General features: G+C 41.5%; 30 protein-coding genes, 3 long non-coding RNA genes and 1 other non-coding gene across 105 annotated transcripts in view; 14 read left to right on the top strand and 20 right to left on the bottom strand.

Annotated features, from left to right (window-relative positions):
- Window positions 1–27,284, bottom strand: part of LOC117601643 (Krueppel-like factor 6) — a 219,540-nt gene extending 192,256 nt beyond the window's left edge. For 3 of the 4 annotated variants that reach the window (XM_076690046.1, XM_034318672.2, XM_076690047.1), the window contains exon 1: window positions 26,012–27,284. Coding sequence is in view for 1 of the 4 variants with exons in the window: in XM_034318665.2 (XP_034174556.1) it covers window positions 26,012–26,113 (102 nt within the window). In the remaining 3 variants the exon portion in view is untranslated. The remainder of the gene's footprint in view (window positions 1–26,011) is intronic. The other variant, XM_034318665.2, reaches the window with a different exon arrangement.
- Window positions 27,285–75,618: 48,334 nt separating this feature from the next.
- On the top strand, window positions 75,619–80,722 carry LOC117602627 (heat shock 70 kDa protein cognate 4-like). Its single transcript, XM_034320851.2, has 7 exons — window positions 75,619–75,925; window positions 76,638–76,756; window positions 77,167–77,496; window positions 77,950–78,348; window positions 78,986–79,357; window positions 79,873–80,250; window positions 80,499–80,722. The coding sequence occupies exons 1-7, from the start codon at window positions 75,724–75,726 to the stop codon at window positions 80,592–80,594; spliced, it is 1,896 nt and encodes a 631-aa protein (XP_034176742.1). The 5' UTR covers window positions 75,619–75,723; the 3' UTR covers window positions 80,595–80,722.
- A 459-nt stretch (window positions 80,723–81,181) lies between these two features.
- Window positions 81,182–221,238, bottom strand: Shrm (shroom). 5 transcript variants are annotated; one of them, XM_034320769.2, is made up of 14 exons: window positions 219,791–221,238; window positions 203,138–203,626; window positions 127,245–127,616; window positions 125,931–126,243; window positions 124,723–124,965; window positions 124,493–124,647; window positions 123,563–124,432; window positions 121,750–123,483; window positions 88,474–89,074; window positions 87,278–88,196; window positions 86,518–86,665; window positions 84,134–84,344; window positions 83,693–83,959; window positions 81,182–83,365 (listed from the first exon to the last, which is right to left on the bottom strand). In XM_034320769.2, the coding sequence occupies exons 1-14, from the start codon at window positions 219,943–219,945 to the stop codon at window positions 83,114–83,116; spliced, it is 6,729 nt and encodes a 2,242-aa protein (XP_034176660.2). In that variant the 5' UTR covers window positions 219,946–221,238; the 3' UTR covers window positions 81,182–83,113. The 5 variants fall into 5 exon arrangements, with proteins under 5 accessions (XP_034176660.2, XP_034176678.2, XP_034176694.2 ...); XM_034320787.2 differs by lacking the exon at window positions 127,245–127,616 and having other exon boundaries at window positions 219,791–221,237; XM_034320803.2 differs by lacking the exons at window positions 203,138–203,626; window positions 219,791–221,238 and adding an exon at window positions 189,179–189,342.
- Window positions 195,310–197,682, bottom strand: LOC117602633 (uncharacterized). Its single transcript, XM_034320863.2, has 7 exons — window positions 197,322–197,682; window positions 196,941–197,204; window positions 196,571–196,687; window positions 196,207–196,503; window positions 195,868–196,076; window positions 195,597–195,806; window positions 195,310–195,532 (listed from the first exon to the last, which is right to left on the bottom strand). Exons 1-7 carry the CDS (start codon window positions 197,382–197,384, stop codon window positions 195,388–195,390), a joined length of 1,305 nt encoding a protein of 434 aa, XP_034176754.1. The 5' UTR covers window positions 197,385–197,682; the 3' UTR covers window positions 195,310–195,387.
- A 14,405-nt stretch (window positions 221,239–235,643) lies between the features above and the next one.
- Window positions 235,644–272,658, bottom strand: Best2 (bestrophin family protein). 6 transcript variants are annotated; one of them, XM_034320831.2, is made up of 10 exons: window positions 272,243–272,658; window positions 258,926–259,036; window positions 256,974–257,145; window positions 253,389–253,518; window positions 243,195–243,433; window positions 240,343–240,474; window positions 240,152–240,259; window positions 239,635–239,895; window positions 239,246–239,495; window positions 235,644–238,257 (listed from the first exon to the last, which is right to left on the bottom strand). In XM_034320831.2, the coding sequence occupies exons 1-10, from the start codon at window positions 272,311–272,313 to the stop codon at window positions 237,167–237,169; spliced, it is 2,565 nt and encodes an 854-aa protein (XP_034176722.1). In that variant the 5' UTR covers window positions 272,314–272,658; the 3' UTR covers window positions 235,644–237,166. The 6 variants fall into 6 exon arrangements, with proteins under 6 accessions (XP_034176722.1, XP_034176720.1, XP_034176723.1 ...); XM_034320829.2 differs by having other exon boundaries at window positions 239,237–239,495; window positions 272,243–272,657; XM_034320832.2 differs by lacking the exon at window positions 272,243–272,658 and adding an exon at window positions 271,865–271,994 and having other exon boundaries at window positions 239,237–239,495; window positions 258,928–259,036.
- Window positions 272,659–280,970: 8,312 nt separating this feature from the next.
- On the top strand, window positions 280,971–285,684 carry Rexo5 (RNA exonuclease 5). Of its 3 annotated transcripts, none has more exons than XM_034333235.2 (10): window positions 280,971–281,219; window positions 282,030–282,205; window positions 282,269–282,447; window positions 282,510–282,756; window positions 282,845–283,043; window positions 283,123–283,339; window positions 283,407–283,551; window positions 283,616–283,866; window positions 283,944–284,337; window positions 284,403–285,684. In XM_034333235.2, exons 2-10 carry the CDS (start codon window positions 282,077–282,079, stop codon window positions 284,694–284,696), a joined length of 2,055 nt encoding a protein of 684 aa, XP_034189126.1. In that variant the 5' UTR covers window positions 280,971–281,219; window positions 282,030–282,076; the 3' UTR covers window positions 284,697–285,684. The 3 variants fall into 3 exon arrangements, with proteins under 3 accessions (XP_034189126.1, XP_034189156.1, XP_034189136.1); XM_034333245.2 differs by lacking the exon at window positions 280,971–281,219 and adding an exon at window positions 281,699–281,824; XM_034333265.2 differs by lacking the exon at window positions 282,030–282,205.
- On the bottom strand, window positions 285,533–291,869 carry LOC117608298 (uncharacterized). 3 transcript variants are annotated; one of them, XM_034333191.2, is made up of 6 exons: window positions 291,603–291,863; window positions 291,063–291,402; window positions 290,709–290,986; window positions 290,498–290,611; window positions 289,963–290,130; window positions 285,533–289,815 (listed from the first exon to the last, which is right to left on the bottom strand). In XM_034333191.2, exons 1-6 carry the CDS (start codon window positions 291,649–291,651, stop codon window positions 285,533–285,535), a joined length of 5,232 nt encoding a protein of 1,743 aa, XP_034189082.2. In that variant the 5' UTR covers window positions 291,652–291,863. The 3 variants fall into 3 exon arrangements, with proteins under 3 accessions (XP_034189082.2, XP_034189100.2, XP_034189089.2); XM_034333209.2 differs by having other exon boundaries at window positions 291,063–291,188; XM_034333198.2 differs by lacking the exon at window positions 289,963–290,130 and having other exon boundaries at window positions 291,603–291,869.
- A 619-nt stretch (window positions 291,870–292,488) lies between these two features.
- Window positions 292,489–299,757, top strand: LOC143305698 (uncharacterized). Of its 2 annotated transcripts, none has more exons than XR_013062794.1 (3): window positions 292,489–293,415; window positions 296,993–297,087; window positions 297,323–297,459. It is a non-coding gene; the product is annotated as an uncharacterized LOC143305698 (long non-coding RNA). The 2 variants fall into 2 exon arrangements; XR_013062793.1 differs by lacking the exons at window positions 292,489–293,415; window positions 297,323–297,459 and adding exons at window positions 298,233–298,439; window positions 298,706–299,757 and having other exon boundaries at window positions 296,994–297,087.
- TRNAK-CUU (transfer RNA lysine (anticodon CUU)) lies at window positions 292,504–292,576 on the top strand. The gene has a single exon. It is a non-coding gene; the product is annotated as a tRNA-Lys (tRNA).
- Window positions 293,555–297,595, bottom strand: LOC117608310 (uncharacterized). 3 transcript variants are annotated; one of them, XM_034333222.2, is made up of 3 exons: window positions 297,576–297,595; window positions 297,290–297,403; window positions 293,555–297,222 (listed from the first exon to the last, which is right to left on the bottom strand). In XM_034333222.2, exons 2-3 carry the CDS (start codon window positions 297,360–297,362, stop codon window positions 294,089–294,091), a joined length of 3,207 nt encoding a protein of 1,068 aa, XP_034189113.2. In that variant the 5' UTR covers window positions 297,363–297,403; window positions 297,576–297,595; the 3' UTR covers window positions 293,555–294,088. The 3 variants fall into 3 exon arrangements, with proteins under 3 accessions (XP_034189113.2, XP_076546412.1, XP_076546413.1); XM_076690297.1 differs by lacking the exon at window positions 297,576–297,595 and adding an exon at window positions 297,469–297,487; XM_076690298.1 differs by lacking the exon at window positions 297,576–297,595 and having other exon boundaries at window positions 293,555–297,195; window positions 297,290–297,397.
- A 272-nt stretch (window positions 299,758–300,029) lies between the features above and the next one.
- Window positions 300,030–317,468, top strand: axed (BTB/POZ domain-containing protein axundead). Of its 8 annotated transcripts, XM_034333338.2 has the most exons (7): window positions 300,030–300,467; window positions 301,084–301,179; window positions 312,392–312,627; window positions 312,741–312,913; window positions 313,604–313,962; window positions 314,027–314,430; window positions 315,166–317,468. In XM_034333338.2, the coding sequence occupies exons 3-7, from the start codon at window positions 312,493–312,495 to the stop codon at window positions 315,385–315,387; spliced, it is 1,293 nt and encodes a 430-aa protein (XP_034189229.2). In that variant the 5' UTR covers window positions 300,030–300,467; window positions 301,084–301,179; window positions 312,392–312,492; the 3' UTR covers window positions 315,388–317,468. The 8 variants fall into 8 exon arrangements, with proteins under 8 accessions (XP_034189229.2, XP_034189220.2, XP_034189238.1 ...); XM_034333329.2 differs by lacking the exon at window positions 301,084–301,179; XM_034333347.2 differs by lacking the exons at window positions 300,030–300,467; window positions 301,084–301,179 and adding an exon at window positions 304,277–304,782 and having other exon boundaries at window positions 313,700–313,962; window positions 314,027–314,418.
- A 1,058-nt stretch (window positions 317,469–318,526) lies between these two features.
- HLH54F (basic helix-loop-helix domain-containing transcription factor HLH54F) lies at window positions 318,527–320,283 on the bottom strand. 2 transcript variants are annotated; one of them, XM_034333370.2, is made up of 3 exons: window positions 320,051–320,283; window positions 319,476–319,835; window positions 318,527–318,897 (listed from the first exon to the last, which is right to left on the bottom strand). In XM_034333370.2, exons 2-3 carry the CDS (start codon window positions 319,797–319,799, stop codon window positions 318,700–318,702), a joined length of 522 nt encoding a protein of 173 aa, XP_034189261.1. In that variant the 5' UTR covers window positions 319,800–319,835; window positions 320,051–320,283; the 3' UTR covers window positions 318,527–318,699. The 2 variants fall into 2 exon arrangements, with proteins under 2 accessions (XP_034189261.1, XP_034189253.1); XM_034333362.2 differs by having other exon boundaries at window positions 318,532–318,897; window positions 319,476–319,802; window positions 320,051–320,273.
- A 1,160-nt stretch (window positions 320,284–321,443) lies between these two features.
- Yeti (yeti) lies at window positions 321,444–324,015 on the top strand. Of its 6 annotated transcripts, none has more exons than XR_004582373.2 (4): window positions 321,444–321,730; window positions 322,073–322,457; window positions 322,552–323,526; window positions 323,728–324,015. XR_004582373.2 is itself a non-coding variant. In XM_034333858.2 (3 exons), exons 2-3 carry the CDS (start codon window positions 322,097–322,099, stop codon window positions 323,064–323,066), a joined length of 873 nt encoding a protein of 290 aa, XP_034189749.2. In that variant the 5' UTR covers window positions 321,444–321,730; window positions 322,073–322,096; the 3' UTR covers window positions 323,067–324,015. The 6 variants fall into 6 exon arrangements, 4 of the variants coding, with proteins under 4 accessions (XP_034189749.2, XP_034189712.2, XP_034189722.2 ...); XR_004582372.2 differs by having other exon boundaries at window positions 323,725–324,015; XM_034333858.2 differs by having other exon boundaries at window positions 322,555–324,015.
- LOC117608563 (uncharacterized) lies at window positions 323,082–326,764 on the bottom strand. Of its 4 annotated transcripts, none has more exons than XR_004582374.2 (10): window positions 326,498–326,764; window positions 326,341–326,426; window positions 326,118–326,267; window positions 325,985–326,053; window positions 325,006–325,285; window positions 324,824–324,918; window positions 324,530–324,610; window positions 324,376–324,460; window positions 324,163–324,312; window positions 323,082–324,089 (listed from the first exon to the last, which is right to left on the bottom strand). XR_004582374.2 is itself a non-coding variant. In XM_034333896.2 (10 exons), the coding sequence occupies exons 2-9, from the start codon at window positions 326,391–326,393 to the stop codon at window positions 324,283–324,285; spliced, it is 843 nt and encodes a 280-aa protein (XP_034189787.1). In that variant the 5' UTR covers window positions 326,394–326,426; window positions 326,498–326,764; the 3' UTR covers window positions 323,082–324,089; window positions 324,281–324,282. The 4 variants fall into 4 exon arrangements, 3 of the variants coding, with proteins under 3 accessions (XP_034189787.1, XP_034189762.1, XP_034189772.1); XM_034333896.2 differs by having other exon boundaries at window positions 324,281–324,312; XM_034333871.2 differs by having other exon boundaries at window positions 323,082–324,312.
- Window positions 326,765–332,566: 5,802 nt separating this feature from the next.
- p130CAS (Serine_rich_CAS and FAT-like_CAS_C domain-containing protein p130CAS) lies at window positions 332,567–379,455 on the top strand. 2 transcript variants are annotated; one of them, XM_034333799.2, is made up of 9 exons: window positions 332,567–332,700; window positions 359,466–359,615; window positions 360,853–361,002; window positions 372,898–373,024; window positions 374,634–374,934; window positions 375,634–375,986; window positions 376,321–376,613; window positions 376,742–377,098; window positions 377,176–379,455. In XM_034333799.2, the coding sequence occupies exons 1-9, from the start codon at window positions 332,656–332,658 to the stop codon at window positions 377,461–377,463; spliced, it is 2,064 nt and encodes a 687-aa protein (XP_034189690.1). In that variant the 5' UTR covers window positions 332,567–332,655; the 3' UTR covers window positions 377,464–379,455. The 2 variants fall into 2 exon arrangements, with proteins under 2 accessions (XP_034189690.1, XP_034189699.1); XM_034333808.2 differs by lacking the exon at window positions 332,567–332,700 and adding an exon at window positions 339,560–342,340.
- Window positions 379,456–380,161: 706 nt separating this feature from the next.
- vnc (GNAT family N-acetyltransferase vnc) lies at window positions 380,162–382,425 on the bottom strand. Of its 2 annotated transcripts, none has more exons than XM_034333942.2 (2): window positions 381,945–382,425; window positions 380,162–381,667 (listed from the first exon to the last, which is right to left on the bottom strand). In XM_034333942.2, the coding sequence occupies exon 2, from the start codon at window positions 381,407–381,409 to the stop codon at window positions 380,855–380,857; it is 555 nt and encodes a 184-aa protein (XP_034189833.1). In that variant the 5' UTR covers window positions 381,410–381,667; window positions 381,945–382,425; the 3' UTR covers window positions 380,162–380,854. The 2 variants fall into 2 exon arrangements, with proteins under 2 accessions (XP_034189833.1, XP_034189815.1); XM_034333924.2 differs by having other exon boundaries at window positions 382,022–382,425.
- Window positions 382,426–382,782: 357 nt separating this feature from the next.
- On the bottom strand, window positions 382,783–384,033 carry LOC117608571 (uncharacterized). The gene has a single exon (XM_034333911.2). It carries the CDS (start codon window positions 383,680–383,682, stop codon window positions 382,930–382,932), a length of 753 nt encoding a protein of 250 aa, XP_034189802.1. The 5' UTR covers window positions 383,683–384,033; the 3' UTR covers window positions 382,783–382,929.
- A 1,549-nt stretch (window positions 384,034–385,582) lies between these two features.
- On the top strand, window positions 385,583–387,073 carry MED27 (mediator complex subunit 27). Its single transcript, XM_034334477.2, has 4 exons — window positions 385,583–386,093; window positions 386,157–386,426; window positions 386,497–386,797; window positions 386,886–387,073. The coding sequence occupies exons 1-4, from the start codon at window positions 385,921–385,923 to the stop codon at window positions 387,018–387,020; spliced, it is 879 nt and encodes a 292-aa protein (XP_034190368.1). The 5' UTR covers window positions 385,583–385,920; the 3' UTR covers window positions 387,021–387,073.
- A 3,459-nt stretch (window positions 387,074–390,532) lies between these two features.
- Glut1 (Glucose transporter 1) lies at window positions 390,533–424,105 on the bottom strand. 15 transcript variants are annotated; one of them, XR_013062822.1, is made up of 17 exons: window positions 417,689–418,224; window positions 414,895–415,225; window positions 412,116–412,881; window positions 407,118–407,310; window positions 406,715–406,825; window positions 406,068–406,163; window positions 405,754–405,914; window positions 405,275–405,634; window positions 404,676–404,907; window positions 404,282–404,494; window positions 402,249–402,473; window positions 401,853–401,992; window positions 399,769–399,801; window positions 395,448–395,545; window positions 393,295–394,702; window positions 392,876–393,075; window positions 390,533–392,181 (listed from the first exon to the last, which is right to left on the bottom strand). XR_013062822.1 is itself a non-coding variant. In XM_034334345.2 (15 exons), exons 3-15 carry the CDS (start codon window positions 412,871–412,873, stop codon window positions 392,078–392,080), a joined length of 2,724 nt encoding a protein of 907 aa, XP_034190236.1. In that variant the 5' UTR covers window positions 412,874–412,881; window positions 414,895–415,225; window positions 423,375–424,105; the 3' UTR covers window positions 390,533–392,077. The 15 variants fall into 15 exon arrangements, 12 of the variants coding, with proteins under 12 accessions (XP_034190236.1, XP_034190253.1, XP_034190228.1 ...); XR_013062820.1 differs by lacking the exon at window positions 393,295–394,702 and having other exon boundaries at window positions 417,689–418,225; XR_013062821.1 differs by having other exon boundaries at window positions 392,876–394,702.
- Window positions 424,106–426,653: 2,548 nt separating this feature from the next.
- Window positions 426,654–430,035, top strand: Art7 (arginine methyltransferase 7). Of its 3 annotated transcripts, XM_034340677.2 has the most exons (9): window positions 426,654–427,158; window positions 427,228–427,377; window positions 427,475–427,696; window positions 427,768–428,000; window positions 428,080–428,209; window positions 428,266–428,492; window positions 428,877–429,435; window positions 429,494–429,654; window positions 429,728–430,035. In XM_034340677.2, exons 1-9 carry the CDS (start codon window positions 426,985–426,987, stop codon window positions 429,984–429,986), a joined length of 2,115 nt encoding a protein of 704 aa, XP_034196568.2. In that variant the 5' UTR covers window positions 426,654–426,984; the 3' UTR covers window positions 429,987–430,035. The 3 variants fall into 3 exon arrangements, with proteins under 3 accessions (XP_034196568.2, XP_034196578.2, XP_034196589.2); XM_034340687.2 differs by lacking the exon at window positions 426,654–427,158 and having other exon boundaries at window positions 427,238–427,377; window positions 427,449–427,696; XM_034340698.2 differs by lacking the exon at window positions 426,654–427,158 and having other exon boundaries at window positions 427,240–427,377; window positions 427,463–427,696.
- An 18-nt stretch (window positions 430,036–430,053) lies between these two features.
- On the bottom strand, window positions 430,054–431,448 carry Dtwd2 (DTW domain containing 2). Its single transcript, XM_034340711.2, has 5 exons — window positions 431,062–431,448; window positions 430,765–430,926; window positions 430,515–430,695; window positions 430,251–430,453; window positions 430,054–430,193 (listed from the first exon to the last, which is right to left on the bottom strand). Exons 1-5 carry the CDS (start codon window positions 431,142–431,144, stop codon window positions 430,064–430,066), a joined length of 759 nt encoding a protein of 252 aa, XP_034196602.1. The 5' UTR covers window positions 431,145–431,448; the 3' UTR covers window positions 430,054–430,063.
- A 915-nt stretch (window positions 431,449–432,363) lies between these two features.
- On the bottom strand, window positions 432,364–437,844 carry Eip63E (cyclin dependent kinase Eip63E). 8 transcript variants are annotated; one of them, XM_034333984.2, is made up of 8 exons: window positions 436,666–437,282; window positions 435,755–435,844; window positions 435,346–435,474; window positions 434,890–435,086; window positions 434,430–434,815; window positions 433,811–434,355; window positions 433,623–433,722; window positions 432,364–433,115 (listed from the first exon to the last, which is right to left on the bottom strand). In XM_034333984.2, exons 1-7 carry the CDS (start codon window positions 436,760–436,762, stop codon window positions 433,631–433,633), a joined length of 1,536 nt encoding a protein of 511 aa, XP_034189875.1. In that variant the 5' UTR covers window positions 436,763–437,282; the 3' UTR covers window positions 432,364–433,115; window positions 433,623–433,630. The 8 variants fall into 8 exon arrangements, with proteins under 8 accessions (XP_034189875.1, XP_034189903.1, XP_034189885.1 ...); XM_034334012.2 differs by lacking the exon at window positions 436,666–437,282 and adding an exon at window positions 437,292–437,844 and having other exon boundaries at window positions 432,364–433,722; window positions 435,755–435,873; XM_034333994.2 differs by lacking the exon at window positions 436,666–437,282 and adding an exon at window positions 437,292–437,844 and having other exon boundaries at window positions 432,364–433,722.
- A 485-nt stretch (window positions 437,845–438,329) lies between these two features.
- Window positions 438,330–442,672, top strand: Psa (puromycin-sensitive aminopeptidase). Of its 2 annotated transcripts, none has more exons than XM_034333963.2 (4): window positions 438,330–438,629; window positions 439,189–439,433; window positions 439,582–439,729; window positions 440,027–442,672. In XM_034333963.2, the coding sequence occupies exons 1-4, from the start codon at window positions 438,501–438,503 to the stop codon at window positions 442,103–442,105; spliced, it is 2,601 nt and encodes an 866-aa protein (XP_034189854.1). In that variant the 5' UTR covers window positions 438,330–438,500; the 3' UTR covers window positions 442,106–442,672. The 2 variants fall into 2 exon arrangements, with proteins under 2 accessions (XP_034189854.1, XP_034189848.1); XM_034333957.2 differs by lacking the exon at window positions 439,582–439,729 and adding an exon at window positions 439,781–439,931 and having other exon boundaries at window positions 438,333–438,629.
- A 1,463-nt stretch (window positions 442,673–444,135) lies between these two features.
- emc (Basic helix-loop-helix domain-containing extra-macrochaetae) lies at window positions 444,136–446,155 on the bottom strand. Its single transcript, XM_034334054.2, has one exon. It carries the CDS (start codon window positions 445,653–445,655, stop codon window positions 445,275–445,277), a length of 381 nt encoding a protein of 126 aa, XP_034189945.1. The 5' UTR covers window positions 445,656–446,155; the 3' UTR covers window positions 444,136–445,274.
- A 9,210-nt stretch (window positions 446,156–455,365) lies between these two features.
- Window positions 455,366–458,323, bottom strand: LOC117601389 (uncharacterized). Of its 3 annotated transcripts, none has more exons than XR_013062736.1 (3): window positions 458,085–458,323; window positions 456,089–457,856; window positions 455,366–455,983 (listed from the first exon to the last, which is right to left on the bottom strand). It is a non-coding gene; the product is annotated as an uncharacterized LOC117601389 (long non-coding RNA). The 3 variants fall into 3 exon arrangements; XR_013062735.1 differs by having other exon boundaries at window positions 455,366–456,238; window positions 457,094–457,856; XR_004580684.2 differs by having other exon boundaries at window positions 455,366–457,337; window positions 457,646–457,856.
- Window positions 458,324–475,205: 16,882 nt separating this feature from the next.
- On the bottom strand, window positions 475,206–479,041 carry cutlet (chromosome transmission fidelity protein 18 homolog). Its single transcript, XM_034322492.2, has 11 exons — window positions 478,557–479,041; window positions 478,217–478,486; window positions 478,015–478,150; window positions 477,744–477,933; window positions 477,234–477,658; window positions 476,902–477,144; window positions 476,484–476,824; window positions 476,163–476,404; window positions 475,817–476,079; window positions 475,510–475,750; window positions 475,206–475,422 (listed from the first exon to the last, which is right to left on the bottom strand). Exons 1-11 carry the CDS (start codon window positions 478,636–478,638, stop codon window positions 475,264–475,266), a joined length of 2,592 nt encoding a protein of 863 aa, XP_034178383.2. The 5' UTR covers window positions 478,639–479,041; the 3' UTR covers window positions 475,206–475,263.
- Window positions 479,042–479,705: 664 nt separating this feature from the next.
- LOC117603431 (uncharacterized) lies at window positions 479,706–481,075 on the top strand. Its single transcript, XM_034322610.2, has 3 exons — window positions 479,706–479,918; window positions 480,302–480,546; window positions 480,617–481,075. Exons 2-3 carry the CDS (start codon window positions 480,314–480,316, stop codon window positions 480,873–480,875), a joined length of 492 nt encoding a protein of 163 aa, XP_034178501.1. The 5' UTR covers window positions 479,706–479,918; window positions 480,302–480,313; the 3' UTR covers window positions 480,876–481,075.
- A 127-nt stretch (window positions 481,076–481,202) lies between these two features.
- LOC117603455 (uncharacterized) lies at window positions 481,203–482,267 on the top strand. Its single transcript, XM_034322633.2, has 5 exons — window positions 481,203–481,437; window positions 481,504–481,600; window positions 481,673–481,757; window positions 481,815–481,967; window positions 482,026–482,267. Exons 1-5 carry the CDS (start codon window positions 481,203–481,205, stop codon window positions 482,236–482,238), a joined length of 783 nt encoding a protein of 260 aa, XP_034178524.2. The 3' UTR covers window positions 482,239–482,267.
- A 152-nt stretch (window positions 482,268–482,419) lies between these two features.
- LOC117603390 (uncharacterized) lies at window positions 482,420–485,512 on the top strand. The gene is made up of 6 exons (XM_034322506.2): window positions 482,420–482,570; window positions 483,104–484,318; window positions 484,382–484,568; window positions 484,626–485,023; window positions 485,082–485,293; window positions 485,362–485,512. Exons 2-6 carry the CDS (start codon window positions 483,204–483,206, stop codon window positions 485,376–485,378), a joined length of 1,929 nt encoding a protein of 642 aa, XP_034178397.2. The 5' UTR covers window positions 482,420–482,570; window positions 483,104–483,203; the 3' UTR covers window positions 485,379–485,512.
- Window positions 485,513–485,520: 8 nt separating this feature from the next.
- LOC117603401 (uncharacterized) lies at window positions 485,521–487,756 on the bottom strand. Of its 4 annotated transcripts, XM_034322551.2 has the most exons (8): window positions 487,502–487,756; window positions 487,213–487,441; window positions 486,952–487,134; window positions 486,631–486,831; window positions 486,492–486,565; window positions 486,327–486,431; window positions 485,968–486,222; window positions 485,521–485,902 (listed from the first exon to the last, which is right to left on the bottom strand). In XM_034322551.2, exons 2-8 carry the CDS (start codon window positions 487,390–487,392, stop codon window positions 485,647–485,649), a joined length of 1,254 nt encoding a protein of 417 aa, XP_034178442.2. In that variant the 5' UTR covers window positions 487,393–487,441; window positions 487,502–487,756; the 3' UTR covers window positions 485,521–485,646. The 4 variants fall into 4 exon arrangements, with proteins under 4 accessions (XP_034178442.2, XP_034178451.2, XP_034178432.2 ...); XM_034322560.2 differs by having other exon boundaries at window positions 486,952–487,441; XM_034322541.2 differs by having other exon boundaries at window positions 486,492–486,562; window positions 486,952–487,441.
- Window positions 487,757–487,947: 191 nt separating this feature from the next.
- On the bottom strand, window positions 487,948–490,999 carry PMP34 (Peroxisomal Membrane Protein 34). Of its 4 annotated transcripts, none has more exons than XM_076689890.1 (10): window positions 490,649–490,999; window positions 490,417–490,580; window positions 490,174–490,340; window positions 490,017–490,077; window positions 489,347–489,413; window positions 489,121–489,269; window positions 488,926–489,039; window positions 488,457–488,704; window positions 488,306–488,373; window positions 487,948–488,234 (listed from the first exon to the last, which is right to left on the bottom strand). In XM_076689890.1, exons 3-10 carry the CDS (start codon window positions 490,243–490,245, stop codon window positions 488,090–488,092), a joined length of 924 nt encoding a protein of 307 aa, XP_076546005.1. In that variant the 5' UTR covers window positions 490,246–490,340; window positions 490,417–490,580; window positions 490,649–490,999; the 3' UTR covers window positions 487,948–488,089. The 4 variants fall into 4 exon arrangements, with proteins under 4 accessions (XP_076546005.1, XP_076546007.1, XP_076546006.1 ...); XM_076689892.1 differs by having other exon boundaries at window positions 490,422–490,580; XM_076689891.1 differs by having other exon boundaries at window positions 490,417–490,577.
- A 1,519-nt stretch (window positions 491,000–492,518) lies between these two features.
- Window positions 492,519–519,376, bottom strand: LOC117603425 (dexamethasone-induced Ras-related protein 1). Of its 3 annotated transcripts, XR_013062753.1 has the most exons (8): window positions 518,916–519,376; window positions 507,655–507,941; window positions 505,259–505,416; window positions 497,883–498,072; window positions 497,601–497,811; window positions 493,707–497,213; window positions 493,128–493,178; window positions 492,519–493,054 (listed from the first exon to the last, which is right to left on the bottom strand). XR_013062753.1 is itself a non-coding variant. In XM_034322586.2 (6 exons), exons 2-6 carry the CDS (start codon window positions 507,696–507,698, stop codon window positions 497,001–497,003), a joined length of 816 nt encoding a protein of 271 aa, XP_034178477.1. In that variant the 5' UTR covers window positions 507,699–507,941; window positions 518,916–519,376; the 3' UTR covers window positions 493,525–497,000. The 3 variants fall into 3 exon arrangements, 1 of the variants encoding a protein (XP_034178477.1); XR_004581221.2 differs by lacking the exons at window positions 492,519–493,054; window positions 493,128–493,178 and having other exon boundaries at window positions 493,526–494,626; window positions 494,720–497,213; XM_034322586.2 differs by lacking the exons at window positions 492,519–493,054; window positions 493,128–493,178 and having other exon boundaries at window positions 493,525–497,213.
- Window positions 515,633–518,008, top strand: LOC117603463 (uncharacterized). The gene is made up of 3 exons (XR_004581232.2): window positions 515,633–516,977; window positions 517,060–517,261; window positions 517,423–518,008. It is a non-coding gene; the product is annotated as an uncharacterized LOC117603463 (long non-coding RNA).
- Window positions 519,377–520,626: 1,250 nt separating the features above from the next.
- Window positions 520,627–521,366, bottom strand: LOC117603445 (uncharacterized). The gene is made up of 3 exons (XM_034322621.2): window positions 521,213–521,366; window positions 520,990–521,151; window positions 520,627–520,846 (listed from the first exon to the last, which is right to left on the bottom strand). The coding sequence occupies exons 1-3, from the start codon at window positions 521,277–521,279 to the stop codon at window positions 520,761–520,763; spliced, it is 315 nt and encodes a 104-aa protein (XP_034178512.1). The 5' UTR covers window positions 521,280–521,366; the 3' UTR covers window positions 520,627–520,760.
- Window positions 521,367–544,600: the final 23,234 nt, after the last annotated feature.

Here is a 544,600-nt window from a genome sequence, read left to right as displayed (position 1 = left end):
CCCAACGACGAACAGACTCGGTTCCAATACCGCTGACGCGTTACGAGAGAATAATGAAACGAACCGTGTGCGTGTGTCTGTGTGTACGTGTAAAGGTGCAAGTTTTCGAGTAGGCAGCCACTCCTCGAACAATATGTGTAACGCGGGCGGCATGGCACACGCGACGGAATAACAATGAGGAGAGCGAAACTTGCCAGCCGGTGGTGGTTCTAACCGAGCATTTATTACGACGCAATCCAGTTATCGAAGTTAACCGACAGGACAAGTTGATTGCAGAATAATACGGTGTAATATCCATCCGTGTACGGCTCACGCAACCACCGACAGACCGTCTGGTGGGTCGCTTTCGAACGATGACATACTTTCCTCGGTATCTTTCCTTCACGCGTCACCACGCTATTTTTATCGATCCCAGAGTGTCGAGTTTACGCGCGTAGGTACTAGTAACGTAGAAAATAGAGAGATCGTCAATTTATTCGCCTTTCAATTGTGATTTTTCATTCGGACCGCTAACGAGCGACGAATCGCTTAGAGCAGCGACCCTAATGTTTCTAATTCACCAAAAACACGGATCCGGCTCGTTCGAAAGAGTTGAATCGCGTGGATATTCAGCCAGCGAATTTCGTCTCTTCAATTCAAAGCATAGAAACGGAAATCCTCGTTACTCGACGTCTTCTCTTTCATGCTTACTTGTACTAATCATAAGTAATCGTAAAAGAGGAAAAGAAAATGAAGAAACGAGTCACGCGAAACGAGAACAACCATCCACGAACGTCCGCCCGCTCTTCTGACATCAATTACCGAGTTTGTACGCAAACTTGTTTTCCCACACTCCTATTTCCTGATACTTAACTTTCCAATTAACGCACCTGCTCGAAATCATCCTAGCCAGCGTCACCGGAGCGAGAAGTTCTACTTACGCGTGTGTATACAACCCTACCAGGGCAAACGGCCAGACGCGAGCGGAAGAAGCATCGAGAGGGTTGGGCGAGAGAAACAGAAGGGGGAAAAAAGGGGATCAACTGTCGCGATTTATTACTCAATTTGTCGAGAATGCTTCTTTCTTTCCGTCCTCGATGGCCCGTGAAACCGACCAGTGGTAATTATTTTTCAGGGTCTCGGCCTCGAGGAAGAAGCAGGAGGAAACCACCGGCCAGGAGTAATAGCGGCGATCATGGAACAACACCAGGCACCGATAGAGTGGATTCTTAATCCGTCCGAACTGGCCTATTGGTAGAAAACGGTAAACAGAATCCTATATTTACGCTCGTTTAACGTTATGTCCACAGAAATTATAATGGCCGCGCGATGCGTACAGTTAACCAAGTGGACAACTTATGTACATGTACTTCGCTTGTTAGCCTTTTAGAAAATTTCCATCGCGACTTTGCCGAACGTGAAAGAAAATTCTAAGTGGCATCGATATTATGTCCCGGGTAACCACCGATAACAAAGCACGAGCTAACGAACCAAGGAGGAAGGAAAAGACGCGAAGCGACGGTATGCCCGTTAGAAAAGACTGGAAGGCAGTTCGCGGTCGCCTGGTGCACGATAGCCGACCCGATGACACGGGTACACGGTGTACGCGGTTAACCTGCATCGAAGATAGGCCCTAACGAGCTGTAGTTCGCTACGTAATGGAGGTTACGTCTCGCTGATAATTTCCGATAAGTGCTCGGCCGCGTTAACTGGAGCAACCGCCGCGCCGGAGGGCTCTTTGCCTCTCTACGATCTACAGTATCGTCGTACCAACAACACCTACACCATCGTGCACCTAGAGAGGTCCTCTTCTCGTTATTCTCCGGTCGTGTACGCGCTCGTCGCCTATATCCAGCGCGGTGATTAACCGAGCCACATTGGCAGCCCTAAAGAAGATGAAAGCCGTGCACGAACGAGTAATCGGGTTATTGCTGCCGATGAAATTCCGTTTTAAAGGACATCCGTGTTACTACTCTATTGTTTCACCAATTTTCACTTGTATAATTAAAGAAACAGTGGCAGATTGAATTAAATAGGATACCAGGTTGATTAAAAATAAAATTACGAACTGAAAGGATTTTCGACTACCATCGCGTTCAAAGTGTTAAATAAGTTTTCGCGGCTCGTTGCAGATAATGGACGGTCATATGTGTCGCGTCGCGAACACACACCACCTTAATAACGGTAAGTAACGTGTCGCGGGCGAGAAATATGAGAGCGAATGTGGCGTGGAACTCGCGAGCAATGCTCGTTTTAGCGATCACTTTGTCAACCACGTCGCTTCGTTCAAGCGCCGAGAACCCGCAAACTGAGAAAGCTTGAAAGAAGATTCTTCTAAAGTTGATTGATAAAGTAGATCAAATCTAATACCCAGAGTTTGTATAACATTGTACATCGTCTCAATTATCAAGCTCAATTTCTCATAGCCGATAAAGCGACACGAGCGAGCGGTCTGCGTGAAAATCGCGAAGCGTTCGACGGGAGAAGTTGAACGAAGAAAAGGAGGGAAAATAGAGAAAGCGAGGAGAGAGAGGAATAGAGATGGAGAATAGAAGGAAGACGTCGCGAAGTTGAAGAAAACTTTGTCGAATCGAGCTAGCTCGTTTCTCCGACAGTAATTGTCCCGATCCATTTCGGACAGCGTGGTAACGGTGGGTCTGGTCGTTATACGCCGGCAGCATCGATTATTCCCAATTATAATAACAAATGCAAATCAGGAATAACGACTCCGGTAGTCTGGTAATAAAGTTTCCCCGAGCTGCTCGTTGTTCGCCGGTGCTTTCTTTGCTCCCTAAAAGCGACTCCATTCGAGCGAATTTCATTCATTGCAAACGCGACGATTGTTCTCGCGTCGAACATCCTTACAGAGAGTCGGGACATATTCTTCCTTTTTCTCCAAACAATCGGAATAAATTAATTAAATATCGAGCAACGATCACGGTGGAAATAATGGTACAATTATCGTTGGCTCGGTCGTGATCGAGATTACGCAACGACGTCTCGAAAGTGCAACAGCGCGTCGTTCGTAATTACGGCGACTGTGAAAAAAACGAGGAGGGAGAAAAAAAGAGAAAAGAAATATTATGCGAAACGAGCTCGGCCTAATTTTCACCAGGCTCGCGCCACTCTTGCCCGCCCGCTCAGTGACGACTGATCGAGCCAGCTCGTAATTACGTTTAATTACGAGGCACAATTTCAACAGTCGCGACTACCAACCCTCCCGAAAAGTAATTGCCCTCGGTTGGAAATTTTACAGCGTTGGGGGAAAAGCATTTTTCCATCACGCGATTCTCATCCAAAGACGATGTTCGCCACGTCATGTTGGCCGCTCGAGAAAGTCAGCGAGTGGAAATGACAGCCAGAGAAGGAAATTCGAGGAAAAACGAAAGGAAAGGGCGTTTGAAAGAGAAACGAAACGGGAAACAAAAAGATTGAAAATGTAACGAACAAAGACAGAGATGGATGCTAACTAGCCGAGAGAAAACTCGAGTTAAAATTTAAATTTGCCAAAGAACCAAAACAACATTATTTTTTTTACCACGGGAAATGTAAGTATAAAAGGAACTTTAGAGGCCTTTTGAGGGGTGAAACTAGAATTTATATTTCGACTCGGGAATTTCGAGCTGTAGGGGATGAAACGTGCAGGACGATTACCGCGAGTAATCGCGATAATCGTCACGGGACCTGCGACTAGAGTCACGACATCGACCTGAGCCCGCCAATGGTCGAACCAAGCAGAACTGAATATTCATTAGCGATGATAATGCCATACGATCCTACACCCTACTGCTTCCCTCCCCGTTTCTCTCGCGTTAGGGCACGTGATGGTAACGTCGCAACATTTAGTGCCATGACTTTGATATGAAAAGTCGCGTTGTCATGATATCGAACTTAAGTAGACATCGAAGAATTTTCACATTTTATCTTTCAATTTTCCAACTCTTCTCTTTTGCAAAACTCGTGACCGTTAGTATTACGTAAAAACGAACCCTTAGCTCCTGCAGTCTCTACAATCCACAACCATTCTCTGTCTCTTTTTATTGCTCTCTTTGTCCGTTCCACCCTGGCAGCGTTATATTTTTCCACCCTCTTTCGCCTGTCCTTTTTCGTTTTTCTTCCGTCGCTATTCATTACCGTTAATATCAGCTTCTCCCTTCGCTACCGTCGCTTCCCTTTTCCTTCCAGATTTTGCCCTCGTCGTTCCCGGTTCCTTGACCCCCTCCGCCTCCTCTCTATCCCGGTTCCCATATCCATTTATTTCTGGAAATTCTTGCGCGCCAGCCAATTCCTATGCGCGCAGTTCCACGGATTCGGTTGCCGTTCCAAGGGACGGAAGGGCGCGCACACGCGGTTGATTATTATTCAGAAAGTATAACGCGCTTCGACCAAGCGTGCACGGCCAACGGGCGAATCGAACTCGATTACGTTTCCGCATAACTTACGAGGGTATAGAAGCAGCCTGCAGCATCGTTCGGCGCGTTCGCGAACGATTGGCTCCGTTTTGATTCCGATAGGTGAAAAGTTCGTCGCGGTCCAGCGATTCAGCGTCGAACGATCGCGATAAGCGGAGCCGAACCGACCAGCCGGTTAAAAGGCGGCCGCGAGCAAACGCACCGGGAATTCATCGTTCGAAATGAACAGATCGGATGAGTTTACGAATGGAAAAATTTCCGATCCTCCTATATGGACGAGGTCTATTTGACTCTCTTATGATTAATCGACGCGGTAAAGACGGCTGAAAAATGCGCCGCTGTTTTGACAAGTGTTCTCAACGCGTTTTCGTTAACTCGTGTTCCTTGCTGGATGATTGATGGAAGTTTGTCGGAATGCTATGGTAACCTTGCCGGGGATCGAAACGGTGTGCAATATTGTACAAACACGAGATATTGATTGAGAAGTTTCAGACTCGATAGTTTCAAACAGTCCATGAAGATGATAGTAGATTCGAAGGATATTCAAGATCCTATGATGCAAAACTTTTCTATTGTAATTAACTACGATTCATAAGTGCATATTGAATTTCATTTCGTCTTTAACAACAAGAATGACGAACTCTTGTAACCGATGAATCACGGTCAGCCATTGAATCATCGACGAGTAATCGGTGGGACAAGAGACAGAACGAATCCGGGAGAAATGCGGACGCGCAACACCTCGTTTATTCGCGGCGCGTTGCAAAAGAACGAGAAATAATTTCAACGCGACCCGTAAGAATAATTTAGAGCGCATTTTGTTCCCTCCACTCTTCGTGGGGAAAGATGGCGTCGAAACAAAAGGAACGGGGCATGGGGTAACGTTTGCGTTAGGTGGAAAAGCAAAATTTACAGCTAGAACGAAAAAGGAAAAGGGGCGGGTCGCGCTATTGCACGCGTGCAAAAAAGAAGCCGCTAGCGAGAGTTGCATGTGTGCACGCGTTCGTCTTTCCGCGCGACGAAGCAGCCCAAGGGCTCGTCGCGACCTAAATACACTCGGCTCGGCCCGTTGCCGTACAGCTTTGGCCCCCGCTTCGCTTCTTCGAGAAACCTTTCGCCTTCTCTGTCAAAGAGAATCTCGAAAGAGTGAGACCATAAATCTTCGTTTTCTTCGCCCGCCAGAGTACCCCGATTTTCAGTCGTCCGTCGTGACGAGAAAGGATTTTCTTTCCTCTCCAACCGAATTCGCGCCAACACACGCGATCTCATTCCTCTTTCTGCTCTTCACACCGACGTGCCAACAGAATACGATCAAATTCTTAAGATTCTTAAAAAATTTTCCAAGTGTGTCAGTTACCGAAGCCGCTTTGTAAGCTATGAAAAACCCGCGAAATTCAAGTAAACCGAGAATCCCTGATTTCTCTTAATGACGGTGAAACGGTGAAATGTGTGCCGATCGAGATCCGTTTCGAAGACGAGATCGCTCGGTGATTCATGGACCTATCCGAACGTTATGGAACCGTCGATGATCCGGATTACCGGGAAAGAGATATCGAACGTCGGTGAAAATACGCATCAGGAAATTGGCTGATTATGTAAATTTCGCGTTAACTGGCTCGCTACGCGTCATGCCTGCCCAGGCTTTCCAGAGATTACGTTATCGTCAGGCAATATTAAGATAATGCCACGTAATAAGGTTACACGCAATTAATAATCACAGCCTTTGTACTCGACGGTTTTATCGCTGATTGTGTTGCCCGAGGATAAATGTCAGTGAATGAAAAAGAAGGTTACTCGACGTTGTTCTTTACTTTGGACGAGGGCAAAATATATCGACATTTGCATTTCGCGTACACATTTCCCCCGCTATTGTGCGTGAACGAGTAAAAGGTTCGATAACGAATCACCTTTTACGCATCGATTTAACTCGATTCTCTTTATCTCGGTCAAGGTGCCAGAACTTCGACCACTCTGTTTCGTGTATCGCTCTCTCCTCATCGATGATGTCATCCCTTTTAATGCGAAACGTCGAGCAGCCCGGGGCATATGAAAACATGACGTTCACTGACATTTCAATGGTCTATGTACCCGAAGGTTAACTTAGTATAGTTCAAAAGTTGAATAATTTTTCATCGACCGAAGGAACACGCGTTTCGCCCTTCGATAATTCAATTGTTAGGTCGTTCGAAACAGTAGGAACCTTTCGAAAATATTTAACTCAGCACCCGCATGAAGTACGAAGATTTCCAAATTACATTTACTTAAAGAGAAAAACTACTCGAATAAACCAGGCACAGTTGAAGAAGAGATACCGGCACACTTTTCACCCTTCCAAGATTCGATCGTTTGGTCGATAGAAATAGCAAGAAGCTTCGAAAATACTCGAGCCCAGCGTGGAGGGTAAACGAAACAGCGTTGCTAGACAAATGGGGTGAGAAAAGAAGAGAAGGTGACGGTAGCACGCGGGTATAAATCGTCATTACGATTGAAAGGTGGAACGATAGCAAGGGTAGCAGAGCCTAGCCTCGCTGTCGGCTGGAAGCCCTTCATGCAAATCTTATCGAACGTAAAAGCCTCTGGAACGGCGCGGAGATGGCAAGAAGATTGGACCAGGCCGAGGAAGAGCAGTGTCATTCCTTATCTGCAGCCTTGGCCGCATAAATGCATCGTAACGGGCCGTGTTCGAATGCCGTCCTGTTGGCTGGGGATGCGCCAACCGGAGCCATCCTAGACTGCATCAACCTCGTGTCTCTACAATAGTCTGATGTATCTATAATCCGAACGTTGTCTGCCTAGAAAAATGTCGGAGAATTCCCTTCCGAAACGTTCAAGTAAATTATTTCGATTTCTTGCCCCTTGCCCACCGCTAGGCCACGGGGATGAAGATAGAAACGGAAAGATCCGATGCGTTGTTTTGTAAATGTTATTCAAGGGTATCTCACGTGTGCTACAACACGAGATACATTTTTCGGTGGTGTTTTATTCGAATCCTTTTAATATGTATCTCTGGAGCCCTGCTAACTAACCTCGGGCGCAATCTACCATCCCCTGTCCTTTTTCTCCCTTACACATTGCGGTTACTGCGAGCTACATCAGCCTCTCATGTAGTGCTTCATGAATTCTTTTTGTAAATTCTATTCAACGTAATCTCGTAAAATTCTTGGTTGGAGCGGCTAGCAGCGAAACGAGTTGTAGGGAAATGTGTAAAGAGAGTTTTACGAGGAAAACTTGATACCTTTGAAGGGATGAGTAAGTCTATGTTAGATCCCAGAACGAAGCATCGTACCTTGTACTTTAGTAGAAACGAAAAATTGTTGATTCCTCGTGGCAAAACAAATGAAAAAGTTTCGTTATCAGTTTTAAATGTGAACGATTTTTCGAAAAGCCAATATCTTCTTCGGCGATAAAGACTGAAACAAGGCTCTACTTGATGTTCCTGCGGTGGTTTTTGCTGTTCTATTACCGTGAATTAGACTGGCGTTTTTGTTAAGGGAATAGAGGCAAAAATATGCGACACGAGACGCAAGAAAAAGTGAACTACCCTCGACATCAATATTCACAACGAGTGTGCTCTTTTGCAGCAAGAACTGGAGGAGCCTCGACCAAGTTAACTCGCTTAGCACGACAACAAAAGCAAACTCGCACGAGAACAATGCGAGATGACCAGACCGGAAACAGTAAAATTTGAAATTCAGCGCGAGGAAAGCGCGTAAATCGCGCGGCAGCCGCATCCCAAGCGCGACCAACGAGCCCTGCCCTACCGCTGGTTCCTCGTTACTCCAAGCCCGGGTTAGTTGGTTTTCGGACGAAAATTACCAGGACGCGATACGCGACAGGTGTGTGTATTTACGAGCGCGTGTACGTTCGCGCAGACTGCAGAGAAAATGGAGCCGCGGATGCTAGGATGCGTGACTCGCAGGCGCAGACTTTTGCCACCCTCTGTTCGTCGAAAAGTTCGCGCATGGAAAAAAAATATTCGGAAGCAGCAATTAAAAGTTTCCTGGCTTATCTCGAGCCGAACCGGGGGTTCGAAGATACTGCAATTAACTGAGTACGATGCGGGAAGAATTGTAAAAAAAAAAAGAAAAAAGAATCACCCTAGAGTAGGGTGGTTCGTTAAGAGGGGAATCTCAATTGATAGGTGAAAAAAATCGATGATTAAAGAAATTTGAAATTTTTAAATAACATCAACTTAAAGGGTTTAAAATCGGCGGAGATGAAATGTTTCTTCCTTTGCACAGATAAGAGGCATAAGTTTAGCAGGTACCGTTTACTTGAGTTCGCGAAACGCGTACGATTTGTTGGGCCGGAACTGGTGTAGCGTCGATGCCACCCGCCGCGTCTGGCCCGGGGATGATCGATACTTTGAACTTGAGTTAGCAGAAACAGGGGAACCGGAAAGCGGAGACGATCGTGGCTCTCGTTGGTGTGTCGCGTGACGTATAGCATCGTGGGATCCATGGTCGCAGTATTAACGGTGATGTAGCGTCCCTGAATGTAATATCGTGTCGCGCATAACCCGATCCGCTCTAACGCACGATCCGATATTACTTTTCGGGGGAATAAATTCGAAGCGACGCTACCTCGCCTGAGTCTAGAGTAAAACGTAAACACACTCGAGAATATTCCTGCTTTTCACGAAATATATTATCTTCCTACGCGAACGACTGCAAACATTCCGGGACTTTTCATCTCGCGATAGCAAACGTCCCTTCTTTGTCGCACGACGAGTTACAGGAGGGACAGGAGGGACGAAAGGGACAGGATGAACGATGAACCGTGGAAAAAATATAAATAAAATACGTAGAAGGGTGGGAAGATCTGGGCGGAATGGTGGTAAGAGCGGAGGAAACGAGCGAAGCAAGGGATGTTATCGCAAAAATAGAGAGACTTTGGTGGCTTCTTAGCGAGGGTAGAAGTACAAGAGCACGTGGATGGAACGGATGCAACGACGGGGCTAGCAAGAGATCGAAGGAGGGAAAGAGGTGGGAGGGGGTACGAGAGAATTCATTAAGGTATGAATAATGCGTCTGCGATGCCAAGGCTGCTGCCGAGAGCACCACCGTGCATACCATGGCTTGGCCACGGCATGGGTGGAAGAGCATGGCTAAAATTAAAGCGGATTCACCCCCTCCGCGGCCACGGCCTCTAGGCGAAAACGTTCTTCGCCACTCACGGTCGCCACGTGCTTTTCTTCGAAGCAACCGAGAGACCCGTGTGTGCTGGGTAAGAAACGATGGAACGCGAGCAAACGACAAGAGACCGACCGGCAAAAATGTCTATCGTCGAGAAAGAATTTAGAACGGGACCTAAGGCTGGCGAGAAAAACTGTCGCCATAGGAGTGCTATTAAAAATCACCCTATCTGTAACTACAATTTGTATACTTTAAAGTAAAATAAAAAATTCACCGAAATCCTCTCTTTTATTCATACGTACGTTTATCGAATACTATCCTTCCTCGTTTGTTTTCTATGAAAAATCGTCGGAAGCGGCGGATGGAATAGTCGTTTTAAATACATTCCGATAACGCTCGTACACGGCAGAGGTACGCCGCGATGTTTCTCCATATACGCCACGCGACCGAGCCTGTTCCGTAACAGCGGAAGAACAAACGACTCGACAGCAGACTAAATATGGGAGTACCACAGGTTTCACGGTTTCCACGAAACTGCTCAATCGATCGACACACGCGTTGCTCGAACATAAGATAGAACACTTTGAAATGCCTCTTATATTATATATTCGAGCGGAATGTTTTTTAACGATCATACACATCTGGCCGATGGAAAGGGACAGAACGGGGCTCTGTTTACCGTGACGAAGATACTAATGATGTTAGAGGAGACGCGACGGTGTAAATTCATTAGCAGCTGGCGTCGCGTCCCGTTCTTCGTGGATTAAAGCGAAGCAACTGGAGCACCGTGGTTGCGATCGAAACTCGGCGTCGACGGTCTTTAATGCGACGAATAGAGGAAATCTAGAAATTGTTTGAAAAATTCATTCCTTTATGATTTACGTTGGGGAAGTAATATTTCAAGGACTCTAGCTCCTAGATTCCAGCATTTTCGAAAATGGGAAGTGAAAATAATTCAGATCCTGGCGTTGCCACGTGCAGAGGTGTAAACTGTTCGAGTATCCTGGCGTGGATGCTTGCCAGATGCCTGCCAAAACTGCGTTTCGAATGTGTACAACGAGCTAACCCAGAGGCCCAACACAGTACTCGGAAGCCGACGACTGAGCGACAGCTGGTATTAACTGGCCGACGAGAGAAATAGGGTAGGGAAGGTGAGCGAGTATCGGGAAAGAACACGACGGGCAAATATCCGAAGTATTTTCCGCGCGAAAGATATCCCTCTCGAAAGCGACGCGTCATTGTGCGATGACATCAGGTGTTCGGATCGGTGAAAAATTTTGAACCGCTGGCATCAGACGCAATTTTAGCAAAGGATCTCGAGGACAGAAATACGAGTTCGATAAAAAGCTGGCCGTGATCGATTTAAAAATTATGTAAAGAAAAATTCTGCCAGAGACTGGCAGATTCGTTTGAATATTCAAGGACTTGGAACGTGAAATAGAACTTTTTTTAGATTAAATTTAACGTTGAGAAGTTCCAGAAGAATACACCTGCGTTTTAATCGCGGGAACGCGGTCATTGATCGGTTAATTAACCGTACGACCCGGTTAATTAACCACCCCATGATTGCACTTTAGAGAATACGGGATGAAACCGTGCGTAGTCACGGAAAAGGACCAAAAAGTTTAGCACATCGTATTTTAGGGAAGTTTTATGAGTGTCCCTCGTCTTGAAGAAGAGGAATCTAAGGGAGAAGCAACGAAAAACCGGCTAGAGCGAACCGGAGGGATAAAGTAGACTTCCAAAGGAGTAGCAAAAGGGAGACGCAAGAAAAAATAAAGGGAAACTAAGGAGAAACAGCGTGGATGGGTGCAATGTAACGATAGAGATAGACGAAGAAAAGGATAAAGAGTACCTCCTTCTGAAGGAGTCATCGACTTACTCGAGATATTAATTTCTCGTTAAAACTCGCCCGTCGAGCTTTCGAGCAAAGACGGACCACCGCGCTTCGAAATTGCACGAAACAGACGGCCGTGGCTGACGGAGAGAAGCGGAAAGAAGAGGAAAGAAAGTACAACAGAGCGGAGAAGAAGCTGCCGTGAAGAAACTCGTTGGCCGTCTTCGAGGCAAAGACCGTGAACTGAGCGACGATCTTCTTTTCTCCACGACAGCCAAGTAATTACGGGGACCAGAGATACTCGGTCGCAAGTGCGCGCTTTATCTCATCATGATCCGTCGGAGCGAACGGTTGAGCACCGAGGATCGCGATCCACCGACGGTAGATGATTTACCCCCGGCTCCTTCTCGTTGTACAAATCGCCAGAGATACCGATTCGTTTACATACAACGCGATGCTTTGTCGCCAGCTAACAACCGAACGTTCCTGGAACGATCGTAATCGTCTGGCCGAACATGACCGCGCGGAAAAACGGGTGTCGTACCGTGTCGTTATAAATGATTCGCGAGACTTTTTGAATTTTTTCGTTAAACCCCGGAAAAACGAACGAACCATCTCTCAGCCGCGTGAATTACAACGCGTTCCATATTATTTCACTTTGGCGACAAATTTTCGCGCGAAAAGAAGAAAAGGTTCGGTCGGGGAAGAGATGAACGACTGATGAAATAGCTGGTAAACGGTCGACGATAGGGTGGGAAAAAGAACGGGTTGAAAGCGAAGGAGAAAAGAAAAAGGAGAGCGAAAGACACAGGGAAACGTGGCGGGCGCATCCGCGTGCAGCCGGCGGAAGTACGGAAAGCGACCGGCCTCTTTTTCCTGCATCCGGTTTGAATTACTATCATCCCGGCGAGCATTGTCTATTGTGGCGGAGAATTATTTTATTATCGCTCGGTCGACCGGCTCCGAATGCTTCCGTGAAAGGCAACGGGGTGAGAGAGGGTTGTTGGCGGGCAGAATTTTGTGCAGACGCGTAGGAACGAGCGTGCACGAGGCTCCACGGTTCCGCGATTTATTGATCTCGCGAAAGAAAACGAGAGGACCGTCGAAAAACGCAGCCGCGACCAACTTCGGTGAAAATGGAAAAATATCGGACGGAAGTAATGCCGTTCAGACTCGCGCCGCTCCCGTAATTACCCCCAACCCCTTTGCAGATTTTACGATCGTTTCCACGATTTGTAGCAGTATCCGTGACCGGAGTCGCGACGTCGAATGAATACAAGCATTACGAGTTGCACGTTTCCAGCTTGTTCGCGGAACGATCGCGACGAAAGCGATTTAAGGTAGGATTGATGAGAGGACTGCTTTCGACAAACCGAAATCGCTCAACTAAGCAACCAACTCTACTCGATTACCAATGCTTGTTCCGCGGAAAGACAGCAGAATGGTCTTGATAATTTAGAGTCGCTCTAAGTAATTGCCGTGAGATTTACAAATTCTATTCATCGATTACGATATCACGGCGGAGCATCCAAAAAATCGTGGCACGCGATCACCTAACATGACAGCGAATTACCTGATAACAGGGCTTACCTAACGAGCCTACAGCGACCTTTTCGAATTAATTAATGTCGCTGAACAGACGCGTGTATCCGCGTGTGGCAAAGGATCAAAGTTCGTTTTGAAAAGGTCTCGGTCACGGTTCACCCCTCTATCAGCGTTCGGGAGCTAATCGATGGAACGGAAAGTATCGTTTCTCGCTTTTGTCGACAAGCTGCAGGCTCGCTTCTGGAGTCGGAACATCGGTGCGCGTAAATTCGCAAGGACATGTCCATAGAACGATTTCTGTGCGGCCAACGAAGCGCGGTAACGAGCAGATCTCCGCGTGTTACAGCGAAAACAACATTCTGCTGCGCCTGTCGGTATCGATATCGCGCTTGTATCGAATTTCGTAAGGGACAACGATACAACCAGGTTCGCGCACGCATGCTCTTCGTGTTTCAAGCACGTTGTCGTGTGCACTTTAAACTAAGCCTCGAGTACCTTCCCTCTCGCGTTACAACTGTTTTGCCCCGATGAAGCGAGCTCCGATTTTAAATCGTAATCGAACACACGTGTGTTAGACTACCAATCGCCCAAAATAACACGGCTTAATATTTACATTAAAATCATGTACGAGGGTTCGAGGAACGACCCGATTCGATGCATCGCTGGCTTGGTGATGCTCAAAAAATCCTTCCGTTATTGAAAACGCGCACGTGTACTCGCGACGCGTAGTACTCACGAGTTGTACACACGAGACACGATCAATATCTATTTTCCGACTTCTCGTTTCGATTCCAGCCACCGTATCTGTCTCTGCAGTCCTATTTACCGAAACACATTGACGTCACAAACTTTTCAACTTGCCGGGATGTCTGGTAACGATGCAATTTTCAATAGGAAAAATTTAATTGATTTCGAGGAATGACGTTCGACCTCGATACGGTGGACACCATGAAACGGCATACAATTGATCGCGATCGTTTAAAATAACGACGGAAGGTAATTCGATTTTCTTCACGAACGTCCGACCAAAGATACACGCGATTTCGATTCTGGTAACAATCGGTTTCGCGTATCCCGCGAGTAGTAAATAACGTCGCAAGTAGATCCGACATTACCACGGCACCGCCATCACTCTGCTTAACACCTACCATCTGTACTCTGAGACAGGGAAAGCGGAACAATAAATTTCGTCTTTTTTCCCACCTGGACGAAGCGAACGTAAATAATTGTCTGCCAATCCCTTCTGCATCGAAAGTCACGGTATCATGTATCAACGACGAGCCTACGCAATGCACCACGCCAACGAAACAAACTACCATCTGCGAAACACCGCGATTATGATTTAAAGATGCTATCGATGCTCGTCGAACAATCTTCTCGCGTTTTCTTCTTTGACGATGTTTCAAACTTCGACGCGAACGAGAGACGATCAGTCAGCGAACTTTCGCCCAATTTGACGGAACGCTTATGAAATATTAATAGAAATCGGAGAAATTTAATTTATTCCCGGGACGCGATATCTATACGGCAAAGGAGGCCCGTTGTTAAATGGCTTAACACGCTCAGCAGACCCTTCTACGTGGACGTAGGCGCACAATACACGTCCATCATCTCTTGTGACAAGAGAAATCATTCGTACGCGATCGCATGGCGAAACTGGTTGCGCTGGATCGTTCCAGGACATCTTGCTCCATGGAATTCTACAGCGACAGGAGTCGCTCCAATAATGCTTTGAGCAAATATCTTATTTGTATCGGTCGAGTACGCGTTTATCAGTGATTCTCAGATCATGAGGTGGAAGGACTGATGTGCCCTCCAGCACAGATAACCTTGCACAATGTTGCTATCAACCTTCCGTTGCCTGAACTAGGTGTTTAATTTAACCTGTAATTTCGAGTATAAATTTCATTTAAAATTATAGAATAATTATTTATCCGTGGGAAAATTTAACTATCTATAACATTGATCGTTCACACAAAATATAATTGTACATGACAATCGTGAGACCTTCGATGAACTGAATATTGAACGTGGCATGACAATTGAATCACGAAACTAATCGTTCAAGAGATCGTGCATCAAGAGTGACCGCAAGATCGTTCCAGGACATCGCGTTCAATTGAATTGTACAGCGACAGGACCAGTTCTGATAACGTTCCGGGCATATATCTTATTTGTACCGAGCGTGTGTGCTAGCGATTCTCAAACTAGAAGTAACAAGAATCGTTCGAAACTGTAGCTTGCAATGACGATCGAATAGTGAAGTTAATCGATGAAAAAAAGTCGAGAAAGAACGATTCGTTATCGCTTGTACACCTCTCGACCACGTTATCCATCGTGTTGACTTATCGTTGGCGAATCGTGTAACCAGCGAATGCGTTTTCTTAGCGATAAACGTGGCTAGCAGTAAAGATATCGTCTCGATAGAAAGAGCACGTTGGCGTCGTTGAAGAAAAAAAAAAAAGAAAGAGTCGTGAATCCAACGTGATAGTTGTCGAGACTGGCGTCATTGTTTATTAGCAGGATTTATCTGGCTCGCTCTATCCTGGTAATAACACGGTACGTTGATTTATTCAGATTTCATTCATGAAATTACGCTTCCTCGAAGCGTGTGCGTACGAGCTTGTCCAGGTACAGGGTGCACGCGTGCATCCGTGGTTTCTTCGTCGCACCGAGAACCAGCTCGCTCGAGTACCCGATCGTTTCGAGCTCAATAACTTTCAAACGCAGGACAGCTTTCCAATCTAGCTCATTAACATCAATGATGCTCCGTTACAACGCCAGCCGATCGACTCGAGAATCATTCAGTGGCGCTCATGCGAAAGGAAGCCGGGGCGATCGGTAACGATTACGTGGACAACACGGGAAATTCGAGTATCAGATATGAAACCGATCGGTCGTATCGAGTTTTTCTTTCCCTTGTCTCAAGTCCCGCGAGTAAAACGAATCCTGTTTACGAGCCGACTCCGCGTAACGCGTTACATGCTACCTGTTTCTTCTGATTTAACGGGGCAATTCCGTTCCAAGGTTATATTTCAAGTATAGATAATAATAATTTTTATTTCGTCGCTCGATTCAAACCGAACAAAGGGAATAGAACGTTCCCGCGGATATTTAGACAAGCTTGAAATATGTACTACAGCAGGCATATTCTTTTCGACGATTTTTCACGTCGCGAACAGCTAAAAAAGTAGCGCCAGCCCATTCTATCGCTGCCAGATGTTCTCCCAAAAATTTAGAATTTTTTTCCTACTCCCCTGAAACAGATTTCATGGCACGACTGCCATATCTTTGCTTGGGCAAATCAACGTTTTCACTATCCTTACTCTTCGTTTAAATTCTGGATTGTTGACATTTTCGACTGATCATTAATGCTTCGCGATGACAACGGCGAACAAATTCGCGGGTCACGTGATTGTAACGACGAGCAACCTTAATGTATTTACAGAACTGAAACCCATTAACGCGTGTCTGCAAGTTGTTAACGGCATGGCTGGCTGGCTGAACGAACAGACAACTTATCGTTTCGCTTCCGGCCGTGAGAACGCCGCGCGCCGTTTCGTTCTGTACAGCTTAAGACGAGTCTAACTATCCAGTCATCCACCTATTCTCCTCGGTTGTTTGTCCTTTGGCGACCGAATTTCCTCGTCGATCCTCTTAACCGTCGATCGACGAGGACAAAATTTCGCGACTAGCATCGATGCAAATGTCGGTACGGATCCGCTTAACCGTCGAACCCGCCGGGACAAGGGCCAGATGAAACTGAGATAAGAGGCAGAAGAGCAGAAATCGAAGAGAAAATTCAGCGAGAAATAAAAGAACAGAGGGAAAAGAGAGTGAGGAAGATTTTAATCCCAACAGCCGAGCGAAAGTTCCTCGAGGATCGAAGTATCGAGCATCAATATTCATGATACTTTTTTATAATTATATACGTTGAATCAAGTTAGGTAACGAAGCGGAGTTTTCCAGGACTCTATGAATGTTCTATCGAGTGAGTGGCGGGAGCGCGGATGTACATATTGAAGAGTGAATAATAAAATTTTTATACGGTTAATCGTACGATCGAAGAAATTTAGTGTCAGGTATGTAAACGGTGTTCGAAGGTAATCAATTCGATGCTGAGTCATTCGGTACAAATTAAACGGCTTCATTGATCGAACCACGGTACACCTGGAAGCTGCTTATCGATGAATCATAAAAATTCGAAGTAAACGTACTAGTCGCGTAGACGAGTCTATCAATCATAGCACGGTTACACGTATCACGGTCCATCAATCAATCCGGCACGGTATTGCGAATTTCCCGAGCTCGGCATTTTCCTATTTATATTTTCGCCCGATCCCAAGTTATCGGCAGGGTCTGTTGAAATCGATTCTCGACGCCGAATTTATCGTGAATTCGTGTCGTCCACGAATTAGAAGCAAGCATCAGGTCGAACCGAGGGAAAGGCACATTCCTTTCGAGTTTATTAAGCGGATCCATTTATTTCCACCGAATCGACGTACGAGACTAAAATTAGTGACGGTTACCAAAAGCTAGAGCCTCGTCGAAACTTCAAGTCTAATCGGAAAAGAGGTCTGGCCAAAGCGCAGGTGTTCCTGCTTAAAGCCGAATTTAAAACACGCTCGTCTTCCATTTATCAGCCGGACCAGATATCCAATTAGCCATCCTGACTCTTTAATACTCGAGGAAATTACTTGAAGAAAGAAAAAGTGTCGCTGAATCATCGCGAGAATAATTACTGAAAAAGCATGGAATGTTATTAGCGGATTATTTGAATTTTTTCCAGTAGGAAATGCTAAACGACGCGTTTAGAAACGCGGCCTAATGGCGCCACTCTAAAGTTAGACTAGTCGCTGTTCTCCGAGCTCTAAGAATAACTTTACCGTGTCGTCCTGTAAACAAACAAAGACCATCTGACATGTTTCGAAGTTGAACATTACTCTGTACCGCGAGAGAAAGCATGTGTTCGAAAACACCGTTGTTTCGTCGTTGAAGCAATTGCGTAATATCGTTCAACAAATACACCAGGGTGTTCTTTTATGCAGGAATTTCATTCGTGGGAGAAAGGCTGGACGGGTCTGGCGTCACCTCTCGTCGTATTCGAAATTTCTGATCCTATAATCCCGTCGCCTGCATACAAATGGTAAATATTTAACTTGTAACATTCCCTACTCCCATGGGGAGGTTCAAAAGTCGAGCTTTGTCCGTCACTCTGACAAAGTGGCCCTTAGAAAACACCATCTGTTACATTCCCGGCTAGCAAGAATTAACGTGGGGTAACACGGTAAACAAGAAATTGTACACAATCCTCGAAAATTAAACGGCCCTTTATGTTCTTACCGTTTAACCGTCGTCGGCTAAATAAGGGATACCCGAAAAACTTGAAGACTTTTCCGAGTGGAAATGTATAATATGTAGATGATTGCAAAAATTTGCTTGGTCGATGTTGGCTCTAAAAAAGATTGAACGTTCTTCTCTAAATATCAGCTACGCGTCTAAGCCTACTCGTCGTCGAACTTGTCTCGTTTTCTCGCTTAATTTACAGCCAACAGCTAATCAACTAGCAGAGTTATTCTAATAGCGTTTACTTACAATGCGAAACCTGGTTCTTTTTTATTTAGGACGCGTGTCTTAATCCTCGGCGTGGTATACGCGAAACCCGTACTGTGGAATTACAATATTTACACGTTGCAAGACCTTCGAGGTAAGGACGAACGAGGATCGGGACGTTTTCAGAAACAATTACATCAGCCTAGATTCGTTTTACGAGCCGTCCGAGGTAATTATTTCGCGACGTCTCCTAAAGGTTCTTGTCTAAAAGTTTTATCACCTCCGAGATGGTTCGCGTAAGTGTCTTAAAATTATCGTGTACCGATTACGAAATCGTTTTGTCAGCTGATAAACGTACGCGTGTTTATTTTCAACACCTTTTAAACGAGCTGAAACGAGGAAGTGAGCACCGAAATAAACTGTCAAATAAATTGTAAAACGAGCGAAACGCTGTTATCGATTACGAAGGGGGACAAACATTTTCTAGGACAATCGTTGCGCGAAAATAACTTTGTACAAATCTCTCGGCGACCACTCGAGAAAAAATGATTGAGAAAAAAAAGGAAGGATAAAAGGAAACATCACGGATTATGGTCGCGATATAACGATGGAAAAATATAAACGTGAAAAGTACAAGTAATCGGTGTAGTTGATTCGCTATCTTATCTAATCACCACCTCCACCGACTAACCTTAATTGATCAAAACAGTAAATCGCACTTACTCGTTGCTCGCACCGTTATAGCGATCGCGTTATACGGCAATCGGGTATCTCGGTAACTGTAAATAATTAAAGGAAACTACACGATGCTCGAATACGTGACACAAACATACAATATGTTACGTATCGTACTTATTATCGAGACGGGACCTTGCACGATCGGCGTAATTTGAAGCACGATAATTTATCATCGTTTCGAAAAGTATGAGAATAATTTGCAGAGTAAACGTAATCAAAACGAGGAGAGAACGATTTTTCGCAACTGGTTCGATATCGAACGTTCCGCGCGTTTGGACGTCCGATAAATTTTAATAAGATTATATTTCTTTTGGCCGCAACACGAGCGTACGTCGAACAAAACGGCCACAAAATTTGTCCGACCGATCAAATCGACCGACCGAATGACGGATAAAAGGGGACGAGTAGAGGAAGACCAATTTGTTTTTATCGGTCCTTTGTTTCTCTCTTTGGTTTTGTATCCCCTGTTCTACCGCCCTCTCTGTTCGCTTTGCTAGCAGCAGCTCGATACAAGCAACGGTTCGCGCAAAAGCGCGTTAATTCGAGCGTGACTATCTACGCAAATTTTCCTCTACCGATTGTGTCTTCGACAAAATGGTCAATTATTAACGGAGTACGTGGATTCGTTTCCCACACATGGTTCTCCGTTTTCTATCGTCCCGCTGATACAATAAATAATAGAACGCGGAGAAATTTCTTTAATCTATTCCTATGACAAACACGCGATAAAGGATTTTAATTGAAGAATTTGAAGCTTTCTGGAGTAAACGAGTCGATGATTTGAGATAAGGTAATTATTCGAAGATCACTCACAGACAAAAACGAGATAGAGAATCTTAGTGTTATCTACACTCAGCAAAAATGGAACTTCAATACAGATCAGTGAATTACGATAACCGGAGGCAATCGGTTGGAAGAACGCGCGAAACACATGCACAGTCCAAATAAAAATGGTTACAAATCAGTGTATGTCGATCGAGCGATTCAGTGGCAAGTTCGTTCATTGAAAAATTGTTTCGAGAATAGGAGGAGGGACATTGATTGGGTTACGCAAAGGCACGCATCTCGATGAGAAACGGCAAGCGTAGGTTTCCGAGGTGCGGCCAACGTCCTTCCAAGACGTCTAGCTCCGCTACGTACCGTGTATATACCGACCGGTTTGATCGGTTGTATCGCGTTTTTCTGTCGGCTTTCCCAAGCGTTTCTCTCATCTCTTTCTCCCGTTGCGATCGACTCTCTACAAACGAACTCGCGCGCCACTATTACCTTCCCTTCCCGCATTTCCGGTTTCCAGCAGTCTGCCGGTGACCTGGGCGCAACCCGGATCGCCAGATTAAACGCGAACAAATCTCTCTCCCGTTACCTCCTGTCCCGCCCTTCTCGCGGTTACGCCGGATATCGTGGAACGCATCTACTTCGCCGTTGCAAGCCGGTAATAAGTTGTACAGGTAGATCAGTTCGATTAACCTCGGTCTGACCCGCGATAAAATTATCCCCAGCAACCTGACCGAATTGATAATCGTTCCCAAACGATATCGATTTTTCTCATCGGCGCGTAACGCGATTCGCAACGGAAACGGTACCGCGATACGGCCGCATAAAAGCAAGCGTGTTCGTTTTGGCACGCGCGCCCCGTCTCGTCTCGGCTCGGCTCGGCTCGGCATGCCATCGTAGTGAACGCGCCGAGGCGAAACTCAGAAATAAACCACGCGTTCCCGAGGCTGTGTATTCGAAACGAGCCGTGTTCGCGCCACGGACCCCTTGGAACGGAACCGGGAACGAGGGATAAACGCGATTGTACCGTAACGACCGCGAGAACATCCTGCGCTCGAGGTTTTCACGGGACGCATCGATACTTCCCATGCGTTGCGAACAGACCCGGCAAACTTGACACGATCAGCTGATCGATGCGGATGGATATTAAGAAAGAAAGATAGCAAAGATCACGATAGTACGGCAAACGGGTTCGAAGAAAACGCAGGCAGCAGCAGGTAGACTAGCTAGAGAAAGAGGTTGTGCCATCGAAGGTTAACAATGCCACGTTCCGTAGCCACGGCTACAATGGCATCTTTCGCATCACTCACATTGCGAGCCATTGTACCGGGAAACCATTGTTTCTCGTCCCATTGCGCGCATCGGTGGCCCAGAGGCGACCGAGGGGTACGGGGCTTGGAAAAACCGGGGTGCTGGAAGCTGGAAATACGAACGGGACATAGTCGCGTACCAACGGTCCCGTGTTCTAGACAAAAGAGTTACGTCAGGCCCATTCACCCAAAACGCCTTTGTGCGTCCGGATATTCTTATTCCAATGCCAACACAAGAGAAACGGAACAGCGGAGACAGTGGCAGAGGAAAGGATCGGTACACACACCGGCACTCGGTCAAGTCACCGGTGTCGTGTGCCATTTTAAAGCCTCCCAGAGATTTTTCCTCTCTTCTCTCTATCCACCACGGCAATGTATGCAAATCGCGGACGTGTATGTACGCGCGAGAACATCTCCCCTCGTATTCGATCAGTACGAAATACATTTTCAAAAATATACGCTCGCACCGTGTAACCAACCCCTCCTATCGTTTTGTTACATCCGGGGATTTTTCCCGTTTTTTATTAAAAGAAAAAAGAATTGTGTACATACATATCGAGCTCGCGGGATTTTCGAATTTTGTTTCCGAGATAAGCTTCGAATAAATATACACTGGCGTTTCCCCGGCTCCGTGGATTCAACGATACTGTCAACTTTATTGTAGAAATCGGGTTTCAAGTTATTAAAAATTTATAGAAATTCGAAAATGTGAAAAGATAATATTTCCACGGTATTCAATGTTGAACTATCTTAAAATTTCAACAATCGTTACCCTCGATTCGATTCGTCGCACCAATTCTTACGTACTGGATGCAAAACACGGCGCAACAAAGGGTAGACGAACCGAACGCGAATTTTCAATCTCTCGCGTGTATCCAGGCTCGATCGCTCGGTTATTTATGAGCTCGTCTGTAAAATTCGAAGAGGGAAGCAATACACGGTTGGGTGAAAGTCGTGCAAAAGAAACTCTCACGAAATTCTCGATAGATAAGCGAATGCAACTGTGAGGAAGAGGGAGATAGAGTTTGTTGTCGCCAATCCGAGCGACGACAGGACGGGGATTGTGAAACGTACATGTACCGATACACACGCCATAAAATATCGCGAATCTGTCGTAATACGAAGTGGAATCGGCGATTGGTGTCTAAGAAGAATACAAAAATAGGGACGATGCGACTGTCACGAGCGTATGATTCATTCGCGCTAAAGTTTCGCGGGCAATCACCCTCGCAGTCGAAACTTTCACGCGAACAATTGTAAAACGTCCTGTACATATACCGCATATTTTGTAGTATCGGCAATTTTGCGTACCAACCGGTAAACAGAGATTGAAACGCGAAAAATTTCGAACCTCGCGTCGATCGGATGTTACGACTCGTCATTCTGATCGTTTTATGCCGGCTAAATAGAAAGATAAAAGCGAACGCAACATTTTATTCGCCGAATCATGCATACAATCTATCGAGAGCAAAATTCAATCGTGAATATTACAAGCGAACTCGGTCGATTGAAGTAAAAAATTTCATCAACAATTTCGCGAACAATTCGAGCACAATGGTATCGTTTCTCGCGTATTATTCGAGCAAACAGGATGGTTCTAGCAAAAAAAATATATTTAGCAATTGATGGTTGAATTGTTTTCCACAAAAAAGAAGATATTTCCTATACTACAATTAGCAAGAAGACGGTCAGTACGGTAACTTGCATATTACAGACCTTTGGATCCGCTTAGCGTATCAAGAATGAATAATTCATCGCTATTCGATACGTAGGATGTATTTCAGTAATTGCATCAGGTGTTAGATGAAAGGAAACTTCAGCAAGGTCGTCCGACACTTTACACCCGTTTATTTTTATCCTCGCTTTTTTTTTGCAGACTCGGTGTGGTCTTGGCAATTATCGTAATTAGTTGCATTAATAGATGGCATTCCAGGAATTGCCGTTTAAAGAATCCAAGCATTGCGAAACGACCTATACCATCTTTCAATTCATAATTATATTTTTCCTGCTGAAAAAACACCGTCTCGCGTTCCCGTCTAATTTACCTTTCTACACGAACCCGCAACAAGTTTGTCATAACAATTGATAATTAACGGAGCAGCGTTCGAACGAACCGCGTCAGCGAACTCCAAATCAACAAGTCGTAAAGTTTTCAAGCAAGGTTTCCAGTTTGACGAACGGTCACGCGATCGAATGCTCGCGCACGTTTAAACCGAGGAAACTCTTCGCTCGTTTTTCACGGCTGAAAATCGGCCGAGTTACATCGGTTTCGACGGCCCGCTGCATCGACCGGTCATTTCGTCGGCAGCGAGGATAATTGCCGGCGAAACGGGCTCGTGTAAAGTTCGGAATACAAGAATATACGACAGAGAGCACCTGTCGAATCGCATTATCGGTCTCGCGAGTAACGCTGTCGCGTTGTCGATGTGACCGAACCATATGTTCAACGATCGGATGACGCTGTCCGTGTACATCAACGTGTTAACTTGCGAAATGTTATCCCAAAAAGCTAGTTATTATCTCTACATACGTACCGGAGCCAACCTGGGAATCGTTCGATCGTGTAACAAACAGAAGAATCACGATCGACAATGAAACGGAAGGATAGACATTGGCCTGGCTAGAGTGACGTATTTCTTGGCCGATAATAAAAACAGTGAATCGTACGGGTAATTAACGAGAAAGAGGAGAAAGCGAGTACTAAAGTGGCGGTCGGTTTTCCACTGGGAAACCCTTCGAGACGTTCAATTAGGCAGCGCGCCAAACTAAAGCCGACCCAACAATGTTGCGCGGGTCAAACATCGAGTTCTAAACGACAAACCGAGATTTCCTTGCCATAAATTTCCCTCCTAGCCCAACGATCAGATACGGCATCGGTAATTAAAGGAAACGACGATTAAAAGGTATTACACGAACGCTCGATAAAATCTGACGATACACTCGCTTACTTTCTCGAGCTCATCGAAACTGTCTCTTCTTAATTACCCTTTGAATCACTATTCTACGTGTCTGTGTATGAGTGTGTACGTGTACATCGATCACGAATTTCCTGACTCCGTTAAACGAAACTCAACTTTGCGCGTTTATAGCTATCGCATCTAATTAGCGGTGATTAAGCAACAGCGTACACCAGAATTCATTAAATATAATCAACAGTTAAATTCCTGACCTAGATAATGTTTGCAAACAGCAAGATAACTGCGATACCAGATTCTAGGAAATACTACGCGATCCATTTCACGCTGCTATCTAATAAACGAGAATTCGCCTTTCTTCCAGTTGTATCATACGTTTTATAACTATCTGACATTAACATTAACCAGTTAATTGCGCTCGACCTTATACACGTTTTCTACTATAAAAAATGACCATTGATTATAAAAACTCGAAATTTCAATAAGATGAAATAAAAATGTCATTTGGTGGTATGTTTCCTTTATATGTATTACCAATAGAACTGCAACAATGTATTTTATAAAAAAAAAAAAATTGATTATTCTCTGTGATATATCGGGCATTCCCCATACAATGTATTATTTTTTACAAACTGACAATGAGGTAATTATTTTCTCCAATGCATCTACTATTCTCCGAATTTATTTGTGTACTTTAATTTTATTCATAATTTTATATGAATTTTATTATTTTTTGACAATTTTAAAATTTTTAATAATAACAACCTTTTCAACAATGTACTGTTAATTTTGTATCGAATAAAAATGTAACCCTTCCTCCTTTTACATGACTTTTTTTGTACAATTTATAATAGGAGCATTTATCCTGCGGTCGACGTCTATACACGTCTTTGCTTGATTTTAATTCCGTATACCACGAGGAGTTTTTAAAACTAAACTCCGCAGTTAAGTGGTTAACACATAAATCTAAATTTTGGTATGTTTTATTTGTGCCGTAAGATCGTAAGGAAGTGTTTTCCAAACGCGCACGTGTACCGTGATGATTTTCTCCGGATTGGTATGTATACGGGTTTATCGTCCCTGAAGGTTTAAAAGGAAAGAGGCGGATAGTCTGATGGCGCCATCATTCGTAGTATTTTAAATGAACCGAGGAAACTGTTGTACTCCGACTGAGATATTGAATGGGGAACAAGTACGCGCCCCTCTTGCCTTCCCCGGCCACTGGAAGGTCATTGCACACTCGTAAACAAACAGGACGCGCCGTCTATAGTACGCTTGGCCGCGTCACTGAACGTACACACCGATCTAATACCGTGGCTCAAGGTCGTCCCGTCATAATAGCCCGTCGCATATCGATAATCGATTTAAACGGAGTCCGGCCAAAAAATCCACCGGTTAAACTACATGTATGTACACGATCCACTACCGTTGCCCGCTAATTCGGAGCGTACGAAAATATCCGATACGACAACAACAATGTTAACTCGATACCGTATTTGTAAATAATCTTGGCCGTTTTATGAAATTTACGCGCGAGCGAGCAAATAATTTGGTTGATTACGCGTCAGTGAACTCGATGGACAACGACGCGACGACGCGGCGTTACTACGTTGACCGTTAGAAATTCAAATATGGCGGTCGAGGTTACGAGCGCCTTTACGCGTTCAAAATTCACGGCCGGTACTTGAACTTCTCCGTTAGCGCGGCTTAATTTCTAGCATTGTATATGTTGACATGTTCGAAAGAAATGTAAATACATAATCGTGTGAAGACGGTTGCGAAAGCTTGCTAGAAAGTAGATGAATTCGCTTACCTGTTGCCAATGATCCTCGAGCGACGGCTGGGCCGAAAAGTATCCGGTGTCGTGTATGTCTTGCAACTCCCTAAATATGTTCCCGCTCGGCAGGATATCCATGGTTACGGCGGTTGGATCCGTTCGTAACTGGCTCCGGCACAACGAAATGAAATGGCTCCGAAGCAAATCAACCAACAAGAATAACAAAAGAACAAAACTACGCGGGCTCAGTGGCTGGTAATACGAAGGACTTAGATGGTAACGGAGCGCGTTCACTAACTACACGCCGATACGCGACTCGACGTGACTCTAACGCACGCACGTACACGCAGCAGCAGGTAGTGGCACGCACACGTGCTTATCATCGAAGAAACACCGACGGTTACGGCGTCACCGTAGTAGGATGACCGACAGGGACCGATACGGAGCGACAAGAGAGGTTAACGGGCGACTCTGTTCGACGAGAACTAGAGAGGGACCTGCTGCTCCAAACCGCTTCCTTTTTCCGCGCGCGCACAAACACCACGAACCGCGTTGCTTCGAGCCGTGAGACCGATATATCTCGCTGCACTACCGGCTTTACTGTTGTTGTTGTTGTTGTTGTTGTTGTTGTTATTGCCACTAGCGCTAGTACGGACAACGAAACTCACTGCAACGCCGTTGCTTGTGCGTATCGACGCTCTGTCTGTTCTTGATAGCGTCGCGTACACGAGACACGCGCGACAGCATCCATCATACGTGGAACGTGACAGCCGAGAATCCTTGTAATCACGGAACGAAAGACGAAACGTCAAAGCGCCGGCACGAGTAACGACTCGGTATCTGTTCGATTCATTCGGCTTCTCGCTTTCCTTTCTCTCTCTCTCTTTTTCTCTCTTCCACTTCACTCTCTAGGATGTTCCGATTTTTCGACTCTCTCTGAGACTCCTTTTCTCGCAGAAAACAGCCTCGTACCACTCGCGTTCGTTCGCTCCGAAAACTCGTGTACAAAACACACTCTAGCGAGGAACACACGCGGCTCTGCCGTCACCTACCGGCTTTTTTTCCCGCGACACTTTTAGACGTCGCGAGGTTACGTCACGGTTTTAAAATCGCGCCGGTCACCACGATCGAGTTAAATACACGTCGCTGGGGATGGATGACGAAAAAACACCGACGAGATATTAAACACTCCACAAGGAGCAACGATATCCCCTACCGTTAATGCGTACAGACTCTTCCGCGCGAGCGCCGAAGAGTGACTGACGTTCCCTTGCCATAACTGTACGCGAGCAGGACCGAACTCGGCCGAACCCGGCCGAGTGGTACCGAACGCGCGCTCGTTGCCGGCGACGCTCTAACGCGGCCGGCGACCGCTTCGCGTCGTGGCAGCACTGCTCGGTGGCGTCGCGACGCCGCTTCCCCGAATCTTTTCCATCGCGTCCACCAACGATCTTTGACTCGCATGCCATTTTCCTCCCAGGATATCCTTGGACGAAATTAGAGGGATTACGATGCTTACGGAACGGTCTTAGAAGAACCGTTTTATACAGAATCATACAAATTATATCTTCCTTTTTGTACTCTCTTCCTTGCTATCCTATTAAACTACCTACCACTTTTTTTTCAATTAATTAAACAGTAAGCTTAAGTAAAGCATTCCGCTATCGTTTATTAGCGCTGTAACGATCAAACCCGCCAAGAAATGTTGTTTGTGTAATATAAATGTTATTTTTAATGTATTTTTCTCCAATCTTATCTATTACTTTTAACGCAAAACTATTTGTTCTTACCGCTTACTTTTCTTTACCACGCTCTAATAACCCATTCTCTTCGTTAGAATATAAAGATTCCAAGAACTGCATGAGTAGCGATTGTATTCTCTGTTTGCGATTCTAATCTTGTAACTTTAATACACGTTTAAATTGGTTAACTCCGTTTCCTCGATACATCCTCGCATAGTTCCCATTCGAGTGACCGATAAAATTCGAATCGTTTCAGAAAACCTTACCGTGCCATTGTTTCTCGCGCACGTATGTTTAGTCGTCTTTCGCGGCCGACGTCGAACGCGAACGATGAATTATTTGCAAATGAATAATCGGTCGTGAGTCAACGCGTGTTTCAGAGTGCAAACGGAGAAGGCAAAGGAGATGAACGCGTTCTGTCGTTGTACGTGATTCACGGATACAGCGCGTTCGTTAAAAGCTGTTTTGTTGACGCTGGTACAGCGCTCGGGAATGCCAGATTAGATACGTAAGCGGCATTTATGGCGAATGGAATTAGAAGACCGGCTCCACTTATCAAGACCGTACCTCGTTTCCGTTCGAGCTATCGTTGCCGAGCTATCGCTCTGCTGCACGGAGAAGCTGACCGCCAGATTCGAAATGCTTCCTTCTATTTAGCCTTTTCTCCGTGCTGTCCGTTTTGCGACGAAATATTTTCGACGGTCCAGATTAAAAGATAGCAGCATTCGTTCGGTCAAGAATACATCGAGAAATGTTTGCCCTCGATACGTTTCCAACGGAATCGTCTAACGTTAACGTAACGAGAAAAATAGCGGATGGATGAGTGGGAGCATAGTGCTTTCGGAGCGCATCAATAACAGTCGAGCACGATAAATAATCGTCTTGACTTTCAAATATTGCTAATATCTTCCTGATGAATTTCCGCCGTTGCGTTCCATCGAATCCTGACCTCTCGTAACCTTTCGACTTATACACTGCTACATTCGATTCTCACTGGGTTAAGACGCTCGGCACCATAAATATGGCGGTTGTTGTTGGATCCAAGCCCAACCCTCGAAAGCTTTCTTGTTGCGAGATACATAGGATTGTCGATTTTCGCTGTTAGCTATGTTTGTTAGTCTGGAAAATACTTGTACGACCGCATACATCCGCAGAAAAGTTCGCTTGTTTCGTTCTCGTTAATTCCGTTCTTCTTTCCGTTTGTTCTCCTCCTATTTTTTCGTGTCTGTATGGAAAATATACGCGTGGAATTCGTCGCGATGTCAACGGATGAACAAACGCGTGCTGATGAATTTAACGTTTCGGTTCGACGCCAGTATTTCGTTAGCCGTTTGGCACCGTGAACAAGAGAATACGAAGAAAACGTAACGGTATCAGGTCCGGAAGATCTGAAGCTCTCACATCGCCTATTTCCGATAATATCTTAACACAGCATCGTCGTAACGACTGTTAACCCCTTTAACATCGTTTTGTCAGAGCCCGTATATAGCCGAGTTCGCTCGTTACGAGTATTTTCGGTCAGCGGGTCTACTGTTGCTCGAAAGGTCATCTTACAGTACAATGACCTGATCGTTAACCCTCTTTCGACCGTCGACCGTCTCCCGTCACCAGGGCGCAATAGCCGAGGATATCCTGAACTTCTGTATCCTCGTCTGCCGCCTTATCTCCCTTGTGTCTATCATAAAATGATCCTCGCCAACTTTGCGTTTTACAATATTACTGTTATTCTCTTATTTAGATTCGCTTTTTTACCTACAACTACCTCGTAGACGTATATTATCGCGCAATGATATATCATTGAAAATAATTAGAAAATCACGTTGACCGTTTACAGAGCGAAGATTAATATTCGTCGAAGTTGCAATTATCCGGAGTTACGTGCAGATTTTTAGTGCTTCCACGCGTGCAAGTTTCAGCAGAGTGTGGTCCAAGGTGAACAGGGCGCGATACACGAATGATCAACGAGCATTCGGCCCGGTGTCTTGCGTGTTCTCTTTGCCTGCTCACGATTTTCGCGATCGTGCTCGGAGCACCGGCAAGAAACACCGTAAGGGTGACGTAACTTACGTTGCATAATGCCACGGCAAAGGCTGCAACGAGCGCGTATAGTCGCAACTATTCGTGTCAACTGTTATTCTTCGAATGACCCTCGTTGGACAGACTGTGTGCACTCGCATCCTTGATGCTGGAATTTATGGGACGAGGACGTACGGGTGCTAGTAACGCTAACGATCTCTTTCGGCCCCAAGTCCGGTTCATTGGACAATAAAGAACGCTACGTCTTGGATGCAACTTGCATCTGCCGATCCGATGGATGGCTTTGGTTCGCGTTGCGCGAAGGAGACGGTGATAAATCACGATCTGTGCCACGAATTCGAAATAAATTTCCTCGACCGCTTTCGAAACAGGGTAGAACGGGAAAGTCCGATTACTAATGAGGACCAACGTGTGCACACGAAGGTTGTGTACCGTTCGATATCGTCGCTGCATATTTAGTTTTAACCGAGCGTGTTTAACTTGATGAAACTATCGAGAGGAATTATCGTTTCGGGCTTAAGGGAGGGTACTCGTGCAAAAATCAGCTACTAGTTAGTTACATTTCGCATGAAATTTTCAAAATGTTAAGATGGAATTAAACGATGTAAAATGTTGTTTGACGCCGGTATTAGAGAAACGACCCCTATGCTTGGAATATTAGATGCTGTGAGTAGGACAAAGACAGCGCAGCGATTTAAGAAACCTTTTCTTCCCCATCGGTGGCAGTCTGTCACGGATCAATCGACCGAGTTCTCTTCAAACAGACTCGTAAAAATGCTTTGTACAAGAGGGTTTGAACGAAATTAAGGGAGCTCTCAATTCGCATTCCTTCGGATGATGTATGAGACACATTACACCCGACAACTTGCGATATATCAAATTTTTTCCCTCGTTCGTGAGTAACGCGTTTCTACGTACCTACGAGCGTAGTTACATGCGTGTAATATACCATGGTAGAGAAAGGTTTTCCGATGAAGCGATAAAATTTATTGTGAGGTCGTGTTTCGACATGTGAACTTCGTCAAGGAGCGAAAGAACATAATCGTTTTAATTTAGCTCGTTCAATTTCTCCGTTGATAGATGGACCTTAACGTGCTTGCCTATTTACCATGCACTTAATGGCTTCTAAGGAAGAATCGAATTTTCCCTCCTAGCAGTTGCCGTATGTGCAAAATCGAATGGTTAACCGCGATTTCATGTCGCTTCTCGAGGGCGCACTTCCTGTCCCCGTGACTTCGTCCCGGTGGTCCATTAAAGCCTGAGGAAGCGAGCTGGTCGTCGCGAACCGCAAAATCGTGCTATCTGGGATGGTGCTTTCAGCTTCAACTATTCCTCGCACCTCGGGAAAACCTACTGGAATTAGTAGCCGTCGGAGTGCAAACGAAACGAAATGCAAGATCAAAAGATACGATTAATTCAACATTTCCTACAATGTAGGTATCACTACCTACGTATAAGCATTTTCAATAGGACCTTTGGAATGTTGCACTTTGTTGTTAACTTGCATCGACGAAACGTGATAGTGAAACTATCGTACGTGCTGTTTTATAGGAGGGAAAAGAAATTCCAGGAAAGCATTAACGTGGAGAAGTGCACGTAACTTGAATTTTACTTTATCTATCGTGGAATGAATTATTCGAAATATCTAATGGCTTCGTTTACTTTAATCATCGAACATAAAATCCCCGAGTTAAATGTCTCGAGTTTACGTAAACGCTCGAGGAAACGTCGCTTTTGTGGTATTTAAAAATTTCGTACGTGCAAACGAAGCGTGACGTCTATTTAAAGCGTTTCTGAAACAGCGGTGATTAGCTGTTAGATGCAGCATCGAATTCCGTGGCACGAAGTGCCGCTTTAATAATTAAAAACATAATCTAGTTTAATTGCCATAATAAGCCTGCGCCGTGAAATTCCCTTTATGCATAACGAAGAGACCTGTCCTTTGCATAACCCCCGACAAATTTCCTATCTCTACGGTCCCCACTTTTTAGGGGTCGAGATTTCACCGCCACAAAAAACCACACTTCCGTAATCCCTGGCACCTGATAACCTGGCACAGGTTAAAGTCGAATTAAAATCACTGACGTGAAATCACTCGTGCCGGAATTTATATCCCCTACCATTCCCGGACACTTCCAGACCTATGAGACCTGTCTCCATTAAAATCGGATAACATTTGTCACCGAGGGTCTACGCGTGCGGTGTCCTGCTTCTTTTCTATAATGATCTCGAGATCTATGACATTCCCGAGAGATTAGTGCCGGCAAGGTTAAACGAAAACCAGAAAATTCTTCCCAAAATATGAATAAAGTAAAACAGACTCGAAAAATGTGCCGTGAAAGATGAGTTCCATTAACCCTCGTAATACCAAGGGGATTACTATATGTCCACTGTGTTACTTTCTCGGGAATTCTTGCTAAAATAAGTACCTGAAAATTTCGTTAATTTTCACGGAATAAAATTAAAAAAGATTTGCGTATTGCGAGGGTTAAAATAAAACGTCGAACAATCAGGGAATCCGTAACATATTAAGGGTTTACCTCAGTCGGAGAACCTGTTTATTCGGTTCGAATATTAAACCACGATAATAAATGCAACTTTACGACTACTTAGGATTACAGTGTTCGGTTGTGTAAACTAGGGGTGTCCATTTTTGTGCGTGTTAATACGAAGATATGGACTGGGCGCAATATATCAACGATATTCCTGGCCTCGAACCTTATCCCCTTTATTCGAGTCGTGGCACGCGTGGATACACACTTCGCCTACCGCAAGAGCCTTCGTTACACCGAACGTGCTTGGTTTTTTACCGGCAATACATCTACGTTGTTTCAGGCTCGTTTATCCACGTAGTTGAAGGTTAAATATATGATCCTTCGAGAAACTGCTAGGCGTTTGATCGACAGAAATCGTTTTCGTTTGTTACGCATTTTCTCATTGTTGAATAGGAACTGTTCTTTTTTTTATTAACTAAGGACTGCTCAGATTTTTCTTTTAACTTCGCAATAATTCCTCCTTTCTTTCGACCCCAATTTACGGAAGTGTTTTAAATCGAGTGACTGGCAAGTATTCCGAGAAGCGACAGGAAAAATATACATACGGGTTTAAGTATCCCGGGGAATTAATTTCTCGAATGTTGTCCCTCCTCCTTTGGTCGTTCGTATTTTAAACAGTTTTTACCGTAGCCTCGGCACAAGCGGCAGGACGTCGTGCCAAGATTTCTTTCCGTCAGGAGAAGTGGAGTAGGAAAATTTGGAAGCAGCTTTGGGGTAGAAGAGAGGCAAGGTAGCCTCGCGAAGCCAAGGAGAATCCTTTATTTCAACTCGTAAAGACGAGCGTTGCGATGTTCAGCGAGCGTGGAAACGGGTTGAGAGAAAAGGAAAGAGAACACGACGGCACGAAATTTCACTTAGGCTTTTGTCAAGGGGGTGACTTGCAGGGGTGAGTCACCATGGAGTATCCTGAAGGCTGTATATCGAGACAAGCTCCGTTAGACGTTACGCTGTGTTTCGTCCATGTATATTTCGACGATCTGTCGGGGCCAGGAGTCCGCTAGCAGCTTCGCAGATCCTTTCAAGGGTAAAAACCATGCCGGCAAGAAACCGCGCTTTAATGGACGAAACGAGTTTCCAGCCACATGGAGCAATATCGCTTCCGCCTTATTTTCCTTCCCACCTCTCCTTCCATCCTATTTCCGAGAGTTCTTCTCGGTCCACGTTGAAACAACACCGATCACGCCATCCACCACCCCTTCCGTTGGCCGTCATCTTCCTCGTCGTGCTTCCAGCCACCCTACACTAACTCTCAAAAGTATTTGCCCATCCATATTTTCTCCTATTCACGAGATCTGTGTCTGATCCTTCGAAAGGTCCATTTATACTAAACCGTTGCGTCAACCTACTTACCCCCTGTCCGTGTCCATCCGGATAAAAATAAAAATAAGGTGCACGCTGACGCGCACAGACCATAACTTGCATGAAAATATAAGTAAGTACTTTGGATCAGTTTTTCGATACTTTGTCATTTTTTACTCGATACACAGTATCTTATACGCTTAACGACAGGCAAATACTTTTGAACGATACTGTATATCCGTCGCTGTTTCTTCTTCAGGGTTCATACACCCTATCGCGTTCTTTCCCTCGTGATCGAGACGAGCAACATCTGACGAAAGAAAAAAGAAAAACAGGAGAAGGAAGAGGCTAACTTCGTTTAGTCGCGAAATAGGTATTCTATGGACAGTGATTGAACGACAGTGTTAGAGGGCGACGAAGGAAACGCTGAATAAAACGGGGTTTCCTCCTTGGGGACACTTGAGAACACATTGCTCTAGCAGTTGCGTACTCATTGGCCACGATCGCGTTATAAGAAACACGCATTGATTCGTAGAAATCACGCTGCTTTCGATACCCATTATGTAAATATGGTGAGTCGTAAACGCGGAGAGGAATCTAAGAATTGGCATTGACCACAATAGAATGACGTTACATCTTGCATCGTGACTCTCGTTTATCGAGGAAAGAGGATCGAGCTTAACGATTCAACTGGATGACTCGAAGATGATTCATCGATCGTTCGATGCACGTGAACAGTGACAGAACATCTCTTCCTACACACTTTAATCGAGATACTTGAAAACAAATTAAACGACTTTGTAAAATTGAAAAAAATTGCTTGAATTAATCAAGTTATTTTCGTGCAAGCAGTTTTAGGTATCATATGAATATTTATAGAAACGAACGAGTCGAAACGAGCAGAGAATAAAAGAAGTGAAAAAGGAAAGGGAAAAATTTTTACTGGTGTCCCGGAAGTAGTATACCGGAGTTCGAAAGAGTTGAACATTATCGCTGTCAGAAAGAGAGAGGCGGAAAATCAGGGAGAGAGATTCCGAGGATGGGGACTTGTTCTAGCCCTTGGAACTAAGTCTTTTTGTTCCAATTATCGCGGTTCTTCGTCGGCCGTCCGAGCTTGGCCGCAGATGCGATTTGACCTTTTCCGTTTCCGGTTAACCGCACGGCACAAGCGGTTACTCTTTCCTCTCGTGACACGATTTTCTCTTGTTCGCAGGTACTCGAACTTTTCCCATGTTGCAATTCGCTTGATAACGTCCGTGTTCCATCGCCCCGGGATCTTCCAGCTACGCTACTTCTTCGGATAGCGAAATTCGTTTTGTTGGAAGATTCACGTGCTCTAACGTTCACGACAAAACGACGTAATCCGGAATATAGAGTAGGGGGAAAAAACAGGTAGAGCGTAAAAAAGAAGAAACGGTGACAAAATTTCTGGACCTATATTTTCCAGACGATCGACTCGACCAGATGCTATCTACCTGTTTCCGAATTACAACAATGCTCCCTTCAGCAGGTTCAAACACGCGTGCTCGTGCCCCCTCGACTAGCAATTATCTCGACACGCTTCAAGAAGGATCGCTTCGAGGGGTGCGAAACGGCGGACCCGTCCCGATCAGACTTCATGCGGGGCGTGTGTGCGTGCAAGTTCCGCACTCGAAAAACATGCCTGGAAGGGTGGTAGAACTGCGATCGTTCCGCAAGCTAGAAAAGGGATTTGAAGGTTGGATCCTCGGGGGAAAAGGACAGGTTCGAAAAGGGGTTTGGGAGGGGGTTCGGTGGGGTGGTGCAGAGCGAGCGACTGTCGGTAGGAAGTCGAGTTGAGCCAGACGGATCGGCGATCGTTTGTCGTTCTTAACGCCACAGGGGGCTCAACCCCGGCGTTGATATTCACCGACTGATGCCGGAAAAATTACCCGATTAGTTGCTGCACTCCCCTCACTCCCTGTTTCACCTCTCTTATTCCCTTGCACCGCACGTACCCCGCCTCTTTACATCGTCTCGACCAATCTGGCCCAGTTCTCAACCCCATCCTGACCTCCGTTCGAACCCACCCGGCAAGCCCCCTGCCTCATAATACACCCTCATTAATTAGGATTTCCGTAGCTTGGGAAATTAACGCGAGCCGGCTAAAACCACCGAGCCAGGATAACGATTTGTATCGTGATCCCCTTCATGACAAAGACCGTGCTTAATAAATTCTATTTTCCAACGAAATAATTGCGAATAGAGAGGAACCATCGTTGAAACGATAGATAAACATATCGGCATGAAGGTGGTTTAAAAAGTGATCATAAATAACAGCAATGTTCGTTCATCTTTGATAATGTAACGAACAGGACACGGAATGTAGGCCGAGGGTGAGAGATAGGAGAGTGGTAAGAGTGGCTTAGGGGTTCTTAATAATTCGGATGCACCGAAGTGCCTCCTACCTACTCGCCCTACCCCCTTTCATATACATATATCTGCAGACACTTAGCGACCGTATAAACTGAACATCCTGTTGGCAAGAAGGGTTCGAGACGAGCGGTGGGGATCCACGTAAATTTACGCTATGGTTGCCGAGCCTCTACAAGACTTTTATCGTGCAGAAACATTTACCTCGTGGCGGGCAGCATTTGCATGCAAACGCGATCACCCCCCGTCTTTTCCGGTTCAACTTGCCATCCTCCTCGCGAAGGTCAACCTATCTCCTTCCATTTTTTCCTTCCACTCCGAGCTGTACCCTCTGGAACCTTCGTCTTCCACCCTCGCTAAAAATTAGCTCTCTTCTTTTGCAACGCGTTCGACTATCCTCCTTCATCGTACACGCGGCTCGTTTCCTCTTTTCTCACACCTCGAACCTTCTCTGTTTTCTGCTCTTTTTACCGGCATTGAATACGAGGGGTGGAAAACGCGCGAAGACGAAGAAAAAAAATAGTCGCGATTGCGATACTGCTTTCCGTATATTTATTCTTTCCCATACACGCGATTCGGCTACGTATCAACAGGTTTTCGAGCGAGAAATCCGTTCACGTTGTTCGAGGGTAATCGTCACCATTTATATCCACGTTCCGCAGAATAGGCGTCGAATCGATAAATCTTGAAGCCTAACGCTGATCAGGAATTATCGTCGTTGCTTTTTCGACTATCCGATCCGTTCCGTCGTTTCTCCAGCCAAAAGGGATTGCGCGATAAAGAAAATAATAGGGGGTTGTACAGGACCGGCAGACTGAAACGAGGATTCACGAGCTGTATCGACGGAAATCGAATTTTGTACACGGTCTCGTTTCTTTCGGCCTTCTTTATCGCATACAGATTTATGCAAAAATTCCTTTCAAGTTTCGATCACGTTCAACTTCACTGAAGTGTCCAATGGAAAGGGGAAGCTGCAATGATAAAGAGGCTTGGATTTTAATAACTCATCAAACGCGTCCACTCATAAGAATCAAAGCTTTCGCTGTAGAAGATACCCAGGAAAAAAGAACTTCAACTAAATGCGTCCATGAAATTTCCGTACGTTTCACAAGACGGGCAAAACAAATTTTCCAATAATGGCACTTGTCGCGGCGATTAAGTGTGATGGAAAGTAGCAGCGGGCGGAAAGCGAGAAAAGAGACAGAGAGGAGAGGAGGAGAAGGAAGCGGAAGTTCGTCAGTGACGTATTAGAGGACGAGGGATGTTTCTCAACTCGTAGAAGGGTTCGTGATGGCTCGGGTCTGGTCGGATATGCATAGCGCCGCGGTCATTTGTAACGTTGAGCCTCTCTGGCGCATCTAAGGGAGCTTTCCGCGGACGGTCGCCCGACTCCAACCCCCCGTTTCTTCTTCCTTTCTCTCTTTCCAGACCACCGCCAACGCTATCAGCCGCTTTTCTTCCGCGATAAAGGGGTGAAGGGGGTGACGTCACGCGAGAAAGCGACGTATCACCCGCCGGCAGTCATCCGGTGGCTCGCAAAACCCTTCTGACACGACGTGACTCGCGACGTTAACCGGAGACAGGGGTAGGAAATAAAGGAAGAAAGTAGAAAAAGAGCATCCAAGAGGAGATGGTAGCCGAAGCGAGAGGGAAACAGGCGGGAAAGAGGAGGAGGAAGAAACGAGTTTGCTACCTTCTGACCCGTCGTTTCCCCGTTTGTCCCGTTCCGTGTAGGAAAAAGAAGTCGATCATTCCTGTCCCTTGCCTTCTCGTGTCTTCTACATCCGGCAGTCTCATTGCATCGGACGCGAAACGTGTCCCGCGAAGCTAATGAACCTGACGAGATGAAAAACTACAGCTGACCAACGTGAAAGCAAACGGACAAATTCCCTTTTGGTGAACGTACCATGTGAATTGTTTCGGAAATACAAATATCCAACATTGGAACGGTCGAAAAATGAGCTCGTCGACTGGCGATTAAATGATATTATGGAAAGCAAATGGGTCGTTGTAAGTCATTATAGTCGCATTAAGTATCTTCCATTATTATCCTCATGAAGTCGAAATGGCATCGTAAAACTGACCTGTTCCATGCTTGACGATGTTTCTAATTACCATTACCGTTCTGTAAATCGTATAATTTACCTTGAAACGAAACGTGGTAACGATTAATTCGCTGGAACCGTAAAGTAACAGTTTCGGAGATGATATAATAATTCCGTAGCTTTGTGTAAGCTTCTCGGCTCCGTGTGGCTTTGATAACTAAAGGACCGTCCTCGATATTGTGCTCGATAGCGCGTATCGAGGCACGATGGCAAACGGAGAACTCCCCTGCCGATCTGTTCCAGGATTTCGAACGTAGACAGAGGTCGAGAACCAGCGTTGAACCTTAGCGAACCATTACGATAATCCTGTTGGACCTCCGGTAGCTGGGATTTGACCCTGGGCAAAGGTGGTGACGGGGTGAGCATTAAATTCATCCCTGTTCGGGCCGTAGTGTATGCAGGACGGTAGGAAGATCAGAAAATCCCAATATTTTCTACATCCAAATGCTCTGGCTGGTTTTAACCTATCTGGTACTGTCAGCGTTAGAACGGCGTACAATGATAAAAATATTTTTAACGTTCTATCTTTCGACACGGTGTGTAAATGGTAAAGAAAAAAGTTATTGAATGTTTTGTTCACAGACGTTGAACGGAAAAAATTTGATAAACAGGATATCGTGTATATCTGGATTTCTCTTCGAGGAAATTATTTATTAGTGAGATCGTGATTTCAAGCTGAATGGTGAGCCCATTAATAACCGAGAGAATCGTAATGCCGATAATTTTTCTGTTCGAAGAGTAGCCCCTTTCAACGAAAGAGTATTCATCCATATTCCGCGCCGTTATAAAAGCTCCACACGCGCTTCTTCCACAGATATTTCTCTTGGTAGCACGCCAAGAAATGTCTCTTTCATTCGTCGTAAAGTTTGAGGAATATAAGTGTAGCACGACGCCGCGTCGCAGTGCTATGCTCGACGCCCACTTGCTTCTGTGTTTCTAATCGTTTAATAGCTCGAAACTGTGCATCGTCCACTATAAATTGACCCTTCCAGCATTTCAGTCGGGAAAGCTTCCCTTTTCTCACGATCATCGTTTCGCTTCTTGCTCTCTAGTCTATGCCAAATAGCACGAACCGAGCCGTTAATTCCAATTATCGCGGAATAAAACGGTTCGTTTTTCGTAGACGAATTCGGAAGGGGACGTTTCCGGGATGATATCGATTTTCCATTATGTTCTGAACCACGTGTTCCGCGAGACGTTCGATCGATCCTGCTAGCACACATTTGTCGTAACACGGTACGAGGAAGGACGCTTTCGTGTGGCTGTCATATCCTGCGGTCGATCTCCCGGTTTCTCCGCTCTTCCACTCCATCTTTGAGATTCGCTCGCTCTTATGATCTCCTGAAATATGTTCGGCCGCTTCGTGTAAATCCATTTCATCCGTCCATTCATCCGGCACCCTTATCCGCGTACAAGCTTACATAGACCTCGACGGGAAATCTATGAACCATGCGCACGTGTGCACCGCCGTTCTCGTCCTCCCGCCATTCCGACCACTCAATTAATTCAATCAATACAGGTCGCGCGAGCGCGCGGGCGCACGAACCGACGAGCGTGTCACAAACACGCGACTACCTACTTTCAAGGGCCCTCACCACGTTCGAACCCTTCGTCGTCTTAAAAACTTCGAATCACGATCCCGTGAAGCCGCGAAAAATAATAGCCGACCTCCTCGGCGCGGAATTAATTCCTCTGGCCGCGTCGAAGCGTTCCAAATGTTTCAAGATGTCATCGACAAGCCGCCCCTGAGAATGATAAATTACTCGCTAACGAAAACAACGAATAAGACTGAGGTACAGGTCTGACGAAGCTTCGCCTGGTTAAGACTTTCGAAAATCGTACGAACCGACTGTGAAAACAGTCTTATCTGTATAAGACATGGCGCGTTGTGACAAAGACAAAAGTCAGAAAATGCATACGGTCTTGCAGCGAACGATTTACACGACTTGCCGAGGTTTAAAAGCTTCGCAGACTCGCGTAAGACCGTCGAAGATCGATGAACAGCGAATCACGCGTTCGTTTTACCGCTTCGCCGACGAGCTAAACGAAGAAGGAAGAGAGACAGAGAATTTGTTCGCGGTGAAATCTGCTCCGAGGGATTTCCATCGGTACGTGACGCGTTTTTCAAGGTAACACCGCGGTGGAAACATGGCCTGACGGATGGTGAAGGCTCTTTATCTATCGTAGGAAACGGTCTTTATCGGGTCGGAACGTACGTTAGCCAGTGGTATCCCGGTGAGATTAGGAGGTCGGGAATCGGTAAGTTAGGCTAGGTGGTCGTTTGGTTGGCGCAGATAAAGCGGAACGAAGCTCGGCACCCGGGATTCCCAAGTTTGCGAACTTTCGTTTCACTTGATACCGATAATAAGGATAATAGGAGAACGGAACGCTGTGCGTTGTTCGTCGGGTTCCGCGCTCTTGAATACTCTCTCGTCAAAAAGAAAAATAAAATGGAATAAAAATTAAATGGAAAGAGAACCGCTGTCCGGCAAAGGTTCAAAGAAACGAAAAGAGAAAGAACATCGATAACGCTTTCGTAACTTGGTGCAAGAGCATGTACGCTTACGTAATAACGAGTTTTAAAGTACACGCCACGGGAAGGACCCGTGAAATTAATGCCTCGATATCGTCGACCAGAAGGGACTCTCCATTTTCATCGAACCCGTCGCTGTCGATCGTTCGTTCGCCAACTTCGCGCCAACTGCAATTTCCACCGGGTTAAGTATTTTTTAACGAGCAGCAGTTTTTTAATATCGTGCAGCCCACTTACCGGATTTCGCCGGCGTGTTTCGTAAACCAATCGACGAGGAAGAGGAGAGAAGGATTATTAGATCGAGCTCGATGATCATTTTCTAAGCACGTTAAACGCTCTCTGGATGCTTTCCTTTTTTCACCGTTGAACCCTCGGGTTTATTATAAAGCAATATTTACGCGACGCGACGCCCTGTTCCCCTGGCTACGTCCGGTCGCCTCTCAGGACGCTAAGCTGGCTGGATCTTCTCCGGCTGGAATCTCCTGAATTAAACACAAAGTTGATAAACCCAAAAGAATGTTTGGATTTTCTGTAGCGAGGAGGGTTGCAGAAGCCGGTGGCGAGGTCAGAGGGGAGGGCGGCAAAGCATTCCAATCCCCGAGGGAAGCACCCTCGAGGATGCCGTGGCACAGCGACGCGTGCTTATACAGCGAGCGTGCAATGCATACACGCCCACGCCAGTTCTTCCACGCGTGGATACGTTGCAGGCAAACGCGCGTAACGAAAGCAACGTGAAAAGATAGAGAAAAAAGGGTATCGAGCAAACTAGAACGATACGTAGGGTATAAACCGTACACCGTCGCGAGTGGGAAGAATTCAAATTTCAGTGAAAGCAACGTTCCTCGACGACACGACGCGACGTTTCGATCATTCGATCCCCCAAGCGAGGCTGCAGAAGGTTTCGAAATTATTCGAGGAAACGGTGTGTCAGCTACACATAAAATTTCAAATTTTACTCGCGCCGTTCCGTTTCCGCCCTCGTCTCGAGGGGTGTTGCACGTTTTCCTCCTCGCGAGACCGGATTAAAGGTACGCGCGCGGCAAAGATTGGCAGCGAAGGTATTGACAAGGCTCTTTGAGAAAATACGCGGCAACCAGTGAATAACAGATCCCTGGCTGAAAATAGCCTACGTAGCTCGACTTACATACATATGATGCAATGCGTATTGTGTCTCGCGGAGGAGGCTAGAAAACGTCGGAAAGGAAGCCGTGTGCATCGACTTGATAACAGAGATATGCATATCCAGAGCGATGCAACAGTCCTTCCCGTGAATCGATGATAAAACTCGAGGAGGAATAGTATCGACTATAAAATTGTATTTGCTGTACGGATGTTGCGTGTCTGGCTCTGGAATAGAAGCGGAATAAGGATACCGGAAGGATGTACAAAGGCGGAGGAGAGTGCAAGAACTTGTAAGTGGAGAGCAGAGGTGACGGAGGATGGATGAAACGTCGCGTCGGTTCGTCGACGGAAACTGGCAACGCGTGATCGCGAAATAGATGACGCATAGGTGACAGCTGAAAAAAAAGTATGATATATTAGCAACCATTAGACGACGAACAGAAGCACGTTCTCCAAGTGCGAGCTCGAGATCGTGTTAATAACGCATGACGATGGAGTCTTTCGACGAAGGCGTTGAAACTTTGAACTCGAATCACGGTTGAAAAGGAATTTATGAAAGATTTCAACGTAACCCTTGGTAATCGATGAACGTCATACGGTATAAGCAATTTGTCTGGGATGAAAGTTGCCTCGATCATCTCGATCACGGACGCGGATCGACCTCGAGCTCGACGAGACGCGTTTAATTAATTAGAAAAAGTTGAGAATTCTGAGATGGTAGCTGGCGATGGAAATCAGACGACAAATCGGGCAAGTTAATTGCAGTTGCAGTCGGTTCGCAGCCGTTCGTGACGAGTTACACTCCAAACTGAACGGTAAGAGTATGCGAGCGGACGCCATTACCATTCGGTAATCGTAGCTCGTGCGCCGAGGTATAACGAGTCATCGGACTTCGAGGCCTGCCAATGACGGAGAGAATGAATTATGCAGTCCATCCGACGGATTATGGCGACTGGAGGATGTACAGTGACGCTCGACAGCCAACGACTTATTGGCCACGATTTATGTCGGTTCTGGCATGCATGTGCAACGAAGATTCGCCATCCGTGTAATTGCTGTTAATCAACTTCTTTTTTACTCACTCTTGGAAAGACAAGGTTTCAGGTAACGTAATTAAATTTCGAACGTGTTTCAACTATACTAATGACCGTGTAATGATAGTTGAGATAGAAATGTGGGTTAATCTCCTTAGACACAAGTGGCAGTATGATGCAGCAGTAACAAGTACTTATATATCATACAGGTGTCTTAATTTTTTATGTAATTTCTTGCGTATATCAAACGATTGCTGCTGCTCCTTGAACACTTCACACAGTATTTATCTTCACTATAACTATTATTCATCGACATCGTTTCTCACTAATCGATCCCGCAACGAGCCATCATTAATCGGCTAGTCTCGTTTCTAGAAAATTTTCTTCCCTTCCATATATTTCACGAGACTTGAATCCGAGCGGTGCTCAAGATAAATGCTTTAAAAATCCTGGCTGGCTTCATCGTATCAGGAAACGTCGGCTTGCAACCGCGTGATTGCGAAATACCGAGTCCAAGAGGGAACTGGTCCGCGCTTGAATCGCAGGTAATTCCAAGGGATGATCGTCGAGAACGTCCTCGTCACCCAGAAGCAGCCTTCCCGAGACGACGTTCTCTTTCTTTTTTCCCTCGAGACGTCGACGGTGTTCGGTTGCGGCCTGGACGAGCATTGTTGCGGGCCACGGTATCGTGCCTATTGTCTAGGAAGACGAGGGTGCGCGGCCACTATTTCTCGTAGCGGTGTTAACGCACGTAAGGGTGGTAACCTGGCGCCATCTTGGCCCGTAAACACTGGTGTGTAAATTCGGGCTGAGTGCACGCCTCTCGGTGCAACGGGAGGTAGACCGTTGGGTCGAGTGGCCTGTTCTCGCAGGGATTCTGCCTCCGCTTCGCTCGGGCTAAGATTATCCTGTCTGTCTCTGTCGCTCTTTTTACACGGAACGCGTCTCGAGGGGATGCGCGCGATTAGCTGGCGCTGCTACTAACGGGAAGATCCTATCTGTCTCGCGCGACGATGCTTACGGGGACCAAGAACGACACCGGTGGAAGCGGAACGTCTAATTTTGCTAAGTAGAAACCGCGTCTCGTTAAGATTATTCGACCGTCTTAAGCAACGTTCGCTGCTGGTGAAAAAAGGAAGAAGAAAAGAAAAGGAAAGAAAGGAACGAGACCTTTGTGTGGACTCGTTACCATCGTGAGTATCCGTAATCTGGACGCAATACTGGCTGGGCATAAAGAGTGTAGGGGGTCGAGAACAATGATAAAGCGCGGTCGTTGATTCGTCGTAAAGTAAGATAAAGTTTCAGCGTCGGAAATGCGAAAACGCGGACACACGAAGCGTTCTCGTGGTGAGACGGGGCGAGGTGGGACGCGTATTCTCGCGAGAAGTTGCGAGAGTGTATACTTACGCAGCTGTGCAAGGACGAGGAGTTACGTTCATACTCCCCGCGGTACTTATATCCGAAGCACGTTATCACGAGTTCCCCTTCACGAGGGTTGCCATCCTCGTACCTTCCGCTTCTTTATGTTACGGCCAATTCTGTATTCTCCAGACGTTGTCTCTTTCCTCTCTTCCTCTCTCTCTCTCTCTCTTTCGTTCCCCTTGTCCTCTCGCGGCGACCCTACGTCGTCTTCCTCTGTCCATCTCGTACGCTTCCACGCGTACAGTTTTCAAGCAGCAGTTCGCTCTTCTTTCCTTCGAAACCGGAAGCGAGGACCTGCGGGCGAAATATCTCACCGGCCAAGATATTTTACGGTTTCGTGAGCGCTAGTAGACTGTACGCCGTTCGTAGGGTGTTCTCACCCCTCAGAATTTCGAACCCTCCTGTCTAGTTTCGCTCGCGTCCCGTGCGTCAGATAAGAAAAAAATGTACACGCGAATCTCATTTTACCACTTGCCCTAACCTCTACAACGAACCTAACCCACCGCCCTTCAAGACCGCTGCCCTCGACCGTGGCGGATCGTTTCTACGGTGTTCGTGATTTCGGGGTGCGATAATGGCACGAACATAATTTACGCGACACCGGATCGCGATAAGTATACCTTGGCAAAATTCGTGCTTCTCGGCTTTCGAACGGTATCTTTACCTTTCGACTTCGATACACCGCGTTGCTCGGCTCCCAGCTATTCGGACGTGGTCCGAAATAGGACAGTTAACGATTCCACTTGTTATTCAGCGATTTGAAACCGCATCGATTCAATGAACCCGCGTAGACCGGGGAGGCCATTGAAAACGATGGCGTGAAATCGCCGCAACGTGGAACCGTTTAGGTGCTGGTCAATTATTAAGGAACGAGGGAGCAAAGTGAAAATAGTCGGTGCTCACGTAGTTGGGCCACTTTGTCGGAATTACGATTGGCCCGTGCACGATTCCAGTCCGCTCTAAGACGCAACGACCCGAATTGAAACAATTAAGAACGAGTTGCGCTGATAGCCGCGGGTCCAGAATAAAAGTCCACGCGCGTCCCGCAACCGCTGCACGTTTCACGATAAAGCAGCGGAGCTATGCGTTCGAGTGGGAGAGGACGGTCCGTGTAACGACCGGTGTAATTATTTTTTCGGTGTAACGATTGCGGCTAATGCGACCCGAGGTTAAACGACTGCACCGTCTCGGCTGACTCATCGCTTCTCTTCGTTTCACCCTATCAACGTTCAGCCCGTTTCTTACCTCGTCCGTTGTAACGAACAGAAGGGTAATTACGTAATGTTACCAAAGGAGACATCAGGACTGACCGTTTAAGTGTGTCGATGGCCGGCGCGCAGCATGGGACGCCTCGCGGCGAGAGTAAATCGGACAACGACGAATTAGGGACGACGAGGCTTAATTAATGACTTCTGTGCTCCGTGCTGCTGCTAAGCTACGTGCCTGCCAGACAAGATCGTTAAATTTGTAAGCTCTGCAGCCTGATATTTAAATTCACCTCGGGACAAAAAACCGCCGGCTTAAAGTATTAATCGGCGAGTGTCGCGGCACGGTTTCCTTTCGAGCGCTAGCTTGGAATATTTTTAAACGATCTCAGTTTACGTTTGAAATAAACTATTTTATCAAACGAAAACGCAAGGTTAAAGTCGACAAGGCTGCGCAAGGAAATTCCATGTTACCGGCGCGTACACGCGAAAGCTGAGGACCCGTTAACGGGGTCACTCCAGACACTCCTGTGTATTCTCTCGCACAGGTGCAATCTTCGATGATAGCCTGCGTGGGTCTGCACAATCTACCGGCTCGCATTGAGGCAACTGGACCGTGCGAACTTTTTTCCATCCGAAAAACAACCGCCGGATCAACGGTCCCTCTCGCCACGCCACGCCGTAAGGGAGATCGACGCGTCCATTAACCCATATTTTCAAGTACGCGAATCGAAAGTATCGCGTGTCAGTGGCCAGAGACGCGTAGCCAAAGGGGATCGGTGTTTATCGCTTCTGATTCCAGAGGAAAGGTGAACGATTACGCCATCGATGATTCTGCAAAGTCACGTTAATTCTGTGTAGAGGAACATTTAACGCATCTTGATGGGTCGTCTGTACGGTACTTTGGCAAAGAAAGAACGCGTTCCGAATACGAGGCACGAATTTCAGATCCCAATAGAGTCGTAAGCATAGTGAAAGTGAGCCGTGAATCATCATCGTTTCAGCACCGATTGGTCTCGCTGTTGGTAGCAACGAGTGTAACTACTTAAAAGGTGTGCACATCGTCGAAAACCGTACATCCCTGCCGTCTAGCGTAACGATATCGTGCGGCTGGGCTCGTCTCGGGCTTAATTAGCGGTTAAAAAGTCAATTAGCGGTGACCGTGTTCGTTAACCTTCCACGGGTGCCGCGTGACACGCATACCTACAGTTACGGCTTCCCGGCAAGCTACGTACTACGAAATAGTAAACATGCAACGGGGCAAATGTCGTACATGATGATTTCTTTCTTTTATGCCACCCCGACCAACGCCGCCTGCACCCACACTCGGCCGCTGGAATGGAAGGTCCGGTGAAAAAGTACACGTCCAATTAGACGTTGAATCGTTCATCCTTCCCCTCCGCCTCTTCCATCGTCCTTCCTTTTCTCTTAACGATCACCATCTCGTTTCGTCTTCTGGTTTCATCCTACTTCTTCTGTGGCTATCGTTCCCGGACAATGAGTGCAATTGCTTCGGTTTCAGAAAGGTTAACGCACCGGGTTAAATGCCGGGGAATTCGGTGTCGCTTTCGGGCGGCACGGGATCGTCTTCGGGCTCCCTTCGTCACCATGCCAGGCTAGGCATTAAAGGTTCGTTAAGGGCCGACGGAACCGTCGAGGCAATCTCGAACGAACCCTCTCCCCTGCTTTCGCTCCCTTCGTTTTCCCTGCCTCGTTTTTATCTCCTTCGGCCCGATACCCTGATGCCGTCTTTTTTTGCTTCCATTTCGTAATCAGCCTCGTGGCAGACTTTGGTCCGCTCTCTTCCCTTCCAGCTGGGTTAGGCTTGCTTCAGACCAGCGTTTCTCGTCCTACACCGCTCGCTATTTTCACACAGGGCCGATAAAACCGTGATGCTCTCGTGGTAAGGAAACGTCTATGGTGTTTGAGATGGGTGAAAGGTGAAGAGAAAAGGCAGGGAACGCGAGAAAATTGGTAGCGCGGATGAAAGAGGCATTTCCGGCGCCAGAGAAAATAGTCATTGTGAAACGAACCTAACAGTGCAAACAAGAAATTTGATTGGCGAATACGCGCGTAGCCTAGCAGGTAGCTAAGCTTTCCATTCAGAATCCCAGCTTTCTAACAAAAACTAAGTCGACCCGCTGCAACGTAATCCTCGAGCGAACCACGTGCTTGATAAGTTACGACCACGAAATGATTCACGCTGAAATCGCAATCTCTGTTTTGTCGCGGACCACGGAAATTGCTCTCAATCTCCCGGAATTCGCGTTCATTCAGCCACGATTTCTGTGAATAACCTTCGTCTTGTTCCGGGGATTGCTCGCGATTTCCCTGGAAAATGTCGAAACACGGTTCGCTCCTATAAAGCATTCTATTAAAGACAGCGTAATATTCGACTGATTACATTGAATGGTACCAGAGGGGGATCGCGCTACCTGTTCTCGTCCGGTTCCTCTTGTGCAAAAGTTTATTCGAAGAAACTTTGGCGACAGGAAGCAATTGTGGTCTTGTGTAAACGAAGCTCGGCTAGACCATTGAAATTGAAAGGACGTAGGTAATTCTGAAATGGATTTTCAGGTATGTAGACATACTCGGAGTTACAGCCTACCCTAACCTTACCCAAACCGTCCTCCGTTTTGCTCCTGTACGGTACATACTGTTCGCTAATGATACTAAAGTACAGATTAACGACGGTAGAGTAATTGCTAATACAACATCTAATCCGAAATTACGAAATATTATAATTAAGAAATATTAAAACCCTCATTCTAATTACTCTAATGTCAGGTCTAATCTCGACCAGGCCAACTGTAATCCTACCATTCAACACTCAAATACCTCTCGTACATTGCATCGAGGAAGTTGAAGATCATCGCGGTTTCAACGGGACCGAACGAAACCGAGAGGCCATCGATTACGAATTACACGGATAAAGAGCGGAAAGAAATGCAGCGGGGTCAGCGAGCAAATCCAGCATATCCTCTTTAAACCAGTCTCTCGATCTTTAAAACGATCAAGTACGATCCCCGTTGCGTTCACACTCGAGTGGTCGTTGCAACGGTTGCAGATTGCAACGAGAGACCGTAGAGCAGTGTATCTCTGCTGCGAGGGTATCGGACCAACGAGCAAGAGAACAAGAGAGATAGGGGGAGAAAGGGGGATGGAAGAGAGACAGCCGAATGAGTTGCAGTTTACACGGCGAAATGCTGCAAGGTCATTGCTCCGGCATTAGGGACGACCAAACGAACGATCTCCGGAATGAGCTGGATGAAAGTACGCTCTCTTGATCGAAGGGAATGACGGTCTCGTCCCTCTCCGTCTTTTTCTCTGTATTCGCGTTTCGACCACAACCGTTTCGAACACGAAGCAGCCTGCTCTGATCGTGTTGTACACCGCTGCGCTAAATCGTTCCATTCTAGTGCCTGTTAGAGTTCAATGAATTCTTCGTCCCACTACTTGCAGCCACGGCTGGCTGATAAGCATGGCTAAGATTGCCGAGCGATCTTCGTATCTGCCTCCCCTTCACGGTACATCGGACACGGGGCAATTTTACAATTGCCGTTCTAATTTAAAACCGTAGGAAAATCTGTCTACGCATTTTCTCTAGCTTCTGTACGTGTATAGGGTATCGTTATCTCTGTGAGTAATAATTAAGGAAGAAGATTCAGACATTCCGTTAAGTTTCTTCCCTCGGGTGAAACTTGTTTGCTCGTTGCTGGAAATTTAGCCGGGGCAAAAGAAATCTATAAACACGATGACTTGTATTAAGAGAAAAATCTAGGGGATCTTTAGAAACGGAGAGGATACGCGGCGAATAAAAGATTTAGGATTGTCCTACGTTGATGAAATTGAAGCAAGGAAAAAGTAGGTCGATTTGCAAAGTGGGTAAATTCAGCGAGCCAGGGGAGAATACAGCGTGAAATAAAATTATCGATCGCGGCCCACAAACAGGATAGAACAGAACAGAACAGAACAGAACAGAACAGAACAGAACAGAACAAAGGAGAACAGAAAGGAAGAAAGAAGCAAAGAGACGCGGTGAAAGACAAGTAGGCAGTTAAAAAAAAAAAGGAAAGAAGAGAGAAAAAAAGAGCCGAGGGGCACATGGAAAGGACAGCATCGCTGCAGGCTTCCATGCAATTTCGTTAAAAGCATTAATTTGGATTAAAAGATCGTCTACCGCCGAAAAGGCGGAACCCCTCCTTGTTCAAGAAACGCTGTATCCTCCGCGGTCGAGGTTAATTGCTCGTTCACGGCGCGTGCCTTCGCGAAAGAAAAATTTATTTAAGAATTATTCCTTCCTTCTGGCTGTGAAGAGGAATTTCTAGCTGAGGAAACGGTACGCTGCTAACCTCCGGGCACGGTGGTCTTCATTTATAACGGACAACCGCAAGAAAGCGAACGTTTATGATCGGATCCTTAATAGACCAGGATCGTCCGAGATGGGATTATCAACGCTTCATTTAGCCAGGCCGCGATGTAGAACCATGAAACACACCGAGCCACGAGCAACTCGTTGTTGAAGTGCTCGCTAATTGGTATTGAATTATTAATCGGTGCTGTACGTATCGAACCGTGATGCTTCTTCGCAAAGTAACAACCGGTTTCATCGCTTTATTTATTCATCTGGGGATACGTGTCCCTTCTATAACGTAAAACAGAATGGTTGCTTATTTTGTTTCTTCAGCTTGCTAAAACTTGATCGTGGCGCAATGTGCAACGCAAAGACAGTCGAATCTCTCGAAATTGTTGCGTCGTTAAAGAAGGATAAAAGGTGATCGAAGTATCTGGGATTAAGGCTGGCACCCTTTGAGCCTCGAGCCTGGACGAAGACTGCCGAGGAGGCGAGGGAAACTTGAAAGAAAACTGGCCGCGAAAGCAAGCGGATTCATTAGATTCTGTGAACGAAGCTTCGTAGAAGTTTACTTTCGAAATATCGGCAAACGATGAACACGGAATCCCAACGAGGGTGAAAGAGAACGGCGAATCATTCTTATTGCAGTCGGGTGCACGTAGGAGAAACTGTTAGTTGCCAAACTTGCGGTGCCATAAAGCTCTTCGGGGACGTTGTCCTTTGTCCCGGTAAGTGGTACACTCTCGAACGATACCGTTTACCGGAACGTTGCTGGATTCGTGAGTTTCCCTTGTTTAAATCGAGGGAACAAGTAGAGAGGAGAATCCTCTGAAATGGCTACAATCGCCACTATAACCGATCGAAACTCGAAACGGTACAAAAGCAGCGTCCGAATAAATATATTACGGATGCGAGGCGGGGTGGTTCGGTAAGCCGATCCACGCTCGAACAACGTGACGCATAAAAACATATAAATCTTCGGCGAGAGAGCGACATCCAGTGGAATAAAAACACGAATTTTCCATTCGAATTCCACAGTGATAGGTGGATAGGGTGAAACGCACCCCAGGCTGGCTCGCGTGCCGGATAATTCGTCGATGGAACCGACGGCCTCGAATTGACCGGAAGTAAGCAGAGCAGAAGAGCGGCGATTGCACGAGCGAGATGAGAATATGCGTGCGAAAATTCTCGAGAGAGAGAGAGATGATGGAAAAACAAAGGGGTCGAAGAAAGAGTTGGAAGAGGCCGGAGGGGTGAAAGATGGGAAGGCAATGAACGTAGGGCTCTGTGGACGCGGTTTCCGATAGTCATCGGTGCATCGTATAAATCTACTTAACAATGGGCGGGAGTGCACTTCCTGAAACGGGGCCACGAATGCGCTAGGAAGCGCCAATAAAAATCGACCAATTCACCGTTCACCGGCGATACACCGGTTCCCTGAATTTTAACCAGAATCGTAGCGACGCGTGTACGTGTAGTACATTCGAAGTTCAGCTGTACTGTTACCGGTGGCTCGAAATCGAGATTCGAGCAGATATCTGTATCGTGTTACGTACTGAATTTGCGATGGATCCTCTAAATTGAATTGTCGGGTTTGTAAATATCCCGGGTATCGTTTTATTTTTTTTCAACCGAGTATCCGCGTTTTTAACCAATTATGCTGTTAACGCGTACAAACGGGAATAATCTAGCGAATCAACGGCTATAATAAAAGCATAGAATTGATTCACGTTTCTACAACAGGTTTCGAATCGGCTTTGATTCGCGATCGAAGCAGAAAGGAAACACGGACCGCGTCAAACGATAATCCTCGGAGCGTTTCGGCTTCGTCGCTGAGATTTCGCATCCGCACTCCGGCAATTTCATATTCAACATTATTATGCGACTGGTATTCCCGACACTACTTTCACGCATGAAATAATCACGCAGTCGAGCGGTGTTTCAGTTGCATAACTCGAAACGAACGAGTAAGCGAGCGCGTCGCAATCCTTCAAATTCACAGCTGAACGAAGATGGAACGAAAACGAACGTAGCCGGAACAGGATGAACAGATGGAGGACGAACGTGTTAGAGAAAGAGGAACGGATGGATGGAAATGGGCGTAGGGCGAACGAGGTCGAGTGACCCAGACACGAGAGGAACCAAGCAATCGAGCCTGGCCAGCCGAAAACGCGAATCATAAAGCTACTCGAGAAAGCGTACCTATCCGTAGTAGTGGGAAGAAAGAGGATGGTCGCGAGGTATTCGTAGTCGAGCATCGTGTCGCCATCGTTTCGCTTGCAAAACAATGAAACACGTCAGGAGGTTGACGCTAATGTGATTTGCAGTCGGTCGAAGAGTTACGCGCACAGACAGAAAAAGCGAGAAGAGAAGGATATTTGTCTCGTTATTGTTGTCTGCACCCGGGACAGGGACGGATAGGGAAGAGAAGGGTGGGTGTGGAAGGGACGGAAGAAGCGGTTGAGTTTTAGCGCAATGCCGCGTTTTCCAGGCCGCTACTCGAAGACAGACGCCACATTGTCTCCGAAGGATGTGAAGCCAAGTAGAAATGGAGAAAAGTGTGTCTTCGAATAGAGGGGGGCCACGAAGCGATTACAAGCGTGCTCGTACGTCGTGTGTCAGCCTCGATTCGCCATGCAGCCGCGAACAGACGAAGAGAAAGCATCGTCGAGGGGAGACTGGAACACAGCGAAGAAGGGAAAACGAATTTTCTCTGGCGGGAAGTGGCGGGTCTGGAGGGTATGCGGTACGTAGAGCGCACGTGCACCAGCCAAGCGAGCTTTTTCGTTGGTTGGCCCGCGTATGCACGAAACTCGACGTTAACCGGTGGCCCAGCTTCGATATACCCCGCACGTACCGGCAATGTATCGTCCGATCGTGTTTCCAAAGCGAGGAGAAAAGTTTTCACCGTCGGGACATCATCCACCCCTTTACCGCCCCTGTCCGCTTGCGCCTTGTCGAAACCTACCGTTCTGGACTGTAAACTGCACGTTAACGAAATCTCTTGTTTTTCTCAGCGAATATTGGTCTGCTTCCTCTTGCGATTCCTATTTTCCATTAAACAAGTTTCTCACGAAAATTCAGCTCCATAAACCGAGATGATCAAAATCGCTCTAAAGAATGAAATCCGGAAGAGCATCTATTAATAAAACCGCTTGAAACTGTTGGCTTCTCTTCACCGTGCGATAACGATCGCTCGTATATTCTGCGTGCGATGAAAAATGGACGAAGCTGCAGACCGGTGCGTCTCGAAGCGGTCCCAGGAGGATTTGCGCGAGAAGCTCCAGCAGCCTCGCGATATACGAGACGAGAGTGCGAAATCTGCCGGAACCGGAAAGCGTGTCATCGTCTGCATATCAACGAATACCGTACGGGCATGGACGGGAAGGATACGAGGGATGCGACTTAATAGTGGTGCATTTTCAAACAGCTACACCGACGATCCACACCAGTGATAATGGTGGTCGTACGCCATAATAAACGTACACGAAACGCGCGACAACAGACGTTGAAGATCCATCGACAATCGGGTTGCTTGGTACTCCACTCGAGTGTTCCTCTTTTATTTAATATCGGTTAGAAGTTTTCCGTCTCGTACCACCGCGTGAAAACTCCATTCTCGATACTTTTTCCACCATTCTTTTCCTTTCCTTTCCACGCGGTACTTTTTAGTGAAAATTTAAATGCGTTGTTGTTCGATTTTGCACAAATCATCGTTATACGTGTTTATAAAATTTGTCGGTTGTTTTAGGTTGATTGTTTTGCAACTGCTACGAATGTGCGATCTTTTGTGCTGTGCTATGTAAGAGTTATGTAACTTTTATTTGCATTTATACATTGTACGTGTTTGTAATATTATTCAGAGCGGAGCGGTAACTTTTTCCATATAAAATATTTCCGTTATCTTTCGAGATACGAAGAAATATTATTTGTAAAAGTTATAGCGTATCAACCGGGTCATGACACGTTAGTAATAAATTTTTTTTTTTTTCGTCAGCGAAAGAGCGATCGATAATTTTTATTTATATTATTTTGTTTGTACACGGCGTGTATTCACGGTATGATTGAAAGTGGAGCAGTAACTCTGTTTAGTTATTTTTGCCACTAAACGCAGATGGTAGATTCGTAGATACGGAAAATTCCTTGACATACAAATAATGCATCGACATTCTGTCGATTGCCTGCTACTTTTTTGACATCGCAACAATGAGAATACATGCTGTTTTTACGTTCGAAACGTTTCAATGTTTTACCACCTCTTTTGTTATGTACCTTATTTCGCGGGAAAAGACATAAGTTTGTCAGGCTCTCGCGAATGTCCTTGGTTATGCAACTACTAATTCTTTTACCATTCCTTTTTGTATAATCTTCTGAAGCGTTAAACGTTTCCTCTCTCGTCAAACATGCGTCATACGTACGGTAGTCTTTCAACTTTACCAGAAAAATATGCATACAAATATAGAGGTCTGATATAACAGTAAGAAACGTGATCAATAAATTGCAATATTCAGACGAGAGGATTGTACGTATATGCTCATTAACATTGAAAGCCTCGTTAATCTCGAGCGTGCTCGTTCGCGCGTATCCTTCCTTCATTATTTAAACAACCCTGCGCGTTACACTTATATCAACGCTTGCTCCAGTGAAATTGAAGGTGTTACAAAGCCGTTGTGAAACCTTGACATTCCTCGTCACAATTCGCCTGATACGAATATGTTTCTCGAAAATGTTCCACGCTTAACACGCTGGTGCCCTCAATGATTAACTGAAAAGACATCAATTTCTTTTGAAAAGAAATATAAAATTACAAAAACCAATTAAAATATCTTCAATCTGCAACGTCCACAAACTTTTTCAATCCCGAGAAACAAAGAGAAAAGCATGGAATATTTGTTAAAGGAAAAAGAACGTCGCCCTTTGAAAGAAACTCTGCATCAGAAGTGCCTTCGTTTCGAAGTCGGTTACGATGCGAAAGCGTTCGATGGAAAAACTTGCCGTCGGGTGTTTTTCACAAGCTCCGCGAGAATGAACGAGCGACGAGAGAAAAGGGAACGCAACGATTACATATTAATAAGCCGCAGGAACCTTGCCGATCTCCGTTCACCGAATGAATTCGATTCGCGCAGGTCCGCCAGCACCGGAAACCTCTTTTTCTCATGCAAACGAGCAATTAGTCGTACGTGCCTTCGCGATTGAGTCACGATCGTGAGGGGACGCCTGTGCGGCCGCTGGAACGAGGATGACGAGCGCGCTCGGCACAACGACAACTTGCGCTCCCGATTTGCCCACCTACGTGCACCTATCTCTATATAAACTTATGGAAGTTTGCGTGTATGGAGCCGCATATACGCACGGCGATTGCGCAACCGGCAGTGGCGCGCATAGCATCCGGTGAGTAATTTTAGATGCGTCGGTATGCGCGCGTGGTCAGCCGACGCACAGCGCCGCGTCGTTCCGAGCAGAACCAGGAAAATGGTAGTGGTGCTTTCCCGGAAAGGGAAAGCGATTCTTTGTCATCCTGCTGATACTGAAAGATCTCTGCAGATTTATTGTCACGATTTTGTGCGTGACGAAATGGAACGCTGGAAATTCGCTTCCCGTTCGTTTGCTCGTCGCTCGAAAGATGCTTCCAACCCGTTTTTAGTCTGCTCCTTATCTACTTGCTGTCTGCTCGCCGTCCGGTCCGTCCGGTTACACACCGTTCAATTCCCTTAAATTGTCCCATAATTCGCTTTGCTGTCCATCTGTAACCGCTCCTCATTTGCTCACAATTTCGTCAGGGTGCAGCTGATAAAGTAATACCCACTGCAATTATGTTGAAAAATTTATAAACATCAAATTCAATAGTGCAAACAGGTAAAAATAATCGCGAACTGGCGAGACCGCTCCGTTTGATCGGTCGTAAATCGAGTAACGCCTTTCACGTCGACCTACTAACGGAACTTTTGGCGCAATTGTTTCAAGCCCGTTCGATAACAGAGCGGTGCTTCAATATTTACTCCAAAAGAGAAACCAATTAACGAATGAGCGGTGAGAAAGGGTGAAAAACAGAGAACGTACGTTCATTGCCAACGGACGGCACAAAAAGGAAACAGAGCACGCGGAATACGAGCCAATAGAGCGGAAGACGGAATTTCCACTTCACCGTGGAAAAAAGTGAAACTCGTTCCCACGCGAGCGACGATCAAATATTAATGCTGTCCGTACGAATCGATCAAAAAGCTTCCGTTTTTTTATTTCTCTTCTGTCGACGAGTGTCGTACGCGATTCAAATTTATCATTGACTGTGATAAGGAACGAGGATGCGGTCTGGTGACGATTGCATTCAACGCACACACAATCACAAACACTGAAGGACCAAAAATACATTTATGATACATGTATGACACGTTGCTAATTATTTCCTCTGCACTTTTTTACTCTGACAGCTCGTATGTTCGAAAAAATAATTTCAAAGTACAGTTTCACGCTTTCCATGGTCAAGCGATCGATTAATTAATCGTTCGATTGTGGGAATCGAAGGAAATTGGAACGTATGCAAGAGGTTCTTATGCTTGTTTCAATGGAATTCACTCACGGTCAATATTCATTACTTTTTTACAACAATTTTATTTGATCAACGAAGGAATAGACGATGGAAAGATACGTTTCTTCCGCTTGGTTTTTCTTTTTATAAACGTTATAATCGATGACAACCGATGTCATGCTCTCTTGTGAATCACGGCTTAACGGCTGAACGAATAACCGAGTCGACTGGAACGTATGTTTTGAAAGATAATCGCAGCGAGGAGGCATTGAAATTCCTAATACGTGCCATCGGGTAGCATCCGGTGCATACGAAGCTTCAATAAGTGGACGGCAAAACAGCGACCCTCGAAACTGCATAGAAAACTCCGTTCGCGTATCTAGGATGCTTGAACCTCGCTGAAATTTACGTTGCGAATGGTCGATCGCGAGTAAATGCTGGTAACATACTAAAATACACGTGTACGATTATAAATAAACCAACAGTGTACAAAACGATGCAAACTTGAAATACTTTTCTCGAATAATTTACTCTCGATTGGAAATTCTATATTTTATTTGCATTGACCGTGTATGTGCATCGATTACACGTTAGATTTCGAATCTAGGCTAACATCGACAACCAGCTCGAGGAAAACTACATAATAAGGAGCTCGTGTAATCTCGAGTGTTTTCGAGCTCGAGGTAACAACTTTTAGCGAGCAATTCAATCTTCACGGTACGTGTCAACTACCGAGCGATAAGACACGAAACGTTACGATAATTGAACGCACAATTGTTTCCACCGATATGTGCGCGAAAACATGATTACCAGTTGTCGTTTCGCGTTAATCAGTCGAGGTTACTTTAACGCCTTGCATGGCATTAGTACCATTTTCATATGAAAATCATATCAATCAGTGTTTTGACATGTTAAAGGACCTAACGTTGACGTAGAATCATCAGTGAATTCCATTTCCAAACAATTGGCTCCTCTTTTTTTCCCTGCGAAGCGTGTTGCGGCGCAACGCGCGACTCCGCGTCGCACCGCTCGTTCCAGAAACGATACAGCGCGGCGTGAAACGAGCGAGAGAATGGAAAAACAGGTCGGAACTGTTACACGACGATTGTGTGCACACGTTGTAAAGATAACGACGTCTCTCGTGGCAATACCTGGCCGGTTATCATTAACACCAGCTCCGGTTGAAAGCGTTCCTAGATCTGTGCCCGTTCGCAATTCGACAGAAAGGTAGTAGAAAAATAGAGGAGGAAGAATACGAAGGGCAAAAACGCCACAATGTTTGAATCTCGCGGAATTCGAGAATCGTAAACGGTTGACATTTGCCAAGATTTATGCGACTATGAATGGCTGACATTTGAATACTACGCAAATTTCTTCGAAGAAACGTAGTCACGGTTTTGGTATGTTATTATGGTCAGGTATCCTGAGGAATTCCTTCGTTCTACCGTTACAAGGAATTCGTCTAATTTTTATAAATGAATGATAATAACAGAGCTGTCTAATTATTCTTATTACACGGAAACGGTCTACCCGAGTTTCGTGCTCGTTCTCCTCCAGACGCAGACAATTAATTCGAAAAATCGTGCTGGTAATTGTGTGCTTATTAAATCGCGATTTAAAAAAGAAACTGGAAAGGTTTCACGCTGTAGAACCGGTTGTGTAATGTTTACGCTATGTAGTAAAGATGATTCACGTCGAGGAGGCACGCATTTTCTGAATGACCTATAGAAACCTGTATCGTGCATGTAAGTGTGTGCTCAGAATTACTCAACCACGAATCACGGAGGATTTTATTTTTCTATGACTCGTTCGTATCCTGTTTTTATTGTAAATCCCAATGATGATGTCACGTTTTTTTAAAATTGTTTCTCCCAGTTGTTGGCTTTCTTTTAAAATTTAACGACTTTGATGATCCTTCAAGGTGACTATCCTTTAACTAGAATCTTTATGAATGGATTTAACCCTATAACTCTTTCGTTACGAGCAATGCAGATATGCGTCATCGAAAACAAACTATTCATTGCAACATCTGTGTCTTAATTCACCTATTTGCGAAGGCTGTTTAAAAACGTTATTTTGAGAAACACTTGGTACTCATTCTCGAAAGACACTCTCAATCGCCCTACGCGATCGCTAATGACGACACACGAAATGATATCATCGATAACGAGTGTTGTTATTCAAACACTCACATGCATGTACAATTATCGTTCGTCTCATTGACTGATTCATGCTCCGTGTCGAATAACATCACCGTACCTTTCTACGTCGAAGCAAGCTCGATCCTATCACAGTGATCAGAAGAAAAATTACGTTGAATGAATTGTTTTTTCCTGGACGACGTGGCGATTGCGATAATTGATGAGTCTCTAAGAGATGACTCACGATTCATGGAATATTGACACTGATATTTCCGTCCACGAACAGAGAACGCGACAGTTCGATCGCGTCTCGAAGCTAGCATACTTTCATCCATCTGTCGATGCAGGTCACGTTTCTGCGAGGACACTTTTTTCCACTGTCGAGATCCGCATTGTTGACCTTTTCTACTTAGATGATACATATATGTTATATTAATATCACATCGTTGTTACGTAATAATAACAGTAGATAATGAAAATAAAACGACGTGGATCACGGTATAATCAAAATATTACGGTGCGTTGTGGGTTCAAGGAATTACAAATGCAATAAGGGTATCGGACTTCCCTAGAACTTCCAACAACCTTGGAATTCTTGAGGGTTCCGTGAAGTCCCGTGATATTTTCAAGGGACTGTGAAATTTAAGGACGTCCAGACCCGAGGGATCCTTGGGGTCCGAAGGTACCAAAAGTTTAGACGATTCTTGGAAACCTAGGGAGTCTTGGAATTCTAGATGTCGTCCCGAGGAATTGAGGGATAGCATCAGGGAGGGATCTCTGCGATCTGACAGTCTCGACATTCTCGATAACTTCAGATTATTGATGAGCAACATCGACATTGCAATTAGCATATTTCCTCCTGTGTAACCAACAGTGGCATCATTATTTATTATTCTGTCCACTGTTTTCGTCATTCTTTCCGAACGCTCGTTCAAATCATAGATAGCACGCGGATGGAACATCACTTCACGATGAAAGTCGCCTTCAAATGCGATGCTGACGTCTCTGAAAGCATCGACACGGTCGGAAATAATTCTCACGTTACTGGACGCCAGAGAGGGTGAGGAATCGCGCGACGTCGTTGGCCTTGCTCTTCCTGGTCCCGCGATCTCGCAGTTTCAATCAGGCAAACGCATCGCGTTTCTACCCCAAACGCGTCCACGTTTATCGGCGGGTCAACCGGTCGAGGGAAAAGCAATTTGCAAATAGATCCGACAGCGTAGGCACGTAGGGGTTGACCGGCGTCGTATCAGATTCACGTTTACCCTGTCGCGCGGTCCATCGCGCAATACGCGAGATTCATTCCGCGTGTCCACGTCAAAATACTAATTAGTCGTCGGACACTGGACTCCCGTCTGTGTCGGGGTTCTCGTCTGTTCACGGTCGCGTTCAAGTATTCACCCCTTTCGCGATGACGCATCGATCATTGATTTCGGATCTGATTTTCCGACCGATTCGATCAGAAATTGGATTTTCTAGTTTCCTGGGGATCATTGTGTCTAGCTACCGGTTTACGAGGGTTCACGGCAAAGGGGTGCAACTGATACATCCGTGAAATATTCACCACCATCCTCGGAAACATTGCGGACGTACGGTTTCTGTAATCAACCACTGTAATTTCTACTCGTACAGCTATAATTTTCCATCGAAATGTAACAATACCAAACAAAAGGATTCAAGTATAATTCTGTACTTTGTTTGCAACAATTTTTCCTCGAACAATCCGTACCCGATGCACGAAGGTATCGAGGTAAACCATCCAGCCGCGTATTGCATAATCGCAAAGTATGCTGCAACAAAGAATCATTACCGAAATAAATGCACGCGTCGGTGCGCTTACGTTAATCCAATAAGGTCGGAAGCGAATCCAACGGCATCGGTAGCCCCGTCCTTTACACAGATTTCCAGCAATAATACCTCGGTCTCTTAAGCGATCGCCTAGGAGATTATCCGTAATTGCTAATAGCCGGAATAGTCGGTCGTGATATTAGGTAAGTACCTACGTTTACATTGCCGTCGACAGTAATAGGATGGAAATTCGAGGTAACGATACCGGGACACGGTTTCGTTTCGAGTTTCATCGAATCCCCGCGAATACGATAAATTTCAACTAGCAACGATTACGTTTCACTATTCCTTTCTTCGATGAATTTTCAATTTCAACAATTTCATTCGCACGTTATCCGAATGACACGGTTGAAGGGTACGCTTTATCGCGATACCGTGACTGGGTAATTACACTCCGTAACAGTAATTATTCTTAAGAAAATATTCACCGGAGGTAGATAACTTCGCAGCCGGAAGTTTACATGAAGCCCAGACACGATCTCGACGTAATTTGCACGAAAATTTCCGCCCTCCGAGCGTTAAGAAATTGCCAAAGATTAAGGCAACGTTGATCCTCGTGATTCTAGCCGCGAGAGATCTGGAAGACGAATCGCTTGTTCGAAAACTCGAATTGGGACGCGGGAGTTTCCGGTGGTACGTAATCCATGATCCACGGAAGTTACGCTCGCGAGTGTCCTTGTGAACGATAATCGCTCGAGAAAATGCTCAAACGCGATTATGCAACCGTAACTCCTATACAAGATCGTTGTTTCCTAAGATCGTGATCGTTGGATCTCGTTTTCACTTTTTATTGCATTTCCAAGAACAATGCATAATTGTAATGAAAATCGACAATATTATACTTCTGAGAATTAAATTTTTCCTTGAACAAAGCTTATTTTAATACCATCGTTATCAGGAAATTCATACAATCGTTGGCTACCATTCATGTCTTACCTTTCAATCAATGAATGAAGCATTCGATATCAATTTTAAAACAAGGTTATTGTTCTCGTTCGGTTTTAAATTTTACTCTCCTTCTCAAGTATTTGTACACACGTCGAATGATTATTGCATAATTATTGTGTATGCGTGAAATAGTTAAAAATTTTTATTCGCAAAGGATTACTTTTCGGACAGTTTTCATCTCCTCTCATCTTTCGTCTCTGTACCCACAAAAATAAACATTTATCCACATCATTAGTAGCATGTTTTCGAGAGAGTCGATAGCGAAGTGAATTAAAGCGCGCTTTTTATATCCCGTTTATCGTGGTTCTCATGCCCTCGCTGCCTTATCCGTCGCTTTCAGCTAGAGGTGATTTCTTTTAAAGTCAACCGACAAACACGAGCTCTCCTCGCTAACTACTGCGGCGCCCCTTAATTGCACGGCTCGACACACTTTTTACGAGTTAATTGCACAACGTGCTATGTCACGGCCGCGTGGCTCGCATTTACGTAACCGCGCTTTCATTCATACTTCTCGAGTTGCCACCCTCTAAACAGACGCCACCCACCAACTCACGCTTCCCTCAAGAATGCACTTTTATTCCTCCCTCTACTCGAGTACCGATGCATTCCTCGCCAGGAATCACCATGAATCTCGTCTCGCCTCTCTTTTTCTATGCAACAGCCGGGAAAGGTGGTTTCCTTTTTTGCTGAAAATCATGTCACCTGAGATTGATCGCTTACGTGTCGGTCTACGAGTACCGTGCCCCATACGTTGCTTACATTCAACTTCAATCCTGACGATAATTGGAATTAAATGATTTTCAAGTATAAACAATATCAAGGTTCCTCTTTTTTATCTGCGATCATTCAAGAAACGTGTAATTTTGCTCGATAGTAAATTCGTGCGATTCGTTGTGTAAGAGGATTTAGAAGAGAGGCAAAGTCGAAGGATCGGGCGAGCAAGCGTGCAACCAGTTTCCTCATCGGCGTGATATAACCGTTGCGAATTAATTACGCTCTGGAAGCCCGTCGAAATCGCTTCTAGCATATTCCGCTTGAATCGACCGGCGACATACGCCGTTCTGACGCCGAAAGCCGATCACGAGCACACATTTACGCGGGTAGCTGGCCCGTGAACGTCTATATGTACACGATATCCTTGAGCAGGCAAGCCTCGGTATGGTCACTAAATATTTACCGGCATATTTCGGTGATCGTTAATATTGGCTCTCGCCGATACCCCTTGTATTGATCTCGCACGAGAACCAGCCTTATGTAATCCAAAGGCCGTATCACTTTGCGAGATTATCGCCGGTTCTCGCACTCCTCTGCACCTTTCAACGATCGCTTTACACCCATCCACGCGTTTCTCCATCCAGTTTGTTGTTTACATTTGCAGCTGACGGAGACTTTTGATGATTAACTCTTTCGACACCTCGAACATCGTAGATTTCGCGTTCGGTTTGAGTATTTCGTCAATCAAATGCCCTAGATGCTGGTTTGTATTTTCATTTAATTTTATAATGAATTAATAACAAAATTGCGCCCTGTACTTTCGCGAGGGCAACTAGAAAGAACCATTGATAATCCTTCCTATGGAAAATATATATATATCAATGTTTTAACGTAACAATGCGTTTATATATCAAGAAGAGATCCGTAACTGTGGAAAACAGGTGAGTAAGCCGAGAGATTTTAATTAATTTAGAAGTTTGCACATTCTGCTCGCGATACCGCAGTGCTAACATCCATTCTGTCCATTACGATTAATTAGCTTTCATGCAGACGTGCCCATTCACGTGTTCCGCTTAGATTCAAAGAATGCTCAGTGGGGGATCCTCGGCTTCGTTATGCCGCGCAGTGTGTACAACAATAATTCACCTTGCGAAACACACCCCCGCGGTGATCCCGGGATAATGTTCCACGGGACGTAGGAGAGAAAAAAAAAAACAAGGGATAACTGGTAAATACCCCGGGTCTCATTAAACATGGTTTCGTTCCTCTCTCGTTTAATACGTTTTAATAACCGCTGCCGCAGCCGCGGCGAAATATGCTAATCGACGCTAGAAATTTGCAATTACATTCCCTGCTAATTACCAGCACCGTTCAGCCTTTGCTCGAGAGTCCAGCCAAACTTGACGATATTAAAAGAGGAACTTTATGCTCGCTGGACCTGGAGCAGTTATAGTAAACTGTGTATTTAAATTTTTCTAATATGTATAGTTGTCGAATCTTTCTGCGCTTTACTGCGATAAACGATCTAAGTTTATCATTACACGCATCGGTGTACGTTGCGGAGAGTGTAAAAACAAATGGCGGAATGTTGCGTAGGCGGAGCAACCTACACCCTGGTTTCCGGAACCAGTCACGTGCAGAGGAATATCGTTTGCCGGCATGTCACCTATGTCAGTGACTACAGATACAGAAAGACTGGACAGGTCTTTGTTCTCGTGGGGCCATGATTTTGGAGGTCCCAAACACCCCCAGGTGAGGTTAGGTCTGCATGTACAGCACACAGGTACCCATCTCGGGGGAGGTTCAAACTGAGAGCTCCTCTTGGTGCCCACCCTGTGATCGACACCGGAGGTCACAACCGATGCCGGCCTCTATTGACCTACCAGTTTTGATGATGGAGTCGCCATATCTAGTGTTAAGGAGAGGGCAGGATCACCCTCCCCTAGATGCTTCTCTTCGCTTTGTCCGCGTTGGGGGTGGCGGTTCTGGGATGTAACATTTTCACGGACCGCGATGGTTACAGATCTAACAATAGCGTGAAGTGTTTCACATTTTTATACTGATCGTGAGATAGAGCACATGGTGTTCGTTCTCGAACCATAAATTCGACACCCCTCGAAAACAAAGGCATGTTCAGTCTTGTTGGATCTATAGTCACTGTCTCTGCGTAACGTGTCATTACTCCTTTCGTTCATGTCCGGGAATTATTATTATACACAGTTCCATTACCGTGCGTCGAATGTCGTACATTATGCTTTCCTGAATTCGAGTCCTTTGTTTCTGTAAATACAGAGTCTTTTGTTCGAACAACATGGTCAAAAGGAAGGAAAACGGAAGTATGCTATTATAATAGCTGCTCGTCGATTGTACTCTGTTAAACTAATTATCTTTGGCTACCTTTCATCGAGAAGATTTTCAACATTTCCATCTGTACGCAATAATTTCTTACCTTTCGTATAAAAAATAATTGCTTCTCCTTCAGCTTCGATCAAAAATTCTTGCAGTAATTTTGCTAGACTTGAAATTCACGGAATTCTCGAACGAGGGGATGGTATTCGTAGAACGTAACGTGGCGCGAAATAAAATCTGAATTTAGCGTCGAGGAGGGTGGAAAAACGAAGATAATGGTTACAACGTTCAGTGATTTCTAATTGCCAGCAGGGACGATGTTTCCGTGGCGAGGCGCGGCGCGGCGCGGCGGTTAAGATAAAATGGTGGTCGCGTCGCTGGAAACGGCGGGTGCTCCATTTAAATTCAATTATACAGGTGTTGTGCCGGCCGGCTACGTAAAAATCCACATTAAACGCGGCATAAATTACGAAATGGAAGCGTGCGCGGAAATATAGAGAAAAAGATGAATAACGAGGAACGCCAAGTTCGCGGCACGTTGAACAACGAGTGCTCGCCGCGCTTTACGGCCAGTAACTAACTCGTGACATTTATTTCAACGGTCTGTAGAGCGAGCTTTATCCCTCTTTTACGAAAGGGGCACTCGTTGCCCCTTTCTGTTTTTCCTATTCCCGTGGGAGAACGATGCCCTGTCGCATACGACTACCGCATAAATATTGACAAAAATATATTTTCCTCCAGCTGTCCCGAAGAATGTGCGCCTATGATCGACTGACTTAGACGCTTTGTCCGTTATGTTGCTTCTTCGTTCGAAGTGTCATTTGAGGGCGGTGTAATTCGATTGGCAGCGAGCGATTCCAAAAGTGAGACAGGTCAAAAGCAGTTGAAATGCTCGATCGAATTAGGATTCGTCACAACGGCATTCGACTTGGTGTTCGATAGCTGTCGCGTTGGAAAGCTGGCCAGTCTTTGTTAATTTCACCAATCAAGATCGGACAATGGATCGGCCGCGTGCGATGGTACAAATACGTACAATGGGTTGTCTCAACAGGCGGCCTGTTTGTCGACGAAAGTCCGTGTTACGTTGTTCGACTATCGGCCTTTTGAATAGCACGTGAGTGAGAGCAACGATTAACGCAATCGATGGTACGCGAATGGGAACGCGAGATTATCCATCGGCTGAGAAATCGGTGCGAACAGGAACAAACTACTTGTTTATTTTTACCTACATAGGGATTATAAATGGAATCTTTTTAAGTTTCTCTGGTTATCGACGGCCACTCAGCGGCGAACAAAACACGAAGTATCCCCATGGGATTCTTACGATGGGTGTCTCTTTATGGTCGAAGAATGAAACAGGTGTATGAATCACCGTTCTCGTGACGAAGCGGCCTTCCCATGCTTCGAGTTCTTTATCCTGCCGCCCTTTCTTCGTCCTGATAATTTTACGTTACTGATATTAAAGCGTACAACCACTTCCCGACCTTCCCTTAAGGTCGATACATGTTCAAAACCTAACAGGATCTCTTTTATTTGAAAATTTCAAGCAATTAAGAAGGAATTATCTTTACTAGCATTGCGTGTCGTTAAAAAAATATGATGGTTGTTGCTCGTTAATCGCATTTACGATGGTTAGAGTTTGTTACTGTTATAAAACTGGAGCACCATCATCGCGAGAGAAGAAATTTCGATTGTTTCCCGCGAATTTATACTTATCCACGGTACGGTCGTCGCTTTGCTAAATAGACCAGCCCGCACGAAACCGTGTGCACGTAATTAATTACCGACTATAATGTGTAAGTGTCCTGTGTGTGCACGCGAACGTTTTGCAACTTGTCCTGCACAGAAATTTGTGTATCTGCTTCGTTTCCTCGACGAGTCCCGGGAACTTTACTCTTTCGAGCGATACGTATTTTGGAAAGATCGGAAGCTGGACGATTCTGCTGGCTAGTTAGCAACGTTACCGAGCGATGCATTGTTCTTTCGTGATGCTATCCCCCGTGGAAATCCTCTTCGTTGCTCCTGCGTATTATGTCGTTAATTAGAGCAGCGTGCGTTCTCTAAGATGCGTTTTGCAAGTAGGAAGTATGGTTGAAAGGAAGCAGGATAAGTAGCCGGATTTACAAGGAATGTATTCGACTCGGGATTTGTAAGGAGCACGAGAACTTTGTGTACATTAACTAGCACCGCAACTGGATTTGTTTGAATACCATTCCGCTGCTTGAATTCTCCACAGCAAGTAATTATTTCTGCCAAAAAATTATTCGTATTCAATATTTAAATAAAATTCCATTATTCATTTCCTTTCCCTAATATATTAAACTCGTTGACAAATATCTTTTCCCTAGATTTTTCAGACATCAATGGCTGTTTACTACGCCAACGTTATCTCTTATGAATCAAACGAAACTGTGTCATAAATCGTATGTTTGCAATAAAAGGGAAAAACGAGTCAGCGGTGAAAATAGCAAATCTTCCTGTACGAAGTGACGCATACATCAGCGGAACGCATACTGGCCGGTTAATGCAGTCCCCGAATAGAAGACGGTCTTGCGCGATCGATTATGCATAACGATGAAATGCCAGTTGCATTCTAATCGCGACTGAGTATCGATCGTCGCCGATTGTCGTCTATAAACCAGTCCGGGTTGATTCTTCGAATCATCCCGTCAGATCGGGAGGAAAATTCATGGAAAGAACAGAAAATGGATTCAAAGAGTATCTCGTTCGAGCACGATGCACACCTTTGACCATGAAAATTTATAAATCTCTATTACGAAGCTTAATGCTACTCTACTGCCGGCGTTGGTTATAAATCCGTTGTCGGCCACAAAAGGCAGTGTAGTCTAAGTGGGATAATCCCGCAATCACGCGATACGAATGAATTTAAGGCTGAAATCTGAATAAGCGCCCATTATAATACCGTCTTTTCGCGATTCCGTGCTGAACACTAGCTCTGTAAAACGGAAGTCGTCGACTGTTGCGCGGTCGATGAGTTTTCCCGTTAGAAAATGAATTTTAAGTAACGCAAGTCGTTGATCTACGAAAGTACGGATTTACCTGCGAGGAGGTAAAGCACCCTTTCCTTTTACTGTTCTTCATCGCGGTTGCTCGGCGGCGCCTTTACGATCCGAGTCGAGCACGGTTCGTTACAGTGGCGCGGACCGATCCGGAATAATAATGTAAAAATGCAGAGCACGGATTCCTGTGGCGGTCGCTCGCGGCTCGTCGATGCTGCACAAGCCTCGGGTAAACGAGCAACGACGATAATTGCTTTGATTCATGCAACTATGCGGTCGTTTCCGATGCGTTTCCAACAGAACACGAGCGTACCGCGCTAAACTCCCTTAGACCACCTGTGATGAAATCATTTCGTAGCCATCTACAACGCGGTGAAAGGTATTCGCTGAAAGTTCGACGCGGCTAATTAAACGAGGAAATCGAACTTGTTTCTAACACTGCGATACTCGTTTGCAAAAATTATTTATCAGATCGTATCGAATGGAATTTGATTAACATCAACATCTTCAATTACGTTTTACGAGTTTCTTCCTTACGGAAGAAAATTTCAAGTCCTGCGCGTACCGTAATGAAAGAACTCTCTCGTAAAACAGGTCTGCAACGTTTCCTTCGCAAAGGCACATTTAATTCAAGTTAAGCTCGAATCACCAAGCTGTTCCAAGACTTTTTTCACGGTACCACGGCAGCACGGTGCTGCGGAACAGACGGCGCTCACCCAGACGCGATATTAACTGCATTCCCTTCCGCTTATAATGTCGTCCTTCGCTCGACGTGGACATTTTTGCATCGAGGATTATAGCATACGTCGTGCGACGAGAATGCAGACTGAATTTTCCTATTCCCTTCTTCGTTCATCTTTTCTCTTCGCCTACTCTTTGCTTGCCTTCTTCTCTCTCCAGCAATTCCAGCGACCCTTCGCGAAACGAATCCATTCGAGCCTATGCGATCCGAGCCGATCGTTAACAGAAACGGCAGGATAATCGCTACAGATAACCATATTCCGGTTTTGTGGCTAATTGAATCGCTGATTGATGTATTATCTTCCGAACGAATCGTTGCCAGGCTCGATTACCACTGGATCGGTTTCGTTCGAGGGACGAACGAGCATTCGGCAGCTGGGTAAAAATATTTTTAATCATTCCACCGGTATCGGTTAACTTTTTCGGATCGTAATTCGGTAGCTCAAAGTAAAGTAACAGATAACTGCAAAAATGTTGCAGCTTTACTAAGATTCGATCAATATCAAAATTCAATGCCAAACAAATCAACCTCTCGAATTATCATTCTATTCAACAAACCGAAGGAATCGATTCCCTTCTCACCTACCTACGAAAACCATTAAATTCAATCTCATGGAACAAGCTCTTCGTTAAACGAGAGCTCAGTGGGCTGAGGAACGAAGTCCATACAGATATTCCCCACAACCTTAGCCTTCTCTTCCGCGCGAGATTCCCAAGCGGGAAAAAACTACGTGCAGCATTGTCGTTCCACTCGTGATGCTTATTTCGCAGCCACTCTCGCGAAGCGTCTCTCGAGCAGACTCCTCGCGCGAGTGGAGCCACGCGTATTCAATCTGAACACGGCTCGTCGTCTCACCCCCGACGGGGTGAAAAGGGTGTACACGAACGTCGACAACACGCGTGTCGAAGCGACACAGCTCGCGCGAGTGTCTTCCTACAGCTTCGAAGAGGGCTGGTACTTTGCATTTTTATTGGCACATTACGTTGCTCGCATCGTTCTGCTCGCAGTGCCACTGTAAGCAAGCGTCAAAACTGCCTTCCGCTGGCGCGAACAGCAGACCGTCGTACGTGATAGTGGAACCGAGGGGATGATTCCACAGCCGCGGCAGCCCAGTGACTACAGATATACATAGAAGACTGGACATGCTCCAGTTTAGGGGGTCCCAAACACCCCCAGATGAGATTAGATCTGCACGCAGAGAGCACAGTCAGTATGATAATCGTGCCTGTTTTACCAGTCACTCTTTTACCGCACCTCAAACTGACATCTGAAAAGATCAAATTTTCACTCCCTTTGATTCTATTTTTTTTTTCAAATCAGTCAAAAGTAGCACAAAACTGAACAATCATTATTGTAATTGTTTGATAAACTTGTATTCACTTCATGCACTTTGGTAAATAAACCATTTGAAAAAAGCAACTTCCTACTGATTAAAACCCCACGGTGACCGACACTGGCGCTAACATCACTTCAGAGCCCTCCACGCCTGCCACATTGGTACCCATCTGGGGTGCCTAGCAATGTGGCCGACACCGGGGGTCGCACCCTGTGCCGTCTGGAGCCCCCACTCCCGACACCAGGGGCCCACTTTTGGTGGTGAAGCCGTCATACAGTATCTAGTGTTGAGAGAAGGGCTGTATCAATCTCTTCTTGCTGCTGCTCTTGTTGCTGTAATATGGCAAGGCTGAGCTCGAGACACTGACTGGCAATGAGTAATGGGGTATAGTTTTTGATATCGAAGCAATCTGTTGCAGTACGAAATATTTCTGATTTTTATACTGGGATAAATCAGATGGCGTTCGTTCTCAAGGCACAAATTCACTGGGCAGCCCGAGTCTTATTGGAAATTTAAGCGATGCTCCATTAAGGACCAGCCGCGCGGGTTCCTGCATTCGATGCACGAATTAATGGATCGACATGCTTCCTCCAGTCTGATGGATCCTCTTACCTGTAGACCGTCGAATGCTCGTGATAAGACAGACAATGACTATCGCCATTTCTATTATAACCATTATTCCTTACATCGTTCCAGAAAGCGTGTCTGTGATTAGCGATCGGAACGTTATCGGATAATGTAAGTACTAAATTACCAAGGTAAAATGTAAACGTCAGATGTAATACAGGAATACTTAGACGGAAAATACGAGATACCATTTGATAGACAATCATCGAAATTGCTCATAGATTCGTTCTCTTGAAAGCGACCGCTCGAGAATATTACTTCCGACGACCGGCGTCAGGCTCCGATGATTAAAAGCTTGACCTGATTTAAATAACGAACGGTATCGGAGAGGGAAAAGACCTTCCCCTTTCCGCTAGTGTTTGCTTTGCTTATCCGTCATATCCCTGTGCTGTCCCTTTTTCCATTTCATAATTGAATACTGCAGCATGCAGCAAGGGTCACGGTAATCCACGTTAAACGTAGCAATCTTAACTACCGTCCGACAGGGTTGACATTTTATTAAACCGGGTATCGTTCGTTCGCCAAGAAAATACGATGCTCGAGTTCCGTTTCATAATGTCGCGGATACAAGTAATTTTGATTCGTCGGGAGAAAACGTTGGCTCCGCCGCACAAGAGAGAAATGTTTGCTCTTCCCGAGACCTGACGAGTAATTTACTGTCACAACTTACCGTGGCGCAACACAATAACGCGTGCTTTGTTCGCGAATGGATTAATTATACCAGGATGGTAATCACGTCCAGATGGACGTCCGACGAGTCTGTAAACGACAGCCATCGTATTTTCATTTTGCGAACCTAACGACGCGACCGCAGGAACAACGCGGTTCACCCGTTGCAAATATACGGAATATCGTTCGCGTTTAATTCGAGCCCGCGATTATCAGGATTCGAGGATCGAGCGATCGTTATTCTCTTTCTCCCGGCCTCGATGGCGCTCGTTGAAAATGCTTTCCGCGGTGGCGGGATTGGCCGGGACCAAATGAAAACTCGATTCGTCCATTAGGGTTCAACGAATAAATGGATTAAAGAAAAATTAAACAAAGTTTTAATTTTCCGGCCAAGTTATTCCGTGGAAACGAGAGAGATCGAAGTGTACCGCGGTATATGTAGCGTAATCGACAGCCTCCTGTACTTTAACCTCTTATCGCAAATCAAATTTTAATAAACACGCGATTTAAAAAGTACTTTCTTTCATTCCTGTCTGATAAAACGTGTATCCTTTTACAAAAACTAAAGAAAATGATGTAACAAGAGATTAAAACAGTAGATGGAAACAAGAATGGAAACGTTTCGCGACTTATTTACGACGGATTTCAACATGATCGCTGGAGGAGCCGCGAAGACAAGCAAAGATCCTCAGGAGTATATATTGTGTTGCAAATCTTACTGGCTTCAGAACTCTAAAGAGCTAAGAGACTCTACGTAGAATAGAGTCTCGCTATTCAAACCTCTTGTGTTTCCCCGAAACGTTAACAAATCATCGCTTCGAGTACACGAAAATCACCGAGACATTACTCAAGATTACGTTACAAGAACGAGAGGATAAAGAGAAGGCAATTGGAAACGACGAGCTCTTCGGTTGCTTGTGGAGGTTCGTTCAGTTCAAATAATCCACGCGACGCGATTCCATTCGCGTCGTCGCGACGCGACGCGTTCTGTTCGTCCAGCGACGCGTCCACTCGTGGGATAAGCGGGTGCACGCGGGCGGAAAGACGTGTAACTGTCTACCGCGCGACATGTGCGTCAAAGGTAGCGAAGCGAGAAGTCGCGAGGGAGGAACGAGGGAATGAAGAAGAGACAGGAACTTTCCGAATGCAATGCGATGCCTATCGATCGGTCGCCATGTGTGAAATAACTCAAATAACACACACGTCGATCTGCGTACGCCCACGTACGATGCCACCCTACGGAAATGTTCTTTCTTTCTACCTCAAATACAGGCTGCTTCATGCAAACGGGGCAAGCAATATCTTCAAAACTAATAAACGTAAAAATAAAATTTATTGCATGCACTTTTGTGCATCGGTGCATAAGGAAATGCTATTGCATTTTCCTTTTTTAAAAGCAATTCTGCACTTTTGGTGTAGAAGACTGTTAAAGTGAGAAACTGCATCGAAGAGTATGGAGTTCCATTAGAGAAAGAAGGTGGTAGTGCATTATTCTGATACACCGTTGCACAAAAATGCATAACTCTGTATTCCGGAGTGACAAAGGGGGACCAAGAGCCAGGGTTGGAAAGGAAGACGAGGGGTGAAGTTACACGTTCGGTAACGGCACGCTCGACGTTCGATTTTTATCGAAGAAGCAACGATCATCTCATTGATGAATACGCAGTTTCCATGAATACCATATGAGATTTGTCAGGGCGTGTATCTTCAACGAGGAGACACTCGATACGATCTCGGGGATCTCTAACGTCGAGCCGTTTCGTCTTTCGCGAAGGGATTTGCAGTCGACCAGCCAACGGCCTCGATACCGCTTGTGCGGCGAAAACTTGATCGTCGCGTATTATTTATGACTTATGAGAACGAAACGAGAGAATAATGGCCGCCTTTAAGGGGAAGGCGACCCTGTTCGACTCGTTTCTCGCGATGTACGCCACGCCACGTTACAGCTGGTCCCTTTTGTTCGGTTATCGGCCCCTATCTCCTCTGCTTCGAAAGAGAAATTAATGTCTCTCGGTGCTGCGTAACGCTTTCTTGCTTCTCGTGGGCGATTTAAATGTCACCGAATGGAAATTGGGTCGCTCGTATCTTTTTCATTTTGACAGGTGTTCTGTTGATTTTTCAGCTTTTCATTCCTACCTTATAACTACCCTTAATTTTTCCTAGAAGGTAAACAAAACACGATTTGGTCAAAGGACGGTTCGTACAAAGTCTCGTTGGAGAGCATCGAAAGCGATACGACTTCGCTAGGCTGGTAATCTGGCTGGACAAGCGAACGACTGCTGTCGTATTTCTCGCCAGATAATAGATATCATAAATAACGAGGCTGATATCGAATGAGAGAAAAGTGGGAACCGGTTAGAATATTTTCAGTGGATCGGCAGGGCTGGGCTGGTTGGTGGCGCGAGTCGATCAGTCTGGTCCAGGGAAGGGCAGAGAGAGGTAAACGGCAAGCTACAACATTTCGAGTATAAGTTAGCTGGATATTGTTCGGTTCGGGCGAATGGTAAGGGGCTTAGCAGCTCTGGAGCAGCGACCAATATGGTGGTTACACGAGGATGAAACGATATAAATCCCGAAACGCTTACAGTTATTGCAGATCCAACGTAATATCCACTCGAACGCCGCTCGGCCGGTCGGTTTACGCGGTAATTCGCCGATGACAGGGTCCAGATAAAATGAAATCGGTTTCACCGCTTTTGCAACGGCTACCATGCGCCAAGCTCCCTCAAAAAGTTGACGCAATCAAAATTAAATACAAAGCTATGTGTTTTTTGGATGCAACGAAGTTTAATAAAAAAAAACAGGGATGCTCTAGATGAAGTTGAAGTAATGGCTATGGTTTCTATTCTAAGGTTAACGTACCTGATTCAGAGACGTTCTGAACTTATTTTCAGTAGTCTACCAAAGCGTTTCGCCGTTCGCTGCCTTCCTCTTCCCTTTCCTCGTTCACATTTTCCTGCATCCATTCGTGTAACTCTCCCTCCTGTTCATCCTCCAACCGCGGCTTCATCCCTTTCGTCGCTTCTGTCCGCCTCCTCGCGAAACGATAAATTTTCCCGGCTTTAAATCCCCGGTCGCAGCACGACCACGACCGTGGCCACCGAACGCTTCTACGATACATCGCGTGTATATACGACACGAAAACGGATGAATCGTTTGTACAGACTTCGCGTGCCCTTGTTTACCGATCTGACGATATATTTATGAGACTCGGCCAACATCACCCTCCCCGATCCAATCTCGATATTCGCGTCACCTCCCTGTATCAAGTTTACCACCCACTTCTTCTGCGTCCCTCTAGTTTCCGGTCGTACGTACTTTTCTTCGTGGGATTTCTGGTTACTTTCTTCCTCGAGACTGACCTCGTTTCTGTGCTAGGATTCTTGCGTTTCCTGTGCGAATTCTTTGCTCCTTCTTCTATTCTCTTCGTATATGTCTGTTGGAAATGCGATGTTTTTAGTGAATATTGGCTGATCCAATTGCTATTGATTCTACAATTATTGGTGGAGGTTTTGGTGCTTGCGAATTGCTTTGAACGATGTCTGTGTTCTGGTTGTTGAAGAAAGGATAAGCAAATTAACACGTCACATCCTGCTTGGCACCACCTCGGGCTAAATTTATCGGACTCCGACTGGTAGCTCCTCCTCGGCGACGTTGGATCAGGATAGGGCGGAACTCCTCTGTACGTACTGCCGGTCGTGTCCCGTTTTCGATAAGAAGACAGGTAGTTTAATTAATTTGCATCGGTGCAATCGATGTGCAGTTATCTCCAACAAAGATCATTCGACGTTTGAAAAAGAATAATCGTGTCTCACAAAGGAAACACGGATGGACGCGCGAAATTTCATTCGCCCGGCGTTTCTGTTCACGGCTATCGATCATCCACGCAGGGAAAACCGACGGAAAGTTTATTATGGGGCCATAAATGGGATAGACGGTATCGTTGCGTCCCTTTGTGCCCGCCATTCCAACGACGGAGTAGCGAAACGATTCGAAATTCTGGTCACGAACGAATCGTCGCGGATGGGAATCGACGCGTCGCGTCGCGCGAAATTTACGAATCGCTCCGATCGATCTTTCCTATCGCCACTGTAATTGCTCGATGATCGAAACGACTAGAGAGAAATCGCGTCGGGGCTGTAGGATCGCTGAGAGTTGGCAAACGATACGAGAAGTCTCTCGGAAACCATCCAGATTACGTCTTTCCTGAAACGGAGACTCGTGTTCTCGTTCTCTTGAGTTATGTCACGCTACAGTTTCTCCTTAATACTCGTTTTTCAAGGAAAAGCAAGCTTGGCTTCCAAGTTTCGTTCTCAACCAATAGAGATAAAACAAGAAAAAGAATTCATTAATATAAATTTGGCACAGTTAACAATTTTTAAGCTTAAGCCGTCGATTTTGCATCGTCACAAAGTACAAAGTACCGAGGGGCTCGTAAAGGTCACAGCTTCCGACTCCAGTCTTTCGCGTCGGGAAACTGGAACAAGAATCCATAAATCAATTTCTTTTCCACGTCAACGTCATCAGCGTCGGTCGTCAATATTTCAGACAATTTTGAAAGCACAAGAACGCCATCATCGTAAAGGAAGAAAGACAACAGGGGGTACATTAACATTAACTCGCTGTAACACATTGTAGAAAATATCATCAGCGATACCCATTCGCGTTGCTCGGCAAAGAGTAACTTCCTCCGAATCAAGCCTTGTACATTCAAGAACGTCTGCGTACTTTTATACATATAATCCTACAACTTAAGGTAATCGTGCCTTTGATAGTAAAATATTGAAAAAATCTGCAGAATTTTATACCAGGATAGAGCAGACAGCGCTCGATCTCGAGGCACAAATTCAAGAGCTTTCGAAAACAAAGGCATGTCCAGCCTTGTTGGATCTATAGTCAGTGATTGAATCCAGGAAGACAATAGACGAGACGCGAAGCGAAGCTACGCGACGGTCGAAACAGTCGAACCACAAGACTCGTTGTCTCCAGCTTTCAATCTCGGCTTTTCGAAATTTTTCTCAGGTCCACCATGGCGGCACCGGCAGTTGGCATCGACTTGGGCACAACTTACTCCTGTGTAGGTGTATTCAAGAGCGGAAAGGTTGAGATCATCGCGAACGACCAAGGAAACCGTACGACACCCAGTTACGTGGCGTTCACCGATACAGAGAGGTTAATCGGCGACGCAGCAAAGAATCAAGTAGCCATGAACCCGACGAATACAATTTTTGGTACGTGTCGGAATTAAGTGAAAATATGGACTTCAGTTTCTGTAAACGAAGCATATTTTCACGATCTTCGAACATTTCCAACTTCGAATGTCGTAATTCGAGGGGAATCGAGAAGATAACCCCGGCCCATTCGCTATCGTTAGGTGTATGTATGTACGTGTACGAGCGCGAAGTAGAAACCGAGCGAGCGTTCCTCGAATTGAATTCTCGATAATCGTGCCGGCGAGTTGGCAGCGCAGCTAGGATTACAAGAATCACCGTCGTTTCCGGGCTTCTGGCCCGGCTTCCTGTGCAGTTGCCGGTCTGCGAAAAGAAACGCGACCGGAAGCCGCTGTAAAGTCGAGGATGCTCTCGTTTCGCTCGCTGCCAAATCGACTTACCGTTTCATTTCGGAATCCGTAGTCCGTTCGTGGACGAGGCTAGAATTCGTTTCGTTGGCCAACGATAAGCTCGCTCTCGTTTTACGATGTTAAGAGCGTAGACGCGATCTTTCTTTCTGTCTACGTTCGATCAAGCTCGCGTTTCCGGCCAATTACGCGAGCCGTGCCAGCTTTACGTACGCTTGCCTGCAACCGTAGGCTTACTTTAACTAAAGGTAAGAATAAAGGAATAAATTTTCGGAAAAATTTAGAGGGAAGCCTAGGTTGCGCGCGATTGTACAGAAATCCGTATCGATAGCGAAAAGAAAACGTAAAATGAAATGTTTCGATAGACGCTAAGAGATTGATTGGCAGACGCTTTGACGATTCATCGGTCCAAGCTGACTTGAAACACTGGCCGTTCGCTGTTATTAACGACGGGGGAAAGCCGAAAATTAAAGTTCACTACAAGGTGAGTTCGAGCTGATTAACGCGGCTCGATGTTTGCACTCGCGTGAGAACATTGACGTTTTGACGGGAAATTTAATTAGAACTACTTCACCCGAGTCTCTACTGTTTCGTTCGACTTCCATCGTTTACAGTATCAGAGTTGTTGCTGATAGAAAGTACTGCTTTGTTTTGTAAATGTAATTTTGTTAACCCTTTGTGCACTAAACGCTTGAAAGTTCGATACTGTGTACTTGTAGAATGTTCTTCGTTTAAGCTGAACTGAAATTTCGTTCGATACATGTATACCTCTGCCTTTTTGAAAGCTGATAGCTATAGATTGAACTTCGACAGGATGAAATTTAACCCAAAAGATGGATAAATGATTTGGATAAGAGTCTTTTCGATCAATTCTCCGCGGTGTATTACTTCTAGAGCGAAACGAAAACCTTCTTTCCCGAGGAGATCTCGTCGATGGTTTTGACGAAAATGAAGGAAACCGCGGAAGCTTATTTGGGAAAGGCCATCACGAACGCCGTGATTACGGTACCAGCGTATTTCAACGATTCTCAGCGTCAGGCTACCAAGGACGCTGGCACTATCTCCGGCTTGAATGTCCTGAGGATCATTAACGAGCCGACTGCCGCCGCTATTGCTTACGGCCTCGACAAAAAGGGACGCAGTGAAAGGAACGTTCTGATCTTCGATCTCGGCGGCGGTACCTTCGACGTATCGATACTGACTATCAACGATGGCATATTCGAGGTGAGTCCGTGTAAGATCACCGGTCGACTGTTCGCCTGTCTACCTTCGTTCGTCGCGGGTATAGCTGGTGGAAACGATATAGCGTACTCGTGAAAGGAGAAGCTTGAACCTATATCGTTTCCACCAACTATACACTGGTCGTTTTTCTTCTTCAAGATGGAATTACGTACTTTTCTTCAAGAAACGTTGCTCTCCGCGAACAAGTCGAGTCGCGGAAAGTTTTTAAATAAAACCTTAATGTTAGGAGATAACGCGAAAGTTACACAGTACGGAATATTTCATTTATGTATGCAGCGGCAGCGACTGCCTTTGCATTCTTCGCCAGATAATTTCCTTCGCAAAGAAAACGGAAGATTTTTCGTTTTCTTTACACCTTCGTTTCGCTGATTCGCTTGATCTTTTCCATTGAATCGAAAGAATGTTGAAACTTACGCACACTGGTTGCGGTCTCAGGTTAAAGCAACAGCCGGCGACACACACCTGGGTGGAGAGGACTTCGACAACCGTATGGTGACACATTTCGCGCAAGAGTTCTCGAGGAAGTTCAAAAAGGACCTGACGAAGAACAAGCGAGCGATCCGTCGGCTGCAAACGGCTTGCGAACGCGCCAAAAGGACCCTGTCGTCGTCGACCCAGGCCAACATCGAGATCGACTCGTTGCTCGACGGCATCGACTTTTACACGTCGATCACGCGAGCCCGTTTCGAGGAGCTCAACCAAGATCTCTTCAGGGGTACATTACAACCTGTCGAGGAATCTCTGCGCGACGCGAAGATGGATAAATCGCAGATTCACGACATCGTTCTCGTCGGTGGATCAACCAGAATTCCACGGATCCAAAGACTCCTCCAGGTGACATTATTCGACCGGAAACGAGAAGGGCTCTTCCTCGCTCTTTCGATTCGCGCGGATATTTGTTCAATTTTTTATCCGACTCTCTGAGCTAACAAAAGTGGCACCGTGTGTCGCTTCGTTAAAACGAAGCTCGGGATGATATAGAGCAGGTTCGAGGATAAAACGCATTAAAATTCGATTACGTCTCTTAGCAGACCGCCACCCTAGCGTTTTAAGTGGGGTTCGAAAAGCTGGACGGGGGTACGGTCACGAACAACACAGAGGGGGGTTCCCCTTGCAGCGACACCGTTACAGAATTAATGAGCTCGATGACAAAGTCAACACTCGCGTTTTTCGACCCCACGCCCAGTCATCGTTGTACCGGTACCATTAAGTATCCTGTCCGCCCGGATATATTTATGGTTCTTAACGGGACCAAGGGTTTCGACTTTTATCGTCGGGATACCAATAATAGTAATTGAATTCGAGTCTGACGAATGGCGCGATCGACGCGATAAATTTTAATTAATTCCCTTGAAATTACTTACCCTGCAATTCTGTCTGCTCTTATGAAATTATACTTTAAAATTTCACAGAATGATTCATGTTCTTCGAGCAGATGTAATTGCATTTTTACCTCGTTCATTTTCTACAGGATTTCTTTAACGGAAAAGACTTAAACAAATCGATAAACGCGGACGAGGCCGTAGCTTACGGAGCTGCAGTGCAGGCGGCCATTTTGCAAGGCGACAGGTCCGAGACGGTTCAAGACCTACTGCTCCTGGATGTTACCCCTCTCTCCTTAGGGATAGAAACCGCTGGCGGTGTGATGACCGCCCTAATCAAACGCAATTCCACCATCCCGACCAAACAGACACAGACTTTCACTACCTATTCGGACAATCAGCCGAGCGTTCTCATCCAGGTTTACGAGGGCGAGAGGGCAATGACCAAGGACAACAATCTTCTGGGAAAATTTGAGCTATCCGGGATACCGCCGGCACCACGTGGCATGCCTCAAATCGAAGTAAGACGTTTTGACAAACTGCTCCCTAATCTACTTAATCCTCATAAAAGACCAAAAAGAGTGAACCACGTTACATTAATATAATAAATTAAGAAAAGAAAGATCAGTCGCGTGTCCCGATAGCTACCGTTCACTAATAAACGTTCCTTGGAAGTCGAGCCAGAGATAAAAAAACAATTCCGTCGGGCAGAAGGCAGTTGTTGCGAGGAGAAAGAAAATCCTTGGCAAGGTTATACACAGACCCGTCGAAAGGGCGAGGGTAAGGGCTGCGAGTGGACAGGGGTGGAAAGATCCTTTCCAGGCGATCCCGCGTTTCGTGATTTCTTTTCTGCCTGTTGCCGCCAGTGTACACGGGTCAGACGGGCCTCTATTGGAATTGTCAGGTTCTCCGGATAAGCATCGGAACGGAAAGCAAACGCGGAAGCGAAACGGGCCGACGAAATGCCGTCTGGGCTGCGCACAGTCGTACGAACAAAGGAGAAAGTGCTTGCTTTCCTTTAATTTTCTACCCTTAGGTGACCTTCGACATCGACGCGAACGGCATCCTGAACGTATCCGCCGTGGAGAAATCGACAAACAAGGAGAATAAGATAACGATAACGAACGACAAGGGTCGACTCAGCAAGGAGGACATCGACCGAATGATTCGCGAAGCGGAAAGATACCAAACCGAAGATCAATCACAAAAGGACAAGGTCGCGGCGAAGAATAACCTCGAATCGTATTGTTTCAACATGAAGAATGCCGTCGAGGACGAAAAGATCAAGGATAAGATCGCGGAAGGTGACCGGAAACGCATTGCCGATAAATGCAACGAAATAATCAAGTGGTTGGACAATAACGTTTCTGCTTCAAAGGAGGAGTTTGAGGGAAAACTAAAAGATGTCGAAAAGGTGTGTTTCCTTTCTCAAAGGGCTGTAACTTTCAAATTTGTTTAAAATATCTTTCTCCATCTATGAAATGAAATTATAATTTGGTTGAATATTTTGTTATTACCTTTAAGAGGTTTCTTCTTTTCTTACCGATGGTAACACGATGGTACAGCTTTCTTTATCGACCGATGATACGGTCAATATTATCGTTCGATGGTAGTTAACTGTTGTATCAACAAACGAAACTGAAGATTTTATGCTTTTTGTAGATATGTAAACCAATTATGACAAAATTCTACGAAGGTGGTGCATCTAATTATGGACAAGCCGGGGCGGACGGTCCAACGATAGAGGAAGTGGATTGATTATCCTTGGTCGATAATGTTACGTGCCGCCGGTGCCTGGACCTAAAATTTGGCGCAAAATTTTCAGTTTTCATCACGAAATCTCAGTTTCCTCGATTTAACAAAATTTATGTAATTTAGGATCTTACCATGAAATAAATGGCACTTCGTAATTTCCAACGTGTTATTTATTGCAAGCGAGTTTGGGAAAGGTAGTTACTGTAATGATTTCGCAATACATTCGAAATATGCAATAATATTGTCAGACTAACACGATGACCTAGCGTCGTCGTTTACATGTGTGTGTGTATGTGTTCCTGTGTGACGCGCGTATGAGTGTATATGCAGCTTGTAAACTGTTTAAACGGGTCCTTCTCGCATCACATTAACACTAAAATTGTATGCTTTTAAAGAGTATGTACACAGTGGGGGGACACTATTAAATATTTAATGACCTTAGCGTACAGTAAATATAGACTACGCGTTAATGGAACGTTTCTTCTCGTAAAAAATAGATTATGCAGAGCACCATGATTTCTTCTTTTCTTCTTTTCTTCTTCATCTTCATCTTCTTCTTTTTTTCTTCTACTTCTATTTCGGATCAAGCATTTCTTCTTTTCTCTTTTTTTTTTATGTACATTTTTGCACTTTTCCTGGCGCGAGCCACCGCGATGACTCGCGACGCTGTAACGCTGCTTGCAAACACATTACGAAATGTAGCTGGTTTCCGGTCAGGCAGGCGATGAGATTACAGTATCACCGCCCGTATCGGTACGATATCTTGCGAACAAATCGAGAAACAAACGAGGAACAGAAACTGACTATAATGTTGCTGCAAAATTTTATGCCCTGTACTCAGTCTTTCACAATACGCTACAATTTCCATTTTTTACCCTCCTTCCTTGCGAAACGGTTCGAACTTGACAGATCGCTTTTCAAATTTACTTCGCTTCAAGATGTTTTTCCAGCAAGACATTCGATGGAGAATTGGAATTATTTCAATTTTCGCGTTCACGTTGCGAACCGTTCGCTCGAGCGAGCCAGAAAACGGATTCCGTCTCGGTATCTTTGAGTCTGCTAGTAAATATCTCATTACCGAGCTCAAAAAACCGGAGGATCCTCCACATCGAATTTCGTCTTCTTCGTAGCGTCCTCTCCGTCCTCGGGTTTCATCGTCGCGATCGACCGTCGAGCTCGTCGCGAGACGATCGTCAACGAGGAAGACAGGAAGTATTCGCGAGAAAATGTGTGATTAGAGAGAAACAAGAAGAAAACAGTTTGGACAACGAACGAGGCATAAAATTTTTCGTAGAACCACCATGGAGGCTCGAAATTTCTCCGATTTCCCTGGTTTGTTCGGCTTTCGAGAGTCCTTGGTAGGTTCGTACGGATGTAAGTAAGATCACAAGCGTCATAGAGGCTCACTGGAGCCTCTGGGGTTAGAACAAAAACGTAAAAAATAGTAATCGTTGTATAAGTGAGCATGTACGTGTAAATGATGGTTCTTGATGCGTGTCTCACGCGCTCGCGTCATGGTTGTTGGCGGGCGCGTATGTGTGTGTATGTATGAGTGTTTCCTACAACGTATCATCGCTTAAAGACTATCTTCTTCTTTTTTTATATTATATACATGTTACAACGTCGCTTGGTTGCCTGTATCGTTTCGGATATATATGTATAACTCACGACCACGTAACTCTTTACCCTTTATATCACATATCGTATATAAGAAGGCACCAGAAGTAATTCTAGGTCAAGAATCTTCGCTCGCGGCATGCGTCACCGCGTGCGAACATTATGCTAACCAGGTAATGGAAACATCCGTATGCTGTACGCGTGTTTGCTTTCAGCGGTGAACCGTCCACGCTCCGCCGCGAACAGAACACGCGCCACGCAAGAGTGTTCCGCGATTTGTAGGCTGGAAAATTTCATTCCGGCGAATACATTAGAATTTTGATTCTTTCTGTTCGTATCTATCAACCTACGAACAGTAACAGTTCAAGAGCTTCGACGAACGCCCTCTCTCTCGATGATATTTTAGCGTACCACTCGTTGCGTTTCGCGATCAATCCGTTCGCGGATCGCGCGAAACACGGTACAGTCGATTCGAGCTCAGCAAGGACTAGGCACTTGAGGCTGTCTCGTGATCACGATAGGATCCTGAAGATCTCGAGATGATTCTATTTTCCGCGGGAAAGCACGATGCCGTGTTGTGTACCAATATGAAATCTCGATAAAGACACATCGAAAGTTCGTCCGTCTAGGACACGAAGAATGTATATACAAAGACGCGTGTTCTAATACAATTTCAAGCTACCAGTACGCTTATTCGTTAATGATATATCACGTTCCACTCACCGATTCCTGCAAAATCGTAATTATATGAAAGTCAACGAGTCGCAAATATCATTCGGACCCCTTCTTGTCGTCGAATCACGATCAAAAGGACTTGAACGACACGCGTGTCTGTCCGCGTGCAGTTCAGATATTCTATCAGCGTGGACACACGCTTTTCTTATGCGATCAGTTCGTTGTTACGACTAGTCGATCGCTTCTTTCAGAGCAGCCAGTTGCTCTTCTCCGAGCTTCACCTTGTCCTGAATCTCACGACCGTCCACGATTAGCTTTGCCTTCATATTGATGAAGTGCTGATAGTCCGCGAACTCTTCTTCGTTCAGGTACTTCGACAGAATCGTGGACACGTTCACGCTACGTTTGTCGATGTTGCTTTTCAGTATCTTCGCTTCCTCTAGCTGATCCATCAACTTGTCCCTCTTGCTTTCTAAGATTTTCTGTAAACATCAAGCACAGTGGAAATTAACTTTTTATTAATTTCAATAATTTTCTACTCGCTTTTTATTCTCTATTCAATTGTTTCGAGTTGAAGATGTACAAGTGTAAGATGTTAAGTTTCCTTCAAGGTTTCTATGACGATTACTGTTTAATCATTACGCAAGACTTCTTCGGTAAATCAAGAAGATTTTCTGTCAGCTAGGTGAATAATTATCTTCCTGTACAACGGCTACAGATCATTACGCTCGAAGGCGCATCACCGGAGTACGAGGAATACCCAAGGACTCGCAATAAATTTTTAGCAAATCTCGAGTTTCGTTACTTACCCTTTCAGCGTGATCAGCCGGCATTCCGTAGAGGGCGTTTTCCGCTCGAGCCAGCCTGCCGCTCAGCCCAAGAAGAAGACTCGTGATCTTGCCGACTTCCTCCACGTGAAGGCGGTACTTTGACGCTTCCGCGGGTCGAGCGACCGCAGATATCCGCGTAGAGACTCGCGCCCCTAGGGCTTCGTTCACCTCACCCTCTTCCCTCACCGCCTCTTGTTCGGCCCTGAGGACTACCAGTTTCTTGTCCAGCCTCATCATCAGCTCCTCCTGCGAAGAAAATCGATTTCAGTCCCGCTCGCACGAGGCTCGACTCGTTGAACCGTCATTTTCAGAAATTCCTGCTTCTTTTTTAATTCTTAGACCAGCCGCTTCCTAATGGAGCCTCGCGAAGCAGGAATTCGTGAAACCTTTACCTTTCATCGTTCAGAAGAACAATCGTACCTTTTTCTGTCTGAGATCAAGGCTGTCGGTCGGAATGACCGGCGGCTCATCTTCTTGACGAGTCAAACTTTCGACCGTCGAGTCACGCGAGTATCTCGCCAGGAACCTTGCTTTCCCTTCGGATGTGGTGAAGTACGCCGAGGTCGGCGACAAAGGACTGGTGGAGTCCGTCGACAACGGAGTCACCGGTGCGGATGGTATCGTTTCTGGCCTGCAACAAATCGTTTTCCATCTTTTAAATCGACTTCCTTCGAGTTTCATCTCGACGCAATCCCAAGGATCTTGGTAGAAAAATATTCGCGAGCATCTCGTGATCACGGAAGACGAGGATTACATCAGCGACATGACTCACGAGCGAATCGATCGACACGTTTTATAGAACGGTTAGGATGATTTACAGTTTGGATTAACTGTGTGGTGAACGCAACTTGTCACGCGCAAATCGTGTGTCTGTGTTGAGATTAAGAAGTCGAATCTAAACGGCTACAAGTATTTAACGAAGAGATTAGAACGCATCTGTTCGAATAACACCGTTTCGTTTATTGTATAACAGTTACAAATTACTTAAAAGTTTCCAAACTCCTCCAAGGCTACTAATTGTGACATCGGTTCGAGATTACGCTTATCGGCGAAGCGTGTGCACGCGAAAGCCGTCGTCTGCCAGGGTACTCTATAAAAGCGGAGAAAGTGATAAAGAAAGGAAAGCGGAGTAGAGCGAGCGCATAGGAGTTTGTTCGAAAAGCAACCATGCCGGTTGTCCGTTTATTATCCAGGGGCTTAGAACGCGTAATTAATGAAAAGCGGAAGTGGATGCCGGAGTAAATGCACGATTACCCAGCGTTTTATCACCGTTTAAGAGCACATCTTAAACACGTAGGCTCGCCTAACAGAGGCTATCCGCTTTCGAAAGCACGCGGTTCCTCCGCGGACGCGGTAAGGAAACCGTTTAACCGAGTTTCATTGCGATCAACGAAGAAACTTTATTAACTTCTGTTACCGTTTCCAGTAACACGTTACGTGGTTTAAGCAAAACGAATCTGGAACGAGAAGTTAGATCTGGCTAAGTGCGAATTATCGTAACCGAAGGATCGTAAAGCGGCTGAATTACGAAGGAAACGGATCTCTTAATGTACTTGTTCGAACGCCTGTTCTCCATGTCCGGTTACTTTACTGGATGAGATTCGATGCAACGCGAATATCGAGGATCGAGGATCGATCGAGACGATAGTGGCGGTCGTTCGTCGTATACTGGCGAACATGATGATGCGTAGACCACCGAGTTGCTGATCCGACAATATCATTTATGGTCGGTTATGCAACCATCTTGCGCCTCTGGTACTTTCTCTCGTCGCGTGCCGGTGGAAATATTGTCCTTTGCATTAGAATAACTACACCCGTCGGACCGACGAATTTCAGATCTCTTATTTTATACGACAGAAATTATTCAGGCGCTTTCTTTGAAACGTAATCACTGCACAGGCTGATTTATTTTCTATTCGTTGCAACGAAAGATTCGCGTTTTCGCTCCTTCATTTTTTACTTTTTTCCAATTAGTTACCTCAGGGATAATTTATATTTCTTAGCTTTTTTAGTCAGAATTAACCGCTAACGAGTAATCATCCATTAGTCAGAAATAAGTAGAAAATTACGGATGTTACGTACAACTGGTCGAACCACAGCTACACCGTGTCATCGATTCATCACAGAGCTGATCGTCGCTCGAAAACGACAATTAAATCCCGTCGCTAATGGAGTCCCATCAAATGATGCCTGCTTAGGAATTCCGCGTTTACGCCTACGTGGACGTTACTCATTGGTCAATTAAGGATCTGCTTGTGCACTTTAGCCACGCGACGAGGATGTTCGTACCGTGGAAAAAGGGAAAATTCCTTGGCATAGTTTCAATGACGATCGAGGCTGGCAATTTTCTGCGATCGCGGGGTAATTAATTGGAACCGGTTAACTAGATAATCGACGTCTAAGCGCGAATATCTATAGGCACGAGAAAATCGCGATCGACGATCGAGTGTCCTATGCTTATAGAGCTATGTTAGGTGAAAGTACCAGTCGTAGCAACCTGTATGAAATATCGACGCCCGCCTATCATCCGGCACGATCGGTTAACATTTATAACGACAGGACACGGTGCGGATAGGCAAAGTATGCCCGCAATCACTGTTGCAATCGTTTATTCAAAATAGCCTCTTCCTTCTTGCTGGAAAACGGTCTCTAATTGCAAAATAAAATCATTTTCAATAAGTGTAACCAGTGTCAGAGATTCTTGATAGAAACTCCGATCGGTCTACGATCGCAACGGTTTATAAATAAAAGATTGCTAAACCTTGGTGATAATTGTTACGGTATGTAATCATATCGATGCTTACTTTTTCTCCTCGTCAGACCCGTTTTCCGAACACGGGGTCGTCGGCTCCTCCAGAGAGAGTCGGCGCCTTGGTCTCGGCTGCAAGGTCGCCTCCAACCTGAACAGACCGGAAACGTAGTCGGTGGGCTTCTTGTGCTCCGGTGCTGGAACTGATAAGAACAAATGATTACACACGTTGATTCCTCTCTGTCCATCGCTCTCCTGCGCTCCAGGAATCCTCGTGCCTCGGGGAAGCCGTAACGAGCGTGTTCAATATCGCGACAGAACGAGGAAGAGAAAGAGAGAAATAGAACGACGACGAGTAATTGAATAACGCGGTCGACTGGTCGATTGGGTTAATGCTTATTAAAATAAAAGGTCGTCGTCCGAGTTGCAGCAGCCTCCACCTCGTCGTATGGACTCGCGTTTGATACGCGTGCAACAAAATACAAATAGAGCTGTACCTTATCTCGATTCATGCGCGTAATAAAGATAAATCTACTCCGCAGGTAGATGACGACATTTCGCCACGGTAAATCTGTGGGATTACAATAAGCCGTCGAAGAACGAGCAGCAGGAGTCAGTTTAATACCGGTGTTTGCGTATCTTTTGTTAGACGTAATCGACACAGACGCGAGTAATCCCGAGATTAGTCTACGTCGGGAATTAAAATCGGAACAGAGACAGCGCGGAACGTGAATGATTAACAGCGTGTACAGGACGCTTTCGAAAGGGGATGATTTCGCGTGAAGATATAAATCACGATTATAGAAAAGACTTACCTAGAAGAGGCACCAGCTTGTCATTAGGACTAAGTTGGCTCGCCAAATCCCGGCCAAGTTCCTCGCACTCGATTTCCTCGGGTAGTTTCTTCCTGCAGAGAGGAATCTCTTGGCCCTTGGCGATGCTTTCAGGTTGCTCGACTGGCTCCAAGATGTCGGTCTGCGACGCGGCGTCGATGGTGGTCGCGTTAACTCGAAGAACCACTTCGGTTCGTTGCACCAGGGTGAGTCCTTCTATTCCCGGCTGCGGCGACACGCATGGAGACGCGGCTGACGACTTGTCCTCTTCCACCGGTGAGTTCCTCGCTGACGACGAGGAAGAAGCTTTCGAAATGCTCGAGATCGAGGACGACGAAGACCTGCCCCCAGCTCTGGACTTTTGAGTCGACGATGATGACCTGTCGACTCTTAACTCGATCTCGTTCGAGGAACCGGTATTGTCCGTTTGAGTCGGACTACAGACCTTCCTGTTATTGGAAGAGCTTTCAATTTTCGATAAGCTGTTGGACAAATTTCGCGGTGAAACGCGAGGATCCGACGATCTACCGGACGAAGAGGAACTGGAGCAACTTCCGGATCGTCTGGGAACCGCGCCCCTTGGACTGTCCGCTTCCACCTGATCTGACGGTGACCTGGGGGGTGAGCTGACTGGTGGTGGTGGTTTGTCCGAAAAGGGTAACGCCTCTTGTCCACGCGACCAACAATTATCCGTCGCGATCGTCATCGTCGTGGACGTGGACGATGTGGTGATACAAGTAGTGATAGTTGCTGTAGACGTCGAAGTAACGTTCGTTCTTTTCTCGTTACGACGGTTTAGAAGTTCAATATTCTGCGAGGTCATTTCGATGGTGGCGCTTCGTTCACGGAAGAAGTCCTCTTCGACGACCGACGATGGTGCATCCATGCTGCGGGACTGTTTCTAAACACAACAGAATATTAACGTTAACGTCTTCTTCAACTTGTTATTAAGGGTTCTTTATCTTCGAGAAGAAGACGATGAAAAAGAAGAAGAAAGGAAGAAATTACGCAATTTGTAGGTTCTTAGGCGAAAAATTGGTCTGTATGTTAGAACTAGGAAGGAACTTCTAATCACCCCTTGGAGTTACAAGAAAGACGAAAGAATCGGACAGATACGAATGATCGGGGCAAAAGATTAAACGCGTAGGTAGGCGAAGGTGTATCAAAAGAAATATTACCTCTCTGTTGTGAGGTAGGGGCTCGCAACTGGCCGCCAGCTTCCTGCGTTCACGCTCCAGCTGTCGGTTCCTGTCGTTAAGGACCTCGACGCTCTGGGGCGACAGCCGTTCCCTACGTTGCTCATAATCGTGCCTCTTCTCCTGATGTTGCTGATGATGATGATGATGGTGGTGATGCTGATGTCGATCCTCCAGGTTATCGTTATTATTATTCTCGCTGGTTCGTGATCTAGCCTCGCTAGCTTGCAGTTTCTTGTTCAAATCGTGCGACAACTTTCCGATCACCTCGGCCGTGTGTTGTTGCTGCTGTTGTTGTTGCTGTTGGTTAGACCGTTCTTCCAGACGATGATGAAGAGCGTCCACGCTGTGCGACTTCGATAGCTCGGCCTGTTGCGAATGGTGATTGTTGTGGTGGTGATGGTGATGATGCTGCAACGGATGATGAGGCGTGACGCGTAAAAGAACCGGATCGTCGTGGTCCCGCGGCGGTGGCCAGTCCTCTAACCGAGACGTAGGTGACATCGTTCGCTTGTAACTACCCTCGCTGTCTGGAGCTCCTCGTTCCCGTCGGTAAGCCAAGTAAGAGGCTTTCGATTGGCTCCTGAAACGAGAAAATTGCGTGCTGTTGTTAGGAGACCTTTAGAAGACATCTTATCTTATAGAAGGTAAAAGATCGCTAATGCCCTGTGACCTCTCTATTTTCCTGTCATTTTTACCTCCGTAACATGGAATAATAAAAAATATAAAAGAAACTAAACGAGTAGAACGGATGTCCTTTGATTATCATCGTCTATTTCTCGCACGTCGTCACACCCGAAACCGTGCGATGCTCGTCAGCTATCAAAAATATGCGGATGAAAATAGAGCAGAAAACACGCAGACATGCGGTAGGTTAACCATCTCCACGGTCCATGCATAAATAGTCACATCTGCCCGTTTCAAACACGCGATTTGACGCACGTTCACGAGCTCGTACTTGAATTTCCAGCCGGCGCCCGGTCGACAGGCAAGATCGTTCGAATTTTGATGAGATTCATTTGTATGGACACCGAACCTGGCTCCAGCGGTCGGTTTCTCTCTTATTTGATCGTTATCCAAAATGTCGCGGTAGTAATATTTCGTTTCATACACGATTCTAATGCCGGCCCATGTAACATTCCTACGTACACAGGATGTGCGACCATAAACCCGTGAACTATCCAAGATGCTTAGAAAAAGAACTGTCGGGAATACTGAATTCTCTATTATTTTTTCAAACAACCTCCGTGTTTTCGTTCAACGAACCGCATGAAAGTTAGTAGAGTACTATGTTCGTGTATGTACTCAGTTAGGTACATAACTGTAAATCATTTATACGAAAAGTTCGTATTCGAACGGGCTAACAGAATCACCTTATTAAATTATGCATATTGTATTAGTGTAAGCAATTGCTTTGCAGTGATCAACATCGTGACGCCCATACACAGAGAGTGCATAAATAAACGAGCACCAGTTGGTAGAATGAGAATTCTTGAGTTGACTGTTCCCTGCTCATACTTAATGTAGTTTATTGCGATATTTACATTTCTGTGCATAATCGACATGCAATTATAGCGGCGGAATTCTAACAAAGTCAATGGAACAGAGTGTTTACGGCGATCCCAGTCGCCTTGTTATCGTACCCCACGTCGTCCACCACAATTTATTTTCATAATTTTCAATCGTGTTTGGGATCGGTTTGTCGAACGCATCGCGATCTCTCGAACGGAATGAACTGATCTCTCGCGAGAATAATAAGCGAACCATTGTTTGGGACCTCTTGCGAAATTCAGCTCGACACATGGTGGATGATTAATCGTAAGATGCGATTGATTAATCGTTGGACGAATCGGTTATCATCTACCCGAACGAACATCCACGGTTCTCTTTCAATTTCTTTTTTAATAGCCCTCATTTATTTTCTAAATTTTTAATCTCTCCTCTGGATATTAACGAACGATGATGATATCTCAGTTGAAATATCTCCAAGGTACGTTCTCTTAATTCGTCCAGAATTAGATTACGTAAACGCGTGTTTCGCGTTCCGTGCGAAAGTCATCGTGAATGAGCAAACCGGCAGGAAAGTGTAACGTCTCTTGCCTCGTCGAGCATGTGAAACGTTTGTTAGGTGTACTTTTTCTCTTATTAGAGGGAACAGAAGAAACGTTGCGGTAGTTGGGTGACTGATTTACGGCAGCTTCTTTGAATATTCAGGTAAACGAGCGGTTAAAAGTCAACGTTCTGTGTGAGAGACACCTAGCTCCATTTTAGGCATAATATTTAATTTATTCATCTTCAACTTCCCGTTACAATCGTTCGCGGTAATTGGTATTTCGAACGACTTAATACTTTCAATTCAATTTGGGATGCACGATTAACCTTGTTATACACATATCAGAATTTGTGTCAGATTTGATCGTTCCAATCGAATCTGGGCTGATATTGTTATGCCGCGTCTGTCATCGATGGTTGGATTTACGAGTACACTTTGAAATGCACACGCGAATTCTACTTAAACGTACTTGTCGAATCACTTTCTTGAATTAATCGACGGGGAACACCTCGTCCGATGGATCACGATTTCGACCCGGTTTATAGGAAAACCTCTGTCACCTCTGTTCTTTTGTATATTTTTTTGTCAGACGATTTCCTTCGCGTACGGCGGATAAATTTCTAAGCGAGGAAAACCGGTAGAAAATTGTTTAGAGAGCGAGTTGTTCGCGCGGAATCTCTTTGGTCGGAGTTCACACGGCTGCTTCGCACCGGAATTCTTCGCTCGAGCTGCGATTTCTGTCCCGTTCTGGTTAGGATTGTGCGTACCTGCCGGCGGAAAAGAAAGTTTTTGCCGTAACGAGGTGGCCCGAGCGAAGGACGAAAGTAAAATTCGCGTCTCGATTCTAATCACGGGGACGACTCGGCACAATTTCGCCTCTCGTCGACCTGTCATAATTTTGTCAACGCCAGCCATGAATATCTCTTCTCGTACTTTCGATTCGATCAAATTTTCTCAAAACTTTTTATTTCTTTAATCGTCGACGTCTACGTTAAATTCATATCGAGAACGCAAAACCCCAGTATGCGATATCTGCTCGATATTCTATAAGAGGATGAAAATTCCGTAACACCAGGATCGAGAGTCGATCGAGGGAAAAAAAAAGATCTCACGACGGCCACGAAGAGAGCATCGTGTTGGCGCAGCCTCGTTGCTCCATCGTTTCCGAAGGGAACGATGCTTCGGCGTGAGAAAGAGCAGAGAATAAAAATCAACCGTCCCGGATCTTCGAGCACGCGAATCACTTCCGCGAGCGTTGCGCGTGCTCGCCTATCTTCCGTGCGCATCTTCCACGTCGCTCTTTCACGCTTCACGATCCAAACCCGAAACAAATCGCAAGCCTATTTTCTATCAGACGTATGCTTAACATTTCTATTTATCTATTTCATCGAACACCCTATAGTTATCATTTTACCAGCATCGTGTACAATTATGTAAGCGAACACCAGATACAAGAGACCGCGATTTCCTGTTGCACTCGACCACGGGTCCTAACGGCCGCTACATCGAATTCTTCCGTAATTATTAACGCGAGCTAATTTCCAGCGTAATCTAGAGGCTGGGAGCTTGATACCTGCTGGACGTTTTTCATCTGGAAAAGCTGGAACCCGGAAAGATGGATCCGAGGGAAAGTGCTTTACAAATTGCTTGCAGCTCGTGATATATGCTCGGACGGTGGTTTTAAACGAGCCCTGGTAATAAGGTTCGTTCGTAAAATAAGTAACGAGCGAGGTTGGACCAACCGGTAGTAGCCTGTTGGCGAGCGTCACGCTTAAAAGTTACTTCGAATAACGACCATACGTAACTACGTACACGCACGGTACCCCTTTCACGACACGCGTGTTCTCCTCTTTCCTCTGTTGCCTCCCGCGAGGGCAGATAATTATCGGCAACGGGATAATGCACGCGCGAGGAAGAAGAGGCAAACACGCGTCGATCCGTTCGGTTTTTTGGAAGAAGGGATCGAGGGCTTAATTAAACGCGCGCAAAAGAAATTACCGAAGCGTTAAGCGTCCCTTCGGAAGAATTCTTGAATGTACGCAAAAATAACGATTTATCGATTCTTACGTCGGGATTAATGGTACGATCAATTAGGAAGTCGCTTAGCGAACCCGGGGTAATTCTGAAACTTTTATTCATCCAGCTCTGTTCGGTTAATACCGTGATATTACTGTCAATTATCTATTTCAAATTCCTCGCAGTAAATTCTTCGACTGCGTAATAAAAACCATAGGCGTTATCGAATTCCTCTGTTTCTTTTTCTCTCGAGTTCAATCACGTTCGATATTGTTCAATACGCGATGTGGTTTTTAGCGAGCGAGGAAAATAGCGTGACCGATAAAAAGCCTAAAATGTCTAGTTACGTAAAATTGCGCGGTTTGCTGGAAACGTTTGGACCAGAAACGGCCGATAAATTTCCGTCACAGCCGCGGCGCACCGATAGGGTTTCACCGTAAAAATTGCCCGAACGAGAAAAGTGTAACGAATGTGGATACGCAAGAATGGCACACGGTGAGAGCCGACGAATCGAACGAATGATCGACAGGATGCACCTTCTTTCTACCGGTAGTCCTGGAAAGAAGCCAGTATATCACGGTAATCGATGCTTGCTGCGGTATTTCACGGTCGATCGCGTTCGCTTCGTGAGCTGGTTAAGTAGTCGATATTTATCTATATGGTCGTTATCAATTGCTGAGGGAAAGGTGATAACAGCCGTGCAAACATATCGAGCTGTCTTTTTTGTGGAATCGTTCTCGAGTGCACGATACACGATGAGATCAATAACACTTTGTACTTTGAACATTTTTACGTTCAAGGTGGATAAATATTTCAACATTCTCTAAGTTCCAGATAATTCCTATCCGCGAGTGCAATAAAAAAATCACATCACGAAATGTATTAACAGATTGTTGACCGTCAATTTTACGTCGCGATTGAAAATTTTACAATATCCCATATTATCCTGGGTTTCGAAAATTAAAGTAGTCAATGCAAGTGCAAACATGAGTTAACTCGTGACCGGTCAACAATGTGTTAAGACTGAAATGTAAAATGTATTAGAGATTTCTCAGATTTCAGTTCCATTTGCTGGTAACTTGTTTTAAGATCAATAATATAATACGTGACATAATACGAAAGCTTTCCGTTGCTCGAACCAACTGGTACACCGCGATACGACATTTACAAGGCAGCGTAAATCATGCTTACTACGAAGGAATATATATTGTAAACGTTTCGCTGGTGAATCGACCGGTCGATGGATATTAAGGAATAATTTACGAACGCGATACACGCTGCTGTCGCGTTTTTACCCGCGACCGAACGATGTCGGAAGATAGGCGTGGTGCGAAGTGGCTGCTTTTTCCGCTGGCAAACATACCGATATGTAATCCGCTATCGATTACGTTCATTTTGTGTACCCAAGATTTTTCCTAAAAGATACGTTCTCCAGCTTAGTATCAGTTATCCTTCCAACTCTTTTATTGCTTATCACATCGCTCCACCGCAATTAGCCGCGCTGATAATACTTTTTCATCGATGATAGATTTCTCACGCGAACGGAAATCGATTCCTTTTAACGTTCGCTTGGTTTACCCGACGATCGATTCTCGAGGAACATTAAATTCCAACGAAATGCAAACACGTTTGCCGATTTCGAGCTTGATCGAAGGCGGTTCGACTGTTCGAACGTAAATTGAACGCGCGTTCGGCCAATTAAACGCGCGCGGAATGAAGAAGGTTTTCGTATTTGGAAGGCTGCTTCTTCTTGACCTCGATATAGCATGGGTGTGGCTTATAGTACATAAATTTCTGGATAAGTAGCCGGTCGCTCGGAGAAATATGGTTATTGAGGATAGAATCCAAGATTGTCGGATATGCTCACCAAGACCTTGGTGACGTCTCTTTGAAAGCGGCAAGAAATAATACGTTTTAAACTGCAAATTGGAACTGACCCTTCCGAGCGATAAGAAATATTGTAGAATATAAATAAACTGAATATTTAACATTTCTGAATTTGTAAAATGAACGATTTCATAAAATACAAATAAATACCTCGATTCTTTGTACAGCAGAAATAATCAATATTCCAAAGATATTAAAAATACGAGGAGAAAATTACTAATCATCCATTAGGAGAGTTCGCTAATTAACCGAAGGCAAGCTCGATCAGGCGTTACTTTGCGCTGCGTGGCAGACACGCAGGCTGGCAACACGCGAGAAAGGGACACGAGGGGACAACAAGACGGAAGTGCAATGATTTAATATTTATGAGAGCGTCAAACCAACAGATCGGTCGTTCGTGGCGATTCTCATATCCGGCGACACGAAAGGATAGCGATTCAAGCGAATCATCTGGAACGCGAGTTTACGTGTCATAAAGATCGACGCGTCCGTGCAATGATGAGCTGATACTACTTAAAAGGTTTTCCAAAGCCGCGTCCAAGTGGAAACGTAACTGTATCGACAGCCTATTAATGTAACTGTTTATTTAACGAACCGCATTATGTCCTGGAAACAGACAATAGACAATTCTTTCTCTACATAAATTACACTCGGAATGGATTTACGACAGTATTCAAAGCAATCTATTCAAATTTTTATGCCTTCATTTTACTGTCATTAACCCCTTGCCTTATATGTAATACCGAGTTATATTCGCATTATGCATAATGGTCTACTGTTTTCATGCTACATTTTTTCGTTTTTTAATTTCTATTTTACATCTTGAATTCTTGTACGACACGCAAGGTGAAAGGATTTTTTGTATAAACATGACTCGGCCTAACACCTTGTCAGCGCTATAATCCATACCTGGAAGCCCTTAATATGCGTTATTACGTCGGAACCGGGCACAAATTCCCAGAGTTTAACTTTTCTAACAACTAAAGCTAGGAATTATCTTCGTACGAGGGCTTCGATAAAAACGTCCACCACGGAAACCTTAAAACTATCCAGGGAATTTAAACCGCGACGATAAAGCCCCATCAATTCGCTTTCAAAACATCGATCCCGATGTCGGTTCACTTTCTATGTCGAAAAATTAATTCTAAAATTGTTTGCAGGCTCTGTATAACGCAATCGAGAGCTAACCTCGCCTTCCTATCACCTATTGTTTTCACGAGATCATTATTCGAACGCGAGCCTCAGGTGTTAACGAAAGGCAAACCGATGGCCCGTAATCGGTTCTTTCAAAATCGACACACCATAACTATTGTACGAATGTAAATCACGTAAATTTCTCGTATTGTCAACCGTGTACGCGTTTCCATGCTGATTTCGACCGCGCTGGGAACCAGGTGTTCGTTCGGATACACGAAAAGCTAATTAGAACCTGTCTCGAACTATTGTTCTTTGATTACCATGTACGGCCAACTAAATGGAAATCGTGGACCATAGAGAGCGAAAACGAAAGCTATGTTCTCTTTTCCGGACTACAACATCCTACGAAATGGTTTTTGACGTGTCCGGGAAACGAAATCCACCTTCAACACATATAGTTTATCCTTTTACGTACTGTTATATAAAGAAAAGTTCGCTTTCGTCAGAAAATATTTCCTTTCGCACCAGATTCAGCGAGAACATCCTGCACGTGCATATTTTTTAAATTAAGTAATATAAGTCGATCGATCAGCCGCTAGAAGTGACGGACACCAATAATTTTGATCGTATCGCAACAATCTTCTCGAAATAATCTCAGATAGTTCCGATTCTAGTCAAAAACGTGTTCCGAACGAAATTAGGCATCGCAGCTTCGATTTCGTGGCTTTGTATTCTTTCGGCGCAAACACGGGACCGAGTGAAATCTCGTGCGGTTCGCGCGGCTCGAAAAGTAGGGTAACCTTGCCATCTCGAAAAAATGCGTTTCGACTTGAGGACATCGAACGAAAGTGCACGGTGAAGCAAGAGCGACTACACCGCATCGTCGAGGCACAATGTCCTGTTTCCTGCAATTTTTTTCTTTTTTTCTCCCGAATCGTCGAACAGGAACGGGTGAAAATTTATTGCCGCTTCGTCCGACCGGGTATCGATTTTATTTTTTAAGAGAAACCTATATCGAGCCACGTTTATATTTTATTCGCGTGTTCATCTCGTCGAGGGGGAATAATTCCGTCCGTCCACCGCGATGCATCACGGTGACAATTGAACAATTGCACGCGACACGTTTTAATTTCCATGGTTCGTCCTTGGTCTCGCGTCGCGAACCACGGTTTTCGACCTCGGCTTCGTGGAAGCGGTTTTCTGCGGGCAATGTACGTTGTCTTTTCACTCGCCTCCTACTCGGTTCGGAGCACCGAGGAGGAGTACTGTTATGAGTGGCAGTAGCTGAACAACGGGCCCACCATCGGCGAACAGGTATTTTACCATTTTCCCATGCCACTTGGCATGCAGCTATCGTAAATGAATCATAGCTAGCTACCATACGAATTCTCGCCGTATGGTTCCTCTTCCATGCGTCTCACGAACCCGTGTTTTCATCGATCTAACGATCTCGTCGGCGAGACGAGACAGGGATGATTCGCGCTTCGTTTCGAATGCCAAATTGAAAGTCTTAACCGTAAGTTGAAAGGTCCGTGCCGTGCTGAAAACAGAAGCGAGAAGAAGAGGAAGCTTTGCAACAACAGAGTTCTCACTAGCTCGCTTTCCATCGCATCGCCACGCTTTCATCCTATTTCGCCGACTCTATCAGCAGCTGGGATCTCGCTAAAACATCTGAAATTAAATATAGGAAATGGAAATGTCTTACGTAAAAGCTTTCCTTTTTCCTCGTATGGGATCGAAATTTATTTCCAAACGGAAATCATTCTCTTCTTCGTCTCGGCTCGAAGAAAGTAGAACGTGAACAATGGATCCGTTTTATTACCTTCTTTTTTTGTTTTTAATCCTCTCATTGAAATAAAGAAATGTTGAAAAACCAGAGTTCACTTGACAAATGGAACGTGAAACGCACCTCAGACCAATGATTTGCTTATCGCCAAACGCTCGAACGAAGGACAAAGCTGTTCGAATAACTTACCTGACACTTTGAACGATAAATTCGAAGGCCGAGAGAAGGCCAAAGTACACGGAATGAATTTTATAACCAAAGTAAAGAGACGAGGGGATCTTTATCGGTGAAACGGATGTCGGAAACGATCGAACCGAAGGTCGTGTCTGATCCAAATAATACAATACCGATCTTTTAGGTAATCCAAAAGATTCTTTAAAAAAGTTAAAACATTTCTCGATTCTGATCCATAAAACATCGATACTTAAATTGCGTCACTCCGTCTAATCGTTTGCTCGAAGCGAGTGAAATTCAACGATTCAATCGGTGTTTATCGCGATTGTTTCTGCTACTTTGAAATCTAATCCGGAATTCCTTGGCGCGTAATTTGAAAAGCCAACACAGCCGTTCTCCGGTTTATAAACACGGCAAGAAATAGAGGAGGATTCGCGTATCAGCTGTCGCTTATTTTCATCCAAGGTCGTCGTGATTCATAAGCGTTTATGAAACTGAATATGCATACTCGGCCGATAAACGTTCAACGACGCGTTGCATTCATAATACATGACAAACTGTACGATTGATCGTTCGAGACAGCAGAGGCGTTAGTATTCTTGTAACCAGGCGAAATGCCGATCGATCGATACGTTTGAAAAGTACAGTTGGTATTCCTAATAATTAGAGTTCCATTATGTTTCACTGTGCCAGTCAACGTGTTAATATCTTTAATAATCCATATTATCACGAGGCACGCCACGCATGCCTGTTTCTACCGTGGTCATCGACGTGTTAAATTAGCGCTATTTCGTTTAATTATTTGAGTAATTATCGCGCGTTACAAGTAAAACAGTAAAAAGGCGAGGAAAATGGCATTGGAGGAACGTCGAGATTTCACCTTGGTAGTTGATAATTCGAAGATCAAGACAAACGTGTTTCAATGCACGATCACCTTTGTTTCGGTGAAAAACATTAAAAAGATAAGCATCTTTTAAAGCAATCACTCGTGGGAAAAGAAGGTCTGTTATCACCTTGTCGGGCCCGCATGACAGCGTTAACCTGTATCGTTATCGCACCTGCTCATAACAAATGTACATGTATTAGCTTTGTATCAGTTGCGTACAGTTCCATTCCTCTTTCTTCGTGTAACCTTAGTAAAAATTGAAAACAGAGGTCGTCTACACTGGCCTCGATTAATTAACTCGCATCCTTGATGCCCTGATGCAGCACCTCCACTTGCTCGCAGTTTTGGAAGAAACGAGAGACTTAGCGTACACGTATTTGGAATTTGATCTTGAAGCGACTTAAATGAAATACTTAAAATTCACCACAAAGTCGAGCGATCAATCAAATTAGTTCGATGAAAGGACGATCGCTTTCTCAGCTAACGCGTTTGAAACACCAATAACAATAAACACCATGCACTTGACACATATTCTAAAACCAGTCGTCGCAGCTTTTACGAACAATCAACATTTTCGCCATTACATCACGAAACGTAGCGTGACGTAGCCGGTGAACAAATTCGTGATGGTCTTTACGTAAGTCGACGATGGCCGCTGCAACAAGCGACAGGACACGTTTCTCTGGCGCAAAAATAAATGTGTTTACGAGCGAGAAAATGAGTACACGATGCTAGGTACACGTGGCTAAGACTTTCACGAGACTTGCAACCAACGATCGGCCGCGCCGGTTTAAAAGCGTACGAATCGAACCGATTAAATTCAAGCCGCTTCGATTTGCTCGCGGTTTATTCGGTTCAGCGATTCTTCGAGCCGCTCGCTCCTGCGGTGCTAATTTCGCGGTCGACGTGCAATAATGCACACCCAGACGAAGTTTAAACCGACGATATTTCGAAATTCAAACAAGCTTCGAAGCACGTCAGGTTCGAAGTCGAATTTCGCGCAACAACAGTGTGAGCGTAATTTAAAACCTCACGGAGGCTAATGGATTCATCGAAAACTTTGCAAATTTCCTAGCGTTTGTTCGAGCTGAGTAAACGGAATGGTCGATGATCGATTTCGTGTCCTTGGCAAAGATGCGAACAACCATGGAGAACCATGGCTCTTAGCCAGCTACCAACTCGCCTTACGTATTCCCTCCGTCGAACGACGTTCCGTGATTCATGCTTGACCCCGGGACTATCGTCCTTCCGCCATAACGGTCTCAACGTCGATTAATACGTAATGGATTTCTTAATTGGTGGACGACACGTAACGCGTACCTAAGTTGCGGAAGTTGTGGCGACAGAAAAAGAATTGTACCTGTTTTTCTCACGCCACGAAATTGGTCGTTCGTCAATGGACACACGGTAAAGCTTTTCACCTCTTACAGTGTTGATCATTCTGACACGTCTCGATTCTGCGTGCGGTCTCGACGCGTCGACAGGCGCGAGCACACGTCAACGATGTCGCGAATTGAGAAATGTTTGATCGCTCGAAATTCGAGCCGTGCTAAACTGGTTTCATCGATCCGGATCGATCGCGTGGTCATTCGAGTAATGCTCGAACGGGTTGATTACCGAAGCAAGTCCAACAGAATTTGAGCCGAGCCGTTTAATGTCAACGAACTCGAATTTCCTCCGACACGTCGCTCTGTTTGTTGTTAAACGAACGACTAGCCAATTATAATATTAATCAGACGAATATCTAACAAGTGTCTTCAGTGTTTTTGTTACAATAATTCTCTATCGCGCGTTTAATTGCTCGCAAGTCGTTGTAAATGTATGGCGAAAACAGTGAAGAGAGACAGTATCGAGCGTCTCGGGCAGAATAATAAAGCTGAGTGACGCGTATCCGCCTGGAAGCGTGCTTGACGAATCACCCACGCTGCCAGAGGTGAAACAGCAGGAAGCCAAATGCAACGGAATGGTTGTCAAAACGGGTCGTGTTCTCTCGTTCAACGTCGACACCCACGCCGTACTCTGGTTAAACCTTCTGATCTGAGCGCGATTGCGACTCGAACGAGATCTCTTGAATGGGATAATTTTGGCAGTGCCCCCGTTTACCAGCTGTCCGACTTAAATATCTCGCAACAATGACTACGCGTCTCGTCTCTTCGACGAGACTTTTGTTTACGGTGCTATTTCTCCTTAAAATTATTCAGAGACAAATTTTGAATAAACGAGTACCAATGTGGAAATTCACCTTCTTAGGTGCTGTAAACTTTGGACTTAAAAAAAAAGATTCAAGATTATCAGAAGAGTGTTGTTTCTTGCAAGAAACGACCTACTTAGCCTTTAATTTAAAACACTGTGGCAGTGAATTTCAGATGAAACGCTACCAGTATGAGATACGAAGAAACAGGGTCAGTAGCGCTAAGATCTTCTGTAATTTCACATATGATCGCTTGACAAGATTTATCATCTTACATGACAGTGCCTGATTTTCATATGTTCTGAATCGTTTAAAACAAAAAATCAAAATTAGAATATAATATGTAAAATCGAAGGGTGTGACCCCTTCAGCGCGTGACGTTGACGAGGAATGTATTAATAAATGTCACGAATTGTATTCGGAATTGTATTCATCTCGCATAAATAAACGAATAATAAGAATAAAAACGATCTGATCGAATCGAGTCAGTCGGTTAAACGACGTGCCTCGGCGTCGAGATCAGTGTCAGCAGATCAACCTCGTTTCCGAACCGAGGAAACAGCTAACGCGAAGGAACGAACCGTAAAGGAACACGTAGAAAGCATTTGTCACGAGGCACGGATCTGACGGTGGCATGTTAAAAAGCGGGGAAACAAACCGCCACGAGTGCTCGGCAAGAAGTACTCTCATTTTCCATGGTCCGCTGAACGGAGACAAGGTCTCCGAAAGGTTCGAGCCAGCCGAAGATGCATGCTAACGATACGGGACGAACGAAGATGAAGAGACAGTTCGTGATTCGGCTTACCAGAATGCGATACCTTGTAAATGGCTAATTGGCCAGAAGAATACTGCACAGGTTAACTTGACTGTGACTGACAAATTTGACTACCTGACGAAGAAAACGTTTAAACACACCTGGTAACTTGAATTCGAGGATATTTCATTTTTGAATGTATGGAACCTTTTACTTTCGAGTTGATTAACGCCAAACATGTTTCAGTTGACTTTCTAGTTTTATATGTCCTTTCATAAATACAAGTAATTTCACGTTACACGTATATTAATTACATTTAACGCTACCAAATCTCAATTACATAATAACCTCTACGCGGTATTTTTATTCTCGTGATGACAATGTCTTGAAAAAAGGATACATCTTTCCTTAAAATTGTCGGAGAAACAAACGCAAATGTCACAAGGATCAGCACTAAAAGCCTGCAAACACCATTACCCGGATTCGAGTGACGGAACGTTTATTTCTATAGCCATGGCGAGAGGAGAGAAGTTCACAGGTCGAGGTTGTCGCGCTTCTTTCGCGGTTTGAAAATCGACGTATCCAATGGCGGAATGGCAAGCAATCCTGAGTCCTCGCGTGCCAAGCGTTCCAATTTTACTTTTCTTAAGACTCGTGTTCCGCACTTGCCGTCCAGGAACGACGCGATGGCTCAGGTGAGAGTGTACTCGTCGCTAAAATAATCGCATAATCTTTCATGGTGCTCAAGGTATCTGCCGAGCACAGCTGCGACGACAGATGTTCAAGATCTTGGCAGACAATAAGATCGATCAACTGCTAGACGTAGGCGTAACAATGTCATTCATTCTTCTTCGCGAATTCTTTCCAAATGACGTATTTCTCTTCTTTATTAAAGTGTGTAGCGTATTAAAGTGTGAATGCAATTGTAACCGACCCGAATAAATACTGCAAAATACGAATATGAAGCGAATAACTGAGTTACGAGTAAAAGAAGAAGAAAAAAGTAACGGACGAAACGATAATACTCCTGCTTCATAATATCATGTCACATTCGTGATGTAATTTACAATTTAAATTTAACAAAGCGTGGTCGTATTCTTGTGCTGATAAATGACATTTCATGAGAGCTAATTCCTGATTAATGGTACGTGCCTCGCGAAATCCTTCGATTAATCGTGAGACGTCGAATCAGCACTTCGAAGTGTTAAATATAGAAACCTAAACACCTCGTCGGACACCTTCGTAGACGACTCAATTATCCCGGTTAAAGAACGACCAAAAATTGAATCGGTCGAACCGGCCGAACAACTTTTACCACTAACGCGAGCAACAACTTTCAATCTTAATCACGAGACTAAGGGTCGCGGGATTAATCGATCACGCGACATCGGGCACCGTGTGAACGGTCGGGCACCGCGGATTAATAATATAAAGAGGTAGCTGGATAACACGGAAATAATTCTCGAGATAAAAGGGCCGTGTTCTGGTGTCTAGGCGAGAAATTGTAGCGTGTCCGGGTCGCGGTGACAGGCATGAAATTCACGACGCGACGGAGCATCGTTGCGCGCACTCACGGAGTGAGAGCTAGAGCGGTGCTCGTTCCAGAAATTAATGCCGAACCGGATGACGAAGACTAATTGTAAATGGTGCTGCCAATCGTGGGAATCCGCGCTGATTAAATCGCAGCCCAGCTGCCATGCCGCCGCGCCGGAACGTAAATGATGAACTCGTGTCCCGACTGAACTGGCCTCGCCGCATTAACCATTTCCTCGAAACGAATTAGGAAACGTCGATTTGATAGACCGTTCGAAGAACGTGACACGTTTCGCGCTTCGTCGTGTCGTGCCCTCCCGTGGAAAATCTTGGATAATTAACGATCTACCAGCCTAGCCGTGTCGATCCCAATATCAATAACGCTTTTGTGCTTTCATAAAATATCGTTCAATTTCCTTCGCACCGTTCCGTTCTAGTACTCCTCAGTGAGTGTGAATGACTATTCGCGTAATAATACAATAGCAAAGATTACGTGGTTTCATTGGATACTCGCTAATTTTGATAATTCACTGATAAAGAGCATTGTTCGCTTTGTTCTTATCAAGAGGTGTGTACCGAGTGTCGATCATTGTTGATACACCGCGTGTAATACATTCCGAGGTAAGTACTGTTAGCTCAATGTCTGCAATTCAACGCAATGCTTAGCTAAGATACCGTGCTGATATAATTAACGATACGCGAAGAATTCTTGAATCAGTTAGGTTACTGAACTGGTTAAACGATAAATTCACAGAGTATAATATTATTTCGCAATTCCGAGTACAGATGCAAAATTCATGGTGAACGAGATGATTAGATATATGGAAAAAACAGAGCGTAACAACATGGAGGAGAGAAAAAGAGAAGGCCGAGGTGGGCGGAGTGTAAGTGAACCATCCGAGATGGAAAAGTAATGAAGCAAAATGAAGAAAGACGAACGCTGGGAACTAAATAGTCATTTGAAGGCGTTGGAAGACAAAGGATAACGGAAAAGCAGGATTTTTAAGGCAGAGTTTAACGGAGGCGATGGAGCGGTTACGAAGAAGCGGACTCGAGAGAACAGCATCGGGCGTGAAAAAGAATCCGATGCAGTTAACGGTTGCAATACGAAAGGGCATACTGTTAAACGCCTTAAAAGTCGCGACTGACGGTGTTAAAGGTCTGTTTGGACTGGCACTGCGAGTGTTATTGCCAGGATATCGTCCTGCACTGTGACGAAGAAAGCATACTACATTGACTACAGATCCAACAAAATTGGATTTGCTTTTGTTTTCTAGGAGTCTTGAATTTGTGCCTTGAAAACAGGCGCCATCTGCTCTATTCTAGTATGAAAATATGAAACACTTAGCACTGCACAGACAAGTAGAATAGGACAGCTACCCTTAGTGGTCAGGCGAGTAGAATAAGACAAGTCACCTCTGTGTGGTTGGACAAGTAGAATAGAGCTAGTAGCTACTCAGCTTCAGCGACTGATATGTAACCAAGAGTTAAATCGAACAGTATCTAGAATCCAGAATAGAATAATCGCAAAATCCACCAAGGGAACGAGACAAACGGATTCGTTTTAGAGTTGTTTTCGACGAACAGTTGGGCACGAAGAACGAAATGCGAACGGGTTTAAAAGAATCGTTGCTACTTGGCTGTCGGCGACTCGTCTTCGATTAATTCCGTCCCGCCGTCCGAGAACTCAATTTCGCCGGAGCAATTACCACGCCGTAAACAGTTTCCAGCTGACATTCCACTGTAATGACAAAAGAAGCAAACGGGGGTAGCATGGTTGGCAGCGCGAAACAGACCGATTTCTCAGAAACCGTTGCAGAAGCGCCCAAACAAAGGGGCTCCTTGTTCTTCCGCCTACGAGTCCTGCTGCAGTGTGCACGCGGAGCTCGTTCAAGGTAAAATACCTTTGAATTCCGATAGATTCAGTAGCTGCAGTACAGATCGTGACGGGAATATTGATATCCATCTGATCGTGTGTCCTTCGCGTGGTATCCTTTATGATAAGTGACTTATGTTCGCATTCGAAGTGTCGTAGTTAAATCTTTGAGGTCCTTTCATTTTGCATATTAAGTCAAACCTATCTCGTTTCATATTCGACCTTGCATTTAACAAATCTAATTCTCAAAGAAAGTTCAACGTCGAAGAAAGATAAACTGCACGAAATTCTCTAATTAAAAGTTGTCGCAATTAATCATCGTGAAGGGGAATTCGTTTGGAGCGTTGGTCGTTTCGCGAGGATTTTGCTTTCTCTTCGAAGGGCTTCGGCTTTTCCGGCACGATCTATCCGGCACTGAATCGATTACCTCTCTGGGGATCGAGGATCGCCGGCCCCTGGAGATCCCATAAATCAAACGGAAAGTCATAGGACGCTCCGGTAGGGCTCTGGGCCGTAAATCGCGAGACGTCTCTATTGCACGCTTCGCGTCCGCTCGCAGATACGCGCGTCACATTCTGCCCTCGGCTCTCGCGGTTTTATTTCGCGAACCAACATCCCTACGCAAACCGAACGAAATTTTTTAACCTCATTTTAATTTACTTCGATGAATTGCAGTTAAAATAAACGGCCATTCTCAATGATTTCATGATATTGAAATAGAAAAAAAGTAAAGGGAATCGGTCCTGAATCGGTCCGCATGTGAACACGATACAAGGGATACTTTATAAAGCTTCACATGATGCTATAAATTCTAAACGAAGTCTATAAATTATTGGATAAGCAAATATCACGGCGGACAATCGAAGGAAATCAGATTAAGCGTACGCCGCTCTGGATTCCTGCTAGTCCAGAGAGAAGAGAAGCTTCGACGATCGAGGAACGATCGATAAAATAGTCGGAGGCATTTACATTGCCCATCGGCGACGATCTCGTTCCCGCGTGTCCGTGTCGGTGAACCCGTGTCACTAGCTGTCAATATTAGCCGAGGGTTCGAGACGCGCGATCGATTCCTCGGGACAGCCGTGACAGGAAATCGGGCTCGATAAGATCGCGGCGCAGCGTTACTGCTCGCACGATCATCCGCTCGATTTTCTCGACGTAATTGGAGAAACGGTTGCCAAAGCTAGACAGAATTAAGAGGTCGAAAAAAAAGGGGTCTCGCGTTCACGGGACTGAAGCCAATTAATTAGCTAGCGATCATTGAATGGCAATCGAGAGAAACGATTGCGAAATCGAGCAAAGTTTTGCGATGGAAAAACGAGCAGAGAGATTGAAACAAAAATCGCAACGAAGAAATCGACCAGATCGAATAGGGAAATAATTATTTAATCGACGCATTTATCGAACAGAAGAATACTAAACCGGGACGTTCGACTTACTGTCAGCTCGATTCCACCGTGAAATGTAACGAGCCGGTGTAACTATTTCCCTAGAAAACGAGCGTCTGTCCGTTACATTGCTTCCTCGTCACACGCATTGTTTGCGATGTTAACGACGCCTCGTATCCGATTCGATACACTTAAAAAAACAAAGTTCCCTCGTTCCTTTTGTTCCATCTCGCTGAAAACTTAGCACACTGTTTTTCCTCGCATCAATTTCACGCATGGTTTTCAATCAACAGAAAATTCTCGCGAAATACACACGTTACGAAGAAGTGCATGACTATGTACTCTCGTCGAGGAGGTTGCTGAAGTCTATCGTTGAGAGGCAGTTAGCAACGCGCACTCTGATGGATTTATTTTCCAAGAAGAGGATCGATTTAACTGGCCAGCCTATTAAGCTCCGGTTAATGCGAGGTTCTGAAGCATTTTGATTGAAAGCTGGCGAACGATGGGTGTAGTTCCACGGAGAAACGAACCGAGACAAGCAAGGCTTATCTGATGACATATTGGTCTGTACCGTTCAGAGGAAGCAGACCTGATAAATGCATAATTGTTTGCGTTTAATACTGATAGACGATATTACGGTGCTTCGAATCGTTGGAATTTAATGTTTTCCTTTCGCTTCCTGGAATCGACGCGTCATTATATTAACGAGCCTCTTAATATCAATGCTTGCCTCTGTAGTTCTATAAACGTACGTAATCGCTTGTATCGAAACGCCAGAAACGTTTCTTCCTTTCTGTGATTTCGTTCGCCCGAGATAGTTTCGTGAAATTTACGCGTTTACGTAATGAAAATTAATTACACCACAAATCCTTAACGGGAATGCAATTTGTATGGAGTGAAAGAACGAACGTTACGGTATCTTACCGCTCCATAATGCTCACCCCCAATTTGAAACGTTTGCTTCCTTGGCAATATATCCAGATTAAACAGTAAGTTTGATAAGTTTCTTACCGTTAGATTATCCGGAATGTCATTAATAATGGCACAAAATGAGTTTTATGAAAGCAGAGAGTATAATATTGAAATATTGGGAGCTCATGATAGAGCAACAAGATAATGGAGTCGATTTGTCTACGAAGGTTGGTGTTGGTACCAACAGGATCGTTCGCGAGAGAACAAGGGTCCATTATGTCAGGCACAACGGACCGTGTCGTAAGAAGAGGACCGGAAAAGCCGGCTGCCAAGCTCCGAGACGCTCCCAAGGGAGATAGAGAGGATCCGTTTCCGGCCTTCTTTAATTGTTATTAATTGAACCGATCGAAGCTGCCTGTCGGTGAGTTTGATTGAGCTCGACCAGATCGAGAGGTGGATATACGTATCGAGCTTGAGTAAGGTGAGCGCAATTAGAGCTCCGGGACACGGTAATTGAGCTTCGATAATGTTGCCAGCTCGAGGAAAGCGATCGTTGATATCAACGTCGTAGAGACGACGAGAACTCTCTGATTGAGAGATACGGGAGACAGACTTGAATTCGAAAGGGCAGTCATTTTTATATGCTTTCGATTCGTGCAAGTGGAACGTGCGAAAGAAGGATAACCGAGATTACGTAAAGTGTACAGAATATTAACCCTTGTAAGTCACCAATTTTCATATACTTATTACAAAATAAGTATTGTTAAATTTATCTCTTCTGCTTAACGCTACGGCAATTACATTAATTGCGGACGATTACTTGGAACAAAAAGATCGATTGTTCGTTATCGAGCGAGTTTGTTTAATATTCGCAGCTGCGCTTCCTTTCCAAACAGGGGGTGAACCCGCAGCTATTGCCACAGAAGGAGAAAGAGAGAAGGTGCAATTTGAACGATGGGACACGATATCGACGTTTCACCTCTACCGCAGTATCTCAGACTGTAACGCGAATCCCACGTCTCGATCAAACGTAAACGTGCTATAAAGTTTTCTTAATTGCCTCTTCCTCCCTTTCCCCGTGTACGAATCAAACGAGGAACGAGCGTAAAAACGAGGCAATGAAATTGAAAGAAAAATGAAGAGAGGAAGGTGAACCAGCGGCGTTTGAGTTACACGTTTAACGTACTGCAACACGTAAATACGCGAGCAGCGTGCCAGCGCGGCGGCAAGAAGCGGAAATAAATACGGCTGTCTCGTCGTAACGTGTAAACGTTAAATTAACTGGTTAAATATCCGTTTGATCCGGCAGTTAAATAACAACCTACCACACAACCGTGTTCCTACAATGTGTAGTTGAGAGATTGGGAGAAAGAGTGCGCGCGTTCGCCGAGAGGAACAGGTGAACAGAGAAGCGACAAGTATGATAGAGAGGAAAGACACGAAGAAAATATACAGGGTGCATCATAATATGTGGGCGCAAGTTTAGTGGCGCAAAAGAGGGATCAGTGATCGTGCTTGCCATAGGTCAGACCGATCGACCAACGCAGCTACTAACTACTTACGATCTTGGGCAATCTGTATTAACCATAAGTATTAGGTGCAATATAAAGCGGTATACTTTTCTTTGTCACACTCTTAAATTAAACATTTAAAATTTTTAAATTAAAATTATTTTTAATTAAAAATGTAATCCTAACGTTCCTATAAAATATCTTAATTAATAAATACATAGACTTGTTCTCGAATATAAAATGGTCACTTGGAGCAATTTCTATGGAAACTGATGAACAATCGATATGAAGGGTGATTCTCTCGCTAATGTATACTGAGTTGCGTTGAATATGTGTTAAAGTCACACACCGCAACAGAATCAACGCAACTCAATGTACTCAAAGGAAATGCCGCCACACCAGTATGTGTGGGCAAAAGCCGTTTTCTGTCATCGGTATCTCGGCGGGGGTGCATACTGCAGCTGTGTGCGTAAAAATGTGTTCAACAAGAAGGAAGGTCCCATCAAATGTTTCCTTCTCGTTACATTCATTTTCACGAACACAGCTGCAGTATTCACCCCCGTCGAGGTATCGATGACAAAAAAGGGCTCTTTTTCTTTTGAGTACACTAGCGAGAGAATCAGCCTGTAATTTGGAAACGAGGTGAGATAGACCAAACGTTATGCCCACTTATTATGATACGTCCTGTATATGTACGTTCACGGATCGACCGCGAACCGTCAATAAACTCGACGACGAATCTCGATGATCGAGCTCGATAAATAAAGCGGCCTTGCGACGCTATGAGGCTCACGAAGCACGACAAATAGAGGAACGAACGAAGGAACGGGAGAGCAGGCGAAGGGAGAGACACGCTGGTTCGCTTTGCTGTTCTTTCTGCTTCTTGCGGCCGTATCGAGCGGATAGTTCCCAGGCTTCGGTCGCTCGGTTACTTCTTAAGCTACGTAAGCCGATTCCCCCCCATGAAACTAGCCGACCTATACCTATCTACGAACCGTATCGAGTGTATGTCGCTCCGATGGATGGGTTAATTAAAACGAGCACACGCGGACACAGCCAGACACACCAGTTCTGCTCGCGTTTTTCCACGCGAACCGTCCTCGATGCTGAAGCAGAATTCGAACGGCACGAAACTACACCGTCGTCGGGTGCCACTGCTCTTGGATAATTTTCCTTGTCTCGCTAACTGATGGACGTTGTCCGGTTGAAAAAAAGGAGTACTTTTCAATTCTCGTGACCGAGAAATTGACGAACCTTTGTTAGTCTTTATATTAAATGTTTTTCAGTGGATGCAATCACGCCAATTACGGAAAGATGTTAAGAAAACGGATAATCGATTATTCGAATAGAAATATTTTCTCGATGACCACAACTTCGTTGATTACGGATCGTTAATAGCTTAACTGAGATATAAAAAAAAAAATGGTCGATCAAGCAACAGCAAGTTCGCAATTTCTTACACGGTCGATTTGCCTTCACGGCGAATGCCAAGACACGCCGAAAATCAGGAATTAATTCGTCCCGATTCGGTTTCTTAGCGAGCGCGCTTCTCTGGATGCGTATAGCCTAGGTATATCTACGGGTTTGCGACAAGAAACCCATCTACGCGCGTTCATCTATCACTGTCAAACGAAAAGCTGGCTCGTCGATAAACTTTCTACTTATCGTAGAACGCATGTAGACAAAATAAGCCGATGAAGTGTCCACTAGACGTGGTTTATCTCCTTATCTAGCAGGTGAAAACGGACAATACGAGTTTTCCTTAGGACAACGTGCACGTCACGTTCGTGACATAATTCCTCGACGATTTAGCCACGCGAGGTCGCGTCCTCTTTCGATGATTCTTCAATAAGCGTTATGCTTTCACGGAGAACGAAGACTAGCCGTCAATTGCGCTTCAATGAACCGGAAACTCGCTTCCAACGTGTACCCTCGCGATCTTTTCTTCGCTCTTCGAACCGTATCGGCCAAATTTCGTTGCGCAACGCGCGCGCTTTTCGAAATCTCCGCGCGCAGGAAAGTGAGTGTAAAATCTTTGATTATCACGGTACGGCCCAACGTCACGGGCTGCTTTAACATTACCGATTAGCCCGTTCTATGCAGAGATACCCTGGCGGGGCTGAATAACCTGTCGACATACGGAGCCATGGAAAATCGTTAGATATAAAGAGCAACAGGTATCTCGGATACTTCGTATTTACTAGCTGTGTAATCCAGAGATTCTCGATCCCTGTTTACCGCTAATATTCCTGCGGTAAGGTTAAATTCAGCGTCCCGTGTCCGGATCACAAGGCAAGGAGATCGAATCGAAATTCAACGACCGGTAAATTTGTAACGAGAGAAAATCGAAAAAGATCCGTTGTTTCGAGAAATGTCAGCACGTACCTTCGTATTCGAAATTTATTACTGCCAAAGACCATGGTGCCGATGCTGCCCAGGACGTTGTATATATTCAGATTCAACATCTGTCCATCAGTCGTTCGATCGATTAGGTCGCGTGCAAACACCTCAGGTCATCGTATCTCTCCGCGAAAATGTCACTTGCGCTTCTGCTTCGCGTGTCCCGGCACCATGCAATCGATCACACATTTGTCAACAAGCTTGTCTAATTCACTTCTATCTATCCCCGTCACAGTTGAACGAGCGAAAAAACCGGGTTCCCAAGGAACTGAACACTGTTCGCGAACAAACCAACCGACCGCGTTCAACGTTGAACGATCAATGTTGACAGCTGTCATCGACTCTCACGGCTAGATCCACGCGAACCGAACTCCACGAACGCTGTCAACGGAATGACTGGGGAGCACCGCTCGCGATCGTCGGTGCTCGTTCGAAGGTGGGGAGAAACGAGCGAGAGAGAGGTGAATAGAAAGGTGATAACGAGTGGGACAAGGACGGAACGGACGAAAACGGTCGAAGAGACACGAACGACACCGACGGGCCCGATCGAGGGATCGAGGGATCGATCGCGGCGACAGGTCAATGTGTCTCATTATCTTCCCTTGTGATCTGAACCGGCAAGCAGTACGCATGTAAGTAGTGCGTGAAACGCTGATGCTCGCACCCTTGAATCACATTAATGCTGTTGACAATTCAGCCTGACACTACCATGCTACGATAAAAACACCGACAGATGTATCTACCCTTAAATCGGTTTAAGTTGCTAATAAACTTTGAAATATGTAAATCGCTCGTTTTTGTATCGCCTTTCATTTCGCGACAGCTGCGTTATCGGCTCGAATATCGGAGCTCTCTTGCAACACGGACAAGATGGATGTTTTCGAAATACGAAGAAAGATTACACAGATTAGTTATTTACAAAGCGACGACGTTTTTATCGATCAACTTACGACAGACATTACGAATTAATTCCTAAATTACGGGTTGTTGGTTCGCGCCAACTTGTGATTCGCAGACTGCAACGTCTGCAGTCGTAACTCGTTTCTCTAGGACAACGTCCGTAACTTACGACCACGGTGGGCAAAGCCATAGCCGCGAATACTGTAATTTATACGTTACAACTGCCGAAGTTACGAAGCGAGAGTTTATAGCTCAAAGTACGTTTGCCTCGTTTTGGTGCCGTCCTCCCAAGGGCCTCGAAGACGCTGTAAACGTCACACGCGTCGATCTCTACCGACTGCGACTGCGTGATTATCCTTTTCACGTAATAAACATGACCGAGGTATTCATTCGAGGTGCGATTAAATCTCCGTATAGGTGCACGCTCCCGTCGACACACGTCTCGTAATTTATATTATACGTGTATATACGCCCGTTCCCTTCCGTAATCTCCGATCTTCGACAATGCTTTCGTACGATAAAAGATCTCGAGCGATGACAAGAGTAGTCCAGGTGTCTTTTTCAACCGACAGAGCTAATATTTTCAACAGCTTTCGGTCAGTTAATTTCATAAGAATGTTTAGACGTTTGGTTTCCAGCCATTTTTGTTTGGTTTCATCCCGAGGATAAGAGGATTAAACGAACCCTTACACGTGCTTCCCCGATGTTCAGGGTGCTCCGTTCTTTTCCACATACTTCTAGGAAATCATAGTCGCTCGTAAAATCGACTATTTCTGAACGGTTCGAATCTTTTCTATATACCCGGCACGTCTAGTCTTCCTCGGTACGTTAGCCACGTTTATTAGAGGCGAAGGGCGGTCAGGCGTGTTCAGCTACGGTCATACATTTTTAACAGTTTCCTCGATCCGCGAAGGTCCGGTCCTCCTTTTTCGCATTCCCGTGTAATAACAGGTCTGCGAGGCAGGATCGGAGCGGACCCGGTGCTCGTCCCAAGACAGAAAACCGGCACAGCCTGCGGCGATTGTCGTAGGTAAGTGAGTTTGACGCACAAGCGTGGCTGAATGCTCGACCAAGACCTGTCTCACCCTTCTACTCTTCCACGTCGTACCGATTCGTTCCTTTCCATCGATCGATCCGTCGATCGATTGAAATTACCGGCGTCCTCGTCGCGCAATCTCAATCTCTATCTCGTGGTAGATATGTATTTGGCTACTCGTACGACAACGAGCAGAAGATGACACGGTCCCTCGGAGTGTTTCCCGTCTGATTGATCGTATGAAATCGTTCGGAGTCGTACCAGTCAAAATAAGTACTTCGCTCGATGACGAATGGAATTCGCGTGGACGTTCGATAAAATCGTGGATCGAGGAGGAAGAAAATGAAAAAGAAAGGAGGAACGGTAGAGAAAGAAGCGTGTCCAAGCGGCCCGGTTTCACCTGATTTTTATGGTCGCTCTTGGGCAAAAGGTGCATATGTTGCTCAGGATGAGTAATACCGGCGAGGCGCATGTACCGGCACCGTTACTTTTTTATCCCGGGCTCTTCCTTTCTCTCGGCAACGATACGGGAACAAAACGATGAGATACGATTTCGATCGACGAACAAACGAAAACTCACCCTTTCTGCATACATCTCGAGCCGCCCGCCCGCCTTTGGATTTCTATTCTGATGCCACGGCTCCGCGATTCAACGAATTCGTGACGGAAGAAGGTTTAACCGGGCAGCTTTCCAAAAGCCAGTTCCTCGTTTTTCACCTTCACCGTCTCTAACACTCCAGCTAACCAAAGAAGATGTCTCGCCGAGAGAAACGCGTTATTATACTGGCATTCAGTATCACAAATATCGCACAACGGGTTGTTATAAATAGTTGTTACTACACGTATAATTCGACGAAGAGATTTAGTAGACAGGATTCTTGAACATCCGCCAAACATAAAATAAAAAAGAAAACGAATACTTTCTGTTCGTTGGAATACTATCCTAATAGCTGATTTTCATGTAAAGATTTTACATGAAAGGCATTTAATATTATTCACCGAGGTTGGAAGAATACGATGTAAAAACCGTGTCGTTCTTGAACTGCGTAACTTCACCGCAACAACCGCGATTGTTGTCCCCATTTATCAATGAAGCGGTTATCGGTGAACTTCCGTGGACAGTTGGAAAAACTCGGCGGTAGAAAGTGCGTTTACACTTCGCTCTCGTTCCGTCGCGCCGGGCGGAATGACAGATTGCGAAAACGAGGACGATGGGGCCACTTCTCTTATCGTAATAGTCGAAGGCGGAGGCACCGCGGCGAAAGTTTGCTTCTCGAATCGACCGCAAACTATTCTTACTCGAAAAATACGACTGTATCTATAGCTGAAGAAAATTGCACGGATACTAGATCCTAGAGCTAAGATAGAACTCGTAATTCCAACGATGACGATTTACGTCTGCTAGTTACACGTTTCGAAAATACATCCCTGACCGTCTTGTCCGAGAATACCTTAAGAATTATTTCACGCACGCCGAGTATATAACAAAACTGCGCGAACATTGTAATAGATACGACGTTACTTTACGGAAAGATCTCAACGAAAAGCGTTAATTAGATCATCAAACGAGCAATCAACGACGTTGGTGCCCGCATAGGTGAACCATCCAACTTCTGCCGCGGTTGATGTCATTTGCTATTCCGGACGGTCGTAACGCTTTCGATGTATAAATGCCGCGTTATATAGCGGTCGCTATTCCGGTCGACTCGCGACCCTGGATCGTCTACGAACGCGGTTTCGACGCGGCTCCAAACTCGCGTCGAGGAGGATAAAGAAAATCGTGAAACGCGAGCTGGATGTCTCTCGTCCATTAATCAAATCCGCGTCCTTTTATTTGTCGGCACGACTTAATAAATTCGCCGGCGACGCTCGTGTAATTTCGCGCGACGCTGTCAATTAAATATCGAGAACCGTACCGATTTTTAACGAACACCACGATTACACATCCACGTCGATTTGCTACGCCGCGATCCACGGAGGTTCTTGCTTATACTGCCCGGAGCTGTGTCTCGTAAAACAGATCTTCTTGATCTTGATCTTCCTCTGTTTTTCATTTCGAGTCGACTACGTGCTTTGAATTCCTTTAGAAAGTCTTTCTTCTCTTTTTTTCTTTTAGTCATCGTCCAGTGATCGGAAGTAGAAAATAGGAGATACCGTAGGTTTATGGCCTTAGCAGCAATTGCTCGCCAGATGACCAGTCCTTACCATCTGTTTCCCAAATTTTCAGCATGGAAAATTCCTTCGAATTAGGCAGTGTCTTTTCTGCAAACTCTAACAGCTTTGCAGCAGATGCGCACGTCACGTTCGATTCTGTGGAATGCGCATTCATAGCTGATACTTACAATTAGTGTAACATTTTAAAATGATACACTACACGATTCTAGAACGCGTACGTATTGCTGTGGTGTATTATGAAAGTAAAATTGAAAGTGAAACTGCACGGACAATTCAATGTTTAATTACGAAATTCAAAAGGAACAGACTCTTTGTACGATGTGCCAACATTTATACGCGTACGAAAGACATTCCTTTTCTTTTTTCTTTATCGTTTCTCGAGCTGTTACAAATTCAAATAATTGCTGCGCGCTGTTTCATTCAGAACTCTGAAATCATCGGCCGCGCCAAACAGAAATCCTTATCTCGCGTTATCTTGACTGGCACCAATCGCGGTTATTCATCATCCGATTAGTCAATAACTACGCCGATACTCGCTGGATCACACGCTCCGAAGTGCTGGAACGCCATGACGACTAGTCGTCCTTGTTCCAAAGAGTCCGACACGCGTTCGTTTCTCGCTATTCTCTGGCAAAACATTATTCCCAGGAATGCGAGCGTCTGTGAGACGCGTTTTCATAGCACGCCTCCCTATTTATATCGCGTTGTCGCGGTCGCCCGAGCGTGCTCGTTCTCCGCGTTCTGTCTCGCACGGAAGACGAACGTCCACGCTCTCGAAAGATGGCCAACGTAGTCGCGATCTGCGGTTTAACGTCGCCTCTTCCTGCAGGTGCAACAGTAACCGTGGTTAGCACGCTGGATGTCACTGACCCCCGGCAATTTTCCCGAGAGCGGCGGTCAACGATTTCCTCGGCCGCATCGTGACGGGGTCGTGAAACGGTCGTCCGCGTCCGTCGCGTTTCAACGCAACCTGTTTATGCGGTCGTTCGTCGTCGGATCGGTCGTTGCTTGCCGCTCGCGGCTCGAACTGCGAACACGCCGGAAACTTTACGAGCCGAGAGCCTTTATTGCACGCCAGTTGGGCCGCACGTGGCCCGGAACAATCGTCCCGCAAGCTTCAGAAGCACGCGTTTGTTCCTTCTCCCAGTTCTCTACGACCACCCATCGTAATAATAAAGCCGTTTCGTACCACGTGGCATCGCGAGAATACTTTCGCTCCCTCGATCATCCACCCTGCCTTTCCTTCGCCTTGAAATTTTACAAAGGAATAAATAAATCGTGAATCCATGTTAGCGGGATCCAATTAAATGAAACCGGGCTCCGGCTCGTCGAAACGAATCGTTCGAACGGAAAAGATATGCTTCGTCGATGAAAGGTGCGTAGGTGGCACACGTGTTTATCCAGGTGCAAGCAAGAGGAGGCCCCGTTTTTCACGGCGGAGCCAGCCATCGATCGATGCTGTCTTACCGCAGGAAAAATCGATCGATCGATCGAAGTTATCGCGGTGTGCTCGATGATCGTTCTGTCAAACGATCTCTTGCCACGCGTACTAACGGTAAATTACTTTGTTAATAATGTCGAGCAATTTAATCATTTGTTCGTAAGATAGAGAGTGTCGCCGCAGAGATCCCGTTCCTCGAGACGCTCCCGTGAGCCCGTGTCCGGTGCCCACTGGTCTCGACTCGCTGCCCATTGTCTTCGTGGTTGTTCATCGTATACTACATTGTCGTTTCGTTCTTACTCGTCTCTTTCGTGACGAGAAAATGGCGACGTTTCGTTTTGAGCCGAGTCAAAGTCGAAGCATTGAAGCAAGTGAGTTAGACACGACCAGATTCCTTCGTAAAATGTGAAAGGTTTGCTGAGAAAATTCAGCTTCGACTAACGATAAGTCGCTGTGAAAGGGCAGCTTATCGCTGCACTCTTTTCTTTTTTAATAAATGAGATAATTGTGGAAAATAAAGTTTATAAAACGAAACGAACTTAATAAACTTCAGTGATTATTACCGAGGCGAAATAATTAAGATAAAATACAAATTTATAGAAGAAGAATCTTTGAAGATAGCAGTGAAGAAGAGTTCGTTGCACGAATCCGTAGATATACGTAAATACGCGTCAAAGTAATTTATAAGATGGCGTGCAGGGGAAAGCTGTAATTATTGCGTTATAACGAGCGATTAATTAAGCGTGTATATCGGTTTCAATAACGGGTTATCTAGAGAATACCGAGCAGACTCGCGGTAGGCGTTGCCGTCCATCGTAAAAATATATCGTTGGATAATATTAATTATCGATTTATTACCGTCGAAAGGATTTCGAGAAATATCTCGGCAGTATCATTACCTCGTCTAAATCGCGCAAATAAACGAAATGAAACGGTGCAATATACACGTTAGCTCGAGCTGGTTGTTACGAAATTCGGAAACACTTTCTTCTCTAGTCGGATGTTAAGCGGCCGGTTAACGAAGGGGAACAAGCTACCAGCGTTACCACTATCGCTTCTAAACCCGCCTAGAATTAGTCAGGATTGCATGCAATTGACCTGGTTCCTTAGCGAGTCGTCAAACGAGTCTCTCGCCTTCGAATGTTGCACGAAGGGAGGACGTTACCGTGTCGCGTGGAAGGTGCTGGCTTGAATTAGTACACCATACTCGAGTTTCCCAGCTACGATAATATACTTCTGCTGAGACGAATAACTCCGCGTTGTGTTCTCTTTTTAATTGCAATTTATAATTAGCAGACGCGCTAAGCCGCTACGCTCTGTTGCGCCATGCTTCTTGCTACGAATGCTCGAACCTCGAACCGTGTGAAGTGCATTTCGATTCGCTTGGAATATCGTTTCCAATTAGATTTCTTTCAAGTGTTTCATATCATTGAATCGTCATGGCAATCAACGCGTTAAAATTCTTTGATTACTTAGCGTCTTCGAACAATATCCGTCACGATTACATGTTTTTTCTTCAGATTCCAAAGACGACCTAGGTGCGGATTAATTTTCAAAACGCACATCCGCAGAGATAAAGAATACGATTGCACTGGACGGTGTGCCTTCGCGTTTCCTTTCACGAGATTGAATATCGATAAATATAACCACGTTCGATAAGTATATATATTTCTAAGATAATCTATCGATTCCGCGATCAAACAGCTGATTTTTTTTCCTCGGAGCGTGCCGTTTCGTGGAACGCAAATAAAATTCCCAGTTTCGAAAGCGATTATCAGCCACGCAACGACCGACAGAATCAACAAACGAGGATAAACAAGGAATAAATTTTTCCTTCCCTATCATCGATCGCGATGTTGAACTATTTCATCGATAGTGAAAATTATCAATAATCAAATACCGTTTGCTAACACCTGACATTCCCTTCGGATCCAAGGTACTCGGTCCCGAGCGTGCGCGATACCGAAATTCGAATAATACGATACTTGGTGATTATTTGAAATAGGTATCCTTTCAGCTGTTCGACGACACCATAGCGCGGGTTTTTCTTCTTCAAGCTATACCTTTACGCGGTGTCATCCGACGTGGCGAAGGAGAGAAGGAACGACGACGGGTAACCGGTGTTAAGCGATACCTGACAACGTAGTCCCTGGCTACCCTGTCGAGGTCGCGGTCTTGCCTTCGTACAGCCGCAAGGTGTCAACATACAGCGAAACGAGTTTTACTGGCTCGTCCAGAAGCGAAAAGATGGCAACGGATCGAGAAAAGGGCGAAACGTGAAACAAAAGGCAAGCGAAAGAAGACGAGACCTAGGCTGATCAATGCAATCACCATGACACTGTACAGAGATGATCCCTTTTTAGCTACAGCTACGCGAGCATGCAGCTTGTTAAAACAACTTGAGCTTCAAACGAAACCAGTCGTGCACGTCAATCATGAAACTGATGAAATGTTTCGAAAAGGAACATCGTCTAATTTCAGCAACTCAGTTTCTCAGAAATCCCTGTATAATTTCAATCTTTTGAGTAAACCGAGCCACGTGGATGTGGATTTTATAAGTATTTCGTTTGTTTTTATTTTTCACAGTTTGTCTAGAGAGTATCGTTAACGATGAATCAACGAGGCAATTACAGCATCGTATTCGAAGCGAGGAAAAGCGAAAAACATTGGCGAGAGCAGCAAGAATTAGCGATAAAACCGCAGGTTGCCGCGTAATTCCTCGTTCCGAAGGCGGTTTCTGTACTTTTAAGCGCATTTTTTCGGATTATTTCGATTTATGGTAGATTATTCTCTTATCGAACCGATCGTTGGCTAGTTGAATCTCCTCGCGGGCTTTTTAATTGCACCGATCGAGCCGAGAGACACTTCCTGTGAAAACAGATTTCTGCTCGAGGCCGAAGAGTAATCGTACGGCAATTGCGCGATTAGATTACCCCTGGTCTCGAATAGAATCTCTGATCTGAATCGATGCACTTTTCTCGTTCCGAGTGCTAAGCAGATGTTATCGAAGAAAAAGTAAATCGCAAGATTTCTCGCGCACGCTGTCGATCTAGCTCTCTAATTCATTATCCAAGAATTACGGGAGTCACGGACGGCTGATGCAAGGAATTGAATTTTATCATAAAACTAGAAATAACACAAACACGATTAAGTAGCTTCAGTTGAATCATAGGAATTATGTTCTACTTTAGATAAGAGGGTTCAAAAGTTTCTGGCCTTAGGCTGATTTAGCAGAGAGAGATTAGAATACTTTTGTTGATTTTTCAATATATATATGTAGTCACTCTGACGATGAGTCAATAGGACAACATCGCATTCTAAAAAGCGATATTTTTAGTCTGAAAGATATATTTTGCTTCTACGTTCAACATAAGCATAGTTCTAGCCTAGGTTCTCTAACCATAATATAGAAAGATCTTTTATTAGTCGAATAGTCGTGGAATTCTCACGCGTTCAACTGTTCCATCGCAGAGGAGAGCAGTGCCAGGTTGAGCATAATCGAGCACCGAAGAACAGGCAAACACGCCCGTGGTGGCACACGGTAACCTTTTTTCTGACATTTCTACCTCGCGGGGCTCGGTTTAGCCGAAAGGTTAAGAAGGCTGCGCTTAGGCTCGAATGCCCTGAACAAAGAAGAAACGCGAGCAAGAAAGAAAGGAAGATATGAGCCACCAGTGGTTCTGTTACTCCTCAGGAGATCTCTTGTCTCTTCCTGTCGAAGGTCGTAGCGAATCGAAACGTTTGCTCCGCGAACCGTGTCGCGAGGTCGGAACCTCGTCTACGAACACTTGAACGACCGCTCGACCGTCACAGAAGACCCAGCTGGTCACCCAATCAGAGCGAGAACGAAACAAAAGAAAGGTGAAAAGACTTATCACCCCGTGAGATCGAGCCAACATCCTGTATCCACGTTGACCTGGCCGGGGAATCCTTGCAATTATTATTTATTTATCGATAATTTCCTCTTTCCTCTCTTTCCATTGGCTACCAAAGTAACCGGACATTGTTTCGTGACCCAAAAAATCACGGACCGATAGACAAAGAGTCACAGAGCGAATCTACGTTCTTCGAAGATGGTGTCTCTTGGGTGTCTGACCGTCCTTGTCCGAGTTCTTGCTTTGTAATCATGATTGGTACCGTTTTCATTTTAATAATACTAATCTCGTTAATAATTTCAAAGAAACCGTTTAAAACGCAGGAAACGCTGAATGTTGCAAAGAATTTAAAAGAAATTCATAAACTGAACGATTAGAACAGATCATAAACGTTTTTCGAGAAGCAAGTTCGTATCTCGGCGAATAATGTCACGATTCAGGGAAAGTCACAGGCTCGTAAATCAACGCGGTAATGGGCACCGTTAGATTTGCAATGATAATCTCATGGTAATGCATGCGATTCGGTCGAACGAGCGAACGAGAAAATAATTAACGATCTTTCAGGTGAACCGAACCTTGCCGAACAATCAGCATCGACGTCCCGATCCCTCGAGAATTACGGATTTAAACGGCTAAGACGAGTTAACTTGTCGTTCGACCGATCAACTTCCAGTACGTAATAGTACATTTAATGAGAAATTTCTACCCTTAAATTGATTTCTATATTTCATGTTAACAGGGGCTGAAGATTAAAAATGTCATTAGCTAATCTAGTTCGACTGTTAAATTGTCTGGACTAGAATGGCATATCGGAGAGATGCTCGCGGATTTTCGCGTCTGCTCGGTTTCCCAGAGTGATTTATCGATCTTCGCGGGTCGTTAATAAGCGGCCCGTTGACAACGCAAGGGAAGGTGTACTCGCGGTTACCTCTAATTCAACTGATCGATCGTAGGATAAGAAGAACTTACGATGGGTCCCGGTGTATGCGTATAATGAACGATACTGTGACCACCGCGGCAGCCATTTACCATTCAATTACGTCGCAATTACAGAAAACTGCTCGACGATCGCATACCGTTTGCCTCGCTGATAGACGTTTCGACCCTCGAGACCTCTAATTGACGACCGTAATGCAAACGGTCGACGAGATCCCAGCGATTATAAAACGCGGCTCATAAAGGGTGCCGAAAAGCAGCAACATATTCGCGCCGTTGCGGTGTCTTCCATGAGCAAGCGAAAGATGTTGAAATTTATTTGTACGAGCTGTCGTATCGCGCGCTGACGCGAAACGCAATGAAATTAATTAAAAGCTTGTATAAGACTTACCCTTGAAGCGGGTGAGGAGGAGCCGGTCGAGGCGGGGGTGGCAACGATTTTCTTCCTGGCGTGTTTTGTCGCGGCGCCAAAGGGGGAGGTGGAGAACTGGGCGATCCGGAACCACCGTATCTATCCGTAGGACACTGAGGTTGAGGCTTTTGTTTCGGCGCATCGATGTACTTTGGTGGCAACGCGTAATAATTCCTTTGCGTTGCGTCTCCGTGACGTTGGTGATGATTCGGCACGTACTTTGGCGGCTCGTGATATTTCTGCGGACTCGATTCGGCTGGGAACATCTTTGAATTGGCTTCGTAGCCGGTCTTCACCGGACTACCGATCGTGAATCCGTGATTTCCACCCTCCAAATATTTGGTGGCGCACTTTGAATTCTCTGTTACGGGCAGATAATTCGGTCTAGTCGTCGGATTCGACTGATTAGTCGTGGCACTCTTATCGATACTTTTAGGCACTTGTGGTTGCGGTCTTTGACCAGAGGACGATTCTAATCTCTGAGCAGAGTCGTTTCTGATCAAGCCAGAGACATCTATCCGCGTACCGTCCACTCTCATGGATTCCTGACGGATGATTCTTGGCTCGACAGGGACCTGAGGAGCGGGTCTCTGATTCCCCGAATCGCTGTATCGTTGCGAGATCAGATCAGGTAGCTGAGCGGGTGGTCTGTTCGGGAAATTTCGTTCTTCCGAGATTCTTCTCGCTGGCGTTACTCTACCGTTTACCATCAGCTTTTGCGTCGACGGGTATCTTAAACTAGATCGACCGGTAGCTACCATTCTATGAGTAGCGAATCCGGCAGATACGCCGTTCTCCAGCACCATTTCAGAGTCTACGTGTTTCAGTGCTATGGCAGACCTTACGAACTGATGCTGTTCCTGTTCCTGGGACACGGTTTTCGTGGGTGAATTGGGCGACGATTTTCCAGATGATTTCTCGTGCTCTCTCTTAGCACCGTGCTTCGATCTTCTCATAGAGTGTCGCTCCAGCTTGTGTCTGTCGCATGATCGTTCACGGACCTTCGACTCATCCGGCTGATGGTGCGCGTTACCAGGTTTGCGGTGGTTTTCCGTAAAACAATCGTCGCTGAGTTCCGGTGGCGGAGGTGGTAGTGGGTCGTCGCAGTCGTGAACTTCGTTTTCCGTCACCGTTGGGGGAGAAGGTGGAGGCAGATCGGGGCTAGGTACGCGATCGTTATAAACGTTTCTAAGGTGAGGTTTCTTGGGCGGTCTCTCGGGCACCCAATCGTCGATGGATATAGCTGGTCCGACTATCACCGGGCCCAATAAATCCGTGGACAAACTTCCGCAACTGTTGCTGTGCTGATGCTTGGGACTCGAAAGTTCTCCGTTGCTTTGATTCTGATTTCTGTTACCGTTTTCCCTCCAGGTACCACTGGCGTAATCGGAAGCAGAGCTGGCTCGTCTCGAAGACGGTGGTCTAGGTCGAGGAGGTGGCTGCGGGGGCGGGCTTTGAGGCGCGGGAGCTGCTCCTTGAGCCAACTGTGGCTCGGAACGCCAGGATGCTTGATGGTGTCTTTCGTAGAAAGAGAGCAACGCCTTTTTCTGTATGGCCTTTAGAGTAGGATCGGAAACTCTGTGACGCTTTTCTGGATCCAAATATGTGTAGCGCATTTGTTGCTGTTGTTGTTGCTGCTGCTGTTGCTTCTCTAGTTCGTTTATACGCTCTGCTACCGACATTTGTGGTTGCTGGGGCAATGCCGACGCCATTCTGAAAAGAAAAGATGCAAGTTTTATATAATATACGGTTTTTAATAAAACGGAGGGATGACAATAAAATAAATAAATACCTTGAGGACTGCGTAGACTCCTGAGGTTGCGTCGTGCTGACCGGATACAACTTGCGTTGATTCCTTTCTCGATCCAAATAAAGCACACTTTCCGAATGATGTCTCTGCGGGGTCTGTACTCTGGCGCTATGGGCGATCAACTGTTTGCTACACGGAAGTCCGTTCGCTTGGCTAACGTCCGACATCGATCCATGAATCGGATTCCAATTCTCGGGACTCTGAGGCGTCGTCGGGCCAATCTGTTGACGTATCGGACTTTGCGGCATCGGCTGAGCCAGAGATCCATATTTATCAGTCTCGATCCTCGCCGAATTATCCCACTGAGAATTGCTTTGCGTTTTATCCACCAACGATTCCTCGTCGATACTCGACTCCTGCCATTTACTTTCTCGTACCGACGACGAAACATCGGTCACGTTGGTGGATGCGTTGCAATGATTGATCACAGCCGGTAAGCTAGGTCTGCCCTGGCTTTGTTTATTGCGATCGTTCATCGAAACTTGCCACTTGTCCGGCCATTTCTCGTTGTGTCTGCCCTTAGTGGTCGGCGAAAGACCGTTGCTGCTGACGTCGCTCATGGAACCTTGCCATTTATCGTGACACCCGTTGTTCGCCTTCTGAGACAAAATTCCACCGTTCACGCTGCTAACGTCCGACATCGAACCGTGGTGCCATCGATCCGACGCCCCCTGTCTCGCTGGTAAACCGCTCGATACGCTGACGTCCGACATGGAACCGTGCCATTTCAGGGTCTCGCTGCTGGAGGCACTTCCGCTCGATGTGGTCACCACACTGTCTCTTCCTTCCCTCGAGGTATCCTCCCAGGTTGAGGTTGGTCTCTGGGCTACAGCCTCGCTGTCTCTTCTCAATCTAAACAAACGATTTCGAGCGTAAATACTTTGAAATAAAATGGGTAGAAAACCTACGTACCTATCGAGGAACGGTGTGTTTGTCGTGGAGTCTACACTGGACACGTAGCTGTGATAACCTTCGGATTGTGCGTAGCTGGCCTGCTGAGAATGTTGCACCCTCGTGTACTCTTCGAGGCCTGCTTGCGTTAGGGTTCCTTCCCTGTAAATGTCCACCTGCCAAACCAAAATTCGATCGGTAAAACAATTTGTCTATTAAACGCGTCATCGAACCAATCGGTGAGAATTTACCTGGGACACTTGCGGATCTTGATAACTCCTAACGTAGGCCTCCAGATCGGCATGGCTGAGGGTCTGAGCGGTTTGTTGCTCGCGTTCAGGAGGCGATGGCACCACGTATTCCGCGTCGCCTAGAGCTTTACCCTCGCGATCCACGCGAGGCCACAATCTCGGTTCCTCTTCCACGTTGCTTCTGTTACGCGACTCGAACGTCTCCGCCGGGATCTTCTCGCATCGCTCCATCACCGTCTTCAGCTGTAACGCGATAATCGTTGTTCTTTCTAAGTGCTTTACCATGCGTTTCCCCCATCTACATCCTTGTATCTACAAGGGAACTGGGTAACGCGTTGCATAATTGCCGTGCAAGTTTGCGTTACAAGTGCGAACGTAAATCGACTTGAATCGCATTCTGCCTTTCGCCGCACGAGCCTCTCCTGCTGGTGGTGTATCAGTTTAAGCCGCGTTTCGACGAGTTTCAATCGCGTTCCAAGGGGTAACGAGCTAATTAGACAGGTCTGTCGAAAGGCGAGGCCAGCTAATAAGGGAATTCTAAATCGAACCGCGGCGAAGTCGAATGAATTACGACGCGTTAACACGTTCGCTTAACGGTGGCGTTCTTCTGGCTGGAAAGGCTGGAATTCGTTGGCATACACGCGTCAGGATTAAAAGGCGGAGACACGGGTCGGCCGGGTGAAACAACTCGTCTCGAAATTGCTGGCCTACTTTTCAGGAAGTCGGCGCGGCGCAACAACGCGATTATGTCACCGAGAGAAAGGAGAGTGCGGGTGTGGGAGATTAATTACGCTGGCCGTTTTAGGGCGCAGCACGACTTTAGCCAAGGTTCTGACCTACCCGTCGTTCCCCGTGTTTAACGCGACACGTTCGACCAATTAAACTTCCTTTGCTCGTTGGACGTCGCCGTCGACATCGTGAAACTGAATACCGAGATGCCAGAGAGCTGGCTGAAAATGGTACGATAAGCTCTCTCGTGACTCGTTAACACGCTCGAAAGCGACGTTTCGCCCGCTTGCAAATGACTTTTCCGTTTCGTAACCATCCCCGGACGCGAGGGAATGTTCGCCGAGATGGTTTCGTTGACACGATGACGCATCGTTTCCGTGCAGCTCGGGGGAAAAACTGGAATTCTCGTCGACTGGCGAGCGTGAACGAGCATCAAGAGGTTACAACAAAGACCGCGACGGGATACGAAGATACATCACCTGCTGCGTGAACGTGGGATTGGGCCTCTTCGTGTGCGGTCTGGTGTATTGAGCAGGCTTTTCCTTCGGGTAATTGGTGTGATCGGTCCAGGACTTGGAACGATGGGATCCGCTGTGCCCGGAACCGTGAACGTCCTCGTCGGGGTGTCTCTCCGGCGCGCTCGGCCACGACGGATACTTCTCGTGTCCGGGTCCATAGCAGACCCCTTTGAGGCTGGACGCGTCTCTGACCGGTGGCGTTGGTGGTGGCGACGCTTCGTCTCTTTCATTGAGAGGAAGCGTGTAGCTGTCGAATCCGAGGCTCTCGCTGTACCTGTCCCGACAAACAAGGAAACGTATCCTTTAACGGCACGCTTCAACCGGCCAGCCTGGTCGTTGCAACCGATCGTTTATGGAAAGCCCTGCTCTCGTCCCGATCCATCCCTAACCGTCCCTGCTCGCGTACCAGCAATTATACGCCAGCGAATCGACTTGGTTATTAGCACTCGACGCGCGATGAATCACTCGCAGGACTATTCCCTGGTAATCCCGGTATCCGCTCGCGAGTTATCATTGAACCACTTTATTAGCAGGATGCGAGAGCGTGCTGATGCGGTAGCCGTAATTTATGGAATGGTGAACAAGTTCAACGTAACTGGAAACGCGTATAATCAGGCCATAATTGCGACGTCGTTCTCGGACGTGGTCCCCATGGCGACGGAACGCCATCGTGGAACGCTACGTTCCATCTATCGCGAAATCTAAGTGTGTCGGGACTAATACAGCGAACCTCTAATTGGCTGCCGAACGGTATCTCTTATCTCGCGTGTAAAAAGCCGCTCGATAAACAGCAACGCGCCAACAACTCGTGAAAACTCGTCTCCCCCTTTTCCTCAACCAACTGGAGGCAACAATTCATTTCCACGATAACGTTGATGAGTTCTTGAATGAATCATTTTTTTCCTTCTAACCGGCTAAACTGGGATGTACTCGTGTTGCGTAATTAGTAGAGCGGAATAATTAGAATCGCTTTACTTTCAACTTTAATGACCGCTCGACATCAGTGCTTTAAACGCAGTCACTTTTCAAACTGCACATAAATTGCAAGGAAGAGTGAGTGCGGTAAGTGATAAGCCAAGGGATAGATCCTCGATGGAATTTCACTTTTTATCGCGAGATAAATTGCTTTCAAAAGGAAGAAATTCAAGATCAACGCTTCGAGCTCGCGGTTAGTCACCTTTGAACCTATGAACCTATAGAAAACTTTTCTCTTAATTTTTCTACTAAAATACATTGTATTCGAAAGAAAATGAAAGAGGAAAAAAAATGTCGTACCCGCTGTCGTTCTTATAACCCGCAGTATTCTTCTTGTGACTTTCGTTGTAACCGGCAACCGTGGCTTTCTTGGCCGCGTTGCCAGCCTCGTGCTCGTTCTCCGCGGACCTCCTGCCGTCGTTTCTGCGCCGATAGTACTCGTTAGAAGCCACCGTCCGAGACGGACTCTGCTTAAGGCCATAGCCTTCCTGAGGATACGACGAGGCACTCTTGAAATTGGCAGGCTCGCTGCCGTGGCCGTGACTCGCGTACTTGTAAGGGCCCGGAGGACAGGAAGGTGGGCCCGGGGCCTCATCCTGGACTCGATATCCCGGCGGCGACGGTTGCAGTTCCGTCATCGTGTAACCAACGTCCCCGCCATCCGGGATACACCTGCGGAATCGAGCAAAAACGGATCGGTTAACTTTCATCTTGCCTCTACACAACTTCCAATGAATACTGCTAAGCATCTGGCTTCGAGTTTCACCACTTCACTGACTACAATAGTCTTAGTACGAGGATTAAAGGTGTCGAACACCACAGGGAATGAGCTCTTAGCTCGTATACTCTGTAGAGATTTAGAAAGGCCTCGCCCGTACCAAAGAGGATTCCTGGAGTACGGATTCCCGGGTCGATTTCGAAGTTCCGGTCGAGCGTATCTCAATCTCGTGTCTCTGAAGCACTCGAGGCAGGTACGAGCAGGTACGTAAATTCTCCATCGCAATATCCCCCGTACTATTCTTGCAACGATCATCAAGATGTAAAGCTTGAAGTGTCTTACGCCAGTCTCGTTATCTGACACCGTCTCCGTATGGAAACTAGGCATCATTCATTCACGGACGTTCGATATCTCAGCATCGATCGGTGAATCGAACGATCGCGACTAACGTTTTCCCTTTTTTCCCAAGCGTGGAAATCAATCGCGTCGCTACCTCTAATCGATCCTGGTGAAAGGTTAATTAAGATAACCATTGAACGGCTCTGAATACCGGGATATCGAGGAGCGGTACCGTGTAAATTAAAATCACCAATCGAGAACGTATTTACGAGCGTTTCGCTATTAGTCTCGGCTGCGGTTCCGCCGGTATCGCGGCTGATCGACGACGGTCGTGCGTAAATTACGACCGCTGTTGCTTTCACCCGAAGCACGTGTTCTCGGGAATCTAGATCCCCGGAGATCTTTGTTGAATCTCCGCGCACACGCCCGTACGAGCTGCGACTTACTGATCAATTTGTTCTCGCGAGGAAGTACATTGTTCAGCAGTAGGTGCGAGTCGAATCGAACGCTAGGCGTGTCCGCGCCGCGATAAAATCCCCGACGGCCTCTCGCTTAACCTTTCGCTCGCGTTCGATGAGTCGCGCAAACAGCGCGTCCCCTTATCGTTGAAATCTTTGGATCTGATAAATCCCATGGTCAAATTACCACCTAACAAAGTCCACGAAAGAAGGTGTGTCCTACTAACGCTGATGAAACAAACGCGTTGCTAATGAAGAAAGCTGAGGGCACAAGGGCTGACAAGATTTGGGCTTGATAGTGTCCATTTTAATCAACAGCCACATTGTGCATCCGTGAAATGGGTGTGTAAGAGATGAGAAAGGAATATTGTTTAAATGCGTTCCGGAAACGTGGAGACCGTACCTTTTCACGATGAAAAGCTATCGTATCGAAGCACAAAGCAAATATCTGCCACTCCCTAACCATATAAAAAATTACCTTCATTTGTCCTCGAAGAAAAATTGCTTCCCACGCGTGACCTCTCCGAATGATTTTCGTCGAAACGAGAACGGTAACGCGTGTCACAGTTGACCAGCGCGCCATCGTCATCGTCATCTCGTGACCGAGATGTGGGTCAACCAAATGATTCGCAGTCGAACGAACAATCGGCTATACATCATCGGTTATCGCGACTTGTCCCGTGATCGCCAGAGATACGGATAGTCCGTCCCAGATTCTTCCGCGTTTGTTCAGAGGCATCGCGCGTACGCCAGCACAATCGGCGCATCGCGTCGCGTCGCGTCGCGTCGTTACGCTCGGAACGATCAAGATCGATGACGCTACCACCAACAGGTAGAAGCGAACATCCGTTGCGATTCTTCTGCCCTGTCCTCTCGCCATGCCGCGCCGTGAACGTTTCTATGGACACCGTTGTCTCGAACGGCGAGACGTCCAACGAAAACCCGAGAGGAATAAGGGATTCGCGTGAAATCGAGAAGGGGACAGGCTCGGTGCTGTCTCGCGTCCGGTACGAACATCTTCGTGACGATGTATATTTATGTGCACGCGCCTCTGCAACCGGCGCATCTGCAAGTTTACCAGCTAGAATAAAAAGGAACAAACTCAACTGGACTGCGATTTTTACATCCTCGGCCTGATGTAGAACCGCACACGATCGTAGCTTCCCGCGGACTGTACGCTGCGTTCCGCCGTTTCAACGATTGCAAAACGCGGCTGAAAACGATTTTGTAATAAGCGAAAGTATGCGCCCGATCCGTATGCAAGTCGGAATTGAAACGCGAAAAACGATTGATCGACCGTCTTACAAGGTATCGTGGCCCGATCTCCGTCGATCGGCTAATGAAATGAATGCTCCGTGTAAGCTAATAAATGCTTCGGCGTACATTGACAAGTGGCAATAAGCTAACGGATATTTAATAACTCCTCGTAAATGGATGGAAGGAGGATTGGAAACGTAAGCACTTCGAAACATGACCCTCGAATTTCACAGAGTGCACCGACGACGATCGTAAACACGGTCGGAGCTAGGTAGTCGTTTTCACGACTAATAAATTGAATATAAAAGCACGCTATCATGCCTCGTATACACTAGGAACTCACGATCTTTAGCGTGCGTTAAATTGGATTCGTTATGGTGGGCGTGTCGGCGCCCGTAGTTTCGCATAATAAGAACGAGGCCTGAATAGACGAGCCGGGACAGAGTTACGATCCTCCGGCGATTGAAATACGCGACGCTTAATAACGTCACGGAGAAATTCCGACGATTTTTCGTTTCTTAAACGCACCTCTCTCTTCTCCTATCGCGATCAATTGTGGATTAGTAGGTCGGTGCGATGCGTGAATGCGCTTTTCTCATGTAAATTCACTCGCACGAGATACCTGTCACCGATTATCCTGGTTCCTTTCGCGCAAGGAATCACTTGCATCGATGCTGACAACAAAATTTCCGCTCCGCTGGGCGCCGCTCCTTCGGGTAATTGTTTAACAATGATCCTGGTAATCGCGCCCGACGAACACGCGAAGCCCCGATGAAACGTGTAATTTTCTCTGTCGGAACTGTCAAAATTTTAAACGAGAGAATCATGCGAACGGCGGACATTAGAAATAGCATGCTGTCCTGCAATTCGAGTGAAACAACCGAACTATTGTGCCAAGAAGTTACGTAGTCTTTGGCAGCATTTCTTTGTGAGCTATCGAAGGTTGTTTAAATTGCGAAGGAACGTGTGAATGGGTGTTTGGGTCCTTTCAACGATGAATCACTGGAGAGTGAAAGAATTTCGAATGAAAAGGGGAATCGTCTTTGATAGCTCGACAAGTAGCTGCTACGCGATTGTTGAAATGGAAATGAAGTACTCGAACATTTTCATTTCGCGAATTTCGCGAAGGCAAATGGAACGCGGAACAAAATTCGCGCGAGCCAAGACTAAATTATCAGATCGTTACCAGGCGAGCAGCGAGCCGCGTCTGAATGGAATGGAATCGCGCGTACGACAGAACGAATCTGAATGGAACGTAACGAGACGTAACGAAGCGGGAAAGAACGGAATGCAGTCGAACGGAAGAAAATACGAGACACGAGCGAATTAAGCGGACGTGGATTAAAGAATTTCAGGTGTATGAGAAGCGAAGTCACCGAACCGGAACGAAACTTCGGTGCTCGAAATGAAGACGAACGAAAGAGGCGAGATGAATCGCGGATGGCCGCGAGAATACACGCATGCGAAAGAGAGTCAAAGAAGGGAAAGACGTTGAAAGGTGGCCAGTATACGCTTAAATCACCGGCGTTAATTGCCGAGCGAGGCCATCCCGTCGCCTCGAGTTTCGCTGTGATAAATTCCCGCCGATTCATTCGCGACCAGCACGCGCGTTTCTCTAAGAGGGTTGTTTCCCCTGTTCGCCAGCCTTCCTTCGCCTTCTTTCCAGCGGGTTTATCGCGCCGCTCGGATTGCAAGGTCGCGAACCAAGCGACCGAGGAATGACTGTCAGCGAATTTGTTAGGAGGACGTGTAATAAGTTCGTAGAATCGGTGGTAGCGCGAGAAGTATCGCGTTTCGCAAGCGTAAAGGGCGAAGAGAAGTTTGTGAACTCGTGTACCTACGTGACGAGAAAATTGCTGAAATTTGTCTTCGAGGAAGGATTCTTGATTATTTATTTTGAATGAAATTCTACGTCGTCTCTTCGTCTAGATTAACTAGACTCCTTCGACTTTCGCACGGAAGAAGAATCGACTGATTGCGAGCAGACTAGACATCGGAGAGAAAAAAAAGGATAGTATGTAAGAATGGCTGGAGAACGTGATTCGCGTTACATCACGTAATTAATGCGATCCGTGTCTCGTCGGCTGGTTACCACCACCGGCACACGTGCAATTCATAGGAACGATCGAGAGCGAGCGTTCCAGCCGGATTTTAATTCGACCGTAATCCGCGCGCTATTTTCATCGAGCGCCGCGTGGAATTAACGGCGGCGAGGTAGCATCTATCAAGCTGCCGCGAGATAAAGACGTTTCGATGATGCCGAGACTACGATATAAATTTTGCTATTAAATCGGTGAAAGTATCCACGGAAGAGAATTGCTATTCTCTATGGATTACTTCGTGATCCAGCAATGAAACTATCGAAGAGAATTTTTACGAATCTATACGAGTACCCTTTGGTAAGAAAATTCAACATGGTAAATGAAAGGAAACTTTTCTTCCCATAGCACAATTCTATTAGTTATTTTTGTAAAAATTCCCAGTCAGTATTCATCGATGCATCGTGAAAGGAGGCAAAAGATCCTCCCCATGGAAAAACAATGAAGGTCAACGCGCAAGGGGTCGCGTTCCTCGCGTCGAACGCGGGCCTGGAAGAAAAGAAATTGACGAGGAATGCGGGAGGAGGTTAAACGGGCTAGCCGTATAGAATGCCATACAGACGTACGGGAGTGCTTATCGTCTATTTCTCGATCACTTCGAGCGGTAAATTCAACGCGAGCCCACTGTCCTCGGCCTCGAGCGTGCAAAACGACAGGATGGAAGGCAATTACCGCGGCAAGAACAGCGGAAAAGGTAGATCGATTGACGATAACGGGCTTTCGTTATGAAGAACGTAACTGGCATAACGAACGCGCAACCACTCGAAAGCGAGTTAGAGAATCTCGAGACAGCTGCCGATTGATTGATAATTAAGCACTCTATTACGGAAGCTTCGAGTTAACAGGGGGTAAGTAACGTTCTCGGGTTCACCGGCATCCTAGATAACCCATTAAAGTATCAAACGTTTTATTTCATTCTACTTTAAAATATAGGTATCAATGTCATTGAACGTTATCTTGATCGAACCGAATAGACATACTTTCCCAAGTACTTAAATTCTTAAGTAGGTCTTGTGGTAAAAAAATTAGTTGAATTATCGACCTTATTAAGGTTTCATGTGTCGTGCCGATCTGTGCTAGTAGTGGCGTGGTTAGAATGCCGAGTCGAGTACTTAAGAGCGCATAAATCCCACTTGGAAAACGTTACAACGCCTGCAGTCCAGCGTCGTTAATTCTTTTTGAGTTGAAGAAGCGGCAATCGCGGCCATTCGTTACCGTAAATCGAGATTAGACGGCATATTAACGTTTGACGCGATATAGTAGGAGAGATCGGCAATGCCAGAAATTACAAGGAATAAACGCTCGCCATTTGCTCTGCACTCGCGGAGAGCGGTCATTAAGCTGGAGATAAGGTGTCTCTTAAAAGGGCTATTAATTCAGCGAGCATTAACGCTCGGCATTCGTCATGGGTGTCGTTCGAGGCTCGAATTATAAATATTCAGGCCAACGAGCCAGCTAATGGAACAGGACCTGGATGGAAGCGTTTCACGGGAATCCGTGGGCCGCGGAATGGAAATCCGGCCGCGATTCGATTTTTTTTTCTCTTCTTCCCCGGTCAGAATTACGATCCAGCCTGTGGATCGAGCGTTGGCGTCAGGGCTGTGCCACGAAACTGCGTGGGCCCACGCCAAGATTGCTGTCACCACGGTAGCCGTGACCGTACAGGGTGTCTCTCTTAGAAAATGCACCATTCGCTTAAGTTTTGCCTGTATCCCTCGGAAGCCTTTAGAAATTGGGCACACCCATCGGCGTAGGAAGCTTCGACGATCAATCGATCGGCACTCGTTTCCTTCGATCGAATGCTTTGTATCGGTATCGGTTTATGAGTCTATTATTAGGTCAGGCCACGAATAATGTACGATAACGTGGGTGAGGTTATCGGAGGTTGTAAATAACATTCTATTCGAAGCTTCAATGGCAACAACAATTTTACAACGACGTTCAAACCGATCTTCAATAGTCATGCAGGAATTCAGAGTGTTTCCACGTAACGCGATACGCGACTTTTCTCGCGATTATCATCGAATCGTTCATCGAGTGTATTTAACTCATTGCGTGTGTAGACGACAGGCTAACAGGTGCTCGTAAGACAAGTAGGTACTGCACTGTACGAGGATGATGTTACGACGACAGAGTATCTATAATTAATTCTACACACCTTGCTACAACTGTAATCGCTCGAGGAAGAGTTATCAAGTTTCTGCTTCTTCTCAAATTTAAAGGGATGCTAGGTGAAGTCTATTGATCAGAGTATCGTGATTCTTCGGTTAATAGACGCGATAACGATTAATTAAGGAACGCTGTGTGTGTTCGCTGCGCGTCGATAGCATAAGAATTCGAGAACTCGTGAGAGCAGAATAACTGTGCTCTCTCCCACACTGTTCTCTACGGCGTGAAGATAAAACGAATTTTTCAGCAGTCGAACACGCATATTTGCACGTGAGAACGACGGGCTTGTCGAACGCGCTGAAACGCTCAAAGATTTTTGCGCTAGACCGCTGATCGACAAGCTATGTCGATTTTTATCGCGTTGATCCGTATCGGTACACCCGTGAACGTCATACGATAAACACTTGTCGGTCGTGGAAACGCGGCCGATGATGCAAGCCGATATTTTCAAGTATGATTTTACTTTCCTATCGAAAGATACGATAACTATTCTATTTTAATCGTTTCGTTGCGGGTGACGTATACGCTCGTTCTCAAGGATTGACTGTTGATTTAATGCGAAGCTAAAATAGGATACAAATTTTTCTTCGCTTATAATTATTTCTCAAGTTTTGCCGCAGGAGAAAATGCATAAATAGAAGAAGCAAACATAAAAATCATGGAGAGTAGCTCAAAGGTCGCTATAACCAGAAGAGATACTTCAACATCCTTCCAAGAGTTTTCTCTTCGAAAATCCCGTTCGAAAAATTGTGTCGTGCCTCCCGAGGTCTTCATAAAACTCCCTCAGGGACGCGTGAAACATCTAGAATTTATCAGAGGCCGATTTTACGGGCCAAAAAAGTGTTACAAGCGGCCGGGAATTATCATTCGTACAGCGCGTAAATACTCTTTTATTCTTGATCACGGTACCGGCGAAACTTATTGTCCTTATTAACGCGATCGTCCGCGGAGAGGGCGAGGACGAACGATCGCGGAAGTCGGGACACGGCTACCAGTGAAATACGACGAAACACGGAAAGAGAAACGGATCGTAATTTTCTCCGTTTTGGTCACCGAGCTGGCGATCGAGGGCTCGTGTTCCCTTTCGAAAGTCAGGACCATAACTCGACCGTTCTGTTGGACCCACGGTTCGTTGGTTATTCGCATTAAGTCCGTATTGCATCGGCTGATTAACGCGTACTTTCACGCGAACGAACGCGTTCGAACGGATCAACGATGACACGGTTCACCAACTCGAAATGATAAATAAATAATTTGTATTTTGACGCGTCTCGAGGGTTTTCGTTGCAGATATCGAAACTAGGTAAACACGAAGCTCGGTTTTCAGCAGCGATCGTTGTCACCAGGATCGTGCAAGCGGCCGATCTTATCGATCGGCTTCGCCGCGAGGAGGAACAACGTGAAATGCGAGCGACGTCGATCGCGATCGATCCCGCCAGTATTCTTAACCATTCGATAACCGAGCATCGAGAACAAGTGGAGAGAGCAAACGAGAGCCAAGCAGATGGTTAGATAGACGATCGATGGTGGAATGAGAAAAATCGAGCCCTCGCAATTTGTTATTTACCATTCTCCGTGTTCGGTAGCAATTATTCCGTGGCGATGCGGCTCGATAACACCACGGGAGGAGGATGTACTTTCATACGACTGTTCTCAGCTTTACGACGCGTCGAATCGCGCGTCCATTTGTTGTCGCGCAGATTATCTATCTGCATATTTCTTCGTCCCGCGAGATCCAGCTGATACTTCAAACGATCGCTGGGATCATATATCTCCGACGCGAGAAAAAAATTAGACACACTCGCTCCTTTGATCGATCTACCGATCGACCGTCTTGATAGACCATTGTGTTTCTCTAATTTGCTCCTTAGAGCGATGGTCGCGTTCGATCGCGATCTCCTTGCCACGAAGGTGAATTGTAACGGTCCTGATTCAATTCGGTTGCACGCTTTCTAAATTTGTTGAATTTTGTAGTTCTTACAGATTTTATAATATGCAGATTTCCTCGAAGCAACGCGTGCATCCGGAAGAAGGAACGCGATCGAGGCATCGAGGGCCGATCGAATAAATTCGTCGCGCGGAATAGGCCACGGTTGGAAACGAGGAAAGGCTCTCAAAGCCGAGGAGGAATCCGATCGGTTCGTTCCTCCCACGGTCGCATCACGGCCCTTATCTGCCGTGTACGTGCAAATGCGTCGAAAAGAAGCTGCGCTGGTACGCACGCAACAAGTTGCTCGCGCTCGTGTTGCAAATGCGTACACGCCGTGCGCGATTTCCTGGAGTAACGGCCCAAGAGCTGTTCCATCCTAGCAACGTTTGACTTCTTCCTGCTCTTGTAGCCTGATAATCGCGAAGAGGAACGAGATGATTATCGAGCCGACGAATCGGTATCAAAGCGATATCTGACCATCTTAAACGAGCGTAAACGCGCGTTTGAAATAGCCAAGAAGGATGGATGGTACCTGGAACTTTATCGATCGTCTTAGCATAAACGAAACGATAATTAACCGGCTGGACAAATCGATCCGGCTTTCGAATAGGCGTGAACCGATGCAATAGTTTTACGCTTCGACTAGTACCGTGCTTCGCGAACGCGTGTACCTCGAATTACACCGTTGGCGGCCATAGTGGAGTACCAGCGAGCTGAACTGATTAATTAACGCGGAAAGAGGTGGTGTCAGGAAAGTCGTACGCTAATAGCTACTCGACCTTGCCGTCATTTTCTCCGACAAGAACGCATGCTTAGAATGATATTGCGCCTAGAGGACAGGGCAGTGTTCAAAGGATTTTTCACCCTCATCTCTCGAGACACAGGGATATGAATATACTGTTTTATACATGTGCATCCGTACCTGCTATATTAACATTCCATGCAACGTTATTAATCGTTTGGGCAAACACGGGATGCGGTGCTCGAGAAACGAACTTAATCGAGTTTATCAGCGTGAGACTTCCGTGCACGGGAGCAGAAGGGCCAAGAATGAGAAGAAGAAAAAGGGTGAAGGGAGATGAAGGAGGAGAAGAAGACGTGAAATTACGCAGTGACGCGTGTCTACAGTAATATTGCTATTACCGCGTGTCCGGCGTTGCGGTGCAACTTAAATTACGCGGCGCACAGAGAGAAATAAATTGAACGGGAACGTGGACGCGGGGTGAATTTATTAATTGCTGGAACGCGGCGAGTTCGCCTCGGGCATGGCCTGGCCTTGCCGTGCCGGTGCTTCCTTATCGGGGGAAGGAGTTATCAGGAATGACGTATCGACCGATCGGTATCGTCCCGCTGCGTAACTATGGAGCCGCGAGTTATCGAGCCACTTGCGTGCTTCATCGCGTCAAGTCTAAAGCAACGGAAAGACCACGAGATCTTACCTCCTACGGCGGCCGCGTTTCTATACACGGCCACAATCGAAGAAAGTTGATTCGCTCGTTGATCCAGCTGCAACGAGACGTTCGTTACTTCGCCAAACTTATACACCTGGATGGACCGAGATACAAACGCCTTCCGAAAAGAAAAAAGAAGCATATGAAAAAAAGCTGAGTTACATTCCGTATGCGACGAGCGTTACAATCACAGTCCAAAGTAAGGATGCTCTCATTCGTATGAATCAGCAGATCATGCAAGCCCTGGTGATTCGCATGATTTCTCTATGATGAAACCTACCTATAGAAACTGAAAAAATGAGCGTCCAAATACTCGTTGGGCAACGATATGTGCGTAATTTGTAACTGTACAAAAGTCGATTCTCGCTCGAGGTCAGCTTTTCAGTAGTTAAACATCGAGCTGCAAATTTCGTGAGGACCAACTGTGACATAGCTGGTCACGTTCCCTATTCAAAATTCGAGAAATCTTATTTAGACATAATTCAAGTGTAAAAATATGTGAGACGAAGGACGTGCAATACAATGTAGTATAAGGGGAAAAATGAGCCTGTTTTTGCTTCCATTTACTACTTGCTAATGGAGTTTGCGAAGAAACAACTTAGCAAATTGTGTTTTCGACACTGGAGCATTCAATACACCATTCTTTGTTCAACCTGATTGATTGCTTGACGCAGTTTTTAGAAAAGAAAGGCTTCAAGAAATGTCACATTACGATTTTCGCAATAGCATCTGTATATGTATACTTTGCGCCATATTTGGTAATTCTCATTAGTATTATTCTCAATAACTTCGAAATTCGTCCGGAATAAATTCTTGGAAAGCGACGGAATGAAATGTATCGATCGTAGAAAGGGACAGAGCGAGCGCTAGACTGGGGATAGCGCGTTCCATGCGTTGAAATCACCGGCTCGGCGCGGCGAGTTGGCTCGCTGAGGCCAAGCGTTGAAGTCTCCGGAGACACGAACGCGCGGCAGGCGAGTTATTCCAGCTTCGGAGTTGAGCGGTCCGGCTCGCGAGGGACGCGGTAATGAGCGGGCCGCAGCGGTTATTCGCAGAGAAGCTGTTCCGAGTCCAAAGTTAGTGCGCTGGCTGGAGAGGACCGGCCGAACAAGACGATGCAACGTGGGGTCCAGAGGGCCAGCTAAGGCCCCGCGGACCGTGCCTACGGGCTAGCAGAAGGAACCTCGCACGACCGGAGAAAGAACCGGTCCTTCCTCGGCCCCGACTCCTCGCTCCACTCGGGCTTCGAGCATTGGCGTAGGACTGCGAGCGTGGGTGCTAACCCAAGTCGCGTACTTTTTCCCATGATCGCGAGGATCTTCTAATACGACCTACGTTCCTCGTTAGCGCCTGTTCACTGTAGATGACCATAGAGAAAAAAATTAAGTTTCACTAGACTCGTCGTTTCTTGTTTGAATTTTCGTGGGTGTACGAGTAGAACAAGCAATAGTTAGAACATTCTTTCAACATGATTTTCGTTTATCTTCATCTTTCGAGCGGATAAGCGAAACGATGCGGAAAGTTCGAGTCGGTGTTCGTTCGATTAACATTCGCGAAGATGGTATCCTGGAAACGTAGGTATTACACGAGTGCACGAAACCTTTTTTCGACGATGACCTCCCTTCGTGCTCCTTCTCTCCATTTCGGTCATTAACCCGAAGCCCTTTCGCGTGATACGTACACCCACGAAAAGGCCCAAAGCGAGCGTATGCGATTACATAAGCGTATGATGAATGCACAAGTAACTGTAATGCCCGTGGCCCTGCCTCTCCGATACTATCGCGGTGACCAGGTAAAAAAATGAAACACTTGGCAATCGGTGAACAACTATACGATCCATCGTATTCAATTACGTAACAGAAAGCTATCGGGTTCTCGCGTAAAACGCAACGATCAGACGAATTCGCAAGGAAAACGGATTCTCCCGTAAATCCCTGATCATCTCCCGGATCATCGTACAAACCTGGACGAATCGTCAAATCCCGGATCATCTCCCGGATCATCGTACAAACCTGGACGAATCGTCAGCGAAATCAAAGTTTCATTCGAACCGTTGGTCACGGTAATTGAAGCCACCTACGCGAGACGATCGTCGAGAAGAGATCGGTGCTTCCGAAGCGGACGAACGTCCGTATACCGTGTGCCGTTAGACCACCACCCTCATGTCAATGGCTGTCAAGCAAAGGAGGACTGCCTTCGCTCGTATATAGCCGCTTAGTTCTGCGCGACAGACAAGTAACCCGCGTAAGAGGCCGTTTACGTACACCCACCTGCAGCATACGACGACAGAGAGGTGAATCACGCGTTGCGAGCATATAATTCACACGAAGTGGGGGCCAGATACTGTTAACCGCTGTCACTCGTTGACAGTTGAGACACTATGAGGTCCCGATCTCTGATTCTCCCTCTTTCTCTCTCGTCTAACTTTTTATCATGATCGCCTAGATTTCAGATTAAACGACAACGATCGCCTAGGTCAACGAAGAGTAATCTCGTGCTGATCGATCGGCATTTGCATCTCTTGGAAGTGCTTTTCATTGCTCCTCTTTCTTCCGAGAAGATCCATTACGCGCGCGCGACCAACGCGTTGCCTCGGGCCTTTACAGAGGAATCTGTTTTCTATGCCTGTCGTACAGTCATGGGTGAGCACCTTCGCAAAGAACTATTATTGACCTCGAGCATCGCTATCAATGGAAATTTCAAGATATCATCGGAACAACAGAGTAAACGCGTTTCGTATGATCCATTCGCGATTTTAGGTCACTTTCAAAGTGGCTGTACCATTTGCTAGACAGATTTAACCCTGTCCCCGTGGCACAATCGAATACTCTCGGCGACCGGTACGTTGTTCACCGGTTCGCCGCGTTTTACTCGCCTCTCGGCTACCTCCTATTTACAGTAAAACGGATAAACAGCGGCTCCTTTCGCGCCTGTTTACGGTACTCGCGGTGCAGATTAAAATCAGCCAAAGAAGTACGTGTCCGCAAGCTCCGCGAAGGGAAGAAACGTGTCCGTTCCTCTTCAACATATTTTGCTTGCGCCACAATGCGAGTACGTGAAGCAGGATCAAGTTTCCACTGGTTGGAACAGTGATCGCTGTCATGCTGGCCGAAAATCAAGCCGGCCCACCCGGTCGATACGGTGTCGAGCAAGAGCTGGTGTACGCTCGACGACACATGGGACACAATAAATATCGACGACAAATTAGCGTGCCGAGGGAGGAGCGAGGAGAAGACGAGCGTTGGCGAACGAGCAGTCGTCGGGTAAACGTGCAATTACTAATTACAGATAGCCAGTGATCCCAAGTAACGGGAACGCGAGACGGGCTGCCTACCGTGCGCGGGTTAATTTAATTAACGGCAATTACATCGCCAACGGGCTGATTTATGCGTCCCGATGGGATCTCGCGACGTCCGTAACGCGACACGGATCCTTCTTCTTCTTCCTCGTCGTCTTCCTTGTTCGCTCAACGCCTGCGTACCAACACTTTCACCATCTCCGTAACGCACCATTATGCACCGCTTTAAATCTCCACACACGGAACGTGGCCGTTAATTGGCGTTATCCGCGCGAAACGTGCCACGAAAAAACGTGAACAGAAATGCGAACCCCGTTCCCGCGATCCAACCCTTTCCTTTCGTTCCTCTCCGAACGGACAGATAAACGACGTTCGACCAGACACTTCCTTCGTACTTGGAACCACGGTACCGATACCGTACCCTGCACTGCCAATCAAAGTGTCAACGCTATCTGGAGTACGTTTCGAAGTAGTTCTCGCCACGGCGTCGACAGGAGTCATCCGTAAAACGGTATTACCGGTGGACAGCGTCGGACGTTAATTGAATAATTTGCATCCCACCTCTTTCTGAAAATTGCCACGGACACAGGTGTGACGGTAGGAGGTCACTAGGAAGCTAGTTTTTCATCTTTCCCATCTTATGACCTGAAATGGTTTCATGCTCCTCCTACAGCGAACTCGACGAGCAGGGAATCAGGAAGCATTAGGGCAAGGAAATTGTACGGTTTTAAATTTCCTGCGGTAAGCTGCGCGTTTTGTTGCGCAAAGACGTTTAATTGTAGGAAACGATACCCGGACGAGTCGGGTGAAACGCGTTGCTTTAAAAACGAGTAAAATATTAAAGGAATAAAAAATGTTGTTATTAACCGTTACAGAGAAGAATGAGCGAGTTCCGAGCGATCGTTCCACGGTTCAAGTTACGATAAATTGCAGCTTACCAACGGTACGATAAGACTCATTCGTCTCTGCGCAGAACCACGACCCCGTCATTGTTATTTAAATGCACGTTAAGCGCGTTGCGACCTGCGTTCGGACCCACGCCACGTTCCCGTACGTTTCGAGGCTACCGAAGGCGAGTCGAAGTTTGCACGAGTTTTGCTGCAAGCTCCCGCTCGCACGAGCGCACTCGTTGTTCAGGAATTTCACCTAGGCAGAAATACACCCTGCGAGTATCGAGAGACCGGTTATTGCTCGGCATTCCTGACCGTCGGCCAGATGTCATCGGCCAAGGCAACGTTGCGGAAAAAGGCAACCGGAGGACATCGACTTTAATGCGACGGTATCGGTTTCAGTCTCCGAATACCACGACGACCAGCCACCTGCCTCTGACAGACCTCGTGGACGTTTGCAGGATCGTTCTTCGTGCTATTCATTCAACAACAGGACAAGCAACATGTTCTCTTGTACGATTTGCAATTAAAGTCACTGGATTAGTTCGAACAGTTCTTACTTGCGTTTTATTAACACCCTTGATGCTACGATATGTCCATAAAAATGTTGATGAACAATTGAAAGAATAGCAATCTTGATCCGGACATTTTGTTCTATTCTGTTACAAGTAGAATGGTTGCAATCCGTTAACACATAGGTCAAGTGGGTTAGGGGGTTATGGGCAGGCGCGATTTTAAAAACTGGCCGACACGTCGCAAGGCTAAGAATGCAATCGGTGCAGCGGCGTATGTCTCTTTCTCGATTCGTTTCCAGGCCTTTCGGCCCTTGTACGGCCGCTAACCGAACAAGAAGCGGTCTTTCGAGCAACGAGCACGCCAACTTGAGCCGTATCAGGCGGCGACGCCACCTCCATCGTCGGCATAGTGCCTCGACACGTGCTGCTGCTCCAGAAATCAAGAGCATCGCGGGAAAAACGGCGGTCCGCGTTTGTCGATTAAAATAAAAACGCGTACCGAGTCCGCTGATCCTCCGGCACCGGCCCGACGACCGATCTTCGTGAGCTTGCAAAAACCTAGCGCGACAAGCCGCGTACGGGAGGAAAAAACAAGTAATTGCAACGTATCGCGATTTCGATCAAAATTCCTCGCTGCCACTTCGCGAGCTATTCTTGAAGAGCTGTCAGCCTGGAGATCTAACGCGGCTACGTGGCCGATTTCGGTGTTCGACTCCGGTGATCGATGCCCGATCGCTCGGTTTCGTTATCCGCTACCTGTTCGACAGCTCGGGAAAACAAAAAAAGGAGAAGGTCGAAAAAAAAGAGAGGGAAGTCGGTGCACCGATCGCAAGCAGAACGGGTTCAACACGCCAAACTAGGCACTCTGTACGCGAGTTTTTTCGCCCTTGTCGCGAATGAAAGATCGACAGCAGGGAGGAACGATCGAGCGGTGAGCTCGATAAGCCGGGCATAATTGATAGCGGGAGGAATCGATGCCCGACTCGAGCGACGTCGGTTCGATTAATCGCTCCGCTTCGACGTCTCTCCGCGTACGGTCGATCGGTTTTTTCGAAGGATCTTGTTCAGAAAACGATGATTTCGAACGCGGTAACGTTGAACAAATTTTCAACGCAAGTTTTTGATTCGAAGAAGTAAATTGGCAATTTAGCGCTGGTTCATCATGTTTGGAATGTACTGTATGCTCTCGATCTAGTTCTTATTTGCACCATTCGATCCAATTAATCTGATCGCATTGCAACACGATCCACCCTTGAGATCACGTTCAGAGCGTGCGAAAAGCAATCTTGTTGGTGGAAAAAAATGCAAGATAATCGAAGGCAGTGAAACAACGATTAATATCAATAATAAGCAGGGTGTTATCAAAGCACGGCTCCAAAGCACGGTTCTATTAAGAATTGCCGCAAGGACTCTGTTGCCGTAATTTCACGTCGTTTCCCGCGGCTATCGTCGGATCTGCCGAGCGGTACGCGCCGCTACTTCAAGATCCGCGCCGCGTAAACCTGGCTCCTCAGCTCCTTTACGACGCTCGCAAGCGCCATACGCTAATAACTCACGCTCCAACTATCAGATAGGTGTATAACAGAAGGGTTCGTTCAGAGCGGTTGTTTCATTGTTGTTGTTGGAGGTGCGCTCGCGCGCGCGAGAATGAACGTCGATTTATCGCCAGGTTGCAACCGAGCCCGCAGGACCTTCTTTTTCACGGCAGGACGCCGCGATCCAAAGGGAGAGCCCGAAGCAAGGAAGGGATACCTTTGCCCACAGATAAATACTTGCTCCGGCGACTTTATCACTGACGCGTACCCTATAGGCCGCCGCGCCGGTGCATGAATCGGCGAGCGAGCGTCGGATACTTGGACTATCACGGTGTCAGCCAACAGGTGATTTAATACAAGAGCTTCGATGATGAGTAGCGAGAAGAAGAACAGATTTAGTTTGACGAATGACTACCTCAGGTAATTGAGATATCAACGATGTCGGATGCCTGTTTTCACGGATGTAATATATGGCTTTCGAGCGCTTACAAATGTTCGCAACAAGGCAATATGTATTTGTTATCATAAGAATAAATACTGTTTCTTTAGAAGAAATATAAAATTGTTAAGTATGTGTGGGTAGAGTCCGGTGAGGAATTTTGTTTTTGTTCGAACCGGGATTCTAGAAATCTATAAATACTTGCACTTTTTTATTTATTTATTTATTTATTATAAACGGGTGGATATCCTTTACTATTTACTAAGCTCTGACAAAGACCTCGAGAGACTTCACAATTTTTACAAAATGAGTTTTTTTAGTTTTGCGTCTACATTTACATACCAACAGCATTGTCGTTTTCTTTTTGCACGCCTACTTCTGATCCGTTCCAATTTGTTTCGCTTTAATTCCCCGCAACGGCGATACGCCAGTCACGTTACTAATGATGTTATGAGCATTCTGTCATTGCGCGGATTCCCGCGATCGATTCGATACGCGTTCGAACAGGTCGTTTTAGGGCAGCTACCGGTGGCGTTCTCGCATGCCACGAATCCGCGCGTGCATGCCAGCGCCGAGTTTTTCAAGCGGCTCTTGCGCTCTCCGCTTTCGTCCTCGACGAAAGAAACTCCTCTTCGTCGGTTAATTTCGACGAGGAGTCGACGACGTACAGGGACGTCGAGAACGAGCGAGGTATCGATCGTAATTACCGGCGGCGAGAAGCGAGCCACGGACAAAACGACCCGAGACGAGACGAGACGAACGAAGCCGAGCCGTCCGTAGGTTCCTTCACGGCGAGAACGCGGAACAGTCGAGAACAGATGTCGTTCCATGGAATGCCAACCGTGCTGATCCTACGGGCTTCGTTCTTCCTCGTTTCTTCCCGTTCTGGAACCGACGACGAGACTCGCGACGTTCTTGGAACGGAGTCGACTGATATCCTGTCGACGGATGACCATATTTTTCCCTTCGCTCGAACGGTAGCCAGGGCCCTTTTTTCACCCGATTCCTCGAACCCGTGCCTGTCAAAAGCTACCTGCATCTTTCCAACGATCAACGGATCCAACTTGTATCAAAGCGTTTTGAAAGAATCGCGGCGATAACGAAGAATACCAATCGCCGCGGATTGATCCTTGGAATTAATAGAATTAATGATTATCGAAGTAGTTAAAGATAGTATTCATAGGTATTTAGATACAAACTTCGTTCTATCCATTTCAATATCATTTTTAAATGATAATTTATCGAGCAGACTTAACAAGCTTTCATAAAATCTAACGATCGAAATGGCTGACTGCATACCTCGAAATACCAGCAGAGTTTCTCTTGATAAGAGCACATTAGCATCCCGAAGAAACAACTCGAAACCCGTCTACTCGAACACGCCCATCACTTTCGATACATTCAACATTTTTAAGTCAATTAATTAACAGGCGTAAAAAGAAAGAGAAGAAGGTTGGAATCGAGGCGAGCCAGCGAGACGAACACCCCAATAAACGTGCCATCCAATTACACCCGAATTTATTCGCCACGACGTCGATTAGCCATACCGAGATGGACCGTGTGTCCCGTGTTTCCGTGCACATCGTAATTTCTGACGAACTTCACGGCGATACATCAGCGATGGTAATGGAGAGAAAGCGCGACGTTCTCTCGCACCTTATTGCCAAGCCCGGTTACGGAGCATACGTGGGTGGAGGAGTTCAAACGATCGATCCACGGTTACAACGAGCGGACCACGCGAATAAATTCGAACTCGATCGTCCAACCTTTTGTCGACGATCCCTCGATAATCCACGGACGCGAGAAGCGTGAAGCGTCTCGACACGAGAGAAAGAGAAAGAGTAAAAGAAAAATAAGGTGTCCTCGTGGCGTAACGCTTAAACGACTTGGACAAGTCAATGTACAAATTGTCGTAAATCGGCAAGCAAGCGAAATTGTCTGGCTGCTTCATTTGTCATTCGGTCGTGGAAAGCTGTTTCGATCGAGAGAAACGGTTTCACAGATAATCCGTGCATTTAAGGTGGCTCGGTTTCGGCTCAAAACACGGGCGCGATACCGCAAGCCGATGGTTAAATGGAACGGCGTATTTATTAAATGGAATAGTGTCGCCTGGCGGTAGAACGTTTCTCGTGAAGAGCGTGAAGTTCAACGAAGGAATGCCTGTCTCGTGAAAACGTTTCGCATGACAGACGTCCGTTGGACGACGATAAATCTCGCGGTGTACCCGGGTCTGCTAGTCCGCTTAGACGGCTCGTTCTTCCTTAATCACCTTTTTCAATTTATTCGCTTGCAAAACAACCACGCCGCCACGCTCAGGTCCCTACCGGACGCGCTTTTTACGCTTTCGCGCGAATACCGTTCTCCGCGATGCTTTCAAAGAAAAAAGTATCTCCTATGGGTTCACGGAAACACTCGCGGATGGAACAATGAATCTTGGTTGAAAATGATTGTTTATCGACTCGACAAATATTTGAAAAACCTACGCGCTGACGTTAAATAATTAAATAAATAAATCTCATCCAGGGAGTAAAGCTAAGATGAAAATAAATCCCGGAGACCCCGCTGCGCGGCTACCAATTACTATACTGGAAATAATTCCGTCACGCAGTACTCTTTAATCGACGATAAATGAAAAAAGAAAATGAAGAAAGAAAGGAAAAGAGACGGAAATTCTTCCCACACAAAGTTAAGGGGCTTGCCGCGGAACTACCGCGGCATTGACCCTTGACACCGCGCCTCGCGTTAATCCTACTCCCCCACCTTTTCACCTGGACGGCTGATGCAGCGATGAATGAAACTATCCCGGCCATTAATCGTCGCGCCGCGCCGTTTCCACGAAGGAACGCTGGCCGCGGCGCCGAGCTATGCTGATTTCAATTAATTCCACGACATTCCGGCTTTTTCTCACGAGCGCCGAGTGCCGAGAATCAGCCGGGACGATTGTAAGCAGCGCAAATTCTCCGAGGGTTGCGGAAAGAAAAGTCCTCCGGTGTCCGCCGCGTCCACGTACAGGGGAAAGAAACGCATTACCAAAGGTTCGAGGGCACCCGGCTCGTCCGGTTCCAGACTCTCACTCTCGAACGAACAACTCGAGTTCCTACGTTATAAAACACTTTATAATTGCGTTTCCTCAGGGACTCTGGAATAGCGATAATTTTCGAAAAGAAATCGTCACGCCAGATTGCAGAAAACTGTAATTTCAATTTTTCTTTTACTTTCATTCGTAATTAAAGAATTTTTCCTCCCTTAATGAAAATCGCAATAAAAACTGTGAGCTCTCGGGTGGGCCGCGGAACATTATACGAAAGAAAGGAACGATCGTATCACGCGAAAAGGACTGCTAGCCTTGACTCGTCACACTTTTATCAAAAATCACGTTTCGTCAACTCGTCTACGCCCGTTTGACGATCAAACGACTCATTTTACGAGTGACTCGCGAAGATCTCCGTGACAGAGATAACGAGGGGAATAAAATAGCCGAGTCGATGGTGGTCATGAAATCCCTCGTTCGCGCACTGCTCTTTAATTAACGAAATGTTCCTCGTTTTAGCGGTGGTCCGTTCGTTTACGGCTCGTTGAATATTACATGCTCAAAGTACGAATTAAACGAAAGAAAAAACAAAAAACTCTCGTCGATAGGACGCAATGAATGAAAATGGATTATCACTGTCCTCTTTGATGATCATTTACACACCCGTCCACGTAGGTTGGTACTTGCAAGTCGACATACTTCTTCGAAGATTATCCATAGAAATTACCTCGCCGACTTCGAGCGACAATGAAGTGCGTCCGACACTCTCTCGAGTAGTTGAATCGATCGACCCGTGTACACAATGCATTGCCACGGGGTATTATTAGACTTGCGGGGGAGCTTTAATCTTGGTACTCGAGTACTGTTCTCAACAGATTCTAGGTTATTCTATTTTTGCCCTTTCGAACCAACCGAACCTCTATTGGATACAAAAACTATGGTTGTAGACCTCAATTAACCCCTTTACCTAATTTTTGCAGCAAGGAAACTTCGTAAGAAGGTTCATCATTTTTTAATTACATTAGTCGATCAAGACGTTTTGTATCCACGGCCGATGTATGTACTTGGAATTTCCCTTTTGTTCCAGTGGCTCGCTTAAACCAGTTCGACCCCACAAAGTGTAGGCGGACACGTGTTTACGCGTCTCCATAATAAAGCACAATGTACCGAGAGGTTTATTCGTTGGCCTACGTCCAGATCCGCCATTCAAGGTTCCCACTGGAACGTCCGTGCAATCGTAAAGCAACGACAAAGGAAGCGTGATTCTTGAAACGTTTATGTCCGAGTTTCTGGTCGACGACCAACCACAAAATCCTGTGGTGCAATAATGGCGCAAGGACGACTTCTGACCGCTTGCCGAAGAAAAAGTTCAGCGACTAGTGTTTCTCTCGCAGTGGCACGAGAAAAGAAGGTGCTGGTAAACACCCTTTGTCTAAGGAACTCGGCTTCCTTCCCGATTTTCATTTTCGATTTTAATTAATTCGACTACGGAACAATTGTTGAGCAGTGCTCGAAAGGAAGAATTTATATCTCTGAAGCTAACACGAGCAAGATAACAAGAAACAACGCTTGATTCATGAAGTCATGCATTAGAGAGCACCATAAACCCTGATATTCTATCACCGCGACAGGGTACAACTTCCATAAGAGATATCGAAAATATATTTTTACAATTACACCTACAATGCACGAGGTATTTCTGATTACTTAACAAGGAAAAGCCCAGTCGATCGTTAATAACACCGTGAATATAATTACGCAATCAATTTCCCAGTAGTATTTTAGCGTTAGACTGGCCCGACAGCAGTCACGGAAATCGTTGAGACTGTATCTACCGTGTTTAATAAGACGATCGAAGCTGATCGACGTAACAAACCTATTGCCGTATTTCCAAGTTTGCTCGTAAGTGTCAGCAAAAGTGAGTTTATCAATTCGTTTCATCCTAGAATCGATTCCTTTACGTGGCACACGGCAGTGACATGCGCTAACCGAACGCTTGAAATCGATAAGCAGGATCGTAAGCCACACCTGCAATCGATATGCAGCAGAAAACCGCACGCGTTGCATTTCCTGACAATGAAGTGCTCCTTTTACGAGGACGTAAGAAAGGAGCAGAAAGGAAGGTTAACGAAGTCGGAATCGCGATGAAAGTTGAAAGTAAAATAATTGAATAAAATCAATCGCTCTGAAATGTAATGTAACTGCTCGCACAGGTGTGAAAACTGATAAATTATTAATATTTTACTTTTATCTGCTTTATTATTCAACCCCGGTTGCAAAAAATCTTATCGGTTCAACAGGTTTTTAAGCGGTGCACATGGTGCATTATATTCGATAGTTACACGATGCATACGCGTGTCTCGAATATCTTAATCTATGCAGGAACCATATGGTGATTTTCTCAGTCTGATGCTTGCATTGAAATGATCCCGCCTACGTAAAAGCGAACAGATTGACGTTTAGGATTACTTGCGCAAGAAGTATGCAAATAGAACCTGATAGCTACTCAGAGATATAGGTACAAGCCGAATAGTTGTTATTGCAATGGCACATTTGTCGCGAACAAGAGGAACATGGTGCGATGAAAAATAAACGTTCACGGAAATACAGACCGAAGGATAACTTCATTCCTTTAGATAGAATTCCATACTTTTCGCTTAAAATGGACCTGCGGAATTCTGTGTCAAACATGAATCGGATCAAAGAGAAACAGTTTCAATGAAGGAAACAGAATCTGAAATTCTATGGTGCGCGATTATTCTGAATTCAATTTGAAAAGACTCGAATTTTACGTGTTTCACCTTCACAACGAGAAGAAAAGGTGAAATATAACAAGTTCAGCCAGGATAAATGAGCTTCGTGGCTAGTTCCATAGAGATAACGTTCACGGTGACGTTCTTCCGTTTCGGACGGTAATGACGTTGAAATATTAAAACGGTCCAGCCTCGACCTTGCCGAGCATCCTTTTCATTGCCGGTTCATCTCGAGCTTCGTGCTCGAGGCTGAACCGAACACAATGAGAGGCTACCTTTGTTACCCAATGACACAGACGCAGTGTTTCTGGATTCAAACGTAAATCATTAATTTAAGAACTCCTCAATTAAGCTAAATAGTTTACACCATGAAATAAATCTTTTTACTCGTCCAGAGATGTTGAAATTGATAAGAAGATTCTTGGATCCGTGTAGAATCGCAAGGTTTAAAACCAAGAGGCAAGGATTCGATAACTTTCTTGTTAGGACAAGAATATCCTCTGGAAGGAAGATTCTTCTGACTGGTATCTTTTACACTTCGAAACAAGAGGATTTCGCGTCACGAGTTATTACGTCGAGTCGTCGATAAACAACAAAGCCGCAATCGAGATGGCTGGCCATACGTTCACGACCCGTATGCCCGTCAGAAGACAACGTATCCCGTACGTCTGACCGTTTAGCGAATTCCTTCGGGTCCGAGGAACGACGCGGCCATCCTTCTCTCACACGGAAGCGGAGAATGTGGAACGTGGCCGGTAAATCGACACGTACAGCCGAGGACGAGCCGTTGTCTCTTCTTTCCGCGAGGTCAGCGAAGAAGCCGGAAATGCGGGTCTCCGGGCGAGCATCACACGGACGTGTACTTATGCCCCCTCCCGACGGTTAAGCCGTGTCTCGAAGGTCAGATCGTCCGCGAGATCGGCAACCGCGATCGATCGCGAGCCCGAGTCGAGACGTTCGATCGATTAAGGGACTAGGCATTGGCGCGTACGAGTACTCGCCACACGGCTGACGTTCATTGCTCCTCGAGATCGTTCCTCGCGTCTAGTCTTCCTCGCGCTGCTCCACCGAATAAGAGCAGCTTATCCACCTTGAAGACACACACAGAGCGAGACGTCAGCCGTATTCCAACCCTCCATTCGCTGTCTTACGTGGGCAGTTAACGACAACGCGTTCGAAGCGTTGCTGTTTAGCTTTACGACCGCGTTGTTTCGATTAGATCTAGTTACGTTTGCGAACCAACCGGCGGCGATGATGGGTGCGCCGATTTTTAGTAGCCCAGACGTGACGAGATCGAACAGGAAACGAGTTTCATACTGGCAACACCCGAAAGACGGTTCCCGAATTGCAACAGCCTCGCAAACCGTTTTCCTCGTCACTCAAGAATATAAATTCTTTGCTTCGCCGTGTTTCATTCCTTTAGTTAGAAAATCCTCCGGAGACTGGTCGTTGGATGCTGCAGGCAATCGGAATCGAGCGTATCGAATCCGTATTCAAATGAAGATCGTTACCCGTGAAACGAGGAATCCGCGAAGACGTCGGCAGCCGTTGGAATCCGCGAGTACACGTACTGGCTTCGTAATTGCCATAAACAACCGCGTGCTGTCGGGCGTCTTTTACGTTTCAGGAATGCCGTGTGCCTGGCGCGAGCAGATAACTGAATAGCGCAGGCGAGTAAATTAGCTCCCCTATAATAGACTCAACAGAGGAATCGGTAAATAATGTCGCCGCGGATCGTCTTCCTATTTGGCGCTCCGCCTTTCACGGTAAACGCATCCCGCGAGACCGGCCAGGAAATCTCTCTCGCTAATTGGTCCGGTGTTAATTTCACGGAGATTGCACCGGCATGATAACCATTCTTACCGAAGACTAACCACGTTGCGTTTCCGTCGCCACTGCAGCGGAACCTTTCGTTTCTCACGCACCATCAGACAATGTTCTATCCCGTGCGTCGCCGACTTTCAGGACGGATTCTTGATATCTATAGAGGCACATACTTCGAGAAGTACCTTGAAATAGAGCGAATAATTTCTAAGCTCCAGACTTCTTACCTCGAAGACGGAAGGAAAAATTTCTGCAAGTATCTTTATTTCATCGGCTCATTGAGGGAACCTAAGTAAAATCGAGGGTTTAAAAGCGAGGCGAAAAACGTCCAACCTAAGTACCGTGCGTTGTGGACTTTCTGAATGAATTCCTGGTATCCACAAGAAAGCCTGGTATGAGGAACAAATCAGTAGCGAAACAAGAAGCTCCAGGTTCTCGTCATGCTAAATAATACAGTTCGACTTGTTACATGGTTGCACGGTAGAAGGTAGTTGTTTACCGCGCGCAAAACAATTACCCGGTCGTACCGCAAGGATGACACAAGTAGCGCTAATTTCACGCTAACGTGTTCACCAATTAAGCAGGCAAGAGCGGGTAGAAAAAGGCGTCCGCTCGCACGTGAAAAATGTATCGCAATCCACAAAGGCCTGGGAAATCTTGGAAATCATTACGACACAGTGTCTCGTTGGGGCGTAGAACAAGGAAACATTAGATGCGGCTGTGAATAACCGAGCCAGTCTCGTGTCTAAATGTTCCCACGTGTTACTGGGTCAGTATACTTTTTAAAAGCGAGTACCGTACGGTCACCTTAACCCGTAGATAATCTACAAACCTTCAGCTCTTCGACATTATAAAGACATCCAAGTTACGCAACGAACTGGATAAACACGAAATTTGACGGACACCTATAAAAATGTAATACGTCGTGTTTCGCAACTTAATTAGGTACCGAGCAACGTTCAACTCCGTTACACGACCAATTAACGTTCGCTTCTATCGACCAAATTTGTTGGCTAAAACAGCTCGATACTTGACGTTCCCGCGATTTCCACGAAACGCATCGCGCTGAAGTTGCCACGGTGGATTAACGCTCGTAAATCCAACCGCTTACAATTACCGTTACCACGGTTCCGAGGATACGAGAAAAGGAGAAGAACGGTAAGGAAACGGAAGAAAGAGGATGTCGAACGATCATTCGTTTCGCCCTTGAAGCAAACAACTAATGTTGCTGTGCATCCGTGCGAACCTGGCGCCCAACGCGATCCAGAACAACCGATGCTCTTCGTCCATTACGGCGAAACAGAGATTCGAGAACGTCAAGTTCTTGGGTTTGGTTCAATTTAGACGATACACGAGTTCGCCGGAGCTCTCGACCACGAAAACACCCACGAACCAGCCGAAGAGCTGACCTCGACGTCACCTTTGTGGCGCCACGGACACCTAGTCGGACACAAGTTATTTTCGCAATCGTCTGGGCTAACGTTGGAAACGAACGACAAGATAGCAAAGCGGCAAGCTTCTCTATTGTGGGACAGATTTAATCCTAAGAGGTTGAAAGCGTGGGTGCTGGCTACACGGAACGCTGAATCTAGGAAGAAGGGAATCCACGATGATCTCTATAGATCAGCATGTTGTTGTAGCAGTCAGACCGATCCGGCACACGATGGATCCGGGTTTGAACGCTAGAAGAGTGCTTCCTAGTAAAAAGTTAGTATTGTTGGTGATATGCGGTAACAAGGAACGCTATTATAAGCCTTTGCATCCTGGCAGTTGAAACGAAACGGTAGTGTACGATGTGGTAAGTTGGATTACTTACGAGAACGATACAAAGACGAGATACAGTTATATAAACGGTCATAAATGGAAGATAGGGATAGAAACGGAGGTAAAGCGGTAATAAAGTCAAATGATATCGCGGTGAGTTTAGAAGAAATGGGATGGGTTTAATGCGAGAACAATAACGATAAGGAACGTCTTCGTTTCGTGCCAACTATCTGCTCATGATAAAAACCGAGGATTAATTTGTTTCATTAGGAAAAATTGCAGATAGTACATGACTGAGCGATTCCGGTTCGATAGGATACGTGTGTTTAATTATCTGGACGTTTATCAAAAAGGCGTGCCAGTACGAAATTTCATCGATCACATTTCTAATAACTGAAACGATAATGGGGAACGGAAATTAGATTGGCGTGGCACGAATCGGCGGAAACAATGTTTCCAGAGGATCGTGCCAGCGATTCGAAGGAAGTTACGACTGGAAATAGTAAACACGGGTTTGCTTCCTTCCACAATTTGCCGGTCGGCCCTGGCCCGTGCAAGGTACGAGCGAATCGATTCGCAGATACGCTCCGACACGATCCTGCTCTTCGTGAATTACGAGCTCGAGGCTCGCAAGGTTGCATTTAACTTTCCTCCCGCGGAATTTCCTCGATCGTAATCAAGAATATTAAAACTCGCAGCTGGGTAGCGTTCGATAAACGCTTTCAATTGAAGGATCTTATCTCTTTCTATGCTCAAAGTTTCGAAGCGACCGTTTCGCAATTTTCCTCTGTGTTTCTCTTTCAGGGGGCACGGTTGTTCCAGCACGGCTAATTTAAAAGCGGTAGCCGTGTCACGGACGGATAAAAGTTGTACCCGTCAATTGAGATGCCAAGAAGATCGATCGGAGCGCAACTATGCATTAATTATATTATTCTAGAGACTGGTTGCGTGTTATGCAAACCTGTCCCACCGTCTTATTGTCCTCCAAACACTACGTCTATCGAATCCGACACTTTTGCTTCTGAAACGTCATCGACCAGATTATATTCAGGGATCGTAATCATTGTATAATCCAAACAATGTTGCGCAAGTGGCAAAGGTTATCGTTTTAGGTACTGTAGGCGTTTAGTGGAGGAGGAGAGGGTCTCGTCTCCCCGGACGCCTTTGGATCGGGCCGGGGACCGCTAGGTGGCGGCGAGATGATCGGTGACAGCGTTCTCGCTGGCGGTCGCCCGGCATGCAGTTCGAATGTATAGGAGTTCCGAATTGCGGTGTGATAGGATTATTTGTCTGGGGTAGGAATCGTCTGACAAACGATCCCGAGACGAAACGCCTTTTTCTCCCCTCTCCTACAATACCGAGACGATCGATACCGTTTCCTTCTACATTTATACTACCGTTTGGTCGATACTTAGAGCTTCCTGAATGCAAGAAACCTTCCAAGGAATAGTAGAGTCTTGCATCGAGTTCCTAAAGCTTAAGAGCTAAGATGTTCGAAAGTAAGCTGAAGAATCGACTAGCCAGCACCAGCTATCGCGAACAAGGATATACCAAATAATAGGCTCGCATTATCAGATAAATCTACACGCGACTATCCTGACTACGCTGGCCCAGTACGGGGTATGTACCGTGACCTCATCGAGACGATAACGCTCGATCACAATGATGGCCACTTCACGAAGCCGTTCACGGTAGATGCTTCCAACCGCTTGAACCCTCGATCGAGGTTCAAGGTGAACGATGGAAGCTTCATCGTGGAACGATGCGGATGCCGAACCTCTCGACAGACGATCCTCGCTTCTATCGAACGAAAAAGACGCGTGCGTGGCCGGAGACGAACCGAACGTCCCGATGCTGGAGGTTAGGTAACGGTGCAGCAGCCAAGTAGCAAACACGAAGCCGACCCAACTCCGGAGAAAGAGGAAGAAAGTCGAGGTAGAGTTCGTGCACGACTTTGCACAGAAACTTAGCGTGACTATGCGTGCGCAGGATAGAAAGAAAAAGTCGTGGAATGAAAATTCCGCTCCCTCGGCTGCATCGTCTCTAGCCCAGATCTCGTATCCTTTTCCGGTCAGGTCGACTACGACACTGTTCGTGACCGACCTCTTCGAGTCAGAGCTCTGCTTTGTATCAAGCTACGATTATCGGCGACAGAAGAATTCTTGAACGAGAAACTAGGAGAAACCCTACGAGTATGATGCTTGCCAGAGGTTAGGACTCGAACAGAGAGAAAGCGAAAGCTCGTGATGAATCCGGAAGTTTCTCTTCAAGGGAGAATTCCAGAGTGGCAGATGGAACCGTGGCGATAACCTGGTGAGAAGATTTCCTCTCGAAATGAAAAGATTTCTTCTCGCAAGAAAATCGATGGTCTCTCGGATCGAAAGAACTGTTTCTTTTTTTCATAATACTCGAAGAAGAGCGCAGAGACCACCTGTACAAAATTTTGTCGAAATTCGACACCCCGCTTTCCACGTGACTTAACGAGCTCCGACAGTCAGCCATGTCAGACATCGAGGTCTTTTTTTGAACTTCCACATTTTTCGATCAAACATCGCGGAGCCTGTGCAGAGAGGTAGCCAGATGTATAGGTGGTAAGCTGAGACGCGGTAAGGTCGGACCTGGCTGGATCCTTCGAACGTAAGGCCAACACATCAGTCCTGGGACCACCTAGTAACCAAGAATTATATACATATATTTCTTCTCCTCGAAATTCCTATGACCTGAAGCAGAACGAGCCATTGTATCGTTGAAAGAAAAACGAACGGTTAACCCCTTACCCTGTGCAGATTGTTTTTTTTTTTCATTTCGAGACTGACCGTGTCCGATATAAAAAAATCTTAAGACAAAAATTTCTCCTTGACAATGTCGCAGTGTCCATCATCCACAAGCTCAAACACACTTCAGCTGTGGAGAAGCTCATCGAACAAAGATACAGTTGCAGCAACGGTGAACGATGAATAAATTTAACTAATGCGCCAAGTTACGTACCCTGGCCGGGAGCGCTTAATGATCGAATGATTGCGATTAAAAACGTGCGGATTCAAAATTAGCGTCGAATCGAGAGTCTGGAAGCCGGTCTGTCGATCCTTGGCTCGCAGAAGGATCGCGTTCTCGCGTCGATCGGCGGCCGCGTTGCCACACCGCCACGGCGACCGGCAATAAATTACGAAGATTGATGTTTCGCAAATCAAAGGCGATCTCCTGGAGCCGCAGCTCAGTGAAGAAGCAGAAGAAGAAGAAGAAGAAGAAGCAGAAGAAGGAACGCCGCTTGGCGGAGGAAGAAGGCTTAAACGGCCACGAAGCGGTCGGAAGAGCTCACAAAGAAATCGTCTCGCCACCTACGACGACCTCACGGCTCTCTTCTTCTTCTTCTCTTTCTTCTTCATCTCCTTCTGTCTTTTTCTACCTCTCTCCGAGTATTAGGATTTACGGTCTGCGCGGGATTGGAGCCGCTCTCGTGGTCGGCACAGCGTTCACGCTGCTTGAACGAGTTTTACGAGTCGTGTCGATTTGCAGATCGGAAAGGTTGACCCGCTCGCTCGTTTCTTCGTCAGTCAGCCGGGCACGACGTCTTTAAGCTGCTCGAAAAGCAGTTTTACTTTACGTCCGTATCAGAGTTTACGGTTCGCACGACCCCGATGCCGCGGATCTTAGAGGCCATCACGACGATTTGCATGGTTCGAATGCCGTTTTCAAGGCGTGCCGCCCCCTTCGTTCGCTTTTCAACACAGACTCTCTGTTGTTTGTCCTTTCGAAGACGAAGAATCGCCGCGTAATAAGACCGACAGCGAAGCGACGTTAACGATCCTCTTAACAATACGATTTTACTTCGATCGTGCGAGAAACGCGAGCGATTCGTTGCACCTTGAAATCCTGCGCCTGTTTGCGATCGACTTAACATTATTATCCGAAGAAGTCCTTGTTTTTTGCAATGTTACGCACGGATTTATAGATATCTAAGTAAGATATCTTCTTCGAACTAAAATATTCTTCGATATTATCCTAGCCGTCTCGTAAATCACGGATTAACAGACCAACATTGATCAAATTATCGACGTCAATTACTTGCAATTATCGCTCCAAGATACACGAGTCTTTTGCCCCGTCAACTTCTTTATCGCGCTGGCAAAAACGGCGTGGCACGTTTTTACGGTCTAATTACAATCAAGCCTTCTTCTAATCATCTTCTTTGATGGTGGCGATCGGGGAGAGTAATCGATGAGTCGCGACGAGCATTGCGATTCCCCGAGGAAGCGTGCGGGCGCGAGCAAAAATAACGGTCAGCGAAATCGTTAACGGGAAAGAAAAGGCAAAGGATGAAACGGCATAAAGCGAGTCGATCACGAGCGCGATTATCCTGGTAACGGCATTTCTTACGATAATTGAGGGATCGTGCTGCGTTTTGGCTGGCAAAGAAAAGAAACTGCCAGCTGTAATGGACTATCGCGAGTTACACGCCACCCGTGGATCGCGCAAGGATTCATCGTTTCTTAATCTCGCAACCGTATGCGTCTTAATTTGGATCAAGGACAGAAAGAAGACAGACAGACAGACAGACAGACAGACAGACAGACAGACAGATAGACAGTCAGTCGCGTTAGAGAGCAATGCTGTTGTTGTTGCGGATCCCTTTTCGTTTCTGTCGTGTACCGACACGGATGGCAATAAACTACACCGATAGACCGTAACCACGAAACAATAAGAGGCGAACAACGATTTCGCAATTGAACAGAAATGTCAGCCGACGAACGCGCACCGATACAATTGTCCTCTGACAAAGTATTCGAATTGTACGCTCCAATCGAATCGCGTGTACACAGCCAAATATGGAGGCTAAGTCATCGATTCGTTCGTCCTTTTATCCTGTTACTATCAAAGAGAACGTATCGAAAGCACCAAGCTCTCGTATATCCTGATCCTTCTTAATCTGAATCTATAAATTGCATCCAAGATATCGTCGCTGGCAACCCGACGAAATTACTATCAGCCGATAAAAAGGCAATATTCCAATATTCTTAATCCAATATTCTTAAGAATGACCAGACTGACGTTAAATTATCGTCTGATCGATAAAGGAATAACGATCCGTAATAAACGATGCTTCGAGGCATCGATTGGCTGGAGCCGTCAAGGATTACGCAACGATCCAAGTGGAAAAGTAAAAGAAACATCATCCGTCGCTTTCTCCGTTGAATTCCATTACGATAGGGAACGTCTCAGAAGTGATCTGAATTTGAAATGTCGCCAGGATTTTTCGTCGAAGGCCGGTAAAACGAGCCGACCCGGAGTAGTAAACGAAAGTGACTCGAGTCAACGTCGGTCGAGCCAGCTCCGTATTTGGAGTTGGCACGACGCGACGACGCCGGGCCGGGCGTAGCTCACGATCACGTCCTTAAAACGTGATGCCGCCAGGATATCGTGCGCTTCGATTTTCCCACAAAAATCCACCGCCTAACTGTAAAACGGTTGCCTCTCTAGGCGAACACGCGTGCGATAGCTCGCGGCCACAGCCGCAAACACACCCACTGCCGCGCTCCGCTAATGGAATTACCTGTTCGAGTTTACAGAAACCCATAACTGGGGTTTGTTCTAGGAACGCGGGCCGTGCGAACGCACACCGTTCTGTGTGCGTGCTCGCCAGTGCGTGTGAGCTGCACGCGGATGGAAATTATCCCCGAAGGCAAACGACGACCTTCGATCCACGATCCTCGATCCTCGATCCTCCTCGATGCTTTCCATCCTTTCGAGTTGAAATCGCGCTCGATACGCGATCGCAACCAATTGCAAATTTTTCAACTCGCTCTATTATTCGTCATTGTTTTGTTTAGATAAAGAATTGTCCGCGTCGTGTGACAGGGTATTTGCAAATTTTAAATGAACTAGGTAAAGCAGATAATTAACCGGCTAACCTGGAAATTTATGAATGGTCCATGACCAACTACTTCGTAGGTAATTTTACAGACGAAAGCATAGGAAAGTAGTTCAATGGCTTTTTTGTAATATGATGTATCATTCTTTCTTGTGAAACGACAAATTTTGAGAGAAACTGGAAAACAGACGTGGGACGATTGACCTACAATGCACATTTCCAGTTTTAATCTCCGTCCCTTTCGTCCAAATAATGTTAATTTATTATCTGAATATTACATGTCTCTATGACAAAGATAGTGACAAGGTCAGCAAAGATACCGTAAGTAATTCTTAGATTAATTACTAGTCTAAAATTCAATCTCCAGCACAGAATGAATTCAATAAACATCGAAAAGATCAATTTCTAAAGATCACCTAGTACTATCCTTCGAATGTTGCGACACGTGTATCTGAAATAATTAAACAACCTACTGCCTGGGTCGTTGGCTTCTGCTTTAAATGGCAAATAGCAGGTAGCTCGCGGCTACGTCCGTACAGATACAACGAAATGAACCGTGAACACTCAGCGGAGTCTAATCCTTCGGATACAAACGATTAGCTAAACGCGAACGTTTAATAAATTTCTTATGCCTCAGCCAGTTTCCTAATTAGTTCACGTGCATGAAGAAACGATATTGAAAGCTCGGATGTTTCGGGAACGTACCGGATCAATTATTAATTTCTTAATCATTTCCGCGTTAATTGAACGAAAGGATAACGATGATGTGGAATCGATGAAATAATTAACGACATCCGCGCACACGCTCTACCTGCGTTATCCACCACGGCCAGAGATCTTCCAAGCTTTATTCATCCGACGTAGCGGTACTGAGAGGAAATAGCCAAGGCACAGTAGCCAAGAACGTTGTTATACGACTTTCAGAATACGATTAGATATTTCCTTTCCACGTTTTAATTTCTCGAGCCACCTTGTAATCGTGCTTTATTAGAGGAAAAAGTTTCCCGCGGATGTTTTAGCAAAAACTTCCACGCGATTGAAAATAACAAACGACGAGGGTAGAAAGATTACCGCATTCGCTTGCTGTACACGTTAGATTAAAAATGTTCTTTCAAGCAAGAAACGAATTCAGCGTGGAACGTGTTAAGCAAACAACGGGAACTCGTTTCCTCGCAACGGTGCGCTTCCACGCCCACGCGGACTCCTCATCATTCGTGCAAGGTAAGTTACACGCGTTCGATACGAAAGATTCGAGCGGGTCGAACGCGTGCAACAATCAGCCTCTGCTTGCTTTCCGTGTACACACCCTGGCCGGGCCGTTGCATCGCTTCTAACTGTTCACTGTTCGGCCAACGAGGTAGAAAATCGAAGAGAAGGAAAACGAATAAGGGAACCACCACGTAACACCGTGGGAGCCAACGACCTCGTTTCACAGTTTCTTCTCCGAGAAAGTGATCCGGCATTACGGGAGAGACCGTGGCGCCATTAACCCTCCGACAACGGAATGCACGCTCGAAATCCGCTCGAGATACACTCGGTGGGATCGCGGCCTTATAGATCGCGGTCATTTGTACGGAACGACTGCGCGAGTTGCAGTGGCAGCTCGTAGCTAAAATTAGTGGGATCCAGAAAATTTGTAGCCTTTGCTTTAAAAAACCGGCTAATTCCTCAATCCCTTCGTTACTGACCCCCTGGCCATCCCTCCTCCCAATTCATATTTCACAAAATTCCATTTACACCAAGCGATCTACTTGTACGAATTCGATTGCACAAGTTACTTTTGTATAAATTGCACGAGCATGTAAAGTCAGCTTTAGGCCCGTTACGTAAGGATAAACCTCGTGGACGGGCTTGTAACGCGTGCTCTAACCTACGTATAGGCAATAGATTATCCTAGGCCTAACGTAATAGCGTTATCCTTTCCGTTGGCGCGATCGTAAGAGGAAAATCGAACACGATGTTTCGCCCGGGGCGAGCGAAAAAGACGAATCAATGTTCGATCGTACATCGAATAGCCAGTCGCAGCGTGCTTTTACCGTTAAATCGCCCAAGCGGTTTCCACAATTTCGTTGTAATAATCCGATCGTTCCGCCCGCGAAACGCTTCGACGGATAACGTTAAACCGGCGATCGTACCGAATGACCGAGCCAACGAAGGAACTTGGAGAAGCAACGATCGCCTGCAGCCGATCTCTGCTTCGTGGCAATGAATCATCCGGTTAACGCAGCTTGTCTCGTCATTACTTTCCACGCCGACCGTTCCAGGACCAGTCTCCGGCGAGCTGGTATGCGCGAACGCGAGTGAGCATCGCGTTCCTCCGCGACTTTTCACAGCATCGAAGCGTCGATGGAAAATCTATCCGTTGAACGCGATGCGCGCCTCAACTGGCGAAGAATTTCAAAAGTTGTCGTTCTTCCGCTCCACGCTCGTCGCGTCTCCTTTTCTACCGCTCGAGACGTCGATCGAACAGCGTGTTCGCGAACCAATGGACACGGTGCGTGTCGTGCACACTGAGCGACAACCGAACGGATATTTCGCTCGCGACCACACACGTACTCTCCCTTTCCATCGAACGAACGAAACGCGGAATTCCTCCGGCTGTCTAGCCAGCTAGCGCGATCAGGTAACAAGCGTCACGATGCTCATCGACGAGATTCCAACGAGTTCTCGAGAACGAGCCACGCTTGCCAGGCATGCACCGATGCGTGTGCTACGCGTCGGGTTTTATTAAACTCGACGAGAAGTTAGCGAACCGGGCGAAGCTTCTGCCATTTTCGGCCGTGCCTGCCGGCCCCTGCAATTAGGATGCCTCGAATAGCGAGGAAACATTGAACCAACTTCTAGGCCAGTCTGTGCCTTTCTTCCTCCCGGTTCACTTAATTATCTACGATCTTATGGAATTCTCGTAGGAAGGAATTCAGAACTGTTTTGAGTTTCAGCGGATTCCTTCGCGAGTCTACCATTATCTTGTTGCTTCTGATGCTCTAAATACCTCCAGATCTATCTACGAAAATAAATTCCTCGTACGTTTCGCGATGAAAGAAAGATCGATCGTAGAGTCCTTTTTACTAGATCCTTTGACATGCAGATCGTTCAAGGTTCGGACAAAGGAGACGATCGCGTTTCTAAAGCTTGTCACCAGTAGTAAAACGATACCTATTTTGCAACTGAACGTTCAAATGGTAGAATAGCAACGGAAAGCCTTGAAAACAAGGCTCGCTGGCAAAAGTATCAATTTTACCTTCTTACAGAACATTTAAAAGCGAACAAGGACTTAGGTATCATTCGTTCGATTGCATGCCAACGGATGAAGGTAGAAAATTTCTGCAATTCCACGGTAAATTCAGAAGTCCTCGAGTTCGAGTTACACGGTGATTAGCCTCGGAGAAGTTCCCATCGGATAGAGAAAATGGACGGAAAGAAAAGTAAAAGAAGTTTCGCAACGCTCCCCGTAAATACTCGGATGGACGTTCGTTTCGCCCAGCGAGGGGTCGAATAAAATCTCTCGCATCTTCGCCGGAGGGAAATTTAATACCGCGTAGAGGCTGTTCGTTTTGGTCGTAACGCGCTGTCGCGGTTAATGATGTCACAGCTCCGGGCAACACGTAGGGCACGCGACTTGCGCGGGCATTCGAAGGATCCCTGCCAAGGTCGGCTACCGGCCAGGATTATCCCGTGCAATCCTTGCTACTCTTCGAGCACACGTTCTCTGTCGAGCAAAACATCTCCTCTATCTCTTTCTTTCTCTTTAGCTGCAGCTGCATCGAGGTCGACCAGACGAGGGAGCGAATGACTTCGGGGGAATTTACGGTGGTTAATCCGTATCTAGACTCGTATACTGTCCTCGAGTGGTAAGACTCTGCTGCATATGCATAATTCACGTTTGCATAAAACGCGAGACTCCACGAGCGACCACCATACTACCTACGTACTCTATGTTTTCATTTAGCCGGGCCTTGCTTTTGAACGCTCCTAGCACTGAACGACGCTATTCCAACCATCAATCTCACTCGGCATTCTTGCCGTTCTTTTGCCCGGCGATTAATGCCGATACGTGAACGCCTTTTAGCGTCCGAGAATATGGATTTATAGAAGAAAATGACGGTGATCTCGATGCGACGCGATCGATATTGCCCTACAGATTTCGTTTGGAAAACATATATCTTTGAAATTCCTTGTTTTCTTCTTCCGTTGCTAGAATCACTCGACACCTTTGATCATTTCTCAAAATTCTCCATCAGAATAATTTTTTCCAACTATTCGAAAGGAGGTCGAAATTCAGGCGTGCAATTTCAAGGTGAACGTCGATCGATGCATTGAAATCCGAGCCTCGACTGGAAACCCCACAAACATTTCCGGTCTATCGCGTCCGTCTCTTCCACGACATGGTTCGAGATGTTCGTTCGGAGGACACACGGAGGCTAAGAGGTTCGCAAGATTTTCAAGATACTCTCGAGTATCATCGCGATGACTCATAATTCGCGATCCTTGGGTCGGAAGTCGCGAGTGTGCCTCAGGAATAACAAACAGCGAGCAATTGTACATACACGGTCCAACGAGAGAAACACCGAGAATAGAGCGTGTATGGCTTTCCGTGGAAACAAAAGAAAACGATGAGGAGGGCAATGTTAGCTGTTAACAGTAACCTCACGTACGAAACCTCGGGCTCAACGTTATGTACTTCTGTTAATCCCTCTTTTCTTATTCCCTATTCTCGTTTGTTCCTCGCTCAGGCGAAACCAACTCTTGCCCTGTCGTGTCTCGAATATATCTTTATAACGATTTTTTAATTTATTATCTAACGTTCTGAGTGCTATTCAGAGTATCTTCCTTTCATTAATTCTGATGTCATCGCGTCACCGGTGACCCCTATAGCGTGACTAGCAAGTCGAGCGTCAACTACCGATGATTCCCACGGCATGTCAACCTGTTAATTGTGTCAAAATTCTATCTAATGTTTCTAAAGAAATAATAATTAGTTCTCAGATTATTCGTCTTCCCGGTTCCTCGTTAAAGGTAAGCTAAAACCGTATTATTCAAAAGCAAACGAGCGCAATGGACACGCTCCTCTCGTTAGCTCCTTGCTTTTCTCGATCGCAACGAGCTTCTCGTTTCCTTATTTAGTTTTATGACTCGTTCACGGTTTATCGTCACGTACGAAGGAACGACACCGACCGTTTTGGTCGATCGTATTCAATGCCAATAGTTGATCGAGCCAAAGGAAGCGTCGCGTTGCCATTGAAATTCATCATTGGCGTCGCGTCGCTTCGGAACGCGCTCGCGTCTCCTACGTGGGAACGCGTTTCGCTAATAACCAAACAGTAAAAAGCGATAATTGTAAGTCGGTGGATGCAACAAAAAAAAAAAGAAAAAATACAGTCGCGGATACTAACGAGCAAGCTTTGTACAAACATTTTCCTCGACAAAGTAATAAGGCCCGATCGATTGGTGGGCAAGAACGCGAGCGCGATTTCAATGAACACTAAAGATCGAGACTTCGTTTTCTTACCGCTCGCGATACGAACGAGGAAAACTCGTGTCTATCGAAGGCGGTCTGTCATTACGTCGTTGCTCTAATGGAGCTTTCGCTTTGAAATGATAGACCTTAATGCCAGCATTCACCAACGCGGCTAACTAGTTTGGACAGCTTGTTAAAGCGGCGGAAAAAACACGCGGAAGAAACACAAATCAAATGGAATCGAATCGGCCGATGACGTTAATTCTTTGCCTAGTGATTCCTTGGCAAAATGGGCGAATAAAAACTGATTTACACCGCGTATTACATTCATAGAATGACATTTACTGTTTATATCATCAATTTGTGTTAGAACGATGCGGTAGTGAATAGTTTCGAGTTTATCTCCTGAAATTTTATTACGCTTTAATCATCGCGCTAAATTCGCTGCAAATTCCTTCGAATAGTTATTTTATTTTCTATAAATTTTTATAATTTTTATGATACTTGTTTCTCTTTATTACACATTGATGGCGGTATAAATACTAAAAAAAATTTTCTAATTGAATTATAATTATAAGACTCCATAATTCTGTACTATTTTGAATTTCGAAGTTCAATTACCCCAGTTGAAACTTCATTGATTCGGGCCGTGGGAGCCGGGGGCGAAAAAATGTCCTATTAGAATCGCGATCTCGGTTGATGAACAAAAACCTTCACGGATGCTTCGCGTTTCTACCGTCATTACATTCGCCAGTGGGCTAATGATCGACCGTGTGATGAAATCGTTACGGTCGAAAAGACCGATTCGTAAACGATATCTCTCGTAATCCATCGCGGTATCGTCCCCGTTGTTACCATCTCATCATGCTTCGTTTCGGCCGTCGAAACGAACGGTAGCCATTTAATCCGCCGCTATCAAACGAGACAATGGAGCCGTTCTAAATACCGGTTGCCGATCCCGTTGACCAATCCAACGACTTCGATTCGTCGTTGCACTCGAGGATCTCGTTGCCCGTGCACGGCTGAGAATGATTTGCTCTCGGTAGACACGTCACCAGACACAAAATGTTGCTTGTGCAACGTTCTAACCCAGATACCTAACCGGGTACGTTGCACGCGTATCTTTAGAGAGCTTCCACCGTGGAATGCCATTCAAATCTCTAATTCGAGATAATTATTTACCTCGATGATTTCGAGTGACACTAGAAGGTGAAAATAATAGTCGTTGGAATATTTTCTCCGACTGGTGTGAAGGGTATATAGTAAATTCTTGAATCAAAAGAGGAAAGTAGGAAACCAGTGGGTAATTTCAAGCGAGTTAAAAAGAAGAAACTTTCGACAGCCTAATTTCAGCAATAACGATCATCAAAAAGTAGTAAGCAATTTTGGAAAATGAAATCTTTATACGGAATATATAAATATAAAAATTCTTTCGGGAGAGTCGTTGAAAATCCAGGACAAGCTGTGTCGATGTCACAATTTTTCGAGAACAACTCAAGAGGCAAGTTTACGAAATCGAAACGAAGGGAGAAAATGTGTCCACCGTGTAAAGCGACAATTAACCGAGAGAACTGTGCACGGTAATAAAAGTGGTTCGTGGAACGAGGTTCCGGAGGTTAAGGTCACCGTGTGACATCCTCGAGGTAGCAAAAGGGGATCGAGGAGAGTAGAGCTGATTTTGAGGGACCTGGTTTCCGTTCCCAAGTCACGAAACATCCACCATCCTGTGCATCTCTTTCTCTTTCTCCGATTCCGAAACAAACTGTAGTTGCACGCTCCGAGGCACGCGAGGATAATTAAAGTCCAGCTCGTCGCGCACCTTATGATGAACGTAAACGCGTACTTTCACCGATCTCGAAGCACGTGGCTCGTATTTGACCGACACCACGTAGGTAGCTATCGAAGCGATCGCGAGTTGCACAACCGATTCCAATCGCCATGAAATCAGGGCCACCAGCATGCACCAGGTGCAATACCGCCGGAGCCATTAGGCTACGGTTACAGTAGAAACGTTCCGACTTGTATAACGCTTCGTTTATCTTCCTAAAAACGCCATTTTTGCGAATCAAAGGTTGCGGTTACGAAATCCTGCGTTTATCTCGAAGGGAGGACCAAGGTAACGATAACGCTGATGCAAGGACGAGTTTCGTATAAGAGCGATAATAACGATAGGGAACGATCGGAGCACTCGAGTCGTTTCGGAGCGAAGAACTTAACGTACGTATATGCATACACGTGTGGCACTCTGCGGACCGATAAGGGCCCTGAACCTCCGCCGCGACGAAGGGAACGATCGGAGGACACGAATCGAAACGGTGAACGATGACATTCCGGGTACAATAAAGTTCGAAGGAACACGAGCGTACGCTATCGGTACCGGGTAATCTCCTCTGACCGCAAACCGTAGCCGATCGAACGCATTGCCTTCGGGTCGAACGATTTCCAAGGACCTTCGACTCGGTTCGCCGTTAAATATTCTCGAGCGGTGGATGGTGGCTCGAAACGACGTACTTGCACGCGACTCTCCTCTGCAAAGGTCCGCGAAAAGTGTGCGGAAAAAGGAAACGAACGATCGGTCGCGTCGATTGGTGAACGATACGGTATCTAGATAAGCCTGTTCCTTGAAAGCGAGACGAGTCTTTCACGCACGTGACGACACCGAGCGTGGCTTAGAAAGCGAGAGGGAGCGAGTTCTTTTTCCTGGCGGAACGTGGACAACCGAGGAATCTGCCGTTACAGATTATGGCTGATGAAGTACGCCTTCGTTTCCCCTTCGAATGCAACGTGCCGGCCAGTTTCCTTCTAGTTTCTCTAGGTGAAACCAATCTACGCGTGACGCTCGTCTCGTTCTTTGAATGGAAGAAAGACGAGGGATTTGTCTTAATTTTCGGTTGAATTTACAATTTACCAGGTGTGAAATATGAACAGAACAAACTTAGTTCTGTACGAACAGAACCCAAACTCAGAGTTTCTCACGTTAGCAAGTTCTTCCTCGCTAATGGACTCTAACTAATTTACAAAAGGAAACGACACTATATCGAATGGTAATGGAAACAAAAGCTAGGTGAGAAATTCTGTTGGTATCGTTGCATTTGTCACTACCTAAAGTCGAAAAGAATTGATCGGTAGCAAAGAGCGATCGGAAAAGAGGCATAAAATCGCGATTTTCTCGTTCTCACGAAGCTTCTCGGCAAGGATCGCACCGACGGAATTCAGATACGAATCGAACGGCATTTCTTCATCGCATAAATTCCATTTCCATTAATTGCATTATTCATAACCGCGGAACGAGCGATTCCGGCGAGCGGAGAGGCAACGAACTGACAATAATTACGTTTCGACCGGCTCGATTAAACGCAACTCGAATCTGCATGCATTCGCACGAAAGCGTAAAACGCGATGCTGCTGCTGGCTTCTGGAACGTCGATAGAAAAGGGAAAAACTAAATCGATGCGAAGTTGAAGCAAACGATGAACGAGAGAAAAAGAGAGAAAGGAGTCAGCGGTGGCTGCGATCGTGCGTGGAGAGACCACTGCTCGCTCGCGTGTCTGCGGGTTTCACGCGAGGAGGTGACAGTGAAAGTCCTGAATCGCATTCCAATTCCGATAGACAACTATTAATAGCAGTGCCCGACCGATCGGAGTGATCTCGATAAGGATAATCGATTGTTTCTACCGGGAAACTTTTAATTATCTATCCAGTTTTTTCTATTTCCATGGATATGGAGGTAGTTTACGCATCCGTGCTACGTTACCTGCTCGATCAACCTGTTAATCTAAACGCATAGTCGTCCGGAACGAGCTCTCAACATACCTGAAACAGAAATAGAATAATCGAGGTTAATCTCTATTCCATCGAGAATTTTAAGGCTATCAAATGGAGCCCGTTTATTTTATGATTACCATTCTGTTCATACGTACAGTCTGTTTCACAAGAGAGTGCTAGAGCAAAGGATGTTAAAATATTATTACTATTATTATATGGGCGCATGCCCATTCAAACACATACATAATATACATAAAAATAGTACCTCCGTAATTAGCGCATTTGGTATGAATATGTGATTATATGGTTATGTTCTGAAGATGCACAATGATAAAGTTAGCGCTGCAATAATCGACAGATTTTGGTCTTAGTGCCGGTGGTAGAGTTATTGAAATGAATTGACAGTGTTGCATGATCTGCAGATCGGATCAGCATCCCCATATAAATATTAACTTTGCTTTTTAAATTGAATACCATATTAATTGGAGCATTCTGTGCAAAAAAGTACACAAGTAAATTTTACGAAAATATCACGGATGCATCTTACAATTAGTAAGATAGTCTACACTCGAAGAGGAACGCGATCCATCCCGCTGGAAAGAGGATATAAAACGAGGCACACGAACGACCAGGAATGAGATCAAACTCTTTCACGCGATCGGTAACGATCCTGGCCATTCGAAACGAAACGAAACAGGGCAAAAAGGCGGTGAAGAGGAAAGTTAAGGTGGTAAAATAATTTCCGATTCCGAGAAAAAGCATGACGCTTTTTACATGACTCGGCCTTCGTGCGAGCGTTACAATAGCGTCACTCGAAGGAAATAAAAAGAAACTGTAACGCTTCTTCGAACCTGGATCAACGAACTCGAACGGTGGCGAGACTAGGTTGCTCCTCGAGGACGCGGCCAAGAATGTCAAGAAACGACCTTCGTCACCTCCTCGACCAGTTGTTGTATCACACCAGCTTCTACTCGTCTCTGCTCTGATCGTGAGATCTCGATGCTTATCGAGGAGCTGTCAACCTAAGCGTGAACGTACGACGAACGCACTTGTAATCAATCCTCGTAAGAGCGTGAATCATTTTGACTTTGTGGCGTAATAATTGCCAGCACGCATTTTCTACGCGGACAATTGTTATTGCATATTCTTGCACACACGAAACGACGAGTTTAATCAAGCGGCCGTTTGGTAATGACAAAGCGCGTTCGCGAAATGCCTGATCGTGGACTCGCATGGAAGGAGACGCGGTGTGAATGTTGCGCTTCGCCGAAACACGAGGAACATCGAAAAACTAGCGTGCCAAACTGGCCAGGCAAATTTCGTGAAATTATACGTGTTGCACACCCGACAAGAATCTCTGTACATGCAAATTTTCTCGTAATGTGTATTTAATGCGCCCTAGTGGACGAAAGTGTTGCAGCTTCGATAAAAAGTTGCACGTTGGGTGATTGCATACGAATTTTTGGATCCTGTATGATGACATAAACGTTATAAAGAGTACAGTAGAAATCGTGGTACAAATGAAAAGGAGGTTATTCTTTGTATAAAAGTAAGCCGAAAATGTAGAGAGAAAGTTTCTTTGTTTCCAAGGAAAGCGACAAGTTTTTAGTGTTCCCTTTCAGATCTTCTATGTATAGTAGGAACTCTTTGAAATAATAAAAATCACGTTCAATTGATCTTTGTATTTTGCACTTGGCGCAGCGTAGAGTTCGATGAAAATATGTGTTGGGAAAACGAAGACACGAGGGCGGTATAAACAAACGTACGTATGAATTACGCGCGATAAAACGGCCATCGATAGGTTGACGACTAGGACGTGACGTTGCTCTGTCGTTGACATTCAACGGCGGTAGCGGTGCACGGTAAACGCGTTCGTGACATCGTGAAAAGCGCGCATCCTCGTGAGAACAATGAAGGTTCCGCGCGACACGGAACACGCGATATGCGTCTGTTGATCGCGACAATAAAAGCAGCTGCAAGGTCAGCACGGGGGATCGGAGGATGACTAAAACACTCCTACCATCTTAAATCACCGGGCTCGAAGAGCGGCAAATGATTCAGCACGCAAGCATCCCAATGAACCGGAAGCTTCGGTTCGTAAGGCCATAGAACCGGGCCGAAGCGACTCTTTCTCGTCTTGGATTCAATTTATAAAAGATCGAGCTACGTGACTCAGAATCTTGGATTTCGAATCGGTCGCGTTAGGTCAGTTTTGAGTCATCACTGGGAACTTGTGTCGAACAGACACACTATCGAATGGATGATACATCGGTGTAATTGCGTTGTAAGACGCGAACGGTCGTTCGTTTCGCGAGATTAGAATGCTAATTATACGTCCCGGCTGTGAGATCGAGAGTGAAGACTTAGATATGCAGACGGCGAGGTGGTCGCTTTTAGTGACACGAATATTCGTCGAAGGATTCTCGATGATCTAGATTAGAATGGTCGGAACGACGGCTTACCGCAACATGCTCATTCTAGCACCCGTTTGTTATCCGCCTGCTATAATCCGTTTACTCTTCAACACGTTTTAACCCATTTCGTGGCAATTTAGCGTCGCGAGGACGCAGGAAGGTAAGGCTTCTCGTCGAAGCGATCTCGGTGCCGGTCACAAGCCTTACAATCGACTAACTTCGAAACCACTTATTCGATTGATCGAGCCTCCTTCCTAAATCGTGCCTTTCCCTTACAAGAGCTGAGCAACTCTGTAATTCTCGTCGAAACGCTTACGTAACCCAGGAGAACGCCAAAACAGAGCCGACCCTGTTCGATTCGGTGTTGGTGTTCGACTGGAAAGCGAGTGGTTCGCACTAGCGTGGGTCGTGAAGCGAGTTCAGTGTCAGATCCGAGACGAGTACTCTCATCTGGCATGCATAAAATACTTCGGTGGCGCCAACGTGTCGGCCAGCTCTTATACTCGATACCCGCAAGCCTGTACATACTTTGTTCCCTTCGTTCACTTCTCTTTTCATCCCGTTTCTTGCCTATTCTCCGTCCCTCTTCCACGATCTTTCTCACCGATCCGAAGGCAGGCGAACGAGCTGCCAGGTATGTGCATTTTTATGCGCTCATTTATGCCCACGCGTTCACTAAAAATAATCCCGTATCGAAGACCAAGCATAATGAACGAACGTTCAGCCACGCGAATTCTTCCCTGATTGATCCCTTTTCACGCACCGAAACATCACTCCTTCCTTTTGCTCTTAATCTGGTTATTGAAAACATCGACGATCAAAGGGGTCACTTATTATTGACCTGAATCACTTATCATTCTTTGCTGTCTACCCGGAACTTTGAATAAAAATGTTAAATCGCAGATCACTCGTGTTTTCATAAATTATGCCAACTCGTATACCTTTCATTTTAGAAGCAAATAGTCTGACTGAACCTGTTTGAACATTCGGACCATAAATTCACGAAACCGAAACCTTGAACCGTCAATATATTCCTTATTTGCATTCTGGACCTCTTTTCAGTCTCCAGTGACTTCATCGTTTAAATCGTTCGATCCCGTCTCTTCTTATATTGCATCTTGCAAACGGTTGAAAAATTCAACTTCTTTCGAGGGATTGTATCATCTGTTCGCTGTTACAATAGCATAATAATAGTAATGATTAATAAGAGCATTCTTGGAAACACCTTCGCGACGCCGACGCATATTTCCGACATAAGACGCGGATTGCTCGATTCTAATGACGGTATGAAACACTTGAATTGATGTCAATTACTCGTCCGCGTTTAATTGATAGCTGTAAATAATTCGGAATAGATTTCTGCTCTCTGTTGCATTGACTTGAAATCCGTGGGTCGAAACCCGTACAGGCTCGCGAGGTTCGCGGTAATGATCGACGCGCGATATCAGGTCCGAGACTTACTCGCTCGCGTGTACATGCACACAGTCGTAAATAAATGGCGCATCGTGCCCTCCCGACTCTCCTCTCTCCATATATGAAGAGGATCTCTGGAGGATCGCCCACGCATCGTGGTAAATTCATCGTGGTCGATCCGGCGCGGCGTTCGTCGAGCCTCGACGTCCTTCGTAGATGCTGCCTCACAGGCTACGAAAAGGTTCAAGGGTCGTTGCGACCCGACCTCCTCGTCGGTTACATAATAATCGCTCGTGAAAGTAAATTACTTGTCGGGATTGCTCGGTGAAAAATTTCCTACGTTTGCGACAAGTCGTCGAAACATCATCGGTGGAAGAAGGAACGCGAATGATTCTTTAGATGTTTCATTTTGTGAAACTTTGACCAATGATTTTGCTGTGTGAATGAAAGTCAGCGAAATTGTTTAGAACGTTTGCAAAGATATATGTAACGCGAACGTTTAACCTCCCGGGTCTGCGATTATGTGGAACTGGTCCGTCGTTTTGTTCTTATCTCGGAAGGTAAATTATTCTGAGAATGATTTTACAAATCGTTCCACTTAATGCCAACTTGTACACGTGGTACACGTCGATCGTTCAAGATGAAAGGAAACCCTTGCGCTGCACCGATTACCCTTTCGCAATCTAAATTTACGTAGCAAGGAATCCGACGTCGTTTTGATTTCGATTTAAATTGAACACGAGGTCATTGTCTTGACTTCGAATCGAAGATTGGACAAGCCGCCACTCGCTCCGCGGCTAAATGCTTGACGAAACCACTCGATACAGCGAAACTGGTTGCTATGCACGGCTTACCATTTGCACAAAGTACCTACGCGGACACGTGTCTCGTTGCGTACCTGTTTCAACGATGCTCAGGGTGTTTCATACAAACTCTTCACGCGTGGCGAGAAACTTGAAGCCATTTATTACAAATCAAATGGCGAACTTCAAAAGTAACGTCTAACGAACACAGAAATTTAATAATCTTTTATTTGTTTAAAGAGAGAGAAAGAGAAAAATGAATAACAATCTCCATCGAAATATCTTCTTTGTTCGTTTATCAATTTTGCATCTTCGATTTCGATCAAGGATCATGGGAAATAGCGTTCGCCTTTTAAGGAACGCAGTAATTTATGAATTATAATGACGTGTTTAATTTAAAACGCTATAATCATGGGAATAATCGGTGGCTTTTTTCTCGCGTTGTAATAAAGTCTGTGTAACAGGCCACCCTGTAGATGCATTATTAAGCTTCGATCGCATCGAATTGTCCGGTTGTGCGCGCGCGATCACGTGTCCCGACTGTTTCGTCGTGGAGCATTGTCTTCGCTGGACGATGTACAATTTATAGTAATCGTTCGGAACGCGTACAACGTTTGTCCGTCGTATTTCAATGAACGGAACACGGTTCGCGTGCGATTACGGGCACGCGAAATGAACACTTGATAATCGACCGTCCGCCGCCGCCAGTCCCTCCGTTTCTCCAATTACGATGCAATTTTCGTTAAAAACGCGTCGCAGCCAAACAAAGTCATCTAATGATGATTGTCTTTCGAAGTCAGCTGCGCCACGGGCGCTCACCTCGCGTCTTTCATACGATTGAGCAAATCTCATATCTCGTCTTCTGTGCACGTATTATGTATAAATCATCGTCTCCTCACTCCGAAATAAGATGACCAATTAACTACTTTAAAGCCCACAAATGAGTCTATGAATGTTACACGGTGTACCGCGCGTTTCTGACCTTCTACTTTCTCTTTTCAATAATACGCACGCGATCTCCATCTTAACGAGAAACCTTTCCCTCTCTTCACGAAGAAACTTGAAACACGGTACGCGAGATTATCCGCTTTGCGAAATTCCTAACGAGGCTCGGAAAGGAGGGGAAGCAAGAATTGCAGCGATGACCAAAAGCACCGCGTCGTCGTCAGCGATGAGATAACTCTGTCGCAAGATTAGAGATCCTCCTTTGCTCGGCGAATTTATCGTCCTCGTCGGTACGTGGAAAAATGTGCTCTTGTCGGCGCTACGAGCGAAGGCATCGTTCGCGAAACCGCGAGCCAACGAGAAGTGGTCGATTTATCGATCGTTAATCAATTCAACCAAAAAGGCGGGCTAATGAAAACCGGTGGGTTTCTTGCGAGTCACGAATAGCTGAGAAATTCGGCCGAAAGAATTCGTCAAAAGGAAGCCGCTCTTGTTCGTTTCGAAAATTATCGATTCGTTAATGGTCAGAGATTGGCAAGAAATCGTGAGAAATCGAATGAACCGGTCTATGCTTCTTGCATTTCTTACAGTTATTTCTTTCGGCAGCGTGATTCATGACGTTTGAAGGAATCAGAAGAATTTCTGACCGGAAGAGTTCGTGCAAGAATGAAAATTGAATGCGCTCATTCATCGAGCATTCTCACGACGATAGTCGAGAACTTGGTCGCGTATTAACTTTCGTTCGAAGCACCGCAGGATCAGAGGCCAGCTGAACGGGCTGCCACACAAAATACCACCTTCGAAGGTTTAACGATCGTGTTTCTCCTGTTCTCGGCCTTGGAAGCTGTTTCATTCGTATTCGCGATTCTTACGTAATCGTCTAACGATCGCTACGCCTTTTCGTTCTTAGAAAAAAAGAACCTAAGGAGCTTGGAATCAAGGCAATCTTGAAATGTCACTAACCCGGTCCGAATTAATGCTTCTTCCTCGCTCAAGTTCCGACTCTTACATCAATTAGTGGTCGTTTCAAACACCGATTTGCTAAAAGCTTGTTTCGGCCGTAAGGTAAACAGTGAGATCACAAGGAACTCAAACCTTCTACGATTCTTCACGAAATACCTTGAATTCGAAACGATTAAAAAGTTACGAAAATGAAGGGATAGCTGGGTCACCACGTCGAATCGGAGGATCTCTCAGCGGGAGAACGTCACAACGTGACATCGTTATTCGAAAAAGGTTATCCGCGAAGTCCAGCGGTTCATCGTACCGGAACCGTGCTGCTTCAACGGCGCATTCCTTGCCGTCATATTTATTTACGCCACTGTGTCACACAGTCGTCAACTGAAAGCGTGTGCCGGCCGAGAAACGGGGGTGACATCGTGAGATCGATCCAGCTCGTGACCCAAGGGGACCAATAATCGATCCTTCAGCGTCTCGAGCGTGTGGCCCGAACTAAACGGGGCGAGAATCGACACGAGAAGCTCGTGTTCTACAATCCAGATGGATAGGACCGATACACATACTACCGTAGCCTTCTGACAAGCGTTCGTAGCTGCCGGTGATTCTGCTCGATGTATCGTCGCTTCGAGACGCTTTCAGGATCGTTCCGTATAATGTTAAATAACGGTACGAACACCGATTGTGCCGGAGGAGCAGCGACGAGCGTGTACAAATGACGATGATACGCTGATACGAGGATCGTCGAGAAACTCGTGTCCCTTCTGTCTGCATACGATTTGCATGAACAGCTGTCTTCGAAACCATTTTCTAAGCGACATGGTCATGATATAGAACAGGTTCGATGGTTGTTGGTTCTTTAGGAATCGAGATATTGTTACGAAAGTAGCCCATTTGTTCGCACATTTGCGAGGATCGCAGCGATTTCTGCGTAGATTCTAAACAGTTCAAATACGAAGCAAACAAACGTTGGAAAAGATTAACGGAACTTCTCGAAGAGAGAGAAAGATTGAACAGAAACGTGTTCCGTGTCCTGTGTACACGGAAGAAATTCCACGGTACAGAAGGTGTGAAGAAGCAGATTTAATCCTTCAATTATGAGTCAGATTCGTCGAAAAGCGTGGATCTTGGGGCAATTTGCATTAATTTAAATCCCTGTCGAACGTGAGCCAATACGGCAGCGGCGGGATGGAGCAAGCGTGCTCGTAGTGTTAATGTCACATTCGCACCTTTATCTTAAGCACACCGGTATCGTCGATTTTTTCGTCACGAGTTTACGAACGTAGCAGGGGGACATTGACCCGTTGCCGATTTACTCTCGACAAGACGAGGCTTTCGCACCGGTCGACGTTACGAGGACTCACGTAATTGCTGACGGCTGCTAATACGTCCTGCTGCGAGAGAAGAAAAACCAGATTCGCAACTTTCAAAGCGCGTCCGGCCGTCCATCCGGATCCTTGGCTACCTGCCATCCGGGGGACACCGGCTAATTTCAAGAAAAATCGAATCCCCGATCCGCCTCGATCGACCACTATCTTTCCACCTTCTCCCTTTCTTCCTTTCTTCCTTCATCAATGAATGGAAAGGGTTATTATATATATATACATATATGTCGAGGGAAACGTGTTATCGAATTCAACGTGGGTGTCCGTGAACTCGCAACAAAGCCGACTATTAATCGAACGTAAACGATCGATGCGAATATATCTTCTCGCGGGATGACGTCAGGCAAGCAACGATCGGTCGAGACGGCAGCCGATACTCGGCAGTCGATCGGCAAGAAACATTTGTTTTTGCAAAGATCGAGAGAGGGATAATTTTAGCGACGCTCGACCGACCATTACGACACGATACAGGTTTTAACGCGTATAATTTATTCCGCGCTGGCTCGAGAGCGCGTGTCTCGTGCACGCTCGGATTGCCGTGGCAACGATTGAAAAGAAAAAAAAAATTTTTTAAATTAAAAAAAAATACGCGCACCGCCCGTCTGTGATCGAGTCGCGTAATTTATTCATCGTGCCTCTATTACGGCTACGGGATTGGGTTAGGTGTCGCGCCCTTTTCGCAGGCCGAGCTTGTCGCGTTCCAGAACGGCTAAGCCCCTCCAAAGACTCGCTAACTAGATCCAAAGAGTGGTGAACGGTGTTCTGCATGGCTTCGTTCGACCGGTCCCCCGTCTAAGGGGGTTGCAAGTGCGCTGATACCGTACTAGTTGCAGGAATGCGTCGACCGACCATGTGTTTTATTTGCCATCGATACTCGACACGCGTCTACCCTCGTCCGATCCAGACAACGAGGTCACTGTCAGCAACAAGACGAGCCAAAGACTTCCATTTAAAATTTTCATCATTGATCATAGATTAATCGCGTTGTTACGCGACTCTATTCGTCGTATGATAAAGCGACGCGATATGAACCGACCCGAGGTCGATGCGTTCGGAAGCTGATAACACGCAACGACGTTTCGTCTAACTAAGATAGTACAACATTAGTAACGTCTCTGGAATGCGATAAGAATTTGTTCCTTTATAACGAACGAGTTCTCTTCGTGAGATCGAAGTTAGGCGTTTCGAATTTCAAACGATATCCATCATTTAATCGGAGATATTCGAAAGAATTCGTTAAGAATCAGTGATGTGTGGATGGCGGTGGTACACTGTGCTCGATGGAAACGATCGACGGAAGCAAAAGGTAGAAGAAACAGATACAAAGAATCGGATGAATGTATTCTTTCACGCCTGACCGATCGATAACACTAAACCTGTGTCACTCTTGATTTAACGCAACCTCGATGAGATCTAGATTAAGACGAGCAATTTAATTGTGGCGATGACAACGGAAGACCTTCGGACACGTACATCATCTAGAGTACTTATCGAAGTTATCTCTTTCTTTTTTTCGCTCGCAAACGGGAGAGCTTCTTAAGAATCGAAGCGTATGAATAAACACGCGAGTCATTGAACCTTCAAACAACTGCACGCCCGTAGCATCGAGTTTCCCATCGACAGGCAACCAGCATCGTGGCTCATTTCCAACCACAAATTCCTCGATATTTCCCTCTATTGGCGTGTCCAAGCCGGCGTGAAATATCGACGCAATAACACACTAGCCGTCCGATAAGACTCGCTAACGGTGCAAAATCTTTCCGGCCGTGTAGCGACGGGTCGCGGAAGAAGCGCGAAATGATCAGTGGCCACAAAACGGTGATGCACGATCAACGGGGGGAACTATCTCGCGAGCATTTCTCACGTTACCACACCGCAACACCGTATTTTCCGTGGCGGCCCGATGTGTTCTCGTTTCCTTGACCGCTCGACGACGCCAACGATGCATCTGGCTCGATCCTACCGCCGAGTAAGGATCTTTTATGGCGATTTATCGCTACATAAGTAGCAAAGAAGAGAAGAAGCAGGAGGGATAAAAGGTGTGCAGGAAACGATTGCGTTTACGAGCGGAGCCCGGCGTAATCTCGCGTCCGCGTAAACACGCGTAAGCGTACTTACACCAGCGTTTTCATCCGTATAACCCGGTAACCTGTCCGATAGTTCCGTTCCATCGACGTGTGCAGCGTTGCCCACGTCGAGTATACTCGCGCGTTTGCACACCCGTAAGCCCCGACTACACGCGAGCATTCTAACGCGATACGCGCGTGTCTTCCTGCGATCGAGCATCGGTTCCCGTTGCTGTGAACATTTGCAGCTGCATACGTACGAGAGTCGCCGAAAGGTTCCTTGAACTTTGTTGCCAGGGACAAGATTATTCTGTCGTTTTCTTCTTGAAATCGTCAACTATTAAAAAACGTTTCTCCTTTTCTGTACCGGCAATGAGAAATACAAGCGCGAAATGAAAGAGAATCTCAAGGTATTCCTTTGTGCAGCAGAAAGAGTATCATCAGAAAGCGAACAGCCCGTAATAACTGTCCACCGCGTTGCTTACAACTTTACGACAACGTTCACCGAGCGTATCCCTTTTCTTTCCTTTCGATTTTCTCTACCCGGAGCAACAACAACGGATTCGACTGTTACATTCGAAATAGCATCAAGGACGTTCGAGTTTTCGCATAATGCTAAAATACGATTACAACCCTGTGCGCCTCTGGGGTGCATTAAGAAATGACATACGAGAAAGACCTTGATAACCAGTTTTAACTCGAGCCTGCTCACTAATTTTCCCACTTATCGATTCGTATCGCAACGTTGCCTCCCTAATAAACTGTCTCGCGTGGTAATAATACGATCAATCAGAGCAGTTCGGACAAACGGTGCTGGTCGATGGAAAAACAAAATAAAGAAGAAAAAAAATGATCGTTTCAATTAGTTCTCTAACGAGACGCCCGAAGGTTCCGAATAAATGTTACCCTCTCTAGAACAATGCCCCATTATATCAAATCGAGACGCAATATATTAGTTACGGGCTGGCATAAAGAGTGGATTAGAATCGCACTCCCTCTCGTATTATTACAACATTACAAAACTATGTTTGTATGTGCACGTTTGTGTAGAACCCTCGGGCCCAGGTATCAAACGTGCCTACGTTTTCCGGTTACAAATTAATTTCGTGGCTGGCTCGGCGTCAAGGCCCTCCAGTGTTATGACACCAAAGGCGGGAAACGTAAATCCCATTAACACACGTATCGTGTAGGTGTTGTACAATATTAACCCTCCACGGTCGTACGTCTATTCTCAGTTGCCGCGAGTTAGTTATTATATTTTCGTCGGCTGCTTTCGAAAGATCGGGTAATTTTAGCAGATACTACACGTGCGAAAATTGATGACAGGATTTTGTGAAATGTTCGAAGATTAACCTTCCATTGAGGATGAAATAACGAAACACTCGGGATGATTAACAAGATTCAAATGATATTTTCCAATCGAACCGGCCAATTTATCATCCGAGTAACCATTTCAGAATGATTTTATTCAAATAACTCAACAGGTCTGCAATCAAGTGCGTGGGTACTCGAGAGGCATAGAAGTCGTACTCCCGCCGCACGAGGCCCTCGATGCTTATCGATTCCGCTAATCGACATTAGCATTCCAAATGTCGAAGTCTTGGTATAAACGAAGTAAGTAAGTATATATGTATACGCTGGCGGTAGCGCACACACATGCGTAAGGAGTGCGGTTGATCGAGGGTAAATCGTGATCGGGAGAAAGTTACGATTGAGCGTCGTACAGGCGAATAGGAATAAGGTACTACTCTCGAGCCACCGGCATGACAGTGCTAAATGGTTCTAACCGCGTTAACGACACACCGGCTCGATTTTACCACTCACCGCTCGCCGATCACCGATCGAGAGCACACTACTCTCCGGAGAGACAGATCGGCTCGAAGCCGCACGGGGGAGCGTATTACATCGATTACGATATGAACTGGAAACTTCAAAGCAACGGCGAAATTTATCGCTGCACAATGAGACATTAATTCGAACGTTTGCGATCATTTGCATAACACAACTGACAATGAGTGACGGACCACCACCGCGCGATCCATTTGCTAATTAAAACCGCTATGGACATTGATCACCATCCTTTTTTTCCTGTTTTTAACGTAGCGTATTATTAAAAGTACAACAAATACCAGAACTGAAAGATACGCGTTCAGTTTCGACTGCGACTGTACAATTTAAAGACTTCGTCTACCAGTATTCAAGTAGCTAATTCAAAGCCAATTGAAAGACTCCGTCTACCAGTATCCGCGCAGCTAATTTATCGCTTGAAACAAGAGAAAAAAGTTCGAAACTGGCTCGAAACAGGCTGATCGACTTTCAATCGGTACCATCAGCGAGTCGCTCGAACGCGTCCAGTTGACGTACGGAAAGCTCTCTATAGCTTCGGCATACTCGATGAAAACACGTAAAATATTACGGGAAGAACGATCCAGGTGGTCGTATTTCTAAATGTATCCGACAACTTGGCCCATTACATCCGTTCGCGTCTATACGAATTTCCCGTTTACGACGGCGTAAAATAAAACCGAAAAGTCGCAACGCGCCGGTTCGCCTCTCTCGCCTCGTTGCATACGTATGCAGCGAGGAATGCAGTCGTATCTCCGCGGTCGGGGTCTCCGGAGCAAGATGCGTGTACCGCGAACTCGGATAAAGCGTTTCTCGTCTCGCGTATCGACCAGCTCGAGCGTGTTTTGCTCGCGTAACGCGACCTGACGGCGCGATACCATTTCACGCGAAGGCGAAAAAATGGCGAGTCGCGACTCGCAGGACACGCTCGCGATATCTCGTCTTCGAACACGTGATATCCGGGAATCGTTCCTCGGCTAGACGACCCGATTATGTCAGCTTGGGACGAGCACGCTTCTAAGCGAACCGTTAAGTAACACCGCTGAAATAATGAGATCGCGAACGAATCTGTTCGAGGCCGACATCGCACACGTCCTTTCGATCAACACTCTGTGGAATTTGCTCTACTTGCACGCGTTCCTGTTGACAACAGGAAGCTGATGCTTACAAAAACCATGGAATAATCGCGGCCTCGCGTCGATCTTGTTTATACCGTGACGTTGGATAGAATTATTATTGTACGTGTTATAAGACAATGGAAACTAATATTGCTAACAAAGGAGGAAAAGTACAGAGAGCCTCGTCATCGTTCTAGAAATCTTCGCGCAACTGTTCGAGACTCTTTAGCAATCGCGACACGTTCGATTGCCAAATTTGTAGCGACCGCTGGATTCTCTTCCTTTCCGGTCGTTCTTCCCCTCTCTTTCGCACTGCTCGAATATTCCTCGCTCTTCTGTAAGATTCACGGTGTACACGGCATGTATATCGTGTGATTTCCATCGATGTGGCCTGGTTCACGCACGAAAAAGTATCGACAACCGCCTCCTCGTAAACGTCGCGAATTATTGCAACGATAAATCCCGTTTTGAACCGTGCAAACTCGCTGTAACGACCGAGCCTCGTATCAAAATCACGCACAAGAGTGGAGAGAGCAACCGGCTCTCGATTTTACCACTGCTTTTATTTACACTGCCTCGAGTCCTAAGTCAACAATCGGTCCGAGTATGTACCTGCGAGGTTGCAACAATGCGTGTCCTACCTAGGTACCCGGACCTCGTGATTCATAGAAACATTTCTCATAGACGTTTCGTCACTTCCCGGCCCATAGAAAATTCGGCTAAGCCGGCATCGTCGTACGCTTTCTTTTATAACCAGCACAATGAGGGACGAGATCTAACGCAAACAAGCGTGACCGAAAATTAGTGCCGTCCTACACTGGTCTGTCCTAATCCGTTATTGTGGATTCGAGACAGGGCTAACTCGTGTCTAGTTTAATTGGGATCGAACATCGGACGTGAACTGGTAACTTTCGAAGAAAATAATTAGGAAGAAAAGTTAATAACCGGATAACGATTCGTTATGCGCGCTTATAAACTTTCCAGATAACGTAACAGTTGAATCAGAAAAACGAGTGAATTGCGGTTAACGAGATAGACTTTTTGCACGAAAATCAAACGTGAAAATTGCGGTTTTTAATTCGAGAACGACTAACCTAAGAGAAATGGTATCCTGATGGCGTTGCAATAAACCGGCTAACAAAGCAGTTAAATTTGTCGCGGATTTCTTATCCCGTGGTGTTCTCAGATTATTACACGAGCTATTCCAATCGTGCGGCGTTTAACCTGACATTCAAGGAATTGTCTGTCGCAAGTGAGCTTGGCTTGCACAATTCCTCGGGATACAGACAGGAAATATTATCCTTGGGTTTTCAGAACATTACCGATCGCTCCTTAAATGAAGTAAACGTGTACTAGTCCGTTAATTTAATCTACGCCATAAAAATAAAGATTAAAAAGGATAATTTGTAGAATCAAATAGTAGTTCTTACTCAGTCTCATTACATTTAATATTTCAATTAAATCGTAAATGCATCATTTAATGTTAGAAGTGCATTAACCGGTTTTTCACTCGATAACATCTAGCATCAAAAACTCTGAAATATTAGCTTTGGTGGCTTAAGAAGCCTCGCGATCCGACAAGTTTATCGGAAAAACAGCGAAATTAGATGTTTCTGTAACGATTCTTGTTAAAATCGTATCGAAGATCTCGGAATTGCTGTCAGCTCGAAAGAAATTGATATCGGAACAAACTCGTGCCTCTCGCTTCGATGGCTGCAACGAATTCCAATCGCGCGTAAACGATCATCGAAGTGCGATGGAGCGTGACAAAAATTTTCACGAAGAAACCATCGAACGGGTTTCATACGTTTCATCTAATGAATTTCTACAAGCTTTCTCGCGAATTCCAACGTTCTTTCGCCGATAAAACGAGACGAACCTCGATCGTGCCAACGTAACGAAGTATCTTTTGTGATTCTTCGAATCTTTTGTAAAAATTTAAGTACCATAAGCTGGCCAAGCATTATCGTTAGATTGCGAATATCAATTATTGCTACACGATGCTCTGGACACGGAACGTCCAGCTGCATCCTCTCTGCTCGCATAGCCGTTAATCATTAATTAGCGTAATAATGTCATTGTATTCGCGCATGGGAATCAACATAGCGGCATCCACGCATCGTTGCTCACCTATCGAAACTGCGAACCAAAGGAAAACGAGGGAAACGAGAGGAAAACGAGTATAATCCAGCGTGCTACGTAAAAATTGCAACAAACTGCAATCTACCATCTAAAATGATCGCGTATCGATTGACGTGATTTCGTTTGATAGCAGTAGAAAGTACAGGTATCGTTCGATAATGGGCTGCGTCGCGAATAAATAATGATTTTCGATCGTCAGACTGGCCGACCGTTATCTCGATGAGAAGGAGAGAATTCTCTCGTTACGCAAGAGGCGATGTAGCAGGGTGACGATGAATAAAGCGACGCGTTCGATGCAGTCACCCGTCAAGCATCCCGATGCTCCGGTACCTGAGAAAAATTCGACGACACGAGAAAACAAAGTTGCAACGCTAACGGTACAACATTAGCGCGTCCTAGGAAAGTCTCACCGGCAAACGATGCACGCTTCAAGAATGCCGAAGAATGGATGAAGACACGACGCGTTATTATCATTCGACGCTTGACTATCTGGAATTTCCACGCACAACTTACCATATCTCTGGCTGAATTATTAACCGATTAAATATTATGGTACAACCGAGCTGACCGTCGAGTGAAAATTACTCCATATCAATATCGTATTTCTTATTCTTTGTCGGCACATTAGGGTTGGGAAGTGCATTAAATTAATAGGCGTGCGAGATATTCGGAATATCGCATTCGTTTCGATGCAAAATAAAGAAGAGTATCCAAAAAATGAAAGAGCACGACGATATTGCGTTAGATCGACATCGGTATTTCGTAAGAGGCCACACATGACCCTATTTCAACTTCAAGGACTGCGCTAACTTTTCGAGATCATCGGCTTCGATAAAGTTTGATTTTCTGCCGAGCGACATACACGGGTCGGGTTTGCTCGAGCGCGAAACAAACGCGAGAAGAAAGGAACCGGACCCAATCTCTGCTCGCGTTCCATAGTGAACGTTCTGAAACGTTATCATTGACCTATCATATGGAAATGAGCAGATAACATATTGACTATGGAAAGGACAATATTTAACATGGCCGAGGGAAAAAATCTTGCCATTGTTACCACGAATGAACTCCTTTGTCCGCGTTCTGTTCGAGATAAGTTATCTTCCTTGCATTTGCACGAGTCTGTGTACCTTTCTAGTCCTCCCTCTGTCTCTTTGGACACTTGACTCGTGTCGTTCGGGTTTAATCGATATTTCAGCTAGTCGTGGACGGAATGACAGAAAGGTGGACCGATTTAACAGAGGATAGTTGCGCTGCTACGTATTACTCGAGGCTCGTCCATGGTTCGAGGAAAAACATTTGTCGCAATTGACTCGAGCAAAGACGCAATGTTATGTATAACCACGAATATGTAAACCGTGGGATTTGAGCGAGTGAATTTACATAAGCCGATAGCGCGTGTATCCGATCGATTAACATTATGTTCAAATTGCACGACAAATCGATCGCGAATACCAGTCCATTTAGTTCGGGGAACGATTTCAAATTAGCCGGTTTGCTTGGTAAGCCCTAAGTGGGTTACGATGTCTCGACGAAGGTACGAAAGAATGTCTTGCCACTTAAATTGGCAATAGCAGTTAAACATTAACGCATTCCCAACATTTATCGAACCGTTTATCATGAATCCTGTTAACTCGCTACGCGATCGAGTCTGTAATACCGAAAGAGACGAGCAATTCCTTCGAAAGGAGACTTCCTTTCCTCTTTATCCACCAATTTCGCCGAGATTACGATTCAATCGTCGATTATACGTACTGGTACCCTGAAAAGTCGCTACTTCAACGGCTATTGCCTGCCAACAAGAATATTAATGCGAAAGTTATTACTCGAGTCGCTTCTTTTCCTTCGTTTGCAAGGGTGTATTCACTGCTCGACCCTCTTCCTACGTTATCCTACATTATTTCTCGTTTAATCTCTCTTTTTCTCAAAGCGAAGGACATCCGGTTTTCGTCGTCCGGCGAACATCCGCCGAGCTGGCATACAACAACCGGGCGAGAGGCGCGCGAAACGGTAGGAGGGCTGACCGGATAGAGAAACGAGCAGAGAAATGCTCAAGATGCTTCGAGATACGCAGGCTAGACCGTCGTCGACCGGGTAAATCGCAAGATCGCCGGTACAGATATCATCATTCAACGGTTTCGCATCGCGTAATCTTCAAGCGTGCCTCGCAAACGATACTTTTCGACTCGAGGGAAACTCTCTTTGCAAATCGTTCGAATTAAGTTCGACACGGCAACGGGAGGAGCGGTGTAAAGGATACAAAATTCGTGATAGCATTTACTATACTCGATGCGTCTTTCATGAGAAGCATTAAGGACGAAAGTTCATTCTCCTACGAGCGTCTAAAACATAGAATCCAAGCCTCGGAGCGGGCTGGCCCAATTTGTACGAGATCTGTTCGAAAGGCCTAAGGGCAAATGAAGTCCAATTACTATAAGAGCGTGTATAAGCAATTTGCCGCGTAACTGTAACACAGAAAATGCAGATCTACTTAGAGGTAAAGCGTGCGTGGTAACTCTTAAGCGTCGTGTTTTGTTCGAATCACAAAACTTCGTGCCCTCGTATGGTAGTTCCTAGATTAGCAAGTCACTAATGACCCAGTCATTCGTCATGCCGTGTATAATAATTCTCCTGTTGCGTTTGATACCAACGCGTATACCGAGCAGATTGTGTGCTCCTCTACGAATCCCTTGATGACCCATAACACGTATAACGTGTTCAAGTCGATTTAAAGCTAACGTTCAAAATATTGCTTAATTTCGTGCGAGTAACCCAGATAGCGTTAACCTAACCTCGCGAGAAAACTAGAACGCGTTCCAGTCAAACTGGATACTCCGTTTCAGCGGTTATCGACGAGAAAAGGTGCTAGAAAACGGAGTCAGGAGCATGTATTTGCCGCAATAAAACTACCGTGGGTTCGCATGATCCACGAGAAATACCTCCCGCGCAACTCTCTTGAGCAACGTGTGCTCTTTTCGAGCATACGCTAATGGCGTTTCCACCTATCCACCATGTGAACACCTTTCTTCTTAACAGACTACGTTGCGTTATCTTTAAACATTTTATTAAAAGAAAATTAACAGGATAGATTTGTACGTAGAAGACTATTACAATAATATTTAGAAATTCCACAGCTAGGTATCAAAGTCACAAATACGTCACACCCGTAATTAAAGTGTTGAAATGGTACTTTAACTCGTCTAAATAAGGTATCAATGAAAGGTTCGCGGGAACGTCCTTGCACTGGTTGAATGATGGTGTACGACAACGTTTCCCAGAAAACCAGACTCTGCTCGCTTCATTGAGGAATCTCGAGCGACTGAAACCCGATATCCCGAAAAAAATCTACTCTCGCTCGTTACACAAACATTTCTACAATAAGGTCTTCGGAAGTACGAACTGAATGCCCGCCTTGTTTACATTCTAGCACGCTTCTTCTTTCATAAACAAAACATCCAGCCTTTCATGGTGCGTTTACAAACGAATTAGAATTCGCGCAACACAATGAATAGTACACGTTGTACGATGCGACGTGCCTGGACGTATAATATCAAACAAATTATTTACCAAGCAGCGCGAGGTAAACGAGATGATTCGCGTGAAAACGCGTGTTTGAATTACTAATTATCGACGTATGCTCGTCAAAAGGCCAATTGATGCGTTTCACGAGCATTTAACATTCCGATTTTATCCGAACGCTTGTGTAAACCATGGCGGAGAGATTGGTTTCGTTAGCCTACTTTCGTTGCTTTTCACCGTTTTCGTAATTGCCGCAACAGCCCGCATCGATACTTCGATCGAACTAAACCTGGCGCGTCAATCTATTAACGCTAAAGATGCGATAATGAGCAGTTTTTTTCAAAAGGGATAGTGGTGATTTTCCTTGTATCCTACCGTTGCTAAGCTAATAGTTAATGGTATTTTATAACAAGTATGGTTGTCGAAGCCGCGGCCACCTAACGCAAGGTACGCGGCATGGAAGTTGCTTCCGAGCACCGTAATTAACAAGTGCAGGTAGCTGTATCGATGGCCAATGGTGGCACGTGAGGTTCTTCATACGGCAGAGGATCCTCTCTCTGTTTCTTAAAGGTGGTCATGATTCATTCATGAGCATGTAAGGGAACGACGGAGGGAAACGAGCACAATCGTAGGCAAGTTTTACGATCTTCGATACCTGCGGGCTTGCGGTAGCAATTTTACATTCTGTTCTCAGACATGAAGCAACACAGGCTTCAAGGTCGACGGAACTACGCGACATTTGCCATTCAGACCCACCGACCGATCCTTTTCTATTTCTGCCATTAGCTCACAATGCCGTATTGAATCGACTTAATTATTCGACCCTTGGTTCGGAAGGAAAACAGCGGCAACTCTGTTCGGTTCGGTTCTAAACGAAACAGCTTGCTGTTATTTCGATTCGTCGGTTCGTTCTTGTTGCTCTGGGCGATTCGTTCGAAAAAGCATCGTAATGAAAGGATGATGAAGAAAGCAACGACGACCTTCGACGACGCGAAGAAGAAGCTACCCACGGATTTATCGGCAAAAGGTCAAGGCACTCGAGGCAATATATCGAGTCGGTGTCAAGGTCGACACTGAAGTCGACAAATTGATTTCGACTCCAAAAAGAAGAACAATTAAAATTTATTCCAAAAGACAATATAACTCATAGGTTCGTTAACCTTTTCATAATTTTGATATTTTTCCTCGACACACGTTATCTAACCATTTCAACTAGCTCGTTTACAAGCAAAGTAAATTCTTCGAACGTTTCACCGAGTGCCTTAAAAGCGTTAATAACAACAGGCGAAACGAGGTATAGTCAAGGGGCGTGCATTCCTTCTCGAAGGAAAACAAACGCGGAGAAATAATGTACCGGTCGGAAAATGGTCGAGGTCCGTGTGTGAGAAAAATTTTCCTGAGAATGTTTAGCGTGCTGTTAATGGCGAAGTACATACAATCGGGGTTGCGCGCACCTCGTGCCACGATATCCCGTTGCGAGCTCGTTCTTGGTATTTCTACTGCTTGGTGATTCGTGTTTGCAAAGAACGCACACGATCCGGTATGGATCTTTATCTTGGTCCTGTTCGCGCGAACGAAACTCGCGACCCGTTAAAATTCACCGGAACACGTTTCTACGCGTGCGTATAAACACTGCGTCGACGTTAGGAGGATTCTTTAGCGACAGGACGCAGCTGCTATACGAATATCCATGGAATTCTAGAGAGTCTCGTAACACGGCGCATTTAATTTGTGTAAAAGTAAGCGATCGAGGCGAGGATTACGCTAGCGTTATGTAACGGGTCGTATAATTTTCATTCGCACGTGGAGCGAGTTCGGTTTGACGCTTTCGAAAGGAAGGAGAAGTCGGCACACATGTGGAACGAGGGCTAGCCAGGTGCAAGAATAATGCGTAACGCAGGCCACTGTTCTCGTCGCAAGAAACAACTACGGCAATGGAGTAGACTCGAACGTTTACGATTCGCGAACTCGAGGAATACCGAAGGATTCGGAGCGTCCTACGCCAGCTGGCACCGAGCTGACAGCTGGTGGAGACCGGTGGAAAATAAAAATCGAAACAAATAGATACCTGTAAGTTCGCAGATTCCCACCTGTTGACGCAGCGTCGAGCAGCACCGGCTTCTCTTGCGGTTGCTACGCGAACCTCCGATCCAAGCGGACGATCTTTATCCAGAATAATTTTCGAACCGGTGAACGAGTGGTTCGCAAAAGGCACATGCAGCGATGATATTGACGATCCGACAAGACGGAGCACATCCACTGTTACACGGCACAGCACGTTAACGCGCCGGCTGAATTCTAACCCCGCTTTTAACCACGTGTAACTTTGTTGATCGATAACGAGCGGGTTCACGGTGACATCGAGACGGAGGTAAGCGAAACGTCAGTACGCGGACAAGCGTCTTTTTCAGCGTCTCGTGACGACGACAGAAAGAAGAACACCGTCATTCCATCGTCGAGTTTAGAACGAGGCGCGATCCGCGATCCACTCCGCGCGAACGCTGATACACGACTGTAGCCGAAGTTGCACGACGGCATGGCCGAGCAGCAGTGCCGAGCGGCAACGAACGTTGCCGATTAGACTCGAGGCTCGCCGAACTCTACTGAACGTACAAGTTGGAATGCACGCGGCGGAAATCAGGCGGGATCGGAATCGGGATCGGGCTTGGGTTCGCGCTCGGCCTCTCGGGATTGGGCTCGGGCTCTGCTTCGAAGGCGATCCAAGGCAAACGACCGCTCTACCCCGCTTCTTTCCTTCCTCCACACTCTGCAGCCCCCACCGCACCGCTCGCTATAATCTACGTCTATTATCCTCCTCTCTTGTCTTTCTTTATTCCTTATATATTCCTCGCTCTTTGTTTCTCTTCTTCCTTTCTTGTTCGACACGTTGCTTTTACTCGTTTGTTTGCGATAGCTTCGACGCGAAATTTGCAGACGCGATACAAGATATGCAATTAACGCTTTGCTACGTCTAAACGGCGCTCCGTTTTTACACTCGCCGCGGCAAAACATCGATCCTCTTCAAATCGAGATGTCAACTTTCCTCGATCGTAATATCGATGCCGTTTCGATTAATCGAATCCGAGGTCGACCCGAGAGCAAAAGCAATTTATCGTCGACGGAGCGGCGTTTCGAATCGCGATGTAGGTGTTCGTTAAAAGCGCGTACGAGAAGACGGCGGAGAATTTCTTTTCGTGTAGCGTTTGTTTCAACGCGTGACCCGTGTCTCATTTGCATATCCCGGAATGTGAAATTGAAGATGATAAATAAGAGCAAAAACCTGCTTAATGGCAAAATCAGGTACCTACGGACATCGAGAGAAACGTATAAAAATTCTTCGCGTATCGCGCACTGTTTCACCGATACATTTCTTCTTCCGTCAAATCGAATGTTATCGTTAATCACATCGGATTCCCCGGGATGAAGATAAAGTGGCACCATGACGAATTTACATTAGCACCGACTTCTCCGAGAGATTCTACCTTGCAATTAGAACGTTCAATCTTAAAACCTACACCACGATATTCGAATTAACTCTGCGATAAAAGTATTGCTATCTCGAGAATTAAACCCATCGTTGGTCTCGTTCCAACGAATGCAGTAGCGGAAGATGACGTTTCTGTTTCAAAATTATCCCACGCCAACAACGTTTCTCAAGTGTTCATTAACGAGATTTATTTACATCTAATCGTACAATCGAATCGTAAAAAGCGTCCCTCTGAGATTTCAGCTTTTTCGACGGCATTCGAGGTGGACGATGATCATAAAACGGAACTCAATGATAACGGATTACCGTGGCAGCAGATACACACGAATGTTTATCACGGACATCGGTGCCACGCCACAAAACAGATGTACATTCTCGATACCATAAAAATTGTAGAGAGTTCTCTGCTTCCTTCACCCACGCGCGACTTCTTGTCCCATAAAATGTGACTAAAACGCGGCATTCCCTCTCGTTTATTACACATTTACGACTATACTTACATAATGTCAGCCGTGTATCCTACGTTTCGGTATATCGTTGTAATTTTACGCCTGGCCACGTGTCGCTCAGACAGAGTGTAACGCGAAAATTCCTTCCGAAACGCGATTCGGAACTTTCGAAAATACATATGGATTGAAATATCTTCTCGCTCGGTAATGGATTTTCAATATCCCTCTGCTTAAAAGCGATTCCTGATGTTTCCTTTCAATGGAACCTAAGCTCGAACAATGATCGATTCATTTTCGATTAACTTTTTATAGAAAGTTTCTTTCGAACGTTTCGCCTTTTACTCCCACGCGTTCCGTCTTCTTCTCGTTTCTGGATCAGTTCGCAAAGAACAACGAGTTGTATCGTGAAACGTTCTGCATCGTCGTTTTGTTGGCCATCTGTCGTGCCTTTTGTCAAGGACGAGGATCTCTGCCGCCGGTTCGAGGACGATTCAATGATCGATGCCATTAAACCGTTTCTAAATACTTAAGAGCGGCGAATTACTCGCGGTTTCTCGACGATCGGATCGTCCGGCTGAACGTGTCACGCTGTTGCTCGTTATGAAACAAGGTACTCTCGACGCGTGTGTATGCGTGTCGACGCGGGTAATTGTATTTAAATCGTTGCTCCGCATATCGATCCGCGCACATTGTCCGTTTGTCACAATACCAGGCATGCACGTGGCTGCTGGTCTCCGATCGTCTACGTGCTGCTCCGACTCACCGGAGACATAGTTTTCTCGTTAATCACCGTGATTACGCTATTTTTGTGTGGCGCAACCGGCACGAAAAGGCGCCTTTGTGTTCCGGTGACCGGATCGAGACCCCCGGGACCGACGCTACGGACGAGCTATTGCTAAATTCCAGATCTCCCTAACTCGATTGTACAATAGGATTCATTTTAAATTGATCTCCAAGTTTCGTCATTTAGGAGGTCGAAATTCCGTGCAATTCTTAATTTCAATACAATAGCTTGAATATAAGAATTTTCTCATACTAGACATCATAGAAATTTGAAATATTGATAGTCCATTTAACGGTTTTCGACTAGTATAATGTTATTGTGGGCGATTTCGTAGAATATTAGACGATTTCCGTGAACCGGTACCATTTAGATAGCACTAAAAGCAGAGAGAAACTATAATTCGTATCGGGCACGCGAAGAGACTACATATTCGTATCGTTTTGACTAATAGCCTCACGATGAAATAGTCAAAAATAGAAGCGCTGTATCGATATGATTTATCGTTCGTTTCATATGACCCGGATTATCGTTTCCTCGCGTCAAGTCCTCGTTCGCTAGACGCGCGCTGTCTAATCTCGACGTGGCGCGTATTGTTATTTTGACACCCATTACACGTCAATCTTGTTCGCGCAATTTGCCAACCGCGACAGCCAGCTATGATCCGTAATTTTTCGCAAACCCCGACGCGACATTCGATCGAACCTACCCTTGCAACATCGATCGTTCGATAGGTAATCTCTGTAAACGAAATCGCATAAGCGTAGCACGGTGTAATTTAAATGATCGTAAATCTCAAACACTCGCCTTTACCCGATATTTCTTCATCGAACCTACTATTTCGCTACCACTTTTCTCTAACGATCACCGGTATCCAGCGAGCGATTTAATGCTAGACCACTTCGGAAATCGAAGTTTCGAAAACCGAGGGCGGTAGGGCGGACAAAGAGAAAGGCGATGGAGAAAAGAGGAGAAAGAGAAAGCACGCGCGCTGCTTGTGGCGCTGATTGCGAGAGACACGCAACAATCGCTGCAATTGACCGCGTAATAGAAACGCGTTATGCAGTGTACGGTAAGCAGCTGGGTAGGATACCGGTCGACCTTGAGAATGGACATGATTCCTTAACGTGCGTTTTCCCTTTTACGGAAGGGTTCCGCGTTCGCGTAATTGTCGCGTTCGATCGATCGATTTGTAAAATTTAAGTAAACCTTCTTCTTCAACCCTTTCTTGTATCAAAAATTCCTACACTCTGCAAGCGACGTAAACTAGGCTTTAACAGCGGAAACTCGTACGACACAGTCGAGACGTACAAAATGAAGGGCGAGGCGGCGTGAGACCGTCAACGGGATCCATCGGGATCCGATACCGTTGACGTTTTTATGGTAAATAGATGAAAGTCCATAGCACGGTGCCGAGTGTGCAACGAGTCTCGTGTATGCTAACTAAATGCAAATACGTCAGATCTGCATAATTCGCCGGTGGATTTCTCTCTGTTTTTGCATACACGGTTGTCTTTGACCAACCAGCAGCTTTTACGCGCTCTTTCGATCCGACGGTGTCGCTGTTTATTATCGAACTACGACCTCGACACTTGCACGAGCCAAGTTTCTGTACCGTCGCGGAAACAACCGCGAAAGAATCACAGCAGATCGCAGAGATACCGGCGTGAAACGGAAAGAAAGTTCCACCAGGGAACCTGGCTGCTGTTGTCGTTGAACGTGCTTCGAGGAAAAATGGAAGAGTTTCTGGGAAGATACGAGCGGTTCACGGCAGTCAGGTATACGAAAGGATCCGAAAGAAAGACGGAGACACGGGAAGGAATTTCCTTGGCGTATCGTAGGATCGCGACAGGTCGACAGGTAGCAAGAGGACACTGAATACAAATTCTTCTAAAGGTCCGCAGGGTAAAGTCAGCCTTTTCACGCGTAAAATTAAGAAACGCGTCATGAAAGTTGACGCTAGCTTCGACACCTAGGTGGTCAGTTGTGATCGCCGTCGAATAAAACAAGCGTAAATCTGTAGAAGAGTTATCCGTTGGCAGATAACGGCACAAGACGCGTCGATTCGTGAATGACGGATATGAATAATCGTGCGGATCGGGCAGGATCGAAGAAAGATTCAGCGTGAATTATCTTTCCACGTATCGTGGTCCCTCGCGTATAATCTTCCGGCAGATTGTAGGGTAGCTTAATTGACACGTCATCTCTTTTCGTGTTACACGAGGAACCATTCGTCTTACCCTCGGTCCACGCGTCGCTCTTAAATCAATTCCGGCCACGGACAAATTACCAAAAAGAATTAATGGCTTCGACGCCGCTCCTAATTGGCCCGAAATCATGCGAACAGGCCCAGGGAGGGGAATCGGTACGTCGATCGATGCCGTGCCCTTTGCGATACGAACAGCGGGAGATCCACCCTTGGCTGATTTTATCTGCCCCGGTCAAAGCACGTTCAAACTCCCACGTGAAATTAATAGACAATTCTTTTCCGGGCTTTACGCTGCTGAACGAGCTGGTGTTTGCGAGTTTGCTGCGCGATCGAACGCGTGAGCGTGCGGATAACCTTTGAAATCTTTTAAATAACGCCGTTCCCACGTGGGTGGACGAATGAATGAAACTACCCACGTGGCTGACAATGAAGCGCTTTTGCTAATCGAACGCTAACTCATCGTCCGGCTCTGATGGCGATTATGAAACATCGGGGAAGTTGTTTCGCGAACTTAGACGCTCGAAGAAATATGGCCGGTAATGTCGTGGAAATCCGAGAGCTTCGAGAATTACTGGCTGAGGATGTTTCAAGATGAACAACAACTTACTTGGCGAAGGCGGAATTTACATTACATTTTTCTTTTGAACGCGAAAGATACACGCGAGACGTCAAGGCGGCGAACACGCGCCACGATTCGCGGATTATCGTTTAATTAACGAAGCGAACTGAATCGCTTACAAGCAGCGAATTAATATTCCTACGCGCAATCCAATTTATAACGCATTTCCTACCTTCGTTCCGTATGCGTGGAAAGGGAAGTATGAATTTTAAAATCGTTTACGCTATGTACGATGTTGCTCGTTAACAGATGAACGATAGTCGCTGATCACGACCAAGTTCATGGAACAGATTTCGTTTCTTCCGATTCGATCTCGTAATTAATTCATCGACAGAGAAGCTTGTTACATCGTTGATTAAAAACACAAAAGAAAAAATTGTTAACGATGCGCCGAGATATCCGCCGGTCGATTCGATTAATATGTACCCCTCGGTCGTGTCGACGGATCGGTCTTGAAACACCAGTGGGCGGCCTGACACGACCAATCAAATTAATACCATTTCAGAGAGAACTGCGAATCACAACGAGCTGCACGGTGAGCTTGATAAATTGCTTGCCAGTTAAGCGAGACAGTTACACGGGCATACATTGTAACAAATTACACGACCGGATTGAATTTTATAATAAATATCGTGACTTTTCCCCCGACGTGGATAGTCCACGTTCACATCAATTTGTTCAACCCGTTGCTTCGCAATATCGTGTCACAAAATCCTCACGGCGTAGATTTCATCAGTGCTGCCGCGATGCCCCGATTTCTTCCTGCAGCTTATGCTTGGCCACCTCGTATCGTTGAACTTCTCTCTGCAACTCGTTGATTTTTTCCTTCAATAAACCTTTCAGTTTCATCATTTTCTCCATCTCGAGCAGTTCTTGCCTGACGAAAAATTCAATGACATTAAACGAGCAAAGATCTGTTATCGAATATTTGCAAGCCTTACTTAGCAACTAGCAAGCCCGCTTCGAGTTTCTTCTCGTTTAAAGTGGATCGTACATCGTTTAACGTCAATCGAGCTCTGTTCACCCGTTCTCGAATATTGGTGCTAGCTTCGCGACACATATTCAGATTTTGTTTGCCGTATTCAATATCTTCAACGATGCATATCTCCTTTTCTTTGTACTGAGCCACTCCGTTCACCGTCTCAGCGATTCTGTCAACGATCGAGCACCGGATATAATCACCGGAGAGGTAAGGAAAACACACGGACGTACTTGATACGTAGTTTTTCTAATTCGTGATCTCGTTCGTCCAGCCTGTTCTTGTAGCCCATATTGGCCACGTGAAGCGCCTCGTAGTCCATCGTGGTCATTCCTTCTCCGAGTGTTTCCGCCACTCTCAGCCGTACCTTCAGATCTTCCAGACGATGCTGAAGAAACACGTACCTCATACGATCCCGTGCCAATACTATGCGACGCGCTGTCTGGCATGAAAGTCGAAAAATTCAAAGTGAAATTTAGTGATAACATCGAAGTGAAATGTTTGTGTAATCCAAAGCGATTCGATCCGAAACGAAATTTTCCAAATAACCGAATAATTGATACGATAAACACCTGACGACGCATCAGACCGTTCATCATCTTCTCCGTGATCTTCTTGCCTGTTTTTTCGAAAACCAAGTCGATCGCCACCTCCTTTTCACGGTTCAAAAACGCGTCGAAGGCTTGCTGTTCCTCCTCCCTGATCGTTTGCATCCTCTTCAAGTAATCCTCGAACTCCGATTTGAGCTCAGCCTGCTGCGATGATATTTCGTCGATTTGCATTTTGTACGCTCGCAATGCTTCCTTGTACACTTCTTCCATCTGCTCGATGGTTTTATTCAGATCCGACGGTGTTATTCTTTCTTGGGTCTACTTGAAGGAAATGCAAATTAGAGAGCGAAAGAAGGATCGAACGTTTTTTTTTCTTTTATTTAACCTTCTTCATCTGTCGAAAGATCCAAAGCTCTAGCATCTTGTTTTTCCTTCGCAGTTCACTCAGCTCGTCTTGTAACTCTTTCAACCTGTTGATAATCGCTTCGCGATCAGCGGAAACCTTGCGGGGAAAAGGAGGACGATGAAACGTTACACCAGAAACCTCTTTATTATTTACATCTTCTCCATTTAGAATAAGAAGTTATCGGACTGGCATTATGTGCAAATACACGGATCAAAGTACAGATAGGGGGTGGGGATAAAAGAAGAGAGATCAGAAAGCATAGTGGCTTAGAATCTTAATGTATCACGAAGGTCGTGAGGAATAGCAACACCACGAAGAGAACGAGACCGAATGACAGGTTTATGCGCACCTCTGCGGGTATCACCGAGTCCTCTATTACTGGCCTTTCCTCTTCCAACTTTTCCGAGCTAGAAATCGTCGAGGAAAATAACTCCTCTGCTTCACCTACTTCCTCCCCCTCATGGTAACTTTCACCCTCGTCGCTCCATTTTGCGACCACATTCCACTCGGTAGAATCTTCGTCCGTAGATTTTCCTCTTTCCCCTCTTTCTTCTCCTTCTTCCTCTTCTTCATTTCCTTCCGCCCAACTGTCCAATTCGTACTTACTGAAATCCTGATAGGCAGGGGAAAGTAATCGGTCATCTAAGGAACACCGTTGTGTTCGTGTTACGAGGATCACTTTCACAGTTAATAACGCTTCTGCTAGGAAGACATGTTAAAAGTTATTTACCTCGAAATCAATCGGTTCCTGTTCATCTACCGCGTTGAAGGGGAAACTACGACCGGTCGACATGTCTTGGAAATCGGCGATTCAACGCGTCGTATGAACGAAGAGGATTGGAAAAGGTGTAGTTTGAAGGTAGGAGAATACGAAAGGGGAACAGATGCAGGACGAAGAAAACAGTCGAACGAATTCGCCGCCACGGTTGGATCCGACGCCTGCTCGAGAAGGTCTCGAGCCGCATGCAGTCGACCTTGAAGATCGAAGATGATCTTCCCTTCCCGAGCGAGTGTATACAACGCGTTGCGCTCGTTTAACCACTCGCCGAAGATGCAAGGAGGAAAAGTTCCTCGCGGAACGTCGATTAAACCGCTGCGAGCTACCGGACACCGTCGGTGCGGATGCCCGGTGTATCCTGCGGCGCGCAGCCTATGATTTCATCTCTCTATGTGCTTTATCCCGCGCTCGTCCGGTCTCCAAGCTGATGTATGAAAAGTTTATTTATGGGGGACGTGGCTCGTTCGATCACGCGAGAGCCGCATGACGGCGGAACACGGCGAGCTGAAACTCGAGTACCTTTCTTTCGCCGGACGTTAAACGGCGAGGAATTAATAACCAGACGCGGCCGTGTGCCGCGAAAAATCGTTGCTTCGCTTTTGTCGTTATTTCTTTTTTTTTTTTTTCCTTTCGCCTTTATACTTCCCCTTGAACCGCGAGGAAAACGGAGAAGAAACGTCGGTGGTGTAGGAGGAAGCTTCGAGAGTGGAAAGACGCGCCACCCAGTGCAATCTCGGATTTGGTTTCCCTTGATTTACCGGAGCCCGTTTGGATTTCTGCGCAACGTACGATTTATCGTATAGGATCTTTTTCCCATTTTAATCGAGGAATCTGTGACCGACCGGCTGATAAATTGCCGCGTTTGATTTCCCAAGTTCAGATTTCACGATACCGGGGATAACGGTGGTAACGACAATTTGTCTTGGTCATCGTCGACCGAGCCACCACCGATTACCATCTTCTTTCCACCCTTTTGTGCTGGAAAGTTTTACCGGACCGCAACAGACGCGAGTGTGTAAGTTTTTCTTCGCCTCTAGTTTCGTCCGTTGGTTATGAAACGAAAGGAAACGAAAGGAAACGAGACGGAACAACGTCGAGGCACGTGCATTGAAACGGTGCCACTCTTTGCTTTACGAAGTCGGCCCTACGGGGATTAGATCCGGTGAAAACGAAGAAAGAAGGAGGAACGAGACGACTGGAAAAGGGAACGACGAAGAGAGACGCAGAGCGAGGTACTTGAAGCCGCGTGGGCCGCCAAGACTGCATTCCTGTAGGATCAAGGATCCCTTCTCGAGTCGCGCGTGTGTACCTTCTGTACATGTCTTCTCGCGGTGTCTGTGCCCGTGTAACCGTGTACTCGTGCTTCGTTGCCAACCTGTATAAGCGAGCATACGTTTACGCGCGTGCACTCCCCCTCAGGAACGCGCACGCATACGTAGACGCGTGTCTATGTGCTGGTACCACGAGTGCTCGAAGAGTGGCCGAGGTTGGATTGTCAGTATCGAATCCCCGCGGCTCTTTTCCCCGATATGCGTGCCACGACGCGGCGCGGCGCGGCTTGCAGTAGGCAAGAAACAAGTTTTTACATCCCGATGACACTGACGTACCAATTTCCTGAGTTCCAGTTCCCGAATCTTTACGGTCGGCCAGACGACAGCCAACGACAAAATTTATTGCCCGCTCGAACGAAACGTTCCGTGTCGTTGGTGGTACGCGTGCACGCGAGACCGGCAGCTGTCCTATCCTCGATAGAGAATCGACATCGAAAGAAAATGGATCGATCTCGTTCTAATAAGAAATCGTACGATCGCTAGTAAAAATACCACGAAAGCTATGAATAGCCTCGTCGTCGGGTGTTGGAATTCAGAAAATGTTACGGAGAGTACGGTGGTTCGAATTAGAGGCCACGTCTACGAAAGGAATCGGTGATGGCCGAGGGGAAAAAAGTGGCTCGGAACGGCGAACAGGGTCGTTGACGAGCCAACGAGTAGTTCACGGGAACCCTCTGGGAAGCCATCGAGGACGAAGCTCGCTTTTCCATTTGGCGTCATCGAAATGGAGCGTAGGTAGTCAGTCGGTCGTGGAAAAGAGTAGCAGAGGTCGTGGAGCGCATCCCAGGCCGTTCGTTGGCCTTTCCTCGGATTTGATTTCCTTTCGAATCCACCTCGTGTATTCCCGGCTCGTCCCGTGCAGGCTGCCGCAATGGAAACTGGACTGACTGGCTTTAACGGCGGCGCGTCTTAAGCTCGTGTCGGTGCCGGTGCCGGTGCCGGTGGTACCCGGGTAGTGCGTGAATGCGTGGAATCGAGTCGAGAATGCAAGCGCGTCGAATCGTTGTGCGTCAAATAGAACGCAACGAGACAGAGACGCTGCCTGCAGATACCATTGTGGCCGGTTGCATAAACCCGCCATCTTGGTATCCTCAAGGACGCGCGTCGAATCCTAAGGTCAACGCACTCGAGTCGCATCGGGTGCCCTCCACCTCCACCGCTTCGTCGTCGACTTCTTCTTCTTCTTCTTCTTCTCCTCTTTCTCCGCTTCTCTTCGACTTCGTCTCTCTACGTTGCCGCTTTCCTTCTCGTTTCTCTCCTTTCTCTTCTACTCTCGCGGTCGAGCCGGAGAATCTCATCTGGCCACGAGCGGGATGTCATTGCCATTAATCCCGCCGATACGGCCCTGGCAAGGTTCGAATGGAGTTTCGAGCCTCCTTCCTCATTTTCTTCTTCTTCTTCTTCTCCTCCTTCCTACGACCTCCGCCTCTCGTACAGAATGACAAACGCATGATATATTCCACGAGCCGCGTCTCCGTATAAAGCGCTAGATCGTTTCAGAGGAGGCATTTAATCTGGGCCGATTAGAGTGAAACGGTCTTCGAGATGACCGCGACATCGTGGCTCCTCGAGCGTAAACGTTGAAGAGAACGTTGGTCTAGTCGAGTTTAAAAAAAGCGAAAACAGAGTAACCGATCCTCTCGCTTTCCTTTCAGCGTTCCATTCCGTTTCGTCATCGTCCTACGCCTCGTTCGCTATGAAATGTTCTCCAAACATTTGTATTTTCAATAAAAATCTATATTTCTACGATTTCCAAGTCAGGGATGGTGGCAAAAGTTGCAGGCATTTATTTTACGTAATATGGTGAAGCGGTAAAACGCAGCAATAACATGCGAACGACCGAAAGAGGTTCCTTCGAGGGCAGCACACCGAGACGAGGCGAGGGCCAGAGTCGGTGACCTCTTATCGAGGGAACCGACCTCACCGGCGTAAGGTCGGCCCGTGGAATTGGCCGGGGTGGGCAAGAAGGTGTTAAAACCGTGCGGACGCGTGGGGACAGGTAAATCCTGGTACCCAGAGAGCCAAAGTGTGCAAAAGAAAGGAGGAGAGAAATCAGGAGCCAAGATGGAGAGGAAGAAGATGAGGGAGCGTTCGAATAAGAAGAAGAGGAAGAAGAAGGACGTGAAATCGACGAGGCAAGAGCTGACCCCGGCCATCTTGGCCCGCGGGGTTATTCTATTTATAACCGGGCCCTAGCTATATTTAGCTCTCAAGAGCCTTCAGGAAAGCGAACGACGGAGAGAGTTTAAAGGCGAGGTGAGGAGAAAGAGAGTAGAGAGAAAGGCCCAGAGTTAGTTGGAGCAGAGGGAAGGGAAAGCTGGCCCCAAGAGGATCCGAAGAACAGCAAAGAGGAGCAAGTCGTCCGCCGCGAATGTATCGGTAGCCCGCCCGACGAATACATTAACGCTTCGAATCCGGCTATCTCGCGACCGGTACACGCTTTTATCCGCGTCTTGTATACTTGTGCCCGCACCTGTGCGCATAAGTAGGCTCGTATCCACGAGCGTAGATCGTGGCTAGAGAATAAACGCGTGAGAATACGTCGTTACTTGAATGCTTTTTTCAGATGGCCGAGCAGGATAGACGGACAGCCGTGTACGCGAGCGAGAACGATCACGACAGGCATAACACCTTCCAGTGTCGTAGGTTGTATTTGACGCGGATACATACCGAGACGTCCGCCTTCGATCGCGCGATATTCCTTCTAGATATTGCTTTGTGGAGCAGCGCACGCGAGACTTTTCTCTCGAGTCAGCTGCAACGGCTCCAGTCATTGTTTATGCACCGACCATTAGTAAACCACCATACGGAGATACGAAGGAGCGCGATATAAGCGATTCTTAATATTGCAAGTTGAATGACGCTCTCGGAGCGACAGAGCGAGCCATTAATCGTCGTCCTCCTCCTGGCATCCACTCGAAAGAGAAACGTCCCCGAAATTCCAGGATGCACGAGCGAAAAGTGAGCGGAGCAGCAAACAGGGAACGGCGATAGACAGCTGACCGTCTTCAGGGCTGCAATATACCCGTGTCGGGCTATCGAGGTTATCGCGGTCTTCGTCGTAAATTCAGAGCCCAACAAGCCTACTGCTCGCCTCTCTCCCTTTCTTCCCCTGTTTCGCGCTTTCTCTGACACGTTCGCGCTCGCTGACGAACTCCGCGAGTACATCGGTATTTCGCGGACCGCGAACTCCGATTCTACCTACAACACGAGCAGGCTTTTATACGAAGGGCCAGCACGAGGACAAGCATATATTCCGGACGTACATACTGGTCGCATACCAGTCGCGGACATGTACATACAACCGGCGTCTTACTACACTCGCGATGACCGGACGTTCGAGAGGGCAACGTCGAACTACCCACGTTAAATCATCCTAGTCGAGTGTGCTTTCATCTTGGACGCGCGTCGAAGGCAGAGACCGAAAAATCGGGGTTACACCCCGCGGTGTCTAAGAAAATTGTACAATGCACAGCGATCGCAAGCACTTCCAACGGAGGAATAAAATCGAGTCGGCGCGGCGCGGCGCTCGCCACGTGTTTCATAATTTCATCGAATGAATTGGCATCAAACTCTGTCGTAACGCGTGCGCGCTTGCATCGGCATTTGCGCGCCCAATGACTCGGCGTAAAGTCCCGCGCCGACGAGAAACAATCTGTCTGACCGATGTTCAACGTAAGTACCTCGGTTTGTAATACAACGAGGCTTCATCCTTTCTTTCTTCAAACATGGTGTCTTTCACAACGTGGAAAACGTTGTACAACAAAATCTCGCCTATGTCGTCCTTTCGATTAACCAGACGGAACGTTGTCTTCGTTCAGAGCTTAGCTCGCTTCCGCTACGATGCATTGTACCGTAATTTTCTGTTTGACGATTCAATGTGTACGAGGACAAGCGGCCAACGACTCTGTCAGTTTTTACTAATGGCGTATTACGAGGAAGAGTGCTAAGCGTGCCGTGGGCTAGTCTTAGCAATTCCCTTTTTAGATTCCCTCTTCGTAGCCGGGAAGCAACTTCCGCGAACTTCTCGCGACATCGTGAATGTATGCTGGACAAAAAGGACCGATCGTCTAACCGTGCCTCGGGCGTCGATTTCCTGGCGCAGGAAAACCTTCAGGAAAGCAGAGACTGCCTCGGGTAGAAATTGTTCCGTGAAATTAGTTGTCCGGGGACGAGTCGCGTGTTACACGGAGTAGATGACACGAAAATGAAAGATCGTTGAATGACTAGGTATTTACTTTGTATCAGCCGGTTTTTCACAAGATTTTCCATCTTATACAAATAATTGTATACCCTTAGTCATCCGAAGAAGACGTCAGTGTGACACGTCGTTAGCGTCGCGTCTTCCTTCCTTTATTATATACGCGCATACCAGAGAGACATTACGGTGTACCAATCGTATTGACTTATTTAATTATAGAATTTATTTTCACTCACCTTCTGCGTCGTTGGCGGCTGTGCTCGTGTGTCTCGTTCAAGGAATGCCTTCGTCGATCGCGATTTCGTTTCTTCGGAGTCTTCCCCTCGCTGCCGTAGATCGGCCCGCCTCTCGTCAGGGTACCAAGGTCGCTCAAGGTGGTCTTCTCGTGATGGTTCACGCTGGCGCATCGTTGTCGATCGTAACCTTGAAGCTTCACAGAATTCTCGTGGCCGGTCTTCCGAGCGGCATTGTAAGCATGATGGCGGCCGTGTTCCCTCGGTAGGCTGCAGTAAAGGTTTTGCGACGTGTACACGGTCCTGCCGCAGGGTTTCTCGTTTCCAGAATTACCAACGATGCTGCCGGTGTTCGTTTCCAGCGGAGAGGACGCATCCTGGCCTTGGCCCTTCGAGCCACCGCCCAAATGTTCGCGCAGCCATTTGCCCAATCCTCCGCCGCTGTTACCGTTCCCAGCCTCCTGGACCATCGGGTTGTCACCGTTCTTGCTTCTGAAACGAGAAAAAAAAAAAACAGGTTCAAAACATCTGAAATGATATAATTATTGGAACCAGCGGGGGGTCGTTTTCTTTGGTAGAAATCTTGGTGTCGTTTCGATGCATCAGAGCGAAAACAACTATTCAAAATGGTTGAAAAAAGGGCGGAAAAAAGGGAAATGGAGCTTGAAATAGAGAGACGCACAATAGGGACGCAATAATGGCTTCGGTCCAGCGGTTTCGATTTCAGCGTCAAACCCGACGAAGAATAGTCGTGTGCATGTAACGAGACAAAAAAGCGAGGCGAGGAAAAAGGAGCGAGGAGGGCCAGGGAAGACGAACGAGAGGCGAATGAATGGCACACGGCCTCGGGGAATCAGGGCAACTGCTTTATAATAATAAGGACCATGCAGCAATAAAGAGGGACGGAGAAGGAACGAGGGAAGGGTCTCTCCGTAGTTAGGACGCTGTGACCTTGGCAAGGTCATCATTACCTCTGGCCATCGCCGCTAGGAGTCGCCACCGCTTGGCTTCCTCTCCTCTTACCATTGTCCGACCACTCTTCCTTATCGATCATCCTCTTTGTTTTCCATACTCTATTATTCTACCGCACAATAACTAATTTTTTAAACGTTCTACCTTGACTAATACAACACGCTTTCAGTAAAACACAATGGAAGTAAACTTTCAGAAAAACATGTTTACTTGTCGCTTCGCGATTACAATTACCTGTACGCAGAAGGCAAGGATTGGCAAGGCTTTCTTGTAAAAAATGGACAAAGATTCAAGGCTCTCGGAGACTCGCGTATGTATATTCGTGTAATTAAAGGTTAATTACCACAGAAATTAATTAACCGTGCGTATCGGGGGTTATTTAATTGACCAGCAACGAACGAATCTTAGGCATTCGTGATAAGAGGACAGTCCAGCTCGTCGAAAGACTAATCGAACCACGAAATCTCGAGTCCAGCCAGATGGTAGAAAAGAAAGGAAAGGAGAGGGTAGAGATTCAGTGTTCAAAAGAGAGAGAAACAGGAAGAAAGAAAGAAGAAAACGAAAGAAGACAGAGTGTAAGAGGTAAGAGTGGTAGCATCGACCAGGAGTTTCGTGATTCTCCGCGTATTATCCAGTGTGTTACGCCACTGTATAAAATTCCGGTTCTGCAGCCCCCTTCTGCACCACGTTCATGTATATTCCTTCACCCCCCACGCCGTTATCTCTTCGAGTTTTTTCCTATCTCTCGTTTTTGTCGTGGTCCCAACGCGAGTCGTTCCTCGGTCCCAAAAGCGAGCACATTATCAGACAGCGGCCACGAAATTTCGCCTCGGCCAATCAGCGAGCTCGTCAGGTGCACGGGCATTCGGTCGTTGTATCGACAACGAACAACCGAAACTCCCTATCTGACTCGCCTAACGAGGAGGAAAGTGATAACGCGTTGAGCAATATCGTGACAGCCAATGAGAGAAAAGAATCGAAGCGGAAGTGGAATGTTTTTATAACGACCGAGAGTTTTCAGGAACAAACAACGCTTCGATACTCCATTTATTCTGCGCTAATGTACAATTTTTTGCTATTTTTCAATTTCAACTTACACAATCTGATTGCATTAAATGTGTGGTATCGAGCACCAGTGATCTTTACAACGTTAAGCTTTCCACTTGATGTCTGGTGTAAATAATACAATATTAACATGTTATACAAATAATTCGAGTTTTCGAATCGACGACAAGCCACGAAGTTACGCTAATGCAGACTGCAACCCGAAAACGAGTTGCTTACTCCGAAGAGTTCGTTTCTCTTTTTGTTGCGTTTCGTTCCGTATATTTTGTTCTAGTTTATTTGGAGATACACTGGACCCTTTCACGGACCAAACTGGTCGAATCCTGCGATGAGAAGCATTGTTCTAAAGTAGCACCGTGATAGCGATTTTAAGTAGCACTCCCAATTCTCAATATTATTCTTCAGTCTAGCTTTAGTATATAGAAGCAACAGTTCAATTAATTCTAAAAGAAGGTGCATCGAAGGAAGCCGAGATAAATTGGAGTAGAAGTATTTTACGGTACACCTTGTATATGTTTGCCCTACACCTTTTCGTGGCTGGATGGCCTGGACTTGGGCTGGTTCACGTCCCTCTTACTCTTCGTCTCGCTCGCCAGCTCTTCGGGTTTTGTGTGGTTCGCTTCGCGAGATCCTCCGCTTCTTCTTGTTTTCTTCGTCCACAGTACTCGCTCTTCTTCGTCTCTCCCGTGTCTCGTTGCCGTTTCTTTCTCCTTTGTACGTGCCATCTCCTCTTCCCTCTTTCCACGACTCGAAGCGAACGCTTACCTTTCCTCGACCGTGTTCCTGTCCCAACTGTCGCTTTGCATCCTTCTCCGCGTCGCATCGATTCGCGTTCATCCCGATTCCCAGATCGGGCTTCGAATCTCCGGAAAGAATCGGATCCGCTCGATTCTCTTTATTAGTACGGCAGGCGTAAAACGTTAGTTAACGGATCGGTTCGGGACGTACAACCGGCATAGGACTACGTTCCGCACGATCCGACCGATCGAACTGGCCTGAAGAACTGAAAAATTACTAGCGTGAAATCATCGACGGCACGAAGATAAGGAAATTCGATTCACCTGGGTTATTTTTGTCACCACGGTGATTGTCGCGGCTTAACGATGGACAAGCTCTTTATTAATATCCGCCTCAGGCTTCTGGAATAACGAAGATTTATGAGCAACTATTCAAGAAAATTGAAAGACTTCTGTAGCTTTATGATTTTCTTCAAATTTTTCAAATTTCCAAACGATCACCTTAATTTTAAGAAAGATGACGAATTCGGAACAAACACTGTCCCTCTCGCGGTTTCGGCTGGTCTCGGACGCAAACGAAAAAGTGAAAGTTCCTCGAACCGATACCGTCCGAAAGACAAAAGATCGAGCATGAGCAAGCGGGGGTGGAATGGAGGCACGGTTTGTTGGCGTTCCGTCCGAGGAAGAAAGGCAAAGACACGCGAGACCGTGTTCAAACACGAGCCGATTCTCAACTGCTGAATATAATGGGCACATTATATGTGACCGCGTACCTATTTGGCGAAATTCAGCATCGCCGTGACGGTGGTCGGCGCCTTTGAACCCCGCGCCTTCTCCAGGGTACTACCACGGAAGGGCAGAAACCAGGACAATGCACCCGCTGTCTCTCCGTTTCTGAGTACAGACTCCAGCATGCCACTCGGTGTCCTCTCTTGTCGGCTTATCGATCGTGATCGACGAGAACGTTCATGGACAGTCCGCTTTCGCGCAACGGGCATTGCTGCGTGCCACGAATTCATGCTGCGTGTAGTTCTTCGTAGACTTACACCAGTCCACGAGATGTTCTGATAGTTTAAGGTGCCACGGTTTGGCCATAATAATGTTTTGGATAAAAATTAATAATGTCGCGACATAGAACCCAGCGCGACGATACCGCAACGTGAAAAGATTCGATACCGTGACATTGAAGTCTGGAGGAAGAGGGTAGGGTCGAGGCCGGAGGTTGGAACGCCGCCAGATCCTTTATCTCCGGAGGGACGATTCTTCGTTCCACGTTACTAATATCGTGGCTGTTGTGACAGCCACCGATCGCAAGGATTTTAGGCGCGCCGGAATGTCGGACGGCAATAAACCGCTCTGGAGGTTCGTAATTACGGTCAGAACAGGTCACGATCTGTCACCGGTGTCGTGAACGATTCTGATGTTTCGCTCGGTTGGGTTATCTAGCGAGCCAGCGGGAAGCCGTCCCATCCTGGCCATGATATTGTTTATCCTGGTATCACGGAAGCGTTCGATTCAGCGATGTTAACTTGAACGCGTCTGCTTAATGGGAGAGCTCACACGCGGGAAAGAGCGAGGGTTATTAACCCATTACCGTCCACCGGTCCTCGCGCCAGGATACGTAATTGACCGGGTCTAGGACACGTTGCAGTGGATTCAGGTACGCTAATAGGTTTAAATCGTCGCGCACGATAAACTGTTATTAGCTGGTCGAGCGATTAATCAAGTTGCAATATTTTTCAGGTAAATTCAACAGATTTCCACGCTTCTTTTGGGCACACGAGGTTTCTTTCAAAGAGTTACGACGCGTTCATCGGAACGATGATTAACGATACGCGAGCGTACATCATACGTGGACAACGCAACGGTTCGTTGCGTTTTTCAGATCGAAGATAGCAATTAAGTCTCCGATGACCGTCATTTTTGCCTGTCGACGAAACGAACGTTATCTTTTCTATCTATGCTGGTGGACGCTTTTGCGATCCATGAATTATTTGTCAACTTTGAATAAAGGCAGAGGTCGTGATCTATATTACTCTTTTTACTCGCAGCCATTCTATTGATCGTCGAATGCAGGGAAAAACAGGACGATTCGATTCGACAAGATCGTCCTCGTTGTTGGTAAAGTCCACGGCGACCCTGTAGGCCAAGGGTCACCGGGTAAGGTTTTGTTTAACGGTATCGTCCGGCCGTCCACCGTGCTAATACCTCTTGGTACACGATCATTACTCGGACGGTTCGGACACTGATTGGCTGGTTACGTCACACGATCTCAAGCTAATGATCCCAACAAGGCACCGGATATTTCCGATCGGCTGGATTGTTTCGGAGGAATGTGAACGGGTTGCGCTTCACGTTCGCGAGAGAATAGATCTAATTTCCTTGAATCTAGGTTACTCTTTGAGGGGAATATCAAACTGCAAGGTTGTTTCCAATTATTAGGACTGTGGTTTTCAGTACATTTCTTTTCTATACGTAATATTAACATAAATCAGATCCACTCCGTGTAATGTAGCTTTTAACTGGGAATTTAACGTGGAGGAGCACGTGGCACGTTAAGTAGGCGCATACGTATGTACGTATTACGAGAAGGGTTCGTATAATGAATCAAGGGAAAGAGTAAGGGGAGGCGAACAGAAGTCGAAGAAACAGAATCAAAGGGATAAGTAAAAGAAGAAGAAGAAGGAAGGCAGACAATACTTGCCAAGGACAGGCGGTATTCAAATGCGTTCGTCGTTGTTGCTTCTGCCATTGCTGCTGTTGCTGCTGTTGTTGCCTGTACGGCGAAACATTTTTACAGACTACCATAGCTGCAGGACAACCGTGATTTCTTTTTCTTTGCTGGTAGGCTAGCTTCTTCTCTTTTTGCTCTCATCGTTGCTCTCCTCCTCTCTTCTTTCTACCTCGGAGATCGCTTACTCCATCTCTGGTCTCTCTTCCAACGTATCCGTGCGCCGCCAGAAAGAACCGCCACTCTCGTCCCTTTTCGCGTATATCACTGAGCTTTACTACTCATTGTCGGTAAATATAGCGACACGGTGACGCGATGCGAATTCCTCGAGCGGCACGCCGCGATTCTGAAACGGTCGGCAAGTTTCCAAGCTCCCTGCCGCCGACCCGCAAGAACACCGACCGCGTCGTTAGCGAAACATAATTTCCGTTCGCGTGATTATCGGCGAATACTTCGCACCGTGACGGCCACCGCGAGTTCCCGACACTTTCAGGAACTCGTGAACACCGTGACACCTGGTAATGGATCGAAGGAAGGCAAACTTACGTACGATCATTATCACCATCGTTGATTGTCCCTTCCTTTTTCGGTATTTGTTACGCTGCGACGCGCGAATTCCATCGCGTGTCATTTTAACGGATACCCCCGTCCGTGAATGTAAAGAACGATCTCGTTTAAAACTACGTATACGAACTTGCTTGCTCGGCGTTTAACGAAAAGGTAAGCAACTGGTCGTATCGAGGAGTACGTTTATCTAGAAGCGTTTAACTGCCAGTCCTAATTGGTCAGCGATTCTACAGATACTCCGAGGCACAATTAAATAACAATTTTGCGACGGTGAACACCTGATCAATATACTGGCGGAAAAACGAGCAGTCCCGGTTTCGATTTGTAAAAGAGTCCAGCACCGTAGGAGACAAAGTCGCGTGCGAACGCGTTACCGTGTCGGAGCAACGTGCAATTAACGGGAATGTAAATAAGGAAATTATAATTTAGAAGCGGATGATCATGGATACGAGCGGCATTGGCGCTGCTCCACCTCCTTAACGAGTTGTCGTGTGCGACCTTTTTGCACCGTTCCGAACGGATCGCGTTTTCATCTAACGCGGCCGCCCGCCTTCGGGAAGGAGGAGCACCAGTGGGCGTGCATATATTTACTGTCAAACTATGAATCTAAGAGTTCTTTTATCGACGTGGAACGTCTTATACTTACGCGGACCAGGTCAAGCTGCGTTCTCGCAGACACACTGTTTATAGATCTCACTATTTAAAGCACCTTCCTTTACCACTCTTTTTATTTCTAAAGTAAAACACCCTGGATCCATTAATCCTAACAAACTGCAGCAATTCCGAACATACTTTGCGTACTATCCTATCACGATCAAGGTCGTACATTGAACGCACCCCAGCGTCCTAGCAGGAGAAAGTCAGGATTCGATTTCATGCAGTTTAGTCCTGCGCCGATGCAGCCGTCCGTGCCTAGCTGGATGACTCTTAAACTGTACGGTTCAGTGTTTTCCTAGACGGCAGAAAGCAAAGTTAAGGCTCCTGTATTACGAACACCCGCTATCTCGTAGCTGGTAGCCCGAGACAGGTCCGAGAGCAAAAGCGCGAGAGGGAGAGCGCTAAGTCGACGGGCGGTCGTGAAAGCGTCAGACGACCGATAAAACCGCGATAATCGTCTCTGCGAGCGGTCGTAAGCCTCGGGCGTTCTTATAGAACTCTCGTTGGTACAGAGCCGCGAAATGGAAGCGTAATCGTGGAACAATATGCACGAGCGAAGCGTGTATTCGCCGACCGGGAAGGGGAGCCGCTAGCCACCGGCTCAAGTAGGCAGTTACAACGATACTCTATGTAACTACGAACACGTAGTTGATGTACATACGTTTCCGCGAACGTTACACACGCCATGGGTGCACAACCGTGAGCGGCACGACATAAACATACGTGTCTTATGGTCCCGCGGTTCACCGGCGGCCCATGACGTCGTACACGTGTGTACACGTACATGCACACGCGTCCGCGATCCTCGTTGCTGGCCAACTCAGCCCCAGGCTGATCGTATGCAACTCGCTACGTGGGCTCGTTTCGGTTTCTCCCGCTCGATAATGTCCGATTGCGAATGATCCTGCCGTGAAATACGTAGCAATCACGTCGCGCGCGACTGCTCCTAACCGGCGCGGCGACACCGTGCGACATCCGGAGATTGAGATTTCAGAAGGGAGAGAATTATTTAGGATCAGTGAAATTTATTCGATAAGTTGATCAGAATACTAGGAAGCCGCGCGTGATCCAAGAAGGTTGACTCTCTAGTCTAATAAAATATTCATTACTCTCTCGTACTTTCAGGTCATCGGGGCTACACCTGGAATCACGGCTCTCTCACGGAATTCGATCTGGCGCTACGTCGATTAAGTAAATGACAAGTGGCTGCAGGAGTGACTCTCGCTTCGAGCTGTATTTCTGGAATAACTCTAATCCGTTCGTGATCGAGGAACACCAGGAACAAGCACGATTTCAAGATACTCTAGCAAAACTTCTCTTCGGGGATTCAGCGAATTTCTGCGTCGTGTTCCTCGCTGTTGGAAATACCCGGTGAAGGTGAAAATACCTGATACTTTCCTCTCGTGTACCGAAAGCGACGGACAAGTATGGTAAGATTGATCAGGAAACTGAATTTTCCCGCAGCATCTTACTTCGACATAGTTTAACTTGGAATTCACGCTGATCGTGACGAATGCTAATCCATAAATTACGCAGCCGTGGAAGAAGCTCGCATCGAAGGGCATCGTAACGATTCAAAACGATCGTTTATCGCAGGCGAAGTTGGTTCTTGCGTCAAGTTCGAACGAGGAAGTGGAAGTCGATGATCGAGCGCGCCGACTGGACCGATCGTTCGGCTTAATGCATCGTGTAAATACCGCGTGTACGAACCGTCCGTGAACGGTTGTGTTCGTGAAAATGATACGTGAGCTACGAAAAAGGGAGGAGCACGAAACGATGAAGGGCTGATCCTCGACCGCGAAACGGCGATTTGTTTAGGTAGAATTACGCGATGACCCCGACCCTGGGTCGAACCGGAAACACGTTGCTATAGTTTCCTCGTGTCCGCCAACGAACGATCGAAGGAAAAACTAATGACGCTTATTCGCCTCTGCGTACAAATATTCCAGCATCTTTCTTCAACCTTATACGTTTGACTGGATTACACAATGTTACATCGACGGTGTATCGTTACATACTCGTGCTCCACGATTACTCGGCTAAAAGGATTTATTAATAAACGAACGATCTAACTAACGCCCGGTTAGCCGATCAACGATGGATAATCGACGTCGAACAAGCCGGTTGAATCGCTTAATAGCGACAAGAAACGGCGGAACACGGTAATTCAAACGATTTCCCTGTAATACGTCCTAAATTGCCGCAACGTTGTACTCGTGGGTATCGCGTTCATCCGACTGGTCGAATAATCGCAGCCGGTTATAATTTTTAATTGAATTCAGGTACACGGGCATCGCAGCCGCTTCCAGGTTGGATAACAGTGGCCGCAAAAGGCGTACCGTGACGCAACACCGCTCGAGGATCGCTCGAGTTAAGCCTCGACCTCGCTGCAATATAATCGACCGGTGTGCTCCATTTCCCGCGAGAGATCGCGCCGATGGGACCGTACGGGAAGGGCAACTCTCCGCTGGAGAGTAGCTGGTATCCTTTTACACGAGTCGACTTGCACGAGTTCTAGCGGAGCTATGGGTGGAGCGAGGTTCACGAGGTCGGGTCAAACAGGCGACTCTAATGCAACCATTGTCGGTCGGGTCTTTGAAACGCTCGCTAAGAGAACGGGAAGATCGAATGGAAGGGGAGTCAGAAATTCTTCAGAGACGAAAGATTTGGAAAATTTTTCAGAAATGTTCCGAAGACTAATTGAGCGCACTTGCTTAGGTGATTGTTCGTGACTCATGGGTGAATGTCTAATCGTGTATCGGATACAGCATCGGGATTCGTCTGTCAAAGCATTAACGCATGAAAAATCCTATTAACCATCGTAATGGGGTTCTCGTTAAGCCGATTGCAGCGGTGATTAGACGCCGGTATAAAATGACACAGTGGAGTAATTAGGACTGGTATAAAGTGACGTATCGCGAGTCTCTCCCCTTGGAAGAGATCTTAGGTTCTTTGTTACCCAATTGTAGATACGATTTCGCCTCGTAAGAGCGTCGTAACGAGGGACATCTGGTGTATCATTAACGGCTGAACGCTACAAATGCGTCTTTTCAACCAGGCTTTTGTTAACTTACACACCAGTTAAGTATTTTATGTTGAAAATTTTACTATACACACAATCGTATGCTATCAACGTGATAAGAAAAAGAAAGAAGAAACACAGTGAAAAATTTCTTTCTCAACGAAGCCTCGGCGTTTCGCTCGCATACATCACTCGAAGCAGCCCGAGTATAAATAATTCAGCCGCAATTACCGTAGGAAACGAAGAGTACCGAAGAACCATCGGCAATTATGAAGTCGAAGGGTAATTCGAAGTTAGTCGAGCGTCGACCAGGAAATTAATAGAACGGTCAACGAGCCAGGATACAGAGCCTCGGAGCAGTCCCCTCGGAAATTGGCGTTGCCAGAGTTCGCCAGATTTATAACATCCACTTAGCTTTTCCAAGAGCACGAGATCAAGACGAATCGCGCGCGATCTTTACGCTCGACGCGGCTCGCAGAGTCCCCGGAGCCGCGGTTAATAGTTTCCAGTTCGAGGGAGCCTTTGACCCGCGGCTAGGCAATAAATCGCATCGCGGGACTTATCAGAGTGGAATATTCGTGTTCGAAGTGGCGAGTCGACAAACGGTGGCGCGGGGAAAGGGAAAAGGAAGAAAAGGAAAGGAAAGGAACTGAAAGGGAGGAAGAAGAGGTAAAGCTTTGGATCGAGAGAATTCAGAGCCGGGTTTGCCGACCGGAGCGCTCACTGACCCCTGACGGCTCCAGCCAAAGCGGACGTCACGAGAAACCTTTACCTTCGTTACCTTGCCAGTATTTAAGGATCTTCCTTGGCGTGCCATGCCGTACGTACAGCTATGCAGGCATTTAGATCTTTATCCGATCCTCCCCGTCAGCAGCGAGTACTCTAGTGAACCTGAAACCTCCTCGGGAACCATTATCGGTTCCCGTGATACTCGCCGCCCGCTGAATCGCCTGTGAATTTCTCTGATCCTTCCAAGTGTGCCGTAATAGGGAATGAAACTAGCAGGATAGAAGAGGCCGTTAAAATATTCAACCATGGCAGATGTTGCCCTTCCTCGCTTCGTTGCCCTTCGAACCTCTCTTTCAAACGATCCCCACCATTTTGCAACACGGTGGGTCGTTAATGTTCAAAAGGTTTCCCGCGAAACCTACTCGATGTAATTACTCGAACCGGCGTGGCGCGGCGCGTAATTCTTGACTCGGCGAACGTCAACGTGCTGGAACGCCGCACCGCGCCGAGTGGACACGCTGTTCGAACACGCATCGCTCGTTCACCGAGCGTTGTTGCGCCTTTAATCGAACCAGCTCGCTGGTTCCGAGCCAGTTTCTCCGTTATCTCGACTCATCACTTTCCTTTGAAGACCACCGAAACGACGCGACTCGGTTGAACGGGAACGAGGAGGAGACTCTTACACGTTCTTATTTATCAACGCTCCCCCCGATGTTACTCGCGATCGGAGCATCCTTGATAACGGTACACCGTCGCGTTATTTCACGTGAAATAATACGCGTATCCTTGCTTCAGTTACGTCCGGAACTCGATCGTTCGATAGACGTTGACCGGGCTGTTACACATTCGATTTTTTTCTTCTCTCTCGACTCTCGAGGGATAAGCGTTACTTGACGCAACGAGTAATGACAGTAAATTACAGGAACGAGAGTGTAACGTTTCCAGCTGAAATGTCAAGGATATACTTTTGAATTTGTTACTGCACGGGCTCGTGTCACGGGATTGGAAAAATCAGTCCTTTTAAAGCTCTCGCGGTCGGCTACGATTGCGACAGCCTGTCTTTCGCCATTCGAAGCGGACCTCTGACTGCTCGATTTCGCATTGTCGAGGAAACAGCGCGCGGTAACGCGAAACGTGGGCGTTCGATATAGCAAATAATCCGTTCTTAGTTAATAGACCGCTTGATCTCGAGCGGTTCTCCAAGAATATCCCGTGAATACCTGGCAACTTTGTATAATATTATCGGCATGACAAAACCTGTACGACAATCTCGTTTTCGCTCCCAGTAAATCCGATTATACGACGCGAATTGCTGTCCGAGGACGCAGCAGACAACGATAATCCCTCAACGCGAAACCGTGTAAACGATCATTGATTGTATCGTTCGTTCCCTCACATTTTCATCGCAGATCAAGTGTAACTAGTTTCCTCGACATCTCTCGAGATACGGTTAATGTTGAACGATAAATAACGAGCAACATTGTGCATCGCTTATTCAAAGAACGAAGAGAAGTTGACATTGCAAGTAGCTACATGTTACTCTGAAGGACTAATCCTTGGAATCAAGAATTCACTACCACCCTTCTTCCTCAAAAACAAGAAACAACCGCGCGAATTTAATTTATAACGCGATGAAACAGCCTGTCCCTTCGAATTAGATGATAATGTATCAAGAACTGGAGCACGCTTCCGGATGAACGATCCGAACGCTCGATCAACGTCAAAATCGAATCCATGCAGATCTGTAACTCGATTATATAAACTAATGATAGACAGCACTGTAACATTTATGGATTATTTCGAAGGGAACGGCTGGCCGGAAGATTCTAGCCACGGATAGCGAGGTGGCAAGTTTCATAAGCACGTCCTTGCTTATCGGTTATCAGGATCGGTCTGTAACCATGCGCGTCCTTCTATACGCCGTGTACACAGAGTGTATAGGAGTCCAGAGGGATCGTTGGTCGAGTAGAGAGTACAATGAAGCACGGAACGGCACGCTGGAAAGCGTCTAAACGGCTTATCAGGCTTCATCGGATAATATCGGTGCCCGAACCCGAACGTAATGGTTATGAGTAATAGCCGGAGATCGTGGTGGCGAGGTCGGATCTAGTGAACCGTACACGGAATACGAGATTCAGACACAGGTACCGAACTTGCCGTTACGCATTATTCAGCTCGGAGGCCCGTTTTCTGCCACCTATTTGTCTATTGTGCCCGGTGACACCAAACGCGATTCCTTTCCAATTTGTTCCGGACTAAATGCAAAATCACGGAACAATGGCTTGTAAATATATAATAGTTGGGTACCGGTTTACGTAAGGAAGCATCGGTTCGTTTGGCATGGGTTCTTTTATAAACATATGTATTAGATCGTACCAAAAGTTCGTCTAATCACGATTTTGGTATTACCATTTCTACGTTACATTCGAATCAACCTGGACGACTCGAGTGTGCGAAACGGAATAGAAGTAGACTTCTCTAGGCAATCTGCACGGAGTACTTTCGCATTTCACGGTTTCGTTTCTCCAGAAATTACAGGTTAGTCGAGCAACGTTTCAAGCATTCCTTTTTTCAGTCCTGATCAAGTGAACGCTGAGACCGAGCCGACTACTCGTCTTTATCGATCCTCTAATTCAATGCTCGTTAACATGATTTACATGGACGGAAGTTCCATTAACGATCGATCGGAGCAATCTTACTTTTCCCTAATCGCAGCTCGTCAGAGCCGATCGAGCGCCATTCTCAAGCTGCGTGTCCGATTTCTCACGTTCCCGTCGATAAGGCCACGATAAAATACGTACATACTCGCACGGCTTGTAACAAGTGTACTCGTTGACTCGTGTGACCTCGTGTTCGATAAATAAAATTCTCGTGCGAAAGGAAGGGGGGAAGGAAAATTCATCCAGTGTAAAACTGCGCTTATCGTCGCTGTGCGAGCATTCGGCGCGTCTTAAATCCCGTGTTTTAAATTCAACCGGGTTGTAGCGAGTTTCTATCGAGCTCAGGAATAACTATTCGAACGGACAACTGAATTAAGTCGGAATTAACTGGAAGCGCAAGTGAAACTGTGATTTAATCCTCGAAGCTCGTTTGCGATAATTCTGATTTTTGTCCTATTTCTGGTATAGCCCAGAATTTATTGACGATAATACGTATAATACAGTAATCCTCGTGAGTTTTCGCAAGGTTTAGAAAAATACGAAATTACAATGGCAAATTATTTTCATGAACGTGCCAAGGAGGTCAAGCGTTCGAAGCATTGTCGAAAAGTTCTGGCGAGATGCAGATAATGTCGGACTTTATCGGGCGGGCATCGGTACGACCAATAAATATGCTCGTATGAGGTTGATTGGAGGAAGCACGATCGCGATCGTCCAAAGCGATGACCAGACGAACGCGAGCGAAGGGGAAAAGAGGCCGTGAGGAGGGTGGAAGGGTTTCGAGAGAGAAGGCGATTCATTAGTCGTACAACACGGAAGTGTTCGAACCGAGCACGGTTTCGCTACGTGTATCGAGTCCCGGCCAGCCTGTGTGAGGCCATTTCTGTGTACGTACCACGAACAGGCTGCAGGGCCAAAGTCGGCTGTTGGTGGACCTCGCGGAGGGTCTTATTATGCGCGACGGGGGCCCAGCAACCAGCCAACTCGACGTTTCGGTCGATCCGGCTCAACATTAAAACACGGAATATATTGCGGTAATTCTTTCTGTTCGATTATCCGACTTGAACCACCTTGCCACGCCGCCATTTTCTTCCTCTTTCTTTAACAGTGTCAGGAAGTTTTGAGATTTTTCAAGAGAAAAAAATATAGAAATAGTAGATATTGATCTATATCGAAATTTCAAAGAAAGACTCGAGATTAATTATAATAAATGATTTATATTTCGAGAAGTCAGGTCCTTTTTCTTCAATCCCGTAGCTTCTTGAATACAGTGTTTAAAGATTATTCCCGAAGAGCCACCCACGCGTTACCACAAACAGAGAGCTTGAAATTTCTAAATGATTTAGAAGAGATATTTTTTTTTTTTGGTCGCGCCAATCGAATTAAAAGGTGTAGCTCGGTGATTTACGGCGACACTAAGGGGAGACTATTCCAGCGAATTAATGAATACACCGAAGAAGAGAGTGGAATAGGAACATCGTAAATTGGTACAACACGATAACGAGCCAGATCGAAGAACAACAAAGATCCTTCCACGGAACGGTGAGAATTAATAACGCGAGTCGGCTTCGAAATAAATTCAGTGCTCGTGTTCGGGAAGGTGTTTCTAATGTTCTTATTAATCTTGACTTGGCAATCGCTGTTGCGACCGAAAATTCTGCTTCGTAATAAAACGCGTCTCGATAAATTATAGATGGCATAGATTCAATCCGGATACCACGGGGGGTAAACCAACGAAAGTCTTGATTCATAGCTTGATTATAATCCACCCCATCCTTTTTTGTAATCGCTTAAATAATAAGACGAAACCATATTCTGTATTTTCTGTATTCTTCGAAATACCACGAATGTTTTGTTTTTAAATCGTTGTTACGATGTTGCCTCGATACGGAATTTTGCATGACGCGATATCACGCCCGGAGCGAAGAGATACGCTGCTAAAACGTGTATTCTCACGTGTGTTATGAAGCGTTCAATTACAACAGATAGAATCTGGAATGGGGCCGCACAAGCACAACCGGATCACGGTACCTAATATTGGCCGCCTCTAACGAGGAGAACAGAAACACGCGATTACAAATTTATTGCCACCGCTACTGGCTTATTTTCTTACGTGAAAGGACAGTAAAGTGGCGGGTATTTTATGCAATACCGAATGAAACACAGTCTTTATTGTTAAATGTCTCGGAAGCTATTGGTTATACAAGGTGTTTCATAATAACCGAAGTGATTGATGAGGGATACAAGAATAATGAGATTGATTTCTGATATAACGGTGATTGATTAGGGAAATGATTAGCGTATAAAATTCTACCTTCCACCGAATGAGATTTGGAACAGTTTTTATCAGAAACGAAAGACCGCCTACGCACTCGGCAATCGAGTTAATATCGCTCGGTCGTTTCTCGAATTACAAACGATAATTACTTTTCCAGCGTTATCGCCCGGAGGGATCACGAAGTCGTAAGACAACCGACTGTCTCGGATTCCACGGTCGGCTATTAGTAATCCTGGTTCTTCTCACGCACCGCAAGGACCGCGAATTCTGCAGATTGCTTCTGCTTCCTGCTTCGTCGCGGCTCATTCTCCGGCTGCCGATCAACCGGTATCCCGTTGCTCTAATCCAAGGAATCTTGTGACCCGATAGACGCGCAGCCAACAGATTAGGCGAGCAAGCTGTGCAATGCTCGCTTACGATCCTTCGGATGGGTGACATTTACCGATTTACAGATGAGCGCGAGCAACAGTTCCAGAGAACAGAGATCGGATCGCGGACCTAGACATTGACCCTGTACCGTTGCTTTCGACCGTTTCGTCGACTCGCGAATACTTCCATCAGCCACTTGACGTTTCAATTTGCGAATTGAGATATATTGTTATTTAATCGTTCGATTTGTTGCGTTATGGAGCTCGCAAAAAAAAAAAGAAGAAAAATATCAACCCATCGTGGTCGAAAACGAGTAAAGTAGAGCAAATTGCGTTTTGTTAACGAATGATCCAACCGTACCCATCGTGTTAATTAATTTGTGTACCATGAGCTCGTAAAGATTCGTCGAAGCATCGAGCGTGACTGTTTCTAACATAGTTTCCTTAAAACCGAGCGTGATCCATCCGCGCTGTCACCCATCCCGGATTCGTGCTAACGTTTCCGTCACGGCTCGCGGAACTTTTAATAAGCCACATAACGGTCTTTCGATTTTAATTTCATACGTTTAGCCTGTTTCGCGCATTCCACGCGTTTCTTACCCGGTGTACTTTAGAAACTGCGATTCATCGAGCGTGCATCTGTCTCAGTGCAGGCTTAACAAATATCATAATTAATAAATAGACTGTGAAATAAAACTACATTCCGGGGAGGTAAATAAAAAAGAAAAAATCCATAGATACTTTTCAACGAGATAAATCTTAATTACGATTTATTCTACGTATCCTGGTCAACATTTACGGAGACTAACCCGTGAAAGCCATAATTTTACGGGCGGTGGATCATTCGAACGATATAGTCTGCTTTCTTACCTGTTGCACTGCCTCTTCAGTTCCCGCCGGATACTACTACGCGTGCGGATGAACCTGAACGCTCCGCTGCCCAGCGTGTTCGCTCTCTTTTCTCCCTTCTCGAACATTGGGCGCCACTGGTCGGCTTGCAGGCCGTTCCTCGGGTTGTCATCCATATCTGTCTCACCCCCTCGGCCTGGAAATCGTCGGCCGAGATTGTCCTGTCGTTGTCTGCCGCGTTCCTCCGGAGTCACTTCACCGCACCCTCGCTCGGCGCGCGTACAACGATCGGAAAGGAACCATGATCGGTCGTGGTCCCATGACAATGTGCAGCAGCCTTTAACTTCTAACGGATCGGTCAAGTTTCTCTCGACACGGTTGATCTTCTCTCTTGATTAAGCGAGTATCGAAATAAGGAAAGTTCCTTTGATCATTTGGATCTATTTCTTCCTGCGTTTTTTTTTTTCTTTTTTATTGGGGAGCGATAGAGAAGGAGTTATTTTTCATCGATCAGCTCGAAGATCTTACGTAAACGAAAAAATTGGTGCGGCCGTTAAATCGGTGCCGATCGCGATTCGCGTGGATCACTTATGCGGCTGGCGTAGGCCGAAGCGGATTACATAACGGCCATCCTCGTACACACGCATGGATGCCCGCGTGCACGCACGAGTCCGGCTCGTGACGGTGTGCTCGGCCGTTCCGGCGACCGGTCTTCTTGTCCTACCGGTCGACTTTGTCCAAACGATCGGTCGATGCCACCCTGCGCCTTACCTCCAGCCCGTTGCCTCGATCCTCTTCCAGGAAATGAATTTGTTCCTGGCTAACGGTGCGTCTCGTTGCTCTTTCTCGTCCATCCAGCACACTCGAAAGCTGCACGATTTTATCCGCGCACCGGCGGCCGACGATTTTCGTTCGTTTCCCAACGGGCTCAGTCTCTTTCTCTTTTCCTATTAGCTAAACTGTTACTACTGTACCCAGGACGTGTACAACCGAGAAACACGATCCACCGAGATATCCAAGCTCGTTGCCGGTAACTCGCGATCTCGTATTTCGTGGGCCGACCCGGAAGCTTTCGCGCGGACAGTCACGAACGGACGCCATCACGACGCCGAATACCGGTGATTTTCGTACCTCGCCAGATACATGAGTATCTTGTTGTTTGTTGCTCACGATCTCCAGCTGAGAGCTTTTCGGTCGACCGGCCGACAACCGATTGCAACACCACTTGGCATACTGACGAGGCTTTCTGACAATCAGTCGATTTCGCGCGCGTTCACCGGCCTACCGACGCTTTCCACCAGCTGGAACTAAGCTTTCCTGCGTCCGCGACGTGTTCGCCGCGTGACGACGCTCGATCGTTGCTCGCCGACGCGACGATACGAAGTGGAGGTTGAACGCACGCTCGACGTCGAGTACCGGCGTCGGTACATCGGTTCACCGTTCGTTCGCGTTCACGGTACCAGCAGCAAATGTGGCCTCGAGTGGTAGCGCTCTGAAGCGACACCTGTGAGGAGGACGCTACCCTCTTCCTCTTCTTCTTCTTCTTCTTCTTCAGCCTTCTTCCACGCCGCTCTGTTCGGCCTCTCTTCGTTCCATCGGTCCCCCTTCTTCCTTCGCGTTTATCTCGATAACGACGGGACCCTCCGTGAACACCCTCGCCGACTGCTTCCAGATCGTTAAGAGGAGGCCATCGTGAAACGTCAGTGAAAGGAAGATGCGATCGCTCGAGAAATTGGCACCGCTCTTCGAGATGAATTTTATACTCTTCCTCGCGATCTTTTCTTATCGTTCCTTCGTAATCGTACATGCAAAATAATTTCTCTAATAATTTTCCAATTTTCTCGTTCTATCTCTCCAACTTTCGATTGTTCGAAAGCATATTTATTAGTTCGTTCGATCGCTCTCAGTTTTTCAGATACGCTCGTCAATCAACCGGGCAAAAAGGCCTCGCCGTCTCTATCAGGGACGATTATTAACGTTTATTACGAAGGAATAAAAGTATACGCGACGATCGACGTGATCGGGCAACATCCTCCGCAATAAAAGCACCGTATAGGCCGGCCGGTGTACCAACAGCAACTGTCCAGCGATTCCCTTTTCTCTGCCTAACCCTTCGCCCGTTCGACTTCTTCGACTCTTCGAGTTCCTTCGCGTTGGCTTTCTTGCGCTCCGATCCTTCTGACCGTCGTCGAGCTTGTCGAATGCTTGCTCTACCGCTTTCTGTGTACGTGTACGTGTGTTAGCCGTGTGGCCAAGTTGCTTCCACAATAACAGCGACGACAGTAACGAGCTGAGATCGCCAGCGATGCTCGCCAATAAGGCTCGAACTTAATTGCTCCCTGCTCGACTTCCGTTCTTTTTCTCAAACTTCGAACCTTTTCGGTTAACAAGGGACGTGCTCTCCACCTTAGAAATCCCGATTAGGTCCAAATTTCGAGCAAATATAGATAGAGACGAAAAATTTGAACAACTAACTACCAGGAAAATTGTCGCAATCGTCGTGTTCACCGTTGCCTTCGAGTGGGATCGGTTTCGCAGGTGCATCGGCAACGAAGAAAAAAGCGAGCGAGCCGAGTGGAATGAACTATATCAGCTTATCCGGCCGACGAATTATTGTTTCCGCTTTCTCAGTTGATATTATCGTGACGCAACTCGATTATAATGCAGCTATGCCTCGTCTCCTTCGTTCCTTCTTCGTTTCTTAACCGTAGTATCAAGTAATGTCTGCTTATAGCGGTGGAATAATAATGCAGTGTCGCTTCCATGTTGCAACACTCGCGGCTACCATAAATTCGCGGTAACCGTGCCAAAAATGGTACGGATCGTTCTTTCTGCGTTCTCACGATCAATTTTCTCATCTCCCTCTAGTCCAATCGATTTCTATCGCTTTCCCTCTTCGTTGCTAAATTTTTTCAAATTTCGCATAATTTGTAATATCTACCCAATTATGTCTTTAAACGGTTAAACGTAAACGCATCAGTGGTAAAAGATATCTAATTACAAATAAAATTTGACGAACATAATTACTTCTCTTAGCAGAAAGTTGCTAAACGGTGAGTTCATTCCACGCCCAATGAAACTAAAACGTGGAAACAGATTTCTGCGAAGGTTTTTATGTTTTCTTCATATTTTACACGCGGAATAACGAAGGAGGTCGTTAAAAACAGAGGGGACTGGGTAGCAGGTATCGCATCGCTGCATTCGATGAAAGAATCGTATCGTACAAAGATAGCCCTCCTTAAACCGTGCAATTTCGCTCAAAGGGGATTCATAGCCTCTTCCAATTTCTGTATCCTCTATCCTCCGTGTGTAATAATAATAATAACAACGCGTCTTTATTGCATACGAAAGCGAACAAGGAAAGGAGAGGTTAAACGTAGCTCGTACCTAGCAAATACTTCAACCTTGAACATCGACCATCCACGAGCAAATCGAATCCAAAGTGTGTTTATAATTCGAAAGAAAAAAAGATTGCAATATCGTGAATATATACATCGATAAACCTATTAACGGCTAGCGATTGTCCGTGCAGAGAATGCAAATTTCAATCGAGCTGCTAGTATTAAAAGTCACGATTCGCCATTAGGTGAAAAGGTACGTTTAACGTTGGTCGTTGTATCGGGGCAGTGTGCACGATGCTTAATAGCTTCTTGGCAGCGTAGGAAAATCGAGAAGCAAGAAGCAAGAAGCGACCGAAGGGAGAGCAAGCAAAGCGCGTTCGACGGTGAAAACAGGTGAGTAACGGCCGACAGCCCCCGAGACTTGGAGCACGTTGCAAGTCGATCTCAGGGCCGTCGAGTGTGGCGAAGCACGGCTTGCACGGATGCTTCTCTCGTACGAGGAGAGGGTCACGGTCACGAGCAAGGTCGTAGCCGCGATTGTGTGCACGGTGCTTAATGCACGCTGCCTGTGAAAGAGGATAATGGCCCTACGAATTTCACGATATAGCTTCGCGCGACCATTTGCCACGACCATCATCTATACACGCGAATCGTACGGGCAATCGCAATTACGGCTGCACAACGAAACTCCGGCCGATCGACGTGGATAAATGGGAAGAAACCATCGTTATCTAGCGTTATTTCCAACCATCCCTCTGCTTTTCCCTTCGGTCCGTCGGATATTCCTTTGAAAAAATCTTATTCTCAGCTGCGCTTGCTTTGCCGTTGCCGAAAGCTTCGAGCAACGCGAGCTAAATGCTTCTGAAACGACTCGGATCGTACGCGTTTTGGGCAAAAGGAGTCGTTGAAACGTTGCATTCCGCGCAAACCCTGACGATCCGAAGAGCAAGGGTGAAACAACCGAGAGGCAAATTTTCTTACGAAGCCCACGCGATACGAAGACGATAATTACCGCGTGGTTCGCTGTCAACGTGCATCGCATTTTCTTTTGCTTTCATTGGCAGCGCACGACAAGTGCGCTTTCACGGGAACGCGCGCGGGTTAAAAAGGGTCGAACCGATGCTTTTGTCCGGGCCGGAGTGAATCGTTGGTGTAGAAGCGAGCCGAGCCAGCTTCGGTTCTAGACCCGACGTTCCATTCGATCGCAGGGTGTAATTATACGGAGTCGAGCGGGGCCGGGCATCGATCTACTCGAGAGGCGTCGCTGACAATGGACCTGGTTCGCTGGTTCGTTAACCGGTCGATTAAAATAGAATGGACGCTGTCCACATATCCATCGAACGGACGAGCGGACGTCATCGCGAGCCTCGCTTCATCCGGACCACATCCAGCCACTTACCTTCTCCCTTAACAAGCAACCATTATTTTCCTATTGTTGACTTTACACTCGTGATACGGCCGCGTGAAAAATGTCGAAACGAAATGGGGAGGAATGTCGTAATAACCGGTGATAGTTCCATCCTTGAGAGGAATCATCGAAGAAAGTTTGATTCTTTCCCTTGCTGCTGCGTGTTGCTCTTTTAATATCGCCGGGGTTGCTCTTCAGTAAACAGGCTTAGTTTTCTCGTTGATATCATTTACGACTCTCCAGAAATTATGGTGTAAGTTCACTTTCAGTTTAATTATACGTCTCTACTATACGGCCGATATACGATTATACGATTATATTATTAAGTTCACCTTATCATCTTCTATTATATTATCTTATCTTATATTGCATTAGTTTCACGCTAAACTGTAATGGCGTATCGCATAGTTCATTATAGGCTACGTGTTATGTAAAGTGATCGAACAGCCAGACTCTATCATGTATCCACTGATATAAAGGGCTATGCTCATTTATTCTAATAAATACATAAATAAATAAATATCTGAGAGTAAATTTTGATATTAATAAAATCTTGCTTCACGGAGGTGGACTCTAACATAACAGCATATATAATTATGCGAGCTACTTACCAGCAGAAAAATACCCATTGTGAAACGTGCACAAGATATAACCTCGGACCAACTGGTATAATTGAAACACCAGGTTCGTTCACGAGCAGCGAACGCTTAAAAAATATCGTTCCGTTGGTAATAAAACAATATTCGAACGTGCTCGAGTATACTTTCACAAACATTTAGTTTCGCCTTCCCATCGTATATTTCATACGAAATGCACCGGTCGCGAAACACGTTTGAAACAAAAGCGTAGAATAGACCACTTAGTTTCCCGCGAATCTTATCTCGCGTTGTCTCGGTATTACCTCCAGCGTTTTGTCCCTTGTAACGCGTCCGAGCTTAAGAGGCCGTGACACTGCCGTGATTTACACGCATATCTCGTGCTCTTGCCACAAATATCCTCGATTCGATCGTCAGATGAGAACTCAATCGATACTCATCGATGGTATTTGATGATAATTTTCGTGGATTTAAGATGAGACTTGAATATTTCAAATGTACTTTCATTTTCGTGTGTAGCCGGGTTGGCAAAATGGTTCAAACGATTGCTTTATTACACCATGACCCGACGGCTCGAACGTCCAAAAAGTCCTCACGGCATTTTGCCTTTTCCTCCGCTCGGAACTTCGCTAGTCACCACATTCGCATCGGCTGACTTTCAGTTTCGTTGAAAATCAACTTGAAACACGCTAACACGCCTGACAGCTCTTCGACGCGTCGGTTGTGCGTAAAAATTTGGTCAGCGTAGGTCAAAGAGGCATCGGTAATTGCACGCTTTCCGCCTCTTTAGACGTCTACCATCCACCGAGATCGCTTTTTATGGGAAACGACGCGAAAGTGTTAGAAACGTGTGAAAAAGAATGAAAGTTGCCCGAGAAGAAGAAAAAGCACGACAAAACTACGGTGTTTACGATACGGTACGACGCGCGCCGATCCGCGGCAGCTTCCTCTGGAACTGTTTTCGCGATATCCGGTTTCTTCGCTCGACCATACGCGAAGCGGTATTCGCATCTGGGTTAGAAGGTTCCCTTTGAAACGGGCAATTGGTATCTACATATTTAAATTCACCACGTGGGTGTAGCGTAATTTCCAACGATGCCGGCAATTTGTTCATCGTGGTATAGTAACCGCGGAAGAATCGAATCGCGTGCAGGATCTGGCTTAGAAGCGATAAATAACCGATAATAGAGCCAGCGACGTTGAATTAAGCGTTTCTGTGACACACTCTCACCGGTCCCAGCCTCCACCGGTCGCGAGATCATATTTGCAAACCCGTTCAGTTACTCTATTTGCATCCACCAGCAGAACACGTTGCGAACCGGCAACGGGTCTTGCGGAAAAAAGGTCATCCAGGAACTTGATATCGGACACGACACCGGATAGTCCATTAATGCCAGCGCTTAACCCTTGCCCAGCCAATATCCGATCAATTTTGACCTAACAGAACGTTCAAGGTTCTCTCTAATTACGTATCCTACTTGTTCCGCCTTGGCCAGGATCTTCCCACATAAACAGCGGGACCACGGTACGTGTCCGAACGCGAGCACATCGCGACGCGACGCGACGCTGTAGACGAACACACGAGACACCATCGGAGGGACATTTTATTCGAAAACCCACGATCTCGAGAAATTATTAACATCTTTCCGAGGGAACTGACGTGAGCGACCATGAAAAATGATTAATGGCAAGCCGCGACGAATCGGTTGTTCGTATGCTAATCTATGTGAAAGTCATTACGGCGAAGTCTTAATTAGTTCCATCACAATGACGCGGCGACATTTCGAGCTACTTTCACCGGACAAAGAGCAATTCGAGCAACGATAGTAGGCGTTCGACTTCCTATCCGCGACCTTATCGAGAACGATCGATTTTCCGTCATCGATTTTAGACACCGATCTTCCGTGGGACGAGAACATCGGACACTACCATCGACGCGCTTCTTATTCGGCTAAATATCAAGCTGCTACCAAGCGGAATACATCTTAATGTATCCACTATTGGTTTATTTTTAATTACGCTCGCCGCCCTCGTTCCTCCTTCACGTCGGTCGGTGCAGATTTATCGTCGACATTGAATTATTGCTAGCCGTATATTTTTAGAAAGTCCCTGAAGCTCCTTTCCCGTGAAACGATAGATCATCGAGACCGATTTCTTGCCGCGAGATCGTAACGCGAAATCGTACTTTGTGCTTGCTTATTTTGCGCGGATATTCGTCTGAAGCCTCGATTCGCTGAGAAATTACTGTGACTCGCTTTGATACGAGGTATCTCCGTTTTTTACGTATCGATCCCTCTGTCGTCGCTGCGCCCGCGATTAATCCGGTACAAGTATTGTTCCCCGGTTTTTACACCTTCTTCCCTTGAATCGAGATGACCGGCGCATTATCGAGCCGCGTTACAGTTATACCTAGCTCGCGGACAGTCAAAACGGTGAAGCTTCCTTCTTCGACGATCGAACAGTGATTTATCACGGGTCCGAATAATCTTGAGAATCGGAGCAAACGTGACCGGACGATTCGAGCAGCGTGTTGGTCGTGCAGGATCGAGGTCCATGTACGTGCGATTGAAACCGCTCGGCATCGTGGAATCGGTGGGTTCGTTCGAAAAGCCTCGCCTATTTGGTCCCAGATAAACCATGCATTATGCAGCCTGTCGATGCTGGATGAAACGGAAACATTACATACATTTCGGTGCCTTAATTTTCGAATCCTTGCACACCGAGGTATCCTCATCCTAAATACCAGAGATTCTCTTCATCGAACTCGTGAGCTCCTCAATGGAGCCCCGTTATCAAACGATATTTCTTCTCGCTCGTATTAATTCGACGACGTGGTTCATCGTGTCAGATGGTCGACAGACTTAACAGAACCGTGAAACGGACGCGGAGGTGTCGAGAGACAAAACAACGTCAAACGCTTGGCACGGGGGAATAACTCGACGTGTCGTAATCGTTGAATCGAGACAATACCAGAGGATTAAAGAACTCGACCATCACGAACGGATGATATAATTACGTTTGAAAGGGATCTTGATCCTCTCGAGAGGTTAACGGATTACTGTGCATGATCTCGAGGATGACAGGCGAGTGGCTTCGTTTCGAAAGCAACGTTAACAGAGACCAGTCACCGTCAGAATAGCAGCCTGACGATGTCTTTCAGGCCCCGGCTCTGTACTTACCAACCGTCCGTCTCACTATTTACACGGGTTTCGTCTTTTCTCTTGGTGCTCTCGCTTTTGAAGATGACACGACTACGTACACCGTCGTTATGCTAATTAAACGTCTAATCAATTGGTCGTTTGTTCGTGCCGTTAAAAACTAGCGGGTACCATTCGTAATTGGCTCGTTGCGTCTGGATAGCGAAATTGAAATGGAACGGTGGTCAAGGTTCCTGGAAAACGAGCGGGAGGATAATTTCTTAACAAGATCCGTACGGTAGCTGTTACGGGCAGCTTTCGCGAGCCTCGCTTCACTGGTCACCGAGGCAATAATATTCGTAATCTGTTGCGCGCTCGTTCGCTCGTTTAGACGCGTTTAAATTATTCCCGAGCAAATCTAATCACGGCCTCTGTCACGGATCGTTCACTCGGCCGACGTGAATCATCGGCGAGTCGAATCGTGGCACGTAACAAACCGACCAGCCTGCGTTCTTGAGAGCCGTTCACGCGGACGTGTGCGATTTCGAGCTGATTTTCTCGCGACCACCGAGCTTATCGAGAGCGTTGCGCGAGATTTCGTTTTTCCTGCCTAACAACGCCTGACCGCTGATGACTTTTACCTGGAATGCATCCGCCAGGATATGGAATTTCTACGAAAACCGATTCTCCCGGTTAAGCTAAATGGTTAAATAAAAAGAATTTTCTTATTTAATTTAGAGGTTCAAGAAGACAAGATGGCTCCCGTTGAAAATTTGATGATACAAAATGGCGTTGGGTAGAAAAATGCGAACAGAGCTTCCTGTCGCAACAGGTCTCCGGTTTGACCGCGTACGCAAAAGCTGTCGTTTACGAGGCAGGCCGAAGGTACGTGCAATCGCAAAAGGTTCCATGCAGGTTCGCCCTCGCGTGTGCACGATACGTTCGTGTATGTGCCGTGCTGGTAAGGTTAGGTTAATAAACGTAATGCGACGCCAGCAGAGTGCAGCGTTGCCGATGCAACCACCCCCAACGTTGCATCGTGCCGCAACGGCGGGGGCGGAAGGATGGGAGAGAAATATACGGGGTGTACCGAGAGTTTTTACTCCAACAATTTGTTGTTTTAAAAACACTCGTGCACTTGAAATAATGTAATTGTAATTCATGCAGCGTCGGGCTGCTTGAATTGCTCTATAAGTTAGGGTACGTCATCTTAAAGTCCACCTTAATCCTTAAATTCCTGTCATAATCCTCTTCCCCAGGAGTTCTGCAATGTTCTTCTAGACGTCTAAGAACACCAGGGCGTAATCCTTCCAAATTACTACGGAATAAGCTTGATAAAAAGAAAACGACGATCTAACATATAAAACTGCAATAAACTTGGAGAGTCTTTAGAACGTCTTACCTATAGTTAGTGTGGGCAGCGGTTTCCCACTGCGATTCTCTCCCACATGGAAAGCTTTTAATCGGTGCATCGCGCTAAGACAATTAACCGAACCGTAGGTGAAAGAAGGTGAGAAAATCTCGCTTGGTCTCGGTGGCTGCTCCCGGATAATAATATTCGCGATGTGGCCCTTTCGTAGCCGCAGGTGGTGGAAGGTACGAAAGGGCCGGCCCTGCCGACATGCCTGGTCTCTTGCTCGCTCTGCCGGCCGGTTCTGTTGAACACCTTGAAAAGAAAAGCTCGGCGCACCTCGGTTGCATAATGCAAGGCGGGTCCGTGGCTTCGTCAACCAGTTTATCGGCCTGTCAGGTATATATAGCCGGTTGACAGATGTTGCCACAGGGACCAAAGAGATTCTGGTACTCGGCGACACACGTTCATGGTCCCTTCCTCTTCCTTTCCTCATTTTTCCATCCACCTTCCCATCCTTCGTCTCGTTAGCCCAACCTCGCCTCTTCCTGACTGTGCATATCCGTAAGTACTCGAATATACGCGATGATCTTTACGAACGCGAATTCTAACGACATTCGCATTCGCGAAACGCATCGATATCTCCGAAGTAAATCTGAAACGTGCGTAAGTTTCAATTTTTCGAATACATAATCGAGACTGTTACCGAGCGGCCAATGGGCAACCAAGTCGACCGCGAAGATTCTTGTACAAAGTGTACGATTATTGTAGTTCTGTGAATGGAGGCGATAAGGAGCGCGTAGTTTCTTGGCCTGATAGCCCGCCTCCCCGTCGATATCGCCAACCGTTCTGTGCAGTTGTTTGGCGCAACGATTTCCGGTCTGCAGTTTGCGTGGACGATTTCGTCGATGTGTATCTGTTCCGCTTTAAAGGCAGCCGTAAATTGGAGGCGTTATCTGCACGGTAATACAGATTACGCGATTATCCGGGTGGAAAGTAGAGTTTTAAATACAGGGCAGCTGCGCGCTTTGTATCGCAACGTTAACCGTATGATTGCGGTTTTTGCGTCGAGCCATAGATACCGCGAAGATGATGCATCGTTCGTTGGAAACTAGCAAACTCTCTCGCGTACAACGCATTAGCGAGAAACGCCGCGGGTGTAAATTACGCGCCAATCTTACCCCGCTTTGCTGGTAACAATTTCAAATTATCACGTTACGGGTTTTTCTAGTCGCGCGCGAAAATTGCGCGAAATTGCGGCGACGTTTTTTCCCATCTCGCAACCGCTTGACACGAATCGCGCGGCGATCAGAAGCTCCACGATGATGGAAAGGTTTCCGCTCCGACCAAATACGATCGGATCGTTTCGACACGCCAGCACCGCGCTGCGCGCCGCATCGAGATTGCTGCAGCGCAGCGTCGCGAAAGGCGAAGGTTGAAGGTTCGCGACGCGACGGTATGATCCTTGACACGCGGAACGATATTCCGGGAGGACAACGTGGCGGAAAAGTGGCGAGGGTAGCCTTTAATGCTCGAACAGTCGCTTTGTTGTCAGTGATTTATGGGGTCTTATAGGAGGCACCGAGATGCCGACTGTCTAGCGTCATGGCATTTCGTATCGCAGTCACCTCGCTTCCGGGGTGTCGTGAATCAAGCGAACACGTCGCGAACACCGCGATTATACGAGCTCGCACGCAGGACACGTAGGGCCGTAGGTACTCTGTCGGGCTTTATAGTAGGTCTATACATCTGTAAAAGATCGGTACATTCGTCCAGTCCATTTATTGTCGGTGGCCAACAGTTCATAGCCCGCGATCTCTGAACGGCACAAGATTTACGAAGCGACTCCTCGCCAGATCAAATATCCACCGCGAAGATTTTTTCTCCTCGAGCAACCCTTCCTTTCCTTTTGCGACACGTTTTATGCAATCGTTTTAGCATTTAGCATTAATTCGTATGCAAGTTAAAATACTGAAAATCGTATTGTTACATGATACACCGCAAAGGGTAACCGCCAAGATGTAATCTTCAAAGAGAAGAATCGTATAAAGAGCTTTCAATCTTGACGAGTACCGACCAAAAGATATTCGAAACGCTTTTGGTAGTTTTAAACGGTACAGGATACTTAAAGCTGCACGTGTAATGAAACGAATACAAAGAGTCCGGCTGCAATTTTCACCGCTCCATTCCGGTCATAATTGCGGCAATAACTTTTCGGGGAAACATCTTAAGTTGGCGAACCGCGTGCGTGGCGGAGATACGTGTCTGCCGGCTGAAAGAATCGGCCAGACGATGCATACGTCTCCGACCGGGCATCCGGATACTTTATGGGCAGCCATAAATGCGCGTTAAACGCCCAAACGTGTTCATTGTTCGCGGTTACGAAACGGATTCATTCTGGTTGCCCACCTGCCAGACTCGCGATGATTTCTACCGTCTGTTAATAGCATCGCGTCGAGACGTCCCCTAAAATGGCAGCGAACGAAATCGCGTGAATTGTGCATATATATTTAAATTTCAACAAAGTCTGGTGCGAATTTTCAGGTTTAATCGTCGTCTTCCAAATTATTCGAAGCTGAATGGAAGATGGTTAAATCGCATCGCTTAGATGGCACCGCAACGAGGTTGAACGATCGCTCGAATGGCTGCTAACGATCCATGACTCGTCGAAGCTAGTCAGTGTAGGCGTCAATCGTAGGCCAGCCGATCTTCGGATTAAACTATAGGACGGCGAGGAAAAAATCAGCTTGAACATGAGAAACGATCAGCACGAAGCCCCCAAGAGAACGGTGCTGCTCGGATGCTGCGTTTCTAAGATACGCTTTTATGGTTCGAGTCTCCAATTTCGAGTGTGCTTAGTTGCCTGTGTACCGTAAACGTTTGGACAAGGATGGTCAAACGGAGAATCAGCTTGGCGAAATGGGTGCCATCGCTCGTTCAAAGATTTCTAGATCACGATGAATCGTCGAATTGTATCGAAAGAGGAGGTGGAATACGGTGAAGCGTGCCCTGGCTGTTTCTACGATTCCCACGCCCACCACCGACAGCCACGAGACCGCAAAAGAGCACTCCAACCTCTAACCACTGATATTACGGAGGAAAAAGCTGGCCATGGGCCGATTTTATCGTCATCGTGGTCGTGGAATCGTTTTGCCAGCAATGGACCCTTTCATTTTCCTACTCACCCCCTTAAACGATCCATCCGATCCTCTTTTCATCGCATGCATTTCTTCTCACCACGTATAAACGGATAAACAGAAACTATGTCCATCTTTTCAAACTTAATGGTTTCCAGTCCAATACATTTGTAGGTGTATCTCCGAGGATCTTTATTTCATTTCTGGACTTCGGCCAAACATGGAACTGTACAGTAAAGTGCGATATAAGCGGCGTTGCATAAATGTCACTGTTACAAGCGCGGGATTGTCTTTATCGTCTAGTAGCTTAATCGCGTAGCTCGTCCATTCGCTTCGGCGACTACGTCGTCGAAAATTTGCCGGATTTACGAGACGATCCGTAGGGTGGTTAAAGTCGCGTTATTCCGCTTTCTACGTTCCACCCACTCGCGGCTGCGAGTCGCGACGTCCGTGAAATCCTTGCTGCACTCTCCACCAGTTCGTAGCTCGTTGCTCGTTGCTGGAAATCGTTAAGTCGCGGGACCAACGACTTGCAATCGTCGACCCACGCATCGGGGACGTGGCGACACGTCGCTGCCACGCAGAGACCACCGTTTCGAGCCTGGACATCCCGCCAATTGCAAGCTTGTACCGATATTTTTCCACAATGAACCAGTTGATCGTGAATCATTGATGGACCTCGAGTGGTTTTCACTGTTTACGAGGAACAATTGAAAGATCAATGTAATTGTGGATATTTGCGTTACTTTCAACACTGATCAAAGTACACTTTCATCATATGTGGTTACGAACGCTTTTCATTTGTATTTCTTTAAGAAACTCAACTTTCATCACCCGCCAGATCTGTCGATAAAACGGAAAGACAATTTGGATAATAAATCATAATCTTTATGATGTTCGAGCTATAAAGCGCGGTCATGTGATAACAACGCGCCCAGCTAAATGTCATAACGCGTTTCGCAACATATCCGTTTTTATCTCGAAACGAATAGCAATAAACATATCTGTGCAATTTGTTCCCGTTATCAGCCTTGTTCTCGATCACACTTTACTGCGTCGACTTTTCCCTCCTGTCAGTTTAACGTCGAAACAGTTCAATTTTATGTTTAATTTATATAACAACAAGAAAGGTAACAGCGATAAAATCCTTAAAAACGGAAAGATATATATTTGAAAGCGCATGCATGTATTTTCATATAAAATTAAAGGATGTAACGATAGAAACACCATCGATTAAACTTTTTTTGTAGGTGGTGATATTTATGTATCATTCGTTCCAAGTGGTCGTATATTTACAAAACGGTAGTGCAGGTCATTATCGAAGGATACTGCGATCCGGCAGCATCATCCTTGTCCTCGTTACCGTTATCACCAGCGTCGATCTTCATTAACGTTCTCCAATATCACGCGTTCGACAAAAGAAACCGGATTTCGCATTCGCGTCGCTGACTCGGCGCGGACGTTTCTCGGTCAGAAAACGCGAGCCGACGTTCTCGCGTGATCTGTGCTAGAGGTGTCAGCAGGGAAACAGAAGCAATCGAGCCCGGTAGGAGTGGAGAAAAGGAGGAGCAGCGAGGATATATGAAGGAAGGATGACGGTTCCATAAAAGAAAATACTTGCCAGCACAGCTGAGTGCAAACACATGCTGTCGCTGATAAGGAGCCGTCCGCCACCCATCATGCCACCCATCACTGACCGCGCTCCAGCCGCTCCGATAATCCGCGAGACGCTTAATGATTTATTATTACTCCGTACGACACGACGAGAATCGCGGAGATACGAACGCCATGATCCTTCCAGTTCCGAAAGCAATTTTGTGAGATAAACGGGGCGGCACTCGCTTGTTTCTGGGGAATAAACGATTCCTCGAGTGATTGAGATTAACTTAGGGTGCAATTGCCACCCGAGGGATGTGTGGCAACACCTACGCTTATTTTCTCCCAAGTCATTAACTAAATATTCATTCAGATTCGTAAAATTTATAAATTTCGAAGGGACGCGCGGTGCGATTTGACGAAAGTTGATATCGCGTGATACCGAGTTAGCTCGAGATGAGCTAACAGTGGCAGTGGCTAATAAATATTTAACGCGTGCATTTGAAGATATCGCGTGGATAACTATTCGAGGAGAAGGCAAATTATGAACGTTCACCTTCTTGCAGGACAGCGTTTTCTTGCTGGAAGCGATTCAAGAAATTGCCTGACGACGAATATCTGTCGTCGAGGCGAACAACCTGGGCGTGGTCTTCAAACAGGCAAATATAATTCCAGTGGCATAGTTTGCTCGGTTGAATTCAGCCCTTTCAAGGAAATATCATCTTCTTTGTAAAACAGTTTAACACCTTTGAGAACGTTTATTTTTATTGCAGAATATATATAATAAGAATAATGTACTACTATTCTTACACGTGATCCTCTTATATCACGCTGACGCGATTCGAACACTGAAACGATTCTTCTTCTACGATCGAAAGAGAAGTTTCAGGTCGTACGCATTGTTATAAGAGCGAGAATGTAATTTATATACAAATACTGTCTGTTAAGTATCTACAAACTCGATACGTTTTTTCAATTTGAGATTCATCAACGTATCGTTTGAGTGATAACAAATAATCGTCGACTCCTTGAAAACATTTCTTTGCGAAATCAATGACATTAGGTGATATATTTAACAGAATAAACGTCGATTGCCTGCGAACACGTGGTGCAATCGTTGTTCGAAATTTCAGCAAGAACAAATTGCACTACCATTCATCCACGAAACTCAGCGCGTTTTCCATTAAGTTAATATATATATATGTATACTTTTTTTGTCGCGAGTGGCTTGCATCGAATCAAGCCAGGAACCGATCCTTTCGCTTAAACTAATAGCGTCGCGAGAAGAGCGAGTTAAGAAATCGATTGAAAAAAAAAAAAAATACGTCCGTATTTACACGTTTCGCAATTCAGGCTACAGTCCTTAACGACTAAGGGAGAATGTCCTCAAGTTAATTATTCATCGATTCAACGAGGAACTTGCTCATCCGCGACGCGGGCAAATTCGGACGCGTATCGCGCGTTACTCGTCGTCCATTGGCATTGAGCATATTCCATAATCTCATACACCAAGTACTCCTTAAATTAATTGCTCTACTATGTACACGTGCGTCGGATAACAATGGTCGATTTAATAGAAAAGACTTGAGCTGCTGCGCGTTTCAACAAATTGCACAGTTCCAGTACTCGAGTGTACTTTATCTTAAGAAAACAAAAGAGAAAACAAACAAAAGGAAATGTAATTAGTTTTTCTCGTTCAGTCGAATTTGTTCGTCGAACACCACTTGCTCTTCATGCTCACAGACTCGTGTACGTCTCTCGTATTGATAACAAAGAACAAAAACAGAAAAGAAGAAACTATGTAACAATTGCAAGTAATTATGAAATAACATGGTAAAGATCGCGTGTTGGATCGTTGCACATCTTCTCGCTCGTTCTCCGACGAGGAATCGGAATTCCAGTTGGCCGCAATTTGACGCAAAGTGTATCATCGAGTATGGCAAATATGGCAAACGTTGCGTACACCATTCCAATGCGAGCAACGAAGGCTGACACGACGCGTTTCGTGTAATTCGCGAGCAGGCTTGAAAACGTCGAGTCTACGTATTTGTGTCGCATCGAATAAATATACAGTTGACGCTGGCAAGCGAGAAAATCTTCCACCCGGACCGCAAGAATCGCGAAAACGACGAGTCATGTCGCGTCTCGCGACGATCAGATTTATTTACAAACGTAGCTCATCCATTCTATTTTCTCCTACTTCTAAAACGTTCGATGCACTCGATAACTCGGCGGAGAAGAAAAGATACAGGAAACGCCTCGGAATTCAATATCACAATATCACATGATACGCGAAAGCGAAGCACACGCAACGAGAACACATCCCCGTTCCCTTTCGATCTGTCGTCAGAACGGTACAATTTCTAATAACGTAATCATCGTTTCGCGACGCTTTTCGTAACGTCGCTTACAAACCTCTCTTGCTACCGCGTTATTGCACGATGAGATAACGAGCGTCTTCGACGATTTCGATCCTCTGTCCCTAGTAATTACACCACGAACGTCTCTAACCCAGGTCATGGAGCGACTAACGAGCAAACTTCTTTGATCGAAATTCTCGTACGCATAATTTAGGGATCGTATTTACAGCACAATCGTTCGAAGGTCCGCGGGAGAACGCATCAGGACGAGCCGGAACTGATCAATAAAAGAGTCCCATTATCGTTTCACGGGATTTCGCGTGAAAATTACTTCCTACTCTCACCGTGCGCGGGAACGCACCAAGTCATCACAGCAATGGACGGAGTCGGATTTCAGGCAAGCGCGACGATCGAGTCGTGTGCACGACAGCAAGTTTACGACATCGTTCCCTTGGAAAATAGTTTCTTCGGTCAAACGTACACCTCGCCGCGTTTGCTTCCGGCGACAGGTGCCTGAGTCGGTGCGACGGTGGTCGCCGAGGTGGGCGTCGTACCGAGCCCGCCTGCTAGCGTCGCGTTCGTACACGACACGCTGCTGATCTTCCTCGAGTTATCCTGTATTCGATGAATAGGTCTACAAAGGTCGTGGCCGATACTGTTAGTCCTTGGTCGAACGTCCTGATTCGCGTGCACTAGCAGCCTGTCTATGTTGGGAGGTTCGTGACCGTTCGATACCGAAGCTGCACGATTTTCCCTCGGTTGAAGACCCGGCGAGTGCGGGAGAGACATGCTTCTGTCCTCCCTCGATGGTAAAAGTGGTGGACCAGGCAAAGAAGCGGATCGTCTGCCTCGTGGGTCGTTCACCGTTTTGGTGTCTTGCACGATGGGTACCGTGGTGACCATGTAACCTAATTTTTCAGGACTCATCAGGATCGGAGAACGATCGCTATAGCTGTCGAAAGTAGGTGAGCTACCACTGCTACCTAGACGACTAGCTGCCTCTCCGATCAATGGAGTGCTCCTATCTTGGTTTATCAATGGCGTGGAACGTTCTTCCTGGCCGGTGATACTTCCGCTCCTGCTACTGGAACTACCGGAACCCTCCTCTTCGCTGCTGTTCACCTCGGTCAATGTGGCTTGAACGTTGCTGGCTGTGTTGCTCGGCTTGATCATCGGCGCGGAGGTCGTCGTCACTAGACCGAGCTGCGTCAACTGACTCATCGTGACGGGGGTCAATGTGACTGGACCTACCAAACCAGCGCTGGTCAATGTCGGCGAAAGAACAGCCTGCGCCAAAGCGGCTGCACCCGATTTTCCGGTCGCCGGTGTGCCCTCGGCTTCTTGAATCGTCGACAACATCACCTGTACCACAGGTAGGTCGGTCTGATAATGTCCATTAGCTGGTATCACTCCGACGACACCGGCGCCTATGTTCACCGCGTTGGTCGCCGACAAAGCCAATCTCTGTTCACGGTCGACCACCTCTTTCGTCACATCCGGAGTTGGTATACGGGGTCTGTTCTTCAGGGATACCGGTACCGAGTTCAGCTTAGTCATGGTACCTGCAAACGGAGGAGACGAATTAGCCTGGCTCGTTAAGAGGATTAAGATTATTCCCGTCATCGACAGGAAATAACTTTAGCTTCGAGGCTGAAGATGGTTGCCCATAACGTGATGGAACGAGGAAACGAATCTTTCTATTATCATCCATGAATCAAAGGACAGGTCGAATGAAACTCGCGACTCGATCGTAAAATTGCTCGGTGATTTTCTTAGATCGGTTTCTTTTTTCTTCGATAGCTGGTGAGAGGAACGGGTGGAGAAAGAAGCACAAGGTCTTTGGGAAAGGTTTTTTCTATTTTTTCTTGAGAAGCACGGTTCGCAATCGCGGAAATTGTTCAGGTTACACAAGGTTACGCGTTGCATAATACTGATGCGTCTGCGAACGAAGGTGGGGAAAGCGTTCGAACGTTCGCGAGACTTTCATTGAAAGTTCTTCTCCTGTCGCGTTGGAATGCGTGACAGTGAAGATCGCGGAGAAGCGTTTGGACATGTGCAGTGAAGAATACTTGGCATAGCATGTTTTTCTTCGCTCCTTTTTCCTCCGTCCCGATCTTGTACCACTATTGATGGAACATACTTCGTTTGCTAGGAATGATTTCGCGAAAAATTGCCTGCATCAATTTATGTACTGAAGAAATACGGTTACTCGCGTGGGGGTATTACGTAAGATTGCATAATTATAGTTCAGAAGACTTCGGAATTAACGTCATTTTGCCTAACGCGTTTCGAGAACCTCCATCGTTCATGCCTAGACGGTCGCGCATTTCATGGAATTTATGACTCTTGCGATTTTTATTTCTTGTTACGAGTAACAGGAGATTATTAATAGAATTTGAATAAAGAATTCTGATTAAAGTAAGGAAATGAATAATGGCGTGAAAAGTTAACGTTTTCGCGTTTACATTGCAATTTCTTGAATGCAATTTCAAAAGAAATTGAAAAGAATGCAGTCAGGCTTAGTCGTATCGAGGTACTTGCCTTGCCTACCCATTCTTTGACTGCGAACGCTTTTCCGCCCGACTAATCGGTCGTACAAAGACATTTTAAGGTTCGGATTGTTTGTCTGTGGGAGACCTCCAGTCTCAGGGCTGCTGTAAACGCTGTTGTGACGATTTCTCGAGAAAAATCCACCACCGCTGCTGTAAGTGGTCGAAGAACTTCGGACAGAGCCCATTCTGGTGATCTGTCGTTGTAGCCAATTTTTCCTTCGTTCCACTAACGGAGTGTCGACGCTTTCCTGTAATAAATATCGGGAAATAACGTGAACTTTTTATCGAGTATCGATGTGAATAATAATTGAATAGAGTAGCGGAAATCTAAATGGTCATTTGAATATCGAATTATTCAAGTTCATCTCGTGACGTGCAGATACTTACGTAATCGGCGTACATGTCATCCTGGTGGGTCTTGCGATGCTGAACGTGATTGTGAATCTGCGTACCAAGCATCACGTTCGCATAAAGAGCATCGCTTTCTTTCACCTTATAATGCTCCGCCGATCCCTTCGGTTCTTCGCGTCGATATTGTTCGCTGGCTACCGTGTAAGGTAAATCCTTCGGCACCACCTCGTCCCAGTATTGATCCTTCAACAATTCTGGGTGCTCTTCGTGCATTTCGTCGACGATCATGTATCCTGCCTGTTAAACGCATCAGTGACGATTATATCGATTATTCGAATTGCTTTGTGATTTTTACGTTAGATTGCTGCACAAACAAGCAGTTAATTTTCCCGGAAATTTTACTTGGAATATTGAATTACCTGTTTCTTATTGTCATCTATAACGTAGCTTTCTAGTTAAGCAAAATTTTTCAATTTTTCCTTCAACTAAATTATATGTTGTGGGTGTTTAAATGGATGATAAGGAAGCAATTCCCGGTGTTGTTTTTTCCTACCTTTATGTGTCGATCGATCAGCCAATTCAACTCGATATCGTCGTCGTCTTCGCCGAATGGATTGATCAACACCTCGGCGACTTTCAGCCAGCCGACGTAAAAGCAGAACTGTAACGAACGCGTCGAATTGATCGATATGCCGCAAATTGAACGGTTTTTCAAGAGAATTTATGGGACAGTCCTTTGCTCACCTGTAGCGCGGTGAAAAATGGGAAATACATGTCTGGCTCCTCGTATTTCCCGCCTCCGGCGTCGGTCCGCTCGATGAATTGCCTGCCAAGCAAAGCCGAGAAGAAGTACGCGTACAAAGACAGCGTGACAACCTGTGAAACACAAGTAAACAAACGTTGAAACCCGTGATGAGAAACGTGCACGCGTTAATTTTACGATAGTCGTCGTTAATTTCACGAAGCGCCGCAAAAAAGAAGCAAAACAAACATCGCGATTACGCGATTGTTAATCAAATAGCTGTCGGTAACTGTCGGCGGGGAACGGGCAGATAAATTAAACGACAGAAATTCGCAGATATACGTCGATTGCATCGTCTTACTCGATTCTCGGAATAATCGTTCCGAATACTTTTTGCGTATGAAGAAACGCTTCTGTGTTTGTATTTAAACGCATCAAAGGGTTACAATGCAATCGAGGGTTAACGAGAGGACATGTGTTCACGTAACAGCGTGACGTTCACCGAAAAATTGAGGACACGATGAAACTGTACACGCAGGTAAAAAGGGTGTGCAGTTTCAAACGGGATCGCTAACTTGGAGGATGCTTTTTCTCCCGGTTTCACCCTTTCGTCACACTTTACGCGAACGAACGAACAGGTTTGAATGAAATAATATCAAGGTTATCGAGAGCAGCGCCTTTCCTCGTCGAAGGCCATCAGGAAACGATATTTTATGCAAAATCTTGTCGAGAATAATGCAACGAGTCATCGATGTTTTGCCTTTCGACTTTGATCGTCGCCTCCGCGGATATTTGAGGAACATGCTCCACCGAGTGGCTGCGAAATTATTTTCGCTGCAATTCGCGCGACACAGGATTGCAGCTCCGCTCGTTTATCGTCCTTGACCATGCAGTTTGCATCGCGTTTGCGATTTGTGCACGTATCAGCAACATATTACTAGACGATAAAAGTTAAACAAGCATCTTAAAAAGATTGAAGAGTTTTTGCCGATACCACTGACGTTTAGAAGATATCGTCTAAAAATTATTGACTAGTTGCAGTTTCAGAATGATCGGGTTTACAACGAGGTACTCATTCATCGACAAACATTGAGTCATCGATTACGAGTTAATAACCACAGAACGGAAAATTCAAAGACGCTGAACAGTTAGAAGAGAAAAATCGTTCGAAGGATCGATTGATTTTCCTCTGACACGAAGCAATACGTCTGTCGTCGAGAATCTGATTATCGCTTATATTTAGATTGATCGTGAACGATGAGGCAAACCGTGCTCTTAGTCAGCGCATAAAACGAGGCTGATTTTCATTCGCTCGTGCGGTGAACATAAATTAAGCGAGTAACAGAATCGCGTTTCACGTTTGCTTATCAATCTACGCGGAAATGCCTGGAATTCTTCGCTTGGAAATAGAGCAAATTCGAAAGGCGGGAAAACGCGTTGCTTTAGATAAGCGAGATTCATGCTGAAAGTGTTCATCGCGAGATTTCAACAGATAAATTAACCAAGTGAATTAAGGGGGAAAATAGAAGGTGTTTAGTAATTTTCACTGTGGTACTTTCGTGTTGAAACAGCAATGCGACGAGGCTTACTAACTTCTTCCATCATATAAATCGTAACACCTTTCTGAATTTCTCAAAATTACAAAATTTTGTTAAGGTGCTTTTGTTTCTACCCTTTGTTTAACTATTTTTCAACCCGTTCGACCACGCGTGTCCATCTTTTCAGCGGCGGTGGAAGTGTTAATCTCGCGAAAATGATGGCGTCTATGGTCGACAATTAGGAAACGTAGGTTGATGAGCAATTAACGTTGCACAAGGGATACGTGCCAGTTAATTGCGAATGCGAAACGTCTTTCCGAGAAAAGGTCCGTTTCACTGCAACGAATCGAGTCCTTCGAACAAGATAAAGAAGTTGGATCGTGGATTTGCGTTAACACCGATCATGGACGTTGGTTAGAGCGTTACTCCGAGATTAAACGAATGATTTGTAGCCGAAGAACGGCCTCCACAATTGCTCGTGCAGTCTTTTAACCATGATATTATGTTGCAACCAGGTGACGTACTTTCTAACGATCCTTAATTACTTTGAAGCTCGTCAATCCGTTGAAATGATTTAGTCGAGCTAATAAAACCGGATCGTTTAAAAGAACGTTCGTTCTTCTGACGCGTCCTTCCGATCGTTGAAAGTTTCGCAAAGTTTCAGGTGAAATACGGTTGGAAAGCGAAGGTCTTTGGTTATTTTTACTTTTTCGAGAATCTATGTGGACGAGTAAAGAGTGAGGAGAAATAAGGATTACGTATCAGTACGGTAAACGGTTGTCAACGATAACAAAAGCGACGAGGTGGCATTGATGAGAATCAGCTCAGGATGAAGATGTTCTTTCAAAGAACTCGGTATTTCTCAATGACCGTAAACGTCCTCGCAATTATCCGACTTGTCGGTGATTTCTGAATGAGATTGAAAAGAGAACGATGCGTGTCGTTGTTCCCTGACTGAATCTCTTAATCGTTTGAAACGCTCGCCGGGATAAAGAAATCAAATGTCTCGAGATGGTATCTTTAAACCATCTATTTTAACAACGTTTCAACGCTAAATTACCCGTCATTCCACAAACAGCAACCTGTAATCTCACTCTAGATTCACCTTTTAATTTATTTTCCAGCCAACCCGTCCGTTCGGACTGTTTAATTTCGTCGCAATTCCTCTAATTATCATGAAGAAAATTAACGCGTTTTCTCTTGCATAATTAATATAATTTCGATGCTAGTCTTTATTCAAAATTTCTATTTACTATCTTGCAGAATATCTTTCAAACGAAATAAGGGTCATGGTTCGATAAAAATGAAGGACCCACCTGCGTATAAACGAGAGGAACACAAACGGTGTCGTAACCAATGAGTGCGCCAAGCCTCTTCCGGATGTCGCTCAACTCGACAAGGAGGGTTTGCACTACTTGGTCGCTGGTGATCAAAGCTTCCCTCCTGGCTCTGTTGATGATGTTCGTCGCCCAAACCAACGGCATCCAATACTTGGACATGGCCGCTTTCTTGTTCATCATCTCGAAGATTTTCTTCTCCGACTCCATCATCAGACCTGCAAAACAGCAACGATACGGATCACTCGTTATTTTCGCTCGATCGAAACTTTCGATCGGGAAGATGGAACAATAACCGAGAACTTTCTCCGAACCAAAGTATTACCATTAAAGACAAACCGATGTTCGATTGAAAGATTCAATAGAATTGATTGGCAGATGTTTATCGATAGGAAGAAAGGAAGAATTGTTTATTAGTCGATGATGCAATGATTATGCAATTGCCTGCAGCCATTCACGTGACACTCTCGTAAACAGAAAACACGTGGATAACGATGCACATTGCACGTAGAGAAGAGGACAAACGAGATTACGCTATTAGTCAATCGACGATCGTCCTCTTTTTTAAATCACCGCGCGAGAATCGTTTGCGAGCCATAACTTCGCAAAATACGGGCTGAATATATTTTTTCGAAATAAAATCGAACGTTCGCGGAACGAATGCTAAGTTGCCGGTTTCCGCACGGAATTCTCGTTACGTGTCTATTATATAACATTTTAACCGATACCTCCAACAGCGAACTAGCGTTGCACATACAATTAACTACATCACAGAAAGTGTAGCAAACTTCAGTGAAACTCTGCGAATAATTGAGGGTCCAGGTTCTATAATGAGGTACGCGCGAATTTCGGCGCATAAGTATTGTCCAACGTCGAAATTTTAGAAATGTCTTCGATTTTTATTTTGAAAGTTCGTATTTGTAGAGAATTTCATTGCGCGTCTTTGTGTATTTGAACTAAATTTGTAGCTTTTTTTCATTTTTGAGTTATTGACAAGAAACATAATTTATGAAACGATAAAATTTAATTAACTTTTTATCTTCGTGTCGCCATAAATTGGTCAGATATTAATATTTTTTGTTGAAACTTGGACACAACGTTCTTTAACATATTTTACTTAACATATTTTACGAAACATGTATAAAAGTTTCAAAACATTCCAAAATTAATTACGGAATTTTTAAATATATTGTTTTTAAAACCTTGAATGTCGTTCAATTATAAAAGTTGTGTTACGGACTTTCAAATCTCGATGGATTGCTGTTACAAATATTGTATCTTCAGTATGAGTCAAGAAAATTTTTTGAAAAGTTTCAGATCTTCAAAAGTTATAGTAGAAACGTATAAGCGAGTTGAATACTGGGATATTTCCCAGTTCGCCCCTCAATTTCGTTCGAGAAACTTTGGCAAACATTATGAAACCTAGTCCACAAAATCTCAATTTTCCAACATATTCTTATCGATATCAGTTTTTCTTCCTTCCCAGCAATTCCATCAGCCAATTAACTCTGTTATCTATCCCGAGTTTGTATCCTATCGCAGCTGGGACACCTTCTTGCTCGTCTCGCGATACGAGATCGAAGCGTTACGCGACGTTTCGTGTTTTATGGATGCAACAGGTACGCTGTATCGTGTAGGGACAGTTTAACGATGCTCGCGGTGGCAAAAACGACGTTAAAAGTCGCTACGAACCACGGTCGATTGGTATCCGATCGAGTAACGGGAACTCGGTAATTTCTCTCCAGAGGGGTATTCTTTTTATTGTTAGAACAGAAACGGGCGCGTATCCGTAACGAAGCTAGAACACGACGGCGCGGTGTCCGAAAAAAACGCGACGCCTTCCTCGATACGGCCTATCGAAATAACTCGTGGCGTCGCTCGGACAAGTAGCCGCCACGAAGAAACCGTCTGCACGATCAAAGAAACGCAAGTGACGACGTCCAGTTATTAATGGTGGCACACATGTTACCTGGTGTAACGTTCGAGCAGGTTCAGGTAATGACCTTAATAGCAAAAACCAACGCGCTTAAACTGCCGTTGAAACCAATATGGTTCGCGGTATGCGTTCCGATTGTGGCGTACACGTTTCGGTGATGATCGATTTTTTCTTCATTTACCTTCGTTACAGCCAAGAAACTCGGAAATTTACGTCTTCTCCTACTTAACTGATAACTTGCATCGAATTAAAAACAAATTACTATAATTGCAATCATTTGGAATAGAATTGTTTTACTTAGAATTCCCATCGCAGTAATTTTTATTATTACCCTCTTAGCGCGAAACGATTGTTTCTTAACGAGTTATTCGATGGAAGAACGGAGGTAAACGGTAGTCGTCAGCCGAGCATTTTATGCCGATGGATCGGTTCGCCATGATATCGATTCAATCGATATGCAATCGGCTCTTTATTCGGCGTGCACGGCCTTGATGCAATCGCATGGTCACATGGTTTTTATACAATGAGTTCGAGAATTTGCAACGATAACTCATCGCATGACTCACGTCAAAGTCGCGAATGCAACACGCGAACGTACCGAAAGTATGGCGAGTCAATGTTACGCTTAACGTTCAGTCGATTACACGGACGAAAGAAGCGAATGATTAGGCACGAACACTTGTTGAACTAATGTTTAATGAGAATTTTTTTTATGTGGCATGAAGCATGTTTATCACCCCCTGTTGCGTAGATCCGCGTCACGCAGGTTGATGTCACGAGGACGAAAATATCTTTTCGAGAAAAATAAATGTGTCCCGGGAACAGCAGCCGGTTAATTTCAGGTTTTCCTCGATTAGAGGAAATATTTGACTTTCCTGAAACGTAATCGCTTTCACGAACAAGATATTCGGGCCGAAAGTACGCGGAGATGGTCGTTCGAAATTAATTTATATCCACTTTTACGACAGATCCGAATTAACAACAATGCCCATTTCGTTCGAAAAATGGTGTTTTGAATCGACGCGATTCTCGAGAGGAGTTAGTCGACGGATTTCGAAAGAGGTGGCAGTGATTTCATGGCGATAAACAGTCGCTAACGAAACCGAATCAACGTTAATTATGAAAGTATTCGCGTGTACGCGGATTGGTCCTTGACGCAAGTCATTTGCACCTAACGTATGTAAGTCGGCAACATGAGTCGTATGCAGTTATTGCGAGTTGAATGTACACCGGATCGAGCAGTACGCTAATCGTTATTAATGACACGATCGGACGGCAACAAAGGCGGTAAAATCCTACAATGACGCGAGACTCCATTATCATTTTAATCGGCCAGCAAGCACGCGTGTCATGGATAACAGTCTCGTGCATGATGAAAACAAAAGCCGTTTGATTACCAGTTCACTGGGGTAGATACAAGCATACATTTAATAACAATAGTCCTATCTATTCATATTCTCATTCAATTTATTTGTTTTTTATTAATTTCCATGTTCGTAATGGTAGAAAATTACATCGGTGTGCAACAGGTATCGGCAAGTTGAGCGTGTGTAACGACTCGAACGGCGAAGAAAAGATTGTACTCGTTTATGGAGGATGTTTACCTCTCGAAAGAGCATCAGCTGAAGACGAAGATAAGCGCGAGAGCAAGCGGGAGCAAGGTACGGAGCAGTTGGATGCACAAGTTGGGCTCAAAGAGGAGAATGCTTGCCGGGGTCAATAAACGCGAGGATCCTTGCTTGGCTGGCAAGGTCGCGACGAAGGTAAAAAATCAACCGTCCTCCCTCCTTCTTCTCATCCTTGCCTGCTCGATCAACCGAGCCGGACCGACGCTGAAAAGCATCCTTCGGAGAAAACCAGTCCCTCGTCCAGTTCGTACGTACGCCTTTAAGCGTGCTCCACAACGCGCGCGCCATTCGACCATCATGTTCCGTATATTCGTTTTAACTCGACGATTTGTTGAGACTGTAAATGTTCGTTACGCAGGTGAAACCAACATCGTCGATCGATCGATCGTCGAACTCTGAGAGTTTTCCGAACGATCAGAATCGCGATCGGACACGTAGCCAAGCACGTTGCCGATCGATCGGACGCTTGGCGCCGGGTGAAACTGGACTGATTAGGAAATATCCGCGCGTAATTAGAAGCGGGCAAGTTTAAATAATTGCGGGCACACGCGACCATGAATGCGCGCTGGGTGTCAAATAGATCAGCTGGCAAAGAGAAAATCGTAGCTTGTCCACGCCCGAACCCAAAGGCGTGTACGCTCGACTATTCGCGCACGTGTACCGACGATAGTCACGACAAGCGACGCGTCATTAACGATTTCACTATCAACCCGATCGACGAAAGAAGGTTCGGCCTGGAGAAATTCGTTGGAACCTTTCACGGTCCGACGACGCCCTGAGAAAATATCATAAAGAATAATTTAAATCTGCAAGCATCAATTTAGATAAATCGCATCTCTTGAAACGACCTATTAACCGTTTCATCTGAAAATTTTCAGATTATATTAAATATTATTGTTATATTTGGGAACGAAACAGATGTTGCGAGTTGCAACACTTGAAATACATTACTTTCAATTGCTCGAACACGAAAGACGTCGAGCTTCACCCGGAAACTCGCCTCCTCTCTGACGCACGCGAGGTTCGCGAAACAATAAACGGGGAATAATGAAAGTAATAAAGAAAAAAATACGATTGATTTACACAGATGCGAAAGGTATGTGTTGTTAGTCATCGACGTGTTAATCCGATGTGATCACGTGAAATAAGCGTTCGAACGAGAACTTTGGATACACGTAGTAAAGTAACGTACAAAGGGAAGAAAGTTTCCTTTCGTTTCTTCACTCTTCTTCGCGTTCAGTTGCATACAGACAGAATCTAACCTTCCTCAAGGCTGACCTCGATCGCGTGAACCTTGAAACGAAACGCGTTTTCCAGGTGTTTCGAAAGCTCAAGAGCACCTATAACTGTTCGCGTAAAGGTCAAGGAAGCAGAACCGGTGGGCTAGGGTGTTCCGTTAATTTCAGCCTCGATCGTTTCACGCTGTCGAACAGACGCTTTTTCTCTCTTCTTGTTTCGAAGAAGAAGAAGAAGAAGAAGAAGAAGAAGAAGAAGAAGAAGAAGAAAAAAACTTTACAGCGGGTTTGATCGTGCGTTCAATCAGCGTTGAATTTACGCGTTACCACCTTGCAATTCAACGGCAGCTTCCGTTCCCAGCTGTAACCTCGGTTTCGCGGTATTGTGCTCGTCGATTTACCACGCGCGTCGACACCTCTTAAATCCGACGATCGTAATCCGCTCGAACATACTGCGGCGTAATTATTTTCTTGCTGGTCGATCGCTCGATACACTAATAGCGGTGAAACTCTGCTCGGAACAATAATTTTCAGCTAAATATAGGCAGCGCGTGCGACGTATTACGGTCGACCGAGGGACGATGGATGACCAGGACCTGCGTGTACACGAAGACGGTGCTAAGAAGAAGTGAAAGAAGAGGAAACGGGTTCTCGAGTTTCTTGCTGTTGGTCGTGGTGCCCGTTCAGGAGGACAATGACGACCACGGCGACGACGACGATCTTGAGGATAATGATGATGATGGCTCGTTCCAGCAGCGGCCACTCTCGCGAGCCGGAGCAGCATCTATCGCGAGCGTGATACCCGCTAGTCTGGCCAATTACTACCTGTAGCCAGAGATAGATTATAGCTTTCATTATGTCTGGCTATATTTAATGTCGTCTACATTCGTGTCCTATAACCTGGCGACCGATAGAGTCGGGCAAGTTACAAGCAAAACAACATCGGAACGGTATTTTAACCACGTAGCAAAGGGTATAGCCGGATATGATGATCAAAAGTGCCCCCAAACGAAATTCGACTTGCAATGGCTCATTCGATAGCTTATCTAGTCCGTGCCAAGTTTGGGGGGCGCGAGGGTAGTAATGGGCAAAAATGTAAAACACATGTTCTATTCTATAGTAGCTTTGCACCGGCTATACCCTTTGTCAAAGTCTTCAACTTCAGAGAACTCGAAGAGTCTCCGAAAACGAACTGATAGCGGATTCACAGCGAACCAATCCACCCTCCTCCCCTTTTCTAATTGATCGATTGTCCAATTAAAATTCCTCGACCGATCGATGAACAGGATGCATACCAGTTTCGGTATGTCCTCAAACCCTTGATGAACATAGTTGCGATGTCGACGAAACGTTAGAAGCGCATTCCTGCCGGACCCGGAAACCTCGAACTGTAAGTATCACAGTGAGTATCATAATAACTTGTATCGTGAAAGGCTGAGAACTCTTATTCGGTACAGTCGCATGGCACCGTGTATAGATGCCTACGGAATCGTTTGTTCTTGAAACCTTAATCCGTTCGTTTTCGATGAAACGAACCAGATCAAAGGAACGAAGAGTTCGCTTAATTATCACGAGTTACACGACGATCATGGGAAAGGCAAGGTCGTTAAGTGGTATGATCAACGTGGTACAGTATACTTAGCGAGCTAATGTCTGCGACTAATAACGTACGGACCGATAAATCGGGAAACATTCGAGAAGATTGTAGCCGAGCAGATGTAACGGTGAAAATCAATGGCAACGAGGAGAGGTCGTGACGTTTGATGAAATCGGCGTGGCGCCTGAACGAAACGGAATCGAGACAAACGAAACTCATCGAGGAAATCAAAGTCGGTGATTATCTTATCAAATGGCACAATATCGGTGCACCATTGATGTTCTGTAATTACCCCGGGTTATTTCTATACTCGCACGAACAGGAAGAAAATAGAAAGAAAGAGATCGGCTCGGCGAGGAAAGAAAAAGCAACGAGCACCAGGAGATCAAGCCAGTCAGAAGAAGCTTGTAACGTCCACTCGCTTCGGCTCCGGGAATAGATGGTAAACTACATGGCGCTGGTCCGGCCAGCGAGTACACCGAACAAAACGAGCAACACGCCAAGAAGGAAAAGGAAAAGGATGAGGAACTGGCGCCGGCGCTCCGCGTTTCTAAGCGGTCTCGGCTCGCTTCTTGAAAATTACCCGGACGCACGTGAAAATTGCCCGGCGGCGCGAGTCGAGTCGTTCGATTTACGCGCGCCGCGCCGTAGCGACCCAGCTCTCGAGATTCCTTCGAACCTCTTCGTAATTTCCAGCTCGCGATCCTCGCGAAATTGGTACACTTCGTTCATTCTAATTACTTCAGAAATCTCTCCCGGTGCCTGTCGCGTCTTGACATTCGAAAGCTTGCCAATGATATTCCCGAAGGTGTACTTTAATAATCATCTACCCCTATTTGTTCGTTTACCTGCAATTACCTATATCCACCTTCGTTTACATACGCTTTCATTCGTCACGCGTAACGTAACGTTCTAAAATTAAAATCGACGAAACGAGTACCTCCGTTATCAAATGATTAACACGTTACGTGTTTCGGGAACTTACGAGGCCGCTAACAAGGATCCGCGGTTCTTTGAACGTATTTTTCAACTAGCCAATACAAGGTTTCGCGTCAGCAACGATTTGCATCCGCGTGTTTCGCAAGGTCTCGCGAAAGTCAACGACCATAACGGTTACGTCGCAATGCGACCCGTAAATAGAATCGTTTGCAATTTGAATGTTCTAAAATTTACTGTCAACCGTAAGTTGACTTCGATTCAAATTCTTTAGCGAACGTGACGAAGAAAGAGGTATAAATAGAGTGGTCGGTTTGCGTAGATCGTATCAAATTTTTCGCGTATTCATATTCTTGGACCGACGGTCAATCTACCAAAAAATAGAAACTTTTTCAAAACACGTTATTTGTCCCGGCAGCTTGACAAAAAGAAAGACTCGTGCGTCTCGACGTCACAGGGACATTACCATTTTATTAAAGAAACAATAAACAGTGCTTCTTGGAACGCCTGTCCTCCAATTTCCTTGTTTCTCAAGATTATGGCTAGTTATCGTGTGTCTCGTTTAACGCTAATCATAAATATCGGTATAATCCATCGAAAAAACGTAACCGCAAAAATTTAATTACGTCTGGGTGTTAACGACCGACATGATCAATGTCGCGCACCTTCGGCGACTTCCTTTGCCATTCCAAATGCTGTTCCCCGCTTTTTTTCCTCGCCTTGCATTCCTATTGCATGAATTATTGATGAAGATCTCACGCAGAAACTCACGGTTTTGTCGGGGCTCGTTTCAAGAGTGGTCGCAGAACGGATTTGAATTGTCTTCGTTGACTTTTCTTTCACCGTTGCCAACGACGACCGACCGTGTCTCTTTCGCGATTCTTGTGCGTGATGCTAACGTGTTCGTGAAGATAATTCCACGAAAAGATCGTTTCTTTCTGTCGTTCTCTTCACTTATTTCCTCGGCCACTGGACAGCCGATGGAACGCTCATGTTCATGGAAGATTCGCGGAACTGGTGTTTGAAAAATGCGTGCTATTTCTAGTCGACATCTAGCGCATCCTCGGCGCCGTTGATTTGACAAAAAACCTAGAGATTCGTATGTTTTCTTTTACACCCCGAGAAACGGTTTCTTTCTATTCCATCAGAAGTACCGTAAGAATGAATGGTATTCAACTTTTTAGTGAAATTCTTCATTAAAATTAGATTAGTAATTAACAACAAACAAACTAGACGTTCAAATGCTCGCTTTAAATACGAATTTAAAAATGCTGCTCCCGCTCATATTATTCCAGCTGCGCGCGCATACATTTCACGTAGTAAACAAACATGGCGGCAGGGAAGTTGTTACGAATACCGCTTCCGATTGTTTTTTGCATTCTGTCACGATTTCTGTTGTTCGTAAAACTCGTGTCTGTTGTGATTTCATTGTTTAACGCGTGCGCTTACCGAGGAATGTATTATTTTCTTGTGTGTCATAGTTTATCGGTGAAATTGGTAAGAATCGTGATACACGTAAATAAATTGGCGGGAAGATATCACATCGTTTATTGCTTGTAACGTGTGTCCCGTTGGTCGGTATACGTTTATTTTACATAAAATTGACGTTAATATATACGACTCGATAATCGTGGCGATGTCAGTATTAATTCGTAACGTATCACGGTAACGCGAAGTGTCACGGTAGCGAAGGTTTTGCCCGAAACATGAACAGGTGTCCATTTTGACACGCGTAGTGGCTCGGAGCATAAGTGTCTCATTTAGTTGCAAGTACATAGCTCCGACGTTTGGTTTAGCATGAGGAATATCATTCTCTCGTACCTTTTATCTTTCATACCACATCTAAGCTTGGACAGTGAATGAGAGAAATCGTGACAAAGTAGCAAATGTGCAAAAGGTTGCTTCGATGTACGTGTAGTGTTCGTAGTGTGATTGAACTTTCTGTTCTACTTCGTGGGATGGCCACGAGCAGCCGAACTTCGCATAGAGGGACCTCTACAGAAGCTGGTGAAAATTAACGTAAGTACCTTATGAAATTTTTAAACAAATTGCATGGGTACATTTGAACGCATGGTATCTCTGATTACTCTGTCAATGTTTTTATTTTTCAAATGTAAGAAATATACACTGAAGTACCACGTAACGACATTAACAAACGATTGAAGACCAGATGTATAAATAATACATATTACAAATCTTCGTGAAACGTTTCAAGGTTACATGACGCACAGTTCAATTTCGATTAAATAACGGTTTATTCGTGCAAACCCCCATGCATATTTACCACACAATACATTCATACAAATTACTTATTAAGGACTAATTGTAATTCCACGGTGAATGCCAAAAATCTCTGCGCGTGTCTCGTTTTGGATGGAATTCACTCACCTCTGGGTCGTTAAATCGTCCTTGCTACCATAAGAGGAGGTTAATTGTATAGGAACTAACGTGTTAATTGGCGGTACGTCCTTGAGATAGCAATAATCGATGAGGAAGCACATCGAACAAATTGAATCATACATTCCCTTCCAAATTATAGTTTTTGTCCGAATTTTAATTGCACGGATGTACCATAAGAGTATACTAATGACTTTACGTAACTTTTAATAGGATTAAAGTAAGGTCTAATAAAGTCTAGGTAGGAATTAATTTCGACGGGCTAAAAAAAAGAACAGTTATAATCCTCTGTAGCTTTTAACACGTCCGCAATTTGGCTCCGTAGATAGCTCGAAGAACCGAACGGCAAACGAGAGTGTGGTCGCGAGACAACGTTAACCATTCTCTTTGTTAATCGTACAAGAAAGTAAATCGTTTGAGATAAAATAAATATAACTCACTAACCAACGTCTACGATGTGCTGAAGCGTCGGAAATCGTCTCTTCACGCGCAATGAAATCCTCTGCAAGGTGATGACGTACGCGAGCACCGCGTACCTCACGATGTTCCTCCTCATCAGTCTGCCTCTCTCATCCTGCAAATGTGAAAACATTTCAAAATTATTACCATCGAACACTTGCTTCGGCCAGTCAACATTCGCAGACAAAATAACGCGACCCGACGAACGTTTCTTGACTAATGAGCATAGAACAATAATTTGACGCGTGATTCTATAAATCATCGTAATGTTTTCTTGCTGAAAGTCAAAATCGTTTCGATACGCTTCGTGAATACTTAAGAGAGTCTATACGTACCAAGGATTTCTTTGTTTATGGAATAAAAATTAACAAATTTGCAGACTGAATAAATATATTGCCATTATTCTTAAACAAATGAGTGTGAAGAATCCGTACGAAATCGAGATCGACGAGGCTCGTTTGCTTGAAAATTTGTTTCCGAGGCCGCACGAATGCCGAACACGTTTCCCGTGTCTTCTACACACTTTCCCTTGTTTCTGTTGGCCCGTGATCGCGAATCGTCGCCGGTTTCGAGTCGATTTCAATATTAATCGTAGAAAAACTCACGGTGGCGCCTGCCGGCTATTTTTCCTTTCGTTTCTGGCCAACAACGCGCATTTTGTAACCGTGTAAGCGTTTTATAACCAACGCTCACGCTCGCAACACGGAATATCAATTTGGTCGGAAATCATTTCGATTGCTGGATCGAAGGAACAAGAGTTTTCGCAGGTGTACATCATCGTTTTTCCGCGTGATAATTGATTAATTGTTAACACGTTTGATATTGGTTCAAATGATACGACGGTCCGTTTGTTTGGTTTCATTATCAATGTAACATGCAAAGCTATTGTCATGTTTATTAATGTATTATGTAGCTGAAACGCTTAATGTTGTGTACACGAACAAATGGTTTATGCAGTCGTTTTTATCAAACTCCAAGCTTCATACTGATATAAGTTCTATTTTTCAATACTTTTCTGTTATGAAATCGTATTAGACTTTTCACGTTTCGAAATCAGTCACTTGATATGCAACGAGCTAATAAATATCGTTATTGATTGTGAGGTACTAATATGAATAAGTGAAATTCATGAAAAAAATGGTTTGAAACAGTATTTGAAATCTAATATTTGATACATATCTCGTTACATAATCCTAAGTAGACGGTGTAGTCCGCGAATGTATTAATTGAACAGCAGCTCGCGTCGAATCGTTACGTATGTGGATCACGATAGATCTAGATGAAGTATTTTGTGGATCGAGGCACGTCTCGTCAGCTCGATACAATGCATGCGATTCGAGCGAAGAAAGTTTTGTCGAAACTAACATTTTTCGTCTAGCTAATAACACGTCGCCGTTGCGCCACGTACCGATTTCAGAACGGTCCGTCCGGATCTAAAGAAGAAAGTCAGTTGGTGCGAAACGAGCGGAGGAAACACGATTATTCCTAATTAATTACACCTATTTGCGCCGGTATGTTTCGCGAGCATTTCAACATCGTCGCTCGTTTACGCTTCTAACGATTGAATTACGCTTTCTTCAGCTTTACGTTAATTACGAAATATGAATGACTCGTACGAGTTATGAACAGGTTGATTGACTTATATACATATATATATATATATACACAATAAATTAAGAATATTTCTTGTTCGAAATATTTTCCTTTAGTTTGGTTAAAAAAAAAATGGGGTTATCTGGATTCCATAAGGAGGCTTTTTTAAACGTTTCACGATCATCAACTAATTAGTTTCACCTTGGCGTAGGTTCTTCGCATTCATCGCCCCAAGCAATGCCAAGCTATTGATCTCTTCAGGTATTCGAAGCTCGCAAAGCAATTTGTTTCAAAGGTTACTCCGAGCATAGGTGGGATCTAATATTCGAATATAGCATAACTCTTCGGTTTCGAACTGGCAAAAGAGAAACTTGGATTCTGACTATATTTCCTATAGATACCAAGAATCCGTCCGGAAGGTCGGCGACGCACGGTACTTAACATGGTATTCCTCGCGTTCGTATTTCTTTCGCGATCAATCAAGCCTATTTTCCTACCGTTTCGTCTGTTCTAAAGACAGACGTTCCTTCTTCCTTGGAACACGCCGCGACTTAACGTGGCGCGTGTAAAAATGCACGGCTTGGCAGCTCGAAAAGGATCCTGCTCGCGGTGGGGACGGTGGGAGTCAGTCCTTCTCACCTCAGGGCCTGAATTCCAATTAGATTTCAATGAAAGGCACAGCCCCAGAAGAAGCTCGTGCTGCCCACTCGACGTTCCCTGCTCATTCACAAATCGGACACTTTACGTTGCATGACCACACGAGCACCGCTCTTCCACGTACGCGTAACATCACAGTCCCGTTTCGTGGTCCGAGAGACCTTGTTCCTCGACTCGCAGAAATTCCTCGAGCTTGCAATTCCGAGAGGACGCTTAGCTGGTATTCTTCGCGTTCGAGCGACAAGTGCAACTTTCTCGAGAGGGTTCGAATAACGCGCGCCTATGTAACCGTTTCACCGTCGAAACTGCTAACGTGGCGAGCGTATAACGAGCTCGAGCGTTTTACGAGAGTATTGTTAAGAGAATGGCTGCAAAACTTGTTACACAAGGAAACGATTAAATTTTCCAGCGTTCACTTCGTTTAAAGTTTCAAAGAACGTCGATGAACCGTGATTATCCACGATGTGTGTAAGAAGTAGCCGAAACTCTAATAGCGTACAAAATGAAGGATTTATCCAAGTGTGTACTTGACTTTATGCATTTATCAGCTTCCATTTTACGGTTAGATGTAGTAATCCGATGGAACAACGAAGACGGATCGGACGTTCTTCGTCGTGCACGAAGTGTGTAGAACGCGTAGGTTCGTCTTTGTTTCTCCCCACGATACACGTTGCACTTTCACTTCGACATTGTGTCGTTGACCAGGTAGTCGAAGATCGTTCTTTCAGTCGAATTCGACGATGTCCTAAACAGGTGGCACGATTCACTTACGCCGTGAGAGATTCACAGCCAGCCACCAAGGAAGAAGGTAGGGAACGAACTTTCGTTATCGGCTGATTCGTCGCGAACAGAGAAAGTAACGACAAAGTGCGACAATTTCTCGTTGCCGATCGTGCTGGAGGTGTCGCGTGAACACGCGTGCGAGCGTGTCTCGAATCGCGTGCCAAGGGTCGCGGCGAATACCGCACCGTTCCTCTCTATCGTTCGACTTATCCGTTAGCTCGTTCTCCAAGAGGAACAAGAAGATTTGTTTCCTTGCCAATTATAGGATGATCGTTCCGCGTATTTCTTCTTTCTTCTTCTTTTCTCGTCGATGTTGGGCGTGGCGTGACTCCGAGCTGGCACCTAACTTAGGTTAACGACACCGAAACGTGTCACGGCAATTCATTAGCGTAATGAGACAAACGCGCCGCGTACGAGCAAGGCTAAGTTCGTCGTTTCACGCGACACTCGGACTCGATAAACTCTATTCTTTTTCTTCGACGATTTGTTTTTCTTACAATGAAAAATGAATTTTTTATTGTTTCATATGGTACTTACGTTGCCTGGAATAGCCGCGCTGATGAACAGGGCTAAATTGTCCGGCCATGGTAATAGTTTGTACTGTTCCCACCATCGCTTCACCACCAGACTCACATAAAATCCCAGGACGAACGACATCGGTATCGATTCGCTCGAATTGCCGAAGTAGTACCTGATTTTTTCGAATATCCTGCAACAAACAATCGTTTAATTAATAAAAAATTTTGGAATAGCAGTTATAGCATTGCAAACTTAAATTGAAATGTTTGCGCAAAAAGGTGTACAATTAAATATTTGTGTTAGATGTTGGTATATCACACATAGTGTAATACAAGTGGAGCAAGGTTGAGGTGATACCGCCATTTAATGAGACCGCTACCGATCTTACGTGCCGATAACTATTGTTAAATGGGAATTTCCATTAAGATTTCGCGGTTGCACGCGAAAATTTCCTGATACCGTTTCTCATTCTTTGCTGTATAATATAATGTACTAATAGACATACATCTGGATCAATATCGTTGAATACATTTGCTTCAAATTCTTAGCACTGATTAGTAACGTTTCATGCTTTTCATCTACTGTTTGTACAGTTGTATTTGTCTTACAACGATCTTATATTTTTTCTGATACTAAATACAAAATTATCCCCCAAAAGTCGTAACCATAAAGAAACCGATAATCTTTTCGCTTGGAATAGATCACAAAGTATCAAAAGTATAATAATACAGTATCGAATGATCTTACGATCGAAAAAATCTTGTTAGAAGAATGAAATTTACCGCTCGAAATCTTTTAAATATACGATCGAGAGAGGGTTTATATGGCGAATCCCATATATGATTGTTCAGTTTGTTCGGGCCCTAACCCAACCTCGAACCGGCCCTTTGGTTCTAAATTTAAACCAAGCGAATCGAAGCTGCTCAAAGGAGATACCTTTCTGCATCCACGGTCTTTGGCTCGCGCTTCTTCGTCCCTCTGCACCTTTTTTTTATTTTTGCATAAATAACAGGTTACGTTTTTATGCGTTTTTTAATACCGTTCCCAGACGAGCCTGAGGCACATTCCAGCCGTGTATTGTGTAAAACGGTCCAGCTTTTGTATACCGTCAGAAGTAACAATTTTATTTACGATATCCGCAATTTAAGTAGCCACGATATATCTGAGATGCAAGCGTGAAGTATCACGTTGTTGGCATTTCCTAGTACATGTAACCCTTTTGCAACACGAAAATCCGTATCGTAAAAATTTTCACACGAAGTTTCACATTGTACGAGGGTTTCAGTAATTTTTAATATATTTAACTTCATTAGTTACAAGTTGCACATTCGTACATTCGTTGCTTCCTGTAAACCGTGGCTCTTTCTTTCTCTACTTCTGAAATTTAATCGGTCGCACGAGTCGTAATTACGTAAATTGACATTTATTTCACTCGTTAACGGCCGGTTCGAATCGCGAGCAAGTTATCACGAGCATAGTAGAGTCGGGTGCCGCGTGGAAACGCGGTAGTAAAGAAGAAAATGTCCAATCTCAGCGGGTTGTACGTTCACGTGCAACGGTATTCATGCTAATAAAACGTTATTCGATGAAATGTAATCTCGATCAAAAGTACCGGAGGCTTTGGCTTCGTTGCTCGATCAAGGTCGGTGTCGCATGGATTTATCTGCGCTCCTAAAACTCGCGGTTACAACAACTTGTAACCCACGCATCAACTTTGCTTTTTATCCGTATGAGAAACGAGGGTGGCTAATGTTTACGTCTCGTTGACAAAAGTACTTTGTCGTTGTCGCAAGGATGGAACCGAAGGCTACGAAAGGATGTTTCGTTTATTGGTACGTCTTAATTTCAAGGAGATGAGCCACGTTTTTGTTCGACGCGTTATTCCTGACCGGTTAAGGCTTCAGCCTTCGGGTGGCCGAAGGAAACTTGGCGCGGGAAAGGTATTCAAATGAACGTATTCATGTACTCACACCCGCTGGTGCTCGTTGAGCGCATATCTGTATGTAAGATTGATGAGGTAGTAGACGAAAAGGTAGACCAGTAGTTCTCGCCAGATTAACTTGTAAACAGAGCCTCGCCATCTGCAAAAAAAGAACAAATGAATATTATTTATTATTCATATTAGGATCGCGTGCTAATTAGAGTGGTTCTCAAGAAACATCCGTCATGAAATACAAAAACGAAAGCTCGAAATTGTTTTCCCTTTCAGTGATCGGCAATTATGATGAAACTCCTAGCGATCGACGCCTGTTGTCTACACGTTTAGAAATTAGGCAGTAGAATGCTAGTTGCGCAATCACCTTTTAACGATAACGATAGGATTGATTAAAGATAGACGGCGTATTTAAGGAACTTAAATTCCAAATCAATTTGTGTCAGGGTTGGACCGATTTTACGAGCTTCGAGTACACTGAATTCGCAATAATTTCGTGACGAAACGTTTCCTTACATTCGCCAAGTTACACGTGTCCGGATTCATTGTTATTCCTGTATTTTATAGCATCATTAAACATCGTTTGCCGATATAATTGCGGCGGGTATCTATGTTGAATATCATCGAAGGACGATAATACCAGCCGAAGGTTTCGTCAATACCAATCACGAAGCGGCAATGACTTTACATTCAAATCCCGCAGCCTGTAGATAGCACCGACGAAACGTAGTGCAAACGAGGTCAAAGTGAAAAGCCGTATTGCTATACATATCTATATTATTTGAGCATAGGTCTGTGACACTCGAGTAAACAGCTTGTGAAAAATAACAAAAAGTCTAAATAAACTTTCATATTTTATCGGGAAAATAAGTGAAAAAATTACACCGTTCAATTGAGGAATACACCTGTATATTTCGACAGCATTGAAATTCCCATGGAAATAGAGAGGTATGAAAAGCACGTCGGATATCCGGTTGTATTCAGCTCTCTTCACCCTAATGTATTCACAAGACCGTAACGATACATGTTGAAGATTCTCGGTTCGGTGAAATTGTTTTTAATGGAACGTTTGATCATTGATCGTGCTAAAAAGTTATGTAAATGATACCGCGAAATATCATCTACGGGCTTGATACACAGGTTCCTCGAAGATGTTTCTATCGATGACGGAAATTCCGAAGAACCGAGCCCTGTTGGTCATTTTTTGGCGCCGTCACCGAAATAAATATCTCCTGGAAATGAGTGAAAGTATAGCGGTACATTTTTACCATCCTTCGAAGTACGAATACGGTGAATTCCGTTTCTCAAAACACGTTTCAAAACTTCGTAAACAACGCGAGATTGTTTATCGAACGGCCGCGTATTTTCGACGATTTTCGCGTTTCAAAATCGACCCCAAATGTTACGCAATCCCGCGTGAACAATTCCTCGGTGTTAGATGAGAAAAGAAAAGTCTGCTATGAGCTACACGAATATCAAGTTATTCCTTTGTTTGTGTGTCAGTGGGTCATGGTAGGAAGTATTGTCCCACACCATTCATACGACGCGTGATCCGCGACCACACGCTCGTAAAACCCCCGCGTGTTGCACGCGTTACGCGACATTTCTGCGTGCACTAACCATTACGTTGCCACTTTAGATAGAGTCGCGTCATAATTAACCTCTCCGCACTCTGCTCGTACAAATTTACGATAATTATGTCTCGGGTTGTAATGAAACTCGGTAATGAAAGCTACTTGCACGTGGACATCTTGGGGGATTTAATCAATCTCCGATTTGTGTGCAAATATTTTAACCGAGAATGTGAAATATTCGCACGCTCATTGGAATTTGCATATGACGTTAACGATGCATAAAACTTACGAACGACATGTTCATTAAAGTCCTCCTCAATCGATCGGTTCGACGAATACGCGTCAGGACGATAAATCTGCTCGTTCGCGTGGCTAGGCTCGATTAATTTGCCTCGTAATCACTTGAAAAACTTTCCATTGTTGCGATTTAATGGACGAGTTATCCGCATTGTTACAAAATCCATTCGTAATCCTCATCGTTGAATAATCTACCGTCGAAAATCCTAACATACGCGATCTATCTATAAATCCTGTCCACCCTCATTGAATTGGTAAACCGAGGTTCGTGTAAACCGAGAAAACTTGCCGGTTGATTTATGAAGTATTTAGTACGTAATAATGCAGGAGGATGAGCGTAATTAAACGGGCGACCCGATGGCGCTGCATACTTAATCACGCCGCTAAAGATGTTTCGTTTATTGCGTCATTGTCGAGCTAGCATCGCGTGATCGCGAAACACACCCACGCTACGGGGATTCATCCGTTAAAATAACTTCACGTTGCACAATTTTACAGGAAACTCAAAAATTTATCTATGACTAATTCGAAATTTTCAACCGCAACAAATTCGTATTCTCCGGAAAACTTGGATCGTTCCTTTATAATCGTCCAGAGGAGACGTTGACGCAGATCGTAAAGATCGACGTGCATACATTGTGAACGAGTAATGACGTATACGAGTGAATGGGCGAGACGCGAGGAGACCGTATATAAAGAGACCAGGTGTCGAGCATTTATGCAAGATCGTTATAACATAATACTAGAGCGGTCATGTTGCTTGGCGTAGAAGCGTTTCCTTTTTAGTCCTTTCTCTACTTTCTGGCTCGTGGTTTCCTCGCGAAGTCACACCTTACTATCAAGCACTCGTAACAGTTCCACGCTTTAGACTTTGATATCAATTATTTCTAATATTAATGAGAGTACGATGGTAGTCGGAAAGCAATTTTTCAGAGTGTTTAATATTAAGTTTCTTTAAGACGGGCAGAGACGCGTAGGAAGTGACTGGAAACGGTATAACTGCATTGGTATCACTACGGAATGCTAAATATTGTTGAAACGTGAGTCACGAGTCGCGTTGCTCTGGCTAACTGGCCAACAATGCTCTCTACCTTTGCTAAGTCGATTATTTATCGTCGTTTCGCCACGTTCCTAGTCTTTGCTGCGACAATGTTTCAGCAAACGATCTGAGATCGAGATCTCCCTGGCCTGCGTGCCGTGCGATACCTTTATCTCTGTTTGACACACCGACGTAATAAACTTTCGTTAATTTACATGAACCACGCAACAGTGACATTTACCTAGCCCCAACTTAAACGTTGCAAAATATGTAATTACGGACGATAGGAGAAGTGTCCTCTTCGCGCAAAAATACGAATAAAGAAACACACTTTTCCTCGAAAAACGATCAATTTTTACGTCGCTCGATTTGTTTACTAATCGTAGTTCAATGTTTGCCGTGTTTAATCGCAACGACCCTCGAGCGATAACGTGATTTTTATCGCGCGACTCGAAGACCATCGACGGCGTTCGTGCGTAGAAATGGCCGCCCGGAAAACGTTCGATTCGAGGAAAGGCGCGACAATAAAAGCAACATTCCGCCCTGTGGTAATAGGGAAATAAGGAGCTTGATCCATGTTCGACAACGTAAAGTAACGGTCCACCGGTCAAGGCTCGTCAAGGCCTTTTATCGCTCTTGTCGACCACTTTTATACCTTGCTGTGTTACACAATTTCCTTCTTTCAATTGTTTCTCCTCCTTAATCCCATGTTCATACGCTAGTTTTAACCCTTTCTCTACGACCCGTGCGGTCTTATTTATGTATCGACGCAAAAATGAATAATTATCAAGCTCCCAACGAGCAAGTATATTTCTTTAGGGTATAAAAACGAACAATGGCTAAATCATTTATCAAACCATTGCCTCGATCGCCGATACACCATAGACTACTTTCAGTTGAAACGTTCCATAGCTAAAAGGTGAAGCAGATTACATCACGCTGTTTTACCGAGACAGTCTGTTCGCTCGATACGAAAGCGGAAGTGAAATTATAATCACGACGCGGATGTTAGAACCCAGTCGAATCTGCCGTTCCATCGGTTACCTATGCGCGCTTTAAGACCGAACGGACACCGGTGAATTATTTATGAAAGCTGGAAGGAACCAGTCTTCTATCCTTTCCTAGAAGAGGTCTAGAAAAGGAAGCTACTAGATTCCCTCCTAACTTTTCGCGTGACATAATCGATCCTCTTCGACCTGTTCAACCAGACGAGAAGAAAATACTTCACCAGACTAGACAATTCAGAGGAATCCAGTTCGGGTGAAAGGCAGTCGCAAAAATTGCTTTCAAAAATTTCACGCTGTTCCTCTGTCTCGTTCAGATTTCACGTATCTTGTTTTACTTCTTCCAATTAATTTTTGTTATCGTCGAGTTAATCAAGGTAGCCACGATCGGATATCGTCGTAGCTGCTGGCGTAATTCCTCGAGTCATCGTCGAGAAGTATCCGTTTCCTCTTGCCTTCTTTTATGGTCACGGTCATTGAGCCTGGATGTATTTTCGATAAACCTTTGTGATCCATACAAGTACTCAAATTTACTATAAAAATTTACGTGTAAAGAAAGAACACGTTTTATACTGAGCAACGCGAAATCAACGAGTCAAGGTTCCATCGAGTTAGATCCGATCAAAGTGTATTTACGACAGTTCCTTGCCTCACGTACCGACCATCTGACATTGAAGGATAGTTCCCAGTTGAATTATACTAACGTTCGTCCCGCTAAAACGACCACTGGGAACGGATCCTCTTTTCCTACATCGCGGTACTTTAAGTGTTCCTATAAACGCGTCGTTCGCAAGAAGCTCGAATCTTCTCGGTGAAACAAGAAAGAAGAGGACTCAGAAGAGGAAACGACCCTCTCGGGATGTAGAAGACGAGCCATCTACGGTTTCAAGAGGCGGAATGCGATAACTAGTCGTCCTCCTCGCCGTCTCTCTATGGCTTTTTATTTATTCGTCCGCCGAAGACAATAGTCGTGAGAGGGTGGATTTCCAGGGGAGTAGATGAACTTTTTGACATCGATCGTAGACATAGTCGTGCGAAGCTGATTCGAAGAACAGCGAATGATTCAATACAGCGATCTCGAAGCAGGAAGAGAACTCATCCGCCTACGAACGTCGGCTGGTAACGAGAACGAATCCCGATAAGCATCGAGAGTTGCGAAAGCGAACTCTAAACAGGTGTTCGAAGAGATACCGATGCAACACGTTAAACTATATGATAGGTCTCGCGGCGTGGGTGCTTTTCTTCGTGCAACCTTACGAGGAGTCCGCCTTTATACATAACGCTTGTCGGAAACGAGTTTACACCTAGGGACACGTGTGTTTGCCGATCGAATCGGTGTTGTTTTTTCTCGAAAATGTCGCGGCAAACTCGGAAAAGTAAATAGCGAGCGCGATTTTCAAACACGTCCCCCGATTTCGTGCGCGTTCAACCGTGTATCGTAACAGCTGATCCGACAAAATTTGCGAATACTCTTCTTTTTTTTATTTCGATGATGAGGAAATTAAACAGGTTGGATTTTATCGTCGCAAACCTGTTTCCAACACAGACGATCTTTTTTGATAAATTTTTTATGGACTGTCATTTTTTATGATCGATTTATGATAAAAACGAATCCGCAAATTTGTAAGAGATTATTAATGTTTGAATGCAATTACCTACTCAATACCTAAATTTATTTAGTTAAATCCTCAGCAATCGCAGTGATTCTGCTTCTGTGTTCTGTACTTCAATCAACAGCCACCGATTTACATTAATTTTCATGTTTTTCTTTTAAGAAGAACAAGGAAAAGAAAAAAAAACACATTTAATTACGAATCAAATGTTTCTCGTTGCGCAGCTGCAAAACAAGCATCTTCGTGTTCGCATAGTACGCACGATATCTTGAAATCATTCTCGTGGATGTTATCATTACGTGTTACAAAGAGAGAGAGAGAGAGAGAGAGAGAGAAGGGAATTCTGAAGAAAGAAAAAAGATTCATCGATTCAACGTAATTTCCTTTAGAACCGCTGTGTTGAGTCCTATGAAAGCGATTACGGAAGTACGCGATACAGAGTTGTTTACATAAGCCCGGCTGGATGATTAGCATCGACTGTTCGGTTGCCAACTAATTAATTGTATTGTTAAAAAGGAACGCCGATTCGACTGTTGAAAATTGCTCTCGGCTCGGACTGCTACAATCGCGTGGAAAACTGAGTAACATCCGATCGGTTGAATTGCTAATGAACTTGTGCCACGTAATGAACGTTCCTCAATTAACGCCAGAAATGTAAATAACTATTGCTGCTAGTCGAAGGAAACGATAACGTCGTCGTACAGTAGAATTGAAAACTTCTTAAGCAACGGTATGAAAGTTTTTCTCAAAATCCATCGAATTTACTTGGAAATATTGGCTGATTACATGTGGACGTTTTTACTGCGACAGTCTAGTCGGCGCGATAAAAATTCACAGAAAACCAGCTTAAAAGGTTCAAAGGATACTAAATAAGTTGACACAGGTAAAAAAAGATTCGCTTTTATCATGAAACATCATTGACTACCAGGTACACTCGGGTACCTTTTCGGAAGTAATTTATCGTGCACTCGAATCACTCGAGTGGCTATCGAATTGAGCAAATAGTCACCGATCAAGTGCTATCTAAAAGGTTTATTAGTAGTTTCTTGTAGCAGGGTCTTCAACGTTTGACAGTTTGTTAGCTGAGTAAAATAAGGAATTACTAAAAGGAGCAGTCGACGTCCACTATGGATCAGCGCACCAGTTCTTTCCCTACGTTCGCCAACGTGAATCTAACTACTCCCCTCTATGCTTCGGACCATGAAAATAATTAAACCGTCTGGCATATAGACTAGCGTTTAGATGAGCGTTATACATACCGATGAGTTCGATTGACAGTGACACAATTACGAGCAACCTTGTATCTCGAAGCGAGGTGCGATAATTGCGTCTATTTATGCGTGCAAGGTACTCGGGAGTGTGTTCGCCGTCTCAACGTTCGGCCAGGTGCCAAAGATTCATCGATGATCGATCGGAAAGGATCGATCATTCCATCGCGGCTATGATTTACGAAGTTTCTAGGCTCCGACGTGCAAGGAATTTTGAACATCGAGCAAAGTTGCTTAACCCGTTTAGCAAAACACGGAGGAATTCGTGCCGGAGTTCGTCTCGACTTGATATGCGTATTTTCCGTCGTTTTTCGAGGATCTTCCTGTTTATTTTTACGCAAGACGAGGGAGGCAAGGTCGATCGAACAGTTCGTCGATATTCATAGAGTAACTCACGAATTGATCGGTTCCATTTGACTTTCTAATTCCATCGAGGTTCATCGACGCGGTGAGGTCGATCAGGAATCTTTCAGCGAGTTTGTTAGGTATTCTTAACCCTCGAGTGTCCGAGTGGTTTCTTTAAGAGTTAATCAACGCAAATTAAGAGAATATCAATGAAACTCTGCAGTACCATCCGCCCAGTCGTTGAACGGGCTGTTTTTGAAACGCAACCAGCATACAAAAACACGCTCGACGGTGCGCGAGATTTATAATTCGTTATTACAGTATTATATCACAGTTCGTTGCTGTTTCGCAAGGAATACATGTTTTGCAAGTGCTTTAGTTTCTTCAAAAACAAGCTGTCGGCGCCTCTTGTTTTTTACGAGGATGAACGGAGGTTTCTTACCAAGTGACTTGGCGATTTTTCTAACGACCTCGTTTTGCATCTGTCGATTACATGAAAATCGCTCAGGTCTTTTCGAAAAAAATTCAGCCAGCATATTGATCAATGACCGGCTAAAGTCTCCTTCGGCTTTCGACAAGATACCATCGTCAAGGCAACAAATTGTAATTGATTCCTCGCTCTAAGCAAGATAATACCAATGCGGGCAACAAGGACGCGAGGCAACAAAACGTTGCATAACTAACGCTGGTCACGCTTCACGGAGTGATGCTCCCCGTTCGTCCTCTCTTTGGCAAACTTCTCGGTCGCTTCCTTGATAACCGTCGCTTCCGCGGACGAGAAATTGGCAGCACGTCAAACGCCATTCGATTTTTCCTCCAATACCATGTATTTGAGAATCGTCCAGTTTCTTAGAAAGCACCAACAAATCCCTGCTCCTTAGCTTAACTTGTTTCTTTTATCGATAATGAAAAATATCGAAAAAGGAAATTCTTGTGTTCGCGAAGATCCGGTAGATAAGCGATTCCAGAAAGCGGTGGATGCAAGAGCGGATGCTGGCCGATGGTTTTCAATGCCGAGGGAGGAGAAAAACCGCGGGAGAGCCCGGTCACGCTATCCGCGCGGCAATGACTCCACATTTTAATTAGTAAACGAGCAAAGCGGAATGCCTGTCACACGTTTGACAGCAATGCGATTATTTCGCCATAGCTTCTTGCGAAGGAGCACCGATCGTCCCTGTGCCGTGTCGTTTAACCCAGCATTCGATCAAGGACCAACGAAAACTTTTCAAACAGTGTCTTCGCGGAAGAGAAAACGAGTTTCCGTCCTCTTGCTATACCTAATTGAAAAAGTCACCTTTCTTCATTGATATGCAAACCTGAGATAAGGTCTCGAGAAGGAGAATGTGGAATAATTTCTCAAGCAGTTTGACTATTCTTTTTTATCGAACGATGGGAAGGGGGTAAGAATTGCCTTTAGGTATACGCCTTTTAACACGTTGACCGTCACTGTAATTAGAGTCAAGTTCGAGCTAGTATTGATAGGCAAACAACATCGGTAGTTCACGAACCGCTACTTTAAATTGCTGCTTACGATTTCTACGTAAGTTCCAGCGATACCTGACAGAACACGTACTGCGCGCACGGTGCTCATTAGAGAGCTCAAAGGAACGGCCACGAATAGCGGCATGTCAGAACAATTAAACGGTTTTTCTTAAACGAGTGAACCTTTAGAATACTTTTGCTTATTTTGCACGCTTTTTCCTCGAATACCGTTTATCGTACTTCTGGCAAACGATTGGCATTATTCAAGGACTTGAGGTGCAGTCATTAGAACAAATACAATCGGCTTTTAATTGAAGCATTTTTTCTATATTCAAAATAAATATAATAGAGAAATTAATTACGGTACATCTGGTATCAAAAGAATGTATGTATCAATAAGGCAATGGTTAAATTGATGAAGTTTCTAAGTTGAAAAGATCAGCCAGACGAAGAAGGCACTGGATCAAACGAGGTTTCGAGGCGTTTCGATAGCGATATCGCGATATCGCATCGTGCGTTTGCACGGATACGCTCGAAACTGTTCGTACACGTACGCGAGCGTACAGCAACGCGCTTGATATACACCCGCGGAACATAAGAGAGGTGAACGAAATGTGTGTCATACGCTTTGCGGTGTGTGCAGCAGGCTGCGTCTCATTGTCATGCGTCGTGGTGTCGAACAGCAGCTACGTTCGTGCAGTCGTGCGTGCATGCAAGCTCGTAAAATAAACGGAGACGGAGGCAAATTCGCGATAGGCACGATGCCTCGTCGCGACACACGACTTCGAACGTGACCAATCGGTAGCGTCGTCGTTTCGCCGCTTCGTTGCAATACGGACACGACCGATCCCGGCTTTTTGCATTCTCATGAGACGCTCCTGATCGTTCAATTTCAGAGACAATGGCCTAGTTCTCGAAACGCAGCTCACGGTCACCCATCGAAGAAAGTTGACGCGTTTGGCTCGCTTGCAGTCTTTTGCTTATTACTCGTTCGCTTCTGTAAATCATCGGTGAATCGAAGCGCATCCATTTCTAACAAGTTCGAGGATCGAACCTTAGCAAATTATGATTCGCCAACAAATTTATCCATGGTTCAAAAATGGTCGTAACCTCGCAAGCGAGCATATACGCGTTCCTCTGCTCGGTTCATTTTCCCGAAATGATTTCACTTCGATAGAAATTCAATGAACGAAGAGTCGAGAATCATCGAGAAACGTGTCGAGTCATTTGAAACCAGCCAGGATTCCTGGATTTCACTTTTTCGCGAGCTTGCAGACGAGGAACATCATCCTGACGCCTTTATCTTGGCCAGTCTTCCGTACACCGCGATGCAGTTCTTGCTTTCACGCCTGCGATTTGCTGCCATAGTTCTTCCGTTCACGCGCCGGTCCTATTTAGCGCGCGTGATCGGTGCAGCTCGCGCTCGCGCTTCCACAGCTGCTCACATTCGTTTCTATCGATGTTCACTTCTAAAGCGGAAAACAGTGGAAAAAGAACGTTCAGAAAGGCATAGTAGCAACCGTGATGCTTTTTATCCGCTTCTTCAAGCATGGTTCACACGCGAGCAGCTTGTTTCCGACCGTCAATCAACGATCGACTTAATGATCTGGCTTACCGATAGATTTGTACCCCGCTTGCGAATGCATACGGTCGATAATTATCATCAGGTTGGAAAATTAACCGGGATTTTCTATTCCTGGATAACCGATAAGTATTTATAGATCGTTCTGGACTCTCCCGGCTATTTATAAACGGTCGATCGTGTTCTTCTCTTTGGCCATTGGCTCCGGTAGGCGAATAGGAAAGCTGGTATGGACCGCTCCGGAAGCCTTGCACGAGAAAAAGGAAAGGTCTTGCATGAATCGTGCTATCTCCAGCAGCACAACGCTTCTGTAACGAGGAACGCATAAGGAAACTGGAAAATCTTCTTCTGTATCCTTTTCGAACTTTTCATCGCGAACGAGCTTGCAAAGTTAGCAAACGGAACAAAAGGCAATATGGTGTAGCCATGATGATCCGATCATCGATTCGCCTTCAACACGCTCCGCGTGATCTATTGCGAGAATCATGTAGCCGTTTGCTATGTAAATTAGTAGGCGACCACGCTCGGGTGCATCCTCACGCGAATATTTTATAGCGACGACGATGAATGATCATTAAGAAGAAAAGAAGCAAAAAAAAAACTTGCGATGCTACGGTGATTTTAAAGAAATTCTCAAGAAAATGCTTCCACTCGCGACAGTTCGAAAGTTACAATCGTGATATCGTGATTAGGAATGCGACAAAATCGTTACGATAGTGGTATCGCGAAAGATTTTCTATTTCTGGAGATTCCTCGGGTATTTATAGACAAGTCGAGTGTCCATTAGACCGCGCGCTGTAACGAGCAATAGGAAAGCGAGATCTTACGTGAAAGCCGTTAAGGCCGTTTTCAAGCTGGCGCCCGCAGATCGGAGAGAAAACTAAGTCTTACGACTAGGTTCCACCGACACGACTTGTTAAAGGTCGTGGAAATGTCAACAAACGAGCTTCGGCAAGGACGTCGCCAATTGCGAATTGTGCGCCACGATCCTCGATGATTACGCATTTTCAGGAACAACCGAGCAGCCAGATAGGCCGATGTCTCGATGACGCTATGTCAGACTTTTTATTAATGCCTTCGATTAATGTCAGGTTATTAATATTGTCCGATGACGGGTATACTTCTTTTTTTTCCCTCTGAATTATTCGTATTTGTGGATATGAGTAATTCGAATATTTCCTCTTATCGAAGAATGAATTTTCCTCGCATGCAAAAATGCTTTTGAACGACACGAACGAACGTGGGTGAGATTCCCAAACGTGGAAAATGGAAATCTGGAGCTATTCTATATTTCTATGTTTTCGAAATGTGTTGTGCTGCTCGAGTGATCGGGAACATCGACGTACCGATACCGTTGAACGGATACTATTTAATCAAGTGATTCTGACCGTGTTCTGCCACGTTCTCGGAACTTCAACCTGCTCCGATCTTTAGACTCGCTAGGTTGGCAAACTCGTACTTAACTGTACAGATGATCCGTGCCTCGTCATCGAAGATTTACATAACAATCATTGTATAACGTTCGGTTTAACGCGTGCTCTACGCGGGCATTGATGTCACCCCGTTTCAGAGGAAAGTTGTGTAATAAATTCATGGTTTTTCCGTACGGGAAATCTGTTTGTTTACGATGAATACATCAAATTTCATACGTCCAAATAATAACGGGAAAACGAGAACTTTGTTTAAATTATTCAAAAAAAAATATGGTCTTCCCCTTGTTCATGGTTTGTGGTTATTATGCAGGTAATGTTAGATCTTGGTTTTTCTTGCACTTATTTTAATCTTATGCGATCGATATCATGTAAGATGTTTATAAAAAAAAAGAAAATTAACCGCTTAGTTTTATCTCAATTATACTGGATAAACAAGGTCGGAGGATCTTATTATTATTTCAAAGAGTACTGTTTCGTTTCGACATAAACGACAACTGGAACGAAAATCTCGTGGCGGTCGAGGACAGAACAGCATGGCGATGTTCCACGTAACGTACTTGTCGTTACGGCTAAAATCAATGTATCGACGACCTTATTTCCTTAAAACGTACAGGCAAGCGTTGACCGAGCACCATTTCTGTGCTAGCGGGTTTTACGTGCTCCGCTACTGTGATTCATATAACCGTACGCACAAAGGAGAACAGAATCAGGACAATTTCTGTTTTTTGTCCTAATCGTGATCTAACGTATCACTGGTACAAAGATTACACAGGGTGCATTTGCATACTGTGCAAAAGAATTAAGCTGAAAATTTAGAATATCACAATTTGTCATATTAATTTCAGCTCAATTGTGTTCGAAGAATTATCTTATTTCCGCTGGTATCATTTCTTCTACTTGGCGTGCTCCAGAAAAGAAAGAACGATACCTTATCGGTTCACCTTTAGTTCTCTCACGTGCATTCGCAGAATCCTTGCCCAAGGACTTGCGGCCTTCTCCTCCTTCTATGCTGGGCTCTAAATCGAGAACACGGCACATCGAGTCGAAAGTTGAACGTTGCACAACGATCCACCGGTCGCAATATCGCAATATCTTCGTCTTACACGGCACGCCGACTATGTAAACTGTCTAGAAGCGTGCTCCAATATCTCAAAACGCTGAACTCGCTCGTACGCGTGTCGAAAGTCTATACTTTTCTTCTTTTTTTTTTTCCTTTTCTCCGTTCGACCATACTTTGACGTGATTCTCCTCGAAATCGTAAACACGAATATTGTATGTTTTGCAAACGAATGATACACGAATGGAAGTCGAATTTTGACCAGCGACTAATCAAGAATACCTGTCTCTCCAACGAGCGTAGAATTAATTCAGCAGCAAGGAAAGTGAGAGCACCTCCTTTCCGATCTTTCGCGCATGGAGAACGCTTCGTATGTTCCCTACCGTTTCGAGCGACGAGACGATAATGTCGTGACAAAGAATGGCGATCCGATGAAGGGACAAAGTGCAGATAGCACGAGCAGTGGTGTTTTAACGAGCGAGTTAATGTGAAGAGAGTAGAAAGAAAATCGCTAAAGACAGCGCCCGTTGTAGTTGTTGCTAAGGCCACATAACGCGAGCACTGAGATCGGTTTCGAGCTGTCGCTAATGTCACGAGACGTCAATCACCGATCGAACGAATGGTTGGAATGATAGAGAAATAAATGTATCATGAACTCACTTGATCAGGATCCTCCAGAAGCAGCCGAAGCTGGAGCCGTTTGGCACTTCACTCGCGTACGATATAGTCATTTCCTACTTAACCATGCATACGTTGTCTCAATGAAAATATTGTCTTGTTTCACGATTAGAATTAATCTTGTCACTTACTTATTCTCGGTTTCTTTAATTTTTCTTCGATTGTACGTGTTGGATAAGTGAGGACACTCGCGCACACGCGGCTCACTGGCCACCGATCTTTAATTTCTCTACTTCTTTCTCGATCGTTGATGATCGAGTCTCGATTACCGGCCACTATCAGATGGTCCGCGTTCGATTTACAGTCAGGAAGATCTCTTTCACGATTAGGCGGAACCAGCTGACCGGACGGACCGACTGTCTGCTAACTGAGCTCCACTGACAGACGACAGGGCTAACAGAGAACGGGGCCCGGCTGCCCCCTCTACCTGAGCTCCAGTGCCGTTCTCACCTGTACGATAACCCTGTTCTCTTTTACCTCTTCCTTACGTTCTCTGTACACCAGCTAACAGAAGCTGTTTTACAGATACTCCCCCTTCCGTTTGCTCGATCGCTCTTTCGATCGAAGGCGTTCAGTTTGCTCAATACTCTCATCGATGGTATTAGAAGATTTAGTGTTTGCTATCGCAACGTATGTTTAATTTTAGATATGGATGACCATTGTCATCTTATAGTTATCTCAAAATGAAAGATGGGCAAGGTTTATGTGTTTAACTAGATTGATCCTGTTTCTACCGATCAAGGATTAATTTGCTAGGTGCGCTAATTGTTCGTCGAGAGGTGTTTCCGTTTGCTAATTACGGTTCCCAAAGACACATCGATACCCCACATCAGTCCATTTCGAATGACAGAATTTACATTCATCGACGAAAAGATTCGCTCGCGTTACGACACAATCCACAAAGAATTCTTGAAAAATCAATGACACGCCTCGCCTTTCAAATGGATCTGCTTTCGAACCAAGTAAAAGGAGAGCGTTTCTGGCATAGTGTTTGCGTCTTCGCTCAATATCAACACTATCGGTACTTGTTAAACTACGCTCTTAAACTACCTGTTCCAATCTTTTTAATCACTCTTAGACACTGAGCTGTGGCCACCGATCTCTGCTGCTTTTATAGCGATCTTACCATCAAACTTTTCTATGACTATGAAATATTTATGAGGCTAAGGTGAAGATTTTATAACTGTACGTTTGATTTCCGAGAAGAGGACATCTCCGGAGGGCCATTCTCGGAAACAGTGTTGTTCTTACGGCACTGTGGCTGTTCGAATGCCGTAACAATCGCGGCTATCACCTTACCTGAACATTTGAACGCGACACCTCGTGGTGCATTCCTACACTCTTCATTCACCTTGCGGTGGCCTAGCCTGCGGCGAAAATACGACCTTCTAGTACCATCCACCGGTCACCCAGCGCCTTTTTTTCCAAATACATTATAATTTGAGCGAATAGTGTTCTTGAGTACCGTCCTAAGTACGAAAAACACAGGGAAACACCAATTGAACCATTCGAACTTTCTACCAATGCCTGTGATTGGTCATTCCATTATGGTGTCCTCCTATTTCGACCAATCAGATTCATCGTTGAAGGGTGCATTGCGCGGAGTATGGTGGAGTGCAACAGTCGAAGCTTCGAAGCTTCGTCCATTTGGCACGTGTCTGCAACAGGTAATTTCCCTTTAGATTTTTATATAGGGAGGTTGTAAGTTAATAATTAGGAAGGACAATCATATCTTAAGGATTCTAAAGTTAAGTAATTGAATAAGTATATAATTAAGTTTAAACACTGTAGTGTTTAATTAGGAAATTTTAGATTTAAGCGAATTTTTGTTGTTATACGAGCGCTCGTATTCTTAGTATTTAGGTGTAAGACAAATATGCAATTGCATACTACTAATTACAGATCTGTAATCAAAATGAAAAAATTGTAAGACAGAATTAAGAAAAAAAATATAAGTAGGCAAGTAGTAAATAAAGATAATGCTCCTTTTGTTGTTCGTTTGCACAACAATCGAAACGTTTTGCAAATGTGCATCAAGAGGAGGATGTTATTGAATAAAAATAAAAATTTGCATAAATGGAGGGTGAATGGGATGAGGTAGGGCGGGTCTCCACCCGCAGCAACCTCCTCGTGGTGAGACCTGGTCTATCGTTATTATTTGATGACTAATTAATAACTGTATCATTATTTCTATGGCACATTTATTAATTATGCAGCAAATAATACGAGTGAATTGGCTGCGAAAATGCGAGCGTCGAAAACTTTACCGACAGTCCCTAGAGAAATCCCTAGACGCGAGTTTTCAAATTACGTCCTCATTTCTAAACAGAATGTAAAAAAATTTGAGGGACGTGTTCAGAAGGTTCTAAAGAATATTTGTCTGGTCCTTATATTATCCAAATCGTCAAAAACTTATAAAATATTGAAATTGCTGTCTGTCAACGGTCAAGAAAATGACGGATCGGACTCACCTGCATTGATTTATTCGTAATATAAACATTTCTGTGAATCGTATGTCCAAATAGGGACCAGACTGATATTCTTTGGGTCGGATAGAATAAAACGAGTACCCAAGGGATGATGTACAAGTCTCCAGATAGAAGTAATTTGAAAACTACGATTTCGTTGATTGTTCACTCGCGAAAGACGTCAACAAGGTAAAACAGACCAGAAATTTAGTTTCTCGTTCATTCTGTAGGGTGCAGTTCGTTCGTTTGATTAATAAACAATTGTAAAATTAAAAATAATAATTAAATAATTTTTAATAGAATAATTAAACAAAATTTTGCAATATACCCACGCGGAAATGTAAAGAAATAAACAATTTAAATAGATATAACAATAATTTGATTAATAAACAATTGTAAAATATAAAATAATAATTAAACAAATATTAACAAATATCAGATAGAAATAATTAAATCTGCGGAACCGGTGAAGCGGAACGTCACGATTGATTGCACGCGCCGCGCGTCGGTACATGCGCGACCCGTACAGAGGTCAAATCTAATCAGTCTTATCGCGACCGCCAAAGGATACGGATGGATCTGTCAAACATATACCGGTACGGGTTGATACCATGGATATTCGTGCATGGATTTATCAGTGTATTACCACAAGTGTTACTTTTTTTGCCTATAGTGTTTCCTATAGTGTTTCCCATGTGTTTTGGAATATTTATACGGATATATTAGTTCGTTTTATGGTGTGGAACCCCATGTACCTGCATGTGCTTTATTGTGTTTTATGGTGTGGTACCCCATGTACCTGCATGTGCTTTATTGTGTTTTATGGTGTGGTTCCCTATGTGCTTTGGCATATTTTTACGGATTTATTAGTGGGTTTTATGGAGTGGTACCCTATGTGTTTTGGCATATTTATACGGATTCATTAGTGGGTTTTATGGAGTAGTACCCTATGTGTGTTGGCACATTTATACGGATTTATTAGTGGGTTTTATGGAGTAGTACCCTATGTGTTTTAGTATATTTATACGAATTTATTAGTAGGCTTTATGGAATGGTACCCTATGTGTTTTGCTACAATTTTGCAAATATTTTATGGTGTTCTATGGTTTTGATCTTCATGTGTTTTGGGATGTATTTATTTGCATGTGTTTTACCGTATTTTATGATGTAATTATTCCTATATAGTTTTGCATGCATATTTTTAAATTATAGTATGTATTAGCATATTAACTACAACAAATTGAGAGAAAACATATATCATTCAAGAATCGTGATTTTTATGCTTCCAGATGAGTGCTTTGGCCAGTGGGGGTACCGTTTCTTTGACGAGCCAACAGTCGAGCTATGAATCAATCTAAGATGCGTGGCGAGTGCAGTGGTGCAAGTCAACGATCGGTGAGTCGCATGCTTTAAAGTTCCTCCGGTTCCCATCATGTCGTAGGACGAATGGTCCGTAGCGACACGGGAATTGGTTGTAATTTTTATTTTTTGAGCGAGCATAGTGACCCACGAATATCACTGTATTATTTTATACAATGATAATCGTGCAAATTGCTTTTTTGTGTATTTTATGCCTTAGCTTAGGATAGGGTTTTCTTGTACATATTTACATATATAGATTTCGAGTTTAAAAATGTAGAGAAGTCGGATGACCCTCCGACTTCACAATACACTTTCTTTTTTATATGTACAAGAATTTATTTCGCGATGAGCGGATTTCAATGTCAAAGTAATAAGCATGATTACTATTAATTACTATAACTACTTACTTTGATAACGAAATCGCTCTTGAAATTGAAACGTTTTTCCAATTTTACTCGTGAAATTGGCATCAGTTTAGTATATGGGCTGGCACCTAGGGGGGTTGGTATTTGCTCTTCAAGCATTGTATAAAGTTCCCCTTTCGTACTTGAAATTCATTCTGTCACGTTCACAGTTCTCGACCCTAAACACTCATCATTCGCACTTCAGCCTCACGAACTCTATGTCATAATCATTTATCCACCCGCATACCCTTGTGTAGTGAAATATTACCCCGTTAGGATTTTCAAGTTATAGTAGTGTTGCGAAAAATTTTCAACGCGAGAATAAATATTACCCCGTTAGAATTTTCATGATTAAGTAGTGTTGCGAAAAATTTTAAACGAGAGAGTAAATATTACTCCGTTAGAATTTTCAAGTTTAAGTAGTGTTGCGAAAAATTTTCAACGCGAGGGTAAATATTACCCTGTTAGAATTTTCAAGTTTAAGTAGTGTTGCGAAAAATTTCCGGCGCGAGAGTAAATATGACTACACACTGACTAGTATTCGGTGGGAATCCTTTTGGTTTTTATTTGATAAAATTAGTTACAAGGATTCCGCGGCATAAGACCGTGAACACCACCTCATGGGAGATAAAACCATGCATTACTAGGCCTTTGCAGGCGCAGCTTTGGAATACGGAACATATGAAAATATGTTACCATATTCTAAACTGTAGTCCTTTTGTCTATACTATGGGCGTCCGTCAATCTGACACCGTTGGATGCAACGTGTTGGACGGGCGGGTAGCGCTCTTAGCGAAGGGGTGCATCCTGTCCTGGCGTTACGACGTCCAGGCGGGGTGGGTGGTATGTAGCGTCGGGCGCAAGTCCAGGGGGCCTAAGAACCTCCGTTGCCAACTGATATTAGCAGTGCACCATGTTTTATGTCATAGTTGCTCAATTTTGCTTTTCTGTATTTGTTCTTCAAGCTTTATATTTGCAAAGTCGAGTCACTTTTATTAAAAATAAAACCCCCTGGGGGGGCCAGCCCATATCCTAAATCGGAGCCGTGAAATTTCGCCGATATTCTTACTTTTAATAAAGTGAGAATATCATCTTTAGTTTTTGCTAATCATACGTTTTAGCTTAGGCATTTCAGCACACATGAAGAAAACTGGTAGGTGAAAATACCTTTGGCCTTGTTCATTTTTATGCCCAAAGCTCATTCGTGTACTTAGATGTACTCGCGTGGGTGGAGGGCGGTGGACAAGGTTTAGTTTTAAGTGTAATACATTTTGGCGACTGATAAAAGTAGTGAACCAATAGTGAACCACGATAGAAGTTCCACATGTGTGTGTGTGGTTAGGATGTGGGATTTTTATCGTTTGTTAACAATCTTAACTTACTATAACATTACAAAATACTTATCAAGAATAAATTGAAAAATTTTTACATTAGATAATTCAATAGAATACGAAAATGAAATGTATTACTTTAGCATAATGTTCACTATTATTTGTCAGTCGATTTCAGCAAAAAGGTATGATTTTATTAGAGTGTGAAAGTTGAATTGAACTCGGGTGTCGGAGGCGTCCCGGGACGTTCTCCCTAGGTGTAGGCATTTTTGCACCCGGGTGGTTGTATGAGAACCGTGGAGTGAATTTTTGTGAGAATGATTTTTGCCCTTTTTTAAATATAGCGATAGGCAGGCAGGTAGTTTACTTCTGGTGTGATTGAGTTTAGTTTATAAGTAGGCAGGGCCAGAGCAAGCTTTCATGTTTCTCTTCGTATTCTCCTCTAATACGTGAGAAGCTTGTATCTGGGGTTGGGAAACCAAAAATCAAGAGAAAAGATGAAAATGCAATTTAATTAATTTATCAATTAATTAATTTAGCATTCTCTCTTGATTTTTTCAAGGCCAAGCCTTATTAGTTTGTAAGTCGTAGTCGTGGTACTAGACCCGATTACAAAAATGAAGTATTAAAGTGAAAGTGCAGTGAAGTGAAGTGAAATTAAAAAGTGTTTTGTGCTTGGACATTTGCAAAAATTGTGCAGGTATGCGAGTAGCGATTCAAGGAATCGTTGCTCGTTTACGTGTTACATTTTTACAAATGTCTGAGCAAACGTAAAATTTTCGCGAGTGATTTTTGTGAGGCTATTGCCGAAGAAAGAAGAGGCTATATGCTGAAGAGCCCCGGCAAAATTTGCCCAGAAGAGGGGAACTACTAATGGCTCTCCATCTTCGGATGGACAGTCATTCTGTCACTATGCTCGCTAATTTGTTTTTTCATTTTTTGTGTTTTTCCTTGAACGGTATGAATAATACCGTCCAGGACGTATTGAACTCAACATTTTACGAGTTCAATACCCAGCTCGTTGAATGGTCAACTCGCGATTTTATTTCCTCTATTTCTTTTTCGTTTATTGCTTTATTGAAATAAATTATTCTTTTCTTATTGATTTGCACATCAATTATATTTCATGTTCTTATTTTAATTATGTTCTATTTATTTAAAACATAATTACCATTATAATCTCAGAGTATATTTTCTGTTGTCGGCATTTTTCATTTCAATTGTAATCGAAATTATGATGTTAATTATATTTTCTATTTTAGCATTTTATTGTTGAATTGTTATTTTGTTAATTGTTACAGAAATTGTGATGTTAATTATATTTTCTATTTCAGCATTTTATTGTTGAATTGTTATTTTGTTAATTGTTACAGAAATTGTGATGTTAATTATATTTTCTATTTCAGCATTTTATTGTTGAATTGTTATTTTCTCAATTGTTTCTGATATTAGGATGTTAATTCTATTTTCTATTTCAAGATTGTATTGTTTAAATTTTTATTTTATGTTGTCTATTTTGAATGGTTTCACGTTATTGTATATCTAATCCTAATAATTATGTTTTCCGTTACAGCATTTTATTATTAAATTATTATTATTTTCTCAATTGTTTCTGATATTAGGATGTTAATTTTATTTTCTATTTCAAGATTGTATTGCTTAAATTTTTATTTTATGTTGTCTGTTTTGAATGGTTTCACGTTCTTATGATTTTAGGGTGGGTTACTAACGTAGCCACCTCCACGTGGTGTGACCTGGTAATTGATATCGTTTTCTAAAGATAACTTTTAGAAAGCGATATCAAGCTAAGAGCTACGATAAAAAGATTTATATATTTTTTAATTGGGAAACAATAGTTTAAATTCAGAAAAGTATTTTTGGGATTGCAATATTACCATATAGAACGTATAACTATTGTAATTTTATAGTTCCTGAAAAAGGAACTTGTATAATTTTTGACTAATTACAAATGACTAATTACCTCCTTCTTTTCGAAGTCGGTTAAAAATAAAATAAAAAGAAAATCACAAAATATGGAATTTAGAAAGAACGAAGTTGTTTGATACGCAATGGTAGAAAGAAATCAACCATAGCGAAGATATTTCAAGCAGAGACGTTGTACATTGGAAAGGCCATGACTTTATCCATGACTTTATCCATGACTCTGGTCAGACGCCAGATCTCGCTCTTGTCCACAGAACACATGATTTTTGCTTTTCATTTGATCAAATATTTTTCTTATAACAATTTTCGAGAGGAATTCATTATTGAATGAAAGTAAAAATTTGCATAAATGGAGGGTGGATGGGATGAGGTAGGGCGGGTCTCCAATCCACAGCAAGCTTATCGTGGTGAGAACTGGGCAATTGTTATTATTTGATGACTAATTAATAACTATATCATTATTTCTATGCTACATTTATTAATTATACAGTAAATAATACGAGCGAATTGGCTGCGAAATTGATGCTTTTTTTTCTATTTAATCTCTGTTATATATTGTTCAGGAACTATGTCTTTCAGATTCTGAAGTGTATCACATAGCAACTACAATTTTACGGAACGAAAATTAATAATAATGAATGCATAGTCAGTATTGTTTAATTATGTACTTATACATATAGCTATCGTAGCATACACGTGTCATTTATACCGCAGTTCACCAGAGTCCATAATTGCGATGCGCAGGTTGGAAGATGGTGGGGGAACGCAGCGAGCTCTCTGCTAATCGCTTTCCACTTCGTTTGGGAGTATCGCCAATCAGGGCGAAGATGCGCACTGGAGAAGCGCGAAGAACGAAAACTGGTCTTTTCGCAGTTAAGTATGGACTCTGGTGAACTGCGGTATAGGTGCATGCGAAAGGTGACGTAGTATAGCATGCCGTTGGTTGATAGGGTTGATAGCATGCGATAATTGAGGTGGCGCTTAAATCAGTTTCTGTTCGGCCTAATTTTCGATGAAGCGTTGACTGTTTTACCGACGCGAAGGAATTCGATGTTCTGCTTCCATGCTAGCATCGGCTTAAACTATGTTGGTATTTCAAAACGTGCGACACGAAGTCTCATATGATGATAAATCTGTTCACAGTTTGGAATTTGAAAATGCTCCTTTCTTCTTACAGAGACCTCTGTAGGAAAAGTATTGTATCAGAGGTGGTAAACGATGAGGATCATCCGGTACTTTGCTTATCCATGTAGCGTGTAGTTCCAGTGTTTATTGTTTATAAATACTTATAAACTTTCCAAATGATATCAATTATTTACTGTTCAGTCATAAATAATAATTGATAAGTTTTGTGATTGTTATACACATTATCTACGTTGTAACACCGTTATTAAGAACACAGCTGTTAAAAAATATGGTGGAAACATAACCCTTCACAAAATCAACGATGGTACTTACTTTTTTATTTTTTACTACAAATATTAAATAAGTACAGGTATAATATTACTCACTTGTAATAGGTTTTATTAGAATTATTTTCTCTCATCCTTAATTTGTAAATTTTACGTGTTTCTTGTCTTTGGTCGAATAATAAGTATTTTACAAAACTATACAATAATAATAAACTGCAAATTAGGATTAAATTTTTTAAATTAATGTATGTACCGTTTCATTGCAATATATTTATTAATTATAATAAAAAATCGAACATTTCTAATTGTGTATGCATTATATATATTTGGGTAAAACATATGCTGTGCCATTTATCAAGTGGCATTTTTAGTATTTAACAATGGATGGTAACTAAGTAATGGGGGAAAAAACGATAAAACTGGTTATAAATATATTCTTATAGTGAATGTCAAATTGAGACATTACCTTATAAACTTTTGTCACATGAAATCTAAGAACGTTATCTTTAAACTTTTATATAAATAAATGTATCTATCAAGGATTATATCTAACTGTTATACCTACATTCTTATACAGAAATGTATTACATTTATCTCATATTATACATAATACAAATATTTTTTCGTTTTTTGCAATATTCAGGTAATTGTAATTAATAACTTATGTTAATCTATATTGATGATGTCTTTAATAATAGTTCTATGTCTCTATCTTTTTCTTTTAATATTGTAAAACATAAAATATAAAAATAAGCATAAAAATAATACATAGTATAGTATTTATATTTGTTCCAAGTTGTTACTGATACATATAAATGTTTTCTACTTAATTATTCATTTTTTCAAAGGAGCATAAGTTTAATCTTCGTGAAACAAATCAAAAAGATAAAATACCATGAAGAATTTAACAGCAAAACAATTACAAAGAATAGAGAAAAAGAAAAAAAAGATGGCTGCACTTTTAGAAATTACCAAATTAAATGATAAAGACAGAGAAGCAAAAATACTTGCTCTTAAAACAGCAGTTAGTATAATTAATAAAATCGTAGTATTTATGATAAACTTTATCTGACAAATGTTATTTCAGTCTACAGAGATAGATCTCTCTAATGATATAGATAACAATGAAATTTCTATGGAAGAAAGCTACAATCGTAAACGACCTTGTGATGAAGATTTAAAAGGGACTTGTTCCGGAGATTCTACTGAAAAAGAAGACGGAGAAATTACGGAAGAATTAGATCCACTTGCCAATAAAAAACCTAGGTTTATATATAATAGGTTCTTTTTATTTTTTTAAGAATATATACTAATTTTTTATATTGCAGATTAAGTGGAGAAGAGTACCTAAAACTGAAACAAGAATTAAGAGAACGTAAAAAGAGACTTAAATCAATTCCTAGGTTTCATCTGAAGGCAGTTGGCGAGAACGCTAGTATAAGTATTAATGTTAAAAGTGAAGATAGGATTCCTATTTTCCTTAGCGATATACAACATTTATTATTGTATTCGTTACATGGTCATCATTCACCTTATTTACCGACAAGATGGTGTCACCTCGAAAAATATAATAGGGTAATTAAAAAGACTGAAAATACATATAGCTAAAAGCAGTGGAAATTCTATTGTTTATTGATAATTTTTTTTGGGGGGGGGGGGAAAGGTTTCACATACGGTGGCTCTAGTTATAGAAGGTCTTTCTATATACCATTTTATGGCTTACGAAAGTATGTTTCCATCTATCACATCAAATTTGGAACACCGTGTCGAAGTGGTAACACCTATGATATATGGGGGATCAGTGGTAGAAGATCTTGCAGCAGTTCCTATAACTGGGGTTCATTGCGATAAATTAATTGAACGTGCGCATATTTTGTAATTGTACATTATTTATTAGCATACTGCAGTGCTTAAAAAAGTAATTATAGACATTCTTTCCAGAGTATGGGTCATTACAGAGTGCATTAAATAGTACTAGAGATGTAATAAAATTGTTAAAAACTGTCTTCCCGATGTATCAAACAGAACCAACAGATATCAAAAGAATACTTGAACTACCTTATACTGATAAATTTCCTAGAACACAATTACTTTTATCTTTATGTCAAATGGTGGAAGAAAATTATCCTATTCCTCTAAGTGGTGAACTAGCAAAGAAGTTAGTATTAACGATAAAAGTACATTTAATTATATTGTTATTAGATTAATAAATGTTCGTTTATTAGATACGGAAATTACATAATGACAAAAGATGTATATCTAGAAGCTACTGCGAGATCTCCGATGATCGGTTTAGATTGTGAAATGTGTAAAACAACTATGGGAGAGTTGGAATTAACAAGAATAACGTTGGTTGATGAAAAAATGAATGTAAGTTTTAACTTAAATTTATTTCGATAAGATGCATATAAATTTTACTTAATTCTTATCACAGGTTATTTATGATAGTCTAGTGAAACCGGATAATCCTATTACGGATTATCTCACTCGATTCAGTGGTATAACAAAAGAAATGTTGGAAGACGTTACTACTACATTATCTGATATTCAACAAGTTTTACGAAAGTTACTTCCTCCGGATGCTATTCTTGTCGGACAGAGCTTGAACTCTGATCTTCATACATTAAAAATGATGCACCCCTACATTATTGATACATCTGTGATTTTTAATATTACCGGTGACAGGTAATTGTATTAGTTATGTATCTTATAATATTGAAATTTTTATGTTAAATAAATTATAATAAATATATTTGGTATAGATATAGAAAAACAAAATTACAAACACTAGTAAGGGAATTTCTTGGCGAAAAAATACAAAATAGCACCGATGGCCATTGTTCAGCCGAAGATTCAAGAGCTTGTATGAAATTAGTCCAATTAAAATTAGCAAACAGCGTAGATTATGGAGACGCTGTGTTACTTGGTAGATGTGATATCGAAATATTAAAGATGGAAACAGCAAAACGTAGCCCTACTGAACGATCGCTCAAAACTGAAATACGGAAATATGCTACTTCAATTTTTAATCATGTAACGAAAGATCAAAAAACTGCTGCTGTTGTGGGAGATGAGGAAGTTATGAATGAATATTCCACATTTTTAACACCATCCATTAAGATTATGGATGACGAAAATTTTGATAAAAACGATCAAGTACGTGGTTTATAGTTAAAGTATACTTTCAACTCGTAATTTATATCTTTTAATTTTGATTGCAGGTTAGACTTGTAGTAGCAGATAATAATAAGCAAGCCGTAACTCGAGCTTCCCAAATAGCAATGGAACATGCTTTTACTTTGTGTCACATTAGAATAAAGAAGGAAAAATTAGGGGATGATCGAATAGAGAAAACGTTCAATATTGTAAATAAATGGGTATATAAATTATGGCAACATATGGCTATAAACGGACTAGCGTGTGTTATATTCGCGGGTGAAAATAATGCAGGAAATGGCGTGTGTTTCTTGAATATAAAAAGAGAAGTACCTGAAAACTGCGTAATACGCGCTTGAACAGAAAAGAATTATCATTTTGTACATTAATTTCAAAGCAAATTATAAAAATCATAATTCTGATAACGTTAAAACAAATTGTAGAATAAAATACGGAAAACTAAGAAAACAATCATGTCACGATTAATTTTTATTTCGATGTTTACTAGAAATGTATAGATATTGTGTTATTAATAAACTTTTGTAATCTGTGAATTTTAATTTAATAGGATTGTTTGCAGCAGGTATACGCTCTGTAGCAGAGGGCAGATAAAATTTACTAAATGAAAGTCGAATTGAAAAGAATATTATTCTTAATTAGACTGACTTTACTCATTTTTAACTATTTTTAATATGTTTTTATTACAAGGAGAAAAGTTACACATTACTCGTACAGATATAATAATGTAAGAATTTGTCGTGTGAACGACAAAATAAAAAGTAGTTGGAATAAACTACATATTCTGTTATATTTTAACATCCCGGTTTCTAATGAAGATTTGGCGACATCTCGCTAAAATATAGTAACTATTTATAATTCAAAAATTGATATTACTTTACAATTATTATCACAGTGATTACAATCAAGTTAAAATACTAACTTATAATTTATTCTTCAAATTTAAAAGTAAAAATAAATGCGTTAACGATAAAATAACAAAGATTAGTAATTTAATAAAAAGCACACAATTACATTAAACAGGAAACTGGACCAGAAAAGGAGGGTGAAGGATACTTAGAGCATTTATACTTATTTTATAATACAAACAATATTCGTTTTCATGTATAATATTTAAAGTTATGTTTTTTAAACCTGCGGATTATATTACAAAAAAAGAAGTACATAAATTGATACTTCAGTATGGCTTATTACAAAATGTGTCTTTACCTGCTACCTTTTGTTTCTCTAAATACATTAAATAAGCAGATACAGGTTGCCTTGAATTTCTAGCGATCATTTTTTGCTTAAACGAAACTACGCCTGGAATTTTCTTTTTTTTCTTCATTTTTTGAATATTTTCAACAGCAAACTGAGTTGTACCTCCATAGGAACTTACCGTATCGAAATCTTCTTCCACATATACATTTTCTACTTTGTTAGCCTTTGAATCAAACATTGAACGAGATGGTGATATTTGATTTTTTATCTTTGATAACTTCTTCTTTTTCAGTGGTTTCGATGGAACGTCAGAAAGGTTTTCAAGAAATTCATCAGACAGTCGTTTAATACCCTTTGTGCTTGCTGTTTTGTTATCGTTAATCTTTTGCTTTTTGGATTTTGGTTTTTCATTTTCAAGTTCTACTTCTTGCATTCTTTCCTTTTGTTTTTTCTTTTTCTTTTCCTTACTAACTTTTATACCATCAGTAATACGTTTTACTGTTTTTGATGCTTCCTCTCGTGCTTCAGAAAATTTAACGATTGTTAGTTCTTCATTTGAATCCGACACCGATTGTTGTAATTTATTAGATTTTTTAACAGATTTTACTTCACTATTTGCATCTTTTGCCACTAATTTATGCTGTTTCTTTGATAATTTTTCAGCTGAAATATTTTTATTTTGTGAAGTATCACTAGATGATACATTTTGTTTCTTAGCTAACTTTTTATCTAGACCTTTTTTCTTTTTTTTAGGCATTTGTTCAACTGCTGTTTCATCATCCTGCAGAACAATGTCTTTTGATAATTTTGGTGTTTTCTTAGATGTCCTAGTACTTGTAATTTCTTCATTTAACAAAGGTTCTGAAATTTTCTTCTTTCTCTTCCCTGATACTTGATTTCCTGAACAAATATCTAGAACATTTTCAGTTATTTCTTTTTCTTGTTTCTTCTTTATTTTTTTAGGCTTCTTAGTAATTTTTGTCTTCGTATTAGTGATTTCTTCATGTAATACTTCTTCTTCAACATCTTTATTAATATCAGTATGTGTTATTTTCTTCTTCTTTTCATTTAAAAATACCTTTTCAACCTTTTTATTTTTATCAGCATCAATGGTAGAAACAACATTTTTTTTATCTTTACTTACGATTTGCGAATCTACATCTTCAAGAAAACTGTCTTCAATTAATATAGTAGTATTCATTTTCTCCGCTGTTTGCTTTCGTTTTTTATACTTTTTCTGACTGTCGACCTCTAAAATATTGTCAGCTACACTGAGTACTTTCTGTTTTAATAACAAATCAGATAAGCTGTTCTCTTTTTTACTTTTTTCACTTTGAGATGTATCTACTTTTTTAAGCTTTTTCTTCCTATTAATTTGAGACGTGCTTAAACGGTCAGATATCTCTAATTTGCTTTTTCGTTTGCTAGAGGTATCTATTAATTTATCTACATCTTCAATATTTTCTTGTTCGTTCTCGTTTTGTAATTCTTCTTCAGTCATACCTTCTTTTATTTTGTCCTCAATTACATCTGGTTCTTGCACTTGCATTGCTTCGTTTTGTTCTTTTATTTCTTTTTCCTGATTTTCTTGAGTGTTTTCATCAGTATGTAATTCTTCAATTTTAATTTTCTCATTGGCTTTCTCTCCTTCTTCACTTTCTTCATTGGCCGTATCTCCTTCTTCACTTTCTTCATCTTCTTCAACATCATCAACAATAAAATCTTCAAGATCTGATCCATTATCTTCTGGATCCGATGATTCTGTTTCTGATGCTCTGCATTCATCTTCTCGTACATCATCATCGGAAAACTTCGAAGTATCTTTACCACCAAGATTGTATTCTTTTTCAATATCAGAGTCCATACTTTTATCAGATTCGTTACTGCCAGTATTAGATGCTTCATGTAACATAAATTTAGGTAACTCTGTATTTGCTGAATCACCAGATTCACTTTTATTATCATCAGAATTTGATTCAATGGTCCTTATTGTTGAACGCTTTCTGCTGAATTTCTTTTTCCCATTACTTTTCTTTACAGAAATGCTGGAGTCTTTAGCTTCAGTATCAGATTCTTCTGTACAGCTTCTTTGTTCTTTTGAAGAAATATTTAAGGATCGTTGCTCTTTACTTTTTCTAGCTGATGTACTTTCATTTTCCATTTCTTTTTGAATAGATTTATTCAAAGATTTTCTGCTTACATCTGCTTTAGAGGTTGACTTGTTAGGCGATTTTTGTTTTTTTGTAATACTTTCGGACAAATTCTCCTCCGCTTCCGTTATTTTATGAGATTTGTTTAAACTTTTTCTCTCAAGTAATTTCCGACTCGAAGCAGAATGTTCAGTTCGTTGTTCTGTTATTGATGTATCCTGATTTTCATTTTCTATTTCATCCTTAAAATCTTTTGTATTTGTCGTTTCATTGTCTATGTCATTTTCATTTGAAATTGCGTCTTTACTATCATTCATTTTGTCTACTGATCTATTCATTTTCGTTTTTTCATTCTTTTGTGCTATTACAGAATCCAATCGTATTTTTAACACAACAGTATCATCCGAGTCATAATCAGAGGCTTCTTTCTCCCTTGCTGCTTTCATATTTTCAGCAGCCAACCATGCTTCTTTGTCAATTAAAACGAGATCGCATTCAGTTTCCATTTCATTTTCAAATTGCTCTGTTGACACTAAATGTATCGAATTCTTATCAACATCAGTATTCTTTTCGTTCCATTCAGCAGCTGGAATATCTTGAAATAAATCTGTTGCAGTTGTATCAGAATCATTGCTTTCAACAGCTTCACTACCTTTATTCTTGTTACATGTTTCTTGAATGGACTCAGATTTTTGTTCATCTGATCCTGATTTTTCTGTAGGTTTATTTTTTAACGTTGATGAATCATTTGCAAATTCTTTTTCTTTTAGTTCTTCTTTTTTTGTTACTTCTTCATCAAGCTCAGTTGGCGACTCTGTAACAGTGAAAGGTGCACTACTTTTAACCACGTCAGTTACGCTATCCCCATCTGTGTTAGTAGATTTACCACTATTGTTTTCTTTCCATTCAACATCTGGAATATCTTGAAATAAATTTGTTGCAATTATGTCAGAATCATTACTTTCAACAGCTTCGCTTTCTTGATTCTTGTTACACGTTTCTTGAATGGACTCGGACTTTTGTTCATCTGATCCAGATTTTTCTGTAAGTTTTTTTTTTAACGTTGATAAGTCATTCGTAGATTCTTCTTCTTTCAGTCCTTTTTTTGGTACTTTTTCATCATGCGCAGTTGGCGTAACAGCCGGCTCTTTAACAGTGACGGGTGGACTACTTTTAACTACGTCAGTTACGCTATCTTGATCTGCGTTAGAAGATTTACCACTATTCGTATTAGGGAACGATGTATTTGTTTTATTTATACTTTTAAGTTCAGATGTCTCTTTATTCTTTAAAATAGGAGAGCATTCAGCACTTGCGGTGGACGATTTATCCGGTGAAGTTAATGGCACTGTATTTGTTAAATTAGGAGACGAACAAGTGTTTGTACAACTCATTCCATAATCATTCTGCACATTTCCTAAAGTATCCGGTTTATGAACTTCTTCCTTGACACCATCCTGATCATTCATACTTGTATTTGATTTGATATTATCTTTTCCAGATTCTGTATTTGCATTAATAGCTTTCTCTACATTTGAAATAGTAGAATCATTTACAATTTCATTAGATTCCTCATTATGTACTTTTGTGGTTTCCTTATTCAATGTAAGACTAGTTTCTGTAAGTTTCTCATCATCTGTTGTCATTACATCATCCATACATTGTACGAGTTCAAAACTCTCACAAGAACTTAAATCTGAAGATATTTTTAAAGGAACATTCTTATCTGAACTTACATTAAGTATAGGTTCACTTAATGAATGTACTTCTACAGCCAATTTTGACGTGTAATCAAAAGCATCCTTCTTCTGTATTTTCATATCTTCTGTATTTCGTATTTCTAACACTGAATCATTAGCTACATTCTTTTCTTTCCATTCAGTAGCTGGAATATCTTGTAATGAATTTGGTGCAGTTAAGTCAGTATCATTACCTTCAACAACTTCACTTCTTTGATTCTTGTTACACGTTTCTTGAATAGACTCGGAGTTTTGTTCATCTGATCCTGATTTTTCTGTAGGTTTGCTTTTTAACGTTGATGAATCATTCGCTGATTCTTCTTCTTTCAGTTCTTCTTTTTTTGGTACTTCTTCAAGCTCAGTTGGCGTCTCTGTAACAGTGAAAGATGGACTACTTTTAACCACGTCAGTTATGCTATCTCCATTTGCGTTAGTAGATTTAGCACTATTTTTTTCTTTCCATTCAACATCTAGAATATCGTGAAATAAATTTGTTGCAGTTATGTCATAATCATTACCTTCAACAGGTTCACTTCCTTGATCCTTGTTACATGTTTCTTGAATGGATTCGGATTTTTGTTCATTTGATTCTGATTTTTTTGTAGGTTTGTTTTTTAACGTTGATGAATCATTTGCTGATTCTTCTTCTTTTAGTTTTTCCGCGATATTATTGGATAATTCCTTAACTGTTGTAAAGTTATGTACATATATACAAGTTATTATGACTTCCGGTTTGGATGTGAGAGCATGTGCGCGTGAATTTGAGGGAAGGAGCGGAAGGATAAGGAAGTGAGTGGGGAGTGGAGTGATAATAGTGAGGTGGATTAGTAAAAATTGGTGGTGAGAGAAAGTTGAAAGTGGAGATGTTGAAGTTAGTGTAAGGTCGGGTCGGAAAAATTAGAAAGGGCAAGACGAGAAATGAGAAGGAAACAGAAACCAAAGAGAAAAGAGCAATACTATTAAAATAGATAGATGTAAGTGTTTAGAATGTATGACTGTATATAATAAATAAATAAAAAAATATACAAGTTATAACGAATAAATCAAACTTACCACTACTATTTTCTATGCTTTTTTCATTTAAAGACTGGCAACTTGAATTAAGATTATCTTCTGCACTTGACATTGGATCATGTTTCTGGGCTGATTTAAGGGGATCATTTAAATCTGAAATTGAATAAATACATGAATTGCAAATAAAATTTTTTTCAAATATATACATCAATCATTAGCAACATTAAATGAAAAAGAAGAAGTAATGTACCCATTTCTTTAACTTCGCTAACATTAGGTAATGTACGATCTAATGTCACCACTAGAACTTTCATATTCTCTTCTTTTTCCTCTACAACAGTAGCTTCTGAAGGTACTATTAATGTTCGTCTTCTCATCCTACTGGATGTATGTACACATTCACTTTCATTTTTGTCCATATGCTTATTTACTGCAACGCTTTCAGGTTCCATGGAAGTGGATCTGGTATTACGTGTAACTCTTATTGGTGATGTTTTTGACTCTGAACCAGCTCTTGTAAATTGTGTACTATAAAAATAAAGTAATATAAAATTATTTCAATGGTAAGAATTATGTTATGATAATAAATAAATAATAGTCATACCTTCTTCGATTATTAGTTTTGTTAAGCACATCACCCGTAATACTATTTCTATCTCTTTTAGTTGGTGTCATAGTATTAGTACCATTTTCTGTGACTTCACTAACATCTAAAGATCCAGAATTCATCCTAGAACGTAAGGACCTTTGTTTTTCAGTTGTAGTAATATTATCCATTATACCCGTTCGTCTCCTTGTTACTTTCGTCTGGGTATTACTAACGTTACTAGTATCACTTGAAAGTGATTCGGGTGAGGATTCATTTTGCTTAACTGATTTAATTCGAGAACTGCGACGAAGCGGTGAATCGACTGATACTACATCAGTTAAACGAGTCTTGCGACCTAATATTTTAAAATAAATAGAAAAAAATAAAAACAAACATCGTATAAAATATAAGATATTTACTTCATAGTAGTATAAAAGAAAAATTGTTATTGTTTATCAAATTGAAAGAACTTTAAGGGTGAGACCGAATTGACCGTTACAATCAATGACCTAGTGAGCCGCATGGGTGTAAAACTAAAAAATGAAAGATACGAACCGGGCTTTGGATCTACTTCTTCTTCTGAATCTCTTGTAGAACGTGGCATTTTCTTTATGAATTAAATCATGTATCAGACAGTAATAAATATAAAAAATAAATAGTACTTGATATGAAACGAATTACAAACACGTGTTATGCCTGAATTTAAACTACTAGTAACAACTACTAGATAATCTTCTCAATACACTGTGCGCAGAACATTTTTCGTTGAAAAAGCATGCAGAGACCTCAAGTGACGAGATATTAAAATATTTCGATTTCTGTTACAAAATTCGTTACAAAGTTTTATTTAAAAATAACTTAAATAACGAAACATCAATTAAAAACATTATCCACATAAAAAATCGCAAAAATCATTATGTATTATAAAAGTAGTAGGTCTTATAATTTTATAACAGTTACAAAATGAGAACTGTAACGGTTGTATTAACCATTTAAATCATATGTCACGCAATCGCGCTGTTTTGATTTCATGTCGGAAAGACCCACTACATTTCCCTCTGATATGTAAATATTAATACATTTGGATTTTATCCAAGTCAGCGCACTTAACTTCTGGTATTTGTTCGTAGTATCAGTACCTCTTTTTATGGGCACAAACAATCACCTGCTCAACAAAAAATATACCCTGAATAAGGGATGTTGTATTAATAATGTGAATAACATATTTACCTAATTGAAAAATTAGTATTTAACATTAGAACTACCAGAGGGATCGAAATGATTTTTGGATAAATGTATGTTGGCTGTTATCGAGCTAAATAATGAACGTATCTATATATAAAATCATGTTTCACCTTTTATTCATTCAGTAATCTAACAATAAGTACATTATTTACAACTTAAAAATAAATGTGCATCAATGTAAATAGTTCGAGTCTGAAACATCGTACACCATGCCCGGCTAGCTCAGTCGGTAGAGCATGAGACTCTTAATCTCAGGGTCGTGGGTTCGAGCCCCACGTTGGGCGATGAATTTTTGTCTACGTTTACCCTTTTTTTAATTATTAATATGATTTTATTTATACTATTTATTTATATTAACTTTCATGATAAAATAAGCTATGCATCTATTCAAAAAATTCAAAAACTGATAGGTACTATTAAAATTTAATTTCATTTTTCTAACATAATATTTAATTTTTCAGGTGCTGGAAGTACATCTTTTGCTTCTCTACACATGCCTAGTACCACTGTAGTCACTGCTAGTATTGTCCATACAAATACTGAAAATACTGGAAAGCAGTGGTAGGAGACTCAAACAAGACGTGCTACAGCACCGGACAAATTGAAACTATGAAGGAAACTATAAAAAACATAAGGTACCTCATCGCCAAGGAATTCTCAATCGCGGTAAACAGGTTTTGGGCGCTAAAGGCGAGAAAAATCGACCATACAAAAGTGGATAAATTCTTCCCCAAAATCAACCAAATGTTTAGAAGGAGGGAAGGACTAAGAAATTCGGGAGCTAAGAAACGAAAGCTAGAGGGCCTCGTTAATCGAGAGAGCTGAGGCACGCGAAGTGGCGTCGCGCTAAGCGGACGGGTCCTACCGGGTCTGCGAGCCAACCAAAAAACTTGACATACTAGGAGCACATTTTGAGGAAGTAAACGCGCCCTCACTTCTAAATGGGGGCACGCGCCTCAAGGAGCTGGTGGACGACAGGGCGGAGAAATTCCGGTCTGACGGAAACAGAGACGTTTTAGGATGGTAGAATTCTCACCGGAAAACCCAGCACACGGCCCCCGATGATGGCTATGTGAACCTGGCACTCGACTTTTAAAAAATTAACTTTTTTTTACGGAAAATGGTGGTATTTTGTTTGTAGTTGATTGTAGTAACAACAGTTTCGTTTGTAGTTGGATCAATTAATAAATAAACAAAATTGAAAAATTGACCCGCACCCGACATTAAGATATCTCAAATCGGGTTTTTCCATGTGATAGGGAATCGTTTGTAGTTGATTGTAGTGATTTTCGTTTCGTTTGTAGTTGAATAGTTTAAAAGTTACAGGCGATTGTTTATACTCCTAAGAGGCAACTTCGTAAAATTTTAATATTTTTAAAATCCGTCCAGGATACATCTCAACATTTTATTCCTGTATACATACAAAGAACGTAATTTCCACGCAACTTTCTTATTCTATAACACTCCATTCTTTTGCCATGTTTCTTAAGCTTATTATTTATTCCATTCAACAATTTAAAAATGTTTAAAATTAAATTTCAATTATGGATGCTACAGTTACCAGTCGAAGATTAACGTAAGCTAAAATAAAAATATTGAAATAGATTTCTAGGTTCTTAATTGATTACGCTTATTCCGAATGTCGCATTTATGTCAAAGGTTGAAGAGTTCAAGGAAGATTCCTTCGTTTTGTATACAGAATAGCACAGAAAAGCAGGTTGAAGGATACTTACGTTAGAGCATTTATACTTTTATACTTTTGTTTCTCGCTGCTACCTTTTGTTTCTCTAAATACATTAAATATACAGAATAGTTTGCCTTGAATTTCTAGCGATCATTTTTTTTTTAAACGAAGCTATCCCTGGAATTTTCTTTTTTTTCTTTATTTTTTGAATGTTTACAACAGCGAACTGAGTTGTACTTCCACAGGAACTTACCGTATCGAATTGCTTTTCCACATATATATTTTCTACTTCATTAGTATTTAAATTAAACGGTGAACAGGATGGTAATATTTGTTCTTTTATCTTTAAAAATTTCCGCTTTTTCAATGGTTTTGATGGAACATCAGAAAGATTTACAAGAAATTCATCGGTTCGTCGTTTAATACCTTTTGTGCCTTCTGTTTTATTATCTTTAATCTTTTGCTTTTTGGATTTTGGTTTTTCATTCTCAAGTTCTACTTCTTGCATTCTTCCCTTTTGTTTTTTCTTTTCCCTTTCTTTACTATCTTTTATACTATCAGTAATACTTTTTACCGCTTTTAATGCTTCCTCTTGTGCTTCAGAAAATTTAACGACTGTTGGTCCTTCATTTGAATCCGACACTATGTCCGCCGATTGTTGCAATTTATTAGATTTTTTAACAGGTTTTACTTCACTTTTTGTGTCTTTTTCCACTAATTTAATTCGTTTCTTTGACAATTTTTCTGTTGTAATATTTTTATCTTGTGAAGTATCATTAGATGATAAATTTTGTTTCTTAGGTAACTTTTTAGCTAGAGCTTTTTCTTGTGAAGAAGCATCTTTCGACACTAATCTTTTCTTTTTCTTAGGCAGTTTTTCAACTGCTGTTTCGACATACCGCACAGCAATGTTTTTTGATAATTTTGGTGCTTTCTTAGATATCCTAGTAGTTGTAATTTCTTCATTTAACAAGGCTTCGGAAATTTTCTTCTTTTTCTTCCCTGATACTTGATGTCTTGAACAAATATCTGTAAGATTTTCAGTTATTTCCTTTTCTTGTTTCTTCTTTATTTTTTTAGGCTTTTTAGTAATTTTCGTCTTCGTATTAGTGATTTCTTCATGTAATACTTCTTCTTCAACATCTTTATTAATATCAGTATGTGTTATTTTCTTCTTCTTTTCATTTAAAAATACCTCTTCAACCTTTTTATTTTTATCAGCATCAATGGTAGAAACAACATTTTTTTTATCTTTACTTACGATTTGCGAATCTACATCTTCAAGAAAACTGTCTTCAATTAATATAGTAGTATTCATTTTCTCCGCTGTTTGCTTTCGTTTTTTATGCTTTTTCTGACTGTCGACCTCTAAAATATTGTCAGCTACACTGAGTACTTTCTGTTTTAATAACAAATCAGATAAGCTGTTCTCTTTTTTACTTTTTTCACTTTGAGATGTATCTACTTTTTTAAGCTTTTTCTTCCTATTAATTTGAGACGTGCTTAAACGGTCAGATATCTCTAATTTGCTTTTTCGTTTGCTAGAGGTATCTATTAATTTATCTACATTTTCTATATTTTCTTGTTCATTCTCATTTTGTGATTCTTCTTCAGTCATACCTTCTTTTATTTTGTCCTGAATAACATCTGGTTCTTGCACTTGCATTGCTTCGTCTTGTTCTTTTATTTCTCTTTTCTGATTTTCTTGAGTGTTTTCATCAGTATGTAATTCTTCAATTTCAATTTTCTCATTTGCTTTTTCTCCTTCTTCTTCACTTTCTTCATCTTCTTCAACATCATTAACAATCAAATCTTGAAGATCTGATCCATTATCTTCTAGATCCGATGAATCTGTTTCTGATGCTCTGCATTCATCTCCTCGTACATCATCATCGGAAAACTTCGAAGTATCTTTACCACCAAGATTGTATTCTCTTTCAATAGCAGAGTCTATACGTTTATGAGATTCTGATTTTTCTCTAGGTTTGTTTTTTAACGTTGATGAATTATTCGCAGATTCTTCTTTTTTTGATACTTTTTCAGCAAGCTTACTTGGCGTCTCAGTAACAGTGGAAGGTGGACTACTTTTAACCACGTCAGTTACGCTATCTTGATTCGCGTTAGTAGATTTAGCACTCTTCGTATTAAGGAAAGATGTATTCGTTTTAATTATACTTGTAAGTCCAGATGTCTCTTTATTCTTTAAAATAGGAGAGTATTCAGGATTTGCGGTCGACGATTTATCCGGTGAAGTTAATGGCACTGTATTTATTAAATTAGGAGATGAATAAGTGTTTGTACAACTCATTCCATAATCATTCTGCACATTTCTTAAAGTATCCGGTTTATGAACTTCTTCCTTGACATCATCCTCATCATTCATACTTGTATTTAATTTGATATTATCTTTTCCAGATTCTTCATTTGCACTAATAGCTTTCTCTACATTTGAAATAGTAGAATCATTTACAATTTCATTAGATTCTTCATTATGTACTTCTGTGGGTTCCTTATTCAATGTAATTCTAGTTTCTGTAAGTTTCTCATCATCCATTGTCATTACATCATCCATACATTGTACAAGTTCAATACTCTCACAAGAACTTAAATCTGAAGATATTTTTAAAGGAACATTCTTATCTGAACTTACATTAAGTATAGATTCACTTAATGAGTCTGTTTCGACAGCCAATTTTGATGTGTTGTCAGAATTCAGTATTTCAAACATTGAGTCATTAGCTACATCACCGTCGACGTTAACAATAGTATCATCCATTAATTCTGTTGATCTTGAATCACGGCTCCTTGATGATAAGTTACAAGAAGATTTACATTTCTCTTTCACTAATTTGTTTGAATTACGTACAGATGAAGACTTTGAACTTTGTACTAGTGTATTGGAATGTGCATTTTTGATATTTGGTTCATCCCTAATAACATTCGCCGCTAGATTCTCTTTATTACTAAAATCTTCATGTTTTTCCATTGAGTTGTTTAATAAATTTTCGATTTTTAGTCCTAATTCCTTGGATGTATCTTGGCCAGCCTTTTGTGAAAATGATTGAGATATATTATGTACCAATGGTTCCATTTTGGTTACAACATGCGCAGGTAAGCTTCCTGTTTCTTCTGATTTGTTTTTATTGTCTGACATTATGTTATTATCATTAGTAGATGTATCCTTGTCAACATCCTCAGAAAATTTTGAAGGAGATTTTTCTGCGAGATTATTGGGCAGTTTCTTAACTGTTGTAAAGTTATATACATATTTGTGTATATATACAAATTATTATAACAAATAAATCAAACTTACCTCTAATATTTTCTGTGCTTTTCTCATTTACAGCTTGGCAACTGTAATCAGAATTATCTTCTGTATTCGACATTGAATCATGTTTCTGGGCTGATCCAAGGGAATTGTTTAAATCTAAAATTGAATAAATACATGAATTATAAATAAAATTTTTCTGAAATATAACAAAAGATACGAACTGGGCTTTGGATCTACTTCTTTTTCTGAATCTCTTGTATAACGTGGTATATTCTTTATGAATTAAATCATGTATCAGACAGTAATTAATATAAAAAATAAACAACACCTGATATGAAATGAACTTCAAACACGTGCGATGCCTGAATTTAAACTACTAGATTGTAATTTTTTCAATACACGGTGCGCAGAACATTTTCCGTTGAAAAAGCATGCAGAGACCTCAAGTGACGAGATATTAAAATATTTCGATTTCTGTGACAAAATTCGTTACAAAGTTTTATTTAAAAATAACTTAAATAATGGAACGTCAATTAAAAACATTATTCACATGAAAAATCGCAAAAATCATTATGTATTATAAAAGTAGTAAGTTATAATTTTAAAACAGTTTCAAAATGTATTAGCGTAGTAACAAAAATGCGGAAAAATGTAACGGTTGAATTAACCGTTTGAGTTCCACACAGTGCGATCACGCTGTTCTGATTTCATATCGAAAAGATCAACTACATTTCACTTTGATATGTTTGAATTTTGTCAAAGTCAGCGCGTTCAACTTTACTTATATGTACATATTTGTTCATAGCGTCACTACTTTCTTTTATATCCACGAACAATCATCTGCTCAACAAAAAATACACTCTAAATAAGGGATGTTGTATATATTCATTTAATTTCTACTATTATTAACTTAGAATCATAAATAATTAAAATTTTATATATTTATTAAATACATATATTAATAATGTGAATAACATATTTGCAGATTTGAAAAATTTGTATTTAAAGATTGTACAATATGCCCGGCTGGCTCAGTCGGTAGAGCATGAGACTCTTTTTTCATACTGATGGCTACCAACGGGGTAGTATTATACATATGTATATATATGTATAATCGTAAGTCCATTATAAGAAGAGATGGTACTGTATGTATATAGGACAAATTTGCAAACTTCGCATATAGCCATAATTCGTAAGATCTTTTTATTGTTATATTTTTATACCTATATTCTAGTATGTGTAGCTTGTGAAATAAAAAAAAAAACAACCTTATTAATCGCAGTGTCGTAGGTTCAAGCCTCATGTTGGGCGATGAATTTCTGTCTACTTTTCCCTTCTTTTTTATTTATTAATATAATTTTGAATGTTAATGTATGCATCCATTAAAGAATTTCAAAAACTGATAGGTACTATTAAAATTTAATTTAATTTTTTCTAATATAAAATTTAATTTTTCAGGTTCTGGAAGTACATCTTTCGCTTCTGTATACATGTCTAGTACTGTTCATACAAATACTGGAGAGCCTACAACCCTTTAACTAGGACTGATACAGTTGACAAGTAGTAAAGCATCTAAAATAGTCAGACACCGGTCTGGGTATATTATAAGTAAAAGGTATTAGAAAGAGTAATTGAAATACTTTTATTTAAACAAAATAGTAGTTGAAAATTTATTTGTTCAGAAGATTTGGTAAGTTTTGCGGAAACACTATAGCAGCAATATGGTTCATATACATATGTATATAGCTATATAATTCTGAGATATAAATTCGCTTATTTTTTCGTGGAGAGCAATATTGAACGTTTGGAATTGTTTATTGGTCCAGGATACACCTCAACGTTTTATTTCTGTACATATAAAAGACGTAATTTCCACGCATCTTTCTTACTCTATAACACTCCATTCTTTTGCCATGTTTCTTTAGCTTATTATTTATTCTGTTCAACAATTTAAAATAAGCTAGAATAAAAATATTGAAATAGATTTCTAGGTTCTTAATTGATTTCGGTCATTTCAAATGTCGCATTTAGGTCAGGGGTTGAAGAGTTCAAGGGAGATCCCTTCGTTCTGTTGACCTATTTTTCCCCTCGTTTTGGTGCGGCTACTGTCGACCCTAGACAACTTCTAAGCCGGGGACTCTATAACTTGCCCTAATTCCTCTAGGTCGTAACATATGCCTGAGTGTCCTTGAATCAGTACACATTTCACACTTTGACATTAGATGTCTTACGTGGTTTCGACACTAATGGTCCCGCCACTAATCATAGATATATTAACGCAAGATTTAAGGCCAATAACCCTAGGAGTCGATTGAATGTAAATTTTTGTTCCATTTTTGGCGAAACAATTGATTTGTATCTATATGAGAATCAATGTAATCGTCGACCTGCCGTATTAGAAATCAAGACGCATGAAACTTCTTTGTTGTGTCGTTTGAAAAATATTAGACAGGTCAGTCAGAAGGCAATGCAAGGAATTCTATTTCTACGTGCTCTTGGTCTTCCTGAAATCGCTGGAATTTATATGGGTCATTGACACATCGAGAAGGAAACGAAGAACTTCCTTTACCTTATTCTGTTAAGTCTCATGTTTGCCAGAAAAATGGAGTCTGCTGGTACTCCTGTGGAACTTAATGAATGTTCTTCTGTTACTTTTTAGATCATAAATCAAGGGCGAGGGGAAGGTGAAATTGTTTATCGGACTGTAGCAAAAGGGCAGAGATGGCCGGCGTCTGCGCGTCGCGACGCGTGCTATGTATAGCCAATGATACCGCTGGTGCCCGGAGCACCGGTTCCTTCTTGCGAATTATATGTTCATTGCAAGCCTGGTCATCGGCCAAGGCGCACCGTGTTATGTTTGCACATCGAGGGGTGAAGTATTGTACGATAAAACGACATTTTCAAATAAGTTTAAAAGTGGATGAATGTCCTTTATTTCCATCGTTTTGTCAAGTAATTTACACGAGGAGGCCGGTTCCTTGAAACGCGCAAAAGTGAATGAATAATCATCTATTTATTATTCTAAATAATTAAAAACGAGTTGATTAAAGGGGCATATTAATGATTGGGTCATGTAGGTCAGTGTAGAATCAGTGATGTAATGGAATGACGCGAATTTCGAAGGTGTAAAGTTTGAAGTGGATGTTTCTTATTGTGTCTTCAAGAAGCATTTTTTGAGATTCGATAAGGGTGTGCACGTCATAGCTGTTTATAAGAGAAGGTAATTAATCGTGCAATATATTTGGTGTTTCTCTTTATAATGTTAAAATATTTGAAGAAGGTTGGTTACGTCATTTGAGCATCGACGTAACTCGGACCTTCTTCTGATCTAGGTACCTTAGAAATTTCGAAACTTTGAAGATTTGTAATTTTGGAAATTTTAAATTTTAGTACTCTGAAGTTTGGAAATTCTGGAATCTTCACATTTTATCCCTCCTCGAGTTCCACATTTTTGAGGAAGATCCAGTCCAGTCCAAATTAATTCTGTACCTTTTCTTTTTTTTTAATTAAAGGTTTATTGTTAAAAGGTGGTAGTAATTATTACGCCACTTTTCAAATGGAAACAGAAGCGCGGGAAATTTTCTCTTTCAGAAAGTTTAAGAAATAAAGCTTACACCTAAGAAGAAATAATTCTTGAATGTAAGTCGATCATAAATTTCGGTTCACATGAAAGAAAAATCGTAAGTTGAAAAAATAACGGATTGCATGAATAAATATTTGATTTCCGCACGATTATCTTTGTCTCGCGATTAACAGTCGCGAAACACTGTGTTTAATCACCGATAATTACTTCTCCGGTTATTTTAATGACGGTAATGTGTTTTGTTTTTGGCTAGACGTCATCTCCCGAGATTACCACAGTAAGAAGTAGCTGCGTCTATATGTTTGCTAGTCGCACTTCGTGTGTTTGATCGTCAAACAACTTCTTAAAGGTATAATTTCATTGAAAAATATTTTAAACTCTAACTGCAAGAAGATATTTATATAAATCATTAGAGAATTCAAATAGCGTTTTGAATATGCGAAAAATGTTTGTTTATTGTTGACAAATTAAAAATAAAATCATACAACTATACGTACTATCATCGACATGTTTAATACTTTTTAATACTTGCTATTTTTATCTACTTCAATTTTGCTAGTTTGCTTAGAACAATTTCTTAGAAAGTGTTTCATGAAGTCATCGCAAGGATTGATAACGCAAAAGGAACGTGATATAGCGAATAAGAATACCTGCAATGACGAGAATAATCGATACATGTTTCCAAATACTGAGAAAATGTCTGGAAATGGACACTGATTTCTTGTCTAAAATTTCATTCGTGAAATTGTCTTGTACGGATCACATTTCTTATACAGTAAAAGTGCTTATACATAAAATATCGTATATACAAAAACCAAAAATTAAAAAAATATTCTCCCAATTTTTAGAATATAATTGTTTTTTGTGTATATGGTAATATGATTGTAGATGCTCGTCTGATCATTATGGGTATATACTACTTAACGCTGTGAATGTTCCACTCACCTACGAAATAAGTACACGAATTGAATGAAATCATTGTAAATAAATTGTCATTACGAATAAAGATGACAAATGAATTTGAAGAAATAAATTTGTCATTAATTATTATAATGGTGATGATGAGTTTTAATAAGAGTATAAGTATACTACTCTATTATAACCATAACTATAATTAATTATTTTTGCATCAACCTAATATAATAAAATATTATTTTACACAATGAAAGAACCAAACTAGTATCTGAACTATACTTATACCAATCTTCAAGTGTATGGATTTATTGTTAGTAGTTGAACCGCCATTGAGTAATATACAGATCTATGTTTCATTGTTGCATATCAATATGATAAAAAAGTCAGTCTTGCTGAAAAAAATGGAGGAACGCCGAAAGCGATAAAATCGTTACTAGTTTAGTATCAACGGTGGATTTTGCGCACCGGAGCAGCCACCCTCTTCCCTCCTCTATCTGAGGGTGAGGGATTGGCAGAGAATGTAGATCTTTGTGGCGAACTGTACACCAAGCAGACAGTATTGATCACACACGTTGGTAGCAACGGTGAACTTTAAAAGGGTTATTTCAAAGATTTGAATTTCCTTTTGACTTTCATTCGTTGCAAAATCATGACAATTATTTTTATAATTAAAGTTACCATAAGAAATTAAAAATCAGTTTTTAATTAAAAAAGAAAAGATGATAATGGTAATTTCATTAATATAAATCAGATCACTGCTGACCACCATACTTATAAATTACATTTAAATGCCCAAACATTACTCAGCTGGAGGCAAAACAAAAGAAAATGAGCCAATGTTCTGACTACACTCGAATTTCATTCATGATCGAGTTTGTTTTGGCTCTGTATTTTCCTCGAAGCAAAACAACATACAATCACCGTATATTGTCGCACGCAGTTCGACAGGTGTACCGCGAATAATAAAACGATCATGTTGTTTTACCTATAAACGCAATGTTTTTAGGCATCAGTGTGAAATTACCTGATACCTCGAACCTCGTTTTAATGTTCGATTTTCAATAAATTTCTCATTACGGAAACGATCTGTCCATCGTGAAACACTCTGCTTTCATATCGGCGAAACAGGATATTTTAAAAGAGTTGCATATTAATATCAAGGCTGTTTGAAATATCTCGTAGTCGTCCGAACACTTGTGTAATCTTACCCTCAGTCATCTTGCTCTAAACATGGTTTTATTCGATATCTAACAAGGATAAGCGTCAATGCGCGTTGACATGGCTCGTGCTTAATGTGACGATTTAATTTTCTCAAGTTCATTACCACGTAATATTTTCAGCAATGTTGTGCAACTCTTCTGCATAACATTTCCTTCGGCACGTTTAACAATATATAGCCGCGTGTTACTCATATCATTCAATCATGATAGTAATTCAAACTGAAGGTATCGTGTGTACCCCAACATTAAAACAATGACTGTTCGGGATTGTATCAATTAGGTAACGTTACAAAATCTGCTTTTGATGTAACATGGAAATATTAGTCGTTTGAATGATAATTATGGCGGACTGTCGTGTCGTTTTTGGGAAAAGGTTTTTCGGTCCTTTATGTTTTGAAGGGCTATATATCGTGTACGACCGAATAAAAGGCTGGCAATAAAAGTGACGATTGCCAGAACCTCGGTTCGGTCGGAGGAATAGCTAAATGCCAGGGTTACCGAAGCTAGTCCTTGAAGGCAGAGGATTATTTCCCCCCTTTCAATTTTCCTTTGGACAACGGTTTGATTTCAACAGAAAAACGGCAGACAAACGTTTTTAGAAATTTATGAAAATATTTTGAGGGATTTTTAACTTCTTAATAGAAGGGTCAGCCGACTCTTCGGATCTCACCTAGTTGCGCTACTTTTCAAATTTGAAATTTTTTAAATTCTGCCACTATCAATGCCAAGCAAAGATGTGTTGTGGAAGTAAAAGATAAAAAATACAAAAAATATTTCCATAAAGACAAAATTTTCCATTTCATTCAATAGTATCTTCAGGAAGTAAGAATTTCCCTTCGATTGTGGGTATATTCCATTTTCCGTCCCTCTTCAGTTCCTGTTCACTCTCTTCCTTCCTCTTCTCTATCTGTTTCACTTCCTCTCTCTCTCCCTCTCTATGGCACTTTTTCCAGGATTCTCGCAAGTGTGTATGTATCGTCTTTCGATGATCAAGCAGCAGGAAAAACGAAGTCGATCGGAAAACGAGGTTTATTCCATTCTCGCCTCATTCAATGGTATGACACACCACACCTCACGCCTGTGCGTACACGTATGTATATATGTGTGTGTATGTGCGCGTGTGTGTGTGTACAAAAGATTAATCACGTGATTTCATGTAGACAGGATGCTGGCGGTCGCTTTTGAAACCACAAAAGCGCATCGACTTACTGCCAGTCGATTCATTCTTCGACTGTCTTTCATGTGACACGTGTTTTGGAAGTCATAGAAGCATCAGTTTTATTGTTGCAAAAATCATCTTCTTTTTGTTAAATAGAATTTTTCTGGAAGTGAAAGTAAAAACGATCAAGTGATTGCCTTCAGTTGAGGCGCGAACTTTTGTTCTCACTTTTTATTATAAATTCCTGATAAAGGGGTTGAATATTTGTTAATAATAATATTTGACATATAAGAATTAATTATCGATGAGATTTAATCATTTGTCAAATGTGTAGTTTTCATGAAGACACATAGAATTCTGTTGTAACTTTGACGGAAGTGATTCATTTTCGCTCCAGCTGATGAGTTAATTTTCATATTTATAATGCTTTCTTAGTTGGGATGAAATTTAAACAAGTATTGTGAGTTAATGATATCTGAACTGTTTTCTTACCGGGACTTGATGACATCGGAACTTCTTGACTGTTTCGCGTGCAGTGTGTTGTGGGCTGCCAGCGAATGGATCGTTTCCCTTGCGTTCGCGTTCTGCAGTCACTTGGTGAACATGCGTTTGCTTACTTTCGCGGATAAACGATCGGCTGGAGAAGTTGGAATGAGAGGTGAGAACGAAAGTTTATTTAAAAAAAGAAAAAGATTAATTCTTAGCACCATGAGTGCTATGATAAAATGGTCAAAAATTTAATTCAAAGCGAATATTATTTTCTTTTCACCCCTTTTAACCCTTAATCTTTATTTTTTATTTATCTTTACAAATATTCACATTGCAATTATTGCAAGCTGTTTATTGTTGTCTTTGAATGTTAGAGACCTTTTTCGCAGGCAATTAGGACTTCTAAAAATGCCCAATTATTGTTCTTTTTTGTAACACCAGTTTCATTTTAAAATAAATTCTCTAATTACCCATCAATTTTCGTACCCTCGTCGAAAAGAAGTTCTTCAGTGCTTGGTACGAAACGAAAGACCGAAATAACTGTCTGTTTTTTAAGAGAAATACAATTATATGCTTGTTAGTGTAATAAGTAACTCTTCCGTGATTCAGAAAACAAAAACGACGTTGTTCCAGCAGGGACTGAATATATCGATATATGTGTTTAATTCGATATCGGAAACCTTGAAGAAAAGTACGGCCTCTTCAAGGTTTCACCGATACTCTGCAATCCCATTAACGACTAATTTTCGCACATTTTGTATTGTAAGTCGACAGACACCACATGTAGCAACTTAATTCTCACGTACTTCATTATTCTTTCCAGCATTCAGCATTTATCATTTACAGGATGTGTCGATATTTTTATCGAAGGCTCTCCACTGTCATCGAGATGAATTTTTTATCAATGGCATTAAAATAGTCTGCGCTCTAAAAATAGTTTGTATCCAATTTAAAAATTTAAGAAAGTTTCCATTTTGCCCTAGCAGGCCCTCAATTTTGTTTTTATTTTTTATTTGAAATTCTATTTTATCTAACACTGTGTCATTGTTTTAATTCACTATCTTTTTCTTGGACTTTTTGTTGGTCATTTCATTGGACTTTTACTGTCAGTTCTACTAGAGCATGACCAATAAACAGGAACAAAAACAGGATTCCGAAAGCTAAACGGCATGTCAGGATTATAGCATAATCTGTTGTACTGCTTTACCTTTTCATATTCAAACGATCGTAACTAATGAATAACCTGGAATTTTTATTGTTCTGGGCTTGTTCTCATAACGAGTGTCTTGTGTTTAAAATTAAATGCCTGTCGTTAATCTCTTGGAACTTGTACTGTTATTATTTTTATGTGTTTCTAGATGCAATTTTAAATTGAAAGTGGTAGCCAGTACTTTGTACACATACTTTGCATTCGATTCTAAAATGTGTAATCAATTAATAATGGTAATTAACATAGGATGAAATATATTTGCAATCATTAATTCTTGCAAGATGAAGATTATTACCCTAACTGTACACCGCGTTAAGTGCAAAGAACAGACATACATATGCGGGCGAAAGTAAATTGAATTCTAGCCCTTCGACTACTTTCCATTCAATTGGTTCAATTGATGGTAAAAAAACTCCATGTTCTTATATCTAAACAAATGCACATTAAAGCATTCCCACGATCGCTTCAATAAGAAAAGGACATCATATTTTTATTTTATTTTTCTAAACAAAATGAAATTTAAAAAATATCCATCTTCCATTAAGAATATGAGAAAATATCTTGAATCTTGAATAATATATAAATTCCCATAAAGTATTGAAATTATTGAGTTACCTAGATATAATAAAGACTTCAAATAAAATGCACAATAGTCTAGCAAACACTGACAAGTTTGCGTAGAAAACTTGCAAGAATGTACGATATATTCAACGCCAACTAGTTGGAGTAATAGTCTATTTACTTATGTAACATCGTACTTAAGTATAACAAGATTGTTACAGATCATTGATGTAATAGTTTAAACAAGATTCTTACATGATTATCATTCACTGATGAACAAAGATTTCCAAGTTATAAATTAGAATGTTAATAACCACAATTATTTTTGTTTCGACTATAAACGAAGACTAAATGTACAAAAAATTCGTATCAATTTTCACTGCATAGCGATTGTATGAAACGACAGCTGCTTTTTCTTTCGGATACAATGGTCACCGAACCATTTGAGATACTACAGAGTAAACATATGACAGAGCTTCGAAGACGGTAAAGAAAAAAGTCCAACCATAAGTTCCATTTCCTTTGTTAAATGTATCTGGTGATAGTAGAAAATTCCATGAATTATATGAGACAATTAGAACCAAAGTAATGCAGGGGACATTTTTTTGAAATTCTTGAAATGCAAAATTCCAACCACCATATTCTTCATTATATAAATAGAATGAGAAAATTTTAAGATATTAAAATAAATCTACTTGCTTTTAATTGCAATAGCGCAATTAAGGGAGGTCTGAAGGGTCAGTTGATCCGCCACCACCCTGTCGGGTAATTATGGTTGCACCACTGTCTTATTGCTAGATCTATCCGGTTCTGTATTATTGCAAGAATAACTGAAGATTATTCGTAAAGTATAGAAGAACAATATTCTGTAGTTTAACTGAAATTATTTAGGCTGGACTTTTTCATGCACTTTTTCTCTTACAATCATTTACATATTTCACGCTATTCTTCTCCTGGTACGTTCAATTATTCCACTAACTTTTTACAATTGTTCTTCCACTCGATCCACTATGTAGCATGTTGTAATACTCGTTTTTTTTTTTATCATACAAATCCACACGACGCTTTTTGTCGTTTTCTATGATAGGCTGCTCGACGAGAACGCAAAACACGTAATAATATGAGACAATGTATATTGTACACCGCCACAGACACCAAGGACACGTTCGTCGCATACACCCACGAAGAAAAATGTCGAAATACTTGTTACAAGAAAGACACAGTTACATTTACCAAACCACTTTTTGCCTTTTCGAGTTTATTCAAAATTGAGAGCCAAATAGCTCGGTTTCTTTTGTTCCGTCCATTTACAAAAATAGTGTATGATAATTTAAAAAAGAGAAATGAAAGATATGAAATCAATTAAAAATTAGAAATAGTTGATTGACTTGAAGAGAAAAAATAATACAAAAAATGATTATATGAATTTAATTTAAAAAAAGAATTATTTTAATTAGGGGATGATTATACGTTTTTACATAGAAAACAAATTTGATACTCAACTGCAGTAAATTCAAAAGAAATTTTATTAAATTTTAACTTTTGTTTTCAAAATCAACTTGATTTTCTCCTCGATTGAAATTGCAACAAATTCTCCGCATAATATTGCAGATAATCGCATATGTTGCTGGCGTGTTTGATAGTTGTAGAAAGTGATACGATCAGTGCAAAAATCAATCACGTCTTAGGAAACATAAGTAGTAGTCATTATTATTCATAATACGTATATTGTACACTAACCGAGATAACAAATGCAACCGTGAGAAATTAACACTTATCTGGTCTATCTATCACACGAAACAAAAACCCGAATTTTGACTATGTTAGAACAAGTATTATAGATATTTTAATTTTGTGCACTGTTTATGATTCAATATTATCAACGCAAATGCGTTTATCTTATGAAAACGCGGCTGCGTCAGAAACGGAGGTGCGAGTCTCAATTGAATTAAAAGACCTCACTGAACTCGTTTAACTTAATTATCAATTGCACAGCCGCATCTTGTTAAAGTCGACATTGTCAGTGTGTCAAATTTTGTTAAATGAATTGACCCTGTGGATATAATATTACATGGTTACATTTTTTGTATAAATATTTAATAACTAAAGAAACTTAGATACTTCTCATTTTTTAAGAGCAATCATACGAGCGACGTTATAAAATTTCAACCGAATAACAGATAACTCTGGTATGCGTTTAAAATCTGTTGCTCATCCACTTCGTCGTGTTTTAAGATTAAAATTAGCATAATTTAAGGGTTCATTGACGCCCAGAATCTCAAGGTTAGACTTGCCCTCGCGTGGACGATATTTTTGAGAGAAGAGAAATTTTTGCTATAATTATTTGACCCTGGTGCTGAACCACTCCTCTAATTCCTTGTCTTTGATGATTCTAATTTTAACAAAGCCGTGATTCACAAGCAGCGACGAATTCTAACAAGCGTTCCGCTTTACTGGAATTATTTGTGAATTTCACAAACTTCTGTTCCTCGGTTTATCTTGCAACAATTTAAACAGAACCTACGATGACTAATATTTACATACAAGAAAAGAAATCAGTTAAAGCGAGACGTTTAGAGAAGCTGTTCCGCAGGCCACCTGATTAGCTGTACAAATAAAACGAAAGCATTTTGTCGTTGTTTCTATTCGTCAGAGCTTCAGATCCGCTCTATTCATAATAGAGCTTCAAGATTTCTACTTTTTAATACTCCTTTTTTAAACTACTTTTTTTCTTTTTTAATTTTATGTAAGTGACTGTGCGTAACCTTGGTCACGGCCTCTAAAATGAACTCATTCACCCGCCTCTTGGAAATTGCATTCGATTAACATGTGCTAATTATTCGCTCGAAATGCAAAACCGTGTTAACACCATTCAACGTTTTTTGTCGATTACTTCCGTATTTAATGCGTAGGAAAGAAATAGAATCAAAAAGAGCGTAATCGTCGAACGAAAGAAAAAAAAACAGTCACTTGAATGAAGACGTTGAAATGAAACAGATGGCCACATTGTATTTTCGAATATGGTTCGTTGGTATCTTAAAAAAAAATAATTAGTGATAAAAATTGATAAAAAGGAGAGTAAATTTGTCTTGTGTGGAAAGAAGTATTGTTTAAAGACCATGTTTTTTTATGTGAATGTATTCAGCTCTAGTACAAATTAATATCTTTATTTATTTTTTTATTTAAACATTTTTCTTCTTGAAGATCATTTTTTGGGATTAATGTGAGGGTTAATAAAAATACTCATACGTAGCGCGGTTTGATAATAATGAATAGATTTATTCGTAAAAATATTAATGAACGAGGCGATGTGTATTAGATGATGGTCACACCGAATCTGTCGTTTTTCGGCACTTTCCCAGGCTGCCCAGGAAAACACATGTGCGCCTCAAAAAATGTACAGAGAAAGTTTTCCTTTATACATTTTTCACTGCAGCCTTCGAAGAATAGAAAATGAATATTTTGTTCACCCCCAAGCCTGACCTCTCAAGAGTCCAAGAATGGTGGTATACGTTCGTTACAATTTAATTCGTCGAAAATATGTTTAGCAAATATGTATATCAATCATTGATTCTAAGAATTTGATATGATATCAGAGTATTTAGTAGTTAGCATCAGTAATTAAGCACGAAATGTTACAATGAAACCAGATACGCATTGTCAGACTACGTACGTGTAAATAATCTTAAATATCGTTGTCCTATTTTGTAACTGAACATTAAATATTTAAGCGTATTGTATTAAAGGATAACAAGATTGCTATTTGAAGCAGTTTTAAATGCTCTTGATCATAAATATCAATAGTGTCGTTTAACAAATTATAACAAATGATTACAAGTACTATTTTAATTATTCTTTATTATCTTTGTTTTAACAAAATTCATTCAAAAACAGAATATTCAAAATCAGAATAAAAGTTTTTGAATTGAAAATAAGGAATAAATTAATTAGATCAAATCTATCTAAAATCAAATCTTCAAATTGTTTGAGTCCAAAATCTGAAAACTGATCTGATATACTTAATAAAATGAATCATGACGTTGGAGGATTAATATTTGGTTCGTAAATATTAATCAATTAGTCAAATTAAAAATTTTGATCGATTAATGTCCAACGTTGCGATTACCTATTACCCTATTACCCTTGAATTAATTCTTTGAGTTCGCCTCGAGTTTCAAGTAAATCCCTGAAACAAACGATCTCGCGCGTAGATATATAAACTTGCCTAAACAAACGACTTCCTTTTTCCCATGTTGCCCTTCTGAAACGTCCCGGGACAGTTCGAAGTATCGATAACGAAGCACTTCTCTCATACTCCATACATTCCATGGTGCCTTGTCCCATGAATCTTTACCCAGTGTTTACAAATAATTGTCGTTGCAGTCGATAAAATACGACCGCATACATTTACATTAGGACGAATCCCTCGGAGACTGAGTCATTCAGTGCAGTCGACACGAGTTCCATCGATCTGCCAGTCGAGCGAGACTGCTCGCATTGAGAGGGTTGTTGCTTCTATTGCGTTCCATTTCGAGCGATTCGTTGGTACCGGTTTGAAAATAAAAAAAGATATTCTTTTTGTTTTAAATATAACGTATTTAACAATAAGTGAGTACAGTGATAAATTTTTTTTTTTTATTTTGTGAAAAATACTTGTCAGAGGTTCTTTAACTTATTTTTGTGATGATAAATGAGAATTGAAAGATTGAAAATTGTTTAAGTGAAGAAAGTGAAAATTTTATTACTTGTGACTGGAGGATTCTTTCTTTTTGGATGTTCTTGATGGGTTGACAGATCTTGAGAAACCTGTTGCTTCTAATTTTGATACGCGATAAATTTAACATAAAGAATATGAATTTTGTATGAAGATTGTTTAACAGATGTTTTGAGTGTTAAAATCAATGATTTTTGTCTAGTATTATAAACGAAAAATAAAAATTTAAGTGTTGCATGCGATCTGCAGTGTCAAAATGACAGTTGCTTATAACGACGGTAAGATGTACTTATATTGCAAATTATAAATGATAATTTTCTCTTCGTGGTATTATCAAATACCAACGTCTTCATTAGAATACTTTCTGCGATATTTACGGTTTGAGGTTTCCGGGCGTAAACCGGATGTTTCCTGAGGAAACACATTCCTCCTGGATATAGTTTACATTTGCATTCCTCAAACTATTAGTATCATAGAAAGTATTATAACATATTTTGGTTTGTTAAAAATTGCGTCTTCATAAAAAGAATGGTGTTTTTTCTGCTTCAAAACGACATATTCCAAGCAGCAAAATAATTTCACGTAATATGTCGAGGATAATATGCATAAAAAAACGATATTTTAACCGACCTTCACCTTCTTATGTTCCTCACCTCTTGAAACAATTTTGTTGCTTTATGAATATTAGTAGTTTTTCTTCGGTTTAACATAAATGATGCGCCATCAATTAGTTTCATGGATCGATAACACAGATATAGATATTATTATTCCTTCGGTACATGATTTCTGTTTTAATTTTGAAAAGATATACAGTGTTAAACGATAAAAATTATTTTATTATTTGCAACATTGTATAAAATAAATCATTTTTAACTGTATTTATTATAAAATGCGTACTCTAATGAGTAATGATTTCCATCGTATTAATTAACTATAATATTTAGTTACTGTTGAATAAAAGTTAGTGTTCTAATAAAAGAGAATCAACAAGTAATCAAAAGCAAAATGCTATCAATGGTAAACACCGCCAAACCCTTGTATGGTTTAGATATTGCAGTTCTTCTGGTGTTTACACAGCAGAACACCATCAGGCTCCTTGATAAAAATTATAAAAATAATCGAGCTCATTGATTCCCGTAGTTCGACATAAAATACTTGTTTGAAGAAATGATTCATGGAAGAGGATACAATAAAAACACGCGTAGTTACAAACCTTTCTTTCCTGTTAGATACGATTGAAACTTAAATAAGTTGCGCATTTACAGATATTTTAAGTTCTTTGTTTTGTTACAGGCAACAGCTCACGATGCGCTCGCATCGAATCTGAAAAATTGCGGCAGAGGACTCGGCAGGGTGCGCGGAATCGAGTTTACTCGAAAACCATAATCTTTCCTATGTTCCTGCGACACCGTTCGAAGGAAATTGGAATACTTGAAAATTCATCACAAGACATGTCTCAAGTTCCTCTTATCACAAACACGGAAACTGGTACAACAGAATCCTCAGCCTCCAATATGGTGATACTTGAGGTACGAGAAATAATAGAACAGATAAGCACAGGATCGAACATGTCGAAAATCATAAGATTTTTCAGCGAAGGTTGTAAATGCGAGAAAATTGTATTAACCCTGGATGATTATAGGCCGGTCCACCTGGTGATACCTGGAGGTACTGCGTAGAAAGGGAACGACTTGCCGAAAAGTCCGAATTGTTTCGTGCGATGCTCGTTGGCCCGCTTGCACCTGCCCCAAGTGATCCTCCGCCTCTCCTTCAGCTGCAACACGTGGAAAAACGTGCTTTCGATCATGTGCTCAGGTAACTCGCATAATTGATCGATTGATCGTGTAACGCAGTCACGTGTTTATTGAACATCAGATCAAACATGATCGTCGAATTTCATTCATTAACGTTAGCATGAACAGAACTCGGAAATATATATAGGTCACACTAATATATAGATTCAAAGTTTGTAGTCCGATAAAACCTATAGAATTAAATGAAATTTCTTACAATGAAAGCTTTGCAATTCAAAAATTTTAAAAGTATTAACTTTATAGAAAGATGAGCTACTTTTTTTATAGTTACAAACATTCAAATTGATTTGAATTAAACCATTATTTAAACAATTAAAAGGATCGTTTTCGAAGTGTTTTGAAATTAACTCGATGTCATTATGGCAACCGTGTCTTTATACACATTAGCATTAATTGGAACCATCGCATATTTTTGGATTATTCTTCTAATCACCTTACCGTTGGTAGTTTCTTGTAAGCGGAAATTAAACGAGGCTCGGTACTCTAGAAGAAGATGTTGTAAATGTAGATCACGAAGAAACGTGCCTTAAGAACGAATTCAAATTCGAAGCGATTGAAATGAATTAAACCGGAAGTAATTATTAAAAAAAAAAATGTTCCCTTTGTAACATTCAATTTTGATAAGCATCAATTTAATCAAGAATAAAGGTATCGAAATAATTATAATCTGTAATTAATTTTTGTTTCTTAGAATAAAAAAATGTCCATCAAAAGTGTGGTTAAAAATTCGAGTTCAACGATACAGATTATCAGGCAATTGTCTTCAGCTGTGTCGTTTCCTGTGCAGATATCTTCTCGACAAACCGATAAACTTTCAATCCGTGTCGACGGCTAGAGCTACCCTCGACGCGGCTCATCAGTACCTTAATCCGGACTTGGCACGCCTTGCCGTTGAGTATCTCGAAAGTAATTTGAACTCGAACACCGTGCTCGAAATCTATCAGGGTATCAGCCTCTACGCGAACCATGTAACTTCCGGTCTCAATCAGACATCCACGTTTGGCTCACCTACCGCACCTCCCACTCCTGGTGACGACGCTGGTGAAATAGGTATTGTGTTCAATTTATTTTCCGCTTAGTTATAATTATTTTTGAAAATTCTTTAAAACCTTAGCTGCAGTGTGTACGCGACTTCTTCTGACTTGCCTGGATGTAATCGACTCGGACCCAGAGGCGGTTTTCAATCAAGAACGTTTCGAAGAGTTGACCGCGGTTGAAGTTGAACAATTAGCATGCCGAGACACCCTGAGGTTGACAAACGAATCGACCCTTTTTTCCGCATTGGACAGGTGGGCTGCGTCCGAGTGCAGAAAACAGGGGGTGGAATTATCATCCAACAATAAAAGAACCGCACTGTCCGATGAAGTCTGGTACAGTGTTCGGTACCCTCTTATGAGCGACAGGGAGTTCATCGAGGGTCCAATGGCAAGCGGTATTCTGACCAGCGAAGAATGCGCCTTCATTGTCACCAAAATTTTGGGACATACTGAAAATCCAGAGGAAGAGGTACGTCTGCTCGTAAGTGTACCATTTTTTTATTATTTAATGTTAATTAGTTTCAATGATAAGGTAAAAAATGAAATTAGTTTATCGTATCGTCAGCAGTTAATCAGGTAGAAATTTTTTAAAACCCTTTCTCTTGATGAAAATTGAAAAATTATAAAAGATTTATCTTCCTTTTTCATATTACTGTAAAAGTGAGGTGTAGATAAATTTCTTATCAGTTGTTAGTGCTCAGCTTATTGCTGTGAACAGTGTCCATGATGATTATCAGCCAGTACTCTTTTATCTGTCTCCCGGTGTATTGGTTTAACAGTATGCCTAAATTCCATTTATACCAAAGCCATTTATCGGTTTACCTATTTTAGTCTTTTGAACTATCTTGTGTGTAACGCACCAACCTTTGAACAGATTTCGTGCGAACAATATCTAATCTATTGTTTTAATATCGAGCAAAAATATAATCAAAAGTGAACAATCGAACGTGAAGTGTTGTATTTCAATAACAAGTTAATCTGTACAATATCAACAACAATCATGGCATGTCAAAAATACAAATTAAATTACGAATCGAATGATACGACTAACGTGAGATCAAGCAGACGTAGAAGAATGGTACTATCACTAACTTGTGCAATAAGTTGTTGCTTCGCGGTAGAAACATATAAAAATTAATTTCTATGCTGAAGGTGAAATGTAGCATTAAAATAAAATGTTAGCTGTCACAAGAAGATATACATTCTTTGTTCACAGCTTCGAAATTCGGTCAGCGGTCCACTGTCCAGGCTATCGAGCACCCCAAGGATCGGTGTTAGAACTTATAAGGATCAAAGTTGCAAAATGTCGAAACCTGGAAAAAAGGAGTGTCAGGATAATCGAAAGAATAGAAGAAAGGAGTGCGCAAACCAGGGACAAAGGACTTGTGCCAGAATAGGCAACTGTCTGGTACGAGTTCTTGCCTGTATTTTCGATTGAACGACTTTCAAAGAAACGAAGAAACATCGAAGAAATTTACAGATTGTTGAATCTCCCACTGAGAATGAACATTTTTCTAATACTTTCCTGAGTCTCTGCAATTACTATTGTACGTAAAAGTTTTATGCTTATTTGAATTTTTCAAAGTCCACCGTGGGTTCCTGAAACCACAAAATTCTTATATCTAAGAGAGTAGATCTACGTAGAAGCTATGGTTCGTCTCACAGAGCGTAGATCTTCGGCTTTCGGTACCATCGTTTTAAATACTAAAATTCGTACACATCGCTGGTATATCATTGAGAATTCTTGTTAGACAGGTTTCTTTTATTTATTTTTTTTGCGAATAATCGACGAACGAAAGAGCTGAAAGAGGCTGAAATTTTAATCTTTATAATGATTTTTTTTCTCTACCTCAATGAGTTTTCAGAAATAATGTTCCTCCTCACTGTTGGCGTAACTTGGACCTTCTTCTGGGGCGAGCCAGGTTTTTCAAAAATTTAGAAATTTAAAAATTTTGGTATTTTGAAGTTTTGAAATGTTGGGATCCTAAGTTTTAGAATTGTGAAGGTCCAGATTTTTAGGGGGGCCAAGCCCACCCTGGCCCCTACCTCGTTACCCCAATGCTCCTCGCGTAATAATTTCTTAAGAGAGATGAAAGGCTTTTAAACGATTCAAAGGTGTTTACGTTCTACGAAAATAATTCTATTACTTTTCTTTTATGTCAGACTTTTCCTATATGTAAAAATATTTTCAATATTTTGCGACAAAGCCAAAGAAGAGATTTACTTAGAACCACTGAACACGATAGAAATATTTTTATAACTGCGTTTTTAAATTCGAAAATCATCAATTTTGAAAGAAACTATGGAATATATTTTAAAATATGTATATATCATTTATAGGATCAAATGATACAATCACGTATTAGAATATGATTGTCTTTATAATTAGGCTTCCTTCGTTATTCTAAATTCAAAATTTTTAATGCTTTTTGTGTATAAGTCTCCAGAAACTGTTCATAGTTTTTATATCTTATGTAACGATTGAAGACTGAAAATTCTAAATGAAATGAAGCTACGAATTATTCACAGAGGCGAGTTTAAGTTTTTACCCTCCAAGTTATCATAATCTTTAATTAAAAAAGAGAGAGGGGAATAGGGAATAATGAGTAATTAAAATACTAAATTTGGGAGTAATTTCTAAAGGTATTTTTTAAAATTTATTCATGCCAATTTTAAAAAAATTAAATACTTAAATTCGCCTCTCATTATTCGTGAGGATATCAGTGAATATATTTAGAATTTTCAATTTTTTAGTGCCACTATTATCGTTAATTGAGGCATAGTCGCTACGTTTGTTGTGTTCATAATTGCTGTTCAGAGTATATAGCGTTTAAATGATGAGTTATATAGTGAAACCATGGCTGGTCCGTGTGAATGTGCGATGTACAACAACACAGACATGATTTTTTACAAAACTTTTCTACTTCATACTTTATGCGAATCACTAATGTCTGCCTATGTGATTCAAATACTTTTATGCATCTTTGATGGTCATCATTGGCATGATCTTTTTGAGGTGTTAACATCGAATTATACCAACACAAATATTGTACGAAAAATCATGTTATAGGAGCGAAGTCTATCGTTTTTGCGTTGATATTCCTAATCTTTTAACTTGTACCTTGCGCCATATTTTGAATGGTTGTGTAGGGATGTGCTGTCGTTACCATTTATGTGTTAGACATTAAATATCGTGTTGCTATTTGATCGATTAAATTTTATTCGTTGCAACGTTGTGCTCTAATTTCGTTCAGATTGAATGTTACCTTAATATGAGCGTCACTGAGTCTATTGTGTGTTACTGATTATTTATAAATTGATAGATTATTGCAACATAATTATCTATTCAAATTGATTATTACGAGGCGGTTGAAAGTAAGAAAGTTCATTTTAAAACGAAACAGCTTCTTTGTACATGCGTGTCGTAAATCTGTTAATTCGTTTTATATTTTTCATAACAGAATAATCTTTCTGTATTAAGCCAAAAAATATTGACAAATAAATGCTACGTTTTATGTATGTCGCTAATTTTCCTTGAACGTAATTGTCGAAAATGAGGGTGAAGGGGGATTCAATTAATTAGTTTTGAATGCGTAGAAGTCGTATTAGTATAATACATAGCTCTCAATATAGCTTTTTCTCGTAAAATAATTATTTGACAAACTTGTGTTCACAAACTTGCATTTTAAAAAGACCGTCATAAACGAAATTTTTTAAAATTTAACCCTAGCGCTATCTATACAGAAAAGGTTGAAACTACTCGACAACTTACCGATTGATTTTCCGAAACATGTGGCGGTCGTCGAGCTCGATAAAGAAGAAATTGTCACTAACTAGGGGAATACTAGTCCCTTCTGTCGAAAAGTAGCGGAAGTTATTGATCAACTCATCGGTCGATCATCTGTCGATCGATAAGTCTTCATCGATACTTATAAAAAAAAGTTAAATTTTTGAAAACCTGTCAATTTAGCTGAAATTTTGTAAATAGCTTCATTTAATATAAAAATAATATTTGCGAGAAGGATTTTTAACTATTCGGAAGTTAAGACTAAAAAATGTTCTCAACCGCCTTCCGCATAACAAATGGATCCAACATTTCTTTGTAATCTATTATTTTAAAAATGAATTGAAGATATTTTATTTTTGTGTAGGATTCGACGAAAGATATGAAAAAACACATGATTCATAAAACTTAAAAGATGGTTTGTATTGACATGTGAGGATCTTAAACGATATGCTCAACCTCGGTCGATTTGTAAATGGGACGAGATGTATTATTTTAGTTTCAGGTTTACACAAAAGGCCCTTCGCACTGTTTATTTAACTTGGCGTTCTTTATCCTTCTCTCCTTACCACGTCCTTTCCGGAAACAGCACGAATTTTTTCTAATAACACTCCACCGCGCTTAGATCATTTCCGAATAATTAATACTTTTAGAATTAAATACAATGAAATTTTTTCAGATTTTCGATTATATAAAATGTTCTATGCGTGGTATAATTTTAAAGAACAAAGGAAGCATTATTTCAATATAGAATTATAGAAATACTTTATTAGACTAGTTTTTACGCTTTGGTTACAATAATAATTATTATAATATAGCAATTCTTAAATCATTAATTAATATATCAATAAATAGTAGTATAATAAGGCACTCTGAAATAAATATAGATGATAAAGTTGTTTATGAATAGAATGTTTTTCTTCGAACTTCGATAATAGACTCAAATCCTTTCGTTTGAAAGTGGCATTAGAAATAGGAGAGCTGTGGCTCATGATTGTGACGCATTGACATACTTTGATGACCAGGGTGATGGAAATTTGGAATCTCATGGGTTCCCTGCTGACCACGATACTGATTAGAACTCGAAGACGTTGAAGATGATACGTTGCAACTGTTGTTCATCAACATCGAAGCGTTGCTTCCTTGAAGAGCAAACGGCCATGACTGTAAAAAGAAATGAAGGAAATTAGATCTAATAATTATCACGATTCTAATTTTCAAACATTTTCAAATTTCATCCTTATTACATCTTTCTAGCTCACGATTTTAATATAGGCTTTGAAACTATACATTTTCTATAAATGGTGTTTTATATTAGTCACTTCTTTTTAATACCTTAATTATTATCAAAGCTAACTTTAGCAGATCTTGAAGAAGACAAAAGAAATATATGGGAGATGAATAAGGCGCCGTTCTTCAAATAACGGAACTAACTTAGAATTAATGGTGGAAAGGGTGGGTGGAAAGTTTAAAAGTGATTTGATCCACCTGGAGAGACGTAAACAGAGAAGGCGACGGCAAAGACGAGGCTGCGCCGCCGATTGAATCCACCTGGATTCTCAGTTATTTTACAAAGTAGGGGAAATTGCAATCGTACAAGGCAAAATTATTTTTATTTAGTTACTCTCAAAATTTTTTAATAAACTGATTCAGCGATATTGAAAGAAAATTTAACAAAAATGAAGGGTTTAAAAACTTCGTAATGTTCCCATTATTTTGTCTATCCTGTAATTAAAACTCACCAGCGCAAGAGATAATGATCTAGTCGTCTCCGAATGTGCATCCCCGTCATCCCTGAGAACTGCGCGAAGATGAGCGATGTAAGTAGCGGCAAGACGAAGGGTGTCCAGTTTGCTGAGTTTCGTATCAGCTGGTACCCAAGGCAAAGTGGTTTTTAATCTGCAAAATGCCTTGCTGAGAACTCTCATCCGAGCGCGTTCTCTCGCATTTGCTGCGTTTCTCGGTGCACGGTTGTCTAATTCGTCCTTGCTGTACTTTTCTTCCGAACCGAATTCCTCCTCGTCAGCTTCCAACATCGGTGTCGAAGCACGTCTCTTCCTTGGCATTTTCTGCAATTATTTAATCCCACTTCATTGTTACACCTGCCAATATACATTAATTTTCCTTAACTCTTCTACGTGTTGTGTCACAAAATATTTCTAAAGAAAAAGTTGAAAGAAAACCATATTTCTTAAAAGGAAAAACTTGTCACAGTTTTTTTTCTTCTTCACTTGCGAATAATAGAAAATAGGGTTGAGGGAATAGTTAAAGCGTAAGGTCTTTTTTAAGGGTTGAAGACAAAGATGGTGCACCTGACCTTGTTACTTTCTGAATGATTCTTTTTTTTTTTAAACTCGTATTGTTGAAATGCAACGACGGGTCACGATGTTCACGCGAAACTAATTGTACGTCAAAAGTGTGGACCAAGAAGAGAATGACGAGGAGAGGCAGGAAAAAGAGCATTGGCAGAGAAGAGGGAGTTTTGAGACGCCCTGAAAATTCGGGCGGAGCTTTCTGAACAGCAAAAGCATCTTCCTTCGGCTTGGCCACGTCCTCCTCTTTCGTTTTTCCGAGAGCTTCTCGTCCAATCGTTTGGTTCTGCGTCATCTGCAGCCACCTGGTCCATCCTTGCCAGTGCTATCTTCCTTCGGGATGTAACTCCACGAATAATGCTTTTTTCGGACGGAATCGACCTTTGCTCTAGATGTTTTTCTTCCGGATATCCGCCACGTTCTTCCAACTTTTTATTGCCTGAGATTGTGTTTTGATTAAAAGGAATACTATTCTAGATTTAGATCTGGCACAAAGAGCCTTCTTTCGTTTTTAATTCTGACAAGAAAAATTAATTTCTTAATTAAGAGAAAATTCTTCTGGAATATTTAATAATATGAAATAATCTACATATGTATGTCTAATTATAAACAATATAGATAAAGTAATTTAGCAAATTAATTATACTATTTTCCATTCTTATCTTCTACTCTCTTTCAGTTTCTTCATTCAGAAAATTTGTGTAAAAGAAGGAAAGGTTTGATCTATTAATCCGGTTAAAATCCTTGTGAATGGGCTGTCATCCGTTTCGTTGAAAGGAGGATTCGAAATTGATCCTGTAACATAAGTCCTTGCGGTGACCCCGGTGATCCTACTTAACATCCTGAAGAACGAGCTGGTGACTTATTGCTCGACAAATTCGTGAAAGTTCCTCCGTAATTCGATCCCTTTCCGTGTAATTGGTCATGTTCCATTCTCAAGATAGTTACAAATGAGTTGTTATATGGGGTGAAATTCTCAAAAACAGAAAAGTTAGTATATTACCCAATTTTGAGAAAGTATATTGATTTACACTTTAAACCATCCACTTTTTTTAGTAAATGTGAAATGAGTATCCATTTTATTCTTTTTTTCTTACATTTGAAAGAAAATATAAGGTTTAAAATATTGGGACATCTTTAAAAGATATTAAAACTATAATAAAACTAATTAACTTTGATATGATATATACATAGTTAATAGTGATGATCAACTTAAATTGAGATGGTTCGATTTTAAAATAATTCTTAATGGTTTCTATAAAAAGAGACTATAAAAATTCTACTAAATGATAAATATAATAAATTATTTCTGATATAAAATTTATACATTTCAATGTGCTATTTCACAAATATTCAATATAGTTTATTGTTCTTCTGGAGATGGCGCTCAAAGCATAACGAAAATGGCTGATGATGTAGGTCGAAAGTATTTGCGAATCGCCAGCCGATTCATATCCTTCGCTCGTTAATATTTCTGCGAATTTCTTCCATTCAGTGGTGTTTGTTTCAGTATACCTTTAAAGTATTAGCGATTTCTATTCGAACTTTATTATTAGTACATAACGAATAAGTGGCGAGCGATAAAAGTAAAAGAACGTTTCAAATATTCTGACGAAAGTTCCGAAAAGCAGTTGATCGTACCACTGAATTTTTCGTACGGAAAGTCGTGTTTTCGGAGAAAATACGTAGGTATTAAAATAGCAGATTATTTATTCTGTTATTAGCTTATAATTATTCGTAGAATTGTGTTCTTTAAAGAGGTTAGGTGAAATATTTATATACTGAAGTTCTAGTTAGTTTGTGTGTAATCTAAAATATAGAGTCTGGTTTGTTTAATGCAAACTTGAGAAATAATTTGAAACAAATAAGTATGTCAAGTGTCAATATAAGGAAATAATAAATATAATCAATGTAAGCAATGTTATAATAGAATCATAAGCAATAGATTTAAAAGAAACGCGTTACTTAGTAATAATTTTTTAATCATATTAATTGATTTATGACTAAAGCATTATATTCTGTTCCAGGTATTTCATCAACTTTAATTGAATATGACTGATGAACATCAGTTGCCTTCTGATTCTGATGAAGACGACGAAGATTATGTTCCTGATGGTGCAGACAGTGAACCTGTATCAGAAGTAGAATCTGAAGGTGATGTTGAAAGTGGTCCTGAAGATGAGAATGATGAAAATAAAAGAGAAACCACAAAGAAGAAAGGGAAGAAGAGAGGCAAGGTGACAAAGTCCAAGACTAAAAAACGTAGAACAGCAGGAAAGAACTTGAAGAATGAAGATGATGAGAAGGATGAAGAGAAAGATAAAACAGAATCTAAAGAGAAGAAGGAACGTACTGAAGAGGAAGAAAAGAAAAGAGCAGATTCACTGTGGGCTGATTTCATGAAAGATACAGGTGTGTAATTTTAATTAAAAATATATATTAATAGTTAATAAATAGGTATATTCTTATAATGCTTTTTGTATCTATATTTTCTTTTTTGTTACAGCAGTTGGATCTAAATCCAAGCCACAGGACACAATAAATAAACCAAAAGAGAAATCCCCTCCCTTAGAAAAACCAAAAGTGGAAGAAAAAGTAAAAATAACTAAGGTTTTTGAATTTGCTGGTGAAGAAGTGAAGGTTGAAAAGGAAGTACCAATAGATTCAGCAGAAGCTAGACTAACTCTTTCTTCTGCAGAAAATTCTGAGAAAAGTGGGAACACTGCTTCTCCTGCAGGAAAAGGGTCTGGCAGAGGAAAAGGTTTTAAAAGGGCTGGTTTAGGAGGTATTTCTTCAGTTCTTACTCAAATCGGGAAAAAGGCAAAGATTAGTACCCTAGAAAAATCCAAGTTAGATTGGGATAATTATAAGAAAGAAGAAAATCTGGAGGAAGAGATTACTACCCATAATAAAGGCAAAGATGGGTATTTAGAACGCCAGGACTTCTTACAAAGAGCCGATCTACGACAGTTCGAAATTGAAAAACAGTTGCGTAATACAAACAGACGTAGTTCACGGTGAATTTTCACTTTAACGCTGTGTGTGTGTGTATCTTCCTTAGCAATGAGACTCAGAGATGGTACTAAGAGAAATACTTTATTAGACTTAACTTTGGACGCTTATACCACATACTTAATCTAATTCCTGGAACTTTCGTCGATATCTCATACCATACACGAAAATGTGATTGCCTCGCTTGGCTTGACAATTGGCCGGATTTATTTACGAAGTGGTCGAAAGCCAATTCTGTGAGAAGAGACTGATCATTCCAATGTATTGAGAATAATACAGTATGTTATGTAATAGTTTAATTTACCATCCACGAGCTTTGTCTCGAATCATTATATCACAGAACTTCGCATCGAAGCAGGATGTTTGAAGCTTGATGCTTCAGAAACCAATATATGTATTTTAATCAAGCTCCAGAATGATTTTATTTCGTTTCGGTGGAAAAAAGGACGATTTATCCAGTATAAATAGTGTAGGTATTTAATAAAAGTCCGTTTGAATGATGACTGAATATACTTATGAGTATGTGTCTTAGAAACAATCATGACATTTGTTTAGTTTACGATCACTGCCTTGGGCGAGTCATTTGAAATATAAGTAAGATACGAAGTAAACATGTAGGTTGTTGTTGCAGATGAAGTTTTACCATAGCCATTTTTTACTTTTTCAGCAGTACGTGAAAGTTATTAATAATTCTCACCTTCAGTTTGGATTATGATGTATCCGTGCAACGTAACATTCAAATCTTGGAGATTCTGGTTACAATTTTTAAAATACATGTAAAATATGTTTCTTACACATGTAAGAGATTTCTTCACGTTTATTCAATATCATAACGTTTAACAACTATCTCATGTTCAACTTGATGTATTGTATTTTGGCTTTATAACATTGTGTAATCGTGACAAGGTCAACAAATACGTGGCCAAAAGCAGCGACTAAAATTTTTATTATTCTCGTCGTTTTATGTTGTGTCCTTTGCTTGATGATATACTTTTTTTTACCACGAAACAAGTCTTTAGTTCGCTAAGTGTTCTGTAATAAATAATTCTTTGCATTGAACACTTATCTTTATGATGTAGCAATTTATAATTTATATTGATATTACTTAATTATTAAGTATCGTTAGCTCGTAAATCAAAAATATCTTTTAAAATAATTATCACTGATTTTGTAAGCAAATACATAAAGAACACTAGGAACATCGGTCAATTCATCGTTGTTACCTTCATTTGCAGAACATTACTTTCCTTCTCTCCTGAAGTACAAAAAAAGAATATTAATTTCTTTTATATTTATTTTTTTGGAAATATGTACTTACTGGAAAGTTATCATTTCTTCTCTTCAAAGCGCTTCTAGAGCAACATTTATTAATAGGACACGATCTAAGTCGATTTGGTCTTGGACTAAAACAAAAGGTAATTTATAAATATCTCTAAAAATATGTTTTTAATCATAATTATAATATTACTGACTTGTTAGAAAATGGGTGTCTTAATTTCTGTATCTTTCTACCAAAGAAAGATAATCCCCTTAGGAATACATTTTGCTGGGTCCTAAGCGTCATTCATAAAAATATTATTTTCTTTACAGTATTAAAAGACCGTTCGCTGCCGTGTTTCAGAAGTGGTTCGTTCGCTTTGTGCCGCAACGTTTGAAGATTAACTATGTAGCCCGCGATATCGCGTGATCGGATATTTAGTGCTGACGATCGAGCACGCGATATTGAGTGATTGGCAGCGAACGAGTTAAATAATTCTAACTTTTACTTTAACGAAGTTGGATTGTACTGGCATTTGCAACATTTTCTGTGTTCTGAAACTCTTCGAGGTGCAACTGGTGTTTCTTTACAACTTCGCTTTTTCTAAAATAAATATCCCATTTTATACTTTCTCATCGTGGCGTTTGTAATATCTGTTTTGTTTGTAATTATTATTTGTTTATTACGTACTTTATGACTTATGCAGCAACATTCTCCGTATTTAGAAAAAACTGGACAAGGGGAACTTTGTATGCTTCTGAAATTCTCTGAACTGGATGTTCTGACACAAATACAAAGTGGCATCAGTTGCCTTGTTTGCCGTCTGCATTTTTTGAACTGGCAACATTTATTTTCTTTCTTCCTTTCTAAAGGTATACTTCGACGTGGATGACAAGTGCAAGTTATTCTTTTAGGACGTCGCGAATCCTGGCAGGATCTACATGATCTCATCGACTCCGTACGCCTCACGCTGCCATTAAAAAGTAGAATATTTATGATCGTATTTTGAATGGTAAGAAAATTAAATATTTGAAAAATTCTATTTTTTTTTTCTCTATTATGTAAAATCATTTCCATATTTATAAGGCTTATGACTATTCTGATCTTATTATAATTCCATAATTTTCAAAAAAATTAATATTCTTTCTATGGTTAAAATCTGTCACAAATACATAAATAGCAATAATTAATGTATTTAAATTTTATTACAAAATTATTCATTGAGATAGGCTTATAATAATAAATTCTAAAATGCTAAAGATCAAGTTTTACTTTCATGATTGCTATATAAGGTTTGAAAACCTAAATTGATTCTAGCAGTAAAAAAGTCAAAAATATTTTGCAAATAAATTCTTTTACGTACCATATGGATTGCGTATTTTTCTGCAAGCTTTATTATGCTATAAATGCCTAAACATCCGCAGTCTATTAAAAACATTGTTTGAACAATTATGAGCTATACTGTACACTTTATTGCCTTGTTTATGCATAGTGAATGATATACCAAATGTTTCTTAGGTAGCTATTTGCTGATTCATTGAAATGGCATGGGAACGAGGGTTTAAAGAATGCAAGGTTGAAAAGGATCTGTGACTTCGAATGATGATACTTCTCACAAAGTATGTAAGTGGCTGTACTAAAGACTATAATTTATTTATCACTCTCTCACCATATTTTCTCTGGCACATGTATCGACGTTGAACTTTCCACGTCCCATCTTGCAGCTCGACATTTTTTGCTGAAAATTAGGTTTATTGTATCTAGCTCCCAAGATATAAGCGCGCAGAGATTGTATAAAATACTTTTTGCAAATTTTAACTTTCTGTTCCTTCGATCTCTTCTTCGACTTCGCACATCTCTTCCGTGGCTTCGTTGAAGTTCTTGAAGTAGTCGGACAAGCTTCGTAACATGCTAGTTTTCGTTTCTTCGATCTACTCTTTGATCTGCTAGTGCTAAGTAGTTATATATACATGATGAAAATCTCTTATTAATATTTACAATATATGTAGAATTTGTTGCAAGTACCATGCAAATTGTCTATTTGCTGAACATACTGGATCGCAACAGTTCTTACGCATTTTCTGTTACTTCACGTGGAATATTGATTTCACCTATATGAACGAAAAGAATAGCCAATAATATTTTCAACATTTAGGAATTAATGAAATAATTAGACTATTACTTGCTTATATTGATTTTTCATTAACCTCCTGCTATCGGAGGACATATAGATTTCAACATTTTCTTCTTTTTCTGGTTTTAGACACATATTCCTCTGGCAATTTATTCATTGTACTAATTACTGTGATTCATTATTGATGCTGATTAATCAATTACAATTTATCATTTTTGTAATTTTTAGTTTGAAATATAGTTTCCGAGTAACCTATTGATTTTATGAAAGCGTGTTGCTTTGACAGGTGATCATGTCGAAATTATTTTTGAACAGTTCGAGATCAATTATCGCGAAAACGCTTAGTCGTATCAGTTTCATGCGATTTGATCACGCCTGTTCGTGTCAATACAATTATCTACATACATATTTCAACATAAACCAATCGTTTGATTAGATGTCTGGTTTGCTGTATCGAATATTGCTGAGAATATAAATGATTGAAAAATTATTGCGATATTTGTAATTGATTTTTATAATGAAGACAGGACTGGATTAAGGTTTCTGGGGGGCTATCAAATTTTCGAAGCCCCTTTTAGTTGATAATCTTGACTCAAATATGAAATTGCATTTAATCGTAAGGAAAAGGGGCAACAGGATACTTTTCCACCGAGCGGAATCGCGATGCTGGAGGTGTGAAGGGCGTCGTAAAGCAAAGTCGCGAGGCATCTTGGAATTAGCCGCGGTGATGATAAAAAAGAGGGCGAAGAAGGAAGACGCGTGAACCGGAGGAACGGTGCGTGCATCGTATTCGTGTTTCGACGTGTGTGCAAAACGGCAGCAGGAATATCGACGCCAGACTGGCGGCCGTTAGTTGTGGCCTTGCCATCGGCAATTTATTCACGAACCGGAATATCTCTGCAGCCGTTCGTTCGGCAACCTCCATTCGTTCAAGAGCACCTCGAGCCAACTTGGACCTCTCTTCTCGTACAGAGAGAGTGCATTCGTTACTTTCCCGACTGCTCGACACACGACATGATCATGTACATACATACGTACAGGCAGCAAGATTAGCTCGATGATTGGACTAACCACTTATTCCATGACATCCAATTACTTTGTCTGTTCAATTCCTCGTGTGTTTATAGCTTTGTCGATTTGCAATGCTTCAAAGTTTCAGAGTTCTAAAATTTTGAAAGCCTAAAGCTTCCACTCTTCCAAGCATCGGTATTCTGCACCTCTTTCATTAAATTTCTTATAAAAACGAAACGTTCGAAGCACGGACGTTTAAATTTAAACCTGTTTTGTGCTCATAGCAATTACCCCGGGACGTTTTACGCAAATCAAGCCAGCAGGCACGCGTACACAAATGCATTTGATCGCTGCTATTGTTATAGAGTGTTAATAATTAAGAGGCATGCAAGCTTTACGCGAAAGCCATTACCATCTGTTTCTAAAACGTCGAGGAACGAGCCTTCAATTGCTTCGTGCGGAATAATGGAGTCGTTTGAAACGATATCTTTTGTCTCGTCTATTGAATAAACTGTAACGCAGACTTTATCATGCATTGTTAGCAGCTTTTACGTTTCTTCGACAAGTAGAAACAAAGCTTTGTGCTCGCCAAAAGATAATTACGTCGAAAAGAACTTTTCATCGGGTAACAGTACCTATAGAGCAAAAAGAAATTTCTCTTGTTTCGTATTTTATTGAATAAATTATGAAAGGAAGTCAATAAACGCGTATACGACTGAAGAAAATTACATATATGGCTGATTATGTGAATAATCTAACAAGCAAGAGCAAATTTATGGGAACGAATTGCGAAAGGACTATTATTTTCAACGTAAAGAAGCCGTGCAATTCAGCAAGAAATTATAATAAATATATGTTGGAAATGACGGTTATTTGTTACTTGTCTTATTAGTGCCATTTATGGACGTACTTTCTTTTTAGACAGTGGACCATATTTTATATTTTTCTCTCGAAGAAGTGCTAGTATATTAGGTATATACAATTATAAGTTTATAATTATAAAATTATAAATGCAGAACATTGGCGACAAACGGTAGATAATCAATTCTATGTACATCCATCAGAGACACTTCTCTCAGTAAACGTAATTTCGGTTCCACCTCAAGGAATTTGCAAGGCAAAACTAGAAGATCTATTTTTACCCTCTTCCCTTGAAGAAGAATTCACTCAAGAATTCACTCCAGTTTCTAAGATTTTTTTCCATGGGGTTGAGAATAAAATACAGTGACGTAGATTGAAATTTCTTCAGACGATACCTAGGAAATTGTATTCTATATTTTCAATTTATTTTCTCAGGAGAAATTAACTCTCTTTTCAATTGGACCAAGATTGGTGAAACACCCTGTACTTCACTTTTCATTTTCTTGTCTCTATATCAATTAACACGAGCGTGGTAAACGTTTCCGTATGGATATAAGTATATTCTGTTATTGTGAATTATATATGGAGCTATTTCATGAAAGTACACCCCTTGAACACACCACTGATAAAATTTCAAGAATTCCTTTTACCAGAAGCAGACTAGACGAGACTAGCAACAAGATTGATTCGCACTACCAGGATTCCACCGTCTGGTTTTACCTTGCGTGCCAACCGAGCAGCCCTGAATTAAAACTTATCTCTATTTTCTTTTTTTCGCTACTTATATGTATGTATGTATGTATGTATGTAATTACAGTATATAACAAGTATTTTATGTTCCATGAAATTGAATGAAATTTTACGAGAATCCAATTAATCTTTGGTGGACAAATTTATAAGACAACTCGTTCAAAATTTTTTTTAAATTATTTATACCAAGTTCAAAAATATCAAATTACTAAACAGATTTATGGATTACATTGACAGCCTTTTAGATATCGTACAACACGCGTCGACAGTAGTTGTCGAAAGGAAACATTTCAACGTCAGTACATGAAATCAGAACCAGCTCAACTGTCTAGTTCATTTATCAAAGCGTTACATTTCAATTCGATGAAAATCATAATGCTAAAAGCGTCTCCGAACAGTGCTCCCGTTTATGTCATAAGAGAGTGTAGAATCGAAGTATGGGCAGGGCTGGTTTATTCAAAGGGCCAAGTAAAAAGAAGACGTCCACTCGAAAATCGGACGAACACTCGTCTGTCTAAAAGCACTTGCATCGGTATGTGGATCAATTATGTGAAAGAAACGTGGCACGAATTAATGCGAAGCAAAGCATAGTAAGAAAAGGAAAAGAAGATTCGAAGTGGAACCAACCATTCGATTCTTTTTTGCTATATTCTTCTCTACTCTTGATATATGGCTACAAAATGAATACATACTGCATTCATTGGCGTAACTAGATAGGAAGTAACGTAGAGCTTCCTCACTATTCGTATGATTTTAAGATTGAAAAATTCTAAATTCCAAAATGTTTAGATTCTAAGTGCTAACATTCTACAATATTACAAATAAAAATGTATAATCATTCTATCTACCATGGGACTTGGTCCACCCCAGAAAAAGTCTTATTATTAGTTACGCCAATGAGTGCACTTGCTATGTTTATTTTACACGATTCCTCGAGTCATTGAAACAAAATAATTGCATCGATTAACGACCTCTGACACTGGCCGATTGAAGTTGTATTTCACGCTTCCAGCTTTCAATTACCTAAGAAGATTCACAAGACGTTTTTTCAATATCCTCTCAGCTTCTCCTATGTTTCCTTTCTGCTTTACGATAAAATTAATCTCCTGCCTTGGCTTTCTCGATTTCCGTGTAAAACGAATGCCTTGAAGATTCTACATCCCTCTTTCTCTTATCACGAAACCCGTATATCTCCTTTTCGTGCTTTTCTTTTCGATGTTCTGCCCGCGACTTTTTCTCGTTCCACTGTCACCGGTGCTTGCCCTTCGTTAACGCTTAAGCAGTTATGTTTTATAGACGTTCGAGAAAACGAAGATCGCTACTCCGTGAATCTATTTCCCGGCACGATACATCCGCAAAAAGCCGTGGATTGGCATTGGCTTTAAAGGAAACAAGTTTAAATTGCCGTACATCGTGTTGCATCGTATTTCTATTTGGATCTTCACGTGCGTAATCTTCCTCCTTTTGACGTCTGCTTGATTTTCTTCGTTAATGAAGCGGCTGTTCATTTGCTTTCTCCTTTCTTTTGAAATCACTGTCTTTTTACATTATTTTCTTTTGATCTAAAAAAGCCACCTTTCAGAGGAATAATTATACTGGTGATTAATTTTTCAGATTGATCTTTTATTTACTTTTATGATTTTCTCAAAACTTGTTAGTTTGGAAAATAATTTACATTAGGCAGATTATACTTTGAAATATTAAAATTTGTCTACTTAAGAAATCGATCATTGCCAATTGAAAGGTGTTTTAACACCATCGATCAATCTTGTGAATTAGTCGTCACTCTTCAATTTCTTTACCCATCTTCCTTTCTTCTTCGTGTCCCTCTGTTACGCCCTTCGTGTAAAGGCGCTCCCTTTAGTTAAACGTTTCTTGGTGGCTAGAAGGACGGTCGGTCTCGTTTCTCTCATCAGAGCCACCCTTTCCATCTTGCTTCCTCATCTCATCCTTTTTCCTTTTTTCTCATTCGAACGAGCATGTTTTATGGATAGCCTTCCAGAGTCTTCGTGGCGCCAGTTCTTCCGTGGATGCCGTCCACCACTTACTGTATCTGCTATTACGAAGCATGTAAACGTAAATGAGGTATTGGAATTAAAGAGGAACCCTTTCGTGGAATTCGATGCTGAATTATTCCGGAAGTCGTTGGCTCGATGATGCGGATAAAACGGTTCTCTATCGGGGATAAAATGTAGGTCGTAGAAAGTCGCGGAAGTAGAGTCGGTTCTGATTCTGCAATTAATTGATCTTTTGTATCGATTATGTTTAATGTATTACATGAAAGTATTGTTTGCTCGTGTGAAAGGAAATGTGGAAAACAGGTTCTTAGATTAGACAAAATAATAACAATAATACTCTTTATTTTTTTCTGAATATATTACAGTAAAAAAAGGATATAATGGTTTACGGTCTTCGGAAGGTCTGGTTGACGTAACCGATATTTTTAACTAAGCCCTTTTGTTTCACCGATTTCAGGTCCTGGTTCTTCCATTTTGTTCAATTCACCGCTTTCACATGGACCCCTCGTAATGTCAGCAAGAGTGTTTAATCTTTCCACAAGGTTTCTGCGAATTTCAAAGGTCCGTCTCGCGGAGGTGGCGTTTAAATTCCAAGTACGGTAGAATCGGTCAGAGAAAGGAATTTGTCGTTTGCAAAGCGACTCGTTACGTCCGACTATTATGCGTCTTGCGAGGCAACCATTACACAGTGAATACAAATGAGCTCCTGATGGCAGTCTCCCACAGAAATGAAGTCGTATTTCATCGAATAAAATGTTCACGCACAATTGTGACCGTATATTGAAATATAGAACATATTTTCATTTGCAAATTTAGTATATTTACGTGGAAAGATAGCAGTTTATAAACATAATAATAGAATAATTTCTTGATCTTAATTTTAGTTTAAATATAAATTAAATATAAAAAATATATTAAATAATAAAGCTCAGATAATTTCAAAAATTTGTGTATAGTAATAATATAAAATTTTGAATTTAGTTTATTGAGGGGTTTATATTATCAGCATAATAAATAAAAAAAAAAAAAAAATGGTGTAACAACCAATAAATTATGTAAATTTAATCGGATAATTCATATAATAATTATTCATCGATAGTCAATAGTGATTTTTAGAAATGCCATTGTGTGCGCGCGTTCGGTGAATGATAGGTATTCGGCCATCTTCGTTGCCGCTCGGATACATTCGGTCTCAGCTATACCGCCCGGTTCCGTCAGTCTCGCGCATAACTTCAGAGGGAGAAGGTGTGTTATTTGGTTTCACCGTTTCGCCTTCGATGCGGGAAAAAATCGATTGTATTTTTATTTTTATAAACAACAGTCGATAAAACGATCGACTATCGCGCTATTGAAAAGTCGGACAAATTGTCGGGTAACAAGGAAGTAGTGTGTCAAGACGATTTGTCAGTGATAAACAGTTGGTGCGGAGTCCTTCGTGATCGATTCCTGTGTGCATATTGTCAAGGTGTTTTCCACTGTTCTCTCGTCAGGATATTATGCTACCGATCGTGTGTGCGGCAAGATCGTTTTGATTCGAGGGGCACTCGACTACAGATCACCGGTAAAATGTTACCACAGACCCCTGATATCATTCCTACAACTTTGAATCAGGTAAGTGACACAATTTGTACGACTCATTATTTTACTCTCGCGTTGTGACCTTCAACTAGAAAGTCCGCTTCTTTCGATACGGTCAGCGATTTAACTACGGTATGACAGCAAAAAGCGGACAGTTCCGTTTGTGTCACACGCGAGCGTTTTGTTTATGCTCTCCACGAATTTCTTACCAGTTATGTGCGAATTGGAGCTCCTTTATCTTTTCGTAACCAAAACTCGTTTAGTCAGCGAAAAAAAATTTTCGACCGCCTTGACGTGATACGCCAAGTCTTTTAACCGAGGCTCTCGCGTGGATGTGCATGAACACCGTGAAAGCGACGTGACCGTTCGATTTTAATGATTCGCTAAAGTGTTCAGAGCGGTAATCGTCGAGTACCGATTGCGAGATTTCACGTTTACATAACCTTGTATTTTATGTGAAATCCGAACGTGATAATTGTAGTACTAGGATTGTTTGAAATATACGATTTGCTTAGGAACACTTGAGACAAAACCGCTGAAATTCATTAGCATTACCGATGCTCATTATAACAGTACTATAGGGGTGTCGAAGCAGCGCGCCACTCCTGTCAAGATGGCGTGGAAAAGACAAATATTTGCGGTCCGTAGTTGTCGATTCAAGAACATCGTCTTGTGGGAACAGAAAGTTCTTTGTGTCGCATCACATTGTGTCAATATCACACACTCGTATTCTTCTCAATTTCATAATCATCAACGATAATTAGCGTCGAATGACAGGTTGGGTTATTGATAATGTTAATCGGGTCAATTAATCAAATTCTATTGGATAATTTTGAATATACAAGTCCGCCAAATTGTTTGCATGTTCTGATATGACGTCAATAGGTCTCCAGCTTCTTATTGATAAATTATAGATTTTATATTGAATAAAATATGCTTAGCATTTAATTTATTACAATTACATAGTCACAATTTAGGTGAAGGTTAAGGTTAAGTAAGAATAAGGTTAGTAGAGCGCTTGAAATTATAACGCAATCAAAATGAGAAAATATTTAAGTTATTGTTTTATGAGAAACGAAAAACATTAATTATGAAATTCATGACTTTATGTTTATTTAGGTGTACAAATTAATTCGGTGAATTTCTTTTTTAATTAAAAATTTATTTTTAAAAAATTATGATACTTTTAATTATTCACATTCATGGAAGCGTGGGAAAATATTTAAATTTAAAATTATAATTAAGAAACTATAATATTAAAAGCACTGAATTAATTTATATACTTAATTATCAATATGCTTGATCTTAAGATATATTTCTCATCTCTTTAATAATTTTCTTCTCTACAAAAAAATACGATGCAATGTTTATTGTGTTATGATCGTTAATCATCTCTGTACTCAATTACTGGATAGCTTCAATCAGTCTTGAAACTATTGATTTCATTCTTATTATTTTACAATATATTGCATCAGTTACGTTATATTATCTCCCATCATTCTTTGTCTGGCGCCTATTCTATAAGATAATTGATTACACTCGACTATGTTAACAGGAATAGTCGTAAACATATTTCAGTCATAACGTAATCATCTGTATTAGTGATTCCATCAACAGTATTACCTGCAATAAACGTTTATCTCTCCGTAATTTCTTTTCCTTACAAAAACACAATTGTAGTTCGGCAATCACAGTGGTTTACAATCATCTGCTTAACCCTTTCGCTGCTACGGGAGACTATAGTTGTACAACGCAAAGCAGGCAAAAATAACATCTCATTGTCTGTGATTTTGCTGTAACAAATGATAAGAAAAAGATTATGTTATTAATTTAATTAACTTAAATTCACATATTAAAGTAAGAATTATAATTTGTTTGAAGTCGACCTACAGCTTCAGTGACGCATACGGTTCTTTCCTCAATGTTGTTTACTCTCTTCTTTCATTTTTCATCTTCTTAGAACCTTATTCAAAACCATCTCCATATTCAGGTATTTCATATTCATACCTGGAAGTAGATTCATACTTCGTCGTATTCATTCTTCTAATTAGCATAGTCATTGCTAATTACGTTCATTTTTAAATGTCTAAATGTGAAACTACCTCGTCATTTTCTTGATAAAAATCTACCATGTTCGGAACTATAACATCGTTTCCAAAAATTACATAGAAGTTATTCATTTTCGTTGTGTCATCCCGGTATTTTCGTTGACTCAACGAACGTTTACCTCACTTAAACCTATCAGGTCCATTCATTCGCGGATTTCGTCGAACTTCCGAAATTACTTGGTTCCGATTTACCGTTCTCGGAAGGTGCGTGACGTACTTGGTTAGAGAATTCTTAAGGCGCGTCTTATCGATTGTTTCGAAATCCTACGGCAAACGGGACACACGCTCTGTGTCCATAAACAGTTTGTTTTCAAAATAAAGGAACGGTTTACCCTCTAGCCGATTTAATCCTTGATATATCAAGGTATTAATTTGTGGAAGTGTAACACCATCGAATGCATCGTTCTCATAAATTGAAAACGCTTATGAAAGTAAAATATTTAGTTCTATCGGCCAGTCACTGAAAAGCGTTGCAATCGTAAACTGCATACATCGCACAATGGCAATTTGCATAACCGATAAGCACTTACACAGGAAAATGAATTGGATTAATACCGTAATCGTAGCGCATTTATGTAAAGTTACACGAGAAATTCATGCAATTCTTAGAGCTTGCTATAAATTCGCATAAATTATCGATTTAAAGTTGGAAAGTATCGAACCACTTGGAAGTTTGTCCTAGTTTCGAAGAATTGGCTGAAAGTTACAATCCCAGCTGGTTTTCATTTGATTTGAAGATGTTTCTCCGTTTAATCTTAGTCAGATGTATTCCTCATAAGTTTGTTGGAAGTAGGTTAGAAGTTTTCTTGAAATGCAAATATAATGTTCATAAGAATACATCTTATGAACTTCAAGCATGTATGTTCTTGATTGAGTCATTTCAGAAAGATCTTGCCTTTCGAACGTCGTTGTACTATTATAATACATTTCTTTTATCTCGGATCACTTTCAAGATTTTCTTTCTATTAGTTGAAATTCCGATCAATTGTTAATTAAGCTTGTAAAAGAGCCAACTGGTAGCATCATAAAAATGGTAAGATGGTACTTAAGTGGAATAATGGCTATAGGAAATCGTCTTTTCAACTATTGGATAATCATAGTTATCTGTTCATTTTAAATGAAATTGGTTTGATATGTGTGATTGTAGTAATAAGTAGATAGTATCTTCCTCTGTAAAACTGAAAAGACTTATTAAAGAATTCTATGGAGAAGGTAATTCCACGGTATTGGAGCAAAACGTGGGTGGATTTCTAATCTAACGTGACATTGACCAGGGTAGAAAGGACTCAGTAGGTTGGGGTAGCTGGAAAAGCCTGGAATCGATCGGTCTCGGGGCAAGCAACCCGTACATACCACCACCGTAGACGTCTTTCAAACGCACCCTTGGTTCTCCATTTTTTTATTCCCTATAGTGCTTTATATTTTCCGAGAAATGCACAGACAAACGTTTACTCATCGATCAATAAATTGTACAGAAAAAAACATCAAAGAAATGAGGCATGTTGCAATTTATATTCACTTCTATCTTAAACGTGTATCTTGCAAAATTCGTAAAAGCAAGGATCTTTTTTCAGTTTACTAGTGAAATTTTTTCTTTTTAATTATTCAACTTTTGTTATATCGTCGCTAGACACAATAGCAATTAAGGAATGAAAGAAGAACCGTGCTCTAAGAGCGATCATTTTGGAATTCACGATTAATTGATCATGGAGGAGTACCGAAAGCTAGGGTACAATTAAAATCAAGGAGTTCTCGGCGTAGATACGATTTAAGCCCGTTTTATTTATTGCCGGCATGCATTACCGTGTCACGACGATAAGAGAACAAAGGTAACGTTACTATCGTGCGTGCACCTTGAACAGAAGAGAAGCTTGTTGCGCCATTGTTAGCGAGAGATATTTACAGGGTGTCCAATGCAAATGGGCCAAGTTCTAATGGGTGTAGTTCTAAAATGGCGTGAAATAGAATAAAGTGCCATTAAGGAAAATTAAGTGATATCGAATGGAGTATCATTTACCACACGTGTCGCTTCCGGAAGTGGAGGCGTTTCAAAGATATCTCAGGGAGAGACGGGAAGAGATTGCCGGTCTCTCCCTAAGGTTACATCCCAATATATCCCAGTCGCACGGGACACCCTGTACAGTACTGCGATTGTTCTCGCGAACGTTTCGCCGTTTAGTTAGCAACAAGTAGTCAGACAGCCTTGCTTCGTTGCGATTATACGTGAGCGTGCACGACAATAGAAGGTTCGTGAAAGTGAGCGAGCACGAAATCGATTTTCCCCACGAAATTAGCGAACTTTCAGCCCGTTCATCCGACTTTTCTGCCACGATTTCTTCGGAAAGGTCTCAGTCGACTTCTTTTCTCCAGCATCCCTTCGCAAAGTTAGGAAACGCACTCGCGCGGAACTTATATTTTTGCCAGGGTTCGCGGACCGCGAAACGCAGGGAGAAGTTTTAATAAAATTCTTTTTCAAGATTCTTCTTCTCCAACAGAAAGCTTCTTCTATTCGAAGGTATTCGAAGGAACCGCGTTTGTCCAAACTTTCAACAACCTAAAGGCTCCATTTATGCTTCCATGCCTATTCGTTAAGAGTTAACAGGTCATTTATATGTTCTATTTAATATTTCACTTTCACTGGAAAACTAATATTATCAGTTTGAAAAAACGCAACTTTGTGTTTCCAGAAACTGATACGTTAGTGGTAGGTGTTAGCACGCAAGAGAGAGTTTAGAAAGTACGTTTGATTTACGATTGATCTATATTAGTCTATCGATATACGCAGGCTGAAATTAATTTCTCGTTTATATCGGGCAAATTTATAATACGGGCCAACAGGAAATTCGAGATCCTTGAGAATTAAAGCAATTCTGCGGGTGCCCACTCGAAATTGAAATAAAAGTAGCACGTGTCTCGATTAAAACATGCTCGAATTTTAACAAAGGATTTTCATTCAAATTGAATTACCTTTGGAATGTATGTACGTCAATGCGATACAAAGAGTGTAATTTTATCTGTACTGCATAATTGAAATTGTTCGAGGTCTCATGCTTGAGTACAGGTTTATACTCCGAAACGTAATACGAGCAATGATACTTTAAAGACGATTGATTGAACAGGTAACTCTATACTTCAGCAGGTAGTAACACTCTGTCCCAACAGATCATACGATCCTCTTCTTTGAAAGTGTAATCGTAATTGATTGGTCTCGAATAACATGATCATTCGAATGCCTACGCTCTGAAAGAAGTAGTGGGTTTGAAGAAAATTGTGTTTTCTTTTATTAGCATGCTGTAAAAGAATAATGTTGCAATAGAAATTCTGCAATAGGATGAAATGTTATCAAACGTTTGTCGCTTCAATTGATTTCGGCATCTAGAAAGACAAATGCTATCAAGAAGAATAGAACGTAAAGTTTAGCCTGATTGCCTCGTGACGAGTCGTTTTATTTATTGACACTTAACCCCTGCGACAATTTCCTGCGTGCTTCTCAACGTTACGATCTATACTTTTACAAGCGTGTACCGTCTTCTTGATGCGAGCATTGGCGTAGTTTGCGAGTCGTAAATTTCGCGAAACCGTCAAAGTTTGTCCATTAATTTTCTAGCTGAAACATTAACATGATTTTAGTGTCAGCTGCTCGTAATACAGAAATATTTTATTCTGTCATTCTATTGCAGTAATAACATTTATTTTAACCCTTTCACTGTTAAGAGTAATAACCAAAGAGCGTACTAATTCATCATATGTACTTCTACAAGTAGGAATTATAAGTTACGGTCACGTTAAGAAGACACGTGTATCGATAAACTTAAATTATGAGTCATAATCACGAATCAATTCGTACGTGTGAAGAGTGGCAAAATATTTTTTGTTTCGGTGCCGAAGGAATTGCTTATCGGCTGCGTCCACGTACGACCGTGCTCAGAATATTACACCTGTAATAAGAGGAAACCAGGCGAATTATCGGAATCGTGAAGCGTACGTGACTGCGTTCGGCTCTCATTCATGATCATGATTACACGTAAAATTCCGCGGTACCACTTTTATTCTTTCCTTGTGTCCACACTGCTGTCCGTTCGTGCATCATTCATTCATTCACCCACACACGGCATTACGCTTGATGAATGACAAAGGGCAATGGTGATTACAATGATGATATACGAGGAGTAATAGGCAACGTGTAACTTTCTCGAATTCCTTGTTGATTACAGTAATATCCATTTTTTAACCACGTGCAATCTATGTTTGATTGATTTTGTGAGCAAAAAATTGTTTTGCCATTGACGTGGATATCATTTTATTTTAGAATTTGAATGATTTCGGAATTATATATAATGCAAAATTAAATAATCATTGTATTGTACAAATTCATTTCCTGTATTATGAAAGGAATGTTAGAAAGCAATTTCGAATGGAAGCGAGCAACGACAGATGAGATTCTTAGAAAATAGATATCATGTTTATGACTTTTGAAATGAGTAACAAAGTACGAGGTTCTTCGAAAGATAATGAGATATCACAATTATCTTCTCTTTTTTTTTTTTCTTTAGTTTTATATTTCCTCTATCTTGTTATGATTATACGGTTAACTTACGTTTATAGTATATTGAGCTCTTTTAATTACATATAATTTATAACTTTACATTTAATTAAAAGAATAATGTTTTCCATGAAAATATTAAATATAATATCTTCTTTTTTCTCTTATATTTTATTTATTTATTTTTGTCTATAACTTCTTAATAATTCAAGATAATATCAATGATTCCAATTTTTCGATTAATTAATTAATGTCAACACAATCTTTTTGATCATAATTCTGAAGCACCCTATAGATACGAGGTATGAGGAATAAAATGTAGCTGAAAGGGTCAAGGAGAAAGTAAACAGCTATATTTTATCAGACACACCCTGTACAAACGAAACACCGACAAGAAAGTCGTATCGTAAAGTTGTGCAATGAAAGGAAGATGGCTCTAACTATTAAGTCGTGGACATAAAATATTGAAAAATAATGTGTATTACATTGGCTCAGCCACTAAAGCAGGAAAACGATATTTCTTCCTTCGTAGAAGGATATCAGGGCAAGGTATAAAAGATGTGGCAAACGGAAAGAGGTCTATAGGTGCATCTATCAATTTTATTGCACCATTATCGATAAGAACCCCTTGTTCACTTGTATCCGGTGGAAACTTTAAGCCGTGTCACATGAAACGCGTGAAACGAACGATTAGCAGTATTGAAAGATACATTATCTGTCATCGTTGAAGGATATATTGATAGTGATCGTTGTTGACGGACAAGAGTTTTACAACGTAGATAGAAATTGTTATTTTGTAGTCATTTTATAGATTTATCGCTTCTTAGAAACTGTTCAGGCGTGACAGTGTGTGCCCCTTTTCATAAGTGATTCTGCACAAAGAATGGCAGAACGAATTAACTTTCATTCAGAAGACAAAATTGAAAATGAGTGAAAAAATGGCAAATTAAATTCAATTTTTGACCCTTTTCTATGGGATATTTTTGCTTTCTTTGACACTTCTTTGTGTCGTTTCTCGGCAACCTTTATTTTCTGGTCGACTTATTTATTGGTCAATTACTTATTTCTTCCGGGCCAATTATTATATCTATCGTTTTACAAGTCTCGAGCATAGGGTAATAACCTTTATTGACCCTCCAAGGGACAACCACTAAACTGTATCGTGAATGGTTGGTATAGGGCCAATTTCGATCCAAGAATTTCAGACTCTAATCCAAGAAAATCGACGCGAATCCATAAAGAAAATCATCCATGTATCTCCATCCTGTTCTTGGTTGACAAAAGGAGGTTGTTTCCTTTGTGGGAGGATCCTACGACAGAGTCTCTTTAAAGCGAGGCCACTGACCTGTCCATTGTACCATCCCTGCCACCCTCATATAAAATATTTGGACAGAACTTCCGGCCCACGATACGGCTGTTGCCAGAACGATCTTTCGATCTCGACATGCTTTCTTGCCCTCCTTGATCCCAACTCCTGTATCTTCTTCGAAAGTTTCTCGGGGTTGAGAAAAGTTTCTTTGCTCTCTCGATAGTCGTCAATCGTCATGGAACAAGCTCGATTTCAAAGTTTCAATCGAGAAACGAGAACGAGGATGTACTTTGTGCAACACGTTTCGGAAAAGCAGCCGTATAGTCGTGAACGTTCCTGATAACAAAACCTGGCTTATTGTCGAGGATATTGACGTACATAAGATTATTCTCCGTGGGAAGATTTTGGAAGAGAAGCAGCCGATAGCTTTGGCTCCGTTGCCAAGAACTGTTGAAACGCCATGAAAATTCAGGAAGATTTGGAGATTTGTTGTTGGAGAAATATTTCTTGTCTGAGAAAAATTGTAGGCGACGTAGCAATTGAGGTATTACAGTCAATGTAGCGCAATTTTCGTGGTGTAGGAACGAAAGATGGAGGATATCGTAATTTAGAAGATCGAGGACATAGGATAGGATGTAATCCCTGGCGATGTTCCCACGGTCTTCAAGATTCCTTGTGCACGCGAGCATTTCTGTGTACCTCTGGCTGACACGCTACGATTTCAAGGTGTTCAGGACTTGTCAGAGAATACAGGGTGCGTCAGCGATCCTTAAAAAGGATCTCGAAGGACGACGATACCAGACCTACACCATCACAAAACAACAAATACAATACTTTATCCACCTATACACGGCGAAATCAAATTCTTCGATTTTTATGATCCTTTTCTCGCAGTATGCAAATTTCACTCGAAAATTCTCTCTAGTTAAAGGTACAAAAATTTGAATTCTGATAAAATATTCAACCATTCGAATGATGTTTCGATAAAAGCTGACAGCTGTCAGCGCAGGCAGTGGTACAATTGGATTATTTGATGAGCTGCGTTGACACGAAGAAAAAATTTATTTTATATCGTGAATACTGTTTGCAAACTGATAAGAAATCGCGATTTCATCGTATGAAATTTTTACCCAATCAAAATTAATACCCAACATTAGCAAAATATCTAAAATAAATTAAGATAACGATGTACCATTTAAGCGATTAGGGAATCTCTGTGTATCGGATTTTGCTCAATGAAACGTTCACTCAGTTCCGAAGAAACGAACGGTCGTTTCACCCATTTAAGATCCGCTAGATGCAATCTGGTTCGCACGGTCAGGCTCGAAAAGTAGGGGATTTCATTTCGAAGCTGATGCACCCTGCGTATATGGAGCAGGTGCACCTTTACCTGCCGTAGGCGGTCCTACTTTTTCATTCCTCTTCACTTTGCTACCTCGATGCTCTGCCATCGTCTTATCTCTCCTCTTCTTTCGTTTACTCTTACCTCTCCTCGTGAATCCTTCGCCGACGTTCGCCGCGAATTAGTGGCGCATATAAATAGAACGTTTACACACAATGTCTTGAAGTTTCGCGATTATTATACACGGGTGTTGTTGCTTCGGGTAACCCAGATGGGTTGTGCTTTTTCTGCTATCTTTAATTTATCGGAGGGAATAGTTGAATTTCAAGATGCTGTTACTGATACGAAGTGCTGGTCCTTCTTTCGACGAGGTGTGTATAATTTTCAATATTTGAATCCAGGTATACTAAAGTTCGATTAAATGGTCACAGACTTCAAATTTTGTTGAGTCTTTTATCCGGACAGGTAGATGTTTTAGGAATTGCTGGAGCTTATCTTTTTTACACTCACTCTGGGCACTGAGAACGGTGTGAACTTTGGTGCAACAAAAATGCATCCCATCTTTTTAGCGGCTTTGCATCCTGTTGGTACTGGTAGATAAAACCGTACCAGAATCGCATTTATTTTTTGATTTTATACCAACAGCAACAGCGCATTACTCTTGTGGACTATGATAGGGTGAAATAAATTATGGACGTTCGTATACGTAAGTCATATCTCTATCTTAGCCGCGGGTAGTCCTTTCTGTTGTTCTTAGGTCGATGATCCAGACTTTGAAAAACCGATCCAATTTTTTTTCCAAGCTTGACACGTTTATACTGCGTGATTCAACGAACGTCCTCCTCCGGATGCAGATTTCTCCCGCATACACTTTGTTTTTCTCCTACTGTAGATTCTTGCTAATAAAAGGCGGTAAAAAACGAGGGAAACGGCTGGAAATATTAAGATGAAATATTACAAGAATAATTTTCATTTGCAAATGTTAGACGCGGTTTCAATAATCAATAATTCTCATTCAACTAATTGAGTTCGTAGAAAAGAGGTCTCTGATAAACGCTTTCAATAATACCGTGTTTTCAATGGTGAGATAAATCGAGTTCCATGATCACTAGCTTTCCAGGGACTTCAAAGGACACTCTCGACCATGAACTTTGTAACGAGTTAAAACCAGTTTATCGGCCGAAGGATGAAAACGATCAGAAAGTTCGCCTTCCCAAAAAAGTCACAGGAGAGACACATATGGAAGGTTCAATCGAACTTTAATGAGAGCAGCCTCTTTGTAGCCTCAACAGAGTCGAATTCTTTTTGTTTTCCTTCCTTTTTTCTTTTCTACAAACGATTACCCGGTTTCACGTAGTGGCCCTATCTCACAGAGACATTTCAATTTCTCGTCCCTTTAGGTTGGCCCGCAATTCGATACGCTGTGCTGTCCAAGCAGGTCAGGCAACTAGCCAGGATCTCTTATTGCCTCCTTTTTATCCACTTGCTAGAGTATTTGACCGAAAATGTGACGAGAAAATTTGTCTCCTTTTCTTGTATGTTTTTCTGAACCAGTTTTTATCATTTTTATGTCGGTATAAAATGAAAGAATCAAAGTATGTGTATCTGAAAAGAAAAGCATAGGTCATTCAGGATTTTATTTTAGAATAATTTATCAATTAGTAATATTAGTCAATTTGCGAATAATCAGTTCTAATTTGTAGACTTTTGCTGCATAAATAACTTTACGGACGTAACAATGTTAAATTCTTGCAAAAAGGGTCAATGATCTATCATTTTTTTTACCTCGATTTCTTTTTTTATAATGTACATAGCAAAGTCAGCGATAAAGCTGTTACAATAGATTTGATACTGTCGCGGGATACGCACATCGACGATAAGATTAGATAATCGGAAAAGAAACATTTATTCAGCCTCGAATCGATACTACGAAAAGTTTATAAGCTTGATATAGATACGAACAGGGATCTCAAGTGTGTTCGATATCAGTCTGACGTGGAACCGTCTCCGTTTGATGTAACGTGTATTTTTAATAAGAGTAAGCAAATTTCTTTCAACGATAAGCGATTCGAAGTACTGTTATCGATCTTATTCCTATCCTTTTTCCATTTCGAGTACCGTTGAAAGATTATAAGAACCAAAATGTGCGACCATCAAAGTATTAAAATTCAATTATGAAAGTGTTAATTAGAGCTCATCCTAAACCGCAATTATACCTCCCCGTCTTCAACCGCGAGGGTAAGGGAGGTCAATCGTTGGAGTTTCAGTACCAGAGTCTGTAACTATTTAACCCCGTAGCGTGTCCGCGCTTAGTTCCCCGTATCCTCATGTATTTTTTTCTCTCACTGCCTCTGTGCCCCGTGTTTTCGTTCTTTTGATGTTTACCACCGTCCCGCTCCGACAACCGTCACCCCTTTTCGGCGCGCGTACACAGTGTAAAGAACAAACAGACAGACAGGGGTAGACGAGAGGGACGATAATGCGGTGTATCCACAAAAGTTATCCGCACGTGGAAAAGTCGGGTCGAGGGAAAAACGATGCTACCGTGAAGAAGGTCTGTGACGGTGACGCACAGGGCCGTGATAAACTGGCTTCCTCGACAGTCCTCTGTGACACGGAAAGCGGTAACAAAAGGGCACACCGTGAGATAGAGAGAAACGTGAAACGAAGGGAAGAATTCGCGAGTAAAGGTTGTAGAAGGAACGAGGCCGCAAACACTCGGTGCTCGAAACACGTCACTTCAAGTCCTCGTGGTAAAGTGCAGTTAGCCTCGATGGACTTGCCGGATCGCTGAAATACTTGGACCACCTTCGGGGGTGAGTGGTGTGCTTGAAAACGTTCCTGGTGTCCTCGTTTTGGAATTAGCTACACTGCCACGGTCAGCAGGTAGAAAGAAAATTAAACCAACTCAGAATTCCACCCTTCTAGGTGGCCCTTGTATGAACGCAGGAAAGTTTGCCGTAGCTTCGACCAATTTACAGTTGCTAATTTAATTCTGTGGATACCTACTTTTTAAAATGTATGAAGGTAAACGTAAAAATAAGCCCCATGGAATTCGATGAGAGAAGCAACCATACGAATGGGCACTGTTTACACGTGAATTCCTTGAGCTTCTGCTTTCCCTTTTACGATGTTTCAAAATCTGTAGGGTGGTTGTGACCCTCCGCCCCTTTGGCATGACTGTCCCTCGTCTGCGAAAGATTAGGTTCTTTCGAGGGTGAGGCGCACAGTTCGCTGATGGGTTCCATGTTGGCCCCTTCTGCCGGCATACGAACCGGGAAATATTGCCTCCCTTACCGGATCCCCCATCGACTCCACGGGAAAATATCATTTCCCTTCGCTGCAATCTTGTCTGCCTTCAAAATATCCGACGTGCTGTCATCATTTAGTTTCCATTCACATTAACGAAACGAATATTTCAAGGAAAATGTGGCTTTAGCCTTTATACGGCGGTTTGATATTGACTACCTGCTTTTATTTACGTGACATCTCGTTAAGTGTTATTTTTTGGAATTAGAATAGCTACTTTTTCCTTTAAAAGATTATGTATTGTGCGAGATGCTTTAATAGGAAAAGAACCATTGATACCATTATTGATAATTGAAGTGACTCGTTGAAAAATTCAATGATTATTTAATTCTAGTTAAATAAAAAACAAAATATATACGATAAGAGGTAAAACAGAACAAAGAAAATGGAAGGGGTGGATTAACTGGCGCGTATTCGTCCCGACTGTTCGTGTCTGTTGACTCGAAGTGTACCGAACAGCCGTTTCATGCCGTAGAAAAAGCGAACACGAAATGACTGCTATCGATTTTACGACTGACGGATTAGTTCCTCTACTTTTCCTCCTTTTTTTTCGTCCCCGTGTCGTTAGCTTGTTCTATTGTGACGGTGGTTAAAGAGGTAGCAAGAATCAAGGAAGAAGCGTATCGTTTCTAAGCAGGGATTACCAACGGGAAGAGGAGGAGGTGGAGGCGGTGTGGAAAGAGAAAAGAGGGCTGTTTTAAACACCGTCGTTAGGAACAAACTTATCGATCCCAACGCTTGAGCCACGAATCTGCGTGTATCCAGTTCGCTTCGGAAAAAGCTTTTTTCGCGTCTCTGGCGAAAGATATTTTTACCGCGTGCATCGAATTTCTCGCGTGAAAAGGAAAGTTTCACGGACAGGGTTGAGGGAAACTGGCAGAGGTGAACGACACCTGGTATTCTGAATGGCGAACGGTTCCAAGTTACACGTGTTCTCGTATCAATTCTAATGTTCAATCGACTAAGAGAAGAAGGATCTAGAGAAATTACGAGCTTGAATGCGATAACCATAGGTCTTACAAGATGCTCTCAAAGTTCGAGCAGCTAGTTTGAACAAGTCGTAAAATCTTAAAAAGTCTTTCACCGAGTTACGAGTTACCTCGGCTGGTGGACGTTAAACCAGCAATCCCTTTTCCTCTGCCGATGCACGAAAGTATTTATTGCCTTTCGCATAAGCAGCGTGCTTGCTACTTTTCAAGGTGTAACCTGGATACTGGATCTTGCTCTCACCAGAGCAGTTGGTTATTCTTGTTTATGAGCGAAGGAAATCTCGGGGAACGCGAAATCCTTTACGATGATTATATTTCGGATGATAAACGTTTATGTTATTGTTTCTTTGATTTATCCTTTTCTGTTGAATTGGAAAAGAGTCGAAGAATTCTTTTACTATTGAAGTGGAATGTAGAAGGTACTTCACAGAGAGAGGGTGTGTTAGTGTAAAAAAAGTCAAGCCCTCGATTATTCTCCCTTACGGGGGAAACGGATTCTATCGAATTACCCACTGGTACCCTTCGATTTCACGAGTCATCGGTCTCCTCGCCGGAAGCAAGAGGGTTCGGTTAACCGGAAGTCCTATCCAGGGAGATCCGGTTCGTCGCGCGGCAGGTACCTGTTTCTCTGTTAGCAGAAATGCCTGTGGTTCACTTCATTTTAGCACCGGTGACACCGCGAAATTCCCAATAATGGTATTAATTCCATATCGGCCGCAATCAAAAACCACTAGGTTTCTCATGTGAACGGGGCTTGTTTACGCTTTGTTACACCATCGAGGATGTAATTATGCAATACCGTTACCCGTTCCACCGAACCAAGTGCGAAACGATTAATAATACTGTCCAATAACTAATTTATGTTTCAATACCTTCTATGTACAATTTCGTACGCTAATTACGAATCCGAAAATTTTATCACTATCAAGTTTTGAGAAACTTCAATTCAAATATTCAACCACCTAATTGTAAATCCTACAAATGAAAAGAAGTGTCTCGTCTTTCTTGCTCACTTATCTGTAACACCCTATCTTAAATTAAGAAGAAGAAAAAAGTACAACCCCCTGGTTCGATTCCCACGAACATTTGGTTGTAAAAAAAGAAAAGAAAAAAGAGAAAGGGGAGTCACAGCAAGTGCATGAATGAAACCCAGTGGCAGCCCCTTGTGTTTACACACGATTATGGTCCTTCTTGAAAATCAGAAGGAAATAGTGAGAAATGAAATTCTGGTCGGTAACTTTGCTTTGATATCGGAGATGTCTAGACCAAAGACACATTAGCCCGATTGTAAAGTTACCTACTGGAAACCATGGTGCTCCACTTTACGCAGCTACTGTATATAAGAAAAGGGCCGAAGTACCGTGACAGAAATCCGAACAAACTGCTCGTTTGTTTTCAGTTTCGAGTATGTAGGTCCGAGAGATCCTATGGAAAAAACTATTTTTCGTGGTTCGTTGAGCAACCGCGAGACAGGTTCAAGGAAAGCTCGTATACGACCTGTGTGTTCCTCGGGAAGTGTTCAAGGGTCCACTTCTGAGTATTCTTTCATCTCTCTGTGCATTCTACGTCTTTATTACGGACACTCGTGTTTGACGTAAGATAAATAAATGACTAAAGGGCAATGAAAGCCACTTTTACTTTGGATTTGAGGCTAGGGTACCAACAAATTATATGATAATCCTCCTCGACGTTAATGCTTCGTGATTATGACTTCATTTAAAATTTCTCTTTGGACGGAGATCCTCGGTTATAATATTCTGTTGGTGCAATAGGGATTTCTAAATAAGTTTCTTCCAGTTTATATGCTTATATTGATTCCAAGCAGATACCATCGGCCTTCTATTTTGCTGCACATCTTCTTTCCTTTCATCGTTGTTTTTCTCTTGTTCCCTTCTGATGCATTCCTCGTTGTAACATAATACGTTGGTACGTGTATCAAGTATGCTGTCAGAATGCAACCTTTTAACGTTAAGTAAGTGCTCGAAAATAGAAAAATTCCAATGCATACACTTGTTTCATTTAGACGTCTTAACCCGCAATGTATCTAGTTTCAGTGTAATTAATCCTTTAAATGCGTATAAAGTGGAATATTGAGCACTTTTTAACGATGATTTATTATTTCAACAATAAAGGTAGACAAACGTACAATTCTCCTCGCGAGCAAATAAAGGGGTGGAACCCTCGACGGCGATTAGATTTATAAATCACTATCCAGGATCGATCGTAGAGCTCCGCTAACGCTTTGCAAATTGATATTATCCAAATCACGCGCAGACCATTGATATTTGATAATGGTCTGTGATTTTCACGGCGAAATGACGGTGCCCCTACAGGGTGGCCATTGTTGCAGTTCGTTGCAGTCTACATCCTACCCGTGTATTACTGTACTCGAGAAGGATTCATATGCATTTTAACGACTGACGCAATGTTTATGCAGACGAACGTTTGCCCGAATAATTCGAGGGAGCACGAAGGTTGCATAATGCGAATAAATAAAACCAGGAACACTGTATTGATTCTTGTTCTGTTTTGTTCTGATTTATTGATAAGAAAAATTATCTCGATAAAATAGAAAGGAGGACAAAAAATTGCATAGTTAAATTAAATATTGCAATAGCAAAAGGATTCATGGCATAAAACTGATCTTGATTTCTGGACCATCGTTTGACTTGAATACAAATACTTAAATTTCCATGAAGTTAACCGCGTGACAATTACCACCCACTCATGAACCAGTGATTCTTGAGGAATCGTAGGTGCGCGACTCGTCGTTGACGAAAGTGTCCAGTTTCATCGCGTGACTAAGGCGAGGCCTTAGAAAAATTCGCAGGCCCATTGTCCTTGGTCCTCTCGGGTATTATATCTTGGCATTCTTTTTCCTTTCCTCCGAGTCATCGTCTTCTCACGCCCAGAGTAGTCCAGCATGGGTCACTGAAGAGAATCGTCTTCGTCGTACACAACAATGCAAGTAACACGAGACGCACGTAGGTGGCCTTAGACGTGGTCCCGCAGAAGTCCTCAGGGCGGTTCCTTAAACATACGGAAACCGTCTACAAAGAATAAGAACGAATCGAACAGAATCACTGGGAGATTACTTTCTTCCAAAGAATTAATGTAACTAGGAAGAAGTTAGGGTGGGCCTGCCCCCCTCAGAAGGGTAGATTGGCTCTTCTACCATTTTAAAACTCTACAACTTAAAAATTTCAGAAATTAAGTAGCAGCAAGCAGTACTATTATTTTATTAATAATATTACAAATTTCACACTTGCTCATATTAAGTTTCTCTTATTAAATATGCAAAAGCCAAAAACACCTGCCTGCTGGGCACATCCAGCAATAACAGGACCCTAATACCTAAATGTTGTCCTAAATCCAAGGACAGAAATGGCGGCAGATTGAAAGTGAAGCGTAGCCATCGAGTGAACGCAACATTTGGGCTGCACGTGGCACCGGTTGCAAAAACCCCAGGGAACTTTATCCATTCACGTTGGCCACTGTACCACGATGCTGTATATTAAATGCAGCAGGAACAGCTTTCTCCGCATTATTCTTCGTCTACCTCTTCGAAATTCCTTGCAACACGTGACACGACTGTCCCCAGAATTTTCCTGCAATTCCCATTTTCTTTTTCCCAGTCTCCTGGGATGCAGCAACATCTGGCATCAATTTAGAGGAAAGCTTGTTACAAGATGAAGGAGGATGACGTCATGATTTTAGCATTCTAGAAATGTTTATTTTTTATCTTCGCTTGTTTTAGTTAGCACAAATTATATGAGTATGTAAAGGCAAGTTTAACTGTTGCACAGAGAAGAAAACGTAGATTGAGATGACGGATGAAAATAATTTCAGTGAAGTGTCATTTGTTGGTGTTTGTCGGCGGATGCGTGTTCAGTGTCTCTCTTTCTGGTGTTGATCGGTCGTGAGGAAAAGGACCGAGACTTCTGCAAATTGATTCGGGCCACAGAAACTGGTCTCGTAAACTGGAGTCAACGTTTCAGCGACCGGATGCTCTTAATGATCGGCAATTTCAGTATGCGTTACTTGAGAGCAAGTTTCATGGGACGCGTGTGCCTTCTCTTCTCTCGTCGGTGTCTTAAAGCCTCACGAGATCGTGCTGAATATTTTTCTTCCCTCGATTAAATCCCTCGAATTTGTATGGTAATTAGGTGATACGGCTCGTAATTAAGAGGAAAAATTAATGGTCCGCTGGATTGAATAAGAGGGGGCCGAAAACGTTCCGCTTGACGTTAATTAATAGTTCTGTAAGAGGTCTTAATGACTGTGCAGGAGAGCGTCATTTTTTTTCTGTATGATTTAAAAAATTTTCATAATTATGCACTTTCTCTCTGCACCTATATCCTTCCCTCCAAAGAAGGATATCCATGAATGCTCTCTGGTAATCCATTTTAGTAAAACTTGTTATTGGAAAAATCTGTACTTTGAATTAGGATATTTTTTAATATTTTAGAATATTCTTTTTTATATTTAAAACAAGATTATTCATGGAGATTATTCGCGTAAAGTAGAGTATTGTAAAACATATTTAATACAGATTGATAATCAGAATTCCCCAAAACTGTACAAAGGGTCCAAATCTTCCCCTAAACGTTTGTCATGGTAAACCTTGGAAATATACATATTTGTCAGCTATTGAATCTATTAAACATTTCATTGAACGGTGGTGAAAGATCAGCGTTTTCCCTTTTCTTGTTCCTTGTTCTGGTGCACCCTCGTTTAAAAAGTGAGCACGAAATGGTACTCTTGGCCGTGAGGATCTCGGGGTCTTTTATTATACTCGGGAACGAGGGGACAGGACGCGAAAGGACTCCCGATTATCCATTCGTCCTGAAAGCCTTCACGTTCTCGACAACCCTTTTCCATTTCACAAGGGTCCTTACAAGATGCGTGTATGATCCTGCACCTCGATGCATCTTTATAGGATATTATTGGTCAATTCATGCAAAGCAGTGGAAATCGATTAATTGAATTGTGAATTAATTGAAAATGGCTTTTTCTTTCTTTATTTCATTTTAAATATTACAAGTCGTTAACAACTAACTTGTACGGGTTTTTTCGTTTTTACATACATTCAAAAACTAATACCTTCTTTCTTACAAATTTCTTCTTTTGGGATTAAAAAATAAAAATTTTAATTTTTAATTCCTTTTTATTCGCATACACGAATAATACAATGAATTACTGCATCTTCACGCAGAATAATTCTTAGCTTACAAAAGAGTCGTTATTATGTTGTTGCACAAGCTTCGAGTTCATTCACTCAATGGACTTAATAAAGTACTCTTTAAATCCGACTTTGTATTGTAGTACGATGCGTTCGCAATGAAAGTGGAACATTATTGTCTGCGTAAAAGGAACTGCTGCCACCTATTCTCGTTCTCTAGCATATAAATTCTCGTTTATAACGTCGACGAGATAGTACGACGGTATAATTACGGTTAATGACAGTGCATTAACACCCGGTGCACTGCGATCATACGGAGATACTTTGTAAAAAGTGGAATATTCCAAATTGAACCACTTATGGAGTCAATTCAGAACTGGGTTGCTCGTAACGGCGACGAACCTGCATAAATTGGCCTCTTTTATCCGACACTCTCCTATCTATATCAAAGACCTCTTTGTAGGTAGGAGTTTTCGATCAGAAATAGTTAAAGGGTTGACTTTATTGGTTTATTCGACATTTGCAATTCCGTCATTTGATTATCTCTGTTTTTTTTTTTATGTGATGATATTTGCAGGATACATTCATAATTTGCATTAGTTTATTTTAACATTCTATGCTTGCTAAAATAAATGATCAACTATATATTTTTCGAGGTACTTGTACTTCCAATTCACAATGATTGGTTAAAATGCGATACTACTGTGGCATGTTTCCAGATCGAAAATTTAAATTCAATGGGAGATTTTTCGTAGTAGGTATTTGTAAACATAGCTCTTTCACAGAAAACAATATGATTTAAAATTCAGGTTACATCATTGTGGAATATCATTAGAATATCATTAGATTAACATTAAATATTTAAGTAGTCCTTTGAAACAGAATTTCAATCGAAAGACTCAGCTTTGACAGAAATGTTTTAACAGAAAATTTACAGTTTCCAATTTAATTTATCAATTTCTACGATAATTAATTGCAAACGATGATTAATTACAATTCCGATCAATTTGTCACACATTCGTGCGTTATTACCCGCGAATGTTAGTGGATGATCGTAAAATAACCATAATTATTGTAGTAACGATCAATGAAAGCGTGAAGTCATTCGTAGCAAGCAATTCCGACATGGGTCTGGTAGCAGCAATAATTTAATGTCATGATATCGTCGCGTTCGTGTGACGAGGGTGATAATTTCAATATCGATGCACCCTGAACTCTGTAAACCGTGTTTAGGAAACGTAACGCCTCGATCTAATCGCAGCATATTCAATTACACAGCTTGACTTGCTTCGTTCTCACCACCTTGATATATCAACTTAATCAATTTATCTTGAGAAATTCAGAGACCCCAATATATACGTTGCTTCTTTGATATGCAATCTAAGCTCGGAGGAAATTGAAGCGAAAGGTCGCTATAATTAAATTGTCCATCAAATATTAATAAAATAAATTCGATTGTAATACAAAAGTAATTCTTTATGATTACATATATGAGCTTTCCATAAAAACATATTCTCACCAGCTTCATGATCGCATCAAGAAGAAAATGTATTTTCTTAATAAGCTCGTTCAGAGAAGTTGCTGATGCATCCACGAGCATAAGGCGTGAAGGTATTATTACAGGGTCGATGGTTCACCCTCACGATGTCATAAATTCAAATTAAGCGACGATTTATGTGTACCGTAGTCAGCCGTAAGGGTATTGATTCGAGCTTTGACGTCTCGTTCGAACAGACTATAGCGAGGCTTTAATTATTCTCTGTTATTGGGAATAATGGAACCATTCTCCTATTATTAGTCGAAATTGATCGAATATTCCTTTCTTTTATTTTAAACACGAAATTCATTGATTTAATCATTGATTTTGTTAAACACGTATTGATTTTTGGTGAATGGAGAATTGTTTACAAGTTTTATTCTGATTAATTAATAATAAAAAGGATTTTTTAAAAAGTAAAGAACAGAAAGGAATGTAACGTTGCATAATATGCATTCGAAGATTGAATCGATGAACTAAGAATAACAGGAAAGAGCTATCGAAATCGTTCTTTATTTATGAGTGCACACGAAAAAGTGGTAATGCTATAAAATATACCCTTTTAAGATAAGAAGGTACCATCGTATAAATCACACATTTCAAGAATTTTCTAGGGTGAATGAACGATTAACAAAGGGGTATCTAATATAACTCCTGTCAGAAATGGGTATGTGGGTTAAAGGGTAAAACAGTGATAAATGCATCGGATTGATAAATACAGATATTTTATTATTCATTGCAGTAATAATGATAATATCATGAGTTAAAATGCCAAAACGAGTATAATCCTTCAAATTTTTATTCAAACTTTTTGTCTCCAAATGTATTTACAATGGAGCTCGACGATAACAAAGCACAAATCACAGTGCTGTAATCGATTAATTGGCTTTACGTGTCATCGACACGTTCGATTGGCGTTCGTTTCGCCCACGATACGGGTTTACAGCGTGCTCAATCACTAAAAAAAAAGAAAAAAAAAAACAGAAAAATTCGCTAAATCCTCTTTCGGAGACTTTGCGAGTGATTAGTTAAATCCTATTATTCGTGGCTCTCTGTGCCGACACGTTAACCCCGATATTACCTACATACGAAATAACATTTACACGGTAGACGGAGTATGAAGAGTGACTTACAAGCCCACTTATAATTGGATTACCGACTTACTGACACTCGTTCGTACTCTTCTGCAGAAGTTCATGAGAGAGTCCACTTGAAGCTATCGCGGTAACGGGACTCCGCTCGACGATGAGGATACGGAGAAGAAAACGCACGAAGGGTATCTATGTAGTACGAACATAAAAGTAACAATTACTTAAAATAATTACAATTGTAATAGCATTCAAATCTTTCGAGAGATTTGAGATTCATGAATGAGAATTGAAAAAAAAAGATTTACAACTATTTTTAAAAAGTGCCCCAAGGGGATAATTAGGGAAACCTCTCCGGGCTTAATTTCTAATCAGACTCCTATCCGAGCCTCTCATCGGCGGAAGAGTGTAATTAGAAGGGGGTCGTTAATTACGGGGGAGGCTGATCGTTCGGAAGACTCGCGATGACAACGAAAGCGGCGTCAGGAGAGACGAAGATGAAGGGTGCTTTAACTTCTAAAAGGCACGTGTCGCAAAGCGATTTTAACCCTCCGCATTTAAACACGCCTCGACGAACCTGTATCGATATAAGGCTACTTATTACGACACGGTTACGTAGGTTTTGTGGTTACACGACACAACGTGGACTGCTTTGTCCTCTCTTCAGCGTTCAGTTCACCTTTGTCGACGCGTGCGTGATCCAGAAGAAGATTAAAAGCGAAGACTTTTACGAGCTCACGCTTGGCTACCATCGAAACCGCGTATCGCTTCCCCATGGATTCTCTGGGATGAGAAATCGTTTCAGAATCCCCTCAATCATATGTATACATGTGGGGTTCAATCTAAAGGGATTCTGAAGTTCCTTCTTTCCATACTGATACGTTATTTCTAAGGTAATCGCATAATGATCTAGAAAATAAGAATCTTTTTTTTTATTTAAGGCACATAAATTTAGAATCTACTCTTTATTTTTAATTCAAAAATTTCAAAAAATCTCACTTGCATTCCTTTAGTTCTAATATATTTTACAATTAATAGTTGATAAACTTTACTGGTAGTATAATATTGTTAGTAGTTGATCAATTTTATTATTATAGCTCGTTTACGCCTTTTAATTTGACTAGAAAGATAAAAATAGTACGTGGTCCTAATTCAATGTCCAGGGGGGGTTGTAGTGTCGCACGTGGGCAGGAAGGGTGTGTACTTTGTAGGCTGAGGCCGTGCACAGGAGGAAATTGTGCCTATTATGGCGAGAGGGAGAGGGTGAAAATAACGCATGTTCGACTCGTTGAACGAGTTTCTTCGTCAACATGCTGAACGACACGGCATTGTGCATCGAATAGCAACCCTAAATCCGGCACGTGTGCCCTCTCGATCAAACACGATGGCTTCGAAAACTGACTCACAGCGTTTGCTATAAAAGAGCCAGCTCGAGCAGCGGGGGGGCAAGAAGTGTTTTGCATACGAAATAAACCGAGCGGAGGCGCGCACGGTAAAATATTCGTCGCGTAATATCCAACGTGTAATCCGTTTGCTTATCGCGCACCACCCTCGTGCTGGCTGCCTTATCGCAAGCGGACCGCGCCGACGATGCGCTTTTAGGCGAGCGCGTGAAATAATTGGCTTAAAGCCTGTGGTACTTGCTCCGAGCCTGTTGTTCGCTTAACGTCTGACGGTTTTTACCATCCTCCTTGATTTATTACAATGTGGTATTAAGATAATATTGTAACATGATACAGATACTGTTTATACAATATTATAACAATTTCATGAATGCAAAATAATTCCCTCTTAAATTAAAATCTTTTAAAGTCATTCAAGAAGTGAAGAATAACCCATATAGGAAAGAACATGAAGCAGAGTATCCCATGATTTACCATATAAAGCTCACCGAACAAATAACTCGAGGCAGGCTTGTTTAGTCTGCTTTTAGCCCAGTTTCCGTCTCTTATTTATAGTTCACGATTCTCGTGAAGTCTCAGAATTTATTTATCCGCGGAAAAGAAATCATAACTGCTCGTGAGGCGTTTGCATACAGGAAGTACCGCTAAATAATTTTGAATTTACTTTATTTTTTGAGAAAAATAGAATCTCTCGAATCGAAGCCTCTGGATTAAATTTTAAGGCACAGGGGGTGAAAGAATAAGAAGACTATGACAATTTAATGCGGATCACCCTGTATATTACAGATCGCCTGGAGACTTAGCGAATCACCTTCTGCTTCGCGCATATCCAGCTCACATAAATATTTGTTTAGAACGCGATCAGAATGTAGATCGATTCGAAAATATAGTCCCTTTGGTCGGGTTGGAATTTCACTGGGTGCCTCTTGGCAGATATTAAATTCCACTAGCATTGGGATATGTATAGGTATAGTTTGCGCCACCTCGATCGGATGCCTGATAGGTTATATAGCGCGTCTCGTTATTGGAATCATTCATTTTATTGCTGGCTGTAGGATACTTAGGAATGATTAAAAATATTTAAAAGGCAGAGGTATTTTTCAGCCAGAGTACCATGTGAACTTTTATTTGAATAGTTCATACAGTTTATAATATTCGTATTTTAATAATTATTAAGAATCATTTTAGTCAAATCAGTTCTACTATTTGTGTAGTACGAAACTCTATTATTTATATTAGGAAGAAAATGTTAATTTATAAAGTGTTTCTTATCAATAGTGGAACACTGTATACGTAACCACCTGGTTGTTACAGTACATTACAAATATTAGCGTCTACTTATCTGTACCTAGTTGTCTCATTTATTCCTGTAACTAATGTACTGACTCGCATTTATCAGTTACATATTAACATAGTAGTTCTGCAACCTCACTGCCATTCTACTATTTTATATCTGTTATAAATGTGTAACAGAACGATACGATAGTTGATAATAATATTTAAAAATGATTAAAAGCAATTTAGTAGTTTCTCCATATTTCTCTTCTAAAATGAAACTAAAATTTGCTGGCTTTTTATTTCGTTCTTCCAATTTCATTTCAGCGTTTAATTAAATTCCCTCGGGCTACGCTCGCAATTTAAACATTCTTCGATACAAGCAAATACAGTTAAAATACAGTCCATATTTAAATTCAAACGAATGATAGAGGAATAAAAATTTCTCCTTCTGACAAAAAAAAAACATACCTTCAACCCACCAATTTTGGCAATAAAGAAATTTATTTCCTTCAAAGCTCCAAAATAGCTTTCAACTTTCAGCTTTCAACAAGAACTGACAAAGTGTATTCGGTATTATTCACCAATTTATTTCCCTTGACACGGCACCACCCGCGTAGCAGTAGGAAATAATTTCATTCTCGGCCGTGTACAATGCTGAATGCCCATGGGCCCTCTAATGGGAATGTTGGAGAAAACGGTCTCGTGTTTGGAATAACACGCCGCGACGCATAAGCTTGTAGATAATAATACAAGGAAACGGTGTGGCGTATGCGCTGTACAATGAGATACGAGGGCCACGAATGGATTCTGCCGCGGACTGGTATCAAAATGTTTGTGCAGGTGCATCCGCGCTTGCACAGGTATGCAGTCGGCCCTGCAACCCTCGCGTACACGCAACAAAGGATACATTATGAAGACACAATGATGCTGCATAGAAGTATGCTCAGTGTGCAACCGTGGCCAGCAATGCGAATTTTAATCGAATTAAGCCGACCGATCACCGCCGCTTCATGAGTTGCCAAAATTATTTTGGGGGTAATGTTCAACCAACGTTGAAACACGCGTTGCTAATGGAACCCGCGAACTATGCCTTCTGCGGCTTCGCGAGTATTTTGAAGTTAATTTGCTTATACTCCCATGAAATGGTCTTCATTATTATTCAAATAAACATTTACAGTAAATTCTTAATACTTTATTTGTCGTTCAGATGAAATGGATAAATAATATTGCTTTAAAGCTGAATTTCATTTTAAACTGTAGTAGTTAACTAACTAGAAAGATTACATCAAACGATTACCGCCTTCATGCAAGTTATCAACCGCATCAGCACCTTTCTTCCCATATTTCCATTCTAAGGTAACAGAGCCATAGGTGATCTCAATTAACCTTCATCTTTATTTCATTTTTATAGTAGAATTTATTCAACGGTGTGCTTATTAAAAGCTCGCGTGCCATTAATTAGCATAATTTAATCCGTGCCGGTGCAATTTCGTACTCGAGCAGCAATGTAGGTCGTCGCAGCGTCTAATTGAGAAGGCTAGTCGCATAATTACTCGTATAGCAGAGGTACGTAAGGTACGAGCGCCACGACGACGCCATAAGATGACCTGCTTCGAATCGCTTTAACCATAGAACCGTAGCTTCGAAACCTGTCAGTTCGAAAGGTCGTCAGTACCTGTTCGACTGGCCTGACGTTTGTACCTTTTATGGAGCTAAACTGCATTCTTCAACGACTTACCATCCGATTCACCGGTTCGATCCTTCTCAAAATATTACGGGTTCGATGGATCTTCGCGTGATCCATATTTATAATCATTTAGGTACAATTGTAGACTCTTTACTTATTGTATTCTACTCATTGCATATACTTGGAAATTGGTATTGCAAATAGAGCTCTTAGCTTTCTTGCAAAAGATTTTTGGGAGATTTCAACTGGTTGGAATTATTTTGTAGAAACATGAGAGTAAGATCATCCAGTCAAAATCACGAGATGACATCATTGTTTGCCCCGAAAAATATATGGCGAAGAAACTGTTGTCATCTGGGCAAGGCACTTTAATTGAAATCACTTGAAAGCGAGTGAAACAAAACGCGGTTTCTTGGTAAACGAGTCACGTTCATTGTGACCTACGCTTCGTCTGAAACGTCGCCATATCTCTTAAGAACGTTTTGCTTCCCGAAATAGCAACGCGAGCTGCAGAAGCGGCTAGGATTTGATAGGATTCAATTGATTGGAAGGACACGTTCATTTATCCATTGTGGGAAGAAAAGAAACTTGATGGATTTTAATTCTGACAATTCAGTTACGATTACGTACTTTTGAAACATTAATCCGTTTTTAGAGCGAAGGTCACAGGTTTTAATTACCTTTTAGCATGAAATATTAAATTTCATGTTAATTACTGCCGTGATGTATTATAATTGTAATTATTCAGATTACGGTCGTTTCACTTCCCAATTTAAATTTTCCACTTGATATTTTACGAAATTAATGAAATTAATTACTGCTACTTATTGTAAGAACTCCCAAAAAATTTTCTGAAATTTAAAATATGGGTATGCATAAATCAAACAATTTTAGCATACTTGTTTTATTTCTTTTATTCACCTGCATTTTTACACGAAACGATAAAATACATGGTCGCTGATTAAACGAAATACGTTAACAAGAAGATTAATGCATTAATTGTTTCCTTTTATTCTGTTTCAGCAAAAATGTGTAAAAGCACGTGCCCTTTACGATAACATCGCAGAAGCACCGGACGAGCTAGCTTTTCGAAAGGGTGATGTTCTTACGGTACTGGAACAAAATACCGCCGGACTCGAGGGTTGGTGGTTGTGTGCTTTGCGAGGTAGACAGGTAATTAACCCCTTCCTAACACATTTTTCCACGAGAAGCTAATTGTTTTATTCAACAGAAATATGTATCTTAACTGAAAAACTTATTTTAGTTATTAAAACTAATTATAAAGTAGCTTGGTGGCTCACCATTAAATTACCGTGGAATACTTTCTTCTTTCTAATTAATTAAAAAGTTCGTAACTTTTTTAATAATGGGTAAACTGTCGCTTGAAAATGTACCTTGAGGACATGACACGGTATCATCAGAGACATCGGACATACGGCTGCACCGTTACTGTCATTGATCTAAGATCTTCATCTATAGGGTCTCTAACATGGTACAGAGTTAGAACGAGTTTGAAAGTGCGACCTAACTGGGGTCGTTTCCGCGTCCGACATCTGTTGGAAAGATTTCTGTCTGGGTCCACGACCTACGGCAATCTCATTACAAGCTTATCTATGATTTTCGTGAACGGTTTCTACCGAAGGAATTCTTTATAGAGGAATGTAAGCTCGGTTTTAGATGTGTCGATGCGTTTGGAATGCGACGAAAGTGCTGGTTAAGTGGGGTCAGTTGTTACTGGTCGTAACTCGGTTATTACTCGGTTTATCGGTGTGCTGGTATCTCGAATGGGTGGAGATACTACTCCTGAATTTTAAAAATTTAAGTATCACGTATCTGAAAAATGCATAAATTAATTTTTTTATATCCGCAACACAATATAGCGAAGGGTTAACGACTGATTTTATGATGAAAAATGTTATCCTTCTTATTTTCAAAATTCAATTTCAGGATCCTCTATGTTAGAGCTGTCGTACACCATATCGATCCCTGTAACGTAGACAGAAGGCATGATATAACCCATATGGTGTTCGTTGAAAGGGAACCGTGGGGGAGGTTCAAATTGGAAATTGGAAAACAAGGGTACACGGGTGTAATACATCTTTACGAAGAAATTACTCGTAATGTTCTTGTTACGGGTTCCTACAGCTGAGCCAGATGCGTGTTGCCACATCTTTTATTTATACGATTACAGCGTCATACAGGAAAAATACATTAGAAGCAACTAGCTTTGTGTTGCAATTTATTTTGCAATTCTTATTACGTTTATCTTGATAAACAGACGTCAATAATACTTTAGTTGTTCGTTATATCGCCGGTCCAGAAGAAATTAAGGCCTAGAGTTCGAGGGGTTATTTATTCCTCCGGATCGTATGCTGTTATTGTTATAATTTTTTTTTTCTTTTTTGTCCAGGGCATCTGTCCAGGAAATCGATTGAGACTTCTGGTTGGCCAATACGATACAGGGGGTTGTTTAGTTGGCAGTAGGGCTGATCTAACCACTTCTGAAGACGGTATACAGAGGCATGGAAAACGACGTAGCTGGCACGTTCAACCGAACAGGGTGAGTTATTTGAAAAATGATCCTATTATTATATTCATAGAGCACATAACATTTCCGTAATATGTGTACCGAAAATATTAAATATAGGTATGTACATCAGTTTATTCTCTGCAAGGCAACTCGACAGACCCACAGGGGCTTACTTTTGACCCATAATTTTTTTTATGTTAATCGATAAATAAGAAATTCTTGTTCTAATCTGTCTCGTTATTTTTCCTCCGACGATATCACGACACGATCTATTGTCTTTGGATCACGTATTTTATTAGGCATCTGCCATCTCGTATTAATTTATTCAGGATTTGTAAAAACGTAGAAATTCATGAAGTCCACCCCTGTTTCGACGCTGTCCCATCGATCGACTTTATACGTGAAATGCGGTACAAACTCACAATGGCGTCGGCAGTCGGCTCCATTGTATTGGCCGCCAGACCCCCATTGCACCCCCTTATGTCGGCGCTGATTCTCATAGAGACAGGATCTGTCAAAATCAGCTGACTACCAATTCGTTTTCTCTGCTCTCCGAGCCACTGCTGCTACGTGTCTGCCATTGGCATCGCTTAGCATCTGTCATCCAGGACGATTTGGTGAAATGAATACCCTGTGGCGATCGATTAACCATGCTTCGTCTATAAGTCACTATCGAGCATAATTTCCATTTAGACGAACAAAATTTCCTATATTTTCTTGCTAAATCCCAGCACGGTAAGAGGAGACTGTTTATACTGGCGAAAATCCTCCATTATTTCACGGTTCTCGAAATCACTGAATTTCATTCCCGTTAATCCCGCAACGGTCTCGAATAAAGCATTGTTAAAATTTCATCCGTTGAAGAGGACTTTTTACGGTGGTTACGTCATCCGCCAACATTTGTATGCGTTTTTCAACCAGCTGAATTTCCGATTGTAATCCTTGAAGGCTCTATCCGCGGGCCCGACAGCCATAACTCAGCCCCGTTCTTTTATGCGCCGTACGTTTCGGTAGGAAAAAAGTACATAGAGAGGAAGGAAAGAAGAACGAAACAAAAGAGACGCCTTCAAAAGCAAACATTTGTTATTCAAATACCGATACAAATAGCTACACGGCGAATGTCAAAAGTTGCACGCAACGCCGGTAAATAATAAAATGTTCTCGCGACACTTTATTATAGGATTTCATTTTAAGCCCATAAATATGTGCCTAATTTAAAAAATATATTGACACGAAGAAAAGGTACTCTTGAAACAGTGAAGACATCGAACGTCTTATGGATCATCAATGATCCAAGGGGGTACGGTAATATATATATTAATCTTTAGTCTTTAATTAAGAAGATATTTTCTTTAATTAAAGATTTGTATTCGGTCATTAAAATTTCAAGTTCCAAGTTTATTTTAATTTTTAAATTATCAAGAACGTCCAATAAATCACAGACACCATCACCGTACATGAAAATGCAAATAGCCTGGAAGTAACTTTCTTTCCTTCCTTTTCTTGGTTCGTTTTCCGGTACAAGAACCAGAGAACAAGATATAGATTCGTAAATTGGAGTTTCTTGCCAGAGTTGGTCTTTCTTCGAGTTCTTCTTGTTCATCCTCTTGTCGGTGTGTGCTTTTTGCCCGACAGCAAAGATCCGGAGGAGAACGTCGCCATGCCCGCATGTGCGTCGCCGCTCGACAGAAATACGACCTAAAGGTCAACGTTACGCGGACGAGCTTCCTCAAAATTGCCTCGTCACGAGGGAATTACTCAGGTTCAGGTACTCGCAGGTGCCCATGGTCATGCCGCGAAATGGACATAGCGGTATTTTTCTTATTTTTGTTCACTGATGCTCGCTTCACGATTTCTTACACGCTTCTTGAAACGCGTGCGGGTCATTCTTGTATCTGGCGCGAAGTCTACCTCCTCCTTCGCGAGATTAAAACGTACACAGAGCGACCAATAATTTCATGCTTGTTTTAAACTATCTAATTTCTGCATTATTACAGCTTTTTCTTAAGTTAGATAACTTTCATCTGAAACGTTTGAAATAACGCGTACCGAGAGGTTCCACGCGAGAATAGAATAAACGAATTTCTCTGATGGTTGTTTTTTTCTCAGTAACATACCGTTGCACCCTTCGGAACGATTTACGAGAAACCTATCCTACAGGATACCCTACATGGAGCTTCCCTTGTCTCGTTCACCGTGTAAAGATCACCGGTATCCTTATATGTCCGTAAGTCCAGACAATATCCACTCTCCGTCGCCACTTCTACCTCCTCTTTCTTTCATTTCTCTTTCCCTCTCGTTTATGCTCCGTTCGAATACAAGGATACTATGCCGATCGAACGTTTAATTAGAAGTAAAGAATTTAACACAGATAATTTTAATTTAACACGTTAAATGCCGTGGGAATCAGTGGTCGGCATTAAAAATTAAATATAATAGAATAATTAGAAAATAATAACAAAATATTATTTTAAATAGCATTACTGTCATACTAATATTAAATTTAAACACTGACATCTGACAATGAGTAATAAAGTTTTCTTCTTCTCTCTACATATATCGCCATTTTCCTTAGAGGAAACATCTATGCTCCGTACTGTACTTGGAGCCATCAGCGAGAAATTAAATATACTCGCTATTTCTCCAGAGTATTTGCTTCAAATTTGTTTACCGTCCCCGCCGCATTCTCTTCCGAGTTACTTTGGTGTTGCTTCATAATCGCACGGCGAAACACCCGCACACGTTCCATCGCAAGAGAACACAAAGTGGGGTCCCTGGAGTCATCTCGATGGAATGTGTGCAGGGCGGTTTAGCTCAAAGAAGGGCGGACGCGTTTCATCACGTGTACACATCCACAGTCCAGACTCTCTCTGTCTCTATCTTATGCTTTTTCTAACCGTTCCCTATATCTGTCTTTATTGACTTCCTTCCTTCTAGGAAAATCTTGATGTCTCTTCTTTTATCGCCGTCTGAAAATCTTGCTCGCTTCTTACCCTTTCTACTTTGCGTTCTTACAGTCGAGGTTTCGTCGCTTTTCTCGTTTTCTATTGAACGCCTTCAAACACCCTTTCTTCATTTCTCTCAAGTGTACCTTCTTTTTTCGAGGCTCTTCGAGTCGAACGCAAAGAATCATATTATTTATTTCGTAGAATTTGTTAAATTAACATATTTAAAATAATTTGGAAATCATCTACCCTATCAAATTGTTGATAACTTATATTTTTCCTTAGAAGCAGAGATATCTTTGATTTCAATTTTTTTCATCATTTTCCTTTTTCTCTGCAACTTCTTTTTCCACTTGTCCCTTCATATTCTTGTAAAAATAGAAACAGAGACTGTACATATATCTGTCTCGTAGTCTTCCGTATTCTTTTTCTCCTGTTTCGCGGTCCTTTCATCCCCGCGCATTTCTCCCTTTTTTTCTCGATTTTTTTCTCCACCCTTATATTTCCCTCTTCACTTTTTTTCCTTCCTATTCTGCCTGTTGATTCTCTTGCGTTTCCTCTACGCTTCGTTTCCTCTCCTTTCTTGTGCGACGAGGTAAAATAAAAGGACAATGTTTAGAGCTTAAAGAGCATTAATTAGACGGAATCAAGAGATGAATTAACTGTCTAATTAAGAGGGTTGTAATTTACGTGATGGTCAGAGGAAGAATGCAATAATGTACCCACACTTTTTAAATAGTCTATTGTGTATTTTTTAAACATTTATAATTATAAATTCTGCTTCGTATAATATTTAAAAAATTCAATTTTACACAGTGTTTCGTTAAATAAATTGGTCGAACTTTTAATGTTCACAAATTGGCCATTTAATATTTAACAACTTTCAATCTTGTACAAACTTTTGATTCTCATTAAAGTAGCTTTAATAGCATAGTCGTAAAAGCCAGGTGGAATGAAAGGTACAATAGAAAAGAAATATGTACACGGTAAAGCATGTTAACAAGTAGAAGTCAGAAAGAAGGAGGGTTTTGTTGTGTCGCACGGATATTGTGCTTGGTTGAGTATAAGCATGGGGAAGCAAGAGGAGAAACCAGGAGTATTCACGATGTAGGCGAAAGTGGCTTCGTGCTCCGGCGACGTTAAATAGAATAACCAGATCGTGGCTGGTTCGGCTCCCTCGGTCAGTAACGACCAGTAACGTACGCTAACTTCTCGTATTAAATTTACTTTCGAACAGCACAACCCGTTGACGTCCTTCCATTCGGCTTCCACTGCGAGCTGCAGCTTCTGTTGCCAGCAAACGTATTGCAGGAACTAAAGGTACAGGAAACTGTTCAATACGTTCTCTACCGTTTCGTTCATCTATGAAATCCCGTCATCCGTATTATAAAGAATCTTGTGAAAATTCAGAAAAAAATGTTAGCATAGGATTGGGAACCTCTGCTCTGTCTAATCTCTTATATAACAATTCCTCCTTCCCCTCCTAAACATCAAGTCTTTAAACGTGCGTGGGACACGTCTCGCCGGAAACCACCCTCGAAATCCTCACCCTTGACGCCGTAATTATTCCGTCACGCCCCTGATTCCATCCCGCGTGAATCGAGAAAAGAAATTCCCAGTGGAAAGGAAACTGTCCCGATCACCGGATGAACCGTCGTGTTCCGGACACATCCGACAATCGAGCAAGAGCTCTTCCGTTGGTTAACGAGAAGGATTCGTCGCCCGGGGTGACGGGATCTCGAAACCGTCACTGCGCGTCGGTCGAGCGTGCAAACTGCCGTTGCATCGACTGAAAATGGCATAGGAAAAGGAACAGGGAGAGGAAAATCTAGAGAAAGAGAAATAAAGGGGTGGAGAGCTAGAGAGAGGAGGCTGGGCGTGGGCTGAGCTCTTTAATGGCCCGTATCAATGAACTGCGAAACTTGTTCGCGTGGGATTATACTCGCTTGGTAGTAGCGCGATATCCGAGCGGTGCTGGATTGATCGGAATGGATCGGTTCAGAGAGGTGGAAGATGGTTATCGCAGAGAAACGGAGTTTTACCGAGGGCCTCGAACGTGACGTGTAATTGGTATCGCTTCGTTTCTTGTTTTTCTTGTAATTAGGGAACAGACGTTGCTCCTTATTGGACTGACTAGTTGAGAAGAAGTTTCTCGGCGAGGGAAAAATTTGTTTCTTTTTGTATTTGTAACTTCGAAGTTAGATTATCTTGATGGAATGATATTTTTATTTATTTTTCATTTCTTTCCTTTTTCTTTTAATAATTTCTATAATATGAAATAAGAAGTCTGAATGATTCTATCTTAGTATTAGAAGGGAGAGTGTTTTACATTTTCTCTGCTCCTTTACTGTCTCCGACACTTGCACACGTGTTCGCGTGAGTTCCAGAGATATTCGCACGTGGGTGACTTCATTATGGAAACGCGTAGGTTCAGTTGCAGGTAAAGTTCGTCGAACGTGCACTGATCGTGTGTCGTGTTATCTCCAGTCATTACGTCACTTGACACATAAAAAATGCGCACCAGACGTAGATTAACGAGGACGATTGTAACGTAACAGGTAGCTTTATGAGAGACACAACTTTCCCCTTCGTTATTGCGATACATCTCACTACAGATTCTCAATTGGAATAATCTTAATTTTTTGTTCTCTTATTTTTTAAAAAAATGGACTTACACCACTTTCGAAATAAAATTGTTGAATTATTAACCATAGAATATCTGAATAATAATTAAGAAAAAATTAATTGTAATTATTATTAGAAAAATTAATGCTTATTGCTTAAACCAATGTCAATTTAATCCGGAGTAGTTCTAAAAATATTAATCTTTTATAATTTATTGTTTCTGTTTGTTTGAATATTTTTCCCACGATCAGAGTAAATGAAGTGTATTAATCAGACACACTTTCTCTACCCTAATTTTTCTTGTTTCCAATTTCCTGACTCTTGACACGACACGTGGCAATTTGAAACTAATGTCCCGTGCTTTCCGCTGAAAAAGGAGAACTAATGGGACTTGTAATGAGTTATGAAAGTGAATAAATAACACACCAGTCGCCTTGCTATAATTTAGAAACTGAACTGTATTGATAAAAAAATAAATTTGAAATTCTAATTACACTATTAGTATAATAGTAATGCTATTCAAGAAAATTTTTCCTTTTTTTAATTACTTGATTATATTAAATCCATGGTGCGTAATATCTACCACCATGAAAATATGGCGTTCCCTGTTTATAATGAACCACGCTTCCTTCCTATCGATCGTCAGGGAAAATGATTACATCTGGGGATGGAAAATTTTTCATATGGGCGAGACAGGGGATGGACGTGTAACGATGCAAAGAATCGCTTGCAAAGGTAGAGATATTTAACGAGTTTCATGTAATAATTAAAAGTGTCTTCTGCAAAAAAATTTGGCTTTCAATTTGAGAAATAAGAAATGCAGTGATAATAAATTATAGCTTCTAAATTTAAAAAGAAATGATAAATATTAATCCAGCACATATTCCTCTCAAATATAACGAAAGTATATCTAATATTTTTGAAAATTATCTTTTAAAGTTCTTTTAGTGGATCTTCAACTTTGACCATCCCATAAAAGCTATGACACTTCTTTAGGTACTATCTTTTCTCGTCTACCCGAACTTTATCCTTATCGCGTCTTGTAACAAGTTTCTAAAACCAGGATTAATCCTCGAAAGTCTGTGTAATTCCTTTGTCGTCACTTGTAGAAAATCCTAGCTGATTTACATTTCAGGAGAACTGAATTAGTAAAACGAGTAACAAGAAGAAAACTGTGTTTCAACGGATAGACATGCTTAAGAAGTTTTTGAGTTCAAGTATCGTAGCATAAATTCATGAAAGGCGTATTTAATATCACAATTTTCTTTGTGTTTAGATTCCAAAAGTTTATTGTATTCTTGTAAAATGAATTTATTTTTTTTCCAAACAAAAATTTTTTAAGGGATAAATTTTTCTTACTTGAATTTTAAGTGTTGTATAATATAAAATTAATATAAATATATTACTATTACATGAAATTCCCTTAAAAATAAAAATCCATAATCAAAAGTGCATACAAGCATCGGTATCTTGATTTAATAGAAAGGCAAGTGGCACTCAAACTCTAAACAATACTAGTGTCAAATTCACCATGTCATCGAGTCTAACCCTTGCAACCCTTAACCGCACGTTCGAATAGAAAAATCCTTATCACTCCCTGAGACAGCCTGAAGGTCCTGATACGAGGTAGGGAGACTCCTTTCACGTTTCCATGGTGACCGTCTTTCTATCTCCTCTGTTTCTCTTACCCTACCACCCTCTTCTTCCTTTGCATCCTCCATCTCCCTCCCAACAACTCCCTCTGTATTTCTCTCCACCTTATCCATCTACATTTTCCTCGTCGCTCTTCTGCTTTTCCTCCGATTCCATCTTCCATCTCGCTTCTACCACCTCCATTTTCCCTCCCTCTTTCCCTCGCGAGCATCCATGGGGTAATACAGGCTTTCACAGTTAGCGCCGCGACGCTGGTATCGACCGACGCTCTCCCACCCGCCCCCCCTCGTACTCGTGCCAGGCCAAACGTCCACCCCCTTTTTCACGTCGAAACCTACCTCCTCCGACCATCCACCCCCTACTACGAGTCCACTACTATAGTACTATTCGATTCATGCCGCGAAAGAACGTAATAGTGGAATCGCGTGCTGCTTTAATTCACGAAACCAACCACAGCTGGTTGATTTCAGTTTCCTTGACACCTTTCCTTGAAAGGGGTGTGCGTTTCGGCGGTCATCTTCTCTTGTCACTCGAGCGGCACCTCGTGCCCCGATTTGCTTGGTGCGGCGGGAACACAACATATGTATGTACAATGCAACCTGAAAAGCCGCGTGTCTTTCGTGTCCCGTGGTTGTCGGCTCTTGCATACGTCACCAGGGAGTTACTAATCCAACGATGTCGTTGATCCTCCCCGATAAATGACGAGTTACGCCCAGGAGACACGGACCTACCCCAACCAGGGTTTATCATCTTTCTCTACGCGTGTGCGTACACGTATTACATGTAAATCGCCAGTTCCTCTCTGTCTCTCCCTAAAATATCCTTTGAACTGATGAATTTTTATCCTTTAGACTGATATGCTACAAGTCCTGATTTACACAATTTTTTTTGTCATAAAATAATGTCAGACTTTTAACATTTGAAATTTACCACTTAATATGCAGCAATTCTGGTTATTAATTCATGAAATTTCAGAGCTGGTTCGTGTTAATTATATTTGATCACCGTTCGATTGATTCGTGATGTTAGTTTAGTCGCTATCGAGAATTCACTCTTGAAGCTGTGCCGACTAGGTGAACTATAATGTAGTGAGACAATGGGGTTTGAATCAGAGTTGAGACAGCAGTATCCGCTTAATTGTCGCAAGGTTATCTCTACTAATTCCTGAAACTGCATTCGTAAGAGGCAATCCGTCGATTAATTAACTCTTGGATGGTGGATCACAAGTATTATATTTAATTTAATACTGTATATCATTTCCTGCTCTAAATTTCATTTACGATGGAAACAACATGGACACGATCATATTTTAACAATTTTAAATTAAATCATGTTTTACCACATGTTATCCTTGTGTGTACTGTAATCACCCCTTGCTGTATAATGACAATGTCGCACTCGTCACGCAGATGACACTTCAAATGCATGAAACACGTGCCGCATTTATGGTGAAATGAAACATTATTTTGAATTTCAATTATAACTGTGGAGTAGCGATGGGAAGTGGCGGAGAAAAGATTTTTTTAAATAAAACAATTTATTTTAAATCAAGTGCATAATAGATTATGTACATCAGTCATCCTGAAGAAATTAATTTACGATTAAACTATATTTTCGCGCCCCACTATACATTAAAGAAGTACTTGACAGAGTAGAGTACGATTGCAAATTCGATCATGTTTCTGCTCGATACGATGACTATGACTCAGAATCTTGATCAATCTGATTATACAGGGCTCTAAAGCTGGTCTCGAGACGCAGTCAATCGGAGGCTTTCTACGGGGTGCGTGCGAATAAAGCGAATGTGAACTAAACGAGATTATCTTTGATTTCCGACTGCACCCAGTGACAGTAACAGTCGAGCTAATTTACAAAACGAAATTAAGTGACGGGAGCGAGGAATACAAGGCATCGTAGAGGAAAATCGATTTCAGGAGACGTAAAGCGCGGAGTATAAGGGTGGAAAGATCGTTCCTGTGAACGTGTGGAATAAATAAAAATTTTCATTTGCTTCTATATTCCTTTTCAAAATTAGAAAATAAAAATCATGCAACAAAGAGTTAAATACCTACACAGACCCGAACATTACTTCAAACAAAATATTTCCAATGGAAACTTTGCAAACATACCCATCACTGTTAGCAAACACAAAACATAAACTCCCCTATCTCGTCAGACTTTTTTCGGTCCGTTTCGAGAAGCATCCGAGCGTATCACCATGGCAACCATCAGGCATGATCGTTGAATGAAATGGGGCCGAAATGATTTGCGGTCGGAGTTTGATCACGGTTTATCGATGACGAGTCCTTGCGCAGGGGATGCTTTCGGCAAAGGGGTGTGGCACTCCGTTATTTCGAGGGTTGGCACGCCGTTCGCCAACGATAAGGATTGACCTACATTCACCGGTCTACTTCTGCCAGGATATTGAACATCGTATGGATACTTCCTTATCTTTATTTCTGACCGATTTGAAGACGTTAATCCATCGGACGATGTTTGAGTCATAATAAGATGGGGACGAACCCTTTTTAGATGAAATTAGGGTTAAAGTGTGAAGTACGATACAGGAGGTGTCCTAGATTTCCCCAGTTATATAATATCGCTGTGTGCTTGACGACCAAAACTCATTACAAGTTCCATTACTCTATACGTCGACAAACTTCTCAGCTATATCAATTAACAACTCAAACTGAACAATTTTAAGCGATTAATTCCTCTTCTTCACATTTCTTCCGAAGCAGTTCTTTATGTTGTATCGTATTCTGTTCGAGTATTTCATGAAGTATCACCGATCGATATCGTCATCGATGAAAAACCCAACTCTTTCCCTCGAAACTAATAACGAAACACGTCGTGTACAGGTATGGAAACGGCAATGAGAGGACCCCGGCTTCATGAATCGGGAGAGAAGAAAGAATAAAACTGTAGCACGTTTATGTATAACGCAAGGGTTGAAGAGCCTCTATTATTGTAAAGCAGTGGGCGATGAGCCCAGAGATTGCGTTCTAGAGGGATGCATTTCTCCTCTTTTCCTCTTCGTCACCCCCCGCAGACTCTACCTCTTCGTTCCTCGCATTCCACCCTCTCTTTCACTCGCATTTTGTCGACGAAATTGCATTTTCCCTCGGTACAGCCTCGCGGTTCACCGAAGGCAGACATGTGCTCGCGCATCCGACCACCGTCACCCTAATCCCGCGTGCATCTCCAGGTTCCTGGGTATTTCACCGGATAAGCCTCGTTTGAACGCGTGTTTTCTATAATGTGTTTAATTAAGGATCAAGTGGTTGTCGCATTGACGTAAGTACGTAGAAACGGAGGTGGTCCTGCCCCTACCTCGAAAGAGAATCTGGACTGAGCCCTCCCCAAAAATATGCATCTTCATCATTTTAAAGTTTCAAGACAGCAAAATTATCGAATTTCAAAACTTCGTGATTCCAAAATTACGAAAATTTCAAAGAGACGTGGCCTGCTGTACAAAAAGGTCCAAGGTACACCAATGGTTAAGATATCTCTAATTAGTATCCCTCGCGCTTACGTTTGCCTTCATAATATTTGCATTAGCGTGTGAAGTCAGCTATCAAAGCTCGTCTTCGGAGATCAAAGATTCGACTGATTTCTGATAGGATTTCGAGCAATCCTCGTAGAAACGTTTAACGAGCTTCAGTTTCTAGTTATTATTGATCGTGTAACGATGTTCGGTAATTGAGGACTAGATACAGTACCTATATTTTAATCAAACAAAAATCTATATTCTTCTTTAACGAAAACTATTTCATTGTAAAATCGAATTTCGAACAAAAATCGAACCAGCTCTTAATTCTACGCTACAGGCCGTTTCAATTATCGTTTTATTCTGCCTCCGTTCATTTAAAAGGATTTCACGGTTCACGCGTTTATAGGCGGCACAGATTAATGTCGACAATTTTACGAGCCTGCCTTTATGGATTGCTGACCTGTGAAAATTCCGGCTTACGAATAAATTTTTTGTCCTACTATTTCTCTAGGAAATCTTGTTAAATTTTCAAAAAACTATTTCTCCAGTTATCCTGATGTAATCTTTGTTAATGTATTCCTTTACCAATATTTGATGTATTTTAACCTTTCCGTTACAGTCTTCTTTTTATATCGTTGAAAAAAGTTCGAAATCTTGACCAAAGTTTTATTCGCATCGCGAAGAAACTCAATTAACAGAATATTGCAATTAAGCTCTTGACGTTGGAAAGAACTTGAAGAAGTTCTTCGAAAGGTACTTTGAAAATGGTGGAATGAGAACATCTGATTGGCACTTGCTGCGATAAATTCATTAATGGTATATTACATCGAACGATTCAATTATTTCTCTCATTTAAATAGAAAGAGGTAATCCAACCTGGCTGTGCACTCTTCGCAACAAATTTTAGTTTAAACTTCTCCGAGACAATTATCTCGGACAATTTTCCACGATCCATCGAGAGTGTTCTTCAGAGACAATTTTCCTTGAACGATTATCGTTTTTCTTAAAATGATAGAAAGTTTTAGATTGATTATATTCGTTCCGATTCGATTCACTTTATCATTTTTATTGAAGCGATAAAATAAAAAAATATTCAACTGGGAAATCAATTATGAATTTTCGACTTATCACGAGAGAGTAGATGGTATATGCGAATAATTTGTCGATAATTCAGCAATAATTAATCAGTCTTTGATCTTTTTTGCGCAGGTGGTAACTCCACAGAAGTGCGGCGACGTGTACCTATACGATCTTCCAGCGAGCCGGGCAAGTCCTGCACCACCCTCCAGGCACGACTCACCCCTGAACTCGAATAACGAGCATTTGCACAACTCAGGTATGTAGCAACCCTTCGTTCTACTCTCCTGCGATTCATTTGCAACGTTTTCATGAATGTTTCGAGGAGACTTCAGCAGAATTTTGAAATTTACACCGAACTGCAGAAAAATATTGAAAATTGTGCTTTTCTTATTCTATTTTTACTTTATATTTTTATTAAAACTTCTTCATTTCTAAATGATAAAAACATAATAATTTATCAATTAACTTATCATTTGCATAAAAAGAAAAGGATCAACATAAAAATTTTTCATATAAACAGACAATTTATTAAATTATAATACATTGTGAAACGAAATGAATTATCAAATACTTTTAACCTCATTGATGTTAACCTGCATCAGATCGTTTCTTTAAATCGTTTTTAATCGGCTATTAAACTTTTGTACATTGGCGTTCAATTGAAAACGAGCTTTTCATAGGAAGCATTTATTGAGAATCGATAGGATGCTGATGCTCCTACCGGAATTCTTTTTTATGAAACGACCATTCTGCGAATACGATTTCCATTCCCATTCTACAACCATTAATGGTTGCTTCATGAATACACATGTTGTTTTGAAAAATAGTAGCCGTCCTGTATTATAAAAACCTATACATAATGCATAGGTATCTCAAGGTGTTATCGGTATAGAAAAAGGGGTGCAAAAATATTTGGAAAACTTTTAAACTGTTAAGCTTTGTAACAAATAAGTATTTGCATAAAATAACCATTCAGCGATATGTTCTATTAAAAAATCGAAGAAAAGTGTAATAGTAACTTTGAACCTACATATCCAAGCCATTTCTCAATCGCGAACATTAGCGGTGAAAATTACAAAGTTATCTCGCACAGTCTTAAGCAATCTCCATGGTGAAAGATTGCCGATCCTGGTTTAGCTCCGCTATTGACCGACTAACTTCATTGCGAATTTAAAATTCGTATTCTTAAAGCAAGAACAATGGTATCCTGATCGCGTGACTATGATACCTACTTCGTAAATAAATTAACGATATCGTTATTTCTACTGGGTAATAAAATAGTGTCTGATATACGTTCTTCAGAAAATAATAATTATTACAAGTTATTATTTATAGCCTGTTGAATATTAGTTTATTAGTATCTTTCTTCTCTACCTTTCTAATTTGATCTCCCACCTCCTATGAGAGACCATAGACGTACATATGGGACCCCGTTCCTTATTGTTAGTTATCCTATGGAGGGAGCTAGAAACTCTGGGAAGGAGAGGTCTATGGTAATAATCGGGAACTTGGAAACTTGGAAATCCGGGAAATCGGGGGAAACCTACGGGGCGAGTCCATCTCCATTTTCCCTGAAGAAAAATCTTCGTTTTCCTTACCATTCTCCATATTGCACAAATTAACCTGATACCCGATAGTACCTAGTATCCACCATTGTTTACTAATACCAAAGTTTCGTACAACGATTTTCCCTTCAGATCAAGCCCTGCACCATGAATATTGCAATAAATTCTACAACCTGTCCGTTGGTTGTTTGCAAGTTTAACTCTGAAGCGTAAACGGAAGCTTCCTCTGCATCAGGTACTCTCGATCAGCTTACCCTGCTCAATGCCAAACAGTCTAACCAGTCCCAAATTTCTGTCCAGGACGATACACGACCAGCAACAGAAGTTCGGTAGACAATGGCGGCGACGTGAGCGATTGTTACGACGTGCCACCACGTGCGGTACCGGTGATTCCATCTCCGGCTAGCAGCCCGAGTCCTGCACCCTCGTGCTATGATATCCCAAGGCCACCTACCTCTTGCACGCCGAATTCAAACTGTTCTGGAGGCTCGGGGGTGACACCTTTGGACTGCTACGACGTGCCCAGGTCGTTGCAACCCCTCACACCCAGCAGCTCCGCGTCCAGTCTCACGAACGATGGATCTCTCAGTGGATCAAACCGGTAAGTGATCCTTCGAAATAATGAAACTTTATTTTTTGTTCTGTGGCATATTTATAAGGATGGAGATGTATATATTTTTAGGATGGGGTAGTGGAATAATTCTGGTATCTAGAATCATGAAACTCATAAAGTGCACGCAATTTTATATGAAAAATTTTGTATTCAGTTTATATCATTAAGTTTTTTGATAAAGTGATGAGAAATAAAATACTTTTACTTCTAGTATTTTCAATAGCATCTAATTTTGTTTTATTCGGATGATAATCCCATGAGGTCATTCGAAGCATTAACATCGAGAACGTTGAACTTCGTACATTTGCTAAGGTAACGAGGCATACAGCTGGTAGGAAGTGATTTATTTCTAGAAACTCGAGTTTAAATACCGGACCAGTGCCAACAGCGGTCATTCCTACTGTACTTTCGAGGGAATTGGTTTCATTTACGGTCGAAAAAACAAGAAGAGCAATAGGTTTCGTTCTCAATTTCAGGTCGAAATCCGACTTGCATTGAGAGAATTTTACGTTTCGAAAGCAATGGTAACGATTTCTAAAAAGTAACCCTTTTTAATCTACTTAATTTCTTTTCCGGTCTAACGTTCTAAAATTTATATTTAGATATAATATCTTGAAATTTTATTCGGTGTATCACAATTAAAAGCATGTATCGTGATATACTAACAGAAAAATATTTCTGTTTCAGATCGAGCCTGGCTGCCCCCGATTACGATGTACCTCGATCGCGTCTTCCAGCTTCCTCGTTACCGTCCCGGCAGAACACACCCGTGCCAAAGACACCGACACCTCCGCCACCGCCGCAAACGCAGCAAATCTATGACGTTCCAGTTAGCAAGGAGCTTCCTCTGGAGCTGGACTCCGCTTTGGAAGGTCTACAAAGGCTGCAGAGCGAGGCATCAGCTGCGATAGCTAGGTTACTCGGCTTCGTTAGTCCCGGATGGAGAACGGCTCAACGATTAGACGCTACCTTAATGGATCTTAGGCTGGCTGCTCTTAGACTTAGAACCTCCTTGCACGACCTGGCTGAATTTGCTGAAGGTAATTTCACTTATTTACTTTAATTATTCATACAACTAAAACCTCTATTAATCCTTCAATCCTTGAAATTCAATTCTTAAATATTTTCATTATTCTTGAAGTAATAAAAATAAAAAATCCTTCCATCGTTCCAAATTCTATCCTCGTTACCACCAACCGAGATGTACGCACCGGAACGAAAAGAACCTCTTCCACGAACACTCGAATTATTTTCGCGAGGGTGAAGCAGCCCACACGCAAAGTGCCTCTCGACGAACAACCGGTCGGCTTCGAATTAACGAAGCAGCTCCTAGAAAGGATTCAATTGAAGGGGACTTCGATGATTTTTGCGCAGGAACACTAGGAAACGCGGGTAAAGCACCAGACAAAGGGTTAGCTTCTAAATTGCGACCCTTGGTCAAGGCTCTTCGTGATTCCGACAAGCTCGTACAGGAAGCCGCCACCGAATTGGACGCGATGGAATGGGATGCCGAGAAACTTTGCCGCGGGGCTAGCGAAACTCTGACACCTACTAACGGCCCACCTTCCACCATTCTGTCAACGGTGCAACCGGATCCACTCGATCAGCTGATTGCGTGCGCTAGAGCACTCACGGAAGACGTTCGTCAGGTCGCCAGTTTCATTCAGGTGAGTATCCATTGAGGAGGAATATACGTCTTAGGAATATCCGTTTTGTTCTTTTATTTCTAATACAATAGTTTTAATGCCTTGATATCTATTCTTTCTAACTTTAATCTATAAAACTTCACCAACAGGGTAACTCGACGCTGCTCTTCAAACGATCGTCGATCATCTCGACCGGTAGCAGTAATAACAGCGGTGCCGGCGAGGATTACGATTACGTAAATCTAGACTCGAGGGAAGTAGTCGCGAAGCAAAGGGAAGAAGTAAGAGCATCGTTGCCACAGGAACTCCGTAGTAATTTCGATCGTGTTGTATCCGAGTCGGACCATGCGACCATTCAAATGCCACCCACGACACCGACACCCATGGATCCCAACGACAAACAATTGTTAGCTTTCTACGCCGCCCAGGTGATCACGCATGGCAACCACCTGACTCATGCCATTGACGCGTTCATGCAGACGGTCGAACACAACCAACCACCTAAGGCGAGTACCACAAACTTGGTACAAGTTGACAGGATAATGCAATGAATTAACAAAAATATTTGTCGTTATCTTAACAGGTGTTTCTGGCTCATGGAAAATTCGTAGTGTTGAGCGCTCACAGGCTAGTGCATATAGGTGACACGGTACATAGAAACGTGACCAGAAACGACGTGAGAACACGGGTGCTGCAGTGTGCGAACGCACTGAACGAAGCTTTGGCGCAGACCGTGTCGAAGACGAAACAAGCAGCACAATTCTTTCCAAGCGTATCAGCCGTTCAAGAGATGGTCGACAGCGTGGTGGACGTTTCCCATCTGGCCAAGGATCTAAAAGTCGCGATGATTCACGCCGCGCATCAACCATGAGCGCTGAAACAGCAGATCCTCATCTTAAATACGGAAGAAGCTCGGCGAGGCGCTAGCTGAGAAGAATTTCTCATTATTCTTCGGAGAAACTATGTTAGGGCGCACGAAACCCGCCGCTCCTTCAAGTTCCTTGGATTGGTCGGCAATCCTAATGATCAAACAGTTTCTGCCTACAGAAACATTGCGAGAACAGAAAAATTATTAAAATTTAATTGCAACAATCTATATCGTAGACATGTGTACACTGCCCATTTGATAGAGACGAGCAGCTAACCCTTAAGACTCGATATCAAAGTCGAGCTTAAGAATACGGAGAAGATTAATAAGAATTATTATTCAGATTACTCGGATAGAACTTAGAAATTAAACCTCTGATCATTTAATCGATGGAAAAGGAAATTGAACCACGAGAATCGTTCTGACTTCCTTTTTCGTTCGACCAAAACTAGACCTTTCTCTCTTTACCACGATAGAGAGTTCTCGAGGCCTATCGTTACTTAGAGATACACAACTGCCAAAGCCACAGGTACGTAGAACGTAAGGGAACCTCTTTCGAGACAAGCATTTTTGTAATGTATACTCGAGAATATAGAGAACGTAGACTTTTATAGGGAATATGTAACCGTGTCGTTAGCCGAAGATGTGAAGCTAATTAAACAACGTAAAAGATAAGAGCATGTGTGGAACGCGTTCGAAATGACTCTCGAAGAATTATTGATTGCTTAAAAAACGAGACTCGTTTGAAACGCTATGCAAACGTGTTAATTAATTGTCATAGATGTGTGCTGCGAAGAAAACGTTTTCGTTTAGAAACTTGTTCACGCGTTACTGTGAAACGAGAATATAGGTTGATGATAAAAAAAATTAGAGAAAAGAACACAATGCCAGGAAATAGGATCGGATTAAGATTTCTGGATCCTGGGCTGTAGCCTCCCTTAGACCCACCCTCATTCCGGCGCTGCCAGGAAAAGAGCCACGAATGCAATATGGAATTTTTTACAATTAAGAGCAACAGCGAGGTTTATACAAAAATTTCACTGCAAACAAAAACGTAAAATCTGTCCTTTCGAAGGCCAATTTTAAGCAAATTTTATACAACTTTATTGAAAGGAGCACGACTTTTTCGTGCCCCAAGCCTTTTTATGGCTCTTCCAGGATCATCCAAACGCACAGCGAAGACTTGCAAAAAAAGAACCATTCGATTTGTAGATGTATACAATCACTTCGATCAGACGATTTGACACAATCAAACTCCCCTTACAGGAGTAACGAAAACAATAACTTGAAAAACGATACGCCTTATACACGATCACTTAATCAATCATTGTCAAATCTCCTGCTGATTATAAAACTTTTATCATTCGTTCTTGACATTGGCATAAGCTTAAAGTACTTTTATAATTGGCAGGATTAGAAATGTTATTGAAAAGAAATGTAGGAAGATAAATGAAATTCTTTTTCTTTCATTGTATTCTCCCAACTTTAGACGACAAATTATCTTCTTTGATTGTTCGAAAAACTAATCTACCTTAATATTCAACAACCACACATTATGATTGCACCTTTAAGGTCGATGCATCTTTCAAAGTATTTACTTTTCGCCATCAGACGCAGTCTTTTCTCGTTTTCTTCTTTGAATCGGCGAAAACTGGAGAATCGTTGGAACGATGAGATACGTTTCAATAAATAATCCGCACTTTTAGAGCATTTGCTACGATATAGCTTATAGTTTATTTTTTAGATACCATATAACCGAGCATATCGCGTGAACACGGACTCGTTTATGGAACTTGTATTATAATTTATTGGCGGAGCGTATTTGTATGATAAAATGCATTTTTCAGGCATTTAGAGTTTACTGTATATTTAGAATTTATACATAGTCGATACCGATAGGTGCTTATCACATTCTCGTTGAATCTTATTCTGATAATCGTGACATGCTATTAGATGAACTATTTCTTTGAATATATATATATATTTAAAAATAAACACGCATAAATTATGCATCGTCTTTATTACTTTAAGTAATTTCAATTGATTGTACATGGTACCTGGAGTTTCTTCTAATTGAGCACCCACGGAATTCGTTGTCAGTGAAGACTTCCGGTTGGAATTTTATCATAATTCAACGATTTATCGTTAATTATTATTGCGTTAAATTTTGAATACCTATTAATGTAATTAGTAATCTTAAAGTGTATCAAGAAATCAGATGATTAATTAACGTTTAAGTCCTTCGAACTGAATCGATTGTGTTAATTTAAAGACATTTAATGTGTACATAAGTATATTTATATATATATATACATATATATGTATATTACAATTATTCCTATTATGATGTATACACAAATACAATAATGTATCAACGCAGCAGTTACACAAAAAAATGTTTGACATTGTGCAATTGTCGAGTTTTAATTTCTAAGCATCGAATTATACTCAAGGAAATACGCGAGGTATTTAGAATTAGAAAAGATAATTAGAATTGTTTTACGTGAAGTAGATGCGAGGTTTTTTTCAAAAAGTTAATATCCGTTCGTACTTGATTCGCTTGGTAAAATCCGAATGATAATTTTGTATACTGGCGCGTTACATGTATATTATAGTTACAATAGTTCAATAAAGATTAATTAAATATGTATACAGGTAGTGAAATGAAAAGATCGTATTTTTTCCAGTTTAGTTTCTTTATTATATTAAGATTCATGGGTCTTAAATAACATGATATATCAATTAACTACGCGCAAATACATTCATTAGAAACATTTTAACTCAATTTGTATTGAAGTACATACAATAGTTTAGACGTCTCTCTTTTCCCGTCATAATTATTAACAAATACACCCCTTCGTAGTAGTAGCATATAAAACATTTCATATGTCTTAAGTAAGGCTTGAACGAACACAAATACTTAGTATAGAGTGATCCAAATTTGATTCACCCAAGTTGAAAATTGGACTTTTTAAAATGCAATCACGTAATAAAAACTATTATTTTTTTCTTCAATAAATAAATCTAAATAAGTGTACATGATTTCATGTACTTTGAAATTATTTTTATTACGTGACTATTTCTCAAAAAATGATGCTAATATTCTCGATTAATAGATCAAAATCTGCGTGCGGGGAATTGACACGAAGTGACCACAGTCAATTTTTGATCACACTGTTCAAGTATTTGTGAATTTCTTAGAATAGCAGAACATACACATCAAATATTCAAGCTATAATGCTTGATTTACAATGTTTTCATGCTTTTTTTCTTCTTCATACAGTTTCATTTATGAAAAATACCCATGTGTAAGACAGATTTAGATCCAGAAGTATGGAACTAATAATGCAAAAAATCAATTGGAACCTAATTGTAGAAAAACGTTCAAAGCTGACTATGAACGATCGCAGCACCGGCCAGTATGTGTGTGCGTATTACCATCCTTGATAGCTTTTTCTTTAGCTGCATTTTTTTCCATATGGAAACTGCTAAGATCTCGTTTCATAGCATACGCATCTTCTCCATCCGCATAATATTTCGGCTCGACTTCTGACACTTCAAATTGTAAACTGCTTGTATATAAATTTAAAGCTGCCCGGTTACTTCGACGAACATGCAGGGAAACATATTTTGCTCCGAAACATTCGACCATTGCTCTAGAAGCCTGATTCATAAGCTTTTGTGCAATACCAAGTCTTCTGTGAGATCTTTTCACTGCCAAACTGGTAATGTGACCGTGTGGATTATCCTCGCAATCCTCTTCCATTTTAGCAAGGACATATCCTACTATCCTGCCTTTTTCATCTTCAGCTACGTAACTCAATTGTGGCCAAGAAAGTGCATGATATAAATAATATTTCATCTGATAATTTTCAGGTAGGCATTGTAAGTTACAATGTTGTATATTTAACAGATCATCTGTTGTTGCACAGCGTATGTTTATAGACATTTTCACAAGTTAAAATATTGTAGATATATGAATGAAAGATAAATTCACTTTGGTCTGTTCTCTTTTTAGAAGCTTCCTTGGATATTGCCTAGTAATCTATCTCAAATTTGCAAATACAGCCTTAATCCCTGCGAATCTTTTTCATACGAGATCTACCGTTTTTTAAATCATTGACGGATGAAGATTCACTCATTCCACCCAATAGTTCTCGAACAAATCGGAAGCGTGAAAGGAAAAATTTCCAAACTAAATACCAACCTGTAAAAAAACAAATATGTCTATGAATATAAACGATTATATACTAAGTAAACAATTTAAATTACAAATACTACAGCAACCACAAGGATTATACATTTGTGGTTTTAGATTATTTATTCTACATAGTTGTAATAAAAATACTCAACTGAAGTACACTATACGACATACTTAAAACAGTATAGATAAAAGATAGTGCAATACAATTACAGCAAATTTTTCCATTAACAATATAGAAATATTAAAATACTATGAAACAAGAAACGTCTTAAATATTTACAGTCGAGAATAGTCGTCGATAATGCGCATACACGTGATGATAGAGGTTAAGTATATAGTCAAGCTCTCCTACTATACCTTCGACTTCGAAACTATATGACTATTCGACAGCTCGGGTAACAAGGTTTCGAAACTCTCTGCATACCGCGCAGCAATAACGGAACGTTACTATCTGTCGTTCTTACCCAGCAGCACCAGGCCAAATACTATGAGCAGACTCGATATCACGGAGAAGGCTGCTAGGACGATTTCCTGCATTATTAAATCCGTACCTCGAGTATCAATATATAACAAACTTCCTAGAACGACACACACGAGAATAGTGTCATAACCTCTATCGGTTTCTTACTTTCCTGGCAAGACAATTAAATTCACCGAATATAGAAACGTAAACGACAAATTTAGCACAACGTCGAAACGTAAATTCGCCTACGTTTTTTCTTTCACCGATAACACGCCATTTTGAATTCGTAACAGAGTTGTATGCGTATAGGTTATAAAATTACCCCCTCCCATCGAATAAATAAATTTTTTGTCATCATTTAACGAATTATATGATCTATTAAGGATATATCACGTAACTTACCAAATTTCAATTGATTCTGTTTCGCTCACTAAACAGCATTACTGACAGTAAAACTGAAAAATTGTAAAAATAAGCTGAGAACTTTTGAATAGCATCAACTAAAGCCGACAGGAAGTAGTCACGACTTGCGATACATATGCGCAATCGCATGATCCCCGGAAAAACCTTCCACAGCGGTTTTATTTAAAATTTAAAGAATCAAGAACAATGTATAATAATTAACAGGTAAACTTTCTTTAAGTAGAAGATAAGATTATTTTCTGCTTAAACTAATACGCAATACTTTATTATTACTAGATTTAAAATACATTAATCAATAAAATATATCAAATATTTGAATTACACAACTTGATAGGTACAATTATATCTGCTGCATTAATGTGAGGTGCATTATGTACATTTAATCCTCTTCTTCATCAGCTTCTTCTAAGTGATCCAATTTTAGTTGTTTTGATTGATCAATTTTTTTTGCAGGCTTTTCTTTCTTGCTTTTCTTTTTCTGTTTTTGACCAACAATATATTCTGGCATAATAACCTTGCTACTTTTAAATGTTGGCTTGTCTTCATCATCAATTACAACTGCATCATTATCATCTGTATTTTCTATTTCATTTTCAGGTTTCTTGAATTGAATATTTGAAGTTGTTTTATTCTTTCTGGATTTAAATACTATCTTAGACTGATTCTTATCAATCAAATTAGGGTCATCTACATCCATTTCTACATCATTTATTTCAATAGATCTTCTTGTTTTTAATTCTTTTAAAAAGGACAATGCAGCCCTTGTGTTGCTTTGTTCTGTCATGTCATCATTAGACACGTCATCTAAACTATACTTTGTCCATTTATGAGGATTTTTATGATAATCTGGTACATTTCTGTTGCTGGCACGTGGTGCTGGGCCCTCTGGTCTCTTAAAAATACTTTCTTTACCACGAAACCTCTTTGTTTCACTTTTACGTTTTTGACCATGCCTTGGAACCAAAGATTTTTTCTGTTCATCAACATCTATGTCCATCTCTGTAGATTCAATAGTGCTCTTATTCTTGTTACACTCTTGTTCTGCATTTGACAGCTTGTCAAACAGCAATTTCTGCCTGTTTGCAAACGCGCTATTACCGCCGTGTATGACAAAATCTCCAGACGTATGCATGTTTCCGAATTATTATTGAGATTTTTAAAAATATTTTTCCGAGCAGAAATGTCAAAACAAAATATTAGTAGAATAAGCACAACATGTAACGCACCGAAGTATTATAGGTTAGATACCCTAACAATTATTTTCTGCAACAATTATTACAAATTTCTCAAATTTCAAAGTGATTTATCGCCACTTTACGAACTTTTAACGTTTAAACATTTAGCAAATGTGAAAATGTTGTTAATGTTATACTACGTTCCATGTACGTCGCCATTTTATCTCGAACGAAATTATCGAAAATAAAGAAGTTGCAGTTGCAGTGACTACATATGCAAAAGACTGGACATGCCGCTGTCTTCAAGGGGTAATGATTTAAGGAGTCCCTGATACCCCCAAATGCACAGTCTCCATGCAGAAAGCACAGCCGATATGATAATCGTGCCTGTTTTACCAGCCCATCTTTTGCCGCACTTCAGACTGACATCTGACAAAACCAATTGTCACTCCCTTTCATTCTTATTTTTTTTTTTTCGACATCAGTCAAACATAACTGTTTGATTAAATTGTATTCACTTCATGCAAATAAATAATTTAAAAAAAAACAACTGACAATGAGTTATTATTTAATTTAACCAATCCCATTTCCGAGTTATTTATCTAATGCCCTACATTCCTTATATTCTGGTATCAAACAGCAGAAAATCAGACCAAATTTAGTCTTCATCTTCAACGCCAGAGGGCCAAAATTTTTGCGAAAGTTAGTTCCTTTCTCTCCCACCAGAGGGCGCTGACTCGACATCGAAAATTTAGTTCACATTTTTGCCGCTAGAGGGCCAAAATTTTGGCATGATTTAGTTCCTTTTTCCGAAACCAGATGGCGCTGATTCGACGTCGAGAATTTAGTTCACATTTTTGCCGCCAGAGGGCCAGAAATGGTGCAAGGTTTGGTTCCTTTTTCCGAAACCAGGTGGCGCTGATTCGACGTCGAGAATTTAGTTCACATTTTTGCCGCCAGAGGGCCAGAAATGGTGCAAGGTTTGGTTCCTTTTTCCGAAACCAGATGGCGCTGATTCGACATCGAAATTTTAGTTCGCATTTTTGCCACCAGGGGGCGCTGTTTTTCGAAATTTTCGCGAAATTCCTTTACTTACCTTTACTCGAAACAATCTTTACAATATATTTATTATGAGAGATGCAGAGATGTAAGGAATGTAGGGATGAAAAGAATGTAGGGATGAAAAGAATATAGGGATGAAAAGAATGCAGGGATATAAGGAATGCAGAGATGTAAGGGATGCAGGAATGTAAGAGACGCAGAGATGTAAGGGATGCAGAGATGTTAGGGTTGCCAAGATATAAGGGAGGAATAGATATAAAGAAAGCTGGGATGTAATGAATGCAGTGACGTAAGGGATGAAGAGATGCAGGGATGTAAGGGTTGCATTGATGTAAGGAATGCAGCGGGTGTAAGTGATGAAGTGATGTAAGGAATGCTGGGATGTAAATAATGCTAGGATGTAACGGGGTGCAGATGAGATATAAAGAAATCAGGGATGTAAAGGATGCACACAGGACTAATAAAATCAACACGTTTTTCCTCCTAATGAGTTTATTCAATAAACTAAGAAGATAAATACAGCAAATTAAATGAACGCAGAAAATGACATAAGGGTACATGTATGTTTAGTAACTAGATCTGCACCCCTCGGCGGTCCCTATAACACATGGCAAGGCTGAGCTCGAAACACTGACTGATATAATGAGCAATGGCACCGACGAAAGACTGTACTTGTAACTGTATCTCGTCGGTGGTATTTCTCATTTTTATACTGTTGAGCAGATGGCGCTCTTTCTCGATGCACAAATTCATAACCTTCCGAAAATAATAGCATGTCCAGTCCAGTCCAGTCCAGTTAGGTTAGTGTCGTTATACCGCAGTTCACCAGAGTCCATAACTGCGTAAAGACCAGTTTTCGTTCTTCGCGCATCTCCAGTGCGCATCTTCGCCCTGATTGGCGATACTCCCAAACGAAGTGGAAAGCGATTAGCAGAGAGCTCGCTGCGTTCCCCCACCATCTTCCAACCTGCGCGTCGCAGTTATGGACTCTGGTGAACTGCGGTATATATGGTGTTGGGTGTTTTGATGGTTATGTATTGATGCTATTTCTGAAAGAAATACGTAATTATTACGTTTTAATGTATTTTATCCCGCAAAAAATTATTCGTTTACTGTAATATTAAGAACACAAAATGGAGCAATTGCAGACTGCATTAACAGCAATCAAAGTGTTACGTTCAAGTGTTGGTCAGGTGTTTGATTCTTTAGGAAATGGATTAAGAGCTGACCATGGAGAGGAGAATAAAGAAAATAAATATCTACTTGAATTGCAAGAACTTTTAACAACTGTCAATGTTAATTTAAGGTATTAATATTATTATAAGTGAGGTATTGTATTACATTTTAATTTATATTTCTTTATGTTTAGAGATGTTGAACAAGCTGTAAGCAGTTTAAATCCACCACCAGGACCATTTAATTTAGGTAGTACAGCATATCTCAGTCAAGAAACAACACAAGAAAGACAAGCATTATATGGTACATTAGTCAATAGTTACAAATGGACTGATAAAGTCCATGAATACAGTAATGTTGCTCAAATGTTACTTAGTCAAAATTCCTTAAAACGCTCCTATAATACACCTAGCAGAGCTAAAAGAGGAAGAATACAAACAAGCAATCATAATGTTCCTCAACAGTAAGTCAAATTACATTGGTATTTCAAAGTATGAGATGCACTAATTTTATTGATATTGTTATTCTTACAGACAAGTTGATTCCTTAATAGCTACATTTGATAGATTATTTAATGATATGACAGTTTCTGTGTCTCGACCATTTGCATCAAATGCAGTATTACATGTTACATTAGGCCATGTTTTAAAAGGAGTGATAGCATTCAAGGGCTTAATGATTGAATGGGTAGTGGTAAAAGGCTATGGAGAGACTATGGATTTATGGACAGAATCAAGGCACAAGGTTTTCAGAAAAGTAACAGAAAATGCGCATGCTGCAATGTTACATTTTTATTCACCTGCGCTACCCGAATTAGCAGTTCGATCGTTTATGGTAAGTGTATATGTAGAAAAAAATTGTGAATAATAAATATATTAATGATACAAAATTTTACTATTTAAATGTTTTATTCTTTTTCCAGACTTGGTTTCATAGTCTGAATAATTTATTTAGTGATCCGTGTAAGCGTTGCGGCTTACACCTGCACAGTGCTTTACCACCGACATGGAGAGATTTTCGAACTTTAGAACCTTATCATCAAGAATGTAAACCATAATATTCTAGAATAACAAAATAAATTTGTACATAATTGTTTTTTCTACTTGAAATATAATTTAATTGAATATTTAATAGGTGGTATTTGATTCCTATAGAGTAATTAAAAACACTTCGATTTTACTTAATAAATATTTTTATTTGTAGATTTTAAAAGATGTGTATGATTTTCCACTTAAATTTATCTGTTCAGCTTAAATACATTAATCATAAGTAATTAAAGTATTATAGACAATTGCTACGCATATATACAATTGCAAATGAAACGATATTTGTAATGTTACAGGTTCACAGTTGTTTGCACTAATACAATCTGAAATTATATTGCATAGATTGAAAATGTGTAATATGGTTCTGCAGGAAGTTTGTTTAGAGAAGAAAGAAATATTTAGCAAGAACAAAATAAACATGTTTCAATTAAGAAAAAAGAATTTGTATAAATCATTGAAAACATTTAAACATATATGATGTTTTATGAAATGTTACTAAAGATCCAATTTAAATTGAAAGAAAAATAATAAATTTTGGATGAAATAATCATTATAAAAACAAAAAAAATCAATTTATCATCTTTTTTGCCAGAGAAAAACTTATTTTCGTGCTAAGATTTACGTATAATATACAAATGAGCAGGCATACAGTTTTTTCTTTTCATTTGGAATATAATAGCTCTGCAATGAATGGATTTCTTTATCTGTACCCTACATTATGTATACCATTCTTAATAATTATTACATGCTATTTAATTTTACATAATTCTAATTAATAATTAGGTTATAAATACTTTTCACATAACTGTACACATTCACATTTGGAATAATCGGTGCTCGTCAATGAGCACAAGTCGTTTGAGTGGCAGTGAACTTATTTTTACAAATCGTTATTGTGATCACTTTCCTGGACTGTACCAATTCTTCCTTTTAAGGCTCTATAAATGTTGCAAATACTCAGTGAATTTAATATATTATATCATTGACTCGAATCTATGTACGCGATCATTGCTTGATTCATTTATCAAAGTTCGTGGTGAGTGCGAAATAGGTTTTTCCATAATGTTTATCAGTTTTTATATATATGTATAATATTACAGTTTTAGAAACGAATTACTTAACATTATCATTTACGTGTGAATGAATTTTATAGTGAAAATTAATTTTCTGGTACATGAAAAAGTGTTTCTGAAAGCACTTCGAACACCTACATCTTTTGTTTTTTAGACCTTCGCGATACAAGAGAAACATCTCCTGTTTGTTACTCTTTTGTTTTTTCTTGCAAAATTCATACGCGTATGCGAGTATAACTGCACTCGTCTAACGAGACTAATTAATTAGAATGTTAATCGTGACGAAGGTAGAAAATTTGTTCGTAGATTATTCATTCTTTTAGATACAGGTAATCTTGTTCTGGTTGCTTCAGTGAACGTATAATATATCACAGCATGCCTTTTCTCAATAGGATGATTGCCAACGAAGAAGAACAGTGGAATTTTGCAAATATAAATCATAGTTGAAACATTCGTTTAACAGGTTGAACGTCGCGCGTCGGGTCAAATGCCGTGATGGAATATACGATGGAATCAACTTAAACCGATCGGATGATTAATTTTTAATCGAAATCGAAAATTGAATAATTGCAACTACGGTTATAATTATCATAGTTTAAGCCTTTCTTAATGACTCGAAAGAATGGATATGCTATCAGCACTCGGGTTCGCGATTATTTTTTACACCCCTAACACGAGTGAGAAAACGTACAGTTTCATCCTGCTGTGTCATCGTACGTGTATGATAATTAATTAACGAAGTTTTGCGATCGTTCGCCAGTTACATTGTGCTACTAACAAACTAGTAGCTAATGTACGTATATTTTCTAGCCTAACTATCAATAATCAATAGTTGGAATTCTGATAACGCTATAATGCAAGGAGATCTACTTTAGCATATTTATTTATTTATTTATTTTTTCCTTCAGTTCAATAGCTTTATTGCCTTTCTCACTGATTCTGTATGATTCGGACAGCTTATAATTAAAAGTTTATACCTTCTTTTTTTTGTTCTTTTTTATTTCTTTCGTTAAGTTACAACACGCGATTCACTGCACATGATGTTATTTATTTATTTTATTTATTTCTTCTATTCTACAATATTATATCGCGATTATACCGCAAGTATCTCGATAGTGAACCGATTCGAAGTTGCGTTTAGTTTTATCGAATATAAGCTAACGAGGGAGGTGGTTTTTTAAATCCACGGTGTTAATGTATTCTTCAGTGCTGATTATTTCATTTTTTTTTCTTTTTTTTTTTAATAATTATCAAACGAAAGATAGTCTATATTTACCAACTCGTAAGCAGAAAAATAAGAAGTTGAAATCATTTTTTTCTTTCAATAACATTCTAATATTTCATTAATTAATCATGACTGTTGTTGCGCGTTTAATATAATCTATCGAACAGTGATTTTCATTAAAAATTCTTTCGTTATTTAACGTAAAATAGGGTGCTTTAAAAGGTAACTGTGTTTACCAGTCGATATTCGCTGTGACTCGAGTAAAACAATTTTTGTATACTTCTTATACGACATAGTTTTCGTGTTTGGTTAATAATAGGGAATTGAATATACTATATCAAATAGTATAGGATTATCATACATTTTTCTTGTCTCTTATGCGTCGACGTGTTAAGTACCATAGAAGTATACAGTATATACATTTATGTACATACGAGGGAAATTTTCTTCCCCTAAAAGAGTTTGCCTAACATCGAATTACGTGCATTTCGGTGTAAAACATTAACGACAAAAGGTAGTAAGAAAAGGCATGCCTCCGAATGTACAAGGTACTACCGATTAATTGTGGTTCAATCGAAGGGGTGATGAACTCTCGTGCGAAACTTTCGTGTATATAACATTTAAACTATTATTGCATTAAACCAATGAAAGAAGGTTTTAATACTTATTTCTTTTTTCTTTGCTTTTTCGTTTTAACCAAATAATTATTGTTTGAAAAGTGAAGTCACTTTTAACATGTTGGCTGTCACGTTGTAATAAAGGAAACTAAGATTTTTTTAATAATTAAAAAAAAAGCAAAGAAGACAAATTTTATAGGATTGGAAATTGAAAATTTAAATTTCAAAATTAGCTCTTTGTATCTTTTATAATTAAGATTTAATAAAATTTATGATTTTATCTAAGTGTAAAAGAAATGAAATTTAAGTCAACAAAAACAATGGCAGTCAACGGCTTGGTGTTATCGAACATAACTAAAGAAAATGAAAGTATTTTTATTGTGACACTCGACATGTTAAATAAAATTTTTGAAATAATTTGAAATGAAAAATTTGTTATCGTAATAAATGACACCCTCTCGTTTGTACCACTGCGTCCCTGTACTTTTATAAGATAAAACGATCGACGAATTTTGTAAAATGTTGTTTCTGTGAGGCACCGTATAAGAACAACGTTTCTATAGTTGTACGTCTATCATTTTCGAACTATTAAACACACATAGGCTTCGTTCTTTTTTTTTTTTTTTTAACGATTTGGTCGATACCAGATTCGTAATCGTAACACTCATCGAATTCAATTGATCGATCAACACATACACCCCCGTTCATAAGTATCCGGACACCTTCTAAAACAGAATACTCTTTGTAAAATTGGACCAAATGACTTGAGATTTATTGAGGCGTTATAAAAATTAATATACTAGCTTTTGTCGTTTTAATAAAATTACAGTTTGTCGCAGTCGCGACAAAAATAGTAGAAGGCAATTTTTTAACTTTTTTATTCGAGCCTGTAATGAAAATTTAAAATATGTCTTCCGTAGATTCAAATAAGTTATGTGTATGCTGAAAATTTTATCGAGATCGGTCAATGCACTTAGAAGTTACCAGTAATTAAAATTTTACAAAGAGTATTCTGTTTTAGAATGTGTCCGGATACTTATGAACGGGGGTGTAAGTTGTAGTACAGTGCAACGAGATATAAAGACGACAGTGATACAAAAAGACGTACAATTTTCAATAAATCGTATATGAAATGAACGTATATAAAAGTGAAGTATATATATGTATATATAGATATACACCTTTCATTCTTCCTGTGGGGTTTCGTTAAACGATTCGTCGCAACTATCAATTATACGTTCTATTATTCTTCGATGTGTCGCACGAAGTCCAAATGCTTGTAGTGATCACGGTCCAATTTCTTAATCATTTTTTTCAAACATGTATCTAGGCACAATCACTTTCGCAACATTTATTTAGATTCTTTATTATTTTTTTTCGAGGATATTCGTTACCTCGTTTCTATCTAATTTTCTCAGCCTCGATCGTAATCGTATCGATTAATTCTCGTTATCAACGAATCATCCCGAGTCGAAATATCAATTTTAATTAGACTAAAGTTGCAATTACATTATCTGTTACAAAAGTATTTTAATTATAATTACTGTTCCTTGTTGCAACCAAATAATTTTACTATTAATGAATTTATCAATTGTATCTTTTACTTGAAAGAATCACCGGCTCTTATGATCGAAGGAAGAGTTGAATTTCGACTCGGTGTATCTATCATCCCCCAAACTGAACCGCCGCTCTAATTTATTTAGAAAATCGTAACGTCTTGCTGAAAGATCCGCGAAACAACGAGCATTTAGATCTTGTGACCAGCACCTATCGGTTAGGTGTTATCGAACATAATCTCTCGCTTAAACGAGTCATCGTTCATCGTCGAAACGTTCGTCTAATATAACAAGACTCTGATCATTTTCGTAAACTCGTTCGTACCGTCGAACGTCTTTCGTCTCGTTTTCTTAGGCATGATTGCACGACACATTATTCTCGTAGTTGTCCGTGACGCTCCAGCTAATAATTGTCGCGTTAACCGCCCTTCGTAGACTGTTCCTCAAGAATGCCGCGCATGCCTTGCTCCTCTCCGTGATGATCTCGTACAATTGATTCTCCAATGTGAGGCTGTTTGTGGTGAGCAGTAACGGCAGTGGGATTGACGCGTTCATGATCACTAGATTACCAATATTAAGAGGAGCTGTTTCCCATTGTCAGACACCGCTGTTCGGAAAGCGTGGCGGGGGAAGCGGGGGCGGTGGTCTCTCCGGTTGAGCGGGTGCGCCGGAAGATCGCTCGGATCCAGCTGCAAACACAACTGTTCACACACGTTAATATCGATGCACTTTAGTTTCAGCCGATTTGCTTTAGTACTTGTTTAAGCTACAGTTTTATTATTTGCATTCATCTACCAAACCGTTTCGATTAGAGACAAATAGCAAGCTTCAACTATTATACTTGGTCTTTGTTGAATGAAATTGTTGAACAGGGATTCTTGGATATTACTTGGGACATACAGGTAATGTCCTGTTTAAGGTATTCGTGTGTTTAGGAGTTAATATGCAGGGTGTTCTGTAACTGGTGACACAATTCGGATGGTGATGAATTTTAGATAAAGGGGTGCGGGTACCCGAGCCTTCAGCCGGATCTCGAAATTGTGGATACCCGCATACCCCTAATTCTAGGTAAAAAGAGTAAGTCGAAAAGATGTAATGTAGACTGCTTTGGTTAAGAGCCTAAGTTTTCGACTTATTTTTTCACGCAGAATCACCCCATTTCCGGTTCTACCACTAGTTACTGTACAGCCAGTTATGTAGCAATTACTACTATTGTTAGATCGTTCTGTGATAGTGAGTAAAATATTTCATTCACTTCGATAAATGATTATATTATTATGTATGAGTTTCTTTTAACAAGATTAATATATTGTTAGTATTGTTATATAAAATATTTTATTTTTGTGTACGAAATGATAGTTTGTGCATTAAAAAAGATTAAAAATATACCTGTACCTTGATTTCGACTTTGAGACTGAACTTAGAGATCGAATTTTAATTGTTCTGATACATAAATATAAATGAATTTAATTGTTTGTGTCATCGGTATCCTAAGAAATTAATTCGTTATTAAAATATCAGCTAAAAAGTAATTTCGTTCTCTTCTCTTTTTCCGTGCAGTAAATTTTAATTCCCAAAAAATGTTTTATAAACACCTGGAAAATAGAATAATGATAATAACTCCTTAAGTTTTATACATGTGCAGTGTGTTTATGATTATTAACCCTCGAATACGTCGAAGATGGGTCAATCTCGATAAGAACGTAAAAATTCATCAAAAAAAACATTATCTAAATTTTTTGAAATTTATTACTACAAAACCCGTCTTCAGCTGTCCATCATTCAAGAGTTAATGATGGATACATTTGATATACCTTGAAATGTTGTGTTCAGCGAGTGAAATAATTGCTTTTGAAAAGCATTCAATTATCTTAAGCACGTGTACAATTTATTTAAAATTTTTTTTTTAAATCAATTGCCTAAATGTCTTTTAATGTTACTTCTCGTATAAATGATAAGCTTAAGGATAAGAAAAAAAAATCATTGAAATGAAAGTGCATGAGAATTGATATTAAACTATTCAGAATTCTTCTTTCATTTTTTAATCCAAATAAATGAAATTACATTCATGCTGACATGCCACATTACAACACCACTCATGCTCCAACTGCATTTAGTATTTTTCAAGTCGGTTTTACAGTTTCATATAAAAAAATAATATTAATGTGGATAACAATTTGTTCTTATAATCATTGCATGTTTTTCTCAACACTCCTTATTCTTTTATGCCTTATAGCATTTTATAAACTGATCTATGACGACCCATGTGTGTTATTGCATATCCTTAAATGGCCTACCTCCATTGAAACTACTACAAAGGCCAGTGTTAAATAGCGCATAAGTATATATATATTTTTTTTTCTTAGAAATGAAGACAATATATCTACCAATTTTATTTAGAATAATGATAAGAGTACTTAGAATTGACTAGAATTAGATATACATATGTATATAATCGGACAACAGATTACCATACATATTACACACATAGATGACAGGAGAGAGACATCGATGGAAATCATAGAGCTTATAATACTGATACTTTATTAGACTATAATTAAAAAATAATAATTACAATGAAATTCATCTTATATCCTATATTTACTATTTACAATAACTATTATTCACATATTTTGCAACATCGTCAGAAATATAAGCTCTATATTGAAAGAAAATTACTTCAACTATATATTCAACTTTCAATCAAGTGTATGGTGTGAGTATTTGGCTGAAGCAGTGTGAGTTCATGAAAAGAAGAAGCTAAAAAATTTGGACTATGACCAATGAAATGCAAAGAGTTGCATAAAGTGACAGTGAATTTGATTCAATTACTTTTCTTCTTGACAAAAAAAAAATAATATGGTTTAAATAATAAATTGCATTCTTCGTAATTTAAGAGATTAACTTTTCCTGGGATTCCAATGAAAATTTGTAGCAATGCTTACAAAAATATTGATACGATTAAATTTTGGATTTCTAAGGTATTAGTTATTTATGATACATCAACGATTGGACATCGTGTCGTTCACTTGCACTCCTCTAATAATTTTCGAAATTTGTCAATACGAAAATATATTATAAGTACTAATGTGATATTGTTTCTTTGCTAGGACCACTTGTTATGTCTTGTAGTAGCGAAGCAGCAATAGAATATTTTTGATTATTGATTTTTTTTTTTTCATATAATCAGCACTTTTGATTCCTCTGCACTTTTGAATCATACTGAAAGCAGAAAGAAAATAATAGTCGCAAATAAATTCAAAACGAATGTATCACAATGAAACTACAAATAAATATAATTTTACAAACATACATAGATGGCAATAGATGACATGCACAATGAGAGGTGGATGAGAATAAAGCGACACGTAACAAACAATTTTTTTTTTAATTATACCAGATTAACTTAAATTTGTGAATTTATAAAAATAGCAGGTTTTCATGTATGTACAGAGTCATTTCAAATTATCTATCAGGAAAAATTAATTAATTTTCAATTATCTATAAATTTCAATATCTAGGTTCTCAACAATTTTTCGTAATTAAAAGAGAAAAGAAATCAGTTATCAGTTTAATTGACTACCGGCTATTTTATATTAAGAAACTTTATGAGGGGTTAGTGCAATCATTTTTAATTAGCCTTAAGCTTTAATTTGATATACCATAAGTGTTATTTTGCAAAACTTTTATGCCATTAAAAATCGTCACTTTCCCATGGATGTCACTACTTTTCTTGTAGAAGCCTAATTTCATCGCGAGTGTTTATGGTTCAATTTATAAAAATTAAGATGACCCACCTTTTCAACAAAAAATAAAATTTATAACTCTTTCTGACAAATCATTTGAAATGGTTCAAAACTCATACCTTGTACAGAAAAAATTGTTTGTTGTTTTAAAGATAGAAAATGACTATGTCGACAGATGATATTGTGGTCAGATGATTTTTGGTCAGGTTTTTAAGCCTTACATGAATCAGGATGTGGCTTCTCCTCGGCCACCATCAGGGCTGCACTCTCTGCTGGCGGTATGTGTCCCTCTAATGCATTCACACAGTTTAGCATGCTCCTGCAAAACATCACGCGACTTGTCCAAGTTTCCGCTTCTTCATACATGTCTATTGAATCTTTTTCCGCCACTTTATTACATTCCAGATCTTCGTCGAGGGCATCGATTCAACATGCACCGACTTAGCTCGTACCACGAGAAAACGGTACGGTACCTCGCGGCTTAGCAATACAACTCGTCAACGTAACTATACATATCCGTGTCTTTTTTCATAATTTTTATTTTATCCTAATAGACCTGGATTTGAATTTGAAAATTTCAATGTTTATGACGTACCCCGTTTAAAACATATAATTACGATAATTAAAAATGATCTTTGTCATTGCTCTGTGGTAGGATATCATCACACCCTTGCAAAGCTACCATTAGTCGAATTTTTTTCAATTTTACTTTTCCTTTTCTTGCCTATTCGTAACCTTTTTTTTAAATTCATTTCACAGTTTCTAGCCTTGTTGGATTACAGTGATTCACTGGCCTGTGTAGTAGACTTTAGATACGTTCTTATCTACCCCTACGCGTGTTTATGGAACTTTAATATTATTCATTTTTCAAAATAAAACAGAGTCCATAGAGTCCATAGAGTCCACTCGCGTTATCATATAGATAATAAAAATAAAAGAAAAAAAATGATAAAGATTGCTGCGAGATTATTCGATCTACAGCGTGACGAACATTCTTAATTGACTTTCCTGCAAGGTAAACGAAAATTGGGTCAAAAGCTTGACCAACGATGAAGAAAAAAAAAAAATATACATATATATGACTCCACGTCGAGGTCGTATATACGAGTGGAAGAGAACTAAAACCGGTAATTAAATAAACAAACAGATTTATTTTACAACATAGAATATATATATGTATATTATATGTACGTATGTATACGATCTTATCGGTGATGCCGAAATATTCGTTCGTTAAATATAATATTGTAGTATTAGGGAATTATCCAAAAAGAAAGAGAAAAATTAAGAAACGTTGTTCTTTTTTTTTTTTTAGTCGTAAACGTGTGTGTAGTCAGTGATACAATGACATCTTTTTATAGCAGTTGTGTGCTACGAGTACGCTAAAAATCGTTGCCGATAACAATTATTCGATTAGATCGACTGAATCTATAATATAGTATTCCGTTTTTTTTTGTTTTTTTTTCTTTAGTGAATGATGTTCTTGACATAGATTTTATTTTTTATTTGTTTATTATTATTCTTATGGTTTGTCAGTAGCGTGGGTATGGTTGGCAGTGGTGGCGTCAGATAGGACGGTCTCCTTGCTAGAGTTAGTGGCGAGCTCCTCTTCCCTGCAATATAATAATGTTACATGGCGATCGAGCCTCGATTCGTTTTCGTTCAATTTTCAGAGAAACCCTAGTTACCACCGTTATTATAAAGATTTCGCTTCTACACGCATACGTTGATAACAATTGTAACTGGGGAACGTTTTTAAGATCTCGTGATCACACGTCTTCAACTAGGAACAACTTGTTTCAAAAAGCCTGATAACTATTGATATTATCGATGTGATTTCTATATTGTAAACTATTTCTATCGTGTAAGTATTGGGCATCAGTTAAAAGGAATCAATCACAAAAAAGCGTGAATATACTACTCTTCTTTTAAAATTAGTATGTGATAATTTATGCATTTGAAAAATATTTGAAAATGAAGGACCCATTTTTACAAAATATTTTTACAAAATAAATTTAATAATTCCATCGAATTCTTAGTAATTGTTATAAAAGAAACTCATAATTGGTCCGTTAAGAGTTGATTAACTCAATTACCGATTAATCATCTAATTTAATCATTAACACAATCGATGATTAAGTAACTAATTAAATCCTTAATTGCGGTTGTACTGATCGATCGTGAATTGCATTAAATATTGCCCAACACTGTGTCGCATGAATGATTAATAGTATTTTCTGCCAGAGATGATTTAATGAAACAATGATGTAAATGATCTAGTGTAATTGACAGAAAGAATGTATGATAAAAAAAAAACTGATTCCCAATGATTTTAACAAGTTGACTGCCGCAATAGAGATACTCTATTAAAGACCATTTTATCAAACTGATAAATGCAAACAAATTTCTTTTACAATATTTAAAAATCGAATGATTTCTTAATAATACGATTATAAATAAAATTTGAGATATTGGCCAAAGGCGTACAGTAGTCAACGTGTTAATAAATCCCTCATACAGCTTGCTCAAAATTGACAGATATATCTTTTCGTACTAATTTACTAATTAACGATGGAGCAAGCTGTAGAAAATCAAGAGAATTACAAAACTCCTTAACGATATAGAAGTTTACCGCAATTTGCCCAAAGCGATTTTTAAATACATGTGTATTATATGTATGTATGTGTTGATGAGATCACACAAATGCGTTTACTGACATGTAAAAGTGAAACATACACAATCATAAAATTGATAAGTAGCACTCATTCGATCATAAAAGACAAGGAGAAAAAATGTGGCCTTTTATTGTCAACTAATTTCTATGTCGTTTAATCTCAACTAGCGTTTACTGCTGTTTTAGAAACGAACAAATTCAATGAAAAATTCCACTAAATCATAAGCAACGAATAAATACCGGCTATCGAATAAGAATTCATTCATAACGAGAAGCTGATTATTCATCGAATGTTTCGGCAAAACCTTGTTCCAGCGTAATTCATACTAAGGAAACAAAATAAATGGGATTGAAAAAAAAGAGAAAGAGAGAGAGAGAGAGAGAGATGAAAAAAAGAATGAAATAAATGCGTAGCTTGCGAGTTTATCAAGAGCTGCACTGATCAAACGAGGGAACGTGAACGCAAAATTGATTTTTCATTAATGCTCCACGTTAACATTTCCCTTTCTCATCTACGTATGTATATATTATATTTTCTCCAAATAATTTTTGTTCTATTTGTTCTAGTTATCGGTCGAACGATGACGGAAGATATGTTTGCAAAGCGGCTCTTGCTGCGTTTGCCTAATCGAATAATAAAACGTATAATATATATCTATTAATTCGTATAACAACTGAGAAATGATTTGTACGCCAAACAGTAAAATGTAAGCACTAACATGCAGTCGCACAGTACAGCGCCATAAACTCGTGCCAACTATCGACATGAAGAAATTATTCTCAAGGCTTGCTCTGTCGTCGAACATTGATCGGGTTTATCGGGTCAGACTAAGGAAAAAGAAACGGAAAAAAATCGAAGAAAAAGAAAAAAACGAAAGAGGAGCATGCTTTTGTTCAAAAGTACAAGGCTCCAAGGGATGGTGGTATTCGAGTTAAATCTGGGCTGTTATGTTAGCAAACCTTGCCAAAAACGGAAAAAGAAAAAACAAACAAACAGGTCACAGGAATTGCTCTGTTTTCAGTTCTTTATATTCACGAGAGATCGCTAAAAGCATTGAGGGAGGGTATCAATCACATAATAGCCCTGAAGAACTATTAGAAACTGTGAAATGTATCTTCGCAACAGAAAAACGTAAAAAAAAAAAAACTGAAACAATTACAGTTTGTTCGAGAGTTATAATTCCATGCAACTATAGTCTTTTCTTTTATCAACGATTAAAAAAGTTAGCCTGACTGGATAATAGCGCATGAAAATGGAGGCTCACGAGGAGCTGATAGTAAGTAAAGATGTTTCAACATGCCAGGCTGTTAGACCGAACTTTAATGGTAGTCACTTAAATAGGCAGGGACAGGATTATTTTTTACTTATTTATTTTTCTCTTAGAACATTCTAAATTCGACAAAAAATTTCACCTTGGAATTTGAATTTAATAAATACTTGTACAGTAGACTCTCGATAATCGTCCCCACTGGGGGCTGTAAAGGAGGAAATTTCTGAGAAACGGATACTTAACAAATGTCCCCAACACAAACCTAACGTATAATACTGAGCTGTAAATATAGTTAGGTGTGCTAAGTACATGTGAGGGTAATATTATAGGTTTCTGTGGATAGTTAGCGAACGGGCAGATATTAAGAGTCTACTGCAGATTATTTATGCGACGTTTGAAAGCAAAAGTAAAGAAAAAGGATCGCTAAAAAATAATCCTTTCTTTAAAGACGACTAGTGGTGTCTTTGGTAACTGATTTTTCATGCAATCAAGTAATCTTTCAGAAATTTGTATATATATATATATGTATATATATTATAGTATAGAGATCGTAACGAAGCCACCACAGTAACATGGGAACTTATTTTTCTGACTCACCCATAAAGTCTGCTGTCCCGCAAGCTGCTCCTGCTCCAAATAACATAGAAAGCACAATTACGACATGTAGAAATAGTTCATCGTATTAAATACGGAAGTTCAGCTTAAACAATTTTACCAGAACCATTAGAATAACGATTTATTGAAATAATACATGTACAATATACTAAACAAATAAATATAATATCCATTTGGCCTTAGAGGGAGAAATACGTAACAATAAGACTATGAAGCTTCAAGCTCGACGTTAATGATGAGATCAAGTTCAATAATTACACACGTAATTAGAAATGTTTATTTATTTTATTACGCTTTCTTAATTATTATTTTAAATTTGAATATTTTCCCGCGCCTAGTTGAAAAGTGGTGGAAAGATATGATTTCAATAATTGGAGGTAGCATGATTTTCGAAAAATAATTTTTCAATTAAGAAAAAGAAGAGGCACAGAATTAATTTTTTAAAAATATTTTCTTACAAATTTGTCTTTGGATTTGGGTCTACTATTTTGAAATACTTATACGTGCGAAGTACTTGAGCCCATCACTACTCAGCACAGGTTTACAAATCAATATAATCCATAGTAACTTATGAAAATTTTAGATGAATCAAAATACGAAGGTAAAACAAACGATCGCAGTTTCGATGACGATAATTTATCCAACGATCCCTATGGTGTCGTTTGGTCGATTTGTTAATTGAACTCAGAAATCTACGAGAACAATGTTGTACCTTCTTCGAATTACAAAAAAGACTTTTGTTCGATGTAACATAAGTACCAAGAAAGATTGTCAGCAATTCTACTATAAACAATAATTATTACTATACAATCATGCGACAATCACCATGAACACGTCTCATGGCGTCATACAAGTGTGTATGTAATCTCAGATATTGATCTACCGATACCTTTCTACTGATGTATCATTTACATGAATCTCAAAACTCTATACACTGTTACAATACCCTTAGATTTCAATTTCACGCTATTGTGAATGTTCCTACACATGATTTTTGGTGCAGACAATCAATAATTGTTAATGATTTGCATGTGGAGTATATTGAGGTAAATTTACAATTTATAATTGTTGTATTGGAAATGTAATTGCAAGAACGATTGTTTCGTACAATGTTCATGGTGGTAGTTTTGAGACCTTTACGACTTTTTTTTTATCAGAATCGCCACCTCTCTCGGTTTTATCAGAAATGTCAATTGAATCGGTAGAAAAAAAATGAGATGATAAATAATTTTTGTTACATAATAAGGTGGCAACTCTGTATAGTTAAGACGATGATTAACATCATTTTATTCAAATTTATATTTCTCATTTTTCTTTCCAAATGTCAATTGTATTAAATTTTAGATGCTGCTAATTATTGACCCCGATGACAATTAACACGTTAATACTTTTTGAGATGGAAGAGAAGTATTCACAACGTTTCATCAGCATTACATTCAGCTTCATCAGGTATCCGAGGATTGTACACTCGCGATCATGTCAGCCTTTCCTAGGGAAAATGACGATATAAAGGAAATAGGTATTCCCTGGGGCATTGTCATTTTCTTTAGGGAAGCCTGATTTGATCGCGAGTGTACTGTAATATCGTTCTCAGATCTCTGACGAAGGAGAAAGAATAGACATTAAGTTTCTTTCTCCGTTGAGAAAATCGCGTCTTACATCTTGAAGCGTAGTCGGGCGGATGCCTGGACGGATACGATAACAAATATATCATGCATAAAATGACGATATTCACGAGAAAATGAATACAAAGTCTTTGTTCTTCTTTTTCAAACCGATTGTCTCAAACGGTTTCGTCGGCAAACGAAAATCAAACGTAAACGAACAAGCTGTCTTTGAGCGAAACTACAGAATCAGATCGTTGCAAATAAAAAGATTTTCAACGATCTATTTGAATATTTTACATCTGAATATTAGCCATTTGATGTGCAACGATCTGACGATAATACGTGTAAGAAGAAATGAAGAGGAAATAGAAGTAGAAAGAGTATAAAACAGAAGATTATCTATCTAATGATTTGCTGTAGGTATTAGGTATGGTATTAAGTGGTTTGTTTATTGCATACCTGTCGTTACCGTGCCTGAATAAAGCTAGAATTTCCTCGAACGTTTTATTCTTGGTCTCAGGAACCTTCTTGTACGTGAAGATCCAGAAGATGGCTAGGAATGCACTGAATGGTAGGAACGTGTAGTTTTCAAGGCTAGTCTGTAACAAACGAACACGAAGGGGTCAACTTATAAATAGCGAAATGTCAATCGTCTTGCGCAAAGATCTTCATTTTTAACTACTTAAATATGCGAGAACCGTTTAAATTTAACTGCCTCGACTCTTTCTGGATGTATGTTGATGTATACCTTTTCTCGAAGATTTATTCAACGTTTAGTATAAAACACCACCTTGTAGTAACCACTGTACATTAGCATTTCGTTACGTTCGAACAAAGGTAATTAAAATCCCTTACCTTCATACTTGGAAAACCAATGCCAACCAAAAAATTAGCCATCCAATTGACAAGGACCGCGATAGACATGGCGGCAGGTCTAGGACCTTGCGAGAACAGCTCGGCCGTGATCATCCAAGGAATGGATCCAGGCCCGACAGCAAAGAACACGACGAAACTGAGCGTCGATACAACTGACAGATAAGACATCCAATCAATCATTTCCTGCACATAACCGAAAAACTCCTATCAGGCAGTAGAATCGTGTTCGTCTTTCCTGAGCAGCCGGAGGAGTCTCGTCTCAGGTGAACAAAATCGTAAAACCTATGGAAACCTCAATAACACAAAGAACTAAACGTTACGGCATGCAATTTGTGCAGCTCAACCCTGTGTCAAGGCGATGATGCGATTGCAACAATGCGAACGTGCTCTGTTGTATATAGAATATTTACGCTCCCGTTCAAAAATCATAGGACACTTACTGAACTTTCATAACGACACAACAAAATCATTGGAATTATTAAAATGTTTAAAGTAAAATAAAATAACGATTGATAATAAAGATTTGAGAATTATGAACTTATAAATTTTCGAATTGAAATTAACACCTGACAGAATAATAAGAGAGACAATTAAAAATATAAAGAAATTAAATACAGATCCCAGTGATCAAAATGTTAATTTTAGTACCTATTCTACTAACTAATTCTCTGTGTTAATCCTCGAATGACGAACCCAGGGTCAATGGTGACCCAGATCTACGAGAAATACTAAACGCTTTGTTTTCTTATACAGTACAGCTATATAATTTAAATAACTTACATTATATAATGAAAAATTGTCAAAATGAGTAAGTGTCCTATGATTTTTGAACGGAAGTGTACATGTACATTAAACACATTTTTTCTTCAAGCGATCAAGCATATGACTGGCTAATTTCGACGCAAGGAGTACCAGGACACGTTGCTTGGAATTTCATCAACGTTTAAGCCAAAGAAAGGCAATCTTTATCCTGAAAATTGGCTCTTACGATTACTTATTAACATCTGTAATAATAGTGGGAGAAGCGAAAATGCTACACAATTCGGTGTATACACGATATCAACAAATATTTTTACGCAAAATTTCGAATATCTTTTATGTTGACAAAGGGTGACAGGTTTGAGCCAAAACGTAGACTAATAATAATAGGGAGTAAATGTCTCCTCCAGGCAGTCACGAAAGAGGCCGTTTTAGTAAAAAAGGGAGAGGAAGGGGTAGGGATGGGGCAAGGTTAATAAGAAGCACAATCATTAAGCCTAAGCAAATAAATAAAAATGCAGACATAATTAGTATCTGACACATAAGATTTCTCGAATAGTACTTTGTCTTTTCGTAAAACGTAAATAAATTCTTTTTCTTTAAATAAGAAATTGAAATCGAATAATCAACAAATGAATAATAAACAAAATTTGATTTGAATAACATACAACACTGTAATTAATTAAATAGCTTATCAGTTAATGTGTCACATACCGGACCATTTTATAATTTCTATATAGCAAATAAGAAATAACATGCAGGAATTGGGAGAGACCTTACAAGTTACATGAATGATAGGGATAAAATTAAAATGACATTGTTCGAATGCATATTTATATACGTAAAAGTGGTGATAACTCTCACTGTCGGTGCAGTGCCGCACTCCAGCTGTGAACAAAGTGTTAGATACACCTTTCTCGCCAAGGTGCATGAAGTGACAAAGCACAAAGAGATAGCTATATACAGTCCACGTTTCTCTGTGGCTTAATTAATGTCCTGAGAGATCTTGATTTTTCGTCAACTTTCTACGTTAACAAAGTAATCTGACTCGATAAAATTAATATAAATTTCTCATTTTTGTTTCTTTTATCTCGAAAGCTAATATCGTTATCTATTCGATCGTTACATGACAAATTAATTTATTACGAACTTGTTTAAACAGCGATTATCATTTTTTCTTTTTTTTTAAATATGATCACGTTTAATTAACAGCGAATATAGTTAGAAAGAGAATAATAAAAATGTCGACTCACCTTTATCAGAAAAGAAATTGTGATGAATATTGAAAAGATAAACATGCCACCAAGACCGTACAAGTGGAGCGTACGTCTTCCGGTTCTATCCATAAGCGGGATGGATACTAACGTCATACAAACCATAATGGCACCTATGCCAATGGTTGCAAACTTGGCACTCTCCTCTGTCAAACCAGAACTAGTGAACAAATTTGTCGAATAGTAAAACACCTGAAACACAAACGGTCATTTTCTCGAGCTATATTATATACATCTTTCTTCCTTTCCTTTACAAGAATCGATGTTTCACAACTTAAACGGCTAAAGTTTTCCGTGTACATATACTCGTCTAACTACCTACGAGTACGTTAACGTGTATAGAGTAAAATTTATAGCGCGCCACGCTACTTACAGCATTAATGCCTGAAAGCTGTTGGGAAAGTTGCATAACCACACCGATAACGAGGGGTGCTCTTAAAGTCGGGCTACATATGAGCTCTGTCATCGATATTCGAGACTCGGCTTGTTGAGCCCGCTCTTCCGCTCTCATTTCCTCGATGTCTTCCTCCACTTGGTTACTGGCTCTCAACCTTCTCAAAGCTTTACGGGCTTCTTCCTCCCACTGTTTGGTAATGAGCAAATATCTGAAGCAGGGAGGGGGTTCGAAAACAATTCAATCGCGTGATCGTTCCTCAAAAAAGACATCAAAATTATCTTTTATATTTTCCTATATAGTATCTACGAGTAAGGTAAAAAAAAGTATTGTCCATAAAATGGAAGAGGAGTTTGTAAGGATTAGCAAGCTCAGCTGGATCTAAACTTTTTTACATGGAAGGAAGTTAAAGTTTTATTTACGATGGGATTGTAGAAGAGACGTATGCTTCTGAATCGCAAGGATATTATATCGATGGCAACATCGATACGTCGGCAAGTGGGAAAGTTCAGAGAAGGATTTAAAAGTTTTATACTGCAATAAAATTGGACAACTTTTACTACTAGCTGATGGTCTACCTTGGAGATTCAGGGCAAACTGGAAGCAGCAACAACTGTAGAATGGCAGGGCATACAGCTAGCCCTAAGAGAACCGGCCAACCCTCGTTCGTTCCAAGGATTTGTTCGATGCCCAGCACCTGGGAGACCAGGAGGCCCACCGTAACAGCGAGCTGGTTCACCGTGCCTAGGCCGCCTCTCAGGTTCAATGGTGCTATCTCCGATATGTACATGGGAACCAGCGAGGTGTTTAAGCCACAATTGACACCGATGATGAACCGTCCGAAGAACAACATTTCGTACGAGTGAGCAATCTTTGTACAACCCATCAGGCACGCCCCCACGATGCCCAGCACGTTGTTTAGCAGTAAGCCCCCCTTTCTGTCGACGAATGAAAACAGAGAGAAAAAAAATAGATATCGATGAAATTCGCCGCGTACTCAGCTCTAGCAGAATTACCGGTATTACACAGGATAGGATGAGATCAGTATCGTACAAACCTGCCAAATCTGTTGGCAATTATTCCTCCGCTAAAACCACCTAGCATACCACCGATCGCGAATATGCTCACTGCCACCGAATACAATTTCTTCACCGAATCGTCTGAAATGTCTTCTCCATACCTATCCTTGTACACGTCTTTCATAAAATTTTCAATATTCTGAAACATTCCAAACAAAGATTAAATAACATTTCTCGTTATTTTTAACACGTTTCCTATTGCGCTATAAATATTAACCATAAATAAACTAAGAAAGAAGATATACTGAAAATTTTCCAAAAATTATATATTGTTGTTTAAGATAAAACATACCACTTCCGGCGCATTAATGACTCCAGTGTTGTATCCAAACTGCAACATCCCTAAAACTGCTGCCAGTATTGCATACGACAGGAAAAGCGTTAGCCCCTGAAAATATCAGTATCGTGTTATTATTTGACAATCATAGAAAACAAGCAAAGGAAATAATGGCTGCCTAAAATAAAACCAATAAGATACTCTACAAAAGATAAATTATACAACAAGCAAATGATATAAAAATCATAATGATGAAAGGGTGAAATAAAACCACGCCAAACAATGTCATAATGGTTTATTAAAAAACTGCCAATATGCTATAAAATCATAGTATTAACTACTGCAAAATTTGATGAGATGCACAAAGAAAAATCGTCAAAACCAAACAGGTAAATAATAGGGGTGCGAGGATAAACTTCCAGAATCCCGACCGAACCTGAATTTTTCCTGTATCCGCACACCCCTAATAAATAACAATTAACACAACAATTACATTTTACAAGAAATCAAACACAATAACGATGATGATGATGATCGTATACAAATAAACAGCCATCAAAAGCAGACACCGTAACGCTCGGTAATGCAAAAATAAAGTTGCCACACCAAGGGAAAAAAATAAAGAGAAAAAGAATCATTCTGATCGTAAAGACAAGCATCACCTGCTCCAAAAGTCTAAGTTTCCGTCGATGAGAATGTTCTTCGAGTCGATCCACGTATTCTCGTAATTCCTCTATCTCTTCTTTCACCTGTTGTACTGTATCTAGTTCATGCTGCGTGACATTAGGAAATACAATTTAGCAAAAAATTCATACAGATTCCGACAGTTCGCTGTACGCTATTGTAATGGGGCGTTCGAACAACTTGATATAGGAAGCTGGATTTCTTTTTTTCTTTTTTTTTTGTGGAGAGAAAGGCTTAAGGTACGCGGTGAAAATTTCGCGATTTGTACTGCCAGTCAAAATTTACGGGAAAACATCGACGGTCTACGATCTGATGAAATTCAACATTGCGTCTTTGAAAATTGGCAAGAAGACTCGAGGATTGGACGTAGACCGACAGTACCTTGATCGCGACCATGTCCCGTTTCACCTCGCTGACCTCGCTCTGGCAAGACTCTACGCTCTTGGTGAGTTCCTGCAGCTGGGTGCGGATCTCGCAGAGGGCGACGGTGGTCTCCAGCTGGCGGTCACCCCGCTGCAGCTCGTCCAGCTTGGCACTCAAGTTCATACTCATAACGCTGACCTGTTTCTGCAGACTGCCCACACACACATACCCTCACGTGAATCTCGCTGGCTCGCCCGGGAAAACAAATCGACATTGTCGAGCACATTGAACAACACTAGACGATCAAGGCTATCTCTATTTATGCCTAGTCCCCTAAACAGAAGTGTCCAACTACCTCCGCCCCGGAAAAACTTAACTGCCGAGCCTTCGTTTAGCTTAAGCTCTTTTTTAATATTATGAATTAGATACACTTTACGTGATAAAATAAAGAGAAAAAAAAGTTATTATTCTACAAATGTGATAATATGGTATAGTCGTCGCAGAAATATGTATAGCGTTGAGTGCGCTATACGTATTAGAAAAATTCAAAAAATCGCTCAGATTTATAATATTTCCGCGACGACTATACCTTCTATTTTTTTTTTTTTTTTTTTTTTTTTTTTCAAATTTCAGCGAGCTAACGGGAGCTCGGCAGCTAAGGAGAAGTTGGGTATACGAGTATAGCGTTTAAACAGATATATACAGACACATATAGATATGTATTATATATGTATACATATATATATTATATTCTGTCTATGTAATAGGAATATAGAGATATATTGAATTGAAAAATAGCACAACGTACAAACGCCACTAAAAGCACGTCTAAATTGTGTGTAAGTGAGTGTCCAGGGTGAGAAACACTACTGTGATGTAGATATATATATATATGTTTAAATATATATACATAAATTGTTAGAGCTGTGCACATTAGATGGAAGTTTGTGAAGGTGAGAAATGGAAAACTATAGTCCCCGGTTTCGAACACAGTTGTAAGTAACCCTCTCCCAACCCACGTTTAATCGCGGATACTTTCCAACTATCGATCGAATATCGGTTTCTTTGGATTCTCGGTTCGGTTTTCGAATCACGATCGTTTTCCCAGTGATAACGCGATTACAGCTTCGGCACACGCGAAGCGTGATATTCTACGGTACGCACGATGCGGGAATTGTGCAAGAGTGTGAATCGAAGAAAAACTTTGAATGACATCCGATGCTCGTTCAATTCGAAAACGTTGCAATGTAGACGTGATTGGAAATATAAAAATTATGCATTAGTAGATTATGATGAACGATCTCTCGACCTGAAGGAGATTTGGCAAACTTGTCGATCGATGTGCACAGCCAAAAGCAGAACAGAAAATAGGGTGATATAGGATAGAAGGAAAGGCTTGAAACGAAACAAGATACAAGAAATATATTACAGAAGTGAAAATAGAGAATAATTGACGCAAGGCAAGTCGAGTGACAGGTGAACAGTGAGAAATGAATGAACACATGACCCGTAGTAGAAGAGACAGAGATTGGTATGATAGACAGGGTGATCGAGAAAGAAAGTACAAGAAAGAAATATAAGAGGAGAATCAGGAGGTACACTAGGATTAAAGTACACTGGTGTTCCAAAATATTACACGCATCATTAATTTAGTGGAATTTCTTCAAATTTCAAATGATGGTACGTGTAACTTAAAATTAGAACAAGGCACTAGTCATGAGGGGTGACAAATAGTGGAACAAAAGAAACTGTCAAATAAGGGGTTAAAAGAAATATACACTACGATAGTTGATTAAACAGACATCTGTTTTGAGGAATATTCCTGCAAAAGAAAATATATTTGTAAAAAAAGGATATATGTACATAAGAAAAATGGAAGTACACCAACTGGTCCAAACCACTCCACTTTGCCCTACACTTACTTTTGCCCTTTTAAACCCCCACACTAGAATGGGAGGTCAATTCGCAAATTCCCATTTATCGAAAATTATCATTGCACAGTAAAAGAACAAATAGCAAATTATTGAAAAGCTCACAAAACCAATAAATATTGAAGATCCTTTAATTTTTGCACTCCCTGCATCGTTCAATGTATTTTGTAACAATCGTGCAACACTTTAGAACACCAGTGTAGATGGAATAAAATAAGGAATAATAATAATAAATAGATAAGTAAATTTGACAGACAGAGAAAGATAGAGAAAGAAAGAGCAGTGATGATGTTGCCATGTACCTGGGAGGTAGGGAGACCATGGCTGTGTTCCGAAACTACAGTAGCCTCTATGCCTCCCCACTCACTCCTCTTGATTCAGTATTTCGTCTTATTCTCACAGATCTATTTGTTCTTTGCTTTGTTCACGACATATGTACGTACGTTGGATTATCCACCAAATCCAATCAATTGACTCTGAACGATTGCACAGCTTGTTGTCAAGTAGGTCCACAACCAAAGGTGGAGGGGTAACGTGTGGCGGGGGGTTTAAAGGCCGACGACGCCCGCCCCTGCCTCTTATCTCACTCACTCTGTAAAACTTTACCTAGTTTGGAAACACAGTCGTGGTTCAGTCAAATACATGTCATACAAATGGTATAGTCGCTCGAATTAGTCACGTGACGTCCAATTTTTATCTAATAAGAAAATAAAAAAGAGAAGGACGGGTTCGTCACGTGTAAAGACTCGTATCTTCTTTTCTTTCTTTTTTTTTTTTTCTTTAAATTTTCATTCTTTTTTTTTTTTTGTTTTTGTTTTAAATCTTTCTCTCGCGCGCGTACGCATCGCCATGCGACGCGCCGCCAGCTTACTCACCCCTGCCTAGTCGCCCGCGTCCACAAGCGAGCTTGCAATTTGAATGGGCCCATCACTTTCAATACGAAACGACGATCGATCGGCAAAATAATTCACAAAAATCAGCATGATATCATGAGTGATAATAGTAACAGAGACACGCACACAAATAAGTCACAAGGATGGCACATCGAAGTAACGACGAGTGTATCGGAACAGTTAGGTTGGATTAGGAAACAATTGTATTTGTTTACCGGGAAATAAAATATAATAATACGTGTAATAGGTATAGTAGAATCTCAATTATATGAATATTAATCAATTGTACGAAATATTCTTGATATATACTACTGTTTCATGCAACTTTTCAAATTAATTATGTAATGAACTTGGAGTTCGATTTTAAAATTAGGGCTCTCTCCATGGTCCGCCGTTCAAGTGTTACTTATAAGAATACAGGAGATTCTAACGTGGTCAGCCATGTTAGAATTTTCGATTCTACTCGACCCCAACGCTAGTACTTGACCCTTTTTCTCAAATATCCCTGAAACTCTGTTCTTTTAACCATGATACAAATAAAATTCCATGACGGTGCTTGACACAGCTTGCGTACATAGAGACAAAGATCAGTGAAATGGTCATACACCGTGCCGAGGTATTACTAGTGCAAAAAACGATTAAACCGGTTAATTATTCTATCGTCCCGTTTCGATATTCTCGGTTATCGTTTGGCTATTGTTTGCGCACTTATTTGTGTACCTGACTTCGAGAAAAGTGACAACATGACATCGAATGGAATGAGCAATCAGTGGTAAGCCTGCGAGCGCCGCAGCCAAAATAATCGAATCTCATGTAAAAGAAATCGTAAGAAACGTATCCCGGGTGTCTCGACGTTAATTGTTTATGACCAAGGGTGTGTAGTATGTACAAGAATAGGACTAGAGCGAGTGTGATTTATGTATAAATGATAAATGGCACGGCACAAAGCCTTGCATTGCATTCTCTGATACATAAAGAGTCTATATAAAATATGATAAGCAGGGAAAACGTCTGTTCTTTTTCATTTGATATTTTTCTCTTATCATCGTGTGTTTTATATTTTTTCTCTCTCTCTCTCTCTTCGTGGAATCGTTATTTAGTCATTAATCGAGTGAACGGGGCAGCCGCCACTTAGGCCGGGAATTACCTGGATGCGTTTAGAGAAACATCAGCAACACTGCCGGACATACAAATGAACAATGTTTGTGGAAAAGGTTCGTTGGATAGTAGTAATTCTTGTCTACAAGAGAGTTTTATGATCGATAAGTAAGTGCTATCGATTCGGGTACTTCAGGGCGAATAATAGAGAGCGAGAAGTGTTCTCTTAATTGGTATGCAAGCCTTTAAGAGCTTATACAACGCTGTTCTACTGAACTGCCGTTAGCACTAAAGCTAAGTTGCTTCGAAAAGACTTTGTAAAACAACAAAAAGTAAAGGATAATCAAATTCGAACGATCTTGATGTTCGATAACTACGTCGGATCAGCTAAAATGAACGGCTACGATTAAAGATTGCTGAATCGAGAAGAAGAGGTAAGAACAGATTTACATGATCAATTCTATGCAAAAGAATCTAGAAAAAATAGATCACTACGAAAATATTATGAATACTGGATTATCCTAATGAAAGATAGGCGCTAGGCTATTTGTTATTACGAAATCAGACATTATAAAAAAAAAAAAAAGAAAAGAAAATATTCGAAGACATTCGTCGCTCGCAGCATTCGCCGAGATTCGAAAGATTCGCGAACAACGAACGTTGAACCGTTGAACGTGTCTTTTTTTTCTTTCTTTGCATCGTGAAATGAAGTTACTTTCACCGAATCTACAGAAAGCACACGAATTTGCGTAACGAAAAAGAGATCAATCGATCACATCCAAACAATCCAGATAATTCTCATAGACGTCGGTGGCGACGCCCGACACGATAACGTTCATCGGCAAATCAATTGTTATATCTGTGTGTGTGTTATTTCTAGCAATAAGAAAGTAAAAACTCTCCCCTGGTTCGATGGTAAAAGGGAATAACGTCGCTCGTAATCCAAACTCTGACCGCGTGAAAGCTCGTTTATCGTAATAGAAAAAAAGGAACAAAAATTCGCGTGGAGGTGTTCTCAACAGAGAAACGATATAATTAAAAAAATTCCATAGGTGTAAAAAAATTGAAATGGAGGGTACGTCGATGAAACGTACCTTACAAGCAACTCCCGTAGAGTGGCTTCATCGTCCTCCTGTATCTCTTCCTGCGTCTCATTACTGAACGAGCCGCGGCTTGGGTGATGATGCTGGTGATGCCTGCCGGTACTTCCGGCCGGATACTGTCCGTGCAACCCGTGATGATGATGATGGTAGTGACCGGTGTTGGTGGAGGCGGAATGTAAATAGCGGGCGACGGTGTTGGTTGCACGCCCCCTGGTCAGCTTGTGGCCGGTAGCAGGAGGCGGCAGTATGGCGCCTGTACCGGACTCCACGTAACTTCTTCGTGAGGCATACTGCTCCTCCTCCACCCTGATGATGTTACGACGTCCGCTCGATGGCCGATCGGCCGACCTGGTGCGCGATCCCGCGCTAGTCCCGACACTTTTGCTACTCTTACGTCCGCTCCCAGTACCCGCCGCGTTACCGACGTTCCTCTCGCTTCCCCCTTTATTGTGATGTCTCCACCAGCTGCTACCGCCGACCTGTGCACCGAAATCGAGTCGTCTCGCTCCTCGTTCTTCCTCCTCCTCTTCCTCTTCTTCTTCTTCTTCTTCTTCCTCTTCCTCTTCTTCCTCCTCCTCCTCCTCCTCCTCCTCCTCCCCGACGGCGGCACCAGCCGGCCCTGGCTCCGTATCCTGGGACCCCGAAAGTCCCGAGATTTCTTCGTAGAGACACTCCGAATCCGGGTCCGTCGACACTGCCGCGCTCTGCCACAACTGGTTTATTGGCTTGAAGCCGCGTGAATCGGCCATCGTTTGAGCTGCACGCCAGGACACAGACACAGACAGAATTTATACAACATCATCATCATCAGCAGCAGCCTCATTCGTCCGCTTCTCAACGTCTTCCTCGGCCGTGCTGGCTAAACACCGCCCGATGCTGCTTTCCCGAGGTATACTAAGAGCAACGAGCAACGAGAAAATTTCTTTTTGTTTTTCCTTTCCTTTCTTTATTATTTTTTTTTTTTTTTTTTAATTTTATATTTTCGTTTCGTTTCGTTTTGTTCGTTTTGCGTTTCTCTAAATAATAGCAGAAGCGTCGTACTATAAGTTGCACTTTCAGCGTGTTCTCAATGTAGGCAATCGTTAGGCAGTGATCACAGTAATTGTATACGTGTTGTTATGCAATATATCGTGGAAATTTTATTACTGTTGTTATTGTTGTTGTTGTTGTTGTTGCCTTTGTGTGTGCGTATATGACACGCTGTGTTAAGCGTGACGAAACGAGTGCGTGTCGAGTATAAAACGTCATTAAGCCGCCTAGGCAAGCGGATCCGAAATCATGTAACGACAAAGGAACAGATGAAACGAATGAAACGTCTGGCACGAGGTTGGAAAAGCAACGATGAACGTGTAGGAGGATAATGTCTGATCGTGTTTCTCTGGCGATTCGACTTGACGTGCAGTCGGACCGTACAAGAATCGCTAATTGTTCATTGCGAATTAATCAGAACGATTCTCGTGTCAATTCGCCGAGAGAGTCTGACAGCAGCCAGCACGCCGAGGCACGCTGATTAATTCACGAAAAGTTGCACACGGTTCGCCACTCGCGAACACATGCAACTTCCTTTTAAACACTGACAGACGACTGTTACCGTGAAAATGGTAATTTAATCGTGGTAATTGTTACTTTCCAGTGATACCATAGCGGAACGATTCTGCTCGTGACGCCGCACAATGGGGTCGTTTCAAAGTACGTAGGGGTCGTATCAAAAGTAGGCAAAATTTATTTTCAACATTTTCATATGTTACTAAAGAAATTTTCTATGGATTTTATGGGATATCATATATTATAGAAATTTTGTATTTCCACTTTTTGCCAACTTTCTTTTCGCTAAGACCCCTCTATGTATTTCTACAGAACCGCCCCTAGCCTTTTGCTGCATTTCTATACAAAAATGATAAAAAATTTCCAAAATTCTCACGAAATAGATCTAGAGCTACGTTACAAACGTATGTATATCGATGTTCACGAAATCGAAAGGGTCAAATTGCTGCATGATCCTGACGCAGTAATTAACCGAGGTTCCTGCATGCATCGACGATTAAAGTCGCACGGTAACGAGCGTTATTAATATCGTTTGCTCTCATTAAGTAAACTCGAATCTCGGGTTGGACACCACCAGGCACCGCATCTGAAATAACAATGTTTGCCAAACGAGTCCTTCGTGATCGCGATCCGATGCTGTGAATATTTGAAATTCAGATTCCTTAACGATGTTAAGTTGATCAATTATCGAGAATCATTCTGTCTAATTCATCGTATTGACGTAACTAGGATTTTTGTCTAGCAGTTCCTCCAGTGTCTAATGCTTAAGGGCAGCGCCGAATTAAGGGAAGGTCTAAGGGGTGCACCCCTTCATTTAATTTTATTTAGAATAAATTTCAATTTTTCAAATCTTAATCCGGTCCTGCGCCAATGGACACACATGATATTTGACCCAACGAGCGTTAGATGAGAAATCAGGAATTTTGAATTCGTATATCAAAACTTTTATTCATCTAACGCTCGATAGATTAAAAATGAATCTGAAGGATCGATGATGCTGGTGCATTGAGTCTCGAAGCGTTCGGTGTTCAGCGTTCTTATATTATCCCCTAATAACGACAATTAGAAGATCATCGAGGCGTCTCGTCTTGATCAATTAACGCTGTAATCTCGAGAAAATCGTGCGTACACGTATCCGGCAATTACGAAACGATTTAGCTGGCTATTAAACGTTACCGCCTGGTAAACTGGCAAGCAGTAAACGTGTTCGAATGATCGGACTCACCTTAAACGATTCGCAAGCCATCGTGCTCGACGATGATATTAAACACGCCACGACGTTTCCCTTGTCCCGATTCGTAGCCGCGAGAAGCACTCGGCAACTCGGGATATTCCTGCAATCTGCCGGCAGAGACAATCGGGTCAAGCTCGACCAGGTGACAGACGGTTAGAGAAGGTAACACGCGAACGATACGAGCGTAAAACTAAAGAAACGATGGAATTTCCACCACGATGCGATCACTCCGCTGTGTCACGAGTTTCAACGAGCCACGTCCTTCCTCCGTTCGATCTTGTTCTCTGACTCACTGCAACACGATCGTGTACACTACGTGAACCTGAAACACAAAGAACATCATGTTTGTGTTAGAAGCGTACTCGATGATAAGCCTACCAGTTAATGAATATGCGATGAGGTGTAAAATTGAACTCGTTATACTTTTTCCCCAGAACATCGTTACTCAAGTATTAATAAGAAAGAAACAGATAAATGATTCAAGTTGGAGGTAATTTTATAACAATGTCAGCTTGAAATAACATTATTTATGCGTGGTCGCCAGTAAAAAGGTTAATTTGAGAAGTAAAATGATCGTATGAAGAATAATTGTAATTATAACGTGTCTGATTACGTATGCATCTTTCTACTGTGACAGTCAACGTACGAGGGAACAACTAGGCCCAGTTTCTCCATGATTATTTTAACTTAAATTTAAGTTCACACTTTGCTCAAATACGTTTCACTATCTTTTAATATAATTTTGAATAACATTAACATTATTTTTTCTACTATATTATTTCAGTATAATAGAAAAATAAACAAGGTAATATTCATTTATTTTCCACGCTACATATGCTAATGCCACGTATTTTCCACTCAATTAAAATGTGATAATACAACGAAAGATAATAATCTTCCAGTAAATACATTGTTACGTTGGAACTGAATAACGAGCTTACTCCTCTTCTTCAATTAACAAGTCGAACAAGTTTATAATTCACGAAGTATCCTATTTTAATAACCAATATCCATTGTCCAATTAAAGTTGTAAAGTGCAAGTAATTGAACCGTGAAGGCAAACTTAATTGAAGAATTATTTTCTAAAATTATGATAATTTCAAGTATTGAAATAATTTGTATTATCATATTTCCACGTCAATTACTCAGAACCGTGGGAAAATATTCAAATTTAAAATAGTAATTAGGAAAGTGTAATACTAGAGACACCGAATTAATTTGTACATGGTAGACTTCCCCAGGGAAAATGACGATGTGTTCGACACTGTACGCCTAATAAAATGATACCACTGATAATGCATAATCCGTTATCTCCGAAAACTTACTAGAATTTTCAAACGAATCAGGTGTTCATCAAGATGGATCAATGTTATCTAAATCAGTATTTAAGTCGAAGCATGCGGTGAAATCATTATCTACCGATAACGTTGCACAATTCGTTTGCCTGATTAATCTCAATCATGCGGAAGAAAATTGTTCGTAGCAAGGGCAAAAAACGAGGGAAAGAGGATTGAAGAGAAAGTAGGGAAAGAGAGGAGGAGGAGGAAGTATTCAACCGATGATAATTATTCTCTTTTAATCGACACAGTTTTTGTCGTTCCCTGGTGAAATGAAAAGAATGCAGCGAATGGTGAAATTGCCTGAACACCGAGGAACGATGGCACGCTTGGTAAAGAAATCATGAATGTGTCTTTGTATAAAAGGAGACGATCGTAAACACGGCCAAGCAATGTATAATTACGGATCACCGGTGTAATTTTCCGATATGACCTTGCTTTGTAATACGAAACGAAGCTCTCATAATTCATCTTTTAGACGAGTACAAAAGTTCTATTCGGGTTAAATAATAAAAAAAAAAAAATGTAAGAATTATTTCGTGTAAAGTCGTCTAATTAACACTTGCCTTATCAAATTATTTTAACCGACCTCGATAAAAAAGAGTGGGTCTTTCGAATTACGCGCATTTCCTATGATAACGAGGCTTTTGTCTGTCGCCACCCGAACAGAAGCAAGAAAATAATAAATCTTCTCGCTTTAATCCTTTGCTCTCGTTATAATTTCACTGTTGTACCATCTAATTTGAAGTTAATATTATATTAATTTTTAACCAACTCCGAAAAAGGAGGAGGTTACTCAATTCGATCAGTATATTCTTTTTTTATTGATAATTAATGATCTTCCACAAAAAGCACGATCAGTGTATTATACAATAAATTATCTGTGATATAAATAACACGGATGACATCGTGTAAACAAAAAGAGTCATGGAATGTAATTAAATGATAAAGCATTGATGTAAGCGTATCGAAGCGTAGCGATAGTAGACGCATAGTAAAACCATTCTGAACGAAAGGTCACTGAAATCTACAACTTTCGCTTTCCGTATGAACAATCACTGAATCGACAATCGATAGATGCCCCGCTCTCCAACTTGAAACCTTCAATCGTTTACTTTTTGCGTCGAAACTTAAATTTCAAGTTTATATCACATTTACTCGAATAATTAACAATGAGGGTATGAAACTAGGTCAAACGCGTGCTTCCTATGATAACAGTCAGAAGTTGCAAGAAAGAATTGCAATTCAACGTTATAATAATCAAATCAGTTTTTCAAATGTAAAATTCAATTTAAATTCTTGTCATCTCAGAGTGATAAAGACAGAAATATGATTCTTTATATCGTTTTTCGATCACTGAATCGAAATTTATATATTATTATAATAGTTTTATTATAATTATTATATATATTAAATAGTCTCTGAAATTTGGAGCACCGATTGCTTACCTTACGTTCAAAATTTTTATTCCAGATCGGTATCACGACGGAGAAATTCACTGGAGTTTCGCGAACAATTCACAGGAATATGTCGAACACAAGGCGCTATGTATCATCGCTACATACCGGTTTACGTGGCACGAGAAAGAACAACATCACTGGTCGACGTGTACCGCACTACTAACCGCGCTTGTCGCTCCCTGTTTCTCTTGGAAGATTAAACGAAATCCAAAGACTTTCATCCCCTCTCCTGTTTATCACTCGGTCTCTGATCACTTTCATTCGCTGTCTTTCTCTTATCTATTTACCGGCTACGTCCATCATTGTTCCAACCATGTAGTATGCATCTTTGTCCCACTGTTCGGTTTCACAACGCGGCTTGTTAATTCCTCGCGTTACTTCTTCCCTGCTTTACCGTGACTGTCTACATCTACTGTGAGAGATTCAAACGCAGACGCCAACATGGAATGCGCGCACGCTCACGAGGAAAAACTTCTTCCAATTAGCCTTTTTTCTTTTCATTTTCTGCTCTGATGAGATCATTAAAGCAGCTAATGAAATATTCAGATTAACGCATGAATATTGCGCAGAAGAAAAAACGTAGTTTCATTTGAAATGTTTGGATCCAAAGATCTAAGAAATTTGCGAAGTTTAGAAAAGAACTTAGAAACTGCGAACGTTTGTTATAGATACGTCACCGTTGCACCGCGAAAACTTTCGCGCGAAATGGAGAATGATATTACACGGGTGGAGTATTATTCAACGTTGAAAGAAACGTGAAATTTATCGACGTAAAGGCAACATATCGCAAGCATGACAGCCAGTGTACGGAATTACGTAAATTTATTGCCGTCCGATAATAACGCGCCAGTTCGTTGTCATGTAACCAGGAAAATACAAGTTTTTATAATAGAGTATTTTTCTACTTCATTTTCGTTTGTCATGCTTTTGCTTTCGAAGTATTATTCAATAGTTCATAACGAATCAAAATCATAAGAAATAAATAATATTGCTGCAGTATTACCAAATATTTAAAGAAATGTTTAATAAAAAGTTAGTTCGATTAAGAAAAATTTGTGAAACTCTTCGTTAATTCGTTCAAGCGTATGATTTCTGTAATGCTAAACGTTGTTTCAATAAATTAACTATGTTTCGGGCTGGTAGAGCTGAAAACTATAGAAGAACTAGAGATAATAGAACGCGACGAGTGAAATTTCCACGCGCTATCGCCGTGTAATACCACGTTCTATAACTAAAAAGCATATAACTAGTTGAAAGTTGCGCTAATATTTTTAAATCAACGTCGTTGCTGAATACTTTCGACGAGTAACAGGTGTACAACCTAGATTCGCGACGTTTATGCTGCAATGGCCTTCAGAAATCTCTGCTAGAACTCATCGACGGTGAAAACGTCAGATAGCTCTTGATATTGATGGTTTCTTCGAAACGGTCAATCCTGTTCGAAGATCAATAGAAAACGATATTGAGGGATAATTCTAAAGTATTAGATCGATGCATATCAATCTAAAAACTCATAAAGAAACTTTGGAGCAAAAACCTTTCAATACAAGGTAAAAATAATAACAAGGCTTCATATAGCGTGCCATTATTCAATCGCCAAAACAATATACTTAAAATATTCCCAACAATTTGAAACACCGATAGAAATCAGTGTTTCGTATATGCACCCAACCTAATATTAGGTTGTTGAGTATCAAATAGGCTATTTCGAAACCTATCGAATCCAACACGATTTGATAACACAAATGTATCAAAAAGTAATACTTATGCCACATCAATTTCAAGCTTAAGGTTTGATAAAAATGACTACACAAACCCATCATTAGTGTTCTTCAGAGAAAATGAATGGCTACAAATTATAGCAAACGTAAACACTTTATCATGATTTGATGAGATAAAAGTATCATAGAATTAATTTGAAGCCTAAACTTTGATAAAAATGATTGCATAAACTGATCTCAATCAGAACATTCCTCACCGAAGGCTACTGTTAATTTCAAGAATGCTAATGAACACAGAACACGATAATAGTTATCTCATCGATTCGATCATTTGAAAGGTTCAAGTTCTACCTTCGTCGTCCCGTTAATGACGTTCCATGACGCATCCGCTTTAAAGTACACCACCTCTTCAAGATCCCGCAGAGTGGTTGAATAGAACGCACGGTAAGGTTCACGGTGACACACATACATGACACATCTTGGAACGGCTGCGATTTAAACGGATCAATGAGATGCGCCCTCGCGAACGGTGCACAGCCCAAGGCATTTCTCGTTTCTGCACCATAGAGCGTGGACATTGCGATGAAGACGACGAGAAGATACATTTGGGATTGGCACGTTGCCAACAGGTCCTTCGGGGTATATATATATAAGGGATGACCCAGGATGGCTGGTACAACCGATGGACGAGATATTTTATTCATAAATCTTAATGTATTTTTGGCAGATTGTATCAAAAATATAGTACGCCTTGTTATTTTTAGCAGAATCAAAATTAAATACAATGTCCACTAAAATAATATTACGGATGAAAATTTGACTCGAGCCCAACCCTAATGCTACTTGTATATTTTACATAATTTTAAACATCGTGTTAAGGATTTTAATCTTCCTCTATGAAGAAACTTAGTTCTACATTTTTAACTTACATGTAGTATCATTTCTAGCCCGATTATACCCCTCATCCTGAGCCACTCTGTACATATACATATTATCTGCTATACCTATATTCATACGTAATACCATCGTAGTATATAAGTAAATCCTGAAGCATTTTCGCTGCGTTCACTGTAGCGATCCTTGTCGACAGGTATGCACCAGGTGTGTGAGCTGATTTATGGCGCATCGAAGCTCCATATCGATGAGAAAGAGCAAACACCCCAGGTGTGGTGTATCGTGAGAACAGTAATTAGCGATAAGGATATAAAGTAACAGCGCGTGAAAAAAAAGCAAACCAGATCCATTAACGTAACTTCAGATTTTTTCTTTTCAAAAGTCTACTTCTGTTCAAATTTTACAAACTGTCGAATTAATTTTCTACGAAAAAAAGGACCAGGCTCACCCTCCTTATGGCGATGACTCGAAAAACACCATGACAATGTACGATTATTATAGTCAGGGGGGAGAAGAAGCTTAGTTTTGAAAAAAATATATACGCGTGTGATCGATCAAGTAAACACGAATGTAAAGTAGGTCATGAGCGTATACGCTCGTCAAGCCACGCTTCTTCCCCGCAGATCTTGAGGGGAACTTCTCGAATTTACTGGGAACTTTTCGCCCGCTCTTACGGAATCGCTTCGAGATGTATTAAAGAACATCCGACGATGATTGATGCCAGTTATGAAAAGTTATTACTGAACATTCCCTTCGTAACGTTGTTACATTGTCAAGTAGGGAATACAGGAAAAGTTTCATCCTGTTGTTTATTTCAGAAAGGATTTTCCTTCTCGATCGAACTCGAAGATCGTTAACAGTAATAATTAATTATACCCTTTGAAATTAATTATCAATCATTATTCATGCTTTCCATCTTCGGTGAAAAAGTTGCTTCAGTAAATCGTTCTAAGAGGAATTATAAACCTTGAACACTAATTTTCAAATTGCAATTAGCATCTGATAGAATAGGTAAAAATAGAGTAAAGAATAATAATGTAAAAAGTGGAACATAACGAGTACATGATAATGGCCATGAAAGTGTGAAATAAATTCTAAAATATGCGAAAGATCGAATTTTCAAATTCTTATACCTGTAAATGGTCAATAATAAATATTTCTTAAAAGCGTATACATGCAAGCTTTCGTCGAGGCGCTAAAAATGAAAAGGAGAAAAATATTTCGTTGTCTTGTTGAAAATCGTTTTCGTATTCGACAATTTCGCGTAGCGCAGCGCGCAACTCCGAAAACGATGACGCACAAATGCATATTTCCGTCGCGGCATGATGTCGTCGAAACGAAGCGGTATAGGAAGGATACACCTATAGATAGATATTTTTCTTTTAATCGCAAGACAATTATCATTCGCGAATAGAGGATATCCGATGACAGCGTTCGATTTCGATGAAAGATCTATAAACGTGTAAAACGGCGATTCGAAACGGGCACACATCGAGGATTGTAGAGGTACGGTGGCAAAAAGGAAGGCATGCTTTACAGTTGCGATCGTTATCTAATAATGAGAAAGAACTTAAGACCGGGTAGCCAAGGCGTTCTTTTCCACCGATTTCGTGCCGGCGCATGAAACGGCTTCCACGGAGGCCCCGCATTTCCAAGTAGCACAATTGCAAACATTGATTCGAGCCAGAAACTAGATAGGTACGATTATTCCCGTGCCACACGGACTATTATGGCTTGCGTGTAGATAACAATACGACAATAGGCGCAGTTTGCGTCGTATGCGGAAGGATCCGAGAAAAGATACATACGTTAGGTACATAGGTAACGTCGAAGTGGTGAACGTTCGATACGATACACGATTCGATTTAGCAATTGTTCGATAAGGTACACTCGATACGATAGCGTGTACCGAGATGACAGGTTTGGAAAGGAAGAGGAGAGAAGACAGTGATAACGAATCGTGTTCTTTCGCTACCTATGTACGATTTCTTCTTCTCGTTAACCTACTTACTTTTATTCACGGTATTCATTCATCCGCTTCGTATGCGGACAGCTCGCGGCTGCATTCTATGTGCAATTGGGAACGATTCTTTTTTATCACGTTCCTTCGGGCAAATGGCGCTGGAAAGGTGTAACAGCGCGTCGTGGAATCGCGAGATACCGTGGTGGCGGCTGATCCTCATTATCTACGCCCAGCCTCGCGATTACTTTGCCTCGTCCGGTTAGCCAGCGCTAGCGAGTTTGCCGCGAGGATCCCGAAGCCGTGATCGAACGACCGTGAGACCACGGCCGTGTAATCGTTTCTAGGAAAATCGATCCTCACCAATTAACATGGGCGAGGTTGAGGCCGCGACGTAAACCGCCGGTGGAACAGGATATATCCTGAACCGTGCACCGTCAAACTTCCGGCCGGGTTGAGGCAGCGTACGCGTTCACCGCCCAACGAAAATGCCAAACGGTGACGTTCGATCGCGTCGGATGCACCCTGCACGAGATGTACTATTTTTCCTTCCGAACATCCGACTCCGTGTACGATCGCGAGCTTCGTGACAAGAATATCGACGAGGTTTATCGATAGCTAGAGCTCGACCCAGGAACGCGGGACGTGTTCGTTCCTAGGCCGATCTTGCCGAGCGCCGCGGGTGCCGTCGTCTTGTATTATCGATTGACGGAGGTTATGTGGAGTCGAGTCGCCGGGGCACGACGATCGCGTACAACGAAACGAGAAATTCTATTCTAATCGTGTATAAGGGAACAGCAAGATGATGAATAAAATCTTTTGTTCCATTCGCGTTCACTTCCTTCTGGCCTTTTATTCTTGATCATCCCTCACCTCCCACCCTGTCCTTCGTTCCATCTCTCTCTCCTCGGGGGTACAACAGCACTCGCGCTCACTCCCTCTCCATGAATTCTCTATTTCTTCGCACTCTAAACTAGCCTGCTCTTACCCGTTTACATGGGAGAGGCATAGCGAAGGAGATGGATAGGAAAAGCTAATGATGGGCTGGGTCGGAGCTTCCTCAAAGATACATGGTTACTTCTATGTTACTTCTACTCACCGTTATAAGTTGGGGTCTAGGGTTAGACTGTCTGACGAGTCGCGCTGGAAGCCTGGTTGGCAGCAAGAGCAATAGTACTCGTAGCGTTGAAAACGGCAGTATTGGCAGTGGCGGGACTGGGGGTGAGAGTCACGGCAGCGTTGACGTTGACGGTAGCGGTGGTGACGGCAGCGATAGTAACGGCAGCGGCAGCAGCAGCAGTGGCGGTGGCGGCGACGGTGATGGTGACGGCTACGGCGGCAGTGGCGAAAGCTAAGGCAGCGGCTACCACGACGTCGACGTCGAGGAGGTTGTACGCGGACGCGGCACTGACAGCGGCAACAGCAGCGGCAGCAGCTTTAGCAACCAAGTCACTTTCCTCTGAACGATCCGGGGACACCATCTCCTTGCTCGTCCGATCGCGTGCACAACCGACGACGATGCCGACGCCCGCACTGGCCACGACGCACTGTGGTCGCCCTACCACGAGTACCATCGTCGTTGTCTCATCGTCGTCGCCGTGTCTGCGCTGACACACCGGTGGGGAATATAACGGGAGAAACAGGCGGGACGACGCGACGTTTCCGTTACAGTCGTTTAGACGTTTCAGTTCGGTACGGTCCGAGACTAACGGTGACTTCGAAGAAGGCGGTGGTCGTCCCCCGATCGACTGCACGACACACCGATGCTCGATGCCAGGAGACGCCCCAACGCGGGGCACCTAGTTCGACGTATGCCGAGCGGACGGCTCACCCCGTGATCCGTCTGCGCTCGGCCCGACTCGCGCAGTACCGTAACCACCAAGGGTGCTCGCCTACCCAGGATCCCCGACACCCCTACTTTTATTTCCCTCCCTTCCTTCCTTTCACCGTTGTACCCTTTCGCGTTCCCCGTTTCCAACCTCCGATGGCCACTTAGCCGCGAAATTTTGAAGAATCCTTTATATCGTTCATTCCTATCTCACCCTTATTATTATTTAACGCACGTTCAGCTATTCTGAACAGCGATTGGTCGTTTCTACTGGTTCCGACTCCTATCCGAAGAACGATATTCTTCTTTCTGTTTCTCTTTCGGAAACGTTCAACCTGTGAAAAGCAATTTATTGAACAGTAAATGGAGAAAATGATAGGGTCGAGAGGAGAAGATTGGAAGAGGGTGGTGGTTTTACGTGTTCCATGCGGGTTACCGGGTCGTGAGGTGAAACTCGTAGGATAGGCGCAGCTGGTAGTGGGAGTAAACGTATGGAATTGTTTTAGTCGCGGGCACCAAGAGCCCTTTGGGGTGACCTGAAGCCGTCGGGCACTCAGCGGCAAAGCGGGGGGTTAAGGAAGCCCTTGAAATCAATAGCCAGTCGCTACTGCCGCCGCCACCCTGATCAGGCTGCTCTGCGCTGTATCCGTCGCTCCACTCTCTGCCGTCCACCTCCCTCTTTCACGATCCTGATTTATCTGCACGTTCTAGTCGTCGAGGTCCTGTCCGACCTTAGTTCGCAGTCGAACGTCTCGCAACATAAGTGTCGTTTGACGAGGTTGATCAAAGAGAGCCACGTGTCGAGTGATAGAATCGAATCTGATGTTCCTTTAGCTGTTAGCTGCTGGATCGCGTTACTCGAACAACCTACGGCAAATTATTTTTGTCAGGGTGTTTCTGGAAATGCGATGTGAACGCTCACTATTATAGCCTCTGCTGTAATCTTTATTGTTTTATATATGAACAGAGATATCTCGTATTAATAATATCCTCTAGCTGTGGGAATAAATATGACTCGGCGATATTGCGGTCGTATCTTTATGCCTTTCTGTCAGGCCATGTCGCAACTCCGCTTGCAATCCAGATGAAATGTCATAGAAATAGGATTTTCAAATAATTCCTATCCTCTGCTCCTCCCTTCTGCTATTTCATTCCCTCGTTCGACGAACGCGAAGGGAGAAAGTACCGCGAGTGCATGTGCACGAGAGAAGGTAGTCTGATTATAAGTTGACCTACTCCACTTTGGTTCGCGTATCTATTTTTCGGGAATGAAGGGGGTTTTACATTCATCTATGAAATTATCTCACGTATCTGATCGATTTCCAACTATATTTACAACGGTCTAACATTATGCGATATCGAGTGACCTTCGTCGTAATTGATTAACGATATTTAAAGAACAAGCATCGTTACTCGAACGTTATTTAGCATAATTTTATTTCATGTAAGTACACGGTAAGAAAATCGAACGCTACACTCGTCTCGAGAAATGATTAATTATTTTAATGAATTTTACAAGCTCAGTCGTCATGGTGTTTCGATTGCAAAATAACAATCTTAATCGAACATGTAAGTAAGGCTCTCCGTTTGTATGCATTATCTTAAGTCCAAAAACTTGAAGAAATTTTTCTAGATTGTTTCTGTTAAAAAATAATAACAGTTGGTTTAATTAATAAAGTTGTTTTAAAAGCAACAAATAAGTTAACAATTAACAGAAGTAATCTACATAGACCTATGTTCGTCAGAAAGAGTAGTTCGAAACGCATATAATGATACTTTGAGCATACCATTTGCCTTTAGTTTCAAGAGAACCTAGGGAAAGCTAAACCTAGAACTTCTGCTCCTTACACATAAAGAACCTGAATAAATAAAGCAAGTAGTGGAACCCTATATTCCTTACATCTCCTTTTGACTAAAAGAAGCATAAATTGCACACAACTATACAAATCCAACTTTTTATCTTGCACTTCGCGGATAAATTGAAAAGGTTGGTCGGCGCCATCTAGCAGATAGTTCAAGAGAACCATTCAAGAGAACAACAGAGGAGGTGGCTGACAGTACTGTGCGACAAGGATATACATATACACTCCTCCATGATATATTTATTACTATATGTATATGTATAGCCACCCCCTTCAAAGTCCCACGGTTCCGCAGACCCACGATTCCGGGGCCCCGGCCACCGCGGGAGATGTCCCCTTCCTGGGCTCCCATCCGACCACGACAGGAGTCCCGAAGGGAGTGACAGTGTGTGGATGGAAGGCCCATATATATAGGCCTGTGACGGACCACTGCTAAACGTTCAAGCGCTAAAATTTGAATTAATATTTACTTTGTCATTCGCATTTTTAGTTATATACTAAATTTTATGATATTGAATGATTAAAAATTATGTTATTTTGTTTTTAAATCATTTTTAATGTTAATATTGTCAAAATTAAGGTTTTGAGAATTTCTACTGCCCCTGTAAAGCCATTTTCGTTAGGGAAGCCTACTATGCTCGCCACTCGCCATTTTACATGTTTGGTTTTTAATGAACCACCCTGTATTGCCCTGTATATTAATATGGTACACACAATTGCGCGTGGTTTTAGTTTACGTTTAACATAATAATCAAAGTTCGAAGTTATTCTTAAGTATCTTTGAGCAAATTACTGTTTTATTCACTACGTTTTTGTATTTGCAATTGTTAGATATATTAATATGTATTAACATCATTTTATACAAGCTTATGTTACACTGCAGATCAATTCTAACCTAGAATTTATCTATACTTATGTTTACAAATACAATAATTCTCTTATGTGGATTTTCAGAAATGTTAAATATATATTTGTTTTAACTAAAAGGTTCTATTTAATAAAATTTATTATATTTCTGTATGCTTAAAATTTTTTTTACTCGATTCATTCATTCACGAAACATGAGTATATTTACCCAATGCTTAAATCCTTTAACTGGTACTTTTACGTGGGAAGAAAAAGATGAGAATTATGATTACCACCAAGAAGTTGCCAGATCAGCATTTGCTGATATGTTACATGATCATGAAAGAGTTAGTAAGACTTTATTTTCTTTATAACTGTTTATTTATTCAATATTAAAACATGTATGATTTCTTTAGAATCAAAAGTATTATGAAGCTCTTAAAACTGCAATCGAGAAGAAGCATCAAATGGGAGAAGAGGCTAATGTGCTTGATATAGGAACAGGTACAGGTTTATTATCAATGATGTCTGCTAAGTGTGGAGCAGATACTATAACTGCCTGTGAGGTAAATAGTTTTTTTTTTAGTAGAAATTATTACAATTATAGTTGTAATTTAGAAAATTGCATGTTTACCAGTTGGAAACTTCAAGGTTATTCTTTAGGCTTTCACACCAATGGCTAAATGTGCAATAAAAATAATCGAAGAAAATGGTTTTGAAGATAAAATTAAGTTAGTACACAAACGTTCCACAAAAATGACTATTGGAAAGGATGGAGATATGGCTAAGAGAGCAAATATTTTAGTTACTGAAGTGTTTGATACTGAACTTATTGGAGAAGGAGCACTTTCTACATTTCGTCATGCACATGAAAATCTTCTTGAAGTATTGATATTATGGTTTTTGTATGTAACTTTATACAATAATTGTTTAATATACATTTTCTATGGTATTAGGAAAATAGTATAGTGATACCACATACTGCTACAATTTGGGCACAAGTTGTTGAAAGTTCTACTGTGTGTGCATGGAACACAGTACATTCAATTCAACATAACAATAAGCGTTTGTTAAATATACCACATGCTGTCAAATGTTGTTCAGGAGCAGCAGCAGTACATGATATACAATTATCACAATTTCCACATAATGCATTTAAACCTTTATTGCCAATTCAACCAATATTTAGGTAAATATATGTTATAATTTAATTAAACAATCATTTAAGACATTTCTAAACATCATCAAATATAAAATAAACGTTCCAGATTTGATTTCTCTAGTAAAGCACCTATACTTTTCCATGACAAAGTTTGCTTACATGTGAAACCAATTGCAAGCGGTACCGCACGTGCCATTTTTATGTGGTGGGATTTAAACATGGATATAGATAATAAGGTGATTATGAAATGTGAAATGGTGTAAGATTATTATTACACACAGTTCTTGCATAGGTTTTATTAAGTTGTGCACCAGTATGGAAGCATCCGGATGCAAAAATATTGCAAGAAAAAGGTCTCACTTTAGAAAAGATAACAGATTTAATACCATGGAGAGATCATTGGATGCAAGCTATTTACTACTTACCCTTAGAAACCCCAGTTACTGTTAATAACGAAGTTAGTCTGATCGGCTATCATGACGAATATTCATTATGGTTTCAACTCATAAATGAATCAATGTACGTTAATTTATACATTTACAGGGCGATCCTCTCGCTACGTTACCCGAAAGGAAGTGCCGCCACAATAGAACGTAGAAGTTGACATCCCATTTCGACTTACTCAACGGAGGTGGCCCCTGCAGCGAAGACGGCTGCGTGCATGAAAATGTGTTAAGAAAATATTCTGTTTTCCCCAGCGTTTAAATGGGACTCTTCTGCTCATTACACACATTTTCACGCACACAGCCGTCTTCGCTGCAGGGGTCAAGTAAGCGATGACAAAAATGTGATGTCGACTTCTACATTCTATTGTGGCGGCACTTCCTTTCTGGTAGCGTAGCGAGAGGATCACCCTGTAGTTTACTATGTCATTTTGTTACTGATATGATTATTTCTTTGCAGAAATGAAATTCCAGATTGTGAAAGACCTATGTGCACCTGTAGCATTCATGTTGCTTACTGTAGGACGCGTATAGGACAATTAAATGATCAAAAACGAAATGATAAATATATTCAGGCTTTAGAAAAGAAAGTTACCTCGGATACAGTTTGTTTATGCCTTTCAGATGGTTGCCTATTAGGTCTTGCAGCTATTAAATTAGGCGCAAAAAAGATATTCATTTTAGAGACAAATTTTTTATCTAAAAAGTGTATGGAGATGTTTATTAAAGCTAACGACCTCACGAAAAAAGTTCAAATTATCCCATCGGTAGATGAGTTACCTCCTGAAAATATGATAAATTTAATTTTTGGCGAACCATATTTTATTACCTCCATTGTACCGTGGGAAAATCTTTACTTCTGGTACCTCATTTCAAGATATTCATCTCAAATACAACGGATTCCGATCGGCATGACGATAATGGGTGTGGTAGTTGAATTTAAAGATTTGCATAAAATACGAGCAACACTTGGAATTTGTGAAGGCTTTGACTTATCTATTTTTGACAATCTCATACAGGTGAGTTAATGAATTATACTAAAAATGAGGAAAATATAAATATTACAATGTATTACAGACATCAAGTGATAAATGTGACAGTCCAATAGAAGCTCAACCGTTGTGGGAATATCCTGGCAAGGCATTAAGTTTACCTTTTGTTATTCAAAAATTTGATTTAACAGGCAATGTAACTGAACACGAAGACATAAATATTTTAAATGCTGTGCCTATTTTAGAGTAAGATTTCAATGAATTATTGATTATTAAAAACTGATACTTTGTCCTTGGTAATATTTTTTTGCTAACTTAGGACCGGGATGTGTAATGGTGTCGCGTTATGGGTTGACTGGGATTTGGATTCTGAGATTACAGTATCGTCTGGACCTACTGCGAAAATACAACCTGGTAAACGGATATCATGGGATCCGTTTACAAGACAAGGTGTACATTTATTTAGAGACATATCAAACGTTACACAACAAAATATGCTTTTATGGTCATTCAACTTTATACCACAACATGGCAATATTAAATTTGATTTTCGTGTATTATCGAAAAATGTAAAATAATGTATTGTTTATAAAAATATGCTTCTAAATAAAATTTTTTAATTATTTACATGACTTAAGTTATTCCATAGAAAATGTTATGTAGATTCATCTGGTAACATACGTAATTGTTTAGCTAGTCTTCTTCCTATAAGCTTTGGATAAGCTTTTTGTTTAATAAGAAACTCTTTACTTTGATGAGTTACAGCACCATTTTCTAACTGAAATCTAAAAGTTCCATAACTGTTAATCAAATAATTTAATATTTTGATGTATTAAACTTGCCTGCATAGATAATGTAAAGGTCCAAGCATTTTATCCTTCAACTCTGGATCATTTTCTAAAATGGAAAGTGCAAATGCACCTGTTTCAAGGGTAGACAAACATCCTTCAGTTGGTTGTGTTCTGATAACATATTCACTTGTTGGAACTCCAACTAATTTACATGCTTGTAAAAAACATAATGCTGGACTTGAATGATATATTGCCTGATAAATACAACTCCTTATTAATTTTGAGCTGATAGTAATATAAAATACGATATATCACCTTTGCTTGTGGCCAAGTGCCATCTAATAAAACAAGATTATATGGTTTTTGTCCATTAACACCGACAGGATGTAATTCATCAAGCTGTATAGCACCTGGAGATGGGTATAATAATAAAGTATTTCTGTCATTTAAAATTTCTGCTAAACCTTCATGCTTTGGTAATGGAAATTTCTTTCCTCTAAAATGATACGTTGTAAGATTGATTCCAATTTTTTTATGTTACATTATAATTTGTTAAATCAATTACCTAAAGATTAAACATTTTCCAGATTCCAGCCCTAATGCAAGCATAGGTGCAGTTCGCAAGCACCGTTTTACTTCAGCTGGATGCTGTAAAATTATTATCCTTGATGCAGGACACACAGGGTGCTTTGGTAACCCTGGACACCAGCATACAGCTACTGGTCTTCTACAAAAATATAATATCAATTAACTTAATTGTAAATTTCACTAATAATATTTACATTTATAACAGCATAAAGAATACTTATTTTGTTTAAACTTTAAACAATTAGTAAAGTATAACCTAACAATATCTACATACTTGCATTGTGTGCATTTATCTCTCGTCTCAGGAGGATCAGCAAGAATTTCTGATAATTCTTGCAATACTGAGGTTTCATTCATGATTATTTTAAATTATGTAAAAGAAAAAATATCAAGCATTACTATATACTAAACAGTGATATTTGTATAATATAACAAACAGAACAGCTTGGCATCGAAACTGCATATTTATATATATAAATCATGTTGATCCTAATCAAAATTGTTAATGCTACAAAATAACTTTTCTAATGTCAATCATAATTAAAAATTTAACAAAACATATTTTGAAGTAATATTTTTACTCTACAAAATAATTTCATTTTATTTTGTTAAGGCGATGCGAGCGTCGAGGCTGGTCGAGGCCGAACTCCGAATTCCGCGTTGGTAAAACAGTTAACGTTTCATCGAAAATTAGGCCGAACAGAAACTGATTTCAGCGCCACCTCAATTATCGCATGCTATCAACTAACGGCAAATAATGAATTCCTCTCGAAAACTGTTATAAGAAAAATATTTGTTAGTCAACGCAGCGAATTTCTATCAAATGAAAAGCAGAAATTATGTGTTCTGTAGACAAGAGCGAGATCTGGCGCCTGACCAGAGTCATGTTGAAAATCAGATAAAATTTTTAATAAAATTATTCATATTATTAACTTTTTTAACTTAGAAAATTTGATAAAATATAAAAATATGTATTAACAGAACTTTTATAAAATTTCCAAAGTACTAGTTCACAAAACTTAAAATGCTAAATATAAAAATTCTAATTGAATAATACATATAAGGTACAAAATTTGTAAACACATGTACTTCAAAAACATAGTTCTTTATCTTTCTCAGTACAAGTTTGAAGCAATTTGAATATCAATTATTCCTTAGAAAAATTACAAATAAAATATAATTATAAGGAAATAAATGTATATAAAATCAATACTTAAGCAGAATAAGTATTACAGATACAAGTGGTTTTGCATTATGTTACACTTAAAAATCTAAATGAATTCTGTAGACTGTTTGAACATGGAGAAACCGAACGAAGAACAGGATCTAAAAGTGTACCGAACTACGCTTTCATTTATTACAAAGTCACATTTATTAGTCTCAGCTCAGCTATCTCAGCATCATCAATAATACGAACCTGTTGTTCTATATACAATCTACCTTCTGCGCGTCTTCTTTCAAATAATAATTTTAATAAGTAATAATAGTAGTAATAACGTGTCTCAAATATTTTCGAAATATTTTTTTTTTTAATATTTTTTGTTGCTTTCGCCTCGTTGATATTTTTATAAGTGTGCTGAAAAATTGGTATAAATGTAACTACTAAAGAAGTAATATTTACCGTAATAATCATCGTAGCTTAGAGAAAACATGGAAGGACTGTAACACTGTTTTACGTTATCCTATATTACTATTGCAACGTTATTAAAGTTGGTTCATTTAGATATACGATTTAGAAAAACAAAATTAGCCAAACGATCTTTCTAAACAACTAATTACCAAATTATTAACATTTTTCTTCCTACAATTCGTTCAAGCACCATTGGCTGTTAATACACGAGCGATTGAACAAATTGGATTTGATTAAGGCTAAAATTATTACTTCGTCTCTTGATTCACTATCATTGATAAATACTACTTTGTAAATGTCGATAATGAACCTCGATCGACGCTAGCACGCTAATATTAAATTCTTACAACTAGATCGCTACCGTCGATACTATCAACGATAAGCATTTTTCGTTAGTCTTTTACCGTGTTTCGTGGTGTTGGTGGCTACGACACTTGATTCGTACTGATATACTATTTTCTTATATTTCTATTTTATTTCCTATCATCACGTCATATATTAACAACTAGTTTAATTCGAACAATGATTTTTTCGTTACATACCAATATATTCAATTGTCTCAGCAACCAACGGTAGAGTCAAAAACAGCATAAAATTTTATATAAAGTATTACAGGTCTTCCAGGATTCTTCTAAGTTATAATTATTTTATTATATTTTTCTCTAGCCAGTAACCGCCATCTCCGGATTTTACTCGAACTGGAATCAAGAGACACAAGGCGGTGTAGTACTTCTTTTTTTCCTTTTCTTTTGATTGGTATCAATCTAAATCTAGTATTTGGACGAAGTGCGAGGATGGGTCGTGCGTGCTTTTGCTTTCTAAATCGAGCGTGCGAATCTCATAAAATCGTTTTACTTCATTTAGCCACAGATAGCTTACTTTCGTGTTTTATTCGCAAGTTATAATTTATCTTCGTTAATTCATTTGATACGTGCCCTAGTCTTAAAAAAAAAAGGAGAAAAGAAACTCAAAAATATGAATGTCATAACTATGCAATGCGCGTGTATCGGTATGTGTATTGTGAAGGATGATTGGAATTTATAGAACAGCCCTGAGAAAGAGCGAACGACGCGCGTGGAAATAATGTGTAGATGAGTCTTAAGGCAGCTTTTGCCTGTGTGAATTTGATCTGCATGAGAATGAACGTGTCATTGAACATGTGAATTTGGGAATTACTTATTATTTACTTCTTTTTTTATGTTTACTTTTAACCTCAAGTCTTAAGAGCTGTATGACGCGAATCCGCACACCCGTGCCTCGTATTTGTATACAAATGACAACCTTCAACACTAAATATCGATACTTCTGTAAAAGAAAGAAAATAAAAATCGATCAATGATAAATTGTAGTTCGAATAAGAATATAGATTTTTAACTGATACACGTGAACTCACCATCAGGCAACTCGTATAGTTTTCTAGGAAGAGAGGCAAAATAAGGATGCCTTAATGCTTCTTCAGCTCCTATCCGTTGATCAGGATTTAACTGTAGAAGCGATGATGCCATACTATCGCCTTCAGCAATATCATAGAGTCTAGGAAATGAAAGACCCAATTTTCGTGGAGGATAGAATCCCAGTCTATGCGGTTTGTATCCTGGCAGGTGAGTGACACCAGGCCAAGTTTCTTCGGTAGGAGTACCCAATACTTTGAATATCTTATCGAGTTGGTCGTACGTACAGCGTACACCTGGGAATGTTGGTTCACCAGTCAACATCTCCATAAATATGCAACCTACTCCCCACATGTCAAGTGAGGTAGAATACTCTGTGGAACCCAAAAGAACATCAGGTGGCCTGTACCATAAAGTTACAACTTCATGAGAATACGTATGCGATGGTACAGATTTAGCTCTTGCTAAACCAAAATCTGCTAATTTGAGTTCTCCAATTTCACTGATTAACAAATTTTGCGGCTTCACATCTCTATGTAATACTCTCCTAAATTAATGTGGAATAATTAATTAGTTATTAACGTTAAACCAAACGCCTCAATTTTATATGTATCTTCTTACCTGCGGTGGCAATATGCCAATCCTCTTAATAGTTGAAATAAAAACAATTTAACATTTCGAGGATCCAAACCTCCGTTGCCACTTCCATACCTCTCCATGTATTGAGACAGATCGGTATGAACGTATTCAAAAACAAAAGTAAGAGTTTCGCGTGTATGAATTATATCATGTAAGGTAACGATATTGCTATGCTTCAATTCTTTAAGAAGGCTTGCCTCGCGAATGGCAGTAAATGGAGCACCTTCTTCTTCTTGCAGTCTAATTTCTTTAAGTGCCACCACTTGATTTGTAAGGTGACTATAGCCTTTGAACACTGTGGCATATGACCCTTCTCCTAATTGTTCCAATTTTATATAAGCTTCGGATTTACCAAAAGGAGAATCTCCCTAAAAACATAAATGCGAATATGTTTTTATATGAAACTGTTGAAAATGTAAATATCGCACGTAAATAAAATTACCCCAAATGCTGAAAATCTTTTGGTTCTTCTAGGAGGTGGATCCGGCCCAAGGAAGACCTCTGACTTGGGTCGTGGTGGACGCCGAGGTCGTAAGATTACTCTAGCTTCTTCACGTATATCCTCATCAAGAAGCTTGGAATCACTAGAAACGGAAAGCTGCCGATGCACTCTCTCATGGTCGCCCACACCTGTCCATTCTATGACATCCAATTTCGTCCTTAAAACTTTCTTTAAAATAACAGCAATAGGAATCCACGTAGAATCATAATCTCTCAATATTTTATCAATACATAAAATTTCAATTTAAGCAATGTACCTTTACTGTCAATAAAATCATATAACTGATTATTATTCATTATTAAAGTAATCAATATTCAGTTTGATAAATAAGATTATATCACATACTTTATAATTTTTTTTTATAAGTATAGGTTCTATTGTACATCTTACACTTACCATAACGGCGATCCTTATCTGCAGGTATGTTGCCGTTTGGTTCTAAACGGTCTAGGAACTCCTCAGAATAGCCATTATATGGCAGTTGACCCCTGTTTGCAGCATCATCAGCCTCTTCTTTTGATATTGCTAAAGTAGATAAAGTAATATTAATAACATAGCATTAGATAACACAGTAAGTTTTATTGTAAAATGTACACAAATACAGCAACCTTGAGAGTATTATAAATAATAAAAAATAGTATTACATAACTTAAAATTAATGCAAATAATATCATAAAACTTAAATAGAAACACTGCCATAGATATGAAACATAAAATATTCTTTTTCTTTTGTTTAACATAAACTTATTAATAGTACAATTATTTTAAGTAACACATAACATAAAATAACTTTAATTATACTTACAAAGTCTTCCAAAGCTATGGCTGAGCCGCTTTTTCAATTTTTGTACCCTGCTAAGAGCACCTCCTTTCTTCTCTCGCATTGTCACAGACCCTGTGCATAATAAGCGCAATCTTTAGCAACTGTAAATCAAAACAAAGATATATAAATTCAGATACTGACATGGAATGATATATAACCAAGAAACTCAGAATTTCAAACATTATGAACTATTACACGTGTGATGACATCATGTAGTATGCAATACCAGTGTTCCTCAATCTTATGATTAATGGTAGTAGAGATATATAAGATATATATGCCTTGGATAAAGCACGTTATATATAAAAATATTATCAATCAGCAGTTTTTTCAAATCAACGGGATAAACATCTAACTTACTTATAGATAACGATATTTTTCTTTCAATTAAATGAAAGAAAAACTGTTGTGTAACATCTTTGCTTAAAGAAGGAATTATTAGAACAAAAAGCAGACAATTACCTATACAAATGCAAATAACATACTTCCTCAATTTATGTAACATTTAAACATATATGGTTAATTAAAATAAGACAATAGAAACAATTGTTTGTTCTATTGATGAAATTAATATGTCAGAAGAAACAACAAACATTTAATTAAATAATAAATAATATTAAGCTTTGTTAACAAGTTATACATATATACTGTAAGCTTTACAAAGTTACAGATGACAAGACTCTCACAATGGTATATATTCTATTATTAAGAAGCAACAAGTAATTAATAAAACTGACAGATATATGTATTATATAAATACATAATACATGTATGTACCACGTTTATATGTAATTTATAATGTATTTAATGAGCATGTACACGCATGTGTTGTTATTACAGGTCAATGAACTAAGAAACTTTAGTTTTACGTTAAAGAACGGCGGATAATTTACGTTGATAATTTCTAGAGTGGCTACTGACTCCACATCTTGTTTCAGGATGTTCCGCATGCTTCCCCGTACACAAAAGCACTTTTTTCCATTCACGCATCTGTCGCGTTCCGCGACGTTTACGCGGCAACGAAAAACCAATTCAATATTCACACTGCAAATGACGATGCACAACTTAGATACTATCTCACTTCTGATAAACTCGTTTATACGAGCGAAGTTCGATAAAAAGGTTCGCCAAGAATGTACATGATCCGTTTCCCTCTTCGAAATACATACTGTTCGTCCCCCACCCCTTTCATTTGTAAACGACACACACTCTCCTTTGCCTCCCTCTTTACCGCACTTTCATGGCTTGTCACTTTGTCTCTCTTGGTCGGACTAATGCCCACCTCCACAATCACGGAAGTTTTGACACTGTCCACCAACAAGCTATTCGATCATGCTTTATCGAGCTCACATGTTTAAAGCGGAAAGATGAAAATTCACAATGATAATACGAAGAGAGGGTAAAAATTGAAAGCGATACGCGTCGAGGACACAGTCAAAGGTTGTGGAAAAATGGGTAAGGAGGGGGTTAGAGCCAAGGAATTACTTCAAATAGTCGGATCTCGCGAGCGTCAACTTACCCTCTTTGCTTTTGGAGGCGGTCGAACTCTTGTCTTGACAGTACATGATTACTCATTCGCTCAAACGCATGAAATACATCACATATGGGCGGTGACGTACTATGTGTTGTGTGTGTATGTGAGAAGCTATGTTTCGTGGTGTTTCTCTCGGGCAGGTCAGGTCCGGCGAGCACCTCCTTCACCTTTCCCGTGTTTCATACATCGGTTGCAGCGTACGATGCTTCTTTAACGAACTGATCGCCATGAAAAATGCATCACCATCTTCCCATTTACTGCTTAAGATCGCGCACCGTGTGTTCCGATTGCAGTACGCGCGACTGATATTTCCCCGGTTAAACTTTAAGAAAGGTTTTTCACGCCTTAACAAGATTGAAAATATTTCTTTTTCACCCGGGGTTTCTCTGTCGCGACTTCCTGGATACACGGCGGGTGCTCGCGCACGCCACCACTACCTTGAACAACTCATCCGCGAGAATACACTTCTCCCAAGAAGTTCTCAATTCCCACAGCCCCACTGCTTCGCGCCGCAGACAAAAGTCTAAAACTGGCCGATCTACATTGGCCTGGGTGTATATAATGTATAACTAGAGTGGTAGTTTAATTACATTTTCATCTGTACTATTACCGCCATCTGAATTCCGTTTGTCGTACACACGTAAGAATATAAGGACGCACCATAAGCTTCTTTGAGGACTGCTAAAGCGGAGTCAAATGAGGGGAGAAGATTTATACGACTATGGTTTGATTGGTTATTTTTTCTGCGCACATTCTGTACCGCCAGTTATAATAAACTGTTAACCATAGACTAATTATTCTTTTACTTCGAATTTTAAATATAACAACAATTGAAAAGTCTTTGTTCTGAAAATAAAACCATAGATAACGGAAATATTTATGTATTCCCGTTTAGTTTAAGTAAAGAACAAGTCTAGCTTGTAATATAAACTCATTTTAAAATTGAAAGTGGCGCCTTTATGTTCATAGTAACATCAAAGCACGTGATTTATCTTTTTTTCATAAAAGTAGCTCCATTTTCATTCGCATCTTTATAGTTAGTATGCATGTTGCGCATGCGTCTACAATGATTTAAGACGTTCTGTGTTAGTGCATACTTTTGCGTTGTGAGTCGGCAAAAAGGGAAAACCGAAAACGGCTATCAAGATTTTTCGGTATTTAAGAATTTATCGGGTCGCGATTCAATACCGAGCGATGTCGAGCACAGAAAAAAAACCGTTTCGTCGATTGCCTACAGACGTCCAGCCTTACCATTATCATATTGTTTTGTCACCGAATCTTAAAACTTTTGTCTTCGATGGCAAGGAGGATGTGCACATTGACGTAAGCCCGATCAATCTGGAGAACCTATTAAAACATTATTTATTCTTGCTTTCTGTTGTAAATTTATAATTCGGGTAGTAAAACAGAAAGCGTTCACCATATGGCGAACATAACCACAAAATTCATGTTCTATATGTATATTTGATGTCACGAGAGTCCATAACTAAGCGCGCAGGGTGGAAGATGGTGGAGAAACGCAGCGATGGTGGGGGAAAGCGATCCGCCAATCGCTTTCCACTTCCGCTGGAAGTATCGCCAATCAGAGCGACAATGCGCAGAAAAGAACAAAAACTGGTCTTTTCGCAGTTATGGACTCTCGAGATATCAAGTATAGGACGAATTTCAATATAGCCTTCAGCGGCAATAAATTTACAGGCACTTTTCTTATCTTGTTTTATCTGTCCTGAAAACATTGAGAATATGTACAATTGCTAAAATTAAAACGTGATAAGATCATTATATAAGAAATATTACTTTCTTTTTAATAATCAGATGCTTATTATTACTTTTTTTTTTTTTCATTTTTTTAATACATTCTAAAGATTTTAAATATTTTCAGGTGAAGCAATCCACAGACACTATTGTTTTAAATTCATTGGATATTGATATTAAAAATGCAGCTTTCAATGCTAAGGATGGAAAAGTTATTGAAACATCGAAGATTGACTTATGTGCACCTGAAGAAACAGCTACTTTGGTATTTAATGAAAAGTTACCATCTGGTAAAAGTGGATACTTAAGTTTGGAATTTGTTGGAGAAATTAATGACAAGATGAAGGGTTTCTATAGAAGCAAATATATTGGGTACTATGACTTCTACAATATCACATAACATGAGTAACTGTTACAGAGAAGCATAAAAAAGTATATCTCTTTAACTATGTAAAAGTTATTTCATTTGATATGAATGTAAAATTGAATAGTTTGAATTACAGGATTTAATATTTTGTAGAGAAAATAAATTTGCTGCTGTCACTTTCTTATGTCCTACATCAGCGCGTAAACTGTTCCCTTGTTGGGATGAACCTATACTAAAAGCTACTTTTACAATACAGCTTGAATTTCCTTGTAATTCACAGCTTATTGGCTTATCAAACATGGTAAGCAAGAATTAATACTTTTAAAATAATTAAATAATTTAATGTTCACAGGACAAATGGGACTGTTGAGCATGCTGCAGTAACTCAATTTGAGCCAACAGATGCTAGACGTTGCTTCCCATGCTGGGACGAGCCAGCGCACAAAGCCACCTTTGATATTACCCTAAATGTACCATCAGGGCTTACAGCACTTTCCAATATGGTAAGCAGCGCCTAGCACTTGCGGTTATATTTTGTTTTATTCGATAAAAATTAATATAATTTAATGAATTAATAAAAAGCACTTATTTATTTCAGCCAATAAAAAGTAAAGTAACAAACGAATCAACTGAGACTTTGGTATTTGAGCGGACTCCAATTATGTCGACATATTTAGTAGCAGTCGTGGTTGGTGAATTCGATTACATAGAAGACAAATCTAGCGACGGTGTATTGGTACGAGTGTACACTCCAAAATTAAAAAAAGAACAAGGACAATTCGCACTAGAAGTAGCGACAAAAGTGTTACCATATTACAAAACTTACTTCGGGATTGCTTATCCGCTCCCAAAGATTGATCTTATCGCAATTGCTGACTTCTCATCCGGAGCTATGGAAAATTGGGGTCTAGTCACTTATCGGGAAACTTGTCTCTTGGTAGATCCACAGAATACGTCTGCCGTTCGAAAGCAATGGATAGCATTAGTTGTAGCGCACGAATTAGCGCATCAGTGGTTTGGAAATCTTGTAACCATGGAGTGGTGGACGCATCTGTGGTTGAACGAGGGGTACGCGTCATTCGTTGAATTCTTATGCGTTGCCCATTTGTTCCCAGAATACGATATCTGGACACAATTCGTAACCGACACCTATATCAGAGCATTAGAATTAGATGCTCTAAAAAATAGTCATCCGATTGAAGTGCCAGTCGGTCATCCTTCCGAGATCGATGAGATTTTCGATGACATTTCTTACAACAAAGGCGCATGTGTTATTCGAATGTTGCATTCTTATATTGGCGATGACGATTTCCGAAAGGGTATGAATTTATATTTGAAAAAGCACAGCTACGGCAATGCCGAAACAGGGGATCTTTGGGATGCTTTGGAAGAAGCTAGCAACAAAAATGTCCGTAGCGTAATGTCTACGTGGACTGAACAGCAAGGTTTCCCTGTTGTTAGGGTACAGCATCGTCAAGAAGGTACCGATCGAGTTCTGTCTTTGTCCCAAGAAAGATTTTTAGCTGATGGTTCTACAGACACTGGAACCAGCTTATGGATCATACCAATTAGTATAAGCACGGCAAAGGATCCTGAGGAGTGTGTACTTAAGGCGTTGTTGGACGAGAAAACTAAAGAACTCCGAGTTAAAGATGTTCCTGAAAATCATTGGGTAAAGATTAACCCTGGAACGATCGGTTTCTACAGAACTCATTACAGCCCGGAAGCTCTGTCTCTTTTGCTACCTGCAGTCAAAGATCACGCGTTACCTCCGCTAGACAGGTTGGGTTTGTTAGACGATTTATTCGCCATGGTACAAGCCGGCCATGCTTCTACCGTCGAAGTACTTCAGCTGATGCAAGCATTTCAAAAGGAAGATAACTATACCGTTTGGTCTAGTATAGTCAATAGCTTAGGGAAAATCGGAGTTCTCGTTTCTCATTTAGACTTCGAGGACTCGTTCAAGGCGTATGGACGCAATTTAATGCGCGACATTACCAACAAATTAGGCTGGGATCCTAAACCCACCGAAAGTCATTTAGACACTCTTCTACGGTCTCTGGTGTTGGGTCGTATGGCCGCTCTGAACGACGAAGACACTATAAAAGAAGCAAAGAAGAGATTCGAACTACACGTTTCTGGTACGACACTTCTCGCTGCTGATTTACGTAGTCCTGTTTACCGAGCTGTACTCTCCGTCGGCGATGCTGACACGTACGAAACAATGTTGAGGCTCTACCGAGAAGCAGATCTGCACGAGGAGAAGGATAGAATATTGAGAGCCTTAGGCGCGATCAAGGATGAAACATTGTTAGCAAAGGTTCTTAATTTCGCTATGAGCGACGAAGTAAGAGCTCAGGATACAGTATTTGCCATCATGTCGGTAGCAATGACGTACAAAGGCCGTGTTATGGCATGGGATTTCTTTAAAGAAAACTGGAAGACGTTGCTCGACCGTTACGGTGGCGGTTTCTTGATTTCAAGATTGGTTAAATTTACCACAGAGAACTTCGTCACCGAAGAACGGGCCAAAGACGTCGAGGAATTCTTCAAGTCCCATCCAACACCTGGAACGGAAAGAACAGTTCAACAAAGTATCGAGTCCATTAGATTGAACGCGTCATGGCTTGCTAGGGACAAAGATTCCATCAAGGAATATCTGACCACTCACGTTTAGTAGTAACATGAGTTACTTCTTGCATTGAGTTCTCGTCTCTACTTTGTTACAGTTTTTGATACAACATGAAATTGAGAGGGCAGCATCATGCCATTAAGCGAGCGTATTAATGAATTGCTTCGAGTCAGTTTAGAAAGAGGAAGACGGATTTTCTTGTAACACACGGCATCGTAGTATTTCCGTTCACATCTAATGATTACTTTAAGGATACACGATTATGTCACAGTTGTTTGTTAAAAATTCTCTGGAGTGAGTGTTCAAAAGATGATTTGTAATTTATTCAAAAGAGTAATTGTATCATTCGTAATATCTTTTCCGATAGCATTTCACATTGCAGCATTTATTTTCTTCACGGTTCCACATTACACAAATGTGTACATTTTTCTTTCCGAATACGATGTCTGAATTCGTGCATTAGTGTATGTCACTTTTATAATAGTAAGTAAAACGAAAAACAAAAAAAAAGAAAACAAGCGTGTAGTTGCAGTATACATTTATATCACATACCATAATCGTGAAAATTCAAATAAATACTTTTACGCTTGTAACTGAACGAGCATTTAAAAAGCCTTGTCCACGTTTAATGAACCCAACGTACGAGCTAATTAGACGCCAATTTTATGAGGATGTACGGATAGGTAGATAAGTCGAGTGCCCGAGCTTCGGGTCGGAATAATTGGGTGCCTATAGTTTCAGGCACTCATCCGATTCTGCCCGATTCAACCCAATCCTCTAATTTTGGGTACCCGCATGTCTCTACAACTCTGTATACTTTATTAAAAAAGATACAATTAATTCTAAATTGTCAAAGCTAAAGCTACCCTAGAATCACACGATTAAAGTCCACGAAGGCAAGGAAAATAGACACTCGAGCATCGTTACACGCTTAGAAGGTAACGATTGCCGAGTGTACAAGGCATTTCTTCTGGCCAGCATCGATCAGTGCTTTTAGCTTGCGTAGGAGGGTGTGCTGCTGGCGCGCACACCGTGAGTCAGCCTCCACTTTCATTATTAGCGAACATCCAGCGAGCAGCGGTGGTTCGTGTCGAGTAGTTTGCCACCCTCTCTCCATTCTCTCTCCCCATCGTTCTACGCTATGAATACGAAGTGAGCTCGAGTGGTCGAAAGGGACGAAGAGCCGGGGACACACACAGTCAGTCGGATGGAATCAGTTCCCGTGGGTATCCTATGAAGCCGAAGTTCCCAGGACGCGCACGCGACCCAGGATAGGGAAAGCCGATCAATACGAACTTTACGAACTCCTACACCCTACAACGATACATCGTCCACGCGTACCTAGGCCCTCTTCCTCGACCAAGACAACCACCGTCAGGCTCCTCCCTCGCACGTGTGCGTGGATTATTACGTACACGTGTGCCTATTTAACCCCCACCCCTAATTGTGTGCGTATATCACGGGACACTCGCGGATTTATCGCCTTCAACGATGCAGGAAGCGGGAAAACGACCTAACAAGAAACTGCCGATGGGGATCGTTATGGGCGAGCTTGATCGCAGGGAAAGTCTTTTTCTCTTTTTTTTTTTCCAGAACGGTGGTCTACTGCTCGTCAATCTTGTTCGAACAAGTCGCGTTTCATGAATGCATCTTCTGAGGAAAGTTTATTGCTGGCTGTTACTTTATGTAATTGGTATCTATGCTATTTGAAATAATTACAGAATCGCTAGCTGAACTTATTACGCTAAACATTTTGCAACTTAAACTCATTTGGATTTAAGAGACGGAATATTTTGAAGAGTTTACATGATGGTAAAGATACTTATTTCAGAACGTTATGTTTATACTTTTTCGTAAGGACAAAACCTAGCTACAAAACATTGTGCACAGCTGGCTGAGCTGCATTTTTTACTTTCACCTTTCTTTCATCGAAACGTTAAGAGTGTAAGATTTCTTAAGTTACAGACCAAAAACTGTCCGTTTTAAATTTTATTCGTTGACGCATTCGTTTGGACAGCCATGAATTTTGAAGGATGAGGCAATTTTTGATGAAGTAACTGTATACATAGGTAATATCTTATGGACACAGTTTGCATTTATTTCGCGTACGAGCGCACGTAACTCGCTCGTACGACAAATATACTTACACTTTACAGCCTTTCAGTCTTCGCGAATATACAATAGTTACGGAGAAATCTCTAAATTATAATATGAAAAGCAATAACAACGATAATAATCATGTAATAATAATAATATAGTATCGACATTGTGATTAATGTTATAATAAACATAATACAAATAATTCGCTTTATTATCTACAAGGGGAGTTCAAATAATATAAACTCTGTTCAACATGACGATAAAACGCTTCTTTTCTACGCGAAAATTATGAAAGAAAATAAAAAATGAAGGTGATCTATTTACGACTCGCTGATCAAAGTATGCCTATATAATTTTAATTCTGATTTGCATTCTGATAGCAGGGCATTTGTTGCTTTATACAAAAAATTCATCGTTTCAAATCGAACCAATATCACCCTCAACCGGTCGTAAGAGCTAGGTATTTGAAATCAATGTTGTAGAACGTAAAAAAAGGAAACTGTACTTTATGTTATTTTGCAATGGAGGTTGGAGCAGCGGCGTATGGTAGAATCGACGTAAAAAGAAATGGAGCGCAATCGTCGTTACGATACATGTGTAACGCAGCTCGGATTAGGAGAGGATTACAAGAATCGAGGGGAGGAAAGGATAAAAGGAAGTGAGCTGATTAAGATGAGAGAGATCGTGCGAGGAATGCGGTGAGTTTATGTACAAGTATTTACATTTCCTCGAAGAAAGAGGGGTTAAGATTAGCCGTTAAGGCCTTCGATCGTTCTTCTTCATCGTCGTCTTCATTCCTGCTTCTCTTCGATATTACCTCGATGTTGGATGCGTCTTCTCTCTGTCAGGTTGAAAATACTTAAAATCTATTTCCTCCATCCTGCTGATACCTGACAGAGGGGTGGTTTTCCGTCCGTACTCCGGATCGTCGAGAAATCTGTACATTCGAGGACGAGCACGAAACTTCGGCAAAAAACATTGCTATAAAGACCTGAGTTCTCGATTCAACTCCCCGAAAAAGACACGAGCAGTGCCGCGACGGTGAAACTCAAGAGGTCGACTCGTCATTCTACGAGCACGGTGGACCTCACTGGAGTTGATTCGTCGAGACAGGTCACCGTTCCGCGACCATACCGGTCATCGTGCTCGTTGTCGTTGTCGTCGTCGTCGGGATGGTCGTCGTGGCGTTCAGTAATGGTTGAAGGGGTTGCCTCGGCGTCGTCTTCGTCACATTAGATTCGTGATGAACGTTCGTCTCCTCTAAAGTGGTCTGAAGATCACAGATGTATTCGATCACCCTCTGTATGACTTCGAGCTTCGACAACTTCCGTTTCCTCGGCATATCGGGAACCAAGGACCTCAGCTTTGTCAAATAAGCGGCTACCTCTTCTGCCTCCAAATCGCGGCGAGTACCGTTGATTCCGATGCTACTGTGGAGGATACCTCGGCTTGGCGGTACTCTGCCGCCCACTGGACTCACCACCATTGCTTTCATCTTTATGTATTTTTTTTTTTTTTTTACTCGGACACCAGAAGGTATAGGACTAAAAAATGTGGGTCGCCGATTAATTTTGATCGGGCACACCTTTCCAAAACGTATTGGCTGCTTATCTGTCGGACGGACAGTGCACGTACACACACCCCGTATATTTATCGATCGAACCGACCCACCAAAGTGAGTGCACGAGATGGAAGAAGAGACTGTCTGAATAAAGTATTTCGTTTTCTCTGCTCGTTGCTTTTGTTCACTTTACTTGATTTGTTCTTTATTTATTTTACTTTTTGTTCGAACACGAACGTCACTCACAGTTTATAGAAGTTTGTGTATCACGAGCTGATTTCACTCGCGCAGAACATTTTCGAACTGATTATAAATCCTACGTGAATTGAGTTTGTAGATTTTCGAGTGCAATGAATGTGCAAGAAAACAGTGCAATGTACTTAACAAGATACATACGTCGCACTCGACAGATCGAAATCAACTGGCCTCCGCCCCTCACCTGCGCGCCTTTATAGCCTTCCCCCACCCCTCGCTGTTCTACCGCGACGCCTCCACTACCCGTACGGCGCAATCGCTGCCGGAATAGAATAGTGTTGGATTCGAATCGCTCACGAATCAGATTCTTATCTGACCTATTTATGCTTGCAATTTAGTAAATATTTATACACATGTATTTCTTTTTTTATTAAAAAAGCGCTCGACATTTACTGTCGAGGATAATATCATTGGAAATAATCTTGCTGAATTGTTTTCGAAGCATGCGAACAGAGAATTGATTCTTTTAATAAAAATTGTACTGTTGTAGCATGATTTTACATTAATTGGTATTTTAATTGTATTATTAGTCAAATACGTTATGTTTAATAATGCAAATAAAGAATTTTTCAATTTTTAAAAATATTGCAATTCTGATTTAATTATTAATTCAACTACTCAAATAAACTTTCTATATCTAATTATATAAATTCCAAGTTCTTATGAGAGACTCTCCCAAAGCATAAATCCTGGTGCTCAATGCCATTCGCAGAGCATCATCTTAAAAAAATCCCCTGACACGTATGCAGCGAGGAATAATTCATGGAAATACGCGAGCAAGAATTCCGATCATCGTACCATCTCGAATAACTTGTTCCAACGAAATGGTTCGGATCGAAGCCGCTCGTAGTCGGGGGTGTTTGACGACCATGGGACCAGAGGCGTCGGCGGGACAAGCCGGGCGTGGAAGAGAAGGGCGACGTCGCACTAAAGCCTGCTAGGGGGACAGGGCAGTCCGCTGGCGGTGCGAGGGAAGCGGTGTGCGTGAAGGGTTCTAGGCGCGGGTGGTGGAGAGAGAAGGGAGACACGACCATTGTTGAACGTCCGGCGGCGCCAGCCACTAGCCATCACGGCTACCACCACCAAGGCGTCGTCGCACTAACATCATGACCGGCAACAACCACCGTCTTCGTGCATGCTCATGGTTCACGAGCTCTCGGGCACTGTGCACCGCCAACCTGTACACCATGATTCCGGCTACGGTTTTCTCTATACATATATGCACGTACGCGGTGTCAGCGGCGAGACTCTTGCCTTCTTGACTTGCGTGCTCGCGTGTATACAACGTTGTTCTCTCTTTCTCTCTCTCTCCCTCTCTCTCTCTCTCTTTCCGTCACTCGCTCGTTGTGTCTCTGGTTACTTGGAGTCTCGTTACCGGTCCGGACAAGAACCCACCCGATGTCCGGCGCTATGGACACAGAACAGAGGGAGTCCTTTATTATACTATGCCTCGGAACGAGTCCCTTGAGAGATCCCGACGAAATTGCGTCGGGACTGCAGAGAGGTGACGAGCGTTTTCTAATGCATACGGTCTATTGGAGCTGACATATGAACGAAAGGGTGCTGATGGAACCGGACTGGGATTGATTAGCGATTTTTATTTCCTAATGCAATGTGCGTATATATAGTAATTGAGTAGTAAGGAATATATTTTTCGAAAAAAAGTTCAAGGCTCTCGAGTACAATTTAATCTTTGATGGTCGTTAAGTACGCGTGCACTTAAGTATCTTTTGCTGAAGATTATCTATACCTGGATTTGTGTTCGTAAACATTTCCAGTATTCCAAGTTTCTATTTTCTGATACGATGAAGCACCGATGCACTTCAGTTATAATGTTGGATCATTTGTAATTAGGAAGGTAATTGAGTATCGTGGTTTCAATGTTGACTGTCTTAATATTAAAAAATGTCCAAGTTGCAGAATTCAAAAATTTAAAAATTTCATGCTATTTTTATTGTTATGTTATCAATATCTACGAACCTGTCTAACGGCATTAGAGTTTTAGAGATGCGTATTACGAGAAGTAGGATCCCAGGCATAGATAAGAGATAAGCATGTTACCTGATATCGTAAAGAGATCGGATTTTCTACGGCAGCGTTATAATGGTGGTTTTTTACCACGATCGATGGTTAACGAGGCAAATGATTGAATACTGTCGGTGAGAATCGATCGTCCGCTAAACGAAGTACTCGAAATACAAGAAAATAGAAAGCGGAAGAGGGAGAATGTTACACTGGATAAAATAATAAGTGTATGCTTGGTCGAAATACGCTGCTGGCGTATAATGCGGAGGACATAGAGAGATGCGAGCGTGATAATCGGAAACGTAAAGCGTAACCGGGCGCGCCTCATTGCGCGCAAAATCCCGTCGTGATAAAGATTTTAGATAGGAGGAATAGCTAGCCGAGATGGAAGGTGCACTTTTTCCTTGCTGCTAAAAGCGAAGGCGTGAGCTGAACGATTGAAAGAACGGAGTGTAACGGGAAACGTGGCGGAAATGCATAATTTGCAGGGCGTTGCTAATTGAAAAACTCATATCGGATGTGTAGAGTTTAATTGACTGAGAAATCAGATAAAAATAAAAATTTGAAAAAATGATTAAGTATCTTTTGGATACAAAAAAAGAAACTATAATCTATAATTTCAAGACAGCAAATGCAATGTACCCCAACAATATAAAAAGCAAATACTCCATGTTAGCTGATTAAACGATAGAATAAATGTCACGATGAAGAGATCGTCGCGCGTCGTCGAGGTGTTTGTTGACGTAGACAGATAGGATTCCATGGAAAATTACAGTGAATAAAATCGAACGAAACGCCCGCGAGAGTCGGGCACTTGCACGGGTACATACCTGAGCAACCGGATCTCATTGACTTCTTGACCTTCCTGTTTAAGAAATAGAGTTCCCTTGACCCGGCGAATAAATAAACTGACGAAACCGACGTACCACGATATCACTGGCCCGACGATTATTTATATTTTTCCGTACCGCTGTTCTATTACATATGAGCAAGGTATTAAGTGGTACTCGGTAATTGAAACACGATATTGCGAGCTGGTCTTCTCTTTTATCTTTCATTACGGCTTTAACCTCCTCCTTAATTTCATTAATTAATTGTTTAATTGATCGCCTCCGGTGTTTCTGCTTCAACTCCAACGTCTTTCTTGTTAAAGCTTCATTTTCCACCCAACCGCGAGAGATAATTATTTTCGAGCTACTATTTTCAGCACTTAGCCTCGCCACTAGTATTAGGCTTGGATTGTCATCGTGAGGTCGTTTCACTGTTTCGTTTGAGAAAAAACTAATGTCCAGAGTTAGAAACCGGAATAGTAACACGTTACATGAAAATTCCAAAGAATACTAACGCGACGAGGAAATGGTTTGAACGCTGGACACGTAGAACCCTCACGATCACCGGATCTTCATTGACTCCTGGTGACTCGAGTATCATTCGAAATTAACCCTCAACAGACAGGGTGACATGCTTGTTACATAACCGGTTGGGTGAGCTCATTGAATACGGAGGTAAAATATATTTGTCTTGTTTAATCGAAGCTGAATCTAAACTGCAAAATTTGCGTGTCTGTTTCTTAACTTTTTCATACACGCACGTCAGCAGCAGCTCAGAAAAATAGATTATAAATGACTTGAATTCACGCCAGCGGATACAAATGTGTTAATATCACGAAGAAAAGGATATACCTATCATTGACATGCCAATACAAAAAATAATGAAACTTTTGAGCCTAAGCGTTTTTGTTTCGGATCAAGATCGGCCAAAGATACGATCTACCTCCCGGCTATAAATCAGATTATGTAAATCATTGATGAACGTTTCATTGACTGCGACACGATACAATTTGCAATCGAATCGCTTTTATACGTAACGAGAAACTGGATTGGAACTGGATCGAAAATAACTACGACATTCCTTCGGGCCGATATCAGTGAGATGTTTTTAACTGTGACCAGACGTAACAGAACGCAATGCACGGTTTTAAATAAACCGTAATCGAGCAGGCATTACATAAATCTTTTTCGAGCTTGGACAAGTTAATCGACTATTTCACTGCGAAGAGCCGCGCGAACAGGTCACATAAATTATGCTGTAATTGCTCGATGACTTTTTGGAGGAAACGAGAATGTACCACGTTCAATGAGACTCTCTAGTACCAGGAAAAAGAGAGAAACGAATACTTGTTCGTGTATAATGATACTCGCAAATTCCGTAAAATATTATCTGGTCAGTGAACCGATCGATGTACCATTGGATGACACCGGGTTATTGGCGTACCTAGATAATAAATTCTTATTTTAATACTTCGAGGATGGATCTAACTTATTTTCCAATCTTACGACTTAAGATAATGAATTTTTCAGTGTTAATTACTAGAGGAAGTGCAGCATATTTGGAATAATTAAAATCTCTGGGGTTTGGGGCTGTCAAAACTCTGAGGACTCCCTTGGTTGATATACTTGGTGTAAAAATCCAAATTTATTCTAAATAAAATTAACAGTAAATAATTGCATTCAATATTTTTTGGCATAATAAATATAAGTGGACAACTGACAGTAATATAATTTATTCAATAGAAACTTAGTCGGATTTTTCCCAAATAAATCACAAAATAAATCACTCGTTGTTTTCTTCAGTAAACTTCGATTGAATGAAAATTTTCCTAATCCACGTTAACAAGCGGTGTGCATTATTATGCACATTATCCCCAGTGACAAAAGACTCGGCCTAGCGAGAAAGAAAGAACCGTGTACCTGTTTCGCTGTACGAAAAGACACTTTTGTTCGTGAATCACCGATTTTACTACGAATTCATCCCTTTTGAACACGTCGAAGCGAGGCTTCTTCTATTCTTTGTCGGTCTTCGAAGCCTCGACGAAGAAACACATGACGGCTGGCGGACGCATTCGTCAACGGCTGACTTCAGTGCTCGTCGCTATTATCTCATGCTGTATGAATGATTCATGAACGATCGTGACGCTGACTACGTGGCCTGCTTTTGTAAAAATCATAGATTTTCTTCGGTACCGTTTCCGAGAATGACATTCTCGACACGTCGTTTCCAAGAGAACTGGCGAGAATTTCGAAACGCTACGACCACGAGTCTTTTTGTTACGCGCAATGTAGGCTTCTTGATTTTCATTTCGATCTTGGAAAAATCTTGGAAAAACCAATGAAACGCTAATTTACAACCTCCTATCTTTGCAGATAAGAAATATCCATAAAATGACTGATGAGACATTTCTTTTTACACAGTTCTCCCTACTGATAACCAAAGAAATGATTAATTTCATTTTTAGAAATTTCTAAAATTTGAGTACTTTGATTGCCACTTAACTTCGTATATTTTATCAATTTCTCTACTGTATCAGATTTTTCAGCTATTCGGGTATCTCAAATTAACAACTCTAATCTTGACCACTCGAAGAGGGATTATTTTCTGTGAGGAACACCTGAATCAATTACAGGAAAGTACGAGGAGACGGATCGTTTGCGTAAACGATAAACGCTTTTTAGGCAAACAACGCGAATGTTTGGTACAATTACGTAAGTTTTATTACGTGTGACAAGGAATGGAATCGCGTTCGTGTACACGAAGATGCACTTTATCAACATAGGTTTCTTTAGATAACGAACGCGAGGAAAAAAGTCATGATATCGCGACAAAGAGGAGGGCAAGAATTAAAAATAAAATGATAGAGGGTACCTGGCTTTAAACGATTCGACGCAGATTTTCTTGCGTTTATAAAAGTGTATTTCCACAAAAAGTAGACGATTTACTCTTAAATTATCTGACTCAATATTTCAACATAAATAAAATAACTATGTTCATAAAATTTTATTTGCAATTAAAAGTATGTATTATAGTATGAGTAAATCCTAGTTATACCACTGCCTGTCACCAATGAAACAGTATTTAACTATTGAACGACGTATAGTTATGGAAATCATGCTTTGCTGTTTAAAATATGCAAATGAGGACTGATTCTTACAAAGCAAAATGTCAGACCTTGAAAGAACTCAATGCGAATTCTCTCGTCTTGAACAGGACCAATGAACGGATTGTATCTACAAATGAAGTGTTGCATGAATACTATAGTATTCTGAGAAACATGGCAAGTTCGTGTGATAGTAGGCTGATTGGTGACGCAGTATTTCTATACGAAATTATCAATAGTTGTACTTGTCACTAGCAGTCTTACTGTACTCAAACTCGTTACACGTAACGTGTACTCTATATTGCTGCGTAATACTTCTGTTTTCCATTTTGAATTTTAGAGCAGATTGTTATTCAATACCCTTATCATCGCAATGTATAAAACAATACGCGACAGTGTTACTCGTTTTTTTTAAAAGAAATTTATATAACGCTTTGTTATGTTAATTAGGTGTAATCTAAACAATGCATCTTACTAGTAGAAAATTATTTCAATAAACTATCATGGATCCTCGAAATAGTATCTGCTTTCGAAACCCGCCACCGTCGAGGAACGTCTTCGCGAATGGCGAGGGCCGAGTTGTGCACGTGTCCAGTGAAACATAATCGTTGAAATTTACGTGGCGCGAAAACAAGCTTACGTGCCAGAATGCAAAGCGAACGAACGAATGGCTCGCAGGAGATGAGCATGAATCAAAACATGTCCGTGTCGTGATTCACCGAAAGGAATGATTTCGTGAAAACGAGCCAGGTGTTTCGGTCAGCTGTACCGAACGTGCACTCGAATCGATTGATCGTGATAACGCGATAAGCAAACGTGATTAAGTGAATTTCTTGGTGCAGACGAACCGAAAATCTACGAAGTTTATATGAATGACAGGGACCGTCAGATATCTTTATTCAGTTCTATGCCTAGCCTCGCGATAAGACACTCGACACGGTTTTTTACAAACTTGTGAATCTTTATGATACCATCGGGGATTCTTCGATACGTGCACAGAAATTGATTTGAAATTGTTTATGACGATAGAAAGATAAGTGATTTTATTGGTAGCAATTAGTGGTGACTTGATCTTTATTCCTATTTTTCTTTTATAATAAATTTTAAAATATTTAGTGAACTGTTGTCGTTTTTATGTAGAAATAAAAATTACAATACGAGGGTTTTTACACTGGATAATTTCTAATTAACGATTGTCTGGTAAAAATAAAAGAATAGAACTTAGCTTGTGTAGTTATAAAAACTATGTTTGCCAAACCACTGCTAAATACGTAATCCATTCTAAATTCAATAGGAACTGTTGTGATAATTAAGTTTGCTCAACCTAATACAAATTTTGTATTTGACATCTATCCCAACAGATATGACCAAACAGTTTCGATTAAACATGTAATTCAGTGTTGTCGATAAACAGGTGTGACTTGGTACGATTTTATCGTGCTGTCCACACTTCTTTTCAATTAGGGGACAAGTATTGTATCTATCACGATGAACGCGAGCCTACCTGTAAAAAATTGCCCTTTTGGTTATCATTGTTTGTTGCAACCCTTGCAATTGAAGTGTGACTCACGTAACGAGCCGAGAATTTACCAGTCAGGGATGTTGTGAACGTTAAATCAGAAGACAAACAAATGAATGGCTGGACTTTGATAATGCACGAAGACGTAACGTAACCCGATGTGGACGAATAAAGCTCTTCTGTGTGCTTTTGATAAACTTCTGAATCATTGATATTCGGAGCCTGTAGGTCGAAAACAGACCTAGGTAAAATTTTGTTTTAAAAAGTAAATTAGAAATCATAAATTTTTGAATCACCGATATTTAGATACCCTAGGACCTAAAAGCAGAGCTAGGTAAAATACCATAAACTTCTAAATCATAGAAATATTTCAACCCTCTAATTATAGTTATTCAACTGTCTTCCTTTATACGACCATTTTCCTTATGGAAGTTCACCATGCCCAGTGCTGTACATACTAACGTTGAAAGTTCGATATTAAGAAAGAAAAAAGGAGACCAGACAGTCGATCTTCGACGCAGATAAGCGTTTCGCCTCGATACGAAGGTCGATTCCGCACAATAACATTTCGTAACGTTTTATGATAAACGAAAGGCTGAGAGGACGATTACATAATCAATCGTGTACTTCCATTTCATTATCGAAATAAACGGGTTAATCGATGAAACTTCCATACGTAGCCAACTTTCCGCATACCGAAGTAATTAATTGTTGGCGCAGCTGGGAAGATCTGTTTGCATTTTTTTAATTACTCTATCGCGTGAAACAGAGCTCCCTTGAAGACACATATGTATCGTCTGTGAACAATGAAAGTTAAATAGAATCGTTGATACCAATTTTGTAGGAAAAGATCAGAAAAATCTTGATGCATCATTAGTCGTGTTCAATTAGTGTATCGAGAGATATCTGGAAAACCTTTCCACCGTCTGTAATGAACAATTTCAGTTATCTCGATCGAGTTCCAGCGACACGGTTCAATTAACCACTATAAAGGCAGGAGCCATGGCGGTAGAACGATGCGACCGCATATATTTCCTCCGGCTACGATTTGTCGTAAAGAAAGACTAGAGTATGCACCTATAATTAGCGCAGTTGCGTGCCCGGCTCCTTCGAAATCGGGCCGTCGAGATTGCGACCGGTGAAACTGCGCGCATCTTTGCAGCTGCCGCACATGCACCGGGTACGAACGACCCCAAAGCGAGCCCGTAATCGTATGCTTCCTGCCGCATCGCGCGTCCGTCGCGTCGTCCGTCGCGATAGCCTGCGTAGGTACTCACCTCGTATACACTCGTACACTCGCGCGAATAAATTTGTGCCGCGTGGTGCGCAACACCGACGCAACATGCGTACAAGGCCGCCAGGCTTGCTCGATTCTTTCAGAAAAACGCAGGAAACATGGTGTTATCTTCGCTCATCCGACTGCACGCTTCAGAGAACCAGGATTTATTACCGTCAAAAGGGAGAACGGCTAGAAAATCTTACGTAATATTGGATTTTAGGAAGGAAATATTACTTACGTTTCATCTATTTCTTCTTATACCTTGGATATTAATAATTAAACACTTCAAAGGTAGACGTTGGGTTAAATGTCGTGGAGGATACTCTGTTGGCTGGCACTAAAAGATATTTTAAAATTAATCTAAATTTCGAGCAAAATGTGATAACTGTGTGACGTATACCGGTATTCAGTTAATTTTATGAATAAACGATCGAATAAATTTTAGCGAATAGCGATTTATTGCTGTTGACAGGAAATATTTGCAAACTTCAAACTTAGGTACAGCCTAGAACCAAAACTAATTTACTATGAATACCGATATCGAGTTTTGATTCTTGTATTATGTTTCGGAGTAAAACACCAGGTATTGAATTGACAAATTACTATTTATAAATAAATCATTTTATGTTATTTATGAAGATTGATTAAATAATAAATGAAAAATTGTATACAATTCATGTGATAGACGAAATTTGAATATTTCCCATGATAAATGATGGATGCCGTTCGTTGGTACGCGTCCTTAAATCGACGAAACTCGTTCTCCTTCGTGGCTGATTTCTTTTTTCGCGAAACGAGAGTCGAAGGAGGAAGGCATGGGAGTGCCCCTCGAAAATTATTCCGTGGAGTGTATCTTGGCATCCGATGATTGTGCGCCAGAGGCTAGAGTGGTCTCTCGGAGTGCACGTGCGCCTTGCACGTGTTAGCTGTGGGGCGACCCTCCTGATTCCTGACTGCCTACAGACTGTAACATCGTATCAGGGCCACGGTGGCTATAACTATATACCCACACTTGCTCCATCGTACTTCATCTCTTTTCCTCTTCCTCTTGCCCCTTCATTCCTTTCTTTCCTCTTTTCGACTCTCCGTCTTCTTCTATTCTAACACGGTGCTAATTGTAAGCACAGCCTTTCTTAGCCGTCACGATCGCCGGAATATGTAGGGAGAAATCGTGAACAATTCCAACTTCTTAATTCGACGTAATAATCGTAAGCTTTGGAATTTTTCACGATAAAAAATTTTTCAATTATCTGTAAAATTAATAAAGCTTTAACGCGTTCAATCTAAGTTTGGTAAATCTACCAATTCCAAAATGATACCGATCTTCACAAGTAATCGTAAAATTTATAGCATACGTTACTGATTGTTTCGATATCAATCATGATGATTCTTAATAGTTTCATTTACGAGTTCGCCTTATCTTACAATCAGCCGGGCTGCACCTGTTACCCCGGGCACGAACGTGTTAATCAGTGAACATCGAGGTTGTGCGTCACTGCTCGAACCTGAACATTAAGGCTGGAATTATGGAGACAAATCTGGATAGTACCGCTGATAATCACCAATAGTCGAACGGTGATTACTCGAATGATGTTGTATTAAGGAACTCGACCTGACAAATTAAATCGTCGAGCGACACTCGAATGAAAAAAAGCTTCGTTTCGATAACGGTACATACACTTTTTACGGGGAATCAAGGTACAGAAATAAGCGGTCCCTGCTAATTTATACGGTCGTTGATTGCGGAATGGCACGGAGCTCGTGATCGAGCCGTAATAAAAATACGCGCGAGCTGAAACAGGAGACAAAAATTGCGGAGCATCGTGCCGCGAGGATCCACTATTTGCGCAGCTGTTCAAACGGTCCGTACCGCGAAAATACAAGCTCGTCACCGGTTTTTAAAATACCCGAGCGGCGAGCGTATGTGCGCGACGACGAATGCACCACCGGACCGTCATTAACGCTCGCTGACCTGTTTTCATGTCGCGCGTCGCGTCGTTTGTTCCTCGGTTTAACGGAAATCTAGAGCACTAGGTACGAGACGATAGTCTCACCTAGCAAGGGCACCTCCTCGACAGCGCAGCCTGTTTATTCCGCAGCTAGACATTGAATTTTATATTTGCTGCAGCTGCGCTTCGTAAGCCCTAACCCGGACCAGTTAAATCCCATTAAGACAGAAGCAGTTGTTCGTATCCCCCCTCTATCTTTTGTTCGACGACGAACGCTTAAGGCGTATTTGCTACCTGCCTTTGCGTATAAAGTCATTTTCACGGGCATTGTTTCGGTGTAAGATTCGTTTCCAACGACTGGTTTATATCCATCGTTTACCAGAGCTGTTTAAAATGAAATCTATACGGAACCTTGAACGGAATTCCAGAACTGTCGGGTCGTTCCCATCGTACCTGCAGCCAGGTATTAAATGCACCAGGTAACTCAGGTGTGCCGAAATGCTCTGTTGTCGGCCTTGGAACATTGTTGTTCAAAGAACACTCGTTTATATAGCTGCGCCCGACGATGCGGTCGACGCTTTTCGACTGTGTCGCACAATGCACAATGCGTGCGATTTTAACTCGAATGCCGGTTTTTCCAAGCGGTTTCCAGGCCCTGTAATTGCGAGAGTATATTAAAAACATAAGTAGAGGCTTGTAATTTACAGGTTGGTATGTATTGAAAGAATAGTCATAGGAGCAAGTTTTAATTTTCTAAAATAGTAACGGACTTGATAGGGTGGGCATAAATGTTTGGAAAACGAACAAGATTAATCAGGAATGAAAAATAAACGGAATCGTTAGATCATGAATATACACTTTGTTACTTCTTGTAACTCTACTATCTCGTGATTTCGGGTTAAAGGAAAACATTGATAAAAATATTATGAAAGGAAATAGAGATTTTCAGCGGCTGAGGAAAACCTTTGTAACCCCTGTCACCATATTTCTTGAAAACGAGCTACAAGACGCGTATCAAAATTCAAGATCGAGTCATGAACAGACTAAAAGTGTGCTGGCCACCCTCGTATCATTCAACGTTACTTCTCTTCGGGTCGATAACGGTGTATATCAAAGACCACCACTATTCCAACTTTAATAGGTATTTCTTCCCAGCTGTGTCGAACCTTTTCATCTAGAACATAAATGTTGAGCAGTTAAAAACAAATAAAATCAGTTTTTTTTATTATATACTAAAAGCGTTATGTACAAAAATGTCGGTGATTATGAAAGTGGAATAAATAACATTTTCTTTATTTCGAAATATTTAAAATTTTGCGTTTGGGTTGATTAAAAACCATTTTGCCACTTTAAAAAATATTTGCTCTCGTAATATGAAATCATCCTATAGTATAGTCTGTACCGTAAGTTTTCGAGGCCGGTGGTACCCACCCAGAGAAAGAACAACGACAGTAAATTCATTTGAACGTCTTCACCATGGACACCGTATAAAGCCTCCCACGAGCACACCCGTGGCGATGAATTCTGCGAGAAGGTCTCGAAAACGACTCGACTGCGCGTGTATGCAACGCGTCTGTGCGTTAGCTGGCAGGTAAAAGTAAAAGAAATAAAAAAGAAAAGTCGAGAGGAGAAAGAAAAAGGGGGATGAGTTCGGTAGGGAGGAAGGTAAGAAGTCAAGGAAGGCGATAAGAAATAAAGGAAAAAGAGCGTGGAAGGACCCCCGTGTTCGTTCCTTCGTACAGTTTCGTTTCACGAGCCGTAGGAATAGAGTTGCAGCGAAGCAAAGAGAAGCCATGCGTGCGGATATTTTTAATGAAACGCCAATCGTTCGTTCGTGTGTCTGGTGATTAGCGCATGCGGAACATTTTAATGATACGCGTGCCCGCTAAAGACATTACCGAGTTAAATTTAAAATGTATGACGTTCCGTTCAAACGACCGACTCGACTCTTTGAATAGTATGCTGCAACGTGAGAAGTATTTTAAACTTATCCTTTCATTTTTTTTTTTTTTTCTCATCTAACCACTACTTTTGTAATTTTGTTACAAAATATCGACCTCTCAATTAGACAATTACTACTGTATTACATTTCTCTCAAATATTTATTTCTATTCAAATAAAATTATACCAGATGCACTCTGCCCCCTACCTTGCGCCAATGACTATTCATTGTCCATTTACTTTTCAGTCGCGATCAATTATCATATAATTGTCATGTTCAAAGAAATAGAATCAGTCAGGTGATGTAACACTAACCAAAAGTATTATTCTAATCAACGACTATCTACATGGATGTTTAATTAATGATCCACGCGAAGAGGAGCTTCAGTTACTCTCGGCAGTCCATTAAATCCGCTCGCATGTATGCAAGGCTCGTTTGTAAGTAGCAATAAAATCCTAACGATCCTTTCATAAATCATCATCGGGCCAGCATTTCGAAAATGACTGTCTGAGTAATATAAAAGGGGGGAAAAAAAAAAGTCATGAAGAGTGTCTATCCGGTAGAACCGTTGGAATTACACGGCAAGTGCGGCAGGTAAAAACGTTGTTGCACCCGCGTGAGTAATCTTCACGAAACAACGTGGAAAGGTATGAAGTGGAGGTGAAAAGGGACAAAGGGAGATGGAAGGAATGGTATACCAGGTGAGAGAAAGCGAGATGGTGGAAGAAAGAGAAAGAGGTAAAAGGCGCGTTCGCAAAGGCGACCGAAGCTGGCCGGCCGGCCGGGTCGGTTTGGCCCCGTGGGAACGCGTTGGTGGCCAGCTGCACTGATTGCCATGAGAGGACGTGACGTAGTCGTCGTCGAAACCACACAGTCCCACATGCAACACGAACGTGTCTTTTACTCGCGTGTGTACCCGCAGCTTTAGCGATGGGACCGAGCCGGTGTTCTCCAGCCGTTCATTCAATGTGCTAACGTTACCACACGCAAACCGGGAGCAAGTCTGTAACAAAGGATAGATTGAATTCAGAGAAAATTGAAAGACTTGATCCCATCCTTTGTATGAACTAAATTGTTCATTATTCGATATCAAGAATCAAATATTTAACAGTAGAGTAAAGCTCGTATAGTACATTGACTTTGTTTCAAAAAATAAATCGTTGATAAAATAAACTCAGGTGTCTCCTTCTGATAAAATTAACACTTTCGATTTACTCAATGCGGTAAATTACAATTTACATAAAACAGTTGACACAAGGAATTCTCAAATATGTCAGTTACATAGCTTTAAATCTTAACAAGGCCACTTCTGTGTATTCCAGCCACCTGTACACACATCGATGAGACTGTGAGAAATATCATGGTCGAAGAACGAAGGTTCGAAAGGTTCGTTCTCAGAATTTTATCCTCAAAATTCAATCTTATGTAATTTGACATATAGTTTACATATATTAGAAGATTGAAAATGCATCGTTAAAAAATTTGATTTTTTTGTATTTTCACAGTTGTGTAAAGGTTGACTAGCCATTTATGGTTTTGAAATGTACATTCTAAAACCATAACTCAAAGCTGACACATCCAAGGATTTTAGAATTCCAAAATCTCCTTTTACCGGAAGCAATTTCAGATAATACGTACTTGCTTCATACTGTTTAAATTTCTTAGAATTCTTCAAGTACATATATCTACTTTGCAGTGTAGTCATCAGTAACCCTCAATATACTAATAACAAATTTTACTCAGGAGAAACATACCTTAGTTTCCACAAACCTGAAATTTCAATTTAAACATAACCGCATAAGTATTTCTAGCAGTACAAAGAATATTCTCGTTCTTTGTTCAAGTTCGCGCATCGCGAGATAATCGATCCCATTGCTAGCAATTCGCGGTCTCGATCGTGTGTCGCGACTGGTAGTGGTAAAGCGGTGTGTTGGATGAAGGAGGAGGAGGAGGAGGGTGAGCCGCGGGGGCTGGCTGGTAGGAGGTGGAGGGAGCTGGGCCGAGCGGACTGGCGTGGGGGGTCGCGGAGAGGGGTCGCGCATTCCAGAGAGGCGCCGGCCAGTCTGCGGCACACCTGCGCGTTCGGTTGAATCACGGCGCCTCCGACATAATCCAATCTCTTTGTCCTTCTTCAACCGATCGCGTCTGTGCCGGTCGTTTGGTCCTCGTTTCTCTCGCGCCTCATCCTCCTGCCCCTTCTGTTCCGTCCCACGAAGCGCCCTTCTCCATCTTTACCGCGCCGACGTTCTCTATCTTTATCCGATTCGAAACCCGTTCGCTTCGTCTGCCTCCCAGAAATCTCTCCCCGTTCGTGCTGCTACGCCGATCTTTCTATCCTTCTACCAACCGCGACCGCCATATTCTATCTTTCCTCGTCTTCCTCTCTAGCCAAGTCTCGTTGACTCCACGAGCTTCAGCTTCGTCCCTCTCGGACTAAATTTTCCTACGATTTCTGTGCTTATTTTTTCCCCTCTTTGTTCCTCTTCTGGATAGAACAGCCACGGAAGGAACGACCAGATCCTGAGGTGAGAGAGACGCAGGGGAAGAGACTCCGGAGGACCGATCTTACGTACAATCGGAGGCGTGCAGGTGTCCGTCGTTCGTCCAGCGGTCGGCACGTCTGTCAGTGCCGCAATCTAAGCTGTACCGCCGAGGACCAACGTAGCGACGGCTTAGAGTGGACACCTGTTTTTCTTGAAAGCACCTGTTTTGTGCTACGGCCCTGCGGAACCGTCCGATTCGCTCAGCGCTAATTCCTTTTTTCACCGCAAACAACGTGTCCGGAATTCATGTTTTCTTTGCGACACGTTTTCATGATTTATGGTAATCAATAATGTCTTTGAATAAACTTAAGCGCGAATAAGGTATTTACATTTGAAAAATTAAACTTAAAGTAAATTGAAATTAAACTCAAAGATTAAAATAAAATTGGAGCTTTCTCCATGGTCGTCCTAAGATTAACAACATAGAAATGAAATAAAATATAATAAATGAATAATTAATAACGGCTTCTGAATTGTTGAAATTCAGCCCAGAAAAACGAAAATTTGAAAAGCATTAAAATCTTACATAAGCTCAGTCGAAAAATGAGAATTTTATTTCTTTAGACATCCATTCTTCCAACTTTCCGGAAGCAATAGCATTGTCTAACCACGGAATGCGCCTCGTTACGCAACTCCTATATCCATCGAATGTAAGACAGAGGAGAGAGCAAGTTTTTTTTTTTCGTTCGGGACGTTTTCGCAGCGTCGAAATCTCTTTTTTCTCGCTACGAAGCAGAACTAGAGCACAGGGAATAGGGAGGAAACGTGAAAGGAGACTCGCACGGTTTACGCGAAGAACGCGACCAGGTACGATAATCCTGCCGGACGTGAGAGACCTGAGACTCATTCAGTGACGTGGGAACGTGTGCAGATACCATTCATAAGTCGGCCGTGCTATGTGTGAGACGGCCAACTAGTGTGTATGCGATCTAGAAGCCGTAGAAGCGCACACGTATATACAGAAGCTGTTTGTCTCAATTTGTGTCGCGAGTTTCATCGTGATAGGGAAGAAGAGATTTTTCTCCTGCCAGTATAATAAATTACGTTTTCTTCTTCACAGTTATGCTCATTTGTCGAGAGAAAAAAGAAACGAATGATTTATTTACCTTAATTTATATAGCAAATAAATCTTGATCGTACTCGATGTTGACTCGCGTCTGTTACTTCTCGACGGAGTTGGGAGAGCCACCAGGACACCCGCAGCCTTTCCTTCACGGCTCAAAACGAGTGTCGTGGGATTCGTGGGAGCCTGTTTTCCGTTCTTGCCTTGTTCCATCGCGACCACGGACCCCACGCCGTTGTTTTATTGTTGGACGACCGCGAGGGAGAGCTCGAATTTCTGCTAAGATTGGAGAACACGCCTTAGGCGACACCGTCTTTAGGTCCTTTTCAGGTATGCACCGCAGACTCGATAGACCTTTGAAAAATATCTCACGGCTCCATTTTTAGATGATGTTGATTTTTTATATCCAACTTTGATGTACCATAGACTTGTTTAGAAGGTTTGGATAAAAATTGCTGCGAAATACTTTTATCTCCTATACTTATCAAGAGGTGATAACTAATGCCAATAAAAATTATGCGCAGATAAAAACAGCTATTTTTAACGTGAAAAGAACAAAATCGTCAGGGAGCAATCTAAATTGTTTTTAAATACATAGAACCTCAAGAGGTTATCGTTCGAGTTGACGTGTCCAGCTTTCTCTACTCGGAGGCACAGCTGCGTTAGTACATTCTGGGGAAAGAAAGACGTGTTCGTACACGTGACAAGTGATGATCGAACGTTTAGTGTGTGATTAATAAGGCGAACAGGTTTCTATTAGGTATACCAATGAGTAATGTACCATAAGTTACAACTGTAATTTCAATTTAAAGTATCCTGTTATGTACTTGTTTCTTGAATTTTTGAAGAATAATTTGCATTTGATAAAAAGAAAAAGGAAAAACAATTTTAGAATGATCCAAAAATCCAAATGGTATTGGCTAACGCTAAACAGTCTTAGAACCGTGTTTCCGTTTAAGAACTGTTTGAAAGTCCATCGTGTAACGCGGTTGCAGATGTTCTTGCAACATCGTTGTCCTTGCGCAAAAGCTAGGGGTACATTTTTGATCTACATCTGCACTCAGTGGGGTCCTGGATACCTTGAACTTTCAGGAGGCAGGGGTCCCTGAGAAAATTCGAGTATTCGTCCAGGTGTTGGCTATCGCAACACCTGGAGATTCTCGAGTTTACCGTTATAATTGTGTAGATGCTGTTCATTGTGTCACGTAAAACATTAACCAACAATAGATTAATAAACATAATTCCATGATGGAGCTGATATTAGAATACAGAAGCATCGTTTCACTGTATAAGGAATTTTGCTCCATTTAATTCGTTGCCAATTTCTTTCTCTTTTTTCTTTTTTCTTCGAGTATTCCACAGCGATTTCGCTGGCTTGTCAACTGTAAACGTGTTCCCTCTTTCCGGCAACGGTCGTTTTATTGCAACCTTTCAATCGAGCTACCAGGAAACGAGCAGGTTTCGGAGACCGTCAGCAGAAAATCCGAGAGTTAGCCCAGGTGTCCCGCGAATTACCAGTTGTGCCGACACTGTTCAGGGACCGACGGTTTCCTATTTGTAATTAATGAAATGCTTTAAAAGACACCTGTGCGACCATCTCTGCTGCACAGGTGGCAGCTTGGTTATACGGCGATAAAGCCGGGCTTGTACAGGTGCACCGCACAGGTACGCCAGCACTCTGAATCGGGAACTCGCACCGATTGCGGTGAAACCCCGTCACAAGCGACAACGATGACCGTTTTGGTGATTACACGACATACACGGCCGAGACTTATTGCTCGTTTAAGATTAAATCTGCTTTGCCTGCGTTTCAGAACTCTTGAAATCATGTATGCATTGGAATTAAACGAAGGATCGGATAATTCATTAGTTATAATGCTTTCAGTATTATTTTCATAAAATGTTAATATTTTATTCGGACTGTAGCCTCCTTAGAGTTTCCACGGACTCCACAACAGTTAATTTTTGACCTGTGACTCTCTGAAGAAATACTGAGTTATAACGTAACATAAATTATCCAAGTCGCGTTTGTTATTTAGACTTTCAAACGATATTCAATTGAATCAGTCGTTCAGGTAGTCGAAAATTCAAGGTGTTGTTGCACCTGTAGCATTGTGTCGACCGTTCCATAAACGACTATGCCGTGTTTTCACCGAACTTTCCTCGGCTCGTTTGTTTTTTCATGACCGTGCCATTATGCTTGTTCCAAGGATCAACCGCTGCGATCTTTCGTCGCGTTATGGATACCTACATTGCTTCTGACGCTGCATAAAAGTGAGGTAGAAGGTGTCTTTCTTGTTCGGTTGACCTCCTCGAAGGACGACCCGTTTCACCGACCGAAATGAGCAATCGGCTGTAAAAGTGGCGTTGAGTCACGTCTTCCAACGAGACAATCGTTCGCGTTTCACTGTTTTCAGAGGCACGAGGTACGTGTCGGAGGATTTTTCGAAAGAAAAGAAACGGCAGCCAGCGTGATCTTCGACGACCGGCTGTAAAAAGAGTTGACGACCGACACCTGCCTTCTTTTGCCAGAAACTCGGAAAAAGAGAGTAAAGTTCGCGTCGAAAAGATCTTTCGTTGCGGATAAATTGCATGAAAATTGTTGATTCGATTCGTGAGTACAATACCGAGCATGGTAGACTTCCCTAGGAAAAATGGCGCTCTAGGGGAAAAAAGCCTGTAAACTTGAAAATTTAAATTTCAAAAGTTACATTCATTTTTTCCAAATTAATCTTAATATGGATATTTTGAAAATTAAGATTTTCGTGGTACCTTAGCCTCTAGAAAAGCTTATTTGACACTAAAATATCGAATTTTTGTTCTCTTTATCCAGAAGTCTGATCGTCAACGAGTAACAGGTAATATTAGGCAGCAGGTTAAGCCACCGAAGAATTTCAATGGCCGAAACTCGGACCGTTTTCGAGCGTAGGAGAATCCAGTATTTTCTTTGCATTCCTTTTCTTCTGCTCACGCACAGGTCATGACGAGTTCAAACGTGTCCTGCCTCGTATACTTTCTCACACAATCACCTGGCGTCTTACCTTCACGAGAAGTCCTCTCTATTTATCATCATCAGTACAAATGTCCGTGCCATTAATCTATTCGATTTAGTCGCAATGTTACCATCCACCTGTTGGAAACGGTACTATTTTTCTATAGGCCATAGTTTCGTTACAGGCTGGTAATAACATGTTACTAACTAAGTGGTTCGTTCACCCTAATATCCGGTGAAAGCATAAAAATAGGTTGTGCGACATTATACTAAAGGTGGTCTCCTTAGGCAATTTACCCGTACAATAAATGATGTCATTTTTCAAATATCCTGTACCTGATTTGAACCAAATCAACAATTGCAAATTAGCCTTAACAAAAATAATGACTTGCCAATCAACCTTTCTACCGTGTCCTAATTTGAATTTCAAGCGAAAGAATAATTCATCCCTCAATTTATAATTTCCAAAAGTTCATTATTCATTATTAATTAGTCAACCGCGCTCGATTCACTTCGAAGAGTCGAAATAAAAGCAAACATCCTGAAATTCTATCTTCAGGGCACATGCTATTCTTCAACCGTGTCGTTGTTCACCAAAATGAATTTTCATTAAAAAAAAAGGCAGGCGTGAGGCTGGCTTTCGTTTCACAGGCGGTCCTCGTGCTCACTACCTGTTGCAAACATCGAACGGAGGAAAGAGACAGAGGAATAAAAACGTGAAAGGAAAAGAAAGAGATGTAAAATGAGAGAGAAAGAAGGAAAAGGTGCTACGGCGACCCCTTCTTCCCTCGGTTGGAGAGCAGTGACGGGGGGGCAGTCAGAGGGGTCCGCGATCTCTGGGTCCTCCATGGGGCAAGGAGAGCAGTGGAGGAGAAGAAGGGTCCAAGGAGAGGTAGAGGGGTCTCTGGCGACAGACTGGCGGCCGCGCACCTGCACTCGCTTGCTGAGAGAGCCGACAGTCAGGGCCGCACCTACTAAGCTCCAGCTCCCCTTCCGCCATCAGACCCCGCAACACAAATCGATCGACTGCATACATTCCTCGTATCCTTATCTCCCACGAAGTCGGTACCAAAAAAGTCATGCATCCGATTCCAGCTGAGCTTCTTTTTTTCTTCAAGCTTTTTCTGCTCACCGGAGATCGTTCAGGTGGTTCTTTTAATGAAAATCTGGCGAAATGAACGCGATAGGGGTAGAAATGATATTATTAGTGTATTAAGCTACTGCGACAGAAAAAAGGGAATTTTAATTTCAAGTTATGAATCTTAAAATTTCATTTATGTCAAATCAAAGTTTGAAGTTACAGAGAGATTGAAGCAAATGGCGCTCGCATGCTATTAGATAGAGCAGAGTACTAGTCGGTTCAATCGCAATTGAGAGTTAATATGAATGAGCGATTGGTATTTGAAACGCGATTGAACGCAATCGAACATCGATAGCTGGTTGAAAAAAACGTTATTGTTGAATGACTTGTTTTGAGGTCATTAGTTGTTCCACATGTTCGAGACGTGCTAGCTTGAAAACATCCGGTATTATTCTTACTAATCATCGATAGTATCAGCTTCTAATTGCACATAAGTATTGCACTCTATTGAGAAATTAAATTTGCTTGCATTACTTCTGACGTTATTTACAAAATCATCTGTTTACTACGTTTATCGACAACCATGAAAGAACGATATAAAAATATATTATAGCAGACTTATTTTCCTGTTACTGATTCAGATTATACCGTTCAACAGTCATTTATAGCTGTTTCTTATAAACATTAATACCTATGAATTCGAAACCTACTTTTTCACTAGGACTTTCAGTTTTTTTTAAAATTTAATTTTGAAAAAGGAAATTGAAATTTTCAACTTTGTGAAACGATTGTTCGCGAAGTGATTCATGGAAATTACAATTTAGAATTTTCACTGTGAGATCGCGGCATAGAGTGCTCGGAATGAACCGCGATCAATGCGACACTGTCAAGAATCATCCGCGTTGGAAAGTAGTCCGACGATTCGTAATGGAGCAGTGTTAAATTACGACGGTTAATTAACGTAATCGAATCACGGTTTACGGAGTTATTAAAACGACCACGAACTGAGGGGCTAGCTCGTGCCCGAGTGTTGGTAGGCCGCGTAGATAAGGCTTATCTAGCGCGCGCCACGCTGTAGCTGAGTTTGCATATCAATGAGACTTCTTAAAAATAGACACTCGCGTGTCACATTCGGTCGAGACTCGCGCGCGTTAATTCGTGCGATTACAAGCTCTTGTTGACTTTCAGTCTCGCGTTACTTTACGAGCTACCGTTGCAGCTCGTTAAGTAACCAGCAGAGAAATTTCTGAAATGTCGTCGAAAATTCGGTTGCCCAGCTTCATAATTCTACGATTTTTCAATTCCTTCATTCGCCAGAAATTACAAATTTTAAACTGAATTTGCCATTCAAATTATCCTGACGTATTATGATACATCTCGCGAAACAAAGACAAGTGTACATACACCTCTTATTCAGATTTTGTTACGCACGTTATTCCATATAGGAGCACTGAATTTTTCTCTGTTATCACCTTGAGAAAAAGCATGCCAGCCTGGAGCGTGGGATTATTGTTCGAGTACAGGTACGTATATGGTCTCGTGATTATTCTTAATATGACGTTGCATCTCGCACGCGATAAAAACAGCAAGTGTTCGCGCTAATAAACAATAATGACGCGTTGAACTAGTACATGCTGGCGAGCGCAAGGTAATTTGCATTTGCCGTAATTACAATTCAGCATCGGTGCGCTCGCTGTTTCTTAGTATATCGGCATCGATTCTTGACTTACGATCACGGAACCGTGTTTTCCGACGACATTTCAGTGCTTTCAAGCGTTACATTTTCGTGTTAAGTGGCGAAGTTATAACTTATCAACGAACCCTTGAAGAACGCTATCTCGCCATATTTTCCCATGTTACCTGCTAATTTCAGACTATTTTATACCTGAAGGTAGTTCTACCGGAATATCGAGTAAAATGAAACTTTCATAAATTCTTTATAATACGGGATGTAGAGTTAAATGAATCAGTTAAAAGAACGATTGTTATTAAGGAAAGTAATATTGTTATAAACTGTTGAGACCAAGTACAGTTATGAAATTTAACGATTTCAGCAATGCTACCCCTTTTTTGGACCTTGAAATACAATACACGGGTGCAAAGTATAGTCGGTAGTTCATAAACAAGCATCTTGAAAGTGCAAGAAGCGAAATGAGTAATAGGTAGTATAATGAGAGACTGATTATGATGTAAGCGGTTTATCCAAGCATAATGATTCGAAGAGCAGATTGTGACCAATGAATACCTTCACTTTCTACCTTTACACCCATTGTCCAAGGCATTGTGGAGCAATGCTATACAATTGTACTCGACTCTCTTAATGTTTGACCTTTTCCACATGATATTTATAAGATTTGCGCCACCACGACCGTGACTTTAAGTGAGGTCGTTATGCAAATCGCTCGTCCTTACATTTATTAGATTTGTTAACAAGTAAGTACCTGTGTCGGACAAGATTTTTAGAAAGTTCAAAAGATATCTAAGAAATGATTCATTTCACAAACAACCATCGGTCATGCTGTTTTCAAGAAAATCAATCTTGTGTATTTACTGACAATGAGTACATGTGTACTGACCGAGTTCCGATATCAACTTATCGGTGAGCGATAATAGTTGAACGAAAATAATTAGTACGTACTGACAATCGTACAGGTGTGTGATCGATAACAATCATTTAACTCACTAGGGAATTAATGAATCGACGACTGTACGCAAGCTACAATTGAACGGTTAACGTTGATCGGATCATATATTGTACGTACTCTTTTTGTATATCTTTATCTGATACTTTTGAAAGTATAGTGTCATCTCCGAAATTATGTCCTGATTATATCATTGAATGTTATGCAATAATACTTTTGTAAATGATGTAAATATACAGACTTACATAACATTTCAAATAACACTATGCAAATATTATTTTATTTTGTTATTTTAATAAGTCATATTTTACTGATAACAAGATATTCTGTCTAATACTTGTGCTTAGAATAAAAAGTGAAGAATTATGCATATTATTGCTCCACTTTATTTCACAATTAGTTAAATCTTTTTTTTTCAAATAAATAAATAGATCGTGGAAGACTAATCCGCTGGCTATCTCCACCACCAGACTTAAATTTATTGGATTTTCTTTTGTAGGGGTTTCTGAAGTCTTTGATTTACTATGTAGCAATAAATAACGACAGGGTATTAAAGAGGATTTCCAGAAATTTTAAACAACACCTGGCAGTTTTGAGCAAGCTAGAAGGTCATACGATAAGAAGTCTAGAATTTACACCTGAGTTATAGGTAGTCATTTTGAAAAATTTTTATAAAAGCAGATTAAAAATTGGTATATACTGATGTACGTACATCAGATATCAAATATTGTTTATAAACCAGTGATAAGCAACCTTTGTGCCAAAATTGAAACCTTACATAATATTCCATGTAAGTCGTAACGGATTAAAAACTTTATTATATAAATAAAAACATGTAATGCCTGAGATAGGTAGAATTTGTTATTGAGCTATAAACCTCCTTAAACCCCTTCTTAATCTAGTGCTACTGGTGACCCCTACAGAATTCAATGTGTTAAATCAAGAACTCTATTTTCCAAAAAATACAACCGACTTCGAGGCTATTTAATCGTTAAATAGTATACTAAATACATTTCAACCTTTTCGGAGGCGGCGCAAAATTAAAAATTTTCTTTTATTAGCAACATCCTAATTCAGGCGTTGGCAATCTATGACCCGCGGCTTACCAAGTGGCCCATTTGATAATTTCAAGTAAACAATATTCAACGGGATCAAACGGGGACCAATCCCGAGTCATACTGTACAAAATGCAAAAGACTTCGTTTCGATTGGTCCATCCGTCTCAGAGTAATCGGTGAACATACATAAAAAAAAATACTGACCGAATTCAGTAATCTCCTCCTTTTCTAACTCGGTTAAAAATAGAAATATGTCCGCATATAATGACACACCCTGTATATTCGTATCCTATTATTTTTTTAAAAAACCTCGTATTCGTATTCGTTAATGTTATTTAGCCGCTTAATAGCTGTACAGATGGTTTAATATTGCGGCTGAACAAAGAAGAAATTAAAAGACCTGGGTCGCGATAATGGCTTGTAAGCTTGATTGATAAGCTTGGTAATTAAGTATTAATATACTTGATCAGACAAGGTTCTCAGATTTTACGATGCAGGACTCGTACACACATTACACTTTCATTCCTGTTTTCTCTAATTTGAAATGCTACCTGAAGCAAATATTTAATTTCTTGTGCTATATCGCGGTATATCAACCACGTATGTACCGTACACGTTTATAATTAAATCACTTCAGGTGGTCGTTTCAATGTTATTTATGGCGATTATTCGTGAAAGAAGAAAATTAATTTTGAGATTTTTTATGAACATAGTAATTTAATCTTAGTTAGTCAAAGATGAAATAGTAGCGTGAGCAGGTAAATTATTAGGTTGTTGCATATCAAGTGGCGGATTTGATATGATTTGATCATGGTGAAATTAAGGTAAGGGGCAGGGTAAACTGTTCCCTTATTATTCTAGGATTCTAAGCTTATAAAATTCTGCAATTCTAAAGTTCTAAAGTTCCAGAGTTCTAAAATTCAAAAATTTTGACTTTCTATTATTTTAATATTCGAAGCTGTTAATGAAACTAAGGAAAAAGATTGAAAAGGCACGCCCGATTTGTAATTTATAAATTTTTATATGGTTCGCGATTTTAGGTGCTTCTGCACTTACCGAGGCGACATTCCTCGAGTATGTATCGTTAATACGACTTGAGGGAGCGATCGTTTCGTCTTTTGAACACGTGTGTCGTTATCAGTGGTCATTTTTTTCTCAGGACACGATAACAGTACTTACAAAGCGTAATTTCCGTTCGTGGCTTTTCGAGGAAACTTTGTGGTATGAAACAACGTTATTTGTAATCATTGTTTTCCTGATAAAATACCTATTTTTGTAGCTTTATATAATAATATTCAGCTTTCATTTCAAAATCCATTGTTCTTTTGCAAATGATACGATGATGAACAATAATGCATGCATTGTACCGCACGTAAATCTGAACATTCTCTATCGTAGTTACAATGCGTTAAAACGCCAATTTAGATAAAAGATAACAAATTTTTAGCGTATACAATTTTCTCGGCATTCGAACTTCTATCAAGACACTTTTGGAGTGCAGCCTTTATATTCGAAAATTAAAAATATCATTGTAATATAAAAAAGCTTAGGAACATGGTTACCGTAGCGGGGTTGGTGTGAAAAGGGCACGCATTTCTATGTTTTTACAGAAACCGCAAGGAAATTCGCTGCAACAATCTGGCGCACCTGCGTTTCGTTTCGCTTGATATCACAGCCATGCGATAAATTTTCATTGCCACGCGTGTAGGAATAAACTTTTATTGACCATCGTATCGGACGGTTTGAATTTAAACGTACCGCCTGTACCCGGGCCTTTTTCATAGTAACCATCCAAGGATCGTGAACTTATGTACCCGTGTCCCAAGCGTAAAATACCATGAATATTTCACGTACTTCTTTAAAGAAAATATCATTTAAATATTTTGTGAATAAATCTTTCTCTTTATGCATCTTCTACTATTTCTTCATATCTTCTGGGAATTATAATTTATGAATGGTGTAAATTATTAGGCCCACCCCAACCTCTACGTAATTACGCCAATGCAATGGCTCGACTATTCATGACTATTAATTAATTGAAGAAGATTTTTACTCTAATACACTATTTCTGAGAATCGATCAACAGGGACTTTTCGAGGCCTTGATCGCAATCAACCAAGATGCGTGCAAGCAGTTCTTTTTCCAATCATCAGCGGTAGGATTCGCATACGCATCGTGTTACAACATCGACGATTTACCTTGATGGTTCGAATTATAGTTTCCGTGCAACGGCACAAGGACGTAATATTTTATTGCTCTCCACATTTTTTACAGAAGAATAGACCGTTCAGGTAACTGGAGAATTTGCAACGATTGCAAGTCTATGAATTTACAAATGTAACATTCTGAGATCACAAAAATACCTAAAAGGCAGACAAGAAATTATAACTGTTCGAATTTAAAATATAAATTTCTCTTTCTATTTTATTTTATTTGCAAAACTATTTGAGAAACGATACTTTCTAATCAGAATTGAACAGAAGATCATCTTTCTATTATTTAGAAATCAGTCAAAATCAGCACAAGACCAAAAAATTATTAAAATAATTGTTTCATAAACTTGTAATTCAAAAAAACCGCCATAATTCAAGTAGTTTTATAATTCAACCGTAGTGCCATCTGTACGAAAACGTCTGAAACTACTTCACAACTTACCAATCGATTTTCCGGAACAAGGGAACACTGGCGCTATCTATCCAGAAGCAGCGGAAACTACTTAACAATTTACCGACTATCGTATAAGTCGAGTAGTTTCAGCCGTTCTTGTATTGATGGCGATAAGATCGAATTTAAAAAATATTTGATTTATGGCGGTCTTTTTAAAATACATGTTTGTGAAGCAATTATTTTAATAATTTTACGGTGTTATGCTAATTTCGACTGATTTCTAACAAAATAGAATCAATGGGAATAAAAATTGTGGTCATCTTGGTTAATAAATCTATGCATGACTACTAATAACATAAAAGTGATATAAAAATGAATTAAAAACAGGCCATGTCTGATCGAAAATTAAGCTGAACAGAAACTGATTTAAGCGCCACCTGAATTATTGCATCCAACTAACGGCATGCTATACTACGTTACCTTTCGCAAATACCTAAATGACACATATATGCTATATGTATAAGTACATAATTTACTGACATAAAATACTGACCATGCATTCATTATTATTAATTTTCTTTCCGTAAAATTGTATTTGCAATGTGGTACACTTCAGAATCTTAAAGACATAGTTCCTGAAAAAAATATAACAGCGATTAGATAGAAAAAAAGCATTTTCGCAGCCAATTCGCTCGTATTATTTGTTGCATAATTAATAAATATACCATAGAAATAATGATACAGTTATTAATTAGTCATCAAATAATAACGATTTCCCAGGTCTCACCACGGGGAGGTTGCTGCGGATGGAGACCCGCCCTACCTCATCCCATCCACCCTCCATTTATACAAATTTTTATTTTTATTCAATACCATCATCCTCTTGATGCACTTTTGCAAAACGTTTTCGACTGTTATGCAAACGAACAACAAAAGGAGCATTATTTTTATTCACTACCTACCTATCTACTTATCTATACATATATTTACGTAGATTTTTGCTTTTTATTGCTATCGCAACATTTTCTAATTTTGATTTTGATTACAGATCTGTAATTAATAAATATGCAATCGCATATTTGTCCTACATACTTATACTATAAGTCGTTGTTCGTGCACACGTGCCGTGCTCGAGTAGAACTTGTGCGTTTCGTGCCATCGCGATCGCATATGACGACTTATGAAGTCGCCTAAAATTTGAAAAATTGTGCAGATAGAATCGAAGGCGTACGGCATACTCCGTTCGTATCGATTGGATCGTCAATTCTTCAAATATATTCCAGGTACAGGTTGATCACGCGAAATCGCGCCTACCCGACTAAGAGATTGTGACAACCTGTCCCGGCCCTACCTACTTACAATCTATCACACACACCAGAAGGTATACTACCTACCTACCTAACGCTATATTTAAAAAAGGCAAAACATTCTCACAAAAATTCATTCCACGATTCTCATACACTCCACCCGGGCGCAAGACCCTACACTAGGGAGAACGTCCCGGGACGCCTCCGACACCCGAGTTTCATCTCACATCACACTCTACGGTACGTACACCATTTTTCACTGAAATCGTCTGGCAAGGCTAGCAATCATTGCGTATAATGATAATTACAAAATTTAATTAACTACTCTGATATAGAATATTTCATAATAATGGTAATAATCATGGTAATAGTAATGGCAATATAGTAATAGTAATGGTAATAATACTATTTGGTTTGTACGTTCATTGTACATCTTATTGAATAAAATATTATTTCAAATTAAAAGTTAAATGAAAAAGTTATTAAACCGACGCAATCCCACAGCCTAAAAACACACACACCATATGTGGAAATTACGTCGTGCACGATATACTAACACAATGCCAGCCGCTTATTAATTATTATTCTTATGAACAAGGTCATCGTGCCCATTGCCTCTACCCATCCAAGTAGCACCTGGGCACGTGAATGGGCTTTGGCAATAAACACGGAAGGGGTTAAACCTGAAAATCCTGATCTACAAACATGATTAGTACATAAACATCTAACGGGCTAATATTTCACTATTTTAATAAAAGTGACTCGACTTTGTAAATATAAAGCTTTAAGAACAAATACTGAAAAGCAAAATAGAGCAACTATGACGCAAACATGGTGCACTGCTAATATCAGCTGGCAACGAAGGGTCTCACGCCCCCTAGACTTACGCCAGACGCTACATACCACCCACCCCGCCTGGACGTCGTAACGCCAGGACAGAGTGCACCCCTTCGCTAAGAGCGCTACCCGCCCGTCCAACACGTTGCATCCAACGGTGTCAGATTGACGGACGCCCATAGTGTAGACAAAAGGACTACAGTTTAGAATATGGTAACATATTTTCATATGTTCAACGAAATCGTAGAACACACTATTTTTCTAAATGAAAGCTTGTACACCATCCCCTGAGTGCTCGTTTTGCTCTGTCCGATCCAAAGAATGGCGTGCTGGTCTCTATTTGGACATTCGATTCGCAAAAATGTTTATATTACGAATAAATTAATGCAGGTGAGTCCGATCCGCCATTTTCTTTTTTTCTAGGGACTGTCGTAGTAATAACACCATTTTTTTATATTAAAATTTTTTGTTCATTTATACATTATCCATAGTATGTTTATACATATAATTCAGAGGAAATCTTTCATTTTTATGAATCGGCGGACAGCATTGCTATAACCTTGTTTATATTTATACCATACAGGATACTTTTCCATTAGGATAGCGTTCGTCGTTTTTTGTTTATCTGGATTTACTTTAATGACTCTTCCAAAGAAATCCTTATATACCTACAATTTTATTAACATAAAACAGTATAAATGTTAAAGCAGAATAACATAAAAAACAGATACTAACAATTACTTTTCGATACTTACGATTTCTTTTGTTTTCGTTTGTTCATCTATAGCAACTTCTGATCCTACAGGTTTTGTAGTAACATTCTGCTCTGAAATATTCTTATTTTCATTTTGAGTAGAATTCGTTATAACTTTTATCGCATTTGCTGATCGACGCAATCGTTCAGCATCTAACTCCTGAACAATTATTTGCTTGACTGAATATGCAAGTGAACGATGTTGTTTACATCCAGGAAAAATAGCAATTTCAAAAATATTGCTGAAAAAGATACATAGTTAAAATATGATTTTTCATTTGGTACTTTATAGCGTATTTGTAACTTACGGATCTAGCTTGTAGTTGTAAATTCCATCAAGACTTCTTTCTTGTGTGAATGAAAGACCAAATTGAAGTAGAACATTTACTATTCGAGCAATATCATCTTTTTCTTTATTCGAATGTAAGTGTCCAGATATTGTTCGTAATCGTGGAGACAACAAATCGGGTAAAAAGGGGGCAATATCGACAGCTAACACTGTACTGTCGCAACCACTATTACGATGAACACTTGTTAGAATTCCTATACTTTTCTCGCTTTTTTGTTGCGCCTATAAAATGTACTATTTTTAATTTAAATTTATGGATTTTAATTGTGTTAATTTTTTTTCACTTATATTCATTTGATACTTACTTCATAAACGATCGAAGGATAAGATAATCTAACAGTCCTTGCTTTGGAAAAATATAAATGCCAAGTAACAAATGCATAATTTGTATAAGGCATAATAGACCAATTTTGAAGATGTCCAACGGATGAACAAATTTCATCATAAAATTGAAACCATTGTAAACATGTAGATATGTAATTCAACTTTTCATTACAAACTTCTGGATAATTATGAAATATGCCTTGTGCTAGTTTTTCTGTTTCTCCTGAAACAAAGAAAAAATATTATTAATATATTTGAAAGTTACATTATTAATTGAATCACAATTGTTTAAAAAATTTTACCTTGTTGTACAGTTTTTAATACAAGACGTACTCTTTCTGAAATCGGAAGTATTCCATTTTTGTTCACAGGTATTGTTAATATTTGTTTCCATGAATCAAACAGTCCCTTTCGACTGTCTTTTAATGCAAAAGATAAATTATCTCCTAAACGAATACCACCCATGTATTGTAATGCTCCTAAACATGATCTAATGTCACAACCAGATATTTCCACTAATTTCATAAGAGCATGTGGATTTACTTTTAACTGTTCTCTTTGCGATATTTTCATTAATCTATCTGCTAGTCTTGCAAGACTTACTTCTGGTACAGGTATAATAAGAGCAATTGCTCTAAGAGCTCTATAACATGGAATTAATGTGAAGTAATTGTAATGTTTCTCTATAAAAATATACTAATTACCAAGCAAAAAATTTACCTTAATGAAGGTGTGTATGGTTCATTACAAATGCATATTACAGGACGATGACAAATATTTGATTTTTTATTACTTTTTGTTTTATCTTTTTTACTTTTTGTAGTTAATTTACCTTGTACAAACTTAATTAAAAGATCGATTGATGCGGCCGGCGCTCCATCAATCTCATCTAAAACTAGACAATTCGGCCGAGGATCATTTCCCATTACAGCTTTCATCTGTGTTGATGCAAGAAGAACTTGTCTAAATTTAATAATTTATATTTATAAAAATTAATAATATTAGCTGTATGCTTATCTTAATTCCAATTTTTTTCTGTCTACTTTTATTACCTAAAAGCATCTGGATTTCTTTCATCACTTGCATTAATTTCTACTACATTATAGCCGGCATGTTTAGCTGCTAAATGAGCTAAAGTGGTTTTCCCTAATCCAGGTGGTCCAGTAAGCAGTACTACTCTCCGAATCGGGAAACCACTACTATCTACTTCTTCAAAAACTTCATTTTTAATAAATTTTCTATTTCCAAATGTAGACTGCAATTTTTCCTTTTTGCTCGGAACATAATTTCGATTAAAAACCACTTTATCCCAAAGTTTTATCCAGTGTAACAAATGTCTGTTCACACTTTCATCTGAAAGTAATTCTATATAGCTTCTAGGTCTGTACTTATCAACCCACAATTCATCATTTTCATTAGTTTCAATGACAGAAACTTCGGAATTTTCACAACTGGCACGTTTAACATTTTCTATGATCTGAAAAATAATGTTAACATTTTAGAAAAAGAAATTCAAAATAATCATACAGATTGATTGAAATACATGCAACTGAGTTATTTACAATTTCTTCAGCTTCAGCTTTAAGTTGGCTGTATGGTATTGATAATAAATTGGAAATAGAAGTAGTATTTCTTTTAATTATGTTCTTTTCATCACTTTTTACTCTGACATATATACGCTGTGCATCATGTGGTCTAGTTACAGCTATGAAATTCCAGCGAGGAACTTTCAGAGATATAGATTCTCTTGTACTAAATAAAATCATTGAACATTAAATGAAAATGTTAAGCAAGTTTTAAATGCAATGTATAATACCCTTTTCATTGACATACTCTTTAATATGATTTTTTTTCCCAGAAACTCCTCTACTAAATTCATGAAATTTTTCTCTAGCATCTAATACTGCTTTAATTATATCCTGAGGTTCATCCCATCGTGGTTTTTTTTCTTTTGGTTCTTCAAAGCCACCTGCAAATTATAATTATCAAAGTTATTTATGAGATGAAAACATTTATATTTATATGAAATACGTACCAAACTCATTTGTTTCTAATATATCTGAAATGTCACCAAAAATTTCATCATAACCCCGTTTTTTTGTATTGTCAATTTCAGCATTACTATTGCATTCAATAATTTTACTGGTACTAGGTGTACACAAATTTCTTTGCGTATTATTAGGTATTGGAGTATTTAATTCTTTGGACACATTAGTTATGGAAGTATTTGATTCATTTTTCTGCAAAGATTTTTCTTGTACAGTTTTATTTCTTTTAGATTCTGCTAGTTTCTTTTCTTCAAGCTCTGAAACATATCAATTATTATTACATGGTATTGTCATTATACAAAGATGTTAAGGTTAAGGCTTGTATACCTTCTATCTCTTTTAAAAGCTCATATTCATCCTCGTGGACTAAATCAAATTCTTCATCAGGGTCCGGAAATTCAGAATCCATTCTTAATATTTAATTTTAAACATTCACAATTACCAAATATTTTAATATTCATCTAACGTTCTTTATACTCAATTCTTGTGAGTTTGTATCATGTTTATTATATGTTCCCGCCTAATTTTTTGCGGCAGTTTTAAAACGGTAATGCACTTAATAAATAAAAATCGCACATTGTCATATACTTCCAAATGATATATGTATGTATATATTTCAACAAAGTCATTAATTAAGTACTGTAATAAAATTGCTAAAATGTTTTCTGCAGTTTCTTAGTCGTTTTGCATATTACCATCTTGTACTGCATGGTCTTTTCTCTTTTCTCATCGGGTATGCGTTTCGCATCCGAAATAACGTGTGCTTGTTTCAGAAACGGTGTTTTGAATAACAAACACCAGTTTAAGCATGCTTGATGTTCAACTAAACAGCTGCAACGAGGAATTTTTTATAAATTGCAACGTTAAAAGAATTGAATACACGAATAAGTACAATATTTCAAAAAGAATCAGAAAAGTTCGTAAAGGAGCATGTGCTATTTTTGTCATACTTTAGATATAAAGTACATTTTTATTGGAGCGCGTACGTATATACCCATCTTCGCTGAATATATTTTCGGCGCGCGGAGGAACGCGTCAGTCTGTGCGTAACATTGCATGAGTAAACTTGTGGGGGTAGGTTTTCTGTTTTGTTCACAAATAACTACTTGACAATCATTATTTGAACGTGTGTATTACTTTAATTACACGGTGAAATATTATATTTGAAATTCTATGATATTAGATAATGTTTCAATTTCATTCTGAATTATTTACTCATGGTTACTTTCAGGGGTTAACTATCATTTTGGATTGCGCATGAATGATCAACCGACAAGTGCCGAAATAAAAAAGAATCGAACATTGTGGTTATAAAGAGTGTGTGGCTAACTCCTTTCCAAGAAGGTGTACGTTGCTTGTTCGCACGAGACGAGCCTCAGTCCGTTCGATTAAGGTAGTCAGTCACTGTGAATCCGGTTTCACAAAAGTTGCGATCAATAACTCATTGTTTCGGTCCTCTGAGCAATATGTCTTGATTGGGCATACGAATATACATAGTTCAAATGTCACGTGCGTTGACAAGCGAGAATTGAACCGATAACCAAATTTACAGCTCTTACTGCTTGATGTCTAAATGTTAATAATTGAAGTATTCGAACTAGAGCTGTGGATTTGAGATATCCGGTTGCCTGGATACCTATGAGATACCTGTGTAGACATAAACCATCCTGTTACCCAAATATCCATCAGGTATCCTAATAAATAAGATAGTCGGGATTTTGATTTGGAGGCCAATTATCTTCGACTAACATCGCTAATGAACGGAATGAACCGCAAATATATTTATGATTTTCTTATTTATTAAAGAGACATTTTGTTAATTATTTCTTTGGAGGAATTTACTCATCGAAAATATTAGCTACATAGTAATGCCCATTGTTTACCGTTTCCTTTCTGATTTGTGGGAACTCCTTATGTACATACGATAACTTCGTTTGACGTTGGGTTAGATAATACTACATAGATTAAACCTCTGTTGCGATAATAACTAAGAATATACATAAACCCATAATTTAACTTCGTTTACAGTATTTCAAAATCATTTTTTATACAAAGCTGCGTGTTCTCCACAGGCGGAATGAAGTATGCAGACCTCTTTATCGAAACAAGCAATCGGTTGCATCGGAAAGTGCACTTCCGGCCTGAATCCTGAAGAATTAGACCAGATCACGGATAATATAAATAAGACATTGGCGCATCCACAAGGAAGAGAAATTTTTAAGAAGTATTTGGTGCAACGAGACCTCAGGGATAATCTTGAGTGTTTAGAGCTGTACGAAACTTGCTGCGACTTTATCGACCAAGAAAAAAGTTGTTCGTGAGTAATCACCGTTGACTCAACTGGTAAAATAACTAAAGTAAACAGTTCAAATTCAACCAATTTACAGGCACTCGAAAAAGGAATCCTCCTTGGAGTCGTTAATTGAAAATGTCACACGAGTCAAGGAAATGGCGGAAGACTTGGATGGGGTGCCTCAGATAGATATGGCCCTTCTGGAACGTTTCAACGAGGCTTTAAATAGTGACTCGAGAACAGCTTTACTTGGCGTTTTGGTGGATACCAGGGATCGTTCTCGGGATCATTTGAGACGCGCTCACGTAGGTTTTAAGAAATATGCGTCCGAGCCCTGTCCTATGACTAAATAAACGTCCCTTTTCAACGTTTTCACATTTTTTTACATAATCATTGTCGCAAGTACTATTATGACTTGTACAAATGTTAAACCATTTCTCTTGGTTTGTGTTGTTCATTTTTGAAATGCGACTTATAATGTTGCTTAAATCTGTAATAATTAACGTGCTGAGCACGTTGTACGTATCAGTGTATAAGTCCTGTGATGTTTAACAATCACCAATTTGTATTTATTTATATTATACACATAATTTAATAAAAAAAAGAAGAATGTAAATCGAACAGCGATTATTCATACTTCATATTTCACGTTTTCCTTAACGTTGCTCAATTAATTCAAAATGTATCAAACGAGCGTGGAAAATTCTTGCACGCGAAAAATTTCTATCGCAACGGAAGAATACGTTATGAAGATAAATGATATTCGCGATACCGTAAGTTCTTTAGAGGAAAGTTTAATGGTTTCACGAAGTTTGGAGGCGGAACGATGGCTTCTGTACTCGAACCTGAAGACAAAGAACAAAGTAGCGATGGATGATTTGAAGAAAGCGAATGACCATAATAAAAATATGTTAAGTACGTGTCAGTATTCAAAATATAAACAAAAATAGAATTTTATATTTATCAGAACGCAATCTGTAGATTTATTCAGGCAGAGCGTCACGGATATCCGTCTTGGAAGTCAAACTGCCTTACCAGAATCGTTAAAGAGGGAGGTACAAAGAAATTGGCACCAAAAGTATGGTTCGAGTTAAAAATTAATCAATAACCGATTCAAAAAGAAAAATTCTATAAATAAGTTGCTTGTTAGGTACGACACATTGTTAAAACAAAATGAACAATTAAAAGAAGAAGTAATTACCAAGAATGCTGTAATTAAAGAAAAGGCACTGGAGGTATATTTGATATATCTATTGTGCCTTCAATGTTTCTTCAAAATCTACTAATTCCAGATTGATAATCTTCAACAGAAGCTATTGACTCTTGGTGACAGACTCGTCGAGCGTAACGAGGCCGTAGAAAACATTTGTAAAAAGTACTTGAACCTGAAGAAGCGAAAGGATGAGCAAGAAATCCTGCTACGAGGCTCTATTGAAACCCTGCAGGTTGAAATATTAAAGTACTTTAGGTGGTAGCATCTGTAAACAAGATAATAATCTTTAGGATGCACTAAAAAACAAGAACAGTGTAACTGGAAATAAAAGTGCTGAAATGTCTTTAATGCCCAGTAAAGATGCATTGTTGGCTCGAGAAAGACGACGCAGCGATCGTTTGGCTTACGAGAATTCTCTACTTAGAGTTCTTCTGCAGGAAGCAAAGCGTGGATATCAAGTCAGCGGAAGTAGCAGTGTCATCTCATTTGAAAAAACCACTTGAACCACCCTTACAGTTTTCGTGAGTTCCATCGAAGCGTTACTCTAAACATTAACAAGCAAAACATTCGCAAAGCCATACGATTGCAGATGTTTAGCGATGTTTAGCGACCTAAGGGGTCATGTCATCGAAAGTACAGGCGTTGTTTAAGGATATCGTAATTATGCAACTAAAGTTAATAACCGGATAAAAGAGTCAAGTTAAATTGGATTGGCATGGATCGATGCCAAGTGCTTCAGTATAAAAGCCGCAACTCTGCTGAAAGTCGTCTTACTTGGTGCTGAACAGCACTGAGGCGAAGCCAGGGATGTGTCCGACTGCTACCAAAGAATCATGTAAGTCGACTGCATTGACTTAATTTAATTCATAATTATAAAGATACACAGGGTGTTTCCAAGTTGATAAAAGAAAGTGAATTTAAGTAAAAGAGTAAATTGAGAATGAAGAGTGACATTTTGCCGCAGCAGGAAGGCTTCGTTCCAAATAAATCAATGTTGAAAGCTCATTGAAATTTCTATATGTTAAAAACACCGCCGCTTTAGAGGGAGGACGAGTGGCGTCATCTACGGTTTGGTGCTAAAAAGAGTGGCGCCTCTGGCGTTGACGAGGAGAACTAAACGTCTGCATAATTTTTGCGCATCCTATCGGCAGAATCAGAAAGCTCTTTTTTACCTTCAAATAGTAGATGACGCCACGTGTATATCGAAATTTTTAAATATAAATGTGAGAAAATGTCACTACATTTTCAAATTACTTTTTTCATACAGACCACACCCTTTACGGTTGTGTTATTACTGAACTTGATCCCATCACTAATAATACTTAATTCATACAACTCTAAGATAAAATAAACGTCTACTCTTTGCAGGTGCAACAATTCCGTACGATTGAAGACACAACGAAGATAGGAGTCGAGCGATCAGAGTAACTTTCTTCTAATCATTCAAGCGGTGTAAAATTAATTAAACATGTCGAAAATATATCAAGTACTTCTCACATTTTACACGATTCTTTTTTCTCCGTTAATCGTTTTACTGTTAGCGTGTTCGTACTTGTACCGTCGCATAGTTAATGTCATTTTAAGGATACAGTTGAAGGAAAAATTCGCGGGTTTCCTCAATGGAACTGACTGCGTTTGGGCCATAGAGGAACCATCAGCTCTTTCTGTGAACAACATACTTCTAATCATAGAGAAAGATGCTCGACATTCGAATATAAAATTCCTGGAAAGCTTTCGACAGATGGCTAAGACTCGCATACTGAGCTCCCCTTTGGAGAAGCTGTTCTGCAGAAGAAAACAGAAATACGGTTATTACTATTGGGAGAGGTGCGATGAAATCGATCTGAAGAAACGAGTCAGATGGTTGGAATATGAACGGACGAGCTGCGATGGATCCTGCGATAATATTTACAGCGGCCATCTGAAAAGAGTTCTGTGGAATGTTTGCAATCAACCTCTACCAGAGAACCATACTGCTTCATGGGAGATCTTGATCGGTAAATGTTGTCCCAGGTCCAGTTACCATTATCTCCGACGAATGGAGGAACGTATAACGAGCAAGATCAAAATTCCCGTATTATTCCGGGTCCATCACTCCCTGGGCGATGGAATGTCTTTGTTGAAGTTGTTCCGGGAAGCCATCATCGACAAAGAACCGATTCAAGAAACCTATTTGCAATTAGAGAACGCCAGTTTCATGCCAATGAGCGATGAAACGAAGAAGCCTAATATAACAACGATTCCTTTGAAAGCCTACTTGAACGGAGACAAAAGTTTGCAGTGTTCCTTTCAGAAAGATATCGTCTCCGCATCTATGCCGTTCATTCATTTCGGAGTAGCCTGGCAGTTTGTTAAATCTTCGAGGGGACGAATGGACGTTGCAGTAAAACGTTTTCAAAACATCACTGTAGAGGATTTGAAACGAGAAACGAAGGCATTCGTGAAAAAACATGTTGATAATTTGAGAGTTCTTTTCCTGAAGATTGTTTGCAAGAAGGTGAAGAAATGTTTAAGAATGACAAGGATCATTATTGATGCTCCTGCTTGTTTGATTCAACAAGCTTTCCGCAGCATGGACAAGAGGTTTGTTCATTCTTCCTCGTCGTTTCTATTTCTATTTTATATTTACCACCATTTTGATCTTAGCGCGCTTCATGGAGCACAATTGTCGGGTGAAAAATTGGTCTCCTACTGGCTGGAAGACGATTTCAAGAACACCATCGATCAGAAATTGTTCACGAAGATTCAGAACATCAAAATTATCACAGGTGCCAGATTTGGAGACGTGATACTGGCAGCTTTATCCGTCAGCTTACACAAATACTTTCTTCGTGTAAGTGATTATGAATTTCGCAAAATGTTTTTTGTTAATTAATCTTGAATTACATAGATGAACGAACCGATACCGAGTAAAATAAGCGTCGTTCTTCCGATGAAGATAGAAGAGTGGAACGAAAATCTTCCGCTGCAAAATAATTTCTCGGTCGGTGTGTTGCCTCTCTGCGTTTCACAGATAAATGGCGAACAGCTTCCGGATCCGGCTGAAAATTCTCAGATCCTGGAACGTCTGGAGGATATTAAAAAGGCGAACGACGAGCTGAGAAACAGTCTCGATTACACGGTCAATTTTTTGGTGATGAAGTACCTTTCTGCTTTATTGCCAGATAAATTTTTGCGACCGATCCTGAAGAGCCACAGTACTATGGTGTTTAGCAATTTAGTTGGTCCACGGGAAGTGAAGCTTTTAGGGCATTCTTTAAAGAATATCGTCTTCTGGATACCGAATAGGTAATTCTTTAATTTTCTGCAATATTTTTGTATCTCTCTGATATGATATCATTTTTAGGAGCTTTACAGGAATTGGATTTTCATTGTTAACTTATCGAGGCTATTTGCATCTGTCTTTGATCGCCGATAAGGCATTGATACAGAACGAGAAAGCACTTACGAGAATATTGGAAAATACTGTCAGCGAGATCGATAATCTTTATGACAAATTAACTTTGTCATTCTTTTCAAAGAAACTCCATAGAAGCATGTCAACACCCATGAAAAAGGGTGAGTTTTTGAAAAGACTGAGGAGATTTATTAAAAATGATATTTCAATCAATTTTGTATATTTTCAGGGGTCGGTGTGTTGTAAAAATGTGGAGGAATCATTTGTGAAATCATGTACATTTTCAAATTTAATTATTATTTTTTTTTGTAAAAAAGATTTGTCACTGAAAAATGTAATATTTTTTTGTAAATAGTTGCTTGATCGGTTTCATATTCTGATGTTTTATATTTTTACTATGTATAATTATAAATATATTTTCTTCAATACGTATATGTACATGTGTTCTAAGAATATATGGTATAATTTCCAGTAAAAGGAAATAACAAGTTATAAAACGTCGAACTGAATTTTTTCAACGATTTGTTTTCAAAAACAAATAAGGCCAAAAGACGATATCAAAAAGGGTGTTTAAAAAGGAGAAACTCGTTCGTCGAGTAGAAATTTTCGGTGATGTATTTATTATCGAGCTAGTTTTAACCTGCTGCATCAAAGGAACCTTCGCTTTCAATCGATTCCTTTTCTTCTTTTTATCGTTTTCTTCGTTGTCATCGGAGGAGGCGTCCACGTCTTCCGTACTCGTATCAAGATACTTCCGGTGTTTCAATGGCCTATCGTAAAATTATTCAATGAAAATCAAATAACGAGAAACATTTCAAGTTAAGCTCGTTCCAACCATCTTTTCTTTCTGCTTTTGTCCGGGGATGTACTCTTCAAGTCACTGTCGTCCTCTTGTCGACTGCTCGAAAGAGGTTCGTGATTACTGCACGATTTACATGGACAATTTAATTTCAGAGATCGTAAGATCGTCGCAACGCGTCGATCATTGATCTTGCTAATAGCTGGAGAATCATCCGTCGAGGTCAATCCACGATCGTCTTCAGTTTCTTCTTCCCCTTTTCTTGCCGAACTTTCTTCTTTGTTCCACATCCTGGGTAGCAGAAAAGCCTTTTAAATAAATCAGAAGTGAGCGCACCCTTAAAATAAATTAATTTTTTCTTCAGTTCATGTGCTATCCTTATAACGAGTACTAACTTTGCAACATTTTGAAATTCTTCGAAGCGAACCACGTCTTGTTCGCAGCTTCTTCCTTGAATTTTGTTAGCTATCCTTTCTACCTCTCTTTCTAATACTTCAACACTATAATAATTATAACATTAATGATTTTGCTGTGGGATTAATGAATTTCCTTTAACTCACTTGGGAGCACAATTGATCGATGTACAATTCAAGCACGTCGAATTCTTCACTTTGTTACCTGTCTTCTTTGTCTGCTGCGTAAACGGTTAATTATACTTTCATTTCTAACCGCAGTTTTAATTATTATCATTTTAAGTACCGAGTGAAGTTCTTGAACCGGGAAAGCCGTGGTCTTAGCGCGTGGAATTTTGCTGCTCTTGCCTTGAAGAACCGGCGACTTTGCTGTGACACTATCGCAATCGTCTGGTCTCTCGTGTTTTTCTTTCCTTCCCGTGATTTGGTTATCACCGATGCTCTCGATCGTCTCATTTCCGTCCTTGTAAACATTTTTCGCATCTTTCTGCGCAAAGAGTATTCCGTTTGTTATCTTCACAGTGTAGAAGAATCATTTGCGATAGAGTTCGAAGCGAAATAAAAATGAAATGTCAATGAAATTTGAAGATAAGTCGGAGGAACACACCTTCCGGTAAACCGACGAATCGTCAATGTTTGTACCGTTATCGGTAACATTCTCTTTCTCAAGAACATCTGTTTCTTCTTCGGAAACGTCAGAAGAGGCAATCGGTTTTTTCGTATACCTGCGGTCAGGAACCTTTGCGTGCCTTTGGACAACCGACCTCGGCCTGAATGTCTGAGATCTTTTCTGAAAATTCTTCCTTGACATAATTCGGCATCTTAGGCGAGTCTTTAGGGCTCTCTTTTTAAGCGGAACTCCACTAACCATCACGCCACGGCCAGCCTTCTTAAAATTGAGGAAATCCGGTACGTCCGGCTGACTAACCGCAGCGTCATAATCGTAAGTTATCGCTGGCTTTGGCGCACGATTTGGCTGATTCACTCGCGGAGTTGGGAATCGTTTGATCGTCGTCTCGTGGACACCCCGTTGAGATCTTGCGCTCATCCTTTCTTCGACATGACTAACATTCCCTCTGAGAAAAGTTTCTTTAGCACTATAATTACAAGTAATTAATATCGAGAATTATTTTTTTTTTAACAACATAGAAACTTACACGGGTATCAGTGACTCGGTTGAGACAGGTTCCAGTTGTTTCTTCGAGTTTCTGCGAGGTTTCAGTTTCTTCCAAAACTTCAAGATCGCCTTCGTGGACTTGTGCTCGATCTTCTTCGAAGCGAAATTGTTCCGATCGACGGAGTTTACGCGTTCGGTTGGCTTATCGTTCCATGTTGAGTTCACTTTTCGCAGCTGCGGAACAGGCGATGCGGCGTCGTTGGACTTGAGGTTGTACTGAGACTGAAACCGGAGGCGCGTTTTCTTGAGATTCGCCAGTATTCCCGATGCTTTGGTTCACATTTTCCAACTATACGCGAAACATATTTGTCTCCTCTGCAGTTTGACGCTTTTGGTTAAACAAATGAGATTCGCGAGATACTTCAACGCTAATTTGTCAACAATTCGAGAGGACGCAAATTATGAATAATTTAATTTAATTCCCACCCTTTTCATTTATTCACATCTGCAAGGTATATTACATTAAATAAAATACTCGGTCGCGATATAAATTTCACATCTTTATGTATTATTCTATCACAATAAATAGCACTTTGTTGAATAATACTGTTCAATGCGTAAGAGGTTTCTATCTTAATATTGGTCTATGTAACAAAATGCGAAAAACGAATCTTGAAATTTTCTCGTACGCCAGAAACATCAACGCCGCTGTTAGAATAGTTTGTAATAGTTTCGCTTCCATTCCCTTGTACAATGCCCCTATTCCTTGTTTCCTATGGAAACAAATTTCTATTGTATCCTATAGCATTCTAAATATATCATAAAAGATCAAGATCATGCTTACTTTAATATATAAAATATAATTTCCAAGGTACCAGCGTCTGGGGGTAGATTAGGATATTTATAACCATGCTGAAAATAAATAAACAACGTTTAAATCATATCATTGGAATAGCCTTAAAAAATCAGCCCAATCAGTTTATCTATTTACGTACTCTTAATTTTGTTTGGACTAACTGTATCGGATAAGTGAGCGCAGTCGAAATCGCCTTCGCTACAGCACCGATAGCAAAGAATATCCATGCAGGCGGTTGTGAATTACGTAAAGAGGCGGTAACTTTCCTTTTAAGAGTCTCGTATGTCATAAATTGAATAGCTGGATTTGTGACTAACATCAGACTTGGTAATGTTCCCGACCAAAGTTTACTGAGCCCCTCGTATTTCCATATATGCATAAGACCATCTGAAAGGAAAACACTCGTTTGAATTTTCAAAGATTCATCCTATAAATACAATATTGACTGGTGACATTAGAATCGAATTAATGAACATCAATACTGCTTATTGTTTGATCTGTGTGCAGAATAAATTTGAACAATTAGTGATAAGCGGGCTTCTAATAAAACATTTATTCATTCCTGTTATATCACATTGTAATTTCATATTTTAGACTTTGAGACGTACCGTATAATGTGTTATATTCGTTATTATTTCTTTCTTGAACCTGTCCGACACCTCTCATTTTCAACCTTGTATTTACAACCCATAACGGTGTCGTCGATAGAACATTAATTATACCTAAAAAATTCACATTAAATCCTGATAATTCGTTTAATTATTAAACAATTTGCATAGCAAAAAGATGTACCGCTTAATTACCTGCGATCGATGCAAACAGCAAATCATTACCTGCTGTTTGATTTCTCCTAGCTCTGAGCATCTTCAAACCGTGGAATGTGTAAAAGTAAACGAAGTTACTGGCACATAGACTTTGAAGAACAGGCACCATTCCTCTGTACAAAGTACATCTAAAGGAAAGACAAGAGTGTGTACTAAATTCTTCCATCATTTTCTTACAAGAATTCATTTAGAAAATAAAACATACACTCCTTCCTTATCGACCAACTCACGGATTGTTGCAAGTGTACTTTTCGATTCACGATCTTCTTCCACTAAATAGGAAAAAAAAAGATTATTGATCATAAAGTTAAGAAAAAAAAAAGTAACCATGTAAATATTTATTAAACGTCCTTAAATTCTTGAAAAGTGTATAAGTATATTTGTAAAATTTAATTTGCATTAACTCTCTATTATATTCCGTTCTCAATTGGGAACTGAAATTTCAAATGTTCTATAGTAAATTAAGTAGACAGTACTGAAGACTCTGAGTTGGTCCCAAGTGGGAATATTGCGCAATTTTCTAATAACACTTTATTATTTATTTCATGGCCACATTCATTTTTAAGTAGACTAACAGCCGTATATATTTTTTTCAACTCGTCATAAAAATTCATGCAATAGAAAGTTAATGTATATTTTACTAACATTGATTTAAAAAAAAAAAAAAAAAACATGTGTGCGCGCGCCTACGTAATACATTTTATCACACGATGGCGTGAAAGTTAATCTAATTTTTTGTTCATACACGCTTGTATGTATTCTAATCCGTCATCCTAAACGTGACGATTGATTACTATTCAATTGAAACAGATCGATACACATACATATGTATATGTATACAATGCATTCTTCATTTTTATTGAATGTTTACTCACGTTGTAATCGACTTCGCACTGTATCCAAAGGAAAGAACGTTGCCATAGCAACGACGCTACCCTGTGAGATAGATATAATGGATGAAAACTAATTCGCGAATGATCAGTGATGATTTAATTTGATTTTTTAAGGTTTCTGCGAGCTGTGATTACTTACGGCAGCTCCGGATATCGCGTGCACCAGGGTTTCGTAGGTAAAGATACCTGTGTTCTGTGCTCCGCCGCCCATTTTGTCCGGGAAATTAGTATTCGAAACTTAAGAATTATTTCGCAATACTATTCGTTCAAGTCGCATTACTTGGATCACATTACTGATAACTGGTCCTATAAACACGTATATGTGTTTATAAATCTTTGTTTTTGGAATGATTTCATTGCAACACAATTATCGTAATCATACGTTACGTATACAAGATAAACGACTTCAAATTCAAACTCCGACCCAGCAATATCGATGTATTGAAATGATCGATATATATTTTTGAAATTTATTTTTTAAAATCATTGAAATTGAACTAAATACACTTCACTGTCGATAAATGTAACTCAAAGGTAATTGAACTACTGGAAGAATTGTGTTAATTGAGCAAGTTTCGAAATAGTAGCTACAAGGAATTACGGATGTTACTTACTGTTGTAAAACCCCGCGCTACGTACGAGTACCTCGTCGACCGACTACGTCTTAATTCGACGAGCGACACTCTGTCACTGACGAGGAAAGATTAAAGACAGTCACTCGTAAAAGTGAAACCCATGTGCTGACTGTTTAACTCCGTTACGCCAGAATGGCCTTCGCGCGCGATCGTTTCGTTCTACATCCTTCTTTTACCGCTCGCAGCCGAGTATTTTTGATCACGAGCCCGACGAATGACGCGACGCGACTCGTGGCTCCTGAACTAAGTTCGAGAGAAAATTTTAGGTCGATTCATCGTGCTCGAGACGCGCCCGATAAAATTACCTCTATCATGGCGGAGCGCCCAATGGATAATACGCTTGCGCGGTTTTGTAAGTTTGCGGTTACATCGATCACTCGAGAGGTCGATAGTGTAGCTCCACGTGCGCATCGCGAGCATGCGCCTCTACAAATTTTATACCTGAGAGCATTCCGTTTGAATTTACGATTTGTAATTGACAATTTATAAGCTAAAATTGATTAAGAAAAAAAAAACACAAATATCTTACTCTTTTTTCAGTTGTAGGTTGTAAACTTTTATGAAACCGAATCAATAAAAACTGTCGATAAAATGTAATCTAATCAGTCTCATAAATGAGAAAAGTGAAGAGATAAGAATATGATAAAAAGGTATTATGCGTAATTTACATCGTTTAAAATTCATTAGGAAATTTACAACTCATTTCATAAATATGCTAAGACGTACATATTATTGCCTGATAAACTTGTAAAATCGTCGATATGTTTATCGTATTCAAATTAAAATAAAATATTCCATTGTATTTTTAAAATATGGAGCTATTGTTATGCCGATTTAAAAATAGAAATGTAAATTTTATTCAGCAAAACATACGGGGTCTTGACAAACGATGCCTTAATATTAGCGATCAGCAGGACCGCTAAACAAAGATTTCGGTTGTTACGAACCCAAAATAATAAATTGCTCCCGAGGAATCCGTGTCTTGTTCCCAAAACGCGGCAACAAAACGATAATTCACCCGCTTCCCGGCGCGTTACCGGTCTGTACAAAAGCGGAGAATTTTCATCCGGCGAACGTTCATCAGGCGATATTTCGCAGCTCGTTCGCGGTTATCGTCGGCGTTGTACGTACAAGATATCTCCTATTTTATATCACTGCTGGGAATTCTCAGGGCAAGGGTTCGTTAGAGCAACGGACTGATCTCGAATTACCATCCGTTAAAACGAAATTCTCCATTTCTGTTTCACCGTGTCGAACCCCCTGAGTCTTCACCCAACGATCGCATATAAAGTGATTTTCATCTTCTCATCCATTTTTTTTCGAATCTCTAATAATTCAAGAAACATCTTTATATAAACCACTGTATTTTGCAATTCATAACAAACGTGGGATAATGCTAGGAATATTATACGGTACAATGTGAATTCATTACCATCGTCGAGGGATTGCGTTCTGCACGCAAATCGCGAATAATAAAGTTCAATTCCTCGATCTCGTTAATTTATAAACGTCTATTCTATGATGAATCATGCTGGCTAATAAATAAAAATACGAGGTGAATGTACGAGCATCGAGATTGCGAGGAACAATAAGTAGCGCGTTCTATTCAGAGGTGACTCGGTTCCTTTAATTCAGGGGTCAATCCAATCTTTTTGAGAAACAGGCCGGATTGGAATGTTTAAAAACATTGGGGTCGGATGAAAAATATTCTTATTAAAATTTTATTAAAGCATTAATTTATATTGCATGTGTAAACAAATATAGTTTATATTGGCATTTATAATGGAAAATATCTATTAAAATGTATGTCTTATACCAAATCACAATAGAACAATAGAAGAATCGTTGTCGTGTATTCACAACCAAATCATACAATTTTATAAAATTAATATTTCTTATATAAAATAGTAATAAATAAAAGTCGGAGGCCAGATGAAAATCTTTGGAGAGCCATAGTTGCTTTGGTGACCGTTGCTTTGATTAAAACAGAAAAATCAGAATGAATTATAAGGTGGATTTGTGTAAAGAGCTTTTGTATATCCTCGATATTACGCTTCCGACGATGAAGGAGACACTCACATGATGTACGAGCTTTGTGACGCCTCGTCCGAAATTCTCAAAGTTCTTGACAGGGTTTAATTAAACATTCCGCGGTTCTGGAATTTTGTGGTCACCTCATCCTCTTTACTGAAACTCCTTCTAATGAGTTCTGCCTTCTCGAACCTCGATACTTGGCCCTTTAGTCTGGTCGCCGCGACTCTTCAAATGCTTTTTGTCATTGAAAATTAGAATTTCTTATGTATGATAGTTCTTTCTTCATTTGGAACCTTTAGTAATCTTGCCGAAGTCACGTCGAAGAAGCTTAAATTCCTTGATGACTTCCTGCTGAAATGTTAGAGATCTTTGTTAGATAAGACGTCCTTAGAGGATTCGCCCAGTAAATACCTAAGTGAACTACCGTTAGAACTGTACGAAGGACTTCCAGGTAAGGAGGTGTTAGAGAAGATTTCTGAAATGAGAAAATGGTTAGATGATCCTTTTTTTTTCATAGACTCTATTTCTAAACGAACTCTCCGATACAGGGTGTCCCATGTAATTGGCTAAGTTATATTTTTAAAATGATAAGAAAGAAAAAAAAATCATTATCACTTTTTAAAATGGAATTTTGTGCTTTCCTATATGTCAATCGAAGCGTATTTTTATTCCCTACAAAAAAGTATTAAGGCACTTAGGTCGAAAATTCATTAATACAAAAGTTATTTTAGGGAGAGACGTGCGGTTTCTCCCCGTCTTTCCCTAAAATATCTTTCTAATTATTCAATTTTCGACCCAAGTACTTAATACTTTTATATAGAGAATTAAAATACGCTTCGATTGATGTATAGCAAAGTACAGAAATTTATTTAAAAAAAAAATAAAGATGATACGATGCTCCATTCAACATCATTTAATTTTTCCTGATGACATTTCATTCTATCATTTTAGAGATACAACTTGGCCAAGTTACATGGAACAGCATGTATATTTTCATACATACATGTATTTAGTTTATAAGCTTGTTTTGTTCTCCTGAAACTTTAAGGCGCTGCTTAAACTTTCTCTCAATTACGAGGGGTCCTCGTGAATTCTTAATGGCAGAAAGGTCAATTAACGAGCATCGCTTTGAATGCATTAAGCCGTGTCGCGGTAAAGACGCGACGAACCTTTCTTTCCCGGAAGTTGGCGTCGATTAAGTCTATTAAATCGACTTCGTCATCTACCGTTTGCCGATGGTGTCATTTCATTCTATGCACGATTCTTCTAATTGCTCGAATCGAATCTAATTTCGATATGAAGATCGGGTTGTACCAGCTGCAAGTCGTTTTATTGCAGCATCGAAGAAACCTTCGACAGAAGGGACGTCCTGTAGATTCGATTTAAATAAATTTCAATCGTAATTTCGTCGAGTGATTTCCTGTCAGGGTGAATCGGAACAATCGCTGTTCTCCGAGAAATAACGCGAGAGAAACGATAAATGGCAGCTCAAGTGTACAAGACAGCAGACCATCGATGGGATTCGATTCCGTTATCAATTAGACCTGAAAAGACCCGTGATGTAAGTATTGCGGATAGAGAATAAGGTGAGATAAAATGAACGAGGATAATGCGTTTCTCTCTGAAGCATTTAGTTACAATCAATAGTAATAGTCTAGAAAGATGGAAGCACCATTCCAGAAATACAGCCGGGTTTAATTATGCTTCGAGAGTAATTTGTGAGGGAAGATAATTATATTACAGACAATTAAAATCCCTGAAATTTTGTAATTATTTCCACTAACGTATTAAGTCTACCTTTTGAACAATTCTCTCGAATCTTGCGCTGAATAGTTGAGAAAATTTCCGGTAAGCATGTGACCTTTTAGCCTTTAATTAGAAACGGATATTTTAGCATTCGCAATTGAACTATCCGTAATTTGTCTAAAAAAAGAGAAGGAAGGTAGATAAGGGGGTAGAACGGAAGCATAGCAGGCAGGAAATTAATTAACGTATTAATCGAGTAATTGACCTCACCCTAGGACTCTCGGGAAACCTACAGGCGAGTTCCTTTCATCTCTGCCAGCGGCGAGGGTTAATTAATCTACTGGGAGTTTTGTAAAAATGTCTTTTCATTACATTGTCGGGGGCGTTGGCTTGAAAATGACTCGCTATTCTCTACAACCGCGTAAATATAATGCGGTGGTGCGAATTTCACGGACGTTTTAAATTCTCGCCACGTTCGCTGGTACTTGACCAGTAATTACTTGTGTCCTGTGTTATACCTCGTTGAACTTGTTCAACGAATACTCCAATTTTCAAGAATTTTCTTCTCGTCATTAGTATTCCAATTGTCGAGCGAGAGAAAAGAAGTGTTAATTTTATTTTAACCAAATGGAAAACCCGATGATACTAACTTTCATTCGATAATGAAAGAAGTTCTCTTTATACAGACTGTTTCAAGAAAAATTTACACACGTTATTTTTGGTATCATTTATGCGTTTATTACAAGAAAACGAAATGGTTCTTTGGTCCGAAAACTAGGGGTGAGTTTCACGAAATGATGTGTCTCTTTTATGTATTTTGATTTTTACAATAATTATTTACTTCTGAATAGCACATATTGTGAAATGAATAATAAATAAATGAACTGTAACTTAGTGATTAGAAGCTTCGAGTTTATCCAGCTCTGAAAATTTCAGTATCGTGAGAGAATTCTAAAAACATAGGATAATGGAAAGAAACAGGGTGACTTTAATTTTAGTTTTCTAGCATGTTAGGAAAGTTTCAAATCAATACTCTAATTTGCACGAATAGAAGAAACGAATAATTCTTGAAACGTTTTAAATTCGATACCCAAAGTGATTCGAAACTTCACGAATAACGAACGCATCAAATGCTCGTACACTCGCGATCAAGTCAGACTTCCCTGCTCATTATTCATATTTCTATTTTATATATTAAATTTTGTAATACATAATAATTAAAAATTATATAATTTTCTCAAATTACTTTTAATATTAATATCAGTATCGTCAAAATTAAAATGTAAAGAATTCCTGGTTCTTCTATTTTCCGTAGGGAAACCTGATTTGATTGCGAGTGTACATGGTTGAATCAATGGTGTTATTTCATTTCATACGAATAAAGTAACTATATACACGTATACGGTATTTGGTTCGCGTTGGTTTGACAATCATGCTTAAATAGAATCCAAGTTTCACGATCAGCCGACCATTTCAACAATCATAATCACAATACACCCAACTCGATAAACAGTCAATCAAAATTGTTCAATCAAATCTGAATAGTTCTTTCAATGCTGAATTTTGATTACGAAAAACAAGGTACAGAACGTTTCAAATTAACACATTTATTACCAACTTATCTGGATGAAGTTAGATTTAATTTAGAACCATCCTGTATAACTTTAAATTATGAATGATCGGCTATTATGAAAAATATTCTCAAAAGCTCCGGAAATGATCAGGGAAACGGGTCATTCCCTTATTTCGATCATAATTACGACAAACTCTTCCGCTTCGATCGTCATCGGTTAATTAATCTGACAACCGATCCCCGATTACATCTTACTTTAATAATATATGTTACTTCCGTGACGCGATGCTACAGCTATTCCTTTAATTAATTAAGGCGAGCAGCGTGGTCGGTTTTTAAATGTTTCATTCTCTTTTTTTCTTGCGACGATCCTCGCTTACGACCCCTCGCGTCCTATGCCACTTCCGCAAAAACACGATATATACTTGTCCTTTAACGATCCTCTTCGTTTAACGTTCATTATCACTGTACAGTTCGCCGTTCCTTTATAATTAAATCCCGCATAGAAAAGGCGATATTTATATATATATATTTTTTTATATTTAAATACAAATTTCTTCTTTCTCCTTTGTTCAAACCAAAGAAAAACACGTTCTTGTGCCTGATGGTGATTGATCCTCAGCCGCTTCAGAAAAGGCGATGTTTACGTAGAGAGTGATTCAGACATTATGCAACAAATTTGGATGTATTATTAAACTAAAAAGAGTGTCCATTTTCTGTACTTTATTGTTCAGAAAATGAAACAAAATTTGATTTCTAATAATTCATCAAAGTTTCTCCCACCAATTCTGAACCACCCTGTACGTATACATGCGTTCTTTTTATTCAAATACAAATATCATTTTTCCTTTGTTTCGTACCAACAAAAACACAATGTTTTTGTGTTTGCAGCCGACGCGTAATCGCTGGGCGAAGATCGTCATCGAAGCCGAGTTCCCATCGTTTCGAGTACGATTATAGAGAAAACTGGTGGTTATATCACTGAATCGAGCACGTCTTTCTGGCATCGGATGATCTCAGAGTGATCCTCGATCCTGGTGCATTGTTCTCATTCCCCGCAGCCAGGGAACACGTTTTCGTCCTCATGATCATCAGGTCCGTTCTTATGCTGGGTCGACGGACATTGGGCGCCACGACGCCGCAGGCGTCACTCAACCGACGCTTTATACTAAGGGTCGCTTTGTGCCTTGGCTGGAAACAAATTGTCGCACTTTTCAGACGTTTCCACGGTTTTTCCCGTGGCGAAAATTCGGATCGTTTCGACGGTTTAACGCGTTCCTGAGCCGTGCTCACGAATTGTCCAATTACCGCGTTTCAACATTTTCAAGGGTTATTTACGTTCGCTATCTCCCCAGTTTCTCTCTCGCTCTGTTTCCCGCCACGACGGTAATTTATAAAGCGTTTTCTCGACGATGCTACGAATTTCTTGACCAAGAACCGTGAAATGAATTTTAACCCCGATCTCCCTTACTGATCCTTGAGTTTACAAAATATTTGTCCTTGGACATCGTTTGTATAATAAATACGAGAATCTAATTTGTAGATTATCAAATAGTTTCACTTAAGAAAATAGTTTACCTGTGACGGTGGTAACATGGTGGGAGAACCAAAAGTGAGAGGGACCTTTCTATGATGATTCGGTGCCATTTCGAGAGGTAAGCCCGCCACTATGAAAAGTTGGTAAAAAAGCTCCTCCACGTGGTAGTTTCTCTTTGCGGAGGCCTCCACGAAAACGCAACAGTCATCCTGCCTATTGCAATATTCTTCCGCTTCTTCCACCGTAACTGTTCTGTGAAACACACGAATTGCATCCTTGCCATTATTCCTACATATACATTTACGATACTTATCGATACGTACTTTACATCCTTATCACATTTATTCCCAACGATGACCATGGGAACCTTCAAATTGAAGTGACTCTTGCTTCTGCTCTTCGTGGCGCTCTGAGTTGCGCTAACTTTAGTCTCCAGGATCGATTCCCGCAGTCTGATGGCCTCTTCGAAGGATTCCCGACAGTCCAAACTGAACACCACCACGAACAGATCGCCTGCATCACAAAACGATTTTTTAACAAGCGCGAAAACCGATGGAGGACCATTTTCATTTTTCACGACTAATATGAATATCGATTTCTCATCGGGAAGGGAAAAGGATTCGTTGTAAGAAGAAAGTTGCATGTTCGGTATTAATCATCGCACGATCTCGTAACTGTATAAAGTCTCCTTTGAAAAAAAACTCTAACAGGCAAACAATTTGAATTTCAAAGCGTCATAACACCGAATGAAGAACGATCGTTAAGATATTTCCCTATTGTTTTTTTCCTCATTCCGAGGATCATTTATCTTTACAAGTTTTTCGCTCCCATGCAAATTATGCGGAATCTCGTTAAGCACTTGTGCTGGTCAAAGTTTCGCGCGGTTCGCTTGAAATGTTGCAACCTATTCCATAGGGAACAACTGCTCGGCACTATAAATTTTTACGACACGCGGTGAATTGTGTTGGAATAGATAAAGTTTCTACGGAATCGTCTCAGCGAATAGATTGTTTCCTGTTGCACGAGTGAAGGTACACTGTGATGGATCAATTTTTCCCTCGGCGGTGTTCGGTGTGTAGAAATGTTTTGTTTATTTTTAACCCTCGAACAATAGAGCCTGAGGGAATTAAAACATGTACAAAGATGAGATACAAAATTAAACTAAAATTGGGACTCTCTCCATGGTCCGCTGCGCCGTTCGAGGGTTAAGAAAGAATACAACTTAAGCTTTTATTCCAAAGCATGTAAACTCTTATTACTTTTTCAACGTCGCAAGATTGGACTAAACGAATCGGTAAACATCGCGATAAATATTCCTGGAAATGGAAGAGAAATCACGATGGATGCTTTTATTTCGCAAAGGGTACTTGTGCAAGTTTGACAGTTTCAACAGTCCTTTCGCGAAATCCTGAAATATTCCTCAGCTTTCAGGCACGTTTCCGTGAACTCAAAGACTTATTCCGTCACAGTTCGTTCTGAATTTTGTTTCACGTTCCGGACGTTCCTTCGCGGGACGTCAGTCGTCTTGTTTCCGGCGACGGAAACGCGCAGCCTACGGGAGAGGAAAAAAATTAGCGCAGTTTAGATGGATCGTTGCAAATGCGAGCAGAATACGTAAAAGCGGCAACAGGATTTCTGTCATATATTTCGTTCGAATTCGCTATTCGAGCAACACCTTGCTTTCGTCTCCTCACGGAATCCGGTTAACCGCTTCGTCTTCGTGGACAGAAAAGACAGGCGTCACTCGTGATATAATAATGCTAAGCAGTGCTTCAACATTTCTTCCTATTTTTCACCTTCTATAATGAAGTGAACGAGCAGCGACAGTAAATAACGAGGAAACGTCAACGCGATTCTGTTAAAAGACGAAAGAAAATCTTGTGCCTTTCTACGCGAACCACCTTAATTAACGTGACTTCGGGTTCGTTATTTTTGAAGAAAAGAGTTCTTTAACAATAAAAGTTTTCCATTTGCTTTATCGTGACACGTCTACAGCTTCCATAATGTACAATATTTCTGAATTATCCTGTATGAAAAGAATACCAAGATTTATCAGGGTATAATGGACTCATTTAAATATCAATGAAAAACTTGGGCTGATTTTCTTGCATATAAGGTGTCCCTGAAAGGATGGTTTATGGGATCAAAGCATGCTTTCATTCACTCTCACTATGCCGATGAATCTACTGTGTTGACAGTTTCGAGTCAAGGTCGTGATAATGTTAATCCATTGCTGTGGTCCATTCCGTCGAATATCGAACTCGTCATGGTATGATGAATCCGCGAACGATTGCGGCGATGTAAAAGTCAATGGACCACCGGTTGCGCTCAGGAGGAAATCGTTATCGTGTCGAACGGGTTTCGAGTTCACTGTGAAGTTAGCACGATTCAACGATGCAACGGAGATCGTTGGCGAACGATAAGTTCGATCGAGAGCCCTTCGAATCGGGCCACGGGGTCTTTTCTTCTTATCTGTTTGCAAATAGTTGCGAAGGCACTGCAGACTGCCATTGGTATTTACATTCGGCCTTTTCATTCATTCTTCGCTACACTTTTTTCGAACGTTTAATGTAGGTTTACGTCTATGAGATGCCCCAGGCATTCAGGGCAGTCCAGTTTGTTTCCTCTTTTGTTTAGTACCAAAAGTGTTTACGCCTTAAGGATGCTGCTCAAAAATAGCGACCGAGTTCGCGAGAAATACTTTCTTTTCTTAGAAACGTTAGCAAAATTGTGAAGTATAAAAAGATGTTTTGCGATCCCGAACTTTCCTCGAAGTTTATTTATCGACGAAAGTAACGTTTCACGTCAACGATTTTTCCTCCCTTGTTCCGCTATATACGGATGTCTCGGACTTCTTCCGATTTCGTCCGGCAAATAACTGCAGCGCAAACACTCGGGGGGTCTAAAGTGAATCCTTTCGGGAGGAATGGAATCTGTAATTCATTTACAGATAAAAGGGGACTAGAACACGAAAGGGTGGAAAAGAAATCCGTTTAACGAAACGCCTTGCTCTTAAGTTAATTAAAACGAAATCTTATCGCGAGTAATTACGACAAAAGACGGATAATTATGATCAATCGAAAGCCAGGACGAAGCGAGAACGGTCGACGGTACGGAAGAAACGTACGGGGGGATGGTTAAAATAATCGAGACAGACATTGGGGAACTGATTTCAACGGAGATTCCATTTCACTGGGGGTCTACATCCGCGCCGTTTCGAAAGGATCCTTTGCTTTTTGCTCAGGTCTCTCTCGTTTTCTTCACGAAAAGGAACCTTTAATCCGGCCGCGCTTTCAACGTGTCGAATTTTCCCCTAAGCAAAAGGTATTTTAGTATTTTGCTTTTGCGTTGCTAACATATCTCGCGATCGATCAATGTTCCCTCCATGAAATGTATACTATTGTTTGATGCTATTAGGACACGTGAAGTGTAGGACCACACGGGGCAGCTGCAGCTTATCAAAGGACATAGTTCGACATCGAGAACACTTGATTTTAGCTTATTGAAACACAGGATGCTATGTCAGCCAGATATCGATGGACATGGTCTAGTGGTTCTTAGATTATTATATTACATCTGTAAACCGAGATTCCGAGGATTCTGTGACTGTAAGACGTCAGCTGTCCTCTCACAAGGGTCTCAAACCACTCCGATTGCGACGAAATTTAGTATGCTTGTTGAACAACTAGAACAATGGACACGTGTACTTTCATATTGTTAGCTACGATAATCTAACTCATTTTTCAAAGTGCTAACATGAAAATGTACTCAAGATTATCACTGCTAAACTTTGTATCAGAGGGTTAATCACGTTTAGTAATGAATAAATAAATAAATAAATAAATAATTCTGTCTCCTTGACCTAGATACAATGTTATCAGTGACGTTGTAACGATTGTATGTAGATAAAGTAAAATATTTATTTTCAACGTGTTTACGACAACATCTATATCAATAATTTTTAAATTGCAAAAGCCTACAAGTGTTTATATTTAGAAAACAAAGTCACAGATATGAAAATGGTCAGTGACAGATAATTGAACCGATAAGTGAAGAATTAATTATTATCTGCTCATTGGACCCTTAACATACTATTATAAATGATGCTTCTCTGGTATCAATCGTAAGCTGAAAGCCGACTTTAATAACGGCTTTCCCAGCAACGTAATCTCGATGCCAGTCTATGTAAGGGACTCGACCGACTTTATAACTAACCTCCTTTTTTCCCCTATTTTGCATAGCAGCCGCGTTCGTGCGTCGTTCCGCAAATATTCGCATCGGGAGCCTCGCTTGTACGAAGGCCCGCGAGGCATGTAGCGTTCGTATAACTCGTCGAGATCAAATTTTTCATGGGGAAAAGAAACCAGGTCCGGTACAAAGCGTTTTCCTCTAGTCTGTTTCATATTCTCGCGCCAACGATCGCTTTCTTATAGCTGGAACGCGGTAGCTCGTTGCTACTATTGATAACCAGTCATTTTATATTGAAAATATCAGCGAAGCGTTTATGTAGTAATATTCGTGAAGCATTAAGCTTTAAATCGATGTACCAGAAGTGTTATTTTACGATACTTTTCTGTTATTAAATCGTGCCAGACTCAATATGTACCTGATGTCTTTGGGTTCGTTCAAACCTAATGTCTTTGGCTTTTCTTCCGCTTTCTTGATCCGGATAAATTGATTTTCTTGTTGCTCCTTTGTCCTTAGAAAATCTATGCGTACATCCGTTTTCTTTCTACCTTTAGCTACTTTATGTTTCTTTCAAATTTGTTCAAGGGTTGAGTTTATTTCGCCCTAAAATGTTCCCCTCCGTCTCCGATAATTAAACATTAAACTCTTGTTTTTCAGTCGCTTTCAGATAAATTGCGACGTTTGGCAATAAATTTTTTTTCCTACCATCCGTGTCCTCGAAATTTATCGTCGGACGAGTTTATTCCAAACCGCTCGGCTCCTTCGATGCATATTTCACAGGCGTCTCGAGCCTGCTAACTTATCGGTTCTCTTTCGCACGACTACATAGCTTCAAGTTCGACCTTCGTCCTGGCTCCGCCAGTTACCAAACTATCCGCCGGGATTGGCTTTTCAACGTTATTACCGTGCTTGTTTCAACGCCCGACAATGTGCTCCCTTATCGCGTTAATGTTCCCTTATGCAGAATACTGATGGTCGCGTGCGGCTTTTCATCGAGCGACTTACCATCACCTCTTGGCATCTTGGTCACCACGAGAACCATTTTAAGGAGGAAAACTGAATTGTGGTAACGGCATGCACGTACATGCATTAAATACAAAACACATTCAATGGTTGTACTTAAACTATTAGATAATAGCGTAAGTAGAGCAGCCAAAAAATAATAAATATTCTGAATATTATTTATCATAATTATTATGGATGCATAAATTTGATTTCGCGTAAAAATAACGCCATTAAATATCTTCAAGAATTTCCTAAGGAACTCGAGTGTTTTTCATCCCTTAATGTTTCTTAGGGGAAGATGGATAGCGTACAAGCGTAGACGTTAATGCGATATCCATGGAAAAGAAAGGTACTCGATGTATCTTACTTACAATTAACGATTTGAAGCACAGAATACAAAGGAAGCGGAATTTTGTATCACAATGGAGAAGGATTTTTTCGAAATTTTTCGACTACCATTGTTGCAGGAAAAACTTTCGGTGGAATCCGTTCGAAAATCGAAAAACATTCGTCCTCGGGAACGGTATATAGGTAGGCGTTTAATCAGAGCGTGGATCGAGCTGGCGAATTACACAGTCGTTGGTAGCTTTGTTAAATGTCATTTGTTACGAGCGTAGACTCGTTGATGCGAGTAATTAGTTAGAACGTGATAATTACGCAAATTTATTAGGAAACAGGTAGCTACGGCGTCTTGGGTAGATATTTCAACGAGGAGATAAACATGGGGCTACAACGATTTCATTAATCACGATGGAGCGGAATGATTAAAAGGATAAATATCATCGTATTTGTGACCTGAAAATTTGTTCCACCGTGCTATTCAAATATATGATAACAGTGATAATTCAACCATTATTATTGTTCCAGCCTCTCTGTGCAACGACAGCGACTCCATAATTACAACAAACCATTTTATTATAAACTATTATTAATGTAATAAATTCAATCTGAAGAACATTTTGATTTAATGAAATCTGAAAATTTGTCCAGCGTGAAAGGAACCATATACCGAGGTCAACCAGTTTCACCGAGCAATCGGCAATTTCTTTTTTTCAATTCGATAATTCTCAGGATCGACGGGTGCAGAGGTGTTCACGTGGTGACAGTATATTGCACAGGAAAACACGTGACGTATACGTGTGTTTCGTAAACCGAATTGATCAATACGAATACGCACACAAGATCGTGTACATGTAGCTGCAGTCGTCACGTGCGTCACGCGTGATGCAAATGCATTTTTCCGGAAGAGAAAGTGGGAGGTAGATACTCTTCGATGCTTCCTCACAGTGTTCCCCTGATACGGGTACCCGTCCGATTCGAACCCGAAATCTCGGATACCCTTACACCCCTATTATTAATATAAAAAGGTGTCTCGTTCTCTTTCTTCATTCTTTCATAATTACTAAAATGAACCTTTTGCTCATTTATTCGAGCGTGTTAAATCGTTCCGCGTAAGAGCAAGTTTTATCGTATTTCTTGGAGCGTGATAATTCGAAACGGTGCCGTTCGAGTACCGTGTAAATCTACGGTCAGATGTAAATTTTTTAACGTCAACGTCGAAATGAGTACACGGTTATTAATACACGGTTATTAATCTCGTATTAATTTTAACGTCCATTTCCCACAATTTCACGGAGGATCCCTCTTTTTCCCTCGATTTCAAGCATCCGAAGGACGCCGACAGCGGCCGTACACATTCTTCAACCACTTTTTCCTCGGCGCTTGGTCCGGTCGACTCGCATACTTTCCCGGCAAAACAGTTGAACTCCGGCGCAAATATTGACTGTGCGTGTTTCGCAAAATTGCGGAGAATCGCTAAAAGCGTAGCGCGCGCCGATGAATGCCATTCGAGCGTACCCTCGAGGATAGGATGCCGATGTTACCGTTGGATTTTCATACGTGCCTGCCGTGCTGTATCGTGCTTTGCACTCTCCAGCGGAATCCGGCCGACAAGTATTCTCTAGGATGTCGTCGAGTTTCGCTGTTCGACCGATATTTCGCTCGATATCGAGACTCTTCCTCTCTCTCTCGAACTTGGCTGAAACTCCGCCGAAACGAAGTTACCGGGCTAGATGGAAGAACGGCTGTTCAACAAGTTGCGGAAGCGGATCTTGACTCGTCGTGCACGGAGCCAAGACGCATCTCGTGTTTAGGAAACAGAAGGCTATTTTTATATTGCCAATATTTTTGCCAATATAGCTAAAGTATATTATATTACTAGGATACTAATAAAATATTTTAGGCGTTGCGTAGAGTCGAAAGGATCATGAATTGATTGGTTGATAGAAACAGTCGCTAGTCGTATGAAGTATAACGAGTTGTGTTTTTCCGTTTTTTAAATATATTTAACCTAATTCCATTAAATAAATCATATTATTAAACATACGCTGCTCTTTCGCACGAAACAAATATTCCTCCGTGATTCTGATCGCAGAGTACGGAGAAAAAATTCGATTCACTCATCTAAATATTCGACATTTCTACAGATTCAATTTAGCAAACTTACCCGTTAGGAAGGATAATCGTCGCATGGCGGGAAACGGATGGTTTCCGCTCGTGTCCAGAAGATCAAGCTGATGGACCTCACCTCTAATCCTGTAGAGCTTTCGATGGAAGTCCTCGATCGTCGGCGTGTAACTTTCCTCGAATTTGTTGGACAGAAATCTGAACACAAAACGTTCTTATCTTTACACGCAGCTCTGAGTTCCTCCAATCTTGAGATAACGTTATACAAGTTGAATTGAAATGGGATAATCGAAAAGTTTCAGGATTCTCACTGTTACCTTTATTTTCACGTTCGGTCACGTATGTATGTACATAGATATATGTACGTAAAATTCCTCCGTTCGGAACGTGTGCTTAGGTAGCCGAACGACGAATACGGCATTCAATCGGATCCCTTTCGCACTAATACCAGCATCGCAGATCGGATTTCGAATGGAATTAAATTGTTTGTCCCATTAGCAACGATCGAAGCGTGCAAGCTCAAAGTCGAGTTTGCTTCCACGACCGATCATGCAGAACCTTTTGACCACGAGTATCGGTTTTCACGTGTATTTTGTTCAGTCGTGCGTTCTACCCGATATCAAGCTGAAAATTTTGAGAATTTTCTACTTTCTCTGAAAAAGTTCAGAGCGATCCACGTAAACACGTTTCCAGGCTATCGAATATTTCCCTAGAGATAATTGCACTGTCCGCGTAACGATGGACACGGGGCGGGTTGGCTCGAAAATAGCCCGGAAACGCAATTAGTATTCCATCGAACGATAATGACACAAGCCGGGGAACAGGTTTTTCGTCGAACACGCTGGCCAAGCGCTTCGGCGCTCGTCGAATAAAGTTTCCCGTGAAAATTGGCCGCGTTTGTAACATGCTAGAAGAACCGGGTGCTCGATGAAATCAGCGGCAAATTGAACGGGAAACTTCTAACCGAGTCCATTAGCAAGTTGCATCTCGAACGAGACGCGTCCACGCGCGCGTTAATGAAGCTCGAGACAATGCGAGTTGCATTATACCCATTCTGGTTATTCTTGGCGAATTCAGAACTCCAGTTTCAATCTGAAGCCTGGATTGTCAGACAGAGGACTCGGGAGACGAGAACATATTGTCTATGAAAGGCGTTAACGAGCTCGACGTGTCGCGCGGCTGAATATCGCGGAATGTTTTCACTTTAATTGACGAGATTTTCGACGAATACTCGATAGAGAAATGGCACGGTCTAGCGAATTGGTGACAGATTTTCCGTCGATCCACGTTTCCCCGTTTTCTCCCTCCGGGTTAAAAATACCCTGGCCTGATAAAAGCTTTCTGGTTTTCGGGCGGAAGCGAGCCAATACGTTTAGAAGCAGTTCACAGTGGGTGTTTCGTCGTCGTTGGTCAACCGACCATCGTTGCTGCAATAAAGCGTTAAATTGTGTATCGGCAAGTTTTTCTACTTTTCTCTTTTTCATGGATTTCGAAACATTATTTCTTCTATTTATAGAGAAACTAATGAAACTACTTCTTGTATGCTTTCTACCATAGGAAAATCGTTCTTCGAAAATTTGCTTCATTTTAGAAACGATAGTTTCTCAAAGAAAATCAGAAATGTCATAGGATCGCGGTCGTCGATAAAAAATACAAGGTCGTGAAAAATAGTATCACCGATACGATAAAAGCGCTCCAGTTTCTGAAACGGATCAGAAGTTCTCGTTGGTTTTACATCGAATCAATGCCGGTCAACCTTAAAATTGATGTCTGAAATCATTTCGAGCTACATCGTTTAATCCCACGGTGAACTCGCTTTTCGGACACAGGGCAAAAACGTTCTCGAAAACCTTTTGCACACTGTCGTTCGCAAAATTACACCCTTTAAATGGACCAAAGAGTTCCGAGTATTTGATTCTTTTGAAAGGGTTTAATTTTAGAAATAAACGTTCGCGAAATAAATTTTCTAATTCATCGACGAAAACTACACAACAATTCTTTTTCTGTTATAACCTTCGAACACTAACTTCCAGGGAGAAAACATTTTCATACATCCGTAAGCGACGAAGGTATGTAGATGCTCCCATTTAAATTCTCCATCCTCCTCGTAGCCGTCCTATCTCTGAAGGGTTAATGCAGTACTAGTATACAGTAAAATCGTGGATGTCTATGCCCGAGGGAGAATCCTTATCTCTTGCTCTGCTCAAAACGAAAAAATATGTACCGTCCTATGTAAAGAGTTAGGGTTCTAACTAGAATGTATCGCCGGTCCGAGTAGCAACCCGTCATTTATACTACTTCTCTATTGTTGTATAAAGGAAGCAACTCCTATTTCACTTTCATTTTACTACGTTCCAACAGTTGTATTTTAGGAACTAAAAGGCGACCCAGAAAGGTAACATTGCTCCTCCGTCTTGAACTCTAGTTTATAATTACCGTGCTACAATAGCAGTTTTGCCAACTCTCGCGCTACCAAGCATGACGAGGCGATAACAGTTCCTTGGAGGCGGTTTGCATGCATCCTCCTGCGAAGATGTGGATGCAGGACTCGGGCTGACTGGTATAGGGAGGATGCCATCCTCCGAGCCTGACGGCCCCTCCAGCTCGGGGCCCGCCTGTGCCCCTCTTCGACCTCGGTTCACACGTTGCTCGGCCTCTTCCACTGCACTTCCGCTTCTGTACAGCCTCTGCACGCAGCACAGGAGTCGGCCGCACGCCTCCAGCTGTAACAAGTATTTTTCAGTATTACGTTAGTTCGAATTGGATCAATGTCTCTCTCTTTTTATTTCGAATCAAGCCATAAATTAATTTCGCTACAACGATCGTTGTTTTGGTACTGAAATTTAATTTACTGAACTTGCAATTCGCTGAAAGGCAATAACTGCAAACGATACGTTAAAGTTAACTGTAAAATGCATGAAATGATAACGAGAATGAGTACACAATGGTACATTCGTAATTATTCTAACTGTGCAAATACCTCAACCGTGCGTACGAGCTTCGTATCGCCAATGTTCCATGAAAATAGAACAGAGTTCTCCAAAGTTCCGCGTGTTTGCGTTGAATTTCATAGAATAAGAGTGGTTCGATGAAGGAAAATATTGAAAAAGCGATTTTCGACATAAAAATAGAATAAAATCATTTCGTTTCGTTTTGGAAAAATACACTTTGAAATTCGTTTATCGTACCGTTAAACGAAACAAAACATTATTATTAGCTGTTATTCAAAGTATTTGCATCGATGCATTCAAGATGCACAAACGATTGCAATGATCCGTTTAGCGAAGAAATCTGAACGAAATATTAAAATGTTCAACGCGTTTTAACCGCACCTAGTGAAATTTGATTAAATGTTTTTAAACGTTGCTGGTACCATTTTAAAACGCAGCGCATTCGTTTCACGACAAATCAGTCTGTACACATCGGAAAACATCGATGCACATGAATATTTAACTCGGTACATTCATTATTTGTGTGCCTTGATTCGAACAAGCGAACACGATACGCATAACAATGCGAAATCAAATATTTTTATATACATTCTTGCATGTCATGGATTTCTACAGCAACGCGTATTTCTACCTCTTTTCAAGTTGAAGATCTTCATTCCTCGCGGGGAGATATCACTGAAGTTTTGCTGCAATTCCTAAGGTAATTTAAGTACATAGTATAGTCAATACTGTACCAGACTACCCTTCAAGAGGACCCAACAAGGTCCACCACTTTTCATGAATTCCTACTAGTCATCTTACCATCATTTTAAAACTGAAAAATTTTTAAACTTCACTATGCCAGAATTCTAAAATTTTAAATTCCGAAGTAAAATTCCGAAATTCCAAAATTCTAGAAATGTAAAATTTCAAAATAAAATGTCAGATTTCCAAAATTCCGAAATTTTAGGATCTGGCCCACCTCCCAAAAATCCTAGTTACCTATACGTCGAAAAGTAGAATTCCATAAGATTTCGGAGCCCACTTTCCAGTAGTACTGACACATGATTCCTCAGACAGTTGTTCTACTACGAGCCCATACGTATAATAAAAATGTGTCTCGTTGAATTCAACGAAATTGCACTCTATGAATTCACGGATATCCGATGATCCCGACTCACGTTTCACCCAAGGAAATCGTATCATTTTTCGCATTAATATTTATTTGATTCACAATAGCTTCACCTTGCAAGAATTGGCCAGATTACGCCTCAAACCTGTCAGTTAAATAATTATTGCATTTCAAATTTATATAACAAGACCTGATAGTAGGTAATATTCATTAGGTGATGATTATCTATTAAGTATTACGAGTTTGGAGCAATCGCTTCAATCCGGTACTGTCGACTCAATGGTTGACCTATACTACTGTCAAACGAATTATATTGTTATTGACACGTTAAGGTTAAATGCTGAAATGAAAATAAATGTACTTAATTATTTAATATATTTGTACTACTTTCCTAAAGTAAGATATAAAAAATTGATTTCTCTTTTTTATAAAATTTTACCGATAATAAACGTAGCAAGGAAAGTATTAAATAAATAATATCGTATACAACTACAGATTTGAATTCTAAAATTGCAAACCAACATGCTGGTCCGCAATTTTATCTAGTGTATCTCTATTATTTATCTAGAGACGAGGGTAATTAACGTGCATCCGTCGACATATTGGAATAATTTCGTTTCGTTCCCTGCTCGGATAATCTGGAGACACAATTATCGATGCTACGCCGAAACATCGCTTCCGCTAATTTCAATAATTAACTGAGCTGCGGTTTCTGACGCAAAGTGATTCGAATAATTCATCGTCTGACCTCCCACGAACCATCAAGCCCTATCTTTTATTACTACTTTTAATTTGACAACGAACGACACTTCGATGACATGCAAAAAAAAGAAGGGGAACAAATGATCGATGTTGAAATTTTGAACATTTCAATAGCCCCGAATCAAAGGGAAAATGTCAATTTCCTTTCCACAGTTTATTCAATTTATTTACATGACTTTTCACGATTCATCGTTTTAACGATTGCAACGTGAAAAATCCAATTCCCTTCTGGTTGTCTCGGCGAGCAAACGCGGAATTTTCTTTAAAGGAGAACCCCGTGAAAAAGGGAAACGTTGTTCCATTGTCGAACCGAGATCCACTGGTTTTCATCGAAATGGGGTCGGTTTCCTTTGAAAGGGGATCGAAAATGTTATCAATCATTCGTTTAAATATCTCGGCGAACTTTTCGAAGTCAAAGCACCTTTAAAGGTGTTTCCCTTCTTGGTTCACGTATCTCGAGGTCGAGGAAGAACGGTCACCCCTTCGACTTTCCTTCGCACCCTTTTCTGTGTTCTCAGTCGTGCGGACAGGAAAAAAATTATAAGCCCGTATCGTTTTTCCCGACACGTCCCTTTAACACACTTTTTTCGGGCAATTTCATCAAACCCTCCCTTTTGCGGTCCTTTTCCTGTCGATCACTGGTCAAAGTTGGAAAGTTATCCGTTTTTGTGTAAAAATTTCGCTTCAAATAAAAACTTCTTACAGGCAAAATTTAATACAGCAAAATTATTAAAGTTATTTATGTTTTTAATGAAATTTATAAATTTAATTCAGTAAATGGAGAATTCACCCTCGAAATTTTCCCCTTTTCAAATTCCATGCTTACCAATTAAAATAAACACAAATACTTTGATTTAAATCATCCCCTAAGGTAGTTCTATACAAGTTGCTTGGCGTCAAGCTTGAATTCCCTGGAGTAGAAATATCCAAATCGTTCAAAGCAGACGTCGACAAAGAGTCGTATCTTTTCCGGCAGGGTAGTCCATTGTGTCGCAGAGAGGGGTGGCAATTATCCCGCATATAAAATTTTGTCTCGAATGTGAATTGGTTTGTCTCTGGCGGCGCGTAACAAGAGAACCCATCCCAACAGGGAACGTGGGGGAGGTTCGTACAATACGCATTATGACGGAAACGATCCTCCGTCCTTTTGTTCGAACCTGTCATTTTAAACACAGCCGGCCTTGTTACGAGGATGAAAGAGTTATTACGTAAAAATCGATCGGGCAAATGTTTGTCGGGGCACGTGTTTCGTTCGTGTAAATTACTCCTTTGTGCGTGCGATCATCGCGTAATCAGTGGAACGTTTATTAATGAACGCGTGCAACGATTTTCATTTAATCGGGTCGTTTACGTCACGATAAATCACTGAGCGAACGGTTGAATTTCAGATTAAGTTCGCACGTTGAATTACTTAAATAGAGTATAATATATTCAGGGTATCAAAAGCTTTGGAACATCCTTCATCGCACCACAGCCTTCGACTATTACAAATATATACCTAGCTTCGCAACATTTTCTTTTCCAACGTTTTACGATGACAAAGCGATTGGCATAGATTCCTTCTATTTTTTATTTCAGGTTGAACTTTATTTTGGGACACACCAAATTATTACCTCTTTTTATATACTTTGATATTATTCGATGACAAAAATTCTTCGTGTCACCTAGATTTCGCGTAATCCGATATCGTAAAGTGTGCCATCGATCTGAATGGTTTCAATAAATTTGACTCTCTGTTCAAAGTTCAGACTTATAATTCTTGTAAGAACCGATCGACGAACACCTTTCGCGAAGCTCGCGTTGAAAGGCCGCAGGACAATCTCGACACGGTTCCAGTTTCCTGAAAGGTTCGCTTCATGGTCTTCGAGGTATTCGCGTGTAAGCGACCCACTTACGTTAACACGCAAATAATGGAACCGTTGAAAATTTCCAACGGCTTTACCCCACGTTCTCAACTTAATCGTATCGCGGAGACAGTTGGAACAAAGTTGAGCCGGTTGGTCGTGGATCGCAGCTCGTGTCATCGTATAATGGCAACTTTAAATTTATACCTTGCTGCGACGATATTACTCGCGTAGACGCGAGAATCGGACCACGGCTTTACGGGATACAATCGGGAACTTGGTCTTTGTCCCAGGTTATCCGACTAACATCGTAGCTAACGATAACCAACTGTATTACTGTTCCATTTTTTTTTTATTCCTGTTTTATTCAAAGGCTAAAGAAAGGCGAAACGGTTGAGCGTGTAGCATGGAAACAAAGGGGAGAATTGGTCTGAAAAATGCATAGGTTGTAAAAGGACAGCCATCACGCGACTTGTTTAGGAGAACAGAAAAATTTCACCCGTGAAATAACTTAACTCATTCGAGGGGATTTTATTACACCTCTTTCAAACATTGGAATTTATATTCTCGCGTTTTACTGGGTACTCAAATATTTCGATTCTTTTTTCTTGATTTAATTTTTATACAATTTCTTTCAGAATTTGATAATTCCTTTACAAGACGCACACCGAGCTCTAAGGATCGCGAGCGCAATAAAACATCATTTAAATTCCGCATTCTTAAACGCAATGCATGCATAATGAAACAGGACACCTGATGCTGGTCAAAGCGGTTGTATTGAAATTATTAAAAGGTCCATTAAGCTGCTTGTTGCATCGGTAAGCAACAATGTTGTCCCTATAGTTTTATCGTCTTTCGAACAGGATTCGAGCCAGCCGGCACGGTTTCACGCTCTAAAGGCACTTTCACGCTTTAAATATTTAAACGCGAAGAGAATCTTGAAGTGGCAAATAAAAGCGCGCTTTATTACCATTTTCAACGTAATCGCCAGTTATTGCGATTCTCGAACGATCACGTTGCATCTTTGCAATTTCTTTTGTCAGTTCAAACATTTTACGGTGCAACTACGAAGAAATTATATTCCGTTCCACGGAACAGCTTTTCATTGTTTCTCTTTGTTACGTAAATTTACTTTTTATGGATGGTACATACCATCAGTTTGAAAACGTTCTGTATATTCCATAAGAGGGCAAGAAATTTTCGTAGGAATTCGAAGGAAGAATCTCGTTGAATGCAGCACGGTGTTCGAGTCGGACACGTCTCCTTTGGTCGATCTAGTTCTTTTTAGAAATTTAATCTAGAAGCGTCGTGGACCAACAAACGGTCGGTTTGTTGCCGTACACACGGTGGCGGAAAAAGAGGATATCTCTGAAACAGACGACTCTACGCGACGGAGGGATAGGTTTGCTTAAAAAGAACAGAACGAGAGTTTACCAAAGCACCAGGAGGGATTCCTAAATTTGCTCTTATCCCTTGCCAAGTCTTACGTATTGCTCCGGGCATTTCCCCTCTCGACCACTTTTACCTCCGTTCTTTTGTTAGGATACTTTCCACGCGTGCTGCGCCCGAATCTTTTTCGAGGATGCTTCTTCACCGAGCTGTCGCGATTCTTTCGTATTTCATTCGCTTCGCTAAGCCTTTTACCGGAGCAAAGGGAACACGGTTAATCTTCTCGTGGAAACAAATTGCGATACCTTGAGTCCGGGTAGCTATCTTTTCGGACGTTCACTAGTATCGAGATCAACGATCAAACGGTGTTGAACAAATTTATAAGAGTATGTAAATGAGCATCGCGTGATAAGTCTCGGCTGACAATGAAAACTTTCGTCTGCATTGTTCGTCTGAAAAGGTGCAATCAGAGGTGAATCGGTCGAGGATTCTTGTCGCGGCTGTTAAGCCGTGCTAGACGGATTCACCAGGGATTATCCGGTTGCAGGACGCCGGCAAGATAAGAGATAACGAGGCGAGCAGTTACCATTTGCATAGTCGCCACTCGGTCTACAGATTTTCTACCACGAAAGGCGAGACATTATCATTTGTAATGGGCATTCGTGGTCAAATCGTAACCACCCACTTGGACAATGCTCTCTTATCGACTTTGTGCTGACAATCTCATTTCTGGGGATACCGATAAAACGTATCCGCGTTATTTTCCGTACATTAAATCCTATCGCCGTAGGGTAATGTGTAAAATTCTTTCTGCTGTTAATCGAATTAATATTGAATTGAAATTGCTCACGTTTCTTCTAGCGAGTGTCAGTTCAAAGAACTCCTTCGATTATTTATACATCCCTTTGCAAGAGCACGCGTTTCACGGTTCACTAGACGCGAGGTTAACCAACGAGCAAGTCTTTTACCGTTTAATAGCCGGTTCGCTACACCAAGGGTCTTTATCAGCCGCGTTACAGGCCGCTTTATCAGCTATCAGGTGAACTTCAGCCGACACCTCATTAAGATTCCAGGTTGCGCACGTTTGGGACCAGTTGCTCGTTTTGTAATTAGCAGTATCTTAAAAGGACACGATAATTCTTCGCTGACGAGCAACAGACTCGAAACGAAGTTTCTCGTAGCATTCGAACATCTTTCCCATATAAATATCCGATAATGGTCCCCAACAAATATGATCGAATAAAGGATAAAGGATCCCTCGTTCTGAGGGAAAGAAAACGATATATTTACGAGATCTAACCCGTGCGTCATTTCTCAATTGAATTTCATATTTTCAAGATTATTGACCCGATAATGGCTAATGAGTTTCTTGAACACCAGTTGCGCGACATGGAACTTTCTCTATAAATAAAACATTTATATCGATCGATCGGTGTATATTTAACGAGAAATATGGTTTAATAGCCTGGAAAGCTGACAGGGAGGAAATCGTTTAATTCCACCCTCGATCGATCGGAATTTTCACATTTTTCCACGTACAATTCTAAGCTCTCCTATTGCCGTGCGAAGAAATGGTAAATGGTTTACGGATTTATTTCGAAACGGAGAATCTTCAGTGGACAAACTTTATCGAAACACCGTATATTCGACATTCGGTTGGAGACGGCGAGAAATCGACTCGATGCAACTAACTTATCCATCTGGGTTATCAGCGATGAATGAGCTCGTAAATTCAGCACGGGGAATTAACGATTATCCGTTTTGCATCTTGAACTCGACGAATTAGCCGATCGTCTCCGGGAAGCTGGAACAGCGAGACACGCGTATACGCGAATTTCCTTCTTCGATGACCGATGAATCCCGTGGGAACGTCTGCCTCGGGGCAAACGAAGTTGTCGCGACGAACGAATTACAGGAGAGTCTCGATAACTCGACCCTCTGCGCGATTCGTGTTCCACTTAACGGGATCGCGTCTTGTTAGAACCAGGTTGGCTTAACTTGTTCACACGGACAAACTTTATTTCTATTAGGAATTTCAAGGTGAACCTTTTTCTTTCGCTTAACCCACTCCTGAACCTTATCGATATAGAATGATTAGATTTATCGCTTATTGATTCTGCGCTAAGGAAGGATAAAGCTTTGCGAAGATTTCCAGCACCAATTACTTTTTTGGTAATTATCTGCTATTTCCTTCCTAGCTTCAATTTTTTTTCAAACTTGGGTAGATAATTATCTGTTTTTTTACTCAAAATAAGGTCACTCCCGGGATAATGTAATCTAAAGGTGCGCTTTTGTTTCGTGGATAATAATCATGATAGCAGCTAGTGTCTGTAGATTGCTTCGTGCACGAGAATTATAGTGCGTCATAGGTGTATTAATATTTCGTGACGATTCTAATCGCTCCGTAGCAGTCAATATATTTCATTCTCTCTAACCGACATACGACCGAGTGTCGCTTATCATCTCGTCGGAAGCACGATCCATTGTGTTCCAGTTCGTCATCGAAATCAACCACCGACGCGCACGTGGCCGTAAAAATTCGCGCGTCTCGTTAAATCGGGTTTAATTATCAGAATCGAATTGGCTGCGTTCGAGCGACGAAATACAAGGCAACGTTTCATCGTCATTAGCGTCGATCACCGAACCGATCCACGACCGCATCTACAGCATTTTCAACCGCTAATTATCGCATCGCTCATTGTCTTCGTCCAGCTTGGTCTAATCGATGCAGGATTCTATTGAAAGCGCGGGTATGATAAAACCGTGTTTCGTTCCTCGAGAGCAAACTATTTTATGATCGTTCCACGATTGCCGGGAAGAGGAACGGATGGAACGATCGAGCGAGGCGCACGGAACTGTTCAATCCAAGGCACTTCGATAGCTGCTGAACCTGCCCGGTTATACCTCAAAGTTTCGGAACACGACCGTAGGATTAGGTTCTCAAAACATAACAGTATCTCAGGGTAACGTATGGGAAGGAAGGAAGGAAGTAGGTCATTTTCATGAACACAAATATGTATAGAGATTTTTCAAAAGGAAGTGGCTGAGTATAGAACATAATCATAAACGTAGGATGTTTATGATTAGCGGTGAATTAATTATTAACTAATATTAATTTTCGTCGCGTCCCCTTTATGTAGCGCCATTTTCCCTGGAGAAGCCTGCTCCACACTGCACTTGCAGTCGGTCCCAAAACGCGAGTGCACAGATGCATGAAAAGTGCATCAGCTCGTGAATCACGTTCGGAATAGTCTTTGTCGTTCGCGAAAATAGAACGTACGGGCGTAAGAAAAAAAAAAGAAATAAACGGACCTACATTCTTGAAAAATGCTTGCGACGACGAAGGGTGCGTATAAGGTAGAAGATTTTCATAACGCAGAGAGTTTCGGTAGAGTGATGCAAACAATTCGCATTGAAAACGAGCCTCAAAAAGCACGAGCGCAAACAAACAGACAAACACGCGTACTTTTGCTTCGACATTCGTGCAGCGGCAGCTCGAAAGGCAGCCTTTTAATTAAGCCTGCCACTCGTCGAATTAACCGCGTCAGAAATTGTCGTCGGCCAACTCTGGCTGGTAAGCCGGAAGTTTAACAGGGGGAAAAAACGCGTCATCCTATTAATCAGGTGTGGATAAAGGGCGGAGAAATAAAATTGAACTCGAGGATCGCGTGAACATTACAAAACACGATCGTATTTAACCCGGTATGTGATTTAAATTCGGCACAAAGTTACTATTTGTGATTTCAGTTTTCAAAAGAAATTTCGAGAAATGTATAATTTGCAGAGCAAAGTAAACAGAGGATAGAAACGTCGATCAGATAATCATGGAAATTTAATACTGTAAAGAAGAGAAAGAAAAAAAAACTCTTTCCAAGAGAGAGAAGAGCTTCTATCTTCTAAGAAACAGGAAGAAATCTTGCCGAGGTAAATGCAACGTAATCTTCTTAAGGCAATTATTTTCAATCTACCAGCATGGAAAAGGAACGGTAATGTTAAAAGCTTGAATTGAAAAATTTAATAATCGTATCTTTAAACATTGTTATTAGAATGACCCGTGCTATACCTGGACATTACAATTATACCAATCACTGTACTTCCCTTAACACAATAACTGACATACGATTTTTTTTATTCTTCAAACTGCTAGTTACGGTTAACAGTACAATATTAACCCTAGGAAGACCAAGAAGCAAACAAATGTTAAAAGATAAAAATACTTTTGACAAGTTAGAATTCGACCGAAAGGGGTTAATTCAAGATGGATGATCAACAAGGTGTACAAGGGGGTCGTGAACATGCAACGTGGCTCTGTTTGTTCGATGGTGCAACAAGTCGGGTTTAACAGCTGTGTCTAGTGCACATCTACGTGCAACAGCCATGGTGTTCCACGCTTTTTGGCCACCGTCCAATTTGGCGTTCGCCGAACATGCCCGTTGATACTGGTGAATGAAGGAAAATACCGACACGCCAGATAAGAAGCGCGACCGACAGAATAATCGAGCATTTAGATCGATGTCAAGTGGGCCTGAACGCGCGGTATTCAACGCTGTTCGAATAGACCAAGCGAAAATCTAGACACGAGTGCCCTACACTGCTAGGAATGACGCAACGAGGAATTCTAATAACGACTCTTAAAGTATAAAATGATCATCTCTTTTTCTGCTCGATTTTTATTCGATGTTTTATTTGCTGTGTTTCTAGGGGAAAAAAAGGTTGCTTTTAGTACAACATAATAAAACTACTCTTAGACGATAATTTTATTTTTACTGGAATACTTTCACCCTGCTGCTTTTATCTTCCCTCGAGTTGGTTAAATGCATACGTATGGCGATAAATAAAACTATAAAATAATTGACGAATAAGGGGAATGGAGGCTAACATTTCTGTGCCCTAACATGGATATTCGAGTCGTATCTTGATCCTGCGACTGAAAGCACACGCGATCACGTTAGGGGCTGATTGCGACGGTAATGATCAGCGGAGGATCAGATTGCAATGGAACGTGCGATCAATGAACACTTTGGAAAGTCAAGTTACAATGGCAAAACTTTGCCTACGACGGGAAGTTTGTTCTGGAAATCTGTGTGTCTGTTTCTAACGAACACGCGTTCACCAACAGGAGGGTTAGTAAAACGTTTGTCGAGAAGGAATAATTAAAAGGAACGATCCGTCGGCCACGGAATATTTAACTTAACGAAGCATTTCGGGAAAGGACGCACGGATCAACGAAAGACCATAATTGATCGTCCGGTTGGGTCGAGGAACCCTCGTTACACTCTAAGTGTCTCGTGGAGACGGGGTATGGTTAAATTAAAATTTACACCCCTCGTTTTCGCCCGACCAGTTACCGAGAATATCTCCTGCTTTTAAATCACTTCCATACTACTATACATTCCAAAAGTGTCGACGGCGCGTTACCAACGAAATTTCTGAATAATGTATTATTCGATTAATCTTCGAAAGATCCACTTTACGTGGGGCCAACGTCCCACGAAGAATAAGATGGGAACACCGTCGAAATAAATCGTCTAACCGTGAACCTTGGCGAAGGTCGTACAAACCATAAAATATCAGCTCGTCGAAGGGTATAGTCGAGGGGTTGACGATCGAAAATGCGTTCAATGGGAACCTGGTGCTTACCTCAGGGACGTAGGCAGAGCTTTGCTAGGTGAAAAGCTAAGAGGCAGGGTCTGAGACATGCACGATCCTTGGCTTTAAGGACCCGTTCAGGTCCTCGTTGAATCCACCTCGTTCCTTTCCTCTCGAATCCTCTGTTTCCTCTTCTCTCTTCTCTCGCGAGACACTTCGCGATTCACAAGGTTCATACACGTAACGGCCTCGAACGTACAGCTATCGCGCCCGTTCGGAGCACCTTTTTTATACGGAACGAGCCAACAAAGGTATCGATGACTCGATCGCACCTGTGGCCTCGTCGATGTTCTTCCCGCGGTACACACGTTCTCTCATTGATCTCGCGACGACATCCAGCAGCCACGCGATTATCTGCACGAGGCTGACCGAGACGAGTCACCCGAGCAGCAGAGAAGCGACGCCGGTGCGAAGCGCTGACTGAACCACTGGCAAACCACCGAGGGGTGGTCCGTATCGTGGAGGTCCCTCTACCTCTTTCTCCCGCTCTGCCTTCTCTCCCCCCACCCTACCCCTTGCTCCCTTCCACCCTATTTTCCTCGCTATTTCTCTTTTACACGTTTCTACCTCGTCCTCTTCGTACACCCTTCGCCACGACCGGTGTATTTCTGTTCCCGATATCTTGGCCCGTTCCACGTTCTCTTTGACTTCAGGCCACTTTTCTGCCTGTCTTCCTTCCCTTCGATACAACTTTATGGGGTAGCCTCGCTTTCTCTCCCTCTTCCTGCTACTGTCTATCCAGCTTCACCCTCTGCCTCCCTTCTTCCTGTTGCTCCTACTACCACATTTTACTCTAACAAGTCGGTGTAGTTGTAAGTAGATTTCTCCGTTGCTCCTGTCGGTTCCATCCTCGTTCATTGCCACCCTTCTCCTCCTCGCGTCGACCATCCCTTTCCAACGGGGTTCGTTTAACGCCGTTGGCACAACGATATACATACACATGTTGTACCAGAAGGAAGAACAGGTCGCCACGATCCTACGATCCTGCGCGCTATTATCGGGATTTGTTTGTACGCTTCGAAAGTTCGGACATTCCTCACGGGATAAACGACATTCGTTATCGTTCCGTGAGAGCAAACTTGTGCAAACTTTCTACATGCAGAGAGGTCGGTAAATATAATACACGGGACATTTGTATAGCTGATATCGGGTCAAATGTCACAGTGAAACGGAGACAATATTCGCTCGATAAACGTCACTCAGTTTCAGGTGTGTGTTTATTCGTTCAACGAAATGAACTTCCTTCTCGGAATGAATTTCTTTGCAACTTTGACATGTAACTTTCATGTATGAATACGGTCGTAGATTTTTCTCGAGAAACGTTCTACTCTAGATAGACATCGGGTTGACCTTCTCGAATCTGTTTAATATGTATATCGATTTTAATGCATAAAGGTCTGGTAATGGTAATGTTGTGTACACTTACATAGGTACAACTATCTGATACGCTTTTCTATTACATTCAAGCTAATGCCTCTTCTTCTATAGATAAAGAGGCTAAATATAAACCTCTGAACTTGTTAATTTGCACTAACATACGTTGTCTCTTGTAATTACTTATGCAAGATTGGTTCATTGAACTTATCCATATAGTAAGAAGATGCCGTATAAAAGATGAACTATAATGTTATTATACATAAAGTGTTTTCATTATATTATAACTATATATGTAGAAGTTTGTAAGTTTTAGAAATCATATTAAACTAGGATTAATCACCTTTATTAATAATTTGTTTTATTTCTTTGAAGAATGATTAAAGAATCTTATGGACTATACATGAATAACACTGATTCACTTTGATATACTATTTAAATTCTAGGGTTAAATTGTTTTTCTTAAGACAAAGTGTGTTGCGGCTCTTCAATTGACAAATAATCGTCTGTTCTAATTCTTGGAACCTTAGGATTGTTAGGTCTGAAAACTGAAATTAGATAAACATTAGTAATACTGTATTCCATGTTTTGAAAATTGAATTAAAAAACTGATGTTAACAAACAGTACTGTTTCAATACTTGCATAATAATGCGACCTAACCTAACTAGGAAAAAGTAACCAAAAACTTACCGGTATATTCATTATAATATCGTGGCAGTTTATCCTTCTCTTCCAATTGTTTACGAATAACGTGCACTGTTACGAATAGAGTCACTATAGTAGGAGTTATAAGTACCATAAGTTCTGGCATTTCCTCCCATCCTTTACGCCAAAAATACTTTATTTTATTAGCTGTAATGAATATATATTTTTAATCAATTTTTTCTACCGTACATTCTTTTACCTAACATACCTAAAGGTTCATTTTGAACCTTTCTGAGATCTGGTCTAAGGAGTAGATCCCTTAAAATTTTCACCATGTTTTCGGATTTATGTAACCTGTCACTAACTTCGATACACGGAGCAGATGTTCAAGTTGGCGAGAGCGCGGTGGATTTAAATTGTATGAAGGTAAAAGCATGTAATACTAACGATACAATTAAACAAATTAATTACATTCTATTAATTGCATTATCGTTAATACTATTTTGCTTGTTTCTTTTAATAATAAAAGAGAACGTCGATTTTTTTTAAAAAGAATGCATTTACTTCTCTTATTTCTTAATATGTATTAACGTAAGTAGGCATTATAGAAAATTAAGTACATACGATGTTCTTACAGTAAAAACTTATTTTTTATGTAATAATTTTGCTATAATTGAAAGTCATAATCTATAAAATCACAGAAAATATAATAATTTTAGTTGAAAACTTATACTTGAAAACTTTAGTTCTACCGTTCTGCCATCTGGTGATCGGCGTGGCAAGGTAGAGATAGACGGCAGTTATGGCCGCCATCGCGAGGCCTTTAATTAGTGACAAGTGATTCGGAGCAGTGTTTTTTCGCATTTAGTGTTAAAGGAATCGAATATATTTTAGTGGGGTACATGGTGCAGGCCCTGCCGGGCCTTGATAATTAGGTGAGTACCGAAATCTTAGTAAATTAAAAATCTTACATGCGAAGAATCAATGGTTTGCGCGGCTACTTCACACCCTTGTTCCCACGCACGACTTTTTGCATTCGTCTTCTTAAATGATTCCGTTGTTTTTTAACGCTGTCATTCATACGTCTATTTTCCTTTCATTCGATATTATCGGATACCAACGATCACGAACAACTAATTTTAAATAGACGTGTCGAAACTATCCGGAACATGCGTTCGCTTGAATTATGTCATTGAATCTGTCTTACGACAACGAAGTTAGGATTTTTTGTACACGCGTCGACCATACTGTGTTTCCTATGAATCAAACATCAGTGTAATTGCAGGCTCTTGACTGCATTTTTTAAAATAAATGTTTACTCTATTTTGGGGTTAAGTCGGGCCTCCCACATCGTTAAAACGTTGCTTCTAGGCAGGCATCGATAAAACTGGACACTTTCATGGTTGGTCCGTATGTTGTCAGATGACTCTACGTGTAACGATTCGAAAACATGTTGTGTATACTTTGCGATACGACGTCATTTTATTGTTATTAACACAGTTGTTGTTGAAAAAAAGTGCTTTGTTTTATCAGTAATCGAATCGTTTAAAGCAACACAGCTTTTGTAACCTTCACGTTCGTCTTTCGATATGCATCGAGAGATAATATGCAGTCAACTTCACTCCATTCCGAACCACCGACGCACCCTATGCGTCATACACTATCTATCCTACATAACCGATGACTCACCATATGCGTCGTGGGACGAAATTGATATAATCAGTCAGTAGTCGAAAAGCAGTCAAAGAAATAAGCACGTAGCGACGGAAAGTGATTGAAAAGCTTGTGATAATCATTAAAATTGATATTGCTTTGAAGTTATAGCGAAGAAATGAACAATCCAGGACCGTCGTCGTCTACTGGCCATCTGCATGTACATCAAGACGAGGAGGCTGGTGATATTCTGTCGAAAAGTAACCAGAAGAGGCGAAAAATAACCACCGAAGACAGTGATGACAGTGATATAGAATATCAAGACAGCGTGAACATGCATTACGACGAATTTGATCGTGATAACAGTGAAGTGACCTTCGATGAAACGGACAACGAAAGTGACATAGATTTAGAAAGCGAAGACTTAAACGAATTGTTCGAAGACGTCGACGACGCCGGCGAGTGGATGTGCGACGGTGACTTTAAGAGGTTTTCTTTCGACGGAAAGTCGGGTTTGCAAGATTCACCAAGTGGAGCAGACCCGTACAATTTTTTCGAATTTTTATTCGATAATTATTTCTTCTCCACGATTGTCATGGAGACGAATCGATACGCGGAAGTTAAAACCAACAATCAATGGAAAGAGCTGACAGTTGCTGAATTCAGGACATTCTTGGGTCTGTTGCTACACATGGGTACTATTAAATGTCCCAAGCTACAAAACTATTGGAGCATTCATCGACTGTTTGGTTTCCATTGTTTTTCACAACACATGAGCAGAAACCGTTTTCACGATATTCTGCGCTCGTTACATTTCTCCTCGATGAACGGAAGCGATAATCGTTTGAATAAGATACAACCGTTCATTGATTATTTCAATGATAAAATGAAGCAAGTGTATTATCCATACAAAGAATTGGCCATTAACGAGATGTTGATTCCTGGTAGAGACAGATCAGCATTTCGACGATACATTGCCGAGAAAAAATACCGACGCGGCGTTAAGTTGTACGTCTTAACCGAGAGTTCCGGTATGGCTGTTCGCATTGAAGCGTCCACCGGAAGTGAAGACGATGCTCCTGCTAAAGGTCACGTAACGAGAGTGGCGCTACGTTTAATGGAGGATTTCTTGCAAAAAGGACACTCTCTGTACACCGATCGTTTTTGTACCAGTTTCACGTTGAGCAAACAATTACTCGAAGCGAAAACTTATTTCACAGGAATTTTACGAGGATTGAGAAAAGCAAATGGCGAGGATGTAATCAAAACGAGGCTCGTCAAAGGCGAGGTGATATCTCGTCGTAAAGATAATATTATGATCGGTAAATTCAGGGACGAGAGAGAAGTTTTATTTCTCTCCAGTGAGTTTACAGCGGACATGATAGAATTGGAGAATAAAAGGAAGGAAAAATTTAAAAAACCTTTGGCTTTGCATAAGTATAACGAACTGATGAACAGTATAGCGAAAAGAAATCAAATGTTATCCTGTTACAATTGTTCGAGAAGAACGTTCAAATGGTACATTCAATTATGGATCAACACGATTGAAATGTTATTGTTGAATTCGTTCTTTTTATATTACAAGTATTCGCCTTTAACTACAAAATTAAATTTTCACGATTTTCGTTTGAACATCATCGATGCTTTGTTGTTTGAAAATCATAGGGAAAATGTGCAACTTCCTTTTCGTGAATCCGAACATTTACCTGAAATGTTGCCTAGAGGTATAAATAATAAAGTAAGAAGAAAGAGGTGCAGACAATGCTTTGCAAGTTGTGTTAGAAAGGAAACTAATTATTTCTGTAGCGGATGTAAAGATAATCCGGGTTTGTGTTTAGGAAAATGTTTTAGGGAATATCACAAACGTATATGATATTTTTTATTCCTTACAGTTTGCATTTTGCATTATATGTACATACCAATGAGTTTTTCTCATGTATTTTTACGATATCTTGAATTAAATTGATTTCTAATGTTATTAGACAATTGTTTGTTGAAATTTTATTTCAGTAATTACTTGATTTTATATATTATGGAATTTTATTTTCTATCGTTAGTCGCTATATCTTTTTATTTAAAAGACAAGTTAGTTCTTCTTAGGACTAATAATAGAAAACAAAAGTTATTTATTCCAGGAAAAGGATCTTTTTATACCGACTTTCTGTATACTACGTAATCTTTTAACCTTTCTCATGTTTTCGAAATAAATTTTATTTCTTACGAAATACTAGCATATGAACATCTTTGATGCCTCGTATCAAGGAACTTCTGTTATTTTTCCTTGTAATAAAGAACGATAGAAATATTAGTGTTAATATCTGAACAGAGTTCGAATACTTTTTTGACGATTTTATCTTTCTTTATAACAAGAAAACTGTTTCAATTCAGATCCATATTTCATTTTTGGACAGATAATATTTTGTAAATATATCCACTGTATCTCGTAATTTATATGTATTTTATTTATGTACATATTACCAGAGTCAAATGCTTTCAAAATGCACCTGTGTATATTTTGTCACTGTATCATTCCAAATAATAATCACGATTCAACTATATATCAATTAACGTTCGCCTTTATTTCGAACGTTTGACATCGAACAATAATCAACAAAGGAAAATTGCATGGCTTCAAAATGTTGTACTAACTCATCCGCGAAAGAGAAACAATTTAATATAACAAACATTTTCACAACCGACTATGTAGGTAATTTACCTCTGATATATTTGAAAATTCGCGTTTGTCCAAGCAAAGTTAGTACGAATTCTTTGATTATTTACCGTGAAATTTGCGAACTCGAAATGTCGCATGACACATAGACACGCGTGCACCCACAACAGGGGTATTTTTGTTTCGTTGGGATTCGCGTGTGCCAGAAACCGTTCATATTTATGAAATACTTTATCCGTCTGTTTCGAAAACGATTCGCGGTTTTCCCAAAAAGTTTTTAAGTCTCCGGAACAAGGGTTGTGAATGCCGTGCGATGACATAGCGGTCGCCTTTAAATCGTAACGATCGTAAAAACCAAGTATTTTTAGATCAAATTTTCAGTCTACCGTGTTCTTGAACACGTAATCAATTTCTGTAACACAGAGCTATTTAAATACCAAAGAATCTTATGGTTTTGATTGCTTTTATTGTATCGATTAGATTGTATAATTTACGAGTTCTCGATCGTTATATCGTAATTTGTTTGGTGATTTGATAAATTTAGAATTTTAGAACTTTATTATTAGATAGGGAACCACGAGTGTAACGAAGCGCAGCGCGTCCCCGACTCTCTGGAAACATCCCTGGTATCTATAGGGGAGGATAGCGCGAGGCGATAGAAGAGTACTTAATAAAATCACTAAAGTGCCTATCGATCTCTTAAAATTTGTCGTGTTTTCACTCTGTCTCCGTCTAACCGCCTCGTTTCACGAACCTCGGGATACTCAAGATGTTAACGCAGACCGATTAACTCGGCTACGCAGAAAAATAATTGAACGCCTACAAAATAAAAAGGAAATACAAGAATCCGCGTACCGCGATAAATCGTCTCTCGCTTAATTGGCCAGTTTTTTTCCCCGCCGTTCGATGCGAATAGTTCGACGAAAGAAAGGAGCAAGAATTGACAGTGATCGATTCGCTGGATCCGAGGGGTTGGGGAGGATGAGTCCAGGGGAAGCTTCGCGATAATTACAAGCGCGTTTCTTGCGTAGCAGAGTTGGACGAATTCTCGTGGACGTTGACCAAACGCGATCTTTTCGAACCGATTCGCGAATCGCTTTTCGTCGCTGAACGCCGTGGAATTTTGGAATTCCTCGGGAAAAAGCCAGTGGTAGCGTCGGTGGTTGACAAAAAGTTACGCTTCTGAACATCGGCGACACGTGTACCGACCAGACCACACACGTGGTTTCGAGCAAACCTTCCGTTTTCATGCTTTCTTTATGTCTTCCTGATTTCTTCAAATTTTTGCACGAACCCGATTGCATATCCTTCTTCGAATCGAAGAACGAGCCCTTTTGTTCCTTCGGTTCAGTTTAGATCGATAGAGTATAGGTACACTCGCGATCAGATCAGGCTTCCCCAGGGTTTGAATATTCTATTATCCCATTTTTCTTTGCTTCAAGGGTGTGTTTTGTAAATGCTTGTTTAGGTTTCGAGAACGCTCTTATATTAAATAAGTTATTAGATACGTCGCGTCTATATATTCCACACGAGAAGATATTTGTGAAACTGAAACACTTATTTTGCATTTCCCCGGAGATCCGTAGGAACTGAACTCACCCGAGAGATTTCCGAACAGATATACCAACTTGCATACGTTTGCGCATCGTGTCGAACTGATATTTATTCATGACCCTGCTCACACGCTCGCCTTTCCACCTGCGCCAATATCTTCCTGTCAACGATAAAATCTACGCTTGCTGCTGTTCCTTCGATTTCCTCATTCGCCTTACCTCTTGATATTATCCTTCCATGTTGCTATCTATCTTCTTACCGTACCGAATTCTTTCATTCAATTTTATATACGGTGAAAAATATCTTCGATAATTATTAAAAATTCTTGCTACGGTTAGAAGTTTCCAAGTTGACTTAAACTGCTGATGTTATCGGTATCGTTAGATCAGTTCGATGTAAGCGGAAGAAAGTGAAATAATACAATGTAATCGGGTGATTGGCGTGTACCGTGTTAACTCGTTACCGAACTCTTCGTTAATTAGTCTGGATTTATGATGCAACAAGGGGAAACTCGAAACGGACAAATCGTCTTGGTGGTCTTTGTGGTTTGGCACAAACTCGGTCGAGAAGAGAGAGAATGGTCGAGGGACAGCGGGAGGACGACGTTAACCCGCGAACAGAGAGAATTGTTTCTAAAACGGCGACACGAAGGGCTGGCCACGTCCCCCATAATATTTAGGTCGTACCGTACGGCTCGAGTGGAAATTTATTTTCTCATTCTAGTTAAACGTTACGCTGACAAATCTTGTCCGTCGCGCGGCATCCTGGCCTCTTGCTTATTACTTGCGCGTCGCAACTCTGAAACGTGTTCGCCGCCTGAATAATCATGTCTCGTTCCTCGCTATCCGACCGAACCAATTCTCTTGCCAATGGTAATTGTAACGGAGTTTGAATGAAGCACGAGGTGAATCGCTTTTTCATTGAACCGTTCCTCTTATTGTCCGACTCCGTTAGCTAGAAGATCTTGGATCTATCGTTGCTCAATGTCGAATAAAAACCTTTATCGGTAACTTATATGTTTTGTTCATTTGTATAGAAATTCTGTAAATATCAATTATGTGGTAATTTCGCATTTTGATTGATTCTATAGGCGGAGTTAAGGCAAAGTTCTCTTCTTGGTGTTACGTTTACGTATTTCGAATCTGGCAGTGGCCTCCTCTGGCACAGATTACGCTCGCATTATTATGCGAGAAGCATACAAAAAGCGTAGGCTGGTATAGCGGCGAGTATTATTGTCGTTTTGGCAGCTCGCGCGATTTTCGTGATTTAATGCCGCGGATACTCTAAAGCGCTGTCGTTTGGTAGAGACCCCGTGGACTCATTGAATCGAAATTCATTTAACATTTTTCTGTCGTGTAAATAAGTCGAGTTTTTGAATGGCGAAAGCTGCGATCTCATACCTAGCGATTTCATAAGTAGCGAGCATGGTAGTTTTATACAGGAAAAATGGCGATGTTCATTCGGGAAAGCTTCCATCTTCGCGTAGGTTTCTTTGGATCCCTGGTTTCTCCGCCTTTCTCGAAAGCTTTCCTTTCATTTATTAATCACTTTTAATATTAATATTTTCAAAATTTGTATGTTGAAAATTCCTCCTGCCACCATTTTCCCCAGGGAAGCCCAATTTGTATTTCAAGCTAAAGTACTATAATATCGTGGCGCCTAAAGAAGACTAAAAAAAAATGTCTGTTTATTGGCCGTGTGTAATAAGCTATCGTCGCGGCGAGCCTCGAAAATGAAGTTGTACTTTGTGCCAAGTATTCAACCACTGCCAAATTGAAGTAGCCGTAATTGTACTCGTTGCTTCGCAACACGATGAGGTTTTGTATTAAAATTTAACGAGCGTAGGCGCCTAAGAATATCTCCCGTAAGACAAGAAAATCCTGAATAATGTTTTGAATTGCGTATCACGTGAGTCACGTGTGGAAATGACGACGGAACGGTGAAAGGGTTGCCGGACGGAAAATCAGTTCTCGTCAACGATAGAAGATTCATCGTTGAAGAATCTTCGAAGTAGCTTGTTTTCCATCGTTACGGTTCATTATAGAAGGGGAATCGCGCGAGAGACATTCCTCATTAACGCAACAGGTGTGACACGGCGTATATCATCTTCATTAGAACGACGCTGGTGGTTTGTTAGGTTTGCCGCGTTTCGCTCGAGAAATTCTTGTTTCGCGAGAGAAAAGCCTTTTGGCTTCGCAACAGCGAACGCTAGCTAAGCTGTTAACAAAATATCGTTCTAACGAGTTTCGGAGTGGGTGCGACGACGGTTCGCTCTCTCTTCTTCCTGCGTGCTTTGACGCAACCACTTGGTCCACTTTGTGCCATTTTCATCGTGATTTCGTCTCGGCCGTGCTAATTTAACCCTTTGCGGGCCCGAGTTATTACGCGATCGTCTAGCAGCCAACTCGCAGCTATTTTGTCCACTGTTTCGAGCGTGTATTTCTCGCGTTCAAAATAAACCTGCCGACAACTACTTTGTACGGTGTGTACGCTACGTTTCAATAACTCACCTATCGCGAAAACTTTACCTTTCTGGTTAACGAAAGCTGGGGTATCACAGTGTCGCGATTAATTATCGCTAAAATCGATCAGTTTTAATGGAATAAAATTTGCATAGCACGCGATTGCCGTGTACCAACTAATTGATAGCAGCTCGCGCGGTGAATAGCTACTCTAATCAAACATAGATCAGCGTAATTTGAAATCGTTTCGAGAGACATTTGTCGATCCAATTGTTATTGGTCACAATTACAAGGCTGCCCGTCTGGATTATTTTTTTTCAAATTTATTCTATATAGCATTAACTGTAAGATGTGTCCGGCGATGAAATTTATGGGGCGAAACAGGGTAACGGGGAATTTACGTTGAGCTTTAAGTCCGCATTGTTTCTAATTCAAGACTAGCCGAGCAGACTTCGCACCTGTCATCTGCTGCCAAATGTCTCGAATCATTAAAACAGAAAACATAAACGTTTATGTTAAAAGTATCCGTTGAACAGAGACAAGACTTCGCCACTTGGCTCGTTTCGCCAAATCCTTCTCGGTCTGTGCCGGTTTAAAGCCGCATCCCGTCCCGTCCGCTTAATGACTCGTCAAATCGGCCAACGAAACGTTTCTGTCGCTCAACGACCGAAAGCTACTCCGATAAAAAGGACGAGAAAAACAGTCTAATTTCGGTAATTGTCTGCTCGCTCTCCGAAAGGCGGCGTCAGCAGGCGGGTACCTAGCGACAGCTTGAAATAATTAGAAGCTCGACTGTTCTTTCCACTCGTCTTTCTCGAGAGAAACATGGGTATCGAGTGAAATCCACTAAATTATGGTACATTTACCATGACGAGTCCTTTTCATCGTTCCGTTTATTAGCCGGTTGTTTAGGATAAATGTACCGTGACTGTCAATTATTCGGAATGTCGAGGATTTGTAAAAGCCGCGCGACAATGGGGTCGAACAGTTTTAACGCGGATTATTGATCATCATTTGGTGTAAGCAGGAATCTTGCAATTTAACGCTTTATGCCAAGTGACAAGAATTTCGCTTTGGTTCTGTACGCAAGCCGGCACTGCATAAGCGGGGTGTTTCGCTCAGCCGCTTTATATGAATTATTTTTAAGTGGTTGAAATATTGCATTCTAGCCGCGCTTAGGTCTCTCGAAATAAAGACGTTTCGGTCAGGGAGCAGGGAATCTCGGCTCGCGACAACGCATTTCCGAAAATTGAAGTCGTAACACGCGGGCCTATATTAGAGAGATTCTTACCCTCGCTGAGCACCTGTCCGACTTTGTCAGACTAGTCTGGATTATTAGCTTCCGACTGGCGGAGAGTACGCGATTTACACTCTGTATGTAGATAAATCGACCCGCCATCGCGCGCCAGGTGGAAATTGTGTCCTTTTCGAATCCCTCGAATTCCTACGTTTCTCGATCCCCGGCTCGAGTTCAAAATGTTTCGCTTCTAACACGCTGAATTTCCTCGCAGTAAATCTTCCTCCTTTTTTTTCCTCTGACGCGATAAAAGGTGTTGCTTTTAAAAATCGGTCACGGGAGCGACGTAAACAGGCATCGCCGGCGCGAAGAACCCGAAATAGTTAAGCCGAATTCTCAGACCAGCGTCGGCTTAAGCGTTCCTCGTTGCCATTTGACAACGCCTACGCGTGCCACTCGTCTGGATTAGAATTCACTGGCAGATTTAGGGCCGCTTTCGCAATGTCGATTAAAGACTTGAAACAATCGATGCGTTGCTAACTTTTGGCGGGAAGCGCGAGCATCCTCGAGCCCTCTGATATCCACGGTCATCGTCCCGCGGCAAATACATTAAACCCGACGGGAGATCATTAATTATTCTTAATTAATCGTCGCTCGAACGGGAATCGTGTCGAGATCGAAGTGGTAGCGAGAAGTGGTTATTCGATTTCGAATAATTCAAGCGACTCGAAAACGATCGGTCAGGCACGCGGAGGAAACCGGCTCGGGAATCGCGATCGAGTTCCCGATTCCTCGAGACCGGCGATCTTTCCCGTTTACGATCAGGATGGTCGTGTAAAACGCATCGCGCGGATCGAACCTAATGATTACCCTTTTGGAATTGCGATGCTCGAACGCCATTCTCTGACCAGTTTGTCTCATCGGACAATAACGACGATCCTAGTGGCGGCATACTGGCGGGCAATGAATTCTAATTACCGCCATGATTCCTTTTGCTATTTTATGATAGGCTTCTTGAAATCCCGCTTTGTGCCAGATACCATTCTCATCTTTTTGCGGCTGCAACGACAGGTGGAATTGTAACGTGTGGTATTAGTTTCTTGCTCGAACTCCGGTATATATTTTATTGTCTTTTATTTATTCTTTTCTATATTCATTCGAAAACGAGATTCAATTTTATTGCGCTTTACCGCGCCCTCTGCATTTTATCTATTTTTCTCATTTTATCACCTTTTAAGCACCCTATTATACAGTTCTTTCAATCTGTACATAGGATTATACCATAATTCATGTCATTAAAACGGTTCTAAATACCGTTTTTCTTTCATAAATGATAGTGGATGTTAAATCAAACCCGTAGATTCGCGGTAATCCGTCATCTTAAAGATATCTCGTAAAGGTTTGAAATGCTTAAAGGGAATTTTCTTTCTCTAGCGATTGGATATAATCGCATGAATTTCCTTGTTCTTACCAATTTTCACTTTTTCTTCTTTTTCTTCCTCGTTCCCTTTTTCTCCCGTGTCTAATTCATTGGTAGCCTGTTCTTTCTTTTTTATCCTCTCATAGACTTTAAGTCCCTGCTTCGTTCGCCTCGCACCAGGAGGCAAACCAATTACATTATTTATAACTTCGAACTAATCTGATTACAGGACGGCGCCTCGCGTCGCCTGCCTCCATGCCATCGCTCGTTTCAATTTCAAATCGAAATCCATTCGTCCACAACTACGATAGAGACCTTCGCTATTGTCCCTAAATCAGACTTCAGTCTTTCCTTTTTTCTTTCTTAATCTTCAAAGCAGATTTATCTCGAAAAGCCTGAGCCCCTTCTATCCCCGTGTCAACTATCATTTTCGCTCGAACGAGTAAATCTAATTTCTTCTAATAAAACTTGGACGTTTCACGGGCAGCCTTCCTGTTTGGATTAAACCGGGTGAAGTGAAAAATTCCATTAGAGAACAGTTGATCGAAAGCTGTTTCATATCGACTCGGTGGTAAGTCGAAAAATAGTTTTTCTTCTCCCGATAATTCGTGTCGAATCAGTTCGATCAGCAAAAGATAACAAACTAATGGACGGTGAGTGGATTACGATTGTTTTCTAGGCACGTCAGGATTCCATCAAATGTAAAAATAATATTGAGGCCGTTTTTAAGTCTTAGGGGTGGGAGGTTGAAAGAAAAGAAATAAATCATTCGAGCTGCTGGTCTGTCCGTGCGATTACGTCAACGATACCGTGACTAGGTCAAGGTGTTAAACAGAGGATCCTAATTGTCCATGGGACTTTTCGTTCTGCCTACGTTCTGGCTCTGTGGTATAGCCGGTTCGTTCCGGTGCAAAAGGAACGATCATTTGGCAATGAAATCCGACACAGTTACATCAGTTGCTGTAACGGTGCCGTTAAGTGATATTTGTATCCGAAATTTAGTGAAACGTCGTCCTCTTCGTTCTCGCGGTCCCGATAAACAACCGACGTTTAATTTTGCTCGACCAACTCGTGTTGGCTCGATACACTTTAATGAAACGTTATTCTATTTGCTGAGGAATCGTACTTGACAGTTGGAAATTAATTTCTTCCTCATATTTTGACGATTCGTTTAAAATCGTATAAAACTTCATCCTTTCGACTTAAATTTTTTCTATTTGAATTTTATTACCTAAATAAGGATTATTTTGTAAAATTATCTAAAATATAATGTAGGGACCCATGTTCTCTGTCAGGGCGGAAGGGGATATTATTTTTTCAAATGATCTAATTCTCCCATCTCGTTAATCTCTAAAACCTTCAACGAGTCCATCATAATCAGCCGCACGAGGATTTCTCTTTTACGATTGAAAGTTAGGGTACAATGTAACAGAGTTACGAGCGGTCATAAACGAATTTCGTGAACGGCATCTTTACAAGAGTAGTTGGCCGGTCGATCGAAATTCCTGAACTGTGTACCGTTACGCCCGATTCTCACGAAACAAGCGGAGGCGAGAATTCATAGCTGGACACACACTTTACCAGCGTGCGGATTCGAGCTGAGACACCGGGCTCTCCTTTCCGCTTGCGAGTGAAACTTGGTCCCAGGGATCCGTGTTGGTCCATACATAATTCTGTCTCGTCTTTCTTGTTCGACAGGAGTCCCTTCTCGCCCCGTGGTTTCGGCGCACGCCGTAAACATATAAATCCGCCTGCGTATAAATGCATCTCCGGCTTTTACGATCGTTGGCTGTAAATTTCCGCTGGCGTTGAAACGGCCATATAAACACGAAACGCTTCGCGCTCGTTGTTTCGCGCCGCCATTGGGGAGAGGTGGCTACTTCCTTGGAAACTTGTTACTTCCATATGCATTGTCTAAAATTCTCCTCAGTTTCGCAGAAAAAAAATATTTATACACCTTTCACTTTTCTTTGTAATTAGTTCAATTTATGATATTGCATTGCATGTATGTACTATAGAATATTACGATTACAATGGAACTATTGGCGTGCTGATACTTTTTGCTCGGTGCAAAAGCACCATCGTTATTCGCGGTTCTCGTTTTTTCGAGGCCGTGCTTGCGACTCCGACAAGGTCTGCACTATTTCGGTTACTTCAAGGCGAACAGAACATTCGTAGAGAGAATAGACTCGTTGCAAGCTCGTGTAACAGTCGGAATAAAGGAAAAGTTATTTTTTTACTTTTTCGCTAGCTACAGCGGAAGGTCTAGGCAGCGGAACATTTCTGTGCGAAACGAAGAATGCGAAGGTCGCCTATGTACGCCGAGTCGTTGGTAAAATTAGCCCCTCGAAGAACAACCCCCGAATCTTAACCGACTCTCTGATCGCGAGCAATTTTAATGAAAAGTTGAAAGTAATAAACGAACACGTTTGTAATATAGTAAATAATACGCGTCTTATGCTCGATGACGACATTAGCGGAAATATACTCGCATAACTGCTGCGAATACTTGCATTAATCGAACCGTGAACGAGGTCGTGTTACGTTCGATGGGTGCCGCGTGGGTGGCAATGTATGAAATCGCGTGTGTGCCCACATTACATCGCGTTATACGACATAAGTGCATCGTAACGAACGAACGAGCAATTTATAACAGAACGATCTATGTGGATACAGGTGTATTCGCGAGCGAATGATCTTTGCGATTATCAATCAACAATTTCGCCGACATTCGTGTAAATGAACACGTTTCGTGTCACATCTGCTGGTCATAAAACTTGCCCAACTGTCTCTGAGGATTCTTGTATTCTCGTTTGATACGTGGCTGTGAACAATGACTCTAGTCATTGAATCTCTAACGCCCACTATAACAATTAATCTCGTCTATTGAAGGAGAAGGATATTTTTCGGTTGGTCCTGGTCGCTTTCTGAAAAAGACGGAACATATTTTTTTTTCGCCTACGAGCCAACTTCAAATATGTATAATTCACGCGATAATGCGAAAGGAAGTAACACAGTCGCAATTTGTCCTCGTCGCCGGTGTCTGTAGAGCGCACGTCAGCCACGGATCAACCTCGTAAATCAGGACTTTATTTTCGAGGGAAGAGGAGCATGGAAAAAAGGAGGAGAATGATATGTACTCGGGTACAGAGCGCAGATTGTATCCTCCAGAAACAGATGTTCGGTCCGAGTGCCTTAATTAAGAGGTAATTATTTATCCTCTGCCCGGGGCTGCAACGACTTTCTTTAATGCGACCCGCGATTAATACACTCCGGGCAATTTCGCTGTGACCGGAAGTTACGCCCTCCACCTCTCATAAGTTGATATTTAAAAAAATTAGAAAAAATTTCGAGTATTTTAAATGCAAGAAGAAACTTCCTTTGTTAGGGAAATTCTAATTTCGTAGTTCGTTTATGGCGCGACGCGAGACTGCACTCGTGCATCTCTTCATGGTCCGTGCCATCTTCCAGCCATTTTTCTTCCAGCTTGACAGATTTTGCTCGCGACATTCCGATCTTGGGTAACCTATAGCGCACCATGGGTCGTCTTCGTATTATTTTTATCGCTCCCACACTGCCTCGTGTAACTCCTCGTAATTAATCATTGTGAAATCATTACCCCTGTTGCTTAATTGCTCTTAGCGTTTCGGCTAGACTATCCAAAGGGAAAATAGGGCAGGGTCGATAGGAGCTTGTTAAAATTATTCTCTAAACAGTGATAGTACATCAGTGGATTAGAATGAATCGCATGATTCATTGTTCAATAGCCAAGCGTCATTCTTGACCTGCCCTGCTAGCTCCACCGTATTGCACAGACGTCGAAGGCGTACTTACATAGGACACAATAGCGACGAGTTATTAATTCGAGGGACAATTTATCAGAACAGTCGCGTCTACATGTTTCGCGGTATGATTCACCGATCCTCCATTGGCCGATCCGCGCCCGTCGGGTCGCCAGGTGCTAATTTAACCGCGAAATTATCGCGTGCGCCGTAATAAGGAGGCTGGTCCATTGTCAGGCCGATTCGACGAGAATTTGTTTCCATTTTCTCAGCATTAGCGTCCGCACAATGGAACGGGCTGGATTAAGAAACGAACGGTGTGGCGAGCGTTCGTTGGCGAATTAATGCGCTCGCTTTATGGGGCTTACGGGGTTGAACGGCGCGACCTTACCGGTAATTGGACGTCGCAGGTTGCCACTTAACGGTGACTCATCGCACGCTTACGGATTATCTCGCGCAATCTGCTCTCGATGAGACACGCGGGGCAGACGATAAATCGTTGGAGCGAGCCAACCGGCCCGAAGAAATTACGGCTTCGTGAAAATATGGCGTTTCACGGGCTCCGGCCATTGATTACCCGATGGTAATGACGCGGAGAGGTGCGCTTCTACAGCCGGTAGCCCGCTATCGCGTAGATTACTTCAATGATCCGCGTCTTCTTAATGGACCTAACCATTTCCTCGTCTTTTCGAATGAAATAATTGTGGTAATAAGATTCTAGGAATTTATTTCCTGATCTCGCCGATGAAAATGGTAACGATAAATCTGCGCATGGTAATATGCGCTAAACGATGACAACCGTCTAAGCGAAAAGATTGATACCATTTACAGCCATCAGGACCCCATACCGAGCTCGAAACGATCACCTGCATCGCTCGAGGCTATTCGATTCACGATCGCTTGCATTTACTCCCCCTTACGTAATTACGTAATTTGTCAACACCGGTTGCGGCCTTTAGATTACGCTGATATTATCGCGTCTTGATAAAAATATTAATTATTATACCAGATCCGCTGGTTAACCAGTCGCTAATATATTTTTACGAACACTAGTGTCTTAGATAGAAGGGTGTACCATACGATTCATCCTCGATATGTGATAGATATCGCGAAAGTCGATGACGACATTCTGGTGAATCGCGAAAAATCCGAGTCAGACAGACCGGTGACGTTCCTGTTTGTTGTGGACGCGGAGAGAAGGCGAGCGTGTGTATTTCCGAGCCGGCTGACTCACACGCCACCCACGCGTCCCACACTCGCACACACGATTCACCTTGCCACGTTACACGCACGTACACGTGCGCGTTCGTGATCTCGTGCACGCGAGCTTTTTCTTTTTTTCCTCGAGCGGGTTACGCAACCCGTTCGCGAGTATTATGCCAATACTCGCGGTCCGCCGCTCGAGAGGAAAGTGTTTTACGGTCCTGACGAAAGCTGTCCGCGAAATCATGGCGTTCGGCTTATCGTGACCGCGAGTTTTTGCACGCTTTTGGCTCGTCGCCTTGATTATGTTGTCCAGGCTTGTTGCGATCGTAAAACTCGACACGATCGACGACCTTACATTGACGAGAATTTATGGAGTTTCTTGAGTATTGCAACTGCTTGTTTTTCCGTATAATATTTCCAAACTCATTAAAGACACAGGTTTATGACATATTTCTATCCATCAAAGTGTCCACGCCAACCAGTTATTCATTAACTCTTGGACGGGCGATCGAAATTTTTCATCAATTTTTATTATTTGGAAAATATAATCCATTGTATTTGAGAAAATTGTGTTCTTCAAGGATTATAAATTTGTGTGTCCAAAATACTTATAGTAAGAACTTTCATGGTGACACGTTAGAAACGAGCCGAAATCGCGTTCGCCGGATTCTGGATTGGAAAACTAGTTAGGAACGTTCGTGTCATAACCGGCGACAGGCCGCTATAAATAAACATTTACGATATACATCGATCAACCGGTCAACAAGCGTTAAACGAGCCACGCAGCGCGATACCAATTAAAGACGAAAATAAGCGGCGAGAGCTGTTCGAGATCAGGAACGTTGGAAAAAAAAAATCCTGCCTCTCATTTGCATGATGCATTTTAATGATTATCGATCGTCTTTCCTTACGAAAAATTCTTATCCTCGGGCTAGAGTCCCGTGTCTCGAATCATTCGTTTTCCGTACCAGAAATTGCAGCTTCACATTTCAATTCTATTCATAAATCACTTCGATCTCGAAGAACATCCTCCTACAATCTAATCTTACGTGGGCGGTAACTTAATTAGCAAGTCACTGGCCGTGACTCCTTTCGTTTAAGAAACATGGTAGATGAAAGCGACCCCACCATGAGTTTAAATCGCTCGAATTCGGCAGAGTTCGGCTCGCGTCGGTAATGCGGCGATCCCCACCACTCTAAGCTCCTCCTTAATCAAGGGAAGGTATTTCTGCCCGCTACTGTACCTATAGAAAATATAAATTAATGAAGTGCCTTTTATAAAAATAGCATATCTAGCGAGAGTGTCATAAACCTATCCCATCGTTTACAACTAAAGAGCTAATTATAATAACCAAATGTTTATCCGCAAGACACATCCTTATCTTAAACTTCGGCAATTCGCGAATCAGTTGTTGGTTATCGCGGAACTGGACGTATTCCTCGAAGCTGTTTCCTCGAAGCGACATCGTTATTATTATTTCAGTTTTCGATTGCACGTCGAACCGAACCGGCCATTCGTTCATGGCGCATTTACGGTGCGCTAACTCGCGGCACTTAGCGTCGCTAGATTCCCCGGGCAGATATTAAAAACAGCTGGACCCGTACTTGTCGTTTACAAGCGACGAATTTATCGTCCCTGCCGCGACTTTAAGTACCACCCTGTGGCTTCCAGCGAGGCAAAACTTCTCTTCGTTTTCGATACGTTGCTCGTTTCGCTTCTCCCCTCTATCTTTCACCGGAGTTTCGTTGAAAAATTTCGCGAGATAAGCGAGCAAGAACGGGATTCGGCTACCCGAGCTACGCCCGGAAGCGGTTTCCAGAGAATATTTATCGCCTACCGTTAACTGGCGACGCGTTATCCTTCGGGCTTGGCTTGCTTATTGTTTCTCAAATTCCGTATAATTGAAATTTATTCACATCTCCTGGAAAGGGATTCCAGGTTAATTGGTCCATAGCCGGAGAAAGTCGTTTAACACGACCACCGCCATAGGTGGGATCACTGTTAACCACCATCGCCAAATTATTATAATCGAATGATTAAATGAAGTTTCATGTACCTTTCGCTTCATACTAGTTAATAAAACAAATCAAAAAGATGAAATCGTACGATCGTATCCTGAATAATTAACACGTTGACTGTTAATTAACACTTGGGAACCGCTGATGATCGACATCATCAATTTAATATTATCGAGTCACTAAATCATCGATATTTTTAACACTAAATGACTGGTAATTCGATCGAATGAATAACTGATCAACCAATTTGCAATTTATTATTGTCCATTAGCGAAAATCCAATTTTCAGTTATTTATGTCCCAAAGTGGTAATTGGATTTAAACGAAAGGGTTAAGTGACAAGCACAACAAATCGTGTCTTGAAATTCTTACAAATCTGATTGTATCCGAAAAATTTAGCCTGATAGATTCCACCTCGAATTTGCTACACTGTCTCCCGGATGCGGTGACCGGTCCGCTTGGCTGGAATAGAAGAGACGGTGCTTCTAACGCGAAATAGAAACGCAAACATGGACGGGATCTATACAAATTCGCTGTATTAAGAATCGAATCGTAGAACGCGACCGCTAGTTCAGGAAGAGCGATAAATTCGAAGTGAAAGAAGTTTTTGGTACCCGTATCGAGGACAATACGATTACCGGACACGCGCGAATGCTATTCAATTCGTTAATTATCCGAAACAGTTTAAAGGCACGGTCCAAGAAAACATGTCGGCGGATATCTGGGTCGATCCAGAAATAACCTGAATGCATCCACCCGCTCCTTGCTCTCCTCTTCTTCTCAGTCACTCGCTTCTCTTCCTCTCTTCGGATTCGTCGACTCTCAATGAAACATCCTCGTCCGCCCGAGGCGGATCATTCGTTTCCACCGTTTCAACTCTACCGATCTTTTTCTCGCGAATTCTCTTCTTTTTCCCTCTTTTTATTTCCATTCTATCTTCTCGCTACGCGACTGGTTGAACGGCGATTAATTTGCAGCCGCGAGATTGCTTTTAAATTCGCACGTTCGCCGTGTAAACGTTGCTTCTGGTAATGCACTGCTTCGACCGAGCCATCTGTAATGACGCAATTCGCGATTATCTTTTACGAGGGGACCGATTATTTACGAGCCGATGGCTCGCCACGTGAATTACGAAGCCCGGCCCTCGGGAAAATTACTTAATTTCTCAATGCTTCGACGAAACGCTCGGGAGGATCTGATGTTAACCCTTTGACTGCAAAAGGCGCGTATATAGCCGCGATTTTATAGGTTCATTAATATGCACGAATCTCGTGTATATACGCTTTCGTGCGTCCATTAATTTGAATCCAGTATACAGGGTGTTAAAAAATACCCTGAAGACCTCTACACCGCAGGATAGATCACGAAAAATCGAAGTGAAAAGTTCTATAGTATTTTTCGATGGGATCAATAGTTTAGCCACATTTCGTTGTTGAAAATTGAAAAATTGACCAATCAGCGCGCAGCTTGAGTGGCAAGACCCGCGGCGTAGGCGTGGCCCGTCGGCCGCAGAGGTGGCTAGTCTCCTTTCAATTTTCAACAACGAAATGTGGCTAAACTACTGATCCCATCGAAAAATTCTACAGAACTTTTCAATTCGATTTTTCATGATCTATCCAGCGGTGTAGAGGTCTTCAGGGTATTTTTTAACACCCTGTATAATAGTAGATAACAGTAGAGGGACGAAAGGTGATGTGATATTAAGAATTAATGTTATTCAACTGTCTGAAACAGTGCATGCCATCGGATGCAGATTCAAGTTAACGTAGAAAAATCTCCTTCAAGTGCAGTCGGGTTGTTCGAATTAAGAAGCCGCACGAACGAGTGAAATCGACGAAGAAATTCCTTGATTCGGCCCATTCCCCTTGTTCAAGTTTCTTTTTCGTATGTAGAATCGCGGCGAGCATCGTTTAAACAGCGACGGTTATTACAAGAGACAGACGGTTGGCCGAGTGGACAAAGTGGTACCATAATTTAGGAAGGATTCGTGAGTAACGCCGTCGTGTCAACCGTGCGACATACGTTCGCCGCGGTACAAGAGCGTTGCACTTTTATAATGGCTCGACATTTGTTCGTGCACCGCCGCTTAATTGACCAATTTTTAACGGCGTCGCGAGTTGCCCGGTATTTAACAGACGAACACGTTGGGAACGATCATGGAACGGTACATTGCTTTTTTAAATGTATGCACCGTGAGTTAATCGTTCTGCGATCGTTTCGCAAATGATTGCTGTTGTTTTATGGAATATTTTTACTGCCGCAAGGGGAATTCATGAAAATTCAGTGCAACCCCCTCTTTCTTATTATTACCGTTTTCATATTTAATTCGCGAATCGCGCGGACGGCTCGTTTTGCCGCAATTAGTTGGTGGCTTGCGCGCCTCTAAATCGGGCAACGATCGTAAATCCGCTCCGACGACATCGCGCCGGGGGATCCATTCCCGAAGACGATCCGCCGCGGAAAATTGGAGCGTATCGCTTCGAGCAAGTCGTAGCCGGGTGGTCGTGTAAAGAAGCCCTTCGTCCTTTTGCTCGTGATCTGTGCGTGATTTTATTCTTGGATACGAAACGACATCGCGCTCCGTCTTTTTCTTGATCGTAAGATTCCTCGTTTCCTGTTTGCTTTCCGTTTTCTTTCCATCGTTGATGAAATAGTCGAGATTTTTCGTCGCTTAACCCGACCCCTAAATCAGCTCGATGCTATTAATACGGGGAGGGGGATTTTTATTTATCGTCGTGACACCGACCTCTTTGTTTCGTGAAGGTTTGTTTAGGTCGATTGGTATTCCTGGAAAAACCAAGGACTGTTTTCTCTGAACGGAGGAAAAATATTCGAGGACAATAGTTTCTTATCTTCGATGTTTTCTTTTCTATTCGATAAAATCCCTTGAGGATTCGTACGTTCTCGAAGATTTTTATAGAGAACGTATACAGAGATGAAATATAGATACGAAGAATCCGTCCAGAGAGTCGGCGACGCACGATACTCAGCGACTTAAGTGACAAGGGCAGTCAGAGCGTTAAAACTGAGACGTTCTTCCCGGTTGTCACTTCCGACGCTGACATTTCCGCGGTTCGAAGCCCGTCATGAGTGGATAATTGTGCACGAACGTGGAGAGCAGCCTGGGGAGAAATTAATCTTGGCATTATTACCGTGGCGACGTGTCGGTGCTGTTTTATTTTCGACGCGGCTGCCCGACCCACTCGTTACAAGTAAACCCGGCCCCGTCGCTGTTAACACCTTCTTCCAACGTAATCGTCGATCTAGCCGTTTCGCATGATTTTATCGATGAACGAGCCAAAGCATCCTCGAGAGGCCGTGCTCAAGGTTCCAGAACGTGTACAAGTGGCCTGATCGTGGCTCAATTAACGATTCGATCAAATTGCATTTGATGTTAAGGGAAACATTTACTTTGTTACCAGGTTCAATGTAACAACTCGATCAGACACGACTGTTTGCAACATTTTAATTGTGTTCTATCGTTGATATCCATTTTACCCAGCCGTGAATTTCACTTTCCCTGATTCGTTCGACGTACATCGACAGCCAGTGAGATGTTATCGATAGAGGAAAGTGGCTATTTCACGCCGATTGACTGACGTCCCACGTAATTACGTGGAACATCTACGTCGCTCTGCCAAATGGAGTTATTTCCTAGCTCGCCAATCGAACACATTGATTCTCTTTTCGTTTCTTTCACACGCTCTTTTCTCACGCCCCTTCGCTTCGGGGCACTGTCGAAATTTCGCTAGCCGGTATGATCGAAATCGAATTGCCACGACGACCTGTTTTGATAAAAATTCAATTCCGAGGTAGGAAAATATTTGATGATTTATTGGATCAGAAACGTTTCGATTTGGTCGTCGCGTGATAGGGATGGGATGAAGTCGTAACGAAAACATCCCCCGAAACGGCTGTCTCTTTGATTCACCGTTTCCTGCGGCTCGAGGACCGATTTCGTTGTATTTTCGTCCGCACGCTTCCACGTGCTTTCCCTCTGAACCCCCGATATTCAACGGCTGTCTTACTTTCTTACGACCTCACGGCTCGCTCGTTTCTTTCTCTCTTTTCTACAGCCCGACGAGCCTCGTCCACGCGCCCAAGAAAAACATCTCGGCTGTCGCGACGCGTAAAGGCGGGTACACAGTCGAGCGAACGCGTGCGGTCACCCGGCACGAGCGCGTATTTCAGCCTGCCCGATTCCGCTCGAGGATTTGCAGGGGTAAATGCGAAACATTTGTAGCTGATCCCGTACTCTCGAAGAATTATCGTCTTGCACGATTCTTTCCTCTTACAACATTTCTTCTTTTAATCTCTTTCTCCCGTTGTTGTTTTATAATAGTTGAAGAATTTTCTACGTTTAGGTGGTAAATTCAATAAAAATTTGATTTACGTATAATTTAAGCATCAACTTTGTAATACAAAATTTGCGAGTGTTCAGACACAGATATCAGATATCTTTTATCTACTCGCAAGAAGGAGAAACCATGTACTCAACGTGCTTCAGTTTCAACGAATTTAATTGGAATTCTTTTCCATGTCCTTTAAAAAGTGGACGTCGCCTTTAGTTGCTTTTCTTCGCGAAGACACGTCGTATGGAAAAGAAACAAGTTAAAATAAAGGAAGAAGAGAAAGAAATGGCTGTTGAAGCGAAGTCGGTTCTCCTCGCTCGTGCCTTTATCTCTCGTCATCACTTTCTCCTTGCCACGTGATTTACACCGGTCTTCCTTAATTAGGTTAAGGCTGTTTCGCGCAGCTTTTGCATCTGGAATGAGAGAAAAAGAGGTCCGCTTCCGATCACGACCGCGAAATCCACTCCGACACCCTTGTTAAACATTCATCGAGGCGCTGTTGGTATTGTACCTGGTACGATTTATACCTTAACCGTACCCCACTCGAGGAGCTGGCTTTTTTGCTGAAATTTATTACGTATTTACATCGCTCCTTCTTCGCGATACCGTTCTGACCGTGTCGTTCTGTCTTCGCGCCCATGTTTCCTTCTTTTTACACACTGACCCGACACGAATTTTAATCAGCAATTTACGATTTATCAGTGACAACACGGAATGACCTATTAACAAACACCTACAACTGATAATGTACCAACAGGAAATAAAGAGACTCTCGCAAAACAGCGCCACTTGGGCCAATAGAAGTAGGGCTGGGGTTGGGAATCTTTTTCAGGGTGCCATCTAACCCGGGTCTCGTATACCCGCACAACCCTAAAATTTCCAAATGTCGAATAGAAAGTTATTTTGAAACTGCAACATAAATTAGTCGACATTTCTCGTGGTCCCATTTTTCAAGCACATTCTACACCGGCATCCTCGGAATGCCGAGAGATTCGCGTAACGCCACTTTGTCGCGTAAGGGATCGTAAATCTTGCCGAGCTACGATCTTCTCGTCCGAGTGTTTTTCCTACCGCGTCTAATAAAAAATATAGCTGTAGAATTGGCATCGTTTTAAATAGTAACCGCCTTCTACGTGTTTCGGTTGGTCCGCCATTGTGTGCTTGCAATGCCGGGAAGGCCGTTCTAGGTCGTTTGCTATTAGACAACTTAATTTCTCGTTTATCTTCTCCATCTCCGAGGTCCTAACTAATTTGTAACACTGTCTACGCTTAAATTTATACTTTTTACAACCCTGACCTT

This window comes from Osmia lignaria, chromosome 9 (assembly GCF_051020975.1).
Source record: "Osmia lignaria lignaria isolate PbOS001 chromosome 9, iyOsmLign1, whole genome shotgun sequence".
NCBI lineage: Eukaryota > Metazoa > Arthropoda > Insecta > Hymenoptera > Megachilidae > Osmia > Osmia lignaria.
Note: the sequence above shows the minus strand (reverse complement) of the source record. Positions and strands in the feature narration are given on the sequence as shown.

Excerpts from the sequence above, each read along its gene's own strand:
- LOC117602627 (XM_034320851.2), top strand. The coding sequence starts at position 75,724 with ATGGCGGCACCGGCAGTTGGCATCGACTTGGGCACAACTTACTCCTGT. Across the intron at positions 77,497-77,949 it reads TCAACGATGGCATATTCGAG|GTTAAAGCAACAGCCGGCGA; the intron begins GTGAGTCCGTGT and ends TTGCGGTCTCAG. Across the intron at positions 78,349-78,985 it reads GGATCCAAAGACTCCTCCAG|GATTTCTTTAACGGAAAAGA; the intron begins GTGACATTATTC and ends CATTTTCTACAG.
- LOC117602633 (XM_034320863.2), bottom strand. The coding sequence starts at position 197,384 with ATGTCGACCGGTCGTAGTTTCCCCTTCAACGCGGTAGATGAACAGGAA. Across the intron at positions 196,504-196,570 it reads TCTTTCGACAGATGAAGAAG|ACCCAAGAAAGAATAACACC; the intron begins GTTAAATAAAAG and ends TCCTTCAAGTAG. Across the intron at positions 195,533-195,596 it reads GCGGGCTTGCTAGTTGCTAA|GCAAGAACTGCTCGAGATGG; the intron begins GTAAGGCTTGCA and ends ATTTTTCGTCAG.
- Shrm (XM_034320769.2), bottom strand. The coding sequence starts at position 219,945 with ATGGATGACAACCCGAGGAACGGCCTGCAAGCCGACCAGTGGCGCCCA. Across the intron at positions 126,244-127,244 it reads GGTTATAAGAACGACAGCGG|GTACAGCGAGAGCCTCGGAT; the intron begins GTACGACATTTT and ends TTGTCGGGACAG. Across the intron at positions 88,197-88,473 it reads CCCTACCTCACAACAGAGAG|AAACAGTCCCGCAGCATGGA; the intron begins GTAATATTTCTT and ends TGTTGTGTTTAG.
- Best2 (XM_076689908.1), bottom strand. The coding sequence starts at position 271,563 with ATGTGCCGTGTTCTCGATTTAGAGCCCAGCATAGAAGGAGGAGAAGGC. Across the intron at positions 253,519-256,973 it reads GCGCGGCTATTCCAGGCAAC|GATGAGAGAGGCAGACTGAT; the intron begins GTAAGTACCATA and ends TCACATTTGCAG. Across the intron at positions 240,475-243,194 it reads TTCCTCTCGTTTATACGCAG|GTTGTCACGCTGTCTTTGTA; the intron begins GTGGGTCCTTCA and ends TGTGTTTCACAG.
- Rexo5 (XM_034333235.2), top strand. The coding sequence starts at position 282,077 with ATGAAGAATTTAACAGCAAAACAATTACAAAGAATAGAGAAAAAGAAA. Across the intron at positions 282,448-282,509 it reads CTTGCCAATAAAAAACCTAG|ATTAAGTGGAGAAGAGTACC; the intron begins GTTTATATATAA and ends TTTATATTGCAG. Across the intron at positions 283,867-283,943 it reads TTTAATATTACCGGTGACAG|ATATAGAAAAACAAAATTAC; the intron begins GTAATTGTATTA and ends TATTTGGTATAG.
- LOC117608298 (XM_034333191.2), bottom strand. The coding sequence starts at position 291,651 with ATGCCACGTTCTACAAGAGATTCAGAAGAAGAAGTAGATCCAAAGCCC. Across the intron at positions 291,403-291,602 it reads AGAAGTAGATCCAAAGCCCG|GTCGCAAGACTCGTTTAACT; the intron begins GTTCGTATCTTT and ends TTAAAATATTAG. Across the intron at positions 289,816-289,962 it reads AGGAAGTGAACCTGTTGAAG|AGACGCCAACTGAGCTTGAA; the intron begins GTAATGATTATG and ends TCACTGTTACAG.
- LOC117608310 (XM_034333222.2), bottom strand. The coding sequence starts at position 297,362 with ATGTCGAATACAGAAGATAATTCTGATTACAGTTGCCAAGCTGTAAAT. Across the intron at positions 297,223-297,289 it reads AAGCACAGAAAATATTAGAG|TTAAGAAACTGCCCAATAAT; the intron begins GTAAGTTTGATT and ends ACTTTACAACAG.
- axed (XM_034333280.2), top strand. The coding sequence starts at position 304,593 with ATGATATCTGAACTGTTTTCTTACCGGGACTTGATGACATCGGAACTT. Across the intron at positions 312,914-313,603 it reads GCTTTCGATCATGTGCTCAG|AATAAAAAAATGTCCATCAA; the intron begins GTAACTCGCATA and ends TTTGTTTCTTAG. Across the intron at positions 313,963-314,026 it reads TGACGACGCTGGTGAAATAG|CTGCAGTGTGTACGCGACTT; the intron begins GTATTGTGTTCA and ends TTAAAACCTTAG.
- HLH54F (XM_034333370.2), bottom strand. The coding sequence starts at position 319,799 with ATGCCAAGGAAGAGACGTGCTTCGACACCGATGTTGGAAGCTGACGAG. Across the intron at positions 318,898-319,475 it reads GATCATTATCTCTTGCGCTG|TCATGGCCGTTTGCTCTTCA; the intron begins GTGAGTTTTAAT and ends TTCTTTTTACAG.
- Yeti (XM_034333821.2), top strand. The coding sequence starts at position 322,097 with ATGACTGATGAACATCAGTTGCCTTCTGATTCTGATGAAGACGACGAA. Across the intron at positions 322,458-322,551 it reads TGATTTCATGAAAGATACAG|CAGTTGGATCTAAATCCAAG; the intron begins GTGTGTAATTTT and ends TTTTTGTTACAG.
- LOC117608563 (XM_034333871.2), bottom strand. The coding sequence starts at position 326,393 with ATGCGTAAGAACTGTTGCGATCCAGTATGTTCAGCAAATAGACAATTT. Across the intron at positions 326,268-326,340 it reads GCAAATAGACAATTTGCATG|CACTAGCAGATCAAAGAGTA; the intron begins GTACTTGCAACA and ends ATAACTACTTAG. Across the intron at positions 324,919-325,005 it reads GTTGCTGCATAAGTCATAAA|AAAAAGCGAAGTTGTAAAGA; the intron begins GTACGTAATAAA and ends TATTTATTTTAG.
- p130CAS (XM_034333799.2), top strand. The coding sequence starts at position 332,656 with ATGTTACCACAGACCCCTGATATCATTCCTACAACTTTGAATCAG. Across the intron at positions 359,616-360,852 it reads GTGCTTTGCGAGGTAGACAG|GGCATCTGTCCAGGAAATCG; the intron begins GTAATTAACCCC and ends TTTTTTGTCCAG. Across the intron at positions 374,935-375,633 it reads TCTCTCAGTGGATCAAACCG|ATCGAGCCTGGCTGCCCCCG; the intron begins GTAAGTGATCCT and ends TTTCTGTTTCAG.
- vnc (XM_034333942.2), bottom strand. The coding sequence starts at position 381,409 with ATGTCTATAAACATACGCTGTGCAACAACAGATGATCTGTTAAATATA.
- LOC117608571 (XM_034333911.2), bottom strand. The coding sequence starts at position 383,682 with ATGCATACGTCTGGAGATTTTGTCATACACGGCGGTAATAGCGCGTTT.
- MED27 (XM_034334477.2), top strand. The coding sequence starts at position 385,921 with ATGGAGCAATTGCAGACTGCATTAACAGCAATCAAAGTGTTACGTTCA. Across the intron at positions 386,427-386,496 it reads AATCATAATGTTCCTCAACA|ACAAGTTGATTCCTTAATAG; the intron begins GTAAGTCAAATT and ends TTATTCTTACAG. Across the intron at positions 386,798-386,885 it reads TAGCAGTTCGATCGTTTATG|ACTTGGTTTCATAGTCTGAA; the intron begins GTAAGTGTATAT and ends TTCTTTTTCCAG.
- Glut1 (XM_034334345.2), bottom strand. The coding sequence starts at position 412,873 with ATGGCCGATTCACGCGGCTTCAAGCCAATAAACCAGTTGTGGCAGAGC. Across the intron at positions 404,495-404,675 it reads AGCTTTCAGGCATTAATGCT|GTGTTTTACTATTCGACAAA; the intron begins GTAAGTAGCGTG and ends TTTGTGTTTCAG. Across the intron at positions 395,546-399,768 it reads CGGGACAGCAGACTTTATGG|GAGCATGCTAAACTGTGTGA; the intron begins GTGAGTCAGAAA and ends GATGTTTTGCAG.
- Art7 (XM_034340677.2), top strand. The coding sequence starts at position 426,985 with ATGCTTAAAATTTTTTTTACTCGATTCATTCATTCACGAAACATGAGT. Across the intron at positions 427,159-427,227 it reads TGTTACATGATCATGAAAGA|AATCAAAAGTATTATGAAGC; the intron begins GTTAGTAAGACT and ends TGATTTCTTTAG. Across the intron at positions 429,655-429,727 it reads AATGCTGTGCCTATTTTAGA|GACCGGGATGTGTAATGGTG; the intron begins GTAAGATTTCAA and ends TTGCTAACTTAG.
- Dtwd2 (XM_034340711.2), bottom strand. The coding sequence starts at position 431,144 with ATGAATGAAACCTCAGTATTGCAAGAATTATCAGAAATTCTTGCTGAT. Across the intron at positions 430,927-431,061 it reads GATAAATGCACACAATGCAA|AAGACCAGTAGCTGTATGCT; the intron begins GTATGTAGATAT and ends ATATTTTTGTAG. Across the intron at positions 430,696-430,764 it reads GGAAAATGTTTAATCTTTAG|AGGAAAGAAATTTCCATTAC; the intron begins GTAATTGATTTA and ends GTATCATTTTAG.
- Eip63E (XM_034333984.2), bottom strand. The coding sequence starts at position 436,762 with ATGCGTGAATGGAAAAAAGTGCTTTTGTGTACGGGGAAGCATGCGGAA. Across the intron at positions 435,475-435,754 it reads CCATAGCTTTGGAAGACTTT|CAATATCAAAAGAAGAGGCT; the intron begins GTAAGTATAATT and ends TATCTACTTTAG. Across the intron at positions 434,816-434,889 it reads AAAGATTTTCAGCATTTGGG|GGAGATTCTCCTTTTGGTAA; the intron begins GTAATTTTATTT and ends TTATGTTTTTAG.
- Psa (XM_034333957.2), top strand. The coding sequence starts at position 438,501 with ATGTCGAGCACAGAAAAAAAACCGTTTCGTCGATTGCCTACAGACGTC. Across the intron at positions 438,630-439,188 it reads AGGAGGATGTGCACATTGAC|GTGAAGCAATCCACAGACAC; the intron begins GTAAGCCCGATC and ends AAATATTTTCAG. Across the intron at positions 439,434-439,780 it reads TATAGAAGCAAATATATTGG|GACAAATGGGACTGTTGAGC; the intron begins GTACTATGACTT and ends TAATGTTCACAG.
- emc (XM_034334054.2), bottom strand. The coding sequence starts at position 445,655 with ATGAAAGCAATGGTGGTGAGTCCAGTGGGCGGCAGAGTACCGCCAAGC.
- cutlet (XM_034322492.2), bottom strand. The coding sequence starts at position 478,638 with ATGGATTCTGAATTTCCGGACCCTGATGAAGAATTTGATTTAGTCCAC. Across the intron at positions 477,659-477,743 it reads AAGCTGAAGCTGAAGAAATT|ATCATAGAAAATGTTAAACG; the intron begins GTAAATAACTCA and ends ATTATTTTTCAG. Across the intron at positions 477,145-477,233 it reads AGAAATCCAGATGCTTTTAG|ACAAGTTCTTCTTGCATCAA; the intron begins GTAATAAAAGTA and ends TATTAAATTTAG.
- LOC117603431 (XM_034322610.2), top strand. The coding sequence starts at position 480,314 with ATGCAGACCTCTTTATCGAAACAAGCAATCGGTTGCATCGGAAAGTGC. Across the intron at positions 480,547-480,616 it reads GACCAAGAAAAAAGTTGTTC|GCACTCGAAAAAGGAATCCT; the intron begins GTGAGTAATCAC and ends ACCAATTTACAG.
- LOC117603455 (XM_034322633.2), top strand. The coding sequence starts at position 481,203 with ATGTATCAAACGAGCGTGGAAAATTCTTGCACGCGAAAAATTTCTATC. Across the intron at positions 481,601-481,672 it reads CAAAGAAATTGGCACCAAAA|GTACGACACATTGTTAAAAC; the intron begins GTATGGTTCGAG and ends GTTGCTTGTTAG. Across the intron at positions 481,968-482,025 it reads GCTCTATTGAAACCCTGCAG|GATGCACTAAAAAACAAGAA; the intron begins GTTGAAATATTA and ends AATAATCTTTAG.
- LOC117603390 (XM_034322506.2), top strand. The coding sequence starts at position 483,204 with ATGTCGAAAATATATCAAGTACTTCTCACATTTTACACGATTCTTTTT. Across the intron at positions 484,319-484,381 it reads TTCCGCAGCATGGACAAGAG|CGCGCTTCATGGAGCACAAT; the intron begins GTTTGTTCATTC and ends TTTTGATCTTAG. Across the intron at positions 485,024-485,081 it reads GTCTTCTGGATACCGAATAG|GAGCTTTACAGGAATTGGAT; the intron begins GTAATTCTTTAA and ends TATCATTTTTAG.
- LOC117603401 (XM_034322560.2), bottom strand. The coding sequence starts at position 487,392 with ATGAGCGCAAGATCTCAACGGGGTGTCCACGAGACGACGATCAAACGA. Across the intron at positions 486,432-486,491 it reads TCGATCAATTGTGCTCCCAA|TGTTGAAGTATTAGAAAGAG; the intron begins GTGAGTTAAAGG and ends TAATTATTATAG. Across the intron at positions 485,903-485,967 it reads AAAAGCAGAAAGAAAAGATG|GCCATTGAAACACCGGAAGT; the intron begins GTTGGAACGAGC and ends ATTTTACGATAG.
- PMP34 (XM_076689890.1), bottom strand. The coding sequence starts at position 490,245 with ATGGGCGGCGGAGCACAGAACACAGGTATCTTTACCTACGAAACCCTG. Across the intron at positions 489,270-489,346 it reads TTGGTCGATAAGGAAGGAGT|ATGTACTTTGTACAGAGGAA; the intron begins GTATGTTTTATT and ends TCTTTCCTTTAG. Across the intron at positions 489,040-489,120 it reads GCTGTTTGCATCGATCGCAG|GTATAATTAATGTTCTATCG; the intron begins GTAATTAAGCGG and ends TGAATTTTTTAG.
- LOC117603425 (XM_034322586.2), bottom strand. The coding sequence starts at position 507,698 with ATGCTTGGTAGCGCGAGAGTTGGCAAAACTGCTATTGTAGCACG. Across the intron at positions 498,073-505,258 it reads ACGATTATCCTTCCTAACGG|GCGATCTGTTCGTGGTGGTG; the intron begins GTAAGTTTGCTA and ends TTTGTGATGCAG. Across the intron at positions 497,812-497,882 it reads AAATGTGATAAGGATGTAAA|AACAGTTACGGTGGAAGAAG; the intron begins GTACGTATCGAT and ends TGTGTTTCACAG.
- LOC117603445 (XM_034322621.2), bottom strand. The coding sequence starts at position 521,279 with ATGGTGAAAATTTTAAGGGATCTACTCCTTAGACCAGATCTCAGAAAG. Across the intron at positions 521,152-521,212 it reads GGTTCAAAATGAACCTTTAG|CTAATAAAATAAAGTATTTT; the intron begins GTATGTTAGGTA and ends TATTCATTACAG. Across the intron at positions 520,847-520,989 it reads ATATTATAATGAATATACCG|TTTTCAGACCTAACAATCCT; the intron begins GTAAGTTTTTGG and ends ATCTAATTTCAG.